At 40.6% G+C, this 450,231-nt stretch overlaps 9 protein-coding genes and 1 long non-coding RNA gene across 15 annotated transcripts in view; 4 read left to right on the plus strand and 6 right to left on the minus strand.

Annotated features, from left to right (window-relative positions):
* LOC142139418 (omega-amidase NIT2-like) overlaps window positions 1–1,126 on the minus strand; it is a gene marked incomplete at its 5' end in the record, with an annotated part of 11,841 nt that extends 10,715 nt beyond the window's left edge. Inside the window, one exon of the mRNA XM_075197005.1 lies at window positions 1,031–1,126. Coding sequence (XP_075053106.1) covers window positions 1,031–1,126 — 96 coding nt within the window. The remainder of the gene's footprint in view (window positions 1–1,030) is intronic.
* Window positions 1,127–25,114: 23,988 nt separating this feature from the next.
* NIT2 (nitrilase family member 2) lies at window positions 25,115–48,802 on the minus strand. The gene is made up of 10 exons (XM_075197002.1): window positions 48,582–48,802; window positions 45,396–45,514; window positions 44,342–44,462; window positions 42,924–43,012; window positions 41,022–41,115; window positions 31,618–31,692; window positions 30,397–30,475; window positions 29,674–29,772; window positions 27,170–27,225; window positions 25,115–26,415 (listed from the first exon to the last, which is right to left on the minus strand). Exons 1-10 carry the CDS (start codon window positions 48,604–48,606, stop codon window positions 26,324–26,326), a joined length of 849 nt encoding a protein of 282 aa, XP_075053103.1. The 5' UTR covers window positions 48,607–48,802; the 3' UTR covers window positions 25,115–26,323.
* A 3,024-nt stretch (window positions 48,803–51,826) lies between these two features.
* LOC142139417 (histone H2A-like) lies at window positions 51,827–55,042 on the minus strand. The gene is made up of 2 exons (XM_075197003.1): window positions 54,998–55,042; window positions 51,827–52,891 (listed from the first exon to the last, which is right to left on the minus strand). Exon 2 carries the CDS (start codon window positions 52,876–52,878, stop codon window positions 52,462–52,464), a length of 417 nt encoding a protein of 138 aa, XP_075053104.1. The 5' UTR covers window positions 52,879–52,891; window positions 54,998–55,042; the 3' UTR covers window positions 51,827–52,461.
* Window positions 55,043–65,924: 10,882 nt separating this feature from the next.
* Window positions 65,925–99,869, minus strand: TBC1D23 (TBC1 domain family member 23). Of its 4 annotated transcripts, none has more exons than XM_075197007.1 (19): window positions 99,666–99,869; window positions 85,429–85,540; window positions 84,677–84,782; window positions 83,028–83,232; window positions 81,656–81,779; window positions 79,627–79,751; window positions 79,488–79,534; window positions 77,577–77,680; window positions 77,262–77,381; window positions 76,474–76,566; window positions 76,146–76,316; window positions 75,650–75,692; window positions 75,219–75,328; window positions 73,704–73,846; window positions 72,687–72,731; window positions 71,509–71,597; window positions 69,230–69,365; window positions 67,098–67,292; window positions 65,925–66,096 (listed from the first exon to the last, which is right to left on the minus strand). In XM_075197007.1, the coding sequence occupies exons 1-19, from the start codon at window positions 99,755–99,757 to the stop codon at window positions 66,015–66,017; spliced, it is 2,142 nt and encodes a 713-aa protein (XP_075053108.1). In that variant the 5' UTR covers window positions 99,758–99,869; the 3' UTR covers window positions 65,925–66,014. The 4 variants fall into 4 exon arrangements, with proteins under 4 accessions (XP_075053108.1, XP_075053107.1, XP_075053109.1 ...); XM_075197006.1 differs by having other exon boundaries at window positions 71,509–71,600; XM_075197008.1 differs by lacking the exon at window positions 72,687–72,731 and having other exon boundaries at window positions 71,509–71,600.
* Window positions 99,870–109,249: 9,380 nt separating this feature from the next.
* Window positions 109,250–345,905, plus strand: CMSS1 (cms1 ribosomal small subunit homolog). Of its 2 annotated transcripts, none has more exons than XM_075197014.1 (10): window positions 109,250–109,431; window positions 325,000–325,094; window positions 328,379–328,450; window positions 329,689–329,818; window positions 331,736–331,795; window positions 331,878–331,980; window positions 337,535–337,595; window positions 338,999–339,086; window positions 344,376–344,464; window positions 345,704–345,905. In XM_075197014.1, the coding sequence occupies exons 1-10, from the start codon at window positions 109,371–109,373 to the stop codon at window positions 345,785–345,787; spliced, it is 843 nt and encodes a 280-aa protein (XP_075053115.1). In that variant the 5' UTR covers window positions 109,250–109,370; the 3' UTR covers window positions 345,788–345,905. The 2 variants fall into 2 exon arrangements, with proteins under 2 accessions (XP_075053115.1, XP_075053114.1); XM_075197013.1 differs by lacking the exon at window positions 109,250–109,431 and adding an exon at window positions 293,022–293,180.
* FILIP1L (filamin A interacting protein 1 like) lies at window positions 138,095–152,095 on the minus strand. Its single transcript, XM_075197012.1, has 2 exons — window positions 151,631–152,095; window positions 138,095–141,138 (listed from the first exon to the last, which is right to left on the minus strand). Exon 2 carries the CDS (start codon window positions 140,817–140,819, stop codon window positions 138,372–138,374), a length of 2,448 nt encoding a protein of 815 aa, XP_075053113.1. The 5' UTR covers window positions 140,820–141,138; window positions 151,631–152,095; the 3' UTR covers window positions 138,095–138,371.
* Window positions 209,433–316,460, minus strand: LOC142139424 (filamin A-interacting protein 1-like). The gene is made up of 4 exons (XM_075197015.1): window positions 316,182–316,460; window positions 223,862–224,147; window positions 220,260–220,433; window positions 209,433–209,615 (listed from the first exon to the last, which is right to left on the minus strand). The coding sequence occupies exons 2-4, from the start codon at window positions 224,135–224,137 to the stop codon at window positions 209,433–209,435; spliced, it is 633 nt and encodes a 210-aa protein (XP_075053116.1). The 5' UTR covers window positions 224,138–224,147; window positions 316,182–316,460.
* A 20,521-nt stretch (window positions 345,906–366,426) lies between the features above and the next one.
* Window positions 366,427–368,296, plus strand: LOC142140480 (uncharacterized). The gene is made up of 3 exons (XR_012688505.1): window positions 366,427–366,630; window positions 366,736–367,049; window positions 367,155–368,296. It is a non-coding gene; the product is annotated as an uncharacterized LOC142140480 (long non-coding RNA).
* Window positions 368,297–410,341: 42,045 nt separating this feature from the next.
* Window positions 410,342–424,191, plus strand: LOC142139420 (cell cycle control protein 50C-like). 2 transcript variants are annotated; one of them, XM_075197011.1, is made up of 7 exons: window positions 410,342–410,524; window positions 414,694–414,804; window positions 416,654–416,764; window positions 417,916–418,003; window positions 420,344–420,487; window positions 420,629–420,838; window positions 423,935–424,191. In XM_075197011.1, exons 1-7 carry the CDS (start codon window positions 410,516–410,518, stop codon window positions 424,126–424,128), a joined length of 867 nt encoding a protein of 288 aa, XP_075053112.1. In that variant the 5' UTR covers window positions 410,342–410,515; the 3' UTR covers window positions 424,129–424,191. The 2 variants fall into 2 exon arrangements, with proteins under 2 accessions (XP_075053112.1, XP_075053111.1); XM_075197010.1 differs by lacking the exon at window positions 410,342–410,524 and adding an exon at window positions 412,782–413,634.
* Window positions 424,192–445,958: 21,767 nt separating this feature from the next.
* On the plus strand, window positions 445,959–448,610 carry LOC142139972 (zona pellucida sperm-binding protein 4-like). The gene is made up of 6 exons (XM_075197834.1): window positions 445,959–446,006; window positions 446,668–446,786; window positions 447,636–447,732; window positions 447,918–448,073; window positions 448,157–448,344; window positions 448,521–448,610. Exons 1-6 carry the CDS (start codon window positions 445,967–445,969, stop codon window positions 448,608–448,610), a joined length of 690 nt encoding a protein of 229 aa, XP_075053935.1. The 5' UTR covers window positions 445,959–445,966.
* Window positions 448,611–450,231: the final 1,621 nt, after the last annotated feature.

Consider the following 450,231-nt stretch of genomic DNA (forward strand, 5'->3'; position numbering starts at 1 on the left):
CTGAATTTAGACAGTTTGCTGAAGAGTGGGAATTTGTCCATGCAACATCGAGTCCCCACTATCCACAGTCAAATGGGTTGGTGGAAAGTTCAGTAAAAACTGTAAAGAGTCTAATGAAAAAAGCACAAGACGGCAAAGAAGATTTCTACAAAAGTCTTTTAATCTACCGCAGTACACCTCTACAGAATGGACTCTCTCCTGCACAAATGCTGATGGGAAGGAGGATTAGAGCAAATCTTCCGATAAGTGATGAACTGCTTAATACGCATAACTCAGCATTGGTGAGACTGAGTAAGGTACGTCAACAGGAGAAACAGAAACTGTACCATGATAGGCGAGCAAAAAGCTTATCTGATCTAAGATCAGGTGACCAAGTCCGTCTCCGAGATCATGAGAAAGGCATTTGGATGCAGAAAGGTATTGTGCAAGCACAAGTAGCACCAAGATCTTATATTGTACGTACAGATCGTGGAACAGAAGTAAGAAGAAATCGGGTCGATTTAAGATCTCAACCCAACCATAGTGATGGCAACACGACTGAAGAATACCCTTCATCTGACATGTATGATGGACTTGATAATGGTGAACAAACCATGATGGAAGAAAGGTCCAACATGGTTGACGATACACAGACTTTGTGTGAAAGACCCATAAGAGAAATACGCAGACCTGAGAGACTCATTGAAACGTGTTAGATGATGTTCTTAATGTTATATCGTTAAATTGTTATACTGAAGGATACAGGGCTTATCTTTAAAGAAAAGAAGATGTGATGTTATTGCATTAGATATGCTTAATGTTTGTAGACACTCCCTTATATGTTTAAGCTTGAATCTTTAGTGATGGTCCCTAAGACCATGGGGAATGCTGGGAAGTGGGTGTGGCCAGTGTGCAATGTACCCAGAGTCTGCAAATGGCTGAATAAAGAGCTCAGCAGTGCCCACCCATGCTTCAGTGTCCTGATGAACTGATTTACAAGTATATTAACAAAACAGTATCAGGTGAGTTACGTGCAGTTTACAGACATTACCTTTCTGTGCTTTACCAACAGTGTCCCATCAGGGCCAAAAACAGTACAAGTGTTATAGAGTTTCCCAGAATCCTCCTCTGGAATTGAACCTTTAGAGAAATTGCATGATTAGACACGTGACACAACTCTCCCGTGGCCTCTCCCGTGTGGCGTTACTGATCACATGTATGGGCATAGTAAATATATAGTTCTACCCTCTTCTCCATATTGTACATTTTACCATTACAATCATCTCTGACACAGGAAACAATTCATTTACAAGTAAAGCCACCTTTTCTACAACAAGAACAGCTGAATGTCAGCAGTGTACCGTTCCCGTGAGGGCTATGTACAAACATTTCATTTAGGTGCAAATTAGCCCTACAGACATATAGCTAATTGTTTATTGGCTGCTATAGTTCAGTGCACTTATATGTAATGTTACTAAACCACCATTAAACAGACCAATCAAGAGCCGAGCCTGCAGCTCAACCCATTATCATTCATCTGGGAACATCGAATGAGAGGCAGCAGTTCAGCCCTTTGGGAGGAGCCGTCAGATCATTTCTGACTTAGTGGCAGTCTGTTAGTGCAGCTGGAGATGACAATAGACTCACAGGCCGATCGTGGTGCATGCTCCATAATGTTCCTGTCTATTGATTATTGGTCACCGCCATAGTTTGCACCCCACACAGGCTGTGGTATTGGACCATTTTCCTGGTATTGGCTGCGATACTGCAGCAGGTGTGGGCACCTTTAGTGTCACACTCTGTCATGCACTCACTTACTCCATTAGTGGGGTTGGATAGGTGCCTCACATGTATAGTATGAGCATTATACAAGTATCAGGGTGTCTGTGTCTACTGTGCCTCACATGTATAGTATGAGCATTATACAAGTATCAGGCTGTCTGCTTCTACTGTGCCTCACATGTATAGTATGAGCATTATATAAGTATCAGGGTGTCTGTGTCTACTGTGCCTCACATGTATAGTATGAGCGTTATACAAGTATCAGGCTGTCTGCGTCTACTGTGCCTCACATGTATAGTATGAGCGTTATACAAGTATCAGGCTGTCTGCGTCTACTGTGCCTCACATGTATAGTATGAGCATTATACAAGTATCAGGCTGTCTGCTTCTACTGTGCCTCACATGTATAGTATGAGCATTATACAAGTATCAGGGTGTCTGTGTCTACTGTGCCACGACCCCAACGGCTGAATTTTTGAGTATTTTCTACAAGTGGAGGGGAGCCTATAGAGACAGAAACCAAACTGCCTTTGTTCATTTCATTTAATATTGTACAGTCTATAACGGCTGAATTCTTGAGTATTTTCTACAAGTGGAGGGAGGCCTATAGAGACAGAAACCAAACTGGCTTTGTCCATTTCATTTAATATTGTACAGTCTATAACGGCTGAATTCTTGAGCATTTTCTACAAGTGGAGGGGGGCCTATAGAGACAGAAACCAAACTGCCTTTGTCCATTTCAATTTATATTGTACAGTCTATAATGGCTGAATTTTTGAGTATTTTCTACAAGTAGAGGGAGGCCTATAGAGACAGAAACCAAACTGGCTTTGTCCATTTCATTTAATATTGTACAGTCTATAACGGCTGAATTCTTGAGCATTTTCTACAAGTGGAGGGGGGCCTATAGAGACAGAAACCAAACTGCCTTTGTCCATTTCAATTTATATTGTACAGTCTATAATGGCTGAATTTTTGAGTATTTTCTACAAGTAGAGGGAGGCCTATAGAGACAGAAACCAAACTGGCTTTGTCCATTTCATTTAATATTGTACAGTCTATAACGGGTGAATTCTTGAGTATTTTCTACAAGTGGAGGGAGGCCTATAGAGACAGAAACCAAACTGCCTTTGTCCATTTCATTACATATTTAACTATAAGTGTAGGGTGTAATATACATCCAAAGACGATGGCTGCATTGCCAATATGCATAGATGGAGAGGAAGACAATCTGGTTTGTGTGTAGAACTAATGAAGGCCTACGAGGAATTAAACTGTTTTTTTGATAATTTATTCGCTTTACAATTACATTACTTATCCAAGAAACAGGTGGAGCACTAAATTTGGTTATTTTATGCCCAAAAACATTGATTTTTAAACAAAATAGCAAAACAAAACCAAACAAAACCAAAACACACAATGGCGGTTTGGCAAAACCAAAACATGACGGTAATCCAGATCCAAAACCAAAACACGGGGGTCAGTGAGCATCTCTAATAATAACCAACACAAAGTAAACAAACCATAAAATGAAGCAGATGTTTAATACTGTATATGTCTGCTATTCGAAGGACACTATAAGTAAGAGTTCTATTCAGAGTAAGAGCATCTGCTGTGCATGAAGGAATTTACCCTTTTCCATGTGTATATTATGCCTATTATAGTGAAGAAGCTTTATGGTTAATGGTCCTTTAATGAATTACTGCATGCATTGTAAATGATGTATATCAGCAACTCAGTTTATTGTGCCATCAATAGCTTCCAATAGAAGGATCCAAATAGCAAGTGTAAAATTAAAGCACTACTTGAATGAATGAATAAATGAGCAATAAGATAATGCTGAACCATGTGACCCTACACAACAAGCTCAACTATCTTTCTTGGTATGTTTTTTATCAATATCAATATATGCACATTTTCCCTGGCTCCTAAGAAGATCCTAGACTGGACTTCCATGACCAACATCTTTCAATAACCTTCCTTCCGCTAGTGACAATACTCATTCTAACCAGCACATAGCATGAGTATGAAAGTAAACTGCAAACACAGGATGGATGTCAAAGAAGTGATTGGATGGCTGCCACGGATATGTGTAGGAAAGGTCATTAGCAGAATATGTTTCAGATATGGAATTCTCCTTTAATTTGCTAAATGAAAACATTATCCATAAGCACCAATAAAACAACTGCCATCCAATGATAAATAAAAGCCAATGTAGAGATCAAAACCAGGTTTAATTTAGCAGGACTGCATTTGTTTTATTGACTCTACATACACCCACATGATAGCATTGCAATAAAGTTAAGGAAGAACACTAGATCATTTTGAATGACGATTGTTTTGTTTTGTTTGTTTCCTTATGAACTACAACTCATTAAGAACAAAGAAAATATTATTTTATTTTCTATTTAATAAAATGATAAATAAATGTTTTGGTGAGTTGTTTAATCAATTAAATCGTAATTAAAAATCATATTTTTGTATCTATTCTTTAATCTTTAAGTATATTGGGCAAAAGGTCTTAGTATGTCATTTTCCTTCTGCCTTCATTGTAAAAGTATCAAATTCCATTCACTTACATTTCCCATAACGCCACCTCTAAAATTTCCACTTTGACCACTATATATATTTATATATTTAATGGAACAAGATAAACTGTGCAACACACTCAATCCCAGAAATTAGCCAGGAAGCCAGCACACACCAAGAAGAATATATATTTATTCAATCCATGCTAAAAGCAGCAAAATGTTCCGTTTACTTATCATCGAGTGGTGCGTGTACTGACCCAACTGCTATTTCGGTCCACGTTTGGCAATGAAGACAAATACTCTGAATATTTTGCTGCTTTAAGATGGACTGAATAAATATATATACTTTATAATGATAGCTGGTATGTTGGCTTCCTGGTTTATTTCTGGGAAGGAATATATATATATATAATTCTATCTATGTATTTATCTATCTATCTCTATCCATCTCTTTCTATATTTCTATATTTGTATCTAATCTATCTATAGTGCTAGCACTGGGGGTGAAATATCACCCTCCCCCTGCTGCTACTTATCTTGGCAGGCTGAAGGTGAGGCGACAATCTCTGCTCCTCAGAGTATAACTGTTGTACAATAGTCAGCCTATTGGATGATCAGGCCCTGTTGCTGACATTTACATATTTTTTACTGACTAGTAGCAAATTCAGTTATTTTACTGTCAATACATTTATGATGGTTGGAAACCCTGGCTGTACCTAAGGCTAGGTACACACTGGCCCGATGATTGCATGAAAAACCTCCAATCAGCCAACATCCGACCGTTTGGTCAGATATCGTGCGAGTGTGTATAGTGACATGATGATCTAAAGTCGTCCCAAAGTGCCGATCCTCGTTTTAATTGGTTGGTCGTACTGTTTAATATTTTCCGACCAATCACCGACTGATCATGTAGTGTGTATGCCCTCATGCTCACGATTTCCATAGAGGTTACAGAGTCAGGCTCTTTTCAGCCGATGCAATAAATGTCCCGGTGAATAAATGTAGAGAGCGCTGTAGAAGGAATAATTCATTTAATCGTTCTGACAGAATGTTTAGTTTCAGAGTCACAGAAGCTAAAGAAATTCGTTGGGACATGTGGATAGCTATAACAAGATGGTTTTAATCAGGGTGACAATGTGACAATAAAGAATGAATGAATATTGTACTGTCATTATCTGAAGACTAGAGGATGAAGGACCAGATGAAGAGCACAGATCTTAAGGTAAAATGTGTCAGTGTGAACGCATGAATCGTCAGACTGATCAGACTTGCAGTCGTAGGTGCAATTCTTTGAGATAACACGTCGGTTGGAAAATTATTCAGTGTGTACCTAGCCTAATAACCCTCCCACTCCGTGTAGGTCAGTTTGAACCGTTGTTCCTGCTATCTCCAAATAATTGTGACTATGTTTACAAACCAAATATAAAGCATGATTCTTTGTTCTCCTGGAACATATATTCCAGCCACCTGTTTTATTGTTGCTGTGAACTCAGATGTTAATGTTTAGCAAATTGTATATAACACAATAAAGAGGCCACGCCCATTTAAGTATAAAAAGAGACCACACCCCTGACTGATTAATTGACCACAACCATATGACACGTTGACAATGACATACCCAGACCACACCCATTTAATGTCATAAAGGACACAGTAGTCTCAGGGTATAAAACAGGGAGCTGAAAGCCCGCAGGTCATCTGCTCCTGGCTGAGGGAAAAGAGGGCCACAAAAATCTGCTCCTGGCTGAGGGCAAATATGTCCTCAGCCAGGAGCAGAAGCCCCATGTCCAAATATGGGGCTTCTCTATTGTTTTCTTCAATAGGCCATAGTAATGGCCTATTAAAGAAAACAATAGAGAATCCCCATGTCCAAATATGGGGGACGTGACAGGAAGACCATGACTACTACTGAAGGCACAAGGAGAGGTAAATATATTTGTTCCATCTACTGTATATATTACTGTCTAGGTCAGTGTTGTACAAGATTTCCTCAACAAATTTTATCTACAATGTTATTTTATATTGTTGCAGGTTACTGATGCAAAGGTCTGAATTATTAAACATCACAGACATATCTCGAAGGTGACCTCCTTCAGCTAAAGAACAACAAGGGAGCAGAGACAAAAAAAAACAAAAAAAAGAAAGAAAGAAAATATATATATATCGCAAAAAAACAAAAGCAAAATTAAAAAAAAAAAACTGAACAGCAAAAGAAAAAAAAACCCAGCAAAACGGAACAGAAAAATCAAAACAGATATCGCACAATGGAAAAGAAAAAGCAGGACAAGGATAGCTGAGTACCCACATGATTAATACTAAAGACACAAGTTTAGGTAAATATATTTGTTCCATCTACTGTATATATTACTGTCTAGGTCAGTGTTGTACAAGATTTCCTCAACAAATTTTATCTACAATGTTATTTTATATTGTTGCAGGTTACTGATGCAAAGGTCTGAATTATTAAACATCACAGACATATCTCGAAGGTGACCTCCTTCAGCTAAAGAACAACAAAGAAGCAGAGACAAAAAAAAAACAAAAAAAAGAAAGAAAGAAAATATATATATATATATCGCAAAAAAACAAAAGCAAAATAAAAAAAAAAACTGAACAGCAAAAGAAAAAAAACACCAGCAAAACGGAACAGAAAATTCAAAACAGATATCGCACGATGGAAAAGAAAAAGCAGGACAAGGATAGCTGAGTACCCACATGATTAATACTAAAGACACAAGTTTAGGTAAATATATCAGTTCCATCTACTGTATATATTACTGTCTAGGTCAGTGTTGTACAAGATTTCCTCAACAAATTTTATCTACAATGTTATTTTATATTGTTGCAGGTTACTGATGCAAAGGTCTGAATTATTAAACATCACAGACATATCTCGAAGGTGACCTCCTTCAGCTAAAGAACAACAAAGAAGCAGAGACAAAAAAACAAAAAAAAACGCAAAACAACAAAAGAAAAAGAAAAATCGCAAAACAACAAAAGAAAAAGAAAAATCGCAAAACGGAACAGCAAAAGAAAAATAAAAATCGCAAAACGGAACAGCAAAAGAAAAAGAAAAATCGCAAAATGGAACAGCAAAAGAAAAATAAAAATCGCAAAACGGAACAGCAAAAGAAAAATAAAAATCGCAAAACGGAACAGCAAAAGAAAAATAAAAATCGCAAAACGGAACAGCAAAAGAAAAATAAAAATCGCAAAACGGAACAGCAAAAGGAAAAGAAAAATCGCAAAACGGAACAGCAAAAGGAAAAGTAAAATCGCAAAACGGAACAGCAAAAGAAAAAGAAAAATCACAAAACAACAAAAGAAAAAGAAAAATCGCAAAACGGAACAGCAAAATAAAAATAAAAAACGCAAAACGGAACAGCAAAAGTAAAATAAAAATCGCAAAACGGAACAGCAAAAGAAAAATAAAAATCGCAAAACGGAACAGCAAAAGAAAAATAAAAATCGCAAAACGGAACAGCAAAAGGAAAAGAAAAATCGCAAAACGGAACAGCAAAAGGAAAAGTAAAATCGCAAAACGGAACAGCAAAAGGAAAAGAAAAATCGCAAAACGGAACAGCAAAAGGAAAAGAAAAATCGCAAAACGGAACAGCAAAATGAAAAGAAAAATCGCAAAACGGAACAGCAAAATGAAAAGAAAAATCGCAAAACGGAACAGCAAAAGGAAAAGAAAAATCGCAAAACGGAACAGCAAAAGAAAAAGAAAAATCGCAAAACGTAACAGCAAAAGAAAAAGAAAAATCGCAAAACGGAACAGCAAAAGGAAAATAAAAATCGCAAAACGGAACAGCAAAAGGAAAAGAAAAATCGCAAAACGGAACAGCAAAAAGAAAATAAATATCGCAAAACAGAACAGCAAAAGAAAAAGAAAAATCGCAAAACGGAACAGCAAAAGAAAAAGAAAAAACGCAAAACGGAACAGCAAAAGGAAAATAAAAATCGCAAAATGGAACAGCAAAAGGAAAAGAAAAATCGCAAAATGGAACAGCAAAAGGAAAAGTAAAATCGCAAAACGGAACAGCAAAAGGAAAAGAAAAATCGCAAAACGGAACAGCAAAAGGAAAAGAAAAATCGCAAAACGGAACAGCAAAATCAAAAGAAAAATCGCAAAACGGAACAGCAAAATGAAAAGAAAAATCGCAAAACAGAACAGCAAAAGGAAAAGAAAAATCGCAAAACGGAACAGCAAAAGGAAAAGAAAGATAGCAAAACGGAACAGCAAAAGGAAAAGAAAAATCGTAAAACGGAACAGCAAAAGAAAAAGAAAAATCGCAAAACGGAACAGAAAAACAGAAAAGGAATACGTACTTTAACCTTTAACCTTGCTAAGTTAGTATAAGTAATACTTTAACCTTTAACCTTGCTAAGTTAGTGTAAGTAATATTATGCAATAAAAAGCAAGCAGAATTTGGTGTCCTGTGATCTTTTAAGCATTAAGGGGGTTGATGTACATGTTAAATGCATGTTGCAAAACTGGTGCAAAACAAACACACATTTAAAAGTCAAAAGGTATTATTATTTTTTTTAAAAACTTTATTTTTGCAATGTGTTACAAACAGCATATGAATATACAGGTAATTAAACAAACAGCATCTATTAGAAAAAATAAAAGGTACAGATATTGACCCGATTTTACAAGGAGAGAAAGAAGAAACTACAGAGAAAGAAGTTAGACAAAAGAACGTCAAAAGGGGGGCGGTGTGACAATCCGTCTAAAGGTGAAAGGAAAGAAGCAGTGGGGTAGTATATTGAAAAAAGGGGAGAGATGAGGAGGGTGAGGTAGAGGGTGAAGGGAAGAATCCAAATGGAGCCCTGCTGAAGAGTAAAGTAACAAAAGGAATTTCAATTTGGAAGTATGAGGCCCACGCCGCCCACACTTTATTAAATGATTTAGAGGTATTGCGGATGATGCATGTCATATATTCCATTTGATATGTGCACCGTATTCTGACGATAATTGTCCGCAATGTTGGTGCAAGGAGCTGTTTCCAATAGGTGGCGATTTGACAGAGGGCAGCAGAAACTATGTGACGGAACATTTTCATTTCATGTTTGGTGGCGGATGAGATCCCAAGAGGGAGGAGGAAAAACCTGGGAGAGTAGGGGATGTCAATTTGCAGTAATTGTCACACAAAGTTCCATCCAGAACAAAGCAATTTTGGACATTGCCACCAAATATGAAGGAAGGATCCTTCCGCCCTGCATCCTCTCAAGCATGTGCTGGATGAGTCCGGGAAGATCTTTTGTAGTTTGGTTCGGACTAAATACCATCTATAAAGGAATTCTATGGGTTTTCTTTCAGTTTTACACAGATTGAACTGGAGGCTGTGTTAGCTCTTATTTCTTCCCAGTCTTCGTTATCTAGGGGTCCTCACAGGTCTTTCTCCCAAGGCCGCTCATGAGAGTCTCGCACGTTCGTGTCAGGGACTCTAAGTTCCCAGTACAATAGAGATATGAGACCTTTGGTAGAGGACCACCACAGGAAAAACTACTCAAAAAAGGTCAACAGCCTACTACCTAAAGTTAATTTAGTGGTAGAATGAAAATTTCTTAGTTGTAGGTATTTGAAAAAGTGCGTGTTGGAAATGTTCAGTTAGCATTTTTATCCCAGCGAGCTATGGCCAGAAAGCCGCCTCACAGAAAGAGAAATATACACAGTGTGGCTGAATTATTTTCCTCAACTGACCGAGGAGCTTTTGCTGAAGGCATTGGCTACCTCAATTAGACTGTTTCCAGCTTCCACATTCGCTGAAATACTCAACATTTTCGATAGAGGCACTCTCACCGCAGAAATATTGTTGGTGTCAGGCGCCATCCCCGCACACACGCCAGGTGCCGGGGACAGTCGCCTTCTTTGCCCTCCAGGTCTCCCGTTGTTTGGCGCTACTTCTGGTTCTCGTCCGGAAGTTCGGGCGCACGCGCCCAAACATTGCGTCTCCGTTACTAGGCAACAGACACGCCATCAGCGCTTCCTGTCAGCAGTCAGCTGTTCTGACCACCGAACCCAAGTCCACCAATGACAGGCCACTGCCATGTATTTAAACCTGACTCTGGCACCACTAGGGTGCCGGAGTATCTAGTTTACTAGTCTCCAGCACTTTGTTTGTTTTCTGCGCATACCTGACTTCTTGGATTCTGACCCGGTTCTGCCTGACTACTCAATGGATCTCCCTCTGGACTCATTCTGATTTTTTGGTATCGACCTTTCGGCATTCTGACTCCGCTTCTGCCTGCTCCTTTGGTACCTGTATAGCCCGCACTGTTTGACCTTCTCTAGCTCACCTACACCTCGCTGGTAGCTGTCTGGGAGGGCCACGACCTGCACGTCTCTGCAGCGAACCCCAAACCCCCTTGCGGGGATCCCAGGTGAAGACCTGAGGTGTGTTTAGACTCCGCGCCTCCTAGCTTAGCAGCGCCAATACCGGCAGGTAAGACCTTCAGAGTCTGTTTGTGACAATTGGTCTCTCTGATGATTCTAAGTGTTCCAAGTGTGTAGACTCCCGGACAGACTTATTTAATTGTTAATGGGTTTGTCTCGTGATTAAGGCTTTCTGGACCCGTGTGTGGAGTTTTGCAACATCTGACTTGTTAAATTACCTACCGTTCACTCCCACGTGGGCAATATCAGACATTTTGCCTCCTGATACGAGGATCACTGCAGGGGGCAGGATACTGCTTATGGCAATCTCTGCTACAGCCAGAAAATCTATTCTCCAGAAATCTCCTCTAATGCTCGATCTATTCAGGGAGAAAATGTTTTTTCTCCTGCGGATGGACTGGCTAGAGGCATCTTTTCGGATGAGCACATTAATTCGTAAGTTCTTCAAAACCTCGGAGAGTTATATTGACATATTACCTGTTCACTTGCGAACACAACTCCATGAATGCTTCTGCCAGACGTTTCGGTATGAAACTAGAGTGTTTTTCCGGGATCCTCCAATCTCTTTATAGGAGATTAATGTACGTCTCCTATTTAGGATGTAAGCTCTTACGAGCAGGCCGCTCTTCCATCCTTTCTCTCTACCTTTTCTTCCCCTCCAACTGCACTTTGCTAGCTATGTTTGGAGCTATTGAAGTGCTGGTATTTTTGTTCACTGTTCTGTACTGTATTACCCTGTATAGTCCACTGTTTGTTTTCTGTACGGTGCTGCGGAAATTTGTGGCGCCCTATAAATAAAGATTGATAATAATAATAATAATATGTCTGGTCACTCCGCACCTTGGGTTTTGGTGGTTATTTGATTGTGGGATAAGAAGTATAGAACTCTTTACTTGTACTCTCTTCTTTGTGGACACCATAATATCTTGATATAATTGCATGTCAACTTTGCTACTTTTGATGCCTGACTGTGATGGGACTATCGACATATACTAACTTTGGCTGTCGCCTATAGAGCCAGAACACAGTCCATGTATCAACATTTATCTCTGAAAGCACTTTATACTACTTGTAACATCTTAAAAGTACACATATATCAATTATATTTGAAATGGGTTTCTCATACTTGATATTTAGGGGCGGATTGGGAACCTAAAGTGACCCTGGATTTTTTTTTTAAAGTGGGCTCGTGTAGGCGGGCCCAAACCAACTGTGGGTGGGGCCAACACAAAGTAGGTGGGGTTAGCAAACCCTTAGCCTTAGCCACAATGGAGGCAAGCCCGGACAACCCATGAAATGGTGATAACAGAACAGGTATTGTGGTGGTACAAGTACCACCGAGATACTTGTTCAATAGGCTTCCATACGCAAAACCAGCAATAGCATTAGCCATATGAAACAAGAAAAAGCCCTATTGATTTATTAAAGGGCTTTTTACCCTTTAATAAATGTCCCTCCCAGTGCATGCAAAATCTACAAGAAAGAATCCTAGGCCAGCAGTGTCTCAGAACCTCATTAGCGCATGCACTAATAGGGTTTTGAGCACAATGAATAAGATTTATAACATAGCAAAAAAGTTTTACTATTGAGACACTCAGCAAAAATGCTTAAAATCATAAAAAATCTTACCTGCCATCCTTGGGTTCAGTTCAGTTATGTGGCGTTGGACACGGTTGTGTTTCCTTTCGTCCACATCACTTCTGATTAACAGCTACCAGCTCTGGTTCTGTCTGCGAGACTCCAGCATAAAACAAAGTTAGGAAAGGCGTGAATACCGAACAGGGGGAACAGAGGCACAGAGCCGTAACTAAACATTTTAGTACCTTGGGAAAGAGAGCATTGCCAACCCCCCTTTCACGCACACTTGCGGTAACGCCCTGCCAGAGGGACATTCCTACCTGGTGCTCCTGCTGGTGTCTTAAAATCAGCTGCTAATTTTCTGGATCCTGGAACATTGGGGACCTGTTTGGAGACAAGGTAGTTATTATTCACCTGGAATGTCATGTAATTACTAAATACTGGGCTACCCTAACCCCAACCAGCCCCACATTAAATCATTATCTATTTTTCCTGCCACGTAATAAGACCCACAATTGAATAGCATTCACATAAATAATAAATATGCTTATTTTCCTCCCATATAGCTCTGACATTAAATTTAATAGCAATTTAATAGTGTATTTAATAATTAGGCCTCCTTATTATGTTTTTATTCTATGATTGTACTGTATATTGTACACCAAAGAAATTACTCTTTACTCCAACACCCAGCCCCTCCCCCTTTTATTTACAGCCCACCTCCATTTTAACAGCCTCCTCTATCCCTCCATTTTTTCATAGATCCCCTCCTCCCCATGTTCTTGCAAACTCCTCTCCCCCCTCCCTCTATTTTTTAACAGCCCCCCTCTCCTCCCCCTCCATTTTTAGTCTCTTCTCCTCCCTCTATTTTTTACAGCCCTCCTCTCCTCCCCCTTTGTTTTTACATCTCCCTCTCTTTCTGTTTTTTACAGCCTCTTCTAGTTCCCCCTCCCTCTATTTTTTACAGCGCCCCTCCATTTCTACAGGTCCCCCTCTCCTCCCCCTTAGGTTTATCAGCCCCTTCTCCCTCTCTTTCTATTTTTTACAGCCCCCCTCTCCTCCCCCTCTATTTTTACAGCCTCCTCTCCTCCTCCCCCTATATTTTTTACAGGCTCCCTCTCCTCCCCCTCCCTTTTTACAGACCCTTCTCCCCCTTCCTCTATTTTTACAGAAGACCCTTTCCTCCTGCTCCGTTTTTCTACTCACCTTGAATGCTGCATGCTTCTTTGTTGCTTCTGCTGGGACCGTGTAGTTCAAAGTCTCAGCCAATGTTGGAGGCTACTAGGAGGAAGAGGAGGAGATGGGGCGGGGACACACACAGACACACCAATTGCTCTAAGTGCGTCTCCCGGTAAGGTCAATGGCCAATCCGCCCCTGTCTGTAATGTACGTATCCAAACGTCTTCAAAGGATGTGAGGAATAAAGCAGAGGGAGGAGTCATTAGGGCAGCGGGCTTGGGAAACTGAGGAAATTGTGGTGTTGACAGTGAGGGAGATTTGAGGGCAGGTGGTGACTCTAGCAGAAGGGAAGATAATAAGCTGTTTTGGACATGTTGAGATTTAGGTAGTGTTGGGACATCTATGCGGAGATAGCAGAAAAACAGTTGGTTACACGACAGAAGGAGAGCGGTCAGGGTAAGAGATTAAGATTTGTGTGTTATCAGCACAGAGGTGGTATTGGAGGCCGAATGAGCGAATTAATGCCTCAAGACAAGAGGTGTACAATGAAAAAAGTAAATGGTCAAAAACAGACCCTTGTGGGACCCCAATAGTGGGAGTGGAGGGGACGATGTGTCAGAGGTAGAAACAATAAAGGAGCTGTTTGATAGGTAGGAAGTGAACCAGGAAAGAACTGTGTAACGAAGGCCAATGGAGTGAAGGGTGTGTAGGAGAAGAGGGTGATCAACATTGTCTAAAGCAGCAGAGAGGTCCAGGAGAATGAGTATGGAGAAATGACCCTTAGACTTTGCGGTAAGTAGATCATTGGTCACTTTTGTGAGAGCAGTTTCAGTGGAATGTTGGAGGCAGAAGCCTGATTGCAGTGAGTTGAAAATGGAATGAGAGGATAGAAGGTGAGACAGGCGTTTGTACACTAATCGCTCAAGTAGTTTTGAGGCAAAGGGGAGTAGAGAAATAGGGCGGTAGTTGAAGAGAGGCTGGATCAAGAGATGGTTTAGAATTGGTAACATGAGCGCATGATTAAAGGAGGATGGAAATGTGGAGACAGGTTGAAAAGGTGGGCATGCAGTGGAGAAGGGGGAGCAGAGAAGTTGGGAGGCAATAGGGTTGCTGGGTGAGATGATGAGATGAGTGCAGATACTTTGTCTTCAGTTACTGAAGAGAATGAATTAAGGGTGGATTCGGGAGTGTAAGTAAAGATAAAACACAATAAAAATAAAATACAGGCATCTAATGTAGGGACTGACAGAGCAAAGCAGCAATTGTAACAGTTTTTTGTGAGGGAAATTAGTCTAGACGCTGCATTCTAAAGGGATTGTTGGGGTGAAAATCAGGTTAGGGGATAACCAGTATTTGCAATAGTCAATGTGGGTTATTATGAGTGCATGCATTAAAGTTTTAGCATAGTCTTGTGTAAGATATGCATCTAAGACACCTCTTCAGCATAAGCACATATCTTACACATATCTTATTGGATGTGGGGAACAAAGGACAGTTCTGAGACAAGGATGACATCTAGGCAACGAGCATGAGGAGTAGGGTTTATTGTTGTGTTGCCAACAGAAACACAGATGTCCGTTATGTAGCTTCTATTGACTTTTGGGAAGATTTCAAACATGGAGTTTGAAGTGGTGAGAGCACATCCAAGATGGCATAAAGATATTTAGTAATATGGGCCAACATAGATGGTGAGAGATCAGGAGAAGATAAATAAATGTGGTATAATCTGCATAGAGGTGATACTGAGATCCAAAGAAGCTATTTTTCCAAGAGAAGTCATATAGATAGAGAAACAGTTGTCTGAAAGCTTGTCTGAAGAGAGTCCAATAGGTTGTGTGAGTAAAGACATTGTATGAGGCTAGAGTAGGCAAGCCTGTGAAGAAGCTTGGAATGGCTGGAACTTAGGTGATTCTACTGACCTACCTGTCCCCACTCCTAGGAGGCCAAGTCAGTAAAATATGTATAACCTGACTCTACCAGTTAAATGCTGAATCTGTCAGCACCAGTATTTAACTGTTTTATTGTGTACCCCCAACCCTCTGCCCATTTTCTATATCTAAGGTTTTTTTTAACTTTAAAAACATCCATTCTTTATAATGGATGTCCCCTTCTAGCAGGTTGGGGAACCTTCAGATCCCTGGAGCCTGCTTAAATTCTGCATTGGCAGGGCCTGATTAAGGGTTCTGGTAGCCCAAGGCTAATACACTCGTAAAGCCCGTCACCTTCCACACCAGACGAATACACGGTAGGTTAAAACTAGAGCTCACTGACCCCCGTGAAGGGGTTTTGGTTTTGGTTTTGGATCTGGATTAGCTTCGTGTTTTGGTTTTGGTTTTGGCAAAACCACCCTCCTTTGTTTTGGTTTTGGATCTTTTTTAGAAAAATTGCTAAAATATGCTAAAATCACATAATTTTGCTCTTTTTTTGTTCCTGCATTATTATTAACCTCACTAACACTAATTGCAAGTCATTTGCAGTCAATTGTGACCACCTCACAGGTTACATTATAATTTTCATACACGTTTGGACAAATACTGCAGCGACCTGGCTGTATGCTAAGCGACAGAGCAATGACTCAAACACACGGTAGTTCCTAGTACATCTAGAACACATTGGCAAACAGCTGTGGCAGAAAAGAAAAGCCGTGCAAGATGGAATTGTCCTTGGGCCCTCCCACCCACACTTATGTTGGATCTTAAAAAGGACATGCACACTTTAACAAACCAAGCACTTCAGCCACAAAAGTGCCACTCCTTGTGGCTGAAGTGCTTGGTTTGTTTGGGCCCCCACAAAACAAGGTAACAATGGCCTTAAGCCACCTAAGATAACAGTGCTGTTAATAAACTCTACTGTGGCAAAATGTTGTTTTCATCATCCTCAGCCTCATCCTCACCCTCATCAGTGTTTACATCATCCTCACTCATTATTAATTCATCACCTCTGGAATCCACTGTTACAGAAGTCTCAGTATTTTGAAGTAATTGGCAGAAAAGACCTTCCTCGTGGAACTTGAAGTTCATTTTTATGAACATCATCTTTTCCACATTTTGAGGAAGTAGCCTCCTACGCCGATCGTTGACAAGGTTCCCAGCTGTGCTGAAAACTCTTTCCGAGTACACACTGGAGGGTGGGCAGCTTAGGCAGTGGAAAGCCAGTTGGTCTCCAAATTCCCTTTTTTTCCTCTTAGTATGTAATGGGACTGTCTGATGTATGTAAAGGGAGAGAAGACATAGGTCTTAAACCGAGGATCATGCACAGTCGCCAAATGTAGTGATCCGATTTCAAGAATTTGATAACTCTTGGATCCTGGCGAAGCGAATAAAGTACTTGATCTACAAGTCCTACATACTTAGCGGAATTGCTTTGTTTAATCTCCTTCTTCAGTTTCTCAAGCTGCTTTTCCAAAAGTCTAATTAAGGAAATAACTTGATTCAAGCTTGCAGTGTCTGAATTCACTTCACAGGTGACTACTTCAAATGGTTTTAGCACCTTGCACAACACAGAAAGTATTCTCCACTGCGCTTGACTAAAATACATCCCCTCTCCTTTACCAATGTCATGGCTTGTGGAGTAAGCGTGGATGGCATTTCTCTGTTCCTCCATACGCAGAAGCATATACAGGGTAGAATTCCACCTTGTCAACACCTCTTGCTTCAGTTGGTGGCAAGGCAAATTAAATTGATCTTGCAGCTGTTACAATCTCCTACATGCTGTTGCAGAATGTCGGAAATGTCCAGATATTTTACGGGCCACTGACAGCATCTCCTGCATCTCCCTGTTATTTTATAAAAAGCTCTGCACCAACAAGTTTATTGTGTGAGCAAAATAGGGAATGTGATGGAATTCACCCAACTGTAATGCTCTCACAATATTGGTGGCGTTATCAGAAATGACATATCCTGAGGAGAGTCCAAGCGGGATAAGCCATGTAGCAATGACATCCCTTAGTTTTTTTAACAGATTGTCAGCTGTATGCCTCTTAGTGAAGTCGGTGATACACAGAATAGCCTGCCTCTGACAAATGTGACGTACTTGGGTACATGCCGGGGCAGGCTGGGCTGGGGGGCAGGGGAGCATCTGCCCCCCGGGCTGGTTCCAAAGTGGGCTATATTGGGCTGGGTCAATGGGCCACCAGCATTTTTTGTCCTTCAAAATAAGCTGCTGAGTTGAGTCTTGCCCCCCAGGTTGAACTTTGCCAGCCCTCCCCTGGGTACATGCAGCTGCTGTTCCTGCTGGTGAAGGTGAATCACCAACCCAGTGGGCTGTCACAGTCATATAATCTTTAGTTTGCCCAGTTCCACATATCTGTGATTAATTGTACAGTGGGTAGAATGGCATTTTGCAGCCCAATAATAACATTTTTACGAACCTTCTGGTAGAGGTGAGGAATAGCTTTTCTACTGAAATGGTGTCGTGATGGAATTTGGTAACGGGGACACAAGACCTCAAGTAATTGTCTAAAACTAGCTGCATTAATATTAATAGTGGATATTGGATGCAGATCTAATACGAGCATAGTCGCCATGGCGTCTGATCCGCTTTGTGACTGGATGACAGCTTCCATACTTGCTTCCTCTTGCAAAGGATTGTTTAACAGTCAATTGTTGTAAACTACTAGTAGTCTTCTTGGTTTGCTTCTGGGTTGAAGATCCACCCCAGCAGCAGGAGCAGCAGCAGTGTGACTAACGCTCAAAAATTCTTCAGAGGAATCAAGGATAGTGTTGAAACCATCTAGCCTTAGCAACTTGGATGCAGGACTAACTCCGATCGCTACTGAGGATATTGATGAGGATGATGTTGTGGGTGTAGATTGCAGGCGTGGGGATGTAGGTGAGAGAAGAGTCCTAGCTGATGACGGACTGCTTGTTGTTAGTTTTTACCAAAACTTTCAGATTTTCCCAACACCTTGCCATGAACTCGAGTCAAATGGCGTAACATGGATGAGGTTCCTAGATGGTTAAGGTCCCTTCTCGACTGACTGTGGCTTTACATACACTACAAATGGCTAGACAACTGTTGTCACGATTTGGGTAGAAATAATTCCACACATAAGAAGTGGCTTTTTTGGTCTTATGTCCAGGCATGACAATGGCCTTCTTCTTATCACGTGCCAGAACTGCTTCCACTGGTGCAGAACTTACACAAACAACATCATCCTCAGCAACATCCTCATTAGCGCCCTCGTTGGCTACACATATATCCCCCTCATCCTGTTCCAATTCCAAAGTGACATCCTCAATTGGTGTATCACCGGCTACACTCGGGCTGTTCAGGCACACAACAGCAGAAATGCTGAAAGGGGCCTTCTTTATGGGTACACTAACAGAATGCTCACGATTATACATACCACTGGTGGATGGACTCTCCACAGGGATTGGTGTCATTTCTGAATCTGAGCATACATTTTCCTCTAATGCCTTACTGTTTTCTTCCAGCTCTGCTTTTACACGTAACAGTATTTGGGCACCACTTTTGGAGTCCGAATTACTTGGTCTTGCTTGGACACAAGTGACCTTACAAGAAGATGCCTCAGTAGCAATTTTAGATCTCGCACTCATAGAGAAAGGCGAAGGCCTCATTCTTTATTTGCCACTGCGTGTGTAGAATGGCATGTTGGCAAATTTTTTTTTCTGGCAGATAACTTTTCATGGATTCCAGCTCTTTTCTTCTTCACCACGGTAAAAGGTGTTTTTTTTATGTTTTTTTTTCCTGACTTAAAAAGACTATGTACTTTTACATATGCTTTACCAGATGACGTACAGGGATTACTATCATCAGGACTGGTGGCAGCAGCTGCTTGCTGCTCCTGCTCTTCTGTGTACTGTTGTGATCCATTTGGATAACACCCAACACTTATTGGTGCAAATTCAGAAAACAAGCCTGCAAGGACTAGTATATTTGGATTTCACCAATGACAATTAGCAATGGAGCTTTGTTGAACACTGCTACCACCCTCCTCTTTCACTTTCTGTACGTTTGCCTGCCCAACAGCTCTAAACTCTATCCTATCCCTTCTGTTTCCCTCTCTCAAATGGCACTAGATCGCCGTGGAGGGCGGTATTAGGCCTCTCTCCACCCCCAACATTAAAATACTAATATTCACATTTGCTAAATAGATCTATTTCCCTCCAACTAGCTCCAACATTAAATTAATAGTATTCCCATTTAATACATAATCCCTTTTCCCTCCCTCCAAACAGCCGCAGCAATAAATTAAATAGCATTTACGTTTAATATAATCATTTCCCACAACTCTCACCGGCATTAAATAATTCATATTTACAATTACAATTAATAAATAGCCCTCCTGCACAAAATCAGTCCCATATTCAATTAATAGCCCCAAACCATCTCACCTTAAATTAATAAGACCCAATATTAAATTAAATAGCCCCACCAATAAATTAAATTGCCCCACCATAACCCCACAAATAAAATAGCACTCATTAAATAATTAGCCCCCACCTGCACTCCACCATTAAATAGCCTACCTCCCACACTATATTAAGACACCCCCCTTTCCTCATATATAGTAACATACTACCCCCACACACACTATATTTATATACTGGCCCCCCACACTCACACACTATATTTATATACTGCCCCCCACACTCTATATATACCCGCCCCCTACGCTCACATACTATAGTTTATATACTGCCCACACACACACAATATATATACTGCCCACCCACCCACACACACACAATATATATACTGCCTCCCCACACACACACACAATATATACTGCCCCCCCCCCACACACACACACACAATATATACTGCCCACACACACACACATACAATATTTACTGCCCACACACACACAATATATACTGCCCACACACACACACACAATATATACTGCCCACACACACACACACACAATATATACTGCCCACACACACACAATATATATACTGCCCACACACACACACACTATATACTGCCCACACACACACACACAATATATACTGCCCACACACACACACACAATATATATACTGCCCACACACAATATATATAATGCCCACACACACACACACACACACACACACACACTATATACTGCTCACAGACGCACTATATATTGCCCACACACACACTTACTTACCTTATTCCACCTGCGCATCTGCGGCACTTCACAGTTCGCACATGGGACGGCACCAGTCATGTGGTACACAGGGAGGATGAGGGGAGGAGGGGCCAATGATAGAGACTTGGGCCAGTTTATGCACCAGCCCAAAATAGTAATTTCCTGTCCGGCCGGGGGACATGTGCCTCCCTGCCCCCCGACCCAGCCTGCCCCTGATTCTATGTAGTACTGAAACAGCTGCTATTCCCAGATCTAGTAGTATTGACAAGTCATTAAAATGTGACTAATATACAATTATTCAGAGGATTGGTTACAGACTTCAGAATGACCCAAAAATGAGATGTGTCTAATAGGAATAACCAGGTATCTTTGGTCAGATGAGTAATTACTTTCGCCAAAAATATAGATAAACAGGATAAAGTCAAACTTGTGGAAACCACAATTGGTGAACCTGGCTAGCTAAGTACATTTAGGTAGTGTGTACAACATTGATGTTTCTGGATTTAAGTTGATTCAAAAATTGATCCTAAATCACCCTTAAATCACACTGTCATGTTACTTCGTTATAGAGATGCTCAAAAATGTTGAACATGTTCGTGGTACAATCAGGAACTGACCCTGAACTGAATTTGTGGCTCAAAATTTGTGGTTCGATTTCGGGTCCATGGTTCACCATTCATGTTTGAGGATTGTAGCCTGCAAATACCATTAAACTTTGCAGTTCACAATTAATTTTTTTTATTTAAGGTTGAATATAACTTGATTATGAGCTAACCAGCACCAACATGATTGAGCAGACTAGATCATGGTTGAACGGCTCAAAAATAGTTGAACCTGTTTGACTTTCCCAAATTTAGATTTTTCTATGCAATCATAATTTAGAGACATTTTTATTTGAGAAACAATATCCAACCAATTCTGTGTTTCACCAGACCCACATGAATATCTTCAATAATTGTATTAATGTCCCTTTCAACTACAGTGATAGAAATCTCATCACAGTGGTACTTTATAGGTGTACATCATTTTGTCAAATTGATTCAAACGTAACGGAGAATAATTGCCAGGGTCTCTTACTTCCAGGAGTCCGTTCTGGATTAGGAAAGTGAGCCTTTAATCTCAAATTTCTGTAGAAGCGTTTAAAGTTAATGTCTAATTCAAAAGTGTCCAACCTAGAAGTCAGGCAAAATGAAAACCTTTCTGCAATAATGTAATTTGGGCTGGAGAAAAACTCTTATAAGATATATTAAAAACTACTGATTTGATGTGAGAGTCTTAGGCCTAGATTTACTAAACTGCGGGTTTGAAAAAGTGGGGATGTTACCTATAGCAACCAATCAGATTCTAGCTGTCATTTTGTAGAGAGCACTAAATAAATGACAGCTAGAATCTGATTGGTTGCTATAGACAACATCTCCACTTTTCAAACCCGCAGTTTAGTAAATATACCCCCTAGTTTGTACTGGAGCTCCGATGTCCCCTATAATGGCACCTTTCTCTTCTTGTATTCTTCTATTAGCATGTTTACAATACTACTGCTACCTCTGTTAGCATTTAAATTGCTTGATAATCATTCGTATTCATGTTTGTTGTTTATTCTGCTTTGAAAAGGGCCTGTAGTGGCCTGAAATGTCACTATTTAAATAAATAAATAGGCATTCTGCATTTTTACTCTTTAAATATTTTAAAGAGTGCCATAGCTTTTTATATAATGAAATATGACATTAACCAATTGAATATTATGCTTTATTTATAAAGAGTAGACATATTATGCAGCTCTGTACTTTGAAGGGGTTATGATATTAATATTATTAATGTTAAAAATGTGGGTATTGCTGGTCCTGTCCAATAGCCTTAATCTCTAAGTATTTAGTTAGAGCAGTAATCCCATGAAAAAATCAGTGTGTTTTTTTAACATAAAGTACTGCGGCAGGCTACAAGATGAATGTTGGTAGTCACCAATTTCCCTTGGTTTTTTTTTCTGCAAGATGCTATTATTTATGATTCTACACTATCATAGCAACCACAGTCACATGATAGTCATGACGGTCGAGTATTCATTATAGAAAATATGTTTACAATAACTGTAAAAATGCATTTTATGTACAGTAGACATTTATATAAATGTCTTGATAACTGTTTTTGATTGAAATAAGAAAAAGCTTTGTTTTGTAATATTTTTGTTTTTATTAATGACTATGGGCCTGATTCATTGAGGAAAATTAAGCAAGAAATTGAGTAAGTTTTCTTACTCAAGTTTTCTGGACAAAACCGTGTTGCAATGCAATGGGTGCAAATTAGTTTATGATTTTGCACATAAGGAAAATACTGGCTGTTTTTTCATGTAGCACACAAATACTTGATAGCTTATTTGTACACTGAAATTTAAAAATGATCTAGGACATGCTCTACCTCAAATATAAATCTGACATCACATTTTAAATTTTCCTCCCCCTTCAATAATATATGGTTTTGCCTTACTTACTTTTTCTTCACTTTCCTTAATGAATCAGGCCCTATATTATTAACAAGTGACAATAATTGAACACTTTTTTTTCTGTGCGTTCTGCTGGGACTTTATATTCCACATATGTATTGTATGTATCCTGCAGTGTGTTGTGTCTGTCTCAATACGGCAGTTGCCATATATGCAGAGCGTACCTACACCTGTATTCATTTCTTCAGATCTGCTTCAAGTTAAATACAGACAAGTGTATGCCCGAATTTACATGTTTTTTTTTGTTGTTGTTTTGTTTTGTTTTTAAAAAGTACAATACTTTCATTTTGCATCCCTTAATGAATAAGGCCCACAATGTAGATTTATTTTCCCAAAGAATCTTCAACAGATGCTTAGTGATATGGAATAAAATATATTATTACCAAGAACCTCAGGGGCGCACACAGGGGGGGTTTCTGAGTCTCCAGAAACCCCCCCTCCGCGGATCGCAGCTGGCAAAAGCATGTTTTTAAACATGCAAAACATTTTTTCTATTACAGCCCCGCCACGATGCTTCTGTCACAGCGCCGCGGCTGCTGTATTACTCACGTTCGCGAGAAGGAGCTGCTGCGCATGCGCGAGCGCAGGAGCTCCTCCCTTGAATACTCAGCATCACCCATCCTGGCTTCCCTGGGGCACGGTAGGGCTTGATATTTGAAGCAATCTCCATTGATAAATAATAAAAGATTTTATGATACTGGCCACAATCAATATGATGTATTGTTTTATTAAAAGACCAAAGACTCCATTTCTGGGCAGCCTGCAGGGTATGCAGAGCTGTGTTATTGTATATAAATATTGTATTATAGGATTAAAAAAGTAGAGGATTCCTCTACTTTTTTAATCCTATAATACAATATTTATATACAATAACACAGCTCTGCATACCCTACAGGCTCCCCAGAAATGGAGTCTTTGGTCCATTAATAAAAAAAACTACATCAGATTGATTGTGGCCAGTATCTGATTTCACCCTGTAACCCAATTACAAATCTATAAATATATATATATATATATATATATATAGTCCAAACTTGTGTCATGTTATAAATGTTTTTTATTTATTTTTTTGGTTCGTTTTTTTCATGTACATTAGCAATGTTATTTTTAATGTGTGTTATGCTATTTTGATGTGCGGTATCAGTGTTAGTTTTAGGGGCATATTCAATTGTTAGCGAGTTCGCTGAAATACTCGCGCTCCAAAAATATTACCGTTAATACGGTAATATCTCGCTGAATTTCAGCTCGCGGCTCCCTTATTTATCAATGGATTTTGTACACGGTGGGCACCCGTGAGGAAAGGAAGCACCGGAAGGAATTATGCGGTCCACCTGCGTTCCACCGTGTGTGAGGACACTGTAACAGGATTGTAACAGCACCGTTTGGACAACAATCATCAGGACATCAATTCCGGAGTGTATATATGGAAGCTACTGGATTGTGGAAGCAATTCCACTGATACTAAGAGGGAAAGAGCAGGGTAAGAACCTTTAATTATTACATTCTCCGCAAAAGAGCTAGAACATTACCTCCGTCTGTGTCCTAAATCTACAATTGGTCATATTGTTAGCTATACGCTGAACCTTTTTTTATCAAGTTAATAAACCCCTCCATCCACTGTGCGCTGACTGGGATTATAGGACTTCAGATAGACACATTTATTTTGCTTGATTTGTAAGTGCATATGTTGTGGATGTACTAATTAAATTGTTTTAGTACAAAATTACTACACTATAATATATTTTTATTTCCATCTTTTCAGGTTGGAGATGCACAACGTAACCTGACAGAGCAGGACCTGGGAGTAATACAGATAAGCTCTATATCTTGTCTTTTGGTCACGTGTTTTGGAGCCTCTCAAGATACAAGTTTAAAAACCAGGGACCTTAATATAGAAGTGCCCTATTCACTCTAATAGTGGGTACACATTATTTATCACCTTATTTGGAATAAATCTCCTAAATACTACACTACTCCCGGGGGCCCTGTTCCTACTTCTCTTTGTAGAAAACAAAATATAATATAAATTTTAAAAAAATACACACATATATATACACACACACACACACTATCAGAGATATTTATTGTTTTTATAATCCCATTTTTATCCATTTTGTAAAGGCGACACCTTCAGACAGCTTGTTTTATTTAAAAACATTGGACTAATTAATGCTCATCGTTGCACACTCAACCTATTCCTGGTGAAAGAACCTAGCGCTCTGAAACACGGTACATTTCCAGATTAGACTGTCCTAAATGAGATACCATACTATAGTGATAGTCTGAGAGGTGTGTGTGTGTGAGGTGTGTGTGTGAGGTGTGTGTGTGAGAGGTGTGTGTGTGAGAGGTGTGTGTGTGTGTGTGTGTGTGTGTGTGTGTGAGAGGTGTGTGTGTGTGTGTGTGAGAGGTGTGTGTGTGTGTGTGAGAGGTGTGTGTGATGTCCCTGAGGAAAGTACTTACACTGAAATGTTGGAATGGATTAAATAGACTCTTTTGATGCAAACTACAACTTGTCTTATTGGAATCTAATATATATATCTCCCGTCTTCATATATACCTGGTTCACATATATGCCGGATTCGTTATAACTGAAGATAATTGCACTGTATTGAGCTCCTGCTCCTCTCTCTCTATACACTCTTCCACACTACATATAAGTGTAGGCATAAGATCTACAGCCACATTGAGAATAGAGGACGGTCTGCACTTGGAATAAAAATAGAAACAAACATTGGTGGTAAATACCTGCATTAATAATAATGAATGCTGAAGAAAATGAAACAGTCTGTAGAAAATAGGAAAAAAAACAAAAAAAAAAAATCATTATAAGTCCTATGCACCACTGACAACAAATTATGAGACAGAAAACAAGTGACGGTTTAAACAGTCTTAGGCACAGTTCATTATCCTGTGGAGTCAGCACACCTGACCTGGAAGTGATGTCACCAGCCAGCGTTTGTCTCTTGTAGGTCAATGCCGACTACATCACAGTCATGTTCCAGATATGTGAATCTGTTCCTATGTTACTGTACCCAACATTCATTAGCTGAAGTGCAATCACACCCTGCATATTTAGTGATGTTACAATACCTCATATATGAAGACTTTATAACTAACAGCTCTTTAGTCTGGAGTAACCGACTATCATCCTTTTAATCAGGAATATCTTCCACAATAAAACACAATTTCCCTGTGAATTCCAGTATTGGAATCATGTTAATTACATTAACTTTCACATGGCACATGATAAACGTTACATCTTTCAATAAAATGTTTTATTTGTTCTTTTCTTCCACACCGTAGAGGTCGTGGCGACGTTGGCCATGGATAGGTATTTGCTGACGAATTTCGGCGAGGTATTGCAGATCTGAAAAAGAGGACAAAGAAAATACGTTTATTATAGTGCCATATATAGTATCACATTTCACAAAGTAAGCGTCTGCTTTTCACATTATATCAATGGCATTTATTATGCATTGTATTGTATCACCCTGTGGTTTATTAGAATGAAGATATTGCCAGACAGATCAACTCAACAAGTTTATCCCTCACAGGTGACTCTGATTGGATGGATTATAACAACCAATCAGAAAAGCTTAGTGTACGAGTGCAAATAACCAAATGAACTTTAAATCAATCTAGTGCAAATATCTGATTAGTTGCTATAGGTTACTGAGCCTATGTGACTAAATACCCCCAAATGTACTGCAAAGAATACTGATCCTACTAATCCAGATAAAGTTATGGGTCTGATGTTTAAGGAAACACTAATCTAGAGTTAAATAGTTTAACGAAAAAATGGTAACTCCAAAACACAAACAGCATTATAAAACACAATTTTGATGTAACCCAGCAAGCCATCTGATCTGTCGCAAGGGTGAAATTAAATTAATAAAGGGGTAGTCCTAAAATAGGACTTTAAAATGACCTTTACTGTTTCCACTAAGCATATTTTCGGTTTATCCTCAAAGCCAGGTGCAGACCGATTTTCCAGAGCACTTTCAAAGGGCCAAGAAGCGAGCGTCACACCGGTCCATACTTTTTGCAGTTCATAAATTACCCTTCATATAAAGTTTTATTTTTCTAGTTTGAGTACAATATAGAACAGGCATTTTATTTACCAATATCTGTGCAAGTGATTGATGCATCTGCTCCAGCCTTAGCAATGACCTCTCCCCTGGGGGAAAAAAAATAAAATTAATGATCTTGCACATGACTTTTGACACTCAACGTGTACTTGATCATTCATGGTCTACCTAAATCTTCGTGGACTACCTACATCACGTGGACTACCTACATCAGCTCAGCCTACCCACATCGGTGCGGTCACTCTACATCAATGTGGACTACTGACATCAGCGCAGCCTACCTACATCGGTGCAGTCACTCTACATCACCGTGGACTACCTACATCACCGTGGACTACCTACCTCAGCTCAGCCTACCTACATCGGTGCGGTCACTTTACATCACCGTGGACTACCTACATCAGCTCAGCCTACCTATATCGGTGCGGTCCCTCTACATCACCGTGGACTACCTACATCAGCGCAGCCTACCTACATCGGTGCAGTCACTCTACATCACCGTGGACTACAGACATCAGCGCAGCCTACCTATATTGGTGCGGTCACTCTACATCACCGTGGACTACAGACATCAGCGCAGCCTACCTACATCGGTGCAGTCACTCTACATCACCGTGGACTACCTACATCACCGTGGACTACCTACATCAGCTCAGCCTACCTACATCGGTGCGGTCACTCTACATCACCGTGGACTACAGACATCAGCGCAGCCTACCTATATTGGTGCGGTCACTCTACATCACCGTGGACTACAGATATCAGCTCAGCCTACCGACATCGGTGCGGTCACTCTACATCACCGTGGACTACAGACATCAGCGCAGCCTACCTATATTGGTGCGGTCACTCTACATCACCGTGGACTACAGACATCAGCTCAGCCTACCGACATCGGTGCGGTCACTCTACATCACCGTGGACTACCTACATCACCGTGGACTACAGACATCAGCGCAGCCTACCTACATCGGTGCGGTCACTCTACATCACCGTGGACTACCTACATCAGCGCAGCCTGCCTACATCGGTGCGGTCACTCTACATCACCGTGGACTACAGACATCAGCGCAGCCTACCTATATTGGTGCGGTCACTCTACATCACCGTGGACTACAGACATCAGCGCAGCCTACCTACATCGGTGCAGTCACTCTACATCACCGTGGACTACAGACATCAGCGCAGCCTACCTACATCGGTGCAGTCACTCTACATCACCGTGGACTACCTACATCACCGTGGACTACCTACATCAGCTCAGCCTACCTACATCGGTGCGGTCACTCTACATCACCGTGGACTACAAACATCAGCGCAGCCTACCTATATTGGTGCGGTCACTCTACATCACCGTGGACTACAGACATCAGCTCAGCCTACCGACATCGGTGCGGTCACTCTACATCACTGTGGACTACAGACATCAGCACAGCCTACCTATATTGGTGCGGTCACTCTACATCACCGTGGACTACAGACATCAGCTCAGCCTACCGACATTGGTGCGGTCACTCTACATCACCGTGGACTACCTACATCACCGTGGACTACAGACATCAGCGCAGCCTACCTACATCGGTGCGGTCACTCTACATCACCGTGGACTACCTACATCAGCGCAGCCTGCCTACATCGGTGCGGTCACTCTACATCACCGTGGACTACCTACATCAGCGCAGCCTACCTACAACGGTGCGGTCACTCTACATCACCGCAGCCTACCTACATCGGTGCGGTCACTCTACATCACCGTGGACTACCTACATCAGCGCAGCCTGCCTACATCGGTGCGGTCACTCTACATCACCGTGGACTACCTACATCAGCGCAGCCTACCTACAACGGTGCGGTCACTCTACATCACCGTGGACTACCTACATCAGCGCAGCCTACCTATATTGGTGCGGTCACTCTACATCACCATGGACTACCTATATCACCGTGGACTACAGACATCGGCAAAGCCTACCGACATCAGAACACTGACTGCCCAATCCAATCATACCAGACTACTGGTAGCTGCACAAAAGTGTGAATGGCTATTGTAATATATGGGACTGATAATGCTTCTGCATTACAACAGCCACACACTTTCCTCACAGCTACATTTGTTATTCCAGTATCTTATTGTATATATCAATTGTTTCCTGCACCTCCTAGCTTGTAAGATCTTTATCTTATATTTCATAACATTGTTTGCAATTTATTTGTTTCAGGATCATCTCATTTATAGCGCTGCTTAATACATGTAGGCGCTTTATAAATGAAAGGTTAATAATAATAATAATAATAATAATAATTACAATAATAATGTACATACAATACAATGATAACACTTACAAACAGATAAGACATTGTAAATAGTCTATAACTGAAGACAGTATTGCAGGAAGATTAGTATCTGCCAATGTAATCATTCTATATCAGAGGTAGACATCCGTTGTCTCCCCAACTTCTATGGATCTACAAATCCCAGAATGCCCCGCTATCAAAAGTAATACAAGTCCGAGATTAAATATATAAAAGGTGCTTACCATGGGTTTACCACAGTGCTGTGTCCCCAAGCTACATAGGAGGCTGTATCATCTCTGGCAGGAGACACAGTGGCCACATAGACCTGGTTGTCCAAAGCCCTAGACACAAACAGATAACACAAGCATTGTTATTGACAAAGGAAATGTGTACTTCACTATTACACCACCACTCAAGAGAGCACTTGGAACAGTCACACAGGGGTCAGTGACCTGCACGTCCAATATCCTGCTGCACGTGGAAATCATTACTTCATCATAAAAAAAAAAAAACCTGCTGTGTAAACTACCAGTGATACCATTCATTGTACTGAGACAGCAGAATTCCATTTCACACTACATGCAAATTACACTGAATTCATAATCTGCAGATAGAGCCTTGGGGGTATATTTACTAAGGGGCGTTTCCGTAGTTTCCCGGGGCTTTGAATTCGTTTTCTTCAAACTGCAATTTTATTAAAGACAAACCCCATCAGGTTTTGTCTATAATAAAATTGCTGTTTGAAGAAAACGAACTCAAAGCGCCGGGAATCGGCGGTTCTATGGAACTGTCACATAGTAAATATATATCCCTTGGAGTGGGAACGGTTTAAAGACATTCTGCCTGTGGTGTGGTCGGGTTATAATAAGGGAGATTTCCTCTTACTACAAATTTGCTCATCTCTACTAAGAGGAGACTAAACTACTGCAATAAGCCTTCACTCTTTATATTTCCTTTATACTTACCGAGCTCTCTGCAGAAGTTCCCAGTGCGCAGGTCCTGTCGTCATGTTAAATGCCCCCGGATACACCAACAACTGACACCCTAAATTTGATACAATGATAAACAAATGAGAAACACACATGCAGCCCTGTCCTCATATAATCAGACAGGTGGACAGGTCTCTGCCTCCCACAAGGTCAGCACAGTCACCTCCTGCAGGTAAGTATGCTGGAGGACATGAGTGTTCATGTCAGGACTCATTGTTGTGTGCCTAAGTTCACAGCGGTGTCGGGGTCGGTCTGTACTGAATGAAACAACAGGGCAGCCTGAGCCCCCAATCTATTAGTCTGCAGTCAGTACACATCTATCGGGCACAGCTGATTTCAATTAAATGCTGTATAAGAACACATAAGCAATGAGGGGGCGGTCCCTGAACGTGATAACCAATGAAATCTCTGATGCATGTTTTCACAATACAATATTCCATTCTCATTTAATTCTATTTAACATGATGTACTATATCATATTTTACATAGGCAAACCGAGGGGGAGTTTCCTAGTGCCTGGAAACTCCCCTCCACGCCTGGGGCACTGTATAATTGAGGTGGCTGGACCCTGCCCCCTCTTCACACAGCTCTGCTTGAAAAGGGAGAGCTGCCTGCACCTAACAGTAGTCCACGCAGCATTGGCCATGTATATTATGGCGATAAGAAGAGTTGGAGAGCAGCCAAACACTGTCTAAAACTATAGCCACGCCCCCATGCATGCTGGTCATGCCCACTGGCGGCGTGTTGTGGAAACCCCCCCCCTCTACAAATCCTGTGTTTGCTCCCGTTCTATATATATTTGCTATAATTTTACAAAATAAAAAAAGGTGCTACAGCAAAAGTTTAAATGTTTATAAATCGCAAACACCGTAAGAAATGTCTGTAGCCCTGAGAAGGAAGAAAATCAGCAATTTGTTCATTAATCCCATTTATGTATAGTGTGAAAACTGCTGTACTATTTATATGTATATCACACTACTGTTATTGATGCTTTTTGGTATACTGATGCTATACTCTAACTGTTAAGAGTGTTTGTTATTATTCCCTTGAACCCATACCACTTTACCACTTCAGTGTTGTTCCCCTCTTTACTGGTCTTCTATGTATCCCTTACGTCATTCAAAAACTAATACAAACTATAAAGTAAAAAAACAAACAAAAAACAAGCAACAAAAGAAATATGAAATTAAATCTCACCTTTCTTGGTATATATTTGGGCAAGTTCAGCAAACCTGATGTCATAGCAGATACCCACTCCGATTTTGCAATAGGCTGTTAAGATGACACAATATTAATGTTCTGTTATCATTGATACATATAGGATCAATTTATACATATTTTAAGTGCTAAAATAGCTACATTTAATAACCAGCCCAGAACACTAATAGAACAGTATATCTCCAGGTTCATTGGTGCCTTGTTAGGTGCAAACAGAGTGCGAAGTGAGCATTCACATTTATACTAGCTGCACTTATTCAATATGCATACTCTCCTGTGAATAATATTGGCATATCATCACTTCAGTGATCAATAGGAAAACATGTGCATTATAAGGAATAACACACCCTGATGTAAATCATGCAGGTATTACACGTTACCTGGGATTTCCACGACTTGTTTAAAAGCATTTCACCTGCATCTATGTGCGGATGTTGAATGCCCTAATTTATAGAAAGATGTGCAATACACCAACATTTACAACTAGGGTATACAAACTATGGATTCAGAATGGAGTTATGATGTCAACACTCATTCATATAAATTAAATAAAGATGTACAAGTGCTCTGCAGTGCCCAGATTACAGACTTAGAGGCATATTCAATTAGCTTTCCGGTTCGCGGTAACGTGCGCAGTATTGCCGGTAATACGGTACCACAATAACGCGGATTTTCGTACGCAACCCTATGGGGTGCGAATGAAAATCCACGTTATTGCGGTACCGTGGATTGACTTTGCGGCCCGTTCTGGCGCGATCCTGCGGACCGGAAAGCTAATTGAATATGCCCCTTACTGACCATAGAACAATACAGATCTCTCAGCAGGTTTCAGAAATAACTCTGCAGTCTGTAACAGGGTTCATAGATGGACCAAAAGGTTTGATCACAAAGAAGTAGGGATGTGCACCGGCGACTTTTGAGGTCTCGTGTTTTGTGTTTTGGATCCGGATTTTCATTATTTTTGGGGTTCGGATTTGTCTCGCAAAACACTTGACGAAAGGTCTCGGTTCGGATTTAAGGTTTTGGATTCGGATTTTTTTTGGAAAAAACATAAAAAGTTTAAAAATCAAGTTTTTGGGCTTATTTTCACTCCTATGCTATTAGTAACCTCAATAACATTCAATAACAAGCATTTCCACTAATTTACAGTGTATTCTGAACACCTCACAATATAGTTATTAGTCCAAAACGTTGCAACGAGGTATCTTTCTGGACTGCGTAGAGGAGTGGGTCACCACAATATATATTAAAAACCCTGAACTTGTATGATTCGCACCAATAAATGTACCTGGACTGCGTAGAGGAGTGGGTCACCACAATATATATTAAAAACCCTGAACTTTTATGATTCGCACCAATAAATGTATCTGGACTGCGTAGAGGAGTGGGTCACCACAATATATATAATAAGAAAACCATCAACTTGTATGATTCGCACCAATAAATGTACCTGGACTGCGTAGAGGAGTGGGTCACCACAATATATATTAAAAACCCTGAACTTTTTGATTCGCACCAATAAATGTACCTGGACTGCGTAGAGGAGTGGGTCACCACAATATATATTAAAAACCCTGAACTTTTATGATTCGCACCAATAAATGTACCTGGACTGCGTAGAGGATTGGGTCACCACAATATATATTAAAAACCCTGAACTTTTATGATTCGCACCAATAAATGTATCTGGACTGCGTAGAGGAGTGGGTCACCACAATATATATAATAAGAAAACCATCAACTTGTATGATTCGCACCAATAAATGTACCTGGACTGCGTAGAGGAGTGGGTCACCACAATATATATTAAAAACCCTGAACTTTTATGATTCGCACCAATAAATGTACCTGGACTGCGTAGAGGAGTGGGTCACCACAATATATATTAAAAACCCTGAACTTTTATGATTCGCACCAATAAATGTACCTGGACTGCGTAGAGGAGTGGGTCACCACAATATATATTAAAAACCCTGAACTTTTATGATTCGCACCAATAAATGTATCTGGACTGCGTAGAGGAGTGGGTCACCACAATATATATAATAAGAAAACCATCAACTTGTATGATTCACACCAATAAATGTACCTGGACTGCGTAGAGGAGTGGGTCACCACAATATATATTAAAAACCCTGAACTTTTATGATTCGCACCAATAAATGTATCTGGACTGCGTAGAGGAGTGGGTCACCACAATATATATAATAAGAAAACCATCAACTTGTATGATTCGCACCAATAAATGTACCTGGACTGCGTAGAGGAGTGGGTCACCACAATATATATTAAAAACCCTGAACTTTTATGATTCGCACCAATAAATGTACCTGGACTGCGTAGAGGAGTGGGTCACCACAATATATATTAAAAACCCTGAACTTTTATGATTCGCACCAATAAATGTACCTGGACTGCGTAGAGGAGTGGGTCACCACAATATATATTAAAAACCCTAAACTTTTATGATTCGCACCAATAAATGTACCTGGACTGCGTAGAGGAGTGGGTCACCACAATATATATTAAAAACCCTGAACTTTTATGATTCGCACCAATAAATGTACCTGGACTGCGTAGAGGAGTGGGTTACCACAATATATATTAAAAACCCTGAACTTTTATGATTCGCACCAATAAATGTATCTGGACTGCGTAGAGGAGTGGGTCACCACAATATATATAATAAGAAAACCATCAACTTGTATGATTCACACCAATAAATGTACCTGGACTGCGTAGAGGAGTGGGTCACCACAATATATATTAAAAACCCTGAACTTTTATGATTCGCACCAATAAATGTATCTGGACTGCGTAGAGGAGTGGGTCACCACAATATATATAATAAGAAAACCATCAACTTGTATGATTCGCACCAATAAATGTACCTGGACTGCGTAGAGGAGTGGGTCACCACAATATATATTAAAAACCCTGAACTTTTATGATTCGCACCAATAAATGTACCTGGACTGCGTAGAGGAGTGGGTCACCACAATATATATTAAAAACCCTGAACTTTTATGATTCGCACCAATAAATGTATCTGGACTGCGTAGAGGAGTGGGCACTGGGCACCACAATAAAATATATAAAAAACCTTCAACAGGTCTGCATTACACTACACATACGGCTGCTCCTCCATCCTCTCCATCATATACATGTTGGAGTTTTAGCGTGTGACAACCTCTTGTTTTTGATAATGTCAGTGCATTTTGAATATTTTTCAATTTGCTCCACACCACTGAATGTACTTTATCTATGATACGCATCTATCTATCTTGACTGCGTAGTGCGGTGGCCCCGGTACACAATTTGGTACCGAGGCCACAATATAATTAAAAAACCCTCCACGTGTCAGAATTCCACCAAAAAAGGGTATGGACTGCGTAGTGTGGTGGCCCCGGTACACAATTTGGTACCGAGGCCACAATATAATTAAAAAATTGGGCATCAACTGTCACCGTTGTTTAATATCTGATACACCTAAATATGGACTGCACAGTGGAGTGGCCCCGGTAGTAAATTTGGTGCCGGGGCTACAATACCTCCTCCAACTTCCAAGTGTAGTGTTTATAAAGACAGACAGCGTCGAAGTGTTATTAGTTGACTTTCTTAACCCTAAAATTGTCCCTGTTGCAAATATTCGTGCAATGGACAGTTACTTTTTTATTGAAAGACTCAAGCTTTCAAGTGTAGTGTTTATAAAATATAAACAACAATACAGTAGTTTTAGAGCACGTCAATACCTCTTGTTTTAAATTATGACAGGGCATTTACTTTTGGTTTAATTTCTTGAATTTTTCTAAATTTGGTTTTACTTTTTGAACATGGCAAACGACTGTTGATTGGTCATATAATGCAAAAAAAAAAGTTCCAAGATGGAATTGTCCTTGGGCCCTCACACCCACCCTTATGTTGTTGAAATAGGACATGCACACTTTAACAAACCAATCATTTCAGCGACAGGGCCTACCAAACAACTTTGGTTGAAATGATTGGTTTGTTTGGGCCCCCACACCAAAAAAGCTATTCATCTCTCCCTGTACAGACTAAACAGGCTCTACTGAGGCAAGATGTCGTCCTCATCCTCAATCTCTGATTCCTCTCCCCCTACAGTGTGTACTTCCTCCTCATCACACATTATCAATTCGTCCCCGCTGAACTCCACAACCACAGGTCCCTCTGTAGTATCTGGAGGGCAGTGCTGTACTTCATTGAGGAATTGATTATTCATTTTTATAAACATCATTTTTTCAACGTTGTGAGGAAGCAACCTCCTTCGCCGCTCACTGACCAGGTTCCCCGCTGCACTAAAAACTCTTTCCGAGTACACACTGGAGGGGGGACAACTCAGGTAAAATAGAGCCAGTTTGTACAGGGGCTTCCAAACTGCCTTTTTTTCCTGCCAGTAACAATATGGACTGTCTGACATGTCTACTTGGATGGTGTCAGCAAAGTAATCATCCACAATTTTTTCTATTGTGACAGCATCCAATGCAGCGAGAGTAGACATGTCTGCAATGGTTGGCAGGTCCTTCAGTCCGGTCCAGATGTTATCAGCATCCCCGCCAGTGCCTCTTTTGGGAAAACTGAGCTTTTTCCTCGCAGCCATAGATGTGGAAGAAAATGAGGGTGGAGATGTTGGCATGTCACGGTCCTCTTCAGAGGACAATCTCCTGACCAGCAGGTCTTTGCACCGCTGTAGACTTGTGTCCGCCGGAAACAGAGACACAACATACGCTTTAAACCGAGGATCGAGCACGGTGGCCAGAATGTATTCCTCTGACTTTAAAAGAGTGACCACCCTCGGATCCTGGCAAAGCGTACGAAGGGCTACATCCACAAGAGCTACATGCTTGGTGTAATCGCAATGGCTTACCAGCTCCTCCCTCACTTTCTCCAGCTGCTTCTGCAACAGCCTGATCAGGGGAATGACCTGACTCAAGCTGGCAGTGTCGGAACTGACTTCTCGTGTGGCAAGTTCAAATGGCTGCAGAACCTTGCACAACACGGAAATCAGTCTCCACTGTGCTTGACTGAGGCGCATCCCCACTCCTTTGCCTATGTCGTAGGTGGCTGTGTAGGCCTGAATGGCCTTTTGCTGCTCCTCCATCCTCTGCAGCATATAGAGGGTGGAGTTCCAGCGCGTCACAACCTCTTGTTTGAGGTGATGGCAGGGCAGGTTCATGCTTTTTTGATGTGCCTCTAGTCTGCGGTAGGCACTGGCTGAATGCCGAAAGTGTCCAGCAATTTTGCGCGCCACCGCAAGCATCTCCTGCACACCCCTGTCACTCTTGAGGTAATGCTGCACCACCAAATTAATGGTGTGGGCAAAACATGGGACGTGCTGGAAATTGCCCATATTTAATGCCCGCACAATGTTACTGGCATTGTCTGACACCACAAATCCCCATGAGAGTCTAAGTGGAGTAAGCCACTGGGAGATAATTTCCCTCATTTTCTCTAATATGTTGTCAGCGTTGTGCCTCTTATTAAAGCCTGTAATACACAATGTTGCCTGCCTTTGCACGAGCAGCCATTTTGTAGTTGCTGCTACTGATGCAGCTGTTGCTGTTGCTGCGGAAGGGGATGCATCTACCCAGTGGGCTGTCACAGTCATATAGTCCTTCGTTTGCCCAGAACCACTTGTCCACATGTCCGTGGTTAAGTGGACAGTGGGTACAACCGCATTTTTTAGAGCACTGAGGACACTTGATCGTACTTCTCTGTACATTTTTGGTATCGCCTGCCTAGTGAAGTGGAATCTCGACGGGATTTGGTACCGGGGACACAATACCTCCATCAACCCTCTAAATCCCACTCCACTGATGGCGGACACCGGGCGCACGTCTAACACCAACATAGCAGTTACAGCCGCAGTTATGCGCTTTGCAATAGGGTGACTACTATCGTATTTTGTGGTCATGGCAAACGACTGTTGGACGGTCAATTGTTTTGTGAAAGACTTAGCGGTCTTACGACTTCCCCTCTGGGAAGATGACCGACTAACAGCAGCAACAGCAGCAGTGGCAGTAGTAGGCGTACCGCTGCAGGATTCCTCGGATGAATCCCGTATTGAGGAGGACTCAGTCTGGCTGCTGACTTGGGCTGCAGGACTGAATCTGATGGAGATTGTGGAGGAAGTTGACGAGGAGGGTGTTGCTGGTGTGTATCCAACTGGACCACGGGATTTAGGTGTCCCTGTACCGATGAGGGTCCTAGCCCCAGTTCCAGAACTAACCACTGAACTATGAAGGTTATTCAGGTGACGTATAAGGGAGGATGTTCCTAGGTGGGCAAGATCCTTACCCCTGCTTATTTGAGCTTTACATAAGCTACATATGGCCATACATTGGTTGTCTGGATTTGGATAAAAATAACTCCAGACCGAAGAGGTGCATTTTTTGGTCTTCTGACCAGGCATGACGATGGGCTTTTTCATCCCATGGACATCAGCTGTTTCCCCCCCTGGTGCCTCATTTACAATAACCCCATCACCATCCTCATCATCAAGTTCCTCCACAGCGCCAGCTACATCATCAATAGCCTCCTCCCGAGCCACCTCTTCCCGTACAGTGATGGGAAGGTCAGGCTTGACAACCACCAACATCCTTGGACTCGCCTTGTGGATTTGTGATAATTTCTCTTTAGAAGGCAGAGTTGTTTGCTGTTTTGTTGCTGACAGCATAACTCTCTTCAATTTTTTGTAGGGGGGGGAAGGAGGAGGAGGGCTAAGATCCGTGGGTGAAGCTGAACCACTAGTCATGAACACGGGCCAGGGCCTAAGCCGTTCCTTGCCACTCCGTGTCGTAAATGGCATATTGGCAACTTTACGTTTCTCCTCAGATGATTTTAAGTTTCTCTTTTTGCTACTTTTTCTTAACTTGGGCTTTTTGGATTTTACATGCCCGGTACTACGAGATTGGGCATCGGGCTTGGAAGACGACGTTGATGGCATTTCATCGTCTATGTCATGACTAGTGGCAGCAGCTTCAGCATTAGGAGGAAGTGGGTCTTGATCTTTCCCTACTTTATCCTCCAAATTTTTGGTCTCCATTATATGTAGCACAAGATACTGCAGAATGTGTGAACTTGGTAATATTGCAGTACCAATGGACTTATACTGCTGGATTGGTTTTGCAAATTTGGTTATAATTATATATTTTTTTTTTTATTTTTAATTTTTTATTTTTTTTTACTTTTTTTTTATTTTTTAAAAACTTGGGAATAATGGGGAAATAACTATGCCCTTAGAAGCACAGAGCACAGGACACAGCACCACTGGACTGAACAGGACACGGCACAGGACCCAGCAGCACTACGGAACTCAGCAGGACAGAGCACATGACACAGCACCACTGGACTGATACTGCAGAATGTGTGAACTTTGTAATATTGCAGTACCACTGGACTTTTACTGCTGAATGTGTGAACTTGGTAATATTGCAGTACCAATGGGCTTATACTGCAGGATTGGTTGTGCAAATTTTGTGGTAATTAAAAAAAATTAAATTAGTTTTTGGTATTTTTTTAAATAACTTTTTTTTTAATTTTTTTAAACACAGGGGAATATTGGGGAAATAACTATGCCCTTAGAAGCACAGAGCACAGGACACAGCACCACTGGACTGAACAGGACACAGCACAGGACCCAGCAGCACCACTGACCTCAGAAGGACAGAGCACAGCACACAGCACCACTGGACTGATACTGCAGAACACAGCACAGCACAGCACAGCACAGAACTAAACAGCACAGCACAGAACTAAACAGCACAGCACGAGATCTACCAGGACAGAGGACCACCTAACACACCCTCCCTCTACCCTGATCAATGCCCAAGTGAAAATGGCGGCGACTAGCGGGGAATTTATAGGATCCGAGTATCGCGAGATCCGACAACGGGATTATGAGTCAGAGCCTCAGTTTCAGATTTGAATTTGGCGCCAATACCCGGATCTGTCTCGGATCCAACTCGGATCGGCAACGTTCGGGTGGGCTCGGATTTCATAAATCCGAGTGCGCTCATCTCTACAAAGAAGTAATAAGAATGCATAACGTGTACAACATTGAATTCTATACATACAGGGCCTAATTCATTAAGGCATGCAAAACAAACGTACTGGTTTTTTAAAAATGCTCACAAATCAGACATATGCATGTCTGTACTCAACAAACAGCAGATCAGGTGAACAGGAGGCTAGGGGCTAGATTTACTAAACTGCAGGTTTGAAAAAGTGGAGATGTTGCCTATAGCAACCAATCAGATTCTAGTTATCATTTATTTAGTACATTCTACAAAATGACAGCTAGAATCTGATTGGTTGCTATAGGCAGCATCTCCACTTTTTCAAAGCCGCAGTTTAGTAAATACACCCCTAGGTGCGCTCTGCAATACACTGCAGGTTACCTTCAATACATATGTGGAATATAAAGTCCCATAAGAATGCACAGGAAAAAACAAACAAAAAACTATTCCTTTAATGTCATCTGTTCATAATATAATCATTAATAAGAAAATATAAAAAAATTTTTTTCCTCCATAAAATACATTAGGATGTTTATGTCTACTGTACATAAAATGCGTTTTTACAGTTGCTCCTGATTGCAAACACATGTTCTAGCATGTATACGCAACCATTATTGATGGTTTATTGCCTTACGTGCATACGCCCAGTCCCCTCCCCGTTCCGCCCCTGAAATCGTTGGCTGTTGTAAGGGTCCTTTGTGCTCAAAGGTGAATTGGAAGTTGCTGCGTTCTCTGGGGTGTGTGGTTTGTTTCTGGACATGTGCAGAGCGATTTTACGCAAATGCGGCTCGTATCAGCATTTTCAGGCCAACAATCTATTGAGGAGGCTTCAGAAGTGAGGGCTACTGCTACTCAAGCCAAGTGCCGAGTGGAAGATCAGAGTCCAATTTGGAAACAATTGGAATGAGCCAAATTGTACAAGATCCAGGTGTTATGTGCTTAGACCAAGAAGATATTTAGAACCTGATCATACACACAGTCCACTGAAGGTCATCTTCTAACCACATTTAACAATGTCTGATGACCATCTGATAGGCTTTTGCAGGATTACCATTGGATATTGTGGTATATTTGAGACCACATGCATACATGCTTTATATAAACGCAGCATATCTTGTAGAGCATGGGCAGTCTTATAATGTAATTTAAAACAATGAAAATTTGATAACTGTATTTCAGGCAGATGCAATTTCAAGATATGAATATATAATCTAGACACTGGATCTTTGTGAATCCGGAGTCCTATACTGCCATATTAATGCCAGAGACATACAACATACCTATACAATCTAGACATTGGAGCTGAGCTGTAAGTATTGCAAAAACTTGTTTTAAAACATGACTTACGGGTGTCAAACACAGAGAAGCTTTCCCCGGGGCTCAGCGTTTCCGACTCCTGGAAACGAATTTTCCCTGGCACATCAATATTAAACAGGTGGATCTGTGGAAGATTACGAAATTACAAGACAACCTATGAGATCACTGTTTAACAATTACTTCAATCAATGAACATTAAGCCATTACCTCGCCAAAATAATACACAAACATTAAAAAGGACCTGTCACTTTTAGAGAAATAGATTTTTACAGATGGCTTCCACGCAGTTACTCTGCCTTGTAAGTGCTGGTGAGAATGTAAAGCTGTAAGAAAGGTCCTCTAATATTTATTAAAGATTTCCACCTACAGATGCATTTAATGTATTGGCTTCTATTTGCCTTCCCGTTACCTTTGTTAAATACATTGCTTTCTCTTTCTAGCTTTTTTGTGATTTTCATATGGGCAGTACGGTGGCACAGTGGTTAGCATTGCTTTCTAAAAGCGCAGTGGTCATGTGTACGATTCTGACCTGGGTCCCTAGCCGTGTATAATTAGTGTATTCTCCCTGTGTTTGCCTGAATTTCCTCCCACACTGTTAAGACAGACTAAGACTAGGTACACACTGAAGGATTTTCTCACCGACGTCTTATCTACAACGACTTTCCCTTCGACGGTCCGACAGCTCGGACGATTAATGCGTACACACAAGTCATGTTTTAGGCGATTAACGAAAGAACGACCGACTGGGAAGCGACTTTTCACCGCCATATTGTCGTGAGCAAAGATTAAAAATTTGTACACACTTAAACGACTATGTAATGATATCCCCAAGAAATTTAAATAAGGGGCAGAACATGTTCAATAGTAACCACCCAAAAACTCATAAAAAGCGAAGGCAACACGTTTTCTTCATGTTCTGACAAATGTATACAATTAAACAGGCAGACATATGCTATACACATTAATACAACAGACACCTGCTATTGCTTTACCGCTAGATGCACCTAATTACAATATGAGTGACCTGCAGACACCACACCACGTGGGACTGGTACAGGCATCAGAAATGAACATACACAGCCCCCCAAAGGAGTCGCAGTTCGAGGAACTATCTGCACTTGCTCGTGGATCGATCGAAAAATTATACACACTACATGATCGTTAGGTGATTGGTCGGAAAATATTATACAGTACGACCAACCAAATGAGCTGACAATCGGCACGACTTTCGACCATCGTGTCACTATACACAGTAACCCAACTTCCGACCGAACGGTTGTTTTTCGACTGATTTGCCCGATTATTGGACGAAAACGCTTCAGTGTGTACCTCGTCTAACTGTCTTCTGAACCATAGTATGTGCGTCCATGTGGTAAGGAACATAGGGGCCGATTCAATTCTGCCGTGAATGGCGCAGCGTTAACAGTATTACCGTTAATACAGTAATTTTAACCTGGATTTCATCTCGCAGCTCAGGGAGCCGCGAGTAAAAATCCAGTGTTGAAGTTACCATATTAAGGGCAATTATGCACAGTTTTACCGTAATAACGGTAATACTACTAACGCTGCGTTATTCAGAATTATGCAGAATTGAATTGACCCCATAGATTGTAAGCTTCACTGGGACAGGGACGGACATGAACGATTAAATGTGTAGATTGCTGCATAATATGTAGGAGCTATATAAATGACAGCTAATAAATAAAATAAAGGTATTTGTATTTTGTTTTTATGAAACACGAGAGGAAAACACCTTGGATGCCAGACAAAATTAACATTCTTTAACATTAAGCAGAAAAACAAAAAAATTAAAAATAGCACAATTTTATGTCCTAAACATGACAGATTTAGTGCACACAATATAGTCACACACCAATACGTAGTAAGAAGATAGTTGTATCAGGTGAGTTACGTGCAGTTTACAGACATTACCTTTCTGTGCTTTACCAACAGTGTCCCATCAGGGCCAAAAACAGTACAAGTGTTATAGAGTTTCCCAGAATCCTCCTCTGGAATTGAACCTTTAGAGAAATTGCATGATTAGACACGTGCCTCTCCCGTGTGGCGTTACTGATCACATGTATGGGCATAGTAAATATATAGTTCCACCCTCTTCTCCATATTGTACATTTTACCATTACAATCATCTCTGTAAAGTAAAGCCACCTTTTCTACAACACAAACAGCTGAATGTAACTGTGCCTCACGTGTATAGTATGAGCATTATACAAGTATCAGGCTGTCTGCGTCTACTGCGCCTCACATGTATAGTATGAGCATTATACAAGTATCAGGGTGTCTACTTCTACTGTGCCTCACATGTATAGTATGAGCATTATACAAGTATCAGGGTGTCTACTTCTACTGTGCCTCACATGTATAGTATGAGCATTATAAAAGTATCAGGCTGTCTGCCTCTACTGTGCCTCACATGTATAGTATGAGCATTATAAAAGTATCAGGCTGTTTGCCTCTACTGTGCCTCACATGTATAGTATGAGCATTATACAAGTATCAGGCTGTCTGCATCTACTGTGCCTCACATGTATAGTATGAGCAGTATACAAGTATCAGGCTGTCTGCATCTACTGTGCCTCACATGTATAGTATGAGCAGTATACAAGTATCAGGCTGTCTGCATCTACTGTGCCTCACATGTATAGTATGAGCAGTATACAAGTATCAGAGGAGAAAACAAATATACAAACTGAACCAGGCAGCTGGGTCAACAGAAGGCTTTTCCTCACCTCTGCTCAATATTTTATTTAGAAATACATTTTATAAATAAGGTGTCTCACTATAAGCTTATATCACTAAAACACTTTATAAAGTTACACTAAAGGACAATGTCACCATATCAAGGACAGCGTCACCATAATCGTACTATTTAACTGTATTTTGAAACAATCTTTAGACGTTTATAGTGGACAGTTCTTCTGTGTGAATGACATTCTGCACAGAAAGACTTTATTTTTATGGTTATTGAAGCTGTATTTAATGGTCATTCCCATCCTGCAGCCTCAATGACCTGACACGTCTCAAAATGCTGTAAACAATATATACTAAGCGGATAGTGTTGTCTATAGACTACGAGCCAGGCACCATGAGTGCAAGTCTCTTATAGAAACTTAGTGGACTCACAAACACTACAATTTCAATTAAATAAAAGCAGAAAGAACAAAAAGTTATTTAAAATCATAATATAGTTAATTTAATTGTAGTGTGCCTTCATGTGGGCTGTCAGCTGTTTTTTTATTTATTTATTTTTATTTTGACATGTACCTCTGTAGTCAATGACTAGATTATGGTAATGAGGGTCTAGAGGAAACTATGAAAATATTAATTCAAACCTCCAATGAGATAGATCCCACATTCCTTGGCTACTTCCGACAGCATCTGAGTGGACTGCCCAGGTATCTTCTCAGCATATTCAGGAAAGAAACTGGTACCATAAGGAGAATTAAAGCACTCCTAGGAGAATATAATTAAACAAAGCCACTAGTTATAAAACAAAAGCGCGGTATGCTCAGACAATTTCATACATATAAATACCAAAAGCACAATTTCAATAATAAGGGAGTGCATGGGGGATGTAATGTATAAAATATATAATCCCCCAAGTAAATGGCTTGATAGATGACACCTTTGCAGTCTAAAACCCAGATACACTTCCCCTTAAGTAGCTCATTTACAATCCAGATCACAGAGAATACCATCTAATTTATGTTTTGTCCAATTGTATGTTAACCAAAATTACTCCACCAAACCATACTGTTGAAATATAAAATGTACCAGCAGACAGTGAGGGCCTTTATATAGAAGTGGAGTAGACAATTATGGAACGCAGTCCACTTTTTAATCCAGTTTCTCTACTTGCCTTTTATATATGTCTGCTGATCGACTGGCAGTATATTCTATTATTGTTATTGCTAACATGCTATAAGAAGTAGTGTTACGTGCATACGATTAAAGGTTTCTCCCATTACCATCCAGTACCTCCAATTAGATGTTAGACCAGGCCTGTCCAACCTGCGGCCCTCCAGGTGTTGTGAAACTACATGCCCCAGCATGCTTTGCCAGTAGACAACCTGTTGATAGCTGGAAGGGCATGCTGGGACTTGTAGTTTCACAACATCTGGAGGGCCGCAGGTTGGACTGGCCTTTGTTAGACGTTAGAAGCTAGCTTGATTATATAAGCGCCATGGCTACCAACGGGCAGAAGTTGTCAAGCCCTTGTTTACTTTATCATTAAAGATTACAAAATGCAAAGAAAACCAATAATTGAACGTGGTAAGAAACAGATAGAAGACCCTGAGCTGAACAATGTCCACATTACGTACTATTAAGAAGTGACCTTATTTGAGTTTAATGGAAAGGAACCATTGCCTTGTACAGAGTACTCACAGGGAGCGCTACAATCTGTGCCCCTTGCTGTGCCGCCTGCTTTATTAGCTGAGAGGCCTTCTTCAAGTTGTCAGACTTCACAGGAGTTACCAAGAGCTGCACCAAGGCCAATCGGAATTCTACAGAAAGAAAAGGTGGACTTAGCTCTGGATATCAAAACTATCCAACACAGTAAATTCATTTAATTCAATGAAACCATAGAGAAATAAGAGCCTCTACTTCACTCCATCATCCCTGGTGGTGATCTGTTGGTAGTGTGAGGCAGTATTATCCGATCTTTCATTGACGTGTGTGGTTATGGCTTCTTTCCATGTATCCAAATTTTGCCCAGAACGGTAGGATCATAAACAGATACCTCTCCTCACGTCCAGTCAGCATTCGTTAATAGATCATATTAGACAGCTGTGCAAATAAATGCTCTACTATCTAGTGCGAGAAGTATGAATGTCCGTCTTGGTGACATTTAACAAAGTAAGATATTTATTTGGGGTCCCAGGTTATTTGCTGTATTCCAATATCCTTCCAACAAGCAAGTATTTACAGTGTATAGACACCAGATAAGATTAAACACTTGGGCATCAGTGCCACTGACAAATGATATATGACAATACCCTTCATAAGAAGAGCATTCAACGACGCAAATCTAAAAGATTATTTATAGCATCCTCAATATTTTTTATAAATTCTTTATTTAGAAAATGTCTGAATACAAAACAAACAAACTATGTAAACAATACATTTTATCAGATTACATTTAGTATGCAGACTGGATTAAGTGGCACACATACAAAAAGATATAGGCGTAGCCAATTTCAACATATTTTATTACAACCTAATAATTAGCAAACAATCCTAACCACTCTAACACTTACATTATTTAATAACACAATAACCTAACTGCAAAACAACAGTTAATCTTTAGAAGTCCTTCACTTATTAGTAAACTGTTACTCAGTAATAAATAAATATTTGAAAGAGCTGACATCCTTCTAGATCAGAGTTTACCACAGCTGATTGCTCATCTACTACTAAAATATGCCAACACAGAACCTGGTTGCCAGCACATTTTCCAACTTTTTAAATTGCCAGGCTCGTAAACTGACACACTTTGGGATTTTACAGAAGGGCAGTGAAAAACACTAGTTAAAAGAGCATTCAATGCTTCAGTGAATCACATTACACTATGTACTTTATGAGCACCTGCAATGGATTAGTTTTACCTAGTGCCAACTCCACTAAAGGATCATTCAAAAGTGACACAAAGCGAAGCGAAGTAAACATTAGTCATGAAATATGTGTGTGTGTATAGTTATTTTCACTTACATTACTTTTGGGCTATGAGTGTCAAAGCAAGTTTAATAGTCTTTAGGAATGTCCACTACTCGTATAAAGTGAATGCCCATGTGTACAAGGCTTCAAGTTTGAAGAAACTTTTGATACATAAATCCAAGCATACTCAATATGTACCACAAAGCTCCAATACAGGCATTAAAGAGCAATACCTCAATTCTACATGAGAATTATAACGATCACAAGTGACTGAGTCCAAATGAGGCACTGTACCTTCAGAAACTGACATCTAGGATTAATACTTCTGTATTTTTCCAACAGGACAGCTATTACAGAATGCAGTAATTGTGTGCTGGTAATTAATGATACTCATCCACTCCTCTGACTTATCTAGCTCTCCTTTTCTACATAATGCACACATACACAGCAAGGAGGGAAGAAATATTAATTCCAATGCACTATCATTAAGAAATAACTATGTAAAACAACACAAAAAAATATATTATTTACTTTAAGACAAAGAAATAAGAATTACTTCCAATGTATTCAATGCATTACAAGCCTATATATTGGCCTGGTCACTGTTCTGTAAAACACCCCCAGGGAGTTGGGGTGGGCAAGGGGGAGTAGTATTGCTATGTCGTTCAGTTTTTTTAATTTACATCATCCCAGTCATTATAAAGTTATGAAAAAACAAAACCAATCTAAAGGGATTAAAAAAACCACCAAAGACTCCCCTGTGTAACACTGCATAACTTCAGGTGCAGTAGTTCGCCCATATGAGACACCAGGGAAAAATAAGTTTTCTCAAAAAACGATTTTGCTCACATAGCGGAATAAAAGTAGATATTAAAATATTAAATGATTCCTTAGTGTTGTCCATCTTTGCACACCATATTGTATGATGTTATACCACCATTTTTTGACAACACTCGCCCCTCCCCCTCCTGATGTGGAGTAAAAAAATAAGCATGATTTAGAGGAACATATTCACTGGAACTTTTTAAACACAATATACAGGCATTTTTGACGCTTGAAAAAGGCAAGTAAACAGGTCTGACAGCGAAATCATCTTAGGGTTTCCATATGAATTATCATTTTACTATCATTGCGTTCAGGTAGAGTATTTCACAATGCTACTTTTCACATTTAGTTTTGTTTTAAAGCACTGACATTCTGATAAGTGCTACTAAAAACACATATCAAACACCAGTTATGCACCATGAACACTGTAAAAGGCCCCTTTAATAGAATACACTTACTTTAGACATTCTATACTTTTTTTTAATTATTTTTAGTGAATCTGTGTCCTATATTAAAAAGTAAGAAATTATTCTCTCTAAATAGAAAGCCCTAATAGAAAAAAAAATAATAAAAAGAAAACGGTAATTTATTAATCCTAAAGACTTTTTTAATAGAATATGTTGTGAAACTGCAGTCAATTCAACAAAGACATTTTTAAGAACATTTTCAGATTCCTAAACTAAATGGCAACATACTATAATATACAAGCTTTGCATTGACCAGGACTAGTAGAGAAATGGAGGGAAGAAGAATAGAGTACAGTTTGGAGTAGATATTAATATGAATAATCAGTATACTCTGACTGTCTATCTTTACCATAGATCTTCGTTCTTAAAATCAGATTTCTTAAAAAAATAAAAAAAATAATCTAATTTTATTTTTGGTATGTTTTATAGCTGTGTGTGAAAAGTGGTAGTTTGTGTAAAAAACAGCCACAAAGACCCCAACATTCTCCTCAGTGTCATTCTTGTAAAGTACAATTACTAGAAGAGTCACTAGATTGCAGAGGTTATTTTATAGGGTAATAAAATACATGCACATTGCACAGATATTGTACTAGATACTGTTGCAAAGATTGCTTAAGTAACTTACTTGCCATGGCTCTGACAGCTTGCATACTGTGACCTACAGCCAGCACAGACCCGTAATGTCAGGAAGTCTTCTCTCTGCCCTGCGGCAGAGGATTCTGGGAAGTGTAGTTCCTCGCTGTCACTGTAGGAAATATGTCGAGCAATTGTACAAGACAGCCTGTATGTTATTGTTACAGAGCGGCAGTGCAAGTAACCAATATAATTATTTGCAATGTGATCCATAGCTTTCTAAACAAGCTGACAATGATTGCGTAGATTATAAAGCCTGAGGTAGAAATAACCTATTATAACTTCAAACTGGATTATAAAATTCAGATGCTGCAGTACAGTTTAATTACATGGATGAAACTAAGTCACAACAGTTACATTAAGTAGTAATTGTAGACATAAAGGGCCTGATCCATCTTCAAGCGCAATTACTGTTTATAAAAAAAGGCACATTTTACGCATGTGCGCCATTAAAATAGATGCAGATCTTACGGTACATCTCCATTTGAATTTGGGTATAAGTGCGCTCTTATACATTTCTTGCCGTATGTAGACAGAACAGACTGCAGGATACGTGTGCAATTAAAGTCTCGTCAGAACGCAGTCAGAATAAAATATTTTATAAAATAAATGTACAACTCTTTAAACTATGCTCAGTAATAAAAATATGTTTCAGATTTTTTTTTATTTTTTCATATTAAATACGTAAATCTGGATGTTCCTAATGTACACGGTATATAAAATGCATTTTCATAGTTTTCTTACAGTCACATGTTCTGGCACGCATATGTGTAGTCATCATTATCAGTCAACACTTAGCCCTGTATCTGGTGCAAATGATACGGCTAAAATACATGTACTTAAGAGATGCCGTGAACATGACTTGGCCGCATCTTAGTAAGCATGCCCTTACTGTACAGTGCCTACATCCGACCACCACTTACCACACCCATTCCGCCCTTCAGTATGTAGGAGGTTGCGCCAGGTGAGTTCAGACTTGAATTGTATGCAATTGGCGTAGGTCCCATTCCTGGGCATGCACAGTGCTTTTTCATGCAAGATATGGTAGCAAATGGACTTATGTCCAAAGATGAATCAGTCTCTCAGTGACGCCCGAAACATTATGTGGTCACTATTTTCTTTCCCTTAAGGATCAGCTTATAACACAAAAGCACACCAGAAGAGGGAAATAACTATTAAACTTTTCTTAGTTTGCATAACCCTCCCAACTGTCCCGATTATGCTGGGACATCACGATTTGCGGCATCCAGGGGGGGGGGGGGTTGTGAAGGAGATATTGTAGTGGCCCCCTGGTCAGGGCAGACCAGGGTGTGATGAAGAGAGAGAAGAATGAAGTAGGATCTAGAGCAGGGGTCGGGAAACTTTTTTTTTAACTTTAACCCCCCAATATATTTAGATACGCTGACATTACCCCCTTGATTTGAAAGGAAGGAAGTCATATTAATTATTGAAATTCAAATTTTTATTGAATCTATTCAGAATTTCTTTGAAAGCTTCAAATTCAAAACTTCAGGTTTTGGAGAAATGACGTTGCTTCATTTTTGATACAAGAGCATCAATATTGGGGCATTTTGACGTCAGAGCAATTTGGATACAGTCTTCAGCATCCAATCAATTTTTACACTTTGTTTTTATGTTCGTTAGAGTGGATAATCGTTGTTGCAAAAGGCAAAGGCATCAAAGCTCAAGAAGTGCCTCTGCCAACCATTGAGGCTCTTCTGGTACAACAGCAATTTCACATTTAATCCAACTGACAGCATGTGAATCAGCAGTATTACCCACAGGAATTTTATTTTTACCCCATTTGGGGCAATTTACCCCTGTTCCCTGACCACTGGTCTAGAGCATCAAGCTTGTTCCTAGTGAGGGTAGATTTGGGCAGAGGGGAGGACTACAGATTGAAGGAGAGGAGTTGTTGGTCAGAGAGTGGGAATGGAGAGTTAGAGAAGTCAGAGCACAATGATGCACGAAGACAAGGTCAAGGGAGTGACCAGGACAGTGGGTGGGGGAGAAGGTCCACAGAGTGAGGCCACAGGAAAAATGGCAAGAAGTGTGATGGAGGCAGGGTCAGTGGGGATGTTAATCTCTTAGTATGATGGAGAGGATGTCAGATGAAAGTAGTGGGGTAGCCAGACTGCAAAGTTGTCAAGAAAGAGGGAGGTGGGGCCAGTAAATGACAGACATGGAGGAGAAGAGACAAATTAAGTGGACTTCGAAGGAGAAAGAGGGAAGGTACTGTGGGAATTATCCAAAATGTACAGTTATGGGAAAGGAGGAGGCCCACACCACCTCCTGGATGTTTATCTGGTCTGGTGGATTGGGTGAGCATGGCAGAAGAAACAGTTTAATTGTAAGAGTACCAGGTTTTAATGATAGCAACAAGGCGGTTAAGAGAGTTGGAGATGAAGTGGTCGTGGATAGAGGGTAGTTTATTATGGATGGATCTGGAGTTCCATAGGGCACAGGAGACTGGGGAGGAAGGAAAGTGGAGATACGGATGAGGTTGGCAGTAGAGACTGAAATTGAGGTGAAGGGGGCTGGGGGAGAGGAAGGGTATAGGTTAGGAGCAAGGAGGCATGGTGAGAGCAGGAGAGGAGGGAAAGGGGAGAGAAAAGAAACAAGGGCAGAAGAGGGGTCAGAATGTAGAGACATAGGCAGGGGGCATCAGTAGAAAACTAGTGGTGAATCCTACAAGAAAATAAAAACTAAATAAAATGCAGGCAACAATTCAGTACAGCAATTACGAGAATAGTAGGTATAGAAGAATGCAGAAAAAAGTTGAGTGACCACGAGTAATGGAAAGTCCTGATAGCAAGTATCCACAGGAACTCGTGTACGCATGTACTGGTAGCTGGTGATAAACAGGAATTCAGGCGATTCCCAGTGGGAACAGGTATGTCTAGGATTCTGGAAGAGAACAGGGACCAATTAAGAATGGCAGGGAAATTTGTAATAGACTGAAGGGGTCTGAATGTAGCCACGTGTGAGGGCCTAAGAATGAAGAGCTCCAGTGGGGCGTGGAGAGGGAAGGGTATTCAGAGGCAGCATGCAGGGACCAATTGAGAGTGGCAGGTAACAGATGCTGTTGGAGTTTTCAGCAAGCCTATGTGTGTGTGTGGGGGGGGGGGGGGGGGGGGGGGGGTCATCGTAATGTCAGCCTGGTCAAAGGTGGAGGGAGGTAGAGATGTGGGATGGGACCAATTTGTTTCTGGAGGGGGGGGGGGGGGGAATCCATCAGATTTAGTCACAAAGTCTAAAAATATTGTATCACAAGTTTGAGTGTAATATTTTAGGTTGTTACATGAGGACTACAATTACTACCCATATAGTAATATAGTAGTGTAAGGTTACATCTTGACAGTAGTGATTTATAGAAGCTGCAAGAAAGGAGGGAGATGGAAGTTTAGCAAGTTCCAGTTTTCAGTCCCAAAGAGAACACATTTTTATTCATTCATTTTTTTGAAATCTAAATAAATGTGGCAGGTTATAATAAAGGTGTTGGTATTTACCATTTCCCCTTGTTTTTTATATTTTCTCTATAGACTGCTATTAATGATTTAGGACTCTGAACTACCATGGCAGCCACTGGCACATGGTGTAGGTGTTTGAGATTCCCCTCTGCACCGATATCTGCCTTCATTACACTCTATTACATTTGTAGGAGGAAGGACAAGAATTTTACAAAACTGTTTTATTGTTAAATTTTATCACAAACATACTATCCTTTGCATGCAACAATTAAAACAGTGTTAATAGGCAACTTTTAATTTGTATAGAACTTTAAAAGAGCATAGACAGAAAAAAAAAATATATCACTATAATCAGTCAATAAATAGAGCCTTAAAAGGCATTTTTAAGTGGTTAGTAAAAGTTCAGAACTCTTGAGACTCTGCAACTTTAGGCTCTTCAGAGGATGGGCCTTTTGAGGTCTTCTTTGGCAGTAGGATTGCATGGATATTTGGCAAGACTCCTCCATCTGCAATAGTCACCCCATCAAACAGCTTGGCCAGTTCATCATCATTCCTGACAGCCAGCTGGATGTGCCGGGGCATGATCCGGGATTTCTTGTTGTCTCTGGCTGCATTTCCTGCCAGCTCCAGGACCTCAGCACACAGGTATTCCAGAGTGGCTGCTAAATAGATGCTGGCTCCAGATCCAACCCTCTGAGCATAGTTCCCCTTCCTCAGGAACCTGTGGATGCGGCCAACTGGGAACTGGAGACCTGCCTTAGAGGATCTGGAGGCTTTACTAGCTGCAGGTTTCTGGACCTTCTTTCCACGACCAGACATTCTAAAAGGTAGTCTGCAAACAAGTGAATTCCAAGACAAAATAATCAATTGATGCATTGATTCTTGTTCAAAAGTTAGCTTTTAAAATTTACTGTTTTGAAAGGGATGGGGGTGAAAATGTTTAACTTAACAAGTTGCAAATTGTTTTTAAAAGTGCATCCTCACATGTAGATGGAATTCAGATGCATGCATTAACACAGAATGCAAAAGGACTTCGAAAAGACAGGTGCTTTTGCATGTGGCAATAAATTATTCAGACTGGTGGCTCAGACTTAAAAGCTAGCTGAATACAGCTAGCATCTCAGATGAAGCTTACAGTTTTATTGTATTGCACAATATGCAACCTATCTGAGTCCGTTTGTGGAGGCTGCTTGGTTTTACAGCTGTATTACCTGCAGGGGGCACTGCTACTACAATCTTTATGAATCTCAGTCTGTGACCAAAATCAGCAAAATACTAATGATCTGAACTTGGCACAGAGTACCAAAATAATGTAAAGCTTCAATGTATACATTATAAATAGCATCACCTTAATCAGGTCGTAAGTGTTCAGTTTAATTTGAAAGAACACCCTTAAACAATGTGGTGATCAGCTTCTTTGATCTGAAGCATTTCCAAAGTTATATGTAATGTTATACACAATAAGGCTACACTGCGAGTTAATTAGATCTTTATCATTGTCCTAACAATATTCTATCAATTACACAATAACGGAAACAGTCAATGCAATACAGTGCTAGGGCTGACATCTGGCTGGACTGCTACAAATACAATAAGCTAAAGTATGTGTGCCCTAGATTAGAGTTACCAGGTTCTTTAAAATATATGAACTACACATCAATTAGTTCAGATTCCTGCAGTCAGAAGTTACTATGCAGACATTCAGCACAGCTGCTAACAGTCCCAAATTATAGATCGGGACCTTTATTCAAACTACCCCAAAAAATTATGATTGCAGGATGCAGTGTTCAGTCACATGTATGCCACATATGTTAAAGCATCATATTAGGATCATGTGACTACAATTTTGCAGCTCTTTGAATCAGGACAGACTGCAGAAAGGGGGTGCAGTATAGCTGCATCACCCTGGGGCAGAGGTAGAATGAGCAAGCTGTGGGCCCTGGTGCAGGGAGGAGGGAACCAGGGCCCCCAAACTTCTGCACCTGCCATGCAGTAGTCCCCATTATCTCCATGGACCCCAGCGCACTACACCATTGGTAGTTCCACCACTGCTCTGGGGGCATGGTAACACCCTAGGGGCATCTCACTAGGTTCTGGGGCACTGCTACCCCCTACACCTCCCCACCACCTATTTATTGTCATGCACACTAGTCTGTAGAGTAGCAGTGAACAGGACATACCCAACACTGCAGCAGTCATGACAAGGACTGGCAGGACTGTTCTCAGGGCCGGTGCTAGGGTCCTTGGCACACTTTCACATCCACCCCCCCCGTCTTTCCTTACCTTTCCGCCATAAAGCTGCTCCTCTGTGCTCCGTCTCCTCCCCTCCACTCACTGACTGTCGGGCCGTGATGATGATGTCACGCCCGACAGTGAGTGGAGGGGAGGAGACGGAGCAGAGAAGTGGCGGTGGTGATCCATAGCCCCTTCCCCCCTCCCCGTGGATTTATCTGAGCACAGTTTTAAAGTAATTTTATTTCTGAGGCGCCCTCCAGAGCCCGGCGCCCTAGGCAACTGCCATACCTTGCCTAATGGGAGCGCCGGGCCTGACTGTCCTAGCCAAATCAGGACAGTTGAGAGGAATAAGGTGCAGGGTCTTAAGCTTGTTTTGGGCACATACACAGATTTACTTGTCAGACATCAAGTGTTACTGTACATTTAGGGGTTATCTACCATTGAATTGATCAGCAGAACATGTAAACACTTTGGATTCTCTCCCCAAAAAAAAATAAAAAAAATCCATCTGCATAATAAATATTTATAAAAACAAAAACACCCCACCTCCAAAATTAAAAACTAAAACACATTGTACTTGCATGTACCTCAGCCACAGATGATCACAAAACATGTAAATATATATACAAACATTCTAAAGCAGTAAAACCACCACTTTAATTAATAGAACTATAATGTTAGGCACCAAGACAAATCTACTCACATAAAACAGCCAACTGCAACCTGTTCAGATCCAAACTCCTTTGCAGCAATCACAGACAAGTCAATGGTTTTGCGCTCCACAACTTATATACCCAGGCAATTGGAATTACAGGTGTGACAGCAAATTACTGGTGAATACACCAGCACCAAACAGCAGCTGAATCTACACCTGATCCCAATGTTATAGATGCTGCTCATGTGCTTGTAAATCTGAAATCTAAACCTGTGGATGTAAACTTGCAGTAAAAGTAATATGTAAAATAGTATACTTTTACAGCCACTTCATTTGGACACCATGGATACGTGCACACTGATTTCAAGCACAATGCCAGTGTTGGAGAGGGAATGCACACAAAAGGTGTATAATATTTCCAAAATAAATAGCATATAAGTATTTGATCCCATTTTCTCTACAGCCTGCACTTGAAAATCATTATCATCATCATCATCATTTATTTATATAGCACCAACATATTCCGTAGCGCTTTACAATTGGGGACAAACATAATAAACAAACTGGGTAAAACAGACAAAGAGGTGAGAAGGCCCTGCTCGCAAGCTTACAATCTATGGGACAATGGGAGATTGACACATGAGGTTAAGTCTACATTTTGCATTTTGGCCCAGCCAGACTGCAAAGGTAAAAGTGACTCATAAGCTAAATGATCCCGTCACACAACAATGTTGGTCAGGGGGTAGTTGTCTTGTGTGAAATTGTGTAATAGGCTAAAGGTAGCGAGGTTAAGAGGGTGGCTGAGGAATATTATAAGCTTGTCTGAAGAGGTGGTTTTTCAGAGAACGCTTGAAAGTTTGTAGACCAGAGGAGAGTCTTACTGAGAGTCTTAGTGGTTTTGTGAGTGTGTAGAAGTTTGTAACAAGTTTTCTCTCAACTCCACTTTTGAAACTTTGAAAATAAGTAACTGTATAAGTAGGGCTATTATGACCTTATTATCTATCAGGGATTGTCAACAATTTGCAGTTAGGCACAGTGCATGTTTTCAAAGGGATTATTGTTTCCTGTGAGCAGGGAGATAAGTAGAAAATTCTGGGCGACATGGCAAAAGTTTGAAGGGTGCCCCAAAGTTTCTAGGGAGGGCACATCTCACCATATCTGTCATCAATCACTTATGTTACGGGGCTCCCAGACTCCTCTTGTTTCTGCCTCTACTGCGCACTGCTCTGTTGCTCAGAGAGGAACAGAACATAGAGCCCCTTTCCCCAACGCGCTGAACAGAAATTTATTTTGGACCCTTAGGGGGAGATTCATTTGGGCGCAAGGAGCAGCTGAACCTTGACGTTCAGCTGCGCCTATTGCCAGCCATTACAGTAGGAATCTTGGCTTGTTTTCTGCGCAACTCTATGGGGCGTAAGAAAAAATGAGTATAGATTCCTGTTAAATCTCCCACGCGGTGGATGTTCCGGAAACACTTTGCGCCCATTTAAATCTCCCCCTAAGAGTCCAAAATTAATTTCTATTCAGCTCATACCATGCCTGCTTGCACGCATGGTATTTTGGGGCTTCAGTGTCTTGCAGTCACACGGTAAGGAGATTGTTAAGCTGCTGCAGCGCAGGTTTTGCGGGGGCTGGAGCACCTTGGGTGGCAGCTACATAGGGCAGGCAGCTGATGCAGGTAAGGAGTAATAGTTGGTGAATGTTGTAGAATATATTACATTTGAGGAAGAAAGATCATCTCAGTTCTGCTGACCTGCCCAGGGGGCATCAGAGTTCACGAAGTGTCAATTTATTTTTATTTATTAATTATCGGTATAATATTCAATATTATTACGTTTTCCCTTTAACAATCACGATGACTGCTGAATACCTTAGGAAATTTCTCTAGAGGAGTGGATATTGGAAGGAAATGGGTCTAGTGGGAGTAATAGAAGTTTATCAAATGAGATCCAAATAACTCAATGGCATGAAGGCAGTCAGTAATATAGGTTTGTAAAGAAGAGTAGAAGAGAGAACATTACTAGTGTTTCAACTGGCCTACACCACTTGGCCCCTTTGTAGCCAGCTTATTCCTGGGGTTCTATTGCGATATAGACCAAAGCAGAGGCCAGTAGGTATCCCTGTCTGCTACCTCTATGTAGAGAAAGGAGGAGGTGGACAGGTGCCCCATGTAACCCTTGGTGGTCGGCACTAATATATGAGCTTTACCCATCTCACAAATCCGGGTCAAAGCCTAGGGAGGTCATAACCTTAACCGAATAATTCCATTCAATTGAGTTGAAGGCCTTTGCGACTTCTAATGAGAGTATTATATTGGTTCCTACTGATTTGTGACAGATTTGCTTATGGGTCATCATAAACAACATTTATGGAGGTAGAGCTACAGAGAATTAACCGATAAGATAGTAATAACAGTGGTCTACTAAAAGATCAGGTACCACATACAATTCTCTCAGCAGTGGATATAACTGTTATTTTAACCAACATTTTTTGCCCAATGTAAGCATATGTGTAGTTGTGTGTGGTCTGTTTAGCTATCTGTGTTATGTGCCGTTGACAGGTACCCCATAAAGACAATCTAGATTCGGCCACGTCGCTGATCAAGGGACAGGCTGTGATACTCAATGGGACCCGATCCAGAGACAAGCAATATACTGTATATGGGATGTGTACGCTGCCTTTTATGGTTTTATTTTGTGTGATATCCAGATATCACAAGATATCCAAAGCAGATGTGATTGGTGGCACTTTTATGCATTGTAGGCTTTGACACTGCAACTATATTATCACCTTCTATTTTATTTATGTTATATTTATATTGTTTCAGTAATAAACTGTAATAAAAGGTGGAGAAGAATAACGTCACCTCAGACTGCAGTACTATATAGCTCACTAATAGCACATTGGGGTCTATGCACTAACAGTAAATGTGTAATAACCCACAGAATATAATAATGAAGTCTGAAAAGACAGACTAGATTAAATGAAGCTGCAGCTGGTGGTCTGTCTATCTCCGTGTGCACGCTCCATGTCAGCATATATCCAGAAGTCAGGAGGCGACACAACGTTTAGTAGCAGCGTTAAAGTCCTTCATAACACAAGCAAAACACGACAACATTTAGGGATTTCCTTTGTCGAGTGTCACGTTAAAAACATAACTCTGTTGCTAAAAACTGTGCAGCCTTTTAGTTTTCTATATCTCTCTTTCAACCTCACTGCTTGTCACCTCCTGCAAACTACAGCTAACTGCAGTGGTGTTGAAAGAGAGGGTACAGTGGACACATTTGTGATTGGACCTGATCTATAACCCACATGTACTAACTCTGCAGCTTTCAGTTCCAAAAAAGAGGTGGAGTAGAAGGATGTGTGAAAAAAACACAACTTTGGAAGGATGGGGCCCTTGGTTTAACGTGTCATTTGGTATGTGGACAGGGCCGGACTGGCCATCTGGCACTTCTGGCAAATGCCAGAAGGGCCGATGGCCAGATGGGCCGGTCCGCACGCCCGCTGAGCAGCAGCAGCACTGTGCGCGCTGCTCGACGGACGGAGAGTCAGTGACATCCGCCTATGTAAGCAATCACATGGGCTGCATCACGTGACAGGAGCCGCCCATGTGATTGCTTACATAGGCGGCTGTCACTGACTCTCCGTCCGCCGAGCAGCGTGAGTGTTGCTGCTGCTGCTCAGTGGGCGTGCCCATCTTTAAAAATGGACTACAACTACTAAGATTTATGAAGAGGCACCAAGATGTGGGCGGCTAGATACTGAGCAAGAGCATTTTGCACAAGATAGGTGGACCTGAGTGTACTCAGGAGCTGCTCATCACTGCTGTGGGACCAGTGTGAAAGATAAAAAAATAATAATAATTTTGTTTTGCATATAGGACAAGATACTTAATCATCATATGGGAATTCCTAATTTTACATGGCACCATATTGCTTTAAAGCTGCGTCAAGTCCAGAAACTTGCATCACTAAGTAGTTTTCAGTATATTTTAACACTTTAGGAGGAGACAATCTACCACAAAATAATAGGGTAAGTCTGCACAATATGGTCAAGAAACAATTATTGTCTCTAGAGGTGTCTTTTCGTTTTCTTTACTTTTGAAGTCAGTTTAGAGTGTGAACTAAGTCACTTGTGGATGAGACTACCGGCATATATTGTGCCAAGATAAGAGATGTGCAGGCTTATTATTTCATGCACTGGTGCAAGACACCAACAAATAAGGCACCATTCGCTTATATATGGGCACATAATGCAATGTATTTAAAACCTATTGCCAATGTATAATCTATGTAATGGGATGCATAATAAAAATCACTATATTTTCTTTAATTCATGGTTAAGTATCGTTGCTGATCCATCACTGTTAACAGCTGTTTCATCTCTTCATTTTGCTCCTGATTATCAGGAAAACTTGTAGACAGACATTGGGACAGTTTAAATCATATTTGGCCTCTCTGCTGCAGAGTGAGTGATTGCTGGACAGTCTCAGTAATCAATCATGCTGCAAAAGAAGGACACAGCTAAATTTTAATTTAATAATATATATTTGTATTTTACTATGCATATCCCAATGTACATAATATGTTTGTAAAGGATATACCCATCTTTACTGACATTTTTTGACATTGTTAAATGTAAAAGATATGTAGGGGATTTTTATTCAAATAATACCCTCTATCTATCAACAAGCATTGCTTATATACAGTGTATAGTGAAGTGTATCCAAGACTGTCTGAGCTGAGTAAAGATGTGTTTTTTGGGTGCTTCAGGGGGTGGTGCTGTATGGCAGTAATTGCCAACCCAATATACTCAGAAGTCTGCATGTATGATTCTCCATGTAATGTTTTATTATAATGTATGTATCAATACCCCATGTTGGCCACACCCACAACACAACGTAGTTACGCCCTTTTCGGCGCCGCCGATACGCAGCGGCACATAGTTTCTTTACTGCTGGAACTGAGGAGGGCCTGTGTACTTTGAATGCCAGCGCTGATTTTTAGTTCCAGTCCGGCCCTGTATGTGGAGATGTGTCACCCTCATTTGCCGTCACTTGTTTTGGCTGTCATAGGCAGTGACAGCACTAGCCATCAATCTGTGAGCTTCATTAGTATTCAAAACTCCTGCAACATTATACCATGAATATAATGGCACCATGCCCTAACCAATGGAAATGTTTATTCCTATAGTGGGCTCCAGATAATCAGAGGAAGCAATTACTACCAAATCTAAGACTTGTTGCTGTCCTCAGTTTGGGCAGCAAGGTGACATAGAGACATCTCCTACGACAACAGATTCTCCAACATTACCAGAACCGGGGCTTGAAAAGCAGCAATCAGCAGACTGAGGAAACAAGGGGGTATATTTACTAAACTACAGGTTTGAAATATAGCAACCAATCAGATTCTTGATATCATTTTGTAGAATGTACTAAATACATGATAACTAGAATCTGATTGGTTGCTAGAGGCAGCATCTCTACTTTTTTCAAACCTGCCGTTTAGTAAATATACCCCAAGGTCACTTCCTTTCGTCTATTCTTGCTGCTTTATCTAAATATTAAACCTGATGAATAATGAGTGTGTTGAATCAGCATATGAGGCAGTTACTAATTATGGGGATATATTCACTTACAATAACTAGGACAGTTTACATTGTAAGTATGGCCTATGACATAACCATAATTCAGCAGAATGTCTGCCAGTGCTATGATATAATGCTTTGAAGGTGTACAGTAAATCAATAAACTGCGTTTCCAGATGTTAGCAATGCATTTTGGGAGTCAATCTGAATACTAGCAATACTTTAAAGGGTTTTTTCAAACCACTCTTAAAAAATACTGCTGGCACAGGCTAGTGCGATGGCTAAGTGTTTAGCACTTCTGCCTCACAGCACTGGGGTCATGAGTTCAATTCCAGACCATGGCCTTATCTGTGTGAAGTTTGTATGTTTTCCCCGTGTTTGCGTGGGTTTCCTTCGAGTGCTCCGGTTTCCTCCCACACTCCAAAAACATACTGGTAGGTTAATTGGCTGCTATCAAAATTTACCCTAGTCTCTCTCTCTCTGTCTGTCTGTCTGTGTGTATGTTAGGGAATTTAGACTGTAAGCTCCAATGGGGCAGGGACTAATGTGAATGAGTTCTCTGTACAGCGCTGCAGAATCAGTTGCGCTATATAAATAAATGGTGATGATGATCCCTGACCACCTCTGCTGGTCACTCGAGCAGTATAATCTGTGGGTCAGGGCAAAACACCATAAAATCTGCATATGCAATTTATTGGTATTTTAGTCCGACCTGCAGTGTATAGTGGCACCTACGTGAGCAGCAGAGATGTCCGGTACAGGGATTAATAATCCTGATGAATGCAGTATTTATACAGGGTTTGCTAGTGTAAGCAATTTCTGCAAAGTCACCTAAGGGCTCTTCTTACTGGGTATTTATTATACATGGTAATATATAATGATCAACCACAACATTAAAACCACCTGCCTAATATTGTGCATGTCCCCTCATACCACCAAAACAGTTCTGACTCATCGAAGCATGGACTCCACAGGACCTGTAAAGGTGTCCTGTGCTATCTGGCACCAAGACGTTAGCAGCAGATCCTTTAAGTCCTGTGTATGATGCCACAAGTATGTACTTTGAGTGTTGCCTCCATCTGGAAATATTAAGTATAGAAAAAAATGATCATATACAGGGCTTCTTAAATTGCAGCAAGAAAGTAACCTCCAGAAAAACCGTACAGAAGTTTAAAATAGATACAATAGAAATAGGGAGGACACTTTCTGCGCTATCCGTTCTCACTCTAACATACAATATAGTGGAATAATAAACAAGTTTCTCCTTTTTGAATAATATTAAATGCCATATGAAACGTAGAAACTTCAGAACTTCAGGATATTTAATCCCCACAATCAGAAATAAACTTACAATTGGTATAAGCCCGTGTTCCCGTAGCAGGTACTTGTAATGGAGCCAATTGCGGAACAAAAGGCTGTTGTACATGAAGTACACCCTGTAGAAACGTCTGTACCTCCGGTAACAGAGTGATACGTTTCTGAAAATACACCGATAACGCTACCTGGACCTTAAGGGACGACAACCTCAATCCCTTGTTCAGACCATCTTGCAGAAAAGCCAACACCCTGGCTAAATGAAGAGACTTAGTAGGCACTTTGATCTTCTCACATCAACATATATATGCTTTCCAAATGCAGTGATAAATGGTGGATGATGACGGTATTCTCGACTGGATCATGGTTTTAACCACTCTCTCCAAGAACCCTTTCATTCTGAGAATCAAGGATTCAACCTCCAAACTGTCAAAGCCAATCGATCTAGGTCCTGATGGAAGAATGGACCTTGACTGAGAAGATTCTTCCTGAGAGGCAGACGCCAAGGACAATCCACCGACATGTCTAGAAGATCTGAGTTACACGCTCTTCTCGGCCAATCTGGCGCTAGTAGAATTACCGAAACCCTTTTGCCTCTAACTTTCTCAGCATCGGAAGTGGAGGGTAAAGGTACACCAACTTGAAGTTCCAGTGTACCGTGATAGCGTTCACCAAGAACGCCTGAGGGTCTCTTGACCTGGCACAATACCTTTCTACCTTGCCGTTGTGCTGCAAGGCCATCATGTCTATTTCTGGCCGACTATTTGAGATAACACCTCCAGATGGAGTGCCCATATCCTGGGTGAAGGGCATGCCAACTTAAGTTGTCGGCCTTCCAGTTGTTCACCCCCAGAATGAACACCGCTGAAATTGCAGGAACCTGTTGTACCGCCAATTTCATGATCTTTGACACTTCCTTCTTGGTAAGAGAACTTCATGTTCCTCCTTGATGATTTAGGTAAGCTACCACCGTAGCATTGTCCAACTTTATTAGAATCGGCCGACGTGCCAGAAAGGATTGTGCCTGAACTAGAGCATTGAATACTGCCCGTAGTTCTAGAACATTTATGGGCAACAGTGTTTCCTCTGGCGTCCACATCCCTTGCAATCCGAGGTGAAAAGTGACTGCACCCCACCCCAACAAGCTGGCATGTCTTTACCACGGTCGTCCCACACCGAAAAAAGGACGCCCCTTTATTAGGATGTCCCTCCTCAGCCACCAGAGAAGAGACAGGCGTGTTGGCTGTGACAACCGGAAGACCTGCCATTATAAATAGGGATCCGACCTCGACCACTTTGCCAGTATCTCCTGCTGGAACTTGCGCAAATGGAAACGAGCAAGCTGCAGAGCATGCGACCCAGTAGTTTCATACACTGAAGTACTGAGACGCGATTTAGAGATAAAAGATCTTTCACCTGAAGCCAGATCTTCCGCACTATGTCTGAAGGGAGAAAAACCCTCTGACAATTTGTGTCTAACAATCCTAGGAACATCATACGTTGGGTTGGTATCAAACTGCATTTTTGTAGTTGATCCCATCCATGTTCCTGCAAAATGTCCCTAGTCAGCTGCAGATGTGAATGAAGCAGAGGTACCGAATCCACTTAAATCAGGTCGCCTAGGTAAGGTAAAATAGTCACCCCCTGTAAACACTGCTAAGCTGCCATTATAGCCATCACCTTTGTGAACATTCGCGGTGCAGTGGTCAAACCGAATGGGAGAGCCCTGAACTGAAAATACTCCAGACCCACAGCAACCCGCAAGAGACTTTGATGACCTGTCCATATCAGAATGTGTAGTTAAGCATCCTTGATATCCAAGGATGATAAGTACTTGCTTTTCTTCATGGAATTTATCACAGATCTGATGGACTCCATTTGAAAGCTGGGTACCCGTAAGCAGGTGTTGAAGTCCTTCAAGTTTAGAATTGGTCTGAAGGACCGATTCAGTTTTTTCACCAGAAAAAGGTGAGCGTAAAAGCCTTGACCTCCCTGCCCCAACGGAACTGGAACAATCACCCGGCATCCCGAAGTGACTGTACTGCCCCCTGCAAAGCCTATCTTTTCTCTAACTCCCTGGGAAAAGGTGTAGTCATGAAATGCCGTGAAGGTGCCCCCCAACTAGGTCCAAGATGTATCCTCTGGACACTATACCTTTCACTCAGGCGTCTGTGCCCCCAGTGGAGAATGCAGGAAGTGACGCTCAGGGGCAGGGAGACGTCCTGTCCAGGCTTGTCTGCCTCTTTGCCTCCCTCCCCTTGTAAACGGAAGGGGGGCAGAGAGTCTGTAAGTATTGTGGGAAGCTTGTGTGATCTCAGACAGGCAAAGACTTTTATTCCAGACTTGTGCTGGCCTAGGGGATTTTCTGTACTGTTCTAGACTTAAGGAACTCCATCACTTGATTATGTGGCATATATGGCTGATCTGGCATTTGTTGCCCTCCCTATTATTATTATTGGGTATATCTCATTGTAAGGACTGCCATGGAGGATGGAAAAGGCAAATTATACTTACTGATATTTCCTTTTCCTTGAGATACTCCATGGTAGCCCCATGATAGGTTTATACTTATATATTTTAGAAATAGTTTGGAACGTCGCTAAAAGAGACAGGGAAGAGCTGCACTATATCCACACACACACACACACACACAATATAAATATTACAAATGACTGCCATGGAGTATCTGGAGGAAAAGTATAATTTGCCTCGTTTTCCCAATGTTGGATGCTACGAAGCACTGTGGCGCTTTTCAAATCAACGATAATAAAAATAATAATAATAATATAGGTGGTCTGCTCAATATTCAGTTCTATGTAAGTCAGGGGTCTATTGTTTCTGATTAGACAGTATATACAAACCTACATCTTACTATTAGTCCCAGAGATACTTTCTTTACTTACATTTTTCTAATGCCAGTTGCATCTCTATGTAAAGGAGACATAGGGGACAGTGTATAAATAAAGATGTACCCGCCCCATTGGGTCTTGGATAGAAAAGTTAGAGAAGAATCTCGGGATCAGGGAAACCAGAATTCAGGATCTCTATCCAATGTCAGTGAAACTATTTCTTTCAGCTTCTAACACAAACATCTTGAAGTAATCTTTGTAATCTTTTTTCTGTTTTGCTTTTGTTTCACAGACTACACACAAGTATGTAGAAAACAATAATTATATATTGAATGCTTAATAAAATCAGAAAACATGTTAGAATTCAGAGATTTTAGGTGTTTTTACTTAAAATGTTTTATTTTTCAGTTGCCGATTATTAATTATCCTCAAAGCAAATATACATAGAGAAGAACTACCACCATTCTCATTAGTAGGAGCAGCCTCAGATTCAGGGCCAGTGTGACAGAACACAGTCATCCATGGACGAGGTCATACACTGTCCTTGTGTGCTTTATGATACTAATGCTTCAACATGCCTGTGGCCTCCCCTAACTCACACATAGTATTCCTGGCAGTGAAGGGGGAATTCAACCCCCCCTCTCCAACTTTATTCCATTTGTCCCAAAACACATTGCACATATTTCCCACATTTCATTTGAAATAAAATTACATTAATAAATGGAACAGATGTATTTAACTCTGTATACAGCTTTAGCCCTGTGCAAATTATAAACTTATTTTTTTGCCATTTAGAAAAGTGGTGCTTAGAACAGAAGTAATTAGAAAATACTGTTAGTGCATTGTGGTTATAAGGAATTTGGTTTACATGAGACAGGGCTTCTGGTGTAGAACACAGTCCTCTCTGCACACCGTTAGCTGTAAATACTGATCTACGCAGACTTCTCTGTGCTTACCATCGCAGGTATGTTACCCTGAGTGCTTTGCCCTTTTATCGAATCAACTAAAAAAAAATTATAATACTTTTATTTTATTTTTACAGATTCCTCAAAGCCTCATTTGTGTATCATTTCCATTATCCAACGTATAGCCGATGCCGTCCATTTGTCTAATTATCTCCCCAAGTGAACAGTCTTTATCATTACAATAAAATAGGGTTGTCAAAATTAATATTATACAAAAACAACTTATGCAAAAGGAGTGTTATGAAATAGAACCCCAAGAAAATTAAATAAACTATTTTATTATCCTGCCAACAAATAGAAAAGGACTCTTCTTGTCCAGCCATGTAAATGTGTGTTGGGAAGGTGTCGTTAGCTTTCCAGGGCATCCAGGACTTTAATGATCTGTTGCTTAATGGCTTTGGTTGCATCTCCAGCGTTTGGAATTAAGTACCTAGGAAGAAAGAGAAATGTTATGTTGTATAACTCTAATCACTAAACATCGTACTCTGCAGTAGGCCCCCATGTACATCTGGATCACTAATTTGACAACCCAAGCTCTCGTCTAGGGACCAAATTACCCGAACCCATTTTTATGTTTTGTGTTTTTGAAAAACGGAGGGTGTGAGGGTGTCCAAGCCAACATATTGCTTAGGACCCCATAGACCCATGTTAAATACATACCCATCAGAGACAATTTCATCAATATTTAATAAATCAAAACATTTGTTTATTCCCATCAAGTACTTTAATCAATGACATTTATGAATACAAATAATCTACTGACAACACAACAGACCAATAGGTCACGTTTCACTTTACGCTGTAAAGCAGGCCTGTCCAACCTGCGGCCCTCCGGATGTTGTGAAACTACAAGTCCCAGCATGCCCTTCCAGCTATTAACAGGTTGTCTACTAGCAAAGCATGCTGGGGCTTGTAGTTTCACAACACTTGGAGGGCCACAGGTTGGACAGGCCTGCTATAAAGGGTCACTACCTTCAATACAAGTGGTCATAGATTATATATAATTTAAACAAAGCCACTAAAATGTGGGCAGCGTGGTGACACAAGCGGTTGGGATTAAATATATATACCCTCTGGTGGGTGACAACAATCTGGCAAATTCAGGAGGCAGATCAGCTGTTAAGCAACGGCAGTATCTGCATTTAATCTGCATTTATTCTGTAGACATGGACAACTATATCCTATCACTTTATTTTGCACTATAGTTTAAGGTATATACAAAGATGTAAAAGTCCCATCCTTTATCTCTGTCCTGGGACCCATCTAGACTAAAACTTTCCCGCACCCTTTTCAGTACAACCCAGTGTAGACTGCACGCTAATTCAGAAGGGAAAATGCAAATCATTGACTTACTAAGTAAAAAAACAACAGCAAAGAACCAAAACACATTTAATAAACGTATTGATCATGGTTTGAGAAATTAACCCTTACCTCTCCACTGCCAATATTTCCACAACTGTGCCGCTGCTGTTTCCATATTTAAATGTTATCAGCTCAGGATGTTTCTTTTTTGAAGTAATCTTTATAACCGAGCTTAGTGCTTGTCGTGACTGTATATACGCAAATCCTTTTCTAGACTGTATCTCCCGTAAACAGTACATATGGGTTGCAGTAACAAGAAGGTGACTGTAAAATAAGAAAAAAAAGTTAATGTACAACAGCTTAATGTACAACTAATGTAGTTAGTGTACAACACCTTGTACACAGTGATTAGACATCTCCATTAGAATTCCCAATTTCCACTGCAATTTCGTGCAAGATTTTCACATATTAGGAGTTTGTATGAAAACAAGTTGGACATTTTTTTGGGGTGGTTAGGAAGGTAGCTGATCAGATACGGGTTTTTATTTTCATAGGTTTGGGGGGGGGGGGGGGGGTATGTGGAACGGTAGGGAGGGGGTAGCACACATTGCTGATCAGGCGTTACCAGGTACAGGTGAGTGGTGAAAGTTAAACCATAGAGTGCAGGTTGATTGGTATCGAGGTAGAGTGTTGTTCAGGAGGGCAGTGATGTAAGTTGATCATTTTTTATAATTTCAGGAATGCCCTCTGCTCCTAGTAGCTGTGCCACCCTCTTTTTTCAAAGATGAAAAGGCCCCTGAACTATGCAATATGAGACCTTCCCCCATTTCAGATCCATGGGAACCCGTTACAAGAACATGTTCAGAAGGAGGTCAGAGAATGGTACCCTCTACCCTCAGATAAACATGGTCAGCACCCAGGGGTCGGACAGGTAGAGGAAGTGTTGCTGAAGAGGAGACCCCACTGTCTATATAAAAAGATTTTCAGCCCACCTTCTGTGAAGTTCATATGAACTTGTTTTATGGGATGAAAGACCTCTAAAGCCTGGTACTTTGTGGTCCCAGGATTTCCCTGTAGCCACCTCTTTGACATTTTTTTTTAAACCTGTTGTTTGCAGACATTTTGTGGTTAAACAAATATTTAGCCTATTGATTCAGTAGGAACTAGTGACATCAGTGGTGTGTCCACTAGCTAAATAAACCAAGCATGAATATGGCTTTCCAATTCATACCCAAAGAAGGCCTTCCCGTAAAACCACTTGTTTGATGTGTTGTTTGCTGACCAGGACTTTAGTCATAGAACTCTGCGCTACCATCCCATCAGCCAAAGGTCTGGCCACAAATCTGTCCGAGTAGGAAGACACATCCAAGATTTAACAAGTCAATTGTGTCAGCTCCACTTTAGGTGCCATTCTACAGCCCCTCCCAGGAGTTGCTCTGTCCACTTGTAGGTCAACTTCACAGCCCATATGGCAGCAAAGGTTTGATTAAGAGATGAACTTGCCATGAAAAAAAGTTTTTTAAAAGTCCATTTATAATCTTGTGTGAGGGGTCCTTGAAAAACGCCATGTCCGGGAGACGAATCACAGTCCTCCTAGACAGTCACAAGACAGGTGAGGTCTACTGCCAATACAGGTTTCCCATAACTCCAGGGCATGCTGGGAAAAAGGCTAAAGACAGCACAGAATCCTAAATATCAGACATACTGCACACAACCTGGGACCCAGAAAAAAGCAGGAGGGTCTGAACATTACTTTGCTGCACTCTATAAAGGATAGTACAAGCAGCACCCAATAAGAGATGTTATTCTACTGGTTAGGGGAGAGCAGTTGTCAATGCCATGTCCCAGAACAAACTGGACTGCTAAGGGCACTATGCAGGCCGCACCTCAGGCTGTATTGCTGTAGTTAGCTGCTATGCTGCAGGCAGGAGGAGGATCTTCCACACATTCCTTATGCTGATTGCTTAGTGCAAGTCACATGTGTTGGAGCCAATTGGTCCAGCACTTTCCGTCTCCCTGGGGCCGTTTATTAAACTAGTGGGCCATATATTAAATAATCAACAAGTTGTCTGCTATTGCTACATGGGAAACATACTGGGTTATGACAACCTTATTCCAACTGTTGAAGTGAATGACCATTATTTACATTATTTTTGACTTAAATTGAAACATTGTTGTTACTTTCAGATGCAAGATCGGTTTCCATGTATCCGACACACACAATAACATCATAATACATGTATATAAACATTGCTACAGACCTTGGCAACATATGTCCATTTTCTTTAACTTCGTGACAGGGAAAGTGATGTTTGATGTCAGGCTTGTTTATCCAGGTCTGAATGTTAACGACTTCCTTGCGATCGTCATCAGACATAGACGAGCTGTCAATCTCATCTGGAGACATCACGAGAAATACTGTAATTATACTGTAATACTAAACTGTTTAGCTTTGATTTAGCAATTACATAAGTGTGGTGAATATGTACCCATATAGCACTAACATTATTTCATTTTATTACTTTTCTACAAAACCTTCAGTAACAAGACACAAGTATAAGCAAATCTGCGGAGTACCCACTTCTCTATATACTTTCATTAGTCATTGAGATTTCCACGGACCGCTCTCTGCACACCCCAATTGTAACACTGCCATCTACAGGCCAAGTGTCAGTATGACTGAATGTCCTACTTAAAGTCCTTTGTTCAAGTGTTTCTTCATTTAACAGAATGAAAAGATTACAACAAAACACACTGGACAAAATTCCCAAACATTTCAGCTGAAAGATTAAAGTCTCAAATGTTTTACAAATATGTTGTGCCTTGGCTATAACTTTTTAAATGCAGATGAAGAACTCACAGGCTATAAGTTGGTGGGGGGAAAAAAAAAAAAAAAAAAAGATTTATAGTAATTTTATTTCATTTTGAAGACCGAACAGAAAGCCATACGGCTTCTGGGTCGCTTGCTACAGCATTCTGTTTTTCAGATGTGATGTATTTATATGTAATGCTCTAAGCAAGCCACCCCGACACACTATTGGTTCCGATTGGGAGATGAATTAAAGGGACTATGAATATTTTGTTCCAGCTGTGAAATTACAAGTTAATTTACATTTGTTCAACAGTTTTGGGCTTACACAGAAATTGTGGACCTCTAACATGAAATTATTCAAGTATTAGAAACAAATCCAAGGTTTGAAAACTAGGTTTGTCTTAAGGAGTCAAATAATAATCAGGATTTGTTGAATAAAATATTATTGGGAGAATTAAAGCTTTTTAAAAATGCTAATGGCAATGTTAAAAAGGTACACGAAGGCTGGGTGCACACTGTCATTATGTTAGTGTTTTACTTTAGCGCAAATTAGAAAAAAATAAATAGTTATTAGTATTTTGATACAGATGGAAAGAACAAGCTGCCTTCCGAAAACTTAAACGTTACAGAAACACTTATTAAAAGGCACCGGATCTAGAAATTAGACCTTCCAGCCTAAACTAAGAGCCAGCAGTGCCAAGAGGCGGCTAAGCCCCCCTAACTGCATGGTTTGGTCAAGTGTTGCCAGCAGTAATAGTAAGTGACGATGAGATGCTGAAACCGAGCAGAACCCCAGAAACCACGGTGTAGCCGGGTGGCATAGTAAGCCCACCGCGGACGATAGTATCTAATAACTGCCTGCCATACAAAACCAAATTACTGCTGTTAAACTGAGATTTGTTGCGACATTTGTTCTCTGTACGTCAAACCTCAGAATCACCAAATCATTTTTGCAGTATTTTAAATCATTACTCAAACAACGCAGCATTAAATCACTGAAATGCAGCTGGTTTCAGGCCTTCAGCAGAGTCCTTGTGGGATTAGAGGAAAACAATAACCAATTCTCTGCAGGAAAATGTTGCTACTCAGTGCTTCTAATGCTGCATGTGGCATGGGCATCTGAAATAACAACCGGGTGTGACACTCTTATGATAATATAAGGTAAACTCTATAAAGAGCTTTGGCAGCTTTCTAATGTTGCATTTAAAGCGCATGTGTGATATCATGCACCAGATTATTTCATGAATTACCGTATTTCCCCATGTATCAGATGCACCTTAAATTTGGGTCCCAAAATTTGAAAAAAAAATTATTACATAAAATTATTGAACTCAAGATATTACCAGCGTCTGACAGGAGATTGCAAATCTGGATGTGAAACTGTTAATACCAGCGTCTGACAGGAAGGCAGCGCTACTGCACAGCATTGTTGACAGGAGACAAGTCACGTGACTTGTCTCATCGGAGATCTCGGTCACATGATTGGCAGCTCCGAGAGAGGAGAAGAGACTAGAGTGAGGGAGCGGGAGGCTGAGTCTCTTTTAGCAATGTCATGCTGCATCCCTGGGTGATCATTCTGGACTCGGAGGTAATAGGTAAATACCGCTGGCACTGTATAAGATGCACCCAGTTTTTAGACCCCCAACTTTTTGGGAAAAAGATGCGTCTTATACATGGGGAAATATGGAAAATGTTGCAGTTTAAACCCATTTTAACACCATTTTGTACCTGTGTCGTACTCTTCCTCGTCTCCGATGCTGAACACAGGTTTTACACCCCGGTATGGCTTTCCCACTCTGTCACTGCTGCTCACATGTCTGCTGGATTCAAAAGAAGAATTCACTTTGTGGTGTGTTTTTTTTTTTTGTTTTTTTTTTAAGAAAAAGATCTCATGCAGACACCGTCAGTGTCCATCATTACTGAAAGAGAGTCCACGTGAAACAGTTTATTTCAGATACATTTCGGTGGCTATCAAACAAGCATTAAAAAGCAGTTGTACCAGTAGAAGAGCATGCAAGCGCAGATGCACGCTTTACCAATAGAAGCAAAAGCGGAACCGGTCAGTTGATGAGTGAAAATTTACAATTTGCTTCAGTATTTTAAAACTCATTAAATCCTTATATTTGAAAGGCTGGTGTCGTATTAAGCCTAAAGCCCTTGGAATAATCTCCAATAAACACTACAAAATGTTATACTGTAAATGAAGATTCTAAAATAAATGTCAATATAAACTCGGCTATCTTGTGAGGACAACATGTACATAAACAATATGGCTGCCAATCCACAGGGTCATCAGCTAAATCTGTTAACTGTACAAGAAGCTTGACAATTAAAAGTTATCAATATTAAATGCATAGTGAGTTTCAAATATTTTGTGGCTTTAAAATGAGTACTTAGGAAGAAAAAAATAAAGTGTGCCTATTTGAAAATGGTGAAAGCAAATGGAGCCAGTTTGCATCAACACATCTATAATTCACTATACAAGGATGGAAATGTTATGGACAGAAAGCAGATTAGTTCTAGATGGAATTTAAAATGAGTACTTTGGTGCGGTTAGGAGAAAAGTGGTTAGAAGATTCTTCTGCTTTTTAATAATGGAGAAAGAAACATCAGTGACACGGACAGGCCACAAAGTATATACGAGAGTTGCTGAAGTCATCAATAAAGACGACAGGCATCACGTGAATTGTTGACGATTATTGAACGGTTTTATAGACTTTGTGAAATCTCCTCCAAAAACAGAAGATGGGATAAACATCTGAAAATACAGTACATTCAGAGCCATCATGGGGGCAGGAAGGGGGTGTGGCTTGTGGAAAGTGTCCGCGTGACTGATGCTTACACACAGCGAGACATTGTGCGCAAAAACAGAGGTGGTGGTGGATTGACAGCTCACTCCGGCTTACCGCTCCAAACTCGACCGCTCTGGCCAGGGAAGATTGAAAGCGATTCTATAGCAAAATTGAGGCACAGGATATAAACCAAAAAACATTACATCAACAGGAGTCATGTGGAACGTTAGTTGACGTTTCATTACGTCTGACACTTAAAACACCAAAATATTAGCAAAAGGCTGTATTAGAGACTTTAGGTGAGTGAGGAAAAAGTTAATAGCACCCTTTGAAAAAGATTTGACTGTTGTAAAAGGTTGTAGGGTCTGCTAACTAAAAAACAAACAAAAAAAATTATAAATGAAACCAAGCAAACCAAGATATGAGGTAGCCAATAAGTGTGGGCTATGTAAAAGTGCAAACCTCTATATTCTATTATGTTCCGTGCTTACTCAAAATATATATGTATGTTTTATGAAAATATAATACAATAAAATAGGTATAGATCATAGGCTTTCCATTTATTCAGCTTTGTTTTTATCCAAAAGCCATTTTAAAGTGCAGCTCTCACACAAATCAAGCAGAAGCCGCCATCTTGCTGCTGAACCAATAAGTTTATGTCTGTGATGTAAACGAGAGCGCTGATAGGCTGCCACCACTGTGTGTGACGGGTGTAAAGGTCTTCCTCCTTTCCCTGTCGTTAGTGGCATTTTACATATATATAATCAATGTCATAGAACAATCACTGTAAAGTCCATATAGAACACATGACAATATGTCCTTCCTCAGCCAGTGGCAGGGGCGGGCTGGACCGGGGGGCAGCGGGCCGGGGCGGGCTGGACCGGGGGGCAGCGGGCCGGGCCGCTCAGTCTAATGGCTGTTCGGGCCGGCCGTCCGTCCCCCCATGGATGCAGTAATAGGTTAATTTTGCCGCATCATATGACACACAAGGCGGCCGAATCGCGTGTCACGTGATGCGGCCGCCTGTGCGCCCCCCGGGCTGAAACCTGCCAGCCCGCGCTGGCGATAAGGACAACAGATTCTCTCCACATATTCAGTGAATCTGGATCCATTTAGAAGCAAATGACCCACCTTTCTACTGGAGTGGATGTATTCTCAATGAAGCTGATAACTTTCTCCTTCACATTTACAGACTTTGTTTTCAGGGCCACTGTCATTTTATTAACTAAAGACTTCATTCCTTTTCCATCACCCAGTCCATTAGGAGAATCTCCCTGCAAAACATATTACATGGTTTTAAACAAGCTTCAGATGTAGGATTGCTGAGAACAGAGATTTTCATCTCTGAGTAACCAATAAACAGTACAGGTCTCAGAACATCTCAACCCACCTCTGGGCACAACACAGATAATACCGATACACTTTAAATAGGGTACCCAGAAAACAGTGGCCACTGGTGACCAGAGCCTTAAAAAGGTGCAGTGAGTTCCATTCATGCGAATCGGACACTAAAAAAATAATGAAAAAAAAAAAAAAGGCTCGTTAAGGATTCCCGACCACTCTCCGGCCCCTGAGTACAAGTGTGCAGAGAATAAAGGTAATTTGGTCATTTAGACATGTGTCTAATTGTCCGCCTCACAAACAACCAGCAGCAGCTCACGTTACATTTTTTTGTGACTGGAAAACTGCTCTTTGCAGGTTTGTGGGTCCAGCTAGAAATGTATATTGTGGAAAGAGTACAAATATCACTATAAAGTCCGGCCCACTACCACTTTAGGAAATACTTGCCAACTCTCCCGGAATGTCCGGGAGACTCCCGAAATTCGGGAGAGCAGGCAAGTATCCCGCAAACAGCAACTTGCTGTCAAAATGACGCGATTCGCTGTGAATCGCATCATTTTGGCCCCGCCCTCGCAACAAAACGGCATTTTGTCAGGGGGGCGGGACCAAAATATTGCGATTCACTGCGCCCTGCCCGCCAACCACACTCCCCTGCTCGGGATCTCCCGGAATGAAGTTTTAAAAGGTTGGCAAGTATGCTTTAGGACCACCATCCAAAAATACTGATCAGTTTATGAAATATGTGTTTTAAATAAATGAGGGTAATGGGACGTCTGGACTTTTGTTATTACATGCTATTGCACATTTGAATGTTTTATTACTTTTAGCAAAACAAATCTCCCCATTTAAAGGTTGCACAGGAGGTGCAAAAGGCGTCTCTCTTCGAAAGGAAAGTATAAACCAAGGCCTGCTTGTCACTAACCCCAATGACATGTAAATGAGAAGTCCTCTTGGTGGGAGGGCGGAGTATGGTACTAGGATCTCATTTAATTATTTTGTCCCACAAAACATCATCTAATTTTTACACGTGTGTACATTAATGTCCTATCAGAAGATGACAAATGATGCGTCTCCACAGGAGCTGCCAATGTGTAAAAACAGACGCATAAAAATGTATTCGTGCTTTGGGCATTTTCAACTTTTATAAAGAACCCTTAGTGACCATCGTGCCCTAGCAATGCACCACAATAAGATGTGTGTGGGGCTACCGGCTTCCTATTGCACAGACAGTGGAGTGTAGCGATTTAATGGAAATATTTATGTCACACAAAGGACTATATAAGTGAAGTTCTCTGATATGCTTACATCTGCATAGGAACTCATACTGCTCCGCGACCCGGAAGTACTAATAATCCAGTGTCCGTATCCATTATCAGGTCCTTCTACATTAATGTCCGCCAAGTGTTGCTGGAGCACTGGTTAAAAGCAAAAGCATATCAATATGTAAAATATAAGTACATAGGTGACATTCACGATGCAGCTATTGCAGATTGCTACTAAGTTGCCTCTATCTCCATAACACATTGGTGACAGCCATTCTGTGGACTCTGCTAATATTCAGTGAAACTCATTGGATTTTCTTGCTAACTCCCAACAGAGTTCAAGCTCTCGGAGTGGTAAATACCGGAGAACCGCAGATCTGATTAATGTTATGTACAATGGTACAGTTCACAAGCAGACAAGTAATAAATGCCCCTTTAAACATTAAAACTGTAGTTTGACAGACAGTAACTTACCCATGAATCCTCCTTTTGCAATGCTTATATATTCCTTATTTTTCTATAACGAATAAAAACAAAAACAGAAATGAAGACTAGTGAGATGCATATAAAATAAAACATAAGTGTTTTATAGTGTATATATATTTTTTGAGCTGCTTATTCATTTTACATTGTTCACTTAAATGTTTCTCTACTGATCTTGTGCCTTGCCCCACTGTGAACTTACAATTTAAAGAGACTGAGAAAGAAAAACATTATAATGAATATTTGAGTTATGATCTTACAGTGATAGAAAGAATTTCATTATGGTTAGATTGTGACGTGTGGCAAGTGTGGCTCCCCGACTGCTGTGTATTAAGGACTACAGTACATCATTTACTCCCATAAGCAGATACTTGAGGCGTTAATTAAACAATTATTCCAAGTAGTTATAGGCCCACATTTAGGTAACGTTAGCACATGTTGCAAAACCTTTCTTGTCGCCTGTCCTGGGAAGATGAAAAGATCGTACCTGTAAGAAATGAGCAAGGACCATATTCATGTACATGTCTTCCTCTTCCCTGCCACTGCCCATGAAGCACAGATGTTCTCCTCCAGCTACTGAGCCCGACTCTATGGACTGTTTCTGAGCTTCCAGCAGTGACTTCACCGACAGGGCAAATTCTCCAGGGTTCTGCAGCATCTATACAACATAAAGGTGTCACTTCACACTGTGCACACAAAAGACCACACAAGCTAACATGTCCGTTTCACTATGCTTGGCCTACAACACAAAACTACAATAGACCATTTACAGACAAACTACAATTGTAAAACTAAAAGGAACAGGTTTACCATACCAGGTCAGAGTCCAAGTGAAATGCAGTAGACAGGTGACCAGAGTTGTACTGCTCTGCCGGTCGGCAATCCACTACAAAGAACCGTACCCCATCCTAAAGAGAGAGAACAAGACGACAAATTGGAGATCCAGGCTGGGAAAGGAGAAACAACCTGCACTGTCACTGAAAACATAGCGCTAAATATTGTCCCAGCTCCTGAAAACATAGCGCTAAATATTGTCCCAGCTCCTAACACAACCCAGGGTTTTCTTGTCCCGGTGTATGTTCCCTAATAGTTCAGTTAGCTGAGAACTGTTACGCTTCACCTTTATGGGATTCCTTTACGGAATTGTTTTGCTTACTATTGAGTGAAACAAGTAATACGCCATAAAATAAATTAAAAATGATAAAACAAATTTGTAATTTAACATCTATATTTTCGAAAACATCTAGACAAAAGCAGTGCATTATACAATATATGTAATATTCCTCCTAATGTTTTATAGGAAGGGTACTAGTCACCATGTCATAATATGTAGGTGCATAAAAGTAATTGAGGAGGGGGGTGCTGATAACAGGGGCTTGGGGAGTACAAATTACTAACAGCACCAAGGGCAGCTCCAACTCTACTTATATGGAGGAACTTTCTACCATAATCAGAACAGTTTTTGTATTGATTCCTTAATTTTCACTATGTAGCACTTTTGCTGACTGTTTGTACAATCTTAAAATGTAGAAGCAAAGACCAGAATAGGATCAGACATCTCTCCAGAGGAAAGAACTGGCATCACCACAAGAACAGCCCATACCCCATACTGCTGATTTGCTTGAAGAATTTCTGATACAGAAATCGCCAAACATAGAGCCTGACTGAGATCAGTGTCCTCTTTGAGAGCAATCAAACTACTGCCAAACAGACTCTGGTGATCCTACAAGGAGAGAAGGCCTCAGGTAAGTAATTTATACAAACACACACATATTATATATATACATATCATATATATATATATTAAAGCTGGAGTAATAAAAGCAATACAAGTATTTGGAGGGTGTAAAATAAATGAACAGATGGCTTTGTGACCACACATTATGCAGATTATATAGATGTTCTTACACGCACTCACCTTGCGGAAAGACGCCGGAGTTTTGCTGTAGTAATGTTGCGCTAAAGTGAATAAGTCTTCAATGTCCCCGACCTCTAGATGTGTGGGTGGACTTTCCAGGAATTCTAGAAGAAAGCAAAAGTATTAGTCTCGACAATGGTAATAGAGCCCGCTTGCCCCCAATACCATCAATGACAGACTTGTTGAATTGAAAGACATATGACCATTTTTTTTTTCTTTAAATACAATTTCCCCTCCCCTAAGCTACTGTAGTAGGACCATCTTTTTAGTACTAATGCTGGCAAATTTGCCTCCTCATTGCATAGAAAACTAGAATTAGAAAAATGAAGTGATATTAAAAAGTTAAGACGCAAATAATAGTAATAAAAAAATAATAATAATAATAGACACAATAAGCATTAATTCAAAAATAAAAACACGTATTTCTTAAACAAAAAGCTAGCATTATTTATACTGAAATTTTACATACAACTGTTAAAGAAAATGTCAACTCAGGATGCCCCTACACTTTAGAGTTATCAATACATCTCTGCATTCAATGAAATCCTGTTAAACACTGTTCACATTCTGAAAGTTACCTTTAACAGAATACATACAGGCTTATTTACTCATATGCCTTTTGAAAGTAAAAAAAAAAAATGTACATTAATTAGAACAGCAAAACTGAGATCTTGCCCTTTGAGGCCCATAAACAAGTGGATAATTCAACTCATCAACCACATGCGCTCTAACATTAATGTGCAGACTCCCTCGCATTTACAGTAACTTACATTATACTACTTTGACCTACAGAACTAGCCACAGTTCCACTCTGTAAATAACCATCTCCTATCTTGCAGCAAACTGCATGACGTAATGTGTATGTGCGCTAACGTGGATGGGTCATTGTCCTTCCCATTTACCATTACCCTGTTAATATTTCCCTGCCTGCTGGAATACTCCATGCTCAAGCCATGGAGATATCTAACATTCTTACAGAACTGGCAGTGACAATAAAGTAGAAGCGTACTGACCCAGCATTCTCTTTACATATTTCTTACAATGTGTAGTTAAAAGACAAGTAATGCTAGAAGGATATCTAAGCTTAAGTTGTACACAGTCTGCTTGTGTCCTGGAGAGTTCATCTGATGTGTATCGGTTTAAGATCGTGTCATCACTCTCCCTTCCTAGTCAGTCCAAGACCACCTGGCAGGCAGCCATTGCTACGGTCACTGTCTTTTTCCATTGTTGCAACAATGTTGTAGTTCTCTGCAAATCTGTGACCTTGGTGCTGCATAGAAGCTAATAACTTTAAATCTTGTTTTTAGCAAGTGATTGTACTGTACACACGGGCGCTAAAAAATCTTGCAATCTGTCTTCGCTTTTAACAAGTGTTCAAAACATGTCCACAAAGCCTCCCTGCAGCATTGTGTACCATGTACTTAATAAGTGTTGCCTTAGAACATCATTATAATTATACGGATCGTTATCGCAAACCTTACCATGACGTAAGCCAATGGTAAGCTTAAAAAAATGCGTTGAACAACTTATTTTAACGCATGTGTTTAACTCCTTAAGAAGCAGAAACAGAAAGCAAGTCCTCCAATTATCAATGGGAGGATATTTTATGCAACATCTCCTTTAAGATTACATCAAACTTCTTTACTTTTTTATTTAAAAGAATGTCTCTAGACAGGTAAGATGGGAAACACTGAAATATTACAACATTAATATGTTTGTGCCTGCAGATAAACAAGCTTCCACCGTTTTTAATATATAAATATCCTTAGAACTCCAGACCCTAGAACTCTATTTGAGCAATTTCACAATGTTCGACTTTGAACACGGTTCACATGAACAGGGTAATTTCCTACTATCACCCCGGAAAGAAAGACAATCATTGGGAGACATTTCAAAACAGCGTTCACATACTTATAAGTTCTTCTTTACTCTCCATCTCTTCTGCCAAAATTACATCTCTGAAAAGACAGAGATAAAAAACTATTAGTGAAAAGCAAAGCAACATCGATACAGGGAGCTTATGCAGGAGAGAGAGCTTCTGTGTACTCACTTTATATTGACGAGCATGATCAGCATTAAGAAGTACATGAAGAATGGATCTGCCTGCTGTAAATAACATTCCCAAATTGCTTGAGTGACATCAACTGTGCAATGATACGCAAACAGGCTTCCAAACTGAAAACCACAAAACAGCGATAGAGATGGTTAGCTGGGAATCACGTGTGAGCGTCTCTTTATTCTGGAGCAGTTTACAGTAACACACAGAGGTGTTCAGTGCCTCAATGTTCCCCGTTCATGTTCTACTGTCCAGCAGTAGGTGGACTATCACCATCACATTAAATCCTATGTAAATTCGTAAAAGGCAGGACTGATGTTAAACAATTAAAGAACGAGTGCTTGTACAGTCCACCGACACATGGTCCCCAGAAAAGGGCTAAGATAAGATGATGAAGGAGGTGGGAGAGTAAGAAATATTTTGTACACACTTCCTGTCACAAATCCTACTGAACAACACTGCAGATTCTTTTAGTCACCTTTAAAAACTGCAAATAGAAGTACAATGCCAAACCGCTATCTATCAAAGTACACAAACTGATACATATCAGTATTCCAAACAAAATGTTATCCATAGCTCTTTTACATAATGTATTTAGAATTTTAGGGTTATTATCCTTTAATTTCATACAGTTCCCTTTGGTTGCATTTACACTTTAAAAATAAGCATAAAAACACAAATAGCACAAGGTCAATAGGAGACGGTCTACAAAGGAAACAAACCCCACCAAAAAACATACACGTTACACAAGTCAGAACAGGTAAAGCCCCCCAATGTCCGACACACTCCTTGCTCTTATTGGGTGGTCTTTCTTTCAAGCAGTGTGTCTTTGAGTGCTGCCAGAGGGAGATCCCAGAAGCGAGCAGAGCAAGGACGGGTGCAGTCAAGAAGTCGGGGGACCCACTAGACAGCGTAAATGGCAGACCACTGATAAATAACCTGCAAGGACTAAGTTTTACTTAACATACTTCAACCCCAAACTGAATTTTCCATTTTTGGTGGAATCTTTGAAATCCATCCATACATTTGGTTTAAAATCCAGTAAATAAAGATTATCGAACATCCTCCAATCCCCAAGATCTGATCCATGTAACATACACAGAGATTCTAGAATGATGCAACAAGTGGGCAGGACCACCAAAGCATGTAACGCCCTCTGCCCACACTGCCTCCAGCACTGACTGAGGCTTTAGGACAAATATGATGACGTCGCTCTGGGACCAACTTGAGTAGATCTTGTATAAATTTTCTAGAACCACCACATGGAGCATATTCTATTCTAGAGTGGATTCCGTCCCATGTATTCTCCTCAGTGGGAGAACCAATGTCCGCCTCCCAAGTGTCTAGTGTTTCCAGGGCCAAAATTAGGTGTCATAAGAGGGAGATTTTATAGTTTAATATTAGGACTTGTAAAGCAAGTACTGGTAAACCTTTGTCTTAGGAAGACATTTTTTCTTGATTTCTGTAAATGAGGTTGTGGTGGAAACGTATTATGCCAACTGCTTTCCAATCAGCTGCCATGTTGTGAGTCTGTCCTGGTGGTATATTTACTAAACTGCAGGTCTGAAAAAAATGGAGATGTTGCCTCTAGCAACCAATCACATTCTAGTTATTTATTTAGTACATTCTACAACATGACAGCTAGAACCTGATTGGTTGCTAGAGGCAACATCTCCACTTTTTCAAACCCGCAGTTCACTAAATATACCCCCTGGAGTGAAAAGGGGTTGATCCCAAATAGAGTTTAATGGGGAAGGGCGAGTCGACAGACAGATTTCAGTTGACACTGTCCCAAATATTTAGTGTTCGTTCTATTGTGGGAATGGAGAGAACAGATTTTGGTCTAAACTGTGCTTTGTGCCTGGGTATAAACACTAGAATTTTCACCTACTAAATTATTTTCTGTATCTACCCACCCTTTATTATATTGTGGCGTGTGCCATGCCTAGAGCTGGCTTAGACAGGTGATGTAATATCTTTGGAAAAAAACACTCTTTTAGAGTTTAGAAAACACAATAGTTACCCAATTAAGTGCATAAAGGTCTGGAGTGATCTTCTTAGTGTCTAGGAAAGAACACAGCTCTGGTTCATGGTACTGGATGAGCAGCCGAAATAAATGAAATGGTTTTCCTTTCTTGTAACAATCCCTAAAGTAAGAAATGTGTTTCAATGTATTAACACAGTGCAGTAACTTTATGTACTTTCAGTCACGTAGACATTCACAATGCAAACACTAGGGGGTAACATGGTTCAAAAAGAACAATGTGTTCTAAAGAAGAGCGGCCAAACAGCTTTTACACTAAACTAACCAAAGGAAGATGTCTTATTAGTTGATATGAGTTGCTGTACATTATGCTACTTGCACCATGTTATGTACTGCATGTTAAACAAAAGAAACAGAATATCTTAGAAGAATATTATACACTAATCCAATTGTTTTCAAAGCCAAAAATACATTTGTTTCTGCCGACCTGTGAAACATGCTCTGTCTAATCTATGAAACTGATTAACTGACTTACTAAAGCTGGGTACACACTACAGAATTTTTCACCAACTATTTATGCCGATCGATTTTACATTCGATCGATGTTCCGATCGCTCGGCCCATGGACTGCATACACACTAGCCTTGTTTTAGACGATAAAGGGAATAGCGGAATGTTCTGTTAGGGACTTTTTACAGCTATGTTGTCGTGAGCAATATTTGTACTTTCGTACTCACTGTTGTGGATCGGTCGGAAACGTATACACACTACACAATGGAAATGAGATTGGAACGAAAATATTGAACGGTACGACCAACCAAATGAGGCGACAATCGTCCATTTGGGCAGACTTTCGACCATAGTGTCACTGCACACACTGACCCGACTTTCGAACGAGCGGTCGTATGTCGGCTTGTTGAGCCGATTATTGGACAAAAACCGTGTAGTGTGTACCCAGCTTAAGGCTCTCTTAGATCTATATCTGCTGAAAGAGGTGTTGGTTTGTCAAAACTTACGCTCAGTGCAGCATTATATGAAGAAATCAAACAATTAAAGTAATAATGGCACAATGTGACCACATAACCCAATGTTTGGCAATCATTAATAACTACATTTTTTATTACTGTTTGGTTTTGTTTGTTTTTTTAAATACAACAAATAAAAAAATATACATTTATACCTGCAGAGTCAGATCCACTTATTTGATCATACAGGTCAATGACCATATATTACAGCAGTGACATCAGGTAAAGGAATAACAGCAGCTGTCTAATCATTAGTTAAGTACAGGACCCAGTGTACTACTTATAGCTTAACAGTGGAAAGTAAAAGACAACAAAGAAACAAACGCACACAGCAGGTGTCAGAACACACTTATAAATACATAAAGAATTAATAATTATTCCAGTACCTGGGGATGTACTTGTTCATGATTGCATAGAAGCAATTATATAAGTCGCTGCGAGGCAGGTTCAGGGCCACCAGTGGTTTTAGGAGATATATCCAGCTGACATTTTCAAAATACTTGACATTACGGGATTTACAGTAAAAAGTAACAACAGATTCAATGTCCTGAAGAAGCGCCGTCTTTCTCTCTTCAGGCACTACAAGTTGGTCTGGGTAAAAAAATATAAGACAACAGTTACTACAGTCCATATAACATCCATGCTGGTGTAATAGAGAACCAGGGCATTGATAAAGACACAGGGCTGCTGATGCTGAAGGTGTCTCACTAGCAGTGGTCCTAGGCTTGTGCGGTATTCCATTCCTAATAGGGGTTCTTCTCATTAAAATGTAACTCCTACGGTCTCACACCCTTTAGAATGTATCTTATGTTAATAAAAGTGACCAGTCACACTTGCCCAGTAACAGAGATTTGGTACTGGCCACTGACCGCTGGAGCCCAGTGGTCGGATCACGTCTAGCATCACTGGGGTCTGGGACTGCGGTTGGACAGTCACTGTGTACAAAGGATGACAACGGCAGCATTTCACAAAGTTCCATATTCTGGCTCCCCTGACACTGGACAATTATATAACATACCACACTATATTATAGTGTCTCATTCTAGTGTGCTGTATCACATTGTAACATGCTATAGGTTTCAGCAGAGTCACAATCTGTAGACTTTGACATACAGTAAGAATATACAGCTAGGACCTAGTATTTATATAGCCTGCTGAAGTATTATTATTATTTAAAAAAAAAAGGTATGTCTGGTCACCAACATTCAAATTAGGCAGTCTATAAAGAGGGTGGGTACCCGTTAAAAGGTGAATGAGCAGGATTTTGAACAAATGCAGCCAAACAAATTTTTTTGTTTTTTAAAACATAGAAAAGCGAAGGGATTTCAGCTGTCCAGAAACCCCTTCTGAACCTTTATTTACTGATGAAAATAGAGAAACTCTTGCAGCGATTTTTTGGCTTTACAAGGGCATGTGCTATATGTAGTATTTTCAGAGCAAGTATAAAGATAAAAATACTATATGAATATTTTAGTGAAAGAAAATGTTGTAATCCCATACTGGCAAAATCTGTGAGTGATCCTAAAAAAGACTTATTATTAGGAAAATGATACATTTAACATACCCTTGATATATTTAGTTAATGATTATTGATCGCTCATTCAATAATTGTAACCAAAAATATTGCTTCTGCAAATAATGATCCGAACACAACACTAAATAAAAAAAATCACCATCTGTAATGTGATTGCTGCACTCAGGCACTATGCTGACAGGAGTCACTTGGTCTAGAAGGGCACCCTCACACAACTGTCTGTACCAATCAAGGATATAAGCCAGATGGCGTTTTCTGGGCAATGACCATGGTATCGCAGGATCCTTTAGATGCAGTTCTGCAACACTACAGTAACAGCCACATATTATTTTTGGTGACAAGCAATAAAGATTTGTGCTTGGTGCCCCCTTAATCACACTGCATTGTTACAGGCACAACAAAAACATACTAGTTTGAGTCTGGAGATCAATTAGATAAATATTTGTATCTGAATTCAACTGGTAAAAGCAGTAGGTTGTCAATCATTTCTTATGCTCTTACCTATAAGGTTTTGGCAATCCCTGTGAATCACCGGCTGCTCTGGAAGATCTAGTAATCCATCCCATGATGCTAAACCGTCTCCTTTGCCAGACACGTTCAGTGCAATCTAAGAGGATATAAATATTGTTATAAGGGGATCACAAGTCAGCTGCTTATATACTAAACACTGGTTAATATGTAATACATCCTCAATACATATAGAACAGTGACCTAAAGTCAGGGCCGGATTAAGGGAATGGAGGCCCCTGGGCTAAGGGCGCTTCCAGTCCCCCGTGAGGCCCCCAATGTGAGCCCCCCCCCCAAGCGCTTACCTGTCACTACTGTAGTCCTCCGTCCCCGGTGCGCTGTAAGCTCCTTACTGAGGAGATCTCGCGAGAGTTCACTCGCGAGATCTCCTCAGTAAGCAGATTACTGAGCGCCGGGGACGGAGGACTACAGTGACAGTGCTCAGCAACATTGATCGGGCTGGGGGTGCCCCCGCCCTCGGACCGATCAATAATGCTGCTGAGGACTTTGAAGGGCCCCCTGGATGCCCGAGGCCCCTGGGCTATAGCCCAGTTAGACTTCGGGTTAATCCGGCACTGCCTAAAGTCAGTATGTTTGAAATCCATTTAAAAAACAAAACAAAATAATATGTTTTGATGTCTTAAGAAGTTTTAAAAAAAGAAACGAAAAAGAATAAGAATAAGAGGTACTTGTATTAGTGTATATTTTCACTGAACGTTTGCTATTACAGTATATAATATGCTTACCTTCCATACTTTTGCCCTGAGACCTGAAGGGACAGGTCGTCCTTGAATAATATTTCTTACGGTCTCCAGGTCACAGCCCCCGGCCTCCAGAGCCTCAGCCAGATCCGCTTCCCTGTTAATTTATTAACATTGAATGCATCTCAGGATTGATACAAATAAAATACATTTAAGCAACTGGAATTAATATTACACAGAGTAATAAACATGTATCCCACTGGTGTTGCCCTCTTGGGCTTCAGTTGTTTACCTATCTAATGTGTGACAAAATATACAAATAAACAATTTAAAAAAACAAAACCAAAACATGTATCCCACAATCATTAAACAAGAAATCTAATATCTATTTATGGATCATCAAACGCGTTCTAGCGTTTGATGATCCATAAATAGATATTATATTTCTCTTACTGCGCTCACCTACCTGCCCGTGTGTACTCAAGAAGTAGTTATACTTTTTCATAAAAGAATCACTAATAAATTAGAGCCAATTCAATTTACATCCATAAGTCTCACTGACTACATACAAAGACAAGATGGAAGTATTCACATAAAGGTGTGGTCAATGCCACATTTTTTTTTTTTTTTAACAGTTTCATAGCAGCCTTACATAATTACTTTGCACTGCTGATGAACCATGATGCTTCTACTAACTCTCAGGGAAATTCAATCAGACACAAGGTTCCATAGTAGCCATGTGCATTATGTCTGTGCAAAATTACAGTAATTATAAAATTGCTCATTATTGCTCGCACTCCTATGTGGTGAGCCAAAGTGGAACCTCATGGCTAATTCAATCGCCTCTTCCGTCTGAGATTTCCTGCTGCTTCTGTTCCTCTCCTAACCTTAGTACACTGCCCCTGCCACAAGCAGCCCAGTCCTCAGTAACAAACACAGGAGTGGACAGGTCACTGCCTACCACAGGATCAGCAGTAGTGTCATCGCTGATGATCTGATTGGCTATAAGCTGCTCCCTTCAAAATTTAGGACATACAATAAGGTCACTGGTCAAACACATATTTTCCTTTTAAAAAGTAGTAACCTAAAGTTCTGTTGATTTAATAAATAACAAATCCTTATCATAAAGAGATATATTATCTTAAATGTATTCTATAAGCTATAAAAGAACTCATTCAGATATTTCAGTGTACATTTTTAATATCCCGTATAATGCTGAGAGTAAAGACAACAATGAGATGAAAATAGAAATGGAGATCTGTAGGGACACTGTAGACAGTACAAAATATAGATTATATTTTGCCTGCAGTGTCTGGCCCTAAAAAAGGGACTGGATATACACAAGGCATGCACAAAAAAAAAAAAAAAAAGAGGATTTTTGTACTTCTGGGGGACACTGCTACAATGGGGTTGTAGTTGGAGAGTGTGGAGTTGGCACTGCACTAATTAATTTTTGTGGTTGCTGACAGACTCCTCCCTCCTGCAGTCCCCTGTAGCTAGTCAGTGTAATTCTACAACCCTCAAGGAAAGGGAGTCGAACAACAAAGAAGCAAACAGCAGAAGAGCAGAAGGGAGGGAACGCAGTGTCCCCCAGACGGCATCAGAGAAAGGGATTTATTGTAAGTATAAAAATCCTCTTTTCTCCTTCATCCTATTTGGAGGACACTGCTACCACAGGGACATACCCTTAAGGGAGGGACCGTCCTGGAAGCCCGGCTCAAACCGTGCTACGGCCGAAGCTAGCATCTGAGGACGCAAACTCATTGAACTGATAAATTCTGGTGAATGTGTGGACCGAGGACCACATCATCAGCTATGCGCTCAGCATAGCTGATCAGCTGAGGCCCAATTGCACGCAGCCCAGGAAGCCCCCAGAGACCTGGTGGAGTGTCTTAATGTGGGTAGGGACAGTCCGGTTAGCCTAAAGATATGACTGTTTTATTGTAAAGGTAAGCCATCTAGCAATGGTTTGCTTGGAAGCTGGCCAGCCCCTTCTTTGGAAATCAATCAATCAGGACAAAAAGAGAATCTGTATGTCGGATACCTGAAGTTCTTTGGACATAAATACGTAATGCCCTGACCACATCCAAGTATTCTAAGGAGCCTGCAGAAGCATCCTGGAACCACTATTTCCTGATTAATGTGAAATCCAGAGACTACTTTCGGTTGGAAGGGACAGTCCGAAGCACCGCCCTGTCATCATGGAAGACCAGGAAAGGCTCCCTGCAAGAAAGAGCCCCAAGTCCTGACACTCGTCTAGCCGACGCTATGGCCAGCTGAAACACCACCTTCTATGTCAGGAAGGTAAGGTCCTGCTGACCCTAAGGCCTCAAAGGGAGGTTCCTGTAGCATAGATAGTACCAAATTCAGATCCCAGGGTGCCGTAGGAGGAACAAAGGGAGAATGAATGTGCAGATAAAGTATAGACTTCCGGAAGGTCTGCTTCTGGAAGAAGGTGGAAAGGGTCGAGATCTGGACCTTTAAGGATCCTAGGCAGAGCTCTATGTCAAGACCATTTTGAAGAAAATCTAACAGCCAGGGCAAATTAAATTTACTCTTATGGTGTGCCCGGTCTTCACACCATTTAATATAGATTCTATTGTAAATGCAAACTGTTTTTCTAGCCCGTAACAAGGTATTCACCACACTGGAGAAAAAAACCTTTTGACCGTCAAAGGCCTGTTTCAACAGCCATGCCATCAAAGTCAGCCGAGGCCGGTCTTGGTGTTGAAATAGGCCCTGCAGAAGGAGGTCACAGTGAAGAGGCAGACAGAGTCCTTGTCCTAATGCCATGAAAAGGATGTCTGCATACAATACCCTGTGGGGCCAATCGGGAGCTACCAGTATAACTGGGAGTTCCTCCCTGCTTGACCCGCGGGAAGACTCGGGGAAGCATTGGAATGGGAGGAAAAAGATACCCCAGCCGAAAATCCCAGTGTATTGTCATTATGTCCACTGCCATCGACATCCAATCCCTTGCTCTGGAACAGAGCCTGGGGACCTGCAGATTGTGTCTGGATGCCATAAGATCCAGATCCGGAAAGCCAGACTTCCGGACCAGCATCTGAAATACCTCTGGATGGAGTGACCATTCCCCTGATAATATTGTGTGATAACTTAGGAACTCTGCTTCCCAAGTTAGAATGTCTGGAATGAACATGGCTGACAGAGATGGGGCGAACTGTTCTGCCCAAGCAAATATTTGGGCTGATGCCCACTGCCCTTGGACTCCTTGTCTCCCCCGTTTGTTGACATATGCCACTGCCGTGGCATTGTCCAACTGTAGACGTACCAGGAATCGCTGAATTAGGGATCGAGTCCCTTTGAGAGCCATTAACATGGCCTTCAACTCTAGGATATTTATTAGAAGGGAACTTTCCTGTGCCGACCAAAGACCCTGAAGGTGCAAATGTAGCGCAACTGCACCCCAGCCCTTTAGACTGGCATCCATTATTAAGATGATCCAGGAGCATGGGGCAAAGGATCTGCCCATGCTTAGGTGTTCTTGACTCTTCCACCACCTGAGAGATAGACAAGCCTCTGGAGACAACAGTATCCTCTGGTGCTCCAAGTGGAGAATTGAACCTGACCACTTCTTTATGAGATCCCCCTGAAAGCATCTCAAGTAAAACCTTCCATAGGGGATTGTCTCGAAAGTCGAGACCATCTTGCCCAGTAACCTCATGCACAGGAGCTTGGAAGGCCTATGACTGTCTAGGACCTTGGTCACTAAGTCTTGTACCGAGCGAACCTTGTCCCGTGGAAGGAAAATTTTCTGCCTTCTGGTGTCCATTATGAGACCTAAGAAAATCTTTCTTTGGACTGGTATTAACGGAGATTTCTGGACATTTATCATCCAACCGTCAAGCTGCAGGGCCTCTATAGTGAGGTGTAAATGCTGACGCAGAAGCTGATCTGAGGGGGCTTTGATCAGCAAGTCGTCGAAATAAGGAACTACGCCCACCCCCATAGAACGGAGATGGGCAGCCATTACTGCCATGATTTTTTTAAATACTCTTGGTGCTGTGTCAAGGCCAAAAGGAAGCGCCCTGAATTGGTAATGGGCCGTTCCTACCGTGAAGTGGAGCAATGGTTGATGCCCCTCCCAGATAGGTACATGAAGATATGCATCCCGAATATCTATGGACGTTAGGAATTCTCCCCCTTCCAATCGAAGAGACTCCATTTGAAACCGGTCTATTCTTAGGTGTAGTTTTAGAGACTTTAAGTTCAAAATGGGATGAAGGAACCATCCGGCTTGTAGACCAGAAAAAGATTTGAATAAAATCCCTGGCGTCTCCGATTTTCTGGGACCGGGCAGATTACTCCCCCCTAAAAGAAGAGAATCAACACAATGTAGCATCGCTTGTCTTCTCTTCTGGCCGAGAGGCAAGGAAGTTGCAAAAAATAGATGAGGGGCCTGACTTAAAAGATCTATGATATATCCTCTTGCCATGATTTCTTGAATCCAGAAATCTGGAGATTTTATCCACTGTTCTGTGAACAGTCGCAGACACCCCCCCACTCCCGCAGCCATGAGGAGAGGAGGGTGTAAGTCAGACTGCCGGTTTTCCCGGGAATCTGGCATGGCGCCTGCTGCCAGATGAGGACCTTCCTCATTGGGATAGACCTCTGAATCCAGAAGACCTATCTCTGTTTGTCTGACCTCTAAAGGCTGGGCCTCCCCAAAAGGGCTGGCGAAAGGAGCTAAACCTCGGGGTATGAGGCTTTAACACATTAACGGGAAGGAAAGAACTCTTCCCCCTTTTCGCCTGCCAGATAATGTTATCTAAGGCAGTCGCCTCACCCGTCACCTCTCTGACTATTCCCTCCTTGACCCCCTTCAATCTGGTTTCCGCCCCCTCCACTCTACGGAAACCGCCCTGACCACTGTAACTAATGATCTCCTCTCTGCTAAATCCAAGGGTCACTTCTCCCTGCTCATCCTCCTAGACCTATCTGCAGCCTTTGGCACTGTAGACCACCCCCTCCTCTTGCAGACCCTTCACTCTCTCTGCCTCTCTGGTTCTGTCCTTACATGGTTCACCTCATACCTCGCCAACAGTTCTTTTTCAGTATCCATTTCCGGCTCATCCTCCCCCTCCCCCCCCCCCCCTCTGCCCTCCCAATTGGAGTCTCTCAGGGCTCTGTTCTTGGCCCTCTACTCTTCTCACTTTACACTTCCTCACTCGGTGCTCTCATCAACTCATTCGGCTTTCAGTATCACCTATATGCCGATGATATTCAACTTTACATCTCCCCCCCCCCCCCCCTCCTCTCTCGTGTATCTGACTGCCTCTCTGCCATCTCTTCTTGGATGTCCTCACGTTTTCTTAAAATTAACATAGCTAAAACCGAACTCATTGTTTTCCCTCCATCTAAATCCTCATCCCATCTGGATCTCTCCATAACTGTTAATAACTCCACCATCTCCTCTGTTCCCCAACTCCGCTGCCTGGGCATCACCCTCGACTCCTCCCTCTTTTTTGCCCCTGACATTCAATCCCTTGCCCAATCCTGTCGCTTCCAACTTCTCAATATCGCCCGCATCCGGCCCTTCCTTTCTCATGAAGCAACCAAAACCATTATCCATGCGCTTATCATCTCCAGGCTGGACTACTGCAACCTTCTCCTCCCCCGCTCTCGCCTCGCCCCCCTCCGCTCTATACTCAATGCAGCTGCGAGGCTCATCTTCCTTTCTCGCCGCTCCTCTTCTGCCTCACCTCTCTGCCTTGCCCTTCACTGGCTCCCCTTCCCCTACCATATCCTTTTCAAACTTCTTACCCTCACCTACAAGGCCCTCTCCCACTCTACTGCCCCCTATATCTCTAATCTCCTCTCCATCCACACTCCCGCCCGGTCCCTGCGTTCGGCCAATGACCGTCGCCTCTCGTCCACTCTGATCACCTCATCCCACTCTAGAATTCAAGACTTCTCCCGAGCTGCCCCCCTCCACTGGAATGACCTCCCACGCTCCATCCGTTTGTCCCCTAATTTGTGCTCCTTCAAACGGGCACTCAAAACCCATCTCTTCCTTAAAGCCTACCAGCCTTCCACCTAACCCTCTCTCCATGCTCGCTCCCATCCCAGCTCAACTTTAAAATGCAGTGTAAAAAAAAAGCTGCCCGGAATTCGTGTGCTACATGCAAAAACAAGCATTATTTACCCCGCATGCCAAGTTAAAAAAATTGCATTTACTCCCCTTGCATCACAACATGGTTTGTTCGGGTGCAAATGTGCACCCTTTAGCTTTATATGTTCTTAACTCTAAATTCTTTATGTGGAACACCACTGAGATTGTGATGTCATCTGCTAATGTGAGTGAAAGTTCACTGCCAGCAGAGTTGCAGCGACAGCTACAAATAATTATTTACAGCTCACAGGAAGTGAGAAAGGAAGAGGATTATGTTTGGCATAATCACAGCTCACCAAACTAGAGATATACAGCCTAGAAAGTCAGAAAACACTGAGGGCTAGATTTACTAAGCTGCGGGTTTGAAAAAGTGGGGATGTTGCCTATAGCAACCAATCAGATTCTAGCTGTCATTTTGTAGAAGGTACCAAGTAAATGAAAGCCATATTCTGATTGGTTGCTATAGGCAACATCCCCACTTTTTCAAACCCGCAGCTTAGTAAATCTAGCCCTAAGAGGCAGATTCAATTCTTGGGAGATGTCCGGCCGCGCACACTTCTGGGTATTAAGGTACCTGGAACATCACCGATTTTCCTGTGCACCTCTATAGGGCGCAAGGAAATATTGCTGCAGACACAGTCAACGAATGCCTCCATGACCATTCTGGAGGCACCAAGCGTCACGCTGCCGAAAATTAAATCGCCCCTATATAGCTGCCACTCAATAACTTATGTGTGATATAAATAGATTGCCTCTAAAATAAAAAAGATCACTTATAAGCAGGTACCTTCTACCTATATATCTCAGTAATTATTTTGTATGGCCACAGACTGCACATATACTAATACTAACTAGGCATTCAGCCATCATATCGCCATGCACATACATAATATATGGCAGCAAAGACAATTACAGAAAGAAAGCAGATGCTTAGCAAAGGATTTCTGAAAAAAAATTACATAAAACAACATTTGAAGTAAATATATAATGAACTGACCTGCACAGTCCTCTAGTCAAATAATACATTTAAAAAGCAAGGAAACCAATTATTTTACAATAAATTCCACTATATGATATACAGCTGTGTTTATGCTGCACATGATCTGTCCATCCCTTTGCTACAGGCTGACATCTAGCATCTTTGTAGGAAAGGAGCTTTGTTTAATTGTATAAACCTGGGCCCTGCCGACAGATTCTGAAAAACAATCTGCCAGTCTCCTAGGTAACAAATGCTTAGTGGATCGGTGGATTTACTTGGAGGGGTGAGGACAGTAATGTCACAGCAAGTATAAATGACAAGCTATGATTTGTAATTTCAGTTGTCTGTACTAGATCAGCACACTTTTACTCACTGTGTCTGTAACTGAAAAGGGAGTGGGGGAGGGAATCCTCCACGTGTATAAATTGAGTATTTTGGGGTTTACTGACCACAAAATCTCTACTTGAGGTTTGAGATACAGTTTTATGTGAGGATGACAAGTCAACTATAATGCGATCATTACAACATATAAAGTGAGAGATTAACCTTTGTCACCAGGACACTAAACTGGATCCTCTGGGGAATTCAATTCTACAATCATATGAGGGGGTGAAATAGAGGGCGCAAGATGCTAATGGGTGACCTTAACACAAGGAGCACGACCAGGAATAACGCCACCCGCACAGCACAAACTTTTACTTTTATAAAAGCATAGACATACTATTGATTCCGCTCACTATCTGTTAAAGCGCACTGTTTACAGAAGACTATATAATAAACAATATGTAAAAGTCTCCACTGTTAAACATAATATAAATATGTTAGACAGGACAGAAGTCCTTGTTTACAATGTAACTGTACGTCAAAACTGAATCCTATTACCACTTTTGCAGTCCTATAATAATGTTGCCAATATATAAATGAAATATAATATTTACAAACTGCACATGCTGTGTGTCACACTATTTATCTCTGCTGCTTTTATCCTGAGATTGCCCTACTGCTGTCACTAGTTTCTTGAAATCGATAGGCTATATGTGAATATTGCTTCAGCACACTTCACGTTGGTGCATAGTTGGCACTTTTCATATCCAACAATCCCCGTTTGCTGCTAAGTGCTCTATATATGTTTACTGCTGAATTCCCGTTTGTTTTGTCTGTCATGAGAATCCAGACAGTTCTAAAGTGCATGCAGGAAGTACACTGTAATACAATTCTCTTCAACATATTAACAGGACATGTTTGTGCACTAAAGATAACCCCAATTTTCAGCCAATTAAATGTTGGGTTCATTTAGTGCATTATTTTTTTTTATCACAGTGCACTATATAGGATAAAGATAATCAAAAAAAGGAGGTGAAAAAAATAAATAAGTCGCTTTTTATATTCTGCCAAATGTTACACAAACCCATTGCTTTACATCATAGTTTAATGACTTACTTATTCCAAATGCAGAAGCAACTTATGTTATGGTTACATCACATGCAGCTCTAATAGATTCAGTGTAACCTGGATGTAACAGATAGATAGTGCCAGCTGCTACTATATCTAGTTTATACTGGTCTAGTAGGGTTGCCTGTCAATGGAGACTTGATTAAGGTCTCCCATGCCAGGCTACACTAAGGGCTATCCATGCATGGTTAACCGTTTACCCCAAACACTCCTGGAGAACAATTGTTTTTTTGGGGGTTGTATATGTGCTTCCCAATACACCCCCAAATAATTAGGAGTTAGATTTTGTTCAGTAAAACACGGATGTACGTTACTGGAATGCAAACCTTATTTTTCTGTAAATTTGCAGTATAAGTGGGTAATTCCATATTGGCAGCTCAAAGAAGGAGGGCAGAACGATGGTTTACATAATACCACACAGTAATGTTTAAATAAAACACTGCTCCACTATGGAAGAGTCATTACATTAATCAGCATAAAGAGCCATAATAAATATCCATTAAATAAAAGAGTTATTAAAGATAATAAAAATAAAAATCTCCCATTTAAGGCATGTGTTTGTGGAAAGCGTGTCAATTTTATGGAAGTCTCACTACACCTGATGAATAGAACATACATGGTATACATTGTGACAATGGCAAAGCGTATAACTAATACTAATATTCTAATTGTCATTATCAACATATAATCACAAATTATAATAAAGTGTGCTTACAATTAAAAACAAAACAAAAATGATGATTAATTTGCAGCATTCAGACTCAATTCTGCGATTCTGGTCCACGTCACATCTACGTCGAGACCTTATATCACCTTACTCACAGTACTACAGTGATTCCCTAAATCTCTGATACCACCACTTCCTCAAGGGTTAAGATGGACAGGTGAAATATTGGCAGCCCGCACTTTGGGCACAAAGGTTGTAGTGCAAGGTAGATTAATAAAAGCAGTTGCCTGATTGGCTGTCACAAGCTACTGCATTGTGCATCCATGTTAATAAGGAACTTGCACAGTTTACATTTTGGACTTCAAAACCTTATTTCTGAATAACCATTATTAAGTATTTCCTACAATCCTTTACATGCGCACTAAGACAGGTTTTACTTTATACCTCCACATCCCCACAACAGCAGGGTCAAAGGATGTGAAGGACAAAAATATGACTAAAATCTTTCCTTATGTGGCTTACAATAGCTTCCTTCTATGGAAACAAAAATCCCATGACGTCTCAATGTCATTTCCGTAATAGAAAGCATCTCAAATTTCTTTTGTTTAATGGATGAACAAGACAGACAAAAAAAAACATAATACACAAAAACATAGCTCCGGGAGCTGTATGATACACTAGTTAATAGACATGTACACACCTGTTGGCTGGCTTATTGCTAGGACTGACTGTGGCCCAGATTCATTAATCAAAGAGGCTACTGCACCTCAAGGTATCAGTCCATACCTCCTAATGACATATGTGATCATTTGATAACCTGGAGGACAAGCAGTACGGACTATATTAAATCCGGTCATTTGCTATTTAGTCACTTATAATGGACCTTTGATCCGTAGTTATGTGAAATCATTACCCCCACACCTTCATCGCCTTTCTGGTAATCTGTTAACACCCACAGCATCTAACCACATTGGATTCAAGTCAACTACTCCCAGAAATGCTGACTATACAGTAATCTACACTTGGCCTAAGTGCTGTGTTTAATGTGTTCAGCCAATAAATGTTACAGTACGAAGTGAGATTTTAGGGAACTTTGCTGCTGCCAAATAAAAGATGTTTTTCATCTTTGTGAATAGAAGCCAGGGAGTATAATAGTACAGTGCAAACGCAATATACACCTAATATATGGATTAAAAAAGGAAATTGTAAACATATGGACATAAACAAGTTGCTTCCATGTGTAGCATTCTTTAGATGTCTAGGTGCCAACACTTAAAACATATCTTGTCATATCACAAATTCATGTTACATTATCAATATTCATATTCCTTGGTGACAAGATATTAACCTACTCACTACTAACAATACCTTACTATTCTAAAATTATGTTCATAAAGTAGATAAAATAGCAATGCACTTATTTAAAGGGGAAAACAAAAAAAGTGCAAAAAAATAAATAAAAAAATATATATATATAAAAGTATGCAAATATATATATTAAAAGTATGCAAAAGCTAAACCAATACTGGATCATTACATACATTCATACCCATTTGTTTTCAGTTTACAAGAAAAAAAAATGCACAACGGTATAAAGCATTTTTTTACACCATGATAACTGCACATCATTTAAGGGTTATTACTTACTCAAAATGCATGTGATCCTTACAGTCAACTATCTACAACTGTAGGTGCACAACCAATGAGTGGCAAGCCACGGCAAAGTCACAATGATTAATATGCCTGGTTCTGCCCCTATTAGTCTTGCTGGCATGTACAAGTTAAATGGCACCATCCCATGCCAGGTAGCATTAAAACTGAATTTTCCTGTCAAGCTACAACGTGGTCGGTTATTACAGGGTTACAGTTCGCGAGTACAAATCTCAGAGTGGAGTAGATCAATATTCCTGTGCGGAGGGAGACATGATAACTAACCTGAAGATACTCTAAGGGGCCAATTCAATTCGGCCACGTTTGTGTAGGAATAACGTGGAACAAAAATTTGGGTTAAAATTACAGTATTAAAGGAAATAATATTAGCACCGCATTATTCCTCCACTGACGTGCTCAAATTGAATTGGCCCCTAAACGTCCAAGCCTGGAAACAGGCAGACATGCTGCAGATATAATCAGAAGTTACCAATCCTAGTAATGTATAAAGCAATCTATTTAGTGAAATGCAGGAGGAAGAAGGAAATACGTTAAGGGGCATATTCAATTGTCCGCGGGATTGCCGAAAATCGGTAACGGTAATCATGCGCGGAAAAAAACGTTAATACGTTAATTTAATCGCTGGATTTCAGCTCGCAGCTCAGGGAGCTGCGAGCTGAAATCCATTGAGAGATTACCGTATTAACTGTAATAGTTTTGCCGCGCTCGAACCCTCGGACAATTGAATACCCCCTAAGAGTCATTTAAAGGTGGATGACTCATTTGCTAAAAACAAATTTCATAATATCTATTCCCCAAATTTTCTCTCCTACAGTAAAGTTTTTGTAGACCCCTCTGTCTTGTCTCTTGTTGGCTCACAAATGGTAACAGAAAAGAAATACAGAGATTGCAAAACAGGTATGTACATACATAATTATTTACCCCACTGCCCTAAAAGAATTCCAGAGAACAAGCTGACATTGACTAACCAGAAACTCTGCTACACAGCAAGAAGTAAATCAACAAAATGCAAAGTAATAAAAGAAATTTGCTACACAGAACCTTACACTGACAAATTGCTACATAACTATTGTTTTTATTATTCCATGATAGTTATACAGCTTTGTAGAGAGAAATACAGGCCCTAAAAAAAACCAAAATCTATTATAACAAAAAAGGTAAAAATTACATTGCTGCAGGAACATACTGGTCAAAGAAGGGATTGAAAAAAAGGGGTTTGTTTTAAAAACATAAAAAAAAAACAGCTACATAAATGTGTCATATAAACGCAATACTCTCATACTATATAGTTGTATACTGGATGTATACCTTATGTTTTATCTCTATCATAATCATTTATTTATATAGCACCACTAATTCCGCAGCGATTCCACAGAGAACTCACTATATCAGTCCCTGCCCCATTGCAGTTTACAGTCTAAATTTACGGACTAGGATCAATTTTGATAGCAGCCAATTAACCGTCTGTAGGTGTGCGCTAGAAATACAATACCCTAATGCTGTATAACTGTGTACTGTAAATGCAATGCCCTCATGTTATCTAGGGGTGTAATGGATATATAAGACCCTTGTGTGATATAGCTATGCACTATACAATATAGGTACAATATATGGTCTCCCTTGCCAAGCGTCTTAATTAATGTGTAATGTGGTATCGCGGCTGCTAACCCTCACTCTGGCCCTTCCTCACCCCCCCACAATAGGGTCACCTTATCTCACCCCCCTTATGCATCATGGTCACATGACAATACAGACCATTTGTCTCTTTCAAGGAATTAGCTGTATTGATCTGATGGGCTTTCCCTGCGATTGGGTACATTGTCCAGCTGCTCAGTTATCTGTTACCTATTACTTGTTAATTGTATTATGTTACTCTATTGTCACATATTACCATCATAACATTATACCAATCCAACAAATATTTCAAACTGTTTATACTGAACATATGTATGTCACATAACTATGTCTAACATATTCCATGGATGGTTCTACATAATCGTAATAAAATCGATAAAATCGTATCCAATTCTGAAAATTCAAATAAAATGGATATTAAAAAAACCAAGAAAAAAAACCCCAAGAAAAACAAACACAGGATTTACTTAACTAAGTCCCTAGTTTACTCTAGAATATCATAAAAAAAAAAATAAAAAAAAAAATTATTTTCTCACACCACTATCTTTTATCATCATCCAACAATCCTCATACTGTACTAATATCACTTTCCATAACAATATCACTTTTCTTAATAACCTTGCCTTTGCCCCGATACCTCCCCGTCCCTTGGGCCCACACCGGCGCCTCCCCCGTCCCGTGGCCCCGCACCTTTTCCTGCCCCGTGGCCTCACGCAGGCGCCTCTCCCCCCCCCCGTCCCGTGGCCCCGCGCAGGCGCCTTCTCCCCCCCCGTCCCGTGGCCCCGCGCAGGCCCCTTCTCCCCCCGTCCCGTGGCCCCGCGCAGGCGCCTTCTCCCCCCGTCCCGTGGCCCCGCGCAGGCGCCTTCTCCCCCCGCCCCGTGGCCTCGCGCAGGCGCCTTCTCCCCCCGTCCCGTGGCCTCGCGCAGGCGCCTCTCCCCCCCCCCCGTCCCGTGGCCTCGCGCAGGCGTCTTCTTCTCCTCCCCCCCCCCCCCCCGTGGCCCCGCGCAGGCGCCTTCTCCCCCGTCCCGTGGCCCCGCGCAGGCGCCTTCTCCCCCCCGTCCCGTGGCCTCGCGCAGGCGCCTTCTCCCCGTCCCGTGGCCCCGCGCAGGCGCCTTCTCCCCGTCCCGTGGCCCCGCGCAGGCGCCTTCTCCCCGTCCCGTGGCCCGGCGCCTTCTCCCCGTCCCGTGGCCCCGCGCAGGCGCCTTCTTCCCATCCCGTGGCCCCGCGCAGGCGCCTTCTCCCCGTCCCGTGGCCCCGCGCAGGCGCCTTCTCCCCGTCCCGTGGCCCCGCGCAGGCGCCTTCTCCCCATCCCATGGCCCTGCTCTCACTGCCCCATAGCTAAACGGACACACACACACACATATATATATATATATATATATATATATATATACACACATACATACACAATATATATATATATATATATATATATATATATATACACACACACACATATACACATACACATACACACATACTGAAATCACAGTGTTGCAATCTCTATTCCCTCTCCGCCATATTCTCCCTCTGTCCCAGCACATTTATTTTACTTTAATGAACTGAGATCTCCCATCATGTTTTCCGCTCTGACCTCCCACAGTGATTGCCCAGCACCTACACCTTACCCACATCCCATCATCTGATCAGTGCTCAGCAGCCCCGATCCCCTCCCTGTGATGTAGCGACGTATCCCGGAACCAGCCCCGCACGGAGTATTACGAGCCCTTCCCCAGTGGTCTCACCAGGTGTCCGTCTCCTCCTCGTCTCCAGGTCCCGGGGAGGAAGGCGGTGGGGAGGGAGAGGACAAGGGAGACGGTTCTTCGGGCTCAGCCATGTCTCAGTGTTGACGTTCCACGTCACTCAGCCGTAAAGCAGCGAAACGACCTGTGCTCCGACCATAGTGTAGTAAAGTGAGCCGGTACTACATGATATACGGTAAGCCGGCTGGAGAGTTGGCATGTGTGCTCGTGAACGCGCGCTCGTGCTCAGTACTAGTACGGGTCCTCAGAGGGCTCATATGGGAGGGTCATTTTAATAAGGATTTACACCAGGGACAATTGGTTTTACCACCCTTTGTACTGGTGAAAGCCACACGCAATAATCCCAAATAAATTTACTCACTGATTTAAGATCAGATAATTGATTATATTAAGATGACTCCACTTGGATAAATAAATCTCCACCCATACCTCAAAGTTTTGGAGCTCCTTGAATGGGGATAGGCCTGGGGGTACACCTAATGCTTTTGAAGCACTCTACTGCATGCTCACCAACACCCATTCATTCCCTGGCACTGCTCCTCCCAAAAACTCATTCTCCACTGTGTACCCCACAATTGGGGAATCGGAAAAATGTGCGCGTACCGCTGCTCATGTACGCACAAGGGGTCTGATTCATTAAAGAAAGTAAACATAAAAAATGAGTAACTTTTCACCTTGGCAAAACCATGTTGCATTTGAGGGGAGGTAAATTTAAAATGGCGAGACAGATTTATAGTTGGATAGGGCAGTCCTAGATGAACTGTGAATTTCAGTGTACAAATAAAGCTAGCAAGTATTTGTGCGCTACATGAAAAAACAGCCAGTATTTAACTTATGTGCAAAATAATAAGCTAATTTGCACCCCTTGCATTGTTGTAAGATGACTTTGTCCAGGAGAAAACTTTTTTTTGCATTACTTTCTTTAATGAATCAGGCCCAAGATGTTCACTACTGCTCTGTGTACTGTAAAATCCTTAACTCTCTACCTCAACATGACATACTTAAGTTGCATCACTGTTAGTTTGCACATTTTTATTAACTGAGACTTTCTCTTTAAAGACTATCCACTTACTAGTACAAAATCCCCATATCCCTTTACAGATACTGCTGGAAACACAGAATGTATTATGCAATAATATGTAAAGAAGTGTTATTGCCATTCAAATGTTATAAACAGATGTAAATGAATTCCATTCATTTGATGTGCTCTGATGTGTCACCAATCACTTGCATTCAAACTTACATATGCAGGGTCCTTTTTTTGTGTTCACCCACCAAATTCAGGCAGGCAGAGAGTCTGAGCTAGCTCAGGGTACACCAAGGAGGAAGATAGTGTACCCATGCAGATTGGCACTGGCATGGGGCATGAGACTAGACAACCCACAATGCCAATCTATATACTCACACCACTACACTATTTATATAGTGCAAACATATGCAGCAGCGGTGTACAATCAAAAGACCTAATTTACAATGCACACTGGAAGAGCACCACAAATCACTTTTGGTCTAGCACTAGTGCACACGTCAAGGTGCCCACCTAGTCTCTGCTCTTTATAGACACTTCTGCAAACCTACTGTGCCATGGTGTGCGGGTCGCTTGCACCAACATACAAATCCACCAAAATATGTGCAGATCTGCACTAGCTGTGCATACTAGTCACACTCAAATCAGCCTTATTGATCATTACCAGCACTTCTACTGTTTATTCTTGCCTAGAAATTTTCCACACTTTAAGTGCACACCTGGACAGACACATGTTTAAAAGTTATAATTTTTTTTAATGGAGCCTTGAATGTATAATTTATATGTAGAATGTCATTTTACTACACAAGTGTAAATGTTGAAACAGACAAAAATATATGTTTTTTTACTTTTGTCAGAATTCACAACTTCAACATTACAGAAGCAAATACCTTACTCTAAGACAATCCTCAAACTACATTTTAACAAAGTTCCTTTACAAAGAATAAACACATGCTACGATAATTATGTAATCTTACTGACAAACTGATGCATTAACAATAACCAAGAGCACACAAATGTATTGCAAATATTTGCATTTGAACATAACTTTTTAATATAATTATATATTATTTCCAAATCAACTGTGAATTTGTAATATGAGCCTGTTGCAACTAAATACATTTTGGGGTAAATCTATCAAGCTGCGGGTTTGAAAAGTGGAGATGTTGCCTATAACAACCAATCAGATTCCAGCTGTCATTTAGTAGAATGTACTAAATAAATGATAACTAGAAACTGATTGGTTGCTATAGGCAACATCTCTACATTTTCAAGCCCACAGCTTGATAGATTTACCCCTTTGAATCTTTTCTACACCATAAATGATACACTCAGTATACCCGCATGTGTATTGTCCACTCTAAATAACTTCTTTAGTGGAATTGTTAGTTTGTATTCCTGGTGTTTGACTTTATTTACATGTTTGGTAAGCCAATTTTTCATTCTTTTGTTTTCTAGTGTTTATCTGTGCACAAATTGTTTCATAATCTTATTTTATTCAACTCTCACCTCCTGCTCGTCTGTTATGTACTTGGTTTATTTGCCAATGGCAATATAATGAGCAGCCTCAGTATATGACTATGCAGATCTTGTGTCCTGCAGTCTTAATTCCTGAAATCTAGTGAGAACATTGTTTCATGTGACATGGACAGTGATTTGTGTTGCACAATAGTGTAAGTCACAGTGCACAAACAGTTTGAGAGCAGATGCACACCAGAAAATAATTATGGCTCATGACGTGAAGAGTAGCACATATGGTAAATTGTATTTTTGTATGTTATTTAAAAAATAATGTAATTCATATGAATAACGTTCTTATTTATTCTTAGAGCATTTATAATAAAGTGCACCCTGGATACTTTGTACAATTCCTAAAAACCCTTTTACTATAACTCAGATTTATTCTTACAGATAGAAGTTTTCAGGATGAAACGGTTTCCTCACGTCCTGGATCCTGCATGGACAGAGCAGCAGCGCGGGCGGATGGATCTTGTCATGTGTCGCCTGGCCTATCCTGGAGCTGTGCCACCACTGCCAGTTTGTATACAATCAAAGTTCCTGCCAAGATGGTGCCAACATACAATAAAAGCATTAGTGCCAAGGTTTCTACTAGAAGCAAGATTCGATCCATACTAACTTCATAAAATGTATCGAATTGACATGCCACCAGGACCGCCACCAGGGGGGTACACCCTGTACAGCTGAGCAGGTAATGTGAAGGGGAGGGGGGAGGGGAGCATGTACTGTGATGAGGGGGGAGCAGCAGAGCATGTACTGTCATGAGGGTGCGCGGGGGAGCAGAGCATGTACTGTAATGAGAGTGGGGGTGGCGGAGCATGTACTGTGAGGGGGGGAGTAGCAGAGCATGTACTGTGATGAGGGTGGGCGGGAGAGCAGAGCATGTACTGTAATGAGAGTGGGGGTGGCGGAGCATGTACTGTGATGAGGGAGGGGGGAGCGGAACATGTACTGTAATGAGGGGGGGGAGCAGATCATGTACTGTGATGAGAGTGGGGGTGGCAGAGCATATACTATGATGAGGGAGGGGGGAGCAGAACATGTACTGTGATGAGGGTGGGTGGGAGAGCAGAACATGTACTGTGATGAGGGTGGGTGGGAGAGCAGAGCATGTACTGTGATGAGGGTGGGCGAGAACATGCCCCAAGAACAAGCAGGAACTGAAGACATTTGCAGTAGAGGCCTGGCAGAGCATCAACCAGGGATGAAACCCAGCGTCTGGTGATGTCTATGCGTTCCAGACTTCAGGCTGTAATTGACTGCAAAGGATTTGCAACAAAATATTAAAAAGTGAAAGTTTGATGTAGGATTGTTTAGTTTGTCCCATTACTTTTGGTCCCTTAAAAAGTGTGAGGCACATATAGAAACCGTTGTAATTCCTACACTGTTCACCTGATTTGGATGTAAATACCCTCAAATTAAAGCTGAAAGTCTGCAGTTAAAGCACATCTTATTAGTTTCATTTCAAATCCATTGTGGTGGTGTATAGAGCCCCAAATATGAGAATTGTCGCTGTCCCAATATTTATGGACTTGACTATATATATATATATATATAATTCAAATATTGTCACCCGTTAAGAATATAATCAGAAAGAAAAAGTCATTTATCGTGATGTTCTTAATGCATACTGTATATAGAATGACTTTTTACAGTTGCTTCTAATTGCATACACATGTTGTGGCATACATACATGTCCATATTGTCCTTTTTTGGGCATCCGCAGTGCAATTTTCCACAAAATACGTCATGTATCGGCATTTACGTTCCTTAAAAATTCAGGCCCTATGTGTTTGGACCGTGGGAGTAAACCGGAGCATCAGTAGTAAACAATGTATACATGTAGAGCAGACAAATTCCATATATAACGCAATATTACACAGGTAGTTAGACATTCTCATTATCTCACTATCATGCAATATCAATATAATAAAAGTTCAAGTTACATCACAGTAAGTTATTTTCATTTTCTCCTTGAAGATCCACGTACTAGTACAAAAAAAACCCCGAAAAACCGTATTTGGTTTGCAATAATATGTAAACAAGTCTTAGGGCTATATTTACTAAGCTGGGGGTTTGAAAAAGTGGAGATGTTGCCTATAGCAACCAATCAGATTCTAGCTGTCATTTTGTAGAAGGTAGTAAATAAATGAAAGCTAGAATCTGATTGGTTGCTATAGGCAACATCCCCACTTTTTCAAACCCGCGGCTTAGTAAATCTAGCCCTGAGTGCCTTTCACGTGTTATAAACAGATGTATATTAATTCCTGTCAGTTAGAAATGCAGGCAGGTTGAGATTTAACGGCTTTAAATTAAGGGTGTGCACCGGGCACTTTTAGTGTTTTGGGTTTTGGGTTCTGATTAGCTTGAGGTTTTGGGTTCTGATTTGTTTTGCCAAAACACCTGACGACAGGTTTTGGTTCTGATTTCGGGTTTTGGGTTCTGATTTATATTTAAAAAAGCATAAAAAGCACTAAAATCCAGGTTTTTGGTTTTTCCACTCCTACGCTATTATTAACCTCAATAACATTCAATAACAATCATTTCCACTAATTTCCAGTCTATTCTGAACACCTCACAATATTGTTTTTAGTCCAAAACGTTGCACCGAGGTAGCTTTCTGGACTGCGTAGTGGAGTGGGCCCGGTACCCAATTTGGTACCGGGGCCACAATACCTCCTCCAACTGGTCTAAATTCCACTGCACATATGGCTGCTCCTACATCCTCTGCAGCATATAGACTGAGGGTGTAGTTCGAGCGCGTCACTACCTCTTGTTTTCGACGACCATGGTACAGAGCATTCATCATTGAGATCCCATCAAGTATGTCAAAGACAGACAGCGTCAAAGTGTTATTTGTTGACTTTGGGAACAAAAAAAACTGTCCCTGTTGCAAATCTTCGTGCAATGAAGAGTGACTTTTTCATTTAAAGGCTCAAGCTTTCAAGTGCAGTGTTTATAACATCATTACACCAACAGGTAAAAATCCTTTTAATTGGGATAATGGAGCCACAAAGGAAATTGCCCATATGTAATGCCCGCACAATGTTACTGGCGTTGTCTGACACCACAAATCCCCAGTCTGGCTGGTGACATGGCCTGCAGGACTAAATCTGATGGAGATTGTGGAGGAAGTTGACGAGGAGGGTGTTGGTGGTATGTATCCAACAGGACCAAAGGATTTAGGTGTCCCTGGACTGCTGACGGTCCTAGCCACAGGTCCTGAACTAAACACTGAATTATGAAGAGAAAGTTCTTCAGGTGACGTATAAGTGAGGATGTCCCTAGGTGGCCAAGATCCTTACCCCTGCTTATTTGAGCTTTACATAAGCTACATATGGCCATACATTTGTTGTTCGGATTCGGATAAAAATAACTCCAGACAGAAGAGGTGGATTTTTTGGTCTTCTGACCAGGCATGACGATGGGCTTTTTCATCCCATGGACAACAACTGTTTCCCCCCCTGGTGGCTCATTTATGATAACCACATCAGCATCCTCCTCGTCAAGTTCCTCCTCAGCGCCAGCTACATCAATATCCTCCTCCCGGTGTACAACATTCACACCTTCATTAGCCAAATCTGTAACTGGACTGTGGGTGATCCTTCCAGCATATGCAGAGGGCGTGCTGCAAATGGTTGAAGGAGCCACCTCTTCCCGTACAGTGATGGGAAGGTCAGGCTTCGCAACCACAAAAACCCTTGGACTCGCTGGACTTGGACTAGTTGTTGATGACAGCTAAAGTCTCTTAAATTTGTTAGGGGGGGGGAGGAGAAGTGCTTAGATCCATGGGTGAAGCTGAACCACTAGTCATGAACACGGGCCAGGGCCTAAGCCGTTCCTTGCCACTCTGTGTCGTAAATGGCATATTGGCAAGTTTACGTTTCTCCTCAGATGATTTTAATTTTCTTTTTTTGCAAATTTTTGGGAACTTTGGGTTTTTGGATTTTACATGCCCTCTACTAGGAGATTGGGCATCGGCCTTAGCAGACGACGTTGATGGCATTTCATCATCTATGTCATGACTAGTGGCAGCAGCTTCAGCATTAGGAGGAAGTAGGTCTTGCTCTTTCCCTACTTTATCCTCCAAATTTTTGTACTCCATTATATGCAGCACTAATGAGTGTACCCCTAAACCACACACACTTTGGAAATGCTTAAAAATTGAACGTAGTAAATGTAATATAGATTGCAGTACCTATTCTCTGGAACTGCTTAAAAATTGAACGTATTAAATGTAATATAGATTGCAGTACCTATTCTCTGGAACTGCTTAAAGAATGACCGTAGTAATAGAACTGGCAGTTCCTATTTTTTGGAACTACACAAACAATGACCGTAGTAATAGAACTGGCAGTTCCTATTTTTTGGAACTACAGAAATAATGAACGTAGTAATAGAAATGGCAGGTCCTCTATTTTGGGACTGCAAGAATATATTGCTCTATAATATTTTTTATACTTTTTCAATTATTTTTTTATATTTTTTTTTTATTTTTTTTGGAGATTTTTTTTTAATTTTTTAAAAGATTTTTGGCTAATTAACAAATTGATATGGACTTATCAGAAACAAATACAGGACAAAAGCACCACTGGACTCAGCAGCACAGACACTGGCCAAAGCACCACTGGAATCAGCAGGACAGAGCACTGGGAAAAGTACTACTGCACTCAGCAGGACAAAGCACCACTAGACTAAATAAATCAGCAGGACAGAGCACTGGACAAACTACTAATTCACTCAGCAGGACAAAGCACCACTTTTGTAAGGTTAGCAGGACAGAGCACATCAACCTCCTTCTTCAGTAACCACAGGGAGAATGAAGATGGCGGCCGGGAGCGGGGCATTTATGAGATCAGAGTCTCGCGAGATCCGACGCGAGACTTGGATGTCATAGCCTCGTTTTGGATGCATTTGGCGGCCGGAAGTTCCCGAACAGTGCTCGGATTCCGTCGGATCCGCACTGTTCGGGTGGGCTCGGATTTGCGAAATCCGAGCCCGCTCATCTTTACTTTAAATAGGGATGATCACATAACTGAATTACATCATGGGCAGCTTTTGAGATTGGACGGGTATAAAAGTTAATACTTGGCACAAAGCAGTTGTCAGCTGCGTGTGCACTAGTGTCTGATGTTTATTTTCATGACTATTTTTTCTACATTTATAAGTTATTTATGTTATATCAGAAAATATGACAAAGTAACTACTGTTGTGTATTTTCAGATGACATCTAGTGGTTGTAAACGGTATTGCAAAAAAAAATTACAATTATAAAAGTATTGCCTAGTTCTACCTTTATCATCATCATCATCATCATCATCATTTATTACGAAACATACCCATTTTCAACTTGAATTTCTACTCCAGCCAAAATAAATGTCAAGAAAATGATTTTTTTTAACGTTTTTTTTTATGTTATGCCCATACTTGATTTTAACTGTACATGGAATTTTAAGGGCAACTTAACTCCTAAAATAATATTGCAAAATAATTATCCTGAGCTCTACAATTTACTACAATAATTTACGACATGAAAATATGACCTCTGCCTGAAATCATCTGTTGAAAACTGAGAATACACTACTCTTACTGCCATTTGACAGGTAGGTTGTGAATAACTGATCTTACTTACAGTAACATCTATAACCATGGAAACTGTGGATTCCACTGATTGTTTCCATGGTTGCAAAGGTTACTAAAGAAAGTCAACTTTACAATGCAATGCAGAAATGAAATTTCAGTTTTTCAGAGTAAGATTATAGGAATGAGATAAAGGGGTGGAGACAGTTTCAGGTGCAGTCCTTACCAAACACAGTTATTCCCACTCTGCAGAAAGGTCCTGGATTATCCGCCAGCTCAGAGTTGGAGGAGATGAATTACTTCAATGGTAGTTTACCTGTAATGAGACATCCTCAACCAGCCCCAGCTGGTCTCCCCAGTGCCATAGTGAAAATCAGCTCCAGGCTGGTCAGCGCAGGGGTTGTGGGTGTACCGAAAATAGTCCCCCCCAGAGCACTGACAGCTCTCTACTACGCCTGCTACCAGGTGATTGGCCTGCTCAGTTCAGGTAAATGTAGTTGTTCTCAGGGGGGTTCCTACTTGGAGCATAATTAAAGTAAAAGAGCAACTGCAGAACTCAACATGGAACTACATGCAGATTTAGCTACCACTTGTGTAAGAGCATTTATGTGCATGATAAAGGGGAACTATCACAAATTTAAAAAATGCCTAATGATAGATTTAAGGGCGTACCACTTAATCACTGGGCCCCATAGTAAAATGTGGGTGCAGTCATTGTGTTGTTAGTCCAGGAAGTCCACGTTATGCTTTTCTGAGCATGCTTGGGGTTTGTACTGAAAGCTCAAAGAGAACTTCACTGTGTATGTACCGGCCCTGAGCATGGTCAGTAGAGCAGAGCAGGGGCCTCCTAGACCATCATTAGACCCAGGGCCCCAGAGCAGCCATCACCCCAATTGCTATGGCACTGTTTTAAGTCAGAACTACCATAGTTGTACAGGGTGCAGCTATGTGTAACACATGGGGATTTGTACAGTGAGGCGGGCGGGGCTGGCTAGCGCATCAAGTAGCGTTGCAGCTCTACCATTGGGCGCTGCCCTGCCCCAGCCCCACGTCTTACCTTATGTGGAGTGGGAGTGGTATGGCATGTTCTCCAGGGGCACCGTGGAGCAAAATAATACACTTTTTGAACAGGGTAATGGAAATAAATATAAATTATTATTCAATATTAGTTCATTTTAGAAGATATTCAATGTCAAACTTTCAATGTCAATGCTGATGGCCCCTTCTACTTGTGTACATTACATAAATTATAATGGATTTTACACACACATAGTAATCTTATTGAACTTGAGTCCCTGTTACCTCCATAAAATAATATTACACTGCCTAGGTTTTGTTCTTTTTTTTTTTTTAGCAGTGTTAATAAAGATTCTAAAAGCACACAAAAAAAACCTCAACACGTTGGAACGCTGTATCCAATCAGCACAAAGAGGAAGCGTGGCTTAGCGTGGCACCGAGGCTTGGATCGCTAACTCCGCCCACACATGTGGCTCTGGATTTGAACGTGTTGATACTGTCCAAGTTATTGCAGCTGCGCTCGGGTCGGTGTTCGGGGTCCTAACATGGCTGATGACCTCGGAAACGAGTGGTGGGAGGAGCCAGTTGGTGACGCAGCTAATAAAGGTAACGGCATGTGAACAATGTCTGGGTAGATGGACTGTACATGGCAGGAGGGTCAGTTCTCCTCCATCCTGGCTGCACTATAGTCACCCTGTATGCAGAGTCCAGGCATAGTAACTCATGTCTGGGTAGATGGACTGTACATGGCAGGAGGGTCAGTGCTCCTCCATCCTGGCTGCACTATAGTCACCCTATATGCAGAGTCCAGGCATAGTAACTCATATGTCTTATTTTCTGCTGTTAGTGTCATGTGTTACTATTACTGTGAGCTCTACTTGTAAAATAAGAAACACTTTTGTAATGGTGCAACATATATTATTATATCTAATAGAAGCATGTCATGAAATGTAACTATAGGATTATAGGTGCAAGAAATATATGTGATATTATAGTACGGCCATGGACATGCTGCTTTTCTGCTTTTTGTTGAAAAATAGAGATGGATGCTTAGAGATAATTAGTTTGTATGGAGAGACGGATCAACTGTACACACAGATGATAGAGACCATTTACACTGATCAGCAACAACGTTAAAACCACCTGCCTAATAATGTGCAGGTCCACATCCTACTGCCAAAACAGATGTGACCGGTCGAGGCGTGGACTCCACACGACTTCTGAGGGCGTCCTGTGGTATCTGGCACCAAAACATTAGCAGCAGATCCTAGAAGTCCTGTAAGTTGTGAGGTGGGGCCTCCATGGCTCAGACCTGTTTTTTCCAGCACATCCCACAGATGCTTGATTGGATTGAGATCTGTGGAATTTGGTGACCAATTCAATACCTTGAACTCTTTATCATGTTCCTCGGACCATTTCTGAACAACTTTTGCATTATCCTGTTGAACGAGGCCACTGCTGACAGGAAATTATCATTGCCGTGAAGGGGTGTACTTGGTCTGCAACAACGTTTAGGTAGGTGGTATGTGTCAAAGTAACATCCACATGAATGCCAGGACCCAAGGTTTCCTAGCAGTACATTGCACAGAGCGGCAGACTGCCTTCTTCTCTTCCCCAGGTAAACGATGCACCTGGCCGTCCACATGATGATAAAGAAAGCTTGGTTGATCAGACCAGGCCACCTTCTTCCATTGCTTCATAGTCCAGTTCTGGTGTTCAAGTGCTCATTGTAGCCTTCAGCAGTGGACAGGGGACAGCATGGGCACTCTGACCAGTCTATGGCTATGCAGCGCTATACGCAGCAAGCTGTGATGCACTGTGTGTTCTGACACTTTTCTATCATAGCCAGCATTAACTTTTTCAGCAATTTGTGGTACAATAGCTCTTCAGTGGGATTCGTACTAGACGGGCTACCCTTCGCTCCCCACTAGCGCCCATGACCCTGTCACCGGTTCACTGGTTGTCCTTATTTGGACCACTTTTGGTAGTTACTAACCACTGCATAGGGGCAGCACGGTGCCTCAGTGGTTAGCACTTCTGTGTCACATCACTGGGGTCATGAGTTCAATTCCCGACCATGGTCTTATCTGTGTGGAGTTTGTATATTCTCCCCGTGTTTGCGTGGGTTTCCTCCGGGTGCTCCGGTTTCCTCCCACACTGCAAAAAACGTACTGGTAGGTTAACTGGCTGCTATCAAATTGACCCTAGTATGTGTGTGTGTTAGGGAATTTAGACTGTAAGCTCCAATGGGGCAGGGACTGATGTGAGTGAGTTCTCTCTACAGCGCTACGGAATTAGTGGCGCTTTATAAATAAATTGTGATGATGATTGATGCCATTGAATATGCATTTGCCAATGGCCCTTTAACTAGTAGGCTCTTTAATTTGACTGATTGGCTTCTGAATTCTGTACTAAATGATTATGAACAATTTAATTTTAGTTAAACATAATCACGATTTTCTCTCCTGCCTCACCAATAAAAGTATCAAATATACAAGTAAAGTTCATGTGCTGAAAACCCATTTTTTCAGCACAATGTGTTGGATTTTAGCACTCATTATCCTGCGACAGCACCCCAATAGAATAAAGTTTTGGGATATACTACCAGTGAAAAGATAAATATATAAATACTATTCTGGTGCAACTTCTTTTCCTATATACTATTGAAGTACATGATAATACAGATGAATATAAGAGTGAACTTACTGTGACTGGAGTCTCCTTTAACATTGTTGCAGAAGTCTGGCTAGCCTGGTAATTCAGCCAAAGTACAATCTGGCTGCTTTATGAAGAAGTGAGTCACCCAGCAGGGTATGACTAGTAGTAGTAACCTGGTCATCAGCAGGATAAAGTTACCTGTTTATTTGCAGACTAGAAGCCGTAGCAACAATCCAGTAGGCCCAACTACCAAGGTTAATGTAGCATATGGAATGCCGCAGGTAGCACCATAGACCGGCGTGCCTTCCAGAAGGATATAGCAGAGGTGCCAGAGGTGAGGTTGGCCCACGTCTTGTGTGTGTTGTAGGCCCAGATGAGGTGGCAAGGTCTCCAGGTTTTCAGGCCCTCGTCCACAGCCCCTGGTATCGCTGACATTGTAGGGAGCCAGGCGTATCCTGAGAAGATCAAATGCTAGCCGGGTGAACAGGGTTTTGCTTCCCAGTGCTCCAGGTGCCAATGCCGTTCCGAGGCTGGCATCAGGTTATGAGACAGGCTGCAACTCAGGGGGTCAGGGAAAGGTCAGGTGAAGTTCAAGTCTTTGCGATTCAGAGGCAGAAGACAAATCATGGGAGAGTCCAGGACAATTCCTGGTTCTTGCATTTACGAGGGAGACAGAGTGATCCTTGATGACATGGGACTAGTTTAATTCCCTTGTGTAGCCAGGTGGGTAGGACACCTGGACTGCTGTAGGAACCGGTTGACCAGTTCATGTGCTCAAAGTGAACCTGAAGTATACTGGGGAGATGCTGAGGAGACAATAGCAGACTTGGGGGAAACAGAGTCCTGATGTACAAGCTCAATGCAGAGAACTGGTAGAGACATGTCTGGTCAGGGCATCATCTTGTTTTATTTTGTATTTTTTGTACGATAGCAAATCATGTATCCATCATTTATTGTTTAATTTTTATTTATTCAATTTTAGTTGCTATGATACTTGCATTTCTTAAGTTCAGATGACTTGCCATTCTCCTGCAATCAATAATATAAAAGCCCAAAATAATTGAAATAGTTCAGCTTCCCTCTAGGTATACCGCTTACAGACCTAAATGTAAATGGTGATTGTTTTAACATGTGTTGAAATCTTCATTCATTAGTTCATAGTTCCATCATACAGTCAAGTCCATAAATATTGCGACATCGACACAACTCTCATATTTTGGGCTCTATTCACCACCACAATGGATTTGAAATGAAACTAATAAGATGTGCTTTAACTGCAGACGTTCAGCTTTAATTTGAGGGTGTTTACATCCAAATCAGGTGAACGGTGTAGGAATTACAATGGTTTCTATATGTGCCTCCCACTTTTTAAGGGACCAAAAGTAATGGGACAATCGACTGAAAAACTATTCCCTCGTTATTTCATCATCAATTAAGCAGGTAAAAGGTCTGGAGTTGATTCTAGGGGGTAAATGTATCATACTCCGGTTTCTTCAACTCGCGGGAGTTCGATGAGATGACAGCTAAAATTTAAAGCGGCGCAGCCTTGTAAAGGCAAGTTTCCCTTTACAAGGCAGCGCTGCTTTAAATTTTTGCTGTCATCTCGCCGAACTCCCGCGAGTTGAAGAAACCGGAGTATGATACATTTACCCCTAGGTGTGACATTTGCATTTGGAATCTGTTGCTGTCGACTCTCAATATGAGATCCAAAGAACTGTCACTATCAGTAAAGCAAGCCATCATTAGGCTGAAAAATCAAAACAAACCCATCAAAAAGATAGCAAAAACATTAGGTGTGGCCAAATCAACTGTTTGGAACATTCTTAAAAAGAAAGAACGCACCAGAGAGCTCAGCAACACCAAAAGACCCGGAAGACCACGGAAAAAAACTGTGGTGGATGACAGAAGAAGTATTTCCCTGGCGAAGAAAAACCCCTTCACAACAGTTGGCCAAATCAAGAACACTCTCCAGGAGGTAGGTGTATATGTGTCAAAGTCAACAATCAAGAGAAGACTTCACAAGAGTGAATATAGAGGGTTCACCACAAGATGTAAACCATTGATGAGCCACAAAAACAGGAAGACCAGATTAGAGTTTGGCAAACAACATCTAAAAAACCCATTACAGTTCTGGAACAACATTTTATGGACAGATGAGACAAAGATCAACTTGTACCAGAGTCATGGGAAGAGAAGAGTATGGAGAAGGAAAGGAACTGCTCATGATCCAAAACATACCACCTAATCAGTGAAGCATGGTGGTGGTAGTGTCATGGCGTGGGCATGTATGGCTGCCAATGGAACTGGTTCCCTTGTATTTATTGATGATATGACTGCTGACAAAAGCAGCAGGATGAATTCTGAAGTGTTTTCGGGCAATATTACCTGCTCATATTCAGTCAAATGCTTCAGAACTCATTGAACGGCGCTTCACAGTGCAGATGGACAATGACCCGAAGCATACTGCAAAATCAATCAAAGAGTTTTTAAGGCTAACAAGTGGAATGTTATGCAATGGCCAAGTCAATCGCCTGACCTGAATCCGATTGAGGATTCATTTCACTTGATGAAGACAAAACTGAAGGGAAGATGCCCCAAGAACAAGCAGGAACTGAAGACATTTGCAGTAGAGGCCTGGCAGAGCATCACCATGGATGAAACCCAGCGTCTGGTGATGTCTATGAGTTCCAGGCTTCAGGCTGTAATTGATTGCAAAGGATTTGCAACAAAGTATTAAAAAGTGAAACTTTGATGTAGGATTGTTTAGTTTGTCCCATTACTTTTGGTCCCTTAAAAAGTGGGAGGCACATATAGAAACCGTTGTAATTCCTACACCGTTTACCTGATTTGGATGTAAATACCCTCAAATTAAAGCTGAAAGTCTGCAGTTAAAGCATATTTTGTTTGTTTAATTTCAAATCCATTGTGGTGGTGTATAGAGCCCAAAATATGAGAATTGTGTCGATGTCCCAATATTTATGGACCTGACTGTATATGAAAGAAAATATAAAAAACAAAACATAGTGCAAAAACGTAATACAATAAATCATTTTATCTAAATAATGTTGAATCCTCCAAAAATAAGTGATGATAACTTTGTAAGAAAATGATTCCTTAGAGCAGCGGTTCCCAAACTTTTGCAGTTCGCGGCACCCTTAGAGTCTCCAAATTTTTTCAAGGCACCCCTCCAAAATAATTACTGAGCAGTCCTGTTTTAGAAGTAGTTGGGTCAAAAAATTGTAATAAGTATTTAGGTCACGACAGAAATACTTATTTAGTTGTATGCAAAAATGCCCCTCTGCATCCAGGCACACTGCCCCCTCTGCATCCAGGCACACTGCCCCCTCTGCATCCAGGCACACTGCCCTCTGTTACGCTGTCCCCCTCCTCTGCCCTCTGTTACCCTCCTCTGCCCTCTCTCACGCTGTCACCCTCCTCTGCCATCTGCCCTCCTCCTCTGCCATCTGCCCTCCTCCTCTGCCATCTGCCCTCCTCCTCTGCCCTCTGTCCCCCTCCTCTGCCCTCTGTCCCCCTCCTCTGCCCTCTGTCCCCCTCCTCTGCCCTCTGTCCCCCTCCTCTGCCCTCTGTCCCCCTCCTCTGCCCTCTGTCCCCCTCCTCTGCCCTCTGTCCCCCTCCTCTGCCCTCTGTCCCCCTCCTCTGCCCTCTGTCCCCCTCCTCTGCCCTCTGCCCTCCTCCTCTGCCATCTGTCCCCCTCCTCTGCCCTCTGCCCCCCTCCTCTGCCCCCCTCCTCTGCCCCCCTCCTCTGTCCCCCTCCTCCTCTGCCCTCTGTCCCCCTCCTCCTCTGCCCTCTGTCCCCCTCCTCCTCTGCCCTCTGTCCCCCTCCTCCTCTGCCCTCTGTCCCCCTCCTCCTCTGCCTTCTGTCCCCCTCCTCTGCCCTCTGCCCTCCTCCTCTGCCCCGCGCCAGGTACCAGCTATAGAAAAAAAGAAAGCAAACAGAAACTTACCAATCCGCGCGGCGCTAGGACCCTGCAGCCTCCTGTCTCGCGCAGCGGTCACTGACGTCGATATTCAGTGACAGCTGCGGGAGAGAAGAGGCTGCAGGGTCCTAGCGCCGCGCGGATTGGTAAGTTTCTGTTTGCTTTCTTTTCTCTAGGGCTGGCCCAAGGCACCCCAGTGACAGTGCCGCGGCACACACTTTGGGAACCGCCGCCATAGAGTTTTTCTTTTCTATTAATTAGCGTTTTCAACTTATTTAGATGGAGAAGATCTGATTCACCCTTGACACTCTGATGGTAATGCACTTACTCGGAAATATCTTGAATAAAGGCTCATAATGGTTTCTTTAGATGATTTTCTCCAAACGCTTACATCTCGGGTATTCCATCTCAGTATATTATACCAGTTTATACCCACAGTTATATGAAACAATCTTAGACTACTTGCTTGACTGAGCCAAGTACAGGGGTTTCGTGGTTTTTATTACTTACAAAATATATATATATATTTTTGCAATGTTCCACTGAAAGAAACTTATAGGCATAAAGCATAATTGTGTTTGTGTTCTACTGCAATAATAGTGAACAATAGCAAATATGTTCTATTTATCTGGTAATTGCATGTTGTTACCAGCAGATGGCAGTAATTTACTATATTTCCCAAAACTTCTATGCATAGAAAATAAAAGACCATGTAGAAAAAGAATGTTGGAAAGTTCCAGTCAAAATTAAAGGGCATTGAGGGTTACATACTAATAAAGTGCAAAAGTGGAAATGTACAGTAACCCCTGACAGGAAAAGTAATCATCATTAATAAACTTTGACGGGTCTGGTGGAAATTAGACAATGAAAGCGAGTGACTGGTTACTGTGGGCTTTTTGCCTATTTGCATTTGTTAGTAAACAATCCCAGTTGTCCCATTATTTTATCTGTCATTAATGCAGAATAATATCCACACACTGGATGCCACCAATAAATCCTTGTTTGCTGTGAATACAATTATATAATAAAATTATACAGCAATCTGGCCAAAAGTTAGGAGCTAGTTTTTATTAGGGATTTATTTTCAGTGATAAGGACTGTGTGCATCAGAACACACTAACTAGCTATAACCATGTCTGGTACCCTGGTGTGGTGTGAAGCTTAGTCCCAGAAGGCTCTGATCATGTCTCTCTGTCATGGGATTAGGCTCTCCGCAGTACAGTATGTGAATGACTATCTGGCAGCCAATCAGAACGCAGCTGTTTCTTTCTGATTTGATGCCGGGCCGTCGCATTGCTATCAGCCAGGAGCTCTCTAAAGACCGGTTGCTATATTGTTTTTTCATACTTTGTCATATAGTGTATCAGGGGTGAGCCAATCCTGACCTCCAACTCACTCTAAACGAAACTGGGTGACCTGATCATGTCTGTCTTTCTAACTTCCACGTTATTATTTAAGGTAGTCTATAGAGACAACATCATCTGTGATGCATTTGCTCAGAATCATTACAACTATTTCACTGCAATTAGGAATCACAGGTACAGCATTATGACATGGTGGTATTATAGTCTGTATAAGATAATGTGTTTGACAGAAAACACAGTGATGTTACTATTCAAGAGCGACTGCTGAAATAGTACAGCTTGTCATAACACTATACCTGATAATGATCCCTATAATACCTCCAGTACACGTCGCTGTGGGATCGTCAGAGTCTGCCTCTCACTGATTGGGTCTTCTTACTCTGTTTTTTAACATCAATCATTTTGATTGATAACATTTTCAAACATGGGTACAGAAAATAAAGAGGGAGAGGAAAAAACAACGAGATATAGGAGGGGACAAACTCTGCATTTAAACCAATGTGACGTTATTGTTCATACCATTTTCAGTAAACCAGTAATAAATGTAAGCCATGCAGATTTGTGGAGGTTCGTTTAGGTTATAGGACAGGGGGTCAGAGGTATCGTTGAGTGTAATTAATGATAAACCCTCTCCATCTGTAACATATTCATGTTTATGCCATTTAGGCCACTTAATGGTAGGTAAAGAAGTAGCGGTAGAGTAAAGTATTCCGATAGTCTCTATATTTAAGCTGAACTGGATTTTAGAAGCGATTTGAGCTATGGTGGGAGGTGGCGGGTTTATCCAGTTCTGAGCTATGGCAGCTCTTGTCTCAATGAGCATGTGGCCCAACATGTATCCATTGTGTTTAGGAACCTGGTCAAAGTGAAGATGTAGTACTTCAACCTCTGCTGAGGGGGTCACGTTGATATTAAAATAAGTATTTGCCAATTTAAAAGCTTCCTGCCACAGATATATATATGCATGTCAAGATAAGGTAAAATATTTTTAATAGTTTAACCTGCATCTCTGAGTGGTTTAGGCATTTGGAGAATCGATGGAAAGTGGTATAGATTTGCTCCCGTTGTTTAGTCCTGAAACATGCCTTGTTGTGTCATCTTCCCATCGAGGCTGCGGAGGAGATTTATAGGGTAATTGTGAATATACTAGAAGGTAATTCCTCCTTTCCCGCTGGCCTTAGTAAGCCTGGAGAGAATGCGGTCAGGTGGTATGCAGATGTGTCCTGAGCTTTCATACTTGTAGATGCCTTAATCAGTTCTGCTAAACTGCTCTTGTGTTGGATGGAAGAGCAAGAGGGATACTGGCCAGGCAATGTCTCTATTTAGAGCTACTACCCTATGACATGCTCTTAAAGAAAAGTGTTGAGGTTAATATATTGTGACAAACTGGTCTTAAGTGTTTGAGGGACCAGAAAGGATCGGCTGTAGGATGCTCTGCGTGTAAAGCTCTTTGGGTTTGTGGTACATTGAATAGGCCCAGTTTCTCATTTGAGTGAGGATTCAGACTTCTGGGGCTTGATTCATTAAGGATCTTTAAATTAAGAAGTTTCTTATTTCAGTCTCCTGGAAAAAACCATGTTACAATGCAACGGGTGCAAATGAGCTTTCTATTTTGCACATAAGTTAAATACTGACTGTTTATTCATGTAGCACACAAATGTCAACTTTAAATTTCAGTGTACAAATAAGCTATCAAGTTTTTGTGCTCTACATGAAAAAACAGCCAGTATTTAACTTATGTGCAAAACAGAAAACTATTTTTCACCCCTTGCATTGTAACATGGTTTTGTCCAGGAGACTGAAATAAGATACCTTTTCATTTAAGATCTTTAATGAATCAGGCCCCTGGTGTTTAATAAGGTTGGGAAGAGCTACCTTTCTGATTTAAAATGTAATTTTTGTGTGATGACACTTGATATTGCTCCATTTAAAGATTTGTTTATGATGGCAAACCTGTAAAGCTAATGTATAGATATTATATGCTCTATTTAGGACACTTGATTTGTTTGTGAAATTGAAAAGCTCATCTGCTATTCATATTCCTACATTATGACAAGGTGCTAAAACTCGTACTATAATATGATATTATATCCTGAAGGATGGAAAAATTATATAAAACTCACAAACCTGTTTCCTTTGTAGAATCAAAGAAGAGGCAATTTTTGGGCAACTGCCTCCCTAGCATTTTATATTTGCACATTAGTATAGAATCTAGAAGTCCACGTGTCTGTACAAATGGAGACTGCATTACACCTTGCTCTATGGAAGCCCAGTGTTTGTATGTAGTAGGGTTTGATTTATGTATTATTATGTATTGTATCCTTAACAGGTTTGTCAACTTTCTAAATACAATGCAGCCCTCCATCTGTCAGAATGTTAATATCCGATCTTATCAATTCATGTCTTGGTATAAAACATTTATGAAGGGTAAAGTATTCTGTATACAGTCGCTATCATCATCACCATTTATTTATATAGCGCCACTAATTCCGCAGCGCTGTACAAAGAAATCATTCACATCAGTCCCTGCTCCATTGGAGCTTACAGTCTAAATTCCCTAACATACACACACAGACCAAGGACAATTTAATAGCAGCCAATTGACCTACTAGTATGTATACGAGACAACTCTACATTTTTAGGGCCAAAATACTACTAGGGTGGTCATTGTGTTCACAAACTGACACATATGTTTGTGAAGAGGACAACAATGGGGTGTTAGGTGATAGGGAGAAAAGAAATATAAGGTACTCAAGAAAAAGGAAAATTAGGATGGAAAGTGAGTAGTAGACAAGTTGATGTAGGGAATCAAAGTAAAGAAGAAGATATTCAGTCCAGATGGATTATTACCATTTATTAATTATTTTGCGCCAACACACTTCGCAGTGCTGTATTTCAGGGGAATAATGGATAGAACGTGCAACAACTAACAAATGCAGTAACAAAGTGAAAGAGAAGGTAAAGGGGGATCTGCTGACTAGTAGAGAGTTACTAAGGATGGCTCCCAGTGATTACTTTCAGGGTCTGTTATTGAGGGTGTAACAGGATAGTGCTCATCTCTTGTTTTTCTCAAAATGCCCATGAATAATCCGATCAGTTTCAATCTAGTTATCAGTTATCAGTTTTTGGGGGGAGATTAAATTGGCAATGATGTCTGGCTGCGCACGTTGCCATTACAGTAATGAATCTGCTCATTTGAGCGGAGATTTCAGCTTCGCCATCGTTGTGATGCGTCTCCCTGGACTGTTCCGGAGACACGTCTCGCTGATTTGTACCTCCCCCTTTCTGTTTGCTCTGGTGCCAAATACACTGCAATATTGACCCAGTGGCCTGATATAACTTGTAACAGCGCAGTGTGTGTGGCCAGGTTAATCTAGACGGAGGAGCATTAGAGTTGGCCAAAGAGAAGTACCGCAGCAGAGAGAGTGGGAGAAGAATGGTAATGGATAGTCATATTGGGAAGAGGTTAAACTGATAGAGGAATGTGGTGTTGTTTTATGAGGGAGAAAGACATAATAAATGTGCCAAAGTCAAACTAAAAGCAGAGAGAAGAGTACGGGGAATGAATGAGTAAGATCTCTGAGAGGAAGTCTAGCAAGAGAGGAATGAAATAAGATTCCTTGAGGTTTGCAGCACGTGCTGGAGAAACTCGAGCATTGTGGGGAAAATGATGCTGTGGATACGAAGCAAAACTCCCCAAAGAGGGTCTCAGAATATTTCTATTTTAGGATGTTACATAGATTTATCTTTGTGTCTTGCTGGCATGTATCCCATCCAGAGACTGATATATCTAATATGTAATTATTATTCATGGTATATAATATAACTACATACACAGGGCCCCAGAGATATTTCGGGGTACAAGATTCAGCACCGCTGACTGATCTACATCACTTACCTTGTTGGAACAGAGCACAAGTCATCAGTTTGTGTGGTCTCAAACATAGTAAGAAATATGAGAAATATTAAAGATTAGTAACAGTTTTCTTAAATGACTTTAAAATAGCGAAGTTGATTTCTGCCACATGAAATGACAACTGTTTATTTGTAAAAAATAATATGTATATAAAGCACTCGCACACATACACATAAAATGGAGGATACTCTGGGGAATCCTACTGTACTGAAGGATTAGGAAATATCATTGAGTTTTGTCTTCTTGACAGTGGTGTCAAACAGGCTAATAATACAGTGCAGTGTCAGAGGCTGGGTAACTGCAGTGTGTTCTGTCTCTTTATCCTCGTCCCATGGTTTCAGAGGATCACCTCTTAGCTGCACCCTGGAGATTAGAAGTGGCTCTGAGTGACTGTAATTTGTCTCTATTAATTTGTTCTCCATTCGCTGTATTTCCTTTAGGTTTTTTAATGGGTAATTTGGATGTGATCCCGGCTTTTGGTTTGGGAATCCGAGTTGGAGCGCTGCCACCAAATGTTTCTTCTGGAGCCTTTAAAACAATGGAAATGTTTTTATTAATAATATATACAGTATATTGCTGATTGACTACACACTCTTGCTGTATCTTGGTAGTAATACATAGAAATACATGATGTATGATAGCAACCAGCGTTGAGCTGTCCACACAAACTACAGTCCGGTCAGCCAGTTTAATCCTCTTTTGTTGCCCAGAATGACACTTTTTCTTCATTTAAAAATTTCGTTTTCATGGTTTCTAATTAACAGACCACTAAACGGCAACATTTAAACAGTCAGACAAAGTTAAATACATTATTCAATGTTAACCTGACTTTTCCCCTCAACACTGTTGATAATGATGATTTTCATCACGATTTATTTATATAGCGCCACCATTCTGCATGGAAGTGTTACCTCCTCACTATGGTACAGACAACTGAAGTCCCGCCCAGATCTTTGGGAAAGATCATAAAGCTGAAACTGCAGTCATTTGAGCTGCTGTGACATATCTGTCCCTGTGTGTGAATCCACCAATCCATACAATGCGTTTGTGTAGAGAAAGACTAAATCCCTCTCTGTCTATTCAGTTTGAGATGCACCTCCCCATAACATGTTGCAGAGGGTGAAAGACAGTATGGAGGACATATTTAAGTTTAAACCCTTCATTTATTTCAAAAGCTTTTAATATACAGATATGCAATCTATTATCCATGATACTTGAAACTGAAAAGGGAATTCAGTTGCTGGCGACGTCCCGCTGCACACATTGTCTGCCAGTACGGTGCAGAAAACTCTGCTCATTTTCCCCTTGCATCTCTATGTGACGCAATAAAATCTCTGCCCCGATGTGTTTCTACAGACTGTTCTCATTGAGCCACCTCGTGTCTAATTGAATTCCCCCTTAGATATTACCCATAATTTGGAGCATTGTGTCTAAAATCTACTACAACCATTTAAATCCCCACTCTTTCCTCACGCTGCCACTCCCTCATTACATTGTTCAGCAGAGCAGAACTGTAGGAAGAAACATTTGATTACGTCTGTGTTTTCCGAGATGCAGCAATAATTAACTTTTTCCTTTTCTGTAGTTTAGAACCTTCTCGATAACAGGTTCCAAGATAAAAGATCCTATTTTGTATTTATTATCAAATAGTGGTTGGTCTTGCTCTTTAATATTCTTTTTTGAAATTGAGTTAGTTGTACACAGAATATATTACTGGCAAGTTGCTTTTGTATTCAGGGTTAATTTGAAGTAAGGGTCAATAAAGGAGCCTGGAAACCAATTATGGGGCCCGATTCATGTTCCGACGCCCGTTCGTTTGCGCAGTGTATCTCGCCTGAAATAGCTCTGTGCCTGCCTGGAAATGAACATTACACCAATGAGCTCATTTGCATACAACACAGATGACACTATGGGGCGTATTCAATTGTTAGCGTTAACGCTAACAAACGAGCGCTCGAAAAATATTACCGTTTATACGGTAATATTGCGCGCGAAAAGCGTTAATAGTTTACTCGCGGAATTTCAGCTCGCAGCTCAGGGAGCAGCGAGCTGAAATTCCGCGAGTAATTACCGTATTAACGCTAAGATTTTTCGAGCATCTCGTTTGTTAGCGTTAACGCTAACAATTGAATGCGCCCCTATGACTTTAGAGGCGGGACAGGGGAGGAAAGGGGCAGACTAACGTAGACAAATTTACACATTGTATAGTAAGGGGCTGCCGATTCAAGTCCTGTGTTTCTGGTAAGTACACTTGTTATCAGAAGTATCATTTGCACCAGCTACAGGGCAGGTTTAAATGCCTACTGATAGCGATGACTGACATGACAAAGTTTTTGATATAAAAGTACACGTATGTGTGCCAGTAGCTATCGCAGAACATCTGTAGTCATCTAAGATAGACTATAAAAGCGCATTGTAGGTATGGTACGCATTGAAAGCATGTTTACGTAATTAATGGATAAAAATATATATTTAAAATTGATATTTATAAACAAATAATTTTATGATGAAATAAAAGTTGTATGCATTCTGATGTGACCTTTAATTGTACATCCACATGTGCATACACTGCAGTCTGTTCTGAGTGTCTGCATACTAGGCAGAGCGTACAAATTGAAACGTATCTGGACATCCGCTTGGACATGAATAGCTGTCAGGACTACCTACACTTCCTGTGCACTGTTTAAAAACGCAACTTATATGCAAAATGCATTTGGTTGACACAGTTATATATTATGGGCCTGATTCAAGTCCAGTGTTTTCACTTTTAAATTCCAGACCTGTTTTTTTTTTACAGAAAAATCGGGATAAAACTGTCAGTCTGGGAAAAGTAGGGCAAAAAAAAGCTGTAAGTAAAAACCCTGGTCGACCATCACATATTTGAAATAATGTGAATTATTTTAATACTTCAGTTGCAACAACTGTAAATTTAAATTGACCTCCCATAAGGGGCTCTGTGGATCTTGTTGAGTGTGTGGAAGATAAGTATTTAGTCATTATACTTGTTTTAGCTTCCCATAGGTTCTGGGGTTGGGGTTGAATATGAACGAGTGTCACCAGTAAAGACCGTAGCCTTTAATTCTCAAATCCCTACATTTATCTCTGCAAATGGTGTGTTTCTGAGTAAGTGTCTTAAGCTTGGTACACACTACACAGTTTTCATCCAATAATCGGCTAAATCAGCTGACATACGACCGCTTGTTCAAAAGTCGGGTCAGTGTGTACAGTGAAACGATGGTCGAAAGTCTGCCCAAATGGACGATTGTCGCCTCATTTGGTTGGTCGTACCGTTTAATATTTTCGTTCCAATCTAGTTTCCACTGTGTAGTGTGTATAAACTTCCGACCGATCCACAACAGTGAGTATGAAATTACAGTCATTGCTCACGACAACATGGCTGTAAAAAGTCGCTAAAGGGACGTCTGCTCTTCCCTTTATCGTCCTAAACAAGGCTAGTGTGTATGCAGTCCATGGACAGAGCGATCGGAACATCGGTCGCATGTAAAATCGCTCGGCATAAAAAGTTGGTTGAAATTTCTGTAGTGTGTACCCAGCTTTAGGTATCCAAGGTTAGTTTAAATAATAGTGTTGATAAGGGGCAATCCTTTCACATTCCCCCATGTATTAATGTATTGAAGTTATGGCCAATTACTGTAATGGTGTAATGTCATATGATTGCCAATAAATAGGTCTAATAAGGTACAATAAAGGACAGAATAGATATATTTATTGTGTTCATTTCAAATTTACAAAGATGTTATCTGTGATTGTAAACTGAAATGCTGCAATGATACTCGCTAGGGCTGTAGTGGCAGTAAATTAGGTAAAAAGGGTATAATCCTGATTTGGTAATGGAATAAGAGTGTACGAGCAGAACTCATATTTGGGTTTTTGAAAGCAGGATTTAATCTCACTTGATTGACTCTCAAAGTGGTCAGATGTGGGGGAAACCGGTTGGGCCAGAAGTTTGTAGAGTTCAAATCCAAACCCATCTAGGCCTGGCGTCTTATCATCAAATGCTTTTGATTTTGAAACTGGGGATTCTAAAATTTCTCCCTTGCTTATGTCTATCAGATTGGATTTGCAACAATGTTTTTGGCCTCTTAAGTCATCCTCAGTCTTCTAAATCCATTCCTCCACTTGGTGAGAATGTGTAGTTTGCTGAGCTAAAATGTAATACAGCATAGATGGGCTGCTTAATGCTGCAATACCACAAGCGAAAATAATTTACTAATGTAAAATAATGTGTTACTAATGTGACCCCTTCCCTAGCGTCCTGTGTTTTGTGATTGGTACTACCACTCACTCCTCCTCTGGCACTGTATAAGGTTGGTTACCATAATTTATTTGCAGATTCTGTGTTCTCAGGACCAGCAGAGGAGGCACATTGGTGGTAGTGCAGCTTTAATACCCTCTAATAGAGTGCACTATTGAAGCCATGGCCTTGGTAAAGTCTTGTACTAATGTAGTGGCATATTTTATTGGCACACTTAAAGCCTGTGGCATCTTGGTGGAAATCTGCCCATCCAGATCTTTTTTTCTTTGTTCTAATCTTGTTACTTTTAGAAGGTGTTGCAGCACCTAACGAGGCTGTGAGGGGATCTGTCATTTTTCTCTAGGGTTTGTGCACAAGCAGCAATAAATCTTGATCCTGTAGTGAAGTGTTACCCACCCCCACAACCAACACAATATTTATGTCAGTCTTTTGTGTCTCTTTGGGGAATCCCCCATGTGTTTGGCACAAGCAGTCTGTCCCTAAGCGCCAGTGTTCCTTAGTGCAGAAGAACACTCTTAAAGTGGGGCTCCTGTCAGTCCTTATGGCTCAAGGCTGTTTGCAGGCAGCTTCAGCACCCAGAAGTCTTTTAATATACTAATATTCCACAACCTTTAGAAATGGTATTTGTGATTGCACAAAATTACTTTGTTTTTTTGTATATCAGTATAGTGGTTGTTAGGCTGAATTACAGATAACCCACCACCCTTTATGGACCGCCAGGTCCTTGGTTCTTTTAATTTTTGTTCACTGCTCCAGCCTGCATGGTAATGGTAGTGGTAGTGGATTTCAAGGGTCTGTTCACCTGTAATTCCAAGCAGCTTCCCAACCACTGTAATATACTGTAATGTGCTATATATCAAAGCACAGTATTGTAACATTCATCACTGAGTGATGATACTTAACTTATGAATACTGGTGAGTCTACATCAGTGGTAGGCAACAAGCGGCCTGCTGAACCTTCACCTATGACCCCCCCAGCCGGCCTCTCCCATGTCATGTGACCTCACGTGATGCAGATAGGTCATGCTATATAACGGAGGAGGAGGAGGGTGGGCAATGTGCTCTCCCCTCCTTCCTCAGTATGGCCTTTTGGAAGGTCGGAGGGCTGCATATGCTGCCCTGCCAAGAAGACAGAATTGCTCATCACTGATCTACATCATGTCTTACTGTCTATATACATTATTTACAGGAGACTATATCTCTATTAATGTTGCTTATGTATTTATTATTTTATATATTAATGTTAGTATGCTTATGTTTGTTAAAAACATATATTTTGTAATTAACTTATGTCGGCGGTATAACGTGATAAAAGCTATTACCACTGATAGGTTTTCATTGGTGGACATTAGTATCTACATGCATTCCCATTGGGTCCAACCAATCATCATTTATTGGTTCTTCAACTCCTATGTCAGATCTGACAAATGTCACAAACATCTGGGCCTCAATCATGTTTTGAGTACGGTCATCTTACATTGTATGACATATATGCCTCCTTATTTTCAAATTCAACCTTTAAATGACTCCTATTGGTGATGTTAGTTATGGTTATGCCTTCTCAATACTCATTCCCCTACATGATGTTAAAGAGGTGGTGTCACTAGGTAAGACTAAATGTCTGCTATTTAGGGTCTCAATCTGTCTATAATGTGAGTGTTGTAGCTTCCACTCAAGAAGTGTTTGTTCTCTTGTATAAAATAAGATTGAGTGTCAATACCCTGACGAATGCTTGTGTTACACCAGCTTTACGAACCCCACGCTGGCCCACTGGATGCTGCATCTCAGGTGCCATCGGCTTTGTGGGATACAGGAGAAAGTCCTGTGAGCAAAACAAATTCAGTGCTTAACAAATGAAATTGTGTGAGGACCCATATACAAACGAGTTTACTTTGTAACACAATATCTGAAGAGCCTATTTGTATAAGATCTATAGACACTATTAGTGTTAGGTATTTCTCCGCTGCATTTTTGTTTTTTTTAACAATTATTTTTAGATCTCTGTTTATTATCCTTTTTATTACATTGAGTAATAATATTAAATTAAGATGACAAATCCACCAGACTGTATACAATACATGTTAGATTAACAATTATTTAATTTATCCTAAAATAACAGTTTGTCTAATTACTTTGTATAAAACATTACTCTGTTATTGTCTAGTAGTCTGTTACTAATTGGAGAAGGATTGAGCCGACAGAGTTTAAAAAGTTGGTTTACAGATTGTAATCTGTCTGGTACCAAACAGACATAATAAACTCATGTAAATAAATAATGTCAACTGATTGGCAGTATTTTATAGTAGTAATCATCCTAATGACACACACAAAGTGCTTCATTTAGAGTTAGGGGCAAATCGATCTAAGGGGTGCAAATATGCACCTGGACAAATTATGTTGTGATGCAAGGGGTGCAAATGCATTTTTTTGGCATGCAAGTAAAATACCCCCTACTTTTATATACAGCACACAAATACTGGTCTCCTCTACTTTACACTGCGATTTAGAGTTGAGCTAGAACAACCCCCCCCCCCCCAGCTCTGAATCTGTCCACACATTTTAAATTTGCTCCCACAGCAGGGCACAATTCAGTGTTCTCTCCAGAACATTTTGCCAGCTGGGTGGCATTAAGAAGCACCCTGGTGGGGCAGTTGTAATACTTTGCAATAATATTGGAAAATGTTGGAGGTTATTGTCCTCACCTGCCAGGACTGGTCAGAGTGGTGGTCAGTGATCTAACATACACTGCTGGCTGTAGTGCTCACATAGGGCCTTTTCAAAAAGGAGAAACAATGGCTTATTCTATTATAATAGGACTCCAAGAGCCGGGTGGCAAGTAAAAACAACCGGGTGGAGCACCCAGGAAATAGGTGCTGGGGAGAACACTGAAATTGCTCCTTAGCTGGATTAACACCTAACTGTAAATGCCGCCCTACATGTCTTAATGTTTACCTGTTGCCTACAGAGGCAGCCATTTTGTGAGATAAATGTTGAAAATTCAGCTAGAAATTAGTGACATCACTGAGGCATACAGTAGTTTGTGAATTGCAGGCAATACTTGATATCATTTGTGTGGTATATCTGGAACACTATCCTATATTGTGTATACAGATAACTACATTTTTTCCAATGGGGTCCTAAAATCGTGTGTTTTTTGTGTCTGTTTTTGTTTTAATTGAATACTGACCAGCAGTTTAGAAGCCCATATTGATGGTTTCTATAAATCTAAATCTATGTATCTATGAATGGATCATTTCAACACCTAATGTTAGCTCATTTTCAACTATAGTGCCCATACAGTGGAAGCCATTTTGTGCTCTAAAGTAATATGTAACTTGTGAAATTACTGAAGCGTGAGGTGCAATTTGTCTGAAGTCTTAGTAATGTCTCTACTTCTGAGTGAATTGATAATATTGGTTCAGCCCACAACATGTCTGCCTGCACTGTGTGTAGGCAATGGATGCAATTTAAAAGTTAAACAAATATTCTGAAGGTTAAAAGCAGACCCAGCTGTTCTGAATTCATGTCTGGTTTCTGTCACATTAGTATGCTGTAACATTTTCCAGTACAGTAAAGACGGATTTTGGTCACATGCTGTAATGTATCTCTTTGTGGTTGCTCACACATTACAGCTACAGATTGGCATCACATGGAAACTGCGGTGTGATGAGTAAAACTGTACCATCTCCAAGCTAGCAGATGTTTGGTCCCAAACTTGCCATAAAGCAGTAGCCCATCATAATCGTCTTTTGTGAGCGTGCAATGGAGTTATAGGGAAATAGAAGAGCCACTTGCTAACCCTGTCAGTTTGTTTTGCAGTGTTACCATGGCGCTGCAGATTTCCCATACTTTACTGTCATTTGGGAGCATAGGCCAGTGACTTGATGCATTCTGGGACTGACTACACAGATAGCAGTCTCTTAAGGGGTTAGCTATGTGGACGGAAGTCTTACTTCACGCTGGGAAATTAGAGAATGCAAAGAAAATTCTGTGCAGACAGAAGGTTTTCTTTCAATGAGATCCAAGTACTACAGTATGTCAGTGATGTTTTTTAAGTGCCCCCCCATGGTAGTCCTAGTGGTATAAAGTTCCTCAAGTTATTTTACCTTTAAAGAATGTTTTACATTATGAAAGGAATTTCTGTAAACATTTCTGTTTGTTTTTTTTACCCTAAAACGTTTTTTTTTTTTATATTTTTTTATGTATTTTAGATTATTCTTTTGTCTGGTAAACGTAGAATTTTATTTGTATGCTGTGAAATGGTGGACACAAATCACACACTTGTCTTTGAGAGGTCATTCTATAAAGTACAACTTAAACATTTTTAGTGCTTCCACATTCTTTAAAATGATTTTCTGATAAAATTTGGTTTATTTTGTGGAGGTTTGTGTAATTGTTACTGTACTTATTTCTAAGTGGCATCAGTACCCCTCTTTCCAAACCGTTTTTTGACCTAATATATAGTTCTGCATAGGAATGACTTTTATCACTGGTATGTCTGTGACCATAAGCAACTGTATAATAATCCAAGTAGAATTGTTACCGGAGCCTTTCGTGAGGAGACTCCATGGTGATGTCTGGCCTGAAATCTCTGCTCATTTCTGCTCTTGCCTCATAAAGATTCCTGTTATCCTTACGATTCCTAAGATCATAATAACCGGAAGATGCGAGATGCTCTGGTGGCACTTTGCGATTAATTGATATCCCCCATAGTGACTTTTTTGGTAATATGGGATATTGGGTTCTTGTGTAGTTTATGTGTTACGACTGCCAGGAGTCATGGAATAATAATTTCTCTATAGTATGTGGTGGGATCCTGATGTAAGAACTGGCCTTATATAGGAATCTAAACTGTATTTTACAATACTCTCCTCATAAAACTTACCTTGTTCATTTAATCTTACATAAGCATTCGCAGGATTTGCTCTCAGATTAAATGTAATGTAAATGTACCCTCTTGACTTATGAATGAAAATGTCTGCTGTGTTGATGGGAAGAGATCAAGGCGAAGGAAGAATTAATTTTACCGATTTACATTCTGTGTTCTCCCTAAAAGTGCTGGGTGGCACTAAGAAGTAGCCAGGTGGGGGCGATGTAATACTTTGCAATATCATTGAAAACTCTTGCCCACACCTGCCAGGACTGGTGGTCAGTGGTCTAACACATACTTGCCAACTCTCCCGGATTGTCCGGGAGACTCCCGCATTTTGCGAGAGTCTCCCGGACGAGTGTGGCAATCTCCCTGATAGGAAGGGGGAAAAATTTAGTTTAAACGCCGCGATTCACCCGGAATCGCGGCGTTTAGCCCCGCCCCCACTGTAAAATGACGCGATTTGCGTCATTCCGTCACGGGGGCGTGGCCAAAATGACGCGATTTCGCAGCCCCGCCCCCTGCACGCCCACGTCCCAGCCGGCATCTCCCGGAAAAAAAAAAAAAAATGTTGGCAAGTATGGTCTAACACACACTGCTGGCTGTAGTGCTCACATCTTGCATGTTGTACTAGGAGAAACAAAGGTTTATTCTATTATAATAGAACTCTGTTGGGCTCCAAGAGCCGGGTGACAAGTAAAACCAGCCGGGTGGGGCACCCAGGAAATAGGTGCTGGGGAGAACACTGGGCAGTCAGTGAAAGGTGGCAGCCATTTGTTACAGCGGGCTGTGTGATATCTGCTCCTGTTGATGTATATGTTCAATAACATGGTTTATAGTACTGCAGCAACCTGGGGTTTGTTTAACTTCTGAGGCTTAAACCTTGGCCTATAGCCAATCTATATTGGTATAAGGCATTAGGCATAATATAGTACAAACTGCAAAGCTCCACTGTTTGCAGGTGCACCTTTTTATCGTCCCCGTGCCCTGTTTTCCTGCCCAGCACTCTTCATGGTCTTTGGATAATCCCCATAATGTCATAATATAAACCCTGGGAAGATGCATGATGTACAGACATCACATCATATTTGAACTTACTTCTACTTTAAGATCACTTTGTCTTTTAAAATATATACATTTTATTTTGGCCTCAAATATGTCCTAAATCAATTTTGCGAGTGTAAGAATATGACGACTGACTTTAGTATGTGCCACATTTGTGTGAATATTTTTTATTGCATTCCTTGAAGCATGTCTAGAAATGTGCTTTGCCACAGAACTGCAACTGGACAGTGTGCGATGCATCCCGTTGAATGTGTTGTGAAGACATGATCTTAAAATGCAAGTCTGTGTGCGGGTAGAAAAAGCCTGTGTGCCTTCCAATAAAGCAGGGAAGGTACCTGAGCTGTGCCCACTCCACCCAGTTATCTAATTTAAATAATTCAGCCAAACTAAATATTATTGCATGTTGGTGCAGAGCACACTGCCTAATCTGTACTGTACATGTTCAGAAACGCCCTCTATTGATATCCGAGGGGGGGGGGGGCGGTGTCTCAGGAGGGTAGATGGGCTTTGTCTGGGCCCATATCAAAATTTGCATATGGGGCCCGGCATTGTACTGTGCCAGTTAGACGTGGTCAGTATGTACTGGCTAGGAGATATTTGCTTTTATCATTTATTGTACACCCTTTGTAGCTATAAAACATGTCTGGATATTTTATAGTATGTGCATATGTAATATATCTGTAGAGCTGAATTACTGGGAAAGTCTCTTTGGGGTTTGCCGGTCTGCCCCAGATTCGTCTTAGATGTTGATTGTGATCGCGTTACTGGAAACAGTGACTGCTTAAACAATGGTTGTGTTTAATTATCGAACATTCTTGTTGGGCTTCATTCCTTTGCTTCCAAGTAATGTCCTGGAAGACGTAAAATGAAAGCGTCTGGCACACTAGCATCTGCTAAGGTTTGGCAGGAAATTAATGTAATTTGCATTTCGTCTTTCATGTACTACAGATCCAACACCCTCACTATAAAGTTAAAGTAGAACTAAACTAAAAAAAAGCCCACTTCATTTAAAAATCCGTGTATGAGCTATGTATCCATATATAATTATGACGTTTTTTGCTCAGATTATCTTTATTTGTAAAAGTAAGTGAAATAACGTTTTGCAGAATAAGTTGTTGCTATCAGGGCTGTGGATACGTTGATTTAAGCCGGTCCAGAAGCATGTGGTATAGGCTCTGCAGCTACAGTGATGACTTTTCAGGATATTCACAGTTGCTGTGATGTGTAAGTAGTGATGAGACATTAACGTTACCCACCTCTACAACATATCACATTTTATGGTTTTGGTTACAATGTTAAATGCTTAAAATATGATCATGTTTCCTAATATAATGCAAACAACATAACTGGATTGAATATATTTCTTCTATATTTGAATTTGTTTTTTTGTTTTTTTTTTAAGTAAAATATAACTTAACTTAGATGTTTTATATCAGAATGTGCTACAATGTAATTTGACATAGAAATGATCACTTACAAAACAGGACTCAACCTATAAAAATCTTTAGTAAATTACAAATAACTTTCTATAGCCTATACAAATGGACTATAGTATCATTGGCTGAAACAGCTTTAATAATTTGTTTATGTAATAATCAATGGTAATATTCCTGTTTCTAACACTGCTTTGCTGCACAGTTTGGAATGAAATGTGGTTTGAGGGGGAGAACTCTTTTCTCCAATATGTGCTGTCATTTTTTAATGTTCAGATATGGAAACTATTAGGGAAAATGGATAAAAAAATCCAGAAAACTAGCGTTTGGTTTAGTGATGCATTTTTTAACGTGTTATTCATGTGCTTTTCATGTTGCCACTTTTGACCATGCAGCCTATTGTACTGATAGCACGTGTTAGAAATAGTGCAAGCAGTGTGCTACCTTGACATTTTAGAACACAATGGGGGAAATGAGCATATCAGAAAACCATTTTTTTCATAATGAACTTTTCAGGGCTTAGCGGTTAAAAGCGTATTGGAAGCAGATGGGCAGTAGGGTAGCACAATAATTAGCATTGCTCACAGCGCTGGGGTCATGGGTTCGATTCTAACCAGGGCCCTATCTTTGTGGCGTTTGTATGTCCTCCCAGTGTTTGAGTGGGTCTTATCTCGGTGTTCCGGTTTCCTCCCACACCCCAAGGACATACTTGGCTTCTGACAAAATTAACCCTAGTGTGTTTGATAACATAGATTGCAAGCTGTACTGGGGCAGGAACTAATGTGAATAATTAATATTCTCTGTAAAGTGCTGCGGAATCTGTTGGCGCTATATAAAATAAACTGTTGAAATAGGCATGGTCTCAGGGTTTTCTCACATATGGTTCCTTAAGTGCGCTGTGCATGCGGACGTACCTCTCACAGAGCAGACTCCAGGATCATTAATCCCAAAGCCAACACACCTTCTCTTTTAACATATATTCTCGTTGGAAAGTGGTGATGTCAATATTAACCTTTTAAGTGATGCAGGACTTTTGGGGTTTTTATATAACTCTCCTGCAAACTAACTAGCTGATCAGCAAAGGTCACTCCGCTGGAATCTCTGCCGTTACGTATGTCCCTTCAGCTGGGATCAGCCGTCCGTCTGTAGTCTCTAAAGTCTGATTATGAAAACCCCCGAAAGGATGACATCCGCTCACTAAAGCTCTTAAAACTTTTACACTATAGTTTGTCATGAATGCAATTAAATCTGATTTCCCCCCAGAGATTAAACATGATGCACAGCGCTCTGCTATTATTAGATATTTCTATATAAGTTCTGTACTTGTAATGTATCCTAAATTACTTAGCAGAATTATGAAAGGGAAAAAACATCTATTTTAGTTAGTATACTAACCAGAATGTTTCAAATACATCCTGAGGTCTTCCATTCCTTATTGAAAATATTTACAGCTTCTAAGTGTTTCCTACAATGGAACATTAGCAGAAATGGGTTGCTAAGAAATAACTTAATAATAATGCAACATAGGAAACAAAACAGCCTTTGGAGTTCCTTCCTTCTTACATCACATTGTCTGATCATCCTTCAGAGGAGGAATGACTGAAACGAACCAAGTCACTTAAAAGCAATCCAGTGTTCTCATTAGTTTGGTTTTGAAATCATATGATCTTGTTTATAGTTAGAAGTTTTCCTGTTGACTGCAAATAAGTGATGGGGAAAATTGATTTTGATACAATTCTACATGCTGCAGTCTTGTGTCCCAAGCAAATTGTTTTTTAATCTAATCACATAAGAATAAGTTAGATGTTTGAACTTTTAGAGATGTGCTTGACACCACAGCATGTTAGCGGTTCAGAGAGTACCCGTGTAGCATGTCCTCTCGCACTGCAGACTTACCTACACATGAAACCATGGAGTTGGCTAAGCTGGAATTCTATAGGATAGTCTAAACATTATAATATCATTGGTTACCGATTGTGCTAACTCCACCCACCTAAACTTCGGCATGTCCGTGTGTAAATGGTTTTGGAGAGTTGAATATAATTTTTGCTGTGATGCTAGCCATAGTGTATGGTTATAACCAATCAAATAAATTCTAATAATGAACAGTCTAGCACCATAGCTTTCTCTTATTGAACTGGACACAATTAGAGAGGCATGTGACGCTTGTATGTACAATTTCAGAACTCTTTCAGAACAGTTCATGTTTGATGATCACTAAGGGCTAGATTTACTAAACTGCTGGTTTGCAAAAGTGGAGATGTTGCCTATAGCAACCAGTCAGATTTTAGCTGTCATTCAGTAGAATGCACTAAATAAATGACAGCTGATTGGTTGCTATAGACAACATCTCCACTTTTTCAAACCCGCAGTTTAGTAAATATACCCCTAAGGATTTGTTTTACTCTGCAGACCAGACTTTCTATCTGTAATTCTTTTTTAAAGCGCCATAATGAGCCTTTCAGAGCCTAGAATGTCTGCAACAAATGATATATAATATCATTTTTTTTTATTATTTTAATGTACGGAATTAAACAACAAATAACAGTGAAAATCGCACACAACACTCTCACATGCTGCTTCGTGCTGGGAGTGTACACGTGAGGATTCTGGATAGTAAGAATTTGATTCATTAACTGTACATGATAAAGGAGTGTTTCCAGATAAAATAATCTGTCTTGAATTGTGTACTTTACACTTGCACATTGCAGAGGGCAGAATAGTAAATTATACCCTGTCTTTTGATTACCACAAAAAAAAAAAGTGAACTCTTCATCTAGAAAAACAAAAGCGAGTCTGAGTTATGTGTGACCTGGAGGGAGTCATGGAGCCCCACTCCTTTCCTGCTCTCACTCCTTGAGCTGCAGTCTCAGTTATGTCTGGGATGCTGTGTTCTGATGACACTGATGAGACAAACGGAGAGGAAACAGATCTCATAATGTCTCTCGGTAGCGGCCCTGTCATTAGGTTTATGAAGCATGGAAAGTGGGAGGCACTTTCATTCCTTGTTAGAAAGATAAATAATCTTTAATAGGAGCACAGTGTTAATATTTTTTGGTATAGCACAGATGTCGGGATGATGAGGTTATTCCACTTATGCACCCATTCAGTTGCATCATCTGCTGCAATTACATAAATAAATCCTAGATTTCCCTGGCGATATTTCTTAATTGATGTAAATTCAAGGGCCTATTGCAAGATGCTGAGGAATGTTTTTCCATATTCTAAAAAGAAAAATGGGAAATTGTACTTAATGACTCGCCGTCGTTTCTTCCCCTGTGGAATGTAAGTGACTTCAGACTGATTTTAGTACTTTTTTCTGTGCTACAAGATCTTTAAGCAAAAGAAGCCACGTTTCAGTTATTTACGTGATGTGGAAAGTGTTTCTGAATGATGCATTTTAAAATTCAATACAAGTTACAAAAATTTTTTGTAATTTTTGTGTTGCCAGCATCTGCTGTGGATTATGTACGTGCTATAGTGTCCTGTCCCTTAAAATTATGAAAATGGCCTGTGGTACATGTTCCTGAACTAGGTAGGACCTTTTAAGTATGGGAAATTGTATAAAATATAATTACTTTGTGTTTTGAAAACAAGAGTAGAGCAATCTTATCATTAAAAGTGAGTTTACTATATAGAGCAGGGCGGGTCAACCTGTGAAACTACAAGTTCCAGCATATCCTGGTCAGTCAGTCAGTTATCGGCTGGCTATGTACTGGCAAAGCATGCTGGGGCTTGTAGTTTCACAACACCTGGAGAGCCACAGGTTGGCCAGTCCTGATTTAGGGATTTGTAGCCCTACACGGAATACGAATGAGCATGGATAGCACATACCAACATACTTTCTCTGTGCTGTTTGTCAGGGAAATGCTGGATGACTGAAGAGACAGGTCAGTGCAGGGTATCACTGGAGTTCTGTAGAAAGGACATTTTCCTAATATGATTGCAGAACAAGGTAGATTATCTGTGGAGATACTTTTTTATAACACAGTCACTCCTATTTGCATTCTAGAATCTAAACTCTTATAGTGTTTGTTATACTTCCGAACAATTAGCCAGCCAGAACCTCTGGGGAACAACCAGTGTGGATACACAATGACCACACACTCTGACCTCGGCCATCATCTGTCCACATTTTCCACAAGATCTGATGTATATTACACATTGATTGGGATTAGCAGTCGTTTAGGGCATACACACACACACCAACTTGTGGCCAATGTAGTCTAAAACCAAGTTGGGCGTCATTTGTGCTGTGTGCATGGGAGCCTTAAGGGTGCATCAATTAGATATATATAATCAATATGAACTCATGATCTATATTTAACAATCTTAAATCTAAGGGTAAACTTGTGTAACTTCTATCTGACGTAGCAGGACAAGAGAGCCATGTATGTGCATGAATAGTCTGGGAACAAAAACCATCGTCCGCATCATTATATTCCAACCAGACTAAAGGATTTGAAAAAATGCATGTTAATGTACTCTGGTTGACTTTTTTTTTTTCTTAATCCAATGTCATCTTTTACAAACTTACCTTGGCATGACGTGTGGACATCAAAGTGAAGTGTCTTCACATTTTGCCTTCTCTCAATACTGTTAGACCCTTTTATAAACGTTGCAACACCTTAACTTGCAACTTAAAGCAGCAATCTCCCAGAGATTTTTTTGTCTTTAAATAGCAATCTAAGTACCTTTTTAAGCATGCATGTAGTAAGTTTTCTTATCTATCCTCTTACAAATCATTATCTCCATTTTAACATATCCCTGTTTTACAAGCAAAAATGGGTGTCAGACACAGACTATAAGCATGTCAAGTGGTGGCAGAGGGAAGTGAAGGAGGATGTCACAGAACTGACAGAGCTGAGAGGGGCATTCCAAAGCCTCTTTGCTCATTGTGTGCCATGTGACTGTGGTTGCCATGGTAGTCCAGAATCATAAATCATTTATAGCAGCCTGAAGAAATAAAATCAAGGGAAAATTATAAATGCCAACATACTTCTTATAGCCTGCCACAGTGATTTATGTTAAACACACACCTTTTTCATGGGATTGTTGCTTAAAGATTGTTCATGAAAAATGGTCTGCATACATTTTTCAGGCCAAAAGTAAAGCTTTTTATTCTGTAAGGTAGCATCCCTTTCTCAAGGCTTCCAAGATTGCATATGCTTGTGAAAGGGGGGTACTGCGTGAATACAAAATAATGACCCAATAACTTCTTAACTAGTGGCATGAAAAGGTGTGCCGAACCATTCTTTTTAACAATCTTCTGTTTCCGCTCATAAATTTACACTTCACTTCATCTTGGAATGAATAAGTCACTAGAGTTCCCTACCTTTTGGATACAGTGTTAAAACAAAAAAACTGTCTACATCGTATCCCGAGTCACAAATGAAAAATAAATAATAAGGAATTCCCAATGTAACCTTAAAAAGTTGAATTTCTTATGTATCCACCAAACTGCTATTTTTACAAGTCTCTTTGCTTAAGCAATCCATTTTAACATATGTAAAATAAATTGACTACTCCCAGGATAATTATTAGTGTGTGTGTTATACGTGGCCTATATTGTAACATATAGCACCAAATTTTTACCTTGCCATATTTTTGCAAACCAGTTGAAACTTATTTTTTTTTTCTGTAGTATTTTCGGTCATTGATTTATAAAAGATAGCACTTAAAAAAAACAAACCGAAAAAGTAAAGAAAAACAAAAACAGCACTTATCAGAACTTTTTAAACTCGCCACAGTGATTTCATTCACAAAATTTAATTTGTGGGAAAATATTACATGAAATGCCTTTAATACAAGTGCAAACTAAATATGTACTCCATACAGATATTGTGAATGCAAAAGGATACACAGTGTGTGCACATCCAGGTAAACTAAACATACATAAAAACAAATGTTGGTTCCATATGTTATGCAGGCAAGCTACACAGCTCTCCATGAAATAAAAGTTTTCAAAATCTGTGTATTGGTGCAAAAGTTGTGTATTTATTAAGAGAGGCAGGTGTGGAGATAAATCAGTTATGGATGTTACTTACTGTAAATTGTGATTGCCGTGATAGTGGAGTAGCTGTTGGTGTTATAGTAATACTGCTGGTGATTTTATTTGTGGGTTTACTTGGAATTCCGTTAGTAAGTGAATGTCTTTTCTCTTGCACTGGTGTAAAAGGACTTGGGGGTCTTCCTAAATGGATATGTATTTTATTGTCCTCAGTAGTTATTACACTTGAAGTTGAGCTAGAACTGTTTGACCTTTGGAACTGCCAACCAGCTTGTTTGTCAGGGGATACCCTGAAAACTGCGTGAGTTCCACCAATTTCCATGGGCTCTGGCGAAAGAACACGGTCTGGAGAGCTTGATGAACTTGTTAATGCCAGTACCTGGATAGGGGACATTGTTCTGTCTGGAGTTATAGAACCACACGAGTCAGGGGTCCTGGGCCTTACAAAAGAAGTCACTGTAAGTGGTGGCACCACCTGATCTGGAGTCACGTATCCGTCTATTACTCTCGATTTCACAGGTGTCATGGAACCATTTTGAATAATTGTTATTCTTTGTTTTGGAGTGCCACAATTTGGTATCACTGCAGTACTTGTAAAGGAGTGTGGGTTTTCCGTAGTAGGACTAGTTATTTCAAGTGTGGCTGTATTTTGTCCATGATCTGGTGTGACTTTGATATGTAAAGGCTGCCCAGGCGTGTGTGTAAGCACCATGTCTCCTGGATGGATGTAATTTCCATTCTGTTTTAATTGTACTTTTCCATTTTGTCCCTGTTGCTGATTAGATTTTGTCCATGGGGACCTTAATCTTCTGTTGTTATTTAAAGAATTGCCATTAGATGAATTACATTTAAAAGCCACAGTTGAGTCTTCATCATTTGTGTCATCATCCTCATTATCGCTTTCTTGATATAATTGTCCATTTATAACAGCTCTCTCCAAAGGAACAAGACTTTTGTAATCTGGTGGTTCATTATATACTGGATCTGTCTGCACCTCCTTTGAAAACACTTGAAAGTCTGAAATTCTCCTTCCATTGAGGCTGGGTCTTAGGCTCTTGCTAAAACGACGATACCTTTCAAGCTCCTTGGAGAGATTCTCCATTTCTTTTGACAGTTCTTTGTTCCTGTTTTCTTGTTGGTTGAGCTTCCGCTGAAGAACAGAATGATCTCCCTTCAAACGACAAATAGTGTCTTCTGTTTTCATGTAGTCATGGATTTTCTCTTTCAAGGCTGTCACCTCTCTAGAGAGGTGACCTGACTTTGCCTCCTCTTCTTTGAGCTTTGTAAGCAACATTTTTTCTTGAAAAGTTCCTGATTTCTCAGCCAGTTTGTAGTTTGCCAATTCCATCTTTACAACTTCAAGTTCTTCAGAAAACATTTTGGCCTTCTGTTGCTCATTGTAATACCTTTTCTCCAGTGATTCAAACTCGTCCTCCGTTTTCATGAGATCATCCTCCATTGCTTTCATTTGCTTTAGGGTGTGTTTTAACCTTTCAACCTCTTGAGTAAGCTCTCTGATTTTATTGTTTTCTTGGTAAAATGTTTCAGATTGCTTACTTTCTTGCTTAATTTTGTTCTTTAGAAATTCCTTTTCGATTAATTCAAGTGACTGCAGCTTCTTCTTGAGGATGGTAACCTTAGACATGAGATCATTTCCCTTCTCCTCCTCTGCTCTCAGTTTGCTTTTAAGTTCCTCATTTTCTTTTGTGATAGTGTGCATCTTCTCTTGCAATTCTGTCTTGGATTTTAGAGACTTCTTGCTTTCTTCTATCAGTCTTTCTGTGATGGACGTCACTTTGTTTTGTTCCTGCTGTAGTTGCGTGTTGGCAGACTTTAACTTCTCCTCAGTTTGCCGGATTTTTTCGGTTAGTGTTTTCCTTTCCTCCACAAGCATCACCGTTAAAGTTTTAAGTTTAGTTAGATCTTCTTTTAGTATATTTTCAGTCTTCTCAAGCTTTACTTCAAGAGCTTCTAGTTCCCGGATTCGAACTTTTAAACTTTCCAGCTCATTTAACAGTTGCTTGGTGCTAGCTCGTTCTTTTTCCATGGTGCATTTGATGGACTGGCATTCTTGTTTACTTTTATTAAATGCATCTTCTAATTTCTCCAACTCGTTAATTCGTTTACTTAATTTGTCCACTTCAACTTTAAGGCTTTTACTTTGGGATGCTTCTTTTTCTAGTTTTTTATTGAGATCTTTGCATTGATCCTCCATCTTGATGAGCTCTTCATCTTTGCCTTCCATTTCCAGCAAACGTTTTCTCAGCTCCTCAACTTCTGCCATGAGGCTGGAGTTTCCACATTCTCCCTTGTTCATCTTCTCTCTTAGGTCATGGAGTTCATCCTCTGCTTTCCGTAGTGTCTTGTTTGTTTCCTCTAGCTCATCGATTTGTCTGCTGAGAGCTGCCAGTTTTAGTCTGAGTTGGCGGTTCTGAGTTTCTTCGCTGGTTAGTTTGGCCATCATGGATTCGTGCTCTTGAAAGAACTTACTTTCCTGGCTTTGGAGTTCAGTTTCAAGTCTGTTTGCTTTTTGCTCCTCTTCTTCAGCTTTTATTTCTACAATGACAAGCTTATCCTGTGCTTTCTGGGCGGTTAATGTTAGGTCTTGGATCTTGGCACTTTGCACATGTAACTGTTCTGTTAACCTCTGTTGCTCATCGACCACAATTAACGCAAACGATTTCAACTTTGTGAGCTCATCACGGAGTTTGGTTATTTTCTTGTGGTTCTCTTTCTCTTTTATAGCTTGGTAGGTTGTTTCTTGTTCAATCAGCTTTTTTAACCTGGAAAATAATAGACAAGTAAGCCATAGAAACTATGTTTCATTGTATGATAAGAGGAAAAAAAACATTTTTTTTGTTTATTTTTATGTGAATATTAAAACTGTCTTGTACATCTTTGATACCGGAATGGTTTTTTTAATGCTTCATATCAAGATTTCCCTAGTAGACATTGTGGTAACAAATCAAATAAATAGAAGTTTGTAATTCTATTCTCACTATTGTCTCCAAAGCTACTTTGCTAGGATACATTTTTTTTTAAAAGAAACAGCAATCCCACATAGAAGACTTATTTTATCATTTATTATTTTAAGCATGCATCTCTCATTCTTCTCCTACTAATCATTATCTCCTTTTCGGAAGTTCTCTGGTTGTAAAACAAAAATGGCTGCCAGTCACAATCAGTTTGCTACACAGTCACAGGCTCTCAGCATGTCATGTGATTGCAGAGAAGAAATGTTACAATGCAGACAGAGCTCAGAGGGGCTTTCCAAAGCCTCTCTACGCTCTACATTATGTGCCTTGTGACTGTGGTTGTCATGGTAATTCAGAATCATCAATCATTAATAGCAGCCTGACGGCAAAGAATGGAGAATGGTAAATACCAATATTCATCTAACAGCCTGCCACAGTGATTTATAATAAACACCTGATTTTGTTCATAAGATTGCTGCTTTAATTACTAGAATATCTTCCAGAGTCAGTTTTCTCATACTTTGATAGAATTTAACAGGGGCCCTACATTATGATTGTGTACAACTATATTTATACTCCCAGGATACACCAAATAATGTAGGCTTTGTGAGCCAGCAGGATTTTTAAGGGAAGATGTGCACTCACTGACAGCAGTGGAAATGTCTCTTAATTGTTAGGTGCCTACTGTATTTTTTTATGACTATCGTGCAGAATAGACGCATCTGTCCAGTATGGCTGAAGAATTGTGTAAGCAAATTGAACATAAATCCAGACTTGCCTTTTGTTACAGACAGGAAGTCTGATTTGCTTAATGATAAAATGTTTCTCTCATGATCACCGTTTTATTCATTTTATTCAGCTTAAGCATTTGTGAGGATTCCTAGAAAAATTTACACACGTTATCAATATTTCTTGTAGCTATTTTTTATAAGTCAGGTGAAATTTATGTGTAACATTTACAGGTGTAGAGCTTTGTCCCAGCCGTTCAGTCATGTTCCTTATTAGCTGAATGTTAATAGAGAGTAGATTCACTGCCAGGTTGTCACTTGACAAGCCAATTGCCGTATATGAGTAAAAGTTCCATCCTATGTTAAGCATTTGCGAGAACTCTCGCGCGAGTAACATTCAAAAATAAATAGCCATCCACGGAATTCAAGTAACAGGCTTCTGAAATATAGTTTACAATGGTTTACGTTTAATTACATTTAAATGTACATCTCTTAACCAAAGTTCACTAGTTTGGGGTGGTATCGCTTTCAACCAAGAGGTTTATTTTTTGCACAACAATCTAATTTTACTGGTACATTAATGTAATAAATGTCCATACATTGTAGATCTAAAGTTGTTATCCTATTATGGTGCCACATTTCTAATCCTGTCTGTGCAGAAAATCTTCATGCCCAGCGAGTCATGGTTAAAATAGGAGGGCGTATGACATCATCAGGGTGGATCACAGTAAGAAACATATTTGTAACCAGGTAATTATAGGCTGTCAGAGAAAATATGCATGCTTTGCACACGATCCCTGCAGTATCTGGTTTATATATGTGGAGCCGCTTATTTTATTGCAGCTTTTTGTGCTCGTTTTCATTCCCAGACTCCCAATCAGTGAATTAAAACATAAACTTGGCAATTTCATTCACACTATCCTATATTTAGAAAATAAAGCTGCCTTAGTGATGTCACTGGTTATTAGTGAGCAGCATTCACTTGAATATGGTTTCAGCTCACAAAATGGCTGCCGTCACTGTGTGAGGGCGACGGGTAAAGCGCTCTGGATTCAAGTGCTTAAGTACACATTGCATAGGCTGGTTCTTCTGGATTACATATTTCCTTATATGATGAATAGGAAACGTGATCTCATGGGTCATTACATTGGACAAATACATGCTACATTTCCAAATGTAAAGACACTGTATGGAAATGAAGCCCTGTAATCAATCCATAGCTTACCGGCTCGGTAAAAAAGATCATGAGGTAACAAGACAGCCCTTGTGGCACATGTGTCCTAATGCTGCCCATCTGAAAGGACTTGAGAAGGATATGCTCTCTTACAAAGATAACAAGATAGACTCCGTTCATGTACATTTATGTGCTCGGTGATAGATTCCCAGCACAGCATGACCTCATAAACACAAATAATCTTATACCCTTCCTATATCCTGACATCCTGGATTTAGAGGAAATATTCTCATGACTCCAACGTTGGCACAGACTTACTCATGGACCGATGCCAGAACTCTATATCACTGAGCTGAATGTTTCAATAAGTGTTCATTGAAAATAACCACTCGCCTTGTGTAACAAATATGAAAACGAAGAGACATTTACCTGCAGAAACAGTGCTGCACCCTTTAAATGCAATACACATTTTAATCTCATCATAATGTTCAAGCTAAATGAAGTAAATAGTACACGGTTCTTTTCACTAACAAACCTAAAGATTTCCGACAGTGGTACATTCCAGGTGTTTGGCTTTCAGGTTTCTAGTGGATGTCATTTTATATTACACAAATTATGGCCAGGCCTGCACTAATGTGTGAAAGAAACACACAGCAGCCATTTTGTGGGCTGAAGAATGCTGCCAGTCATTTGGCAAGGAACGAGCGGCACCAGTGAGGCACAACATTTTGGGGCATATTCAATTGTCGGCGGGATTGCCGAAAATCCCGCGGTCCGTGCACGATTACCGTTATTACGGTAATCGTGCGCGGAAAAAACGTTAATATGGTAATTTACTGGCTGGATTTCAGCCGCGAGCTGAAATCCAGCTACAAATTACCGTATTATATGTATGAGTTTTTCCGCGGCGGGATTTCCCGAGAATTGAATATGCCCCTTAATGTGAGTTTAGTATGTTGTTATGTAGGTCTTTCTAATGAGCCATCACAATGAAAAAAGTTGTTGTTTTTTTTATAGTTTTTGCTTCTGCAACATTGAATTAAAGACAAAGTTGATGAAAAAGATGCATACCATTTTATAAATGCAATTAAATAAATGTGGAAGTGATAAACTACATTTTACATTTTCAGTAAAAAACAAAAAAAACCGAGCTAAATGTGACAGTCCTGTAACTACTGTACCTATAGCCAATTTTGTAAAATAAGTCGAATATGTAGGGTTATGTATTTTCTTACATTGCATTATGAGCTTCAGCTGTCAAGGAGCCTACTAGTCTCATCACATAAGTACAGGTGGTTGTATTATTACCAGATGAGGAGCTGTCAGCATGACTCATCCCGATTTATGCTCCTATTCACATGCCAGCAGGGGAGCTTTTACCAGTCGCCTCAAGGTATGATGTCACATGTACGGCGTTACAGCATAACATGTACAGGTCACGTTACCCCAAGGGTAAGAGGAGATGGATCTATCTACAGCTATCAAGCTGTATCTTTTATTTGGAAAGCACTAGGTACAAAGTGCAGAATTGTGCAATGTGTCCGCTGAAACGTCAGATCGATGTTGTATATCAGGACAGATATGCTCTATGGCTTCAGTGCAGAGAGTCCAACTAGTGATTAGCTAAATTAGTTTACAGACCTATAGATAGAGATCCAATTCAGAGCTCATTGCTGCAGCCATCCTAGTGATGTCTGGCTGCGCACATTGCCTGCTGTTACAGTAAAGAATCTGTGCTCATTTTTCTGCACACCTCTATGGGGAGTGAGGACAAATAACCGGAGAGTGCAGCCTGAACATTGCGCCTATGTGTCTCCACAGACTGTTCCTGGAGACACATCACGCTGAATGGAATCTCTCCCATAGGGGCATATTCAATTGTTAGCGTTACAGCCAAATTTAACCCGCTCCGCGCATTATTACCGTCATTACGGTAATAGTGCACGTAAATACAGGTATTACTGTACTTTTCTCTCTGGATTTCAGCTTGCGGCTCAGGGAGCTGCGAGCTGAAATCCGGCTTAATATTACCGTAATACCGGTAATAGTTTTAATGCCGCGGGCATATTCTACAATTGAATATGCCCCATAGTGTCTAGATGATCTTCTTGCAGTGCAGCCATGTGTATTTATACTGGATTTACATGGCTGATCGACCAAAACCTACCAGAGACCTGAACCTAATCACTGTCCTGTTAGCTTGCAATTGAAAAAGGAAAGAGGTAGTTACGGGATTAGGAAGTACATAGATCTTTTGAATTTCAACATGCCTCATCATTAGAGACAAGGAGGCGAGTTGTATTTGTAATGGAAAAAAATGTGACCCAATTTAAGAGCTGGGCTTTATAGGCGTCTTCTCACATGTGATTGCTCACATTTGACCTCTGGTCTAAATCGCATTCTACCTATCAAAAACTGTTGGACTTGAATATGTCTGTATGCTGCAACTTTTTTCAACAGTCACTGGAGAATGCAACATGTAGGCTACAACATGTAGGGGTTACAGAGCTTCCCAACAGTTGTATATGAATACTTGCAGGTAAACATGAGCTGTTCAGTCCTATCTGAAGTCTTTACATATCTTATCAGCATCCAAAAATCTTAAGGTGGCTGCTTCTGGCTTAACTCCTTGTGGTATATTTATTAACTGGGTTTGAAAAATTGGAGATGTTGCCTATGCAACCAATTAGATCCTAGGGCCTGATTCATTAAGGATCTTAACTTAAGAAACTTCTTATTTCAGTCTTCTGGACAAAACCATGTTACAATGCAAGGGGTGCAAGTTAGTATTCTGTTTTGCACATAAGTTAAATACTGACTGTTTTTTCATGTAGCACACAAATACTTGATAGCTTATTTGTACACTGAAATTTAAAGCTGATATTTGTGTGCTACATGAAAAAACAGTCAGTATTTAACTTATATGCAAAACAGAATACTAACTTGCACCCTTGCATTGTAACATGGTTTTGTCCAGGAGACTGAAATAAGTAGTTTCTCAAGTCAAGATCCTTAATGAATCAGGCCCCTAGTTATCATTTATTTAGTACAGTCTACAAAATGACGGCTAAAATCTGATTGGCAACATCTCTACTTTTTCAAACCTGCAGTTTAGTAAATATACCCCCTTGTGTGTGTTATGATTTGGGGTAATGAACCACTATTATATAGGCACAGAGTCTTTGGATTTTATGCTGGCGCCTAACATTTGTTTTTTTTATAATTTTCAGCAAAAGCACTTCTTATTTTTATACTTGGCTATTATTATACTTCTTTATTTGATTATACTTCTTATCTTACAAAATATCTTAGAACACTTATTTAATGGTCTTTTTTTAAAAAAAATAAAATAATTTGCACTTGTTTTGCAGTACAGAAAAAAACAGCATTTGGCAATGGTTTCACTAATGACTGCCCTTAACTCCTTTATGAGTTGGGAGTAAATAATTTATTAGCTGAATTAAGCAAGAAGTACTATCAGTCATCACCTAATTGCTGTACTTTCACAAGGAATTAGAGAGAAGTATAAACACCCATAGGTAGAGATGCTACATTTTGCTGAGTGATAGTCTTATAAGTGTATGTGCAGACTGAAGCATTGTTAGACATAAACACAATTTTATACAACATAACGCAAAATGCATGCGCCAAGCTGATTCTTTCAGCAGAATAAATAGACTTGTTGTAAATGGAAGCACTCATAGCATATATATATATATATATATATATATATTATTTTCTTTCTTCCAAAAATCCAAAGTTATTTCTCAAAAGAGAAACTCGTCTTAGGGCTAGATTTACTAAGCTGCGGGTTGGAAAAAGTGGGGATGTTGCCTATAGCAACCAATCACATTCTAGCTGTCATTTTGTAAAATGTACTAAATAAATGAAAACTAGAATCCGATTGGTTGCTATAGGCAACATCCCCACTTTTTCAAACCCGCAGCTTAGTAAATATACCCCTTAGTCTTTGTCACAGACGTTCCTCAAGAGATTGTACTGTTTACCAGATGGTGGTTTCCTGGTAAACTGCATTTTGTAAGCAGGCCAGATAATCTAATCATACTTTGATGGTTTCATCCAGATTCTGTTTTGATGATGTCATTTCATTATAATCCACATGTGGTATACAGCAATACATTAGCCAGCGCACCACCTGCATTTCATCAGTGCTTTTCTTATAATATTCCACATAGTGTGTGTCCTCATCTTTATTTAATCTGCAAATACCCAGCATTGTAAAAGGTAACTCTTCAGAGCTTGATGCTTAGCCCTTCAACACAAAGCACTTAGCAATACTGTCACTCATCAGATACTAAATCGGTCCCATACTCCATCATATGCTGCTACAATCTGCACCGCACACACATATAGCAATACTCTCTATGGGTGTGTATGTGTGTAATATAAATATATATGTGTGTGTGTGTATATATATATATATATATATATATATATTTTATTTTTTTTATTTATTATATAGTACAAATATATATGTTTTGGACACAGTTGTGTTCAAAACATATTATCAAAAAGTTGATGCTGTCTGTTATGGTCTACGGAGTTTTTAGTGAACTGAGGAAAAAAATAAAGTCTTGGATGGCCTTAGCCAGCCCATGGACACCAATTAGGTATCAGTGCTGTAATGCTTTACATAGTTTGATTCCGGTTTTTACTGTAATAGAACTTTTTATGATACAGATAGTGTGTTTGCAGGAGTAAGTCTTAAAAAAAGAAATTGCAAAACAAGTAAACACAGGCTAAAAATGTCAATAAACAGTGGCACCTACACATATGGATTTGGTGCCCAGCCACATGCCACAGCTCCCTGTTATATGGATTATTGGCATGGCTTGTATGACAACAACCACTGGCTACAGGGAATACCCAGGATGTAAAGGACACCTGTGCTATAGGATACAAGCCGAGACTTGGCTATATTTTGGGAGAGTCCTGGCCCTTAGATTCATCCTGCGTCCTGTTTGTGTGTGTGTATACTAAATGGAAACATATTTGTTATGAAATGTAATTACTTTCTGATGTCACTTGTTCTTAATGGAATAATTGGATACATTCTCGTGAATATTAGTTTATTAGTTCTCTGTATAGGGAATGGATACACCTTAAAACATTTTGGTGTGGTATAATTACAAGCTAAATCGTATTATGAAAACCCAAGTAATCCGTGTTCGCAATAAAATACATTCTATATGCAGATAAAGATGTTTTTTGAATCCTGCCTTACAGACCCAGAGTAGCTCCTTTGTTGGTTCTTTTCTAAACGTTTCCTACCTAAATATTTGCATCACTAGTATTCATGTAAAACATTGCTTCCAGGAACTGTATTACCACTTGTTACCTAAAAGGGAAATACATTGGATGATAAAGATCATATAGATTTCCTGCCATGCAGACTGTCTGTAGGGGCTGCCACTGTATAATAAAAAGCCCTCTGTAAATACAATACTCTGTACATGTCCATAGTGTTCTACATTAAATATGGACTAAAAAAATTCTGTGAACTAAACCTTGGTTTTGCCAGCTCCAATAGTTGTGTCATTGGTTTATATTAATAGGAGAGGTACCTTTGGCTCTTTTCAATCACAACATTCTAGCTATGGATTAGAGCACTTTTTGGCTTTCAGGCTGTTGTGAAATTACAAGCAGTAATGACCTGGGACTTAGTAGTGGCAAACTAGTGGTTGCTCATTACCCCTGAGTTAAAGGATTAGACATTACATCATATGCAATAATATGGTGCACAAAGCAGTGATGTGGTGTAACCCATAGCAACCAATCGGATATTGGCTTTTAGTAGTCTGACAACACTTGCTCACTATGAGCTGATTTCTGATATTACAGTACGTCATTACAGCATTCATACGAAGTAAGCCCAAGTGTCTAAACTGTAAATCCAAAGATAGCAAACTTCACCTCTAAAGCTGTTGTAGAACTAAAAGTCCATACTAGAAAGGATGATGACCATTGAAATCTCCTGGAAAAAAAAAATGTATATTCCAGTGCTATACAGGGGTTTGTGCACCTATGCAGGATGTGTGTTTCATATGTGTCCATTTAATGTTTCTGCATGAAAACGCTATGAACCTCCAGATTAAATGGACAACAAGTTTCCAGGAATTTCCCAGAGAAATGACGGCACAATTAATGTTGTCACATCTTTTCCTTGTGTGCTTTTATTTCATCTCTACAAAATTCAGCACAGTCTAATAAGACTGTGTACATGGGAGTTGTGGAAGTACAAATTAGAAAGTGTTTTCCTTTGCAATGTCCTTGCCAGACCATCTGAATTGCAGCTGGTACAGCTTTGAGGATGTTCTGATAGTCGGCCGGCTGGCTGCACTCTCCTTTCTGGTACATATCGTCTCCAGAGAATTAGAGCAGCAAATAAGTCTTTTTCTTTTTAACTTGGCGTTAATATTTACTTTACCCCGCTTTGATGGAAACTCTTTCAGTGATTTCTTGGTGTATGTGCAGAGACGTACAGTAGTCTTCCAATGAGAGGTAGACAGCTTGTGTCTCTGTCCTAGGCTGCAAGTTAATTACTTGCTGCCATTTACACATAGTGTGCGTATGTATGTATTTATATGCAATAAATATTTCAGCTTCGTCTTCACTGCCAATACATAGACCATAAAATCACTGTCCTGCACAAGAGACTCTACAACAGTGACTGTGAAATAAGTCCTTATCAATTCACATATCAAAGGTGAGCAGCCTATTCTGCGTACACAATACACAGCAGTTACATGTTGTGCTGTGGTATTGCTGGTCACGTCATTAACTTCATTGCCAGAGAGCTGCACCATTGCTCTACACACAGAGAAGCAACCAGCGGAGCTCTGGTTGTTGTGGTACTACATGTCCCAGCATGCCCTGACAGCTGGAGAGACACAGGATGTGCTGGATCTTGTGGTTCTACAATCTCTGTCTCCACATTATCTCTGTGTTAATGCTCAAATTCCCACATGTATAGGGTTGCTGGGAGATAGCATTTTTTTTAATATACCTATTGTAACAGTGTTTGATATAAGCTATAAAGTTATGTCTCTGTAAGTTTCTGGGATCCTTATAGACTTGCTGGTCCTGCAGGTTGAAGCATTGGAATCTGGCTTGATATTGGTCCTATGTACATCACTTATTTAACCATGATGAACCTTACCAGTCCCCTTATGTATATTTATTACTGCGCACAGTGCTATTTCACATCTGCCTTACTTGTCACTTGTGCTATGAGATTGACTGTACATCTCTATAGTACTTGCCTAGGCATTTAAATTGTTGTATGTGTTTGTTGTAAAACTACATACGTGTTTGTGCTGATGATGAAATGTTACCTGTAGATTTCAGTAACACCTTTTCCCACGGTGCTGTCTCTAATTATCTCTGGTACAGCGCTGTCCTTCACAGACGCTTCTCTCTACAATACTTTCTACTCTCTCTCCTCTAGTATTACACTCTCTCCCTGGAGAACTGTGCCCAAATGAAGTTGCCTGTTTCTTCAAACTTGACATTGTTTTCTGGCTGGAAGTTAATCTGTGTCTGTCCGGTGTTTTGTTTAGTCTGTTCAAGAACAATAGCATTAATAGCGAGTCTCTTATTGAGTGCCTACAGCTTTATGAAGTCCGGTTGTATCCGCAGATCACACATGTCATCCTCTACTAATGTACTGAAGGCAGAATTCCTTTATTATTCAAATATTAGCAGGACCACATTTTTGTGACCACTATTTGTCTTCCTAATTCGGTGCACATGGAGTGTTGAGGAATCTGAATTCTACAAAAATTCTGACCTTTCTTACGCTTTACCGACATAATCAAACCTTTAAGAGTGACATTCTGATGTTTTCTGGTTTAGCAAACACTTAGCTTGAAAACATGTGACTGAAGAATGCTGAAGAATCCCCTCTGGAACATGCATGTCTAACACTGTAACCTCTGTAGACCCAGGATCAGACTGCATGCTGCCTTACACTGCAAGACCCTCCAATGTGATAGATAGATGCTTTGTAGAATCTACATAAAACATACCACCTTACTGCCCCATATGTCAGTGCACAAACCTGGTTATAATTTAGCTTTGCTGCAAAGGTCTGAAAGTCACTAGTAAGACCCTGCATGATCCAGGTCATCAAGTACCTGATTTATGTATGTTACAAAAAAAAGCCAGTTTCACATAATCCCCTTCCTCTATCAGTGCTGCCTGCGGTACACTGCACTGTCCAGAAGCTGCCTTATGCTTCAGCTGGAAAGTTTGTGCAACTTTTCCCATGTTAAACAAACATTAATGTCCAAAAGCAACGAGATAAAATGCAATAAGAAACTGCAAAGCAATTCAGTCCTGTACAGGAAGATCCTCGCCTCCCTCCACAGACTCTTACCTGGGGTTGTACAGCTGTAGAGCACGGCTGCAGCAGCTGCTGTCCCATAGAGGGACGGACTTGTTGGAGAGGCTGATTTCTCCCAGGCATGAGATGTGAGCATTCCAATGGAAACGGCAAACAATGAAAGATAGCCTCTCTGCTTGTCCCAAGCCTATAGAGCATTACGTCACCGCACTGCCATATAAGGACCTCTGTTGTACAGGCGCTGCTGTCTGACTAGTGCACTTTAATGTTAGCCAGAACTTTGAAAGTTTATTAATGTGTTCTGGCTCCAGCTGAAGTTCAAGACTGTGTGAAATATTTCATTTGTCTCCACAGTTCAGGGCTGAACAAGAATGTGCGGAAGGTTTGGGTTCCAGCAGCCCCCGTCTTGTTATTGATAATAAAGGCATTGGGAGCTATTAGCTGACCAACTCATAGCATTTTCTAGCATGAAATAACAAGAACTGCAGACTGTTTTCATCCTTTAAGACTTTCTCTCTGATCAGGGTTGACTTTTACATATAGAAAAAAAAAAAAAAGTTGGGCAGCTCCTCTCTCAAGGATGTGGATTTAAATCCTGTGACTGTGTTTCTGTGAAGGGGGCTCTTGGGGGGGGGGGGGGGGGATAGTATTTTATTTCCTGATGATGTAACTACACAACAATTCTTGAAGTGATGATGGGAAGGCCAGATGAAATACATTTCTCTTTTGTTCAACATTTAGACTTTCTTGTTTCCTTGCCTGTTTCATGCAGAATGATGAAAGATAATTCTGCTTTGTATGTGGTCTTTTTAATGAAGTTTATAGAAATGCCAGTACTAAAAATGCTAATGTGATACTATGCAACCTTCAATATTAAATTCAGGAGAATAGCATAATGTTATTTTTAATTGTTTATAAAGAGTTTCATGTTGTAATCAGGATTCATTTGGCTGGTCCTGGCTCTGTTGTCTAGCTTTAATCTGGAATGGAGGCTAAAATAAAGTAGACCTGACGCTTACACTCAATAAAAGCTGTGATTTTGTGGGTTGAACCAATATTTATGAGAATAAAGCATAACAAGGGCTGAGTGCCATCACTGATGACTCATCCTGGTCACTAGTTCCTAATGAATTGTTAGACTGCATTTAATTTGCTGCACAAAATTGCTGCAACCACAGTGTGGAGACTGGAAAATTGGGGGGATTTAGGGGTGAGGGTTAATAGCGAAAGAGCAGGCTAAAGTATTTAAAATAAATTCCATTTTTTTGTAGTTACATTTTTTCCATTTTAGACTTTTTAACACTAAATTTTCGCTAAACATGTATAGAAAAATGAGATATCAAGTTTTCATTTGCAATTTTTGACATATCAATCGTCTTAGTTGGCCCCTCTGTTTGTTTTCTGTTGTACAAAACACGTTACTGAAGACAAAAACAGACTAATACTAAGTTAATAGTTAACATTTGTGTGTGGTATTCAGGGATGCCTGACATGGGAGGTTAAATCTACATAGAGAATTATTGGTTCAGCTCTGAAGGACTGGGTAACTAAGAACCAGAGGTCAGACCTCATGGTGGAGACGTGACCTTAAATCACCAGTTATTAGCAATATTGAGTAACACTGCTATTTTTTTTCACCCTTAAAGTGCTTGTAGAGGGGGATAGCTTTAACCACTTAAATAGAGCATTATCACAATAAAAGCTCTATGAAAGTGCCCATTCTAAATATTATGTACATCTGAGTTAGATCACAACATATTACCCTCTTATCTCCTCTTTCATATATTACATCTGTATTGGTTAGAGTGACTGTAAGGAGCAGTCCTCTCCTGTGCAATGTGGTGGTAATTTTTGTTTTTAACCCTTTGGATTGCAAGCCTGCAAGCAAAAGAAGGACTCCTGTAACTAGTTGATAAATGAAGTGGAGACGAGGGTGTGTTTAGGGGTGTTTTTATTTTGTAATAAAGGGCTACGCCCAGTGTCTGTCTACTTATTTTACAGTACTTATTTTTTCTTCTTACAGCTGCTCTATAGTCTGGCAAGGATTGCTGGGACATGTAGTTCATCAGTAAAAAAAAACCAAAAAACCCTAACACATTTATCTATATATTTTTTTTTAACTCAAAAGGTTTTTATTGATTTTTTTTAGAAAAGCATATTCCAAACATAGCAGTGGTTGCAGAGTACATACAGCAGATCAGTTATATTGAACAATCCACACTGCTTAGATAAACAATCACACATTTATCTATATTTTAAGCCTTTTATTACCCCACAACCACCGTACCAGAGGTGTGGGGTAATAAAATAACAGTTCAAAATATTTACTATCAATATACTTTGTATTATGGCTTGGCCAGGAATCGCATCAAAGTGTATGGAGCCATTACAGTAAAGCCTCTGATAGCAGAGTGTTGGTGTGATTCTTAGCTTCAGTCATTGCCCTCTTTAGGAATAATTCCATGGTAATATAATGTAAATAAAGAAGAGATGAATATCTCATAGTTGCCAACTCTCCCGGGATGTCCAGGAGACTCCAGAATTTCTGTGTGTCCTCTCTGACTTCCGGGAGAGCAGGGCAGCCTCCCGCATTCTGCCTACTTCGTTAGTGAAGTTGGGTGTGGGGTTTAGCGACAGTGAATCGCGTAATTATGATGCGGTTCATGTGACCACGCCCCCAGGACTCTGCAGCGAGATCTCCCCTCCCGGAGGAGAGATCTCAGAATTCGGCACATATGGAATATCTGTTGCCTAAAGTGGATCATAACACAACATGTCTGGTTGCTTTAGTGACTTGTGTAGTATTGTACTGATGACTGAGTGGTTCCTGATAATAATGTTGGCTGTCTCATTTGCTATGTTACTTAGACCCGAGAGTCAATAAACCTACAGTAATAACTACTGCTGGCCATAGATGTAACAATCCTATACACATCAGCAGCCAATTAAAACGTGATCTAGCCATTTCAGCACTTGGTCTGAGTGGCCAGATGGCTTGCGGCATCAATGGGGCTTGTTTATCTACACTAAGATGATACCCGGAGCAGGCAGTTAGACGTCATCTTGTGACCGCATTTACCTAAGAGGATTGTTATCAAGCTTTGGGATTGGTCTGGGGCCACATGTGTTGTGATATTAGCCAATTGCCTGATATCACTGCAGATATAGCAGCGCGTGGTCACCTTTATGCTTTTCCATGCGGGGAGCCAACTTTTAACACAAGCATTACCATACGTCAATTTTTGCTTTTAATGTAGGAAAAAACATGTGTTGCAATGCATTGCATCCAAAGAAAATAAAAAATATACTGGTGAAAGAATGGTGTCGGACCCTGGAAGCCCTATGTGTGCATCACTTTGGTATATTAGCCATTGCAACACGTGTATTGTTGTCTGCTCCCTTAAGGTCACCTTAGGACACCAGGTACACACGGAGACATGTGTCGAGGTGTAAGACCAGACTCTACAGATGTGCCTGCCTCTCTGTATCAGAATGAGTTACACCAGTTGACTGGGAAATGTAACAGCTATCAGTGAACAGCCCTGATGACATCAGACTCGTGTTCCCACTTCCCGTTCAGCTAATCTAATCTTGTACAATATATATTATGTTGCTGAAGCTTTACACCCTTCTATGTAGGTAGAAAGGAAACTGTTACAGTATATACTATCTGGGACTGCTCACTGGTATTGTGATGCTTTGTAAGGTATACGCTAAAAATAACACTGTAAAACATGGGCATGAAGTGAGATGAAGCTGCCTATTGAACATATAACCAAAGCTCTTCCCATGGGCAGTGTAATTCCTGCTGGTTGTGTCACCTTATCTCAGCTAATAATCTACTACTGGGTGTTTCAGTGCTCATTAGACAACCAGCCCAGCCAGCAGACTGACACAGCAATCTTTCCATGGAAGATGTATTTGGTACCATAGTAATTGTACAATTTCCTCTAAAGAGAAGGCGGCTGGTTAACATGTTGTGTGCCTAACTTACGTCTTATAGCCTCCACATTATTGGGGGGTGAGTGGCTTTAAATAAGGCTTCCATCCTCAAACAACATTAATTTATGGTTTTGCACAGGACCATCAAACATTTACTAAATACTCTGATCTATTTATCTGACTTTCTTCTGGTATTTACCGCAGCCTATATGTGATCTAGGCAAACTTGTTGCCGTTGGATAATACAGTTTTATGTACTAAGCATTGAGGGCAGAAAAAATCTACCGTGGAAAGATGATCGCTTTAGTGAAAGTTACAACAGGGCCTGTACAAGACAGTATAGTCGTCTGAAAGTGGAATGCTAATTACAAAGTATACAGATGGGACAGTAACATGGTATATACAAGACAGAGTTTTATCAAGAATGGGCACTGATGATATCACCAAAAAGCTGCCCAAGATATACAAGAAAAGCCACCTGCTTCTCTAATAAGCACATACAACAAACAGAAAGTGTACCTAATAGCGCTGATTGGGTCACATACATAAGAATGCCAGTGCCATGATAGAAGGATCACTGTAACACATAATATCAAAAAACATAGAGCAGTATTGTTCAAACAAGTTAGAACTATTAAAAGTCCCTGGGGTCTTTATCCCTTTATAGTAGTGTGTCTAGAGTGGCCAGATTGATAGTAACCACGTGAGGGGGTGCCCGCAGGTAATAGGCTTACAAGAAGATTTCTTGCATCACAGCACATCTGATCACATTTGATATGGAGATGATCTTATCCTCCAAAAGGGTTCCAAAGATGAAATCATGATAACAAAAATAAAAGTATCATAGCATAATACCGTTTATTACAATTAGGTGACTTTGATAAAGAGTCCGTGGGATTCGAAACGTGTTGGATGAACAGGGAGGCACTATATAGGATGATCGTGGATTCACCATAGCGCTTCATTGATAACTTATTGGACTCGGGTAATACCCATTGTGTCGCTCATCTATATATGCTGTGTGACTTTTTTACTCTGGTACGCTTATAGAAGCACTTCTTACTTTATGTTAATTGTAATAAACGGTATTATGCTATGATACTTTTATTTTTGTTATCATGATTTCATGACTAATGTGATCAGATGTGCTGTGATGCAAGAAATCTTCTTGTAAGCCTATTACCTGCGGGGACCCCCTCACGTGGTTACTATCAATCTGGCCACTCTAGACACTACTATAAAGGGATAAAGACCCCAGGGACTTTTAATAGTTCTAACTTGTTTGAACAATACTGCTCTATGTTTTTTTATATTATGTGTTACAGTGATCCTTCTATCATGGCACTGGCATTCTTATGTATGTGACCCAATCAGCGTTATAAGGTATACTTTCTGTTTGTAGTAACATTGGTATATGTTCCACATTTTATTAAATGAATGCTTTTATACTTTTACTGGTCTGTTAAATAAATTCACTAAGTAGCATTTATTTTAGCTGCATGAGTACTTGAACACTTGTATAAATGCCTCGCTGAGGGTTGTACTGCTATCCTCCGTCTCTTATGACCTTCTCACCCGCAAGCATAGGCGTGGTACACAACAAGCATGATAAACGTGCCACCCTACGGAGCTGGGTTATTACTAGTTCATTTACTAATTGGGTTTATAAATGCTATCCTTCATACCACCCATGATTTTGGAGTGGCTGCTATGTGTTCTGATTTACCTTTTTTTTTAGGATTCTGAAACATTGGCTTCTTAATTTCCTAGAGCTCCGATTCCTGATGCAGAAATTGCCTCAATTGTCCGATTAATATTTATCCCATCCATCCAGTTCCCCCTTCCGCTGGTGAACCTTATTTTGTGTTTTTGTCCTTTTTTTGTTTTTGTTTTTTTTGTCCTTTTTTTTTAATTAAGCATGCAATATACAGTAATGCCATTTGAATTTGAAAGCAGTATTAATATTGTTATTGCTAGATTTTACTTTCCCGAAAGACAGATATTGTACGGAGATGTTTTTACTTATTGGATTTTTTTAATACTCCTAATAAAAAGACAGTAAATTGAAGATTTTAGTTGTGCATCTGAAGTCTGAGCGTTGGATTCAGAATAGATCAGAGCACAGCTCCATTTTTTTCTCAGTTTAATTTAAACTGGAATTTTTTATTGGTATGAAAGCTTTATGAGATTATAGTCTGGTGCGTAATGTTCGTCATCTCTCAAAATAACAGTTAAAAATATAGCCACAAGTGCAGAAAAGACAGGCAACCCTAGCCACAGTGCCTCCTACACTACTAAACAAAGCTTTGTTACCACAGCAACTAATAGTAGGTTTGCTGTGTTGTTCTAGTTAAAAAACAGAAGTGTACAGTGATTTTGATGAAGGGAAACTTCAGAATTGTGTAATTAAAGAGGACAAGTACATTCAAATTTGTACTTACCCCGAAAAGTTTGTCAGAGTTCACTTGCCATCAGATTTAAATCACTTGGTAACATAATTTACATTTTAACATATTCCATGTAAAAGAAGCCTGAAATGTACAATAGTCTCAGGAAATACACTTTTACAGCAAAAGTAAGTACTATATTAAGAGATTTGATTGCTCTTGTTGAACAATTTTGAGTATAAGAATTCTAAAGTATCTCATATTAGAAGCTCCTGAAATCAAGTTGTGCTTTAATTCAACTGATTCACTACCATGGAAAAAAATGTCATCTTCTAAATATAGTATATCTTGAAATTGCCTGATAGAGAATTGCAGAAAATGATGATTTTAGCATGTGTCATCATCTGGCCTCACCCATCCAAATGACATTTCTGTCCAAAAGGCAAGTGGGGGGATGTGACAACGCGTTTCACATTATCACGGTCCTGCCCCATGTTCTGCAGCAGGTGGCTGTCCCATGGTGACCTGAATCATAAACCTAAATACAAATGACACTTCATTTTGGTGATGACATCTCTTTAAATATTCCACCATGCAGAATGGTGCAAGAACCCGCATACAGGGTAATTATGTACGGATAGGGAACCTATCTAGGCCTAAGAAACAAAAACACTTAGATCAAAGATGTATCTATCATTAAACTGTCTGTTAAACACTGCCTGGCCGAGCATGCTGGGCCTTGTAGTTACACAACAGCTGGAGAACAAAAGGTTGCCTACCTGTACCTTATACAGCAGATCCTAAGTGGCTCTGTTTGACTGCATGTGAGAATTCATGGCTACACATGCCCTACAGTGATTTGCTGACTTTAGGATAATTGATTTGACATATGCCAAATTTTTTGTGACTACCTAATTTTATTAGATCAAAAATTGACCTTGTTTACAGGTAAGCCTAAACAGTAGTAGAATCAACTGAGTGGAAGTGGGACTCATTATCAGAAGTCTTGGAGAGTATGATGATGCCTTTCCTTGGACTGCAGAGTAAGCTATTTTATTTATGCAGTATATCTCCTTTAAATTGAAGGCATACACTAGTAAATCGCTTACTTGATGTGACTGACCCATGGAATTAATCTGATTGCTATGTATGGAGTAAGAATGGAATTTAACAGTAAGGTTAAAGGTTGTCTGCTTCCTCTCAGTGGTTGGGAGGGGGGTGCCTTCATCTGGTTCAACACCATTAGGGAATTTTGAACTTGGGTCTTTTTTTTTTTCTCCCAAATGCACTAACTATGTAACTGTAGTTATATGTACCTGAAGAAGATAGACCAAATGCTGAGTAGTGCAGATGTCAGCATAAACCATCTAGGTCTGACTGATGTAATGAAGCCACATCTGGGAATTCCACTAGGAATCTAGATTTCAGTCTGTGGATGGAAATATATGTTTAGAACTAATTCTGCAGCACTTTTGTGGTCCACAAACAATTGACCTAGCGGTATGGAAAGAAAGGCCCTCAGTGCTCTGACAGCTTGCAGTGCAATTTTTATTGCTAACCATTAAACATTCCACATTTAAAATACTTTTGGTAAGTATTTTGTATTTTTAACCACACAGCTGTCTCTGCTACCTGAGCAGTTTACCTAACATTAGACTTATGGCCTGCTTCCATTAGTGCCTGGCGCTCTTCTTTAAAAGACATAAGTCTGGTTAAAACCTCACAGTTTAAGGAGCCGTCACTACTATATGCATATACTTGCGGGTGTGTCCTCTACACCTGAACTTGTGATGTCATAAAATGGCGGCCTCCACTGTGTGCAGGCATCAAATAACAACTATAATTATGATTGCCAAAATAAGGAAATAACATGTTCCCATTTTGCTTGATTTCAGACCTCCGTGAAGGCAGCTTTTTATAATGTTAATCCTCCTCATCCTCTAGTGATGGATGGTTCTGACGCTTTTTCACTTCTATTGAGAGTATCAATGTTAACATTTGCATTTTTTAGCTATGCTAATCGCATTACCTCATAGCATGTTTGCATTACTAAGGTACAAATGTCACACCTGCTTCTTCTTAGGATGTTCTCTCTTGGATGTACTCAGGGAGAAAAATAGCATTATTGCAAAATAAATGCATTTTTTTGGCATTTGAACTGATCCTATCACCGCATGTATGCCTGATGTGATTAGAAACCAGTCTGCTATATGGGGGAGTAGTAGAGATTGAGTATGAGGCACTCAATATAGATATTACAGTAGGAGCTATCAAGTTCTGCATTCCAGCCATTTTCCTTTTTTATATTTCCAACAAATCTATCACGTTTCCTAGTTAATAATCTCCTCCAGATGTAAGTACCTGTTGTTCAGATTAGATGCAACTGTGAAGCAACAATATTATGGCTTCACATACAGACCCTTCATTTAGTGCACAGAACATGTCTCCTGCACGTAGAGAACCATAATCCTATAATTGCAGTTTTCTTTAAACTACACAATTCTGACTGTGAGCTAAAACTTAGATTTATTATGTTAAAAGCAAAATGTATTTTGCCGTGTTTTGTTCCATTACAAATAGAGGTGATGTATGCTTGTTCTGGCTCTTGTAACGTTTCTGTCTACAGCAGTCTATCTTCTAGCTGCATTTTATGTAAGTCATTTACATTAGAGAAACAACACCATTATTAACCATTAAAATTATACTAAAATATAAATATAATCCTTCCTATTATGCAGGTTGACTTTACCCTAGGTGCCAGGATCGCCACATCCACCATGGGCAGCACGGTGGCGAAGTGGTTAGCACTGGGGTCATGAGTTCAATTCCCGGCCATGGCCTTATCTGTGTGGAGTTTGTATGTTCTCCCTGTGTTTGCGTGGGTTTCCTCCCACACTCCAAAAACATACTAGAAGATTAATTGGCTGCTATAAAAAATTGACCCTAGTCTCTCTCTGTCTGTGTTTATGTGTATGTTAGTGAGTTCCAATGGGGCAGGGACTGATGTGAGTGAGTTCTCTGTACAGCGCTGCGGAATAAGTGGCGCTATATAAATAAATGGTGATGATGATGATGATCCACCATCTGCTCATATATTATATCTCCCTATGAGAGATGCATCACCAGTGTGCCCACGAGGCTTCCTATCTGGCTGCAGCTGACAATGGGGGCAGTTCTGCATGTTCTTTCATTTAATCGTTGATCCTTTCATCAGCTGTATAATAGCAACATGCAATTCATTGGGTGCTGTCATAAAAGAGATATCTCCTCTGTTTACAATAATTTCTCCTACTTATTGGCATTGTCTACTTTTAGGTTAAAGCTACTTATTTTTATATTAATTTCCCCTCCCAGAGGTTCCCCTAGTACAATTGTGGGCAGATCCCCCACACATGGAACCCAACCCTCTGCTCCCTGCCATTTAAATTATGCAGATTCACTAGATTGAGCGCGCGTGCTGATGTTATCCTTCCTGTCATGTGACTACATCTAACGGGACAGATTATACAATAGTGCTGGGTTTATAGACATGCAGGGTGCAGTAAATTGGGAACAGTTGAGGTTCCAGGGGATTGTGCTGGTCTCGCTGAGTTAAATCAATCTGAACAAAGACAAAATAAGTTCTCCATAAAAGGTGAAATAAAAGTATGGGTTATTGTAGTTTATAATGGGGCACTGCTACATATGGATTTAGTTTGTTTTGTGATAGAGAAAAGTTTTCTCCTGGGTTTAATGAACTGAATTTGAGCACTACTTTGACTAAGTTATATAGCGCTAGTGATCAGCTGGAAATGACATACGTCACCGCAGAATCCGACTATGTCTCTGTTAATAACTATCATTGATTTGGGGGTTTTATGTGTTTTTAAGTGACCAAACCCAGACTTCTTTTAATAAATGTGGGTTTAAAATGTTTGATTTCCAGCTGACACATGGTGTAGACATTACATCACCCTCCAAACCTTGACTAAGCCACCTATGAGAGTATATTTTAATGGTTAAATTGTGATGAGCCAGTGTGCAAAGCTTTTATGATGTGCCAGCTGACATAACGCCATACAGTCCTGTTGGCAGTGGGGTGTTACGTATATAGGTCTCATGTAGATGTGTTGTATGTCCCTGAAGAACTGGCTCAGGCACACTTTGGCTCTCCAGCTGTTCTGGAACTACAAGTCCCAGCACACCTCGCCAGCTGCACATTGTCTGCCTCTAATTTACACGCAAGCAGGTGTTGTGGAGGTGCGTGTTCATGGATGTTTTGTTTTCCCAGATAAACTGATGTACAATGTATAACAGGGTTTTTCTAGGTCCTACTAATGTAAGTCAGACACTGGCTGCGATGTCTCCCAATTAAAGGCCTTCCCTTGTATTGCTGAAATTGTATCAACTGTTTCTAGTGCGAGCCACCTGCTCACAGACACGCCAGCTCCTCTTTCTAGGGAGTGCGCAGTAGTTGGTTGTTTTGGCAATTGTTGCACAATAAATATGAGCTCATTTATTGTCAGAAGGCACTTGTTTCATACACCAAGCACGCTAGTGCGGCTGTATGAACTGACGTGTTCTCATATGGGACCTCAGGTGAATGACTTCATGTTCAGCCCTCTAACTGGTGCTTTACCAAGCTTCATTAACAGCCTCTGGCAAGTGATGCCGATTCCAAAAGCCAAGTATTTTCATTTATCAAAATGTTCTGCTGCTCATCTTTCAAATTAATGGGTTTGGAGCACCCTCTGCATTAGAAAGTAAATTATATGTTTAATTAAATCAATTTCTTCCTTAAGATGACATTTAAATTCATTGGTTTGAACATACAAGTTTTACAAAATACAGTCCTTTATTTTTCTGTCTTGAATATGTTATCGCCATTGGATATAACATCAAACTGTCCTGTTAATAGAGACAGTGATTTAGTGGTTAGCACTTCTGCCTCACAGCACTGGGGTCATGAGTTCAATTCCCGACCATGACCTTATCTGTGTGGCGTTTGTATGTTCTCCCCGTGTTTGCATGGGTTTCCTCCGGGTGCTCCGGTTTCCTCCCACACTCCAAAAACATACGAGTAGGTTAATTGGCTCCTATCAAAATTGACCATAGTCCCTCTCTCTTTGTCTGTCTGTGTGTGTTAGGGAATTTAGACTGTAAGCTCAGGGACTGATGTGAATGAGTTCTCTGTACAGTGCTGCGGAATCAGTGGTGCTATATAAATAAATGGTGATGATGATATCCAATACACAGAGCAGAATGGTGCAACAAGGGGCAGCGTTTACCCATGGCCACGACTGTTCAAAACTAGGCATGGCTTATATAAGTCAAACGCCACGCATGTTGTAGACATAGATGTGACAAAACTAAGGAGTAGTTTCACAATCGCTTATACAAAGAAAATTGCTATAGGCAATTTATTGTACCATGGTTTGAAATGTGAAATCCTATTGATTCTCCAATTACAATAATATGTTTTAAAGAGTTTATGTTTACCGTAGCCGTTTCATAGAATGATTTGTCTGTCGCATTATAGGTCAACATTGTTATTACATATTTAAATTCTTTTAATATAACTGTAGATATGATAGAGAGGTAGGTATACATTTATATAGAAGCTGATTAGAGAATGATGGATTTCATAGTGGGCAGCCGACTTATAGAAATGTCCCATCGTAGTCTAATAATGTGAACTTACTCTCATACTCCTTATAAATGTCCGTCACTCTATCACCCACAGGTACAGAGCTTAGAATCTAGAACATCAATAACTCCTGTTATTAGACCTCACTAGCCTGATTCAGGTCTTGCTTATCTTTAAAATTATTTAATTCACTGATAGTTGTGTACAACGCCACACGATTCTTATGACAACAACACTAGATTGAAATTAGTAAAATGATTATAAAACCACTTAGTAATTTGTGTATTATACCCATAAACGTATTTACTGAAATGAAAAGTAACTACACACCTTGAATTACAGTGAGTCTCCACCTAAAGACAACATTAGTTCTGTGGACTGTAAATGCCTGCCAGCAACTTTGTCTATTTAGTTACCCTTAGATCCCATGCAGATCAGCTCTGTGCTGTGCGTTAAAGATAATTGTATCCACAGAGCAGTTATAGTTTATGCTCAAGGAAGGCCAATAAAAAAAACAACTCCGCCAAGATGATTGGAAGATTTTAGTAAAAATCACATACTGATGTCAGAAAGATAAAGCAAGATATACATGTTTTGGAAGGGCTTATACAAACAACTATATTAAAGTTGTCTGGAGGCTCTGTACAGCCCTCTGTTGCATTACGTGAACCCCTCAGCAAATGTTAAACCGTTGTGCTTAGCTGGAGTGCGTGTTCACCAGCGAAGGAGACTGCTGTATGTTTTTGTATTTTCTTGCTGTATTTTATTTTAGGATAAACTGAAATACTTTGGCCTCCTGTTGCCATGGAAACACTGTGTGGAGGGGACTTTGTTTAAACTGGTCCAGCTTCCTATATCTTTATTATTTTATGTTGGCAGCCAAGTGTCTAGTCAAACTGAGCTGTCCAGCTGCATTAGATCATTTCCTTTGTTAATAGCTGAGTAGCTCTTTTCTCTCCATACAGCATGTTCCGGGAAAGCAGCAGTGTTATGATGTATGGACAGATTGTTCCTTGTATTTTTCCCACTTACCACACAGACATCTTTCTAATAATTAGGCAAGAAACAGTCACCATTGCTTTTTTTTTCAACTATAAATATTTGCAATGCATAAATATTATAAATATCTGGATATATATGTAAAAACTCACTAGTTGATAACATCTATATAAATATTGATTTCTGATGTCCGTGCTGATCAAGGAAATGTGTGTATTCAGGGGCAAACGCAGGATTTGTAGAGAGGGGTTTCCACTCTGCGCCGCGGGTGGGCGTGACCAGCATGCATGGGGGCGTGGCTATAGTTTTACACAGTGCTTGGCTGCTCTCCAACTCTTCCTATCCACATCATATACACAGGCAATTCCTATCCCCATCATATACACTGGGCAAGCCACCTCAAGCATACAGTGCCCCATGCTGGGAGGGGGTTTCCAGACACTAGGAAACCCCCCCTCGGTTTGCCTATGGTATTATAGGGACACACCCTCTGCAGCCTCCTATTATATAGGCATGGAATTATTTTGTGTCTTCTAATTTTCTTATTTTACAATTGAGGTTGTATTATCCCAAATATAAAATGTAGTGACACCTTCTAAAAGGTAACAAATCATTTTACTGTATTGCACATAGTATAGGGAAAAAAACTACTGCCTCTTTCTCAGAAGTAACTGAATTTACAAACATGATAGATTTCAAAATAAAAGTCTATCTAAAGCAGTGATGGACAGTGCGGCCCTCTGTCCTTCAAAAGGGCCGCACATTACCCTTCATCCCAGGAATAAGAGCTGAGGCCCATGGGGTATAAAGCAGAGAAAAGATATGACTGGACATATAGCAGGGATGAGCTGGGGGCTGCAGATGAAGGCTCACAGGGCCACATACACTACCACAGCTGCCTGTTGCCTATCTCTGATGTAGGCTGTATAGGAGACATAGTCAACTTGTGGTTCTCCAGATGTCATGGAAGTACAGGTTCCCAGCATGCACTGCAGCACATACAGAGGCTTGTCGTGACACGACAGTTTTCCTTATCTAGAGTACTTTGGCAGTTTATGTAGTTTCTCTTTTGTTCTGTGCAGGAAAATTGAGTGGTTTTGCTGAGTAACTGAAAACCCTTTAGACATCTTTTCATGTGCTTCAATAAATCAATTTCAGTTTTGAGGATTAAACTTATTATGTGTTATAATACGTTTTGTACTTAAGGATTTGATACAGTGTTGCTCATACCTAATCCAGTAATTCCTTTTAAAGTGAATATTTAGAACACAAGGTATTTAAGTGTACAGCTGTTTCATGTGAAATATACTAAAAGATTATTCATTACAATCAAAGAGCACACAGCAATTTATATGTGTGTTTTTTTTCCCTTAATATTCTGGTTCAGTGTATTTCATTTGCAATAAATTAGGATTTTCTGAGGTAAAGGGAGCAGACTATGGCAAGTATATATTATGGGGAGAAAACAGGAAATGTTTTCTCAGTCAGAAGAAATCCTGTTCTTAATTGTTTAAACAAGCAGTTCCGAAATACGTGGCCCAAACAGTGCATCCATAAAAACATGTTAAATAATTTAAGTCTGATTGGGTCCTCTGATCCAGGAACATTTACAAAAGTCATTTTGACATTAAGGTGCCGGTTAACAAGCGCCAACATACTGTTTTCAGGTATAATTACACCATGGTTCAAGGAATCTCAGTCAAACAAAGCGTTTGCTTTGTGATGTCACTTGAAAAATAGCTTGGAACTGGATTGAAACTTCTGTTTAAACACAAAGCGTGATGTTTTTTTGCCTTCCCTGCCAATGCATGTAATGCTGTTTAAACTTTCAATAAACTATCTGCTTATGTCATATTCTATAATTGCACATATTCTCCAAAAAAATAGCTACCTATGCTTAAACGCATGGGTTCTTTCTATCATTTTTGCTGCAGTTTGTGTTGGTAAAGTAACTCTCTTTATTTGGTAAAATTTGGAAAGATGGCTTATTTACCTACAAGGGTTTGGTTTGAGACGTCTCAGCATGGGAAATTATGACCAGGCATTACAGTGTGTATGGCAGGTTTAATTAGAATGCAGTGTGGTTTAAGCTCAATGACATGTAAGCTATATGTCTTATATATAATGGTCTTCACCGTTGCTGTTTAGTACGTGGAGTTTTGTGTAATTTTACATCTTCAAATGGAAGGAGCTGGGTGGGTGGTGGGTTTACCTTGTCGAGTGCAGTCTAGGTGCATGGATGTTCCTACTTCTGCACCCACATACAAAGAGAAGATTTAGATTTACAGGACATAAAAGGGTGGAGAAGAAGCATTTAGGGGTATATTGTCTTATCTTGCTTTTAGCCGTAGATCACTTTCAGAATAACAAAAGGGATTTGCAAATTATGGCTACTCAGGAGAAGGCAATATTTGGGAATCCTTCTGTACAGTAAATGCCTTTTGCATTTACAGAAAAGCGCATTTCGATCTAACAATATAAAAATATTCAAGCACACAAAAGTAACATGCAGTAAAGCCAGTCGCACAGTTCCCTAACTCACATGAATTATTTAAGAAATGAATTAGACTAAACAGAGTAGTGTTAGAGGAGATAAATGAAAACTTGCATTTAATGAAGGGGGTTTTGTAAATTAATAGTAGGCAGGTCTTTCACCATGCACCCACATTTTCCAATGGGACACAGTCCTGCAAACGTGGGCGCAGACTGATTTTCCGTGGTGTGGGGTGCACCTATGAATGGGCTCTGTGGATAATACGGTGTAAATAGAAACATGTACTGCCCCTTTCGGAAATTTTTTATTTCCTCTTCTGATTGAAATTGTTGGGTTCTCCTATTTATTGATTTATTTAAACTATCATTGATTAAAATAGTGCAATTTGTATGTATAACCATTACTTTCCATCTTCCTAAAAACTAAAGTAATGATTTAATTCACTCTGTGTCCTTTACACAACCTCTTCTTTAATTGGTGGTTAGGGAGGAATAATAGACTCACTTAAATGCAGCATATACATAGAAAAAAGGCTTATTTAAAAGATACTATCAGTATAACTAAATAATATTTTCTGCGTACCTTATGTTTTCACATTTTCTTTAATTTTTCACAAAAAGTCTACCCTTATTATTGCTTTAATGGTAGCTTTTCTTAATCCGCTTCAGTGGCTTGTCACTGATTGCTGTGTTTTAAAACAGTAGCTGTAGACCAATAACTGTGTTTATAGGTTAGAGCTGGAACCCCTAGATTTGCAATAATATGTATTACATACTTATCATCAATACCTGTGTTCACTTTGCATGGTATGTCTATTAGTGAACCCCAAAACATCTTTGGGGTTCTGTACATAGCTGGTTTAAACAGTCTACCGCTAAATATAGTGATAATAGAAAGATGCATAACCTGATTAAATAGAGTAGAAAACACATCTGATTGCCACGTTATAACAAGTATTGTGATTGCAAGTAATGGGATCCTTACTGCTACCTATAATGTTAATTGAATGGTCTTTTTATATTGCATTTTAAAAGCAGTGGAATCCAGACCAACTTGCATGCCTTAAAAAAATGACTGTTTCAGTCACTGGAAAATTCCTTTTTAGAAAGGTTGAATGTCCTGTTATACAAAAATATATATTTTTTTCGAGTCATCATTTTTTTGTGAGCTCAAACTTCAGTCATAACCACCAAAAACAGTGAGTAATTTTCTTGCAGCGTTTGAGAATTATTTATTGCATCTGCTTACTGGGTTCAGTTGTCTTTCTCTGACTGCGTTGGAGTCTTAAACAAAGCGTGCTTTTCCTTTTCTGTAGACTTGTTATTTGTCTTGTTAATATACACTTAATAAAGTCACAAGAATAACCTTTTAGGTGTTTTAATGTAGTAATTATTCTATCGAGTTTTAAAACCCAAATCGTCATTATTTTATAAATGTCAGCTATAATTGTCATTATGTTGAACTGTTATTTTTAATTTAAACCAACAGATTCACTGATTTATTTTTTTTAATAATAAGAATATTTTAAACCAGTGGTTCTAAAACTTTTTTTTTGAACTGGGCCTCTCATCAAGAACTGAAGGGGGCGATTTACTAAATAGCTCTTACCTTTTCATAGTTTGTATGGGAGCTTGCTTCCTTCCTGCACAGTCATTGTGTGGGCGTATGTGTGAGTGTGTGTGCATATATATGTGTGTGCGTGCGTGTGTGCATATATGTGTGTATGTGTGCATATATGTGTATGTATGTTTGTGTGTGCATATATGTGTATGTATGTGCGTATGTGTGTGTGCATATATGTGTGTGTGCATATATTTGTCTGTATGTGTGTGTGCATATATGTATGTGTGTGTGCATATAGGTGTATGTATGTGCATATATGTGCGTGCGTATGTATGTGTGTGTGCATATATGTGCGTATGTGTATGTGTGTGTGCATATGTATGTATGTATGTGTGTGTGCATATATGTATGTGTGTGCATATGTGTGTGTGCATATATATATATAATGTGTGTGTATGTGCATATATATATATATATATATATATATATATATATATATATATATATATATGTATATATGTATGTGTGTGTGTGTGTGTGTGTGGAGTACACTTTTTCCCTTTTCTTTTCCACATGTCATCAGTGGAGGACAGTTAGGATTCACCAGGCCATCCCACATGTGATTCGCTGAGAGATGCCTGCAAGCACCATAGTTTTTCTCTTTAGTTCTATATATACGTGTAAAAGCTGAATGATCTTAGCACCTCTTATCAATTTATTACACACAATACTTGCAACATTTGAAGCCTTCCTATTTCCCGACTTGTTACATCTATAGCTATGTATCTGTCTTTTATTATAGTCTATAATTTGTGCCGTAAAGAAGCATATGGATAGAGTATAAATGTATACACAGTCCTTCATGCTAGATGTAAATCGCAGGATGGCTTCATACTGATGGTCTAGAATCCAACGCAACGTTCTAAAACCAGACGTGACTACAGTCTGTGGCGAATACTGTAATAAATAAAATAAATAATGTTCTGAAAAAAGATTGAAAGTGAAAATTTGGAGAGCTTCATAATCATTGGTTAAAGAATTACTTTAGTTAAAATACATAGAATATTAATAAATAGTATCATATTTATGCATCATTATCTAAAGCACTGACGTACATCACTGCCATCATTAGCGTTTCATATTTAGTGACGTCACTGGGAAAACCATAAAGTTGTGCTCAAGTAGTACATTGTTTTCAGCAAATAAACTTATTTTTCCACCTTGCACATTCTGTTTTTGGTACTGTCCCCAGGAAAACCTGCTTTTACAATATTATGGGCCTGTCAGAAAAGCGCACACTGGAAGGAGTAATAACATCAGTTAAATGGCCCCTACTATCACTTCAAGACCACCCTCTTCATTGACTTCAACTTTTCAGTTTTTCTCCTAAGAGACTGCTTGTTGCCGTCCTAATTAATCATCAGTGAGAGGATTATGTATTACCTGTCAATGTCATACATTTGAATGTTTTTATTGTATTGGTTGAAATGTGCCTAAAAATTTGCTTTTCACTTGAGAGTGCACCAGGAAGGTCAAAGGGCATCCCAGATTTCCGCCATCTTTGCGGATATGTATTTAATACAAAATAAAAAATCCTTTAGCTGGAGTAAAGGCATTGTAGCATAATTCTAACCAGGGAATGCCCCCATAAACATGCCCTCTCCACCTGTTGACTTTTATTTAAATATATGGTCCCACAAAACAATAAAAGTGTGCCCAGCCTGCATTCAGCAAGGAACACCCAGTGTATAAGTGCAGGTAGTTCTGATTTTTTATTCATTCATTTTATGCATTCACTTTCAGGAGTAATGACCTTTCTCACTGTCATGGCCGCCTTCTAGTGGGAGGAGCTAGTCCACTAAGAAATGTCCTTTCCATTAAGCAGTTCTCTACTGACAAACAATAAGATGGAAGCTGTTTATTTTGGCCCTAGTTATTATTTTGTTAAGATGCTTACGAATGTGAGAAGTATCTTCACTATTATAAAGCATGAAGTGCAGTAGCTGGATAAGTATGACCTACCATAAACAGAGATGTGTCGTTTTCTATGCTGAGCCTGACAAATACACTGATTTAATCTCCAAGGTATTCTGATTATGATCCCCTAAAAGGTACTACAGTCTTCTGTTCTAATCTTTTAAGTCATCCAGCTTTGACTGTACTGGTTTGGGTTATGTAACCTTGGGCACCGTACATAGACTGTTGTAGTGGTGCATAGTTTAGGAGATTGTGGTAGCTATTATTATATTTCTGTACATTGCAGTTGCATTTTCTCTCTTACCCCCCCGAACGCAGTAATTGTTTAAACCTCTGCAGCTACACAGAAAATTGATGATACCTCCACAGTTTCCATTGGACAAAGTACATTGGTCGTATTTCATATGAACAACAAAAGTCTAATTTAAAAACCATAAGATTGCTTATGGTTTAATGCTATGATGCACATGGATGGCCTGCCATCACTTCTGGCGCTGCCCCAGGACCGGTGTTTTTTTGTGTTTATGCATACAGAATCTGGAAATATAATTATCAGGTATCACTGACTGAGTTCTTGGCTTTTAAATGACTGAAAAAAGTTTGTAATCATCACATTTCACATAGTTTGCACTGATTTTTGGCTTCTTCCATAGATAGCACAGCCTTACAACTGTTTAACCATTTCAGTGTCTGGTAATGTCTTGCTAAGGCTACAACATTTTTTTAAAGGTGTTGTTTCGCTTTTGTGAAAAATATATATGTTGTGGAGCTATTCCCACTGATTTACATGAGGACACTACCATTACTGTGTGATCTATCATTGAAGTGTTTTCAGTTTGTGTGGCCACTGCTGTACGTGGACAGGTATAGCTGTTGGCTACATGCTTTACTATAAATGTTATTTAGTGTAATATGTAGAAGCTTTACCAATGGCTGAAGTGTCTTCCCATAGATCACATTGCATCTAACTACCTTGAGCTCTGAGAAGGTGACTGTAAGCTTGTGGGCAGGGCCCTCTTACCTCTTTGTGTGTTTTACCCAGTATTGTTTATTACTGTTTGTCCCCAATTGTAAAGCTCTATGTAATTTGCTGGCGCTATATGAATAATTGATGATGATGATGCTACCCCATTAAATAGTAGCCAGCGGCAAGGTGGTATTTGTGTTATAACTTGAGAACTTGCTTATACCATAATGCACTGAGGGCCTGTAATGAGGGACTCTACATGCGTCCACCTCATGTCCTTCCTGTGGTCGATGATGCCCTTCATGTGGTCAGATGATGCCCTTCATATGGTCAGATGATACCCTTCATGTGGTAGATGATGCCCTTCATGTGGTCAGATGATGCCCTTCATGTGGTCAGGTGATGCCCTTCCTTTGGTCAGATGATGCCCTTTATGTGGTCAGATGATGCCCTTCATGTGGTCAGATGATGCTCTTCGCAATGTTCTCCCCAGCAGCTATTTCCCAGGTGCTCCATCTGGCTGTTTTTACTTTCCAGCTGGCTCTTGGAGCCTAACAGAGTTCTATTATAACTGAATAAACCATGGTTTCTCTTATTATAACAGGCGTTATGTGAGCACTACAGCCAGCAGTGTGTGTTAGACCACTGACCACTAGTCCTGCCAGGTGTGGGTAATATCCTCCAATATTTTTCATTATTATGGCAAAGTATTATACTGCCCCCACTTGGCTGCTAAAATTTTCTGGGGAGATCAGTCCATTCATGTGGTCTGGTGATGCCGTCTAAGACTTTTATGTTGCCTTTACCACTCCTGGCAACCTCCATAGACTCTACTGCACATAATTTATTTATTAACCTTTATATAGCGCCAGTATCTATTCCATAGCACTTTATCAAGACTTTTTAATCGTATTTGGCCTGCAATACATCCAGCGTGTTCAGCACTGCACCCCTTAATTCTACTGTGATACAAGTGAAAGTAAAATCTGTAAGCGAAGGGTATTTTGCAGTGGGAGTTTTAATTTCCACTTACTAATAATTTATTTTTGAGAGATTTAATAAAAATGAAGTAGGCTGCCTCCACATACTGCTGGCCGTGTTGTTGTAGTGGGTGAGTTTCCTAATAATGCTCCTGTATGCGCTGACCTGTATGAGTTTGGCACACCCACCGTGATATACACAGAAAAATGACATGATGGAAAATTCAAGTCATGAAGAGGAAAGTGATGTAACCGCACACTTCCTACTTTATTTCAACTGCAGGTGAGAGACCCCCCGATGTAATCTGACAATAGTGCTGAGAAGATCCCGTTATCTTCCATTCTCTGCCACCCCAGGGGATAATGGAGCTGGAAACATGTACACTATCTGCAGCAATTCTATAAGTATACCATGTACAGTATACTGCAAAGATTATGGCAACAACTTTAATTTGGCTTTTCCGTTACCATAAGTCTGTCACCCACTCCCGCCCCCCTGCACTTTCCATTCACCCTTTCCAACATGTGTTGCCACTTATATGCCAGGAAAAGAATCTCTGCTCTGCCCTTCTCCTGCATGATGAAATGGCAGACTGTTTGGAGCCACCGAGAACACCATTAGGATATATTCACACTTCTGTTTTCTCTTAAGCCCAATGCTGCAACGCACAAAACTGTGTAACCAGAAAACTATCCAGCACTCATGAATGCACACCCTCATGGGGATTCAGGGGATGCAAATGTTTTCCTTCCATCAAGTACTCTAAAATAAGCCCCTTTAACAGTTTTTTTTGTTTAATGTAGACCCACAGTTTTCTGAAACTTGAAAGGCTTTGGACAATACACACTGTTAACTCTGCACATCCTATGAGGCTACAGTGTCATTTTACAGGACCTGCTTGTAGCTTAAGTGATTGCTTTGAATTGACTTTAGAAAATTGATGGAATAAGCTTGTAAATCTGGGTTCTCCACAGCTGACCAGGAAAACCTTCAAATGAGTATATTAAAAAGGGTGTTTGAGGATAAGGGGGTGTAAGTAGTTCAGAGAACTCCGTGGTATAGATGCGGTAAGTTAGCTTGCAGGGAAATTGCAGACTTAGGAACTTATGTATCATGTTACTTGTAAGGGCTTTGGGGATATCTGGAATGAGAAGTAACGTGTAATAAAGATGCATTTTGGTGCATTATCAAAGCGCTTTTAATGCATTGGGGCTTTTACCAAATGAATCTTTTGTACTAGTTATGTGCATTAACGCATGAAAAATAGGTTGTGCTGCATTTTCATATTTTAATTGTGGTGTTAACACTTTAGGACACAATAGTGGGAACAAGCCCATGAGAAATCATTCATTCTATTTTTTTATGTAGTTTTCAGGTATTAATTAGCAGCTGAAAAGTGCATTAGCAGTGGATAGGTGTGAATGTGCCCTCAAACATATTCCAAAAATGTTATATTGTATATCATCTTTATCCAATTATGTGGTTTAAAAAACGTACCTTAAATATTTAAAATATATCTATTCCCCATCTGACCCAGGTTGTGGTTACTTGTGTCCCATACCGGACCGTAGCGTGGGTGGACTTGGAAAACCACTTTGCGGGAGTTCCTTCCTTGTCATCCCTATGGGGCCTCTCCAGACTAGACAGGCCACAGGGGGCCTCCACACTCCAATCGCTCAAATTTTGTTTGTCCTTATGGGACTTGTGCCGGCTCAAGCACAAACTATCCTCCTTTATTTCCCCTCTGGAGACACCCACATTTCCCCCCAGGCAACCAGTCAAAGCAATTTAAACTCTGGATACGTGCGGAGATACGTGTGGTCTCGGACCTGGTGGTCAATGGAACTTTGGCCTCTATGTCAGATCTTCATTATAAGTTTGAACCTTTCCGTCCGCTTTTCTTTGAGTACTTCCAGTACTGACACTTCGCTATGTCCTTGCCCGCCTCTGACACTCTTCGGCCCCCCACTCTCTTTAAGCACATGTGTTTGCATTCCCTACTCACCAAAGGATTTATAATTGGCTAATAGAGATATTCTTTGACGTCCCAGGGCGCACGAACGGGAATGGGAGAGAGATCTGGGACCTCCTCCCTGGATGAGTCTTGTTGGGAGGAGGTCAGAGAGGGGATTGCCAAGAGCTCAATATCCACACTTATTAAAGAAACTGCATACAAATTGTACTATAGGTGGTACTATACCCCAGATAGGTTATCTAGAATGTTTCCCACCGCTACTCCGAGCTGTTGGCGGGAATGTGGCCAGAGAGGTATGATGCTACATATATGGTGGACCTTCCCCCGTATAATCCCTTTTTGGAGCATGGTCCTTGCACTTATTAACTCCGTATCTGAACAACAGATCACTAAGGGTCCCTGGGGGTAAATGTATTATGCTCCGATTTTTTAAACTCGCCGGAAATCGGCAACTTTGCAGCTAAAATTTAAAGCGGCGATGGCTTGTAAAGGCAAGTTTGCCTTTACAAGCCATCAACGCTTTAAATTTTAGCTGCAAAGTCGCCGATTTCCGGCGAGTTGAAAAATCGGAGCATAATACATTTACGCCCTGGTCATTCCTTCTCTCTCGCCCTGTTCCTGATGAGAGCGCCCCTTCCAACAAGCTGATCTCTCACATATTGGCTGCTGCTAAATTCCTAATAGCTAAACATTGGAAAGATCCTAACCCGCCCTCTATACAGGCTTTACAGAACTACATCTGGCATATCGCAAGCATGGAGAGTATTACTTGCTACCTTCATGATAAATCTGACAACTTTGACAAGGTTTGGGCCCCATGGTATCTTCATGAAAGCCGTAGCTGTTTATCCCCTTTGGCTCTCTCGTCCTCTAATGGTACATAGACTCTGGATCATCTCCGGATCCTCCAGGCTGGATGTCGTGCACCATGGGTAAGAGACCCATGTATCTTGCCGGCTGTTTTTTTTTTTTATTTCATAGGTCGTTAATCTCTGGATATGTTGCTTATAATTTCTTCCGTAATAGGTATGGCGATATACGTGCCTGTCCTTCTCACCACCCCCCCCTCCCAGCTCAGTTTCCCGCTCCATACCCCCCCCCATACCTTGCCTCTCTTACCTGTCCCTTCTAGTATATAAATTTAAAATAAGAGGAGACATCTTGTTGTCTTTAAAATAGTCTGTTTTATTTGCTGTTTGTACGTTTCCATGCTGTTTCCTCTTGCAACAAATACAGAGTTTAAATGAAAAAAAAACGAGGTCTAACTGGGCTATAGCCCAGGGGCCTCGGGCATCCAGGGGGCCCTTCAAAGTCCTCAGCAGCATTATTGATCGGTCTGGGGACGGGGGAGCCCCCAGCCCAATCAATGCTGCTGAGCACTGTCACTGTAGTCCTCCGTCCCCGGCGCTCAATAATCTGCTTACTGAGGAGATCTCGCGAGTGATCTCCTCAGTAAGGAGCTTACAGCGCGCTGGGGACGGAGGACTACAGTGACAGGTAAGCGCTTTGGGGGGCGGCAGGTGGCTCACATTGGGGGCCTCACGGGGGAATGGAGGCGCCCTTAGCCCAGGGGCCTCCATTCCCTTAATCCGGCCCTGAGCCTAGCCAAGACTTTATGCCGCTTACCTCAGTAGTGTCACTGGTTCCTAGTGAATTGATAGGCTGCGATGTCATGAACATGTGTTTAGTCCAGAGAATAGCTGCCTGTATGATGTGATTCTCCTGTCTGATCGCTGGACCAGTTAATGCCATCCAGCGTGTAAGGATATATGTTTGTCTCACAGTGGCAGGCTGGATGGGTCACGAGAATTCAGGTGTAACTAGGAAAAGCTTTTACAGAATATACATAAACAATATTTTAATTGTAAATTATGGCTGATCTGTAATTCACTTTATTTGTCAAGCATACAGATATTTATTTATATGTCATGAGTTATTTATTACAGTATTTTATCACTTGTATGCCATGAATCATGTCTGTCGATGTGTCATAATACCACACGCCTCATATGCCATCCAGTATAAATCACAGGAAGCAAATAAAGGCAATGAACGCCAAGGTGACTTCAGGTGTCCTAATGAACTACACTCTGGGAGAAGTTATTTCAGGGGTGGACATTCAGGAGCCAGTCAGTCACACCTCTGAGTCCGTGGGATCTTTTTAGGGGCTGGGGAAGATTTGTATCCACTGACAGCAATAGAAATGTCTCCCAAAGGTAATTTGCCAGCAGTAGATTTTTGTTGGCTCATTGGTTACCTGTCTCCTGGGATTTGTCCAGCTCAGCGTTATTCAGCTTTACACTGTAGCACTTTGTTCTGTGATTTACAGTGGTAAAACGAGAACCCAGAAAACTGGGCTGTTGTGGGGTATGCCCAAACTGCTTCTCAGTTCATCCACTAAGTCTCTGTTTTATCCTTCTTGAAATGACATAATGATAATATGAACAGGAGTAGTTACTGTGTCTTTAGGATAGACACTACATTACTGTCCTTCTACTCAGATACTACCAGACACAGCAGAAGAGTATATAATATACAGCTGCACACCCATAAGTTTGCTCATTTGGGAAAGGTACCAACACAACGTTCCTTTATGGCTTTAAGTACGGATACACATAAAGTACTATGCTTTGCAAGTCTGTGTAAAAGGCAACCTATCTAATTCTCCGAATGTATGAACCAGCGCAGGGATGGCACATGGCAACTGCCCCACAGTTTGATCTGGGACCCGGCGATGCTGGTTCATTCTCCCGGGGGCCCCTGGAATGGCCCCTGCCCATCAATGCTCAGTAGATGCCCCACTCTGCTCTTCTTAGCATAGCGGGCCCTGTACCCACAGCGGCGGTTTGCCGCAAGCACCAGGCGACTGGCACAGTAGATACAGGAATGGGATTTTCTTCCCTAATCTGAAAAACTGCATTTATACTGCATGTGCTGTAAGCCAAGTGCTCAAAGTATAGTTTCCACAATTGATTTAGGGCGCCAAATGGCTGAGACACATGGTGCATTCATTCATGTAGAATTTGTAGCTCTTCAGTATTTTATGAAGCCGTGCCAGGACACTAATATGCAGTATTGTAATATATTAGTCTGTAATAAGTCATAAAGCATAACAGTCTATCCCAATAGCCCTGCACTGTACCCTTTTCAGTCTTACAGATTGTGCTGGGACTTTTAGTTCTGCAACAGCTGGAGAGCTACATTTTCCTCCTTGTGGTCAGATCTATAAATAGACTGGCAGGGTATTCTGGGGGTGATTCTCTGGTTAGCTGCCTCTGGTGTGGTATATATTTAGGAAGTATTATCACAAATAATGTCTGTTACTGAAGCAGTAAAATCCTTCCATTCCTGCATCCAAGATCCGATGACCTTTTCCAGCATTATTAGACCACAATCTATGTACGGTTTCCAACCACAGAAGGAATTCTATTTATTTATGGCTGTATTTCCGTACTAATGAACTTTACTTCCTGGATTTGTTCATTTGCACCCCCAAAGCTAGCTGTGAGTGTACTGACTCACTTTCTAAGTTAGTGGGTTCTGTCATTACAACGTAATGCAGTATCGTGCATCTGCCTCCACTTTAGTGTGTGCCATTATATACAGATGTGATTGTTTATTCGGACAAATACACATTTGATTTGTTTATTCCACAGCAGTCATTCTCAGTCTGTATGAAGAGGAAATCATGGAGTCACATGTATTCAAATCTTGATGTATTTAAAGGAACATGATGGTCACATTTGTGCATAATTTATGTTTATGTAAAGCCAGGGCTACTTAACCTTTGTAGGTCTTTGGCAATCTTCTGTTTTGAATGAATATTGTGTTTCCTTTTAATTACTTTAACAGTGGCTACCAGTCATGTCATAATACTTTCATTTATTACATTGTACATGACTTCTGACTTCCTCCACCTAAATACTGTACCTTGCTTTTCCATCAAGGGGAGATTAGTTGTGTTGCCCTGGGATGCACAATGCTGCTGGATATGATTATAGAGGGAATTGTGCAATACCCTAGGGCAGCAAAAATAAACAATTATGCCTTATGATACAAGGCTGAAAAGCACAGAAGGAAGCTAGACGGATGAAGCATCCAATTTAATACATGTGACATGTACAAGTCAATAAATAATTAAACATTTCTAATATTTCAAATTGCACAGAACCTCACATTTTGGCAATCACGCAAATCCAATCAGACCACAACGCACGGGCATACAGATTGTGGTCATCGACCAAATAGATTTATCAGCATTCAAAATAAAATCCAATCGGGATCAGATCAGGGAAGGATAATTACCAAAAGTGGATTCTTCATATATTCCACAGTATAAACTTACTAAATGTTTGGGCTCTCACCATGCTAATGCCATGTGACAAAATTATTTCAGCACGTGCTTCTAAAATGGGATAAAGATGCTAATTCCATGATATGTAGAGAGACAATGCTTTGCATGGTCAGAACTTTGATATAGAGGATGAACCTCCAACGGTACCTTGCATGTTTTTATAATCTACACAAGGTGTTATTCCTTATTATACACTAGTGTACTTATTGAATACTAAAATTAGTTATCCGGAACTAGACAACTGCACTGAATCATCCCAAAAGAATGCATTCAGCAAGAGGGTGATTTATCACACTATAATAACATTACACTGATGTGATATTCTGAATGTTACCTCTTGCTGTAATTGACACTGTTACTAGTATTGACATTGGAGTATTGGTAAGTATATCCACTATGCTTAAGTCTATGTTGCTGATATATGTGACCGTTAACATCTGGAACTTAGATCGTTGTTTGGATATGCAATAAGTTAAGCACAGTTTGTCAACAGAACTAAATCTGTATCTATTTTAATTTATTTAGATCTAAAAGCAATTAGAATCAGAGTTTGTTAGCAGTGAAGAATCAGCTGGCCCTGTAGTCCTGTCAATTAAAATTAAAGTGTTAACCCTTACCTTTGTGTCTAGTATTCCTATAAAGATGTAATCTATCTGTGCATCTATATCCAGATCACTTGACTTGTTGAGACCATAGGTGTCTATACATTTGTGTTCTAAGTTTCCTGAAATAATATTAAAAGCCTGTACGGCGTCATAGTTGATTTAGAATGTTTTGAATTGTGTTACAGTGATGGATATTGAATATGGCAAGTTAGATTCTAGGTAAATATTGGACACCATACGTCTGTAACGGATACTTTCAACAAGGCTTGTACAGATGTTATTTAGTTTTTTCCATCCCCTGGTGGAAGACAAACCTGGCTAACTCTTCATTTCATCGTCACAATGGAAGCATTGGAAAGCTCATTAATAAACTGGTTCAGCTAGTTACTTGTGACAGCATTTCTGTGTATTTTGGAGAAGTAGCCATGTGTAAATGAAGTCCGACATGAAATAAATTATCTCTATGAACGCTGGGAATGACAAACTGCAAGGCATGAATTCTGCTTAAGGAAATGTCGCTGGCGTGTTTAGCCTGTGACACAGTAAAGTTATATTACCCATTAAATTTCAGGTTGGAGAACCGTAACATAAAATGGCTAAGACCCCACAAGTGAGCTAATATTTTGTTTTGCTTTTTATTAGGAAGAAAATTCAGGGGTAATATTTTTTGTTTCTGTAATTATACAGATGCACTTTGAACTATAGAGGTTGCTTATTAATAACTGATGAGCAAAACACATGTGTTTGAATGTCACTTTATGCCCAGTTATGCTGTTATTGCAAAATTGATTGAGTAAAGCTGACCACATACGTTACAAGCCGATCATGTTTTATCAAATACTGAACCAACCAGTGTGAGTGACAGTAGACCCAATACAACACAATGTAGATGACCAACTTCATTGATGATTTCGTTGGATTAACTGGATCATTTTGATCCAAAGTGACTGGATTGAATCTGTTTTAAGTATGTATCGTAATTGTACTCTATAATAATCCAGCAACTGTGCACACGCACCTATCTCCCAGGTGCTCCACCCAGCTGTTTTTACTTGCCACCCAGTTCTTGGAGCCCAACAGAGTCCTATTATAATAGAATACACCATTGTTTCTCACTATGTGCTCACTACAGCCAGCAGTGTGCTTTAGACCACTGACCACCAGTCTGACCAGTCCTGGCAGGTGTGGGCAATAACCTCCAACATTTTTCATTATTATTTCAAAGTATTACAACTGCCCCCACCCGGCTACTTCTTAATGCCACCCGGCTGGCAAAATGTTCTGGGGAGTTCCCACTAGAGGACTTGATCTGGGTCCTTAAATCCTGGCGTCCGGCAACTGCTCTCCTTCCCAAGATGATTAAAGACTCCCTGGCGGTGTGGGATAAGTTTACTGCTAATAGCCAAAATCTTACGGTCCCGACTACGAATATCTCACTGGCAACTGTAGCAAAACTCATCCCAGAGTTAAACCTAAATCGTTGGATTGAGAATGGGGCTAAATTTAGGTCGGATTTACTTGAGGAGCAGAGGCTTTTGTCATTTTCGCAGATACGGGATAAATTTCACCTCCCTGCCCAGGAATTCTATAAATACTTGCAGGTTAGACACTGGTCTTCTACCCTCACTGGACAGGGATTGGAAATGTCTCGGGCACCAGCCATATTATATACGAGATTGACGAAGGGTTCTAACAGGGCAGGTATAACCTTTTGGTATAAATTTCTCTTTCCTCCTACATTGGACACTAAGTCCAGAGCCCAACTACAATGGGAAATAGACCTTGATATTACGCTCACCACTGGTCAATGGCAGAAAATATTTGTTAACTCTTTTCAAATGTCCAAATGTGTGAATCACTCGGAAATGATGGTGAAGTTAATTAATAGACTCTACATTACGCCGACTCGTCTTCACAAAATGTGGCCCGCTCAGTCCAAATTTTGTTGGAGACAATGCGGCTTAACGGGGGATATTATCCATATATTTTGGGGCTGCCCTCTTCTCAGTCCATTTTGGGAGCAAATGTTTGAGTTTGCTAATAAGATCACCTATCAAAAAGTAGATCCCACCCCGGAAGTGGCTTTACTACAGCATTTTCCACCACAATTCCCTCTCCATGCTAGATATGAGTTTTGTCACATTTTGATAGCTGCTAGGGCAGCGTTGGGTTAAAAACTGGAAAACCCCCGACCTGTCCACACTAAACAAAGTGATTGCCAAAGTACAGTTTAGCTTCGAAATGGAGACGTGGGGGATGCCATATTCTTCATCCCCTTCATCACCCCTAATAAAGTGGTTTTCCTGGCACGTGTATACTACAGAGGGGGAGGGGGCGACTAGAGCTCATGCTGATTCGTTGCTACCCCTTTCACAGTTCACCTTGATTGAACCCTTGCCAGAATCCACATAGTTTTCTGATGGGAATATCCCATTGGGAGTGTGACCTCCTTGCTGTTGCCGGTTTTCATTGCTGTATTACTGACCTACTGGCTTGATAGTATCTATTGTATTAAGTACCGTAAATTCTGATGTGATGTTATGTGTTTACCCTACTATGTACCCCCCCTTCCCTTCTCTTTCTTCTGGTCTTCCCTTCCCCCTCCCCTTCATTCTTTTTCTGTATCCCTTAAACTTGAAAGAAAAATAAAAATACTATTGAAGTTAAAAAAAAAGGTTCTGGGGAGAACACTGCTTATTCATGGACTGATTTAAAATGATAAGGTTATAACGTGTATGTTTCAATTGTATATTGATGTGGTTGCAAATAAGAATTGTAGTCAATCATTCAGAAGCAAAAAAATGATGTGTGTGACCAGTGTAAAAGGTGATGAGCAAGATGAGAGATTTGGAAGCAGTTGGGTTGTAACAGAAATGCAGCCTTCCGTTGATTGGCTAGCCATAAATGTCAGCGCGCTCACCGGACTGTAACCGCATCTTTCCGCAAATGAGCCCCATTCCTTGGTATGAAAATTCTCCCAGCCTTATTATTGATGTAAAAACATTGATCAGGCTTATCACATTTTAGGACTTGTTACTCTTTAATGATTTCAGACATTTCTACTATTAAGTCTTCTGTCTACTAATAATCTGCTAATCACCATATGTTTGTCGCAGTATGCCGAGAGTTTTTAGGAAGCGCCCAGTAAATAAATAATAATAATTTTTTTTTTGTTCATGACAAATCTGAATAGCATAAATAGTATGTTATTTTTGGTTTTGTTGTGCTTATTCCCACAGATTCTCCGAAGCACATTCCATATCAAAGATGGATTTACAAGGCCTCCACTGGATCTGTTTAGGAACAATTATAGAAACTTTTTAGAAAATGTTTATAGTTTATTGTCTTAAAGATTAATGCCAAATCCTCAAAAATTTAGTGACGGGGGATGACTCATTCAATCTCATGTCACAACAATGTGGTTTTGTAATTTTCTCTTCCCTTGAGAAGCTATTAAAAACTAAACCTAGTGCCGGGGAATGAAACTGATCAAGTGTTTTAAATTATGTACTCCAGTTAGGCTATTTGCCAGTTCCTCATTGGAAATGGTTTGAAGCAATATAAAACCTATAATTTACACTGACAATGCTAATGCACAGTTTACATTTCAAGCGTCCCAGCTTTAACTATACAACCAAACAAAATCCTAACTCTTTGCAAACTGTTTGTGTAACTCGAAACCGCCAAGTGTATTTTTAGGCTGAATGTGTAAACTGATGAGATATGCTTCACTGGCACTGATGATGTATGTCTATAGAGATCAACACTGGCTGTTGTATTAGCAAATGGTTTCTTTGGCAGTTCTTGATGCTGGGGAGGATAATGGTTGGATTGTGTCATTGTACACGCACTCACATGTTCCTTTCTTTACGAAGATTTTGTAGTATGGTATAAATGTGCTAGAATGTTATTTGGAGAATTGAATACCTTTGGTAACTATCAGCCACAGTGCAATGTTTTCAAGTAGATATCATATTGAAGATCTAATGCAGGTAAGTAAGGACAAGTAATTTATAATTATGTGGCCTGTTGGCTAACCTAGGAGCCAGCTTGATCTGTTAAGAAGCCATGAAAGTTGAGCTCAGTAGAAAGGACTCACAAAAGTTAAGTGCCAGCAGAATTTTTAGGAGCACTAGTTACCTGGCTCTTGGGATTTCATTATCATTATTGTTCACAAACATAAGTACAATAAATATAAATATAAATACAGATACAGACTATAACAGTGACATGTATACAATTAATCATAATAATGCCTCCATGGATGGTCATGACCTAGCAGTAACAGAATGAGGTAACAAAGGTCGTACGAGGGAGGCAGACTTAAGGCATAAGGAGGAGAGGACTCATGAGAGCTTACATTCTAAAGGGAGGGGGCAATGAGAGATAGTAGGTACAAATTGGGCATGAGTGAATGTGGTGAACAGATGAAGCAGAGTGAGTGGATGTGAGGTTTTAGGGTAGGGTAAGTAAGCATGAACAGGTGAGTTTTGAGGGATCATTTGAAGGTTGGGTGAGAGTCTGGCAGGACAAACAAGAGGTTCCATAGGTGGGGAGCAGCATGGGAGAAGTGTGTGAAGATAATGAGGGAGGGGGGAGAATTTAATGGTCAGAGGAGGAGCTGAGTGGACCTGCTGGGGTGTATCTTGTGACAAATTCAGAGATCTATGGGGAAAGCGTGGTGAGAGCCTTGTTGGTGAGGGTGAGCAGTTTAAGCTTAATTCTTGAGACAATGGGGAGTAAATGAAGGGATTTACAGAGAGGAGTAACGGATGAGGAGCAGTGGGAGTGGAAGATGAGTCTAGCCGCGGCTTTCAGGATGGACTGAAGAAGGGAAATTATTATTAACATTTATATAGCACCAATATAATGTATCACTTCACAGAGAATGCTTATAAATGACATAATTGTGTTCTACCAGTGATTAAACTGATTATAGGCATATTTTTTGTTTATGCTGGCAGCCATTCATAGGAAAAAAATGTTGTAAGTAAGGGTTCAGCGAATTTCTCCAAGTGTCTGGTGCATCGATGCAGTGCTAAGCTTAGTCTTATGAGATGAGACTTTGATCATGTCTGTCTTGTGAGACTAAGAACTCCACAGTACTGTATGTGAGTGACAGTCTGGCAGTGAATCAGAGTGCAGCTGAATCATTCCAATCCCTGCCGTACTGGGTCTCACCAGTGCCTCCATCCCCCAGTCTGGAACTAAGAACATGTAAATGACCCTGCAGTACTGAAGCAGACTTAGAGATTCATCTTATGTTCAGTTAGCATGGGCAAAATGATGCAGATATTTACAGCCTGTCATCCTAAACTTACTGCAATCCAACATGATTTGTAGTCCTGTTCAGAGCAAGCAAATATCATTTTTGCAGATTACATTTTTTGTAGTGTTTATTTGTTTTGCTCCAAATGTGAGGCTGCACCCATTATTTTGGATTTCGTATATACTCTGCACACAGTTCCCATAATGCTACTAGCACCTAGTTTTGTAATACTATCCAGATGCCTCATCTTTGTATGAAAATGTGTTCCTGGATGGATGACATAAAACTATTGAACATGAAATCTTCACTTACTATCTGCCTAATCATTTTGCTGCTTATTAAACTGCATGGGGCATATTCAATTCCCCAAGTTGTTATTTAGAACAACACGGGCTGCACTTTATCACTGTTACTACGGTAATTTTAACGCAGATTTTTGCTTGTGTCTCACAGAGCTGCAACAATCAGCGTTGAAATTACCGTAGTAACAGTAATAATGTGCAGCTATTACCGTAGTGACGGTAATAGTGCGCGGTCCGCATTGTTCTTTATTGAATCTGCCCCTATATGTATGGTTTCATCCATGTATTTCTTAGTCTCACACAAGTCCTGACCCCATCCTGTACTTGAGCCTTAGGTGTGTCCTTGTTAGCGTGACTAAGCAGAAGGCTTCCCCCTCTTTCACACAATGTGACTCTTGTGGTAACTTGTAGATATTTGACATCATCCCTGGGATCTCTTTTATATGCTTTGTCTTTCAAATCAAACACGTTATTCCTGAACATTTCCTGCAGATTCACACATTGCACTGTCGGCCTGCATGGTTTTTCTTCATTGTTAATCTATTCATATATTCTTCAATGAGCACTCAAGAGAAATGTATTTTAAATTTTGTTCCTCATATGTTAGTACTTCAGTAATAAAAGTATATTGTAAAGCCTTATTCCCTGAAAGCTCGCCTAAAAATTACTTCAGTAGTAGAAGAAAATGTTTTTAATCCAACATCTGGGACAATAGCAGTTTGGAAGGGTACAGTGAGTCTCCAACTGCTCATCGTCAGACGCGTGTAAAGCTTCATCTGCTAAATCAAGCAGTGAGTTGTACGTAGGTTTGTAAACTTGCATCCACCCCTATATGCATGGATGCAAGTTAAATACGTAAGCCCTTATTTAGAGTTGCATAACGCTTAGGCACACCTTAACTCTAAATAGAGATGTAGCCAACACTTGCATGGCAAGCATAGAATTGGTGTTCTACAAAATACATGTTTCAGATGCAACTCTAACCCTAAATATGCGTGCATCTCAGGGGTGTAATTAACTTACATCTCCACTCACTTACTGTACTTCCACGGGAATGGTCGTGATCTAACTCTCAAAGTGCAAGAGGCCACAAATGTTAGATACATAAAGCTCAAAATACTGCTGCAAGTTGTGCACATATGCAGTGCAACATATTTTATATGACACATGGGATTACAAACTGCAAGTGCACTTGCATCCCACTCTAAATCAGGCCACTAGGCCAGGAGTCCTATTTAATGTATCATATGTTATCTCAATAAGGCTGGGTACATACTATAGGTTTTTCAGCCAAATTTCGGGCCAAGCACCTTATAATCGGCAGTTTGGCCCCATATCGTGTTGGTGTGTACACTTGCACAATGAACGACAGTCGTTCCAAAGTACTGATCGTCGTTTCATTTGATTGTTCAGCAGAACTATAAATCTGGTTCAGCTATGGAACGATGTCCTTCCAGTCCTGCAGTGTGTGTGCACTCACGATCAGGATCTCCATAGAGCTTACAGAGTCACAATCTTTTCTACTGACGGTTATGACAGATAAAGAGCACAGATCTGAGGGTAAATCTTCTGCAGTGTATACCCAGCCTAAGTGGTGGTAACCAGCACGGTGATTATAATTAGGCAATATCATTTTTTGTTATAATTTTTGATTGGATCAATCCTGTATGTTGCCGTGTCGCACAAAGGGGCATATTCAATTGTCCGCGGGATTGCTGAAAATCCCGCGGGCCGTACAGGATTACCGTTATTACGGTAATTTTGCGCAGAAAAAACGTTCATACGGTACTTTACTCACTGGATTTCAGCTCGGCTGCGAGCTGAAATCCAGCAAGAGATTACCGTATTAACGGTAATAGTTTTTCCGCGCTCAAACTCACGGACAATTGAATACCCCCAAAGAATGGTTAGCCTAACCTGTGAACCTTGGGAATTATCCTTATAATGAGCCCCTTCACCACTAAGGCTTTTCTCACCCCTGTGCCTATTTTTTCGTCTGGTCACATTTCAACATCAGTAGTTTGGTTATCCAGTTTCCCCACAAATTATACCTTTGTTTCTGAAGACTTTGACATTTCAGAAAATGCCATTAGTTTGCTCATACCTCCTAACACGGCAAGACAGTCTACCCAAAGTGGGCAAAACAGTGTTTTATTGTAATTGATATTGCAATATTTTAAACAAAATACCACCATGAAGACTTTGTAGGTCTGCTTTGTCATCAGTCCACCTTTCCAAAACCGCAAAAATAGGCATTTGAAACTTATAATGCATTTTTACTTGATTGAATGAATTGCTTAAATGTGTAAGAAACAAGGCATACAGTTTTGAAAGCTAGACAATGTACTGCATCAATTCAAAGCACCCCTGTGTTTATTGAAGATGGGGAGAGCTAGGCATTATAGCCCATATAATATTATAGATGGGACTTACCTATTTCAAATAAGGGGTAAGCATAGTTTCTTAGCATCGGGATGGGGGAATCTTGGGCTGCTTAGTGTTTTCTGCAGTGTAGGGTGTTATTTTCATCACGTGATCACCACACAATGCTAAGGACCACATCATTTGTCACAAGGAACTCCCCTCCCATCCCTGGAGGACTTAATGATTTCTGTAGTATGGGGTGTTATTGTCTGGTGATCACACAAGATCACCGGACAATAACTTTACAGGGGCCACAATGTTTGAAAGAGGGGATCTTGATTCTTTAGTTAGATATGCTATGGATTAATATCGTACTAATTCTCTCATCATTAGCTACATAAATTCATAATTACATTTTTCTAGCAATTTTTCATTTTATGGAAATATTGTTCTGATCCCCCGTCTGGAAGTTGCAATAGTTAAGTAATTAGAGTACAAAATGAATTGTTGGGAAAGCATAAAAATTCCTCATCTAATCTTGCGCTGCAATCAGCTGTGAAAATAACTTCCGAAATATCAGCATTGTATGTAGTGTTTATGACTAATTTGTTAGCATTTATGGAAACGTATATTGTATGATTACAGTACACATGTAGTCTTTACAGTAATTGTAAATGTAGATGATATGTTCATTATGTAACTTTCCATTGTGATCAGTGAGAGTTCTGTATATTATGGGAACTATTGCATACCTTCCAAAATGTCAAATGAATGTTGGGTAAAAAGATGTACCTTACACCACATCAGATTTTGGGATAAAATTATCATAAAGCATCACTTATTATACACATCTAAAGACACCATGAAGCACTAAATCATGTATATGGGGTTAGGAGCAAGTGGAAAATGTTATACATACATACATACATACATCCATATATCACACACACAAAGAAGGGCTAGATTAGAAGGAAAACACGACTGTCCATATCAAGGTTTGCCATAGTACTGAACCCGTTAAGGCTCATTAACATGGGCTTTAAACCTGTGTGCCATAAAAAAAAAAAAAAAAGCTCATAGGAATGGCAGCCTCACGCCTCTATGTACACATGCTTACCTTGAGCCTGGCTATCTATGACTGCAAAGAGATAAACGGTTATTGACCATGTGATCAATTGTGCTTGGTGTTGCATAGAACGCTGTGTGGTGTATAAAGGAAATTGGACTTCCTGCATCCTCTGGTGATCACATGATCAAAAGAGAGCTAGAAGAGACTAATTATATCTCATAGTACAAAAATAAAAATTAGCTGTTTGTTTCAGCTCAAACTGTGGGGGTGGTATGTCCTTTCTAGTTATAGCAAACAAAAAGTAGCGTTAAGTGTACTCTAATAAAAAAAATACTAATAGTAAATAAATATTTAAAAAGTTTAAGAAAGAAAACACACACTCAATTCTAGCCCCTACATGACTTTCCCCAAACTAGAGAAAATTGCATGTTGGTATCAAAATAAATGGAGGAATAGTGAAACACATAAAATCCCATTCATGATATATAATAGTTATCGGTATAATGATGGAAAAGTGTATTTTATTTTTATTGTTTTCGTTTAATTTAGCTGTTATAACTTCAAAATAAGATCATTTATTTAAAAACGCTACCAAATGAAAGCCTTATCTCTCATGATAAAAAATAAATACATTTAAAAAATGACTCTGTTACCCTAACAAATAATACTCTCATAAAAATGTATTGTCATTTATCCAGTACGTAGCAATAATGCTAAACTATCTGGTCACACAGCTGTGGAGTGCCCTGGTCATTAAGGAGTTAAGAAAGTGCAATATTGTGGTGATATGCCACCTGTGTTACCTTATGTTTAAGGGTAATATTACATAGGAGCTTTATGAACCTACTTATTTTAACCTTCTGAAGATGACGACAAAACGCTAGGCATTTCTGCATGTAGCAGGAAGTATAATTGCCTAGTTGCTCATACTCTATGAATGCTGCCTGCAGTGTCCGTAGAGTATATTGACTCACATGTGTCAGTAACTTGGTCCATGCAGGGCCAGCTTTCTGCAGATCAGCGTCTTCAAACTAGTCGGAGAAGACGTGGTGATCGTAGAATGTCGGAGTACCAGGAAAACTGTCGATAAACATCCTCTGCAAACTACCATTATTGTTTACACATAGAAAGTAGACTTATCATATACCCAGGAGTCATTGTAGCTTTTAATCGTTGGCAATCTGTTCAGTTTTTTTAATGATAAGTCTACTTTGTTTTATATTAAATGGACAAAATATGTCTGTTGTCAATGTTACCCCTATCCTGGATTTATTCGTTTGCGCTATACACTCTCTAACACCTATCTTTCCTGTAGCTTTTTCAACTTCTGTGGGTTGAGCATACGCCGTTCTTTGTCTGTCCCCGAAACAGTCTTCTGGCCAATGTCAGCAGTTTCTGCTGAGTTGCGCAATATCCTGATCACATAAACTCTGTTCAAGCTGATGATGTTGTGTTTGTGATGCTCCTATGGTCAGACACAGACAAAGGACTCCGGCCCCCCGAAGATTGAGAAGATGTAGGAAAGATGAGGGCTTAATACATTCTGCTAGAGAGAATATCCAGCAAAGCATTGTACCTTTTGCACATTAAAACCATTAAAAAGAGTCCACAAAGGTGGACCTTTCCTTTTTGTCAAGGGACTTTGGTGGGTTTGTAGTTGTTAAAACATGAGGAATGAGTTATGACAAGCCTGCGGAGTACTCTTAGTATAATGTTCAACCTGGAGTTACAAGGTTTTTTATTTTTTTTTACACACTTAGATTTCATATGCCGAAACTGTTCCAAAACAAATTCCAAAGTGGATGTCTTTTAGTTGGATACTCTCATTTTATATGTTTGCTTAAAACATTTTATACACTCCGGTATAACTTATAAAATACAAGCAGATGTCTCTGGAGTGCTGCAGTATGTTAAATAAAAGATTAAGTTTGTTCAGAAAATATTTAAACTTGGAAAAAAAAAATATGTTACTGAATGTTTTGTAAAATGAGTGGATTAATATGGTTTACAGATAGCCAGTTGTGTAGATATTTTTAGGACAATATGGTGTTTATGTGAGAACTCGTTATGGTGACGATCCAGTAACGTGATATTACCGCTTTATGGCACCATATTTGTCCTGACTGCCGTTCTGTGGGACAGGGCCCCCATCAGCACTATTTGAGTTTAATGAATAACTGTCTTTGTCCCCTAATCCTCAGAATGAACTCATGCCCCAGACTGTCAGAGGAGCCCTGTAATATATTTAATGTCACTATGTGCACAGGGAGCTGTGCGGTTCACATAGTGGAAGTTAGTATGTAGCATTACCTAATGCAGAAATAGGCTTGAATTAATAAACTTGTGCCTATCAAATAACAAACGCCCTGTAATAAGATATTGGTAATAAATTCTAATATGTGGTGACCAGAATGACATATTCACTTATAAACGTATAATTCACAGCACTAGCTGTTGTCAGTACAACTTCTTTTTGCTCTCAGCCATAACATATACTGTTGGTGCTTATGCAGAGTAGATACAATTGCAAAATATATTTGGCTTCGTTGGTCATATTACAGAAAAAATGGGACGGGTTAGGAATAGTTTAAAACTGGCCCTTAGGACTGTATGCAGACATTCTCCTCCTATTCAGCAGACATTTGGAAATGGCACTTAAGTTGATGCTTTTCACTTTGTGTATTCAGAGCAAGACATGTAAGGCTGGCATTGAAGGAGGTGCTGGGCAATCATTGAGACTGTGTCCCGTTAATTATATGTACTTCAAAAATGCCATGGTGCATGTGTGTCTATGATTGTGGTTAAATATTGATCTAAGCCAGTGCCAATTTGGTGTCCTCCTTTAGTCATTTTAAATGTTGTCCATGTTATTTTATTTTTTTTGTAACCTCTACAAGTGAGAAACTTAAAACAAAACAAGTAGATGTGCAAAAGTTAGCACAATAATACGAAAACCAGAAAGCTTTAGTTACACCTTAGAGCAACTATGCCAGCTTTTCCATGTAATGGGATTGGGGGGAATAAGAAAAACTAGAGCAAAGGGGAAAAAGGTGGTGGGGTTTTAAATCCATAGGCCAAAGCCATAGATTTATTGAACCAAATTTGTTACTACAAATGAATCAGGGGCTAGTTGTGAAAGGAGGTCCAGAGAGCCTGGTCGTTATGAAATGATACATTGGAGTTCCTTAAGAATTCCATTAATTCCAGGTAATGAATTCCATTTGATATGTGTGCCTGATACGGTTAAACACCATAGATATGGTGGGGGAGAGGCTTTTTTATGGCCTCTACCTGGCATGTGGCCACACTTATAATCAATATAATCTGTTCAATTTATTTGTGTGTTTGGGGATGCCAGGGATCAACAGGTAAAGTAGAGTGATGTTTCGGTTATGTGGGACTGAGATACCGTTCATGGTAAAGATCAGGGTTAGGACCTCCGACCATAGTGGCTTAGGACAGCTTCACCAGATGTGAAAAAAGACCCTGGCTGTCCACAGTTTTTCCAGCATGCATCCAAGACTTTTAGGAAAATGCTGCGGAGTTTGGATGGGACACAATACCATCGGAAGCAAGAAGAAACCACGTTATCAAAGAGAAAAAAATATATAGTGGTGTAGTGTGACTGTTTGCATGGATAGTGTAAGCTGTGTGTCACTTGCTCAGAAGTCTGTTAACAGATAACATCTGGGCCATATATAGCATTTATTATTATTATTATTATTCATTTTTTTTCTCCCTAGTTGCCATTAATTTAAATTTGAATAAATTAGCAAATAACATAATTGCAACCACAAAATACATTTCAGCAATTTTTTTTTAAAATAAACTTTATAAATGCATATGACCTTATTGAACTCACGTAGTGTTAATTTATTTGATGTAGTGTTGCTGAATATGTATATAACCAGGTGGATAGACTCCTGACTGTACCATAAAACCTTTATCCCATGTCTTGCAGTACAATTTGAAAGTCATGTACTCATTTTTGTCATATTGTACTTGTAGTGGTAAATTCCTGGTTGTGAGTGGAGGTGGAATTATTTCCTTTATATCTTGAGAAATTCCCCTCCCTTTAATAGGAAATCAAGGTTTAGTTGCGATAAGTAGTCTTTGGGCTTGGTTTCTCATGTTTTGTCTGGCATACTTGATAAAATTTGAAAATAATTGCAGTACTTAAGGGTAGTTTAATTACTCTGTCACCAACTAATGGTATTATTGTCCAAGTTGTTTTTCTAACTTAAGAAAATATGCTTGAGAATTGCATCTCAATCAGGAAAATTGATAGTTTCCTACTGACCAAACAACTTTTAAGTTCTATCCACGCTTGACATATTTGCTTAACCTTTCACCCCTGTCTCGCATCTTAATTTTTTCACATACTTCTGCAATAATATAAAATATTACAGTAATACATTAGATTACTCTCTTCATTTATCCTGTAAATATAACTAGTCCTTCAAGAGCACCAGTTTAAAATAAATTGTCACAATAAGCAGTGCTCTAGAAAGGCTCTAATTTTAACTTGTACATAGAAGGTGTTTAATTATATCATAAGCATTATCACCAACAGCATTTATTTATATAGCGACAGCAGATTCCGTAGCGCTTTACAATTGGGAACAAACAGTAATACAACAAAACTGGGTAAAAACAGAGAAGTAAGAGGGCCCTGCTCACAAGCTTACAATTTAATTGTGTATGTGTTGGGGTTGGTCAGGCCCAGTGTTTCTCATCTTCAGGGTTCACAATTAGTGCTTCAGACATCCAGTCAGCTGCATCAAACAAATGTCACGAATCGTGGTCTTAGTTCTGTTTACACCACTCGGCAGTACCATATCACCGTACATCTCCCTCCTGGTCAAATGCAGAATTCTATCCTGGGACAAGCGTGACTTCTGTCTGCAGTAATGGAGGCTGCCTTCTTGGGTGAGACATTTGCTAAACATCCTGCTGAGTCTGAACACCTGATCTCATCCACCAATTGGCTATAAGAGTCTCCTCCTGCAATCAGCAAATTGCCAGTGCAACACTTTCCTAGTTCCTGGTTCCAGACTCCCACAGTTGCTGTTGGTTGCTGCTTCAATCCTGTCTGCTGTATACAGATCTCAACCATCATCCTTCGTGTGAATTCAGCTTCACCCTGTTTGCTGTTCTATTGATTTCTACCATTAACTCTCTGAGTAAGTTCAGCTTCATCGTGTATGCTGTTATATGAACTGCAAACCATTAACCCTCTGTGTGAATTCAGCTTCATTCTGCCTGCTGAAATAAATACTTTGGTTATTTATTCCTCCTGTGGATTCACCTTCATTCTTTCTGCTGTGTACAGATTCCAGCTGTTATCTTCTGTGTGGATCCTCCTCTCATCAATCTATTCCTGTCTCTCCTACTGGCTATCTGGGTAGTAGGATGTTGTTCTGAGTCATCCACCTTCTGAAGCCATTTCTGTGTCTCGGGGCACCAACTTCCAGTTCCAGGCCTAAGCTAGGTTCTGAGTTGTTCAGGGCCAATTTCAGGCTTAGTCTGTTGAGGAGGTTGGCACCCCTGTATATCCTCTGCCTGAGTTCTGAGTCTTCCCAGTTCCAGTTGTGGTACTATATTTGCCTGAGACTCTGAGTTCTTGGAGGTACTGAGTCTCTGGTTGTGGGTTCAGGCCCCCCCCTGTTCCTTCATCCAGGTTTCAGTCCATCAGCTCCAGATTCCAGGCATTTATTTCAGTACGGAGTCCAGTCCAGCATTACTCCTCCTAACTTCCAGTATACAGAATTAGAGCAAGCTCTACGAGTAAGGCATTCAGCCAGCCTCCCAGTTTCCACTACACTCCTGCCACAGCTAGCCCCAGGGGTCCCGAGACGGATCCCAGAAACCCTAATGCCGTGACTACAAACAAGTGTCAGCAGTGTTAAAATACTAAAGGGTCCTTTTATTAGGAAAAAGGAACTTTTCTGAAGGATTGGGTGAAACCACTGTTTTGTAAGATTAAGATGAATAGGATAAAAGTGCTGGTGTTTGTTCCTGATTACTTTGTAACATAATCACTCCCATTCATCTCTTATCAGAAGTTGTAAAGTTGGCAAATTGTCACAGCAAAGACTATTGGACCATTTTAATACAGCCAGCAATACACAAACCGAACATAACACAAATAATTATTGGAGCAAGGGAACAAACAATAGATGAAGATCTGACTTTAAACATAAAGAAACCTTTACAAAAGGACAAGGCGGTGTGGACAGGAGATAGAAGGCGCCATGCTTGTGAGAGGTAATGAAATAAATGGATGATGGGGTAGTGGGAAACATGTGTAAATTCTCAGGTGGAGCCCAAGGAGGGAGTTGTGTAAGGATGGGGTGGGTAGGCAAGTGTGAAGAGGTGAGTATTGAGTGAGTGCGTGAAAGAATGGAGATTGGGGGAGAGTTTGGTCAGGCAGGGCAGTGCGTTTCAAAGATAGGGAGCAGCACAGGCAAAGTTGTGCAGACGGATGTGTGAGGTGTTAGGAGGAGAGGCGAAGATCATCAGTAGAATGGAGTACGGCATATAGTGAGCATTTCTTCACAAGGTCAAAGATGTAGCTTGGGGAGGAGTGAAAGAGGGCTTTATAGGTAAGGGTAAGCAGCATAATTTCTGGATTAAATGGGGAAGCCTATGGAGGTCTTTGCAGAGAGGCACAGTGGAAGAGGAAGGGTGGGAGAGAAAGATTAGACATGTCCCCACATTCAGGATAGACAGGGGGACAGATGTGTGACAGACAGTCCAGAGAGGAGGGGATAAGGTGACAAGAGCATGAACAATGGTCTTGGTGGCATTCAGGGAGAGGAAAGCGCATACTTTGGCAATGTTGTGAAGGCAACAGGATTGCGCGAGGGACTGGATGTTATGAGTGAAGATGAGGGCAGACAATGATGACCTGTAACATAGAAACATGGAATTTGATGGCAGATAAGAACCACTTGGCCCATCTAGTCTGCCCATTTTTTTAACCTATTGTAACTGCAAACCCTATTTGATCCTTTATTCTTTGTAAGGATATCCTTATATCTATCCCAAGCATGTTTACATTGCTCTACTGTATTAACCTCTACCACCTCTGATGGGAGGCTGTTCCACTTATTCACTACCCTTTCTGTGAAGTAATTTTTCCTCAGATTTTCTCTGAACCTACTTCCCCCCAGTGTCAGTGCATGTCCTCGTTGTCTAATACTTCTCTTCCTTTGTAGAATGTTTCCCTACTGTACCTTGTTCAAACCCTTGGTATATTTGAAAGTTTCTATCATGTTCCCCCTTTCCCTTCTCTGCTCCAAATTACAAATATTAAGATATTTTAGTCTTTCCAGGTAAGTTTTGTGCTGTGGGCCATGCAACCTTTTAGTTGCTCTTCTTTGTACAGTTTCTAAGGTATTTATATCCTTCTGGAGATAAGGCCTCCAGAACTGTAGACAGTATTCTAGATGAGGCCGTGCCAATGACCTATCCAGTAGAATTATTTCTTCTTTCTGCTACTGATTCCTCTCCCTATGCAACCAAGCATCTGACTTGCCTTTCTCATTGCTTTGTTACATTACTTACCTGCCTTTAAGTCACCTGAAATAGTGAATCCCAGATTCCTTTCCTCCTTAGGAGTTTCCATTATAGTGCCATTAATACTATATTAAGCCTTTAGGTTTTTGAGACCCAAGTGCATTATTTTGCAATTGTTGACTATAAACTGTAGTTGCCACTCTCTTGACCATTCCTCTAATCTACCTAGATCATCAATCATTTGTTTTACCCCTCCTGGTGTGTCTACCCTGTTGCATACCTTTGTGTTATCTGCAAAAAGGCATACTTTCCCTTTTGTACCATTTGCAATGACACCAATAAAGATATTAAAAAGCACTGGTCCAAATACAGATCCTGGGGGTAATCCACTGGTAACCTTTCCCTCCTGTGAATTAAATCCATTTACTATAACTCTCTGTTTTCTATTCTGCAACCAAGATTTTATCCATTCATCCATTTTAGAATCCAATCCTAAACTTTTGAGTTTATTTAACAGTCTGAGATGTGGGACCGTGTCAAAAGCTTTACCCTTCCCCCCTCCCTTGATCTATTACTTTAGTCATCCAATCAAAAAAGTCAGTAAGATTTGTTTGACACAATCTCTCTACAGTAAATCCATTCTGTTTTTGATCCTGTAAGTTACTGGATTTGAGATATTCTACAACTCTTTCTTTTAAGAGTGTTTCCATCAGTTTCTCTACTACTGATGTAAGGCTCACTGGTTGGCAGTTGCTGCCTTTTCCTTGCTTACACTTTTGTACAGTGGGGCTACATTCGCTCTTTTCCAGTCTTTTGGAACTCTTCCTGTAGCTAGTGACTGGTTGAATAATTCAGGTAGTGGTGTTACCAGAACCCCTTTAAGCTCTTTTAGTATCCTTGGCTGTATCCCATCTGGCCCCATTGATTTAGCCACTGATTTATCCATTTTTCAGTTTTGGGGGCAGCGTGCAGAGGTAGCATGGGAGAGGGCCTTGTTTTCAACTTTGAGAGAAATGGGAGGAGACATGACAATGGGTGGTTGAAAGAAGGTAAGCTCAGAAGCTAGATTGTAAAGGCTCAAAGAGTGATAAAGTGTGTTATACGGTTGTAGACTAGATGTTCAAGAAGATTGGAAGGGAACGGGAGTACAGATATAGAGCGGTAGCTGGAGAGAGAGGTGATGGTTTCTTGACGAAGGGAGTGATAAACGCGTGTTTGAAGGCAGAAGGGAAGATGCTAATAGAGGGACAGGTTGAGGAGGTGGGCTGGGTGCTGGCAAGCGTCAAAGGAGAGAGAGTGGAGGTACGGTGGTATATGGCAGGGTCGAGAGGAACGTGAATTTGAATTCCCTAACAGGAATCATTATTTCATGTATCACAAATCTAGGACTTCTGTGTTGTAGGTAATACTTTCTAAAATATAAAATTAAGTTATGTCACATTTAGCAGCAGGTAGTACTATTTACAGTTTTTATTGATAGAATTAATTTCCGTGGGAAATTTGTGTTTGTGTTGCTAGATACAGTTGATGCCTTCAAATATAATATACTTTTCAGTGTTTTCTTATTTGTTTGATTTGCTGACTGTTGTAAAGAATCCTGGACAACTTATCCTGAGAAAATGATGATTTCATGTGTAATCTACAGCTTTGCAGCTGCACAGATTCTTAGGCCAGCTACTGTTTAAGTAAACATGTATTTCTAAGCAACTTTATTTTCTCTCATTTGGTCTGTGAACAAGAAACTGAATACTAATGCAATTACTATATTATGATTGAGTTTTAGTGATATGATGGAACAGTATTATATATTAACCTCTCTCTATATATTTATACAATGCCAGCATGCTCATCAGCACTTTACATTTGGGAACACAGTAATAAAACAAGCATTTACACGCGTGGTAAGAGGGCCCTGCTCACAGACTTACAATCTATAAGAAAATTGGAGTTGGATTCATGAAGCTCAGTGCTACAGGTTGGTCCAGCCAGATTGCAATGGAGGAAAGTGCTTAGTTAGGGTATATGGTTCACGGAGCGGGATATTAACTTGCTACAATATGGGAAACTGGGCTGCAGCATGTCAGATGAAGTGTAATGTAGATAAACCTCTTGTACAGGAAGGGGATGGGGGGGGGGGGGGGGGGGGGGATTACTTTATCACCAGAAATTCATGGCAGGCACAAAAAGTGATTTCCCTGCAGATTGAGTATTTATGCTGCCATTTGATTGTAGCAAGTCTTTATTTTTCACTCCGGGATTACGAAAAAAAGTTCTCACCAAAGTTCCTTGTGATTCTTGGGCACCTAGTTCCATGTACTGCTGGATAAATGTTATATGTTGGATTATACTGATGTATTGGGGACTGTTGTATTGGAATGTCGGACCTTGGCATGTTTGCAGCATTTCTGGCATAATGCTGCATTTGTATGCTGGGCATTGCAATGCATAAAATGGATGATCACTTAAAGAAAACAAGTGACCCACCTCTTACTACGCCCACACCCACTGTGTGCATAGCCGTGCTCCCCTTAAACACAGTACATGAGTAATATTTGCTGTTTGCACATTTTTCCCTAAAATGCCTTGTTTCTAAAATCAATGGGGCAGATTCATTTCCCTAAATATCCACACAATATGCTTCCAGAACAGACGCAACACACCTTGGGCAAGATTTACTAAGCTGCGGGTTTGAAAAAGTGGAGATGTTGCCTATAGCAACCAATCAGCTTCTAGCTTTCATTTATTTAGTACCTTCTACAAAATGATAGCTAGAATCTGATTGGTTGCTATAGGCAACATCCCCACTTTTTCAAACCTGCAGCTTAGTAAATCTAGCCCCTTGTGTGAAAATTTTTTTCACTGAAGTAACGCTGATTTCTGCTCGTGAGCAAAAATCGGCATTGTTTATTACCGTAATGTCGGTAAAAATGTGCGTCTGCGATGTTCTTAGGAATCTGCCCCAATCTGTCAAATTGTGGCGTGATTGGAGGTTTGAAGGAACTGGACATGTCACATTTGTACTTTAAGTCTGAAGCTACTGGGTTGCAATTCTTCTCGAGTCTCCACATGACTTAGGAGTAATCTTCTATAATTATTGTTCCAGTAGCGCCTGAATGCCAGTGGATTCAAAACACATCCTGTAATTTCCTTACTGTAGATATCTAAATGTTCCTATCCGGTCGCAGCAGTTAGATCTATGCGCACCGGCTATGTAGAGTCCACCAATTGGCTTTTTGACAGTAAGAATGTAGAGGAAATGTAACTCCATGCCATGACTAAACCCTATTGTAATTAATATTTTTTTTTTATATTAAACAACTTGCATTGTAGGTTTGGTAGTACTCTGAATCATATTCATTAAATCAGGAAGCCAGTGTAAATGTTGTCTGACTAGAATGACATCTTACAAGACACATTTCCAAGTTTGTTGCACATATCTCCTACATTTCATGTTGACTAACAGAAACAATATGATGTCTAAGAGGGAAGTTCTTTCTTTGGATCTCTTGGGCAACATGCTTGTGTTACTCATTGCTTCAATGTCGTCACTGATATTAATACTTTCCAAAAAAAAGTGTATTTTCTCATGTTGCAACAACACATTGTTTCAATTTGCTGTATTGGAATTAAATGTAAATAATAAAAAATGATCATGCATCTTGGCTCTGTTTGCCAAAGTTATTTTCACACCCATTCACAGTGTCTTATGATGAACGCTGGGATTCCTGCTGAATTCCTCATCCAGCTTTTGGAGAATTCGTTCTCCAGCGTGGGTTTCCCATTCCCATGGACAGTCATAGCTGTCAATATTTATACAGCTCTTGGTGATCACTGTAAAGAAGTAATTCTGCTCTTTAGCACTATGAGGTTTATATCCATTCCGAGATGTTTGATACCATGGAAACAACTGAGATGTACTCCTTTTGGAGTAACCATAGGATCATTTGACAGATTTTTATAATGAAATCTGAAATTTAACAGGTCTGTCTGTAATGATACAACTGCTTAGGTTTGGAGAATGGGACAGATAGCACAGTATAGTTAATATGGATATATCTATCTGTCTGTATTGCTCAGTAGTGTTTTATTACTGTGTCTTTTACCCAATTGTAAAGTGTTACGGAATTTGTTGGCTCTATATAAATTAACAAGTTAACCCGTGCATGATACTCATGCATTCTAGTCAAATCAAGCTACTTGGGCCTAGCCCAGGCCTCCTCAGGGGAAGAGCGTTACTTCCCGACGCAAGCGCCCTTTTTTAACGTGGTTTTGTCCACATGTCACCACCTCATCATTTTTCTCCATCACCTCATCCTTCATCTTTATCGCCACATCTATCCAGATGTCTATCCAGACACAGGGATCTCTCTCAGCGGTCCTGAGTATCACACTCCTCTCGCTCTGTCACCCCCGGCAACCACTCCCCACTGTCACCCCCGGCAACCACCAACCACTCCCCACTGTCACCCCCAGCAACCACCAACCACTCCCAACTATCACCCCCGGCAACCACCAACCACTCCCAACTGTCACCCCCGGCAACCACTCCCAACTGTCACTTCTCCTTCAAGAAATATATATATATATATTTTTAAAATCTTTATAAACACTTTTAACAATTAACAAATTAAATTAACAAATTAAAAACATCTTAGTATACCAAATTTCAGCCCTTTCTGAGTTTTTTTTCCCACACACACACACTAAGAATTTAGTAGGTCAGTGTATAACTCCGCCCAGCAGGTGGCGCTGCAGCTTGGTTTTTTTTTTCCACACACACGCCACTAGGCTTTTATATTATAGACGATGATGATGATATATTTCAGCACAGTGGTATAAAACAAAGCATATACTTATTTTGGGTATCACCCGTGAGCTGCCAGATCGACCGCATTGACATAAGAAAGCCTGAGCGTTAAAGGGGCCCAGTAAATTTGCAAGATAAATATTAACAAATTAAAGTGCAATAATAATCCTATTGCAGGTCTTTACCTAGCTTTTATATAAAGCCTTTGTCACTATTATTCATGTGTGAGAATTCTTTACAAAATAGTGGACAGACACATAGTCATTCTCCTGCAACAGGCACCAATAAGCAAATATTTTATTTGAGGTTTGAGTGCCTTAGCAAGTTATATATTCTAGGAGAAGTGTGAATGCCCGATCAGCTGCGGCTGCCTCAAGTGTCGGAACACAGTGGTTAAACAACCTTCTTGCAGCGTGATCAGGAGAATGAACTTGTAAGCGAGAAGCCATGCCATGGTAAGTAAGGCTGCGGAGATGTCACGGTACACTTCAAAAATGGGGATAAAATACATAAGCAAGAGATAAATATTAACAAACAAAGGAAGGAAGGGCTCGGACCCTAGTCAAGCGCACGTTAAACAGAAGAAACATAATGTATATAACCAGCACAATCCTTTGATTTTAGAACATACTTGCCAACTTACTGAATTTTTCTTCCGGGAGCCTGCTGGGGAAGGTGGGCGTGATGGGGGGCGGGGCTTCAAAATGTGTGTCGTTTTGCCCCCGCTCCTGTGACGTAATGATGCAAACGCGTCATTTCACAGCAGGGGGCGGGACCAAACGCCACGATTCCCGGTGAATCACGGCGTTTTGGACCGAATTCTGCCAGATGCTGGAGATTGCCACACTCTCCCGGGAGTCCGTGAGACTCTCGCAAAATGCAGAGTCTCCCGGATATTCTGGGAGAGTTGGCAAGTATGTTTTAGAAGAGGAAGGACTTTGTTGGAGGTATGAAAAACTGCAATGAGCCGGCAATGAAAACTATGAAGCACTCTAATTATACATATACCTGATACTTTAACCCTTCAATCTAAGACAGTGCATAAAAACATCAACAACATATTTTAACTTTCTACTTAAAGTCTTTACCATTTTAGTGCGTATAGTGAAAAAAAAAATGTAGTTTTCCATGTTTGTCTAATTATAAGTAATGGAATAAGTGGTTTTACACCATGGTAAACCATGCATTAGAAATGCATTGACAGTACATGTTAAAGCTCACCAGAACTTTGATTACTGTATGACATCACTGAGCAAATGTCTAATGACATCACCTGGCAAGCATCCTAGAGAAAGGTCACGCTGTGAGGTCACAGTCCTGCAGGATTTTCTTTAAGTCTGAAAATCCATGATGCCAAACTCTTAGTCACTTCCTTAGATACAATATTTATATAGAGTTGGAAATGATAATATTTCATGTTTATAGTTTCTGCGGTTATAACTCTCTGCTATACTGTATATTGCCCTGAAGCTTTGTAATTAACTATGCTTTCTTATTGAAGTAAAACAATATATATATATATATATATATATATATATATATATATATATATATATATATATATATATATGTAAATTAACATGCACTATTGTTTGAGGTTCCCAAATAAGTGTTTTTTCTCCCTGTACATATTTTGTGTGTGGTATATCATCTGGGTAGGGTACAATTTTCCGACAGTGTGTTGCCGGGTCCAGGATATTTTGGCCTTTTAATGCCGGCATTGTGATTGGTGACTTTGATGATGTCATCAATTACACTGACGACATAGTCCACGTGTCTACACAGTATATAATGACGACATACTCCCACCTTTCTGACCTGCTGCGACATTTACAGTGCCGGAAAAATGTACACAGCCGTATCTTTTCTGTAGCCCGCAACATGTGTAGTCATTATTTTTGCTCTTTGAGTGTCCGTTTGACAGCTGAATTACTCTCTTGTGACTCAGATAAGGGTTCACCTTTCACTGTAATGTCACACAAAGACACAAAGCAGTAGCATACTTACAGCACTACCCTAAGAGGGTCAGTTTTCTTACATAAAATATTGATATACGGTGTTATTGGCTTTTTTGCCCTTCTGGGGCTTTTTTCTTCTCAATACTTCATAAGCAAACCCTAAGGACTTTATATTACCCCTCTTCCGGTTCATCCCACATTTTATCTATATCTGTAATAGTCCTACATTATCCATTGGGAAGGGTGTAAGTGCATCAAAGAACAGTAGAAGATGGTTGGTAAGAGGAAATGAATAGCCCCTTTTGAATTTCTGAATTAATTTGACCTAAATGTAATCTGATTTTCATCTACATAAAGAGAATCTGATCATACAAATAGCAATAATACTGCTTCTCGCCCAACCCACAACATCTGGAGGAGTCATGTTACCAGAGTCAAGGGCTTCGTAAAGAGAACGGAGCCAGGATGAGTGGATGCCCCGGTCTCTGTAAGAGAACCACAAGGTTTATTTGTTATATGGGAGTAGATGGAGTAATATTATCATTTGACCCAACATAGGAGCTCAGTCTTAACCCTAAGCTTCTCCAAGTGGAATACATTTTTTTTAATGACTCGACCACTTTGGATATTACTTTATCATGACCAGAAGTATGTTGTTTCACATATTAATAAAACAAAAATATAAATAGGAAATTTGGCAGTATGTTCTTTCTTTGTAATACTGAGGTAATAGTTATATAACCTTCTGAATGCTGATGGCCAAAGTATCAGCTTCAGCGCAGAGTCAGCCCCATCGAACCAGCTTGTGTAATCTGCATGGTATGTGCTAAGCATTACACCTCTGCAGCATGTTCTACCATTCACATCATAACTAGAATTTACCTGCACCGATGGCCAATAAAGTGGAGTTTTTACTGTCAACAACAACTTGGTGGCCACCACTTATCTTCATATAAGATCAATTCAGCAGATCATCCCCTAATATAGTTTATACTGCTGTGCAGGAAGACTATCCACTGAGTCCATCCAACCAGGACAATGTAACAAGTCAAGTGCTTTGAAACATATAATTAGTTCAGCAGACATGGAGAAATGCCATATCTACAGCATTTCCTTCTGGTTAAAAATAAGTTCCAGATGGGAAAGTTTGGGTGTGAGAACGTACATCCACTGATGCATAGATAATGTTTTACAAGTTCTGTATAGCATCAGCATGTTATGTTCTACAGTAGCAGCTATCATGCTGGGCCTGGATCATCTTATAACTACATTTATAACCATTAAAAGGTTGGAGCCTTTACTGTATATATGATCATTATTAATATTATTAACATTCTGTTATGGAAAGCGGATTACCATGGTAAATGGCCAGATTGCCATGAAAGTCCATGGTAATGTATCTTTATTTATAAGGGTCGTGTTGCTGGTTTAGCAAACACCCCCACCACCACCATTTATTTGTATAGCGCCACTAATTCCGCAGCGCTGTACAGAGAACTCACTCACATCAGTCCCTGCCCCATTGGGTGGGGCTTACAGTCTAAATTCCCTAACACACACACACACACACACACACACACACACACACACACACACACACACACACACACACACACACACACACACACACAGACTAGGGTCAATTTGTTAGCAGCCAATTAACCTATCAGTATGTTTTTGGAGTGTGGGAGGAAACCAGAGCACCCGGAGGAAATCCAGGCAAACACGGGGAGAACATAGAAACTCCTCACAGATAAGGCCATGGTTGTAAGGCAGAAGTGCTAACCACTACGTCACCGTGCTGCCCCGTTATGTGGTTTTGTGCACATCATTTCAGGGGCGGAAGTCATTTTTGAGTATTTAGGAGTCATTTGTATAGTTTTTATATTTATTAGTGAAGGTAAAGAGATTATTAAGGACATTGGTTGACAACCTGTGAAACTACAAGTCCCAGCATGCTGGAAGAGACACAGGTTGCCAACCAGCCCTATGTTATATTTTCCCAGACAGTAACTATTTTTTTCTATGGTAAATATCACTATGTATTTTTGAACTGAATAATATACATGCAATCATAGAAGTGTTTTATACTGGACTAAGTGTTGTACTTCATGCGTTCAACCACCCTGTGCAGCAAGATGCTATGTTAGGAAGGAGCTCTAGCTTTATTTAGTGTTAGCAGAGTGGGACTAACAAGATTCCTGGCTCTGTAAAGAAGCACTGTATGGATTGGTGGATTGATATATAGGGGTGGGGCAAGTGATACAAGCTTGACTACCATGCTCTGCTTTTACATCTCAGCTTTGTGTCCTGTATTACATCCTTGTAGGACCACATTAAGGATATACTTGTGGGTCGTTGTACTTCTACTTTATGGTGTGTTAGTCGCAGTATTGTTTAAATATGCTAGATGGGTTATGGGCACAACAAGCTGTTTCTATTATGTCCAACATTTCTAAAAAATATACTGAGAGTGCTGCCAATTTATTCACAGCTATCACAGTTTGTATTGACTCCATGATTTAATAAGGTGATCCTAAGATTTACAAGGTCATACATTTTTTATTTTTCATTTTAGCAAGCTTGAAAAATTCTTTAAAAATTGTATCATTATGTTTGAGCAGATTGACGAATAGTAGTCAGCATGCACACTATGTCTAACTGACTGAGCTCTGTATGATACATTCGCTAGGCCAATCACAGAACAGTGGCCTCTATACTTTTTGGCAATCCACTTATGTTGTCGGTTTAGGCACTCAGGGATTAGGCCAAACAAATATATCCAAACATGTATGGTCAGCTTTAGGAGTACTGATTCCTGCAATATTTCCATCTCTGACATTGATCTTTGCAGGACCAGCTAGAAACATAATAGCTGTGGCAAAGACCCGTTTATTCGTTGCACACGTTTTCTGAGCTATTTTTCATTTAATAGCTCAACGGGCGTTTTTGTGATAGAAGCAGTAGTTGATTATTCAGCATTGTTCCTGTCTGTAACTTCCTACAAGAGGTCCAGCCTCTGGACTACCTGTCCTCAGAGTCACTTAGTATTACACGTTCCTCCGCAGTGAATGGTAATTAGGATACTTACATTAATTATGTTTGTGCAGTCATGCAGGTTAAGTTATGGGTCACTGGTCATTTTCATGTATCTTGCTGATAGACATTTTTTTTCACAGGATTTAAAAAATCATATTGTATTAGAATTTGGCAGTAGCTTCATGACTCTGGCTCCAGCATTTTTACATTGTGTTTAAAGAGCTACATAAGCCTATTAACATGCAAGTTAATAGCCTTGTTGGAAGTTCATGCAGTGCTCATTGCAAAATATCATCCGCAAAAATAAAAGAAACTGGAGAGAAATCGTAAAGTTCTAAGCTAATTGACTCTTAAGGGGAGATTAAACCTATTGGGGCATATTCAATTGTTTGAATTCCCCGCAGCGTTAAAGCTATTACCGTTATTACGGTAATAGTAAGTTGGATTTCAGCTCGCGGCTCCCTGAGCTGCGAGCTGAAATGCAGCGAGAAACCTATTGTAATAACGGTATTTACTCGCAGTATTACCGTAATGACGGTAATAGGGCACACGCCGCGAGAATTTTAGCTATAACGCCAACAATTGAATATGTTTGTACAGCGCTGCTGAATTACTGGCGCTATATAAATAAATGGTGATGGCGATGCTGGTATTTTTTAATGAAAATGTAAGCTCACAAGTGATCAGAAGGGCATATTAAAGAATTTTGAGTGTTTCAGCCAGTGAAAGTATATGGTGTGGGAGCCCATGAGTTTAGCATGGGACAGGCCGGTGAGTATTTAGTCCACTTGCAGGTACTGTCTGAAAAATGACCTTGTTTTACAGAGAAAATACAAGTGGGTTATAGAGTTTCTCTGTTTTGTACATCTCAGTAGTGTTTGCTTAGGTTTCCACATCACAGCAGGGTTGGGTTTAAATGATGTGAACAGATTATTTTCCAAATAAGGAATCTTCTATCTCCACCATAGATTGGTGGTACTGTTGATAATGCTCAATGTTCCCAATATGCAAAAGCTTCTAGTGCCTCTTACATTGAAATATGACCAGGGCAACAATGTAATGGACAAACTAACACAATGTGACTTTACGGGGTGATTATACGTTACACTTTAGTGCTCTCTAATATCTAAATAGCATTTAGTTTTAATTTTCCAGGTTCTCAATGCATGTTGTATCTTAGTCAGTCTACAGGATTTGTTCAGAAAAGAAGGTGAAAAAACCCTTATAGTAATTTTGTGGATGTAGATTTTGCTTAAGATAAAAAGTGCTACTGTTGGGAACTTAATGTTTTTTACATTAAAACATAAAATCAACAACTGACATGGAAAACTGATTAATCGGTAAAGAACCTAATCTTAAAACTTCAAATGTAAACGTCTTGCAAATGTTGCCTAGGAACATTATCAACAGCCTAAAACAATGTATTTCTGCCAGAAGTTCCGCAACGGAAACGTCTTCTGTATAGCAAACTGTTGATTGCTACTGATAATTTTACAGAAGTACAGTATATATATGAAGTAGGTATGTAACAATTGATCTCAGAGTTTGCCCCCATTTGCTGCCTTATCGCCATTTGTATGTATACATCATTTATCCTAGTTTGTGCTTTGAGATTACAGTTCAGATTTCTGTTTTGTCACTTGTGTGACAGGTCCGGCTTGTAATGCAGATAGCAAGAACAGGAACAGGAAGGGCAGGTTTTGGAAGCTCATATACAAAAATAGCGGTTGTTTAATAGAGCTATACAATTTATAGCAAGCCTATGCTTTCTGTTTGTGCCATCACCTTTGTAGCCTAACTGGCCACCAGTGCAAGTAGAAGTGTGGCCTGTGTTAATAGAGCCCTGGTGCTTTGTTAGTATAAAGATATCTGTGAGCACATCACTTAATAAAGATGTAGAGTTGTCATTCACTTTATATCAGGGCTGTGAAATCCCACGAGCCAAGTAGCCATTGAGCCTAGACATGGCTGACGGATGTCATTTCTACTGATGTCAGTGGATACACATCTTCCCTGGCTGCTTAAAATATCCAATTGGCGCCTAGATTTTTCTCACTAGTTCCTGAATTCCACATTATTGTGGCCAACCCTGCTCTATAACCTGAGCCATTGCTTATATAGAGGTGGGCCATGACATTTTCATGGGCTTACAGGTGACCCTTGGTATTAGCAGTGGGCCACTCGGTGCTTACGCAGAGATGGATCAGATCACTTGTGAAAATCTCATGGTTCTGCTATGACTTCACAAACGGGCAAATGCATTTGGCGGCGCTACGGGTAAAAGTAATGCGGCCTGCGCACTATTACCGTTATTACGGTAATAATTGCCTTTATTACCGTTATCACGGTAGTTTTAACCCGGCTTTCTGCTCGCAGCTCAGGGAAACAGTAATAGTTTTAACGCCGCGCAAATTCAGGGGGAATTGAATCCCCCCCAAAGAGTAGGACTTCTGAGAAGACAACACTATTTGTTCACTAACTTTTCTGCTACATTGAGAATGCTTAGCACGTACTGTGTGACTTCAGAGTCACCAGGTTAAGACTCAAAGACGGGGAATTCCTCCATTGTGGGAAAAATATGACTCCAAGGCCACCTGATGCCCAAAACTGGCATATGTGTAGGTTTGTTTACTTCTTTCTTAATAGTCTTGTATCCATAACACTGCTCCAATCATTAACAAAACTCCCTGTTTCATAAAATATGTTTAACTTTTTTTTTTTTTTTTAGCAAAGATGTAATCGGAAAAGCCTGTTTGTAATGAGAACAGTATGTTCTCTCTCCTAACTATGATTGTTACATAGGCAGGACATACCGTAAACGACTTATACAATGTAGAATGTATATAGCCTAGAGGGAATGTGAGAAATGTTGAACAAACCATAACCAACTTACATAGGTATTTTATATTTCAAACAAGTCACTCTTTAGGTACACACTTCTAGAGAAGTCCTCTCTGCCTCGATCACAACACAACTGTAAAACGTAGTTGCTATTTGTATTTATTGCTGTGTTTTAATAATGAATATTTGTTCTGACTCCAGCAGATATGTAGTGTTTATCCATGTGCACAACCCTACAAATGGCAAGCTACAGTATATATTAGTTTTCAGCGCAACCTGATCTTTTTAAATGTCCACCTTAGTTTTTATTTGTAATATTGGTTTCCAAACTGTGTAAAAAATCTGATAATCACTTGCCCTACTAGCTTGTCTTTTCAGATATGTCAATTGATGACTAGACAGTGTGAAGTTTTCATTTGTTTCCCCTGGTTGCTAGGGAAACCACCCAGCCAGATGCTGACAGCTCTCACCATTGAGGTGTCCGCTAGATCAAAACATAATGTTGATTTATACATATCACAAGATAATTCTGTGCTATGCAGGGATCTATCAATTGGGAATAGAAACGATTTTGAGATGATGCTTCCAGCAACAGCTTCTGCTGGAAAAATTGTGGTGCCCAGATACATAGATTTCTGAATATTATTTCAAAAGGAAATAAAAACAAAATGTAATATCAGCTTCTCTGAAGTAACAGTGGATTCTAGGCACTTGTGCTTCATTTTGATTTATCGTAATGTTTATCACAGATCATTTTTTCCCTCCCTTGTATATGATAAAAGTCACTACACTCTCTTACCTTTCTCGCTCTTGCTCCAGTAAGTTGGTAAATTCATCACTTTTTTCCATGTATTCTGTATGTTTTCTCTTTTCATCCTCTAAGTCATAGAGAGTTTGTCTTTGTGATTTTTCCACCAGTAGAAGCTGCTCTAACATCCTCTTGTGAGTATCCTTGTGCTTCTCCACAACTTTATCTAGCTGTAAATCACAAGGAGAATGTGTAAGCAATGATAAGTATTTGCTTTCATGTTAGACCTCTGCCTAACTAGAAAACCAGAACACGACCAACCACTGCTTTTCAAGGTAGCGAAGCTTGGTCAGTTCTCTTCAGGAATTGACCCTAACGCTGAAGCCACTTTCCTAACCAGTAAAATTAATCGGTTTAATCAACAATTTCATCTCCGTCAGAGTTGGTCAGTACTGTTCTCAATAGCCTCAAAAATATTCACACCCTCAGTCATACAGCTTTCTATACATCAATAAACAGAGGGTAGTGTATCTATATAGAGCTTGGTAGCCAAAAGGTGAGCATACATGTTAATATCCACCGTTGGTGCTGATCACCAAATGACAGAAATCGGCCAAATTCCCTAAGACAATTACTTCCTGTGTAGCCAGCTTCACAGAGATCTTACTGGGAAGTCGAAGGAGTGATATAATGTCCCACTTTTTTCTAGTTCAGGGCATCACCTAGTTAGTTCTTCATTAAAAACTATCTACTGTATCTATGTTCTATAAAGACAATTTTCTACCAGACCGGTGAAAGGAGTTTCAGAGTCTTCCAAAGATAACAATCTTGTCATAATACAGATAATTCAACAATGATAGCAGGCAGGGTCAAGGAGAAACATATCGAGGGGAGAAGAGATAATTATGTAATAACTGGAGAACTAATACTGGGCAGCATATGGGCAGGATACACAATATGTACCACCCACCACAGAGAATGAGACCAAAACATAATAAATGTGAGTTTATATTATACAGTAATAAGATAGTACACTCCCTCAGAGAGAGATTAAATAGTAACTGACCAGCGAAGCTTAGCTAAGTTTTGTATAGTAGACATAGGGGTATATTTACTAAACTGCGGGTTTGAAAAAGTGGAGATGTTGCCTATAGCAACCAATCAGATTCTAGCTGTCATTTTGTAGAATGTACTAAATAAATGAAAGCTAGGATCTGATTGGTTGCCATAGGCAACATCTCCACTTTTGCAAACCCGCAGTTTAGTAAATCTAGCCCATAGTGTCAATTAATATATCGTACCAACTTATTAACTACAGAAGTATGAACAGATGTCGCTTGCAATCTGTAATTGTGAACATAATGCACATACATAGAATATTACCCAACATGCAGCATGCACAGTATTAAAAACAACATGGAAAAAAACCTTCTTTATGCATTTCTTCGAGCTGTCTTGATTGGTTATATATGAGAAAATGTACACATAAATTATACTGAATGTAAGTTCCTATGAGCTGTACAGCATTATTTATTTACTCTATGTTGAATGTAAGCCCTAGCACCTTGTAAACACCTATTGCCAATGCATATTGAACTGCCATTACTGTGTAATGGTGCAGCATTAATAGCCAATAAATCAGTATATTTGGCAGTATGAAGTTACACTTGAATATTTACAGCAATTGGTCTTTATTAAAACAAAACAACTTTCTAAACGCCAAATGATAACCCTCTGAAGTTAAGAAGAACTTTTGTTGTGGTGATTGAAGGTGTTCCAGAAAATCATTAAGAACTTAAAGAACTTACAATTAGTCTTGGTGAATTTGTACTTTCTCAGGCATGGTCAGATTTAATCACAGTAAATCTACAGGCCAAGTACAAGCCAAGATGCATGCAGGAATGTCAAATCCGTGGGAGCTAATGAGGTTCTGTCTTCTTTAGCAGAAAGGAAATTAGGAAATGACAAGTAATTTAGGTGACATAGTATTGTTATGCATGTGCCACATTAGCTATTTTGAAATACATCATAGACATTAGAGACATGCTGGCTGGCAACGTGGCTAGCAGTATGTTAGAGACACGGTGGCTCTCAATGAGTTCTTTGAAAACTGTCTGTCAGTTGGGCCTGTGTAATGTGGCTGCCAGTGGTCAAAGTGACATTGGCAATTTGGTCAATACACGGTGATTGGCAAGATATTGTCCCCATTTAGTCTTGATCCATAGGTATTCAAACTACAACTCTTAGCCACATAATAGAAGCTGTACACTGGCAACAGGTATAGACCCACATGCATATAGAACTTCACTCGGGCTGCTCCTGATCTCCCACTATTCTCTCCAGTGCGTCAAACATACCCTGAAAACCCACTTCTCTATTCAAGCCGATCAGCCCTCCTCCTAACTCAATTGCCTGTGCTAAAACCTCCACTCCCCCGCTCGGTGCCACCCGTTTTGTGTCTTCCCCTACCCTTTAGGATGTCGGCTCTCACAAGCAGGGCCCTTTTTCCTTGTGTTTTATTCTTCTATTGCGTCACCCTCTGTACCTCCACACCTGTTTCCCTAGCCCTGTTTTCTTAAGCTCAGGCCTACTTCTCACTGGTTACTACCATCACTCTCACTGTCCCGTAAATAATTTGATCTGCATTACCAAGTTATCTGTGTAATCTGTTAACTAGTAGAGGTCTGGTCTTTGTATAATTATGTTTAGTCTAATATTGTTTTATATAATGTATTATGGATCGTTGATGTCTGCGTATTGTATACTGCTGTAAATGTCATGTATGGTGCTCATCATGAATGACAAGTATGATTTACACAGAGACACATATGGATACACACATACACGTTACCTACTCCAGCTTAATTGATTGACAGCATCCCTTGCAATGGTTAAACTACTAAACAGGGGAAGGCAAGGAGTAAGTATATATCTTTGCATATTTACTTACAATCAAGTGTTTTAGGAAAAAAGGGGCTGCCTATTCCTATATGAGAAATTTAGTATTGTTTTTGAATATCTGAATATCATATCACTGTATCACTCTCTCTGTGAATCACCTAGCACCTAATCTGTCTTATTTGTTTTCTGATATATAACCCCCAAAACTTAAAAGTATTTATTTGTTAAACATAATCTTACGTTTTATGTAACCCCCCCCCCCCCAAATAGGTGCTGTAGATCCATAAGAGTCCAGTTTGCATATATAGCTCCCAACATAACTTGAACCTAATTTTTGTTTTTATTCTGTACATGGTACAGTATAATAATTCTTAAGACCATGGACAACATAGGAAACGTGCGCCTCAGTGTATGCAGTGTGCACAGAGTTCCACTAAGTTGCAGGGCTCTTCATGGCAAGATGTTTATTTTGCTCTGGCTTATGCAGAGAGTTGGGCGGTAAACGGCCTACTCTCTGCATAGACCAGATCCGCCTAAACCATGCCTATTTATGATGAAGCCATACCCTTTCGACAGCAGGAAATCAGATTTGTTAGCTGGAATGTCCTTGATCTCCTGTTTTCACTGGATTTAGGGCTTTTTACCCATTTATAAATAGTCCCCCAAGTCACAGCTAATGATACATGTTGGGAAAATTGAAAGCTCTCTCCTGAACAGAGTTTTCTAACCAATGGCGTAAATTACACTGGGAGTTATCATTGCAAATCCTATCGGTTGCACAGATATGTATGTAAATGTACTGAAATATATGTAATCATGGGCAGTGCCTTTTCCTTTCTTTTGTCGCACACATGTTCCTAACCAGTAGTGCTGCAGACTGCACAAGGCATGTCAATTAGTGACATCATCAGATATTTATATAGCGCCACTAATTCCGCAGCGCTGTACAGAAAGCTCACTCACATCATAAATGGACAAACTTCAAGGGGGAGGAGCTAAGTTTGAGGAAACTGGATCTGAAGTGCCCAGAAATAGACCACGGACAGGATTAAGTACAAATTGCATTTGTTTCCTATATTTAATAAGGAATACTGAGTAACTTGCATTGTACACAGATATGTCCTCCTCCTCCTAATCTCACAGCACTACATTGAACCTAATTCTAGATTAATAGCTGTTTAGTTAACCAAAAGGGCACCATTTACGTAAAACGTTTAATTTATTACAGGCAGGGCATTTATAGAACTGCAATTGCTATAAAAACATATCTCAATCCACCCATATCTATTAGTAAAAAAGAAACTGTATATATTGCTTATCTATTAAATTACTAACTTCTGTGCTTCTTGAGGGTCTTGTGTATTCTTTGGCCAATCTCCATTACAAAAAAGAAACTGATTTATATCCATCTGTCTGTTTATACTCTCGTTTGTCTGGTATTATTTTATTTAGTAAGTATATTGTATTTCTGAGTACGTAGAGTAATTGCCGTGACGATGCTACGTTATAACATTCACCAAATGGATCATTTGACATTAGTATCAGCATTTATACAGGTAGCGAGGGGCTGAGTAGGTGTGAAGTGGTCACATGGTCTTTCAGTCTTTGCTGTTCTGCTTATTTATTTTTTATTCTAATGATACACTAACTTTTTGATTAAATGATTTAATATTTTTTCTGCCAAAGCAACCAATTATGTAACAGACACGTCAAGCATTATTATGTATGATTTGTTACAGCCATATATTATGTTTGACAGAATATGTATGCAAAATTGATTTTCTTTTTAGAACAATTGCACAAGTAACTAATCCTAAATTTAGAAACTTTTTTGTTTTTTTTATTTTATGTATGAAGAGTAGAGATGTTCACTGACCCCCGTGTTCTAGTTTTGGATCTAGATTAACTTTATGTTTTGGTTAGAATCCCTATTTTATTTTTTTTGCTAAAATCACATATTTTTGCCCCCCCTATATTATTAACCTCAATAACACTAAATTCAAGTCATTTGCAGTCAATTGTGACCACCTCACAGGTCACAATATTATTTTCATACACTTTCAAACAAAGACTGCAGATTTAGAAGACCAAACCTGCCAGACCTATTATTTGTATTTCAGCAATGACAACTAGCAATGGAGCGCTCCTCTTTGTATGTTACCTATATAACACAGTACAATGTGACTGCAGATTTAGAAGACCAAGCCTGCCAGACCTATTATTTATATTTCAGCAATGACAATTAGCAATGGAGCAATAGAGCTCTCCTGAATGTCACTGGAGACTTTGAAGAACACTGCTACCCCTCCTCTTTCTATTCTACCTATGACGCTGCCCAACTGCACTAGAGACTGCCAAGAACTATGCTACCCCTTCTGTGTCCCTCAGTGAAATGGCGCTGGATCGCCGTGGAGGGTGGTACTTATAGAATCCAAAGCTTGCAAGATGCGACAATGTAACAATTACATTTTGCCTCGTTTTCAAGTCCGAGGGCGGCCGAAAGTACTGCCTGGTACTCAGATCTGCTAAGTTCGGGTGTGTTCGGTTCTCGGGGAACCGAGCCTGAGCATCTCTAATGAAGAGGCTCAAGTAAAGTTGGACATAGATTTGCTTTATTTGTATAAAATACATGAATGCTCACCAAACATGTGTACACATACTTGGCTAAGCAGATTTAGTTGCATCATAAACTTGCGACTCCTAAAGGAAAGGGATACGGGACAGGTAAATACAGGCTGTGTACAGTCAGGGTGTGTTCATGTAACTGTGGCTAATGTAGACCTGGACGCAGGAGCACTCACTAACTAGTGTCTTCTCCAGATGTTTGTACTAGATTCATTAGCGTGGTGATCATATTTAATGGAGTCACAGACGTCTATTTCCATTACTTAATTGATATTTCCATTTGGACTGCTGCAGGAAAGAAGACTCACATATGATTTTAAAAGGCAAATAACAAGTGTTGGTATTCAATTTAATTTGTATTTACTTATATTTTGTATGGTAAATGCTACTTTCACTTTTATTAATAATGCTGTCAAGACAATATTCTCTGTTGTGTATATATTACTTCCATTATATGAATATATTGTGTACAAGAAGGTTAATGCCACTTCCGCATTGACTGCTGTCACTGTCTGTTTTTTTGAGCTACACCTGGCGCTTATGCTGTAGAGCTGGATTCATAGTGAGAAGCATCTGACCGATCACATGCACATAAATGCAGGGTGTTTTCATGCTTCCAATTCTACATGAGCCCCTAATAACTGATCCGTTCTAGACTCCTAGCTGGCTGGGATCTGTTACAGTCACTTCTCTTGTAATGGGATATATTGTGCTCTTCATGTTGATAGCAAATACATTTCTACAACATTGAAAATCATTTGTTCTGATAGGGCAATGCCAGTAAGTAAACTGGGGTGTGAGGTGATCACGGCAACATGAGAGTGCTCTGCAGGTCATGCTCACAGTGAGGCTTCTATATAGCTGGTATGGATACAGTTATAGTGGGATAATTGTGATAATCGATTATCAGCATACTTTCCTCTGGAAGATCCGGATCTGAGGTAGGAAGGGAAGATGTGGGTGTGTCTTGATGACGTGATTTGCATCATCAAGTAGGCGTGGGAATCACAATTTGCACACTCACTCCCCCGGGCACTTATAGGGGTATTCAATTGTTAGCGTTAATGGGAAAAAAACGAGCGCTCAAAAAATATTACCGTTCATACGGTAATATTGCGCGAGAAAAGCGTTAATACGGTAGTTTACTCGCGGAATTTCAGCTCGCCGCTCAGAGCGGCGAGCTGAAATTCCGCGAGTAATTACCGTATTAACGCTAAGATTTTTTGAGCGCTCGTTTTTTTCCGTTAACGCTAACAATACCTTTGAGTTTATTGAGGTTTGTTGCCACAGATAAGCATACCCCAGATTTATCAGGAGTAGGTATTCTATACCTATACAACCAGACCAGGTCCAATAGATCTATGGTGATTGAACTGAGAATATTTTGGTAGGAATTACATAATTTTTAAGGAATCACATATTGTTTTTAAAAGCATTACACAGGGAAAAACATGGCAATAATGTAAAGTGCTCTTTTCCATTATTTCACCCATATCTACTATGATCCAATTAGTGTTACCTGAAAAATATTTTTCTAGTCCTTCTGAGCATAACCATAACAAATCTATGCACTATATATAAGGTAGGGCCTAGAAACTGGGTATATTATTACTATATATTTTATTTTTTACTTAACCTAGGGGACCTGTATCTTGGATGTAACAGCAGCTGGTATATCAGGGAATGTTCCATACAGTTTACACTGAATCTATAGGGAAACTGTTGATGATGTTGCTACTGTGATAACACAGGATTTCCTCAGGTGTTTGCATTGGGTGGTCACCATGAATGTTCCTGGCCGGATCACTGGCACCTGAGGCTATCATTCACTTCTGGCATGGGGCCATGGAGCTGAGCACATGGCTGCCACATTCACAAGCTAGGAGTAAAGCCCTCCTGCTGCCTCCATATTCATGCCAGTCAGGAATGGGTTAAGGGAATTTCAAAAGACTTTTCTAGACGTACAGCTCAAATCTTATATCAAAATACTCTCCCTCCCACCAGGGCCCTCTTAACAACATTATGGGCCCCCCGGCAAAGCAGTGCTCCGGGGCCCCTATATATATATATATATATAATATATATTGCTTTTTTTTACTTTTTGTTTTTTTATTTACCTGCCCATTGTGCCCAATGGAAGAGATGGCCCTGCCTCCTGCCCTCTTGGATCTACCTCTGACCTGCAACTTGTCTCATCTCTGGTAACCACCTCTCACTCGTGCCTACAAGACTACTCCTGTGTTGCTTTCCACTTATGGAATTCCCTACCAGGCCCATCCAGACTCTTCCACAGCCTTCAAATCTTTAGACATCCTCTAAAAACTGTTTGTTTTTTTTAAAAGCTTACCTTATCCCTGATGATACTATTCACACTAATACACCCTCACAGCTGTCCCAATCTCCGCTCTAAGCCCCACTCGCTCCTCTTGTTTCAGCTGTGCCCTCTTCTACAGAATAGAATGTAAGCTCTGTAATGAGTCCTTCATACCCTTTGTTTTCATGTCTGCATTTATTTTGTCTGTGTTGTATGTCCTTGTTTTATGTATGTCCTGTTTTATGTATGTTCTTTTCTTCCCTACTGTCCGTCGCTGCGGAGCACTGTGATGCCTTACAAATCTACTGTAATAATAATAATAATAATAATAATAATAATAATGCAGACTTCATTCGACCAGTATAGAATTCCAAAGCTGTTTGATCACTGTACCATGCTGCGGCCTTTTGACCAGTATGTGAGTCATGTGCAGAGGATCGAGACAGCAAGTTGACGTTCAATCTGTACTGTGCTGTGCTTGTATCCGTGCAGTGAAGAAATGGGTACCGGTGTTTGAATGGAGAGTTAGGGGCAGTGGCATGAGTCTACCGTTGCACCGTGTATTGCACAAAGGTAGTTCATATGTAAAGTGTTCTGTATAATATGATTATTAATGGATCTATATATAAAAAAAATATTCTTGTTACCTTGTTTACCTCCTCGCATTTGCATCTTTGCTTTATCTCCTGTCAGACCTATCCTGCCAATCTTAATTGAAGTGTAATAATAGCTGAGGGGCGTGGCTCTATGGCAAGGGATTTGTGTAAACCTCAGTGGGATGGGATGTCTTATACCTGAGAGCGTGGCCTGGCCAGGAAAGGCCCAAACATCTGACAGAGCAGATAAAGAGGTGTTTAATTATAACCTGCACAGGGGGATAACCTAGCTTATACATTCCTCTGTGCTATGCAAAAACATTTTGAAGGTTGCAGTAACATTTATTATATTAGGTGGATAACCCCCTTTTAAGGAGAAAATGTAATGAGGAGTTGCTTACTGTACGCTTCCATGTTTCTGTTATTGAGGAAATAATTGATAAACTGCCTAGCTCCATACAGTGTATAGAACAATACGCTTGTTATATCTGTTATTTCAATAAATAATGAGAACAAAGTGTCATATTGTATTTACGTTGATCTCCACATCAAGAGACTTGTGCAAATGTTGCGATTGTAAAACTTTGATAAATGGGAGATATTTACATCTTTCCCATGTATAAATAAAAGCACATGTTCAATGTTTGGACTTAGCTGGGATCGTACATTATGTAGCACACGTTCATCCTTTTTGTCCAAATTTGCCTAACAATGCACATTGTGGCCCGATTCAAGTCTGAACCCCACTTGCACCTAAGTTGCTTTTCATAAAAGAGCCTGACTTGTGCATGTCCTGCGGATCTCAGGATACTTTTCCTTTCCAATCTGGGGGAATGCCATAATATACATATCCATGTGTGTATATATTAACAATCAAAGAAGGCAGCACATCTCCAAGCCATTGTCTCAATTAACCCAGCACACTTCCCAGACTCATTTTGGTACTTCAGTCATTTAGGGATAAGCTGTCAGTCTACAAAAATACCTAATCAGCAAATGAGCCGCAATACATTTTATTTAGAAGCAAACGTAATGAAAATCAGGACAATATCCTGCTGTGTATACGGCCAAGTGCTGACATCATGTCCACATGTCAAAATGGATTTCTCCCACTTTAGGCCTACAGAGAGACATCTTTGTAAATGGCTAAAATATTAGTCTTTCCAAGTTACCATTTCAAGTTTTAATTGAAAGCAGATAGAGTTCAACTGGAAAGGTTACATTGTAACAAAAGTGCTATGTCTGAAATAGGAGAGAGAACTATATGTTGACTGGCAGCTATTGAAGCGTTAGTTCAAAGAAATATATTATCTGCTATTTTTCATTAGTTCCAATATTATTTTTGTTTTAAAAGCTTAATAACACTATGATTTATGTCGGTTCTGATGAATTAAGGCTATGATAAAATGGGATTTTAAATGAAAGTACTCTTAAGTATAGTAAGGCAGCAAGAATTTAATTTTTATGATATAAGGTGTCCTTGGCAATGGTATCATAAATATATGTGGTTTATATTAGGAGGCATGTTCCCTGGGCTAAAATAACTAATATCACTGCTGTGAATATGTGACTCCTCGCATGTACAGAATTCACACTGCCACCAGCAGCATAGTAAGCGTAGGTAGGATTTTCACTTCAGAATTATTATTATAGCTATTGCTTTCAGTTCTATGAAGGGCAGTGAGATAAAAGCCAGTAACCATTATTGCAGCAGACTTTGCTACTTTATAACAGCAATGTTGTGTTATCACTATTCCAGCCTTTGACCTCCCATATACTCACCTGTGCCGCAACTTCTACTTGGTGCCCATTACCTGGGCCCAGTGGCGGATCCAGGGGGGGGCTAGCAGGGGCTTGCTGCCGGCGGCTGCACACTGTGCAGGTCCGTTCAGCAGTGACAGTGTGCTGCCCGGCTGCTCTGATTGTGTTTTAAACACAATCAGAGCAGCGGGGCAGCACACTGTCACTGCCGAGCGGACCTGCACATACTGTGCAGCCGCCGGCAGCCTTAGAAATTAGAAAGGGGGCGTGGCCTAAATCGCCCCCCCCCCCTTAAAATCGCCCGGGGTAGAGCAAAAGTCTGGATCCGCCCCTGCCTGGGCCTTGGGTCTGTAGGAGTCGGGGCAGACAGTGCATTAGAAGGGGTTCTTTCCAACCCTTCACTTCCCCAGAATGCCTAGTGATGACATCATCAACTTCAAAACTGCCGTACCTACCTCACTGCATAGACCCAAGACCTAGGCAATAGTGCAGGGATGCAAGAAAAATTGTAAGGGGGGGATTAGGATTTGGGATTGGGGGGGAGTAATTCCTTCAGACCTTACTCAAGTAAGATTATTTATTTAAAAAAAACAGGAGGTGCCCATCCTTAAATTTGTTAGGGCTCTTAAAGTTACTGGCACCTGCCCATTAACATATGATAAAACAGCTTTACATACCTCACACATTGGCTTTTCATAGATATCTTCTTGCCATTGTGTAGCATTAGACTGGATGGCATCTCTCTGAAGGGCTTCCAAGACTCGTTTCGGAGTCACAAACCCATATTGCGCTTCAAGTAATGCCAGGTCAATTTTTTCTGCCTTTAGCACAGATATCACTTCATCTCGAGCCTGAAGGTGAAAAAAAATAAAAATACACAAATTTCTATTAATTTGTTACCACAGTAAAGCAAATGCTCTAAAAGTTACACATAATTTTGTGTCATTTTGTGTCTATGTTATCTGGTATGATATGATAATCACTATTTATTGGTTAAAGTTATTGAAACAATGGTGACTGCACTTATGTTCGTTTGTTGTGCTGTTAGATCTAACATTTTGGAAGATTAAATCCAGGCACTAGAAATGTTGCCAGTCTGGCACAAACCAGGGCCAACTGATTTTTTTAAGCTAAGTGCAGAAGTACAGTTATACAGAGTGCTGTAGCAATACACACATAGCCTAGGCAGAACTACTACTAGAACCAAGGGCCTTAGCGAACCAACTGCAAGCTCTGTATACTATGTGGGGGCAGGCGGGTATAAGGGTCAGACAAGAGACACATTTTGGAGGGTCCCAGGATCATCATCATTAACATTTATTTATATAGCGCTAGCAGATTCTGTGGATAATATGGTTGCAGTGGGCATGATGTGTGTTTGTGTGGTATTAGCAGCGGAGAGTGTAAATGAAACAATGGCTCATCTGTGGCACCAAGGCCAGTGGCAACTAAATGTACCACTGGGTATAAACATCTGTTCCAACTCATCGTATTGTTCCAAGTACACATGAAATCATTATTCCAGTATAATAAGCATTTGGGTTTAAGGAAGTTTTGTGATAAAACTGGGATATATTTAATGGCACTGACTTAAAGGAATCATCACGTCCAAAAATAAACATGATATTTGGGAGACGCACAAATTATGAGGAGACCCCCTGGGCATTATCAGGACCGCCCACCCATGGAAACGCTTTTTAAACAGAGTTTAACTGTGGGGGTGAGACTTTATTTCACAGTTGCCCCACCCACGTTATTATGCATATTGCAGTGACAAGCTGTTCCGGCCTCCAGCAGCTGCATACTAGCAGTAGGCTGTGGTTCCTGAGCTGCTTCCCGGTCTCACTGGCTGTAGTGTAAAAGCCATGTTCAGAGGGGGCAGGACATCATGTACAAGTATACAGTGTTACATAGCTGCTGGCATCCTATGTACTGATTACAGGCAGCATCTATATAGCTTGTTTTTAGATGGAGAACACCTTAAAAGTGGACTATTACCCATAATGTAAACGTGTATTCACAAGCAAATTTTTCTGTTTTGATTTGTTGTTTTTTTTTCTTTGGTTAAATATTGGAATAAATAGTATTTTTAATGTGTCTATGTAGATTGATAAGTTTCCCTGAATATTACCCCTGGATGTATTTAAATATATGATTTAATTTATTTTATTTGAACGTTTATGTACCAAACTATTTTTTTTATTTTTTTTCTACATCACATGTAAACTAAAATTTAGGGCAGAAGCAAATTATAGTACATAAGTTAATATCTGTATTTAAAATACTTCCTAGCAAAAGTGGGCGTGTTCATGTACATTTGGAGGTGTGACCACACCAGTGGGGACCGTGCTTAGTGCTTCAGAATCCCTAGGCTGCCCCAACATCCCCCCTCCTCTGAAATTACAATCAAATGGTGTGCACACATATGCCCCATCTTCTCATGAGTGGGGCCAATCTGCTGATTGTCAGGGCAATGGGGGCGTCCTGATTTGAAGGGGATTAGGGTAGATGTGAGGTTTGTGTTATGCTTTATTCATTGTGTAAGTATTTTATAGGAGGCAGGATAAATGTCCACATTTAATTATTTAATTCCATACTTGCATTGCAACTGCCTTGCCAGAGCAAACAAAACACCCCCAGAATGACTCTATATAGTGTTCTAGACCCCCACATATATCCATATGTGAGAGTCTAGATTACTATAGGGGTGGAGCTTATGGGGAAATGGGTGGTGTTTAGCCAGAAAGTGAGCGTGATTGGGCTGGGTTTATTTTGTCTTGATTTTGCATGGATAAATGTTGGGAGATTTGTGGTCCTGATTTGCATCTTCTGAATGTGTGGTGTTTACTATTGTCATTATCTATATTGCAGAATATGGGATTGCCTCATAGTGTGCTCTGCGCATGATGGGTGGGTATAGTAGGCTGTAATAGATATTGCTTTATTTTATGTTACTTATATGACTGAATAATGGGTTCTTTTGCAAGGCATATTGAATGTCAGCTCTCAAAACATTTTAATCTCTGTATTTGTAGGTGACCGCTTACTGTGCCTTGAATTGAATGAAGAAGGGGTTTTCCTGATAAATTGCTATGTATACACATTGGGCCAGACTCGTCTTCGAACGCAACTTGTATTTGCAAAAACTGAATGCAACTTATTCAAATGAAAAGAGATCTTGATAGGTTTCCATTTCAATTTGGGTATAAGCACGCTCTGGCTATACATTTCTTGTCATATGTAGACAAAAGAGCAGACTGCAGGATACGTACATGCATATGCCCACCATAAAGTTCCATCAGAACGCCATCCAAACAAAATAATTCATGATTCTTTCTGCAACTCTTATGACTATAATCATTAATAAAAGAGAACTTTTTTTTTTCTTTACATCAGACACATAAATTAGGATGTTCTTATTGCGCACTGTACATATAATGCTCTTTTATAATTTCTCTTACAAGCATAAATATATTCTGGCACACATACGTGTAGTCATCAATATCAGTCGGCAAATACATCTGCCGTGTAGCTAATGCAGATGACACTGCTGAAAAACGCGCACTTAAGCGATGCCCTAAACTTGAATCGACACCCCCTTACTATACATTGTCTAGTCTGACCGCCCTTTCCAACCCGCATCGTTGGATCGCCCTTACTGTACATGGACTACGTTGGTCCGCCCTCCACTTCCAAACCCCATTCTGCCCTCCAAAGTCCTAGGCAATTGTAAGTGTCATTTGTGTTGGGACATGAATTGAATGTAATTGCATTCACTGGCTTAAGTCCCGCTCTGGCGCATGCGCAGTAGTTTTTTACAGAAGATACGGCACACTAATGGACTTACATATGAAGATGAATCAAGCCCATTGTCTCTGTGTTGTTTGAGGTTTGCCTGACTGGAAAACTTCATCAGAGCTAGTTACAGTCAGGGGAAAGTGCTCTGCTGCAGCCAGTAGGCCAGTTGTATTTGCAGACATGCATACATTGGGGATCGCTATAACTATGCAATATAAATTTGGCAAATAAAAAAGAATTTGAATATGAAATGATAGTCACACTATGTAATAAAATACAACGGGACAGAAACCATTTGAACTGAGCCTAACATTGTACTCCCTGCCTGTGGTGGAGAGAGGATATGCATACCATTAGCATGTAATAATGACAGCACTTTTAGATATGATTTATAATATCAGCCGATGCTGGCAAGACAAACCCATATGCATAATCCAAATATATAGTCTGTTTATTGCGTGAAGCATGAAATACGACTGACTTGCAGCTCTCCCTCCAGCACGCTAAGAAGGAACAGCAGGTCATCCCGAGAGAGGTCATCTGCGTTTCTGTTAGAGGCCTTTTGTTTCGGATCCGATTTGTGGCTTCTTAGGATAGTACCCGTTTCAGCAACATAGTCTCTCTGCTTCTTCCCCTTGTTCCGTTTTATGGTATCAGATTGCTCCTGATTTTCTGGATGAATGTTTTGATAGATGTCTGCTTGTTTGCAGGTCATTGTCTTGGCTGGACACTCAATGCTGTTACTTTGAGAACGCATTTTTAGAAAGCTGCCAAAACATAAAAAGACGTTAATTAGTTACCATGGCAAACTGATTTGCCAGCATTAGTATAAGGATTACCATCATCATCATTCATTTGTAAGGTGCCACTAATTCTGTAACGTCGGACAGTCTGCATCCAGCCTACATCAATACAGATTTGCTGGACCATAACCATTAGTCAGAGGTGGGACTAACCATTCTGCTTCATGAAGCAGTGTGTAGTGTACCAATCAATAATCAGATGGATAAACTGCGGCAGTAAAAAACATTTATTTATTTATAAATCTGTAAATTGTATAAAACATATAACGCACTTAAAATTCCATATTCCCAATGAGCTTCGGACATAAAGTACAAACTGTTAAATATCAATAAAGTGGAATAAAAAGTCCATGTTTATGGAGCAGAGCACACTTGTTATTATCCTCAAACATAATGTTTCATAGATAGCCAACACAGTACTGAAAAGTATTGCGATAGTATAGATAATGTCCAGGGACCAAACTATCTACCAAATTGTGAAAACTTGAATGTATGTAGGTATCAATGTATGTAGGTATCAACCATAGATAAATCCGGACAAGGTAATATCCATGGCTATTAACTTGTCCGGATTTATCTATGTACTAGCCTATCAAGCACCAGAGGTTTTATTGCTGTTGGTTCTTGAAGCAGTAGCTGATTTAGCGCCTCTCTCATCCCTCACACAAACTATGATACATATTTTATTGGGCTAGTGTGTGCTATGAAGATAATTACTGATTCTGTTTTATTATTATTAGATCTAAGAACCAGATAGAAACCGTGAAGTTTAGAATTAATCAGCGAGAACATTCTAATTTCTTTAAATTCATTACACACATGTTGTGCTCGAAAACCTTCCTTTAGGAAGTGTTTCCAATTCCAGTCCTCAATACCTCCAACAGTTCATGGTTTGATGATTTCTGTCTGTGGTTACAGGTAGGGATGTGCACCGGCGACTTTTGAGGTCTCGTGTTTTGTGTTTTGGATCCGGATTTTCGTTATTTTTGAGGTTCGGATTTGTCTCGCAAAACACTTGACGAAAGGTCTCGGTTCGGATTTAAGGTATTGGATTCGGATTTTTTTTGAAAAAAACATAAAAAGTTTAAAAATCAAGTTTTTGGGCTTATTTTCACTCCTAGGCTATTATTAACCTCAATAACATTCAATAACAAGCATTTCCACTAATTTACAGTGTATTCTGAACACCTCACAATATAGTTATTAGTCCAAAACGTTGCAACAAGGTATCTTTCTGGACTGCGTAGAGGAGTGGGTCACCACAATATATATTAAAAACCCTGAACTTTTATGATTCGCACCAATAATTGTACCTGGACTGCGTAGAGGAGTGGGTCACCACAATATATTAAAAACCCTGAACTTTTATGAATCGCACCAATAAATGTACCTGGACTGCGTAGAGGAGTGGGTCACCACAATATATATAATAAGAAAACCATCAACTGGTTTGATTCGCACCAATAAATGTACCTGGACTGCGTAGAGGAGTGGGTCACCACAATATATTAAAAACCCTGAACTTTTATGAATCGCACCAATAAATGTACCTGGACTGCGTAGAGGAGTGGGTCACCACAATATATATAATAAGAAAACCATCAACTTGTTTGATTCGCACCAATAAATGTACCTGGACTGCGTAGAGGAGTGGGTCACCACAATATCTTAAAAACCCTGAACTTTTATGAATCGCACCAATAAATGTACCTGGACTGCGTAGAGGAGTGGGTCACCACAATATATATAATAAGAAAACCATCAACTTGTTTGATTCGCACCAATAAATGTACCTGGACTGCGTAGAGGAGTGGGTCACCACAATATATTAAAAACCCTGAACTTTTATGAATCGCACCAATAAATGTACCTGGACTGCGTAGAGGAGTGGGTCACCACAATATATATAATAAGAAAACCATCAACTGGTTTGATTCGCACCAATAAATGTACCTGGACTGCGTAGAGGAGTGGGTCACCACAATATATTAAAAACCCTGAACTTTTATGAATCGCACCAATAAATGTACCTGGACTGCGTAGAGGAGTGGGTCACCACAATATATATAATAAGAAAACCATCAACTTGTTTGATTCGCACCAATAAATGTACCTGGACTGCGTAGAGGAGTGGGTCACCACAATATCTTAAAAACCCTGAACTTTTATGAATCGCACCAATAAATGTACCTGGACTGCGTAGAGGAGTGGGTCACCACAATATATATAATAAGAAAACCATCAACTTGTTTGATTCGCACCAATAAATGTACCTGGACTGCGTAGAGGAGTGGGCACTGGGCACCACAATAAAATATATAAAAAACCTTCAACAGGTCTGCATTACACTACACATACGGCTGCTCCTCCATCCTCTCCATCATATACATGTTGGAGTTTTAGCATGTGACAACCTCTTGTTTTTGATAATGTCAGTGCATTTTGAATATTTTTCAATTTGCCCCACACCACTGAATGTACTTTATCTATGATACGCATCTATCTATCTTGACTGCGTAGTGTGGTGGCCCCGGTACACAATTTGGTACCGGGGCCACAATAAAATAAATACACCCTCCACGTGTCAGAATTCCACCAAACAAGTATCTGGACTGCGTAGTGGGGTGGCCCCGGTACCCAACTTGATACCGGGGCCACAATAAAATAAATACACCCTCCACGTGTCAGAATTCCACCAAACAAGTATCTGGACTGCGTAGTGGGGTGGCCCCGGTACCCAACTTGATACCGGGGCCACAATAAAATAAATACACCCTCCACGTGTCAGAATTCCACCAAACAAGTATCTGGACTGCGTAGTGGGGTGGCCCCGGTACCCAACTTGATACCGGGGCCACAATAAAATAAATACACCCTCCACGTGTCAGAATTCCACCAAACAAGTATCTGGACTGCGTAGTGGGGTGGCCCCGGTACCCAACTTGATACCGGGGCCACAATAAAATAAATACACCCTCCACGTGTCAGAATTCCACCAAACAAGTATCTGGACTGCGTAGTGGGGTGGCCCCGGTACCCAACTTGATACCGGGGCCACAATAAAATAAATACACCCTCCACGTGTCAGAATTCCACCAAACAAGTATCTGGACTGCGTAGTGGGGTGGCCCCGGTACCCAACTTGATACCGGGGCCACAATACCTCCTCCAAACATGCTACAGACAATTCGTCATTGAGATCCCATTAAGTATGTTAAAGACAGACAGGGTCCAAGTGTTATTAGTTGACTTTGTAAAGAAAAAAACTGTCCCTGTTGCACATAGTCGTGCAATGAAGACTTACTTTTTCATTTAAAGGCACGATCTTTCAAGTGTAGTGTTTGTAAGTCTAAGTCATATTATACTTTTGGTAAAATTGGTTTTTTTGGTTCCTCTTTATGTTAATTAATTAGTAATAGAATTAAAGTAGGAAATAGAATTAAATAGAATTAAAGTAGGAAATAGAGTGGTATAGAGTTGTAGTGTGGTATAGATAGAGTGGTCCACACAATATAATAATAAAACCCTCAACTGGTCTGAATTCCACCAAACAAGTATCTTGACTGCGTAGTGTGGTGGCCCCGGTACACAATTTGGTACCGAGGCCACAATATAATTAAAAAACCCTCCACGTGTCGGAATTCCACCAAACAAGTATCTGGACTGCATAGTGGGGTGGCCCCGGTACCCAATTTGATACCGGGGACACAATACCTCCATCAACCCTCTAAATCCCACTCCACTGATGGCGGACACCGGGCGCACGTCTAACACCAACATTGCAGTTACAGCCGCAGTTATACGCTTTGCAATAGGGTGACTACTATCGTATTTGGTGGTCATGGCAAACGACTGTTGGACGGTCAATTGTTTGGTGAAAGACTTAGCGGTCTTACGACTTCCCCTCTGGGAAGATGACCGACTAACAGCAGCAACAGCAGCAGTGGCAGTAGTAGGCGTACCGCTGCAGGATTCCTCGGATGAATCCCGTATTGAGGAGGACTCAGTCTGGCTGGTGACTTGGGCTGCAGGACTGAATCTGATGGAGATTGTGGAGGAAGTTGACGAGGAGGGTGTTGCTGGTGTGTATCCAACTGGACCACGGGATTTAGGTGTCCCTGTACCGATGAGGGTCCTAGCCCCAGTTCCTGAACTAACCACTGAACTATGAAGGTTATTCAGGTGACGTATAAGGGAGGATGTTCCTAGGTGGGCAAGATCCTTACCCCTGCTTATTTGAGCTTTACATAAGCTACATATTGCCATACATTGGTTGTCTGGATTTGGATAAAAATAACTCCAGACCGAAGAGGTGCATTTTTTGGTCTTCTGACCAGGCATGACGATGGGCTTTTTCATCCCATGGACATCAGCTGTTTCCCCCCCTGGTGCCTCATTTACAATAACCACATCACCATCCTCATCATCAAGTTCCTCCACAGCGCCAGCTACATCATCAATAGCCTCCTCCCGAGCCACCTCTTCCCGTACAGTGATGGGAAGGTCAGGCTTGACAACCACCAACACGCTTGGACTCGCCTTGGGGATTTGTGATAATTTCTCTTTAGAAGGCAGAGTTGTTTGCTGTTTTGTTGCTGACAGCATAACTCTCTTCAATTTTTTGTAGGGGGGGGGAGGAGGAGGAGGGCTAAGATCCGTGGGTGAAGCTGAACCACTAGTCATGAACACGGGCCAGGGCCTAAGCCGTTCCTTGCCACTCCGTGTCGTAAATGGCATATTGGCAACTTTACGTTTCTCCTCAGATGATTTTAAGTTTCTCTTTTTGCTACTTTTTCTTAACTTGGGCTTTTTGGATTTTACATGCCCGGTACTACGAGATTGGGCATCGGGCTTGGAAGACGACGTTGATGGCATTTCATCGTCTATGTCATGACTAGTGGCAGCAGCTTCAGCATTAGGAGGAAGTGGGTCTTGATCTTTCCCTACTTTATCCTCCAAATTTTTGGTCTCCATTATATGTAGCACAAGATACTGCAGAATGTGTGAACTTGGTAATATTGCAGTACCAATGGACTTATAATGCTGGATTGGTTTTGCAAATTTGGTTATAATTATTATATATATTTTTTTTTTTTTAAATTTTTTATTTTTTTTTACTTTTTTTTTATTTTTTACAAACTTGGGAATAATGGGGAAATAACTATGCCCTTAGAAGCACAGAGCACAGGACACAGCACCACTGGACTGAACAGGACACGGCACAGGACCCAGCAGCACTACGGAACTCAGCAGGACAGAGCACAGGACACAGCACCACTGGACTGATACTGCAGAATGTGTAAACTTTGTAATATTGCAGTACCACTGGACTTTTACTGCTGAATGTGTGAACTTGGTAATATTGCAGTACCAATGGACTTATAATGCTGGATTGGTTTTGCAAATTTGGTTATAATTATTATATATATTTTTTTTTTTTTAAATTTTTTATTTTTTTTTACTTTTTTTTTATTTTTTACAAACTTGGGAATAATGGGGAAATAACTATGCCCTTAGAAGCACAGAGCACAGGACACAGCACCACTGGACTGAACAGGACACGGCACAGGACCCAGCAGCACTACGGAACTCAGCAGGACAGAGCACAGGACACAGCACCACTGGACTGATACTGCAGAATGTGTAAACTTTGTAATATTGCAGTACCACTGGACTTTTACTGCTGAATGTGTGAACTTGGTAATATTGCAGTACCAATGGACTTATAATGCTGGATTGGTTTTGCAAATTTGGTTATAATTATTATATATATTTTTTTTTTTTTTAATTTTTTATTTTTTTTTACTTTTTTTTTATTTTTTACAAACTTGGGAATAATGGGGAAATAACTATGCCCTTAGAAGCACAGAGCACAGGACACAGCACCACTGGACTGAACAGGACACGGCACAGGACCCAGCAGCACTACGGAACTCAGCAGGACAGAGCACAGGACACAGCACCACTGGACTGATACTGCAGAATGTGTAAACTTTGTAATATTGCAGTACCACTGGACTTTTACTGCTGAATGTGTGAACTTGGTAATATTGCAGTACCAATGGACTTATAATGCTGGATTGGTTTTGCAAATTTGGTTATAATTATTATATATTTTTTTTTTTTTTTAATTTTTTTATTTTTTTTTACTTTTTTTTTATTTTTTACAAACTTGGGAATAATGGGGAAATAACTATGCCCTTAGAAGCACAGAGCACAGGACACAGCACCACTGGACTGAACAGGACACGGCACAGGACCCAGCAGCACTACGGAACTCAGCAGGACAGAGCACAGGACACAGCACCACTGGACTGATACTGCAGAATGTGTAAACTTTGTAATATTGCAGTACCACTGGACTTTTACTGCTGAATGTGTGAACTTGGTAATATTGCAGTACCAATGGGCTTATACTGCAGGATTGGTTGTGAAAATTTTGTGGTAATTAAAAAATATTAAAGTAGTTTTTGGTATTTTATAAAAAAAACTTTTTTTTATTTTTTTAAACACAGGGGAATATTGGGGAAATAACTATGCCCTTAGAAGCACAGAGCACAGGACACAGCACCACTGGACTGAACAGGACACAGCACAGGACCCAGCAGCACCACTGACCTCAGAAGGACAGAGCACAGCACACAGCACCACTGGACTGATACTGCAGAACACAGCACAGCACAGCACAGCACAGCACTAAACAGCACAGCACTAAACAGCACAGAACTAAACAGCACAGAACTAAACAGCACAGAGGACCACCTAACACACCCTCCCTCTACCCTGATCAATGCCCGAGTGAAGATGGCGGCGACTAGCGGGGAATTTATAGGATCCGAGTATCGCGAGATCCGACAACGGGATTATGAGTCAGAGCCTCAGTTTCACTTTTGAATTTGGCGCCAATACCCGGATCTGTCTCGGATCCGACTCGGATCCGCAACGTTCGGGTGGGCTCGGATTTCAGAAATCCGAGCGCGCTCATCCCTAGTTACAGGTGGGATAATTACTGACTCGGCCAAATAGATTGACTCACATGTCCAAGATTAAAGTAATCCTCAAAACATGACCTGTTGGGGCACTTGTGGACTGGAGTAGACAAACCTACTTTATGTTATTCTGCCATTTCTAGCATTGAAAAAAACACTTGCACTGGCTGCTTTTTGATGGCCATAGAGAGTTGTAGTTTTTTTCACACGATATCTACATGTTTCTACACACACACACACACACACACACACTGCCTGATTTAGTGGTGTATTTACTAAACTGCGGATTTGAAAAAGTGGAGATGTTATCTATAGCAACTGGTCACATTCTAGTTATTTATTTAATACTTTCTTCAAAATGAAAGCTAGAATTTGATTGGTTGGTATAGGCGACATCTACATTTTTTCAAGTGTTGGACCTAATTCTTTTTGCGCTACCTACAAATGAGTCTTGCATAACATCACATTGCAAATGCGCACCTCTTAAATCTTTACTTTATGTTGTGTAGTTCATACTATCGCCCACTTGTGCTTGGAGAGGCAGGTCAGGGACGTTTATGTTTTAAGCTTAGTACAGTATGGTTATGGAGGACCAAGTCAAGGAGGTTTAGTTAAGATAAATTGTGAACAATGATCCTGGTTGCCAACAGCTGTCTTAAGATTTCATCTTTCATGTCTTTTGTCACTCTAACCATGTCACACCACTGGTAGCCACACATAATGCTAGTCCTATATTACTATCCAGTGCAGGCAGTCATCTAGTGAGATTTTCCTCTGCAAATAATCACCAGAACTGTCTCCTATCTCTCCTATGACCCCCCTCCCCCCACTCACTCAAGCATGATCCATCAGAACTCATTATTAGTGGTGGCAGCAAGCCAGAAATATGGATAATGGAATGCAAATGCTGGAAAACTTTATTTACAAATTATCTGGACACGAAAACACTCTACATGCTCATTGCACTACACCATCCATACCAGAAAGCATTAGATCACTAACAGCTGATGGTGGATGAGTGTTGGTTGTTGTGTTCCTCTTAACCTCATTTCCAGTAGAACATAACTGTGTCACCCGTTCTACATGACAATGAAGCATTTTGCATGGTTTACTCAACCATATAAATGTAAACAGAATGTGGTTCCATATCCACAAAAACATTTACTAGTCTCTAAATTTTGTCTGCCTTTCCCTCATTCTACCTCATTAAAGACTTCTAAAAATGCAGTGGCTTTCTTGCTGGCCCCTATAACTGAGTCTTACTTTCTTTCTGTTGGTCACACGCGTTAACAATTGGACACACCTGGCTCATATACTACAGTTGGCTGGCACATACATTTTTTGGGTGGACCAATTGAAATCCAAATGGGTTTAATCCATGGGAAAGTATCTTTTAAGAAGAATCATGGAAAAAAAATTTTTATTATTTTTTTTAAAAATACATAAATAGAAATTACCACTTTGACATGGTCATGAAGGGGTATTGAATGTCAAGTTTTCCATAAAGTTCTTCATATTTTTATTTGGTAATAATTTAATGCTTTGGTTGAATATTTTTAAACAGCTTTTAAGACCTTCATCTGCAACAATTTAATCTTATATATGACGTTTAAAGGAAAAAAAAATTGTATAGTTCACCTCAGAGTTACTGCAACACATTTGCATTTCCCCCCAAGTTATGGCTGCAGGCTAACAACAGAGCATTTATATGAGGATATATTGTGTATGAATTAACAGTCAACCACAGACCAGCATTTCCTTAAAGTGGTTTGTTAAAGCAGAGATCAAAACAATCCACTTCTGTGTGATGATGTGGAAGCGTGTCTTTGCAATGAACTCATGTCTGGCGGGTTCACCAAGGACTATCAGTGGCCATGTTGCAGGAATTAATTTAGAGATGGATTTGATTTGTGGCTAAAATATGCAACAGACTGTCTAAGATTTGTCCAGTTTGTTTTTGCTTTGTTTTTCTCTTCAATTTTTCCCATGGTAGTTGGTCAGCTTTTTCCAATCAAGCTTGAAAAGTTTGATAAGCTTAATAAATTGACTAGATCTAGTCATTGCTAATTTGTAAAATAAAAATGTTTATATCATGTAAAACAAAGCTACATTATTATGTTATTGCATGCACAGAAAGCTCCATGAATTAGGTGTATTATCATCATCGTCATCATTTATTTATATAGCGCCAACATATTCCGTAGCGCTTTACAATTGGGGACAAACATAGTAAACTAATAAACAAACTGGGTAAAACAGACAAAGAGGTGAGAAGGCCCCGCTCGCAAGCTTACAATCTATTGGACAATGGGAGTTTGACACATGAGGTTAAGTCTACATTTGCAGTCGGCCCAGCCAGACTGCAAAGGAAAAAGTGACTCATAAGCAAAATGATCCTGTCACACAACAATGTTGGTCAAGGGGTAGTTGTATAACAGGTGGTAATAGGGTAATGTATTATGCTGCTGCACATTGTTCCTTTTCATGTATCTTTGAACTTTTGAAGTCCAAGAGAATATTTAAAACCCAGCAATCTGACCTCTTTTAGCAGGCTTCTCTTAAAGTACTAATCCCATGAAAAAATAAGTATGTTTTTTGAACATAAATCACTGTGACAGGCTGAAAGAAAAAGATTTGTAATTACCATTTTCCTTGGTTTGTTTCTTCAGGCTGCTATTAATAATTTTAATACTGCAGGGTCTCCACGGGGTCATGTGACTTACATGGCAACCACAGTCACTTGACACATGATGTAGTGAGTAGAGGTTTTGGAATGCTCATCTGTGCTCTGTCTGCATTGTAAAATACCCCTCCCCGTCTCCCTTCCTCTGCCATGACATGCTGAGAGCTGTGAGTCTGTGTGTATGTGTGTGTCTGACAGCTATACTGGTCTCCCCTCCAGAGAAATTTTGAAAAGAAAAGTGTTATTTAAATTAGTTTTATATTGGAATGTTGATCCAGAGTGGTATCAGACGAAGCATTCAATATAAATAAGCATCTTCATATTGTTTTATGCATTTGTTGAAGCCAAACTTTAGGTTACCCTAAGGCTAACATAGCGACTCCATTTCCCCAGAACCCCATGTCTGTAGTTTCAAGTGACCTTTTCTTCATATTATGGTAGCTTTCCATTTTTCCTAGAATTTCCAGTCTCCAAGAATTTCTATTTAAATGTTTATCTGTTGCTGCCACTGTTCTGTATTGGGTTATTTTAAGAGATTATCTACAGAGAGGATAATGTTTCTAGTATAAGCCTCCAATTGTACAAAGCTTCCATATAAGGTTACGTTTGCTTTTTTGAGATGTAACATTGCATTTTTACAGGCTGTCGTGTTTATAATTATTTTGTTGCTAAACGCTGGCTCACAATAATTGTATTCTTTTGCCAGTGCACCAAGTTGCAGTGACATCACTGAGCAAATAGCTGTATGGCTGTAATTACCAGCTCCCTTGTTTTATAATGTGAAGTTTTATAAGGTGCTGCACTATGACAAAAGGTTCGTGCAGTTATTTTTATGAACAAGTCAGTCTTTAGTTACACAGCTTAATGTGCTAATTGTGACATATACAATCACTATTTCATAATAACAGATCTTTTGTATAAACTACTGGCTGTGTCTTTATGTTATAGTCAAGTCAGAGTTCACATTTCAAGCTAAGCTGTAAGCAAGATAATTTATTTGAAAACAGCTCGTTAGCCTTAATGGGACTTGCCATCCCATGTGCGTTTTAAGTGTAATATATAGGGTTAAGTCACGTGACAATGACACAATCTATATATAATGCTGTAAACATCCCTCCATAGGCGTGCATCTTCATGTCTACTGGTATGTGCAAGGCAATTGTCTTGGCAACTGGGAATACAAAGAATACATTTTTCTGCTTTTCACAGACATATGTTGCATAGCTCTGTTCTATGAATAATACGCTCCAACTTTTCTCATAAGTTTTTGTTTTTTTTATTATCAAATACTAATGGAACAGATCCTTTTTAAGAAATGATGGCACGCAATAGAGATTTGGCTTGTGCACATAGGTAGTTTTGATCCATCTTTGTTCAATTCCCCTTTATAACAAGGAGGATGTAGATTCTCGTAGGGATCATTCATCCCTAAGGTTATGCATTAAACGTGCTAAAATGCATATTTCTAAAGAACGGTTTATTATGTTTGGCAGTGAAAGAAACACTGTGTCTGTACTGTGCTAGTATGATGTCTTTTACATGCTATTTATACTCCCACCATCATTTTTATTATATTTTTTTTGCATGTAAACTGCATGCTAAAACAGATTGAAAATGTACATTATGTGTTTTCAGATCTTCCCCATAGATTCATGATAAAGCTGCATATAGAAAAACCTCACAAAGGAGAGAATAAGAAAAAAAAAAGAACATGGACATTACTATTGCTTTAATCATAGGATAACATGAAATGGTTCTTTTATTTAGAGAGAAAAAGAACGAAAGACACCGGAAAAAACCGCTGCGTGCATGTGTCCTAGGTTAATAATGGACCATGAACAATGGAATGCAGACAATTCCCGCTGTCCCCTCTCTATGTTCTATCGCAGTTTTGATTCTGTCATTTGTTGCTTGGGCAGAATGAATGGAACACACTAGCACCAATTTCCTTGTCTGTTGGTGACTGACTGTTGCCAGGGCCGTAACTAGGGCTGTGCAAGAGGGGCAACCACCCAGGACGCAAAGCTGATGGTTGGCACAAGATCCTGAACATTTTAAGTTAATTTGGTTACAGTTTCGGGTTGAGGGCGTCAGTTTTCCTTCTTGCCCCAAGTGCTGAGATTTCTAGTTATGGCTCTGACTGTTGCAGTCTTCGAATTCACACACAGCAACTGACAACTTGGTGGATGCTACCTTACAGGAACACTAACATTTTGTTTCCTTGTGTCACTAAAAGTGACAATTTTGTGTGTTTCTTGCTCTGTCTTTGAACACGTGAGAATGTGAGTTTGTTTACACACAGCAGAGAGTGCTCTGAAAGGAGAATGGTGGGGGGTAGAACTGTAGAACTTTTTAATACACGCACACAGACTCACGTGTGTGTGTGTGTGTGTGTATATACATACATGTGGAGAAGATCTTGTGGTCCTATCTGGAAATACAAAAATACAACAAGAACAGTGGTGGGGCTTCAAATGGGCTGTTTAGCTGCTGGTTGTAGCAGGCACTATCACAGACTTTACAAACATCACTCCTCTACACATTTCTCCACCAGATAACTCAGGTGGGAAAGCTTTAAATGAGGGGTAATTGAGTAAACAGAGAACAATATATCAACAGATAAGCAGATTGAAGCTGTGTAAGGGAGATACACCCTGAATCAGCACATACATCAATTCCACATTAATCATTTTATTTGTGTAACATTGGTTGCTGGATATTACACTATATTTAAAAGTAATCATGGTTTTGTACCTGTTAAATGCAATTTTGCATTTTTCAGGTTTTTAGAAAAAAAAAGAAAAAAATATATATATATATTGCTCAACAAGTTTTTCCTACCACCGGCACTGAGAGGAGCACTAATAAACAATTTAATAAAGGAGGGGCTGTCAGGGATGCTTTGGGAAACTATATTGTAATATAGCTTAGACAATGCTATGAAGAAAAAGTCCCAAGCTTTCTGGATCTTCTATCGTGTATACATGTTGCAAATATATTTTGTGTTGATTCCGTGTTGGTAAGAAGTACGTATGAAGCACACATGTATCATTTATCAGACTCCTGTGAGGTCTTCTGCTGCCTCTCCACTGTATACTACTAGATTTGGCAAGTAGATGCAAGCGGTGAGGTATTCTAGAACTGACATCCATGAGCTAACAGCACTGACAGACAGAGAATGCATTGTCTATGGAACTTCTGCTAACATCATTTGGGACTTGTGGCCGTCAGGCGCGTTCACTATATCCTGTCATACTAGGAATAAACAAGAAGAAATAGTTATGCAAGAATAACATTGCCCACAGTCTACATTTCCACTAGGGAGCAATAAAATTGTTTTTGTTACCTAAAGAGTGTACTTATTTCGCTAAGCCGGTTTGAGAAGCTGCTTGTTGGCTTATCATGGGACGGTCTAGTGGTGGTCTTTCACCAAAGAACATTTTTTGTTCTGCACCATAGTGTACATCAAGCACAAGATATATGATGCTGTTCTGCACATCTGTCTTATCACTTAACATTACAGTAAGGTAATAGTAGGGAACATTCAGGGAACAGTTGTCAGGTACCCTGTAAAACTGCTAGTGCGATACAGGGAGGTGGGTTTACTGTATCGTTAGTGCACAATGTTACTTTTTTTTTTTTATGAGTAGCACTTCTGAAAGTATTAAATGTTAACATTTTCAGGGAAAGTACCAGCTGTTAAAGACTTGTCTATATTTCAATACTGATCCATTTTTCAGTACAACTATCTATTACTCTGTCCGTTTTTTGCCATTTTCACTATCCTTATTTTCTGGGCTTACATTTACTGTGATTATTAAACTGGCAAAAGTTGACATTATGATCAAGATCAGAGAACATGTCAGGATTGTGATTGGAGTGTGCTGAAATCCGGTGGTAGTCATTTAATTGGCACTTTAAATCTCAACACAGTTTACAACTACAAAAAAATATAGATTACCATAACAGAGACAAGCTAAACATATCTACTTACCATGTAACAGACAGGCACTATTTCTGTCAGGTGTAATTACCCCCACATGTAAAATGCGACTTTCACAAGCATCTACAGTAACAAGTCACGTCGCTCATAATGGACAGACTGATAACGGTGCTTTAAAAATGGCAATGGACTGACCCCTCCACCTGGATTACATTATACAAGCGGTGGGTCCGGCACCTTTTAGTCTTCCCATTACAAGTGCCGTGATTTGTTACTGTAGATGTTTGTGAAAGTCGCATTGTCGGGATTTAAAGTGCCGATAAATCCTACCAAACCCCTGTGATCCATCCAGACAGTATCACATGTGACTAATTTAGATACACTTCTTCAACAGCAAAATGTTCCTGGAAACCATTTTAAATGATACATCTAGTTTTTAACTTTTCTGGTGGTGCAAAAGAGACTTAAATGGTTTATTTTGCACATAAAATCCTTATCTGTCATCGAAGTGTTATCCATACTTGCCAATTCTCCCTGAATGTCAGGGAGACTCCCTGAACTAGGGGTGATCTCTCTCACTCCCTGAAGAGTCTGGCAATCTCCCTGATGCTGAGCCAGTACAAGACGTGGTTGGCTTCACCATCTGTGGCATGATGACACAGTTCACAAATTGTGTCCTATGTCCATGTATTGATGCTTATGGAGGTGGCCATTTTCATGGAGACCAAGATTTAATCAAAGACTGACAGATAAGACAACATGACTTCAGTAATGGAGACAGAAATGTAAAAGACACTTCAGTCTCTAGAGATTCATTAACTGCTTTTCTTTAATGCATAGTTGCCTACTCTCCAGGGAGACTCCCGCATTTCTGGGAGACCCCCACAATAAATAAGGGGCGGGGGGGCATAATTATGCAAATATTGCGTCATCTCAGCCTCGCCCCCTGCTGTAAAATTGGCCAAAATTGTAACGTTGTTTAAGGGGCGGGGTCAAAATGATGCCATTTGTCAAGCCCCGCCCTCGCACGCCGACCTCCCCCGGGATCTCACTGAAGCCAACGAGTAAAAGTTGGCAAGTATGGTGTTAGGATGCATTCCCTATCAGAGTGTATAGATAGCAGCTTCTTTGTCTTCGGTTGGCTGGGTATACGGAGTCCTCTGTGTGTCCCTCACCGATGAGTAATTTTGGTGATATTAACACTGTGCACTTATTAGTGCAAAAGCTACTCCAATGAAACACAATGATATCGGCAAGATGACTTCATACACACAACACATTGTAGATACAGAGGCTGCAGAAACGGTAGGTTCTAATTAGTAGTGGCTATATTGGCAAAATAGGCCCTGTTGGTCTATTTTGGATATTTAACTCCTAACTAAATAGCCAACAACGTCATCGCATAAAACGTTATTCTCTATGGATAAGTCTGGTTCTCACTGCTTGGTGCTTACATTCCTAGCAGCAATGCTGAGGCCACTTTTATTTTATTATATTTATATTCCCTACTTCCACCCAAATATATTTTCTTAGTTTTTAGGTGGAGTTATCTTATTAAAAGGGAAAATATATATTGTTTCCACTTCTGTAGATAAGAAGAGGGAATAGCGTCATTCCTTTCTTGTGTAAATACATAGAAGTGCATTTTAATGTAATTTCTGCACTAGACCAGCAAGTCCTATAAAAATACATCATGATCTTATGATTGCTTTTGGATATTAAAGTGAAAGAATTCTCGGTTGCGTGCAAAGTCAGTAAAGGCTTAGCGTGTCCTCAGGGCTCACTCACTGTATCATATTGACAACCTCGCAGAAGAGCTAAAACCTAATCGAATAATACAATACATAACACATTTGATATTGATCTAGGTCTCACAGCACATAATGGCTGTGGATCTTAATCGCCTGGTACAATAGCAGCTGTAATCCTAACCTTAAGCGCTAAAGACCAAAAAGTCGCTTAGGAGCATTTTATATAATAACAGAAAACGTAACATTCCAGCTGAGATTATATTTAATGACATAAATCATTGTAGCTCAGTGAATTAATGTAATGCACTTTAATGCTTGTAAAAACTCCAGGAAATAATACTCTTCTGTTGCTTGCAGAAATAACAGTGCTTTTCATTCTGCCCTGGAACGCTGAGCTCATTGGAAAGACAGTGTTTGCTTTCTAGGTCTGCTCTGGTTACCGGCATGGGAAGAGTACAGGAGCTGAGGCGGTCAGTATGGCAGCCTGACACAAAGCCATGCCGGAGCTTTCCTTCAAGTCATCATCATTTATTTATATAGCGCCACTGATTACGCAGCGCTGTACAGAGAACTCACATCAGTCCCTGCCCCATTGGAACTTACAGTCTAAATTCCCTAACATACACACAGACAGACAGACAGAGAGACTAGGGTCAATTTTGATAGCAGCCAATTAACCTACGAGTATGTTTTTGGAGTGTGGGAGGAAACCGGAGCACCCGGAGGAAACCCACGCAAACACGGGGAGAACATACAAACTCCACACAGATAAGGCCATGGTCGGGAATTGAACTCATGACCCCAGCACTGTGAGGCAGAAGTGCTAACCACTTAGAGGAGATTATGTACATACAGAGTTACTGTGGGTGAAGTGGTCGGACTAACGAGAAGCACTGCATGTATTTTATTGGCAACATTTAGAACTATTACTAATTACAATAAATACTTCTAAAATAGAGTGGCTATTAGTCAGATCATTCATTCTAATTATAGTTACATGGTTATGTGAGTAGAGTGTTAATGCCTACTCTGTCGGTGAACTATTCAGGAATAGATGCTCAAAGCGGCTGCATATCATTTCTCGAATCGGTTAGTTGAATCAGTTCAAAGGATTGACAATTTCTCACATTTTTGGTCAAATTAAAAAATCTAACGAAATTCAAGAAACCATGTTCACGCATGTTCACGCCTGTTCACACACATGCCAACTGGCCAAAATATGCTCCAGCTTAAATTAATACATAGGGCAGATTCAATTCGGCACAAGATGTCTCCAGAACGTGGAGACACGGCACGTCAATGTTATGGCTGGAATCTTCACTCATTTTCCCTCGCGCCCCATAGAGGTAAAAGGAAACATTTTACAAAGTTTCCCACCATAATTGCTGAATCTCCCCCATGGCAACATTTTTTTATTTGTGAACCTTTAAAAAAAAAAAAGTTTTATAGTTAAAAAAACTAAAGTTGTAAAAAAAAAAAGTTTCAATATTTGTATTAATACATTATATATTATTCAGTGTTTACTGTTTCAAAATTGTCATATATATTTATTTATAGCTAGGAACCAGTAACATCATTGAGGCAAATGCAGGCAGCCATTCACCTCAGTGGCACCAGTTTAGTGATAAGCAATTCAGCGAGACCATTGATGTGATTCAAAACAATGGTTAAAAATGGGACAGTGTCACAATATGCAATGCAAGAGTGACATTATGGAAGTAAACAGACGTGGCCACAAGAGACACAGAGTCATTCACATCATTTAAATAATACAATTTTTTAGATTCAGTTGTTGTTAACGCAATATATACAAACAGTGGCTTGTGGGCAGCACGGTGGCTAAGTGGTTAGCACTTCTACCTCACAGCACTGGGTTCGTTTCCCGACCATGGCCTTATCTGTGTGGAGTTTGTATGTTCTCCCTGTGCTTGCGTGGGTTTCCTCAGGGTGCTCCGGTTTCCTCCCACACTCCAAAACATACTAGTAGGTTAATTGGTTGCTATCAAATTGACCCTAGTCTCTCTCTCTGTCTATGTGTGTGTGTGTGTATGTTAGGGAATTTAGACTGTAAGCTCCAATGGGGCAGGGACTGATGTGAGTGAGTTCTCTGTACAGCGCTGCGGAATCAGTGGCGCTATATAAATAGCTGATAATGAACAAGATTCATTTTAATTTGTTAAAATTAAAATTAAAAGCTTTAAACCTATACAAGGTGCTGTAGAGTATTTTGATTGTGATCTAATTCATCTCTAAATAATATGACATCAATATACACAGCAAGATATAATATGCTAGTGATACTGGCCATCCACTTGTATACGTTGTATAGCTATAGTTACCAGTGAGTAGATTATAATATAACCATGACAATGCTAGCAAGATATAATATGCTAGTGATAATAATGCACAGTAAGAGTCTCAATAATATGACCCATGATCACAATGGATATTAGTAGCAGTAAGTGAGAGGGCCCTGTTTTTTTTTTTTTTGGGGGGGGGGGGGGGGGGGTCCTTGCTTTGCAGAATGTAGCACAACCATTTACACACTTGAATTTTGCACCTACTTTGAGCTGGATCTTGTCCTGTGCTTTTTCGTGGGGCACATTTTGCACCTTACAGTTATATCTCTGCGGAGAAGTATTTCTAATGACACATTGTCCTATGTTTAAAAAGCAAAACCAACCACCAAAACAACTTCAAACACACAAAAGTGACTGTGTTATACAGACAGTCCTGATGTCCTCACAATCTCATGGTTCATTTGATGATAAATGGCGCTAATCTAAGTAGGATTTCAGTTGGAAAAGATTTTCTGACAGGAGTGGCTCTAGTAGTAGGAGGTTGGGCCTTGATGCAGCATTTTCCCTGCTGTCCTTTACACCTCAGGCACACGCTCATATTCACCTGCTCAGCTGCAACATGTGCCTGGAAATTATGTTGACTAAAAAGTAAAACATACTTGCCAACTCTCGCAGAATGTTCGGGAGACTCCCGGATTCCGGGTGGGACTCCTGGGAGTGTATGGCAGTCTGCCACATCTGCCCACTTCCTAGTGAAGTGGGCAGAATTAGGCCCCAAATGCCGGAGAATCGCGGCATTTGGCCCCGCCCCCGCTGTAAAATGACGTGTCATTACGTCACTTGGCACCGGCCTCACATGCCCACTTCCCCCCGGCAGCTCCCGGGCGCCAACTAGAAGAAGTTGGCAAGTATGATGTAAAAATTTTAAAAATACAAAAGCACAACTCAGAAGTAACAGTGTAATATTTCACATATAAACAAGAAATAAAGCCATAATGGACGTTAGTAAATAAAATTGTAAAAGAAAAGCTATAAATGCTTAAAAATATTACGTGACTCACTTATTTTGCAATTTATGTTGTGAGCGCTGCAGCTCACTGCTACCACTGTAACATGCAGTCTTGACATATTTTTCTTGTAGACACAGATTAAAATGTTTTTCACATTTTTCTCTCCCCATGCGCACACCAGTGCCAACAGTTAAAACCATATATTTTTCAGATTAAACCATCTATTACTGATAGATAATGACAGAGCAGGAGCAGAAGGCACCAGTTAGTCTGCATTAGGTCATGGATTCTGGATAACTTTGTAGTGAACTATAAGATTTGTGAAATTCTACCTCAGTTTGCTGACTTTTCATCTCTCCGTGTCTGATGAATGGTCCACTTTACTAACTTTCTGACAGGTCAGTCTCGTACTGCTGGAAAACTCCCCCCACTCCAACACTTTTAAAGTGACCGCCTGTTTTATCCTAATTTAGAATCTTGGATTAGTGCTATATTATCTGGTATGATGTAATTGCTGTTAACCAAATGCGTCTGGATTTCATACGACGTGTCTTGACATTTACCAGGTGATAACCATTTTCTCCAAATTATCCTCATATTTTCAGTTATCTGTTTTAGATTACATCTCCTGTAGCAAAAACCACCACTTATGTGATACATTTGCCGTATTGTGCATTCTATGCCAGTCACATTTTGGCATATAATTCTTTGTATTTATAGAACTCCAGTTGAAACTAATACTGTTAGCACAGGGGCTCCCTCCTGACAGGACCATAGTGGTCCCATGTATTTCCTAATAAGTCCATTACCCTGGGCTGGAGATGTAGTGCATTGTGCCCATATGGCTGATTGGACTACCTCCGCCTAGTCATGGCAGCCATCCAATCAGTGTTATGAAAAACAGTGCACTAAGAAGCTGTAATAAGGGTGTACAAAAACATCCATGTAGATAAATCCACTATAAATCTCAATCTGTCTCTCAGCCATTCCTCCCAAAAAAACTGTTCTTCCTCTGATGACAATCTGTCCTTAGAGAAAGAGGAGAAATATAGTACATGTCCTTATCTATAGTGAGGTATCAGACTTATGCAGAAAAGTGAATGTGATGCATCAATAATGCAGAATATGTACTCTTCCCCCAAGGACTCTCATAGATATATCCAAAATATTCAATGTGTATAAGATTATACAGCTCCGGTTCAAATGGAAAGCAATGTTTATCAGGCTAAAGAAAATACAGGGAAATACATCCCAAGTGTATTAGACTTTAGCATTAAAAACTGTCAAAGTTACAGTATAAGATGAAATAGAAATAAATAACCATATACCGGTATCTGCCAGAGGTGTTCATTGTCCCTTATCAGAGCCAGTGGCGTCTATGCGCTTTATAGATGAATTCCCGGTAATTTGCTTGACATCCACTGTACACCAGGTCCCCTGTAACACCATCACCAACGTGGTTCAAAACTGTGCCTTTCTCAAAGTGCTGGGGAATGAATTTAAGCTGTTGCTATTTCATTGTCTTATTACCAGTCATCGGCCTGGTTTAATTAACTCAAAAAAAGGTGCTCAGATATCTGCACTTCTCATTGTAATGGGAATAAAGTGATACTAGTATAGTTACTTCTCTCCAGGCATATTTTATAAACGTAACTGTATTCTGAGGCCTGGGAATAGGCTTTATGTAAAAACTGCTAATGATCAACAGTATCCTATATGATTTGTTTTAGTGTTGTGCAGCACTCAAAGGAGCAGCTTCAATTGTCCGTAATGAGCATCATGGACACTTTTGTTATTATTATGGTAAAAAGTAGTGCAGATTTTGCTCGCGCCTCTATGGTGTCTTGTGGCCGTTTCCCGAGGCTCCTTGCACAGATTTTTTATTAATTGAATCTGCCCCAAGAGTATAATCTCAGAGAATAAGGTTTGGGCTTTGGACAGCTGTGAAACATATACAATATATGCCTCATAGTAGTGCTAGATGTTAGGTCATGGCTGGAAAAATCCCAAGTAGCCTAAATAAAATTACTGCAAGATCTTAATTTTTGTGAGACATTTCTATTGATGTCAATGAATACACACGTTTCCTGGCTCCTTTAAAAAATACTTGTTCTCTGGCTCCTAGAATTGTCTAGCTGGCTCCTGAATGATACATTATTATGTCGACCCCTCTGTTAGGTTCTCCATGTCATTATCACCATTTCCTTTTCCTTTTGTCTCTTATTTTCCTAGTATCACCTCCGTTTTCTCCCATCAGTCCAGTTTGTCTCTCTTTCTCTCTCTGATTTAGCTGTGAATTTTGTATTTCAATAACACAAGCTAATCTAAAGTTTTGCACAAAAAGAACTGTTTCTGTAGGAACAGAAGTGGCCGTCGGGGACCCTCCCCACTTTCTGTCCCACTGGCTCACAAGACTTCCTGGTGGGGGAGGTTTTGTCTATCTGTTGAAAGTCATCTGGGGGTAAATGTATCAAGCTGAAAGTTTTCTGGCGGATTTGAAAAGTGGAGATGTTGCCTGTAGCAACCAATCAGATTCTAGCTATCATTTTGTAGAATGTACTAGATAAATGACAGCTATAATCTGATTGGTTTTTCAAACCCGCCAGAAAACTCTCAACTTGATACATTTACCCCCTGGTGTGTCTTGTGCACCTTACCAAAGATCTCCAGTTCTGTAATGGCATGCTAGCTATTGCTATTACGTTGGATCAACTGGTATTTTATGTTTAGTGGCCCTTTAAAATGAAAATATGTACTTGGGAGTATTAAATGTCATGTATGGTAAACAGCTGTGTGGGATCCTGCAAAGTTTCCTAAACTTTACATTTAATATTTGCTTATATTTAACGTCACCATTTACAGCTTGCTTACAGCTTTCACGATCTTGCCTTTCATATTCACTTTCTTAATGGAAACATTCTGGTATTCCTTTGCATAGCAATATTTGCTAAATAAATAAATGCTGTTTCCGTTATTGCTGCAGCCTTTCATGATTATGTTTTGCCTACGCGCCACTTCTGAACATGACTTTGCTAAGACTGAAGAATAATGTTTATTTTGCTCCCTGCAGAGCAAGTGGTGGCCCTTTCAAACTCCTTCCTTGACACTGCACATAAGCATATAGCTATTTTTATTATTTAGAACCCAACTTTGTATGTCCAGGACTCAAGTCGATAGCTGGCAAAACTGTGAGTCTGCAGAACGGAATTGCTATTGTCTTGTTGTGTAAGACCATCACTGAGATTTCAGTAGTATTTTGTGCATCGTTTTATATATTCGCCTGGAATGTAGTAGCCAAAGTGCAGACTGGGCCTCATAGACTCATTGGATGGCTCCACTCAGCACGTAGTGCTTGAAGAGTCTTTTGAAGGTATGTTAGTCAGATATTACAAAATAGAGCGTTCCTAATGGGAGTCCAGTAAGAATGAGATTATCGTAATCCAGAAAGAGCCTAAATTGGTATTTTGACAGTCAGCGTATGTACAGGACAGGTTTTAGCAGTGTTATAGAGGAGGGAATAGCAACATGTAACCATAGATAGTATGTGTGATGTGCTAATGAAACAGAAGACTCTATTATGACTTGATAACCCATCACTTCATTAGAGTGTACCCTACTCCAAACCTATATTACCCACACTAGTGTCCCAATCTCCACTCTGAGCCACACTCATTCCTCTTGTTTCAGCTGTGCCCACTTCCAATCAGAATGTAATCTCTGTAATGAGCAGGGCCCTCCATACCCTTTGGTTTTATGTCTGCATTTATTTTGTCTACCTTTATATGTTCATATATATATTTTATACCAGTGTCCAGCACTGCGGAGCAGATCTATGATGATAATAATGAAACGACTTGAAGATGCTGTACATGTAGACCAGAGAGATTTATTGACTTATTAACTGAAACAATAAATGTTTGGATGGAGATTGCTTTGGTGATATGATTCACTTTTCTAGATTTCAATTTTAAGACTTCTCTTTGCCATATGAAATAGCGGAGACTCAGGAAGATATCAGCAATTGATGAACTGGAGAGAAGTCAGATGTAGATTGGCAAGAAAATTGGAGCTCTCAAGCCAGAACCTTGATTTTTTTACCCACTGATAGGCTACCGTATGAGGCAAAGTTATGGTGGCAACACACACAGCGATAACCATCTCCTATTGGAAAGATACAACCACCTGTATTGACACCCATGATTGATGAGTGTTGGCTACGAGTAGAGACATTGGAACTGAATAATAACGAAGATTTTTAATTACTTTAGTATGGACATTTTCAGTAGAATAGGCAGTCCAAAAACCAGAAACTAAAAGATATAGTTGTATATAGCAATAATGTAATTTAAAATGTATAATTATTGTTAACATTTATATAGCGCCAGCATATTCGGTAGCGCTTGACAATTGGGAACAAATAGTTAAAAACAAGACTGGTTATTACAGACAGAGAGGTAAGAGGGAAATAACTTATAACTGGACCTCTTAAATTACATTATCCTGCTATTCGAATGTAGCTAAAGAGTTGCACATTTACACTTTATTGTGCTATTATGTTATTATTATGTCTTTTGTGAACTTTTTTAAGAACTCAAGTGAAATACTTATTTTTAATCTCAAAGGATTCACAGGACCCCTTCTCGTAGTGTTATTTCTAGACGTACTAGTCAGATATACTGTTCATACGTGCGATCATGTCAGGAGATGAGGGCATATTAAACACTAAGAAGCGTATATAAACATGTAAGTGGCCTACACCTCATGTACTGATTAGCACAGCTGCCATGTCGCTGTAAATTAACATGTTTAAACTATTATGTTGTTGGAGGTTTATTTTTAGGACAGATCTTGGACAGTTTGCACATTCTTATATGATACGCCAAAGACTGTTTTATATTACGGTACAATATTTATTGATTCCAACTGGATTATGTCACTTAAAGCTGGGACGTATTATGCTGAAGAATTTCTGATGTTAGGAGTTGATCTTTGACATTGCAGAGTATATCCTCAGCCCAACATGCAGGAAATTAGCCACACTCTTCCCTTTTATTAATAGCACATGTGCTGTATAGTTTATCCTGAGCAATGTGTTGAAGCCCTTCTTCCTCCACTGCGGGTGTAAGGCCTTCATACATTCCTATCTACATGGAGGGAAAGCTTTTTATCATGTGCAGCGAAGACCAAGGAAGCATAACACGGGTACTCTATAATGGCCACAATGGCATATGTGCCAGGGGTCTCTAATCTCCAGGGAAAGTCCCTGGTTTCAAAGATTTGTAACTGGAAAGCCTTGTCCCTGAAAATGTCCTTTCCCCCCCAATATTAATCAACTGCACAATGCAACTCCTAATTTTGCATATTTGATGCAATTCTCATCAGCTGTCATCATTCTGGGTTTCGGAAGTGAATTTAACCAGGTTCAGTAAGCATGTTATGATGGGAATTTTAAGTGCACCAAGGTCTTTCTAGAATTTACTAAATCATACTTACCAACTCTCTGAAGTTGGCTTCCGGGAGCCTGCCAGGGGAGGTAGGCTTGATGAGGGGCTCCAAAATTTGCGTCATTTTGGGGCCAAACGCTGCGATTCCCGGTCCAAAAACGCAGCGTCTTGGACCTAATTCTGCCCACTTCACTAGGAAGTGGGCAGATGCGGGAGATTGCCATACTCTCCCAGGAATCCGTGAGACTCACGCGAAATGCGGGAGTCTCCCGGACATTCCAGGAGAGTTGGCAAGTATGTACCAAATGTGATTTATTGGATGCTCGTGCTGAGCAGGAAAGCCCCATTAAGTTATTTTAAAGAGGATGCAGCCGTTTTGTGGGGAATGAGCAAATACTTACAAGAATTCAGCCTACCAATTTACTAAGAGCTAGGTGACATCATTGAAGAATAAGGCATGAGTTGCTGACTCATAAGTCATACCACAGTGGTTCAGCCCATAAAATGTCTGCTTACACTATGTGTACGAGAAAAGTATAAGTGAAAATATTGCAGCATGCAATTGCAAGTTTCCATTTCACAATATGTTAAGATGGAATTGTCTATTCATCTCCTATCAGTGCTAGAGAAAAGAGCTTGAGTAAGACACCACCATATACATTAAAATCATAGTCGCTGTCACGACAAGCCTAACCTGGGCATGCGTGACGTGTGGGCGTGAAAGAGTTACATAAATCAAAACCACCTGGTATGTCTTAAATTTATTAAAATCACGCAAAATTATCACATCCAGTTCTGCCACTACAAAGGTTTGGTTCAAGAGCTGACACTCTTTAGGAAGTCTCCAGTTACTCCCTGACTTAACCCAAAATACAATTGCAGCAGAAATTGGTAAAAGCTACAGTAAGCGAAACAATTCCCTGCATTTATATATTGCTTATTAAATCCAAGCCTATCTGGCAGATGTGTTATTTAAGAACACAAAAAAACAAGTCATGAGGCTATTGTATGAAAAGGATAACAAATTGACATATAGGGGGAGATTCAATTATCGTGGCCGCGCATTTTTACCATTACTACGGTAAAAAGTAACGCTCATTTTTGCTCACACGCCTGTTCCAGAGGCACCTTGCCCGGATTTAATTACAATTGTATTTTCCCCATAGAATATATAAATGTAAAACAGCTTTAAAAAGAATCAAGAGTAAAACCAGTAACTCATAGCAGGCTCATGTATTCTGCCTACAATGTCTGGAGAGCTCATCAGTAGATGTCTGAGCCCAAAGAGCTCACAATCTCTAATATCATGTCAGCAAATTTGTAAAATGGAAAGAAAGTTTTGCTGACATCTGCCCGATGAGTACTCTGTAGTGGTGACACATTTTTTACAATAATAATAATAGCGGCTGACCTTTTGCCACTGTTAGCGTGTCGACAATTTCAGAAGAAAAGAAAAATATACCTTCAAGTGTACAAGGTGTCCATAACATTCCTGCTGTTATCAAAGCTGCTTTTTTAAAAAAAATAAAATTATGTTTTCTTTACTCCCCTTCCTGAACAGCCATTCTCTCTCTGTCTCTGTCTACCAGTTACCTTCCCAAATACCACCATAACTAGTTCAATCAAACCTGTCAGCACACCATTATCTAATGAAGATGTTTTTTTAGTGCTGTACGTGTTGGGACCCTTTTTAATTGTCAGCAGTTGTTCTGCCCCAAGACCATTACTCCTAATAGTGGCTAAGGCGATATTGCGCATTTCAACAGCCATCTGTACATTCCTTTCCGGCAAATTTGTAGACTTATTGTATTTCACCTATTAGCTCAGTTTGATTCCATCTCCCGCAACTATAGAAATGACATCATCGTAGTAAAGAGATCCGTTATTTGCAGAAACTATATGTATATGCATTTACACCACTATCTGAGGGAGACAGTTTATTATTTGAACTGCAGATAAGTCACAGATGACTGTGCGCTCATCAGTAAAATGGCAGCTATATTAGGCACCATCTGTTTCTGACTGAAACCATAAGTAATTATTTGCAGGAGTAAAGATGCAAAGGGAATAAAAAGCTGTCATGGTTTCTTCAAATTACGGACTTTTTGGCTCTATATCATAGTGATGATAACAATGTCAACTGTACCACTGGTTTTGTGGTTTGATATAGTCTAAGGGAATGAGATCCCCATAACATAATTCATTTCAGACCTTTCTGCAGGAATAAAATACTAATTGTATAATTGATGACATCATTGCATGCCATCTCCCGGAATTGATGCAAGAACAGGTGGCAATCCTTAGTTTCTCCGAAGTGCTATTTAAGTTGGGGGAGGGAGGATATAACATGATAAGTCAAAGATTACAATCTTTCTTATAGACAAAATTACACATCACATTACATCAGTGGTAATTTTGGGATATATTTGTTAAATTTTATATAGCGCTAAGATATTGCTCAGTGCTTTACCTAGATTTTTTTTTACCTCATTTACCTCAGATCCTGCCTCATTGGAGCTAATTCTTTACCACACAAACAAATGCACAAGCTAATATAAACCGTCCATTATGGTTTTGGACTGCAGAAAACTGGAAAGCCCAGAGAAAACACATACTGACTCCATATCGCCCTGGTCGGTTAAAAACATGGCCTCAGTGCTATGAGGCAGCAATGCTAATCACTGTGCCACACCGCATTGGAATTCAATTTCCGTAAAAATATGTTTATGTTGCCTGCGCACAGTGGATGCTATCATTTTTGGGGGCTGAACCAATATTCATCAATTCAAAGAGAACTAGAAATAAATGACCACTAATATAGCGCTTTATAGTCCTAAATGCAGCCAAAATCCCAATATCAGAGTATACACTCTGAAAATGTCAATGATAGAAATATAAATCAGGACATTTAGCGCATACAGGTTCTCATAAGTAACATGCAATATCAAACATATCTATAATGTAAGTCCACTCTTATAAATTATAGAGGGTGACTGGTTTCATAACACAAATATCGTCCTTCAAAGTGTTATACACCTTCTCTTCACCTCCATGGAAGTAATAAAAGATGGATTCCTACCAGAATTTGTGAATATATGGGCGTATATGGTATCAGAAGAACTTCTCTCGATATCGGGGCTTCCAGACTTGTTTCCACCTCCGTATTATCCTCTCCAACCACAAAACCGTATCAAGATTCTTACTTATATGGGCATATGAGGCATCAAAAGGACTCCTCTCGATATCAGAGTTGCTCCCACCTCATTATTGTTTCCAGAGATCAAGTTCTTAGCGCATATACAGAAATCAGATGTTAATAGTCCCAGGAAGATCTTTCCGTATAAATGCCTTCAAACCGATAAATGATACAGCGCTCACCGCATTCCCAATCACCAGTCTTATCACTCCGACGCGTTTCGACCGTCTATCGGTCTTTGTCAAGGAGATCTTCTCCTTGCGCTAAATGTCCTGATTTATATTTCTATCAAAAAGAACTAGTGACATCACTGATGCATGAACCACTCAATGCCTTCATCACTGAGGCGTGGCACTGAATGCCTCATGCTTCTGTGATCTCACTGACAGCATCCTATCATTCAAGCCCACAAAATGGCTTTTATGTAGAGGTACAGTACTTTAATGCAGCAAAACAACATTAGTCAGGCCTTTGTTAGTTAAAAAAAAAAGTGAGTGACAATAATTTATTTTTCCCTGCTTCATGGCCCACTGAGAATGGTTTATCTTTCCTGACTAAACAGGATTTTTATTCATGCAAGCAGTTTTTGCAACATAAGGGCTGTTTGTAGGATAGGAACCTATCAAGCAAGTGAAAGGTTTTGCACACTTGAGTAAAAATCAATGCAGGTTGGAGTGTGTGACAATGGGATGTGGTTTCTCAGCTCCCTATAAATCAGACATTCTTACTGGGTTACATCAGAGCAGCAGAGGCATGATTAATGCAAGCTGGTCTGAGAGAGATGACGTACAGGCTCAAGCTAAGTTTACCTGAGAATTATCTCCTGTATGGTTTAATGTCTGCATGAGTCATGTGCAGAAACTTTTCTCTGTTCTTAAACATGGGTCTATCACGCTTACCTCATCCAAGACATTCTTCTCTTTAACTCTCTCCCAGCTGAACATGCCGCTGCTGCTTAAATCGCTTTTGTGACTGATGTATTTTAGTGTTTCTCAACTTTTTTGTAGTTTTGTAAACCAGATGTGACTATGTAACATTTGATGTTGATAAATATTTAAGGGTGTAGTTCTCTTAAGCATTCTTTATGTGTCATTAAAGTGAACTAGTTTTGTATTTGTATGTATTCTTTTATACATATTCATTCACATCATATCGAGAGCTGTCATCCTCAGGTTTGGCTCTTATAAGTTTAATGGTTCTGATTAAGAGCCACCACAATGTTTAGGAAACAAACAGAAATTGATGTTCCACAAGGAGTGTGTAATTATCTGCATTAGGCCCCTTTAAATATGTTTTACTAAATGCACATTGGGTTTTTATTTTGTTCTATTTTCCCCTCCCCTTCAACATTTGGTCCTCACACAAAATCAGTTGGAGTAATTTATTAGGGCAGACACGGTGCAAAATATTATCGTTTTTTCTCATGCTTCCTTTTGGAGCTCTTAGAATCCTTTGTTGTCCAAAGATTTTTGCAGCTTTTCACCAACCACTGAGCAAAAGCGGAAATATGTACATGGCATACATATGGAACTTTAATAATTAAACAAGATAGACATCTACTTGCCACCCTCGTGTGTACAGATGAGCAAAGCTTTTTCAGAATCCCAACAGGCTATTTTGGGTTTTTTTTGCACCTGATACCAAGGTGGTCCTTCAGCTGTTTACATATCTTGGTGCATGCTTATCCATACCTCCCAACATTGTCACAGGGCAAATTGGGACAGTACACTGACAAAGGGAGTCTGGCCACGTAACATTGGGGTGTGTACCCCTTTCCCCCAAAAGCATGCCTAGCGCTTCTGACACTTATTGTGCTTGCGGCATATGGGCACACTGCTTGCACTATCATCTCCAACCAGAAGGCAAAATTCTGGCCAATTGTGAGCTGCCAGTACATCATAATTGACCCATGTGTCTTTCATTGATTTATCGTTATCATGTAAGACTTGCAAAAAGAATCTCTAAAAAGACCAGAAATTCTGAATGTGAATTCCAGAGCAATGATAAATTATTATTTAAAGATGTAAATATCACTAAGGAGGTGTGGATATTGATTTGTGCTTTCCTTATCACGCTTGATAAGGAAAGCACAAATCAATGTAATGATTGCTCTTATCAGGGCAATCATTACATTGTATAGATACAGTTAGCAACCTGTTATATTATATTTTTACAGAGCATGACATCTCTGTTGGTGACATGTAATAAGTGACTAGTTGATAACCGTGCATATAAAATGCCATTCACTGTTTAAATCTGAAGTAAGTTTACGTGTAAAAGGATAAAGGAATACAAACTCGAAATGTTCATATATGAAGCATAAAGACATGTTGTTTAAGCTTATCACAATTTACCACTGCATAATTGTTAAAATGTAAAGCCTGGTTAAGTATTTTCTACCCTTTACCTACATCACAGTACAGAAGAGTGATCCAATCTAGGACAAAAAGCTGAAATGATAAAAGTATAGCATGACAGTTATGCTTGTTGGAACACCACTGTGAATGTCCCAGTATGTGAACCACCTATTTGCAGTCTATACAGATCTTTTCTGTTATCTACATCAGACTGAACACTAAGCAAGATAGAGAAGCACCACCCTCCAATGTACAATCAGCTTTATCTGAAGGATATAAGAGACCTAATGCTGGACATACCTAGCTAAGTAGAAACACTAATGTATTTTAGAAGCACATAATATTTGTTATATATTTATTATATAATATTAACTATTATTTAGTTAAATAATACACATGTTTTTATGTACATTATATTTAGGTATAGAACTGGATTTATTTGCTCTTTAATGTGAACTATAACCTTTTGCATGGATTAGTGTTTTGTTTTATGGTATGTACACATTCCCTTATTGCAGTTTGATAAACAGGGTTCATCCCTAATTGCACAGGTAAAGATCCCCAGGATTGCAGTAGTTTCTATAATTCCAATATGTATCATATACTGTAAGTACAAGAGGCCCATAATTAAGCATTATAAGTATGTTGTTTCAGTCTATCATTAAAAATAAGTTTAATTGGGAGAGTTGTATCTCACTGGAGGGCATTTTGCATGATGTAAGCGATTCTACTAGAACTATATTGTGATGAATGATATAGTACATGTTTCCTTTGCATGGCTCTCACCAAACATGGGATTAATGCACAGAGTCAAAGAAGGCCTATTCACTGCACACAATAAATTCCCATGCATTTTACTGTCCAATTAACGGATAATAAACTCTGCTTGTAAATAGGGTGTATTTTTCCTTTAATGAATCTCTCCTGCTGAGTTTACAAAGTATCAAACAGTAACATGCAAAAAGAAAACTACAAGCAGCCCTTTGTGGCTCCGTTCCAGGGATAGGCATGTAAATGCTGAAGGTCTCTCATTCCATCATCTATTGCATTATGTGAAACATTTCAGCACGCCAATATCACATTATATCCATCATGAGGAGGGGGAAAACATTAATAACCTTCTCATTTTGAATTTTCCTATTGTCCATCTTATAGGAGAGATAAATCATCAATACTTTGATACAAAATAGTTTAGTTTGTACAATTAAATGTGAATTTTTCAAGGTGTATATAGAAAGTTACGTTTGTTTTAAAATAGATGTTGTTATCCAAATGGGACATACAATTCTTATTTCCTTCTCCCTTTCTATATCCGTCATAGTCCACATCCCCTGAAAATCCCCAGAAGACCCACACAAGCACTGCAAACAGTGCAAATTGCCATAACTTGGACTCGCTTTCTTTGCCAACCAATCACAAGTAGCCAGTGTTCGTTGTTCATAGTGTGCTGGTGGATCTTTGTTATGGCCGCATTTCGCCTCCCCCTCCCCCATTTGGACTACAACGGATAAGTAAAGTGGCTAATGATGGCTTTGGACAGACAAGCATTCATTCAATCAATGAAACTTTATTTGAAATTTGTGTATTTGCCTTTATATTGTTATATTGGGTTGGGTTCTTTGGGGCCACTCCAGAGGTACCGATATTGTTAAATACCTCTGCCCCCATATCTGAAGGGGGATTTCTTAAATAGAGGGACCAGCTAGGGACTTCTGAAAATACTTGCTATGTACCCCTTTATCTCTTTACAATAAACTCACTAGGCAAAATTAAATCTAATTTCAACACTGCCCCACTCTGGTACATTAGTGAGTAGCAGGAACGCCTTTACTGCGCCCAACTAAGGTGTACTAAGCCCAACTCCTCCCTGCTGTTCAAACGTCTGCTCCTTCGCACATGCAGTCATTTTACTCCGCAAACCTATGCTGCTGGTGAAAATCCAGAAGTGGGTCCAAGACTTGTTCAGTGACCTCCATTGTTTTGTAATTAAAAAAAAATAATAAAAAAATTGCAACAAAATGTTCCAGGCAGGATAATAAAGAATTATAAGTGTTTGGTGGATGATCACACTGAGAAAAGTGTGTAGAGTGGAGGCAACGACTTGCCCAGGGCCATTGGTAAATTTAATCCACCACTACGTTAGTGCTGATAAAATGATGTCCTATTATTTTTCTTTGCATGTTTGGAATTCCCAATTGCTGTGTTTATAGCGTCTGTGTATATATTTACATCTCCTCATTATCTTCATCATTGAGCTATTTGGCATTCTTAACCAAATAATGTTCTACGAATTAGAAAAGCTAATCAGTATCACATTTTGCTTTGTAAATTGAAGTCTAAATATACCCCAGTGTGACTGCCGAAAAGATGTCAAAACAATTATATTTCGTGGAGGCAGAGTGTTATGAATGAGCCGTGATGGAAGACTATCATATGTCTGCCAGGTCACTTGTGAGACGCTCGGTACGTGATCAGCTGAAAAGAATTCTTGTATCCCTATAAAACCACAGTACACTTCTCTATATAAGACCACTGACATCTAATAAATGAGAGCTACATTCTATAGTTTTATAGTTTTATAGTTTTTTTTTCTGCAATCCATCATTAAGGTTTGAATTAAAAGAACTCTCTTATAAATTTAAATGAATTAAACTAGTCCTGATGCTCAGATGTCTACTGGAAAGCCCTTTGTAATACATTGGACTTATTTTCCGATCTGTTTAGCCAATTATAGGTTTAATTTATTCTGCATCATATACCTTACTTTGCAACATTATTGCATTTATTAAAATAAACGTAACTGGGAATTTCGAAACCAGTTGACCCTGAGATTATAAACAAATATAAAACTGTTGATGGCAATATCCTAGTGAGCTAATGAAGAGGCAAATAAAAGATTCAATCAAACCTCCTAGTGATGGAGCCGGGATAGGAGATGAAGAGACATTTTTCAAGTTAGTTCCTAAGTGTTATGTTAATGAAAAGATACAAATCTTAACTTACTGTTAATCTTCCATCTTACAAAGCCCAGGTCTTCTATCTGAACAGAGCACAGGCTTTAATCTTGGACCTCACCAGGTTCTACATTGGTTCTTTACACTTCTTTTACATATTGCCTTGTGCACTATGTAAAAAATCAACCACAAGAAAAACACAACAGAGATCCTCGTTATCTCAGAATAGAACACGTATTAGAGTAAACTCTTATGCTGATATCTCATCTCATATATGATTTAAGAAAAACAAAGTAAGAAACCCTCAAACAGTAATTTGTACCAAAGAAAACATAGTAGAAAACTGTTTGTTTTTTTTTTTGCCTTATTCTGTTCTCTTGAGAAAACTGGATACTCTCTCTACTTCTGGCATATGGTTGTTTGTACCCCCATGGGCCCACTAATGTCTAGGAGTGGACCTAGTAGTACATTCTTGAAACTGAATTGTAAAGCTGAGTTTTTAATATGCTACAAATAAACTTTTGAAAACAGTAACACGGGTGAATTAAATTAGTGTTTACTTGTTGGTTTATAACGATGAATACCACAAGTGTGGGGATTTAACAGCTGCTGGTAATTGTAAAAGATAAAATCAGTTATACTAACTGCAACAAGTCAATGGAAACAAATACTAGGAGCCTGTGGAATTATGATATTTTGGCCCAGAAACTTAAGTCTTAAGATTAAACACATTAGATCTCCTCTATAGACTCAGGTGTCCGCTGACCGTTAGGCAAGATGAGTGTCACATTGAGCACAGTCTGGCCTCTCTCCCTGCTTCTGCTGGCCACTTGCAGAATAGAACATGTGCTTTCTACCAGCAATGTTTGTCAAGCACCAGACATTGCATATCAACACCTGGATGTTGGAAAGAGATGCTGTGTATCCAGGGAGAGATCAGTGGTTCACAGGGGCCGCAAACCCCAACTCAGCAGTGTCTAATTTATCATGGCCAGAATGGTAGAATGCTTGCTTTGATTTACTGTGAAAATAGGTCTGATCAATGCCTTATTCAGAACTTGTAAGAACCTTGTTCTACCTACAAAGAGGAGCTATTCATTTTGAAGCAATGTTGCTTTAACACAATGATAATGACAATTTACTTAAAAACTGAGAATAACCTGCTATTACAAAGACCAATACTAATAATAATATGCTAAGATTTCCCCCAATGTTATGCAAATGCCAAAAATATAAATATATATATATTTTGTATAATCTCTTGCACAACAGAGAGGGTGACTGATCTGAACCATTAAGATACTTTCTGTCTACCGCATCTTACAGATAAAACATACTCCATCTAAACATCTAATGTTCTATTAATGTATTAAATTTGGATCTGAGTAACAGATTGATTGCATTTTATTACCAGTAGTGTTACCTTTCTATAAGCAACAAATAGTGTAAATCTATCCACATAAATGTTGTTCTCATCACCTCCTTCTCTTTTCTAGGTAAGAAGTGTTTCTGATTCAGTGCTACATTCTGGTAAGGTATAACACTGTTTCCTCGTTAGGTGTTTGTGTGTTTGTCATTTTGCATCTGTTTATTTAGTACATAAATAGTCCAACAAAGTAAATGTTACATAGTGAGATAAATGGCCAATCCACAGCCGTGTTATGATGGTTTACAACAAGTTGTTGGGACATGGAGTAAATTCTGCCTATTGCTACAATTAAGTGCAGAGTGTTAAACATGATTTGTTTTGTTGGATATTGAGTGCCATGAATGGATATTATTGGAAGTTGTTCACTGTTGGAGTACTCCCAGTAAAAGCCTCCCTTCCTCACAGCGTTCCTCTTCCTAATGGCTTTGATATGAAGTTTGTGAAGTCCTGAGGACTCTTTCTTTGCGTTAACCAAACCCTGATATTCAGCCAAGGGTTTTTAAATCTGTTAGACCTTATATTGAGCCCTGGGGAAGGTAACTGGATTTCTGTTATCAGGATTTGGTATAGGTACCAGGCCCAGCCATGTGTCCTACCCTACTAACACTATGCTAGGAGAACCTTCCCCAAGTGAGGGAACGACCAGCCTCTTGTACTCTTTTGTACATATGGTCCATGCTAAACGCCAGAATTCTTGCTAACACACTTAGCTTATGAAAGATATTGTATCATTCTATGCATGGAAAGCAACAGCTTTCTCCTAATCTAGAAATTCTCTCTTTTTTTTTTATTGTTTTTGGTTCTTTGTTTCCCTGTGAAATCAAATTATCACATACAAATATGAAGTTGATGGTTTCAAACATAACTCTCCATTCACCACTGGACTGATTGTAGTGCTGCTACAGCAGTGTACAAAATAGCTGTTATACTGTATACAGTGGGACATTTGAAGGAGTTCACTCAAAATTGATGTTTTATTCAGATGGATACAGCAATTTACTGGAATGCCACGTAGTACCTGAAATAGGACTTCTGCCTGATAGCACCTTTTAAAAACTCAGAAGGATACCACTGTTGAGTGATAGGTTAAGAATAACTGACTTTTCACAACATCATCTGTAACAATGGAAACAATCAGTGCAATCCATAGTTTATTACATGGTAACAGTTGCTAATAGGGTGAAATATTCTCAACCTATCAGTATGTTTTTGAGTCTTTATCATGCAATTTCAGGCATAAGGTCATTTCAAGTACTAGAAGTGACTACGTAAGTTGTAATGACCAGAATAATTTATAAAATGTATTTAGGCAAAATCTTTTTTTTAATTGACCTTTAACATTGGAGGGAATAAAGTTAATGCTGCAATTTATTGAAGGGTGCACATGATGTATTTCTTTACAGTGGTTTTGACTCATTGATTATAAAATACAATTTTGCATGTTTTATGTTTAAAAAATGATGATTAACATAATCCTATTTTGCTAGTAGTAGTCTGCAGTGACTTAAACTGACAGCAAGTCTGTTTCCTAGGCATGACAGTGTAACTTTTAGGTCACTCATTACTGTAATTGAGTCACTGGTTTATTTTGTCTTAAATGGGAAAGCTGAAGGAGACATATGTAATTTACATTGGAGGGCGACCCCATGAAAGGGTTAAAGAGTCTGTTGGTTACGTGATTAGAATGATAGGGAAACAGCCATGTGGTAACAATGAGGGTCACTATCGGAATATGTCATTAGAATGAAATGCAAATGTTCTATTCTATACTGTTTCCTGGCAGTCCTCCTGCTGTAAGATATACCATATGTATGGGAGGAAATTCTGCCACGTCAAAGACTGTTAGTCCCCAGACAGTGATACTTTTTATACACACAATTTTTAAGGGACATATAAGAAATAATTATGTATTTTATATTTTCCTACTCATGTGACTTCATATGTTCATGGCACTTATAGGACATGTCGCGTGTATGGTTATAATGGTATGGTTATAATTACTAGAGAAGAGACATCACTTCCCTACAGTAGATGCAAACCAATTAAGACATAGATAAAATAACTAAGGCTTAGGGAATCTGTGGATGTCCATCAGTTGTGGAACTAAGAGGGTCAGAGAATGCTGGGATTTGTAGTTCCATGATAGTTAGAAAGCCATCTGTTGCCTACCTCTGAAATAAATCATTTGTCCTGTTTTCAGGTTAAACAATAACATTTCACAAAATAGTTACGTGGACTTTTGTATCGTGACACTGTTAGAAATGGAATGTGGATGGAAACAGCCAAAGATTTTTATACTTACAATAGCAAAAACAACAATGCCACAGCCAAGATTAAAAAGCCAATAAATAACATGACATTGTCTCACATTCTGGATGAGGCTTCTTATAACTAGTAGCATTACCAGTAACTGGTGTGCAGGCATCGCCACCGTTGGCTGCAAATGTTCTACTAATGAGGTGTTTGGTGGAAGTTACTTCTGTTATATCTCAGTACGCTATGTACTGCACTGTATAGTAACCTTAGTGTATGTCTCAGGTCATCTCAGCATAAATTCATAGTGTAACAAAAGAGGCAAAAAAGTAGACATTTCTGTAAATCCTATATGTGTGGTGGCAGAACCATCATTGTCATCAGTGATGTAGGCAGCAGCTATGGCTGCGCTTCTTATTCATTTGTTTAACCTTTAAAGTGCAATTCTGATTTTGTCAGACTGTCTTAATCATTCCAGTCCTATTAGATGAGTACAGCTGATGTTGCTAATTACTAACAGACTGCTCATGCCACACGCTCTGTCTACACACATCTGGGCTCACTGCGGTAAATGGGACGTAAAGCATCTTTCAGTGTGAGAAGGTATTTCATGGCATGTCAATTATTATTAAATATGGCTGAAGCTTGGGCAACAAGTAAGTACATGTGTTTTACTATATAGATAACTGAAGCATTCATAGACAGTTACTCTGCTTGGTTTCATGTCTCATATTCCATTATGACCATATCTTGAATTCACCCTCTTTATAAGAGTAAAGGAATGTGATATTTTCAGTTGTGCAACAGGGTGGTCTATTTGTGCTATTTGTGTTACTGTCCTACCTTAATACTTTATTTGGTCTTGTAATTTCCAACCAAGTGGTAAAAAGAACATGTGCGTATTTGCAATTCCATTAACTATGTATGTATGTATGTATGTATGTATGTATGTATGTATGTATGTATGTATGTGTGTATGTATGTATGTGTGTATGTGTATATGCATGTGTGTATATATATATATATATATATATATATATATATATATATATATATGTGTGTGTGTGTATAGTTCTGTATAATCTTAATCTTTATGACATTAACTATTGATGTATGTGTGTGTATATATATATATATATATATATAAACAAAAACAGACATAGATCCTCTGCACTCACCATGTACAGACTGGGGTGCAAGAGGGGGTTGCCCACATTTTATAGACAAGAAAACAGGGATACTCTGCACTCTCCAAACACATAATTAATGCTATACCAAGTACTGTTCTATATTAAAAACAGGGAATGTTAGTTCCACATATTGCAATATATGTTAAGCTGACCAACTGACGCCAAAGTCTTCCCATTCTGGCCAGTCCTAGCATGATCAAAAGCTATGCTATTTTATCTGGGCTTAAGGCTTACCTGCACACAGCTTTTAAAGCCTTTAAAAGCTGTGTGCAGGGAAGACTTCGGCGTCAGTTGGTCAGCTTAACATGTATTGCAATATGTGGAACTAACATTCCCTGTTTTTAATTTAGAACAGTACTTGGTATAGCATTAATTATGTGTTTGGAGAGTGCAGAGTATCCCTGTTTTCTTGTGTGTGTCTGTGTATATATATATATATATATATATATATATATATATATATATATATATATATATATAAATGTACGTATGTGTGTGTGTGTATAGTTCTGTATTATCTTAATCTTTATGACATTAAATCAGAAGGAAAATATTTTACATTTATTCCAAACACAGGATATTTCAAGAGTCCTAACTCCCCGCCTCATTTCCAAATACAGACAGTGCTTAGTAATACACAACATCACAAGGTACATGTTTACATTTTAGTTCAGATAACTGTACAAAAAACAAACAAACAAACAAACGTCTATTTGGACAAATTACCCAGCATGGTAAAATGTATCTTGAAACATGGCACAGATGTTGCATGAAAGGCTACCGGGTTGGTCTGATGGAGAACTCGGTAAAGATAATAGAGTATAGATGGTTCCTGCATACTTATTCATACCAGTTCTACATAATGCTAAAGAGGGCGAGAAGATGAAGGATCAATGTGGCAAACTACCAAGCATCACTACTGCTGTTAAATGAATAGAATAGTGTATTTAATATTAATGAGCTCTGTGTGGTAAGCACTATACATTACATAGTTTAAATTATTAAGACTCTACTCTCCCCTCCTCTTATCTCTGCTTTCCCTTAATTACCCTACCCCCTACATATGTCTTGTTATTGTATGTTTTACTCTGAAACATTCTGATAAATTTAAGGGGGGGAAAAAATGATATAGCCTATACGTACACATTTATATAGGCCTATACTAGTGATATGCTATTTCATGTCTGTTTTATCATAGACTGGACCTAACCATTGTGCTTTTCAGTATTTATCACTGAGTCCTCACGCTGGTCCCTCTTATTCTAATACCATTAGTACTAAGGGCAGAAGGGACGGTATTACAGAATTGAAAGTAAATCCCCCTAGATAGATGTATATGGTACAAGTGATACTAATATTCCTGCAGATATCTGTATAAACAGTGACGTCTGATGTCACCACCTCAGTGTTCATTAGTTAAATGTGTTTATTATAAAGAATAGTAAACCACAATGGCTATTACAAGTCACCACAGGCTTTCTATGCTCACAGAACACCTCAGTAACTTATTATATCATTATAATTTACAGTACATTAGCCCATATATAATTGCCAGGGTAGCCTGGACTACAGCACCCAGCATCCCTTTGTGTGACAGGGCAGGCTGACAGCCTTATTACACTCAAAGCCAAGCCTGAGAGTAGCAATGCCCTTAATGGGGGATAATATAGTGTTACACAATATAGCGATAGTAACACTGCTGTATGTGTGGTATTAGGTTTGACAGCTATTGTTTAAGCACCCATCCTTAAACCTGTTTAAGTGCCATACGCAATGCTGAATTCATTGCCTCAGGAGTCTAAGGTAGCATTTATGGTTTTCATGTTGAATCAAGAAGCAATTTGTTTCTGTAAACCATCTCTTTTTACTAGATATAAACAGCCTGGTTTACATTAAAGCCATATGACCCAGCGCATTAGTAGTTTGAACTGACACAATTTTGACTTCTAGTCGTGCTGCTCGAAGCTCACGTTAAACATAACAATCTATCATCCCTGTCTGCCGCTCCATTTGTCTTCTATTTGACTGGAGACTGGAACATGACTTACAGCTGCTGGAACTGTTCTTTCCCGGCCTATTGAATGTAGAGTCAGACAGTCAGCAAGCACCGTGCATGTATATGTAGGCAGGCAAAGGGTTCTAATATATCTATACGCCATTAGTAGTGCCACATATAGGAGCTCATGCCAAGTTGGGCGTGCACCCGCTTGTTTAGTGTAAAATGCACAAATTGGTACTGCGCATACCCACAAAAATGTCTTCATTCTGTCTTCACTGACCTTGCTATATTATATAGTTATGCACTAGAACTAAAACATTGTATTTGTAATTGTTGTGCAGCTAATATTCACTGGTAACAGCCATTTTGTGTAAAATGTGGCAGGAAGTACTGACAGGATATTATGGTTGTGTAAGAAAATAACTTCCCATACCTACAACTTTATCTCAGATAGAGGCTGAAATGTTTTAGCATATTTCTGAATATTATTAGTAACTGTTTTATAGAAGACAACTTGCATTTTCAGCTTGGTGATTCTGTAACTCCATTATATATGTACTATGGTAGTGCACAGTGTACCTGCCATACTGATGATCAAACATTTATGCAGTAAATGAGGAAATTATTTCCAAGTATCTCGGCAAGCAAAAATCTGTGGAACATCTCCCAGCGTTCATTAGAAACATGACTCCAAGTTAGCTATAACTATTCGATTGCATTATTGGTGCAATTTATCCAGGAAATGAGTCTGATTTATAGGGTCAGAAAGGATTCCCGCCCAACATAAAGACAAATTGGCAATTGCGTCAGTGGAGTTTTGTTTTTCAACAACACAGCTTGAACTTATATTAGGTTGAACCTGAATTTTATTCACCCTTACTAGCTACATACAGAATTCGTCAGTTCCATTCCACGTTTGTCTGTGATTGAGCTATTTTGCGCCATTTCAGCACAGTACGGTCTGCTTCACTTTTTATCCTAATAAAGTAAACCGCTCGCATAAACTCAGGGCTAGATTTACTAAGAATTGTGTTTGGTGGCGGTTTGAAACCGCCACCCATCGCCGGCGGTTTAGTGGTTTAAACCTCTGCATTTACTATAGGGCGGCTTGAAGCTTCAATTTAAAATGACTGGCGATGTATGGTGGATTGAAAAAGCTAAACCGCCAGCGGTTTGGGTGAAACCGCCATCAAAACCGCCATCCAAAAGACAGGACACTACAGTTTTAATACCTGCTTCAGAATGGCTTGATAGCTTAAATATGCTGTTTGAACTATTTTGCCATTCAGAACATAAGAGAAAGCACCATTCACATTTAAATTATGTTGGCAATCATTATTTATTGATTAAGAGGCAAAATTAATTAAATATTAACTTATGAGGGAATAAAAAATTTCCATTATATTAAGGGGATAAAATTATTTAATTATATTATTTGGACAATATGTAATGACAAATTGTGCAACATAAATAATTATATCCACCATTAACAATCCGTTAATAATATTATATATTCACATTTTCTACATAATATAATGCTATAATAGTGTCCCTTTAAAGAAAAAATATAAAAAAAAAATTCTCTCATAAATTAATGTTACATTTATTTTGTCCCTTTATCAATAAATTCTGATTTTCCAAATGATTAAAATATTAATGGTGCTTTCGCTTATGTTCTGAATGGCAAAATAGCTCAAACAGCAGCTGTTTGATCAATCTGGCCTATTGCAAACACCTCTTTCATTTTGGTCGTTTGAATGGCTGTTTTGTGGCGGTTTTGGAAACCCCAGCTTAGTAAATCCGGCTGTTTGTATGTTCATCATTGTTAAAATCAGGATGGCGGTTTTTAAAGTGGGGGTTTTCAAAAATGTCATTTCTGGCCGTTTTGACGGCGGTTTGGGCTTTAGTAAATCCGGCGGTTTCGAAACCGTCGGAAAACTAGCCGAAAAGCAGCGATTTGAGCAAACCGCCCTTTAGTAAATCTAGCCCTCAGTGTTCATTTTTGTGGACTAAACCAATTTTAAGTGTATAAATGAACTAGGTAGCAGTTCCTAGCCATTTGATGGGCTGTATTCTCATGAATATTATACAACATGACAGCCTGCTGTAGTGTGTAGATGGTGGATGCACTTTAAGCTGACGGTACATGCTGTCCGTATATAAACATGAACATTTCCAAATCTCTTGTAAAAGCAAATTCTAAAAAACATTACTGTCAAATATAAAGTGTTTGATGGCTCAGTTGTACTTTGTAAATATGATCTGTGCGTACTCTGCCATAACAGACTCTACTGTATTGTTGTAAACCAGAATACACTTTTTTTTTTTCTGTGGTTACATTGGTTTGTTATATACTGTTTAAGTCTAATGTATTCCTTAGTCATGTACATAATGAATTAGTCTGTGTTATTTCACAATTTACATGGTATAGTTTTATGTATGTAGCTAATGCAAATTTTGTCAAGGAATGTAGAAAGAGATGCTACTGTTGACCTTCTTTGATAATTATATGGGAGAATTAATTAGGATTGTATGATACACTGACGATGACACTATATGTATCAACTTATTTTAAATAAACAGTGACTTCAGATGTCATCATTTATCATTTAGATCAAATTAGTTCTAATGTCATCACTTCAATGTTCATCAAGAAAACGTCTTTTAATTATATTATAAGATCACCAAACTCCCTGTGACTTATAATATCCATATAATTTACAGCAGGGAATGAAAGATTATATATCTTATATCCCACTTTTATTATATATTTTTGCTACGCAGACATAAACCAGCCAATATACTTCTGACATTCCAAACTGTGACAGTGTTTGCGTTTCCACTGCTCAGCTACACAATTAAGGTTGTGTCAAAAAGTCATTGTAGTTTCAGGAAGCACATTTAACATGGGACTTGGGATAATTATATACGCTTAATATAATTGATTCAGTTTCGTCTACTAAATTTCCTTTTTGGCGTGTTTAAACATGCCTTTAGTATCAATTATCACATGTAACATTTCCGAAAGTTCATTCACTGCCCTTTACGTTCTGTTATTTGTCCCAGGTCTTACTCCACTAGATGATTTTGATAGCAACATAAATGAACAGGAAATCTCGTTTTCCATACGCTCCCAGTCTATGAATGTTTGCTTTCAACTTTATAGAGTATATAATGCAAAACCTAATCTTTTATTTCTTCCTAATTTACTTTTTTCTTTTCCCACCTCGTTCAATAGCACACAGCTGACCTTTAAAACAAATCTCTACATTTCAGTGTGTGTATAGTAGCTGCGTAATTTTAGGTAATTTGCTATTTTTATTGTTCAGTTTTTCATTGGTTATGCTACAGTCATTTAATGGTTCTGAAAATGCCATTAAAAAGTTTTACAGACATTCCATGATCGTGATTTCTGTTTGGATTTTTAAGTGATTTTAGAATCTTATACTTTACGCTTTATAGGTTTCAAAGACTAAGGAAGATGTATCTGTGATATATCTAGTAAAGCATTAGAACGAGATCATTGGCTAAATCTACTTACTATTATTTGTGCAATTATCAGTATCTATCCTTATTCTCTGGGCTGTGTATATTTACAATGCAGGTTCAAGTTCTATAAACATGTATTGCTGAAGATTGTAGTATATACAATGTTCTCCCCAGTTTTGCCAGCCGGGTGGCATTAAGAAGTAGCCAGGTGGGGGCAGTTGTAATACTTTGCATTGATATTAAAATTTTGGGGAGATTATTGCCCACACCTGCCAGTACTGGTCAGACTGGTGGTCAGTGGTCTAGCACACACTGCTGGCTGTAGTGCTCACATATTGCCTATTACAATAGGAGAAACAATGGTTTCTTTTTATTATAATAGGACTCTGTTGGGCTCCAAGAGATGGGTGGCAAGTAAAAGCAGCCAGGGGGAAGAGCACCCGGGAAATAGGTGCTGAGGAGGACACTGATATAAAGCATCACCTTCCAATGGGGCCCCTACCCACTGACATTAACCGCATTTGAAAACATACTTAAACACTGTGTGTTTGCATTTGATAATCTATTGATATGCAGTTCACATGCAGTTTTTATGTGCTGGACACATGTTTATGTTTGTGAATCTATCCAGGACGCAAGCGATGTGGAGCCTTTCCCATTCATTTCAATGGCCCATTCATTTCAATAGGGTTTCCAGCTTAAATTACAATGAATGGGAAATTTAAATAATAAATTTAAATAAATGGAAAAGCTCTACATAAATAAAAAGTGGTCAGCCTAGCCATCATGGCAATTCCTAAACCAGCCCCAGCGCTAGACAGCCTGGACACTAAAAGGGAGAGTATGGGGTCCCCTGCTAGATTGGAATCCAGCCCATGGCAAGACAGCCACACTATTAAGTAGGAAAACTGCAGAAGGGGTTCCCCCTGTCATAATAGAAACAAGGCACAGGCTGTCAGAGCAGAGCTGGAGCCTCAGGACATTGTGTAGAGTTAGACGCCATTTACGCTATGCAATTTGTGTAGTTTGTCGCAGGTATCTTATAATGTCTCAGCCCTGCCAAGGTGTGAAAAAGGATCCTATTAATGTGTAAAACGTTAAATGTTTGTAGCAATGCACATGTATGTGCGCCAAACACATTGGCAGATGTCGGGGGAAGAACGGAGACATGGCGGCTCCCGGACTTCATTAATGACCTCCACAGTCTCGTGCCTTTATAACAATAAGCATGAGTGTTCCAGGAGGAATAAAGAATTACAGATTTCTCTTTGTAGTAGAATACAATACATTTAGAGCACAATAATAAAGCCCCAGCCTTCGCCTTGGAGTAGAGGACCTTCTAGATATAATTAAGATTTAAAGCCAGGAAATGAAAAGATTGCTGCAGAACGCCAAGATGCCTTTACCCGAACCATAGTGTACTTGATGGCAACAGAGATCTCTGAAGTGGAGCATAAAGCACAATTTGTTTTCATACTGGATGCAGAGGTATCGTAAACTTAATTGAAGAATTCCTTGAAAGTGAGGTCAGAATAACAGGGATGCTAAAGACTGTGATTTTCCTAAGTAGAAAGATCTGTGTGCTTTAGGGTGTGTATAAAAGAATGTAATGGTTACATTTCTGTAAATATATCTGGCTTGTATTACAAGTCCATGGACTTAAAGTTCTATCCTCATGCTGTAGAACTGCATACAGAGGCCTCATATATGGAAATAGCTGTTACATAGACACTGGTGTCACAGGGATGTTTCATTACACTGTTTCTTTCTTTTGTGTTTTTTTTATATTATTCCTTCCCTGTAAATGTTCCTCCTCTTAGGTAGTGAAAACTCTTTGGGCAGCAGAAACCAGGGTATTGTCTTTTAACCTCCGCCTGCTCCGTAATTCATATCTGATCATCACTGACTGTAGGGGGATTTACAGTTAATACTTGCATCAGTATCCTGATCATGTGTTTTCCAGGGTGTTCATCTTTGAATTGCTGGTCTAGAGACACATGGAGGGAGCTATTGGTATACTGGTTAGTTCCACGTGCCTGATTTCCTTGCATGTTTAGTTGTAATAAAATTATGAAGCTATATATATATTTGCATGAATGTATTGTTAAGGAACCAATTAAAAACTCCCAGGAAAGGCAGTTTAGATAAATAGTTCACATGACCCAGATGTCATGTAAACATGTCATTTATAATAGGAATTTAGTATGTATTGGTTTAGCGAGCATGCTGCATGCGTGGAATCTCAATGCAGAGTTCTTGGAAAATCCCTGTTGAGTCTAGGAAATTTCATGTAATGTTTACCAAAAAAAAATAAATGATATGTTAAAGAAACATTCTGGGCTCTATTTATCAAAGGAAGAAAAGCCCTGTCTCCCGCGAAAATGGGTGTTTTCTCTGGAGATAAGCTGCCCCATGATTTTCATTAGTGTATGGTGGCAATAGGAGGTTCCCCATTGCTGCAGTAAATGGTGGTAGAAGTGGGGGTGTATACAGTGGTACGTCATAGTGACACTTATCTGACTGCTCTCATTGTAAAACTATCACATTCCATTCACTTACATTTGCCATATCGCCACTTTTAAATTTCCCCTTGGACTACTGGATAGAACACCATCACTGTCGCCACAATTTAATAAATAGGCTCATATTTGTTAACATCTTTCAGAAAGTAAATTTGTTTTCAAGAAGACTGCTATTATTGGTGTTGTAGGACTAGGATTTTGCCAAAATGAAACATTTATTTTGTCACCTGCAACACTATTTAAGACCATGAAACTATCCGTTTTTACTCATAACATCACTGAGGCGTGAGAGACAAAATGAGCTGACTGTTTCAGCATTGGCAAAACATGCGCAATTGAGTCCTGTTTGAGTTGCAAGGGTTTTTTTGTTTTGTTCTTTAAATTTACATTTTCACAGAATTCATAGGCCCCTCAGTCTGCCTTTTTAAACTAGTAACCAATAGATTAGATACACCATACTTGCCAACTGTCCCGGAGTGTCTGGGAGACTCCTGAATTCCGGTTAGGACTCCCGGAAGAGTAGGGCATTCTCCCAAATCTGCCCTAGTGAAGTGGGCAGAATTTGGAGCCTCTTGATGCGATTCTTGAGAAATCGCATCATTTTGGCCTGTCCCCCACTGTAAAATGACCCATCGCGTCATTCCGTCACTGGAGCAGGGTCAAAATGGCGCAGTTCACCGAGCCCTGCCCCCACACGCCCACCTCCCCCAGGGATCTCCAAGAGACCATGAATGAAAAGTTGGCAAGTATGAGGTACGCCATCTCACAATCTACAGGTGTGGAACGTGAGGACTGTCTCATGTTATTATATTACCCCCTCCTGGACTTGGCATGAGGAAAAAAGGTTTTCTGGATGTACCATTAGTTTTTGAAACCACAAATGGTTACATTACTTTCTTCATATGTGTACAGCTTGCATATGAATGAAAGCTATACATATCAAAAGACTATACACTTGCTTCTATATCCATATTGTATTAGTCACTACAAGTATCTGCAAGTATCATTTAAAAAAACAAAACAAAAGAAAATTAAAAAAAGGCAACACATGGATGGTTTGGCAGTGTATATCCATCCAGACATAAGTCCTAATGCAGTAGTACCACTATTTATTTCTTTTTTCTCTTTGATCTCCAACTGCCCAAACAATATTTTCTGTTACTGGGGAGTCCAGACTTCTGTAATTTCTCTTTCAATAGCCTGTGAAAGAATGTGCTTTTAGAATGGAAGAGGATTTTTCTAATGCAGAGTCTAATGTGTGCCAAATGCATAAAGTGTATTTGGCTCAAGTGTGTTGATCTTTTGTTTTTATATAACAATTTTACTGTGGAAAGTATAGCTCAACATACTTAAAACATAGTTGCCTATCCTCACGGTATGTCTGCTAGACTCCCGGATGAGGAGTAGACCTCCCAGAGACACAAGAGATCATGCAATTCTCCGCAAGTCACTTACCTGCCAGTCCGGTGGGCGGAGATGTGCCATAATAACATACCTGGCATCATCCAGCCAAGCTTACCTTAGTGAACACTGAATGGTCAGGGAAGTGATGACACAATTCGCATCATCCTACACACTGACCAGCCCACTTAATGATGCAAATGACGTTTGCAAGTAGAAAGAAGATGAAAAGTGCAGTAAGGGAGCCAATATTGGCAAATATTAAAATATTCTGTGTTATAATTAACATTATTATGGGGCATATTCAATTCTGATCCGATCCGCGGTAACGCGCGTTACCGCGGAAAATGCGCAGTACTGCCGGTAATGCGGTACCGCAATAACGTTATTGCGGTACCGTGGATTAGGTTCGCGTCCGTTCCGGCGCGATCCCGCGAATCGGGATCGGAATTGAATATGCCCCTATGTGTTCTAAATCAACATAGTTTAGTATTATTAACTGCCTCAAGGAACATTTTTAGTTTCAATAAAAGGGTCACTTTAATGTTTACTCCTTTACTATTCATTTCATCTGTAATATTCTGATACTTTTAGCAGAAATCTGGTTTTACTGTTAAAATCCTTTAAGTATTATTTGTCTTCTCGAAATTATTGTGAGACCATTACCTGAGAACCAATAATCTAACAATGTTGGAAGGTTTGATCCATGTTTGGGCCAGAGCTGTAGCCAGTGTCTGCATTAAGTTTGGGGCTAGTATTTTGGCAGGAAACAAAAATACTTGTTCAGACATTATTTTTCTTGGCAATTCCATTTGGTGCGAGAGACTTGAATAGAACATGTTCACTTCCAAACTTTGAATTTTAAATACTGTACTGTATCTGTGTTCATTCACACAGTTATTAGAATTCTCTCTATTCCTCACAAAGGCTTCAGCTGTGCATGTTTAATCTTAGATGAAGTACAGTTACATGATCTTCTCGTCACGACTTCTGGTAATTGTAGTTCAACAACAAATTGTGTTGTAGGGGTGAATAGCCTATAGATTTCAAATTCCTGATTCTCCCAAACATTGGCAGGTTTTAAAGATTTCTGTTTAAATGGGAAATGTGAAAATATTTGTCGCCCGCAATAAAGGTATTTTATGAACTATGTCATTTGCAGATGCATCAAACATTTCAATTTGTTCCAATACTTGACCACCACCTAAACACCATAGAGTATGCCAAGTCTGTGGCTCTCCTGGTGTTGTGAAACTGTAAGTTCCAGCGTACCCTGCTATCAGCTTGCAAAGCATGCTGGGGCTTGTAGTTTATCAACACCTGGAGAACCACAGGTTGGCCAGATCTGGAGTATGCCCAAACGATGTTGTTTTTTAATTACCCCTGATAAAATCTGTCTGCTCTTTCTTGTGCAGAACTTCTGGTCTGGCTGGAAATGTTCATGGTAAAACTCTACCACTTTCAGGCCACAATCTTCCTTAATTTCTTATCATCCAAAACAACTTTCCGATGTGACTGATTAGTTTAATCCAGTTGGATTTTATCTCGAGATGGTTGAAGAAATTGGCATCTGTGTGGACTTTCTATTACAATACTATTTTAATATAATTGCTCACTTGCTATAACATATCAAAATCTAGGTGATCTGAAAGGACTACTATGTAAAAAAAAAACCAAAACAAAACATTTTACAGCTGTTACTGTAAGGGAATACATGTTTTATAATAATGTTCATTTATCAGGGATTGCCTTTTCTCTTCTAATGCCGTGATCAAAGGCAACCTATGTTGTATCAAACTTGTTTCCATTGCTATTATCACATCTGTTTTAAGCAAAGTTATTATTATTTTTTATTCATTTATTTACAAGACGCCAAAGATTCCGTGGCGCTGGATATAGATGTGGCAATACACATAAGTAGCACCGATTAGTGTGAGTAATGCTATGTGGACTGACACAGAGTGCAGCAAAAGACAGCAGGCCGTCATGAGACAATAGGTAGAGAGGACCCTGCTCATGACAGTTTACATTGTCTCTTCGTCAACATTATAATAATCAGAGAATAATCACTTGCATTGAATGTATCGGCAACGTCAAATGTATTTCATAATCCACAGCACATTTATTCCCCTCCATTGCTTTTGGCTTGGAAATCACTGTTTAAGTTCAAGTATTTTAGATTTATGACTGTTGGGCCAAGCTAGACATTTTAATGGGCTGGTTTCGACTTCAGTTATTGCAACTGGGCTGATATGTAAATCAAGTGGCTAATGTTGTGAGAACGTGTTCCAGTGAACCAGACAAATCCGCTGAGTGAGACTTGATAGATGTGTTTGTGGAATATTATGGCAGGAGCGACCATCAGCAACCTGCTTGGTACAATGGGATTATTGGCTTGCGCTTCCACAAACCTTTCATATCTGTTTTAGAGATAGAAGAGATGGAAAGATTGATGTGCGCGTAGTTACACGTGGTAATGAGATTGTATGTTATCGTGGAAGATTTCTATGTGTATCCTTCAACATGTATTTTATAAGGCGCTGACAGACATAGACAATAGATACAGCTACCTACATCAGCAAACAGTCCGGGTATTTTTCAATTTGTGTTAAAGAGAGGAGTATGTGAGCTAATTTCACTAAGAATTAAATGATTGTGCTTGCTCAACATTTAGGATTTAAAGATATCTGTTTCAGGTTCTTGTGCAATTTCAGCCATATCCTAGTGAGTTTAAACCTATATAATATAGTGATGTTAATACTTGCCAACTTATGGAAGTCGGCGTACGGGAACTGCCGGGGGGGAGGTGGGTGTGCGGGACAGGGCTCAGAAAGTCACGTCATTCTGGCCCCGCCCTCGTGACGTAATTACGCAAACGTCATTATACAGCGGGGGAGGGGGGTGCAGGGCTCACTGAGAATCGAGGCATTTTGGATCTAATTCTGTCCACTTCACTAGGAAGTAGGCAGATGCATAAGATTGCCATACTCTCCGGGAGTCCGGGAGACATACCCAGAATACGGAAGTTTCCCGGACATTCCGGGAGAGTTGGCAAATATGTATTAATATATGTGTAACGTCCTGTAAATAGTATCTGTGTAAACCGCCAATTCTGATGTCATAGTCTATCATTGGTGATTTCTGATGTTATCACTTCAGTGCAGTTATAAATAATAATGCACCCCATAATGTATCGTAAATTATTACAGATATTTGAGGTCACCTTGGACTTCTATGACCTGTATAAAAGTACACATCCTACTGCCTTGTGTTGCCATATGTTCCTGGATCTCCTCTGTGATGTCTAATATCTAATTTACAGTAGGCGGTGCATTTGCCCATATGCAGTAAAGTAAACTAATACTAAGGGGTATATTTACTAAACTGCTGGTTTGAAAAAGTGGGGATATTGCCTAAAACAACCAATCAGATTCTAGCTTTCATTTAGTGCACTCTGCAAAATGACAGCTAGAATCTGTTTGGTTGCTATAGGCAACATCTCCATTTTTTCAAACTCGCAGTTTAGTAAATATACTTCTAAATGTTTGACTGTTCGATTTAAAATTATTTCTATGTGCTAGTCTATTGCGTCTACACAAGAGCCGTTTACAGTAGTCAGACTCACCAGGTGGTGTCACTTGCTCCATTCATTTATTGAAATGCTCACAGCTGACTATGGAGCTGTCTCTGCTATGTTCTCAGAACACAGCCGTAGTAATAATCATTATCAGTGTAGAAAAGTACTGAATTCAAACACTGGATAGACCATCAATGCAACCTGATGCGTCCAGTGTCTGTTCAATGTCTGAAGTCTGTATTGTGAGTAGTGACGCTGTGGTCCTCCTAGTGATCAGTGGGTTCGCTTCTGCAGTGCTCACCTCAGCACAGGACAATGTACCACAGATGTCTTTACAACCACCTGTGAGTACCAACAAACTACCTACAGACAATACCGTTAGCTATTTAGTGACTATACAGAGAAAATGCTTTACAGAGTTCAAAGCACAGTAAAAAGTGACTGATGGACAACCTTACTCTCATGTGCTTTTACATTCTGAAGCCAGACTCTTTTTTTGTTTTGAGAAATAGAGGCCTGGCATGAACATAACCTGCTTTATCCATGGTTCTTTTGGTGGTTGTTAAAATTGCTGAGTATAGAATTAGGGTTTCTCAAAATAATTTCTGATCACTATTGGCAAATTCTTGAATTGCATTCACCTTCCTGTGAAAGAAGGACAGCAGAAGACCACAACATTGATATTAAACCGCCGTTGTATGCACAAGTGTGATAATCAAAATTTGCAAAGATAGGAATTGCAGCTTCCACAATAAAACATATTTGAATCAAGTATTCTTCCATCTTTACAAATTACTTCATTGTGTGTTCTGTGGGTGGCATCACCCACTTATTTCCTTAACTTCCAAGTGAATTGTGAATCTACAATCTCATGAATACCTCCCAGCAATCTGTAAAATCAGGACGAATTAGGCTATGCCCCTTATTTGCCAGATCCCGCCACTTAACAGTGACCTCTCTTCTGGAGGGCTATACACTTTTAGTGGTCTCCCCAAAATCAGAGCTGATGGGAGCTGTGTTATTGGATGAACCCTTTACTTTCAGTACCTGATATACTTTAATGGGCCCTATTTCTAGATCCAGCTTTCCAAAGTGTCTGCAACCAAAACAAAGAAGTGGGAGGTTAAGTTTTCCTTCACGTAAATGAATTGGAATTTCAAAGGGGAAAATGCCAAAATGATTTAAAAATTACTGGAAAGTTGATTCATTCCTTTACCAGCAATAAGAACTGGCCGAGTACGGAGTATTCTGAGTTACACACAGCCATAGATTGTATTGCATGCACGCAAAAAAGACCAGATTGCTTTCACTTTTAATTACTGCCTTGTTTATTTGCTTTGTATTGTCTTATAATTCCTTTTATTTAACTTACTATTTCCTTAGTCCTATATTATCTAAGTGTAAAAGTTGATTGTGATTTTAGGAAGTTTAGAAAACCAAATCACACGATACGATGTGCTGTGGTAGGATAAATCATGGTCACTGGAGCGTACACACTCTTGCAATATATGAGCAAACGGTCGTTTATCATGTGATCTGCACGATAATTGCATTTACTCTGCATATTTTATGAATATGAGAGAATTACATGAGACATCTATGAGGACACTTATGAAAACTTGTGCACAGATAACTGTGCTGTAACCAATAACAGCTAATCTGTTATTTTTGTAACACAATCTAAAACAAAGGAAGCAAATATATGTATGCAATGTGTTCTATATCCCTTCTTATTACACAGTCACCTGCAGGGGCTAGGGCGCTGTTCCCCCATCTCCTCTGGTGCTTTTCTCCCACCCCCAGCTTCTTACTTTAGCAGGGTGGAGGTGGGGGGGGGGGGGCTCTGCTCACAGACTGTGAGTGTGGTGTGGGCTGTTACATCAGTAGATCATAGCCTGGAGAAGCATTCGCAGTAGCTGCCAGCGGCTGCTCTTCCATGTTAGCATCCAGCAGTTAGAGTGGAAACATTAAACTTTAAGGGGGTATTCAATTAGGTTTCCAGCGTTAACGCGGAACCTGAGCAATATTGCCGGTAATACGGTACCGCAATAACGTGGATTTTCCTATACAACCCTTTGGGGTGCTCACGAAAATCCACATTATTGCGGTAATGTGGATTGACTTCGCGGCCGGAAACCTAATTGAACATGCCCCTAAAAACACTAGGGGCTAGATTTACTAAACTGCGGGTTTGAGAAAGTGGAGATGTTGCCTATAGCAACCAATCAGATCCTAGTTTTCATTTGTTTAGTGCATTCTACAAAATGACAGCTAGAATCTGATTGGTTGCTATAGGCAACATCTCCACTTTTTCAAACCCGCAGTTTAGTAAATATACCCCTAAGTGAGTATCATTGTGTTGCATATTCAGTGTTCTATAAGCCTTCTCAACGTTTGATCCCTAGACGACAGCCTGTGTTTACCTAATAGTAGCACCGGCCCTGGTTACCTGTGCCCCATTTTTAATAAATGTCCCCTAAAACGAGTAATTGTAGGTCAGACTGTGCCTCACTGTGTGGGATTCCTCACAATGCTGTACTGTGAGACAATGGGATCCAGGAAGGGAAGGGAGGCATCATTGTTTGAATGGACTGTGAGGGTACCATTTGCAGGACATAATTAACGTTGTAGTTTAGGTTGACAACACTTTTTAATTCAGTTCTTGTATAATCTGTTGCAGGGGGACATTTACTTTTGTAAATATAAACCATTGGATGAGGGTGATTGGTAAACAGTGTTACAGACTGCTGGTTATGTCTGAGCTGTCCTTCATTTTCCTGTTGTATTATGAAAACTGCTTTATTCTGTAACTATGCTTTGCATACTAGGTTTATTTAGTCATTTTTGAATATCAAAGGTATTGTTCAGTATAGTAACAAGCATAAAGTGTCATTGAAGTTGAAGATCAACAAAAGCACCTAAGACTGCCAGAGCCCATGACTTCACGGCACAAAAATCCTAACCCTGAATGTCTCATTGTCATCGTAATCTGTGTTCTGCTAAACAAATAAAGAGAAGGGTCTTTCAGGATGGTGTGTGTGGTAATATGTGGCTATGAGATCATACTTCAGACTGTATAAACCACTTTAAGAAGAGGAAGACTAGCCAAATATTACTGAGGAGTGTACTGCAGGACCTTAAACACTGAGTTTGTTTGTTATGCTGATTTCCAGATAATTATAGAGCACTTTACCTCAGTGTTTCTCTACAGTCCTTAAGTGCCCCCTATTTAAATGGTATAGCTCAGCTTTGTCTGCCTGCGACATGTGTTTCAAAACGCTGTAACAAGAGATATAGCTCAGTCTGAACTGCAGTAGACATGAATGTGAGGGCAGCTTTATTTTGTTCAGTGTTTATAAGCACACTTATTATGGCCTACTTGTCTATAGCTGTTCCTGGTGATGCGGTACCAGCATAGCATATACAACACTTGACAACCTTTCCTGTCTCCCCTCAGGGAGATCCCTAGGGTAGGGCAATTGTTGTGGTGGGGGCGTGGCTTAATTGATAGAGGTGCAAAGTTCTGGCAATGTAGCCTTCGACTTCTGCTTTTTCTTTGCTATTTTGCAGAATGGCAATCTTACACTGTATTTATTTTCAAATTTGCATTTTACAGAATTTATAGTCTATGAATAGATCTGGGGAGACTGCTGTGTGGTGTAGTGGGTACTACTGGGAGCACTTAAAGCTACGTTTTGCCAACAGAACATGCAAAATAATGGCCAAATATTGAATGAATGAATGAATGAAGCGAATATTCTGCTAAAGAGTCTTGAAAATGTAATTCATATGCACTGTAGTGGTTTCCAGCCAGGTGATCACTGTGAACCAATGACACAGTTCTGTTTTGTGTGTACACGTATACCCAGTCACATGGTCATGAAATTGGCCATAATTATAAAGGCTGGGGATCATTCCGTAACATATCTAGCCACAAAGAGCACTGTAATTATATATCAATTTTATTTATAAATAAGAGTTCTTTTGCATCTTTCAAACACTAAAAGGCAAACATTTTCTTTGGATTGTGAGCCAGTCTGGGCATTCCGTTGGATTGAGCCAGAAATGAGAGATACACTAGGTGAAGATAGAGCTAAAACAAGATTTTGTATAATACTTTCTCAGGTTCACACCTTAATGAGGTCCATAAGAACAGTTGTTAGGCAATGCTTTAACCTGAGATTTTCCCCTTTCTCTAATGCTTAGGGAAAAGCATCACACACAGGTTTTTCCACACCTGCCAACCTTCCTGATTAGTAAACTGAGATAAATTAGTCCTGACTCACCCAAGCCTTGTCCTCATCTGACAAATCTCACCCAATTGGTTAAGTATGCAGTCATATCAGTAATCTTATTTTGTAGACCGCTTAAATTACCTATTTAATATAGGTAGAATCCAAAAAGTTAAAGCACTATTTCCTTCAGCTCCAGTAACCGGCTCTCCAATTTAAGAAATAGGCGGAAACCCCTTATTTGCTATATTTGGGGGGCAGGCTTGATTAAGAAGGGACTGTCCAAACTGGACGACCCATTTCTGCCCTTGTAAATCAATGGTTTCCTATTTTTAGTTACCACAGTTTTTTGTTAAAGAAAAATTAATTGAGCCAGATTTGTTAAAGCACAAAAAAGGATTTAAATACCTCCCCACTGCCCGATTCTAGTGGACTGTCCCGCCCCTCAGGACTTATTTCCAAACTGCTAGGAATGTTAGGAGGTTTGCAGGGATGTATTTATTGCAGGGGGTCTAGCAGTGGCCTAGTGTTTCACAATTGCTTGGCACAACCCTGGGGGTGAGGCATGCCCAACCTGATGCAACCACACACCCCAATGTGGCACAGCCATGCCCAATTTCGGAGGGGGTTGTGTCTCAATTTCCAAACATAGAATGTTGGGAGGTATGCCCAAAATGGTTTCGAATAGAGATGCTCAGGCTTGGTTTCCCCCGAACACACCCGAATTTAGCAGATCCGAGTACCGAGCAGAGCCGGCTTGGTACTTTCGCCCCCAGGCTGAAATGTGCCAGCCCGCGCCTGACTGTCTCTCATGTTACATAAATTTAGTAAGCAAAGGTTATTATAGGCGACATTGCCAGTTACAGTGTGACTTTTTAATCCAAAATCTCACTTCATAGCTAACAAGATGGTGGACCAAGGTCATATCTAGTACTGATTCACAGACATCACATTTTGCCCCCCTTTAAAGACCACCAAAAACGTAAAAAACATATTGCTCTGTATAAGAGCTAATATATATATGTGTGTGTATATATATATATGTTATTGTGGCAGAGCTGAGAAGGGTGTCTGTACTGAATAGGCGTTACAGAGCACCTGAGGAGACTTCCTTCGAAGACAAGGTGGGAGTGTCGCCTGTCAGTCACCCAAGCCTGTTGAAGGAGTCTTGACTATATAGACCTGGGGGTAAATGTATCAAGCTGAGGGTTTTCCGGCGGGTTTGAAAAGTGGAGATGTTGCCTATAGCAACCAATCAGATTCTAGCTATCATTTTGTAGAATTTACTAAATAAATAATAGCTAGAATCTGACTGATACATTTATCCCCTGGACTGTGCAACTGTGCAGGGCAACCGATGCTAATTAGTGGCCGGCTGGTAGCTAGGGAACTACCATATAGCCAGATGTAGGTTGCCTGGTGTCATCCTGACGTTTTGATGTGCTATTGTGACGTAACAATAAACCGCCATATTGATTTGCAACAAGAAGTTGTCCATGTTGCTGATATCTGCAAGGTGTTCTTGGTTAATAAATATATATATATATATATATATATATATATATATATATATATATATATATATATATATATGATTATAGTAAAATTGTTTCAGGAGTTGATCAACATAATGATGCACAATGGATTACAACCATTAAAAGGCAAAACAGTCTACCCAACTAACAACTGGGAACAATGACTTGTACGGGTCATTCATACATACATACATACATACATACATACATGGGCAAAAGTATTTGGCCACACCTGTTCATTATTAAATTAAGGGTGTTTCAATCAGACTGTTGTCAGAGGTGTATAAAATCAAGCACTTAGCCATGCAGTCTCGATTTGCAAACATTTGTGATACAAAATAGGTCGTTCTGAAGAGCTCAGTGACTGCAAGCGTGGTACTGTGATAGGATGACACCTTGCAATAAGATGGTACGTGAGATTTCATCTCTGCTGGATTTTTCACGGTCAACTGTAAGTGATATAATCAGAAAGTGGAAGCATTTAGGAACAACAGCAACTCAGCCATGAAACGGAAAACCACATAAAATCACAGAACGGGTCAATGACTGCTAAGGCGCCTGGTGTGTAAAAGTCGCCAACGCTCTGCTGATTTCAGAGCTGAAGAGTTCAGAACTGTCACTTGCATTATTGTAAGCACAAAAACTGTGCAGTGGGAGCTTAATGGAATGGGTTTCTATGGCCGAGCAGCTGCATGCAAGCCTCACATCTCCAAGACCAATGGCAAGCGTCGGATGGAGTGGTGTAAAGCACACTGACATTGTACTGTGGAGCAGTGGAAATGTGTTCTGTGGAGGGAAGAATCATACTTCTCTGTTTGGCAGTCAGATGGGCGAGTCTGGGTTTGGCGGATGCTGGGAGAACATTACCTGCCTGACTGCATTATGCCAACTATGAAATTTGGTGGAGGAGGAATAATGGTATGGGGCTGTGTTTCAGGGTTTGGGCTAGTCCTCATATATTCATTGAAGGGTAATCTTAATTCTTCAGCATACCAAGTTATTTTGGACAATGCTATGCTTTCAATTTTGTGGCAACAGTTTGGGGAAGGCTGTTTTCTATTCCAACATGCCCCAGTGCACAAAGCAACAAAGACATGGTTTGATGTGTTCAATGTGGAAGAACTTGACTGTCCCGCACAGAGCCCAGACCTCAACCTTATCGAACACCTTTGGGATGAACTGGAACAGAGATTACGAACCAGGCCTTATCGTCCAATATCAGTGCCCGACCTCATAAATGCTCTACAGAATGAATGGGCACAAATTCCCACAGAAACACTCGAACATCTTGTGGAAAGCCTTCCAAGGAGAGTGGAAGCTGTTATCACTGCAATAGGGAGACCAATTCCATAGTAAAGTATATGTATTTGAATACAATGTCATTACAGTCCCTGTTGGTGGTAATGGTCAAGCGTTCAAATTCTTTTGGTCATATAGTGTATGTGAATGATACAAAAAACATTTTCATACTGGTCAACTTGTATTTCAGGTGTGTTTGCCCTTTAAGCTATATTTCCTTTACTGAATGAAATTAGATCATTGTTTTTATGAAATGCACATTAAAGTTGTATCTTAAGAGCCTTGCAAATGTACCCTTGTATAAATGTTAGCGTGTTTGTAGAAGGGATGTTTGAAGAGAAATTCCGAGTTGTTCAATTACTTGTAAAATATGTAAATGTTAAGATTGCTGGTATAACAACAGGAGACATGTCATCAGCAGGGCTGCAACAAGGATTTGTTCTTTCCAAATGTCCTTTTATAGAAGTATACTGTAATGTTATTGAATAAGGTATGCTGGATCCTTTATTATAGCATTATGAAAATTGACACTATGTGACAAAATAATCACTCAGCACTTAAATTAATGTGGTTACCTGCTTCTACCAAGCATGGTACCTGTAAAACCCCACAACTTATTAGGTAGCCTAGATTAGCTGCATACAGATGTATATAGACTTATATCAAGACCAGCTGCCTATTTCACAGCCTCACCGCACCTTATAGTCCACGGCCATTGCCCACAGGAGCTCTTTGTCATCTTGATGTTCTTGACCTTGCACTTTTTATCTTCCACTCCATTCTCCTATCACCACTTTGTCATGCCCAAATCTGTCCGCCTCCCTCTATAGCCACGCTCTCACCCCAGCCTTAGACCCAGCTGCCTCTGCCACTCACCGGTTCTGGCGCTCTAAACCCCAGCCACGGCACTCCAAGCAGACCTTATTTTACCTTTGTTTTATATTGTGCCTGTTGGTCTTCTGTGTATTTGTACTACGTCCTCTTTCCCCATTGTAAGGAGTTGAGGAATGTTGTGGCACACTACAAATGGATAATAATAATAATAATAATAATAAATTGTAGCTCTGGATTTATTGCAAGTCAGACACCTCCGTTCTGCACAAGATCTGTGTCTCTCTTCCACTCTCATCACATCCTCCCATTCCCGGTCATGGGACTTTTGTTGGACTGCTCACAATCTATGGAATTTCCTCCCTCACACAATAAGGTTTTCCTCTAGTCTTCAAACCTTCAAGCGTTCTCTGAAAACCAACCTCTTCAGACAAGCTTATAATATTCCTCACCCACTCTCTTAACCTCAGTAGATTACCCTATTGCCACCATTTACACAATTCACACAAGACAACAACCCTCTGATCCCCGAACCAACAATGCTGTGTGACTGGATCATATAGCATACTGATTACTTTTTACCTTGCAATCTGGCTGGAACATTATGCAATACATAGATTTAACCTCATGTATCTGACCCCATTGTCCCATAGATTGTAAGTTTGTGAGCAGGGCCTTCTCACCTCTTTGTCTGTATTACCCAGTATTTTTATTACTGTGTTTGTTCCCAATTGTAATCCGCTATGGAATTTGCTGGCACTATATAAGTAAATGTTGATGATGCTTACTCATTGCTGTTGAAATGCTTATTTTTAGTTATTTCAATTCCTCCTTTGCATTTCCTAATTTCAATTGCTTTTGAGATGAGCCAGAGAGTGCAGACAGATTCAGAAGACCTTCTAATATATTACTGGGCAAAATACGGCCTGTGGTTAGCCAGGGATCCAATGAGTTTAAATGTGTGGTCCCCAACTATGTACAGTTTTATCCCCCGCTCTGTCTGCTGTTGAATATGTCAGAGCTAGGACCATGGATGAGGTTTAGTATCTCATCTGATTGTGCATTGTGGTTCTATGCACTGCTGTAGGAGGAAGAGGGGGTGCAAATCAGAGGAGTAGGATGGATTTGGGTGTTTTGAGTTGCCCGTAAGGAAGTCTGAAAGGAATTATGAAGAACATGTGGGATCTGAGAGCAATGTGGGTTTAGGTTTTGTGGGAGGTCCTAGTGGCATTCCAGGGCATTTTTTAAGTGGGTGTATCGGGACATGTGGGTTTGTGGAGATTTTTCCCCCCCCCTGCATTTTTGGGGAAAAAAAACCTTTATTTTTTGGGGGGTGAGATGGCAAGAGGGAAGAGGAAAAGAGACTGGAATAAAGAAAGAGAGAAGAGGTGGTGTAAAACTGCACTTATTACTACAATTGAGGTGAAAGAAAGAAGCCCCCATTCCCAGTGCTTTTTTTTTTTACAATAAACCAAATATATTTATTAATTGTGGAGTGTGTAATTATTAATTCACAGGGTATTCACTCACAGGGGCCTCATTCAGCTTCGGACGCAACCTGCACGCAACTTGCAATTTAAAAATCAAGCACGAAAATTGAGTGTAGTTCCGACCATATTCAAATCCAAGATCTCAAGTCTCATTTCAATTTGAATCTCAACCTAAACAGTGTTTGTTGTATGACATAGCAGAGTGCAGGATGTGCGCATGCATATGTGGAATATAAAGTCCCCTTGAGAGTGCATATAAAAAAATTTCTATAAAATATATGAACAACTTATAATACTATAATAATTAATAAAAACGTGTTTTAAATTTATTTTATTTTTTTACATTCAATACATAAATCCTAATGCATAATATACATACAATGCGGTTTTATATTCTCACTTGCATACAAATATCCTTTGCTATCTAGTGGGACACACAGATGTAGTTTGTAATACAAAGACGATCCTGTGACATTATTATCAGTTGGTATTTACACCTGCCCTGGAGCAAAACTATATGGCTAAAAATGTACTTTAGAGAAATCCAGGTAAATGTATCAAGCTGAGAGTTTTCCAGTGGGTTTGAAAAGTGGAGATGTTGCCTATAGCAACCAATCAGATTCTAGCTGTCATTTTGTAGAATGTACTAAATAAATGATAGCTAGAATCTGATTGGTTTTTCAAACCCGCCGGAAAACTTTCGGCTTGATACATTTACCCCCATGACTTGAATCAGCCACATCTGCGGTAGAGTACCCCGTGGCACGCCCCCTTACTGTACATTTCATACATTCGACATTCGTCCACCCCTTCCCAACCCTGTTCCGCCCTTCAAGACATATGCTGTTGTAAGTGGTCATTTGCGTTTGGACATGAATTACATTCATTGGCATAAGGTCAGTTTCTGAGCATGTGCAGAGCTATTTCATGTAATATACGGCACACAAGGGGACTTACGTCCACACATGAGTCAGGCCCACAGTGTCTAACATCAGCCCAGGATACAACCAAGCCCTCTTTCTCTAGGAACCTTTAGCTTTTAGGACAAGGATATTGAGTTAAACTGCTGCCCACGTTCTCCAAACCGTGTGAATGCTGAAGTTCCTTTTCTTCTCGGACCGTGGAATAAAGAGTAACAATGTCCTTGCAGAGATCAAATGATGAGACGAATTTGAGCACAGCTGTTGAGTTTACGCTGCATATTCAGACAGCCCTGGCATTGCATGCAAGAGGGAGGAAGAGATGGAAGTAACTCTACCCCAACTTGTTTTCAGCAGGGAGTTTATGGAGTGTATTGTAATGTATCGTTGAATGATTCAATTAGATTTGTTTAGTCTATATTACTGTAATTTTGTATTACATGTTCTAAAATTATCCAGTTGATGTGGTGATCATTGATTTGTGTGGTACTGCAAATGGTGTTTGTAATTTCTTGACATACTGTTCACTTTGGAAATGTCACAATACTTGCTGCTCCATTCCATTAATTAGTAAGAAATACTGCACAGTTAATGCAACAAAATTATTAAAGAACAGTGTTTATTCAGCGCAGTAGTCTTGATGTGTCCACCTTCAGGTAATTATATTACCAGGCAGTAGTCTTGCTGTGTCCACCTTCAGTTAATTCTATTACCAGGCAGTAGTCCTGCTGTGTCCACCTTCAGGTAATTCTGTTACCATGGCAGTAGTCCTGCTGTGTCCACCTTCAGGTAATTCTGTTACCAGGCAGTAGTCCTGCTGTGTCCACCTTCAGGTAATTCTATTACCGGGCAGTAGTCCTGCTGTGTCCACCTTCAGGTAATTCTATTACCGGGCAGTAGTCCTGCTGTGTCCACCTTCAGGTAATTATATTACCAGGCAGTAGTCCTGCTGTGTCCACCTTCAGGTAATTATATTACCAGGCAGTAGTATTGCTGTGTCCACCTTCAGGTAATTCTGTTACCAGGCAGTAGTCCTGCTGTGTCCACCTTCAGGTAATTCAGTTACCAGGCATGTAGAACTGCTGTGTCCACCTTTAGGTAATTCTATTACCAGACAGTAGTCCTGCTGTGTCCACCTTCAGGTAATTCTATAACCGGGCAGTAGTCCTGCTGTGTCCACCTTCAGGTAATTATATTACCGGGCAGTTGTCCTGCTGTGTCCACCTTCAGGTAATTATATTACCAGGCAGTAGTCTTGCTGTGTCCACCTTCAGTTAATTCTATTACCGGGCAGTAGTCCTGCTGTGTCCACCTTCAGGTAATTCTATTACCAGGCAGTAGTCCTGCTGTGTCCACCTTCAGGTAATTCTGTTACCAGGCAGTAGTCCTGCTGTGTCCACCTTCAGGTAATTCTGTTACCAGGCAGTAGTCCTGCTGTGTCCACCTTCAGTTAATTCTATTACCAGGCAGTAGTCCTGCTGTGTCCACCTTTAGGTAATTATATTACCAGGCAGTAGTCCTGTGTCCACCTTCAGGTAATTCTGTTACCAGGCAGTAGTCCTGCTGTGTCCACCTTCAGGTAATTCTATTACCAGGCAGTAGTCCTGCTGTGTCCACCTTCAGGTAATTCTATTACCGGGCAGTAGTCCTGTGTCCACCTTCAGGTAATTCTATTACCGGGCAGTAGTTCTGTGTCCACCTTCAGGTAATTCTGTTATTGGGCATGTAGATCTGTGTCCACCTTCATGTAATTAGGAGAATTCATGGGAAAAATGCAACATAAAGCTGATCCATAGATTCTGTATAGTGACCCAGAAGAATAGAATTTAGGAAAATCCTGACTAACAACAGATGACTTGGAACCATTTCTCTATCTGCCTGTGAAAGTATCCAAAGACTGAACAAGCAGCTAATGAATCTGAACACGTTCACAAACAGGTTGATTAATCCAACCTACTGCTTAAACAAATCGAGCAGCTTCGAACCAGCATCCAGTCTCTCATTACTCCCAAAATTGCCTATGATGTAGGAGAACTCGGAAGTTCAAGCCCACTTACAAAACAGCATCTTCCTGTTTTTTAGGCAAATAGCACAGAAACTACACATGATGGCCTGCTAGTCTCCATATTATTCTCCATCTCTTTCAGTTCACCACAATATATAATAGAACATGAACATTCTAGGTCAGGGACGGCAGAGACTCTGGATGTTCCACGGCAGGTTTGCCTCTGAGAGCTGAGAAAAACTGATGTGCTGCTATATTTGGTGATAGCAGAGACCATTGAAGGAGATATCTACCCAGTAATAACTTTCTACAGAGACGCCAGAACCGCGATGCTCCTATACCTAGGACCATTCCCATTTTAGAAGATATTCACTGGCAGCCATCAAGGATGGCAGGAACCTAAGGTACCAAGGTATCTCCCCAACCACAGGGGTCCTGAGCTGGTTGGGGAAGCAAGTGGTCCCTTTGGGAAAAATCTGCTGTTGGGCATCAGTTTTAAGCCACGACATTGGCATTCTCTATACGTTTGTACACTATTTCCTCCAAGTGCCACTCTTATTCCCACCGCTATCACTGCAGATTGTGGATGCATTGCTTATACTAAAAGACAACATCCTTGTAGTCACATCCTTTATGTCTGCAGGGGGTGGATAGCATTAGGACATTTATTAAAATAAAAAAAAAGCCGACTGGATTGACAGACAGATTTTCAGAAAATGATTATTACATTGCACACAATACCTGTATAAATCACAGCACTTTGGCAGCAACATTTCACACATTTTTCTGGTAGAATTTGGCCTTAAGTGTTCCTACTATCATTTTTGTTTAACCCAGAATATAAACCACGAGCAGGATGAATTGACACTGTCATCATCCCAGTTTTATTTATGGACTCTACATTCCATGGAAATTACAGTGCAGAGTGGCAAAGCAAAAGCGGAGCTTGAAGATGATATTGTCATCAGTTTACACCTCCGAGAAACAGCCATTACCACCACGTCATTCAATTTGATCAAAATGTTGCTGCAACTTAGCACTATCACTACATCTACTATAACTTTTACAGACATGTATAATCTCTGACGGGTCTTTCCAATTAGATGTTTCACATCAGTATTTTTTCCACTTATTACATGCACAGTTTGTGTGCTATGAATAAGTGAAAAGTCAAAGTCAAAAGCCGGTGCTGAGTTGTCTGATCTCTTTAGCTTCTTTTGTATGATATAGGAAGGGACAAAACAGCCAAGTGGTTGTTACACTAAGAGCCTTGCCTGAGAACCATTTTGATCTCCAGTGCTACCTTCATGTGCTCCACCAGTCTCCTCTCCACCCCTCTCAATATTCCTGCGTTTCCTGGCAAATAAATCGGTGCTGCCCATGATCCACTCAGACCATGGCCTGTATCTGACCTGTCATCTCTCCAATCTGCCCACTAACACCTCCACTTACTCAATCCTCAGTTTTATGTGACCAATCCACCCCCACCCCCCCATCGCACAGATGGAGTGTCCATCAATCATGGGGGTGATAGACACCAGAAATTACATTATAATCTTGTATGGTCAAGGAAACTGCTTAAAAAATACTGTGAATCTCCCAGTGGAAAACACTCCCACATTGTACAAAATGTAAATGAAAATAAAGACTTGTAGGAGAATAGCCCTGTTTCATCAGTGGGCTCATGCCGTGCCGGACCCGGCTGCTTGTACCAGTGATCGGCATAGTCGTAGATATGGTTGGTACATCGTAGAAAACACTTTTTTTTATAAGTGGGTGAGTTTTGTAGTGAGTGGTCAACAGTTACATGACTAGCCACCAATAACCCTGAGACACAATATGTGGGGTGACTTTGGCTCAAGTTTAAGTATTTCTGCCTGGAAATTTGTTCCCCATTTTTAACTTATTTTATTTATCCACTTAATTTCGGCATAGAATCTTATTTTAGTCGCAGAACAGCTGCACCAGTCAAACTGTTATACTATCTCCATCACACATTACATCTTTTGGTTATTTTGAAGGTATGTTAGCTATTCTTCTAGTGTAAGCTGAAAATTTTAACACTTGATTTGTGGGAAACATCACTGCAACTTCACCTCCTCTTTACCAACAGATTTGTATTTTGTTATGTGAATTCTGCACAGACCTTTTTCAATTATGTATGGGTGCTTTATGTAGAGATCATTTTTACTTTTTTCCACATGATCCACAAGCAATTGTTTTTTATAATATAAAACATTTTAGTTACTGTTTAAACAATCAGACACAACCAGAAAATCTGGAACACAATTGTGCTATTATATTTTCTGTTCATACAAGTGGTTTTTCTGTTTCCCCTCATAAGCCAACAGATGGCGCCAGCTAACTAGCTTTATCACTCATTCCATTTGATGCTAATTCTTGTATTTCAGTATCTTAAGGAACTCTGATTGTGAGCCAATTGAATGAATATATATATATATATATATATATATATATATATATATATATACACATACACATACATACTTAACATACATACACACTCATACTCACACACATGCATGTGCAATCATATCATTTTATTTAGGCATATCAGTGTCTCTGGTACGGTCTCAGTAGAGCTTATAATCTAATTTTCTAAGCACAGACCCGCGGAAATATACACACCATTGACAATATTGTCAGAAGTTTTTCTTAACTTGCTCTTGACTACACTCGGTACACAGGTAAGTGCTGTCCCAAAGCCTCTCTGCTGCGCGATCTGAGCTTTCCCCACTCTCTCAACACTGGACTTACATGCAGGTCGGTCTAGCGGCACACTACCCCGACCTTCCACTCCGTCTCTCTGCCCCGGATCAGCATCCCACCCTTTCTGCTGTCACCTGTCTCTCTCTGTCCTGCAGTGTATCTATCGGAACCATACTCACTTAGGCGTTAACAGTACTAGCTTGGACAGGCCAGAATTGGACCCACAGACGAACAAACAGGCTCTATCAGGCTTAAACCAGAGTCTTCTGAATCTCCTAAATGGATTAAAATCACTAGACACGAATCGCTCTTTTTAAACACTCCGATCCCACAAATGCTCCTCCATGCCATTAAGGCCAACACTCCACACTCACGCCTGCAAGGGATGTTACATAAGTTTTAGGAAGGGAAGGGGGGTTGTTTTTTTAATATGTTCACTAGGCCTGCTAAAGAGACAATATTGTATTTTGGCAATGAAAATTTTTTATTGAGTTTATATAAAGGAGACTCTCACATTGTGCACTCTACCTCTGCTGACATTATGTACTGGAGTATAGACAACAGAGGACCTGTACTTTGCTTCTAAAGAGGAAGAACATTTTTAAAACTGTTCTGTGAAATACTCGTATCATTTTGCATTTAGCCTCAAAGTTTTGCATGTTTATCTGGTGGAATTTGGCCTTCGTTCAATGTGAATTTACAAACGCGGTGTGGAACTAAATTCAGGGGGATTTCAGAGCATAAGCAGAACTTGAATATTCTCTCACTGAAGCTTCGGAACTCTGACTGTTCCACTACAAAGCTCGATTTGTGTGAAATTCCACATCGATTTCACCCATCTCTACTTGTAACAAATACATTTTATTTGTGGGCATATTGGTTCCTGTGAACATGCCTGAAAGAAATGGACATTAGGTGCTATCAAATAGATTCCTTCCTACTGCTTGCTGTGTAATCCAAGGAATGGATTGAGATATGGAGTGCATGTCCTGTATTGCTGTATAATAGTCTGTTCTATATCTGCCTCTACTTCCCTGCATGGGGTATGTTTACATGTCAGTTACCATGGGAAGACTGAAATAGATGTACATGACAATTATACTTAAAGACTGTACCTTGACAGTTTATTAATAGAGGCTCTCATTTACTTCTCTCCTTGCTGACTGTTTCTGTGAAGTCAGTGTTGCAGAAATAATTTTCGGGAAATATCTAGATGTCTTTCTAATTTTGTAGAGGACTCAGAATATCTTTAGTGACACTAGTATGTCCAGTGGATATAAAAAGTCTACACATCCTTATTGAAATTGCAGGTGTTTGTGATGTCAAGTCTGAAATCAAGATACATCATGTCAGATCTTTTTTCACCTTTTAATGTGACCTTGCGAAAAACAAATAGACCATTTTTGGAACAAGAAGTGAAAATAAAAAACCTACAATACCCTGCTTGCATATGTATGCACACCCTATAAATGGATACTTTGAGGAAGTATCCGTTTATAGGGTGTGCATACACACCTTATAAACGGAAGTAAGACCTTTTACTTTTATTATAGCAGTAAGTCTTTTTGAATTATCAACTGTGCCCACCTGGACATTGCAATTCTTTACCACTTTTCCTAAAAAAAAAGTTGAAGATCCATCAAATTCCGAGGATGTCTCCTGTGCACAGCCCTCTTTTTAGGTAATTCCACAGGTTTTCAGTGGGATTGAGGTCTGGATCCTGACTGGGCCATTCCAAGACTTTGATCTTGCTTTTGTGAAGTCATTCTTTGGTTGACATTTGATTGTGCGCTTTGGATTGTTCATCTTCAGATTTCTAACAGAAGCCAACAGGTTTTGTGCCAGAATATCTTGATATTTGGAACTATCCATTATGCCCTCTATCCTGCCACCACCACCACCATGCTTCACTGTAGGTGTGGTACTGAGTATGCTCAGAAAAGCGAAGGCTTCATTGTGATTATTTAAGTGCATGTATGCAGCCTTTCAACGATCAGAAGGAACAACCAGACCGTGGGGGTAGTAAGGCTGTAGTAATGTTAATCTCAGATACATGCAGTCATCAGCCAAACAGTTTTTCCACTAACCCAATCAAAATCCGACTAATCCTGATCTGATGTTGATTGAGTTCACTGGTAGTTTTGACCCCACCACACACACAGATTGCCAGACCGGATTGCTCCATGTATAGAGTGTTTGGGGAAACTATTTGTGCCACGTCTAGGCCCAATCCCTGTGGATAAGAACCAGTGGGCAGGCTAGCGTGCTCTTTGTAACAGAACCCTTTCCCTCAAAAAGGGGTCTGCTAAACTCATCCCCCAAGACTTATGCACAAGGCACAATTCAGAGGTGTTCATCAGTAAAGGGATACATGGTATCAGATATAGGAGACCACAGAGATAAAGCAGGATCCTTCGTGTCTGTCTCCACATTACAGAGTATCCAGAGTATATGAATTTTTTCAATATGATAGGTAGGTACCAAATAGATTTCCACCTACTGAGACTCCAGGCTGGCAGGGTGAGCAGGGACTTGCAGTTCCACCACAGCTGGTGACCCTTATGTTCTTAGGTGTGTTTATTATAAACGAGTTTTACCAGAGAGATTTCAAGGACTGCCTGTGGATCTTGTCACTGTGCCGTGTTGAGTTCTTAAAACAATCTATGTGAAGCCCATGAAATCTTTAATGATACTGTATGTAAACCCTTGAGTGGGTTTAATTCCACACTAAATCATGTAAATCACATTGCATGTGTTTGTGTAGTTGTTAGGTGGGTGCCATGTTTGAATGTATATTATTAATGAGTTAACTTTGATGGTGTTTTTTTTCATGTGAAACGTATATAGAATACTGTACTAATGAATGGCATTACACAAGATATAAAGAATGCTTTTCTATTCTGAAATGTAGTCATCCTTAATTTTGATGACAGCATCATCATTTTAGAAAAGCGAGTAAAACCTAGTTACCTATGCTCTTGGAATGTCTGGGAGATTCCTGATATAGGGGGAGAGCTTCTACACTCCCAGCAGCAAGCAATTCTTCTGGAGAACGCTTACCCGCTGCAAGGTGGGCAAGGACATGATGAGAATCTCATCATAAGCCTGCCCACCTCAGTGTGTGTGATGATGTAAACCTGCATCATTACCTGCTGTCAATCATTTTACTGAACAAGGCGGGGCTTGATAATGCGAGTGCCCTGCCCACTCCATGATGTGGATTGTGTCATCAAGCCCCACCCACCAACTCTTTTCCTACTTCAGCTCTCCATCTCCCAGAAGTGAGATAGGAAGAGTAGGCAATTATGAAATACAATAAACCGCCAGAAACATAGAACATGCATGTTTCTTGTATGATATACAGTGAGTCAGTGTCATAAATGAGAATATTCTGGAGGTACGTGCCAGGTGTTATATTGAGGATGGAGACGTTGCCGCTGCAATTTTTAGTTGTCCTGGCGCTGACAGGTACATTAGTTATTTGTAGAGCAGTAATTCAGTAAACCTTTAAATAACACAAATGATTACCTCATATCACTATCTCCAGACCAGCACTGAGCAAGTCATGTCAATGTCCTAACCTTCATGTGTGCGTGTATTTTACTATATGTCCATAACATTCATAATTGTCCATCATCATATTTGCTTCACAATTACATACGTACATAAAATACATAAGGGGTAATCCACTCAAAATGAATGTGTCTCTTAAAGTTATTTTATGGGAATAACCTGATACTTGGAATAGGACTTATACATGAAATTCTTATTTGTTAAATACAAGCTTTGAGTAGTCTGTAATGATCTTTTACATTGTTTTCACTATTCAGAAAGTTATCATTGGAACCATTTGCTAACATGGATTTCCTAGGTGTTAATTCCAGATAACATGGACTTATTTGGGATAGCGGTGGCTTCATCTGTATATTACCACTTTATTATGGTAGACGTAGTTATACTGTCAGACCCTCTGGTACAGGTTACTAAACCCTTTTTTAAAGTATTTCTCAGTTGAATGTATTAGGAAATAGGGTACTAACATGAATATCTTGTTTTAGTTGTAGAATGGAACAGTTGGGAGATATACACACTGTAATGATGGAAGGGAACCAATATTACATATGGATCCCAACAAAACATTTGTTTTACGGAAAAGAGCCTGATCACAGTTGTAACGATATTTGAAGACATTAAGGGAAATATTTACTAAGCTGCGGGTTTGAAAAAGTGGAGATGTTGCCTATAGCAACCAGTCAGATTCTAGCTGTCATTTTGTAGAATGTACTAAACAAATGATAAGTAAAATCTGATTGGCTGCTATAGGCAACATCTCCACTTTTCCAAACCCACAGTTTAGCAAATACACCCCTAAGGCTTTATGTGACAAAATAAAAGCACAAGGCCTGAATAGTGTCACATGTTTTATATGCTGCTATTGAAACACATATTTCCCGGATACACAATAAGACGCACATAATAAAAGTATAGAGATGTACAACATGATTTGTTTAGCTTCTTTGCATAACGTCCATTTTAAGCGACAAGGTCAAAATGGGACAATATGAACAGGAAGCCAGAGGAGCATTAATCGGAGTTAGTCTCTAATACGTTTGCAGGTGAAGCATTTATGTCCTGTGGTATTTATATATAAATTTAGAGACCTTGTGGTGCTTTGTGATTCACATAATAACCATGTTAAACATACAGTTGCAATGAACATGTCATGCTCTCCGCACAATGTTTTTCAAAATAGCAACACACTATTAAGTGGCCTCATTGTTTATTCACAACAGGTTAAGCTGAAGCCTGGTGAAAAATGAGGCTCCAGAGATCGGCTTTCTATGTTGTTTTCCAAAAACAAAATACTGGCTCCAGTCCTTCCTGGGATTTAAAAAAAAAAAAAAAATTAAAGCAATTTGTTTCTAAAATAAGCTGCAGAATTTTGCAAGTTCCTGGAAAAGTTTGGTGTTTTACAAGTTTAAAAGCAGTAGGTTTTTCTTAATGCGCGGCCAATTTTTCTAGCTGTGCTTGGTAGACGACAGATCCTGGCTACATGACAGTCACGAGAGTTAAAAAAAAAACCTGTTACTTTATTTTCTTCTTTCCAAATAATTGGCAAACACTTGGCTATTTGAAGCCAGAATCACTGATTAATATGTTCTTTTGCTTATGGAACGGTCTTATCTATGTGATTGTATTCCAGAAGTACACTGCATTTCTATTACAAATATCCCCATAGAGTCCATGCACGTGTCCGCAAAAAATGGACACATATTAAGATATTAGGTTGCCTAATGACAGTTTATAGTCTCTACTGACATTAAGATCACTGCACTATTTGGTAAATTTGGTTAAGAACATCTAACGATAGCTATAATTGTTGCTCTTGTGTACTAAAATCTAGTATGACTGCACAACATATAATCAAACACTACTTATTTTTCCCAATTTAGGTCATATTTATATGTTTAGGAATTTGGAGGATGTTATTCTTTTCTAGTTTATTACACTACTGTCACGAGCCGTGGCGGTTCTCACAGCCGCCGCGGCTCGCTTCTGGCTTCCCGGCCATCACCTTGACGACCGGGAAGTCATCTCCGCTTCCTTCCGGCCGGACGCTTCTTCTATAGCGCTGCGTCCCGGCTGTGCTGGAAACCGGGCGCATGCGCGCAATAGGCAGCCTGTGGGCTGATTGATGAAGGGGGCTTGGCCCAGTGATTACTAGCCCCTGTGGGCCTTTACAGATCTGGGCTTTGATTGGTGGCAGCCAGTATTTAGGGCAGTGAGGTCTGTAGCCTCACTGCCGGTTATAGTTCCTGCTTGCTAGTGTGCTGACCTGCTTCCTGCCTTGTTCTGTCCTTTGGATATCGTGTTGGATTGTTCGTGTATGACCCCTTGCCTGGATTTGGACCTTGCTCGTGTTTCTCGTGACCCTGACCTTCTTGCCTGTAACTGGACCTAGCTACCGTGCCTGTGACCCTTGAACCCGGCTTGTGTATTGGATTCTCTGTCTGCTGCCGGCCCTCGACCCCTGCCTGGACTCTACTCCACTTTCCTGGGTTCTCCCTAGTCGGTACGCACTTTACAACCCTCTGCTAGTCTGCGGCCAAGTCTGTCCCCACCACTAGGGGCTCCAGTGTACACCTGACTGGCAGAGCAGACTCCGGGTTGTGCTGTACCGGCTAGAGGGGTTCCTAACAACTACGTTATTTTATATTTGATATCTTGTGTTTTATCTTTTTAATAATTGCAAGGACATTAGGTCAGATGTAAAAATGATTCTATGTACTGTTGTAAGGAAGTGCAGTAACTCATATCGAGCAATCAGCACATGTCTGTGATCTAACTACTGCTAGTTAGACAAAGAAAGGAAGCGTTAGGTCGCCATGTTGTCTTGTACTTGCTGCGTCATCCATTAAGTGGCTCACCTGTGATCATTAGTAAATAGAATGCACTTTCCCCCACTGGGCATCTTCCTAGTTGTAGAGATGATGTTTCTATTTGTCCCATGACGGACAAATCCTAGATTAACTTGTTGCTTGAAGTGAATGAGCACACACTGCAGGTGCTTTGATCTCATATGGAAAACATTTTACGCATTTGTTCTCTGGATTATAAGGGATACAGTTAGTGTTTCAGTATGTGGCTCACTACAGATATACTATGCAGTTCTCCTGAGATCTCACGGGCCACATATGAGATCCATGCACAGAATAGAACAGCAAATAATATCTATGTGAATAGGAAAGTGTGGCTGGGGAAGAGGGGTATGATTAATGCTCGGTACAATGTGCATATCTCCCAACTGGCCTGATTTAGGCCTGACAGTCCAGATTCTAGGGGACTGTCCTGCCGCCGCATCGGCTGCTGGTAATGTTGGGGCAGTCACTCTGCTTACCAGTGCTCTGCATGGGAGACCAGCTGTGCGTGGGTGCTGTCACTACCAGTGCAGTGGTGTTTTGGGGGACCTAGCACTCCACAGGATGGTGTGACCATGCCCCCACCATGAGGTGGTCATGCCCCCACCATGAGATGGTCATGCCCCCACCATGAGGTGCTCATGCCCCCACCATGAGGTAGCCATGCCTCTGTCATGATTACAGAGAAGTTAATGTTGGGAGGTATGAATATGAAATAACGGAAGACTCTTGCACCATTACATCAACAAAAGCATCTGAAATGATACAACCTGCTGAGTTCTGGGAGTGCAGCACGGCAAGGCCGGGAATGACATAGACAACATTAGCCGTTCAGCGTGTTGCGTGGCCGATGAAACCATAGACAGATATTTTACGTCCGTATGGTCCCTAAGTAATTCTCTTCGTAAGGTTGTTTTGCTTTTACCAACCGTTGTACAATTGAAGATAGAATATTTTGAAAGCTAGAAAAGTACAATTATGATAATGTTAAAAGGTCAAAAATATCATATATTTGAGAAAATTCAAATATGAATTAGTGTAAGAACTTTAGTGGTTCTCTACTGTATTAAACTTGGTTGGATATATGTTCTCTGTCATAAGCCAGATAGCTGAGTATATGAGAGAGATCTTCCATGTACGTTATATTCATCAGAGCGGTATTCAGGTGTCACTGCACAGGACAATCTCGTCTGTGCTCACCCTTTATAGAACTGCCGCACTCTGTCGTACTGGTCTTATAGCCAGCCCCTTACTATAGACTCTTTAATTATTAGCTATATTTTGCACACAGAAACAATAATGCTACTATTGTTCCCTATTATGGTTCCTGGACTTAATTCCACCAATCTGCAAATACTGTATCATGAAACTAGCTTGGAGGACACCGCTCTCCTGCTGTTCCTCCTGGGCCCCAGATCCCCTCTCATTCTTTCCTGACAAGCTGTCCCTCCTTTGGGTCTGTTCTGTACATCTGTATGGGCTTAATTCCACAACGGTGACTGTGTGGTAACTGTATTGATAATATCATCTGACTTTTATATTAGTAGATGGTTTAATACATTTTAGGGTTTGTAGCTGTGTTTTATGATATGTATCCAGATGTCTGCAGAGGTGAGATGTAAACCTGTGGCCATCTGATATGTGGGCAGCTCTGTATTACATCAATTTAGTAACCGCTGGGGTATGAATGCACCACACATGTACACATAGAATAGGGAATATAAAACATGAGTTTATGTACATTCTCTTTGTAAGTGTGCAAAGTCCATAATCTCCCCCAGCACAAGGGCTGCACCAGAAGTACAGATGTGAGCTGACTGTAGAAGTGTATACAGAAGTGCAATTCATACCAGTCATTAAGAACTTTGTGAAGAATGCTTTTGCCCACACTTTTCTGTCAGACAATTAGCTACAGCCATCATACAGGGAAGAAGTGTAAAAGATCGCTTTCATTACATTACTGTTCGACTACAAAAAGTACCAACTTTACACCTATAAGAAGCAGAAAATGTAGACTATATTTAATATGTTTGATTATACAGAAGGATGAGCTCTGCTCTAAAGCTGGTGTAAGACTGTATATGTGTCTATCAGCGTACAGAACCCCTTTCAGAACCCCAGGGTGAGGATTTCATGAGATAATAATAGAGTTTATTTCATGTGGCATAGTGCCACTTATAGGAACATCAGTTTCACAGACCAGCTGAGGCCGGCATTATTAATCACTTGAGAACAGAGCTTTTCCTGGTTCTAACCTTCGGAAAGGGCAGTGTCACTAACACATTCTAATCTCCACATATTCTACAGCAGGACAAGCATGTAGCGGGACCACAGCCAAAATTACACATGCGGATTTTGAATCCATGTCAAAATAAATATAGATTGAAATCTCAGGAGCTGGCAAAACCTTATGCAGCAAAGGGATATGATCTTAAGCTTGATGTCTGATTGTGACAATGCCTTCCCTATACAAGTAATTGTGTCTTCTATCATTGGGATCAGGCGTCTACTAATCACTGTTATTGTTATATTATCAGTCAGAAAGGTGAGTTTACATGTATAGTGAGGAAGTGGGATATTAGAATTATATATAATATAATATTGCTTCCTTCTAGCATTAGTTACTAAGAACATAATCACTATTAGGAAGAATATTACTCATCTTATATCAAAGCTGTGGCATAAATTGCTGCCCCCTGTTGGCAGACAAGGAGCATTCCAGATGTTAGTGTCAGGCTGCAAGCTCATCTTTATATGTTGTGGACATTACATCTCTCCCACATTGTTATACACATATATGTAATGCTTTCTTCTTGATGTGTTGTATTTTGGATTCAAAAGTTATTGTCCCTCTTTTCTTTTGGTTGTACTATTATTATATAGGTGTTACAAGTTCATGTTTTTAATCCACTTATTAGCTTTAAAAAAGACATCCTGTGTATTATTAACATTTTAAGATTTAAAGATGATCAAGTTTACCATTTATAACGGATTACCAAACCCAACCAAGATCAAACAAAGTTTGATGAATCTGGCTGGAAAATCCAGTGTTAGTCACTCTTACGATGCTGGATATCCCGACACTACTTACCCCGGCAGGATTACAGCGAACAATGTATCGCCGACTCACTGGAAACACAGGCAGCTTGAAAGGCAGACTTCACTAAATTGCGGCAGCTGAAAAGGCCGGCAGAGTCCAATGACGTCAGAATGAAGAGACACACTGTCATCCGAGCTCTTATGGTACTAATTTAAGGAGGCGCCACCTGTACAATGTACATGGCTTAGTAAAGAACCTTGTACAGGTGGAGCCTCTTTAAATTAGTACTTTAAGAGCTCAGATGACAGTGTGTCTCTTCATTCTGACGTCATCAGACGCTGCCGGCCTTTTCAGCTGCCGCAATTTAGTGAAGTCTGCCTTTCAAGCTGCCTGTGTTTACAGTGAGTCGGGATTGCTATCTTGGCTATAATCCTGCCGGGGTAAGTAGTGTCAGGATATCCAGCTTCGTAAAACAGTACCCAACCCGGAAAATCAGTTGATGCCCAGCATTAATTTGCTATTGCCATTATACTTTTTAATGTATTTATTTTCTGTTTGAGTAAGGACGTTGGAGCAAAGGGCATCAGTCAAGTGTTCCAAGTCCGGTATGTAGGATGTAATTTCTTAGTTATGTGGCAGCTACCAGCTTCTGAATATCTTTCTGGGTAAACAAGGCTTTTGACAGTGAAGGAAAGGGAGACAGCGCTGTTCAAACAAACTTGTCTACAATATATCAAACATGTTTATAATATGTAGGTTTAAATCTGATTTAATTAATTGTAAACTGCATCTTTTAAGATTGCTTTAATTCGGCTTGCCTGTACAGAAACGAAGATTTGAAGAACAGAGAAGGTAATTTAATCATTTAATGGAATGACAGCCTTGTTCTACTCAGTCCAAGGACTCCAGGTGCAAACAAATGTATTTGGAGCATTATGTATGATAAATTCCAAGCGGTAGACCTGCCAGATCCGATTAATAATGGAAAGAGTGGAAGGTGGTTCTGTATTTTTAAAGGACAGGGCATTAAGACTGTGGGTGATCAGTTTCTGGGTGTGTTTAGGGCTATCTGGAATATGGTGGGGTAGTAAGGAATAAGACAAGGAGTCGGGGAAGGCAGGTATTTCCTTCAGTAATATGGAGCTTTTGGAGGACAAGGTACCAGCAGTAGTATAACTTATTAGCAGTCTCACTAATCTTAAGGCAGATTGAGGTATTAGAGAGATTAAGCCTAATATTATCCCAGTTGTCCAGTTCGAATGTCTCCCCCATATACCTCTTCCACTTAAGTTCATGTTATAATTAGACAGGTCATCGAAGAAGGCTAAATCTTCAAGGAGGTTTGGAAGAGAAACAAGTGGATTGGTGTTAGGCTTATGTTGTCGACATATAATGATATTTTGTGAGCGAGATGTCAGGATTTTGTCACAGTTTTCAAAGGGGAAAGCAGGCAGCCATCAGGAGTTCCATTTTTGATCTCAACTCTCATAAGTTTGTCTTCCCGATCTCCCCTTTCATAAAACTTCTTTTGTAGCCATTGCAAGATCTTACCAGTTTTTTAAAAGTTTTACAGTTCAATTGTGAGGGATTTTGAAATGTGTCTCCTGGAATACAATTGTATCTGCAGATTGCTGTTTAATATGTTGTAGGGCCATTGTATGTTTAGTGTGATTTTTGAGGCCGTTAACATGTAAAGCTAGGATCTTAAGGGTCATGGAAGTTATGGGAATGCAAAAAGGTCAGGGATTTTGTAAGGAAAAAAAGTAAAGGTGAGAAATGGAGACAAGTCTCCTGGTAGGGAAACGAGTCCAGTTGAGTTAATGGTAAAAGATTGCTACCGGAAATAAGGGGGGTGGTCTGGAAATCCAAGTAATAAAGCTAAACAATGTATTGGAAAAACAATGGGAGTGGGGAAGTAATAGGGTGCATGAAAAAGTACTTGTCGGAGAGTAGGAGAAGGGGAGTGAGCCCAAACAGTGTAATTAAAGTATATGAAGGTGAAAAAAGTGAACAAGAACAATTGAAACATATAGGTAACAACAACCACATTGACAATGTAACAGTAAATTCCAGGAGCCCCCGCCATGCGTAACCATGGGGAGACAGGAGGTAGGTCACATGGATGAGTCAAGTGCCCCTTGCAAGAGATATAAACATGCTAGTTGCAAGCCTTAAAAGGAGGTATATAGTTATAGCATATAAAAACATAAAAAGAAGCCTCAGTCAGATGGAAACCCAATCATTATAATATGGTCCGAATAAAATCCTGCAAGTTGGTTAGTGTAAAATGAGTAGACGCTGGGGAAACAAACAGAATAACGGTAGGGCTCTACTGCATAAAAGTCAATGTGTCAGAGAGAACAATTAAGCCAAGGACCACTATGCAGTCTGGGGCCGTTTCCTGGAGGAGGCCAACAAAGAGGTAGAGGGCTCAGCGAGCTTCAATTTCTGCAGCAGATTCAGGCCTTAGTCGGATGTTTTTACAAAGATTGTTCTGTTAGTTCAGTGGTCAGGGAACAGGGGTAAATTACCCAAAATGGGGTAAAAATGAAATTCCTGGGGGTAATGCTGCAGATTCACATGCTGTCAGTTGGATTGTAGACCCCTTTAAATGTGAAATTGCTGTTGTACCAGAAGAGCCTCAAGAGTTGGCAGAGGCACTTCTTGAGCTTCGATGCAATAATGAAGCACATATTGCATTTGAAAACAAAGCAGATCTGTCATATTTTTGGATATCAACAGCTACAAAGGCATTCAAAATTACACATGAGGAGGCAGTCAAAAAGTTGCTGCCTTTTGCAACAACATACCTTTGCGAGCAAGGATTTTCCACTCTGACGAACATAAAAACAAAGCAGAGAAATCGATTGGACGCTGAAGACTATCCAAATTGCTCTGACATCAAAATGCCCCAATATTGATGCTCTCGTATCAAAAATGAAGCAACATCATTTCTCCAAAACCTGAAGTTTTGAAGTTGAAGCTTTCAAAGAAATTTTGAATAGATTCAATAACATTTTTAATTCAAATAATTAATAATATATGATTTCCTTCCTTTCAAATCAAGGGGGCAATGTCGGCATATCTAATATATTTTGGGGTAAAAGGTAAAAAAGTTCCCTGACCCCTGTGTTAGTTGGATGGAGATAAGTTGAATGGAAAATCCCCACCTGTAACAAATATCTAAGGATCTGAGGAATTTTGTGACTTCAGAAATGGCTCTTCTTTTCTTTACAGTGGTGGATGAGTGGTCTTGAAAAATGAGAGGGTTTGTCCCGGAGTGAAAAATAGATTTGACATTTAATGCTTCAAGGAGAAGTTTCTCCTTCACAGTGTAGTAATGTAAGCGCACCATCACATCTCGCGGAGGCATGGTTGGTTGAGGGTTAGGTCAAGGGGCACGGTGTGCACGGTCCAGCAATAAATCAGAAGTGGTCAGGTCTGGAACCAGTGCTTTGATGAAACCTTGCAGGCAGATGGGAAGGTCTTCTGAAGAGACAGTCTTAGGCATATCTTTAATTTTCAGATTTTTGTGGCGTGAGCAGTTCTTTTGTTCTGGCAAAATCCTGATCTGTTTGAGCTTGAAAGGCGCAGATCTCATCTGTCTTCCTTTCAGAGTGCAGAATTCAGATTGGATGGTGGCTTTACTCTGTGTCATAATGCCAGTCGGTTGTGGAGTCTGAGTGGTGACCTGGAGGATCCTGAGTTTGCTGTGGGGGTGGTCCAGTGTTCCCATTCCTAGAGAACATACTGGGAGTTTGCGATTGGGTGAGTTTTTTCTGTCTTTGAGCCATAGGTAGGTAGGCAGTAGACAAAAGGTTGATTATGGAATAAGCAAATAGAACTGAATGGAGAAAGTACTTTCTGCGAAGATAGAGAGACCCCGCTCCCGGGATTGCGTTATGGGTAGTATACTGAAATATGTAGACAGATGATGTGTGTGGCGACACGACAAGTAGATTATCTTCTTCAGAATGAGGAGTATTAAATATCCAAGTGACAGGGATAAAACAATGCACTAGCTCATTGAGACAACAATTAGGAGTATTAAATCTGTGTGTTTCAGAGAAGAAATCTAGGAAGTGGCTGAAAACACTTATACAATTGAAAAAAACTTATGTGTATTTTATTATACCACCATCCAAATTGTCCTACTGGTTTTAAGACACATGTAGCCACTTTGCGAGTTTTATTTTATTTTATAGTTGATAACGGATTATACCACCTGTAACCTGTGGTAAAAAAAAATCTGATTGGCCGATCATGGGTTAAAAGCAAGTCCCGTTGTTAATTTTGTATCTCTGAGAAAACCGCAGGAATGATGTGCGGAAAAACGCATAAGAGGAGTGAAAGCAAGGTATAAAAAGAACCAGCCTGAATGGTAGTGATTGATAGATTGCATTGTACAAGCTGGAACGAGAGGCCCCGGGTCCTGAAGTTGAATGGTATACACGGTTGTATCATCTGCTGTGTGAGGTAACAGACTAGATTAGTGTGTCTTATTTGCCCCTGTAGGTGAGACTGAATTAAGAGCCATTTTGGGTGGCTGAATATTTCACCTGCTGCATACTGTGTCGGACTTTGACTATTATTAGTCCCAGAAGCAGCAGTTTGACCTAAGTCGCGTATATACTTCTGGATGAAGTGAGATTATTATTATTATTACCATTTATTTATATAGCGCCACTAATTCCGCAGCGCTGTACAGAGAACTCACTCACATCAGTCCCTGCCCCATTGGGGCTTACAGTCTAATTTCCCTAATATACACACACAGACAGACACAGAACAACACACACAGACAGACATACAGACTAGGGGCAATTTGTTAGCGGCCAATTAACCTACCAGTATGTTTTTTGGAGTGTGGGAGGAAACCGGAGCACCCGGAGGAAACCCACGCAAACATACTCCTCACGGATAAGGCCATGGTCGGGAATTGAACTCATGACCCCAGTGCTGTGAGGCAGAAGTGCTAACCACTGAGCCACCGTGCTATGATATGAGATTATGAGTGAATGAGCTCCATTGTGTGCACCACTGGCACCATTTATTGTATCTATCATTCTGAAGACAATTTATTATTTTACCTGTTTCTACTAAACAAGGTGAACTTTTTTATATATGTTTTTATGTTATTAAATGTTTTAATTTTAGAAGTGTCTGTTTGGATGTGTGGTATGTATTGATTAGGGAGTCTGTTTGTGCTTCCTTTTTTTCTTTTGCGATGCTTTCAGTAATAAATTATTATACAATAATTTACGGGTAGTAAGAGCAACTCTCTCCCCAAGCATGAACAGAAATATAATGTATTGAATTGACACTAATATTGTGACTCCAGATTGGGTCAGTTAGCGGTATAATAGAAAATCTGAACCATAATTCTAGGTCAGTGTCCAATTGAAATCCTTTTGGATATTAGATTTTGTTGTGACTTATACAATTGTATGACTTCCAGCTAGAGCTGTGATTCAAAGTGTCACCAGAATAGAGAAAGAAGTCTCAAAATGGAGAGGGCTCATGGGAGAGTGTAGATGGCGGATACACTAATGGGGGAGAACAGTGTAAATCCCCCTTTGAGAGGGACTCACCAATTGAGCGAATGTGAGGCTTCTTATGCCGCAGAGCTGGTGGGTGGTTAAGTAGGAGCACTCCCACAAGGTGAATAGTGGAGTGCCTAAACTATGGAAGATGGCGGCATGCTGGGGTTGAAGAATAAAGACCTCCTGTCCTGATGCCGGAGAGGAATGTATCGTGGGTCCTCAGGTGGAAGGTGGCACACGGAGGGGTGGAGATGTCAGGCCGCACAGCGAGAAGGGTGGTCAGGTTGGGGAAGACAGCTGCAGATTCCAACCACCTGGGTAGTGTCAGTTGCAAGGAGAAATGGTGTCCTAGGGAGTGCGGAACCGAGCGCAAGTATAGCGCACTCTTCATCCCTGATAGACTCAGCCCGGTGAGGAGAGATGCGGTGAGGGTAAGGGGGTCAGAAGGTGGCTTAGGGAAACCAGGAAGGATGAATTCACAGGGGTTCAGACAGAGCTGAGGGAAGATGTGACTGCCATCTTGAGAGTCCAGGCTACGCGCCACAAACAAATCCTGTTACACTCTGATTAACAGGAACTCAGATCTGCAAAGCTGCCAAAAATTTACTTTAGTAAATCCTCCTCTATTTCTTTTACAAACGCCAAAAACAAAATGTGTTCTTTACTCATAGCTGCCTACTCTCCCAGAATGTCCGTGAGACTCCCTAATTTTCCCGAACTCCCGAAAAAGCAGGCAAACTTCCCGGATCCAGCTATCTCCGTTGGTGAAGTGGATGGGAGCGGGGTTAAACACGTCATCATGGCCCCGCCCCCTGCTGCGATTGGCTGAAATTGTCAAAGATTGACAGGGGCGGTGCCTATCAACGCAAATTCGCGTGGACACGCCCCTTCAAGGAACCCCCTCCCGGACAGCATCCATGAAAAGTTGTCAAGTATGTGTCTTTACTGCTCCAACAGTGCATCCAAATACATTTTGCATATAACAGTTTCAATCTTCTGCATTAATAGATCCGATGATTACATGGTAATTTAACTATGTAGCCATTGGGATTTGGCAGGATAACATAGGCAGCTGAGACAAACAAGTAATGGGCACGTTTAGAGACAGACCTCAAGCTTTCAGTCAGTTTCCCGAAACACATAACAAGATAATTTAACGGTTTATGGCAATATTAAATATTGCTCTAGTAACTTAACTGGTAAATTTATTATATCTAGTTCATCACCACTTTCTTCTTGATTTTGTCGGGTCCATATGTTCACAGTATTTTGGGTAAGTGTGTTTTTGAATTTCTAAATAGGCTTTATAGCTAATCATAGCCTGGAATAATTTATATGTGTCATATGTGAGTTTTTCTCCATTTTATTTACACAGAACTGTGTGTATTTTACCACTAGTATTCTTTAACTTGAAATTCTGATATTTACAGACTTCATATTCCCGATGCACCCAATAGTATTGTTTTTTTTACAGACAGTTCTAATTTTTGATAGTGAAACGGGGCATGACCTTGGCCTACATTGTCCTATTGGGAACGTTGTCTCATTGTTCCACTAGGAGTAGAAATAGTTAAACAGATCATGTAATAATTATACTGAATGTGGCAGGAAGGAAATGGTGGTTGCTATGAACCAAACAAAATAATACATACAAAAATACATGAGTAGAGGTCAGACTCAGATGCAGTATTATCTTGTGTGCATAGATTTAACAGTGATATATAAAGCTGACACATCATTTACAGCGACCATAAAACAATTGATGGGGTTGGACCTACACACAGTGGAGGCAGCCATTTTGTGGTATAAACCAATATTCATAAGAAGCTTTTTAATTCATTAGTACCTAATAAATTGAAAGCCTGGATATTGGGTTAACCCACAAAATGATGGCTGCCTCCACATGTATGTGACAGGTTTATTCGAAATTCTGTATTTAGGGTTTCTCACCACTCCAAAACCACATATTGTTAGTGGTCCCTCAGGATCCGGAGTCGGGAAACACTGCTGTAGCATAACAATGGATATCGCCTACAGTTACAGACCTCCAGGGGCGGATTGGGAACTCAAAGTGGCCCTGGAAAACATTCTGGAAGTGGCCTCACATGGGCGGGAGCAAATCAACGCTGGGCAGGGCCAACACAAAAGTTGGCAGGATTAACTCAGTTATGCATAATCACAGCGGTCACCAGCAGGCAAAGCTATAGCAACATGCAGTGGTAGGCGGAGTCATAGCAGTACAAGGCGGAGCCTGTCGCGGTAAGCAGATACAAACAAAGGCTATAAAGTATGCTGCTCTACCCCAAGTATTTAATGAACGTAAATAACTGTAAACTTTTACTAAATTGTGTAAACAAAAAGACATTTGATGCTATGGACTCATGAGGGAATATCACTAATCCTCACCCTGACACCAGCACACCCCTACATATAAGAATGTCATTCACTTCAGCGATCCCTCTACCCTTCCCACAGTGAGTTTGGACAGGCCTCCATGGGGTAACAAAAAATAAGAATTAAAGAAACAGAAAAAAAACATCAGGCGATCTCTGTAGCAAACTCCCGGAAAGGTCTATGGTCAGTCCGCCCCTGCAGAACTCTGAGCATTCTAATGCTCTGATTTCCTGCATGGTTGTCTAGGCTTATGAATTGTGCAAAGTAAGTGTCCATACAATTCATCTCAAAGATACACTATATGGACAAAAGTATTCGGACGCTTGACCATTACACCAAAAGGGATTGTAATGGCATTGTATTCAAATACATATACTGTAATATGGAGTTGGTCCTCCAGCCCAAGGTAGCCCACTATGGGACTGGCCCAGGGGGGGCAGATGTCCCCCTGCCCCCCAGCCCATCCAGACCCTGATATAATGTATGTATTTACATAACACTAGCCATTTTATATATGAAGAGCCCTACTATTATAGCAGCAGCTGCACATCTTACAAAACCATTGAGTAATATAAAAGAAAATGGATAAGATGACTATACTGTTCCTATAGAAAATGATAGCACTAAGAACACCAAAAATATAAGAGGCTTTATTTACATTCAAATGACATGGAGAAGTAGCCATACAAAACTATATATTCTTGTATCTGTATTTTGAATACAGATACAAGAAAGGATAATGTATCTCTTCCTGTGAATTCTTGGTGTTATAAGTGGTTTGGATGTACTTTGATTTATTTACTTTTTTTTTTTTTTTTTATAAACTTTTTATTAGAAGTTTCCATCGTTTTCACAAAGCGCATAGTATACAACATATGTAACTATAAATAAGATGTAACATACCGAACAATAACATGGATCTAGTTTTGATATGAAACGGAAGCAAAGAGTTCAGCTCTAGAGTAGAGTTCATATAAAATAAATTAGAATTTTTGGGGAAGAGGTGTAAATTGTATAATGCAGTTTGCATTCTAAATGTGTTTACAGCCTCTCACTATATAATGTGCATGTCCCATGAGTTGATAGCTTAGACAGACGGTGACTTTGTGAGAAGAATGTTTAATGTACGTCAGACTAATCAATGCTAAAAACCTATTGGTTCCTATAGGATTATGATTATAATGATTTTTATTTTTCTCTGCTTTTGCTGCAGATTTACACTGTGATGTTGATAACTATGAAGAGGTCGTGGGCATTGCTCCGTTACAGTGTTAGACTAGTGGTGGTATATCATGTTATGACCACTGCAGCCCCACTCAGCACCTCTCTGCCAGGAATTTCATTCCCGTGTTGCTTGTTTGAGAGCAGTTGCATCAGGTTGACTTTTTGACCAGTGCTCTGGTTGCGCCTCAGAATCCTGCTCCACCAGGTGGAAAACAGATCACAGATGCTAAACATATAGCTGAAGCCTGATCGTCACTTACATCCGTGCACAGACAACATTTGTCAGTGACCCGGGCAGATTAAAATATTAAACCACATGTCTAATATAAAATCATTGGGAGCGCCTCTAAAGTTACAAATCTTATGTTTCTCACTATCCCCTAGTTTTCCAGGACAGTCATATGATAAGAGTTTTATCTTTTATCTGCTACCTTTTCTTATTCTGTACTGTATGATATGATTGAATGAAGTTGAATATTTAATATACAATAGAATTTTATTATGGTCATGTCCAGTGGTCAGGTCATGTTGGGGGATGTAGTGTCCTATGTCTGTATACAGTGTTATAGAATTTATTATGAATATGTCCAGCAATTGTGTGATGTTGGGGGTTGTAGGGTCCTTTTTTCTCTATAGAGTGTAATAGAATTGTATTATGATCATATACAGTGGTCAGGTCATGTTGGGAGGTGTAGTGTCCTATGTCTGTATACAGTGTAATAAGATTGTATTATGATCATGTCCAGTGGTCAGGTCATGTTGGGAGGTGTAGTGTCCTATGTCTGGTTACAGTGTAATAAGATTGTATTATGATCATATACAGTGGCCAGGTCATGTTGGGAGGTGTAGTGTCCTATGTCTGTATACAGTGTAATAAGATTGTATTATGATCATATACAGTGGCCAGGTCATGTTGGGAGGTGTAGTGACCTATGTCTGTATACAGTGTAATAAGATTGTATTAAGGTCATATACAGTGGTCAGGTTATGTTGGGAGGTGTAGTGTCCTATGTCTGGTTACAGTGTAATAAGATTGTATTATGATCATATACAGTGGTCAGGTCATGTTGGGAGGTGTAGTGTCCTATGTCTGATTACAGTGTAATAAGATTGTATTATGATCATATACAGTGGTCAGGTCATGTTGGGAGGTGTAGTGTCCTATGTCTGATTACAGTGTAATAAGATTGTATTAAGGTCATATACAGTGGTCAGGTCATGTTGGGAGGTGTAGTGTCCTATGTCTGTATACAGTGTAATAAGATTGTATTATGTTCATACACAGTGGCCAGGTCATGTTGGGAGGTGTAGTGTCCTATGTCTGTATACAGTGTAATAAGATTGTATTAAGGTCATATACAGTGGTCAGGTCATGTTGGGAGGTGTAGTGTCCTATGTCTGGTTACAGTGTAATAAGATTGTATTATGATCATATACAGTGGTCAGGTCATGTTGGGAGGTGTAGTGTCCTATGTCTGATTACAGTGTAATAAGATTGTATTATGATCATATACAGTGGTCAGGTCATGTTGGGAGGTGTAGTGTCCTATGTCTGGTTACAGTGTAATAAGATTATTTTATGATCATACACAGTGGTCAGGTCATGTTGGGAGGTGTAGTATCCTATGTCTGGTTACAGTGTAATAAGATTGTATTATGGTCATATACAGTGGTCAGGTTATGTTGGGAGGTGTAGTGTCCTATGTCTGTATACAGTGTAATAAGATTGTATTATGATCATACACAGTGGTCAGGTCATGTTGGGAGGTGTAGTATCCTATGTCTGGTTACAGTGTAATATGATTGTATTATGGTCACATACAGTGGTCAGGTTATGTTGGGAGGTGTAATATCCTATGTCTGGTTACAGTGTAATAAGATTGTATTATGGTCATATACAGTGGTCAGGTCATGTTGCGAGGTGTAGTGCCCTATGTCTGTATTTAGTTCATAGAAATGTATTATGTTAATGTCCAGCAGTCAGGTCATATTTGGAGGTGTATGAAACAATGTGGTCTGCTAAATACCGCATTGCTCTCATTGACAAGTGTAATATATACGTGTGAATATTGCTGTATTATCTGCGAGACATAAGCAAAATCTAATTCACATTATTTGATTTGGGTTGATTGTTTTTATTGGTGTGAATTGTTGTCCTCTAGTATTTCAGCGAGAACATATTAATATGTGCTCTTTATGCTTTGCACCACTCTGTGAGCAGTAATGCTGGGCTATGTGACTGCCTTTGGCCAGCAAGGAGCAGGCTGGTTGTACTCCTCAGCACAGCTGGGTTTGACAGACAGCTCCTGCAATGTACTGTTCTTAGAAAGGCAGCCAGAGGAAAGTGCTGCCCTGGACTGTCCTGAAGCTTTATTTAGTGAACTGTACAAGCTCGGCCAGGAGCCCTGACACACGGGGACATTCTGAGCTAATGCCAAGAGACCAAGGAAACACTAGTGTTTAAGGTCAATGTACGGCAACAATAACTTAGGCTTAATGCTTTGTTTTGATTACAACGAATATGGACAACGTTTATGATTTGTGGCTACTTTGAAGTCTTATCCATGTGTGTAGGATCTGTTATACCAAAAGCTTGCATTATAGATAATATTCCCATTAGTCTGTAAGTAAATGCAATTGAGATTAAAGGGGTAATCGTTGTTCCCGCTTAGTGGACCTATGTTAGTTTCCAAAGCTCAGCAATGAGAGAAAAAGAAAAGACAATTTAATTTTCTCCGATCCTCTTTGAGCACTACCTGTTTTGTAGTTCACATAGAAAAGAACAATGAAAGGAGATCATTTTCATTGTAAAATCCTAACCGGTGGTAGTCATTTTAATGACATCCCACACACCGACACTACTTACCCCGACCTAGTGATTCCGAAAGTGGGATCCGCGACATGTTGATGTTTCCGACTGTTAAAAAAAAGCTGACGTGTAAGAATTTGTACAGGTTCAGGTCCCGGCATACAGAATTACGTCACTTGTCAACACAACACTATTACTGCTGGTCTTAAGGGGGCACTGTAACTAGAAGCCGGCTGGAGAATGTACAAGTAAAAAGCATTCTCCAGCCGGCTCCTAGTTACAGTGCCCCCTTAAGACCAGCAGTAATAGTGACGTAATTCTGTGTGCCGGGCTCTGAATCTGTACAAAGTCTTACAAGTCAGCTTTTTTTAACAGTCGAGAACATCAAAATGTCGCAGATCCCACTTTCGGAATAACTAAGTCGGGGTAAGTAGTGTCGGTGTGTTACACACCGTTATTTCGTACCAAACCCATCCTAAACTATGTTGCAGTTTACATTGAATTCTGACCAGAACTATGCAGCTATACTAACATATTGTGTTAAAGAACACCTGATGGTCTGTGGAGGTCCTCTATGTCCAGGACCATCATAGTCCCTGAGTAGCTCATCCTTGTGAGTGCTATGGTCCCTCTTCCAGGGTTCAACACCCTGGAGAAGATTAACTCATTAACCTCTTTCAAGCCTGTGGATAACACCAATTGGACGCCTGCTGCTGAGTCACGTTTATCGTCCAGTCAGTATTATCCAAACTCTAGCCAGATCGCTGTACTCATATAGACTTCTCCAGGGTCAATTACCAGCATTATCAGGAAGCTTACATGATAGGGCCATTGACAATGCCATTGAAACGTTTTAAAAAAGCAGCCCCTCTCTCCTGCTCAGTTACTGACCCTGGGGGACTCTGAGGGTACAGGGAGAGCACAGGTAAGTGACCGTTTCTTTTTATCTATCGCACATAATTTCACTCATAACAGTAGATAGTCTTTAAATATTTAAAGACAATAAACTCTTCTTTCATAGCTGCACACTCCTCTTGGCTGTAAAGCATTCATGCCACAGACTTTGGCAGTAGAATTGTCTGTCCAAATATACATTGTTGAATCAAATAACCCTTAAAACTGCAGAGGAGCTGATATAAAACAAACATAAATAAGCCATAATAATTTGTAGATACATAATATTATTTATGTATTGAATACATGAATTAAAAAATGATTGAACATCTCTTTAAACTCCAAGGAGGTGGTTTATGAAGTGCACCCGATATGCACCATAAGCCGCTTGGATTTGCACTGATGCACCTGAATGAGCCATAAATAAGGAGTACACCTACCCTCCACTCTTGAAGGGGCCTTTGCATCTTTAAGGTGTGGGAAAAATCTCCAGGTGGGCACTGTGCCAAAGTTTAAACATGACATCAAAGTCCATCCTCCTACCTGTTGTACAGACACTGCTTAATAAATTTGTGGTATTTTTCTCCAGTTACTGGCTTAATAACTGAGAGGAGGGAATATATGGTCTGTCTTTATTATGTACGGTAGCCACCGTGCTGCTGCATATCCCTTGGTTGATATTGTCCTTTGGTTTTGCACTGTGCTGTAATTTGCATTTTAGAATTGTTTCCTGTTATCTGTCTGTATGTATTAGCAATAAATGGTATAACCTATTATTGTAAAGTTATATAAAATATGCCAATGTGTAAGCAAATGATGATAACGGTGTCTGCCTAATGTATGAAATATTTGTATGCATAACTACAATTAGCTTCATCAACTGTTACCATTTTTAAGCCCTTAAAACTCCATTCATTTCCCAGTATTACTGTTTACATTGAGCTATATCTGTTGGTAGAAGCTTGTTTATGAAAGTAAATTCTACCAGTGTTTTAGTGTCTGGGTTACAGCATACTTGCCTTCTTTCAGATAGTGAAGTCCGGGAGATCCCGGACAGGTGGCGTGACTACAGGGCGGGAGGGGGCGTGGAGCGGTTTGACCCTGTAACAGAAACAACTATTTGTCGTGGGGGGCGGGGCCAACATTATGCGATTCATTGCAAATTGCATTATTTTGACTAGAAAATTGCGGGATGCAGGAGATTTACCTGCTCTCCCGGGAGTCCTACCCGGAATTCAGGAGTCTCCCAGACATGCCGGGAGAGTTGGCTAGTATGGGTTACAGTAAGTTTAATATTAATATATATGTTTTTCATTTTCACCTGATGAAAGATGATGATTTTTTAATAGAACATGCTGGGATTTGTAGTTACACCACAGGTTCTCTACCTCTGATATAGACACAAGGTTTAAAGACCACATATGAAGCCATTTCAGGACTGCACCTAGTGGCTCAAAGTTCTGTTTAATTAAAATGTGAAATGTAGTAAATTTACAGGCAGCGGTTGATTTATCAGGGGGTAGTGAAACCACCATATTAAGTAATGCTGCAGTAATTTGTGACTATTTATTACTGCTGTCTGTTTATTAGGGTGCCATTCTTTTCTGTATACTAATATGCATAATAGTACTGCTACCCTATCCTGTACATTATAATTGGTTAGGATGTAATGTAATAGAGTGTGTGTATATGTATATGTATATATATATATATATATATATATATATATATATATATATATATATATATATATATATATATATATATATATATATAAATAATAGATCTCATTATATCCGGGAGGTCAGGAGTATGCAATGTTCTGTCTATACACTGCTCCAATGGCAGATCACAAACCTGACGTCATCAGCTTTCATCTAACTAGTGCAAATAGCATTTCATGCCAATTAGCATGAGCCGCAGATGGCGCCATGCTGTGTGCCTAGGCATAGACAGAGAATGGGGTTCACACCGATAAGGTACTCTTTAGACACACTCTACAAGAGAGTGCATCTAACAAATGGTTAGACACAGGATAAGGGTTGTATTTGCATAATAAACTCTTTGGTTGTATTTTGCACATTTATTCCCAGTAAAAAGACACAAGTGAATAGTGGATACAACTTATGAGGCTTCCACCTGTGCAAGCACTGGTGTTATCACAACATGAATGGTCCCAGTGTAGCATGTTCTACTTGGAAGCACAGGACAAGACATCCTAACATGCGATATCATATAGAGAACGGTATATACCAATACAGGACATCCTACCATGCGGTATCATGTAGAGAACGGTATATACCAATACAGGACATCCTACCATGCGGTATCATGTAGAGAACGGTATATAATAATACAGGACATCCTAACATGCGGTATCATGTAGAGAACGGTATATAACAATACAGGACATCCTAACATGCGGTATCATGTAGAGAACGGTATATAATAATACAGGACATCCTACCATGCGGTATCATGTAGAGAACAGTATATAACAATACAGGACATCCTAACATGCGGTATCATGTAGAGAACGGTATATAATAATACAGGACATCCTAATATGCGGTATCATGTAGAGAACAGTATATAACAATACAGGACATCCTAACATGCGGTATCATGTAGAGAACGGTATATAATAATACAGGACATCCTAACGTGCGGTATCATGTAGAGAACGGTATATAACAATACAGGACATCCTAACATGCGGTATCATGTAGAGAACGGTATATAGTAATACAGGACATCCTAACATGCGGTATCATGTAGAGAACGGTATATAACAATACAGGACATCACATTGCACCCCATGGTATATAAAGCAGGACAAACCATTGTAAGGTATGAAGGAGCTGCACAAGTTTTGAACAGCTTAGAGGTGTTGGGTCTGATAACTGGGAAGTTATCTCTCTGTCAGTAACTGCAGTGTCTTCCTATTTTTACCATGTAAAACACTAATTCTTGCTTATAAAGCTCTCTGTTATGTTGCACCATCCAACATCACCTTCCTAACAGTGCTCTCTGCTGTGGTAATGGCTTAAACCGATTATCCTGCCTTGATACCACCTCCACTTTCCAGCACCCATACTCTGGAATACACTGTACCTCAGCCAATCACTAAACACCATTATTGAGGGTGTGACATAGTTGATCTGTGTAATACTTCGTTGTACTGTTGTACAAAACCAGCATCTTCTTCTTATGTTTATTTCACACGTCTCTATTGATTATAGAACCCTAATATCTTATCATTCCCGTTTCAGTTTACATTGAATTCTGACCTATGCAGTGCAAGCTTCTTCTCAGTCATTTCTATGGTAGCTTGTGACCTGCACCACATAAACCACATGCCTACAAAGTGACCTTAACCCTTACAAAAGGTGTATTCACAATCCATGTGCTAACATATAAAATGTAACAGGAGAATTCCCCCTTCAGAGAACTGCTGCAGCGCGCATGTCCTTATTTGTGCTGTGAATTGTGGTGTTAGACCATGCTGCTTCTGACCCTGGAAATGTAAACCTTTTTTTTTTGCAAACATATGTCACTCATCATCCACCCCGTACAAAGTCTGTTATGTAGCCTAGATATGGGAAGAGAAAATCAATGTATCCTGCGGCTGTGCAGCTAATCTCACCTTTCACACTTTCTGCAACTGATCAGGCTCTGCAGTACATATAACATTTCAAATACTAGAGTTTCTTGTTTTTTTTATTTACTTTTATATTGTTGTAGTATTTTAGGCTCAGTTATGCATGTTATATTAATGGCAGTAACAGTTTAAAATGCATAGTAAATATTAATATATAAAAAAAGCACCTCATGGAAGCAAGAAACTCACCTCTTCCTCAAAGCTTACAATCTAAAGAGTATATGCTGGACAGGGTTAAACAAACGCTAGGTAACCAGTTTGAGAACTACAACTCCCATGTAGGCCCTGCAAGCCTCTTAGTTGGAATGCCTAATCTTGTATATGTACAGCAACATTAAGCAAACTCCATGCTGGGACTTGTAGTTCCACACCAGCTGATTAACCACAAATGATCTGCTGTACAGTATAATAGCTCAATGACATAACAGTTTTCTGATCAGGGTCTAATAACTGGTTTGATGCAAAATAATTACTATTGGACTTACCTCTCACAGGAGATGCTAGTTAAGTTCAGTCTTCCTTTCAGATGACCAGCAAGACAAATCCATGTATAGAGGTAGCCAGCCAATTCATGTAATTATCGCCCTGTTACTGAATATTAATCCTCCTTACCTCTTTCCTCCCCAATATCCCACTATTATTCTCCCTGTACAGTGATAGCATTAAAGTGTGGCAGACAGTCTGGTTGAGAGCTGCATTGGAAAGTCACCAGGGCCCTTAGCTCTTCATTGGACCAAGCTCTAAATATAACCCACCCACTTATAGTTCCCTCTGTAGGCAGATGGTCCTGTCAAAAAGCTGACCTCGATGCTTGGCTGTATCCACAGAGACAGCTAGCCAGTCAGAGCCGCACTGTAATGGGATAAAATACAGTTAGCCATCTGCTTCTAAACAACAAACATTTCGGATCAGACCTCAATTGTTCTCCCTAGCATGAAAGAATGTAGACTTGTATCACGTTTATTAATAGAATGTAATACTCTCCTCGTTGTATGTGCTTGCATTAAAATTCAGTGCTACCTGCCTGAGAGGAGAATGAGTCACTTGTAAATATCACATTGCACAAATGTGTTAATTTCCTTTATCTTTCAACATCCGTGCCAAGAGTCTCTCGTATGAATCCAAGAAGCTCCTGGCAGGGTATAATGGACTATTTTATTGGAATTAATGTAATTAAGAGAAACTGATATACAATATAAATGCTGTTCATATTTGTTCCCAAAAACACTCTGCTATTTCCAATTGTTTTACAAGCAGACATATAAATATATGATGTATTTAAGAACAGTATTTTTGTACACATCTATGTTTTGGTTTTTAAAAAAAATTGAAGTCAAGCCTGTGGGAGAGGTGCAGGTTTGTTCATTAACGGGATGTTTCATCGAAACATTATTTATGTTACAAATTAGATACAATGGGGCATGTTCAATTGCCCGCGGTTTCCGCCACAGAAAAACTATTACCGGTATTACGGTAGTAGTAAGCCGGATTTCAGCTCGCAGCTCCCTGAGCCGCAAGCTGAAATCCAGCAAGAAAATTACCATAATACCGGTATTTACGTGCACTATTACCGTAATGACTGTAATAGTGCGCGGGACGCGTTACTTTTGGCTGTAACGCCAACAATTGAATATGCCCCAATAAGACAGAGCTTTAAATTGCCCCCATTGCCTACACATAGGGGGGAATTCAATTCTGCCATGTTCAACGTGGCGGTAATCATATTACCGTTAATACGGCAATTTTAACCCTGATTTCTGCGAGCAAAAACCAGCGTTAAAGATTATCGTATTAACGGTAATAATGCGCATTACCGTATCAACGGTAATAATTTGCACTATTACAGTATTATCGGTAATAGTGCGCACTATTTACTGTAATATTGCATTTTCCCTGTAGTGGAGGAAGCTGTTTTGTAGTTTAAACCGATATTCAGGCTATTAATTCACTAGGAATTAATGACCTCATTGAGACATGCGGTACACGAGTTTTAATGATGTCACTAATTCCCAATGAATTGATCGTCTATCTTTGTGAATATTTGTTCATCCCACAAAATAAATGCTGCAACCGTGTAGACAGTGGGTGCAGGTTATCTGCAGCTTTAAAGACTTGTACAACTTTCTGTAGACTTTCTTTCTTTCTCAGATTCAGTGCGAGACCTGACTGCTGTGCAAGGTGCTTGTAGAGGCACATTGATCAAAATCAATAAAAGAAGAGAAACAACTTGATAAGATGTTATTTGTGTAAGGATAGAATCTCTTAATAGGCTGTGATTTCCTTTCTGCCTGTTGGACTGTGTTCTCCCTCTTGTTTATTCTTATGTTATCCTGTGATCACTGTCCTGGTCATATGGTTTGTGATAGAAGGGTGCATTCCACATGAAAACAATATGCCTGTTAAGTAGAGACTAAGGGGTATATTTACTAAACTGCGGGTTTGAAAAAGTGGAGATGTTGCCTATAGCAACCAATCAGATTCTAGCTGTCATTTTGTAGAATGTACTAAATAAATGACAACGATTGGTTGGATCCCAATAAAACTGCATCCCAATAAAAGTACGTGATACAACCTGATCACCAGCTTTGATGTGGTGAAAATGAGCGTGCGCACTTGTGCATAGAAAGGAATATCCCGAAACATGCAACCTCTCCGCCTATTTATCTAAATTCAATATTAGCGGTCTGCATAATTAAATCTACTTTTTGCACTGCTGCTCCTGCTTTCTACTTGCAAGCACCCTCTTGCTGCACAACTCCTCCCATTGGCTGATGTAAACTTCAGCTCCTCCCCAATACCATGTGCTTTGGCTGGGATCTAGGTTCATCTACGCAAGTTGAAGTGCCACAAAAGAAGATTTTGTCATTTTGTTCTTCATAAATGACACCCATAGTATCACATACGTTAACTCCATCATCACGCTGCTGTCTAAACCTTTTCTAGGTTTTCAGCCTCCACAACTTCTTAACAAATCAAATTCTTCCATAAGAGAGAAGCCGGTTGAGCATTAGTCTTGTGAAAAAAATCAACCTCCCCACAATACCTATTGGCATATAAATCACAGTTTTTGTTTCAAAGTAAGTCTAATTTATTCCCAATGTTGAACATTGAGTCATATAAAAGGTTTTCATGTTTCTCATATACATTACCATCTAGGTGGCACTATTGATGTACAATTTGTGTATCTTTTAGTAATTGGGAAAGACCTATAAAGTGCACACTTGAGAGGTGTGGGGATCGGCTGATACATAAGGTAGCAGAGTGATCAACAATTGCAAAAAAAAGAAAATAAAAGAAATAGAAAAAACAAAAGCAAAATTGGTTGCCAAAATAATCTAATCATTTTGCCTGAAAGAATATGGGCACAAAGAGTAACCAACAGCCCATATAGGCAATTTGTTAATATGGTAGATATGAAAATAAAGCTAGTAAAGTACTAATCAACGGCAAACATACACTACATGGCCAAAAGTATGTGGACACCCCTTCTAATTAATGTGTTTGACCATTTCAGTCACACCCATTGCTAATAGGTGCATAAAATCTATAATCTCTATAGTCAAACATTAATAGAAGAATGCGTCATACTGAAAAGGTCAGTGACTTTCAATGTGACACTGTCATATGATACCACTTTCCAACAAGTCAGTGCATCAAATCTCTGCCCTGCTAGAGCTGCCCCGGACAACTGTAAGTGCTGTTATTGTGGAGTGAAAATGTCCAGGAGCAACAGCAGCTCAGCCGCAGAAATCGCAGGCCACACGAGCTCACAGTAGTAGTGTGCACATCTCGTCTGTCTTCAGTTGCATCACTTAGTACTGACTTCCAAACTGCTTCTGGAAGCAACATCATTACAAGAAATTAGTTGGAAGCTTTACATATTGGGTTTCCATGGCCAAGCAGCCGCTCGCAAGCCTCAGATCACCACGTACAATGCCAAATGTCAACTGGAGCGGTGTAAAGCACACCCCAATTGGACTCTGGAGCAGTGGAAACGTGTTCTCCGGAGCAGAGCTGGATTCACCGCTAGGCAACTGCCTAGGGCCCAGAGATCCCTCCCAGGACCGGCAGTGAGCGGGGTAGGCAAGGCAGAGGGGCGCTCCCCTCCGTCTGCCATCTCCCTCTGTCCGCCGCCATAATAAAACAAATTGTGGCCGTAAACAGATAAAAAAAAACAAAAAGTCACGTGATCGCGCAGCGGCTTCCGGCAGTCTCTCCTCCTCTGCTTCCACTGAGACATTCAGAGGAGGAGAGACTGCTGGGAGCCACAGCGCGATCACGTGACTGTTTTTTTGGTTTTTTTGAAATCCATTTACGCCCACAGTGAGGACTAACCGAGGAGCAGAGAGGAGCAGTGTGCCGGAGAAGAAAGAAGACAGGAATACAAAAGAGAAAAAAGCAATAGAAAGGTAAGTAAAACAATGGAGGCACAGAGGTGATGATGAAGGGGCACATGTGATATTGTAAAGGGGCAAAAGTGGCAATGAAGGGGCACAGTGTGTTGATAGAGGGACAAAAGTGACGAGCACATACTTGGATTTATGCTTATTATTTTTGCAAACAACTTAAGTATTTCTGCCCTGACTTAAATACTTATAAAGTTGTTTTGACCCAAATACTTAAAAAACGGGACTGCTCTGTAATTATTTAGGGGTGCCTTTTTCTGTAGGAGGGTGGCCTAGCTCTTTTCACATGTTAAGTACGCCCACAATAATGCAAGCCACGCCCTCAATGGTATGGCCACACCTCCTTTGGCGGCGTGTCGACGCTGCGTGGTGGCACATACTTTCACTTCTGCTTAACTATAGGGGTATATGGAAGGCTGCAAAAATATAGTGCTATGGATTGTTTCAGGGAGGGGGGGCCACAAACCAGTATCCTGCCCAGAGCCCCATGAGTTCTAAATCCAGCTCTGCTCCGGAGTGACAAATCACCATCTGGCAGTCTTATGGGTTTGACAGATACCAGGAGAAAGCTTCCTATTCAAATATGGACTGCCAACTGTAAAGTAATAGTCTGGGGCTGTATTCCATGGTTTGGCCTGAGCATACAATGACATTCTACAGAATTGTGTTTTTCCAAATTTGGGGCAACAGTTTGAGGAAGGCCCTGTCCGGTTTCAGCATAATGGTGCCCCCATGCACAAAGTTAAGTCCATCAAATAATGGTTTCCCATGTTTGCTGTGGACTGAAGCGTCGACTGCGAGTCAGTACTTATGGTCCAACATCCATGCCAACCTCACTAATGCTTTTGTGGCTGGATGGTTGTGATCCGCACAGTCATGTTCTCTTCCTACTCTTCCTAGAAGAGTAGAGACTGTTATAGAAGTAAAGGGGGGAAAATACGCCTGGGAGAGATCGCCTAGTTGGGAAAAATATGGCGACATCTGGGAGGGGGACAAACACCATAACTGTATTACCAGTTACTATTTAGAGAAATTTAGGCTTAAAGGAGACCTCTTACCTTTGTAAAATGTAAGTGCCTTCAAATGTACTGATTTAATAATAGAAGCACCTAGAATAGCTGCATTGCTGTAATAAAAGTGGAGAAAGAACTCCACACCCACCTGATGCGTTATAATACTCATGTCATTTATCAACAGCATTATAATAGTCATGTCATTCAGTGACGAAACTACACATTGGTGCGGCAGGTGTCTTGCACCGGGGCCCATGGAAATAATGAGACCCGATACAGGAAAATGCAGAAGGTCGGGGGCCCCGGTACCCTCTTCACCGCCTTCTGCACCAGGGCCCACAGCTCACTAGTTCTGCCTCTGATGTCATTTATCAACTGCAGGGAAATAGTTGGCTTAATTTCCTCATACATTGCTTTTATTGAGGTCTGCAAGTTGCCTGCTCTCTGCAGTTTTATTTGTCTACAATTCAGGTATCTCTTTATTTACTGTGCAAGGTAGCTCAATTTATTTCCTCCATAGATGATCTACATAATTGCGGTGGATCTTTTCCGACCATTGCTTGACTATTTCTGATGAAGTCTAGTTCCTGGCCATAAAAAGAGCTGTCAGATGAGTTGAAATAGTCACATATATCAAGCAGTGACAGGGCAGCTATTTTTCACACAACTCATTACATCCCTCAGGGCTGTGCTGCAGATGGCAGTGCGTAGTGCTCTGCATTCCTCTGCAGCTCTGCCATGGTAAAATGACCGTTTTAGATACAGTACTTTTAGACTCTTCTCAGAAACCCTCAGCATATATTTGCATTGGTTACGGTTACTCAGCAATTTACAGTTAGTTGTAAATTGTTATTTATTATGGTGACCTTTCTCTAATAAAATTCCCAAGAGTAAATGTCCCAAATTAACAGAGTACGACCGCATAGGGGGATATTAATGAATAAAGCCCTGAGTTAGTACTTGTACACCTGGTACGGTAATACCATATCCCCCAGTCACCTATTACTGTTTGTCACCTGTTCAGAGAAAAGGTCCAGTTTTTAAGATATGTCTTTGGCACTTATTGTCCATGTCATTGTCTCTGCACAATGCCAACTACACTATTCTGTCATGTCCAGAAACTATTACAAAAGTGAAAGGTTATTGAGCTATTTAAAGTGCATTTTAATTATATTGTTATTATTATGTCCATATATCACGTCAGAGGTATAGTGCCCTATTGCCAACTGAAGCGTAGTCCATGAAAAGAGTGCAGTTATATTATAATAGATACGTGTAACCCCCGTCCCCCCATAATGACCAGAAGTTATATACATCCAATGTATAGATGTGATACCACAGCTCAGACTTGTATGGTGAGTTCCATTCTTTCCTGTGGGAGTGTTGCGATTGTTTTCCCAGCATTATGTCTGGTTACTGCAATGTCCAGCAAGTCTGTCTGGTTATCTCCTGACATTATAAGAAAGAAAATTGCCCATGCCCCCAAACTGCTTATCCACGGTCTTATTTTACAGACCCCCCATATGTTGAGAAGACTGTTGGTGGGATATGACATCTGTTCTTCCTAATGATTCGTGGGCAGGGAAGTCGCTGCTTTGTCAGAGTGCTGGTATAGTGGCAGTTGCTGATAGGCTTTGGCACCGGGGGACTGTGCACCAAGTCTTCAGCACAGTGCCCAGAATCATGTGTATTTATTTACAGCAAAGTATTAGATATACAATAATGGTATAGTGATGTCAGTACTAGTGTACTGTAACTATGATAAACAGCAGTGTGAATTGCTTGTAACGTTATACTGTTTTCATGTATCTGGTAGGAACACCCACTTATGTGACCGCTTGGAGGGCTGGGCTAATAATTAAAATTAATATGTTCTTTTAAAAGATGTTTTGTTAATTAGGGTTTGTGGGGGTGGGGGGGGAGGCTTACCATATGAAGGTGTCATTGTCACATCCCTGGGTAGACTGTGCCCAGTGTTCTCAATGTACAAGAGGAACTTTGCCCAGACCCAATGTACCTGGGGGGCTGAGTCTAAGCCCTTTGTACTGAAGGGAGGTGGTACAACAATTCCTCCTGCCTTATATCATCAGCATCAGAGGGCAGCTAGTGTATTAGCCCAGCACCACATTACCCTAGGTGGGGCAGAAAGACCTGATGTGGTAGAGGGCAGTTTATATTGACTAAATGCCACATTGTATCGGGTATGTTAGAGACCACAGCACAAACGTACTGCGCTGTCCCCATTATACCAGTGGTGGTGATTAGCATTATTCCCTGTCATACTCGGGGGTCAGGGAGAGCCTTGGTATGTAGGCAGGGACTAGTTATATTTATTACAAGCTGCCCATACAATGGATGGCTTTTATTTCTGTCCTCTCGCTTGAGCTTTGCTACATGACCATCACACTGCAGGTTTCAAATGAGACTCATTGAAGTGTTCGTCCTTAGTGACGCCACTGATTGCCACCAATCACAAGTCATCTTAATCTACACTGTAGGGCTTTAACTCACGGTGAATGGCAAGAAATCATCTATTTCTTTTTTACACTGCACTACTGCCTGATGCAGTATACAATGAGCAGTGATACACAATAGCCCTTAGTACTACTTGTAGAAGACACAGCTTTAGCTATGGGGGACTTGTGGGTTCTACTGTGCGAAAGTGGAGATACATTGTCTTAAAATTGGTCGTAATTTAACTCCATGTTCTTTAACAAAATAAAAAATACACCTTTATCACCAGTTTATAACCAGAAATTATTAGCATTTTTATAGCAATCATTTACCTCTATTTCAAGTGTATCTCCACTTTCTGCCTCCTCCAAATCTAGAGAATTCCCATGATACAGTACTGCACATACAAGGCATTTTCTTCTAGAAATACAGTGTGTTTCCATTTTTATGTATTATATATTTCAGCCTGAATGTAGCTATTAAAATATATCAATGTTCTGTGCAGTGTAAATGGAAGTGCAGCAATTAGTCTGCCATGTGCAGCTATGTGTAGGCATGAGAAAGTGAAACGCTTGTGACCGTGTTATTTACATGAGCTGCAAGGTTACAACTTTCCCTCATTCATCAGCACTACATTCCTACTCGTTATCCTATATCTCCTCCACTCAAGGTGAACCAGGCTCTGCAGCTGGTCAGATGACATGGAATGAAGATTGAATATGTTCCTAGACATTCTCTCCATCCTCATTTTCATTACTGTAGTTCTGAAACAAACAAAACAACTTTACCTTCTATCTAATGTATGGGATATGTTTGTGTCATCTTATGATCCCCTCAATGTGCGTGAGTTAGTGCTTTATAAATAGCAAGATAATTATAATATAATTTAAGTCTTGTGGGGCACAGGCATTGGTTATGTCATGAGGCTGAAATTTGATGTCCATTATTGAAAGTTGGACTCCACTTATAACCAATCTATTTAAATACAGCTTGGATGATTGTATAAAATGTAGAACTTGGGTATCTATTTAACAAACCGAAATAGTCCAAGAAAACAATCTGTTTTCTTTGGAGATTGGCTATCGCAGGTCTTCAGTCAATTTATGAATGGGTTAACCTACTTATCATTATTTTATTGTAGTTCTTACTGCTTTTCGCTGCAAGCTAACACATCTCACCTTCTCCTATCAAGTCCAGTGAAGCCAGAACGGCTTCATTTGAACCCCCGGCAGGTCAAATCCATTGCGCTTGCACAGACTGTTCACCAGAGCTAGGCTGCTGGTAAACCGTAAAAGCCGTTCTTTGCCGGAGGGAAGTATCGCTGTGATCTGCAGAGATACATAAAGAGCAGTACCATATAATAAATTGACCCCTTTATGTGTGACATATCTATAGCAGAATAATCAGCAAGCGTTTATTTCTTCATCTAGATCCTGTAGCTGATGTAGAAAGTGATGGTGAGCCCAGCACAAAGAGGAGTAAGAAGGTGACTGCGGGTCCGTCTCCTAAAACCAAAAAGAAGAAGGTAATATACATATATGGTATATACATAATGGCTTTCCACAGCAGGTCATATACTGATACTACAATAATGTACAGATAATTATTGCATCATGTCAGATAAAAAACAACATGATCTTATTTAAGTTTGTAAAAAGATTTATATGAATTGATTATAAAGGAGCTGCTAATCCTGTTTTTTCCTTTCCCTCAGTATGAAAACCCATAGCAGCCACTCAGACTCTTGTTCTCATTGTCTAACTTGAACAAGGTCAAGTGAAACTGAGGGGCCTCTTTATCATTAGAACCCCAGTTGTGGCGATAAGGCTGTGTCTTTCTTTTTTTTTTTATCGTTGCAAGAAACAAGAACAGTTATCGCCACAATTTAACAAACAAAGGTCTTGCAGAGGCATCTGGGCAATACTGGCCCGGAACGGTAAGGGTTAACACATAGGTCACTGAATAACATCGCCAGGACAGTCTTTACAGATGTGCGCATGCGTGATCCACAATGCGCAGTTTTGTGCTTATAGTTTCACTTAGATTACAAAGAGAAAATGTTTCAAAATAACTAAAAATGATTCCAAACAAATGTAAAAAAATATATATATTTTGAAACCTGTTTACATTAAAAATGCTATATTCAAAAAATAATTTTGAATCTTTAATCAGCATCCTGAGGTGGTGATATCAGAACAGATATAGGTAACACTGCAATGCTTGTTGAATATGCATCCACATGCAAAGGCCATCTTACCACCCGCAGCATTACCGCTGGTGATAGTGTTACGGCCGGCAGTAACCCTTTCATTTATAGGGTAACACAGGGAGAAAGGCTGTTATAAGGCTTTTCACCCTTTGATATATCTCCCCCTGACGCTGATTGGTTACAATGGGTGAGTGCACACTTACACATTACTAATAAATAACTCTTTGGGCTAGATTTACTAAACGGCGGGTTTAAAGAAGTGGAGATGTTGCCTATAGCAACCAATCAGATTCTAGCTTTCATTTTGTAGAATGCACTAAATAAATGATAGCTAGAATCTGATTGGTTGCTATAGGCAACATCTCCACTTTTTCAAACCCGCCATTTAGTAAATATACCCCTTTATGTCCTCTCCTCGTTACAAGTGAGCAGTCACAAAGTACAGGGCTATGACGGCTGATTGTGCACTAATTCGGACCTGAGGGAGTCCACTCACTACTTCCAGACACCTCACTCACAAGTAAGACTGCCAACTGAATACATATATAAAAAAAAACCAAGAAGAACTTTTCTGTCAGCTGATATGTAAGCTGAGGACGTGACTGCTGGAACACATCGCATATTGGAAACACACCTGCATTATAAAACATACATGTGGTTTTGTGCTTCTTCATAACAATGCTGGTATGGGCCCCGGGCGGCAGATTTACATTTCATGTGTACAAGACGAAGCTTTCCCTCATCCTCTCACAATGCTGACCAGAGATTTTCCTTAAAGGTTCATTTACATTCCTTAAACCACCAAGTAAGCTAAATGAAGCCACAGGATTTCCACTGGGATAAGTTGCTGGACACAAGTACATGGACAATGGAATCCAAGACTGATTATTTTTATTTAAAATAAAAACAAAGTCTGATAATAGCTCTAAGCCAGGGTTTGTATCCCAAACATGTTCCAGTAGCTCATTTTCCAGGAGGGTAATATCTTACATCAGTAATGTGCAGGGCTGAGACTGACCCAAATCATTGGAATGTAACTGCTGAGGTAATGGTGTTCGTCCTCCATCTGCATCCCTCTAGCCCCAAACCTATCATATTTTCCTACATGAAAACGACACAGGAAACTGTGGTAACAATCTAAGCTGCAAATATACATGGAAAAGTTATTTCAGATAATGAATCTGTGCCAAATCAGCACGCTTCCTATTGTTTATTAAGAAAATCCACTTACATATCATCAGATATGGCAGATTATGGAAAGAAAAGCCAGATTGATGTAACGTCCATTTCTACTCCAGCTCCTAGCATCTGAATCCATGTACTTGATCCAACACAAAGTATGCTGCTTTTCTGAAGGCGCTGTGATATCACCACAGTGAGTGGAAGACAAAGTTGTCTGTGAATATATAATGATACTTAAGGTATATGAGTTACAGGGCATTGTGCAGATCAACCAAAATAGATTGTGTAGGGTGTTCAGGTAAATGTGGATGCATACGCAGATATGGAGGCGTCTCTCTTGCCAGTACAGGTATACGTATTGAAGCTGAGGAATATCAGCAGCACCAACTAGCAGCTTCTGATTGACTAATTGACCCCAGCTGATAATACTTAGTCCATTAGCATCACCACTATAAGAAGTTGTGGCCGTCTGTTTGCATGACATAACTGACACTTCTATTTAGTCTGCCACAGAAGAGAAGATTGCCATAGGGGAAATCAATGAATATTTCCTGTCAGAAATCCCATTAATGAACACTACATTTGGCCTCTGCTAGCCTTTTTTCCAAAAAATGGCTGGTGAGAGAAGTGTGTACACAGCTCCATAGCTGTAAAGAGCATGTCAAACATCCCAAGTTCTGTCAATGTATGGATAATGCTACATATATATTATGAGTGTTACTAGACAGTCTTATGTAAGACAGGTTGTGGTATTTTAAGTTGTGAGCTGTAATTTAAGTAGCTTTTCTTGTTACCTTACCAGGATGGCAATGTCTCCTTCAGTATGGTACATACTAGAATATACAAGGGCTGTTATACTTTTCTGTACAGTTATAGGACCAGCTGATTGGCTTCTTGCCCTGTAGTTAGTCCAATCGCATAGAACGATGAATATAGAATGTCCAAGCATGAAACACTTTGGCATGGACATAAGTATCTCAGAGTATTGTGTGGTAATGTTTGGGGCAGGTAACAGGGTGAGAGGCTCGCAAGCAGCAGCTAAATAGAGGTGTAGGCCACCCCTAGTTACCTGAAATGGAGCGCTCAGTCAATCTATAGAGCGTCATTCGACTTCTATGGAAGTTCGTCCATAGAGGTCTATTGAAGCAGGATGCACACATTAGCAGGGGAGGTAATTCAGGTGACCAGCAGTGTCTGGTGGAGGGGGAAACCTTTATTTTCTGTTTGGTCAGAGCAGGATGGAGTAAGAGGGACAATACCTTAAATCAGAAAGAAAACAATAACCCTAAGAAAGCATAACCTTATAATTTAACAGAAAGATATTTTGGTGTAGCCTATGGTGTAGCTCACAAGGAAGATAAACACATTAAATGGCTCTGAAAGATTAATATCTTTTTCCTAAATGTTTCTTTCTGTAGGGTAAGGAATGCATCCTAAATAAACCAGAAGTACAGGAGGAGACCGCAAAGAAAACCAGAAGGAGAAAGAAGGTATACAGATTATGGGGAGATGTTTATTCTTACTCTGCGGAGTGGTAAAAAGTAATATTTATGGTGGAAGTATTTTTTTAGGTCACAAAAGAAGTGAAGGAATGCAACAGAGTCTATTATGTACCAGGAAAAATGCAGGGTTGCAGCACATTCTTTTTTGGCAAATACTGCGACTTGAGTGCTGGGGGCATGCACCGCGCATGTATCCCTTCCGCTTTGGTCTGAGCAGATGGTCTGCAGTCCATCAGGAACGTTACATACAGACACTTGAAAGGCGCTTACTACCACTTTTTGGCCATCTCTTTAATTAATTGTATCTTTTTCATTTTCTCCTGAAATCCTGGGTCTTAACTTGTGTAATGAGAGTAAAGGAGACATTGGGGTAAATGTATTAACGTTCGAGTTTTGCAAGTCGCCACTATTTGGCGCGTTTGCAGTGAAATTTTAAAGCGGCAATGGCTTTAAAAGCATTGCTGCTTTAAATTTCCACTGCAAACTCGCCGAATAGTGGCGACTTGCAAAACTCGAACGTTAATACATTTACTCCCAGGAGTGTCATTATATAGTGCAACATTTGTATATTTTTGAATTTTATTTGCATTGTTTAATGTATACATATAAATATACTTCCCTGCTTGCAATTCATGACCGAACGCTAATTACACTTACTACCTATGAATCGAAGGGCGGAATTGGGGAGGGAAGGGGTGGAGGAATGTAGGCAATGTATAGCAAGGGCGTGCCGAGGGAGCGCCAACATGGCCGATTCAAGGGCTGGGTTTCTCTTTTTTTCCAGCCTTTGTTTTGCACCAGCTACAGGGCAGGTGTAAGTGCCGACTGATAGTGATGACTGTCATGGCATCATCTTTGTATTAAAACTATATGTATGCATAGATTTCTAATGGAAATATCTTGGGAATAATGTATAAAAACATTCTTATTATAGGAGTTTGCCTACATCTTGCAGAGCTCAGCATTCACTAGAGCTGCCATGGTCTGTTTCCCCCCAGAGCTCTTCCATTAGTATTATTGAGCTGTAATAATAATGTCTCACAATACAGAAGTTTGGGGTGTGGCCTAGTGGCAACGCAACGGTGTCCAGGTCTGATGACTGTAAATCTGACAGAGATCCGCACAGAGGTGGCAGACACAGAATACATATCCTGCTGTCAGAGAATATGTTTGAAGTTACAGCTTCTACTACTATGTAGTTCTATGAATGACTTATCTAATTTCAGAAAACAATAACTGATGTTCTAGCAACATCTGCACCAAAAGCGGGGGAGCCCGAAGACCTGCAGAATCTGGTGGTGCAACATTACGGCAAGACACGCTCAGTGATTGAATTGGAGGACCTAAAACTGCCAGGTACGGCCAATCTCGTACACTACTTCCTTATGCTCATGTGCCATCTCAGGCAAGATTGAAGTGTAAGAGGCATATTTACTAAACTGCAGATTAAATTTGGAGATGTTGCCTATAGCAACCAATCAGATTCTAGCTATCATTTATTTAGTACATTCTACTTAATGAGAGCTACAATCTGATAGGTTGCATTCTTACTTCAGCCTATAAGATGGCTGCCTCCAACCAATCAGGGAAGTGATAGTCAATATTCTTATGTATATTGGTTCAGCCCATACAATAGCTGCCTCCACTTTGTATAGGTGACGAGTACACTTTAAGGCAAATTATGAGTAAGTCATTTCATCTGTAGGATTATATTTCATTCTTAATATCTAAAAACCACAGAAAAGTTAAACATAAAGCGTTGAGTTTTGGAAAGCGCGCAGAGTTCAGTGTGGTTGGGATATAAGTATAGGGTTCTCTAGCCGTGCTCTTGTTTGTTTGAACTTTATGTGAACCGAAGCGAGAAACATAAGACACACACACACTTCTGCTCATGCTTTCTTTATAAGTGGTGTAGGTTATTTCCAGGAATAATCTGTGTTATATGATATTTTACATACCGTCAAGATGCTGCTTCTATTTTAAACAAAATAAAAGTATAATTATTCTATATGTGTTTATGTTTTAGCAACGCTCCTTAGGGGATAGTTGATTTATTCACAAAAGGGTTTGTTTGGCCTAACAGTGACCTAGTTTGCTTGGCTGTGCCATCTTATTGAAATCGGCCCATGGGCACTTGTCGCTAGTCATCGAAGTAGACAGTACTAGCCTGGGAGAATTACGTGTCAGCCAGAGCGGGTCACTGTACTGCCGCACTGTCTGACAGCTCTGTCTGTGGTGGTAAAACAAGGGGCATGTCACGTGTACAGTAAACAATTGGTATTACATTTGCAGAAAATGACTTCTGTTTTTTATTACAGCTGATTGTATTATATTGGAAAGTAGTTTGGTGATACGGGGTAAAGTCTTCCTTAGTAGTAATAGGAATAAATATGTAATACTCTATAAGGGACAATGTGCATCTACAAATTCATTAAATGTGCAGATTTGTCCCTATTTAGCCATTGGAAGCGGTTGCAGGTATACAAAGTGACTACTTACCTGCTGAAGTATTTATTGATGCTTTCTAAAGCTTATATAATGCACTGCCTTCTGTAAAATATTTGGTTAATACTCCTCAATGAGTTCTGTGACTATAAAAGTACGATGCGGTAGGGGGAGGGGGGAGGGGCTATTATGCACAGAAATCCAAGGGTTCCTCTAATGTCCATAGTAAGTTATAGTAGGCGCTGCATTATTCCTTATAATACAACCCCGAAGTGATGACATCAGAACTCACTGATTATACAGACACTATTTATAGGCCTTTATACATATATTAACTTCACTTGTGTATTTTAGATGTATACTTTTAACACTGCGTTCCCCTTTGTATTTGTGTTCCTTAAAGGCAGCAAGGGTTAATGGCAACAATGCTGTAGCCTCCCTAACAAGGGAGGGCATGATGTCCTGGGTGATAGGTTAGCCATGGCTGACAGCAGCTCACATGCCCTCACGATATTACCCCAAAGCTCCAGTGTTACACCCACTGACCACCACTGAGCACAATGCTCTTTTAAGATTTACTTGCCAATCAATAAAGATGTTTACTTTAATGTAAGACGAGACTGGCACCACTAGTTGAGTTTCACTGCCCATCCATCCTATTTATTATAAAAAATAATATTTTCATTATACTTGTCAGTATAAGCTTTGTGTACTTCGATTTATTTCATTTTATCAGCTATAGATTATTAGCTAGTGTATATTTGAACATGATTTTCAGCTGTATTTAATGTTTTTAATTGATGATTATGAATTTGCTTTTTTTTCTAGATACTTGTTTTGTAAAACCAAATGACCTCAGCCATACTGTGTCTTCCTACTTGAAGGAAAGTAAGTATGTTAAATCAGTCCATCTCTAGTACAAAGTGCATCAACTTAAACTATGTATAAAATAATAACTTTTCCATTTCAGTCTGCCCCAAATGGTCAAAACTATCTAAAAATCACAAAGAAAAGAAATCTGTCCTTCTCTTAGTTGTCTGCAGCTCTGCTCACCGCACCCTAGAACTCATTAAGTAAGTGTATATTATATAAGGTAAAATACCCTTCTCACCCATGCTGTCAGCTCTGGAATACAGCAGTAATACTGTACATTGCATCTGCACAACTGCATCATAATAGAAAGCAAAATGATGGGCAGTCATAATAATAACGTAATATGAGAATTTAGGGGCCTTGGTTTTTGGGGTGCCCTTGTTTGGTGTTTATCATTATGCTTTGAATAAGATATGGGAATTGCCTTTTTTACTGGATAATGTTAGTATTTCCCTGTTTGATGTCAGTTCCCTATATTTTCATTTTATATATTTAGATTACTTTTATACAAGGTTTATTCACAACATATGTGGGATGTTATGATTTTTAATCCATTGTGTTTCCTTGAATACTACTTAATTATCTCTGCGTAATTACAACATACTTGCCTACTTTCAGTAGGAGATGTCCGGGAGAGGGGCGTGGCTAGAGGACGGGAAGAGGTGGGGTTCCTCGAATCGCGTCATTTTGGCCCCACCCCCACGAGTAGAAATGCCAGCTCTCCCGGGAGTCCGGGAGACCGACCCTGAATTTCGGGAGTCTCCCGGACTTTCCAGGAGAGTTGGCAAGTATGAATTATAATGATTTAATAAAGGTGAAATATTCTGTACATACTTGTGTGGTTATAATCTAGATGAGGTCTTATTTGATGACACATGGAATTCATACTACCTATATTGCAGTTCATTCCATATTTCATGTGGTTCAGTGCTCTGTATCATTGCAGTATACTCCAGAAGGGCAGGTTATACACTTGTCTTAAGATAAATGGTTTTACAATTTTGCTCCTATTTGCAGAAATGAAAAAGCAGTCAGTGTTGCATCTGTCTTGTAGATATTTGACACTGATGTATATTCTGTGTTAGACTCCAGTATCTCTGCTGATGTGACTCCCGTGGGCAGCTCTGTGCCAGTGTAACATAGTTGATGAGGTTGAAAAAAGACACCAGTCCATCAAGTTCAACCTATTTTGGATCTCCTGCGATCCTGCACTTATATTTGAAATTAATCCGGAGTAGGCAACCGCCCATCTGTTTCAATTTTGAAAATCCCCCCAGACTCAATATTGCAATCCAATTTTTACCCTATATCCACTACTATCCTTTATTTTAAATTAATGGTCGTATCCCTGGATACACCTTTCCGCTAAAAATTTGTCTAACCCTTTCTTAAACATATCTATTGAATCTGCCATCACAACCTTCCCTGGCAATGAATTCCATATCTTGACTGCCCTTACTGTAAAGAACCCCTTCCTTTGCAGGTTGTGAAATTTCCTCTCCTCTAACCTTAGGGGATGACCACGTGTCCTGTGTATGGTCCTTGGGGTAAAAAGTTCCCATGAAAGCTCTCTGTATTGACCCCTAATGTATTTGTACATAGTAATCATATCTCCCCTTAGACGCCTCTTTTCTAAAGTAAACTGGCTAACCTTTCCTCATAACTTAATGACTCCATACCCTTTATCAATTTTGTCGCCCTTCTCTGAACCCTTTCTAGTTCCAAATTATCTTTTTTATAGAGTGGTGCCCAGAACTGTACTGCATATTCAAGATGAGGTCTTACCAATGATTTATACAGTGGCAAAATTACACTGTCTTCCCTTGCATCTATGCCCCTTTTTATGCATGCCAATACTTTGTTTGCCCTTGCAGCTGCTGCTTGACATTGAGCACTATTGCTAAGTCTACTGTCTACGAGCACTCCCAAATCCTTTTCCATTATAGATTCTCCCAAATTAATTCCATTTAATTTATAGATTGCGTTCTTGTTTTTGATCCCTGAATGCATAACCTTACATTTATCTGTGTTAAACCTCATATTCCATTTAGCCGCCCAATCCTCCAGTTTATTTAAGTCCCTCTGTAGAGAAGCTACATCTTGCTCTGATTTTATTACCTTACAGAGTTTAGTGTCATCTGCAAAAATAGAAACTTTACTCTCTAAACCATCACCAAGGTCATTAATAAATATATTAAAAAGGAGTGGTCCCAGCACGGAACCTTGAGGAACTCCACTTAAGACCTTTGACCAATTAGAAAATGTTCCATTTATCACAACTCTCTGTTCCCTATTCTCTAACCAGTTTTCGATCCAAGTACAAATTTTGATTCCTAGACCCAGTTCCCTTATTTTGTAAACCAACCTCTTGTGTGGCACTGTATCAAAGGCCTTTGCAAAATCTAAGTAGACCACATCTACTGTCCTGCCCTGGTCTAAGTTCCCACTAACTTCCTCGTAGAAACTAATTAGATTAGTTTGACATGACCTATCCCTCACAAATCCATGTTGATTCCCACTAATAATTTTATTGCGTACCAAGTAATCCTGAATACTGTCCCTTAAAATACCTTCCAGTAGTTTCCCCACTATTGATGTCAGGCTTACAGGTCTATAATTCTCTGGTTGTGATCTCGTCCCCTTTTTAAACAACGGCACCACATCTGCTATTCGCCAATCCCTTGGTACTGAGCCTGATGAGATTGAATCTCTGAAAATTAAGAATAGCGGTCTAGCTATTTCCGAGTTTAATTCCATAAGGACCCTTGGGTGTATGCCATCTGGACCTGGAGCTTTATTTATCTTAATATTCTTCAGTCGCCTTTGGACTTCTTCCTCTGACAACCAAGTATTAATTAATGACATGGTTTCATTTCCATTTTTATGTATTACTACTGCCATTTGTTCCTCTCTGGTAAATACTGAAGAAAAGAACGTGTTTAATATCTCTGCTTTTTCCTTAGTATCATTTATCAATTCACCCATCTCACTTCTTAGTGGTCCTATATTATCTTTTTTAATCCTTTTGCCATTTATATACTTAAAAAACTTTTTGGGGTTTGTCTTACTTTCTTTTGCAACGTGCCTTTCATTTTCTAATTTAGCCAATCTAATTTCCTTTTTGCATGTTTTATTACATTCCTTGTACCTATGGAAGGACTCCTCTGACCCTTCAGACTTAAACAATTTAAATGCATGCTTCTTCCTTTGCATTTCTTCTCTTACCTTTTTATTTAGCCACATTGGTTTAGACTTAATTATTTTACATTTATTTCCCATAGGAATGAACTTATACGTGTATGTTTCCAACAACATTTTAAAGACAGCCCACATTTCTTCCGTATTTTTTCCTTCAAAGGCTTTGTCCCAGTCTATGCTCTTTATAGACTCCTTTAGCATATTAAAATTTGCCTTTTTAAAGTTTAAAGTCCTAGTTGATCCCTTATACTGTTGTTTCTGGAAACTAATTTCAAATGAGACCATATTATGATCACTGTTTCCCAAGTGCTCCTTTACTTGAATATTTGATATTACGTCTACATTGTTTGTTATTACTAGGTCCAGTATAGTCCGGTTCCTAGTTGGTTCCTCAACTAATTGGGACATGTAATGGTCTTTTAGCGTGCTCAGAAACCTATTTCCCCTAGCTGTACCGCAGGTCTCAGTACTCCAATCAATGTCCGGATAATTAAAATCCCCCATAATTAAAATTTGACCTAGTTGTGTAGCCTTTTCAATTTGCTGTAGAAGTTGGGCTTCCTCAATCGTACTAATATCTGGCGGTTTATAGCATATCCCTATCAGAAACTTCTCTGAACTTTTTCCTCCGCTGGATATTTCCACCCACAATGCCTCTATATTATCACCAATATTCTCATATATAACTTCCTGAATACTTGGTTTTAATTCTGGCTTAATATAAAGACATACTCCTCCTCCCCTTTTATTTACCCTATCCCTCCTGAAGAGAGAATAGCCTTCCAAGTTGACTGCCCAGTCATGTGTATCATCCCACCAGGTCTCAGTAATACCTATAATATCATACTGCTCATTCATTGCTACTAGTTCTAACTCCCCCATTTTACCTGTCAGGCTTCTTGCATTTGCAAGCATACACTTAAGTCTATTGGCTCCCTTAGGTATTTCTTTTTGCTTTAAAAAGGGCCGCTCCTTATCGGCTATGCTTCCCTTTCCCCCCTCTCCACCCCCTTTACTCTTGTTAAATTCCTCCTTACTACTCTCAATGTCTATCCCATAAATACTTGCTTGCCCCTCCCCCCCGGAGCCTAGTTTAAAATCTCCTCCAACCTTCTAACCATCCTCTCCCCTAGCACTGCAGCCCCCTCCTCATTCAGGTGCAATCCATCACGACAATAAAGATGGCAACTGACCGAGAAATCAGCCCAGTGCTCTAAGAATCCAAAACCCTCCTTCCTACACCAATCTTTTAGCCACGCATTAACCTCCCTAATCTCCCGCTGCCTCCCTGGACTAGCGCGTGGCACAGGTAGTATTTCCGAAAATACTACCTTGGATGTCCTTGCCTTAAGTTTGCGACCTATGTCCCTGAAATCATTCTTTAGGACACCCCTTCTTCCTCTAACTCGGTCATTGGTGCCAACATGCACCAAAACCGCTGGGTCATTCCCAGCCCCTCCCAACAATCTGTCCACCCGATCCGCAATATGCCGAGCCCGAGCACCCGGGAGACAACACACTGTTCGGCATGCACGGTCCCGGTAACAGATTGCCCTATCTACCTTCCTAATAATTGAATCCCCTACCACCACAATCTGCCTGGGTCCCTGAGTAACTTTGGTCCCCTCTGTGCTGGAGAGACCATTCCCCTGGTTGCTAGAGGAAGCAGTGTCATCCAACTCTACCAATTCTGAACTGCCTTCCACAGTATCTTCATCCAATCTGGCAAATCTGCTGGGATTGCCTAGCTCAGAACTGGCCTGCCTCTTCCTCCCTCTGCTACCCCTAGTAACTGTTACCCAGCTGCCTACCTGTGCATCCTCCTCTGTCTCTGCTCCACCCTGCTCAGCTAACGCATCAACGGTGAGCTGTAAACTCTGCTCCAGGTTGGCAATGTCTCTCAATGTTGCAATGGTCTGCTTTAGATCAGTTACCTGGGCTTCCAAAGAGACCAATTGCTCACATTTCTCACAGAGGTATAAACCTTGGAACACTTGCTCCAAGTGTGCATACATATGACAAGATATGCATTGAGTGAGATCATCAAGCCTGCTACTACTCATCTTATTATGGCTAACCTAACTTCTTATAGCCTACAGTGAACTTTAGTACTAGCCTTTCCTAGCCACTTACCAGTTTAAACCCCTTCCTGGATTCAACTCCTTAATGGAACCAACTCCACACTTTAAACAAAAACAGCACTTGAAATCAAAAAAGCAGTGAAATCACAAGCTCAATGAAATCGCTTGCTACCTCCTGTTAAATAGAGCTTGCACTAACCAGCTGTATCAACTATGCAATTAAACCACACCCACTAGATCTAACAGAGAGAAGGAAAAAAAAAAAAAAAAAAAAAAAACACTTAATAAACACACAGAAAAAACGAATCCCGTTCAATAAACACATCTCACAATACAAATAGCAATGAATATGTCTTAATAAATGTTGTAATTGTACTTTGCATGCCCCCTTGTCCATTTGCGGAGCCATGTGTATACATTTTATCATCTTGATATGTTTGCATTAATCATTGTCTTCTTCCCCACATTCTTACAGACTGTTAATTGCATTCAAAGGTGAAACCAAGATAATGAAATTATTTGCTAAGCACATTAAGGTATTTCCACTCTACAGTTGGCTTTGTTCTAAAATACACTGAGCAATAACTCTTATAGGTAGGAGGAAGGGTAGGGTGGTGGTGACTGTACAGCAATAACAGTGAGAGATTTGCCTGGGTCAGCTTGGTGTTTGGTCTGCCCCCCGTGTACCATGTAGGTGAGCTGATATTGTAGGAGTACTGGATCTGTTACATAGAGTTTTCCTCTATCCGTTTTAATAATTTGGTGTAATGAGCATACATGTATAATAAAATATATATCAAATATATTAGCGAATCACAGTCAAATCAATTTTCTAAATTAAAAAAATCACACTAAATTCTGTGTGCAACACTGTGTGAATTCTATGGATGTAAGTACACTAGCCCCAGCGGGATACATTGTATCACTAAAATATATACACTAGCCCCAGCGGGATACATTGTATCACTAAAATATATACACTAGCCCCAGTAGGATACATTGTATCACTAAAATATATACACTAGCCACAGCGGGATACATTGTATCACTAAAATATATACACTAGCCCCAGTGGGATACATTGTATCACTAAAATATATACACTAGCCCCAGCGGGATACATTGTATCACTAAAATATATACACTAGCCACAGCGGGATACATTGTATCACTAAAATATATACACTAGCTACAGCGGGATACATTGTATCACTAAAATATATACACTAGCTATAGCGGGATACATTGTATCACTAAAATATATACACTAACCACAGCGGGATACATTGTATCACTAAAATATATGCACTAGCCACAGCGGGATACATTGCATCACTGGAATCTGCAGACTATATAGAGCGGATGCAGTATACACAGCCTCTCAGCCCTTACTCTTAAGAGAGTTCCTATAGAACAACAAATTAGAATAAAGTCAATATAGCAGTCTGCCTTGGGTGGACTAAACATAAGGAGTTTAATTAGAAATCATAAGTTATTCAGATTGTGAGGGATTTGGACACATGGATGAGCTCTCATGCCTGTGTGACTGTATATATTTATCATGCTATATAATCATATTAATTGAGGGTTATTTGTAATAACAGATTTTTGTGGTAACCCAACACACCTCAGTCATATTTAGCTACAATAAGGAATCTCTTCCCGGAAACCTGGTACCCAGAAAGTTCCAATTTCAATAACCCAGCGAGTCTTTCACTCGTCCACATTATGTGCACTGCAAATAAGCAGAATACCATGGACGTCTATGAGATGACAGCAAAGACAGGAAACCAGTTTATTAGCTCTCTTTACTACAATGGGCCATTAGCGAGAGGAGAAAATAAGTTACTGCTTATGTACATGTGCCCTGTAAAGGATTTCAGAAAACCAGTATAGCAGTATTTTAAATTTAAATATCTGTTTTTACACTTTATCACAGATTAAAGAACAAATAGAAAGGCTGGAAAAAAATATAATTCATGTGGGAGTAGGAACGCCGGGGAGGATTAAAGCTCTTATTAAACAAGGTAAGAAACTCGCTATTATTACATTATAAGTATGGAATCTCTTTTCCGGAATCCTTTTATCCAGAAAGTTCCAAAATCCAGAAAGAAAGAATAATTAGTTGCTTTTGGTTAGTGACTTTCATACACTCAGGCATGTTGGAGGTTTTCTCCTACAGTCACTGTGAGGAGCGCTGCTCAACAAACATGAGACAAGATATGCTAAGGACAGTGTGAGGAAAGACAGGGGTCATTTAGTATATCTTAGACATAGTGCTCCTGTGAAGATACCAGGTTTTCTGGCCCAATTCTACCCACTTCACTCTGGTTGGCCACCCACGGGTGCCTTCCTAGGCCAGGGAAGCCTATCCATTAACTTCTAAGGTTTTTATTAGTCACTCAGGCAAATGCAGTTAGAAAGTACAATAGTACATTTATTGTAATAAAAACAACACTAGAAATATTGTACACAGGGCATAAATGCCAGGCAAGTTTACTACATCATCTGCCCCTTACCCAACTAGCTTAAGGAGTTAGTCACCTGGCTGTTCAGACATGACGACCCATGGATCTGCCGCTGTATTTCACTGGTAGAGCCCCCAGCCACCCTGCAGCTTCCAGCCATCAATTCCCACAATGAACATCACCTCTCCCCCTGGAGTGTCTCCATATAATTTGGGTCAAATTTCCACAGTAAAAAAACAAATTCTATCGCTGATAGACTAAGAATCTAGAACACAACAAGTGAATGCAACAATCGCAGCTGTGAATGAATGCTACTCTCAGCGCTGTGTTTATTCTATATTGTTTCAAATTTCCACAGTGTTTTACCCTCCCTGGGCAAACCCCCGGGTCTCTCCCTGTCAAACATTGGTGAGTCCTGGACTAGGGGGTTGGAGAGGGGAGTGGAGATGAGCTGTACTTCACAAAATCTCCCTTGCCAGACTGTAGACCAAACGTCTGGAGTAGTCTTGTGAGAACAATGGATACTAATTAGCCTTCCCCCTCACCAGTATCTTGCAATCTGATCCCTACCCATAACCCACACTTTAAAGACAATGAATAACAAGCTCACTGCCGCGCATCAACATTATACAATAAACAGATACATATTTACAATGAGCTACAATGTCCCCTTATCCAAATGTAATTAGACACTGCAGTTGTACTCTGCTGAGCTGGGGAACCAAAGCAAGGGCTATAAAAAGTACATGCTTTAATACACATTTTGTGAGAAACGAGGGACAGGCTGGTTAGGGTGTTATCAAACTTACAGCTATAATTAGGAAAACCTCCAAGCATTTCTTATAATATATCTTATACCTATACCTAAAATACAGATTTATTTATATAAAAGAACTATTAAAACTGATGTGATGAGGGGAATGGAAGCAGATAGGAATCCATAAACGTAGAGTTTGATAGTGAAAGGAGCAGGGTCCCCCAACAGCACAGAGTAGTAATGTGAGGTTCCTGTCATACTGGAAGATTTGGTGTAACGTGACCTCAGTATGTGTGAAGTACATGAATATAACTTGTTTGCTCTACTGAAATTAATTTTCTTTTAGGTTAGTGATTTTTTAAGAACTTGCTTTTCTTAAAATAAACTATTTTGACATTATGTTAATTCAATTAGGATTATTTTTGTTGTTCATTTGGAAGGTGCCATATTGTTCTACAGCCCTGATTAGTGGGAACACAGAATACATATAACAGGCATAAAAGGTAGACCATATAATGACAACATAAATATAAAGTGTAGTATGAGAACTTACAATTCATTGGGGAAGGGGATGAATTCAATGCAAAAATCAGAATTGACATTTCTGGGTAGCCAGCACAGAGGTGTAGATGGTGCTAGCCACAGCTGAAATGGTGCCCTTCTTATCCCCTAACCATATCTGCATACTGATTTGTATTAGTATAATATTAGCCATAAAATAAAAATACCTTTTTGTATAAATGCATAATAGATAATAATCTACCAATAAAGTTAATTCAGATTGTACCAGCAAAAATTAAGATTTTCTTTTAAATTTGTAGGTCTGTCCCCCAAAATCAACGTTGTGGAACAGTTCTTTTGAGATACCAGGTGTCAGGGATTGGCACTGAGGGAGATTTTCTGGGTAGACATGAAGGCTTGGCACTGAGACTTCCAAAATTGTAATATCTTTATTATACCCAGTTGGTAGAGAAGATCATAATACACTATGCAGCAAGTCGTATGCAGAATTTCTTCTGACGCCTGTGTGCAACTTGGTTAATTTATATACGCCCAACCCTAGCCCCCGAGTCAGTACATTATTGAGTAAGAGTAACAAAGTAGAAACAAATTATGACTTATACTGTAGATGGCAGTAGAGCTATATCTAGAAAAGTGTAAATCAATAATAATAAAAATGTATTGTGTTCAGTTAAAGATTTCTTACCATTGTTGTACCTTATGCCTACAGCTGTGAAAGTGAGTTAAGGTTTAGTGCACAAGAAGCTCATTATAATAAAGTGCTTAGTCTGAGTACCAGTTATAAGTAGGCACAGGTATAACATCACTGTCAAGTAACATTATTTCATGATTGTTCAATACACAACTTGTTCCTATCAAAGTAAACTGAATATATTTTCTTTTCTATCAAATCATACGTTATATATAGTATGATTCCAGCAAGCCATATTTATTTGCTACACATAGCAAATAGTTTAACCAAGTTCCTGTCCCATGAGAAGTGATACAATATATAAACGCTGAATGCAGCATTACAAGCTTACTAGTGCTAGTATTACAGGAACTCTGCCTGCTTCTTGTAGGCCGATATTGCATGTGAAAACACTATACAGATATATCCATTACTCTTTATGTGCTGTATTTATTATTGAATGTCCTACAAGTGTGAGAATGTTTTCATTTTTTTTTGTGAATATCATCCGCATTTATCGCACATTTTTTAAGCAAGCCTAAAACCAGATTTGTGTAGCCAGTGCCTAGGGCGGCAATCTGCTCACTTTGTACATGTTTGTTTTTATTGTTTTTTTATTTGTGTATGAATAATTTATTATTTACACATTGTAGTCACTTAAGCATTGGCGACTATATCATACAGATGGAACACAATGGGGTTTGGAACTTTGCAGAGTTGCTGGTAGGAGGCAGTACAGAAAATGTGGCCTAAGGGACTCAAATGTAATTTCAGGCCTGTATTAGGCTATAAATGTATACATGTCCCTCATACTTCTGGTAGTGTGCTATTACAATGTAAACCTGAGTCTGCAGAGAGAATAGAGGTGGAACAGTCAGGGAGATGTCATACGGAACAGGAGGTTTTAGGATGAGACACAGAATGCCCCTGACAGCAGGAATCTGTCATTGTGCTAAGACAAGAAACATATTAAATAATATTATGGGATTTAGTTGAAAACATGGAAATAAAGTTTATTGTAACTTTAGTTTTTTTTCAATTAAGAAAGGAAAAAAGTCTTTATAGATAAAAAAACAAACCAAAAAACATAAATTGTTCAATGTTTTTAGAGACCTTCTGAGTACTTATATTAATATACCTAATCATGTCATAAGCAGACGCTGGACTTCTGCCACAAGCCTCTCCAGCATTTTAGTAGTTAGCAGCAGTTCTAAGCAGTGTCCCCATAAGGCATTTCTATGAATCACTTATTCCATAGAACATGTAGACTGGTATATGCAGCAAGACCTCCTAACCTATTCCAGGCATCTCTGCTCTTCATTAGAGCCCACTGATTTATTTTATTATATTCAATCACTCTCTTACCACGGAAGTGGAATGATTTATATACATTCTTGTGGCGAAAGTGTGGTGAGACCACTTGGAATCTCTGCTAACTCTTATTATAACAAGCCTGGTCTGTGTGTGTGCTGAGAAGCAGCAATGGAACTTGGTGAGCGATGGAAGGTGTCAGGTGCTGATAATGGGCTCAATCAGTTGTTACTACAGTTACAAAGAGGGAATAATGTGACTGTAATACTGCCCTGCTCATCCCTTATACAAACTGCCATAAACATTGTGGATCAGGTGTGTGTGTGTGTGTGTGTGTGTGTGTGTATATATATATATATATACATACAGTTACTCCTCACTTAACGACCGAGTTCCGTTCCTACGACTAGGTCGTTAAGCGAATTGGTCGCTAAGTGAGTACAGTACTGTTATATGCACCTACATGTATTGTAATCATTTTTATTGATTCTGAATGAAGAAATAGACTAAAGAAAACTGTATTTTGTTAGTTTGCTTTACATTACATAACACTGCATAACAGAAAATAAACATGTGTACAGTAAAGCTCTACAAACAGCAGCAATTATAACAATGAGGACCCAGGGAGAACCTGGTCGTAACTCCGAGTGGTCATTAAATGGGTAGGTTGTTAAGTGAGGAGTACTTGTATGTATGTATTGTGCCCATTGGGCACAATGGGCAGGTGCCCGGGCGCCCTGCAGCCCAGGGGGGCCCGTCAGAGGCAGCGCAAGAGAAAAAAAAAAACCTGAAGAAAAAAAAGATGAAATCACTTACCTTGCGGTCAGCTGGTGATCCGGCTCCCTCCATGTTCTCCTCCGTGCGGCGCTCGCAGTGCATGTCGGGAGTGACGTCATCACGCCCGCCTGACATCCATTGTGGAGCGCGACGGAGGAGGAGACCATGGAGGGAGCCGGATCGCCAGCTGACCACAAGGTAAGTGATTTCATCTTTTTTTTTTCAGGTTTTTTTTTTTCTCTTGTGCTGCCTCTGACGGGCCTCCCTGGGCTGCAGGGCCCATATATATAATCATTTCCTGCTTGGAGCTGGTCACTGTGTGGTGATCCAGCATCATATCTTGGCACAATGATCTGATCTGTAGCCAGTTTTTTTCATACTTGTGCTGGGATAAATTGCACAGATCTGGCCACTAATAGGCTAGTGCAAGGGATCCCATTCATTCTGATCAAAAGATGACAACAAATACCCTCCTAGGCAGTCCTAGGCATACCAGGTTTTAAGATCTGACCAATTACATCAGACCAAATTTGATTGAGTGAATGTAGCTGTAATGATGTTGAGACAATTTGATTTAAACCAGCCAAAGTGGTCAATGAAATCATCACGTGCGGCCAGCTGTATCCTCTATTTCTCATACTTTATGTGCTATTTATACAAACCCTGCTTTCACCTATTATTATAATATACTGCATCCTCAGGTAAAAATATCAACACGTGTGACTCTTCAGTACGCTTGTGCAGCCCTCACCAATGCTACACAGTCATTATTTGTTTATTAACACTTGGCTCTGTCTTGTTCTGCTGATAGATGGTCTTAGCTTGGAATCCTTGAAATATCTTGTTTGGGATTGGAATTGGAGGGACCAGAAGCTACGGAGGATGGTGGATATTCCAGAGGTAATGAGTAATGTTCTTATTGTGCCCATTATTTGTGTTATAAGGCTCTGCAGGGGGCAGATACAGTATTTATAAGGCGAGGAAAGAGAAATGTTCTGTACTTCGTAGATATCTATCCAGCCTACAAAATGTAGAACCCCCATTGCAGAGAATGATCATCTATTTGTCCCATACAATGTTGCTTTTACTGGGGCAAATATAGTGGAAAAATGAATTTGCTGGTTCCTCCAGTTTGCATTGTCTATTTAACAGCAGCCCCTACTAGCCTCTTCTGGAATTCCAATTTCTATAGATATCTGGCAGCTATATAGTATGGAACAGACAGAAGGGATATTATAATGGTGACGACTCACAATGATTATACCGGCATTACAGTACCAGCAGAGATATTATTATGGTACTGACACACAATGATTATATCAGCATTACAGTACCAGCAGAGATATTATTATGGTACTGACACACAATGATTATACCGGCATTACAGTACCAGTAGAGATATTATTATGGTACTGACACACAATGATTATACTGCATTACAGTACCAGCAGAGATATTATTATGGTACTGACACACAATGATTATACCGGCATTACAGTACCAGCAGATATTATTATGGTACTGACACACAATGATTATACTGCATTACAGTACCAGCAGATATATTATTATGGTATTATTATTACCATTTATTTATATAGCACCACTAATTCCGTGGCGCTGTACAGAGAACTCACTCACATCAGTCCCTGCCCCATTGGGGCTTACAGTCTAAATTCCCTAACACACACACACACACACACACACACACACACACACATGGACAGACTAGGGTCAATTTTGTTAGCAGCCAATTAGCCTACCAGTATGTTTTTGGAGTATGGGAGGAAACCGGAGCACCCGGAGGAAACCCACGCAAACACGGGGAGAACATACAAACTCCTCACAGATAAGGCCGTGGTCGGCAAATGAACTCATGACCCCAGTGCTGTATCGCAGAAGTGCTAACCACTAAGCCACTGTACTGACACACAATGATTATACCAGCATTACAGTTCCAGCAGAGATATTATTATGGTACCTACACACAATGAGTCTTTAAAAGTCTGTATTAATAAATCTAAATGTTCTATATGAAATGTTGTCTTCACAGCGATATAGTCTGTTACGTCTCTGCATTTTGACTTGTGAAGTTCCATGTTGTATATACGTGTAACATGTGTTCTATATGTCATGTAGGTGAAGAAAGATATGGTCGAGCTCCTGGAGACAGGTCTGATCACTGCATGTAGAGAAGGATCTCTGAAGTTTGGTCTATTTTAACCCTTACATTATGTGCAATCTAATTATATTTTATTCAGCTTGTTTGTGTTTATAGTGAATTTTTGTGCAACCGCTGATACTCCATAATCTTTAACAATAAAGCAATACCTGGTTTTCAGCTTGTCTGTGATGGTTATATTTATACATAATGTGCTGCACACAGTGTTTGTGTGTTGGTATGAGAGTTTAGGTACATGTAAGTGTGACCTAATAATACACATAAATGGATAAAATGCAATTTTCTAATTTTTTATTGAAAAATCATATTTATTACCTTCAACAAAAGTACCTGAAATTATTACAGCAAAAACGTCTGGCTTCCTAAAGTGTAGTGTAGAATATGTAACGTGACAGTGTGAAATGACTGAACTTATTAAGCAGTGTTGCATATGAAGCCAATATACAATGCACAATGTCGTTTCAGGTCATTCAGCAAAACATGGAAATACTTTTTGAGATTGATGAAATAACTTGTTGTAAAGAGCATCTGACAGACCTGGGATTATCTGTGGTTTATTTAACACATTCTGCAAAACATGCATTGAAATGTTGGTTTACTTGTTACATAAGTGCGCTTCAGCTTACAAAATGCTGTGCGAAAACAGGGCCGGAATAAAAATGGACATGATGGAACTGCATTTTAGGCCACCTTTTATTACTTAGAGACTCTGATGAATGGTCCCGGGTGCACCTGCGAGAACTTCTTGGTCCGGGTGGGGTATGCTATTCATACGCTTTTAATTTGGAATTTAAAGTGGCAATGGCAGGACCAGGCCCCTAACCCTTAGATTAAGTTGTCCAGTTGCCGGGTCCTGACATTGCCGCTTTAAATTCTGAAATCTCAATGTCGATCTGTTTAGTGACGTCAAAGTTAAGTGCCGCCTTTCAGTATGTTCGGAATTTATACCAGTCTGCATTCCAGTGTGTTCAGAAATGTCCCCTGTGTATGTTAATGTAAGTCTGCATTTAAACCATGTCTATGTAATTGGAATCCGAAATGTTTTGCCTATATTGTTGTCAGTATTGTACTCGTCAGAATAGCGAGTACCACCGCTCTGTCCTATGGCCAGTCGGATACCAGTTATGTCTTCACTATGAATCACTAGTACTGAGCGGAAGGGCCTGCTCCGCTGAGTGCAGAGAACATGCAGCTCTTTATGCATGATGATGTCACACACCTTCCCATCGCTGTGTGTAATAAGCGAGAAAAAGTAGCTGACATTGGAGTGTAGAAATCTACCTGGGCTGCAGTTATACCAAGAAAATCCCTTCTCTGTTTATCTTTTGTCACGAAATCCAGATAATGGGAATGGTCTTGATCTCTGCGCAAGTGACAGCTTACCCCCAAAGAGGTGCGGAGTCTAACGGAGGAGAGGTATTCACCAGGGATTCCCACAAGGGAATATGGTCTTAGATGCCCTCAACCGCAGGTCACGGTCCTATAGGGGCCGCAGAGCAGATAATGCGCAGAACCACCAAGTAGCTGTTAGGCAAAATAGAAGTTGTAGTGAAGAGATGAACTGCAGAGAGCTGGAGCACTGAGGTCCACACAGGTGTATAACTCTGGAACAGGACGGATGATGAGCGATGCTCTGCAGTGAATCCTCAGGTCTTGACTGTGAGAGAAGCTGAACCAATAAGACAGTGAAGCGATGAGCTCCAGAGAGCAATAGCATTGGGATCCGCACAGGTGTTATGATGCTGCACAGGGCTGCCATCAGGGGGGTACAGGGGGTACTCTTGTACTTGTACCGGGCCCGGTGGCAGGGCCCCTTGGTGAGCCCGGGCCCACATTTCTTTTTTAAACTTTTCCTTTTTCTTCGCGCGGGCGGGGCGGGCGGGTGCTGGTGTTCGGTAGTCCGTTGGTGGGGGGAGCAGGCTAGAGGGAAACCCCCCCCACAGATACTCATTTGTGATGGCAGCGCCGGCATCCCTCCTTCTTCCTCTCTGCACTATTTACACTGAATGTCAGGCGTGACATCATCAAGTCACGCCTGACACTCAGTGAGGAACTGTGCAGAGAGGAACAAGACAGAAGCAAGAAGACAGAAGAGAAGAAAAGAGAAGAGAGGAAAAAAGCTAATTCAAAGGTAAGTAAATAAAGGGATATTTAAAATGCACAACTGACAAATTCTGTACAGGCCTGTGGATCCCATGACAAACATTAGGGTTTAGACCAGCGGTTCCCAGGGGTGCCGCGGCGCTGTCACAGGGGTGCCACGGGAAAGTCAGGAAAAAACAAAACATAAACTCACCAATCCGCGCGGCGCCGGGACCCAGCAAACTCCTCTCTCATGCAGCTTGTCACTATAGCGACAAGCTGCGTGAGAGAGAGGGAGAATGCTGGGTCCCGGCGCCGCGCGGATTGGTGAGTTTATCTTTTCTTTTGTTTTCTTCTGGCTTTCCCGCGGCAGAGGGGACCGAGTGAGAGGGAGCATGGCAGAGGAGAGGGGACAGCGTGACAGAGGAAAGGGGACAGTGTGACAGAGGCCAGAGGAGGGGGCAGCGTGACAGAAGGCAGAGGAGGGGGACAGTGTGACAGAGGGAGTGGAGGGGGACAGAGGCCAGAGGAGGGGGCAGAGTGAGAGGGAGCGTGACAGAAGGCAGAGGAGGGGACAGCATGACAGAGGGCAGAGGAGGGGAGCAGCGTGAGAGGGGGCAGAGTGACTGGATGCAGAGGGGGCAGTGTGTTTGGATGTAGAGGGGGCATTTTTGCATACAACTAAATAAGTATTTCTGTCCTGACCTAACTACTTGTTAAATTTTTTTGACCCAACTACTTCTAAAACAGGACTGCTCAGTAATTATTTTGGAGGGGTGCCTTGAAAAAATTATGGAGACTCTAAGGGTGCCACGAACTGCAAAAGTTTGGGAACCACTGGTTTTAGACATTTTGGGTTCTAAATTAGAGGTAGAAACTTTGGACGAATCTTCACATGTAGTCAGTGAAGTAAAAAAGTCACCTCCAGTATACACTTGCTACAGGCTTCCATCCTTCAACCTTTTTTGGTAGTCACCTAGTATTCAGAAGGACAACATCTAACATCGGCTTTATATGGGTCTGTATAGGTATGTTATAATATATATAATATATGTTGAATACTGTTATTTTAATGTTGGGGTTGGAGAAAGACCTAATTATAAATCGTGGGTGATGTTGATTTAACGCCGGGGCTGGCTGTAATTTTCTAAATGTACGCATTTTTTTTTTCCAACTAAGGGCGTCCAACATTCCAGGATCCAGACAAGCCGCAACTAAAGAAACCTGCAGCCACAGGTGGGAAAAGTGAGAAGAACAGGTAGGAGAGAGCAGGAGAGTATGTGAAATGTTGTGATTTTAGTAGGGACAATGCCAATATTTGGTGAATGTATGTATGTATGTGTATATATATATATATATATATATATATATATATATATATATATATATATAAAAACTTAACTGATTAAGTTCAATGATTTTTATTTCATTGCCCTGGGCCCCCGGACACCTGCCCATCCTGCGCAGTTGGAAAGATGGCCCTGGTTCATTGGCGGGGGGTCCTCGGGGGGCCCTGCCTGCTTCATTTGTACTGGGCCCCACGATTTCTGATGGCGGTCCTGACGCTGGAACTGGACTAATGATGAGCGATGCTCTGCGGCTACAATGCTGGGAAGCAATGAGCTGCACAGGTAATACTGGGAAGCGATAAGCTGCACAGGTAATTGCTGAGAAGGAGTGAGCAGCAGAGGTATTGCTGAGAACCTAGTGGTGACCTGCATCGGTAATTGCTGAGAAGCAGTGATCAGCACAGGTAATTGCTGAGAAGCAGTGAGCAGCACAGGTAATTGCTGAGAAGCAGTGAGCAGCACAGGAAATGCTGAGTAGCGATGAGCTGCACAGTAATGCTGTAGTGATGAGCTGCACCACCCACGATGTCAGGAAAAACAGGAGTCAGAGGGAATGCTTCCTATCAGGTAGAGAGACCTGATGATCTGACACCCATTAAATAGACGGGGGCCCTTATAAAGAGAACTGGCTGCAGATGATCCAATCACTGCGGAGCAGAGGTTTTGAAGGTTCCCGTGGTATCGCATGCGCAGACCACTGGGCAAGATGGCGTCCGATGATAGAGGAAGACCAGGCTGAAAAGCAGATAGCGGTAACTAAGGGAAACCAAAGCACACAATGAACAACATGGAGCTAACCTGGTGAGATGCGTGATATCTTTCAGGGTTAAAACAATGTTCGTTTTCATCTTATTAGTGAAGTGGGTAAGTGACAGCCTAGGCAATCTAGATAAATGTGTATATAATATATCATTTTCTTTATATACAATATATTGGTAGATGTATAAATGTGTATGTATGTATCTACAGATGACAACATTGAAAATGACAATAAGGAAAGTTGCTCAATCAATTTATAGGCTAACAGCAGGTGCTTGAGAGGGTGGGGTTATCCTGAAAAGAGCAAATACAGAGAAAAATCCCCCCCGCAAACAGCTGTTAACCAGTAACAAAGCTGCTATTTTTACTTGTACATAAAAATGCAGAATTCTAAGATACACACATGTGCAAATGTATGATAAGCCACCCACCACATCACGGCGCTTCTGCTAATAGGGTGATCCTAACTCTAATCAATGAGAGTCCCTCATGAACGTGAAGCTGCTATTTAGCGGAAATTCCCGGGCTTGATAGAACACATAGAATAATGATATATAACAGAAAATGACAACAGTTAGCATTCCCAGGCAGATATTATAGAGTCCATAATATGGTAGTGGTTGTCTGTCTCCTGTTCTGTCAGACAGCAATATTGTAACCTGTAATGGTCCTTAGCCCTCATCTGCCATCAAATGTGCCTTCTTAAGAGTCCGCAATCCTTGTGGGCAGATGTAAGAAGCCATCAAACTTTTATTTCTATTATTTCAGCAATAAAGTAGAACCCCTTCATAATTTTCAGCTCCAGGCCCATGTGCCCTTTAACCTGGCCCTGTGCTTAAATACAATACAATTGCATTATAGTCAGTAAGTACGTCATGATGAGGATTGTAGTGCACCAAATTCTGTTTAGACAGCATCAAACATGATAAGCTTACATGCAAAGCCTCAGAAGCAAAGGGGCCATGACAAATATTTTAAAATCTTAGTAACTATAAATCCAGCATTAGCCAAATTCCAGGTTTGCCAAGTCAGAGGGGTCAAACCAGTCTATAGCTGTCATTATGCAAGTGCTATTTTCCCTTTAGAATTACAGTATTTAACATGTTTCCAGATGATGAGTCCACTTTATGTAAATAATCATTAGAACCAGTGATTAGGCTGGTAGACAGAAGAGGTGATATATATGAACTGCAGCAATGCCATGTGGCTTAGTGCCTTGTGGTGCTAAGCCACGTGGGATGTAAATGCTCAGTCTGATGGAAGGAGATGGAAAGGGAAGGTGCTGAGGAAAAGTGTAGGAAAGCGACACTTTCTGCTCCTATATGCAAAATGGAGATTTTGTGTTTGCAGGAAGAAAGACATTTAAATGAGCTTTATGCTTTCAGCTTTGTGGATTTAGGTGGGCGCGCCTGGTTTAGCGGGTGGCCACAGATCCTTTTTATTCTCATTAGACCTCATTCTAACATGTCCTTGGAAGTGCCGGCTGTTGGTCTATACTTTAAGCCCCCTTTGATCTGACACAACATTTTATCTGCACAAATATTAATACATAGTTGCCTACTCTCCCGGAATGTCCGGGGGACTCTTGAATTTCTGGGAGTCCTCCCGCTCTCCTGGGAGAGCAGGCAAACCTCCCGGTTGCTGGCCCTTCATCAAGCTAAGCATTGATGGGCTGGGCTTATGACGCGATTCGCGTGTCATCATGCCACGCTCCTTGCTGTAATAGGCTATACAGTGTGATGTCAGTGTAGGGGGCAGGGTCAATGACGCAAATTGCTTAGCCCCGCCCCCACACGTCCAAACCGTATGTATTAATGTAATAATGACATTAAAGTTTATATAAATGTGCATGTAGTAAAGACAGACCCCCATTTTCATGACTTCAGACTCCAGTGAGTAGCTCTCATCTCGGCTGTCGATTGTGCAAAACATCTGCCCGAATGCACACTCTGCAAACCGATTGTGGGTATGTATCTGTGCCTGTACTTGGTCACCAAGGTGGTACATTATCGCTCCCACAAAAGATGTACTGCACAACCCCAAATTTGGAGATTTATAAGTGACACTTTGCTGTTTATTTTCTTGAAATGTGAAGTGTTTCATGAAACAGCTATGTCAGTAATTTGTCACCTGCACTATGTCACTATAACAACACAGAAATCAATGGTCTATTCACAATATTTATCATCTCTGTTCCGACATTCTTCAACGTTAGTTCTCTATCTCATCCATCCTGGACATGGTCACGTCTGTAATGTACACCCTCTAATAAACAGAACTGTCCACCATGACAAGTATATATAAAGAAATCATAGCATTTTTTTTACTGGGGCATTATTATATTGTACCACACTTCCTGGAATGTAGAAGTGAAGCTGCAGTGTTACTATACAGTTGCACAAGCATTGTTGAATTATTTCATTTCTCTTTTAGGTTTGTTAATTACATTATACTACATATTATAATAGATAATTAAATGATACTATATACTATAATAGATAATTAAATGATACTATATACTATAATAAATAACGCAATACCAGAAACATTATAACACAGGTTTAGTTTAGTACAAGAAGCTTAGCCACCTGATCACCAGAGCAAGGGCCCCACGTAACCCTTACTTGCCCACTCTCCCAGAATGTCCAGGAGATTCCTGAAGTTCGGGTAGGTCTCACGGACTCCCGGGAGAGCAGGCCATTAAACTGCAACCTGCCCATTCCCCCACCCATCCCTTTCTGTCCTCACACCCCAGCTCCCCTCCGGGATCCCCTAGGGAGGGAACATCAAATAGTTGGTAAGTATGACGTAACTTTGATCATAGTAGAGGAAAAAATATGCAACTTAATATGGCTTCCTGACACATATATTCAGACAGTGATCTGACCTGAAAAATAATAATGATGAAAAAAATAATTCAGACTAATGCACCATATTGCTGTACAATTAGTAGTCGGCCTTATTGGACACTGACACCCTTGTTGCCTTTTGACAATAATAATGCTGGCCACAAATGGAAGGCTCAGGCTGATTGTCCCAGTTACTAAAAGATCTGGGGGGAAATTTACTAAACTGCGTGTTTGAAAAAGTGGAGATGTTGCCTATAGCAACCAATAAGATTCTAGATATCATTTATTTAGTACATTCTACAAAATGATAACTAGAGTCTGATTGGTTACTATAGGCAACATCTCCACTTTTTCAAACCTGCAGTTTAGTAAATATTGGCCATCTTGGCAACACATGTGGAGGGACAGATTTTACAAGGCAGACAACCAAATAGCACCAAGCATCATATTTTCTGTTTACTTGATGACCCCATACATGATATATTGGCCATTTTGCTGCCTAAACCAACAACTGACAAGTTGCCTCTTTCATCCCTTATACAAAGTACAACCAACACATCTATGATGGTCATTTTGAAGGATCACTATGCCTTGTGGTCTATAAAATGGCTATATCAGCTGGTTAAACATTGCTAATTTAGATTTTTGCATCAAGAAAATTATAATTTCTTAAATAAATTATTTTATTTTACTGCCCCAGATCTTGCTGCCTGACCTTTTGATGAAGGTGCACGAGAGCACAGAAACACCTCAAGGCTCCAAAAACATAATACTACGTTAATTGGCTGCTATCAAATTGACCCTAGTCTGTCTCTGTCTGAGTGTGTGTGTTAGGAAATTTAGACTGTAAGCTCCAATGGGGCAGAGCCAGAAACCCCTCCCCTCCGCTAACGAAGTGCCCCACATAGCGGCACTGTACTATACAGCAGCCGCGGCGCTGTCAAAGAAGCGTCCGGTGCATGCGCAGCAGCTCTCTCACGGTTTTTGTTTTTAGGGTGGGGAGGGAACCCCCCTTAACAATCCTGCGTGTGCCCCTGGGACTGATGTGAGTGAGTTCTCTGTACAGCGCTGCGGAATTAGTGGCGCTATATAAATAAATGGTGATGATGTTGAAGACTTAACTAACTACACATATATAGCAGCTAATTGGGATTTTCCACTGTATAAATAGGAGACGAGTCTTCTTAATCACTTACCGACATCTGGCGGAAGAAGTTTTTGGAAATTGGTGAATAAACGGTGAGACTTTTGTCTTGGCACTGCAAGTGCTTGGATATTCAATTTCTGCTTATTAAACCCCCAACAGCCACTAACCTTCTTCTAGAAAATCCAGCAACATATCAAGGAATCCCTACAATCAACTTAACTGCTAACAACTTGGTAATGGAATTTATTATAGGCCTGCATGTTTGTGTCTATAATTAACAATATATCTGTGCTTTTTTCAGTTACAAGCTATTTTTTATGCCTAAAATACTATATACATTTTATATATGCACATTTTAAAATAAACTGTTATTGTGATTTTAGCTGCCCATCGTGCTCAATGGAAAAGATGGCCCTGGTCTCAGGACCAGTATTTTAAGTGTGAGATCAAGTATAATAACTAGAGATGGGCGGGCTCGGTTCCCCGAGATCCGAATCCATCCGAATTTCGCCTATCCGAGTACCGGGTACTCTCCCGCCCATTCGGAATCGAAATCGAGGCAAAACGTCATCGTGACGCATTCGTATTTCTGAGCTCGGTTCTTGCGAGATTTGAAAAGCATAAATACCAGCCTCCCCAGCAATCCATCGCCATTTGACAGAGGGAGAGAGCAGGGTTAGGTCACAGGCTGTATTAGCGCAGGGACAGAGCAATAATTGTACACCTTATTCTTTCTATTATTCTTTCATTTCAAATCTATTCAATTCTATTATTAATTCACATTCTATTAGCAATTGTTAGAGCAGGGATAGAGGAGGCTTATTTTTAAAAAATTTTGCACTACAAGTGCTTTGGGGTCTCCCATATTCCCCAGTGTGAAACGCAAATTTTTCTGGCTGCCCAAAGTCATAATTAGCAGCAGTATTTATACAAATCGCACGGCAAAACAATATTAACCAATATACTTTTGTTCATCCAATTATACGACTTCGACAAATGCTATATCCACCTTGTCTATGTGTAGTGTGTGTAGAAGGCGGGAACGTTTCTGAGGAACATTTAGACCTCTAACATTGGTAGAAATAACTTTCAACTTATCCATTGAAGAAAGAATCTGCAGCGTTGGTCACGTCCGTACCATCTGGAGAATGCGGGAGCGAGCCATGGGGTGGTATTCAAAGTTTCGGGTTTGTAGTCACTAAAGAAGCTCCAAGAGGGGGGAGAGACGGGGTGAGATAGCGAGGGAAGGGAAAAGAAAGGAAAGAACAGAATACAGACAAAAAATGAGAGAGCATTAACAAGCAGTACTTATAAAGTAACATAGTGAATTACCGTAACCAGGGGGGGACAATATTAACCCCTGGACAAATCGAACAGGACGGATAAACCGAGGGAATACTGGGGGCACCGGGGCTACCCCAACCAGGAATGAAATGTAGAACTAAGCATTTTTTAATAAAAACTGTAATCAATATATCAGAGTAAACCAAGGGGATTTTAAGAGGAATGGCTTGGCAGTGGTCACCACTGTACCAAACCAATCATTTAGTAATTGTAATAATATGTGTAGCAGGGAGAGTAAATTTATACACATGTCTATTACTAGATATATCTATTAATAATGTGTCAAGATGGGGATAGAAATAAACAGTATGTTATGTAGCAACCTTAACAGGGAACATGAAGAAACATTTGCATCAAACACTAAGAGCATATATTAGAGAAAGATATTCAAAACAAGTAGAGCCTCAAAGTCAGGTCCCACTCTGGGTTCCAGCCGGAATCATTGGACAGGCTCTCCTGTTGTTTCTTGAGACCTTATGCCAACCATCCCTATTAGATGCGGGAGCTGGGAATTGCGTTGTGGCAGGATTGTCCCAATCTGGTATCTGTATTTTAGGTAGATTGAGGTTTTCACAGAAAGTTCCAACATCTGCGTGGTTGTGGAGTATCACCACTTTCCCTTCATGGTGGACCTGAATACTCAGCGGGAATCCCCATCAGAACCGAATGGAGCGCTTTTTAAGCTCGTTTGTAAGGGGTTTCAGAACCCGTCTTTGTTGCAAAGTATACCAAGACAAATCCTGGAATATTTGGATTTCATGGCCGTTGAAATCTATGCTTGTCACTCCGCGTGCTTTCCTGAGAATCGCTTCTTTAACCGAGAAGTAGTGCAGCCTGCAGATAATGTCACATGGATTATCAGATTGCGCGCTCTTTGGGCGTAGGGCTCTATGCGCCCTGTCGAAAATGATCTGATTGTTTGGATCAGCTTCAAGAAGCTCATTAAATATTTTAGTGAGAGCCTCCGAGATCCCAAGAGGGGGGACATCTTTCGGAACACCTCTTATTCTCAGGTTATTGCGACGGCCTCTATTATCAAGGTCATCCAGTCTTTTGCGAAATTCGCCAAATTGCTGTGTGACCATACTCTGGAGATTATCAATTCGTGAATCCACCGTCTCTGAATGATCTTCCATGGATACAATTTTTTCTGACATCTGAGAGAGTTCTGATTTAATTGAAGCAATTTGTGACTGTATGGTCTCTTGGATCCGAGTCTCGAGCGCTTGAAAGTCCGTTTTAGTTGGGAGTGTTTTTAGATGGGACAGGATTTCTCTTAAGTCTCCCCTCTCTGACATGGTAATAGAAGATATAGAAGTTGAGGATTGTGGTGAAATCGATGGATCTTGTGCAGGTGGCTGTGATGCTGCAGGTGAAGATGTTGTAGAAGCATTAGTAGCAAAAAGTTGTTGGAAAGCACCTCGTGGAGTGGAATCTCTAGTTTTCTTCGGTGCTTTTTGTGCGGGAGTTTTCTTGTCTTTCCCCATTTAGTCACCAGTTACACATACATTGTCATCCTTGGGTACGTATGTTGTCTCACATGAGTAAGCGTGATCGAGAGACCCCCGAACCCCCTCCCCGGGTGGGCATCCTAGACAGCCATATTCAGGATTACATCAGCATGGGTATGCGGGTGGTCTTCAGCTAATGACCGCCGCCTCTCCTCCACTCTTATTACCACTTCCCACTGCAGAATCCAGGACTTCTCCCGTGCTGCCCCCTTCACTAGAACGACCTCCCTCGCTCCATCCGTCTCTCTCCTAATCTGTGCTCCTTCAAACGAGCACTCAAAACTGACCTGTTCCTCAAAGCGTACCAACCTTCTACCTAACCCCGCATCTCCTCCTAACGTTCTATCCTCTCTCCTCTCGGTCCTTCTCCCCACACTTCAACTTCCTTCAATTGTGTCTGGTTCGTTTTACCCACCCTTAGGATGTAAGCTCGAATGAGCAGGGCCTTCTTCTCTCTTGTCTCCACACCTGTTCTTCTACTCCGCCTCTACTGCATTAGCCTGCCTGGAGTTTCTGAAGCATTGGTATTTTTGTTTATTGTTCTGTACTGTCTCACCCTGTATAGCCTACTGTTTGCTTTGTGTACAGCGCTGCGGAAATCTTGTGGCGCCTAACAAATAAATGATGATAATAATAATAATAATAATAATAATAGCAGTCTCTTGCCAGTTCTCTAGATGATGGGATGTCAGGATACCAGTTTAGAGGAAGATTGTTTTCCAGCTGTCAAGTGTGAAGCTGTGTAGGAATTTTATATGATACAATGACACTGCCTGCACTTTTTTGGGGTACACCACTGGGTGGCAGCAGAGAGTTAGGCTTGTATGCATCAGGTCAGTAACCCTGGGAAGCCTCTTTTCAGATGCATTCAGCAACTAGCCCAGACAAGCTATAGCTTAATTAAATCAGCAGCTTGAGAAGGACACACACTGACCTTGCCCCTATCTTACACATACCACTCTCCTCGTGCAGCAGGGGAAGTCTGCAGACCAGATGTCACCAGGTCAAAAGCGCACCGCCGGCGGGCCGCGGGGACATGTATAACCGGCGGTAGAACCATGCAGAGGACCCCACTAGACCAGGGCACCAGGACAGCGCTGGAGAGCTGGGCGATTCCGACCGGAAGTGCCGGAGGAAGGCGACTTCTGGTTTTACCGCCTTAGACAATCCACCCTGGGGGGGACACAGCCAGCTGCGCAGAGATGATCAGCTGCTTCAGCCCAAGGTATGTCCCGGGTAGTAGTAAGAAACGCAGATCACCGGGCTCAGCATAGGCGACTCCCCGCCAACTCCTAGGCCGCTCCTATGACGGGATCCAGTAGGCCCTAATCCGCTAAATGAACTAGCGGTCTCCTCAGGCACTCCACAAACTGCCTTTGTCCATTTCAATTTATATTGTACAGTCTATAACTGCTGAATTTTTGAGTATTTTCTACAATTGGAGGGGGGCCTAGAGAGACAGAAACCAAACTGCCTTTGTCCATTTCTTTACATATTTAACTATAAGTGTAGGGTGTAATATACATCCAAAGACGATGGCTGCATTGCCAATATGCATAGATGGAGAGGAAGACAATCTGGTTTGTGTGTAGAACTAATGAAGGCCTACCAGGAATTAAACTGTTTTTTTGATAATTTATTCGCTTTACAATTACAGTTCTTATCCAAGAAACAGGTGGAGCACTGAATTTGGTTATTTTATGCCCAAAAACATTGATTTTTAAACAAAATAGCAAAACAAAACCAAAACCAAAACACACAATGGCGGTTTGGCATAACCAAAACCAAAACATGACGGTAATCCAGATCCAAAACCAAAACACGGGGGTCAGTGAGCATCTCTAATAATAACCAACACAAAGTAAACAAACCATAAAATGAAGCAGATGTTTAATCTATAATATAAAAGCCTAGTGGCATGTGTTAGTCTGTGTGTGTGTGAAAAAAAAAAAAAACCAAGCTGCATCGCCACCTGCTGGGCGGAGTTATACACTGACCTACTAAATTCTTAGTGTGTGGGGGGAAAAAAACTCAGAAAAGGCTGAAATTTGGTATACGAAGATGTTTTTAATTTGTTAATTTAATTTGTTAATTGTTAAAAGTGTTTATAAAGATTTTAAAAAATATATATATATTTCTTGAAGGAGAAGTGACAGTTGGGAGTGGTTGGTGGTTGCCGGGGGTGACAGTTGGGAGTGGTTGGTGGTTGCCGGGGGTGACAGAGAGAGAGGAGTGTGATACTCAGGACCGCTGAGAGAGATCCCTGTGTCTGGATAGACATCTGGATAGATGTGGCGATAAAGATGAAGGATGAGGTGATGGAGAAAAATGATGAGGTGGTGACATGTGGACAAAACCACGTTAAAAAAGGGCGCTTGCGTCGGGAAGTAACGCTCTTCCCCTGAGGAGGCCTGGGCTAGGCCCAAATGCATGACAAGAAACTTTTTAACACCTTGGGCTAGATTTACTAAACTGCGGGTTTGAAAAAGTGGGGATGTTGCCTATAGCAACCAATCAGATTCTAGCTATCATTTTGTAGAAGGTACTAAATAAATGAAAGCTAGAATGTGATTGGTTGCTATAGGCAACATCCCCACTTTTTCAAACCCGCAGCTTAGTAAATCTAGCTCCTTAAGTAGCTTGATTTGACTAGAATGCATGAGTATCATGCACGGGTTAACTTGTACTGTATAAGTCTGCTATTCGAAGGGCACTATAAGTAAGAGTTCTATTCAGAGTAAGAGCATCTGCTGTGCATGAAGGAATTTACTCTTTTCCATGTGTATATTATGCCTATTATAGTGAAGAAGCTTTATGGTTAATGGTCCTTTAATGAATTACTGCATGCTTTGTAGATGATGTATATCAGCAACTCAGTTTATTGTGCCATCAATAGCTTCCAATAGAAGGATCCAAATAGCAAGTGTAAAATTAAAGCACTACTTGAATGAATGAATGAATAAATGAGCAATAAGATAATGCTGAATGGCTGTTTATTTGGATAGCTGTGAAGGCCACCCCAAGCCTCTTTTCAAGCAGCATGAATACAAAGGATTATAAAGCAATCTAAATATAAACAGGAAGCTCTTCATTTATGTCAACCACAACCGCAATCTGGTTCATCCTAATTAATACATATTACCTACAGCACATAACACATACTCCAGGGCTCCACAAACAAGATCATATAATTATATACTGCCAATTTTATATTCACCCACCACCACTGGCTCACTAAACACCTTTGAGATAGCTCCTTTGACACATCATTCTGGACTCTTGAAGGAAATGCTGAACCATATGACCCTACACAACAAGCTCAACCAACTTTCTTGGTATGTTTTCTATCAATATCAATATATGCACATTTTCCCTGGCTCCTAAGAAGATCCTAGACTGGACTTCCATGACCAACATCTTTCAATAACCTTCCTTCCGCTAGTGACAATACTCATTCTAACCAGCACATAGCATGAGTATGAAAGTAAACTGCAAACACAGGATGGATGTCAAAGAAGTGATTGGATGGCTGCCACGGATATGTGTAGGAAAGGTCATTAGAAGAACATGTTTCAGATATGGAATTCTCCTTTACTTTGCTAAATGAAAACATTATCCATAAGCACCAATAAAACAACTGCCATCCAATGATAAATAAAAGCCAATGTAGAGAACAAAACCAGGTTTAATTTAGCAGAACTGCATTTGTTTTATTGACTCTACATACACCCACATGATAGCATTGCAATAAAGTTAAGGAAGAACACTAGATAATTTTGAATGACGATTGTTTTTTTTGTTTTTTTCCCTTATGAACTACAACTCATCAAGAACAAAGAAAATATTATTTTATTTTCTATTTAATAAAATGATAAATAAATGTTTTGGTGAGCTGTTTAATCAATTAAATCGTAATTAAAAATCATATTTTTGTATCTATTCTTTAATCTTTAAGTATATTGGGCAAAAGGTCTTAGTATGTCATTTTCCTTCTGCCTTCATTGTAAAAGTATCAAATTCCATTCACTTACATTTCCCATAACGCCACCTCTAAAATTTCCACTTTGACCACTATATATATATTTATATATCTAATAGAACAAGATAAACTGTGCAACACACTCAATCCCAGAAATTAGCCAGGAAGCCAGCACACATCAAGAAGAATATATATTTATTCAATCCATGCTAAAAGCAGCAAAATGTTCAGTTTACTTATCATCAAGAGTGGTGCGTGTACTGACCCAACTGCTATTTCGGTCCACGTTTGGCAATGAAGACAAATACTCTGAATATTTTGCTGCTTTAAGATGGACTGAATAAATATATATTCTTTATAATGATAGCTGGTATGTTGGCTTCCTGGTTTATTTCTGGGAAGGAATATATATATATATATATATATATATATATATATATATATATATATATATATATATATATATATATTGTCATGATCTGCCTACAGCGTATGCATTACATGCTGCCTTGCATGGCAGCTCCTGCCTTTTTGTCATTCTATTATTTGTATTTCTATTTTGTGTTCCAGCAGTACCTCTTTTCACCAGAGGTGCTGCTATCGTGCATTATTCTTGTGCTTAAGGAGTTAACCTGTATGTTCACTAATTATCTCATGTACCTGGGTGTGTCTCATTCCCCTTATATATACCTGATCCTCCCAGCAGTCATTGCTGGTTATTGTTGTCCTAATCCTGATGTCATTTCCTGTTGTCCTTACCTGATTGTTTCTGGACATTTCATGCTACTTGCTGCATCAGCTGGAACCTGGTATTTATCACTGCTCCTTATTACCTGTTATCACCTCTCTGCAAATAAACACAGTGTTTTTCACCGAATTCATGACTCCTAGCTGTACTTCTGTTTGAGAACCGTGACAGTATAACCAGCCCAAAAAACAGCTTTGGAGTCAGGTGAAAGTTTTGTTTTATTCTGGGACCTTTTTGCTGCAATCAAGTTTTTCATTTGTCTTTTGCAACATGTCTGTTTTACCTATCATGGAATCACCCCTGCTACAAACCTTACAAATGGACATTATATTGTTGCGCTCCCAGCTGGCCGGATTTTCCGCTTTGCTTTTGGACCCACTCAGGAGACTATCAGAGACGGTTTCACTGAAATCTAATGCTGTTGATTTGACCCAGCCAACTCTGTCTGCTGCTGAATCCGTGCCGCCAACACCTTGCAATAATACCATGTCAAATTTGCATTTAAATAACAACTGCAGTTTAACTAATGCCCGGTTCACAAGTGGGCCACGCCCCCATCTGACCGAAGTGGAGCGACAGCGCAGAGTAACCAACAAACTGTGTCTCTACTGTGCCAGCAATGCACATTTCTTGCAGGACTGTCCTGTCCGTTGACCACGTCAGCTTACTGAACCATCTCCTGTTGTTTCCTCTCGGCACTCCAAATCTGTTTATGCTCCAGCATTCCTGTTCTCTGCGAAGAGACCCAATCTGCCAGCTCCAGCCGCCTGTCCTGAGGCACCCATTCCCTCTGTCTCCTGTGCCGAGGTGCCAGCCTCTGTCTCCTGTGCCGAGGTGCCAGCCTCTGTCTCCTGTGCCGAGGTGCCAGCCTCTGTCTCCTGTGCCGAGGTGCCAGCCTCTGTCTCCTGTGCCGAGGTGCCAGCCTCTGTCTCCTGTGCCGAGGTGCCAGCCTCTGTCTCCTGTGCCGAGGTGCCAGCCTCTGTCTCCTGTGCCGAGGTGCCAGCCTCTGTCTCCTGTGCCGAGGTGCCAGCCTCTGTCTCCTGTGCCGAGGTGCCAGCCTCTGTCTCCTGTGCCGAGGTGCCAGCCTCTGTCTCCTGTGCCGAGGTGCCAGCCTCTGTCTCCTGTGCCGAGGTGCCAGCCTCTGTCTCCTGTGCCGAGGTGCCAGCCTCTGTCTCCTGTGCCGAGGTGCCAGCCTCTGTCTCCTGTGCCGAGGTGCCAGCCTCTGTCTCCTGTGCCGAGGTGCCAGCCTCTGTCTCCTGTGCCGAGGTGCCAGCCTCTGTCTCCTGTGCCGAGGTGCCAGCCTCTGCCTCCTGTGCCGAGGTGCCAGCCTCTGCCTCCTGTGCCGAGGTGCCAGCCTCTGCCTCCTGTGCCGAGGTGCCAGCCTCTGCCTCCTGTGCCGAGGTGCCAGCCTCTGCCTCCTGTGCCGAGGTCACATCATCTGCCTCCTGTGCCGAGGTCACATCATCTGCCTCCTGTGCCGAGGTCACATCATCTGCCTCCTGTGCCGAGGTCACATCATCTGCCTCCAGCGCCGAGGTCACATCATCTGCCTCCAGCGCCGAGGTCACATCATCTGCCTCCAGCTCTGAGGTCACATCATCTGCCTCCAGCTCTGAGGTCACATCATCTGCCTCCAGCTCTGAGGTCACATCATCTGCCTCCAGCTTGGAGCCTGCTGCCACTGTGTCCGGTTCCGAGTCTCCTGCCACTGTGTCCGGTTCCGAGTCTCCTGCCACTGTGTCCAGTTTTGAGTCTTCAGCCGCTGTCTCTGTTCCTGAGCTCCAGTCTGCTCCAGAGGGGGCGCTGCCCTTCCAGTCTGCTCCAGAGGGGGCGCTGCCCTTCCAGTCTGCTCCAGAGGGGGCGCTGCCCTTCCAGTCTGCTCCAGAGGGGGCGCTGCCCTTCCAGTCTGCTCCAGAGGGGGCGCTGCCCTTCCCGACTGTTCCAGAGGGGGCGCTGCTCTTACAGTCTGCTCCAGAGGGGGTTCTGTCCCTCCAGCCCGAGTTGCCAGTCCATGCGGTCCAGCCCGAGTTGCCACTTGGTGCTGTCTGCCCTCAGGCTTCTCAAAGTGCTGTCTGCCCTCAGGCTTCTCAAAGTGCTGTCTGCCCTCAGGCTTCTCAAAGTGCTGTCTGCCCTCAGGCTTCTCAAAGTACTGTCTGCCCTCAGGCTTCTCAAAGTGCTGTCTGCCCTCAGGCTTCTCAAAGTGCTGGCAAGCCTGCCGCCCAGTCCGGGCCAGCTCCCAAGCCTGCCGCCCAGTCCGGGCCTGCTCCCAAGCCTGCCGCCCAGTCCGGGCCTGCTCCCAAGTCTGCCGCCCAGTCCGGGCCTGCTCCCAAGTCTGCCGCCCAGTCCGGGCCTGCTCCCAAGTCTGCCGCCCAGTCCGGGCCTGCTCCCAAGTCTGCCGCCCAGTCCGGGCCTGCTCCCAAGTCTGCCGCCCAGTCCGGGCCTGCTCCCAAGTCTGCCGCCCAGTCCGGGCCTGCTCCCAAGTCTGCCGCCCAGTCCGGGCCTGCTGTCAAGCCTGCCGCCCAGTCCGGGTCTCCTGTCAAGCCTGCTGCCAAGTCCGAACCATCCGTTGCCAAGGGTGCCAAGTGTGAGCTGTCATCTACCTTTGAGGGGCACCTTTCTCAATTTAGTGCTCTACTGAGGTTTTGTGCTTCTTATTTCCCCTCAGTACCTAGCCTTGCCAGTGACCCAAAGAGGCAAGTTTTGTTTTTGTTAACACATTTTAGAGGAGAGGCTATGGAATGGGCAAACCCTTTTGTTGAGTCTGATCACCCCATTCTTTCTGACTTACAACTATTTGTCGAGGCAGTGATCAACAAGTTTTCACCAACACCTCCCGCTATGCCTTGTTACGGGGCCTCTGTATTGTCAGCAGGTCCACCCATCTCACCTGGCCTAGAGATTTCTTTGTGCTCCACCCAATTGGTTCAAACTGCTGTTCCAGGGAATTCTCGCAAAAAGAAAAAGCGAAAGAAGAGAGCAAGGTCTACAGAGCTTGAACTGGCAGCTGGCATAGTCTCCTTTGCTCATCCACCCATGGACGAGGACTTTTCTGCTGGCCCCCAAATTCTGGACTATGATTCCGATGATTTCAGACATTTTTGGTAATTGGGAGTCTGGAATCCGCCCTTAAGGGAGGGGGTACTGTCATGATCTGCCTACAGCGTATGCATTACATGCTGCTTTGCATGGCAGCTCCTGCCTTTTTGTCATTCTATTATTTGTATTTCTATTTTGTGTTCCAGCAGTACCTCTTTTCACCAGAGGTGCTGCTATCGTGCATTATTCTTGTGCTTAAGGAGTTAACCTGTATGTTCACTAATTATCTCATGCACCTGGGTGTGTCTCATTCCCCTTATATATACCTGATCCTCCCAGCAGTCATTGCTGGTTATTGTTGTCCTAATCCTGATGTCATTTCCTGTTGTCCTTACCTGATTGTTTCTGGACATTTCATGCTACTTGCTGCATCAGCTGGAACCTGGTATTTATCACTGCTCCTTATTACCTGTTATCACCTCTCTGCAAATAAACACAGTGTTTTTCACCGAATTCATGACTCCTAGCTGTACTTCTGTTTGAGAACCGTGACATATATATATATATATATATATATATAATTCTATCTATGTATTTATCTATCTCTATCCATCTCTTTCTATATTTATATATTTGTATCTAATCTATCTATAGTGCTAGCACTGGGGGTGAAATATCACCCTCCCCCTGCTGCTACTTATCTTGGCAGGCTGAAGGTGAGGCGACAATCTCTGCTCCTCAGAGTATAACTGTTGTACAATAGTCAGCCTATTGGATAATCAGGCCCTGTTGCTGACATTTACATATTTTTTACTGACTAGTAGCAAATTCAGTTATTTTACTGTCAATACATTTATGATGGTTGGAAACCCTGGCTGTACCTAAGGCTAGGTACACACTGGCCCGATGATTGCACGAAAAACCTCCAATCAGCCAACATCCGACCGTTTGCTCTGATATCGTGCGAGTGTGTATAGTGACATGATGATCTAAAGTCGTCCCAAAGTGCCGATCCTCGTTTTAATTGGTTGGTCGTACTGTTTAATATTTTCCGACCAATCACCGACTGATCATGTAGTGTGTATGCCCTCATGCTCACGATCTCCATAGAGGTTACAGAGTCGGGCTCTTTTCAGCCGATGCAATAAATGTCCCGGTGAATAAATGTAGAGAGCGCTGTAGAAGGAATAATTCATTTGATCGTTCTGACAGAATGTTTAGTTTCAGAGTCACAGAAGCTAAAGAAATTCGTTGGGACATGTGGATAGCTATAACAAGATGGTTTTAATCAGGGTGACAATGTGACAATAAAGAATGAATGAATATTGTACTGTCATTATCTGAAGAGTAGAGGATGAAGGACCAGATGAAGAGCACAGATCTTAAGGTAAAATGTGTCAGTGTGTACGCATGAATCGTCAGACTGATCAGACTTGCAGTCGTAGGTGCAATCCTTTGAGATAACACGTCGGTTGGAAAATTATTCAGTGTGTACCTAGCCTAATAACCCTCCCACTCCGTGTAGGTCAGTTTGAACCGTTGTTCCTGCTATCTCCAAATAATTGTGACTATGTTTACAAACCAAATATAAAGCATGATTCTTTGTTCTCCTGGAACATATATTCCAGCCACCTGTTTTATTGTTACTGTGAACTCAGATGTTAATGTTTAGCAAATTGTATATAACACAATAAAGAGGCCACGCCCATTTAAGTATAAAAAGAGACAACACCCCTGACTGATTAATTGAGCACACCCATATGACACGTTGACAATGACACACCCATTCAATGTCATAAAGGACACAGTAGTCTCAGGGTATAAAACAGGGGGCTGAAAGCCCGCAGGTCATCTGCTCCTGGCTGAGGGAAAAGAGGCCCACAAAAATCTTCTCCTGGCTGAGGGCAAATATGTCCTCAGCCAGGAGCAGAAGCCCTATGTCCAAATATGGGGCTTCTCTATTGTTTTCTTCAATAGGCCATAGTAATGGCCTATTGAAGAAAACAATAGAGAAGCCCCATGTCCAAATATGGGCGACGTGACAGGAAGACCATGACTACTACTGAAGGCACAAGGAGAGGTAAATATATTTGTTCCATCTACTGTATATATTACTGTCTAGGCCAGTGTTGTACAAGATTTCCTCAACAAATTTTGTCTACAATGTTATTTTATGTTGTTGCAGGTTACTGACGCAAAGGTCTGAATTATTAAACATCACAGACATAATCTCGAAGGTGACCTCCTTCAGCTAAAGAACTACAAGGAAGCAGAGACAAAAAAGAAAAAGAGAATATATATATATATCGCAAAAAAAGAAAAGCAAGATAAAAAAAAAAAAACTGAACACCAAAAGAAAAAAAAAACAGCAAAACGGAACAGAAAAATCAAAACAGAAATCGCATGATGGAAAAGAAAAAACAGGACAAGGATAGCCGAGTACCCACATGATTAATACTAAAGACACAAGGAGAGTTAATACTAAAGACACAAGTTTAGGTAAATATATTTGTTCCATCTACTGTATATATTACTGTCTAGGCCAGTGTTGTACAAGATTTCCTCAACAAATTTTGTGTACAATGTTATTTTATATTGTTACAGGTTACTGGCGCAAAGAAACAGAATAACTGTAAGGCGCTGCAAACACCCTTCCAACAACGCAAAGGTCTGAATTATTAAACATCACAGACATATCTCGAAGTTGACATCCACCAGCTAAAGAACATCAAAGAAGCAGAGACAAAAAAAAATAAAAATAAAAAAAATCGCAAAACAACAAAATCAAAAGAAAAATCGCAAAACGGAACAGCAAAATCAAAAGAAATATCGCAAAACGGAACAGCAAAAGAAAAATAAAAATCGCAAAACGGAACAGCAAAAGAAAAAGAAAAATCGCAAAACGAAACAGCAAAAGGAAAATAAAAATCGCAAAATGGAACAGCAAAAGGAAAATAAAAATCGCAAAATGGAACAGCAAAAGGAAAATAAAAATCGCAAAACGGAACAGAAAAAGGACAACAAGGATAGCCGAGTACCCACATGATTAATATTAAAGACACAAGGAGAGTTAATACTAAGACACCATGAGAGGTAAATATATTTGTTCCATCTACTGTATATATTACTGTCTAGGCCAGTGTTGTACAAGATTTCCTCAACAAATTTTGTGTACAATGTTATTTTATATTGTTACAGGTTACTGGCGCAAAGAAACAGAATAACTGTAAGGCGCTGCAAACACCCTTCCAACAACGCAAAGGTCTGAATTATTAAACATCACAGACATATCTCGAAGTTGACATCCACCAGCTAAAGAACATCAAAAAAGCAGAGACAAAAAAATAAAAAAAATAAAAAAAAATCGCAAAACAACAAAATCAAAATAAAAATCGCAAAACGGAACAGCAAAAGGAAAATAAATATCGCAAAACGGAACAGCAAAGGGAAAAGAAAAATCGCAAAAGGGAACAGCAAAAGGAAAAGAAAAATCACAAAATGGAACAGTAAAAGGAAAATCGCAAAGCGGAACAGAAAAATAGAAAAAGTACTTTAACCTTTAACCTTGCTAAGTTAGTATAAGTAATACTTTAACCTTTAACCTTGCTAAGTTAGTGTAAGTAATATTATGCAATAAAAAGCAAGCAGCATTTGGTGTCCTGTGATCTTTTAAGCATTAAGGGGGTTGATGTACATGTTAAATGCATGTTGTAAAACTGGTGTAAAATAAACACACATTTAAAAGTCAAAAGGTATTATTATTTTTTAAAAAAACTTTATTTTTGCAATGTGTTACAAACAGCATATGAATATACAGGTTATTAAACAAACACCATCTATTAGAAAAAATAAAAGGTACAGATATTGACCCGATTTTACAATAAGGAAAGAAAGAAGAAACTACAGAGAAAGAAGTTAGACAAAAGAACGTCAAAAGGGGGGCGGTGTGACAATACGTCTAAAGGTGAAAGGAAAGAAGCAGTGGGGTAGTATATTGAAAAGAGGGGAGAGATGAGGAGGGTGAGGTAGAGGGTAAAGTGAAGAATCCAGATGGAGCCATGTTGAAGAGTAAAGTAACGAAAGGAATTTCAATTTGGAAGTATGAGGCCCACGCCGCCCACACTTTATTAAATGATTTAGAGGTATTGCGGATGATACATGTCATATATTCCATTTGATATGTGCACCGTATTCTGACGATAATTGTCCACAATGTTGGTGCAAGGAGCTGTTTCCAATAGGTGGCGATTTGACAGAGGGCAGCAGAAACTATGTGACGAAACATTTTCATTTCATGTTTGGTGGCGGATGAGATCCCAAGAGGGAGGAGGAAAAAACTGGGAGAGTAGGGGATGTCAATTTGCAGTAATTGTCACACAAAGTTCCATCCAGAACGGAGCAATTTTGGACATTGCCACCAAATATGAACGAAGGATCCTTCCGCCCTGCATCCTCTCAAGCATGTGCTGGATGAGTCCGGGAAGATCTTTTATAGTTTGGTTCGGACTAAATACCATCTATAAAGGAATTCTATGGGTTTTCTTTCAGTTTTACACAGATTGAACTGGAGGCTGTGTTAGCTCTTATTTCTTCCCAGTCTTCGTTATCTAGGGGTCCTCACAGGTCTTTCTCCCAAGGCCGCTCATGAGAGTCTCGCACGTTCGTGTCAGGGACTCTAAGTTCCCAGTACAATAGAGATATGAGACCTTTGGTAGAGGACCACCACAGGAAAAGCTACTCAAAAAAGGTCAACAGCCTACTACCTAAAGTTAATTTAGTAGTAGAATGAAAATTTCTTAGTTGTAGGTATTTGAAAAAGTGCGTGTTGGAAATGTTCAGTTAGCATTTTTATCCCAGCGAGCTATGGCCAGAAAGCCACCTCACAGAAAGAGAAATATACACAGTGTGGCTGAATTATTTTCCTCAACTGACCGAGGAGCTTTTGCTGAAGGCATTGGCTACCTCAATTAGACTGTTTCCAGCTTCCACATTTGCTGAAATACCCAACATTTTCGATAGAGGCACTCTCACCGCAGAAATATTGTTGGTGTCAGGCGCCATCCCCGCACACACGCCAGGTGCCGGGGACAGTCACCTTCTTTGCCCTCCAGGTCTCCCGTTGTTTGGCGCTACTTCTGGTTCTCGTCCGGAAGTTCGGGCGCATGCGCCCAAACATTGCGTCTCCGTTACTAGGCAACAGACACGCCATCAGCGCTTCCTGTCAGCGGTCAGCTGTTCTGACCATCAAACCCACGTCCACCAATGACAGGCCACTGCCATGTATTTAAACCTGACTCTGGCACCACTAGGGTGCCGGAGTATCTAGGTCACTAGTCTCCAGCACTTTGTTTGTTTTCTGCGCATACCTGACTTCTTGGATTCTGACCCGGTTCTGCCTGACTACTCTATGGATCTCCCTCTGGACTCATTCTGATTTTTTGGTATCGACCTTTTGGCATTCTGACTTCGCTTCTGCCTGCTCCTTTGGTACCTGTATAGCCCGCGCTGTTTGACCTTCTCTAGCTCACCTATACCTCGCTGGTAGCTGTCTGGGAGGGCCAAGATCTGCACGACTCTGCAGCGAACCCCAAACCGCCTTGCGGGGATCCCAGGTGAAGACCTGAGGTGTGTTTAGACTCCGCGCCAATACTGGCAGGTAAGACCTTCAGAGTCTGTTTGTGACAGTTGGTCTCTCTGATGATTCTAAGTGTTCCAAGTGTGTAGACTCCCGGACAGACTTATTTAATTGTTAATGGGTTTGTCTCGTGATTAAGGCTTTCTGGATCCGTGTGTGGAGTTTTGCATCATCTGACTTATTAAATTACCTACCGTTCACTCCAACATGGGCAATATCAGACATTTTGCCTCCTGATACGAGGATCCCCGCAGGGGGCAGGATACTGCTTATGGCAATCTCTGCTACAGCCAGAAAATCTATTCTCCAGAAATCTCCTCTAATGCTCGATCTATTCAGGGAGAAAATGTTTTTTCTCCTGCGGATGGACTGGCTAGAGGCATCTTTTCGGATGAGCACATTAATTCGTAAGTTCTTCAAAACCTCGGAGAGTTATATTAACATATTACCTGTTCACTTGTGAACACAACTCCATGAATGCTTCTGCCAGACGCTTTGGTATGAAACTAGAGTGTTTTTCCGGGATCCTCCAATCTCTTTATAGGAGATTAATGTACGTCTCCCATTTAGGTTGTAAGCTCTTACGAGCAGGCCGCTCTTCCATCCTGTCTCTCTACCTTTTCTTCCCCTCCAACTGCACTATGCTAGTTATGTTTGGAGCTATTGAAGTGCTGGTATTTTTGTTCACTGTTCTGTACTGTATTACCCTGTATAGTCCACTGTTTGTTTTCTGTACGGTGCTGCGGAAATTTGTGGCGCCCTATAAATAAAGATTGATAATAATAATAATAATATGTCTGGTCACTCCGCACCTTGGGGTTTTGGTGGTTATTTGATTGCGGGATAAGAAGTATAGAACTCTTTACTTGTTCTCTCTTCTTTGTGGACACCATAATATCTTGATATAATTACATGTCAACTTTGCTACTTTTGATGCCTGACTGTGATGGGACTACCGACATATACTAACTTTGGCTGTCGCCTATAGAGCCAGAACACAGTCCATGTATCAACATTTATCTCTGAAAGCACTTTATACTACTTGTAACATCTTAAAAGTACACATATATCAATTATATTTGAAATGGGTTTCTCATACTTGATATATAGGGGCGGATTGGGAATCTAAAGTGGCCCTGGAAATTTTTTTGAAAGTGGCCTCGTGTAGGCGGGCCCAAACCAACTGTGGGTGAGGCCAACACAAAGTAGGTGGGGTTAGCAAACCCTTAGCCTTAGCCACAATGGAGGCAAGCCCGGACAACCCATGAGATGGTGATAACAGAACAGGTATTGTGATGGTACAAGTACCACCGAGATACTTGTTCAATAGGCTTCCATACGCAAAGGTAATCTTTCCACTGGCAGGGTTTACCACCAGCAATAGCATTAGCCATATGAAACAAGAAAAAGCCCTATTGATTTATTAAAGGGCTTTTTACCCTTTAATAAATGTCCCTCCCAGTGCATGCAAAATCTACAAGAAAGAATCCTAGGCCAGCAGTGTCTCAGAACCTCATTAGCGCATGCACCAATAGGGTTTTGAGCACAATGAATAAGATTTATAACATAGCAAAAAAGTTTTACTATTGAGACACTCAACAAAAATGCTTAAAATCATAAAACTGTTCTTACCTGCCATCCTTAGGTTCAGTTCAGTTATGTGGCGCTGGACACGGTTGTGTTTCCTTTCGTCCACATCACTTCTGATTAACAGCTACCAGCTCTGGTTCTGTCTGCGAGACTCCAGCATAAAACAAAGTTAGGAAAGGCGTGAATACCCAACGGGGGAACAGAGGCACAGAGCCGTAACTAAACATTTTAGTGCCTTGGGAAAGAGAGCACTGCCAACCCCCCTTTCACGCACACTTGCGGTAACGCCCTGCTAGAGGGACATTCCTACTTGGTGCTCCTGCTGGTGTCTTAAAATCAGCTGCTGATTTTCTGGATCCTGGAACGTTGGGGACCTGTTTGGAGACAAGGTAGTTATTATTCACCTGGAAAGTCGCGTAATTACTAAATACTGGGCTACCCTAACCCCAACCAGCCCCACATTAAATCATTATCTATTTTTCCTGCCACGTAATAAGACCCACAATTGAATAGCATTCACATAAATAATAAATATACATATTTTCCTCCCATATAGCTCTGACATTAAATTTAATAGCACCTGCATTTAATAATTCCCAATGTTCTTGCAAACTCCTCTCCCCCTTCCTCTATTTTTTAACAGCCCCCCTCTCCTCCCCCTTCCATTTTTAGTCTCCTCTTCTCCTCCCTCTATTTTTTTACAGCCCTCCTCTCCTCCCCCTCTGTTTTTACACCCCCCTCTCCATCTCTTTCTATTTTTTACAGCCTCTTCTAGTCCCCCTCCCTCTATTTTTTACAGCGCCCCTCCATTTCTACAGGTCCCCCTCTCCTCCCCCTTAGGTTTATCAGCCCCTTCTTCCTCTCTTTCTATTTTTTACAGCCCCCTTCTCCTCCCCCTCTGTATTTACAGCCTCCTCTCCTCCTCCCCCTCTATTTTTTACAGCCCCCCTCTCCTCCCCCTCTGTTTTTACAGACTCATCTCCGCCTCCCTCTATTGTTTACAGGCTCCCTATCCACCCCCTCAGGTTTATCAGCCCCTTCTCACTCTCTTTCTCTTTTTTCAGCCCCCCTCTCCTCCCCCTCCATTTTTACAGCCTCCTCTCCTCCTCCCCCTATATTTTTTACAGGCTCCCTCTCCTCCCCCTCCATTTTTACAGACCCTTCTCCCCCTTCCTCTATTTTTACAGAAGACCCTTTCCTCCTGCTCCATTTTTCTACTCACCTTGAATGCTGCATGCTTCTTTGTTGCTTCTGCTGGGACCGTGTAATTCAAAGTCTCAGCCAATGTAGGAGGCTACTAGGAGGAAGAGGAGGAGATGGGGCGGGGACACACACAGACACACCAATTGCTCGAAGTGCGTCTCCCGCCAATGGCCAATCCGCCCCTGTCTGTAATGTACGTATCCGAACATCTTCAAAGGATGTGAGGAATAAAGCAGAGGGAAGAGTCATTAGGGCAGCGGGCTTGGGAAACTGAGGAAATTGTGGTGTTGAGAGTGAGGGAGATTTGAGGGCAGGTGGTGACTCTAGCAGAAGGGAAGATAATAAGCTGTTTTGGACATGTTGAGATTTAGGTAGCGTTGGGACATCTATGCGGAGATAGCAGAAAAACAGTTGGTTACACGACAGAAGGAGAGCGGTCAGGGTAAGAGATTAAGATTTGTGTGTTATCAGCACAGAGGTGGTATTGGAGGCCGAATGAGTGAATTAATGCCTCAAGACAAGAGGTGTACAATGAAAAAAGTAAAGGGCCAAGAACAGACCCTTGTGGGACCCCAATAGTGGGAGTGGAGGGGACGATGTGTCAGAGGTAGAAACAACAAAGGAGCTGTTCGATAGGTAGGAAGTGAACCAGGAAAGAACTGTGTAACGAAGGCCAATGGAGTGAAGGGTGTGTAGGAGAAGAGGGTGATCAACATTGTCTAAAGCAGCAGAGAGGTCCAGGAGAATGAGTATGGAGAAATGACCCTTAGACTTTGCGGTAAGTAGATCATTGGTCACTTTTGTGAGAACAGTTTCAGTGGAATGTTGAAGGTGGAAGCCTGATTGCAGTGAGTGCTAAATGGAATCAGAGGATAGAAAGTGAGACAGGCGTTTGTACACTAATCGCTCAAGCAGTTTTGAGGCAAAGGGGAGTAGAGAAATAGGGTGGTAGTTGAAGAGAGGCTGGATCATCATCATTTATTTATATAGCGCCACTAATTACGCAGCGCTGTACAGAGAACTCATTCACATCAGTCCCTGCCCCATTGGAGCTTACAGTCTAAATTCCCTAATATAGACACACACTCACACACAGACAGACAGGGAGACAAAGAGGGAGAGACTAGGGTCAATTTTGATAGCAGCCAATTAACCTACCAGTATGTTTTTGGGGTGTGGGAGGAAACCGGAGGACCCGGAGGAAACCCAGGCAAACACAGGGAGAACATACAAACTCCCCACAGATAAGGCCATGGTCGGGAATTGAACTCATGACCCCAGTGCTGGGAGGCAGAAGTGCTAACCACTACGCCACTGTGCTGCCCAAGAGATGGTTTAGAATTGGTAACATGAGCGCATGATTAAAGGAGGATGGAAATGTGGAGACAGGTTGAAGAGGTGGGCATGCAGTGGAGAAGGGGGAGCAGAGAAGTTGGGAGGCATTAGGGTTGCGGGGTGAGATGATGAGATGAGTGCAGAGACTTTGTCTTCAGTTACTGAAGAGAATGAATAAAGGGTGGATTGGGGAGTGTAAGTAAAGATAAAATACAATAAAAGTAAAATACAGGCATCTAATGTAGGGACTGACAGAGCAAAGCAGCAATTGTAACAGTTTTTTGTGAGGGAAATTAGTCTAGACGCTGCATTCTAAAGGGATAGTAGGGGTGAAAATCAGGTTAGGGGATAACCAGTATTTGCAATAGTCAATGTGGGTTATTATGAGTGCATGAATTAAAGTTTTAGCAGTGTCTTGTGTAAGATATGCATCTAAGACACCTCTTCAGCATAAAATGTAGTGGTGAGAGCACATCCAAGATGGCATAAAGATATTTAGTAATACGGGCCAACAAAGATGGTGAGAGAGATCAGGAGAAGTTTCATAGTAACGTCCTAAGAGAATCTATGTGAGCTGCTTCATATTGCTGTGAGGTGAACACTGTTTAGCACTTGTAGTGTTTTCACATTAGCATGAAACGTTACATAAATCTTATTTTGTCCAATTCAATTAACATTTTTTTGATGTTTTAACTAGTACAGAAACAACTGTTTCTCATAACAACTTATATAACTAATGTTTTATCTAGCACACAAGGCACAGATATCATTCCTGGTGTGTTAGTGAATTGATGGGTTATTAATCATACTGTAACATCCAGCCTGTTATCTGATCATAATGTAATGCTATATCACTCAAAGCTAGAAAGTAGTTATAATGAGAAAACAGTTTCCATGCACAAGGCACCGTTTAAATGAAAATTTTAAAAAAACTGATTATCTTTGTGATGTCACCAAAATGAGCATGTGGGAATGAGTTGTGAACATAAGGTGGTGTTTGTGAATACAACAAGCAGTGTGACATTCACACTTGTCAGTATGAGTGCGGCACGTGACAGGGATGTTTCTGCCTTATATATAAAAAACTAAGAACGTTTTTTTTTTGTTGTTTTTTTTTAAGTATATTTTATTGACAGTTTTACAGTTTTAACAGCATACAGGTTAGACTGTAAATCAAACAATTTGTTAATAAAAGTAAACTAATAAGAACATTGTTATAATGGTAAATATCAAATGAAGATGGAAAGAAGAAGACAGAAAGTGAAGAAAAAGAAAGGAGGGGAAGGGGGAGGGAGAGAGGGGGAAGGAGACTCAGCCCGGCATCCCGATGTCTGCTAAGTGTTCAGTAAACCATTTGCAATCGAGGTCACAGTATCGTTCTTTCTTTTAATTTTGATTTTGATCTGTCCCTGGTTGATCTGTTCCATAGATGGCAAGCTAAGGTTGCCAGGTATTTTGAAATTTAATGGGTTTACCATTTATTTTACTTGTAATGTGTTCACAACGATAAGTTTGCCGTATTCTGTTAATGATTTCAGCTAAAGTGGGGGGTTCTGCTTTTTTCCCAGTTTGCTGCCACTGCACATTTAGCGGCGTTAAGAATATGGCCCACAAGTGCTGCTGTTTGTTTGCCAGTGTCTGGGTCAATTCTATGTAGGAGTGTGTAGGAAGGACAGGGGGGTAGTTGTAGCCTGGTGACTCTGTGTGTTAGATTATGGACTTTTTGCCAGAATCCCACCATCTTAGGGCATGACCACCATATGTGATGGAAAGAGCCCTCTTGCCCGCAGTTCTGCTAAGAACGTTCTTATCAAGCTAAGCCACGTGATTTCCAGTAACCTCATGCTCATCTTAAGAGACAGTTCCATACATTTTTTTAAACCTGTTATCCTAGAGTCTGACATAATTGTATGCATGAGTTACACTTAAAATGTCAGACAGGTGAATGAAAAAGTTCTAATACATGAACGGTGTGAAAGTATATAAAGCATTATTAATGATATCCTCATCTTTGGTGACTAGTGCTGTTGGAGTGTGACACATATAATATCTTTTATTACACTGTTCCTCATAGGATATACCTCATCCATGCCAGAGACTGACAGATATAGCATATGTAGAATACATTTCACACTTAATCATACAATGGACAATACTGCCAAGGCACCATGCAAAATGTAAGTGCCATTTGTGCTGCTCCGGTCTCTGCCATCTCCTCTGCAGTCCTTTGTACCCAGTGACTGAAGTGCTAAGTGAGGTGGAGGAGTGTGGGGATAGCAGGGTGCAAGGCTGCCTGAAAATAAAGTCTAAGCCCACTTGGCATTGCCACTCGCCAGTTTCTATCATATGGAGATGTATATTGCTAGATGCGTGTTTATGGTTGTAATTACACGGCTTTAAAATGTTGCCAGGTAGGTTCTGCAGATTCAGCTAAATTCTCTGTCATGTTCTTGGGTTATGGTCACTGGAGGTCATCAGTGTATCCATCTGACAGGTAGCACCCCAAGAAGGTGCGCTGACCACAGTCGCCATGTTGTGTCAGAAGTGTTGGTCGGTCCAGATCATGAATTCAACTAATAAGACTAAAAGGGGCGTATTCAATTGTTGAGAAATCCTGCCGCGTAAAAACTACTACCGTTATTACAGTAGTAGTTAGCTGGATTTCAGCTCGCGGCTCAGGGAACTGCGAGCTGAAATCCAGCGAGAAAATTACCGTAGTAATGGTTTTTCCGTGCACTAATACCGTAATAACGGTACACAGGTTTTTCGGCGTTTCCGGCGACAATTGAATACCCCCCAAAGAGTTAAAGTGGGGCATGGCTCAATACGTCCCGATACGGAGCTGATCATGCTCTTTGGGCAGTCTAGCGGGAGTCGATGTTAAACAATGGGCAGCCACTTAACCAGTCTAGACCTGGACAACACAGGGTGTCTGTGTTATGTGAAGAGCATGGGAGGCTAGGTTACAGACCATTGTATTTAGGAGTAATTTATTCCCATTTTCAGTCCCTGGGACTTTGTGTCATACAAACTCCATTTAATAATGTTCTGTCTGTATGTCCTTAAAGAATTCACATGTCAGATGGAGTGGGTTTGCGTAAAGCTATGTTTATGCAGGGAATGGTTTTGTTTACAATATCTTTGATTGATTAAATTAGATTGTAGAACTTAAGACTTCCTAGAAATGTCAGCTCTTTGAACCAAATCTTAGTGATGGCAGGATTTTATGTTTAATAGTTAGTGTGATATAGATTTTTAGTAATTTCTAGACAGACCAGGTGGTTTTTTAATTAATCCTCTCTCACCCATGTCACGCTGCCCATATGGGTCTGGTCTTGATGCAGGGTAGTTAAGTTTTTTTTCATAGTGGGAAGTATATATAAGGTTAGCAGTAAATAATATTGTAAAGTATGTGTATAATTTGTTTTTATATAAAACACACACAGATAGAATATGAGTATTTTGGTGAAAGGCAAAGTTTGAATCCTTACTTAAAAAAAATTACTACTCTTACCCCAATGACCTATTATAGTAAAACAACTCTTACTTTGACATTGAAGGCCTTGTACACATCAGCATTAAAATGTGGGGCTTAACGCATAGTTTTAAAGCCTATTAAACGTGTTTAACGCTGACAGTCCAAAAGTAATGGACTGTGTACACACACTTTTTTGAAAGGCATTTGCTTTGCCTCACTTTCAATGTCGCCTGTAGCGTTTACAAACCACAATGCTTGGTACAATATAATGGCTTTCTATGGGCGAGTACATTGTGCACTATGCTGTATGGAAGCTTTGACATACATCAACAAATTTGTTGACCTGTATAAAAGCACGTGGCCTGTGGCCTTGCGCTTTTACGTGGCTTCTGATATTTCACAGTAGGGGTCACATTATCCCATATATTTTCTTTTGGTTTCATTAATAAAAATGCCATCAACCTGAAGACTAATCACTATTCTAAAATAATTGTAAACCTATCAAAAGCAGCAGAAAGCCTGTGAAAACCATGTAGGATGGGGCTTGTATCTTGAATAATAATGAGATTTTGGTGGTAAGTTTGCTTTAACAGTATGATGATGATGGTGATAATTGAGAAGTGCGTCGAACCCTGTTTTATTTGTACAGATTTGTGATAAGACCTGGGAGTTCTCTGGGTTTCAAAGAAAATGATGGAAGAGAGGTTGAGTAACCACAGATATAAAATGTTAATGGTTTGGTTAAGAAGCTGTCAGAAAAGGCATCTATTTGTTATGACATGATGCCCAGCTAAGAAAGACGTTTGCAGGCAAAGCCCCAAAGAATTTCCCCTTAACCCACATTAATTCTGAGAGTGAGATTTAATCAGAAATACATGAAAGGTTTCTTTATATTGAAAGTAGTAAAAACATGACTAATTGTGCCCAAGGGTGCATGCCTCACTTTAGTGTATATAATGATTGTGAGGTTTATTGATATGCTGTAAAGACCACCCAGTGATTGTCGACCTAGGTGTAGCTCAGACACAGGCATTGAACCATGGGTAATCCAGAGATTCATTTTTTGGGGGATCTTTGCTGAATATAGATTTTTTTTTTCTTTTAGAAAAATATATGTCTACTGATATACAAGAAATCAACCAGGTTGCAGCAAATTTTGCACAAACCTATTCTCTGCGCAGAGCAGGCTGTTTTGCAGAAGTGCAAAGTTTGCGCAATACAATTTTTTTTTAAGTTCCAGTTTTGTTTTGCGATTCTGCATAATGCTATTCACTGTATTTCTAACTTCACTGTATTTCTAACTTCACTGTATTTCTAACTTTGCGTTTTGCAGAATTTATAGTCTATAATTAAAGCCGGGATAATGGCAATCAATTCATTCTGCTGTGTTGCATGGTTGGGGTAAGACTGAGTACATTTAGTGGGATGGTTTTGAAAATGTTGCTTATCTGTAATGTATACATATGCACAATATATAGTAGTGAAAAGGGAGGGAATACAGTTATAAGGATTAACCCATAACATAACTGTGGTGAATAAAGCCTAATCATAAGGGCCTGCATTGTAAATACTGTATAGCAAGTGAATCTATTTATAATATGTTTTTCTGTGTTAGCCATGGTGGAATACAGACTTCAAAGAAAAGCCTGCTCTCACAGGGTTTATGACCTAACTCAATGTGGCTTTGCAGACCCCTGAACTACCAGATAACATTGTCACCTTATGGGTAACTGAACAGTATTATGGTGAAGGGCAGCCCATATGTCAAATTAAGCTGTCTGTTACACAGAGCATGATAGGAAATTAGTATCAACTCAACTAATTCACTGGACGTATGCATGGTTGGTATCTATAAATTAGTAAATTTTTATTGCATTTATTTATAAAAAAAAACAGGTTTGTGTGACACTCCCCAGAAAAGATATGTTACGTTTTTTACATTGGATATTGAATAGGAAAGATGTAAATTGTGGTTGTAAAATATTTCACAGGCCTCCCTTGGAGAACAACCCCCTGGAGGAAGGGAAATGTGACAAAGTATCTTTAAAGATGAAACCATTTATAAGAAATTGTCAGTCTTTTGGCAATTCAATCAACATTGGCGTGGAAGATAAACAGCTTATCAATTTCCCTTAATGCAGATTATACAACTTGTATATAAGTTTTTCTTTTATTTTACATGTTTGCTGTATATTTTGTCTTCTTTTATTAACTGTTTTTATTACCCTTAAGCATTGTACTTTTTTTGTATATTAAATGTAACATTTAATAAGTGCTGTCTTTATTGCTCTAAACAAATTCACTGCCTGGTTAAAAAAAATTGCGTGTTTGACTGTGTTAGATACCAGTGTGGCAAGTATTAACTATTTTCGCTATCAGAGCGCAGAGCATGCACAATTGGGTAATAAGTTGTAGGCGTTCTACTGGCCTTATACGTAGATGGTGCAGAACCGAAGTGTGTGAGAAGAGTGGAAGCAGGTGCTTGTGTTGGGAAATGGACCAGCTGGATCTGTAACCTTAGAGAGAGGTGAGTGCGAGTTTGAATTGCTGGAATCCTGTGTGTCCACTTACAGTAAGCTTCCAAGTAATGAGTGTGCTAAGTGCGGCTTGTGACAAGTTATTCAGGAGCGGTTTCCTGACAAAATAGAGGTGATATACTGTTTGACTGTTTGATTATTTGATAAGTTATTACATCAAGGAACTGGCAGAGGCGGATATTCCTGACATATAGAAATAATGTGATCATCATACATAATGGGAGACAATTATTAAATTTAGTTTGCAGGAAACTGGATTGTAACATATAAATACTAGATATTCCTAAAAGAATAATGTGATCTATTTTGCGGTATGTCATATGAAAGCTACTTACTCGCCATATAAAACTGCAAATAGATATTTGGGATTTAATTCATATTGTTATCATGGTATGGCTTACAGGAACTCTGTTTCCAATCATGGGTTAAAACTTGAGACTGAGACACTAAATTACATGTTTATCTCTTTGATTGTCTCTAAATTCTTCTGCCCTACCCATGTGGTATTTATGGATAGATATATCCAGAAGTGTAGCTATAGAAAAGTGCCCAATACCAATTTATGATATGGGTGGTAAAAGCTAAAGCCTCATGGAACCTTTCTTTAAGCTTATATTAATATCCAAAAACAGACCCCCTCACATTCTTTGTGGTTCTGTGATATCTCAGGACATCTCCACTGGATGACAGGAGGCTGAGCAGCTGGGATAAGTTTGAATTAAGGGAAATAAAGGCACAGGAAAATGTTATATTTTCTCAAATATCATAATTACTTGTATGTAACTGAAGCAGAACTTTTGACTTGCGGTGTGGAGATAATATCATCGTATGACATTCTGGTAAGAAGTTAGGCCAGTGTAAATAAACCCTGACTTGAAATGTTTTTTAAAGTCATAAAAAACTAATTTGCATTTACACAGACTTTCTATTAACACAGCGGAAGTGGGGCTGTGGGCATCTGAAGTTGATCATTTGTGAATTTACTATTTTTCTGTTTCTTTTCCCTCTTTTATTTTATAAGAAACTATTGTGAATTAACATTGTATGTCATTTTTGTTATTTGTTTTTTCCTTAAGCATTGTGGATTTATGTTCCAAATTAAATTACACAAATTCAGGTTTTTGTGTTCTTATGAATTCACATGTCACACTTAGCTTGATATTAGAATGCTACATGACTGAAATAGTGGGGATCATTTGATTTAAGATAACTCTTGGACAGGATAGATCATTTGGTTGATGATAACTCTGATTAAAGTAAATTGTGAGAGATCAGGTTGTTTTTTGATGAACCCTCTGTCATACACACGTCACGCAGTCTCGGGTGAGTGCTGGATCGTGACGGTATATATATCCCCTCTGAACAGGGCCTGATTATCCTATAGGCTGGCTACGTTGCAGCATAGGAGGCAAGGCTTTTGGGAGGGCACAAACATTTTTGGGGTGCAAAATTGTGACAGGGAGAAGATTGAACTGAAATTAATTTTAATATACAAGATAATAATTCTCTAAAGTAAAAAGAAAACTTGAAAGAAATAATGTTGTAAGGTTTTAATCTTTACATATTCCCATGGTAAATGCTGAAGACAAAGAGTCATCCCGGGGTCGGCTGCTGGAGGAGAGACGAGGACTGCTACAAGTCCAGGTGTGACAGGCCTCTCCACCTTCACCCTAAGTAGTGCTCGTTCATGGCTTCGCTCTACTATACACTTCTGATTTTAATGAAAATTAGATGAGCAGCAAATATTGCCATGACTGTTCTAAAAAGCCAAGTGGAACGGAGTTTCAGAAACAGAGGAACATAAACATTGGTGGTGTTTGGGGTGACAGAAGCAGATTTAAATTAAGGACAAATATGTTTTTACCTACCATGTATCAGCTTGGTGTGGAAGTGGAGGGGTCGCTATGAATGTATTATCCTAGTGCAGCTTGAACCCTTAATCAGGCCTTGCCTCTGAAATAAAACAAATGATTTGAGGTTATAGTCCTTCAGACATCAGCAATTTCAACTGGGTAGAATGAAAAACTATTTCTGCTACTCAATTTAAACCTCTGATGTTGTGTTTGTGATGAGATTGTGGGGGCTTGAAGTGCAATTGTTTCAGCAGGAAACTTATGTGTTAGATACCCTCTGCTAGAGAGTACAGTATATCTAGCAAATTATTATACATAGTATCAGTGGTCAAAGTGGGGGTGTATACTGTGGTATGCCATAATGCCACTTCTATTGCTAACATTGTACAACTATTACATTCCATACACTTACATTCCCATTACATTTTCCATACCGCCACAGGGGCGCACGGAGGATTTTTCAGGGGGGGTTTCCTCCGCCCCCGGAAAAAATAATAATTCCTAGAGACCTGCCCGGCAGCTCAGTTTCTGCTGCACTGTAGTATACAGCAGCCGCGGCACTGTCAAAAAAGCGTCCGCCGCGGATGCTTCTTAGACAGCGCCGCGGCTGCTGTATACTACAGTGCCGATATGTAGGGCACTTTTTAGTGGAGGGGGGTTTCTGGAGACCCAGAAACCCCCCCTGCGTGCGCCACTTCTAAATTTACACTTCGATCACTGCATAGCACAGTGTTTGTAAAATAGACTCACAAAAGTGGTCTTTAACGCTTTAAACTTGAACATTCCAGTGGGAAACACTGTCCGGGTCACTTTTGCTACTAAATGTTAAATATTTCAACAATTGGAAAACAAAAAGTCTAAATATTTCTTTATTAATAAAATGTGGTCAATATATATAGGATAATAAATAAGCACTATTTCCTCCTTATTAAACATAAATGATACAAAGTGTTGATGATTCTTTTAACTAATAATCCTAATTTTCCAAGATTTACAGTTATTGAATGTAGTGTACAATAAGTATGTCATTGCCTGAGAAACCTTCATGTGGAGGTCCTAGATATGTGCTCCCAAGGAAGTGGGAACGCGAACCCTTATTATCCTTTATTTATAGAGCTCCAGAAATGGCCCGCAGCGCTGTACAGCGGGCAAACAATAAAACAGTACATGGTAGTACAGGACAATACAGTAAACACATAACACTACAAATCTCAACATCGCTAATAATAGCCTAAATGGGCAGGGGCGGATTGGTCATAGGCCTTACCGGGATTTTTAACGGTAGGCCGATGCTTTTTCTTATAATTTTAAATTCAAGTTAAAAAAAGAAGAGACGATCCGCAGACGAGTAAAGTAAATTTTTTCCTACTCACGGTGTGGGCCCCGCTCTATCTGCCCGAACCCCCCCCGGGACCTCTGGTCTGGTTTAGGAGGGGGGGGGGCAGATAGAGCGGGGCCCGCAGCGTGAGTAGGAAAAAGACTAACTTTACTCATCTGCGGATCATCTCCTTCATATCCCTCCTCCCACGCTTGGCTTCCTCTAGTGCTCCAGTCGCGTGAAAGCAGGATGTCACATGGGCCGTGTGCGTGCGTGATACAGAGTAGACTCCAGTGCAGCATGGCAGAAAGGTAATTGTGTTAGAGAAACGGTGGGTGTGGGAAGCTGCTCTAGCACTAAACTATATTATGTGCAGGGGCGCACGCAGGGGGAGTTTCTGGGTCTCCAGAAACCCCTCCCCTCCGCTAAAGTGCCCCTACATAGCGGCACTATACTATATAGCAGCCGCTGCGCTATCAAAGAAGCATCCGCGGCTGCTGTATAGTATTGTGTTCTCTCGCTTTTTTGGGTGGGGGGGAAAACCGCCCCTTAAAAATTCCTGCGTGCGCCCCTGATGTGAGGAGGGGGGGAAACTGCTCTAGCACTATACTATACTATGTGAGGAGGAGAGGAAGCTGCTCTAGCACTATACTATACTATGTGAGGAGGGGGAAGCTGCTCTAGCGCTATACTATACTATGTGAGGAGGAGAAAGCTGCTCTAGCACTATACTATGTGAGGAGGGGGGAGCTGCTCTAGCACTATACTATACTATGTGAGGAGGGGGAAGCTGCTCTAGCGCTATACTATACTATGTGAGGAGGGGAAAGCTGCTCTAGCACTATACTATGTGAGGAGGGGGGAGCTTCTCTAGCACTATACTATACTATGTGAGGAGGGGGGGGAGCTGCTCTAGCACTATACTATACGATGTGAGGAGGGGGGAAGCTGCTCTAGCACTATACTATACTATGTGAGGAGGGGGGGAGCTGCTCTAGCACTATACTATACTATGTGAGGAGGGGGGAAGCTGCTCTAGCACTATACTATACTATGTGAGGAGGGGGGAAGCTGCTCTAGCACTATACTATACTATACTATGTGAGGAGGGGAAAGCTGCTCTAGCGCTATACTATACTATGTGAGGAGAGGGAAGCTGCTCTAGCACTATACTATGTGAGGAGGGGGAAGCTGCTCTAGCACTATACTATACTATGTGAGGAGGGGAAAGCTGCTCTAGCACTATACTATACTATGTGAGGAGGGGAAAGCTGCTCTAGCGCTATACTATACTATGTGAGGAGAGGGAAGCTGCTCTAGCACTATACTATGTGAGGAGGGGGAAGCTGCTCTAGCACTATACTATACTATGTGAGGAGGGGGAAGCTGCTCTAGCACTATACTATACTATGTGAGGAGGGGGAAGCTGCTCTATCACTATACTATACTATGTGAGGAGGGGGAAGCTGCTCTAGCACTATACTATACTATATGAGGAGGCGAGAAGCTGCTCTAGCACTATACTATACTATGTGAGGAGGGGGAAGCTGCTCTAGCACTACACTATACTATATGAGGAGGGGAGAAGCAGCTCTAGCCCTATACTATACTGTATGAGGAGAGGAGAAGCTGCTCTAGCACTATACTATACTATGTGAGGAGGGGAAAGCTGCTCTAGCACTATACTATACTATGTGAGGAGGGGAAAGCTGCTCTAGCGCTATACTATACTTTGTGAGGAGGGGGGAAGCTGCTCTAGCACTATACTATGTGAGGTGGGGGAAAGCTGCTCTAGCACTATATTATACTATGTGAGGAGGGAGAGAAGCTACTCTAGCACTATACTATGAGGAGGGGGAAGCTGCTCTAGTACTATACTATACTATGTGAGGAGGGAGAGAAGCTACTCTAGCACTATACTATACTATGTGAGGAGGGGGAAGCTGTTCTAGCACTATACTATACTATGTGAGGAGGGGGAAGCTGCTCTAGCACTATACTATACTATGTGAGGAGGGGAAAGCTGCTCTAGCACTATACTATACTATGTGAGGAGAGGGAAGCTGCTCTAGCACTATACTATGTGAGGAGGGGGAAGCTGCTCTAGCACTATACTATACTATGTGAGGAGGGGGAAGCTGTTCTAGCACTATACTATACTATGTGAGGAGGGGGAAGCTGCTCTAGCACTATACTATACTATGTGAGGAGGGGAAAGCTGCTCTAGCACTATACTATACTATGTGAGGAGGGGAAAGCTGCTCTAGCGCTATACTATACTATGTGAGGAGAGGGAAGCTGCTCTAGCACTATACTATGTGAGGAGGGGGAAGCTGCTCTAGCACTATACTATACTATACTATGTGAGGAGGGGGAAGCTGCTCTAGCACTATACTATACTATGTGAGGAGGGGGAAGCTGCTCTATCACTATACTATACTATGTGAGGAGGGGGAAGCTGCTCTAGCACTATACTATACTATATGAGGAGGCGAGAAGCTGCTCTAGCACTATACTATGTGAGGAGGGGGAAGCTGCTCTAGCACTATACTATACTATGTGAGGAGGGGAAAGCTGCTCTAGCGCTATACTATACTTTGTGAGGAGGGGGGAAGCTGCTCTAGCACTATACTATGTGAGGTGGGGGAAAGCTGCTCTAGCACTATATTATACTATGTGAGGAGGGAGAGAAGCTACTCTAGCACTATACTATGAGGAGGGGGAAGCTGCTCTAGTACTATACTATACTATGTGAGGAGGGAGAGAAGCTACTCTAGCACTATACTATACTATGTGAGGAGGGGGAAGCTGCTCTAGCACTATACTATACTATGTGAGGAGGGGGAAGCTGCTCTAGCACTATACTATACTATGTGAGGAGGGGAAAGCTGCTCTAGCACTATACTATACTATGTGAGGAGGGGGAAGCTGTTCTAGCACTATACTATACTATGTGAGGAGGGGGAAGCTGTTCTAGCACTATACTATACTATGTGAGGAGGGGGAAGCTGCTCTAGCACTATACTATACTATGTGAGGAGGCGAGAAGCTGATCTAGCACTATACTATACTGTGTGAGGAGGGGGAAGCTGCTCTAGCACTATACTATACTATGTGAGGAGGGGGGAAGCTGCTCTAGCACTATACTATACTATGTGAGGAGGCAAGAAGCTGATCTAGCACTATACTATACTATGTGAGGAGAGGAAGCTGCTCTAGCACTACACTATACTATGTGAGGAGGGGGAAGCTGCTCTAGCACTATACTATACTATGTGATGAGGGGGAAGCTGCTCTAGCACTATACTATGTGAGGAGGGGGGAAGCTGCTCTAGCACTATACTATACTATGTGAGGAGGCGAGAAGCTGCTCTAGCACTATACTATACTATGTGAGGAGGGGGAAGCTGCTCTAGCACTATACTATACTATGTGATGAGGGGGAAGCTGCTCTAGCACTATACTATGTGAGGAGGGGGGAAGCTGCTCTAGCACTATACTATACTATGTGATGAGGGGGAAGCTGCTCTAGCACTATACTATACTATGTGAGGAGGGGGAAGCTGCTCTAGCACTATACTATACTATATGAGGAGGCGAGAAGCTGCTCTAGCACTATACTATACTATGTGAGGAGGGGGAAGCTGCTCTAGCACTATACTATACTATGTGAGGAGGGGGAAGCTGCTCTAGCACTATACTATGTGAGGAGGGGGGAAGCTGCTCTAGCACTATACTATACTATGTGAGGAGGGGGGAAGCTGCTCTAGCACTATACTATACTATGTGAGGAGGCGAGAAGCTGCTCTAGCACTATACTATACTATGTGAGGAGGGGGAAGCTGCTCTAGCACTATACTATACTATACTATGTGAGGAGGGGGAAGCTGCTCTAGCATTATACTATATGAGGAGGCGAGAAGCTGCTCTAGCACTATACTATACTATGTGAGGAGGAGGGAAGCTGCTCTAGCACTATACTATGTGAGGAGGGGGAAGCTGCTCTAGCACTATACTATACTATATGAGGAGGCGAGAAGCTGCTCTAGCACTATACTATACTATATGAGGAGGCGAGAAGCTGCTCTAGCACTATACTATACTATGTGAGGAGGGGGAAGCTGCTCTAGCACTATACTATACTATATGAGGAGGCGAGAAGCTGCTCTAGCACTATACTATACTATATGAGGAGGCGAGAAGCTGCTCTAGCACTATACTATACTATGTGAGGAGGGGGAAGCTGCTCTAGCACTATACTATACTATATGAGGAGGCGAGAAGCTGCTCTAGCACTATACTATACTATATGAGGAGGCGAGAAGCTGCTCTAGCACTATACTATGTGAGGAGGGGGAAGCTGCTCTAGCACTATACTATACTATGTGAGGAGGGGGAAGCTGCTCTAGCACTATACTATACTATGTGAGGAGGGGGAAGCTGCTCTAGCACTATACTATATGAGGAGGCGAGAAGCTGCTCTAGCACTATACTATGTGAGGAGGGGGAAGCTGCTCTAGCACTATACTATACTATGTGAGGAGGGGGAAGCTGCTCTAGCACTATACTATACTATGTGAGGAGGGGGAAGCTGCTCTAGCACTATACTATACTATATGAGGAGGCGAGAAGCTGCTCTAGCACTATACTATACTATATGAGGAGGCGAGAAGCTGCTCTAGCACTATACTATACTATGTGAGGAGGGGGAAGCTGCTCTAGCACTATACTATACTATATGAGGAGGCGAGAAGCTGCTCTAGCACTATACTATACTATATGAGGAGGCGAGAAGCTGCTCTAGCACTATACTATGTGAGGAGGGGGAAGCTGCTCTAGCACTATACTATACTATGTGAGGAGGGGGAAGCTGCTCTAGCACTATACTATACTATGTGAGGAGGGGGAAGCTGCTCTAGCACTATACTATATGAGGAGGCGAGAAGCTGCTCTAGCACTATACTATGTGAGGAGGGGGAAGCTGCTCTAGCACTATACTATACTATGTGAGGAGGGGGAAGCTGCTCTAGCACTATACTATACTATGTGAGGAGGGGGAAGCTGCTCTAGCACTATACTATACTATATGAGGAGGCGAGAAGCTGCTCTAGCACTATACTATGTGAGGAGGGGGAAGCTGCTCTAGCACTATACTATACTATGTGAGGAGGGGGAAGCTGCTCTAGCACTATACTATACTATGTGAGGAGGGGGAAGCTGCTCTAGCACTATACTATATGAGGAGGCGAGAAGCTGCTCTAGCACTATACTATGTGAGGAGGGGGAAGCTGCTCTAGCACTATACTATACTATGTGAGGAGGGGGAAGCTGCTCTAGCACTATACTATACTATGTGAGGAGGGGGAAGCTGCTCTAGCACTATACTATATGAGGAGGCGAGAAGCTGCTCTAGCACTATACTATACTGTGTGAGTGTTACGAGCCGCGGCGGTGCCCAGCCGCCGCGACTCACTCACCTGCGTCCCGGCCGTCGCTATGGCGACCGGGACGTCACTTCCTCTCATGTCCCGGCTGTTGCCGGGGCAACGACTAGACGCTCCAGCGCTGCGTCCCGGCATTGAGAAGCCGGGCGCATGCGCTCTACGAAATTACTAACCTGCGGGTTAATGAAGTTAGGGGGCTGGTTCCTATCTGAGCCAGGCTCTGATTGGCTGGAGGGGTTCCTAACATTATAACCGGCCCACTCACGGAGACAAGATTAGGATGGATGCAAGTGGATCCACACCGTCTCCGGCACAAACCCTAGCAGGCCACGTTGAGTCCTTGTATCAGATGATGCAGGGATTGGCTGAGCGTATGTCCGTTCAAGAAGAAGCCACAAAAGCTTCACAACCAACTCCAGGTCCCATCTGTGAACCCAAAATGAACTTACCAGATCGGTTCTCCGGAAATAGAACCCTGTTTCGGAACTTCAGGGAGAGCTGCAAGCTCTATTTTCGGATGAGACCCCGCTCCTCCAGTTCAGAGCAGCAAAGAGTTGGGATTATTATTTCCCTTCTACAGGGTAACCCCAGTCCTGGGCGTTTTCTTTGCCGCAGACCAGTCCGGCCATGCAGTCCGTAGACTCCTTCTTCGAGGCACTGGGTCTACTGTATGATGACCCGGATCGAGTGGCCTCTGCGGAAGCTCATCTACGGTCCTTGAAACAAGGCCGACGGTCGGCAGAAGAATACTGCGCTGAATTCCGTAGATGGTCACCTGATAGTGGATGGAACGACCCTGCCTTACGAAGTCAGTTCCGTCTCGGCCTATCTGAACAGATTAAAGATTCTTTGGTGCAATACCCGTCTCCTAGTTCTCTGGAGGATCTGATGCACCTCTCCATTAAAATTGACAGGAGGTATAAGGAGCGGAAAGCTGAAAAGGAAACATCATCACCTCCATCCGCCTTCGTTCCTGTTTCCCAGGATGGTGAGGAGCCTATGCAATTAGGAGCATATCGTCTCTCTTCTGAAGAGAGAGACAGGAGACATTTGCAGGGTCTATGTCTATACTGTGGCATAAAAGGCCACTTCTCCCGTTCTTGCCCAAATAAGTCGGGAAAAGACCATGCCTAGGGAATGAGGGGAAAGTTCACCTAGGTCTGCAAATTATCTCCCCGAAAAATGCTGTATTAATCCCTGCACAGCTCACCTTCCGGGCTCGCTCTGTGGACCTGTCGGCCTTCATTGATAGCGGAGCTGCAGGCAACTTCCTTGATATTGGGTTTGCCCGCTCTGCCGGAATTCCGATGGTAAAACTCAACTCTGCCATTACTGTCTGTGGCTTAGACGGAGGTCCTTTGCCTGGTGGCAAGATTTCCTGGGAGACCCCGCCACTACAGTTGAAGATCGGAGCTCTCCATTCTGAGTCAATCACCTTCTTCCTGATCGATTGTTCGTCGGTTCCTATGATCTTGGGCCACCCATGGCTTTCCTGTCATAACCCTGTCATAGACTGGGTAAAAGGAGAGATTGTCAAGTGGAGTACTTATTGTACACAGTCTTGTTTGTCACTGTCTCTGCGTATGATTCAGCCTATTCCGGAGCGGCTTCCCTCACAGTATCATGAATTCTGGGACGTGTTCTCCAAGAAGGCTGCTGATACCTTACCGCCACATCGTGACTTTGACTGTGCCATTGAACTTATTCCTGGTTCCAAGTTACCTAAGGGGCGTTTGTATTCCCTTTCTGCTCCAGAAACAAAATCCATGCAGGAGTATATCGACGAAAACCTGGAGAGAGGCTTCATCAGGCCATCTAAGTCTCCCGTAGGAGCAGGATGCTTCTTTGTATCAAAAAAAGACGGAGGCTTGAGACCTTGTATTGACTACCGGGGATTGAATCATATCACAGTCAAGAACACCTATCCCCTTCCGCTTATCTCGGTATTGTTTGATCAGCTAAGAGGGGCCACTGTCTTCACTAAAATCGACCTTCGCGGAGCATATAATCTCATCCGTATCAAAGAAGGAGATGAGTGGAAGACGGCATTCAATTCGTACTCTGGCCACTACGAGTATCTGGTCATGCCGTTTGGCCTTAGTAATGCACCTGCAGTGTTCCAGGACTTGATCAATGAAGTTCTTCGGGAATTCCTTGGTTGTTTCGTGGTCGTCTATTTAGATGATATCCTCATCTATTCCAGATCTTTGCCCGCCCATCAGACTCACGTCAAACAAGTTCTACAGAAATTACGAGAGAACCACCTGTACGCTAAGCTGGAAAAGTGTGAGTTCGAGGTACAGAGAGTATCCTTTTTAGGCTATGTAATCTCTTCTGAGGGATTCTCCATGGACCCAGCTAAGGTCCAGGCTATTCTGGATTGGGTGCAACCCAACAATCTTAAGGCGGTGCAGAGGTTCCTGGGCTTCTCCAATTATTATAGGAGATTCATTCACAACTTTGCCGACATTGTGGCTCCCATTGTCGCTCTGACCCGTAAAGGAATGGATCCAACTAATTGGTCGTCCCAAGCAGTAGCCTCATTCGAAAGCCTGAAAAAGGCCTTTGTCTCCGCTCAGGTCCTCAGACATCTGGATCCAGCTAGGACATTTATTCTTGAGGTCGACGCCTCTGACATCGGTGCCGGTGCCATCCTATCACAGAAGGATCCTCATACTAATCGTCTGCACCCATGTGCTTATTTCTCCCGTCAGTTCTCTTCAGCGGAGGCCAACTATGATGTCGGTAATAGAGAACTATTGGCAATCAAATGGGCCTTCGAGGAGTGGCGGCATTGGTTGGAGGGTGCTTCACATCAGATCTCTGTCATTACCGATCACAAGAATTTACAATATATACAGTCAGCCAAACGTTTAAACCCCAGACAGGCCCGGTGGGCGTTATTCTTTACCCGGTTTAACTTCCTGATCACCTACCGACCAGGCTCCAAAAATGTCCGGGCAGATGCCCTTTCCAGAAGTTTCTCGGCACACCACATTCCAGTCACTATCCCAGAGCCGATTATTCCCCCTTCTGTAATCCATGCCGGGTTGACCCAAGATCTGAGTATCACACTTCAGAGATTCCAGAAATTAGCCCCTGATACTACTCCAGAGCGACGTCTCTTTGTTCCAGTCCATCTAAGGAAGGCGGTTATTGCAGAGGCGCATAACAGTAGGGTTGCAGGGCATCCTGGAATTTTCAAGACGTTAGAAATCCTTTCCCGTACAGTCTGGTGGCCATCTATGTCTGCTGACGTCAGGAGTCATATCCTCTCATGTGAGGTTTGTGCCAGAAACAAAGTTCCTAGGATCCGCCCAATAGGCCAGTTAGTTCCTTTGGCACCACCGGCAAAACCATGGACCCACTTGTCCATGGACTTTATAGTGGATCTACCACCTTCTGCAGGACACAATACCATTTGGGTCGTGGTAGACCGGTTCAGTAAGATGTCCCATTTCGTTCCCTTACCCAGACTGCCTACAGCTCGGGATTTGGCCGTCTTATTCATTCAACATATTTTCCGGCTCCATGGACTCCCTACTGACATAGTTTCCGATCGGGGTTCCCAGTTCATAGCGCAATTCTGGAGATCTTTCTGTACCCTCCTCGGAATCAAGGTTAGTTTATCATCCGCATATCACCCTCAGTCCAATGGGCAGACCGAAAGAGTTAACCAGTCCTTGGAAAAAATTTTGCGATGCTACACGTCAGAGTTCCATGATAATTGGTCTTCCTTGTTACCCTGGGCAGAATTCGCCTGTAACAATTCCTGTCATTCATCTACTAAAACTTCTCCGTTTTTCTGCAATTATGGTTTTCACCCCAGATCTAACTCCCTGTATTCGCTTAACCCAGTTGGTATCCAGGAGATCCGTTCCACTGCAAGAGATCTCAGAGTTATCTGGAGGAAAGTACAGGCATCTCTGAAACAGGCTTCAGTTATCGCAAAAAAAATTTCGGATCGCCACCGTACCATCTGCTCCTTCAAGATGGGCCAGAGAGTGTGGCTGTCGACAAAAAACATTAAACTTAGACAGCCTTGCAAAAAGTTGGGTCCCAAGTTCATCGGCCCGTTCCTTATCATCAAGCAGGTTAATTCTGTTGCATTTAGGTTAAGAATTCCGGGCTCGTTGAGAATTCCCAACACATTTCACTGTTCTCTGTTGAAGCCGGTATTATATCCTACTCAAAACCAGTCTTCAAATTTGCCTGAGAGAAAATCAAACAGATCACCAAGATACGTTGTTCAGAAGATCTTGGATTCCAAAAAAGTGCAAGGTCAGGTGCACTTCCTAGTGCAGTGGAGGAATCGTGGGTTAGAAGAACGGTCTTGGATCCCACGGAGACAACTCGATGCTCCTAAACAGTTGAAGGAGTTCTTTAAAAAATTTCCAAGAAAACCTGGATGTCGGGGTCCTTCGACCCCTCCTCAAGGGGGGGGTACTGTTACGAGCCGCGGCGGTGCCCAGCCGCCGCGACTCACTCACCTGCGTCCCGGCCGTCGCTATGGCGACCGGGACGTCACTTCCTCTCATGTCCCGGCTGTTGCCGGGGCAACGACTAGACGCTCCAGCGCTGCGTCCCGGCATTGAGAAGCCGGGCGCATGCGCTCTACGAAATTACTAACCTGCGGGTTAATGAAGTTAGGGGGCTGGTTCCTATCTGAGCCAGGCCCTGATTGGCTGTTTCAAGTATTTAAGGCAATGAGGTCTGCCACCTCATTGCCGGTTATAGCTCTGTGCTCCAGTCTGCTTACCTGCTGGTTCCAGTTCCTGTTCCTGTTCCTGTATCTACGTTTGACTTCCCGTGTATGACCCTTGGCTTCGTATTTGACTTCGCTTGTGTTTCCTGTGACCCTGATCCTTGGCTCGTTTACCCGGTCTGCTACTTTGCCTGTGACCTCTGACCTCAGCTTGTTCATCGTTACTGTTACCTGCTGCCGACCTTCTGACCTCTGCGTGGACCTGACTCTTCTTGCCTGGGTTCTCCCCAGCCGGTACACACTTCACGACCCTCTGTCAGTCTGCAGCCCAGTCTGTCCCCACCATCAGGGGCTCCAGTGAACACCTGACTGGCAGAGTAGACTCCGGGTTGTGTTGTGCCGGCTGGAGGGGTTCCTAACAGTGAGGAGGGGGAAGCTGCTCTAGCACTATACTATACTATGTGAGGAGGGGGGAAGCTGCTCTAGCACTATACTATACTATGTGAGGAGGCGAGAAGCTGATCTAGCACTATACTATACTATGTGAGGAGAGGAAGCTGCTCTAGCACTACACTATACTATGTGAGGAGGGGGGAAGCTGCTCTAGCACTATACTATACTATGTGATGAGGGGGAAGCTGCTCTAGCACTATACTATACTATGTGAGGAGGGGGAAGCTGCTCTAGCACTATACTATACTATATGAGGAGGCGAGAAGCTGCTCTAGCACTATACTATACTATGTGAGGAGGGGGAAGCTGCTCTAGCACTATACTATGTGAGGAGGGGGAAGCTGCTCTAGCACTATACTATGTGAGGAGGGGGAAGCTGCTCTAGCACTATACTATGTGAGGAGGGGGGAAGCTGCTCTAGCACTATACTATACTATGTGAGGAGGGGGGAAGCTGCTCTAGCACTATACTATACTATGTGAGGAGGCGAGAAGCTGCTCTAGCACTATACTATACTATGTGAGGAGGGGGAAGCTGCTCTAGCACTATACTATACTATGTGAGGAGGGGGAAGCTGCTCTAGCACTATACTATATGAGGAGGCGAGAAGCTGCTCTAGCACTATACTATACTATGTGAGGAGGAGGGAAGCTGCTCTAGCACTATACTATGTGAGGAGGGGGAAGCTGCTCTAGCACTATACTATACTGTATGAGGAGGCGAGAAGCTGCTCTAGCACTATACTATACTATATGAGGAGGCGAGAAGCTGCTCTAGCACTATACTATACTATGTGAGGAGGGGGAAGCTGCTCTAGCACTATACTATGTGAGGAGGGGGAAGCTGCTCTAGCACTATACTATGTGAGGAGGGGGAAGCTGCTCTAGCACTACACTATACTATGTGAGGAGGGGGGAAGCTGCTCTAGCACTATACTATACTATGTGAGGAGGGGGGAAGCTGCTCTAGCACTATACTATACTATGTGAGGAGGCGAGAAGCTGCTCTAGCACTATACTATACTATGTGAGGAGGGGGAAGCTGCTCTAGCACTATACTATACTATGTGAGGAGGGGGAAGCTGCTCTAGCACTATACTATATGAGGAGGCGAGAAGCTGCTCTAGCACTATACTATATTATGTGAGGAGGAGGGAAGCTGCTCTAGCACTATACTATGTGAGGAGGGGGAAGCTGCTCTAGCACTATACTATACTATATGAGGAGGCGAGAAGCTGCTCTAGCACTATACTATACTATGTGAGGAGGAGGGAAGCTGCTCTAGCACTATACTATGTGAGGAGGGGGAAGCTGCTCTAGCACTATACTATATGAGGAGGCGAGAAGCTGCTCTAGCACTATACTATACTATGTGATGAGGGGGAAGCTGCTCTAGCACTATACTATACTATATGAGGAGGCGAGAAGCTGCTCTAGCACTATACTATACTATGTGAGGAGGGGGAAGCTGCTCTAGCACTATACTATACTATATGAGGAGGCGAGAAGCTGCTCTAGCACTATACTATGTGAGGAGGGGGAAGCTGCTCTAGCACTATACTATACTATGTGAGGAGGGGGAAGCTGCTCTAGCACTATACTATACTATGTGAGGAGGGGGAAGCTGCTCTAGCACTATACTATACTATGTGAGGAGGGGGAAGCTGCTCTAGCACTATACTATATGAGGAGGCGAGAAGCTGCTCTAGCACTATACTATACAATGTGCAGGGGCGCACCCAGGGGGGGTTTCCTAGTCCACAGAAACCCCTGTCCTACCTGGGATGCTGTATGATTACAGTGGCTGGCCCCTCTCGAAGGACCAGCCACCACTGCTTGAAGCTTGGGAGGATCGTCTCCCATCAAGTCCCCTGCTGTGTGAGCACAGCTCTCTTCCGGCAGTTTGGCCCCGCCCCTTCCTCCCACACAGCCAGCATGGCCCCGCCCCTTCCTCCCACACAGCCAGCATGGGTGTAATGCAGGAGGCAGCAGAAGAAGGTAAGAATGTGTGTATGTGTCTGTGTATATGGCAGTTTACATATCTGTGTTTGATCCTGTGTGTGTTTGTGTATGTGTGTCAGTCTGTGTTTGTCTGTGTATATGACAGCTTACATGTCTGTGTTTGATCCTGTCTGTGTTTACCTATGCTTATCTGTTTATATGACAGTTTACATGTCTGTGTGTTTGATCCTGTGTGTGTTTGTGTATGCGTGTGTCTGTGCTTAACTGTGTATGTGGCAGTTTACATGTCTACGTATATGTGAGTCTGTACTTGTCTGTGTATGGGACAATTTACATGTCTGTGTGTTTGACCCGATGTGTGTTTGTAGCCACGCCCCCACACATGCTGGTCACGCCCACTGGTATTGCGGCGTGGAAACCCCCCTCATCAAATCCTGCGTTTGCCCCTGATGTGAGGAGGGGGGGGGCTGCTCTAGCACTATACTATACTATGTGAGGAGGGGGAAGCTGCTCTAGCACTATACTATACTATATGAGGAGGGAGAAGCTGCTCTAGCACTATACTATACTATATGAGGAGGGAGAAGCTGCTCTAGCACTATACTATACTATGTGAGGAGGGGGAAGCTGCTCTAGCACTATACTATGTGAGGAGGGGGAAGCTGCTCTAGCACTATACTATGTGAGGAGGGGGGAAGCTGCTCTAGCACTATACTATATGAGGAGGGAGAAGCTGCTCTAGCACTATACTATACTATGTGAGGAGGGGGAAGCTGCTCTAGCACTATACTATACTATGTGAGGAGGGGGAAGCTGCTCTAGCACTATACTATACTATGTGAGGAGGCGAGAAGCTGCTCTAGCACTATACTATACTATATGAGGAGGGAGAAGCTGCTCTAGCACTATACTATACTATGTGAGGAGGGGGAAGCTGCTCTAGCACTATACTATACTATGTGAGGAGGGGGAAGCTGCTCTAGCACTATACTATACTATGTGAGGAGGGGGAAGCTGCTCTAGCACTATACTATACTATGTGAGGAGGGGAAAGCTGCTTTAGCACTATACTATACTATATGAGGAGGGAGAAGCTGCTCTAGCACTATACTATACTATGTGAGGAGGGGGAAGCTGCTCTAGCACTATACTATACTATATGAGGAGGGAGAAGCTGCTCTAGCACTATACTATACTATATGAGGAGGGAGAAGCTGCTCTAGCACTATACTATACTATATGAGGAGGGAGAAGCTGCTCTAGCACTATACTATACTATGTGAGGAGGGGGAAGCTGCTCTAGCACTATACTATACTATGTGAGGAGGGGGAAGCTGCTCTAGCACTATACTATACTATATGAGGAGGGAGAAGCTGCTCTAGCACTATACTATACTATATGAGGAGGGAGAAGCTGCTCTAGCACTATACTATACTATGTGAGGAGGGGGAAGCTGCTCTAGCACTATACTATACTATGTGAGGAGGGGGAAGCTGCTCTAGCACTATACTATACTATATGAGGAGGGAGAAGCTGCTCTAGCACTATACTATACTATATGAGGAGGGAGAAGCTGCTCTAGCACTATACTATACTATGTGAGGAGGGGGAAGCTGCTTTAGCACTTTACTATACTATGTGAGAGAAAGGGTTCTCCACTACTACTCTTTAATGGTGGAATGTATGTGAGGGCTAAATATTTAATGGGTGCTATTTTATTTGTGGGGTGATGATGGGGCAATTTAATTTAATAGTGGGGTTAATAATTTAAGATGGGGTGATGTGACCTTTAACTTAATTCTTGGCTGGTATGGGGGCTATTGAATGTGGGGATGTTTGGGGAGAATGAGGTCTAAAATAGGGCCCCCAACATACCAGGTTACAGACAAGCAGCAACTAATCTAAAGAAATCAACAGCCACGTGTGGTAAAAGTGAGGAGAACAGGTAGTAGAGAGCAGGACAGTCTACCAACTGTCCAGAATCTGGTGGGGCAGTCCCGAATTTGGGTTACTGTCTCGTATTGTAAGCATTTGATCCAACAGCAAAGACAGTTAGTAGGTATGTCCCGCTTCACACTGTACTGCTTGTGAAGGCATAGCTACGTGCAACTAAGAGTAGTGCACACAGTTTTGCCTGTGTATTTGTCTAAAAGGATTCTAAAATGATAACACCACTGTCTTAATTCTCCTGCTCCCCCCACCCCTTTAGAGTTTTACTTGAGCTCTGGTGATACTTTAGTGGTTCTTGCATTGATCTCATTGCCTGCCTTCTACCTTGCACTGATCCCATTCTCAGATCACTTTGTTGAACATATGACCAAGCCGCTATTGCACTGACAATATCACCAATCCTGTCTCCTTTGCATTTAGTATATAATTAGCAAACCCTTGTAATAGATCTCCCCTTCACTTATGCTATTGTCTGTCAACCCTCCCTGCAGTGTTCTTAATTCAAGCCACCCCCAATCACTGGGCACATTTAGAGCTCATACACAATTGTTGCAAAAGAAGTGTTTTGTTTGAGATGCTAGAAGCATTTCAGCTTTGTGGTGATCGCATATGGAAAGCCATTTATTAGAAGGATAATTTTAAATAGAGATCGGCAGGCTCGATTCCCCGAGAACCGAACCCGCCCGAACTTCACCTATCCAGTACCAAGCCTGCTCGACTCGGTACTCTCCTGCCCATTCGGATTCGAAATCGAGGCAAAATGTAATTGTGATGTCGTCGGATCTCAGAGCTCGGTTCTCGCAATAGCAATCCATCGTCATTTGACAGAGGGAGAGAGCAGGGTTAGGTCGCAGGCAGCATTAGAGCAGGGAAAGAGCATTTATTGTATGCCTTATTCTTTCAATTATTATTGAAATTCTTCTAGCAATTGTTATAGCAGGAAGAGAGGAGGATAGAGGAGGCATTTTTTTTTATATTTTGCACTACAAGTGCTTTGGGGTGTCCCATAATTTTTTGGGCTGCATAAAGTATTATCTAGCAGCACTATCTATTGAATATTTAGCATTACAAGAGCTTTTGGGGTATCTCATACTTGTACCTCCTGTATCGTGCTGCCTCATTGTGGACTCATATACCTGCTGCATTACCATCTCCACTTTGTTGCTGGACTGTTCCTGCTATCGCTATATTGGAATACACTGATTATACTGCTATATTGTATGCACTCATACTGCATTGCTGGTGGTACTGCTCACCTTGTTCCTATGTTCCTTGTGCTTAATTACCAAGACTTTCTGTAATCATTCAAGCATCATTAAATCGCTAATTGTACCTTATCCTGCATCTGTTGTCTATTTGCTGTCTGGGTATAGAACTGACATTACCAGTGTGCCTACTTCACACCAGTTACTATCACTCCCCCAAGAGTCCAGAATACCAAACTGTGACACTTATCAAAGAAGCAGGTGGAGCACTAAATTAGGTTAATTTAGGCCAAAAAAATTGATTTTTAAACAAAATTGCAAAACAAAACCAAACGAAACCAAAACACGCAAGGGCGGTTTTGCCAAAACCAAAATCAAAACCTGAAGGTATTCCAGATCCAAAACCAAAACACGGTAGTCAGTGACCATCTCTAATTTTAAATGCAATTTTTGAAACACAGTACACATTATTATATAAATGTATATATATTATCTCTCTCTCTCTCTCTCTCTCTCTCTCTCTATATATATATATATATATATATATATATATATATATATATATATATATATATATATATATATATATATATATTCTTAACCAAAGTCAGATAAGTTTCTATGAAGGGAATATTGAACACATCCTGTGTTAGTAGGTAACTAGACAAGTGGAGCACAGAGGCATAAACCAGTCACAGATAATGCAAAAGGATTTATATATTTGTAGAACAAAGGACTGGCAGCTTCTCCCTGCATTGCTTTAAAGATGACCCACAGTGTCTTAAGTTATCACATCTAGGTGTTCCTAAATGTTTCTACAACCAAGTTCCAGCAGTTTAAAACCCCGCCTACTTTTGTGTTGGGCCCACCTTCATTTGAGTTGGTCCCACCCACATGAGGCCACTTCAAGAATTTTTTACAGGGCCATTTTAAGTTCCTAATCCGCCCCTGACAATGGGGTACAAAGGCTACATTCAGTGCAGGCTGAAACCTGTGCCCATGAGTGTGGGCGCTATTAATAGGATAAGAGCCACTGAAAGTGGGTGAAGACAATAGAGGAGCGGAGCCCAAGAAGGATGTGTAAAATGTAGCTGGTGTGCCGTCATACAATACAAGATTACAACAAACAAATCAGACCTTTTCAATGATAGAATTTAAGACTAGGGGATCCGTTTTGTTTCCAGTGTGAGGAGATTTGACATCTTACAGCAATGAGGATATCAGCCACTGGGTGTGCTTAGGTGTATCAGGAGGGGAGTATGAGAGACAGCAGGACAATTGTATCTTAGTAATATTAAAGATTAGGGATGAGCGCACTCGGATTTATGAAATCCGAGCCCACCCGAACGTTGCCGATCCGAGTCGGATCCGAGACAGATCCGGGTATTGGCGCCAAATTCAAATCTGAAACTGAGGCTCTGACTCATAATCCCGTTGTCGGATCTCGCGATACTCGGATCCTATAAATTCCCCGCTAGTCGCCGCCATCTTCACTCGGGCATTGATCAGGGTAGAGGGAGGGTGTGTTAGGTGGTCCTCTGTCCTGGTAGATCTCGTGCTGTGCTGTTTAGTTCTGTGCTGTGCTGTGCTGTGTTCTGCAGTATCAGTCCAGTGGTGCTGTGTGCTGTGCTCTGTCCTTCTGAGGTCAGTGGTGCTGCTGGGTCCTGTGCTGTGTCCTGTTCAGTCCAGTGGTGCTGTGTCCTGTGCTCTGTGCTTCTAAGGGCATAGTTATTTCCCCAATATTCCCCTGTGTTTAAAAAAATAAAAAAAAGTTATTTAAAAAAATACCAAAAACTAATTTAATTTTTTTTAATTACCACAAAATTTGCACAACCAATCCTGCAGTATAAGCCCATTGGTACTGCAATATTACCAAGTTCACACATTCAGCAGTAAAAGTCCAGTGGTACTGCAATATTACAAAGTTCACACATTCTGCAGTATCAGTCCAGTGGTGCTGTGTCCTGTGCTCTGTCCTGCTGAGTTCCGTAGTGCTGCTGGGTCCTGTGCCGTGTCCTGTTCAGTCCAGTGGTGCTGTGTCCTGTGCTCTGTGCTTCTAAGGGCATAGTTATTTCCCCATTATTCCCAAGTTTTTAAAAAATAAAAAAAAAGTAAAAAAAAAATTACAATTAAAAATTAAAAAAAATATATATAATTATAACCAAATTTGCAAAACCAATCCAGCAGTATAAGTCCATTGGTACTGCAATATTACAAAGTTCACACATTCTGCAGTATCAGTCCAGTGGTGCTGTGTCCTGTGCTCTGTCCTGCTGAGTTCCGTAGTGCTGCTGGGTCCTGTGCCGTGTCCTGTTCAGTCCAGTGGTGCTGTGTCCTGTGCTCTGTGCTTCTAAGGGCATAGTTATTTCCCCATTATTCCCAAGTTTTTAAAAAATAAAAAAAAAGTAAAAAAAAATTACAATTAAAAATTAAAAAAAATATATATAATTATAACCAAATTTGCAAAACCAATCCAGCAGTATAAGTCCATTGGTACTGCAATATTACAAAGTTCACACATTCTGCAGTATCAGTCCAGTGGTGCTGTGTCCTGTGCTCTGTCCTGCTGAGTTCCGTAGTGCTGCTGGGTCCTGTGCCGTGTCCTGTTCAGTCCAGTGGTGCTGTGTCCTGTGCTCTGTGCTTCTAAGGGCATAGTTATTTCCCCATTATTCCCAAGTTTTTAAAAAATAAAAAAAAGTAAAAAAAAAAAAAAAATGTAAAAAAAAAAAATAATATAATAATTATAACCAAATTTGCAAAACCAATACAGCAGTATAAGTCCATTGGTACTGCAATATTACCAAGTTCACACATTCTGCAGTATCTTGTGCTACATATAATGGAGACCAAAAATTTGGAGGATAAAGTAGGGAAAGATCAAGACCCACTTCCTCCTAATGCTGAAGCTGCTGCCACTAGTCATGACATAGACGATGAAATGCCATCAACGTCGTCTTCCAAGCCCGATGCCCAATCTCGTAGTACCGGGCATGTAAAATCCAAAAAGCCCAAGTTAAGAAAAAGTAGCAAAAAGAGAAACTTAAAATCATCTGAGGAGAAACGTAAAGTTGCCAATATGCCATTTACGACACGGAGTGGCAAGGAACGGCTTAGGCCCTGGCCCGTGTTCATGACTAGTGGTTCAGCTTCACCCACGGATCTTAGCCCTCCTCCTCCTCCCCCCCCCCCTACAAAAAATTGAAGAGAGTTATGCTGTCAGCAACAAAACAGCAAACAACTCTGCCTTCTAAAGAGAAATTATCACAAATCCACAAGGCGAGTCCAAGGATGTTGGTGGTTGTCAAGCCTGACCTTCCCATCACTGTACGGGAAGAGGTGGCTCGGGAGGAGGCTATTGATGATGTAGCTGGCGCTGTGGAGGAACTTGATGATGAGGATGGTGATGTGGTTATTGTAAATGAGGCACCAGGGGGGGAAACAGCTGATGTCCATGGGATGAAAAAGCCCATCGTCATGCCTGGTCAGAAGACCAAAAAATGCACCTCTTCGGTCTGGAGTTATTTTTATCCAAATCCAGACAACCAATGTATGGCCATATGTAGCTTATGTAAAGCTCAAATAAGCAGGGGTAAGGATCTTGCCCACCTAGGAACATCCTCCCTTATACGTCACCTGAATAACCTTCATAGTTCAGTGGTTAGTTCAGGAACTGGGGCTAGGACCCTCATCGGTACAGGGACACCTAAATCCCGTGGTCCAGTTGGATACACACCAGCAACACCCTCCTCGTCAACTTCCTCCACAATCTCCATCAGATTCAGTCCTGCAGCCCAAGTCAGCAGCCAGACTGAGTCCTCCTCAATACGGGATTCATCCGAGGAATCCTGCAGTGGTACGCCTACTACTGCCACTGCTGCTGTTGCTGCTGTTAGTCGGTCATCTTCCCAGAGGGGAAGTCGTAAGACCGCTAAGTCTTTCACAAAACAATTGACCGTCCAACAGTCGTTTGCCATGACCACAAAATACGATAGTAGTCACCCTATTGCAAAGCGTATAACTGCGGCTGTAACTGCAATGTTGGTGTTAGACGTGCGCCCGGTGTCCGCCATCAGTGGAGTGGGATTTAGAGGGTTGATGGAGGTATTGTGTCCCCGGTACCAAATCCCGTCGAGATTCCACTTCACTAGGCAGGCGATACCAAAAATGTACAGAGAAGTACGATCAAGTGTCCTCAGTGCTCTAAAAAATGCGGTTGTACCCACTGTCCACTTAACCACGGACATGTGGACAAGTGGTTCTGGGCAAACGAAGGACTATATGACTGTGACAGCCCACTGGGTAGATGCATCCCCTTCCGCAGCTACAGCAACAGCTGCATCAGTAGCAGCAACTACAAAATGGCGGCTCGTGCAAAGGCAGGCAACATTGTGTATTACAGGCTTTAATAAGAGGCACAACGCTGACAACATATTAGAGAAAATGAGGGAAATTATCTCCCAGTGGCTTACCTTACCCCACTTAGACTCTCATGGGGATTTGTGGTGTCAGACAATGCCAGTAACATTGTGCGGGCATTAAATATGGGCAATTTCCAGCACGTCCCATGTTTTGCCCACACCATTAATTTGGTGGTGCAGCATTACCTCAAGAGTGACAGGGGTGTGCAGGAGATGCTTGCGGTGGCGCGCAAAATTGCTGGACACTTTCGGCATTCAGCCAGTGCCTACCGCAGACTAGAGGCACATCAAAAAAGCATGAACCTGCCCTGCCATCACCTCAAACAAGAGGTTGTGACGCGCTGGAACTCCACCCTCTATATGCTGCAGAGGATGGAGGAGCAGCAAAAGGCCATTCAGGCCTACACAGCCACCTACGACATAGGCAAAGGAGTGGGGATGCGCCTCAGTCAAGCGCAGTGGAGACTGATTTCCGTGTTGTGCAAGGTTCTGCAGCCATTTGAACTTGCCACACGAGAAGTCAGTTCCGACACTGCCAGCTTGAGTCAGGTCATTCCCCTGATCAGGCTGTTGCAGAAGCAGCTGGAGAAAGTGAGGGAGGAGCTGGTAAGCCATTGCGATTACACCAAGCATGTAGCTCTTGTGGATGTAGCCCTTCGTATGCTTTGCCAGGATCCGAGGGTGGTCACTCTTTTAAAGTCAGAGGAATACATTCTGGCCACCATGCTCGATCCTCGGTTTAAAGCGTATGTTGTGTCTCTGTTTCCGGCGGACACAAGTCTACAGCGGTGCAAAGACCTGCTGGTCAGGAGATTGTCCTCTGAAGAGGACCGTGACATGCCAACAGCTCCACCCTCATTTTCTTCCACATCTATGGCTGCGAGGAAAAAGCTCAGTTTTCCCAAAAGAGGCACTGGCGGGGATGCTGATAACATCTGGTCCGGACTGAAGGACCTGCCAACCATTGCAGACATGTCTACTCTCGCTGCATTGGATGCTGTCACAATAGAAAAAATTGTGGATGATTACTTTGCTGACACCATCCAAGTAGACATGTCAGACAGTCCATATTGTTACTGGCAGGAAAAAAAGGCAGTTTGGAAGCCCCTGTACAAACTGGCTCTATTTTACCTGAGTTGTCCCCCCTCCAGTGTGTACTCGGAAAGAGTTTTTAGTGCAGCGGGGAACCTGGTCAGTGAGCGGCGAAGGAGGTTGCTTCCTCAGAACGTTGAAAAAATGATGTTTATAAAAATGAATAATCAATTCCTCAATGAAGTACAGCACTGCCCTCCAGATACTACAGAGGGACCTGTGGTTGTGGAGTCCAGCGGGGACGAATTGATAATGTGTGATGAGGAGGAAGTACACACTGTAGGGGGAGAGGAATCAGAGGTTGAGGATGAGGACGACATCTTGCCTCAGTAGAGACTGTTTAGTCTGTACAGGGAGAGATGAATAGCTTTTTTGGTGTGGGGGCCCAAACAAACCAATCATTTCAGCCAAAGTTGTTTGGTAGGCCCTGTCGCTGAAATGATTGGTTTGTTAAAGTGTGCATGTCCTATTTCAACAACATAAGGGTGGGTGTGAGGGCCCAAGGACAATTCCATCTTGGACCTTTTTTTTTTGCATTATATGACCAATCAACAGTCGTTTGCCACGTTCAAAAAGTAAAACCAAATTTAAAAAAATTCAAGAAATTAAACCAAAAGTAAAATGCCGTGTCATAATTTAAAACAAGAGGTATTGACGTGCTCTAAAACTACTGTATTGTTGTTTATATTTTATAAACACTACACTTGAAAGCTTGAGTCTTTCAATAAAAAAGTAACTGTCCATTGCACAAATATTTGCAACAGGGACAATTTTAGGGTTAAGAAAGTCAACTAATAACACTTCGACGCTGTCTGTCTTTATAAACACTACACTTGGAAGTTGGAGGAGGTATTGTGGCCCCGGCACCAAATTTACTACCGGGGCCACTCCACTGTGCAGTCCATATTTAGGTGTATCAGATATTAAACAACGGTGACAGTTGATGCCCAATTTTTTAATTATATTGTGGCCTCGGTACCAAATTGTGTACCGGGGCCACCACACTACGCAGTCCATACCCTTTTTTGGTGGAATTCTGACACGTGGAGGGTTTTTTAATTATATTGTGGCCTCGGTACCAAATTGTGTACCGGGGCCACCACACTACGCAGTCCAGATACTTGTTTGGTGGAATTCAGACCAGTTGAGGGTTTTATTATTATATTGTGGGGACCACTCTATCTATACCACACTACAACTCTATACCACTCTATTTAATACTTTAATTCTATTTAATACTTTAATTCTATTTAATACTTTAATTCTATTTAATACTTTAATTCTATTACTAATTACCATAAAGAGGAACTGCCGCTTCTATTTAATACTTTAATTCTATTAGTAGTTACCATAAAGAGGAACAAAATAAACCAATTTTACCAAAAGTATAATATGACTTAGACTTACAAACACTACACTTGAAAGATGGTGCCTTTAAATGAAAAAGTCAGTCTTCATTGCACGACTATGTGCAACAGGGACAGTTTTTTGGTTTACAAAGTCAACCAATAACACTTCGACCCTGTCTGTCTTTAACATACTTGATGGGATCTCAATGACGAATTGTCTGTACCATGTTTGGAGGAGGTATTGTGGCCCCGGTATCAAATTGGGTACCGGGGCCACCCCACTACGCAGTCCAGATACTTGTTTGGTGGAATTCAGACCAGTTGAGGGTGTATTTATTTTATTGTGGCCCCGGCACCAAATTTACTACCGGGGCCACTCCACTGTGCAGTCCATATTTAGGTGTATCATATATTAAACAACGGTGACAGTTGATGCCCAATTTTTTAATTATATTGTGGCCTCGGTACCAAATTGTGTACCGGGGCCACCACACTACGCAGTCCATACCCTTTTTTGGTGGAATTCTGACACGTGGAGGGTTTTTTAATTATATTGTGGCCTCGGTACCAAATTGTGTACCGGGGCCACCACACTACGCAGTCAAGATAGATAGATGCGTATCATAGATAAAGTACATTCAGTGGTGTGGGGCAAATTGAAAAATATTCAAAATGCACTGACATTATCAAAAACAAGAGGTTGTCACACGCTAAAACTCCAACATGTATATGATGGAGAGGATGGAGGAGCAGCCGTATGTGTAGTGTAATGCAGACCTGTTGAAGGTTTTTTATATATTTTATTGTGGTGCCCAGTGCCCACTCCTCTAGGCAGTCCAGGTACATTTATTGGTGCGAATCATACAAGTTGATGGTTTTCTTATTATATATATTGTGGTGACCCACTCCTCTACGCAGTCCAGGTACATTTATTGGTGCGAATCATAAAAGTTCAGGGTTTTTAATATATATTGTGGTGACCCACTCCTCTACGCAGTCCAGGTACATTTATTGGTGCAATTCATAAAAGTTCAGGGTTTTTAATATATTGTGGTGACCCACTCCTCTACGCAGTCCAGGTACATTTATTGGTGCGATTCATAAAAGTTCAGGGTTTTTAATATATTGTGGTGACCCACTCCTCTACGCAGTCCAGGTACATTTATTGGTGCGAATCAAACAAGTTGATGGTTTTCTTATTATATATATTGTGGTGACCCACTCCTCTACGCAGTCCAGGTACATTTATTGGTGCGAATCATAAAAGTTCAGGGTTTTTAATATATATTGTGGTGACCCACTCCTCTACGCAGTCCAGGTACATTTATTGGTGCGATTCATAAAAGTTCAGGGTTTTTAATATATTGTGGTGACCCACTCCTCTACGCAGTCCAGGTACATTTATTGGTGCGATTCATAAAAGTTCAGGGTTTTTAATATATTGTGGTGACCCACTCCTCTACGCAGTCCAGGTACATTTATTGGTGCGAATCATACAAGTTGATGGTTTTCTTATTATATATATTGTGGTGACCCACTCCTCTAGGCAGTCCAGGTACATTTATTGGTGCGAATCATAAAAGTTCAGGGTTTTTAATATATATTGTGGTGACCCACTCCTCTACGCAGTCCAGGTACATTTATTGGTGCGATTCATAAAAGTTCAGGGTTTTTAATATATTGTGGTGACCCACTCCTCTACGCAGTCCAGGTACATTTATTGGTGCGATTCATAAAAGTTCAGGGTTTTTAATATATATTGTGGTGACCCACTCCTCTACGCAGTCCAGGTACATTTATTGGTGCGATTCATAAAAGTTCAGGGTTTTTAATATATATTGTGGTGACCCACTCCTCTACGCAGTCCAGGTACATTTATTGGTGCGAATCATACAAGTTGATGGTTTTCTTATTATATATATTGTGGTGACCCACTCCTCTAGGCAGTCCAGGTACATTTATTGGTGCGAATCATAAAAGTTCAGGGTTTTTAATATATATTGTGGTGACCCACTCCTCTACGCAGTCCAGGTACATTTATTGGTGCGATTCATAAAAGTTCAGGGTTTTTAATATATTGTGGTGACCCACTCCTCTACGCAGTCCAGGTACATTTATTGGTGCGATTCATAAAAGTTCAGGGTTTTTAATATATATTGTGGTGACCCACTCCTCTACGCAGTCCAGGTACATTTATTGGTGCGATTCATAAAAGTTCAGGGTTTTTAATATATATTGTGGTGACCCACTCCTCTACGCAGTCCAGGTACATTTATTGGTGCGAATCATACAAGTTGATGGTTTTCTTATTATATATATTGTGGTGACCCACTCCTCTAGGCAGTCCAGGTACATTTATTGGTGCGAATCATAAAAGTTCAGGGTTTTTAATATATATTGTGGTGACCCACTCCTCTACGCAGTCCAGGTACATTTATTGGTGCGATTCATAAAAGTTCAGGGTTTTTAATATATTGTGGTGACCCACTCCTCTACGCAGTCCAGGTACATTTATTGGTGCGATTCATAAAAGTTCAGGGTTTTTAATATATATTGTGGTGACCCACTCCTCTACGCAGTCCAGGTACATTTATTGGTGCGAATCATAAAAGTTCAGGGTTTTTAATATATATTGTGGTGACCCACTCCTCTACGCAGTCCAGAAAGATACCTTGTTGCAACGTTTTGGACTAATAACTATATTGTGAGGTGTTCAGAATACACTGTAAATTAGTGGAAATGCTTGTTATTGAATGTTATTGAGGTTAATAATAGCCTAGGAGTGAAAATAAGCCCAAAAACTTGATTTTTAAACTTTTTATGTTTTTTTCAAAAAAAATCCGAATCCAAAACCTTAAATCCGAACCGAGACCTTTCGTCAAGTGTTTTGCGAGACAAATCCGAACCCCAAAAATAACGAAAATCCGGATCCAAAACACAAAACACGAGACCTCAAAAGTCGCCGGTGCACATCCCGATGAGGAGATATGTGGAGCAAGGTGCCCTCTTATCCACAACAAAGAGGCAAAGAGTCCAGATATATTGTATGGACCTGTGTAGGAACTAGATACCATAGTAGAAGCACCTCAGTGGTATTTTCCTATATACACACACACAAGAGGAGGAATTTGGAACATTAGACCTAATGAGTGTTCATATCTCAGGATCGATGGTGTCCCCCATATCCCGTTCCCACCTTTGTGTATTTTCTTTCCTTCCCCAAGCTGGTCATTAATGAATTATTAGGAAGAGATAAATAATGGCACCTCTACTGAATGATGAGCTCTGCTAACAGACTTACTAGAACCATCATATAATCTAGGTCAAATCCTATAACACGACTAATTTTATACCTTAATGTTTATATTACAGAAATACAATGGGAATTTCATGTTGTATTTTATGTGATGCTACTTGTTAACCCTGTAGAACATGAAGAGATCCGATTTCACTTGTAGGACAATATAGTGACTCTGTAGTATAACATGTATACACAGCTGTCACAGAAACACACCTGCAAGGAAAAGGCACATTCATGCGACTATTGATTACAAAGATTAACAAGCACCTGGCAACAATTAGTTACTCTGTAATCTGCATTTTGTGCAGCTAACACTGAATAGTGAGAATAATAGTGTGATGTTCTACTGCTGCATAATGTTCTTACAGCGCTAAGTGATGTGTTGTGGACACTGTTTTACAGTAACAAACAGAAGATAACTAACAACGGACATCGACGATTTGTGAATAAGCATAGGAGCTGAAACACAGGCTGGAATGGAAACAAAAGAACGATCACCAGAAAACTCGACTGTTGATGGAGAGTACTTCTTACAAACGGCGTTGACAAAATCCATGGTATTATGGATAATGGGGTTATCAGAATTTAGAAGGGAGAAGGTCCAAGTCTGTGGCTCCCCTCTAAAACTCATAATCGAACCCACTTGGTTAAATTGGTTGGCAAAGTAATTTGGAGAATCTTGAAACTTTTTCATGGAAAGTTGAAGTACTGAAATAAACTGTTTGATGTCTCCATCAAAGAAGACTGGAGGAGGATCTGATGACTTAGAAGAGGTATCTGGGCATTCTAGCTCACCAGCAAACTCTAGGGCAGGCCTGTCCAACCTGCGGCCCTCCAGATGTTGTGAAACTACAAGTCCCAGCATGCCCTTCCAGCTATCAACAGGTTGTCTACTGGCAAAGCATGCTGGGGTTTGTAGTTTCACAACACCTGGAGGGCCGCAGGTTGGACAGGCCTGCTCTAGGGAGTGATCAACTTGGGCAGCAGTCTTGGAGAGTCCCTCACAGGGATGGCAGAGCAGGAGTCCCCGGCTGGGACGGCAAGTTGGGCACACCTGACGGGAAGCCCAGACTGAAGAGCCGCAAGGCAGACAGCACGGTGAGGAGCCGCAAGGCTGACAGCACGGTGAGGAACTATATGAAAACGGTATCAAAAGCACAATGTATACATTTTTCATGTACTGCATTCATTAGAGTCTTTATTGCATATAGAAGAACATGTGTAACTCACCTACTGTAAGAAACAAAGTTCATACGTCCAACTTCTTTTTCCATACTGCCTCTCCCTCCCTCCCTCTTCACCTCTAATCAGATGTGTGATAAGAAAATTAAGTACTTCTATGTGAAGCTGGGAAGGGGAGTGATAGTACAGATAGAGGCGAGAGGGGTGTGAGGAATTTTATCACACACGAATAGAAGGAGGAGTTATTTAGACATAAATCAAGAACTAAACCACACCTATTTTTTATCCTCTAGCTTCCTCTAGAAGTGGCAGAAAAAATTGTGATATAACAACATAGAATATGGAGTGCAAACGACAGCAACTATATAGACAAGTTTAAACTATATTGTCCTCTTTTATAGGATATCACCCTTTGAACACATTGTATATGTTACATACAATCCACTCTGTGTATATACGGACACTGACATCACATTGTTGGAGCTATTTTTTTTTTAGCAGGCTTCATATTTACAAGCAAAAGAACTGGATATAGGGATGGCTGTGATGAGGAGCCAAATTAGGGCTCCCAGCTCAGTCTTTTGAATTTTGGCGCTGCGTCGTCACGCCACAACACAGTGACGTCACTTGGCGTCAGCGGCTATTTAAGCAGTCTCGGCTGGCGTCATTTTGTTTAGTCGGAGGCGGAAAGAGACTGAGACGGATGTCGTGGGATGGTGGGAGCAAGGAAGAAGAAAGAAGATGCCGGACCCAGAGAGGAAGATGACGTGCACAACTGGAAGAAGAGGAAACACCGGAGAGAGAAGACGGGGGACAGACAGTGGAGGCAGAGAACCCTAGTCAGGGCTGTGAGCTACTCTGCCTCCCGAAGAAGGGGCAAGCACGGAAAACCAGTGGCAGAGCATTGAGGATGGTGGCAGATTGGGGGGCCCTTAGAGAAGACCTCCGAAGATGCCGGAAACAGGTAGGGCCCTGGTGGGCCCCCCCTCTACTGGGCCCCAGCCCTTCTCTCCACACTCTGTCAATAAAGTGCATCTCTTCTCACACCAGGCACTAGGCCCGAGCCACATCCAGGCACTAGAACTGACCCTCAGTTAGCAAGGCCCCCGTAATTAGAATGGAGCACAAGGCTCCCTCAGTCAGAAGAGGCTCAAGGCCTCCATCGGTAGAAGGGGAAGAAGGTCCCATAGTAATTGGGCATTAGGCCCTATGGGTTAACTGGGCATTAAGCCCTTGTATTTAAGCAGGGCACTGAGCCCTATAGGTAGGTGGGGCATAGGGCCCTGTAGGTAGAGTTGGGCACAAGGTTCATACTGTTTGGCTGGGCGTAAAGCCCTTTCTTAGTGGGGCACTAAGCTCTTGATAGTTAGAGGGCAGTAGGTCCCTGCTGTCAGGAGGGACACTAGGTCCCTGCTGTTAGGAGGGACAGTAGGTCCCTGCTGTTAGGAGGGACAGTAGGCCTTTATAGTTTATATCAGGGAAATAGGCCCTTGTGCTTTGAAGGGTGCTAGGCCCCTGGTTGTGAAGAAGACCCAGGTCCTAATAGATTAGGAGGGCACTCAGCCATTCTTGTAGTGGGACACTTGGTTCCTTGAGAGTGAGTAATTCAGTTCTAGGTAATTAAGAGCGGCATAGGAGTCCCCTCTATCCGGTTCAGAAGGACACCTAAAGTTCTGAGCACTGAAGAGGAGGGCTCAAAAACCGGGGTTCAGGCAGCGGGCAGAGTCCTGCAGAGTGGCTGAGTACCAGAAGATCCGGGTAGCTAACAACATGTGAGCAGCAGCAGGTACTGTGTGTTCATAGGTGCCCCTCAGGGTCAGATGAGTACCGGGGGTGTGGAAAGGGAGTTGTAGTTAGTGTGACTTTGCCTCCTCTAGCTCCAGCTACAATAGGTACCTTCCCAAGATCTAAAGGTTGGCAAGTATGCCATTAAATGTTGTGTATGTATCCTATGGCTTGTACTTCAGCATCGGAGGTTTAGCTGCATTGAACAGCTTGCTGAATGCAGCTTAGACACATGGGCCTGATTCATTAAGAAAAGTTAAGCAAAAAATTGAGTAAGTTTTCTTACTCAAGTTTTCTGGACAAAACTATGTTGCAATGCAAGGGGAGCAAATTAGTTTATTATTTTGCACATAAGGAAAATACTGGCTGTTTTTTTCATGTAGAACACAAATACTTAATAGCTTATTTGTACACTGAAATTTAAAGTTGATCTAGGACATGCCCTACCCCAAATATAAATCTGCCAGCACATTTTAAATTTACCTCCCCCTCCAATGCAACATGGTTTTGCCTTACTTACTTACTTTTGTTTAACTTTCCGTAATGAATCAGGCCCCATATGAAATAGGGTTAATTGGTCTCCACAGCAATTACATAAGAAAATGCTCTGTACACATTTGAAACACTTTAGTTACATTTTTATGTTGGGGAAAATTAAATATAAATCAACATAAAAATGTTAACTCTTGATGAAACTTCTGGTGATCAGTTCAATCATATTTCTGCAAAAAGAATACAAGAGCAGAGCAGAGTGTGTTTTCTTTTAAACGTAGTAGAGCTTTAAGGAGAGTAAAGCATGGACCATAAATGGCTCTGTAAAACAAACACAGGCGGTAATGCACATTAATTCCCCTATGCAGGAGCAAAGTGCACTGAGCAAGACTGACACAAGATGACAAAGCTAACAGGTAATCAAAGCTCACAATGAGAGCATTGCCAGCACATAGGTGTTAATCAGTAATTCCAGGAAGTTCATCAGCAGATACTTCCTATGGAGCATTAATGGACTATGACAATCGCACAGCACTAGGAAAGTGTATGTTCACATTAAACAAAGACAAAATCTTCAGCTTTGCCAGAAGAATACCATGGGGAAAAAGGTAGCAAAGGAGGACCTTCCTAAGTCAAAATGTCCAGATAACTCTGCCTTCAAACAGCAGAGGATTCCAGCAGGAAAACTGACCCTCACCGCAGAGTCCGTCCTCAGCTGTTTCTTCATCATCGGACTCTTCTGTTTGGCTGTTGGAATTAGTTGGATTATAGCGACAACCAATGTTAAAGAAATATGGGTGAGTAAATAAAGAGTAATAACACTGTCTATGTGCTGGGACATACTGGTGTAAGGTGTCCTCAGTTGGGGGAGACTGATCTGTGTACACAGGTTAGTGAGCGGTCGCTGGTACCTGCTGGTGTTATTGTAATGTTTGGGTGTTTGCATAGGGCACATTTATTACCTGCACTGTACCGGCACTGGGTTAAAGTTGACCAGATTTTGTTAATGTGCGTCAGGTCATCTGATAAACACACCTTGCAGTTATGGCACAGTAATTTGCCTTGATTACCAGATGCGCAGTGATGTAGTCAACTTGGAATCAATCATTCATATTCTGTGTTTACTTATATTATTTTTTTTACCTAATTCTGCCCCATACATACATACCTTCCTTCCGGGTGAAGGTAGGAAATGAAGACAAGGGCGGAGCTTTATGATGCAATTTACATAATCCAGTGGGCGGGGCAACGTGTGTGATGCCACAAATTACTTCTTCACACCTCACTTAGGGCCTGATTCTATTCTGAACGCAACTTGCATGTAAACGTGTGCGCAGTTCCGACCATATACAAAACCAAGCGTATTGAACCACAGTGTTATCCTATTCTGCCTATACAGTACTTACGTGACGTAGATACACTGAACAGACTGCAGTATACGCACAGTCACATCAGAACACCTTAAGCTTTTATTTGATTACAGTATAAAATAACAGCTCAACATTATAATCATTTATATAAATATTTATTTTCAAAAAAATTATTAATATATATATATTTAGATCAAGAATCACTTGTATGCAAAGCGTAAAGTTACAACATTCAAATGCAATTCTTAAGGCGACCCAATATGTATTGTAATATTTCAGTACGATCCTTTCATTTCCACTAGTATCTATCACACTTTTATATGGCTGTATATCCAGCCCTTCAGGGCACCTAGGGCCTCTTAATATTTCTAGCCCTAGGTGTGGGACTAAGTTATCTTGTGGATAATCCAGATCTACATTCGGTGCTGACACTATTCCACCTCTTCATAATGCTGCTAATACCAGGTTATATTATATTGTTCACAGATCAGCTATTCTGATTATTGCTCACAATGCACTCAACTAAGAGAGAATTCCTCAAATTCAGAAAAGCCATGCAGCTGTACTGTCAACTTTACTGTGAACAAGACTATTCAGGTGAGTAGACTGTAATAAGAAGTGTATGATTTATTTAACAATCAAATTAAATGCTACTTTTAAAATGTGACCTAAGCACTTGGACACATGCACATTTTGTGTTTGTTGTGGTTTTTTGCCTCTTTTTTTCATGTTTTTTTTATTATTACTTTTGCTTTTTTGCTTTTTTTTTTTGTTACTATACTTCTGTTTTACCAGTTTTCTAAGTTTCAAATAAAAGCCAACAAAATAGAACACATTTTAAGATCATTGGGCATTTCAATTTGGGAGGCTGTCTGTCAACTTTCTGATGACAGTAACTGATATATTGAATTATATAATATATGACTGTCTTATGTTTATCCCCTAATGGGCAAGACTACTGTGTGGATGTTACATAAGTACACTATATTGACGATAATTTAAATAAATAGGCACAGGCAATGTAGTGCTCTTAAAAGTATTCTCTGGTGTTGATATTTATTATATTAATAACTAACGTATTATAGATTAGTTTAATATTATAGTCTATTAGAATCCACTGTAGAAATACTAAAACCAACAAATCACAAATATCTATGAACATGTGGTAGGATCGGATACATTCATTTGTATCGTTTGCAATAAAGATTCTCCGATGCCATCGCTGTGGTTCCAAAGCACAAAGGTATCAGCCTTTCAGTCAATGTCTCTTGGTGCATAAAAGTGCTTTAGTGATCATCAGCTTTACGGCACAAATACCTGCTCTCACAGAAGACATTAAACCTAGCCCCCATAGGAAATGCTGACTCACCTCTTCACCCAGAGACGGAACTAGCGTGTGGACCCCAGTGCAGGTAGGTGGGGAGGAGGGAACCAGGGCCCCCAACCCTCTGCATATGCCATGCAGCAGGGCCCCCTCATCTCCATGGGCCCCGGTGCACGGCACCTGCCGCACCAATGGTAGTTGTGGTACTGTCTTCTCCCCTCTCTAACATGTGGGCAGCTAGGCCGCTTATCACTTTATCTGTAGTGAGTTTACACATAAATATCACTGTCCTTAGCTCGGAGGTTCCCTCCTCAGGTAATCAGTTTGTCTCTCTTCTGGGACAGGACTCCGGGCTGTCTTCATTGGGTGCCGTGTGTATCAGAAATTTCTGCCTCTAGGGTGGATCTAAACTTTTCTTTATGGGTGGAGTGTTTTAGCAGAACCCTCCCCCTCCCATAATCTATATTGTAATAAAAATTCAGATCCCAGATCTCTGGTGGCATTATAATGTAGAGCCCCCTCCCCCATAATATCTGTAATAATACAACATCCGACCACAGATCTCTGATGACATTATAATGTAGAGCCCCCTCCCTCATAATATCTGTAATAATACAACATCCGACCACAGATCTCTGGTGACATTATAATGTAGAGCCCCCTCCCTCATAATATCTGTAATAATACAACATCCGACCACAGATCTCTGGTGACATTATAATGTAGAGCCCCCTCCCTCATAATATCTGTAATAATACAAAATCCGACCACAGATCTGTAGATAATGTAGAGCCCCCTCCCCCATAATATCTGTAATAATACAACATCCAACCCCAGATCTTTGGTGACATTATAATGTAGAGCCCCCTCCCCCATAATACAACATCCAACCCCAGATCTCTGGTGGTATTGTAATGTAGAGTCCCCTCCCCCATAATATCTGTAATAATACAAAATCTGACCCCAGATCTCTGGTGACATTATAATGTAGAGCCCCCTCCCCCATAATATCTGTAATAATACAAAATCTGACCCCAGATCTCTGGTGACATTATAATGCAGAGCACCCCTCTCTAATATTCATTACTGTAAAATTACAAAGCTTTGTGGTGTTTTCTGCAGGGGGATGTCTTTGTGTACTATGGACTCAGCAATTTTTTCCAGAACCATCGCCGATATGTAATATCCAGAGATTATGCCCAGTTACTTGGGAGAAATGGAACAGACACAGAGGTTGGTTTTATTTTGTCTAATCTTTGACACAGTGGTTGATTGACTGGGTGTTGTGGAAACAATGGCCCCCAACTCACATACTTTATACGTCCTTGATAACCCACCAAAACACTCAACACTCTTTATTGTTCCTTATAGAATCATTTTCCAGTTCATTTTTGCTTAGATAAACACAGGAATCCCCAAACCCCTAGTGTTTTACTGTATGCAACAAACCTCATGCTTCTACTATTTCTTAATAAACAGCAAGAACATTACTCAAAGTTTAAAGGAATTGAAAACAGGCCCAGACTCAGGGTCTTTTTATGAATTTAGTGGGCCTGTGTGGAAAATTAGTATTTGTCCTCAGCCCCCCCCCCCTTCCAAGAATAGAATGAGGAACCATGAAAAGTCATTTTCGGTGTGTTATTTTCAATTTAAGAATAACTTAAAAAGAACATACATACAACTAGTATTACTGCAATACTTGATATATGGGCCGCCCCATGCAAGGGAAAAACTTAGCCCAAGTGGGTTTGTTGCTGGTGCAAACGGCACCATCACTGATAGTGAGGCCCATCGCTCAGCTATTGAGGAAAAACAGCTCTTTGTTTCCATAACATGTTTTGTTAAGAATGGAGATTGCTCAGTTACAATGATTGTTATAAATAACCTAGGTTAGTAGAAGATTGATGGACAGATAGTATTTTACTGTGGGCCCAGATAGAAAGAATTCCATGTTGCATGCAATGACAGAGAAATCATACTGTACACTTTGTCAATATTAAATGAATTGCAGGGACAAATCTTCCAGGAATAGGACAGACCCTACTAATGAGTTGAGAAGTAACAGCACTATGTAAATGTTATTTAAAGTAATTATTTTCACAACTAATAAATAGGGTACCTACCACTATGAGGGTATACTTTTTCTTTCCTTTTTCGGTCCCTGAGCAACTTTTTCGGCTACACAGATAATGGGGGGGGGTCACTTCTTGTAACAGGCCGACAACAGTGGCACTACCACTGTGAGGGGGCAGGCTGGGGATGTCCCGTCTCTGAGTGAGTGTGTGTGTGAGGGGGCGGGGGAGTGACACTATTGGGCACAGTACAATATAGATATTATCATTCTGCCAGATGTCATTTTCTGCTTGTTTCTTGCTTTTATACAGACACTCAGCAGCTGTGCCCCATTTTCCATGTACAGCAATGGAACCCCAATGGCTCCCTGTGGTGCAATTGCTAACAGCCTGTTTAATGGTAAGCAAGGAAATGAGGAGGGCAACAAATACAAGGGGGTTCTGGTGAATACGGGGGCTAGTAATGTAAGTGTCTCAGCAATAAATGACTTTGCCCCCAAAGAACTCACAATCTAATTATATGCAGTAACAGTGAATGGTATGCAAAATACTACATCTTTAAAGTGTACTTATCACATCACAGAAAAACTAAAATACAAATTGCCGGCATGACTGAGGCCAGATGATACAGTGTATAAATCCCTCAATATCAGAACCCACCTTTACATGCTTGTTCATCTGATGGTTGGAGAGTCAGTGCTAGACACATTTTGGGTTAGGTGGATTGAAGCAAATGTCCAGAACTACAGACCCCTGACAGTGCCAGCCCTGTAAAGGCCGCCGGTCTTACCCTTGTTCTGTGCTTCATTCCCAACCCCCTTCTTCATCACCCAGCTGGTAAATCCCCTAGCTCACCCCCTGCTCCAGTGCTGCTCCCACTGACGCCATCCCTTGGCATCTTCTCTAGCGTCCCATCAAGTCTCCCTTATGTCTAAGGCAACAGAGATCAGTACTGATCCCCAGCAGCTGTGTAGAGAAGGTAAGATATGGAGTCCAAGTGACCGCTGTTGCACTATTGTACCCAGCAGACTCTACAATCTCCCAGAAAGATAACAAGCTTCTAATTTTGAAGAGGATAATCTCCTCTTCCAAGTTCGGTGCTTACCTGAAAACTATTATTATAATTATTATTATCTTTAATTTATAAGGCGCCACAAAGGCTCCGCAGCGCCGTACATAACATACCAAAAACAGTGAGCCATGACACCACATGATACAGAAAGAACAAAAATGAACAAAAATATATACACAGACACGGGTAACATGGTAAGGCAAATCAAATTATTACTGGGACAATGAGTGAAAATGATGGTAGAAATCAGCGAGAAGTAGGCCAAAGCTTAAGAAAACAGGGCTAGGGAAGCAGGCCAAGAGGTACAGAGGGTGATGGAATAGTGAAAGGAGCACACAAGGAAAAAGGGCCGTGCTCCTGAGAGTTTACATCCTAAAGGAAAGGGGGAGACACAAATAGGGTGGTACTAACTGGGGGAGAGAGGTGGGAGGAGGACCTAATGAGTAAAATAAAGATTGTAAATAAAGATTGTAATAAAAATACTAACCACAACTGACTATTCATACCAGACTATTAATACTAACCCTTAATAACACTAATATATTATAATGTACTCAAAATAATTAGTCCTCAACCTAAAACTCTCAAGTGCTAGCAGAGCACTAATCTTACTTACTATTAGTTTTTAAAAAATCTTCATACAATACTAATATTTTAAAATAATTTTTGTCTTGGTCTGTTCTCTTGAAAAAGGTTTACACTTTATACTTTCGGGATGCAAAGAGGTGTTGAGGCCGACTAGCGTAGAGTCTACCCTGATACCACAAATGTCTTACAACAGCCCTGGGTCTGCCAGAGAGTAAAATATATAAATGTTTATTAAAATATGTGTTCAAATTAGGTTGTTATTTTTAATAAATTATACAGTGGTCATGCCAAGTGCGGTTTAAAAGTTTTAATTGGTTTTATCAAAAGGCAAAAAAAATGATCACCACTTATATGGGAGCCATGAAATGTGGTTTTGCAGTTGCTGATCGCTGTATATTTATGATCGGTGCCTTTTCTGGCTCTTTGGGTGAACCCCAAATAGTTTCCTTATGATTTTAACCTTATTATGAAGCTGAATTTAAAAAGGGAGCCTGACAGCTGAAAACCACAAGGGGATAAAGTTCAGGAAAATACAAAAAGTTTGGCTAGCAATGCAAAACTGTTTAGTCAGAAACAACCTTTAGATAAGCGATATATATTCTAAAAGTAGAAGGAGGCACCTAGTAGTACACGTTACGTGTACTTTAATATTCATTAAAGAAAGTAAGGCAAAAAAAAATTAGTAAGATTTCTCCTCGTCAAAACCATGTTACAATGCAAGGGCTGCAAATTAGTTTATTATTTTGCATATAAAGAAAATCCTGGCTGTTTTTTCATGTAGGACACAAATACTTGATATTTAAACTGATATTGAAGTTGATCTAGGACATGCCCTATCCCAACTATATATCTGTCCCCACATTATAAATTTATTTCCCTCCTCAAAGCAACATGGTTTTGCCCAGGTGAAAGTTACTCATTTTTTTTGTTTTACTTTCTTTAATGAATCAGGCCCATAGTTTTAACTGGAGTAATTTACGCTTCCGCTTTTGGTGTAAATTATGTCCGAATCTTCATAAGGCACTCCGTGTCTCTTGGATATTGTAAGCGATTGTGACAGTAGATGTTTTGCCTTCCCAGACACAATAACACTCGTTTATCAGTCTGGCGCCTCTTCCAACACCCAAGTCCCTCTACTGAGGACAGGAAACACCTGGTGGTCTGATAAGAATGTGAAATTCAACAACCCCAAGCCAAGAGAGGATCTCGTCCAGGCGTTTGCAGGTAAAACACATAATATGTGTGAAGTTACTTTAGGACAACAAGGTGTATTGTCAGGAACATATGTTCTGGTTTTTTTGGGCGATGAAATACTTACAGATGAGGTCTTAAAAACATGGAGGTAGCTATTTTTTGTCTTCACAGGAAGTACCAGACCACCATACTGGCAGAAGCCACCTTATGAACTTGATCCACTTGATCCCTCTAACAATGGCTATGTAAACGATGACTTAATCAACTGGATGAGAGTGGCCGCGCTCCCAAACTTCCGTAAGCTTTACGGACGTCTTTCTCGAGTACAAGAGTTCTCTGATGGGCTCCCGGCTGGCAATTACAGCTACATCATTAATTATAGTATCCTTTCTGCTAATGGTCATGTCAGCGATGTATGACAAAAATACATGACTCTGTGAAGGTAATTACGATGCAGAAAGTCTGCGCCCCCACAGTGTAAATGGCATTTTTATGACACTGTCCACTTATTTCTGCTCCCTTCATTTACTTCTTTGCCTTTTTCACCTTGTGGGCGCACTTAATACAGAAAAGTATATTTCTACCCCTGTATTAAAAATTTTCAAATATATGATAGCTACACATAATAAATCACAATGTGCGCTCACTGGCATAAATTAGGGTATACCGAGCAGTATTTTGAGGGAAAAACTGAATATAATGAAGGAGGCAGCTCTAAAATAACAGTAAGCCGGTGATCCTATACTCTTACTGCTATGTGCAATCTCTTAATAATAAATATTTTACAGGAACAGTTCCCAGACCAAAATGTGGGCATACACATATGAGTGGACAAATATCTATGTGCATTTACCAACATGAAAGGGGCTGGGGGACACATTTTTTCCACTTGGTAAATGGAGTGGGCCATTAACTAAATGGAAAGAATACACCCCCGCAATACGTGTGGTATGGTCCTACTGGAAAGCTGACTGGGAATGAGTGAATAGCTAATGCCTATAAGGAAGCAGTGATTGACAACTGGTTTTCACGACTGAAAGGAGTAACCATCCACTGGGAACAGAGCAAATATCCCAGGGGGGGGGTTCACTTATAGTGACCTCCTTTCCCTTTAGGGTAAACCTTTAGGCAGTCGTCACATTTTGCCATCAAAACCAGGAATTATGGGGAAATAATGAGGATAGGAGACACGGGGGAGTGGCTTTATTTCAAGTGTCGTCACTTCACATTGTTAGACACACACTATTGCCTTACGCATAGTAAAACTCACAGCCTTCATAATCTGCCTAGACTGGGCAAATGGCTATCCATTGGAAACAGAAGAGGAGTAGTGACTTACTTCGTCTGTGTACACTTTGTACTCTATTTTGCATGCCTGGGGCGGTGTCACAAGAAACATTTTTTGATATACAGATCGCCATCATATACAAAATCCTGGGTCACAAAACAAAACACGTTGGTTTTGTGGGAAGGCCCATCATTGCATGATTAATGATGAATGTGTCAGTCCTCTTCACTAAGGCTGTGTTCATCCTCCATCATATGTAAATATTTACTAATCCTACAAAGCACTCCACCTTGCATGCATGCAGGCACTTTTCAGGATTATGTGCTGAGCCGATTGCTTGCAGTTGACCCCATTGTCTTTCTTCAATGCATATGCAGAGCTAATATTCCCTAGATCCACAGTAATGAATAGTTTACTAACTACAGTGCCTACAGTGTGAGTTCTAGAGCTAAACCTCTATCCATTACCATGTCCCTGTGGTAACACTTTGTGAATGGGTCATATCATTGCTGCATTGAACACGTCATCTCTTCTCCACCAGAAACAACTGCAACTAGGGGAATCTAAGGAGAATAGTCATAGGAAGACCCTGAGCTCACGGAACTCTGCCATTCCTGAGAAAAAACATCCAAACTCTGGTCTGTCTGTAAACACAGCATATAGAACACAAATGCGCCCAATTGACTGTCTCATGCAGAACAATGACCACATCCTGATTTAGGTTTCTGGAACCCCAGTAAAATAAATCTGCACCTATTTTCGTAGGAATGAAACGTGCAAGGTGGAAAAAACGTAAAACGTCTCTACAAAGTGCAGCTAAGTTTAGACCACCCGCTTCATTTAGTTCACATTTTCCATTATTTCCTTAAAATACCACTACATCAAGTCTTATTTTTCTTTAATTAATCATGTGAGTGAGAAGACTATAATTGTTTTACCTCTCTCAGTATAGTACAGATGAATATTTTACTAGATTGGTAGAAATGCACCAGAGATATAAAAGATGTCCCCCATTGAATGCTTAGGCAGAGAATGTTGGGAAAATAAGTTCATTATGGGAGGATAATGAAATAGTTTCTGCTGCTGCCTGCAAGCCTTATTTAAATATCTTACCCCGCCATATGAAATCTAGTCTTTGTATGTGGGCATAAGCACAGGGACGCGTTACCTACATTTAGTTACCTGTACCCCACATCTACTCAGCCTTTCCTATCAGTACATGTGAAGCTTGTACTCCTGCATGGACCGCCATTTATCTGCGTGACTCCATGTTCTTCCGAAAAAATGAGGGCGCAATCGTACAGTTTTAGACTTTAGTAAATAGTAAATGACCCTTAGGGAGTCACCCTATGAGACTTCCTCATAGCGATGAATTAAGTGGAGACATATCATTGATCTCTGTAGCACAATGCTCTACTATTTGTGAATTTAGGGGGATGAGTAATTAAGGGTCTTCAGAAATAATACATTTTCAGTCAGCATATAAAGTCCACATGAAAACAACAACAACAACAACAACAACAACAACAACAACAATCTTCATAGAGCATAAAACACTAGAATAGTAGTCCTGTAATTCAGAGAAGCCCTTATGCCATACAGTAAGATTCAGGCCACACATATCATAATATCTGCAACATTATCAGATAGCTGGTCCTTTATGGCAGCGTATATATGGGTCCAAAATTACCCCATGCCCGGTATTTACAGGATTGAAATAGATTGGATCATTATTGGAATGCAGTTGTGAAATGACATCAGATGACCACTAGGGGCATGTGGGTGTGGCCAACTTCTGGCTGCACTAACCCGGAGACATTGCAATCAGCTAAAGCTGAGAGAACGAACGTAACTTAATATAATTTTTTTTTCACTTTCAGAGCCATGAATAAATTCTCTTTTATCTAGAGGTTTACAGGAGATATCCACTTTTTGTCCTCCTTCCCCCCATTTTTGACCTGTGTCATCTACCCCCTTGTTTGCAACATTGAGGGGGTCAGGTGAAAATGAATCTGGGCTGTCCAAAATAGAAAACCTTTTTATATAAGTGATAGGTGTGTGATTGCCATGTTTAACCGTGTCAGGTTATCCTGCACTATAAATGTTCCTCTTTCTGTGTACACAATGTATTTTGTGTTAGATTAGAAATTGAGCTCAGAATAAACTATAATCTTAACTTGCACACTCAGATTTTCCTGTATCTAAGTTTGGAGGGAAAAAGCATGTTATCCTGACAACGTTGTCATGGTGTGGAGGAAATAACATGTTTCTGGGACTTGCGTACACCGTGACTGGAGCAGTCATTATACTGACAGCATTTGTCATGCTTGCCGTGTACTTGAAGAAAAGGGAGCGCAAGAAGAAACCCTTTTCGAGAAAATAAAACCTGCAAAGACTGCAATAAATTTTAAAAAAAACAGTTACCTTAAACATTTTTGGTACATGTGCTCAACATATTTTTTCTGTGTTTAGGGAAAAAGAACAGATGATAAAATCTTAGTGATGAACCATAGTCTGGTAAGGGTAATACCCGCAGGTGGTTTGTGTGTCTGTGTATTTTAGCATTAGGAATTTGGCACCAGTTCACTATATTGGCCTGTACATAAAGGGCCTCATTCAGAGTTAAGAGGAAAGCAAAGAAAAAAAAAAAAAGGCGCAAATATGCACCTTGACAAACCATGTTGCAATGCAAGGGGTGCAAATGCATTTATTTAATATTTTTGCATGCAGGGGAACTAGTGGCTGGTTTTGCTTGTAGCACACAAATACTGGACAGCTTTATTTATTTATTTTGCATTGCTCCTAACTCAAATCCCAAGTGCAGGAGAGCTCGTGTGACAGCAATTCGGCACTTACACTAGTTGCCTGATTCATTAAGGATCTTAAATTAAGAAGTTTCTTATTTAAGTCTCCTGGACAAAACCATGTTACAATGCAAGGGCTGCAAATTAGCTTTCTGTTTTGCACATAAGTTAAATACTGACTGTTTTCCATGTAGCACACAAATACTTGATAGCTTATTTGTACACTGTAATTTAAAGTTGATATTTGTGTGCTACATGAAAAAACAGTCAGTGTTTACCTTATGTGCAAAACAGAAAACTAATTTGCACCCCTTGCATTGTAACATGGTTTTGTCCAGGAGACTTAAATAAGAAACTTCTTCATTTATGATCCTTAATGAATCAGGCCCTAGGTGTTATATACAGGCAAGTGAAGGAAAAGCACTGGAGCTCATTTCCGTTGTGAACTCGATGTACAGTGCCAAACATATAACCTTAAAGAGAGAATTTGAAGACCTTTATCTTTTACGACTTGTGCCCTAAATTGGTATTGGGCACTCATCTGGAAATCTCTATCCATAAACACCTCATGGGGAGAACAGAAGGGTTTAGCAGAATCAAAGAAGTACATTAATTTAGTCTCCACATTTCAGATTTTAACCCATGGGTGAACACAGAGTTAATTTGAGCCACACTAAGCTAATACTGTGCATATGACCGTGTACTTTTGTAACATGGAAATAGCTGTGTAATGCTCCGCGCAGCAAAGAAAACCTTACAAATCCACCCACTCCACTCTTTGTGTCAGACGCTGTCCCTGCAATCCTCCTAAGTGCAGGGGAAGGTCGCCAGTCCTGCGTGGCTCTCCATGTCCCGTTGCCTAGCAACAGGATGCGCTTCTGGCCCTGGGACACCATTCTGCACGCGCATGCGCAGAAATGATCGCGTCCCGTTGCCTAATGGGAAGGAGTCAGCCACACGAACTGTCTCCTTTTCAAAACTATATTGGATTTTGGCCACAATTTTGCTTATAGTTTGGGGTGATTCATTTTTCCATAGTTTGGTTATTACCGCAGTAGTAGCTATTAATATGTGCCCCAATATATATGTCTGCCATACTATGGGACTTGAGGGGGAGAAGAGCTAGTTATGAAGAGGGGGATTTTTATTACATCATTGATTTTGCAAACTAGAGAAAAGCTCCACAAAATATGCATGATGTCCCCGTCTTTGTTACAATTGCGCCAACAAAAGTTGGATTAGGAGGGACACATCTTGTGAAGCCTACCTGGTGTTGGGTACAAGCTGTTTAATAGTTTGATCATCATCCCCATGTGGTTTAGGGATTTAGAACGGTGGGTGTTCACATACAGTATATTTGTTCCCATTCATCTGTTAAAATACTTTTGTGCGGACCTTCTCTGATTTTATTTAAACAACTGAGTTTGGTGGACTATGTCATATGTTTATGCCAAAATGTGATACCACCTTTACCATCCCCTTTAGTAAGTTTTGTTAGTAGTAGTGAATAGGTTATTTAGGATGGTCATGCCCTTAGTGTGCCATAGTGAAAGATTAAGTTCCAGAATTAATTTGTTTGCTCCTTTTATTGATAAGTTTCTTGTCAGAGTAATAGTCCAATGGTACTATCCCAAACTGTTAACGTGTCCGTGGTCAGAGGAGGCATGGTTTTTTTTTGGCATTTTTTAAAGCTTTTGGTATCTATAATAAATCTTCGATGGGAAAAGTTGCATTAAAAGCTCTTTCCAGATCGACCCATGGATTTTTAATCTTAAACTCATTGGCATCCAATAACATAGATTTTATTAAACCCATGAAATTTGTAAATCCCAAGAAGAAAACAAGTTCTCATGTATATCATAAATATGTAAATAATTAAAATAGTTGTAAAAGTAAATTTTTACCTAAGTAGTCCCTGGGGAGAGCATAACATGCAATAACTGGTGTTTGACTTTGTAGAAATGTTTCAGAGTTTATTAATATTTTATTATCTGTACAGGTAGTATGGCTGATTACCTTTGGCATTAGGAGAACACCAGTGACTGCATATGAGAAGTCATCACATTGGGCATGAGGTGGTAACCAACGCTGTCAAAGACAACCAGAGAGCCCAAGAGGATCCATTGACCCTATTGAGGTCACTTACAGTGCAAGTAAATAGAACATAGAGTAGACAGAGTCAGAATGATGCGCAGCCGCCACTTACCACCACTAGATGAAATATGTATGGGACAGTGGAAGCAATGGGTTCCACCCTATACCTGCTTTTAATAGTGGTAAAAACTATAGTAAAAACATGATTTTTAATGCCAGTGGGTGCGGTCCTAACAGGTTTGTGCTGCTAAGGATTGCTTTGTTTTTAGTTTATTATAGAATATGTTGAACCATTCTGCTAACCATGTTTCAAGTAATAAAAAATGGTCAAAATGCTGAGATACACAACAGCATCCTACCAGTGAACCCAGCAGAACTGAGCAGGACTGAATGCTTTAAGGTTACATTTAAAGGACGAAACTGGTCATGCAAAATAAACTTGGTTTATTGGTTTTAAAGTCAATATCAGTCACAGCCTTCCCCATGTAGTGTTCCTGCATAGCATTTGTATAAGGGTCTTTCCACTGGAGCACCCACCATTATTGTATTCTTCTTGCTGATATTGGCTATCTGGGGACCCGAGACATAAATGCTGGAAGTTCTGGATCATCTGTGAAACATTCAGTCTGCTAGTGAGAAGTCCTATCCAGGTAGTGAGTTATTCAGGTGACACTAGTGATGTAAGAAGAATCTCTGGGCCCTGATGCATAAACTGGATCCACCTCTACCTTCCCCATTCCTAATAACACTCACCCCACACAAACACCTACGCATTTTGCCATGATGCCTGCTTTTATGAAACCATGCTGAAGTCTGTCTTCTTGTATTTTGTTTGCCACATATTTTTCTGTTATTTGCCTTTTCTCTGCATTACTTGCCCCCCTTATCATCATCAACATTTATTTATATAGCGCCAGCAAATTCCGTAGCGCTTTACAATTGGGAACAAACATTAATAACACAATACTGGGTAATACATACAGACAGAGAGGTAAGAGAACCCTGCTCGCAAGCTTACAATCAATGGGACAATGGGAGTTTGAAACACAAGGGCTTGTGCTACATCATATTGCACAATGGACCAGCTAGAATGCAAAGGTAAAAGTATTGAGTCTGCTGTGTGTGTGGCAATGTTGGTCAGAGGGTTGTTGTCTTATGTTAGCTGTGTAGAGGGTGGTAATAGGGGAGATTAAGAGGCTGGTTGAGGAATATCATAAGCTTGCCTGAAGAGGTGGGTTTTCAGAAAACGCTTGAAGACTAGAGGAAAGTCTTACCGTGCAAGGGAGTGAATTCCACAAAGTGGGTGCAGCACGATAAAAGTCCTGTAACCGGGAATGGGAGGATGTGATGAGAGTGGAAGAGAGACGTAGATCTTGTGCAGAACGGAGGTGTCGAATTGAGAGATATTTTGAGACAAGTGAGGAAATGTATGTCGGTGCAATTTTGTTGACGGCCTTGTACGTTAGTAGAAGAATTTTATATTGGATTAGTTAAAAAACAGGCAGCCAGTGTAGAGACTGACAGAGTGGCTCAGCCGAGGAGGAACACTCTCTTATAAATCTCTTTTGTGCATTGGTCCAATGCCAGACACTGCTTTTCTAATTCAGGAGCTCTATTTGATAACATCACAGAACGCTCTGTTTAGAACAAGGAAGACCAAGGACCAGATGGCCTGTAATTAGAAATAGGAGGCTCCATTCTTCCTGGGGGACAATCTGCAGCCAAGTCACCCAGTTGCAGAACTGACCACTGCATTGGGTGCCACCTTCACTCTACAGATCCAATCCCTAGAAGTCTGAATGCTTCCTGGTCACACAAGACTTACAGCATTCAAGCATTGGGTCCTCCATCCATCATGCTACAGACTTAGGATACAGGCAACAATATTATAAAGGAGGGAACCCCACCTAATTATTATAGGGTTTTACCTAAGGAAGTATGTCCAACTATAAATATCCATTAAGGTAATCTAACCAAACAGTCTCTTTTAGCCCTGCATAGCAGTCACAATCTCCTGCACATTGTAAATATTCTATATATACAAAATACTGCTTTAACTTATCAAAAGTGGGGGCAGGGGACAAAAGCAGCTGCAGCCGCAGACTGTGGGGCTTGACCTCCATGGAAGCACCAGCACAGTGTGTTTAGTGATTATAGGAGACTTTCTAAATCAGAAGCGCTGTGTGACTGGACCGAGCACTCCTGTGAGAATTCAGAACTAGAATGTCTACAATATGTACTAACAGCCCTTGCTGGGGCTTCCGCTGTCACAATTATTCAGTGTATAAGGTAGGAGAGGTGTGTGATATTGGTGAGGTATGGTTTAGCCAAGGATCATGTGGCTTCAGGGAATTGGGTGGTTCCATAGAAAAGACTTTAACCCAGTGCTGGGCAACCTGATATATATTTCAGAGGCCTACATGTGCAGCCCTGCAACCTTAAGATGACTCCCACATGCCATAAAAAGAAACCCACATGGCTTCAGACCCCCACAAGCCATCAGATCCCAGATAAACCTCAAAACTCCCTCACATGCCACTCAGACCTGCCCACATGACCCTTACAAGAATATAAGACCCTTTGATATGCCCCTTAGATGGCCATCAGACCTGCCCTCGATGTCCATCAGACTTAATCCACATGCCTCTTACACTTACTCCTCATGACGTCTCATACCACCCCTACTGTATTTTGAAGATGGCACCTGCAGAGGAAGAGCACACTACCCTCTCCTTTGGTATGCTGTGTGACCTCCCTGCATTGTGTAAGGCGTGACGTGAAGTCCCTGCTCCATTTCAGGTTCATTCTCTGTAAGAAAGCAGAGAACAAGCGAGATCGGGAGTAGCTGGCTGGGGGCTGCAGGTGTACTTGGCCTGCCTGTTGCCCACCACTGCTCTAAGTTTGCTTTGCTTTATTGTTCTTAGTACAAAGAAATCATTATGCTATGTTCAACGTTAGAGAGCTATATATATATATATATATATATATATATATATATATATATATATATTACCCTTTTTCCAGCTCTCATTGGTATTTTCAGATCTATGTACCCTGGTCATACCCCCAATAACATCACACCGTGCTCTCAATAATGTTATATCCAATTAGGCTATGACACACTCCTTTGTATTGTAAAGGGATTATCAATCAGTAATAAGATTGGCGTTAGGGATCTAGGAGTAGATAACGCATTATTGGAATGAGACCCAAACAACAGCAGTCTACTGAATGGTGAGCTCTGCAAGCAGACTCAGTAACATCTTCATTATATAATATATTCATAGCTAAATATTTGTATTATACAAATATAGCTTTCAAGAGAGGCACAGTAAACGCCAAATTTTGACAGAGACCAATTAGGGGTGGGTTGAGGCAGTGGGTCAGAAGTGGATCTGATGGGTGATTTTCATTTTATTAAAAGACAAACAAAGAAAAAAACTGCTTGCACAGTCACAGGATGCTAACTCGTCAAATTCCTGTGGCATAGTGAATTCTTGCAACACCTCTACTAATGCACAGCTATTTCTAGATGGAAGTGAGATGTGAGGTATAATTATCATGACCAAACACCACCCTTTATCTTCCTACGTTAAATTTTCTTCATCAGGACATGTATTGTGAGAGTCATGTGAGGTACAAAACCGATTGTGGTACCTCTAAACTGAAAGATTTTTGAAGCAGTTCCTCCTTATCAGGTGAACACTTATACCAGGGTTATTCTATGCTCGGATATACATTGACAAATATACAAGTATGGTTTGAAAAGTCTGTATTTTCAAGATTCCAAGTTTTATTAATAAATAAACTAAGCTGATGGCAGAAATGTATTAATAATACGCACATCTGTATTTTTTATTTTATTTATGTGTTTTTGAGCAATTGTCAGTAAGAAATAGTAAAAGAAAAGCAATAAGCATAGGAATAAAAGCACATGGTAATAAATACAAGGATTTTATCGCCCTCTAGTGTCAGAGATGAGTAATCAGAGCATCCTTAAAACACAGCATTTCTATACAATAAAATAAAGAGAAAAACATTACCATACCATTTTCTTTTTGTTATATTTATATAGACTCCCCTATATTTAAAGGGATTGTCTACCTTATTCTTGGTTAATTGTGTCTTGCATTATTAATCTTTTGGATTCACCCTCTCATTTTATGGTCCTTTCAGACCTGACCTTGAGCACAATTACAGTTTATTCTGCTGCCAATTATGTCACACCTATCCCATGCCACTAGACCATTTGCCCAAGCTATTATACTGGGGCAGGGTTGTCACACCCGAATAAGACTGATAGGAAGGCTCTAGTTGGAGATAAAGTTGTTATTTTAAGAGAAGAGATATCTATGTGATGTTGCATACTTTTGTCTCAAAAAAGAAAAAAGTATTATAGAAGTGATACTGTTATTGGTTAACAAAACGAAATTTTTATATTTGCTAGCTTTCAGAGCACAGCCAATAAAGTTATGACTCATATAATACTTGTTTGACACGAAAGTATTCAACATCACATAGATTTTTCTGGCTGAAAACGGTACTGCAATAATAAAAAATATTTGTTTGCTGCATATTAAGAGAAGAGACACAATGGCAACTCTACTGAATGGTAGTAACGTTAGGTAGGTAAAGTTCTATACATGAATCCATTACTATTATTACTATTACCATTAAAAATTAGAAAAAAAGAAAATAACTTTAACGATGTATCCTCTGTGGGTTGTGCGTAATACAATCATCTCCTCCTTTCTTTACTCTCAGTGTCTAGTTTCCTGCTGCACCAAAGATAAAATAGCAAACTGTAATTATAACTGCAATTTAATGTCCTTGCGCTGTATTCTGAATTCGGGCTATTCTCCAAGCCATACTAATTTGGCACGGTGTACTTAGGCTGTTGTTTAGGATCCATCTACACTAACTTCTGCTCAGTGAAGCACATAGAGAACACAGGAGCTAAGAATGAAGACAGGCCCAGTATTGAGGCCATGGTGGCATCATGTCCTACTACCATTTCACTGTATACTGTACAGTTATTATGTAGTTATTTGTTACTATGACGTGGACAACCCATCTAAACACATAAAACAATCATTCTGGATCGTTATTCCAAAGCTTCTGGGGAGTTACACAAAATTCAATAGCTTAACCCATTGATTCCCAACCAATTTGTCAGCAGGTATCACAATAACAGGCTGTTAGGATCACAAAAATATAGTTCAATATATGTGATGGAGATAATATATGTGCTAGGTTTCAATTGTAAATAACAAATATTAGCTGAAATTTATTTTGCTTTTGAGACAAAGACATGTATGTAACACGTATGTGGCTGTGCATGTTGTCAGTGCCAGCAGTCTTAGACATCCCTAGCCTGCCTCCATCACTCAGCAGTTCTCCGATTACTGGCCTTCCAATTAGAATCCTAACAATCCTAATTCCACATACTGTAACATCTAATGGTAATTTCTCCATACTCATTCTCCTGGACCTCTCTGCTGCTTTTCATACTGTTGATCACCCTCTGCTCCTACACACCCTTCACTCCATTGGCCTTCGTTACACAGTCCTTTCCTGGTTCACTTCCTACCTATTGAACCGCTCCTTTAGTGTTTCTATCTCTGGCACATCCTCCCCTCCACTCCCACTATCTGTTGGGCTTCCACAAGTCTCTGTTCTTGGCCCTTTACTTTTTTCATTGTACACCTCTTCTCTTGGGGCACTTTTTCGCTCATTCTACCTCTACACTGAGGACACCCAAATCTATATCTCTTCTCCTGACCTCTCTCCTTCTGTACTATGTCGTGTAACCAACTGTCTTTCTGCCATCTCCACATGGATGTCCAAACTCTACCTAAAGCTCAATATGACCAAAATAGAGCTTATTATTTTTCCCTCCTGCCAGAGTCACCACCTGCCCTCAAAATCTCCCTCACTGTCAATAACACTCCCAAGTCCAATGCCTTGGTTCCACACTAGACTCCGCCCTCTGCTTTATTCCTCACATCCAGACTCTCTCCCAGTCCTGTCGGCTCACCCTTAAAAACATTGACAGAATACGCCCTTTTCTTATTCAACATGCTACCAAAACTCTTATCTCTGATGAAATGCTGGTGCAGAGTCCAGTAATCGCTGCAAAGCCCCAGAACAATTGATAGTTACAGCAGTCCATGCATAGGGAGGGATTCAGAGTAGAGCTACACCGATCAACCACAACATTACTAACTAATTACATTACATAACTAATATTGTGCAGGTCCCCCTAATGCTGCCAAAACATCTCTGACCCATCGAGATATAGACTCTACAAGACCTCTGAAGGTGTCCTGTGGTATCTGGCCCCAAGACATTAGCAGCAGATCCATTAACAATGCCAGGTGGGGCCTCCATGACTCGGACGTGTTTTCCCAGCACACCTCACAGATGCTCAATCTAATTGAGATCTAGGGAATTTGGAGGCCAAGTCAACACCTTGAAATTTTTGTCATGTTCCTCAAACCATTCCTGACCAATAATTGCAGTGTGGCATGACTTTATTCTGCTGAAAGAGGCCACTGCCATCAGGGAATACTGTTGACATGAAGGGGTGTACTTGCACCGCAACAATGTTTAGGTAGGTGGCACATGTGAAAGTAAGATCCACATGAATGCCAGGACCCAAGGTTACCCAGCAGAACATTCTCAGAGCATCACACTGCCTCCGTCGGCTTGTCTTCTTCCCATAGTGCATCCTGGTGCCATCTCTTCCGGTTAATTGACGCACTCTGACCCAGCTGTCCACATGATGTAAAAGAAAACGTGATTAATCAGACCAGGCAGCTTTTACAGTTGCTCCTTGGTCCAGTTCTGGCGCTCACGAGCCCATTGTAGGCGCTTTCAGTGGTGGACAGACAAGCAGTCCAGCAGCAGCAGAATGGATAGACAAGCAGTCCAGCATCAGTAGAATGGACAGACAAGCAGTCCAGTATCAGCAGAATGGATAGACAAGCAGTCCAGCATCAGCAGAATGGATAGACAAGCAGTCCAGCATCAGTAGAATGGACAGACAAGCAGTCCAGTATCAGCAGAATGGATAGACAAGCAGTCCAGCATCAGTAGAATGGATAGACAAGCAGTCCAGCATCAGTAGAATGGACAGACAAGCAGTCCAGCATCAGCAGAATGGACAGACAAGCAGTCAAGCATCAGCAGAATGGACAGACAAGCAGTCCAGCATCAGCAGAATGGACAGACAAGCAGTCCAGCATCAGCAGAATGGATAGACACCTAATGTAATCTTCCCCATCAACCTAATTATTATTAGTACATAGTCCAACATCCAATTTTCAAATGCAAAATGACTCTCCTAACGCAATCCATGATTCCCAAGAGGCATCCTTTAGCACTACAGCTGCTGCTGCTGGTGGGGGGAACTGTTATACAGATGGGGACCAAGAAGAGTAAGCACAGTTTAAGCAACAATTGTCTGTGAAGCAAGTGTTTGGAAGTATTACAGCCAGCATCCTGTTACAGCCATGACACTATAGAGGCATTGGATGTGCATTCATTTTCCATCATCAATGCATCAGGTTTTAGCAGATTAGTTGATGTGTCCATAAAAATTCCACCTCTATTCCATTTCTCCCAAACAGCAATTCCTCAGCTGTACCGGGTGGTTAAATACAAAGTCAATCAGTCCTTAGAAAATGCCACTGTACCAACTGTCCACCTTACGATGGACATGTGGTGCTGGTCAAAACTAGAAATCACATGACCGTTACAGACCACTAGGTAGGTGTATCGCCTACAATAGCAGCAGTGCATGTAGCTACATCATCTCTTCAGCACAGTAGAGCTAGCACACAGTGTCAGGTCATTCACTGCACCCTGCTTGTCTACTCTACAATCTCTCACACACAATTTATCGGCACACAATTCCATCAGACTGATCTATGAATAAACTCTTAAGATGTGTGCAGTAAAATCACAGCTATTTCAATACACATTGCCTCTTTCACCCTGTCCAACCCTCTACAAGCCACTTACTGAGCACAGAATTACAGCAAACACCCTAACCACATGCTATCACTTCTAAACTGGCAGCTGAGAACAGGAGGATGGCCTATATATTAAAGATATGGATCTTAAAATCGTGAGATCGACAGTTAACGCAAATTAAGTTTTAACTTGTTTTCAAATCCAAATTTGACTTGGTAATACAAATTTCGGATCTGAACTGCTCATATCTAGTTTTATGACACTAATCATAATTTGTTTTATTAACTCTCTTTTATTAACTCTTATTAAGTGTTAACTTTTATTAACACTTTCATGCATCTATGTGATGCATGAAAGTGGGGCAGCAATTCTGATCATTATGTTTCATGTATAAAGCACAGACATATTATGCAGCATGATTTTTGATCACGACATAAGCAAATTACATAAAATGAAACAGTAGGTAACGACGGCCCTGCCCAAGTGAGCTTACAATCTAAACAGTGTGGGGAAGACTTGATACATAAAGCAGCGGTATAACAATTGTATCTGCTGGTCAGGAAAAGTGTGTGCCGCTATTGTAAGGTAGTAGCATCATCAGCTGTCAATAATAAAGCCGTCATTGGCGACTGGCATTTCTATGCAGCTGCCGGAGGGGCATCACATTTGGATAAAGGAGACAGCAGAAGACTTGAGTCACAAAACATGAACCGGTCACTGTAGAAATCTTAAAACGGTCATCTGCTGGCAGCCATGACTGTGCTTCACCATTTATCTGGTTCTGGAGATGGCGTTTGCTTTCGCGCTGTATGGGCACCTTTGTGGGTATCCGCCAGTCTGGAATAGTGGTGTGTAGGCTGCTGTTTACCATTAGTATCATGCTGGCTGCTGAAGCCGCGACAATTGTTCTCAACACTCCGCGGCAGCTGCCAAGGCTGTGGTGGGGGTCACCAAAGTGGGAACGGATATGCAGGGCCTGATTAAGGGTTCTAGCTGCCCTAGGCTAATACACCCCTAGCACCCCCCTCCCTCAAATCATATATGGAACATATAGGATTATTATCCAGCATACACATTTAGACAGATTCTCTTACCTGCTCCTCACGGACACTGTCGGAACATGAATGACAGCCAGGGAGGAGGTTGAGAGGATAGGGGAGTGGAGGGGGGAGGGGCAGCTCCTGGTGCAAGTAATCAATAGTAAAAAAAAAAAAAAAAGTAAAAAAAAATCTTAAATGCTGCAGGGCTGTAACTAGGGCTGTGCGGCAGGGGCGACCACGCAGGGCGCAACACTGAAGGGGGGCGCAATTTAGGAATATTTTAGGTTAGTTTGTTTAAAATTGAGGTCTAGGGGGGCGGCATTTCTCTTTTTCGCCCTGGGTGCTAGAATTCTAAGTTACAGCTCTGCCCCCAGGTCCCAGCGCCCCAGGCTGCAGCCTGATGAGCCTATTGGTTGATCAGACCTGCTGATATGACAGCAGCAATGACAGCTAACAGTAATGTCAACTGAACCCACCCATCAGCTGGACTAGGATGGTGATCAATAGCTCAAACCCCGTTCTCGGTGTGATGACCCCTCTACATTTGTGGAAGATGATTATATGGAAGCTAAGGCACAGCCATTGCTAACATTTATAGTGACAACTCTATCCTATAGAAGATCCAATTTTTGCAATATACATCAATATTTAAGAAAATGTGGAAACATAAACCCGCTTTATTGAATTGAAATATGGAGTAAACAGACTGAAATTATTATACAAAACACAATGCTGTCCTCATAAAGACTGAGTTTACCTCTAACTCAGGAATACTTATTGTTATTAAATACTGTATACCAAGTGGTCATGTGATACAAACACTGGATCTAAGAAACGATTTATCTTATGTAACAGATAACAGTAAAATATAACTCCTGTGTCTTACTAAGCAGACATTAATCTACCTTAACACAGCCCCTCATCCAAGTCATTACAAGCACATTCAGGCTCTGAATACTTATAAAATGTTCCCAAGTTGAAAGACCCATTGTGAGATGTCAACATAATTTCACCATAAATACATTTATTGCAATTAAACCCTCTTAGTTCAGACCACAATCATTTATAAGCTCCACAGGTCTATGTTATAACTAGGGATGTGCACCGGCGACTTTTGAGGTCTCGTGTTTTGTGTTTTGGATCCGGATTTTCATTATTTTTGGGGTTCGGATTTGTCTCGCAAAACACTTGACGAAAGGTCTCGGTTCGGATTTAAGGTTTTGGATTCGGATTTTTTTTGGAAAAAACATAAAAAGTTTAAAAATCAAGTTTTTGGGCTTATTTTCACTCCTATGCTATTAGTAACCTCAATAACATTCAATAACAAGCATTTCCACTAATTTACAGTGTATTCTGAACACCTCACAATATAGTTATTAGTCCAAAACGTTGCAACGAGGTATCTTTCTGGACTGCGTAGAGGAGTGGGTCACCACAATATATATAATAAGAAAACCATCAACTTGTATGATTCACACCAATAAATGTACCTGGACTGCGTAGAGGAGTGGGTCACCACAATATATATTAAAAACCCTGAACTTGTATGATTCGCACCAATAAATGTACCTGGACTGCGTAGAGGAGTGGGTCACCACAATATATATTAAAAACCCTGAACTTGTATGATTCGCACCAATAAATGTACCTGGACTGCGTAGAGGAGTGGGTCACCACAATATATATTAAAAACCCTGAACTTTTATGATTCGCACCAATAAATGTATCTGGACTGCGTAGAGGAGTGGGTCACCACAATATATATAATAAGAAAACCATCAACTTGTATGATTCGCACCAATAAATGTACCTGGACTGCGTAGAGGAGTGGGTCACCACAATATATATTAAAAACCCTGAACTTTTATGATTCGCACCAATAAATGTATCTGGACTGCGTAGAGGAGTGGGTCACCACAATATATATAATAAGAAAACCCTGAACTTGTATGATTCGCACCAATAAATGTACCTGGACTGCGTAGAGGAGTGGGTCACCACAATATATATTAAAAACCCTGAACTTTTATGATTCGCACCAATAAATGTATCTGGACTGCGTAGAGGAGTGGGTCACCACAATATATATAATAAGAAAACCATCAACTTGTATGATTCGCACCAATAAATGTACCTGGACTGCGTAGAGGAGTGGGTCACCACAATATAAATTAAAAACCCTGAACTTGTATGATTCGCACCAATAATGTACCTGGACTGCGTAGAGGAGTGGGTCACCACAATATTATTAAAAAACCCTACACAGGTCTGAATTCCACCCAAAAAGTTTATGGACTGCGTAGTGTAGTGTTCCCCACAATATTATTTAAAATTTTTGCAGCAACAGTCAACGTTGTTTAATATCTGATACACCTCTATCTGGACTGCATAGTGGAGTGGCCCCGGTACCCAATTTGGTACCGGGGCCACAATACCTCCTCCAAACATGGTACAGACCATTCGTCATTGAGATCCCATCAAGTATGTTAAAGACAGACAGGGTCGAAGTGTTATTGGTTGACTTAGTAAACCAAAAAACTGTCCCTGTTGCACATAGTCGTGCAATGAAGACTGACTTTTTCATTTAAAGGCACCATCTTTCAAGTGTAGTGTTTGTAAGTCATATTATACTTTTGGTAAAATTTGTTTATTTTGTTCCTCTTTATGGTAACTACTAATAGAATTAAAGTATTAAATAGAAGCGGCAGTTCCTCTTTATGGGAATTAGTAATAGAATTAAAGTATTAAATAGAGTGGTATAGAGTGGTAGTGTGGTATAGAGTGGTCCCCACAATATAATAATAAAACCCTCAACTGGTCTGAATTCCACCAAACAAGTATCTGGACTGCGTAGTGGGGTGGCCCCGGTACCCAATTTGATACCGGGGCCACAATAAAATAAATACACCCTCAACTGGTCTGAATTCCACCAAACAAGTATCTGGACTGCATAGAGGACTGGCCACTGGCCACCACAATATAATATATATAGAAAACCTTCAACAGGTCAGAATTACACCCAAAAATAGTATCTGGACTGCGTAGAGTAGTGGGCACTGGGCACCACAATAAAAAATATATAGAAAACCTTCAACAGGTCTGAATTAAACCCAAAAATAGTATCTGGACTGCATAGAGGACTGGCCACTGGCCACCACAATATAATATATAGAAAACCTTCAACAGGTCAGAATTACACCCAAAAATAGTATCTGGACTGCGTAGAGTAGTGGGCACTGGGCACCACAATAAAATATATAAAAAAAACTTCAACAGGTCTGCATTACACTGCACATACGGCTGCTCCTCCATCCTCTCCATCATATACATGTTGGAGTTTCAGCGTGTGAAAACCTCTTGTTTTTGATAATGTCAGTGCATTTTGAATATTTTTCAATTTGCCCCACACCACTGAATGTACTTTATCTATGATACGCATCTATCTATCTTGACTGCGTAGTGTGGTGGCCCCGGTACACAATTTGGTACCGAGGCCACAATATAATTAAAAAACCCTCCACGGGTCAGAATTCCACCAAAAAAGGATATGGACTGCGTAGTGTGCCCGGAACACAATTTTTTACAGCGCCAACAATATAATTAAAAAATTGGCCATCAACTGTCACCGTTGTTTAATATCTGATACACCTAAATATGGACTGCACAGTGGAGTGGCCCCGGTAGTAAATTTGGTGCCGGGGCCACAATACCTCCTCCAACTTCCAAGTGTAGTGTTTATAAAGACAGACAGCGTCGAAGTGTTATTAGTTGACTTTCTTAACCCTAAAATTGTCCCTGTTGCAAATATTCGTGTAATGGACAGTTACTTTTTCATTGAAAGACTCAAGCTTTCAAGTGTAGTGTTTATAAAATATAAACAACAATACAGTAGTTTTAGAGCACGTCAATACCTCTTGTTTTAAATTATGACAGGGCATTTTACTTTTGGTTTAATTTCTTGAATTTGTTTACATTTGGTTTTACTTTTTGAACATGGCAAACGACTGTTGATTGGTCATATAATGCAAAAAAAAAAGTTCCAAGATGGAATTGTCCTTCGGCCCTCACACCCACCCTTATGTTGTTGAAATAGGACATGCACACTTTAACAAACCAATCATTTCAGCGACAGGGCCTACCAAACAACTTTGGCTGAAATGATTGGTTTGTTTGGGCCCCCACACCAAAAAAGCTATTCATCTCTCCCTGTACAGACTAAACAGGCTCTACTGAGGCAAGATGTCGTCCTCATCCTCAACCTCTGATTCCTCTCCCCCTACAGTGTGTACTTCCTCCTCATCACACATTATCAATTCGTCCCCGCTGGACTCCACAACCACAGGTCCCTCTGTACTATCTGGAGGGCAGTGCTGTACTTCATTGAGGAATTGATTATTCATTTTTATAAACATCATTTTTTCAACGTTATGAGGAAGCAACCTCCTTCGCCGCTCACTGACCAGGTTCCCCGCTGCACTAAAAACTCTTTCCGAGTACACACTGGAGGGGGGACAACTCAGGTAAAATAGAGCCAGTTTGTAAAGGGGCTTCCAAACTGCCTTTTTTTCCTGCCAGTAACAATATGGACTGTCTGACATGTCTATTTGGATGGTGTCAGCAAAATAATCCTCCACCATTTTTTCAATTGTGACAGCATCCAATGCAGCGACAGTAGACATGTCTGCAATGGTTGGCAGGTCCTTCAGTCCGGACCAGATGTTATCAGCATCACCGCCAGCACCTCTTTTGGGAAAACTGAGCTTTTTCCTCGCAGCCATAGATGTGGAAGAAAATGAGGGTGGAGCTGTTGGCATGTCACGGTCCTCTTCAGAGGACAATCTCCTGACCAGCAGGTCTTTGCACCGCTGTAGACTTGTGTCCGCCGGAAACAGAGACACAACATACGCTTTAAACCGAGGATCGAGCACGGTGGCCAGAATGTATTCCTCTGACTTTAAAAGAGTGACCACCCTCTGATCCTGGCAAAGCGTACGAAGGGCTACATCCACAAGAGCTACATGCTTGGTGTAATCGCAATGGCTTACCAGCTCCTCCCTCACTTTCTCCAGCTGCTTCTGCAACAGCCTGATCAGGGGAATGACCTGACTCAAGCTGGCAGTGTCGGAACTGACTTCTCGTGTGGCAAGTTCAAATGGCTGCAGAACCTTGCACAACACGGAAATCAGTCTCCACTGCGCTTGACTGAGGCGCATCCCCACTCCTTTGCCTATGTCGTAGGTGGCTGTGTAGGCCTGAATGGCCTTTTGCTGCTCCTCCATCCTCTGCAGCATATAGAGGGTGGAGTTCCAGCGTGTCACAACCTCTTGTTTGAGGTGATGGCAGGGCAGGTTCATGCTTTTTTGATGTGCCTCTAGTCTGCGGTAGGCACTGGCTGAATGCCGAAAGTGTCCAGCAATTTTGCGCGCCACCACAAGCATCTCCTGCACACCCCTATCACTCTTGAGGTAATGCTGCACCACCAAATTAATGGTGTGGGCAAAACATGGGACGTGCTGGAAATTGCCCATATTTAATGCCCGCACAATGTTACTGGCATTGTCTGACACCACAAATCCCCATGAGAGTCTAAGTGGGGTAAGCCACTGGGAGATAATTTCCCTCAGTTTCTCTAATATGTTGTCAGCGTTGTGCCTCTTATTAAAGCCTGTAATACACAATGTTGCCTGCCTTTGCACGAGCAGCCATTTTGTAGATGCTGCTACTGATGCAGCTGTTGCTGTTGCTGCGGAAGGGGATGCATCTACCCAGTGGGCTGTCACAGTCATATAGTCCTTCGTTTGCCCAGAACCACTTGTCCACATGTCCGTGGTTAAGTGGACAGTGGGTACAACCGCATTTTTTAGAGCACTGAGGACACTTGATCGTACTTCTCTGTACATTTTTGGTATCGCCTGCCTAGTGAAGTGGAATCTCGACGGGATTTGGTACCGGGGACACAATACCTCCATCAACCCTCTAAATCCCACTCCACTGATGGCGGACACCGGGCGCACGTCTAACACCAACATTGCAGTTACAGCCGCAGTTATACGCTTTGCAATAGGGTGACTACTATCGTATTTGGTGGTCATGGCAAACGACTGTTGGACGGTCAATTGTTTTGTGAAAGACTTAGCGGTCTTACGACTTCCCCTCTGGGAAGATGACCGACTAACAGCAGCAACAGCAGCAGTGGAAGTAGTAGGCGTACCGCTGCAGGATTCCTCGGATGAATCCCGTATTGAGGAGGACTCAGTCTGGCTGCTGACTTGGGCTGCAGGACTGAATCTGATGGAGATTGTGGAGGAAGTTGACGAGGAGGGTGTTGCTGGTGTGTATCCAACTGGACCACGGGATTTAGGTGTCCCTGTACCGATGAGGGTCCTAGCCCCAGTTCCTGAACTAACCACTGAACTATGAAGGTTATTCAGGTGACGTATAAGGGAGGATGTTCCTAGGTGGGCAAGATCCTTACCCCTGCTTATTTGAGGTTTACATAAGCTACATATGGCCATACATTGGTTGTCTGGATTTGGATAAAAATAACTCCAGACCGAAGAGGTGCATTTTTTGGTCTTCTGACCAGGCATGACGATGGGCTTTTTCATCCCATGGACATCAGCTGTTTCCCCCCCTGGTGCCTCATTTACAATAACCACATCACCATCCTCATCATCAAGTTCCTCCACAGCGCCAGCTACATCATCAATAGGCTCCTCCCGAGCCACCTCTTCCCGTACAGTGATGGGAAGGTCAGGCTTGACAACCACCAACACCCTTGGACTCGCCTTGAGGATTTGTGATAATTTCTCTTTAGAAGGCAGAGTTGTTTGCTGTTTTGTTGCTGACAGCATAACTCTCTTCAATTTTTTGGAGGGGGGGGGGAGGGGGAGGAGGGATAAGATCCGTGGGTGAAGCTGAACCACTAGCCATGAACACGGGCCAGGGCCTAAGCCGTTCCTTGCCACTCCGTGTCGTAAATGGCATATTGGCAACTTTACGTTTCTCCTCAGATGATTTTAAGTTTCTCTTTTTGCTACTTTTTCTTAACTTGGGCTTTTTGGATTTTACATGCCCGGTACTACGAGATTGGGCATCGGGCTTGGAAGACGACGTTGATGGCATTTCATCGTCTATGTCATGACTAGTGGCAGCAGCTTCAGCATTAGGAGGAAGTGGGTCTTGATCTTTCCCTACTTTATCCTCCAAATTTTTGGTCTCCATTATATGTAGCACAAGATACTGCAGAATGTGTGAACTTGGTAATATTGCAGTACCAATGGACTTATACTGCTGGATTGGTTTTGCAAATTTGGTTATAATTATATATTTTTTTTTTAATTTTTAATTTTTAATTTTTTTTTTTACTTTTTTTTTATTTTTTAAAAACTTGGGAATAATGGGGAAATAACTATGCCCATAGAAGCACAGAGCACAGGACACAGCACCACTGGACTGAACAGGACACGGCACAGGACCCAGCAGCACTACGGAACTCAGCAGGACAGAGCACAGGACACAGCACCACTGGACTGATACTGCAGAATGTGTGAACTTTGTAATATTGCAGTACCAATGGACTTATACTGCTGGATTGGTTTTGCAAATTTGGTTATAATTATATTTTTTTTTTTTAATTTTTAATTTTTAATTTTTTTTTACTTTTTTTTTATTTTTTAAAAACTTGGGAATAATGGGGAAATAACTATGCCCATAGAAGCACAGAGCACAGGACACAGCACCACTGGACTGAACAGGACACGGCACAGGACCCAGCAGCACTACGGAACTCAGCAGGACAGAGCACAGGACACAGCACCACTGGACTGATACTGCAGAATGTGTGAACTATGTAATATTGCAGTACCACTGGACTTTTACTGCTGAATGTGTGAACTTGGTAATATTGCAGTACCAATGGGCTTATACTGCAGGATTGGTTGTGCAAATTTTGTGGTAATTAAAAAAAATTAAATTAGTTTTTGGTATTTTTTTAAATAACTTTTTTTTATTTTTTTAAACACAGGGGAATATTGGGGAAATAACTATGCCCTTAGAAGCACAGAGCACAGGACACAGCACCACTGGACTGAACAGGACACAGCACAGGACCCAGCAGCACCACTGACCTCAGAAGGACAAAGCACAGCACACAGCACCACTGGACTGATACTGCAGAACACAGCACAGCACAGCACAGCACAGCACAGCACAGAACTAAACAGCACAGCACAGAACTAAACAGCACAGCACGAGATCTACCAGGACAGAGGACCACCTAACACACCCTCCCTCTACCCTGATCAATGCCCGAGTGAAGATGGCGGCGACTAGCGGGGAATTTATAGGATCCGAGTATCGCGAGATCCGACAACGGGATTATGAGTCAGAGCCTCAGTTTCAGATTTGAATTTGGCGCCAATACCCGGATCTGTCTCGGATCCGACTCGGATCGGCAACGTTCGGGTGGGCTCGGATTTCAGAAATCCGAGTGCGCTCATCTCTAGTTATAACATGCTGCCATGAAGTGAAAGACCTATTCTACTCTGAAGGTGCAAATGACGTACACTGATGGTAAGACTGCACTCACACAGGAGAAGTACATTGCCATATTTAGAGTAGGTGCTTCCCTATACAATGGCTTCTCTATGCCATATGCCCCTCTATCCAAAAAAATAAACACATTATTTTACAGGAAACATATATGGTTGGTAAATAACAAGTAGAAAAGAAAGAAAAATACAACTCATAATTAAACATTTTTTCCTTCATTCTTACCAATGCAGCCATAGGCTGGAGACCTATTTAACGGTTTAGGAAATATATCGCTAGAGATAAGAAGTAGTATGGGTAGATTAATAATCCTGGCATCCTATTGGTCCATTCACAATAGTCAACTACTACAGTACCTTATACATTCCCATTTGAATACTGCAACAACTGCATACACACCATGCATATGTATTAAGTATAATTCAGTAATGAGCCATTTGGGCATCTGTCAACACCTCCCCAAAGGGCTAGGTTTGGCGCTCGTTAGGGAAAGTGTAATGGAAAATCAAAATAAAAACATATAATGGAATATATAAACAAGTCTTTTTGCTTTTTACATTTGGGCATCTGTGTATTATACTCTATGTAAGCCCTGGTTAGCAACCACTTAAAAAAAGAGCATTTTTCATCATTTTGACACTATATTTCATTAGAACAATGCACAATCTTCAGAGTATACGTTGATTTGTAACATCCTCTTTATTAGAATGTTGCACTCTATAAAGCAGTTTTCGTCATAGAAGTGAAATCATTAATAAATTAATAGATATAGTAACACTGACATCTATGGGCAAAAAGAAGGAATGACCTAACAATAATTCAAAACAGGAACAATAACAATATTTAGAAAGCTCAATTATATTTAATTTGATGCTTATGTAGCACTATTACTGGAGGAGACCAGAGAAGCCGTTTTGTAAAACATGACTGTATTGTGGAACAGAATAAAATAAATAATCTGCCCACAACATTGTCAGCCATGCAGAGGAGTTAACAGCATCTCCTCTGTGTACAGGATATGTAGCCCACTTCACGTGGAGAAACTCTTTTACTCTGAAATCGTATTAACAATCTTTTACATTAGTATGCTGTTGCAAGAATAATAAATATATTATACATATAATGAAAATATACCTGACATGCATGATAAAATATTAAAAGTAAATATTTAGGATGTGTGTTGAAATAAAAATGACATATGGCAAAAATTGACTTCAAATGTCTCCATACAGCCAAATCTGAGAGTACACAGCCAAATAGCCCCATGGGGTGTTCAGTAAACAAAAAAAAACCCCTCTAAAAATGCAGGATGTTTTATATGTAATGTTACAAGGTGTTTCAAACTCTATTTAATTAGGTTTAAAGTAGATCACTATTGGCAACTTTTTATTTTTATTTTAGAACAAACACCAACATGTTGCTACTACAATGCAGTGTGAGATAAGTGATAGTCACTTGAGAACACTGCTACACTAATCTTACAGCTGGTAACTGATAGGAGTGCACAGCCCTAATCTCTGATTAGGAACACCTGAGTTGTCTATCTCAGGCATTATATACAGGATATCCCTTTCTCATTGTTGTGCTTGTGAGTACAATGTTTGGGTGTTGGACATGGCTGGGGGTCTGGGGTCCAGCCTTGTTAGGAGCTTGGTTTCTTGCTGTAGCACAGAATTTAACAACAAGTAGCTATTTTTATGAGGAGCCTTCTCTGGTTTGTGGGGATGAGGGCTTAGAGTATAATATTCAAACTATGAATAGTACAAATGGTTCTGTTAGACTTGCAGTTCAAGGTAAGATCATGTGTTCTGTAATTGGATAAGTAATAAAATAAATAACCTATGTGAAGTTCACTCTGGAGGTAAACCATGTATAATTCCTGCAAGGTGGTGCTATCACTGCAGGTGTAATGAGGTTTCATATTGGTCTGCAGTCAAACCTACTTTTGCAATGCTGCATGCACAGCACCCTTTATAAACTGGCAGAGGGGGCTCACAAGCTACTTGCCTTGGTGCCCAATTAATGTGGCGCTGATGGCAATGCTATTACATTCATAAGACCAGCTGAATGTATTCACTGTCTTATATAGAGCTGCATCTGATACAAGTCTATATATTCTTTGTTTGCTACACGTCGGCTTGGAACCCCCCCCATACTTGTGTACCCATAGATAAGCAGGTGTTGAAATACAGTACTGCTGATACAGTTCTACATCATACCGGCTGTCAGCCCAGACCACCTATCTCTGGCATAGAGTAGTGCTATGATCCTGGTCAAACATGCTTTAAATGTAGCTGAATTTTAAGAACTGTCCTATCCATGAGTACTAGACATTTTTATCCAGAAAATGCAAAATGGAATTATACTTTCTTATATGTAACATTGTATGTTGTCTCTTCTATTTCTTACATTAATAGTAAATGTGCTACAGAAGGGACTTATTTCTGTGTCTAGGTGCTGAAGGAAAACTGACCCGTCTTGTTACTGATGACTCCAGTGGTATCTGGGTTGTCCCTGAGTTTGGATCCATTCAGATCTATGTGTTCTATGACAGCCGTTACATTAAGAAGATGGTAAAGATTTGTCTATGTAATTGTTTAGTTGGTAAATAATTTGAGCCCTTAATAACTGGTATGGGGTATCTATGAATAGATTAGGGGGCTGTAACACAAAGAGGTATGCCTCTATCAATTTCTTCAATGCAGAAATGTTTAACAATAAAGTAATAATGTGCAAGTTAGAAGCTTCAACAGTTACAATTGAATATAAAATAACTTGTAGCTACTGTTAAAGTAATGAGACAAACTTCTTTAAAAGTCAACCATGGGGTCAATAGCTGACCAGATTTAACCTGTGCTGAGAGCTGATCTGGATCTATGATGATCTGGGGAATAAGCTGCATGTATTGTGGAAGAAAGGTGCAAGGTTACTTAATAGAAACCTTTTCTCTTTTAGATCTGCAGAAGTTTTTATTGTCCTAAATAGCCAAAGTAAAATGTTCAAGGGGATGTAGAAGTACTCCTATCAGTAATATGTAGCTTATTAAGGGAACATAGCTGAAAAATTTACATGTTTCTAAGAATGTACACTAAATATCCAGCAATGGTTATTCAGCAGTTCTTGTTTATAGAAATAAATAAAAAAAGCAGCACAGAATGCCAGCTACATGGAAGTTCCTCCCCTAAACTGTTGTTGTAGTAATCTCAATCAACCCTGTATTCTATTATCCTTTTCTGGTTATTTGGTGTATTGAAGTACAAACTGGTGGGCTAGACCTCTGTTCTGCATTGTCTTAAAAAAAAACTAAAAAAAAAAAACAACAAAAAAAACCTGTGCCATTAAAGCGAAACCGATTACAATAGTAGGGGTACACATTTTTTATTTTATTATGATACCTGTTATTTTGGATTTGACATATGTAGAATAACTACTACACAATGACTATCTTCCTGGAGGTCAACACCACCGGCGAATGGGAGGTCTACCAGAAAGAAGACATGATGTGCCCAGTATTTGAAGGTTAGAATTCTAGATATGTCTTTATTATGGTAACTTATTATAGGATGAGTAAATGGATTGCTCATCTGTGTAGAATGTGTTCTTTGGCCCTTGGGACATTTTTTCTTTTAGACTTCCATAGACTGAAAACTGCAAATCTCACTTCTGCAAATGACCAACCGTGTTGGTCCTGACTTGCCTTCTAGTAAAGGATGCTCCAACTCCAAGTGAGTGCTCAGACGTCTCTATTGAAAACCGACTTCCATGTGCTAGTTCTGCAGATACCCAGGACCTTTGCCTGCAGAACGGCTGCTGTTATGACCAAACTAATTCCAGAGTTCCCTGTTACTTTGGCAACAAAGGTAAGCAATGTATTTCATAGGTTTCATTTGTGATCTCTGAGAATTTTATATATTTTTTAACTTGTATTTTCATTTCCTTGTAGTCACTGCCCAGTGCACCACTGATGGTAAGCTTACAGTTGCTATTTCCAAGGGTGTAACTTTGCCCACACTAATACTAACATCAATCAAGTTTCCCAGAGCAAGGGATCCAGGATGTGGGCCTGTAGCTCAAAACGATGCATTTCTACTCTTCAGTTTTCCATTGTCGGACTGTGGTACCACACAAACTGTAAGTGACTATTCGATAGGAGTAAAATATTCTAAAATGTGTCCTTTCAGTTTATTTGTATGCATTTTAGTATTCTGAATCTCTAAAATCCTTATGTTCTGTCCATTTACAAAGTAGACTGGCTTCTATGTATTAATTGACTAGTAATGGGGTTGCTGTGTATCTGACTCTCTTAGTTAGATACAACAATGGATATCTTCAATGTGTCCATTGAGAAGATCCTTTCTATTCTTCTGGGCCAGCATGTGGCTTTTTTAATGCTGTAGGGTTGTCAAAGACCACAAAATTGCAATCCTGTTAAGTATAAAATCTCCTGTTTGGTTGATTAGACACCTTGTTTTGTAGGCGCTTTCAGTGGTGGACAGACAAGCAGTCCAGCAGCAGCAGAATGGATAGACAAGCAGTCAAGCATCAGCAGAATGGACAGACAAGCAGTCAAGCATCAGCAGAATGGACAGACAAGCAGTCAAGCATCAGCAGAATGGATAGACAAGCAGTCCAGCATCAGCAGAATGGACAGACAAGCAGTCAAGCATCAGCAGAATGGATAGACAAGCAGTCAAGCATCAGCAGAATGGATAGACAAGCAGTCCAGCATCAGCAGAATGGATAGACAAGCAGTCCAGCATCAGCAGAATGGACAGACAAGCAGTCAAGCATCAGCAGAATGGATAGACAAGCAGTCAAGCATCAGCAGAATGGACAGACAAGCAGTCCAGCATCAGCAGAATGGACAGACAAGCAGTCAAGCATCAGCAGAATGGATAGACAAGCAGTCCAGCAGCAGCAGAATGGACAGACACCTAATGTAATCTTCCCCATCAACCTAATTATTATTAGTACATAGTCCAACATCCAATTTTCAAATGCAAAATGACTCTCCTAACGCAATCCATGATTCCCAAGAGGCATCCTTTAGCACTACAGCTGCTGCTGCTGGTGGGGGGAACTGTTATACAGATGGGGACCAAGAAGAGTAAGCACAGTTTAAGCAACAATTGTCTGTGAAGCAAGTGTTTGGAAGTATTACAGCCAGCATCCTGTTACAGCCATGACACTATAGAGGCATTGGATGTGCATTCAATTTCCATCATCAATGCATCAGGTTTCAGCAGATTAGTTGATGTGTCCATAAAAATTCCACCTCTATTCCATTTCTCCCAAACAGCAATTCCTCAGCTGTACCGGGTGGTTAAATACAAAGTCAATCAGTCCTTAGAAAATGCCACTGTACCAACTGTCCACCTTACGATGGATATGTGGTGCTGGTCAAAACAAGAAATTACATGACCGTTACAGACCACTAGGTAGGTGTATCGCCTACAATAGCAGCAGTGCATGTAGCATCATCATCCCTTCAGCACAGTAGAGCTAGCACACAGTGTCAGGTTATTCACTGCACCCTGCTTGTCTACTCTACAATCTCTCACACACAATTTATCGGCACACAATTCCATCAGACTGATCTATGAATAAACTCTTAAGATGTGTGCAGTAAAATCACAGCTATTTCAATACACATTGCCTCTTTCACCCTGTCCAACCCTCTACAAGCCACTTTCTGAGCATAGAATTACAGCAAACACCCTACCCACATGTTATCACTTCTAAACTGGCAGCTGAGAACAGGAGGGAGGCCTATATTTTAAAGATATGGATCTTAAAATCGTGAGATCCGACAGTTAACGCAAATTAAGTTTTAACTTGTTTTCAAATCCAAATTTGACTTGGTAATACAAATTTCGGATCTGAACTGCTCATATCTAGTTTTATGACACTAATCATAATTTGTTTTATTAACTCTCTTTTATTAACTCTTATTAAGTGTTAACTTTTATTAACACTTTCATGCATCTATGTGATGCATGAAAGTGGGGCAGCAATTCT

This window comes from Mixophyes fleayi, chromosome 2 (genome assembly GCF_038048845.1).
Source record: "Mixophyes fleayi isolate aMixFle1 chromosome 2, aMixFle1.hap1, whole genome shotgun sequence".
NCBI lineage: Eukaryota > Metazoa > Chordata > Amphibia > Anura > Limnodynastidae > Mixophyes > Mixophyes fleayi.

Excerpts from the sequence above, each read along its gene's own strand:
- NIT2 (XM_075197002.1), bottom strand. The coding sequence starts at position 48,606 with ATGCAAGCTGTCAGAGCCATGGCAA. Across the intron at positions 44,463-45,395 it reads CACAGATTGTAGCGCTCCCT|GAGTGCTTTAATTCTCCTTA; the intron begins GTGAGTACTCTG and ends ATATTCTCCTAG. Across the intron at positions 31,693-41,021 it reads CTTCTCTGTGTTTGACACCC|CCTATTGCAAAATCGGAGTG; the intron begins GTAAGTCATGTT and ends TCATCTTAACAG.
- CMSS1 (XM_075197013.1), top strand. The coding sequence starts at position 293,093 with ATGAGAATATTCTGGAGGTACGTGCCAGGTGTTATATTGAGGATGGAG. Across the intron at positions 325,095-328,378 it reads CTAAAACCAAAAAGAAGAAG|GGTAAGGAATGCATCCTAAA; the intron begins GTAATATACATA and ends TTCTTTCTGTAG. Across the intron at positions 344,465-345,703 it reads GGATGGTGGATATTCCAGAG|GTGAAGAAAGATATGGTCGA; the intron begins GTAATGAGTAAT and ends TATGTCATGTAG.
- LOC142139420 (XM_075197010.1), top strand. The coding sequence starts at position 413,434 with ATGGGGAAAAAGGTAGCAAAGGAGGACCTTCCTAAGTCAAAATGTCCA. Across the intron at positions 414,805-416,653 it reads CTGTGAACAAGACTATTCAG|GGGGATGTCTTTGTGTACTA; the intron begins GTGAGTAGACTG and ends TGTTTTCTGCAG. Across the intron at positions 418,004-420,343 it reads TGCTAACAGCCTGTTTAATG|ACACAATAACACTCGTTTAT; the intron begins GTAAGCAAGGAA and ends TTGCCTTCCCAG.
- LOC142139424 (XM_075197015.1), bottom strand. The coding sequence starts at position 224,137 with ATGCGTTCTCAAAGTAACAGCATTGAGTGTCCAGCCAAGACAATGACC. Across the intron at positions 220,434-223,861 it reads TGCTGGAGGGAGAGCTGCAA|GCTCGAGATGAAGTGATATC; the intron begins GTCAGTCGTATT and ends TTTCACCTTCAG. Across the intron at positions 209,616-220,259 it reads ATGAAAAGCCAATGTGTGAG|CTAGATAAAGTTGTGGAGAA; the intron begins GTATGTAAAGCT and ends TGTGATTTACAG.
- LOC142139417 (XM_075197003.1), bottom strand. The coding sequence starts at position 52,878 with ATGTCTGGTCGTGGAAAGAAGGTCCAGAAACCTGCAGCTAGTAAAGCC.
- FILIP1L (XM_075197012.1), bottom strand. The coding sequence starts at position 140,819 with ATGATGGCCAAACTAACCAGCGAAGAAACTCAGAACCGCCAACTCAGA.
- LOC142139972 (XM_075197834.1), top strand. The coding sequence starts at position 445,967 with ATGAATAGTACAAATGGTTCTGTTAGACTTGCAGTTCAAG. Across the intron at positions 446,787-447,635 it reads GCCGTTACATTAAGAAGATG|AATAACTACTACACAATGAC; the intron begins GTAAAGATTTGT and ends TGACATATGTAG. Across the intron at positions 448,345-448,520 it reads ACTGTGGTACCACACAAACT|TTAGATACAACAATGGATAT; the intron begins GTAAGTGACTAT and ends TGACTCTCTTAG.
- TBC1D23 (XM_075197006.1), bottom strand. The coding sequence starts at position 99,757 with ATGGCTGAGCCCGAAGAACCGTCTCCCTTGTCCTCTCCCTCCCCACCG. Across the intron at positions 79,535-79,626 it reads ATCATGCTCGTCAATATAAA|AGATGTAATTTTGGCAGAAG; the intron begins GTGAGTACACAG and ends CTGTCTTTTCAG. Across the intron at positions 72,732-73,703 it reads ACATCCACTCCAGTAGAAAG|AATCGCTTTCAATCTTCCCT; the intron begins GTGGGTCATTTG and ends ATTTTGCTATAG.